The sequence below is a fragment of the Amyelois transitella genome, chromosome 14, assembly GCF_032362555.1.
Source record: "Amyelois transitella isolate CPQ chromosome 14, ilAmyTran1.1, whole genome shotgun sequence".
NCBI lineage: Eukaryota > Metazoa > Arthropoda > Insecta > Lepidoptera > Pyralidae > Amyelois > Amyelois transitella.
In genome coordinates this window covers 5,407,633-5,900,077 of record NC_083517.1, presented here as the reverse complement: position 1 = coordinate 5,900,077, position 492,445 = coordinate 5,407,633, and the positions used below count along the sequence as shown (strand labels likewise).

General features: G+C 35.1%; 28 protein-coding genes across 88 annotated transcripts; 16 read left to right on the top strand and 12 right to left on the bottom strand.

Annotated features, from left to right (window-relative positions):
* The first annotated feature begins 15,113 nt into the window (after positions 1 to 15,113).
* LOC106141927 ((11Z)-hexadec-11-enoyl-CoA conjugase-like) lies at positions 15,114 to 33,893 on the top strand. Of its 2 annotated transcripts, none has more exons than XM_060947784.1 (7): positions 15,114 to 15,289; positions 19,746 to 20,056; positions 24,582 to 24,712; positions 27,870 to 28,081; positions 28,580 to 28,765; positions 31,300 to 31,469; positions 31,770 to 33,893. In XM_060947784.1, the coding sequence occupies exons 2-7, from the start codon at positions 19,750 to 19,752 to the stop codon at positions 31,895 to 31,897; spliced, it is 1,134 nt and encodes a 377-aa protein (XP_060803767.1). In that variant the 5' UTR covers positions 15,114 to 15,289; positions 19,746 to 19,749; the 3' UTR covers positions 31,898 to 33,893. The 2 variants fall into 2 exon arrangements, with proteins under 2 accessions (XP_060803767.1, XP_060803766.1); XM_060947783.1 differs by having other exon boundaries at positions 15,114 to 15,489.
* Positions 33,894 to 36,938: 3,045 nt separating this feature from the next.
* LOC106137389 (pyrokinin-1 receptor) lies at positions 36,939 to 65,440 on the top strand. 2 transcript variants are annotated; one of them, XM_060947803.1, is made up of 5 exons: positions 36,939 to 37,245; positions 58,465 to 59,371; positions 59,555 to 59,775; positions 61,732 to 61,846; positions 62,236 to 65,439. In XM_060947803.1, exons 2-5 carry the CDS (start codon positions 58,573 to 58,575, stop codon positions 62,526 to 62,528), a joined length of 1,428 nt encoding a protein of 475 aa, XP_060803786.1. In that variant the 5' UTR covers positions 36,939 to 37,245; positions 58,465 to 58,572; the 3' UTR covers positions 62,529 to 65,439. The 2 variants fall into 2 exon arrangements, with proteins under 2 accessions (XP_060803786.1, XP_060803787.1); XM_060947804.1 differs by lacking the exon at positions 36,939 to 37,245 and adding an exon at positions 42,323 to 42,356 and having other exon boundaries at positions 62,236 to 65,440.
* A 1,797-nt stretch (positions 65,441 to 67,237) lies between these two features.
* Positions 67,238 to 78,135, top strand: LOC106137390 (acyl-CoA Delta-9 desaturase). 2 transcript variants are annotated; one of them, XM_060947874.1, is made up of 7 exons: positions 67,238 to 67,273; positions 73,281 to 73,455; positions 73,650 to 73,780; positions 74,369 to 74,574; positions 75,485 to 75,670; positions 76,852 to 76,958; positions 77,688 to 78,135. In XM_060947874.1, exons 2-7 carry the CDS (start codon positions 73,287 to 73,289, stop codon positions 77,882 to 77,884), a joined length of 996 nt encoding a protein of 331 aa, XP_060803857.1. In that variant the 5' UTR covers positions 67,238 to 67,273; positions 73,281 to 73,286; the 3' UTR covers positions 77,885 to 78,135. The 2 variants fall into 2 exon arrangements, with proteins under 2 accessions (XP_060803857.1, XP_060803856.1); XM_060947873.1 differs by lacking the exon at positions 67,238 to 67,273 and adding an exon at positions 72,398 to 72,533 and having other exon boundaries at positions 77,688 to 78,131.
* A 701-nt stretch (positions 78,136 to 78,836) lies between these two features.
* On the bottom strand, positions 78,837 to 87,443 carry LOC106141045 (uncharacterized). The gene is made up of 12 exons (XM_060947757.1): positions 87,439 to 87,443; positions 87,166 to 87,278; positions 85,862 to 86,031; positions 85,148 to 85,736; positions 84,341 to 84,542; positions 83,930 to 84,100; positions 82,746 to 82,966; positions 82,317 to 82,528; positions 81,902 to 82,053; positions 81,453 to 81,572; positions 79,850 to 80,016; positions 78,837 to 78,925 (listed from the first exon to the last, which is right to left on the bottom strand). Exons 1-12 carry the CDS (start codon positions 87,441 to 87,443, stop codon positions 78,837 to 78,839), a joined length of 2,211 nt encoding a protein of 736 aa, XP_060803740.1.
* LOC106137392 (acyl-CoA Delta(11) desaturase) lies at positions 86,586 to 94,812 on the top strand. Its single transcript, XM_060947872.1, has 6 exons — positions 86,586 to 86,752; positions 91,514 to 91,824; positions 92,258 to 92,388; positions 92,712 to 92,917; positions 93,157 to 93,342; positions 94,118 to 94,812. The coding sequence occupies exons 2-6, from the start codon at positions 91,518 to 91,520 to the stop codon at positions 94,356 to 94,358; spliced, it is 1,071 nt and encodes a 356-aa protein (XP_060803855.1). The 5' UTR covers positions 86,586 to 86,752; positions 91,514 to 91,517; the 3' UTR covers positions 94,359 to 94,812.
* Positions 94,813 to 95,715: 903 nt separating this feature from the next.
* On the bottom strand, positions 95,716 to 98,287 carry LOC106137395 (uncharacterized). Of its 2 annotated transcripts, none has more exons than XM_060947928.1 (3): positions 98,103 to 98,287; positions 97,664 to 97,770; positions 95,716 to 97,458 (listed from the first exon to the last, which is right to left on the bottom strand). In XM_060947928.1, the coding sequence occupies exons 2-3, from the start codon at positions 97,730 to 97,732 to the stop codon at positions 96,910 to 96,912; spliced, it is 618 nt and encodes a 205-aa protein (XP_060803911.1). In that variant the 5' UTR covers positions 97,733 to 97,770; positions 98,103 to 98,287; the 3' UTR covers positions 95,716 to 96,909. The 2 variants fall into 2 exon arrangements, with proteins under 2 accessions (XP_060803911.1, XP_013193666.2); XM_013338212.2 differs by having other exon boundaries at positions 97,882 to 98,286.
* A 648-nt stretch (positions 98,288 to 98,935) lies between these two features.
* On the top strand, positions 98,936 to 108,203 carry LOC106137393 (E3 ubiquitin-protein ligase TRIM9). Its single transcript, XM_060947870.1, has 9 exons — positions 98,936 to 99,793; positions 99,978 to 100,073; positions 100,221 to 100,454; positions 101,220 to 101,367; positions 102,454 to 102,590; positions 103,039 to 103,177; positions 103,901 to 104,137; positions 104,963 to 105,135; positions 105,865 to 108,203. Exons 1-9 carry the CDS (start codon positions 99,113 to 99,115, stop codon positions 105,997 to 105,999), a joined length of 1,980 nt encoding a protein of 659 aa, XP_060803853.1. The 5' UTR covers positions 98,936 to 99,112; the 3' UTR covers positions 106,000 to 108,203.
* An 888-nt stretch (positions 108,204 to 109,091) lies between these two features.
* On the bottom strand, positions 109,092 to 114,663 carry LOC106137398 (ATP-dependent RNA helicase me31b). Its single transcript, XM_060947871.1, has 8 exons — positions 114,547 to 114,663; positions 113,904 to 114,111; positions 113,731 to 113,812; positions 113,156 to 113,362; positions 112,749 to 112,920; positions 112,518 to 112,668; positions 111,791 to 111,986; positions 109,092 to 111,318 (listed from the first exon to the last, which is right to left on the bottom strand). Exons 2-8 carry the CDS (start codon positions 113,966 to 113,968, stop codon positions 110,866 to 110,868), a joined length of 1,326 nt encoding a protein of 441 aa, XP_060803854.1. The 5' UTR covers positions 113,969 to 114,111; positions 114,547 to 114,663; the 3' UTR covers positions 109,092 to 110,865.
* A 1,211-nt stretch (positions 114,664 to 115,874) lies between these two features.
* Positions 115,875 to 124,250, top strand: LOC106137396 (PR domain zinc finger protein 10-like). Of its 3 annotated transcripts, none has more exons than XM_060947910.1 (17): positions 115,875 to 116,104; positions 116,226 to 116,344; positions 116,612 to 116,699; positions 116,983 to 117,126; positions 117,723 to 117,851; positions 118,050 to 118,175; positions 118,256 to 118,459; positions 118,840 to 118,931; positions 119,252 to 119,325; positions 119,401 to 119,448; positions 119,662 to 119,953; positions 120,109 to 120,188; positions 120,475 to 120,592; positions 120,744 to 120,809; positions 120,981 to 121,137; positions 123,134 to 123,273; positions 124,027 to 124,250. In XM_060947910.1, the coding sequence occupies exons 1-17, from the start codon at positions 116,101 to 116,103 to the stop codon at positions 124,075 to 124,077; spliced, it is 1,932 nt and encodes a 643-aa protein (XP_060803893.1). In that variant the 5' UTR covers positions 115,875 to 116,100; the 3' UTR covers positions 124,078 to 124,250. The 3 variants fall into 3 exon arrangements, with proteins under 3 accessions (XP_060803893.1, XP_060803892.1, XP_060803894.1); XM_060947909.1 differs by having other exon boundaries at positions 115,875 to 116,122; XM_060947911.1 differs by lacking the exon at positions 116,226 to 116,344 and having other exon boundaries at positions 115,875 to 116,198.
* A 370-nt stretch (positions 124,251 to 124,620) lies between these two features.
* On the top strand, positions 124,621 to 134,531 carry LOC106137394 (galectin-8). 2 transcript variants are annotated; one of them, XM_060947897.1, is made up of 8 exons: positions 124,621 to 124,728; positions 124,862 to 125,085; positions 129,800 to 129,909; positions 130,502 to 130,648; positions 132,130 to 132,349; positions 132,535 to 132,656; positions 132,801 to 133,005; positions 133,208 to 134,531. In XM_060947897.1, the coding sequence occupies exons 2-8, from the start codon at positions 124,984 to 124,986 to the stop codon at positions 133,394 to 133,396; spliced, it is 1,095 nt and encodes a 364-aa protein (XP_060803880.1). In that variant the 5' UTR covers positions 124,621 to 124,728; positions 124,862 to 124,983; the 3' UTR covers positions 133,397 to 134,531. The 2 variants fall into 2 exon arrangements, with proteins under 2 accessions (XP_060803880.1, XP_060803879.1); XM_060947896.1 differs by lacking the exons at positions 124,621 to 124,728; positions 124,862 to 125,085 and adding an exon at positions 126,114 to 126,391.
* A 1,632-nt stretch (positions 134,532 to 136,163) lies between these two features.
* On the top strand, positions 136,164 to 146,188 carry LOC106135348 (glycogen phosphorylase). The gene is made up of 10 exons (XM_060948007.1): positions 136,164 to 136,734; positions 137,406 to 137,637; positions 138,385 to 138,569; positions 140,480 to 140,591; positions 140,700 to 141,628; positions 141,717 to 141,905; positions 142,287 to 142,394; positions 143,395 to 143,573; positions 144,073 to 144,274; positions 144,577 to 146,188. Exons 1-10 carry the CDS (start codon positions 136,495 to 136,497, stop codon positions 144,727 to 144,729), a joined length of 2,529 nt encoding a protein of 842 aa, XP_060803990.1. The 5' UTR covers positions 136,164 to 136,494; the 3' UTR covers positions 144,730 to 146,188.
* Positions 146,189 to 146,536: 348 nt separating this feature from the next.
* On the top strand, positions 146,537 to 213,256 carry LOC106135349 (cell adhesion molecule Dscam2). Of its 45 annotated transcripts, none has more exons than XM_060947962.1 (41): positions 146,537 to 146,651; positions 151,440 to 151,617; positions 162,894 to 163,078; positions 164,014 to 164,152; positions 170,430 to 170,609; positions 170,885 to 171,034; positions 176,696 to 176,828; positions 177,700 to 177,848; positions 177,933 to 178,116; positions 178,195 to 178,298; positions 178,548 to 178,804; positions 179,358 to 179,515; positions 179,860 to 180,014; positions 188,788 to 189,081; positions 190,841 to 190,960; positions 191,064 to 191,237; positions 191,327 to 191,415; positions 191,718 to 191,925; positions 192,161 to 192,317; positions 192,649 to 192,900; positions 193,282 to 193,392; positions 193,604 to 193,845; positions 194,006 to 194,161; positions 194,434 to 194,582; positions 194,779 to 194,911; positions 195,194 to 195,303; positions 195,605 to 195,764; positions 195,923 to 196,074; positions 196,405 to 196,487; positions 196,693 to 196,869; positions 197,266 to 197,330; positions 201,359 to 201,460; positions 201,962 to 202,159; positions 202,500 to 202,676; positions 203,897 to 203,995; positions 205,640 to 205,812; positions 206,117 to 206,230; positions 207,499 to 207,637; positions 208,033 to 208,179; positions 210,124 to 210,184; positions 211,520 to 213,256. In XM_060947962.1, the coding sequence occupies exons 2-41, from the start codon at positions 151,572 to 151,574 to the stop codon at positions 211,596 to 211,598; spliced, it is 5,961 nt and encodes a 1,986-aa protein (XP_060803945.1). In that variant the 5' UTR covers positions 146,537 to 146,651; positions 151,440 to 151,571; the 3' UTR covers positions 211,599 to 213,256. The 45 variants fall into 45 exon arrangements, with proteins under 45 accessions (XP_060803945.1, XP_060803944.1, XP_060803953.1 ...); XM_060947961.1 differs by lacking the exons at positions 170,430 to 170,609; positions 176,696 to 176,828; positions 188,788 to 189,081 and adding exons at positions 169,438 to 169,617; positions 176,356 to 176,488; positions 182,427 to 182,720; XM_060947970.1 differs by lacking the exons at positions 170,430 to 170,609; positions 176,696 to 176,828; positions 188,788 to 189,081 and adding exons at positions 169,438 to 169,617; positions 174,955 to 175,078; positions 188,401 to 188,688.
* LOC106137202 (acyl-CoA Delta(11) desaturase) lies at positions 197,345 to 200,565 on the bottom strand. Of its 3 annotated transcripts, none has more exons than XM_060948010.1 (4): positions 200,411 to 200,565; positions 199,746 to 199,956; positions 198,959 to 199,295; positions 197,345 to 198,659 (listed from the first exon to the last, which is right to left on the bottom strand). In XM_060948010.1, the coding sequence occupies exons 2-4, from the start codon at positions 199,948 to 199,950 to the stop codon at positions 198,332 to 198,334; spliced, it is 870 nt and encodes a 289-aa protein (XP_060803993.1). In that variant the 5' UTR covers positions 199,951 to 199,956; positions 200,411 to 200,565; the 3' UTR covers positions 197,345 to 198,331. The 3 variants fall into 3 exon arrangements, with proteins under 3 accessions (XP_060803993.1, XP_060803992.1, XP_060803991.1); XM_060948009.1 differs by having other exon boundaries at positions 197,354 to 198,764; positions 200,458 to 200,553; XM_060948008.1 differs by having other exon boundaries at positions 197,357 to 198,764.
* On the bottom strand, positions 213,248 to 218,104 carry LOC106135219 (ATP synthase subunit delta, mitochondrial). Its single transcript, XM_060948011.1, has 6 exons — positions 217,945 to 218,104; positions 216,587 to 216,704; positions 216,024 to 216,114; positions 215,117 to 215,223; positions 214,780 to 214,884; positions 213,248 to 213,449 (listed from the first exon to the last, which is right to left on the bottom strand). The coding sequence occupies exons 2-6, from the start codon at positions 216,701 to 216,703 to the stop codon at positions 213,384 to 213,386; spliced, it is 486 nt and encodes a 161-aa protein (XP_060803994.1). The 5' UTR covers position 216,704; positions 217,945 to 218,104; the 3' UTR covers positions 213,248 to 213,383.
* Positions 218,105 to 219,283: 1,179 nt separating this feature from the next.
* LOC106135218 (signal-induced proliferation-associated 1-like protein 2) lies at positions 219,284 to 234,792 on the top strand. The gene is made up of 15 exons (XM_060947699.1): positions 219,284 to 220,298; positions 221,979 to 222,212; positions 222,392 to 222,677; positions 222,854 to 223,454; positions 223,909 to 224,044; positions 224,130 to 224,248; positions 224,608 to 224,740; positions 225,046 to 225,213; positions 225,454 to 225,623; positions 225,938 to 226,091; positions 226,652 to 226,806; positions 227,020 to 227,256; positions 227,904 to 228,002; positions 229,416 to 229,550; positions 230,121 to 234,792. Exons 1-15 carry the CDS (start codon positions 219,647 to 219,649, stop codon positions 230,229 to 230,231), a joined length of 3,390 nt encoding a protein of 1,129 aa, XP_060803682.1. The 5' UTR covers positions 219,284 to 219,646; the 3' UTR covers positions 230,232 to 234,792.
* Positions 234,793 to 237,886: 3,094 nt separating this feature from the next.
* Positions 237,887 to 239,793, top strand: LOC106135222 (trypsin CFT-1). Its single transcript, XM_013335461.2, has 4 exons — positions 237,887 to 238,047; positions 238,541 to 238,709; positions 238,961 to 239,216; positions 239,391 to 239,793. The coding sequence occupies exons 1-4, from the start codon at positions 238,005 to 238,007 to the stop codon at positions 239,712 to 239,714; spliced, it is 792 nt and encodes a 263-aa protein (XP_013190915.1). The 5' UTR covers positions 237,887 to 238,004; the 3' UTR covers positions 239,715 to 239,793.
* Positions 239,794 to 240,093: 300 nt separating this feature from the next.
* On the bottom strand, positions 240,094 to 262,566 carry LOC106135217 (cilia- and flagella-associated protein 44). Its single transcript, XM_060947698.1, has 42 exons — positions 262,470 to 262,566; positions 262,023 to 262,188; positions 261,475 to 261,637; positions 260,858 to 261,012; positions 260,112 to 260,275; positions 259,294 to 259,424; positions 258,907 to 259,011; positions 257,905 to 258,054; positions 257,532 to 257,591; positions 257,039 to 257,281; positions 256,481 to 256,657; positions 256,037 to 256,228; positions 255,784 to 255,926; positions 255,520 to 255,653; positions 255,158 to 255,338; positions 254,839 to 255,004; positions 254,564 to 254,667; positions 254,152 to 254,257; positions 253,877 to 254,049; positions 253,140 to 253,349; positions 252,619 to 252,729; positions 251,883 to 252,051; positions 251,629 to 251,802; positions 251,346 to 251,543; positions 250,747 to 250,891; positions 250,532 to 250,631; positions 250,339 to 250,441; positions 250,133 to 250,252; positions 249,541 to 249,739; positions 248,159 to 248,318; positions 247,886 to 248,024; positions 244,047 to 244,249; positions 243,674 to 243,902; positions 243,331 to 243,435; positions 242,969 to 243,076; positions 242,520 to 242,674; positions 242,191 to 242,340; positions 241,867 to 242,008; positions 241,562 to 241,718; positions 241,167 to 241,280; positions 240,706 to 240,842; positions 240,094 to 240,404 (listed from the first exon to the last, which is right to left on the bottom strand). The coding sequence occupies exons 1-42, from the start codon at positions 262,498 to 262,500 to the stop codon at positions 240,333 to 240,335; spliced, it is 6,144 nt and encodes a 2,047-aa protein (XP_060803681.1). The 5' UTR covers positions 262,501 to 262,566; the 3' UTR covers positions 240,094 to 240,332.
* A 1,011-nt stretch (positions 262,567 to 263,577) lies between these two features.
* LOC106140979 (electron transfer flavoprotein regulatory factor 1) lies at positions 263,578 to 266,635 on the top strand. Its single transcript, XM_013342630.2, has 2 exons — positions 263,578 to 263,769; positions 264,031 to 266,635. Exons 1-2 carry the CDS (start codon positions 263,725 to 263,727, stop codon positions 264,241 to 264,243), a joined length of 258 nt encoding a protein of 85 aa, XP_013198084.1. The 5' UTR covers positions 263,578 to 263,724; the 3' UTR covers positions 264,244 to 266,635.
* A 1,784-nt stretch (positions 266,636 to 268,419) lies between these two features.
* LOC106135224 (synaptotagmin 1) lies at positions 268,420 to 290,059 on the bottom strand. Of its 3 annotated transcripts, none has more exons than XM_060947954.1 (11): positions 289,901 to 290,059; positions 278,926 to 279,021; positions 278,084 to 278,206; positions 277,579 to 277,721; positions 277,294 to 277,392; positions 276,960 to 277,154; positions 276,470 to 276,646; positions 272,187 to 272,295; positions 271,451 to 271,584; positions 269,555 to 269,759; positions 268,420 to 269,255 (listed from the first exon to the last, which is right to left on the bottom strand). In XM_060947954.1, exons 2-10 carry the CDS (start codon positions 279,014 to 279,016, stop codon positions 269,565 to 269,567), a joined length of 1,266 nt encoding a protein of 421 aa, XP_060803937.1. In that variant the 5' UTR covers positions 279,017 to 279,021; positions 289,901 to 290,059; the 3' UTR covers positions 268,420 to 269,255; positions 269,555 to 269,564. The 3 variants fall into 3 exon arrangements, with proteins under 3 accessions (XP_060803937.1, XP_060803939.1, XP_060803938.1); XM_060947956.1 differs by having other exon boundaries at positions 277,294 to 277,386; XM_060947955.1 differs by lacking the exon at positions 289,901 to 290,059 and adding an exon at positions 283,987 to 284,106.
* A 68,449-nt stretch (positions 290,060 to 358,508) lies between these two features.
* LOC106139863 (uncharacterized) lies at positions 358,509 to 391,477 on the top strand. Its single transcript, XM_060947816.1, has 4 exons — positions 358,509 to 358,597; positions 387,286 to 387,331; positions 388,042 to 389,599; positions 390,494 to 391,477. Exons 3-4 carry the CDS (start codon positions 388,116 to 388,118, stop codon positions 391,305 to 391,307), a joined length of 2,298 nt encoding a protein of 765 aa, XP_060803799.1. The 5' UTR covers positions 358,509 to 358,597; positions 387,286 to 387,331; positions 388,042 to 388,115; the 3' UTR covers positions 391,308 to 391,477.
* Positions 371,410 to 375,533, top strand: LOC132902478 (uncharacterized). 3 transcript variants are annotated; one of them, XM_060947629.1, is made up of 2 exons: positions 371,410 to 371,444; positions 371,733 to 375,533. In XM_060947629.1, the coding sequence occupies exon 2, from the start codon at positions 372,178 to 372,180 to the stop codon at positions 374,380 to 374,382; it is 2,205 nt and encodes a 734-aa protein (XP_060803612.1). In that variant the 5' UTR covers positions 371,410 to 371,444; positions 371,733 to 372,177; the 3' UTR covers positions 374,383 to 375,533. The 3 variants fall into 3 exon arrangements, with proteins under 3 accessions (XP_060803612.1, XP_060803614.1, XP_060803613.1); XM_060947631.1 differs by having other exon boundaries at positions 371,412 to 371,444; positions 372,159 to 375,533; XM_060947630.1 differs by having other exon boundaries at positions 371,416 to 372,077; positions 372,159 to 375,533.
* Positions 391,478 to 439,608: 48,131 nt separating the features above from the next.
* Positions 439,609 to 443,554, bottom strand: LOC106139866 (GATA zinc finger domain-containing protein 14). The gene is made up of 5 exons (XM_013341375.2): positions 443,348 to 443,554; positions 442,835 to 443,043; positions 441,588 to 442,264; positions 440,324 to 440,457; positions 439,609 to 439,815 (listed from the first exon to the last, which is right to left on the bottom strand). The coding sequence occupies exons 1-5, from the start codon at positions 443,391 to 443,393 to the stop codon at positions 439,769 to 439,771; spliced, it is 1,113 nt and encodes a 370-aa protein (XP_013196829.1). The 5' UTR covers positions 443,394 to 443,554; the 3' UTR covers positions 439,609 to 439,768.
* A 3,049-nt stretch (positions 443,555 to 446,603) lies between these two features.
* LOC106138118 (uncharacterized) lies at positions 446,604 to 450,328 on the bottom strand. Its single transcript, XM_013339168.2, has 2 exons — positions 450,206 to 450,328; positions 446,604 to 449,481 (listed from the first exon to the last, which is right to left on the bottom strand). Exon 2 carries the CDS (start codon positions 449,470 to 449,472, stop codon positions 447,385 to 447,387), a length of 2,088 nt encoding a protein of 695 aa, XP_013194622.2. The 5' UTR covers positions 449,473 to 449,481; positions 450,206 to 450,328; the 3' UTR covers positions 446,604 to 447,384.
* A 1,855-nt stretch (positions 450,329 to 452,183) lies between these two features.
* Positions 452,184 to 459,696, top strand: LOC106139865 (hsc70-interacting protein). 3 transcript variants are annotated; one of them, XM_060947852.1, is made up of 10 exons: positions 452,184 to 452,342; positions 452,442 to 452,639; positions 455,226 to 455,308; positions 456,030 to 456,244; positions 456,624 to 456,733; positions 456,958 to 457,117; positions 457,525 to 457,683; positions 458,129 to 458,285; positions 458,553 to 458,622; positions 458,677 to 459,696. In XM_060947852.1, coding segments are annotated over exons 2-10 (1,140 nt in total). In that variant the 5' UTR covers positions 452,184 to 452,342; positions 452,442 to 452,454; the 3' UTR covers positions 458,678 to 459,696. The 3 variants fall into 3 exon arrangements, with proteins under 3 accessions (XP_060803835.1, XP_013196826.1, XP_060803834.1); XM_013341372.2 differs by having other exon boundaries at positions 458,553 to 459,696; XM_060947851.1 differs by having other exon boundaries at positions 452,194 to 452,342; positions 452,439 to 452,639; positions 458,553 to 459,696.
* Positions 459,697 to 460,107: 411 nt separating this feature from the next.
* Positions 460,108 to 462,935, bottom strand: LOC106139864 (large ribosomal subunit protein mL38). Of its 2 annotated transcripts, none has more exons than XM_060947647.1 (4): positions 462,734 to 462,935; positions 461,958 to 462,523; positions 460,858 to 461,019; positions 460,108 to 460,437 (listed from the first exon to the last, which is right to left on the bottom strand). In XM_060947647.1, the coding sequence occupies exons 1-4, from the start codon at positions 462,913 to 462,915 to the stop codon at positions 460,163 to 460,165; spliced, it is 1,185 nt and encodes a 394-aa protein (XP_060803630.1). In that variant the 5' UTR covers positions 462,916 to 462,935; the 3' UTR covers positions 460,108 to 460,162. The 2 variants fall into 2 exon arrangements, with proteins under 2 accessions (XP_060803630.1, XP_060803631.1); XM_060947648.1 differs by having other exon boundaries at positions 462,072 to 462,523.
* A 3,765-nt stretch (positions 462,936 to 466,700) lies between these two features.
* LOC106139568 (lysine-specific demethylase 5) lies at positions 466,701 to 471,293 on the top strand. Its single transcript, XM_013341038.2, has one exon. It carries the CDS (start codon positions 467,087 to 467,089, stop codon positions 469,499 to 469,501), a length of 2,415 nt encoding a protein of 804 aa, XP_013196492.1. The 5' UTR covers positions 466,701 to 467,086; the 3' UTR covers positions 469,502 to 471,293.
* Positions 471,294 to 471,528: 235 nt separating this feature from the next.
* Positions 471,529 to 481,594, bottom strand: LOC106141244 (synaptic vesicle 2-related protein). The gene is made up of 13 exons (XM_060947646.1): positions 481,239 to 481,594; positions 480,734 to 480,893; positions 480,356 to 480,452; positions 479,743 to 479,867; positions 479,574 to 479,637; positions 479,083 to 479,208; positions 478,658 to 478,729; positions 477,854 to 477,993; positions 477,198 to 477,358; positions 476,768 to 476,876; positions 475,964 to 476,048; positions 474,130 to 474,219; positions 471,529 to 473,634 (listed from the first exon to the last, which is right to left on the bottom strand). The coding sequence occupies exons 1-13, from the start codon at positions 481,357 to 481,359 to the stop codon at positions 473,497 to 473,499; spliced, it is 1,488 nt and encodes a 495-aa protein (XP_060803629.1). The 5' UTR covers positions 481,360 to 481,594; the 3' UTR covers positions 471,529 to 473,496.
* Positions 481,595 to 486,050: 4,456 nt separating this feature from the next.
* LOC106140616 (uncharacterized) lies at positions 486,051 to 487,674 on the bottom strand. The gene is made up of 3 exons (XM_013342225.2): positions 487,617 to 487,674; positions 486,641 to 487,415; positions 486,051 to 486,331 (listed from the first exon to the last, which is right to left on the bottom strand). The coding sequence occupies exons 1-3, from the start codon at positions 487,634 to 487,636 to the stop codon at positions 486,233 to 486,235; spliced, it is 894 nt and encodes a 297-aa protein (XP_013197679.2). The 5' UTR covers positions 487,637 to 487,674; the 3' UTR covers positions 486,051 to 486,232.
* Between the last annotated feature and the right edge of the window lie 4,771 nt (positions 487,675 to 492,445).

Below are 492,445 nucleotides of genomic sequence, written 5' to 3'. Positions count from 1 at the left end.
AAAATAAATCAAACGTAAGCCTAAACGTAACGAAGCCCTATCAGATAAATAATCGCCGTTAATGAGAAATGAAATCAAAAGAGTTTTTACAAAGAAAAGGCCTAAAATGGTGTGAAAAGAAAATAAATAAACCACAACAATGAAACTTAAAGAATAAAAAAACCTTATGTTACCTTGTGGCCAAAGAACTATGATGTAGGCTAGAATAAGTAAGTAATAAAATTCACTCGTCTATATTTGCCGGCTGCTCATCCAGCATTGTACACAATTCCTAGGCAAAGTGTGAAATAAATTGTATTTCATATGAGATGGTTCGGTCATGTGGAGAGGATGAATGAAAACAGGTTGACTAAGCAGATATACATGGAGAGTGTGGAGGGAAAGGTCAGGGTGGGAAGACCTAGACGAACATATCTTGATCAAATTAAGGACGTCCTGGTAAAGGGTCAGGTCAAAAGTACCCGAAACCGCCGAGCTTGCATGAAGAGAGTTATGAATGTGGATGAAGCAAAGGAAGTATGCAGGGATCGTGGCAAGTGGAAAGAGGTAGTCTCTGCCTACCCCTCCGGGAAAGAGGCGTGATTTTTATGTATGTATGTATGTATTAATATTTGTTTATAGTGCAGTTTTTTATACATACATACATAAAATCACGCCTCTTTCCCGGAGGGGTAGGCAGAGACTACCTCTTTCCACTTGCCACGATCTCTGCATATTTCCTTTGCTTTTTATATATGTAATTATATTTATTTTTCTGCGTTATAGCACTGCTAATTAGTTTTGCGATGATACTTACTCTAAATACAAGCACCTCTGTTCATTCATCCTTTTAGACGGTACAAACAATAGTTTTAAAAAAATATTGGCGTATTCTTTCATATATAGTAAGGAGGTTTATAATGAGGGACTGTTATTTATCCTGGAGTTTTTCCTGTAAGCGGATACCGAGTAAGTAAATTAAAGTATTTATTATAAGTACGATAACTTAGGGATATTAACTATATTAGGCTTATAAACTTGGGATTCTTTTTTAGGTGACAGGCTAGCAACCTGTCACTATTTGAATCTCAATTCTATCATTCAGCCAAACAGCTGAACGTGGCCTATCAGTCTTTTCAAAACTATTGGCTCCGTCCCGCAAGGGCTATAGACGGGTGAATCTTGAGATTCGGCGTATTCAGTTGATTCCCCTGGCGCAATTTATTTTTATAGATAGATAGTAAAAATAAAAATAGTACATAGAATTTTATTTTATTCTTGATATATATAAAGCATGAGCATCAGGTTTGGTTGGCTGGTTCCTGAAATATAGCTATTAAAATTTTTGTGGACAGGGGAATCAACAAATGGTGACCAGGGAATCAAAATAGAAACGATAATTACAAAAAATAGCAAGTTTTATTAATAATTAACAGTAGGTAATTATGTCTACATAGATTTAATAAGCCTTTTAGTTGCAGTAATTGTCGCTTTTTACATATTAAAGTACCTACTATTAAACAAAAATAAAAAAATGCTAAAATCCAACTTCTTCTTGAAAGTAAATCAAGTAGCAAATTATTCACAATAAAGTATCGGTACAAACACTTTGAAATAAAAAAATAAAAATATTATAAAATATAATTTTTTTTTTTCAGTCTGCGTCGTTCAGCGAGTCGTTTTTCTCTAGTCTTTCTTCTCTAGATTGTTTTGGAGGCATGGCTGGAGTCTGAAATACACCATGCATTGGTGATTTTAAAGCATAGCATTGCTGAAATAGAAAGTAGCGTGAATTGACAATAATAAATACTTTTTGATGTATAGAATGTATAAAACATAATAATATGTATAGGTATTTGTAAGAATTCATTTCAATTCTGCCTAGTTTCAAGGAAAATAAGGAATTTTCTTTCTTTAAACTAATAAATTTTGTTAACCCTGGCGCAAATACCAAGGGGATCAATGCCAGCGGAATCAAAATATAGCATGTTTTTTATCGATTGTGGTAAAAATATTATATTTTAAATGATAATAATGAAATAAACAAATAACGATGATTACAAACTATTCCATAATACCCGAACATAGCTCAAATCAAATTAAATAACATTTTTAAATCTGTTCAGGGTAATCAACGACCTTGTGAAACAAAACCAAGGGAATCAACCTTAAAATACTTACCTTCGTAATTTTGTCCTGGAGCGACGAGTGGCACAATCATCCCCAACGATGTTCGAAGCGCTACCAGCGACACCGATGCGTTGACATACGTACTCCTCTAGAAAGGTCTATTAGGGATGGCGAGTAGTTTAGTCATGTGCCAGGGGAATCAATGTAAAGTCGCGGACAAACTTTCTATTATAATTATAAACTATCTTATATACACATATAGTATATATTTTTTTATATATCCAAAAGTACCTGTTAGCGATAAAAATAATCTGTTTATTTTATTTTCGTTTATTACTTACTACGTGTTTTGTTGGAAAGTTGTTCGCGAAATGTGAAGCGGACGCGCCAGTGGTATCAGTATTTAACACTTTCAATTATTTTTTTTACTATTTTATGCAAAATTATAAGTAATTACTATCGTTCCTCAATTAGATCATACATAATAGTAGCGTTATTTTACGCTAATATATTTTGGTTCATGATTTTAATTCTGCGGGTAGTTTATGTCGCCGGACAACGTAAATCGCGCCTCTCAAGATTCACCCAGACGTGATTGCATGTATGTACATATTTATTTAGAATATTAAAATATTTATTCCGCAACACTATAACAAAAAAAGGGCGAAAACGTAGGTACATTATGTGCACGTTTAATACCTGTATTATTTATAACTAGTAATAAAAAAGTAAATTAGTTATTGAAAGGCTACCGCCTCAGCATAATCCTGGCTGTTAACGACATGGTAAACAACCGAGCTTCTCCCGAGGGAGGCGAGGCTGTTACCACGAACTGGGAAAACTATTATACACACAGATACAGAGTAGCTCCCGTTTGACCTCATGTCAACAGGTGAACGATTTTCGACATAGGTCGCTTCACATGTGCGGATTTAGCCATGGTGTTTTACCTCACATTTTACTGAAAATCTCAGGTATATAATTCCTCCAAAACTAATAAGGCTACAGTCCTTCTTGGTTGAGTTGAGATGTGTTTATTTTAAAACATAGCACAATAACAAATATTTTCAAACACACTTATAAAACAATAGTAGGTGAATTAAAGTACATATTAAAATAAGCGTATAGAATCACAAAATAATTGAGAGGTTTTCTATTGGTGGTCCTAAATGATTTTATCATCTTAATTAATAATATATTTATCCTTAATTAACTAAAATTTATTTCAGAAAAATACATTTAAACTTCTCTTCAAGACGTCGATTTCAGTATAACCTCTCCTAAAAGGTGTTAAACAGTGCTGGGCCTTGTTAATGGAAATTAGAAGGAAATTACGTACTTCCCATACCTCACGCAGCAATTAATAGATACGATAATAACAAACATATTCGTATCCTTGTAAGCGAGCGTTTTCTGTTCTCGAAAACTGAGATTTGAATCTCTCTCTGAAGTGTTTGACAATTTGACTGATTTTTTGACGTCGGTGGGCTAGCGGTTAGTGTATTCATTAAAAAAGCGCGATGCACACTTAGGAATCCGACCGCAGCCATAGTACCAATGACTATTATTTTAGTAATGTTCAATACTCTTCGATTGCGACCAACACTCCTATCATGTTAAAACTTCACGGGTAGGTAAACCACACACATCGGGCAACTGGTAAATTTTAACCATGATCCAATCTGGGTAGGTTCCTTTGTAAGGTTGCAGCGAGATCAAACGAGTCTCGCATCGTATAAAACCCTGCTGCGATCTGCACTTCATGTGCTTACAGGCGAACCAGGCTCTTGTTATACCAACGCCTTGCAGACTATAGGACATATTTTCACGCCGTTGTTGAGAATTCTATTATTTATAGAGCGTGCTTTTGTAGTCGTTGAAAGATAATGTTTCTTTTTATTTCATCACAGATGGTGTCATGATATATTTTGATTTCGAATGTGTGTTAACGTAAATCAGAGTTCACTTGGAAACTAATTACTTACCTGGAATACATAACAATAAGCATGACGGACTTCCAATTACCTGTGCAAAAAATCTAAATGTAATAAAATGTACTGAGCTTCCACAAAATGAATTCATGCCATCCATAAGTATTTTGGATTAGCATTACGAAATTGGATGGTTCGCTGAGGAACTGACATGAAAAGGCACCCATGCTTCTCTTGCATCCACACCAATTATAAAAGTTAATAACAGTTACAAATATGATACATTGTAGAGAAAATAGTGTATGCAGTGGAGTTTCCTCTTATAACACCTTTATTGCACACTGCAATCACTTTCAGGTAATGAAAATCTGAAGCGCTGTTTAATAAAGAATATTCTTACTCAATATATAGGCATAACTAAACTTCTTTGATATTTTACAATATAAGTAATTTTGCGTTGCGTTTTTTCACTTCCGCTTTAGAAATATTAATTGACGTAAGTACTTAAAGGAGGGCCGGTGATGCATGGTAAAAAATGCACAAAACTTCACACATAAACAAATTAAAGTTAGCAAAACACAGGCAGCCGTCGGCGGTAAACCTATACAAATCATTTCATACAACCTTACTGTTCAAGTTTGGATGCCTGACTAAGAATACAGTTATCATATCTCGTTACGGGAATGAAATATACATAAGCTACACGCAAAATAAATTTAAATTTAAACTGTTATATCTGTTGTAAGTGAAACCGCGGCGAACAGCCAGTTTTAAATAAACAAAAGTATTTAACTTGTTAAGTACTGAAGTATACGCACGAACTCTTAAAAGTATACCGAGTTATCTTAAAGGTTGTATATCAGGAAACAACACGTAAATATTGAATGTCATACATTTAGCGTTACCACCTTTAGGGAAACTGACTTAAAAGGATAAATTGTTCTTAGGGAGGATATTGGTTGAATTTAGGTACTGTAAATAAATAAAGGGACATCATTCGACGCGCTTTATTAAAACACGAGTATTTCTTTACCTGAAAATAAAGTCTTTTTTACTAACGTCTTTTTGTTTTGAATGACTCAAAACAGAACACAATGGACTCCTGAAAATATTAATTAATTTATTAATGTATTGTATACCTACAACGAACTCAGACAAATAAAAAACATAGGGTGAGAAACATTTACTTTCTGACAGGTAATACTCATATTCTGCATTTGTAAAAAATATCAGCCGACATAAGCCCAGGAGAACGAAAAATATTACGGCAAAATCAAGGACTTTTGTTTTATTTACATTTATTTATTTAAATTTCATTGTACAAAAGACAAATGAATAGCACAATTATAGATACGGGGCGGCAGGCCACAGGCGAACTTAATGCTAGAAGCATTATCTACCAGTCTTTATTTTAATTCCCTGCCTAATTTACACAAATACAAGTAGAACCATAAATCAAAAAAGTCAGAACCAGTCTTCAGACCGTGAAGATATTAATAATAAGCAAATAAATTGTAAAAAGTCCGCAAAGGCAGCACATAGCTTTTATAAATAAATGTAGGTATATGGGACACATTACACAGATACATTTAGCCTCGAAGTAACTTCGAAACTTGTGTTACGAGATACTTAATACTACCCAACGATACTATATTTTATAATAAATATTAATATAATGTGGTCAGGATCGAACCCGGGACCCCGGTGTCACAGACAAGCGCATTACCTATGCACACAGGCCGCCATTTTATGATCTAACTTAAGGTATTTTCAGGTTTAAAAATTGTCCTGTCAAGAAGTAGTTTCTAATCAAATCCTGGGCTTATATGTATTTACCTATGGTCATCAAGCCATCGAGGTCAACAAAATCAGATATCGATCACAGTTTGTTGTATGTAATTGATTGATGATGTTTTATTCTGTCAATATGGAAACCGATAATTTTTCTGATTAGTGTATGGATTAGTAAAAAATACAGAAAATCGAGAATGTATCGCATTTAAAACAAAAAAAAAACCATTACTAATTGGACATTAAGATATTTTGTTTATGTATGATGAAAGATATTTGTAATTAATTACGCACGTGTTTATTTGTAAGCGGATGTAGTTTATTAATTAACGCTGTTCTTCGTAAACTACAAAGGATCTTGTTGAATAAATAAGATAATTTATAATCATTTTACCTCAACATATTCAAAAATAATGTATTTAAGTTCCTGTCCACTTGAGCACCTAGATAGAACGTCAGGCAAATTATCTTAGGTTATGTATGTTTATTTATTAATAAGTTTACATATATATTTAGTGAGTAGGCATATGTCTATTTCATGCCAAAGGTCGTCGTATTATGATCGATCCGGTTTTGCACTATTTCTGTTTCTATAATCAATTTGTATTCGGGTAAGCGAGTGATTAGCCCACTATATCCTAGCCCGCTGGTGGGGCTGCCACCTTAGAGCATGCGAGCGTGCTCGGTTTTGTTTCGGGTTTCCTCCCTAGTGAGTAAATTCTGTTTTAAGGCGCAGAAGGTTCGCCTTTCGCCCTGCATCCTCAGCTCAGCTGCACCTCAGGGTGGCGGCCGCACGGCGGTGCGGTTGCAGCAGTTCCCGGAAACTGACTAGGAGAGTTAAGCTCAAAATATTCCGGTCCAATGTGAAAACCGTTTTGCTGTATGGGTGTGAGACGTGGAAGGTCACTTAAGACATCTCGCACCGTCTCCAAGTCGTCATTAACCGCTGTCTTCGCCGTATTCTCGGTGTTTACTGGCCTGAGAAAATCTCCAACGTAGACCTGTAGGAACGCTGCGGTGAGACTCCGATCGACCAGCAGATCAAACGCCGCAAATGGAACTGGATCGGCCACACGCTCCGAAGGGACCCCGAACACATACCAAGGCAAGCCCTAGACTGGAATCCCCAAGGAAAGCGTAAACGGCCGTTAGGCCGTACGGTTAGGGCGGCCACCTAAACAGACCTGACGGCGGACAGTCATCGCAGAGGTGAAAAATCTAGGGAAGACTTGGAGCGAAATAAAACGCGAAGCTCAAGACCGAGCGGGATGGCGACGCATTGTGGATGCCCTCTGCCCCAGCTAGGGGACATAGGACCTTAAGTCAAGTAAGTCATATGTCTATTGTTTGTATTTCTGTTAGTATATAATTATATTGTTGCTAAAACACAGTGACATGCCGCTTTTTACTTAATTCTATAGTTCCTTTATTGTTTGCCGGTTGACTGGAACAGATCCCTTCATGGGATAAGTCCGCCATTGCAAGTCATTTGTTTCTTTTATAACTATGTACTATTTCCTTGTTACTGTGTAAATTTCTATGCAATAAAGATATTAGAAACAAACAAACAAACAATCATTTATTCTTCTCCGAAAGAAGTAAATAGAAATATAGTTTATTGTAGATAATTTATTTTCCTTCCACTGGTTGATGTATCTATCCTTACATATCTTTTAAAGCAAAATTCGTTCGGCGATTAATGCTATGTTCAAATATTAGGAGTTAATTTTTAACACAAACTCTAACATTATATTCTACTGGCTGTGCTCGCATCTTCGTCCGCATGGAAAAGTTATTTAGGGCATCATTGAAGCCCTCAAGGATAAATAATTTCCCCCGTTTTTTTCACATTTTCCATTCTTTCTTCTTTCTCCTAAAGCCTTCCCCGATAAATGGTCTATTCAACACAAAAATAAATTTTCAATTCGAACCAGTAGTTCCTGAGATTAGCGCGTTCAAACAAACAAACGCTTCTGCTTTGTAATATTAGTATAGATGAATTGTTTTAGCATGTTTTATTTTTTCCCACTGATGTGCTTCTTTTTTGGCTTTTCTTTTCCTTCTGTAAATTAGACACAGGCAAAAATTTAATCATCCACAGAATATGTTGTTGTTGTTTCACTTCTCTTCTGATGTTTTTCTCTACTTATTTAAGTACCAATAAATGATACAAAACATTGGCCGGGGCTTCACTCTCATGAAAATTTATTTGTTTCAGGAGTGGTTCTCTGACTTTTGTCTATCGTAAAAATCAGTCCAATAGTTGTACGCGACTTTTCTGAGAAATAATTATGAATTTGAAATGGCTGGAAATTTCCTACAAAAAAGGAAAGAATAAGTTCGAAAAAGAAAATGTTGCTTTACATATTTGTGACTATCTAATGAAACTTAATAATCAGATTCTAAATTAAGTGTTAGTACTTGTGAAAAGGAAAAAGGCAAACTAACAACTAATATTTAGTTTTCAACAATCAGCTACTTATGAAGCTGAATTAGTAATTGGAACCATACCGTATTGTGACCTGTAGGCCTTAACTACGTGTTTCCAAATTTACTCAAACTAAATTTAAATCTGGATCACGATAAAACCGGCAATATATGAATACCTATACCTACCTAATATTCCTTAATATAGTCTCCTTCATTGGAAGAATAACTGCTCCGCTTGCGGCCGAACTTCCTTGGTCAGACAGATAAGATAACAGAAGGGGCGAAGGCATGTAAATATCATACAGTTTAATTTGTAAAGAATTATTGAATACCGTACATTGGAATCGTTTCCAAAGTGTTCCAAATATGTAAGGTGTGACCAAGACTAGATGATTTGCATTGTCTGATTTGAGATTTACCTGTTAGAACCAAGTTTCCGACACGCTTTAACTTACAAACAAATATTGTACCGGAGATTAGCAATGTAAAATGACACAGACATGATTCTTCGAATCAAATTCGCTAGGTACTGCTATTGATTAGATGTTTGTTTTTTCTTTTAAATATAATATATATAACATAACACACAGCTTTTACTGTTTTTTATGTATTGATTACATACATACATATAATCACATCTATATCCCTTGAGGGCTAGACAGAGCCAACAGTATTGAAAAGACTGATAGGCCATGTTTAGCTGTTTGGCTTTATGATGGAGTATATTTATTGAGTATTCCATGTATTGATATATTCATGGACTTAACCAAAGTTTAGAAAGTCCAAAAAATATAAGGCCTTTATGATAAAGTAGGTTCCCATCTATTTGTTTTGATTACTATGGCGTAGACATTTCCGTGCTCTTCAATAAATATCACAAAATTTACCAAACATGCATTTTAAATAGAGCGATAAGTTCCATACTCAAAATATTGCATCGGGGACCTTTTACCTGAATATGACAGATACAGGATAATGTTTTTTTTAGTAAATATTTGTGGAATTAATATAACGATCCAAACGGTCCAGTAAGTGACTAACTTATAGGTTCATCTTAAATTGGAAGAGTGGTACTGAGTGCAGAAATTATAGAGGATGATTATCGCTTGCATTATTGACTATCAGACAACATATAGGCCAAAACCACTGAAGAAGAAGACGTTTTTCTGTATAGGGAGCTTAGAGACAGAATTTTACTTAATTCTTTAAAACAAAGTGTGAATAGTTCACTTTGTTACTTTAGATATCTGAATGTGAAAGTTCCGTCGGAACCGGTCTAGGCGTGCCGGAGATAAGTGTCATTTTACAAATAGAAAAAAAAAAATACGTTTTTGTATAAGTAGGTGACAAAGGTAGTGGTCACATTATTTATCATGGAACACTGGCGTCGAAAAGAGGGCTATCGAAGCACGAAGAAAAACTATTTATACTTAAAATTATTTTTTTAAATTGTTACAAGTAAGCATTTAGATACATACTTACATAATGGACAAAACAAAGCACCGTTCCTTTTGGTCGAGGGTTGGCGAAATGGAATAAATATGAACTATGTGCTGTGCGTGTGTCTGTTTATTGCTTTTCTTAATAGATACCTATGTACATAAGAAAAAATATTTGTAAGTCCATTATACATCTTTAAATCTTCATTGCCTTTGACCAAAAAATATATTATTCATTCATAAATACGTGAAGTATAGATTTATAAAAGAACTAAAGATGTATGATTGATTGATATACATGTAGGAATCTTAACAATCCAATTTAAAAATGTAAACTTATGTGTACAGTACTGGGAAGCACTTTGATGACGCTTACTAAAAGGGTAAATTTTACGAGGCACATTGCCACGTAGCAATCAATAACTACCTGCTACTGAAGCTCATAAAATACTGTTTGTGTGCACGTGACGTGAATCATCCTCTTGAAAATACATCGTTACTAGGTTGTATATATCCATGCTGTCATGATTACAAACTCTAGAGTGACTACTATACGATGACCTAATCTCGTAAAAAATTAACAACACCAACGCACACGGTGGTCGGTTAGTCAATATTATTTTTATGATTATGGTTTATCGCAAAGGGCATTTTCGATTCCAAAATTAAAAACATTTAAAACAGTATTTTGGAAAAAAAAGATATGACTAACCCATTTAAGGCTAATGCAAATTTTTCCTTATTATAACTTCCTCATGTATATAGTTTCTAGCCCTGTGTTTTTATGGCACTTTGGAATAGGAATACTACAATTCTTTTCCATGGAGGTCGTCAAAGTCGACTTGGGAATATCTGCATTCTAATGCAGCTTCAAAGGTTGCACAGGTCAGATGGCAGTTGCTTGGTGTCAAAGCCTGTCACACCCTGGCATTCTCTATAAGAGGTGACAATGTAACCAGAGTTTACGGCAGGGGAAAGAAAACTTTGGTAATTTCTTACGTCGTTGCGCCTAGACCACACTACATAGCCCTTAGTTCTGAAATTCAACATTCAAACATTAATTGTCAATTAACAACAAATTTATATATTCATTACTTCGATTTTCTTCCGGCGTCACGTCGACGCGTCTTTTTCCTTAGAGATAAGGATCTGGGCGTCTGCCTTTCAAGGTCAAGTTCTGTGGTTCTTCCCCCCTAAGACATGTCATTTGACTTATATCATTAATAGCTGTAATAGCTCTCCTGTTCTGAATAACCGGTTAATTTCCGAGAAGGTATTTAAAAGTTTCCCCATAGTAGAAATATATGTAACTAATTTGTCATAACGGTACGGGGATATCCTCGAATTATTTGTCCCCGTAGTCATACTGTGACATAATCTATTTTATTCTAAGACTAGCTTTCGCGCAGGGTTACACTTTCATGCATAGGTACTATATACCTACATAGTTATTTTACTTTTCCTGAAAATCTCAAGATTTTGTCCGTCTCTGTGAAAACTTCCCAAAATTAAGGAGATTTTTAATTTTACGCGGGTGGATCTTCGGCCATTTTCTAGTATCTACCTACATAAGATAGCAGGTCTTCAGGTAGATCTCAGGGTCAGAGACTAGACAATCAGCAACTAAATTATCACGAATAGCCATCGGTATCATATATATAATCAACAAACACCTGCTGTTTGTTTAGTAATTCTTATCATTTTACTACACCTGCGGTGGAAATACTCAGGTAATCTTGATAAAACTATTACAGTCTTTCATCAGAAGGTTTAAAATTCAAATTCAAAATCTTTATTGCATATCATAAAGTGCATCAGTTCAATTACAGTTACTGCTTATAAATAGGTACAATATGAACCCTGTTGGGCATCGCAATTTTAGGTTAAACACCTAATCCAAACACTTCGATTATTTATAACTACTTTTCACCAAAATCTAAATTATCATGCTCTACCGTGTGGTTCCCGGCACTAAAGAATCCTCGTATCTTACCCATTCTTCTTTTATACGACAGACTAGCAACCTGTCACTATTTGAATCTCAATTCTATAGACACATATAAACACGTCTATATCCCTTGCTTTCCGAGATTAGCGCATACTAAAAATAAACAAGAAGACAGAAAAAACATATACATAAATACGGATTAGTACCTATGTACGTTACAAAAAAAAACCTATATCAATTCCGAGAAACGATTACTAATTCAGTCATTTTCTCCTATCTAGACCAAAGTACTAAAAACACTATGTCAGGCGGACAGCCGAGAAGTTAGACAAACAACATTAAATTAACGCATATGGATTTGATTTTAATGAATGACTTGTCTCGGAGCATCATTAAAAGATCAAATCTAAAAATTGCAAATGTACTAAGTACCGTAAAATGTTCATACTTTGCTCCTTTAAGGTTAATTATGCTCCAATTTTCTAAAATGTTTTGTCGCTTGATATGTCCCAAAAGGTGCGATATTACACTCAATTGCGAACGCAACCAAAAACATTTATTTATGAGTGAAGAAATATAAAATTATTTCTCTTAAAAATATGATTTATTTTTGATTTTTACAAATTTTTCGTCACTTGTTACTATAAAAAAAGGTAAACGTAACATTACTGTAGCATAGTTTTAAAAAGCAAGCAATTTTGCTCAAAAAGCTTTACGCTAAAGCTTTATGCATAACCATGGGTAACTTTGCTCCTTATTCGTAGTTTTATATATATAATGGAATACTTAATTGCGCTGATTTAACTTCAAAAATGTGTTAGATAATATTATATTCTTTAAATAAATACTTCCGTGTATGTTCATCATTAATAATCAAAACAATATTCGTAATTAATTTTTTTTGGAGCAAATATTGGAGTAAAGTAGGACCATTCTACGGTACTTCATTGTAAATACTTTGAAATGATGATAAGGAAAAGGAAACGCTATATTTTAACGCAGGCGGAGCCGCGGTCGAAAGTATGTAGATACTTTATAAAAACCATATTGTAATATGTATGAAATTATTCAACATTTCCCGTTACTATTGTATTATGAGTACTATTTTGTGGAGGAACAAGTTTACAAAGAGTTTTCGAGAGGATACGATACGATACACATATACGATTGGAGGTACGATATATGTATGTATATTCGTATGTATGATTATGAATCGAAATGTTAGACGGAGCGGGTCTTCTGGCGAATCGTAGGCACCAACTCATCACACGTTTAATTTAATTCAGTATTTATCTATTCAACATTTTCAGTATTATAAATTTGTGAATTAATTGAATTTATGTGTTTTCATATTAAATTTGATGTCCAATAACAATGCGAGTACTCTATTGTTTTGGTGATTACATCTATTCTATACATCAATACATATAATAAAACAGTAAAAATATTATGTCTGTACATTTAGTATTTTTGACTGAAATGGATAGAGGGACACTTAGAATGAATAATAGAAAGCATAAATATATTTTTTTAATTTCTTGTCTGTCTGTCTGTATGTATGATCACGATTATCTCCGAAAGTACTGAACCGATTTACTTGAAACTTTCACCAATTGCTTTGTTTTAACTCAGAATAACATTTAAAGTTCGTTTCATCAAAATCGGTTCACTAAAAAAAAAGTTATCGACATTTGAATGAATTCAAGGCATGAGTTTGCCTGCAAATAAGTTACGAAACTTAAAATTCAAAGTAATTTATCATTGTACGACATTATAATACCTATAACATATAAATATAACTGAAAATAAGTTTGATAATATTCTGGTTTTGCCGCACATAACATCCGTAATTCTCATGTAAAAAGATTTTTGGTTTGTTAGTCTACTTTAGTACCGTGTCTATCTCTTTCCCATGAATGTCGTAATAGGTGACTAAGGGATAGGCTTACAAACTTGGGATTCTTTTTTGCGATGGGCGAGCAACCTATCACTATTTGAATCTCAATTCTATCATTAAGCCAAATAGCTGAACGTGGCCATTCAGTCTTTTCAAGCCCGTTGGCTCTGTCTACCCCGCAAGGGATATAGACGTAAGCATATAGATATATGTATGTAGTCTACTTCAATTTCGACACCATCGCAACGCTTCGATGGTCCAGTGGTTGGCGCGTGAGACTGTGAAGTTGGCGGTCCAAGTTCGAGCCCCAACAAAAACAAGATATATTTTTTATTTTTTTTTGTGTTGTTTAGAGTATATTTTTTAAAAAAACTGAAAACCAAAATACTACATATAATAAAACGGTAAAAATATTTTGTCTGTACATTTAATATTTTGACTGAAACGGATAGAGATTTTTTTTTTACATTTTTGTCTGTCTGTCTGTATCTGACTGTATGATCAAGAAGTCGCGGGCAACAGCTAGTTTTAAATAATTGATAACAACTGAAAACAAACCAACATGAAACTGAAACTAACTGTAATTCAGGTTTTCCTTTATAAAGTGCCATTACTTAATCGTAAAATACCCGATTAAGTGTGTCAAACACGTGGCGAGTCAACGCACAGCTGGCGCAAGTGAGAAGCGGCGGTAAAAGATGTGGCAGCGTGGGTTGTCGCCGCGCCTCGCTGCCGCCTCGGTGACGCATCGCCGCACGACACCACCTTATTATCAGAGGATACATCTCGAGACTCAAGGCGAAAATAATTATAAATGTACTTCAAATTTTATTCTGTTCCCCGCTACACTTAATATGAAGATAGTTTTTATAATTACCATCTGATAACAATGATTATAACAGCTGGCACCTCAAGAGTTTATCCTTTGATTCAAAATATAAGGTATTAACACTAGGTATTTTAAAGTTGACAGAGTAAGTATAAAAAAAAACTATAAAATAAAAAACCGGCTAAGGGCGAGACCAACTCGTTGACTTCTAAATTAGTAAAAGTTAGTAAAGGTCATAACTGTAAAAGTCAGAAGTTCAATGATACAATTATTTTACAACTTTGAAAACTAATTTGGCACTTAAAATTAACCTAATTAAAAATCTGTTACGGCATCCTCCCAAGTTACAAGATTTATCCAATAACACCTTGCTGAAAAGCTGTGACACAGATCAGAAAAATAATCACTAGAAAATATAACTACTTATTATAGGTATCTAATAATTATTTAAAACTTAAAATAATATAGTTAATCCATTTTTAGTAAATAAAATATCAGACAGAAGCTAGATAACTCTGACGTTAATTTCTGTTTTGCATATTAGATACAGCTTTATTTGGACACCAATCACTTTAGCAAAAGTGGAAAAATTCTTGTGGGAAAAATATTGTCACCTTGAAATTTATAACCATCTTGAGTTATGTCTTGTGACTGACCGTGGAATGGCTCATCACTGGTGTGTTCTCTAAGACGTAATTGTTAGAATAGGTAGGTCTGTGCACTGTTTGGACGGCCCCGACCCGTCCCATCATTGAGACACAAGCTAGGCTTGGCCGCTCTCCACAGTACACCATAGAAATTCGTGCGCGCCAGCGGTGTCCAACATCGGCCATATCTAAAGCCCTCGAGGCCGAAGGAAAACGTGCATTTGCAGTAGTTTTACCACAGAAAAGTTCACGAGACCAGAACGACAAGGTCTCTTGACACATTTATGTTCGCTTTTGTGTTGAACTGTTTAGTGAATTAGCGAATTAACTTTATGGATCTTTATTTGATCGTGTTAAAACCATCGATCGGCGGTTTTGTCCAGTGTGTCAAGGACGTTATTTATGGCAGTGTAAATATCACAGAGCGACTGTTTTCCCAAGTTTGAAGTCTACGCACTTGCGCATTAGGTTAGTTTGGTCAAATTTGTCAGTTGTACGTTTGAAAATTTAAAACTTTTGGTTAAACACCAACAGCTTAAACATCGTAGCTATTATTATTCTTTATTTTGTGGACTAATTACTGTTCTAATAGATCATATTAAGCACAATTTTTGCTATAGATCGTATATTAGATCGATTTCGTATATTAGATCCGACTTAAAATGTCTAAAACCGATGCTAAAAGTAAAATTAACTGTTAATTGATACAATAATTATCAATTCAATTTATTTTGTCTGTATATTTGCTGTATGGGACAACGAATCCCGTCCTATAGATACAGAGATTTTCTATAACGGTATACGTATATAATATTTTACTATTCAAATTTAAACGCTATCCCGAAATCTGCACTTCATCAAATGTTATGAAAATTAATTTTTATCAGTAATTAAATAAATATAAGTATTAAATAGTAAGTATTGTGAAAGTTGATTATTAAGCACACTTTCCCCATATATATTTCTGAAATATGTCACACATACATACTAATAATGTCGTTAGAATTTATAGAAGGATTTCTGAATTTTTATCCATTTAGGAATCAAACAGAACTATAATGCCCGTACAAAATAACTTTAGTATTTTGTTATTCTATGAAATCACACAAATCTTGTGCAAATTCCCATGCTGGTCACTATTTGAACTTAATTCCATCATTAAGCCATAAACGGAACGTCATTGTACCTACGTATGTATGAAATCAATTGATTGCAATTCACGATAGGTTCTGAAAGTCTGTTGACGTTACTTTATGTATTATATCAGTATTCATAGAAACCTAAAAATGCTTTATTTGTCATGGTATGAGTAAGGACGTGTATCAATTCGATACACATGCAAAACTAAGAATCGTTACTGATACTATTAATAATATATTTATCATAAGACAGTTCCACTTTGATTCACTTATCATTTATGTTAAAAACATATGGTTATCAACGTCTTTATTATATCCTAATGAGCATAATCTCCATAAAAGTCAAATATATCCATAAAACATTCGTATATGCATACTTTATTTTTTAAGGCTGTTTAACTTGCTTATACTTGACATATAAATGTGATGAAATGATGAATATTACTCCATGGACACAGGTAGCTTACGTAAGTGTTCATAGAAACTCACATTATTCTTCTAATAAAGTAGTTGAGTACATCTAATTGTCCTCATTATACCATTAACAGTTTAATTTTTAACAAGTTTTTATATGAACTTTAGTTTCAATGACCTAGAGTTGAGGGCAAAGCCTAACAACATAGGTATGTTACACATTTACTTGTCTATTTTTTACATGCCATAAAAAATCAAAATGATTTTCTCTGACCTAACATACTCATAGAAAAAGTAGTTTTGCATTTAGCACTAGTCACTGTCGTGTCGTCTAAATTGTCATTACTTCCTACATACAAACATGCATTAAAAGTTTATATCCCTTACAAGATATACAGACCCTATAATATGGAAAGACTCGAAGGTCACGTTAAAATGAATTGAAATTAAGATCCCAAGTTTATATGTTTTTCCCTTTTTTACTGTTACAATCTGCACGGAAATAGAAGCAGCAGCACGGAATAGTTCACACAATTTTTTTAAGCTTCCTTGTATTTTTCTGTCATCTTATAATTTATTCCATTCAATTCTGCTGTGTCACAAATTTATGTCTTGTACCAAAAACTTCAAATTAAATACATAAAATACCTTTTCAAATTGGTTCTTAAGGAACAACCGATATAACATATTTTGTCCCGATTCCACAAGCGCATGCTCAGCTCATTACAGCATTGAATATGATGTCACCTCTGTAAACGTTTAATACTAATAAATTCCACGAGACTCTAACATTTACTAATTATTACGGTACCTACTGAGGTGGCACACATAAAATTATATTTTAATGGAGAATTTTATGAATGCATCATATGGACTTGACGTAATGTTCGGTAAAATTAACAGGTTTTCCTGTCATGGAAATAACATTATTAACAAAAAAAGAACGTTAAATTTTACGGAATAAAAATGTTATTACGAAAAATATTACTTACGAAAATATTTTGTTACTAAGCTCTTGATTTTATCGTGAACAGATAAGAATATAATATAAGAAAATATAATTGAATAATTAGATAAATAAAAGCAAAACGGATATTATCTATGTAAATAAAAGCAAAACACAGACATAAAGTAAGATCTTTTAAAAAGGCTTTTCATGTTGGAGTAAACATTGAAGAAAAGAATGTTGGTAAAGTTATAAGAAATTTGAATCTGGTTATTGGTTTTTTCCACACATTTCATTTTTTTTTATTACGACATATAGGTACATTATGCCTTTAATGGGCTAAATAGATACTGCCTTTGAATCAAATGTTTACGCAGTCAAGTGTTTTATGTATTTTGCAGACTCGTTCACTTATCTTTCACAGAAACATTCCATAAAGATTAATTGTATAAACTATTACGACGACAAACATACATACGGCTTTAGTGGCAAGCGTGCGTTCCGAACCTAAGTACGGTTGACAAATTATTTTACAATTCGGAAGACAGTATTCTTTCGGAGAACAATAACGGGATTTTGATTTCAAAACAAAGGCGTACGCAGAAGCCATTTCTCTTAAATTTATGGATAGTACCTACATAAATTGCTATACGCAACCAATTTGCCTCTAACATTTTTTTTGATAAATTAAATTGCAAAAAGTATAGGTACTAGTAGTTTTTTGACATTATTCTTTACAAAAAATTAGGAAAATTCAAATTTTTTATGTTTATTGTTATAAGTATGGATATTACATGATGTTTTAAACAACAGCAGAGAATTTAAAATAGAGCATTTGTGAATAAGAAGAATCTTTTAAAATTATTACATAGGTATTTAATTTCTTAGAGTTTTGTGTTTGATTGTATAACTTGTAGACATCTTTATAGGTGTTGATTTTAGTAATATTTTACAAAATGCTATTCTGCATACAACGTCGTATGCTGTTGTCAAGGTCTATTTGAAGACACTTTTGTCACTGATTTTACGCTCAATTTTCACAGATCGCCGAACGCAGATTGAGCGTCGCTTTTGCCGTTTCGCTACAGTAGTTATCCATAAACTAAAGCTGATTATACACGTATTAAAATAGAGAAGATTTAATGGTTTTTGGAAAAATAAAATACCTAGGTGCGTGTCGGGCTAGGTGCAATGTAAAATAACTTAAATTTTTGAGTCACTGTGCTCTTTTTTTATGATATTTGAACAATATTTTTCGTTTCCAAGTATGCACATTTTATAGCCTACACGACTAGTAATTTTTAAACTTATTAAATAAATCTTATAGATTATTTTTTGTTTCGATGAACCACCACTGAGGTTGCGGCTGTCAAACGGAATTCTAGTTCGGGCTCGTCCTAACGGATTGACATCGAGCTCCTCCAGGAACAAAAATAATATTAATTATGATGAAGAATAAATAGTAGCGTATTTATTTACTCCATTGTAAACATGGATTAATGACTGGCTAGGACCTTGACGAGATACGTCTAGAACTCAAACCATTCAGTTAGTTACTTATTTAACAGTTACGCCATACTGCTTCGTGTTTTATTATGCGAATAATATTCTTCTCAGCTAATATATAAATGTTTATATAATTGTAATTCCCGAACCTATTCTTCCCTGCATGAGCCACATAAAAGAATTAAAAAAAGGGAAAGAAGCTACCGGAGAAGAAGCAGAAGTCGAGTTAATAAAATGCCTAAGCTATTTTGTATATATGTATAGATTCCATTTCCAGCTTTTATCCGGAGTTTTATATACTATAGGTATTCCTAAATTAAAAATAAATGTGTTATTGAGATATAATTTATATTATAAGCGGATTCTTGCCATTCAGGTAGAACCTGAATAATTCTTCAGTTACTTGAATGGTGATAGATATGTCAGTCAGTTACATTTTCGTTTAAATAAGTGTACAGATATACACAATCACATAAAGTTCACATTGGTAGCATTAAGCATGTAATGTGAGCAGACATGTTACACATACAAATAACCCAATTAAGTTAATGCTAAAGGTTGATTCACTTCACTAGATGGGAATGTTCTACGAACTTAAGTAGTGGGTTGTTCATTAATGTTTTTTTTAAATTCAAATATTTAGTGCACATGTTTATTGATAAAGAATAAATTATCTATTTACATACAAACGTATATTAAGACGTGTATTTTATTTACAGTATAATGGCTCCAGCGCAACAGAATGATATTGCGCACGAGCATATGCATCGTCAGCTGAAGATGAGGCTCGCCCCACGTGACCAAACTAGTGAAAATACAGACACCTGTGATAATAATAATTCAGTGTTAAGTGCCAGTGATAAAATTAATGCAGAAGCAGAATTCGATCTTAGTAAATACGAATCTATGGAATTTAGGCCGCGAATCAGGTGGCCCGATTTAACAGTGCAAATATCTTTACATTTAGTTTCAATTTATGGACTTTATTTGATTTTGACAAATCAAGTTAAATTATGGACGTTATTGTTTGGTAAGTTTGTTTTTACATACATACATACATAAAATCACGCCTCTTTCCCGGAGGGGTAGGCAGAGACTACCTCTTTCCACTTGCCACGATCTCTGCATACTTCTTTCGCTTCGTCCACATTCATAACTCTCTTCATACAAGCTCGGCGGTTTCGGGTACTTTTGACCTGACCCTTTACCAGGACGTCCTTAATTTGATCAAGATACGTTCGTCTAGGTCTTCCCACTCCGACCTTTCCCTCCACACTCTCCTTGTATATCTGCTTAGTCAACCTGCTTTCATTCATCCTCTCCACATGACCGAACCATCTTAACATACCCTTTTCTATTCCTGTAACTACATCTTCTTTCACATCACAACATTCCCTTATCACGCTGTTCCTTATCCTGTCACTCAATTTCACACCCATCATACTCCTTAACGCTCTCATTTCCACTGCATTTATTCTGCTTTCATGCTTCTTTTGCCATACCCAACTTTCACTCCCATACATTAATGTCGGGACCAACACGCCCCTGTGCACAGCCAGTCGAGCCTTTTTGGATAGTTTCTGACTGCTCATAAAGGCATGCAAAGCTCCATTCACCATGTTCCCCGCGTTCACTCTCCTTTCAATATCACTATCATACTTGCCATCTGATGTAAACTTTGATCCTAGATATACAAACTCTTTCACTTGCTCCACTTTTTCTCCTCCAATCAAAATATTACATGCTGTCATTTCTTTCTCCATTTCAAAAACCAGTGTTTTAGTTTTACTTACGTTCACTTTCATTCCTTTCTCTTTTAAAGCTTCATGCATACAGTTTACCATCTCCTGTAACTCCTCCTCTGATGACGCCAGTATAACCTGATCGTCGGCATAGAGCAGACATTTGACGAGTAACTCATTCATCCTTAATCCACTTTTAGACTCTTTCAAATCTGTCAAACAGCTATCCATAAATAGGTTGAACAGCCACGGTGACGCAACACATCCTTGCCTAACGCCTTTCTCAATCTTAAACCACTCAGTGTGCGCTCCGTTTATCCTGACACAAGCACTCGAATCCTCATATAAGGATTTCAGTGCTCGTATTAAGAGACTGCTCACCCCATGCATAGAAAGTGCTGACCACAATTCATTCCTCTCAACTCTGTCATAGGCCTTTTCCAGATCTACGAATGTGCAATAGACTTTTTGACTCTTGGCCAAAAACTTTTCGGCTATGCACCGCAAGGAAAAGACCTGATCAGTACATCCCATTCCCTTTCGAAATCCCGCTTGAGCATCCCATATTTTGTCATCAGTTTCATTCCTGACTCTATTAATCAATACCTTAGCATACAATTTGCCGACGACGCTAAGCAGGCTTATACCACGATAATTTTTGCAGTCCAGCTGTGACCCTTTTCCTTTGTAAAGTGGCACGATAACAGCCTTACACCAATCTTTTGGTACTCGGCCGCTTCTCCAACACAAATTGAAAAGGCAGTACAACTGACTAGCTACTACGCCTTTTCCTGCTTTAAGCATCTCGACCGACACTCTATCACACCCAGCAGCCTTTCCCGCTTTCATACTCTTAAGTGCTTCCACAATTTCGAACATTTCAATTTCGCCTTCCATCTCATTCTCTTTTTCTTCGCTATAGCAGAAATCTTTCTTATTTCCTTCCTTTTTTTCAAATAAACTTTCAAAATAGTCCTTCCATATCTTTAGTACACATTCTTCTCCTTTCACAACGCTACCATCCTGGCATCTGATCCTAGTCAGCTCTCTGGTTATAGTATTTCCTCGGGCTGACCTTACGGATTTCCAGAATACTTTCAGATTTGACTGAAAGTCTTCTGATAGCCTTTTATCAAAATCCTCTTTATACTCTTCTTTCTTTCTAATCACAGCTTTCTTAACCAAATCTTTCATTTTCTTATATTCCTTACGTGCTTCATTCACATCTTCATCAATAACCTCTTGCATTCTTAAGTTAGCTTTTGCTGCTAACAAATCCAGCCATGCTTTCTTCTTTAATCGCACAAGTTCTTGCACATCTTTACTCATCCACGCATTTTTGTGATTTTTTCCTTTCCTTCTTCTACTTACACCACACACTTCAACAGCTACTTTCACAATTCTTTCTTTAAATTCCTTCCATCCATCTTCAATATCGCTCATTTCCTCTAAATCTTCAAATTCATCCTTCAGTCTATTAATATACTTCTTACCTACATCCATATCTTGCAAATTTTCTACTTTTACTCTTTCCAAAGCGCTGGTTTGCTCCCTTACCCTGTGCCGCCAGCGATTGAAGATACCCCTTATCCGGGATATCACCAGTAAATGGTCCGAGTCAATGCCAGCACCGCGATATGCACGGGTATCCAGCACTTTGTTCTTCAATCTTTCATCTACAATCACAAAGTCTATCATACTTTTTAAAATACCTTCCACTCTTGTGTAGGTGTGGATCTCTTTATGTTGAAACATTGAGTTCGACACAAAAAGATCCCACTCTAGACAAATTTCTAATACACTTCTTCCATTATCATTCACCTTTTCGTCACCAAACGCACCAAGCACCTTTTCATATCCATCACGCTTTACACCCACCCATCCATTAAAATCACCTAACATAATAATCTTCTCATTTGGCTTGGTAACTTTCAATACTTCTCTTACACTATTCCAGAACTCCTCGTTTTCGCTTTTTGCTGATGTTGTACCCCTCGAACCCACATCCCAAGGTGCATAAACACCTAGAACGAAGATCCGAGTGATTCCAACTTTCAGCCTAATCCATAGAAGACGAGGGCTGACACACTCATACTCATTCACGCACTCAGCCATTCGTGCAGAAAGAATTAGACCGACCCCTTGACAGCCTCGGCTGGTACTGGAAATTCCAGACCAATACGCCGTGTAAGGGCCGTGCTGCGTCGCGTCGCATCCTTTCCGCTTCGTTTCATTCACGCACAACACATCCAAACGTCTTTCATCCATCATCTGGCATACTTCCTCAATCTTATCCTTCATTCCTCCTCTTACATTCATCGTCGCAAAGCGGCTTTCAGCAGACCGCATACCGCTCCCGCCGGGAACGAGACGTGATGGGGTGCGGACACCATCGCCGCCATTTATATGCTTTTTAAGGTTCATAATGCGATTCCCACGAGACGCTAGGGAAAAATTTTGTCCGCCCCAGCAGAGCCCCGCATGCCAGGGTAAGGCTAGCCATTACCTGGGGGTCGCCCAACCCCATGGCGGAAGTGGCACGCTCGAGACTAGGCTCGCCCCTAGCCATGCATCCATCGGCGCGGCAGACCTTAGATTGGCAGGGATTTACATTAAAGAGGAATCCCAAGTCTATCCCTTAGTCGGCTCTTACGACATCCGTGGGAAAGAGATGGAGTGGTCCTATTCTTTTGTAATGGTGCCGGGAACCACACGGCAAGTTTGTTTTTATTAAATATAATTATTATTTCTGTTCTTTTTCCAACTTTCACTTACTGTTTAAAATGATATTTTAAACATGGTACCAATTTTTTTTGGGTGATTGATCATCTGCTTTTCAACCTTTAAATATACTGATTCGGTCAGTCTGTCGAAAGCCGACAACGTTCAATCCTAACCTATGTACCTAAGTCAGGTTTATACCAAATACCAAACGACTCCAGCCTGACTTTCGTAACCTTGCATTGGAACCTAAGTCATGGTTACAAATCCAGTTGTCAGAATGTGCAAATTTTCTGATGAAGTTGTACCTCACCAAAAGAGCATCAGTTATCAAAGCAAAAATAACTCTCCAAAGAGTTAGTAGATCATGCTTTTTTAGTCGAATACCCTAACCACTGACTCTTTTCCACTCTTCGATTCGTCATATTCTGTATCGAATATGTAAAAATAGATTTTGTACTATTTGGTTATAAAATACTTATAGTGGTGCCGTGTGGTTCCCGGCACCAATACAAAAAAGAATAGGACCACTCCGTCTCTTTCCCATGGATGTCGTAAAAGGCGACTAAGGGATAGGCTTACCAACTTGGGATTCTTTTTTAGGCGTTGGGTTAGCAACCTGTCACTATTTGAATCTCAATTCTATCATTAATAAGCTGAACGTGGCCATTCAGTCTTTTCAAGTCTGTTGGCTCTGTCTACCACGCAAGGGATATAGACGTGACCACATGTATGTATGGTTATAAAATACTATCAAAGTCCGTTAAGATTTATACCCACATTTTATTTCTTTGAACTTTTTGTACCTTCTAGTTCTTTTTGTACCCGCCTCAGGTTCGCTCGTAGTAAACAGTAATAGAATTTCCGAAGATAAGTTTTTACAAACCAATAAACAAATTAAGTTAAAAACTTTACAATAAGTCCTCCAGTGCAACTTGGCGCACCAAAAGTAGGTGTATGTGTGCGCCAAGTTACACATGCAAAGCAAAACATGGTTGAGACTATGAGATATGTACGAACCTTACATATGTACAATACGATTCATTCTGTAAGGGTTCTTTTTAATTACAATACCCGTAAATTGCCTTCCAGCTCTTGGCACGATATACACATCTGGGTTTGGCATCACCGCGGGCGTGCACAGACTGTGGTCACACCGCGCGTACCGGGCGCGGCTGCCCTTGCGCATCCTCCTAGCGTTCCTTTTCACCATCACAGGACAGGTGAGCATACCCATATATTACGGAATAACTGAAAAATTAATAATATAATTAAAATTGGGAAACTCGGCCATTAGATGGTGATTCTACACTTTTTATTATTATTAAAATACTTACCAAAGATTTAAAATTTGGCATGTCTGTCCCATATGTGGTCTAAGGGTGAAAAGAACAAGAGAGAATGGAATAGGATGGAAAACTAACAAGATATTTTTGCATTCACGGGCGTATTCTAGTCATGTTGTTGTTAACCAGCCACTTACAGCAAAAAGCAGGGCGTCCGTTTTGGAAAAAAGATCATCGAGAAGACATCATTTTTATTTATAAAACCTAATACTAGTTTTTACCTTAACTTCGGCCGTGCAAATTGAGAGCTACATGCCGAAGAATACAGATTTTCGATAGTACAATTGAAATTATAGATATTACTGCAATGAAATGTACTGTCTTTCTCCAGACTCTTAATTATATAAACGCAAAATTTCTGGAAGATAAATTCAGATGATAGCATAGGTTACAGACAAACTTACTTTCGCATTTATAATTTAAGTTAAGATTCTCAATATGAAAGCGAGATAAAATTATGTTTTATAAGTAGGCGATAAATAATAAAGGTACTTATTTGTGGTCGATATGTCATTAATTCCATTCCAATAACTACTAAATAAATAAAATATTCCTATATAAACATTATTGTGTTACGAGATAATAACTCAACGAAACTATATTTTATAATCAACTAGAGGCCGCCCGCGACTTCGTCCGCATGGAAACCCTATCAATCCCGCGGAAACTCCGGGATAAAAAGTAGCTTATATATTATTCTGGGTCTTCAGCTACCTACATATCAAATCAATTCATCATAATCGGTTCAGTAGTTTTTGCGTGAAAGAGTAACAAACATCCATACTGACATACTCACAAACTTTCGCATCTATAATATTAGTAGGATTTATTTGAATTTACGTCAATTACATAGCTGTCATTTGCGTTTTGTTATTCCAAGTCTAATTCTTTTTTGTTATACCACGTTTTATAGTGTCTGACGTTTCATGTCAAGTCACACGGGAACGCTGTCGAACGGGATAAAAAGTATCCTATGTCCGTCTCCTGGCTCTAAGCTACCTCCCTACCATTTTTCAGCCAAATCTGTTCTGCCGTTCTTGAGTTATAAGTGGTGTAACTAACACGACTTTCTTTTATATATATAGATACGTATATAGATAAACATCTAAGACCCAGGCCAATCAGAAAAAGTTCTTTCCTCATCATGCCCTGACCGGGATTCGAACCCGGGACCTCCGATGTCACAGACAAGCGTACTAACGCTACGCCACAGAGGCCGTCTTGGCAAAGGAAGACTGAAAAAGAAACCTAACATTACTCCTACTCTTTTGTATTTAACATGTGGAATTAGCCGTTGTAAGTTATTGCTACCAAAAGAACGATAATTCCTTCTTATAATGGATTTAATTGATAAATCCCAACTAATATTTTCAATTTGATGTCTCTTCACGTGTTATTATATCTATATATTTATTATTATAAAGAGTCTGCAGAAGGGTCCTTTTCATTACGGTAAAAAACATGTATGTATTGTAGGTGGCGCTAAATAAGCGGTTGTATGTGACGTTTAATTCGTACGAGCGAAGCTGCGGGTAAAAGCTATTATAACATAAAATACATTGAAAGCTACTTTGTTTTAACTATATCCTTTCCTTGGATTGCGTGCTCGAAAGTACTTTGTGCCCATATATTGTTAACGGCACCTCTGACCCGATTATTGACCTGAAACTACATGCAGGTATACACCTTGATTATTATCACTAGCTGATAATACTTACATTTCGTTTTCAGAAATAATTTCCCAGAGTCTCAGGTTATCTAAATATTTTACCTTATCTTGCTTAAAGGATCAGTCATAAGAAACATGGAGGTGGTATGATGTGTAATATAATTTTTTTTATCCGAATATGGGTCTAAAATATCCTCGGTTATATACAACATTTTTGATACGTACAACCCGGACGACATAGGCCCGAACTTTGCACTCTATTTAACAAGCTTATGTTCCTACATTACACTGATAGGTACATTCGCTGAGAGAAACATTTAAAACGACCTCGCCACCACATCAAGTCAATTGGACCTATTGAAGACGATACATAATATTTCATTTGCTTTGTTGTTAAGAAGATATCATCAACGATAAAAAAGTCATCCGTTACCGATTGACTGAGTTACTGAGTGACGAAAAACGTACAACCGAAAATCCTTATCATAAGAAGCTGACATTTGGCATGTACCCATGTAAAAATAATTTTAATTTTACCAGGGTAGACCTACAGACGTATTCTAGTTTAATATGAATGTTGTGAAATCCTTCCAACATTAGAAAATTTCGATGCACTAGTTTTTAAGTGCGAAAATTTTTGACTCAAAATATACACAGGTCGAGATGAAATGTTTCTATTCTATTCTGTTGGAAACGTATGGAGAATAGTTGATAAATCGAAAAAATTTAGACATATACTACATAAAATGTCACAAATAGCTAATGTTAGACATTATTTGAGACATTAAATGAAAAAAGCTTGTTAAAACTATCTTTTTTCAATCGTAGTCTTTCAGATCGACCTACTTATTCAAGTGGCCCAATTTTTTCTCCTGAGTGTACTAGAAGTATCCTTGGTTGTTCGTAGGCACACTTCAAGTTTTAGGTTAGTGACGCTTAGTGTCCTTGAAACAGATAAGAATCATTACGTATCTGTCTAGTGGTCTACATTTCTGTTACTTTAACGGTATCTATTAATCGATCAATTACGAGTCAAGGGAAGCTACACGACCACAAAATTTTCACGTGCTCGACGTCCCGTAGGCCAAATATAAGTCCATTAGCATGTCATCTCAACAGCCGCTGTAATGTGCTTGGAATTGCCTCGCACGACATAACTCCCGTTTTGAAGTGGTGGGGCAATCATCGCTGTTGCCGAGCTAAACTAGTGTTGCAGCATTTCAGATTTTATTATATCGTCAAGTGCTTTGATTAATTAAAGCAATGTGAAATGAGCTAGAATGTTGGTGCTACTTAAGAAAAACTTTATCGTAGCGTCCTGTTTAGTAGTAGTTACCATTACAATAACTTACATATTTGTTGTAGCGTGATATCTATACTTGGGCTTTGGACCATCGCGTCCACCACAAGTACACAGAGACCGTGGCGGACCCCCACGACGTGCGCCGAGGGTTCTGGTTCGCTCACGTGGGCTGGCTGGTCCTTACCCCGCACCCTGCCGTAGAAGACCGCCGAGACGCTCTAAGGAAGACTTCCATAGACCTACTGGCTGATCCAGTAGTGAGGATACAAAAAAAGTAAGATTCGCTTAAATATATCTGTTACGGAATTATTTATTTTTGTAGTTAAGGTGTTTTGTGTCGGTACACAAGATCGATATTAAAAGAATATGTCTACAAAATAGATATTTTTTCTACAATTCTAATGAGTTAATTTGTCTATAATACCTTGCTGGTCAAACGGGTTGAATAATTTAAACGATCACATTAGGTAATGTGTTTTACTTCCTGTATGACTTGTAGGTATCGCAAATTATGCTGCCTTGCTACTAAGTATATTATAAGAAAACACTTTCTTATCCCAAGGTCCACCTTTACCTAACAGTAGGTACATCACATGAAAAGATTCGGCAAAGGTTTTAAGGTTGCCTGTCGCCATTGTGTTTATGTTAATAACGTCCTAAATATCAATATTACGATCACGCCATGAATGAATGAAAATTGCGGACCGCAATTTTCATTCATTCATGGCATCAGCTTTATTCAAAATTTAATAATTACACATATTTGTTTCAGATTATTCATACCACTGTTTGGATTACTTAACATTATCTTGCCAATATGGATACCCTGGCATTTCTGGCAGGAATCTTTGGTCAACAGTTTCGTAGTTAGCTTCGTTTTGAGATTCACCATCACGCTGAACATCGCTTTCTGCGTCAATAGCTTCGCTCACTTATGGGGAAATAAACCCTATGACAGGTAATTTTACAATTACTTTTGCCTTTGTGGTTCCTGGCATTTTAAGATAGAACCTGAAATTACTGTATAAATACCTTTCCTTCTTTTTTTTTTGGCGATGGGCTAGCAACCTGTCACTATTTGAATCTCGATTCTATCATAAAGCCAAATAGCTGAACGTGGCCATTCAGTCTTTTCAAGACTGTTGGCTCTGTCTACCCCGCAAGGGATATAGACGTGACAATATGTATGTATGTATAACTTAAGTCTATATTGATTAATTCATCTTCAGCTAGGTACAATGATCAGACACGAGTTGCTTCGTGTGTCTTATAATTTAGCTCCTATACCTACACATGATTTTGGCAGTTTTCTTTAATTTGTTAATATAAAAATAAAGGGTAGGTATACTTTTTCACGCCAAACATATGATTATTGTTACTACGCTGTGAATGTGTGTGTATACCTCAAAGCGCAGTTGTAGTAAGATTAATAATTCAACATCCATTAGCCTAAAATACTGTTTATTTTAGGCTATTATATTGAGATTTTCGTAGCATAAATAGCTTCCCGCAATTTCAATGTGAACCATGAGCGAAATACATATATCGGAAAATTATTCATGCGCGCTGAGCAGTCGCTTGCAAAGTGTAGTGTGTGTACAATAAACTGTCAATGCTGACACACTGTGATTGCCTGGGTACTCAATATAACCTGCAAGGTGTCATGTTGGAACCTGACTTATTCTCTCTTACTACTCATATTCGACTCTAAATAGTTAAACCACCGAAACAAATGCCAAAAGGATAACGAAAAACTAGACCCTAAGTACTAAATCTAACGTGCCTAGTCCTATATGAGTATTATTCTGATTTCAGTGATGTCCAATGTTTTACGTTTGTTTCACTCATATCGTTATTAAGCCAATCATAATGCGTGATTAATTTTAATGGTCGTCCACGTACTTATTTTATTACTTCTTTATATTCCACTACTGTAACTGCGATATAGGGATTCGTTACGAGTATTTATTATATGAAGAGAGTTATGAATGTGGATGAAGCGAAGGAAGTATGCAGAGATCGTGGCAAGTGGAAAGAGGTAGTCTCTGCCTACCCCTCCGGGAAAGAGGCGTGATTTTATGTATGTATGTATGTAATGTATGTATTATATTTCTATTTTCTGTATATCGCCCAAAATGCCCACTAAGTATATTAGGTAAACCTTTCCTCGAAATTAATATGTGTCTTCGCTACATGTACTCTTGTACTTTTTAAGGAACTTTTTTCAATATTCACATATAAGCACTAAACACTCATATGCTTTTCCTTTGACATGTATTGAATATAGTCCATTAATCATAATCGTAAGTTCAAACACGCACCGAAAAGCAATTTATGGTATAATAATACAGTTAGGAGCATAAAATTCTGATAACCCTCAGGGCACAGTATTTACCACACTTTATTCCCTACAACTGAGTTCAATTTCCAGCGCAAACAAATATTCAACTGCACCTTACCCGCTACATGTATTTTTCTGTGGTTCTTTCAATTACGGGGTGAAAAAACAGCATGAGGCAAACACATTCAGGCTTCATGGATAAAGGGAATATGTCTAATTTAATCCTCCTGAAGGAACTTTGCTGTAACAATAATTCGAACTAATGAAGTACCTGGTATTACCTTACATCTCATTTTTTGTTGTCGCCGATTCAGGAAGGGCGTGCCCAGGATAAACTACAAAATATCGATGATTCTATGTGTTTTTGTATCCGATCCTCAACACAACCTTATAGCTAAATATGTTTTTAAATATTATTATTTTAATATACTGCTCACTTTACTGTACGTCTAAACATAAAGGCATGAACATATGATGATTAATTAATTTCCTTAGTTGTACAGCTACAATATCTACAGAAAGAAGCATACATAGGTATAAGTAGAGAATGCAACTCATAACAAGATTTCAAAACAATATACTTTTTAGGGCTTTTAAGAAAGATATAACTCGACTTGCAAAACCTTTTCCCATGGAGTCACTAGCGATCAAATTATTTCCCATACTAACACATACATATATAAAAAAATTAAACATGTAATTATCATATTCATATATACTATTTTATACATAACAAATTAATATCTTGTATCATATCATCATATATGTATACACAATAATACTATATTATATAATAATAGAAAGTAAATACTTAACTGCACAATTTGTCAAAAGATAAAGAAGCCCAGGGTCTACTACCATAAGTATTTGTATAGTTAAAAGTAGACTCCAACAACAAATTTGTAAAAATGTACTTAGCGAATAATTTTGTTTATACGAGAATCAACCAAATCGAAGTAGATCATCTAACAATGACGACTTTCTTTCATAGAAAGACATTACTCTAGAAGTCCAGTCATTGACTACTATGTTAATGTCTACTTAGAAATATAAGATTCTGATTTTTATACTATATAATTTACTAATAGATAAATAGATAATTAACTACTTTCTATAGATTTTTTTACATTTTTTTTTATTTTGGTTTTTAGGTTTATTAAACCAGTGGAGAATCAATTCGTGAGCTTGGCAGCCTTGGGCGAGGGTTGGCACAACTATCACCACGTATTCCCTTGGGACTACAGGACGTCTGAACTTGGAAGACTTAATATTTCCACCAGGTTCATCGACACTTTCGCCAAAATCGGATGGGCTTATGACCGTGAGTGTCTTCTGATTTCCATAATAACTTTCTGGATTAGCCAGTTTTTAATTTGGACTAGGAAAGTAAAGAAAGATTACAGAAGATTTCGTTGATTCTTATTTGTCCCCAGGAAACTGGTATGGTTTCGAAACAAAAAAAACTACAAACTTAATTTTAGAATCTGAAGATTTTAATCAAATAATAATTTTTGATATCTTTCTCTACCTACTCGTATTAAAAATTTATAACATTCTCTATAAACATTACATTACAGAATATACAGAGTGATTACAGGATTGTTGTATTTATTGATTACAGTTAAAGCTGCGACTTCTGTAATGATAGTGCAGAGAGCCAAGCGATGTGGTGACGGAACTCTAGGGGAAATAGAGGAACCAGATCCCGAGCTAGATGCGACCATACAAAAATCGATTCATCAAGACTAAAATCCTACCATAAAAAAATCAATTCACTAAGAAAAAAGCACGTCAAATACCGATCGATTTTAGTCGACTTTCTGAAGAAACTGAAGCGTGGATATTTGTAAAAATGCTATCAAATGTCTTAGTTGGCAATCGACTTTTATTCCAACGAACAAGAAAACAAATCCTGCTTAAAGGACCATTTTGCAGTAATTAAAATAATTTGTGATTTTCCTCAATACACAAGATCGAAAGGAGTATTGAATTAATTCAAGTGTAGTTTTCCAGATATATGTATAATGTTGTAAAGGAAAGAAATATGTAGTAAGATCTGCAAGGATCATGATATGTGAAAATACAAAGTCACTGAAGCATAGTGGCGAAGAGTGAAACTGGAACACGCAAAGATGAAACACAGAGTGAGAGATTACTTATTTATGACTTATTTTTTATCCCTTACACGGCCAACAAATAGACAGAAGGCAGAGCCTACGAACTTGAAAAAACTGAAAAGTCATGTTTAGTTAAATGGCTTTATGATTCAAATAGTGACTCGGGACGAACGTTCTGGTTCTCAGGTGTGAGGTGAAGTCTCCATAGCAAAGCAACGACAAGAAAAACTAATAAAGTAGCAACAAACAATCCAGTAGTGATAATAATAGTCTTCTTTAATAAAACATATTTTACTTAGGTTATGTAATGATGAAAGGGAAATTCTGAAGTTTTAATAAATTAAGTAGAAAGTCTACTAGTATACAAAACATAAGAGCTTCATTTATTTTGTTACTCTAAAGTTGTTTTAAAAGTTTAGAGTTGTTTTACATAACTACTTATATTTTTTGTTTCATACTATCTAGATGTTTTAGGTTTTTGTAAATAATTTAAGTGAACATAATTTTGTTATTGTATTAAGTACTTATACCATTTTTATAAAAATAATTGTTGTTAAAATTGTGAACATGATACATTTTATTTTTATTTATTTAAAAACATAAACTAATAAAACATTTTTGAAGATTACTACAATAACACCTAGGTTCTAGGTACTCCTGCCTATCCTAAGTGGAGAGGATCCCAAATCAAGGATTATAATCATGTTAATGAATGTGCATGAAAAATACCATTGCTAGTCGGACGATATTGTCTCTGTCTGCTTCTCCAAGAAAGAAATCTACTTCTTTATTATTCATAATCTGAGCATCTACAATTGAGTACATAATTTTGTAAAATTTAACATTATCTTGAAAAAGATACACAGTATATCTGACTCTCACACTGAAAGCAATGGTTTTCAAGGTATGGGCTAATTTAAAGCCTCACTGCCTCACTGCTGGTCCAACCATATTTTTATACGAATTTAAATTATAAATAAAATATAAGTCTTATAAAATACTTTTCAACAACATGAAACAGAAAAGTTTCTCTTACTTTTCCGTGGATTCTGTTACGGGTAGAAAACATTTAAATTTGAACTTAACAATTTAAAAAAATATTAATTATAAACTTATTTAATAAATATGTAACTCAAATAACTGTTTAAATAAACCAGCTGGATTATTATTAACAAAACGAAATGTTGGCTGCAAAATTTTAAAAACGTTATTTTAAACAATTGCTATGAAAAAGTAATTGCAGATAATTATAACGTCATAAAATTTATATTTCATCAAGTCTTTCCACCAAGAGATTCCAGAATATAAAAATATAAGTAGCTATCCGATCTTCCTCATAAGTATATATACCTGACCAAAGATATCACAAAACATTCCTTTAAAATATGTATTTATATATTTAATTTAATGGTAGGTTGTAAGTAAGACAATTTGTTATATATATCGGTTGTTTGTTAGTAAAGTTACATAGGTAGGTATTCATTTCATCGTTCTCTTTATTTAAGAATCAGTTTAAAATACAACTTTAACTTAAGAGAAAATTCAGTGAACTCATTTTCAAATTGTTTAAAGATATTCCATTAAGTAGAAGAGAAGCAAATATTGTATAACATTTATTGGATAACTTACCGTTGCTAAAAATAAACGTAGTTTTATTATGTTTAGCGTCCATTATTTAAAATGATCCTTTATCCCGTTCCCTTTATTCATATTGAATACCAGCTATTTCCCGCTACCTAACAAACATTCATGCTGTATTAAACTAAAATAGGAAAGAATTTTTACGTACGGTAAACGGGTAAACGAAGTTGCGGGCTCAGCTTGTTGTAAATAATTCCCTACATCGCAGCAAATCTACAAACAAATCATCGATTAGCTAAATGAAACCGTACTTACTCATGTCAAATAATAATCATTTACTGCCTAAAAAACCTACCAAGTGCGAGTTGGACGAGCCCATGAAGAGTTCAGTACCATTTTCTATCGATTAATTTGATACAAGCTTTATAGTCTTCCTGATTACAGCTTTATAGTCTTTTATAGACGGACATGGCGAAACTTTAAGGTCTCGTTTCTTACATTTGGCTACGGATCCCTAAAAACCACCACATAAAACTGGTCTTTAGGTTTTCCAAAAATAGTACAATTTTAATACTACATACACACTTTAAGAAACATGTCTTTATTTGATGTTTACGAACTGAGCCCACTGTAGCCGTGACTCCTAGGTCAGCAGGCAGAGGCAGCAAATAACATATTTATTTGTGAATTCAACATTATGTGCCCGTACATTGGCCTTATCACGTACGAATAGAGTCCCAATTGGTGTGAATTCTTTTTTGATATAGTCATCCACTGTACATTTCGTAAATAAAGTACTTTTTCTATTTGCAAGACAGCACGATAGATATATTTTTATTTTTTTATTCTAACAGTAGCTATCAACTTTTAGAAAATTTATTTGCTCAATTTATTGTGAATTTCTTTCGAGTTGAGATATTTTTTATTAGATTGTTCTTACTCAGATTATTTCGTGTCATTGTCATATCGTGATTGCTTTGTTGAGTAAACAATACTGAATTATCATGAAACTCTTATTGTTCCGCTATGCCCGCCTGCATGTCTGTCCGTCAACAACCATGATCAAGGTGTATTTCAATGATCTGAATGTTGATTCAAAACTTATCAGACGTCAGTATATAAAGTACTTAATGATTCGACTTCTAATTCAGCGAAGTGAAATAATGTTAACTTCCCTAAATGCTTACCTAGCTTCTGAATTCACAATAAGTAACTGACAAATTAGAAACGTAGTGAAGTACCTAATAGACGTACATACATAAAATCACGCCTCGTTCCCGGCGGGATAAGAAGAAACTACGTCGTAAAGATGCTTTAGATGAACTTGATATAATCCGTGCATACTTATTTCGTTTTTTAAAGAAGTAACAAACGTGTGAAGAAATAATTTATAAAAAATCCTTCTTCATTCTGTACAGGGTAAACATTTTGGGTTTGTGAATGATAAGTACAGTATCAAAACAAACAGGAGATATTGTATTGAAAGCTTCTAAATATTTATGAAGTCGATAATCAGGAGATTTGGATTTATCATGTAACTAATGGATTCGGTATTACCGAAATAGCGGTCATTAGTAAATTTATTTCATATTTAAAATATTTGATGTTCCCTGAAATACATAATGTTTGATGTTTCATTCATAAAAATATATTTTTTGTTTTATTCTTTTCGAAAGGGATTATGTCCTCAGGCCCGCCTACGTTAAACCGAAAATTTTGTTTATATTTCGTTCCAGAGGCGAAGAATCCTCCATAGACCAACCAAACTGCCAAATTATAACTGAATGTTTTCATTATATTATATTATTTATATATACTGCTGCTGAAATACCAGTGCTAAATGGCAAGCCGTATCTATCAAAGATAGCTAAAGAATACGAGTACCATACTTACCATATTAAACAATCTTGATAAACCGTTAAGTAAGAATCGCTCTGTATACACACCCCACATCATAAACAAAAAAGCATTAAAATGTCACTTTTTATGTAGACGGCTATTGGCAAAGTTCTACATATTGATATCAGCCCCCGCAATAGCTTGTCGCGCTATAAATACGGCGTCGCGCGTGCCACGCTACGGGGGCTGACATATGGTGTCTTTCCCAATAGCGACTTTTCAGTAGGTAATATTGGCACAGATTATATTAAACTAAGTTTTATCTGTTTATTTATGTACTGAAATAAAGGTTAACAATCTTGAAATATCTTTTAATAAAAAAATACATCTGTTATTTATTTAATTTTTCTCATGTCTATAAATTAATTAAAAAAATATATTAATTAATTAAACGATGGATCAGTAAATGGTTATCTTTTTTTAGTAGTTAAAAATGGTAAAAATAAAATTGTTGCCTCGATCGGGCGAGGGCAAGGACTCTTAGTAATTTATCGGTTAGAAGAGCCATATCCGAAATTCTTTATTTTACTATATTTTTAATATTTCGTTAAATTACATAGAAACTTCTTGCAATATCGTGACATAATCAGAACCTTATGGGGCCAAAGTCGACGCCCCAAATCCTCCGCACGCCATGGGTTGAAGGTGGCCTCTGATAGCTCGGCTAAGATGGCTCACTACACGCACACAGAATTGAAATCTTAATCTCAAAAAAAATTTCTAGCCGTACATAATATTTTACTTTCTATTTTTATAATTTCTAAAAAGGAACGAATAATTCCTGAAATGTTTGCAGTTGTAATTACCATTAGGTATAAGTTCCATATATATAAAAAAGAAATTACCAGAATGAATGTGCCACTCAAGCTCCAATCATGATATATCAGCATGATAGTTAGTTAATAAAACACCCATTAAATTATTCTAACACAGGGCTGTTATACGAATCTTATACGTAAGTATACAGCTTTTAGTTTCATGCAAAACACAGTTACAAAATTATGAAAATACTTAAAACAAATAATAAATATAATAAATTCATATATAAAAAAAAACTCGTTAGTAAAACGATTCATTTGGATTTGAACTTGCGACCTCTTTGGTTACTAAGCAAAGACAAATTCAGCTTTTGATACTTTACAAATTATAAGAAACAAAACTTCTAGACAGTATATACCTACTTTACTAAAATCAAAGATAAATAAATTTTAACACAGACAGAAAATATAATTTTCTGCACGATAGATTTTGCGCGCAGTAATCGTAGCACGTATAATCTACGGCAGTCGGAGAGATGGGTTTCCGTTGTATACACGTCCTCGTCACGTGCAGTGTGGTCAAAGCCGCTTCTAACTTACGTTTACATCTGTAATGCACTTTCAAACTAGAGTGTTTTTTTAAGAATACTGAACGAACATAAATTGCACAGTGACCTCTTAATGTTCCATTTTATTAATTTGTAACGAAAGGATGTGATTTGAAAAAAAATCTGCGGGTTAGGTGAGTTAAAATATAAACTTGGTCTCCTAATCACAATTTATGTAAATTTTTCATGTAAGCATTGTTTCTGTAGATTTTTTTCATGTCGTTTTTCACAGTGTCACATTATCATGAGAATAAAATTAACTTTGATTTGCGTATTAGGTAAGATATAGTTTTTCTTAATTTTAAGATGAATTATGTGACCGCATAATGCTCCATTATATTTTGAAAATTAACTGCATAAATCATTGAGCACTCGTCTTGATTCTCAATGTGTTTCCAATTGTCCAAAATACATACTCTTTTCTAATAACCTCGGGAGCGAAGTTCTGGACAAAAATTAGATATATAAATTATTTAAGTTAGGTATTGTACAATGTTTATTGTTTAATCATGCAAAATAAATATAATCTATCAACATTTTGATGAGAACGGCATAAATGAGCGTACCTCAGCATTTTGTCTTCAATTTTACGAGTATTATAAACCGTAACATGATATACTGATTAAAGACTTCAACTGAAAATAAATAACATGTTTGTATATTTCTATCACCTTTAAATATTATATATTCATGAACACCAATAGATCTTCTATAGTTAGAAAATGTTAACGCAGGAATAATGCTTATAAAAATAAACACAACGTACAATTTTAAAATGTTTTATTAAGGCTTAACAGCCGTTGATACAAATCTAGTCATAATACTAATGTAAAAAATAATGCTTAGATGGTTTGATCATGTGAAGGGGATGAATAAAAGCCGGTCGACTAATCAATTAATTATTATTCGAGTATGTTTTTATATATGTATGGTAATTATGGGTTTTACTTAACCCTTAATCGGGTTTTACCCCGCAAGAGAACATCAGAAGTCTAAAATCTAATGTTGTAATACTCTCCAACAATTACGTTTGTTTACACCAAATTTAACGATAATCCATAATTTACAAAGCACATTTTTTATAAATTAACTACATCATAAGCAACAAGATACTTGGAATCCCGCCAAAATTTCTTAAAAGGCAATTTAAATTGATCTATTAACGTACATTATCGACTCAAATAACGAGATTAAAATTTGGTAAAGCTAGGTAGCGGTTTTGTTATAGATACTATTATATTAATTTAATTTTTTATTCATGGGAGCGACGCCCTGGACAACAATCAATTTTCTCTACTGCTACAGATTAAGTAAAACCGGCTTATTGATAGAAAAATAATAAATAAGCCCTATATAATAACTCAGAAGAAATAATTGGAAGACGTGATATGTTAGAAAAACTATTTATCAACCATTTCATCGCGGAAATCATATAATATATTTATTTTCGGCCATAATGTATTCGGATAATAAATCATAAAACACTTACTATGTTATGTTCCTAATATGTCACGTCCTTTTATGAACAATGAATAATAGACATTTTAGTTCGAAACTAAAGTTAAGACAAATTGACCAAACAATATTTGAGTAATTTATTTTCCAATATGTTTAAGTGATTAAAGAATCATTAACGAGACTTTTGCATTTATGAATCGATTTTAATAAATGAACCAAATATTTATTGAAGCTTACTAGAAGAACCCAACTAAAATTTGTCGTAAAAAATTTATATTATTTATGTTTCATTATAAATTATTTAAAAAAAACTATAATTCGTGGCTTTAAAAAGGATTAACTACTCCGGATAATAGTTATTTTTTCATTACCTTCGCAAAGAGACCACATGAATCTACTATTACACAAGTTTTCACTAAACATCCTCCTGATTAACGACCAGGAGCCTCTGTCGAGAACGAAGTGACTGGAAGGAATAATGATAAATAAATCAAGATATGAATTTGTATCTTCTGAGGAGAAGAATATGACTGCGTGGTCATATTCTTCTTCTTCTCCTTCTCCAGTCTCATTCTGCGGGTATTGCAGATGCTATTAAAGCACTTACAACTATACATCAAACATATCTGTATTAGTTACAGACTTTGACTCTGAAGCCAACAGTCCAGCAGCTAAGCATGTAACCGGAAATGAAAATCCTTTATTGTTCAAATAAATTAATTATTAGCAATGTATCTTTGTTTGTAACGCGATAACTTTCAAATCCTTGATCTGATTTTGATGAAATTTAAAATGTATGTAGGATTTGTCAATAGAATTTTCAAGTTTGTAGGGCATAAAACGAAACGAACGACTAATATTATAAATTAATATTTATGATAATAGTTATGATTAAAACAAAACATACGAATAGAAAAATCTGGGAATTACAGGGTACTAAATATTAGCAGAACCTATCTTATCATAAACATAGTTGAAAGCCTACAAACATTTCAGTACAAATACTTTTGATAGAGGTACACACCAAAAATTAAGCTCATTAAAGAAAGGAAGGGCCATTAGATGAGCTTGGCCTTCGAGTTTTTTCAAAACTCCTTTTTTGGCTTTCTACCACGTAAGGAATAAAAACGTGATAAATATATTCTTTATATAAAAACACTAGCTGTGCCCACGACTTCCGCGTGCAATAGTTATTTTGGGCATCATTAATCTTGAAGCCCTCAAGAATGAATAATTTTCCCCGTTTTTCTTAACATTCTCCATTATTTCTTTGCTCCTAATAGTTGCAGCGTGATGTTATATAGCCTAAAGCCTACCTCGGTAAATGGTACCAGTAGTTCCTGAGATAAGTGCGTTCAAACAAACAATCAAACTCTTCAGCTTTATAATATTAGTACAGATTTACAGGATCAGGTATTTTCATCAAATATATGTTTGTAGTATTCTTCAGTATTATTTCCTGCCTAATCGACCAAATATTGTGGAAAGTCATTAACTGCCAAGAATAACTATTTCGATTGGATGACACTATGGGCGGTTTTACTGTCCATGCTCATAAATTAGTATCGTGACTCGTGTATCTATGATCGTGACTGATAGGCAGGCATGCTGCAGTCTTTCGACTGTCATCGTCTTAGGATTTGGGCAATAGGATTTTTTGTATTGAATTATTCGCCAGTGTCTTAATTATATATAACAAAATCCCAACGGGTTAAATGAAATAGAAATTTAGGTAAATACGATATCGTAAAAGGCGACTAAGAGCGCTTGTAGACGTCCGTTTTTTTCACCGGATAACGGACCGTGAATAAACGGCTATCCTTGTATACATATTTTTTTTACCGGATGGATGGACTGCCGTCTATATGCGTTAGTTTTGAACTGGTAGTCAGAGATTACACACGTGTGAAATGTCGAATAATAAGAAAAAAAAACTCGTATTGGCCTACTATTTGTACAAGAAGAAACAAAAAGAAATAGAAAAACGTAAAAGGTCATCGTGGGTGCATCCTATATTATTGGAAAGGGAAAAATATGGTGCATTTCAAACTCTTTTTACGCAGTTGGAAGAAGATGAAACTAAATTTTACAATTATTTTGTGTTTTGTCCCACAGTACAGGCCTATTTTCAACCAAACTTATTAACAATTCCATGTCAATATTACCCATTTTTAAAAGAACGCAGGTAGACGGCACTCAATTAACAGAAAACAGGCAATACGTCCGGCAGCGTCAACACGCACCAAAACACTGGCGTGGATGACCGCCATTTCTTACACCGGACCGGTGTCCGTCGCGCCGAGGGGAAGGGGTGGTGCATCCGGCGTAAATTGTTCGCCGGACCGATGTCCGGTGCATGTACACACATTCATTATAATTCATACACCACCGCGAATCCGGCAAAAAACACGGTCCGTTATCCGGTGAAAAAAACGGACGTCTACAAGCGCTCTAAGGCTTACAAACTTGGGGTTCTTTTTTGGTGTCGGGCTAGCAACCTGTCACTATTTGAATCTCAATTCTATCATTAAACCAAATAGCTGAACATGGCCATTCAGTCTTTTCAAAACTGTTGGCTCTGTCTACCCCGCAAGGGATATAGACATGACCATATGTACTTATGTATGTATGTATGTTGAATCAGTGAGCTTTGGAAAAACATTCCCATGGATGTAGTAAAAGGTGACCAAGGGATAGTATAGAAGTAGATAGGGACAAAATCAGATAATCAGATTTGATATCAACATAAATCACCGTACTCGTGTCTCATTATAAATCGTTTTAATATTTTTTCCTTAATTGTGAATAGAAGGCAGGGAAACCTGCCCATCAAAACGTCCATCAAATTTTGTTCAAAATAAAGTTTTTCCCAGTAATTGTTTTTAAATAGATGACTACTGCTAATGGAATGTAAGTCACTTGATGCACAAATTAACGAGACTAATAGAAAGATCATTTTAGACACTAACTTGAATTCTCCTAAAGCTATGTCCTAGATCAATTATTTGCTTCTTCTTCTTCTTCAACTCTTCTTCAACAATCGTCGAAATACGAACTGACGGATCTACAACTGTACTATTTTCAGGATAACATAAATCCTATTTAGCAGATTATCTTGTGGAATAAAAACAGAACCAACTTTCAAAGTTTTTAACTTTAATTATTATGAAATTGAAACCTGTCAGTCAGATTTATGAAAGTGTTTTTTTTTTGTTTATCCATTTTTAAGGGTGTCAAAACTATTTGAAAAATTAGAATTAACTGGATTATTTTTTCTTTTCTTCCATTTGCCAATCAAAATTCTTCATGAGCTTATTTTTGCCAGTGTCGAGTTTTGAGGGTCCACGAACACTAAATCCTTCCTACTACTATTATAAAGGCGAAAGTTTGTATGGATGTTTGTTACTCTTTCACGCAAAAACTACTGAACCGATTACCATGAAATTTGGTATGTAGGTAGCTGAAGACCCAGAATAACACATAGGCTACTTTATATCCCAGAGTTTCCATGCGGACGAAGTCGCGGGCGGCCTCTAGTAATTAATAAACCACACTTATTTTACAGACCATCAAATATACAATATGACGTTTAGGTTCCCGCCAAAAAGACAATGGTTTACTTATCTGTACTCTGTTTATTTTGCGCTACTAGGATATATTTCGCAAAAGTCATGATCTTTCTTAAATAATGAAAAGGTGAATAATGAAATACGAAATAACAATAATGGAATCTGATTCAGTTATTAGTGTCCACGACAAAGTCAACGACGTTTCTACCAGTGACTTGGTAATTATTTTTATTTAAATAAATTATAATATCACTAGTAACCTAAAAAAAAGTAAACATTTGAATTCATATAGTTATATAGTAGTGCTTGTTTATATTCATATTTTATCTCAAATAATATAAGGGGGTGGGTATAACAAATAACAGACTGACTATTTAATTATTGGTTTAAGAATTTTTTTTGCTAGAATTGAATACAATTTTTATCATATTTTAGTTCCGATAACAATTACATCTTAAATAAAAATATCTAACATCTCTGTCTGTTTTGGAAGTTTTACTCTTATGGTGCAATAAAGAGTTTTATCTCTCTATCCTCTATCAATCTGACAAGTTATATAAAATTCTAATATACGAAACAAAGGTTGTATATTGAGATTTCGTTTGGTGGCTGCAGTGACCTAAACTCCTGTGTTTTCTAATTTTCAGCTCCTTTCTGTGTTTAAATATATTTTTTTAATAACATTTGATTTTTGTTCTTAATTCTTAAATGTGGCTGAAGTTTGGATGTACTGAAAACTTAAACGTATTTATAAATAATTGTTCACCGCGACCATAGCTAGATAAATTTAAAATTCATAAACCCCAAAATTTTAATCGATCACGCCGTTTTATCGTAGCTGTTGCCGGATCACGTTGCTACGCCGTAGCAAAGCGAAGCATGTTGTAGCACGGTTTAATTTTGTTTATTTTTTTATTTGTTGTCGTGGTGTTTTTATTTGTTGGTTGGTCCTAAATGGCCGGCCGCCGTTCATAGACATTTTACACAAATATAAGAATGAAATGTAGCCTTTGTTTTGACACTTTTTACTCTGTTTAATACGTAAGGAATAAAAACGTGACATATGTATATGTGTGTTGCAGTCCTTCAATATTGCTCGTTCATATGTCTGATTTCCCAAGTTTTTGTAAGCAGTTTTATTCGTCAAAATATGTCATAAATCTCTTCTATCTTAAGAATATGTAGATTACACACACATTTAAAATACAGGGTGCACAAGTCGTTGAGCCATAAATGTTCGTCATTTAAAATATAAATAAAATAATATATCGTTCTTAGCATCTTTCGATTTTTGTAGTATCGAATATAGTATGAATATGAATAGCAGCTAGTAACGGTAGTTAAACAATAAAAAAAAATTACATTGGCATACAAATAAACAGAAAATATAATCGTAGCAAGAAAAATAATTTGAACACACACAACAATTTACTTGAATATTCAAGAATATATTCCTTTTAGGGTTCCGGTATCCGTAGGGGACGAAGGAATTACAAACAACCACAACCGCTTGTCTAACTGTCTACCTCCATTAATAGAACCGAAATACCCAGGTGGACACTTTATTTTTTACACAGGATATAAGATTATCTTTCGGATATCTATGAATTTGAGTTATCACAGAAATGTTAAGATTATAATATTTTTGTGTTTTTCTAGCCATAGCTCTATATAGTTTGTTGTCATTTTCAATCCAAAGTACATGAAAATTGGAAACCTATGCTCAAGTTCAACATCTAGGGTAACTATTAGGTAATTGAAACTCAAACAAATTATTTTCTTGGAAAAACTATTTGCTTGATTAATCGCGTGGCGATTCGTTCACTTGCACAGAGCAGAAAGTAATTGACTAACAGCCCTAGTCCCACCGTCTGTGCTCTGTGTTTATTCTGACACGGTTGTCATAATCAAACGTTGCACTTTATTTGTTAAGTGTTTTAATTGCTATTGTGCAATAATTTTTTTACAGGGTGTTAGTTATAACTTGTTGAAGTTTATTACAACTTGATTAATTTTATAATTAATGACTTGTTAGAGGAGCCCGGGATACGCCTATGATCATGATCCTGGATTGGGTGGATCAAGTAACACGAAGAAACTCCACTCTAGTCTGATACAAGGCCGATATAGGGATTGAACCTGTGCCACCCTGTGCCCAACCTCGAGCACCTCAACCGACACTACAATGAACTTGCTGCTAAGAAAAAAAATACCATACCATGTATTTTTTTAAACAAAAGAGTTTGTACGCCAATAGTAATGATTCTGATGGATTTTTTTTGGATGGATTAATCTTTTATATAAACATGTCACCGTAAAATTGCAAAAACCATAATGTTACTTTAACTTACATCGTATAATAAGTCGATATATTGGCAGAAACAGATTACAATTTTAACCGAACATTTTTCATTAAATAATAATCTATTGCACTTACATATATCGAACAGAGACCTTTAGATTACAATCTGTCACTAGTTAAATCGTTATTCAAGCTAGCGTTTAAAATGCCAGATGTGTGTGTTTGTGTAGTCGTTAAAAGGATTCCTTCATCTATTTCCGAAAAAGTTAAATAGGAGATAAAGCTTTTAACGAGTTTATCAAAAATTCCCGAAGAAAAGTTGCAATTGCATGTTAATAACGGTGAAAAAAAACTTTGTCGCTCATTCCGCACTCTCGCTTGCACTTCAAGCCTTACATGAAACGCCTCAGAGCGAGGTAACGCCGCATGAGTCATGTTTTTACGCGCGTGCAGCCGGCTCAATAGAATTATAACATGTTGTCACGTCAAAAAATATGTCTAAATCACATTAAAATACAAAAAAAAATTCGTTTTGTGTCTAACATGATGGGGTGCTACAAGTTATATTTTAGAAGAATTTAATATGTCATTCGATCTAAATAAATAATTTGAAAAATTGACATTGACATACTTCCGACAAGTGAAAGTTTGAAAAATTATGCTCGTCTTGTATAGTTATTAATTTAATAATATCACAAATATTGCAGATCTGTAAAATTTAATAGTTTGCATTGTCGCGGAATTAATAATACACGTTCAATGAATACAATCCTTGTGCAATAAAGGTATAGTTTCGAAAAAGTGCAGTCATCAATTACCTGCTTTAGTCAATTAAAATTAGAATGAGGTTGCAATCGAACCATTACATGGTTTATAATACTCTCGCATGATCTAGATTCTTACAAAACTAGTTTTAAAACTTAGTAAAGTAGCCCTTTTTTTTTCAAAAGAAAAATACTTCCCTCAGTATAACCGAATTTTGTCACAGCGACAATTTTCTTTTTATACGGATACAAGTACACAAGGAACTGGACGCAAAAAATGAGGGTTACCATTCTGAAAGCAATTACGCTTTATTGTCCATAAACCATAAACCGAATATCTGGAAGACAAGTTCCCTGTCACTATATCACAAGTCATATATAAGGTAAATTTTCGGTATTTGGTTAAAAATCGAAGATCCGTTCTGATTAAGTCCGGTCTTCAGTCTAAAATAATGCTCAATTTAAAACTCAAAGCTATCCTCCCGATCTTAAAGATAAATTTACATGATTTATAAAGACTTACCACATTGAGGAATTGATCATAGAAAAACATTAAAAAGGGGATGCAGTAAAATTAATCGAGTAGGCTTCAAAATGTTATTACCGGACTAATTTCTAGAACAGCGCGTCTATTGGAAAATGAGATTAAATTGTTAGACAATATTTTTAGGTTTCAAAAATATTTTTTAATCAGTCGTAATATGCCCGATTCTAAATAATAAGTATAATTCTATTTTTTTCTTTCCATTAAGGTATTATGAGAAACGAGCAAGCTCATTTTTTCTATTCTTATTATTACTAGCTTCTACCACAGCTTCGCCCTAATCAATTTAACGCCACCACAAAAGAATACAGTTTTTCGTAAAATCCGCGGGTTCCATAATTTTTACCAGGATGAAAGGTATACTCATGTCCTTCTCTGTACTCCAAACTATATGTATGCAATTTCATGCAGATCGATTCAGATGTAACTGGGAAGAAGTAACAAACAATCTCATTTTCCCATTTATAATATTATACTTAGTATGAATAAGAAGCTGAAGCTTGAAGCTTGACGACCTTTGTGGCGCAGCGGTATTACGCTTGTCTGTGACACCGGGGGTCTCGAGTTCAAATCCCGGCCAGGGCATGATGAGAAAAGAACTTTTTCTGATTGGCCTGGGTCTTGAATGTTTATCTATATAAGTATTTATTATAAAATATAGTATCGTTGAGTTAGTATCTCGTAACACAAGTCTCGAACTTACTTCGAGGCTAACTCAATCAGTGTTATTTGTCCGGTATATATTTATATTTATCGTGATATTTTTTATTGGATTAAGAGTATATTTTATCTACATTTCCCGGAGGGGTAGACAGAGACTACATCTTTTCACTTGCCACGATCTCTGCATACCTCCTTTCCTTCATTCACATTTATAATACTCTTTATATATATATATCTATGTCTATTTTAAATTATATTTAACATAAATACATTTATATGTGTTACTTATCAATTCCTGGGTAATGTTAGCAGCATTCACAGTTACTTACATTATCCAGGAATTCATTAGTTAAACATAAGTGGATTTCCATTTATTATTACATATTGATGCCGCAAGGTCTCTAGGTTCATATGGTATAAACCTCGTAGGTAAATATGTAAATTGTAACATTTTGCACTAATGCAACATAAAACTATGTTATTTTTGTTGCTATGTAAAGAAGTATTGTTCAGCATTTTTTATGATATACTGTTAAACAAAGTATTCGAAACTTACTTTTAACTAAATATATGTATAAGTAAAATATGTGTCAGGTAGAATATGAAGATATTTCGTTGAGTTTGTAACCCATAACACAAGTCACGGGTTAACTTTGGGGCTAACTGAATTTATGTGATGATATCCCGTATTTATATGTTATTCTGGTTTCTAAAGCACATTCGAGATAACAGATACACCTCACAACATGCTTGCTTCACCGTCACCCCGCAGATAAAGGGTAGACGTCATCATCAAATTTAAAAACGAAGGCATGTTGAAAATATTTATATTTATGCAAACGTCATTGTTTATAAGCGATGCTACAATAATCTCCGAAGTGTGATCATAACAGTCGTTAAAGAAATGCTCGCCAAGCTATTTCGCGACGCGCAGCTGTCATAACTTCCGAAAATAGTTAGCGTCTTCTTACTAGTTTAAAACGAACAAAACTAGGAACTAGATAGATAGATAGATAAAACTCTTTATTGCTCCATAAGAGTAAAACATACAAAACAACACAAAGCAGATATACCTATACAAAGGCGGACTTATTGCTAACGAAATCTCTTCCAGTCAACCTTTGGGTGGAAGGAAACCAAACAGGAGATCAGCGTTGGCGTAGAGCAAGATAAATAAATGTTTGAACAAAATAAAATACATACAGAATATATATCTATATATAATACATATAAATACATACAAATACGCATAAATACATAATAATAACATATATACTTAGGATAGAGTAGAAAGACAATGAGACCTAACGAGATTTTTGAAACTATTAATAGTCTGGGCTTTCCTAATATCGACAGGGAGAGCATTCCATAGACGGACAGCTTGTACAGTAAAAGAGTGGGAGTAAAAATTGGTGTTGGATGTCGGTAGTCTTAGTTGTAGGGTATTTGCGAAGCCCAAATATGAAACGAATAGAAAGATTTTGAAGACGCTCGAGTTTGTTTAACTGTTTCTTAGTGACGTCGAGATACGCAGTATCAGCGTAATCAAGGAGAGGGAGAAGAAGAGATTGTGTCAGCGCAATTTTAGTATCAACAGGTAGTAAATTACGTAATCTTCTAAGCGAGCTGAATGCTAAGAACATTTTCCTGCTCACGTCATTAATATGATGCGACCATGACAAAGTTTTGTAGAATATTAAACCCAAATTTTTTTGCGTTTTAGACGGATTCACCTTAATTTTTTTATTAATAGAGGAAATCGCGGAAGGTTAATCAGCTAATGGAGAGTGACAATAAATTTGCAGATCATCCGCATAAAGATGGTAGGAAGACCGAAGGTTATCAGTGATACGGTTAATAAAAAGTGCGAACAACAAAGGAGAGAGCACACCGCCTTGAGGTACCCCAGCCGAGATGTGACACCATGATGATAGATCATCATCAATACGAATGCACTGCTGACGGCCACTGAGGTACGAACTGAACCAAATAATTACCGATGGAGATATGTTCACAGTGCGCATCAAACTGAGTAGAACATCATGATCGACAGTATTGAATGCATCTGTAAAATCAAGCAACGTGAGGATGGTCAACTGCGAATTGTCCATGGCAAGTCGTATGTCGTCACCGATAGTGATAAGTGCAGAGGTGGTACTGCACCCTGCACGAAATCCTGATTGGGAGGGATTAAGGATGTGATTTTGTCGAAGAAAATAATTTAATTGTGACTGAACTAAACGTTTAAGGATTTTTGACAAAAATGGTAGAACTGATATATAACGGTAATCGGAAAAGGACGACGGGGTGGGTTTTTTGGTTAAAGGAGTAATAAACGCATTTTTCCAAATAGAGGGAAAGCAACCAGTGGAAAGGGAGTTATTAAAGATTTGTGTTAAAGTGGGGAGGAAATGTCAAGTATGGGCAGAACCATTTTACGGCTCATCTCATCAGCCCCTACAGCATTCGAGGTTACAGCAAGGACGCACTTTTGAACATCACATTCGGAACTAGAGGGATAGAAGACATGAAAATAAAACATAAAATTCAAATTTTCCTTTCTTCATTCTTTCATTCTAATTGGCTTAATTGTTTGAATAATTTGCTGAAAACTGAAATTTATCTAAAAAAGTAATCGATAATAATAGAAATCTTTGTCTCTATTTTCATACTTTTAAGTACCGAATAAGACATTTTTTATGTTATTGATTCGATTAGTGTTTTCTCACAAAATAAAATTTAAGTTGTTAAACTTTTCAAAATAATTGCACTTCACCTCCTTCTTACCCAAGACCGAAGCATGAATGAATATGATGAAACGTTTATTATACATAATGATAACATTACAATTAATTTAAAATTAAGTGTAGCGCAATATTTGAGTTATATTGTAGTGTTTTTAAAATTAATTAATTTCATCTGTATTCATAAAGATTAGATATAATTTATTACATTGATCTATATCAACAACTTCGTACAATATGGAATGTTTTTTGGTACTCTCAAGAGAGCGAAATCACCGCTCTTGCTTGTGTTGACTGTAATACTATCAACCAAATTGTCAAATACCTATTAAGAATATATATATACTGCCGTTTAGAATTAATAGCTGGACACTTTGGCAGTAATGTCCTAATGTAAACGAGGCCACGTTGGACCATTCTTAGTAAAAAAAAATACAAGGCCAATATATACATTTAGTGATTGATATCATGATCATGTAGCAGCTAAAACTTAGTTTTGTTAGTGAAGAATGTATAACAAACCAATTTTATCAAGATTTCCTGTCAAAGGTAGCAAGCATGAAAGTAAGATGCCCACTGTACTTACCAGTCTTAAAACGAACCTTACCTTTCCAAACATAATAAGAAGAGACAATGAGTATGCACGCAGCTTCACGCGCGAAAATGAAAAATACTCGTAATTTCACTTTCTGCAGGAATTTCGAGAATCCCTGTTTTAGTAAAAAAATATTACTGCTGTAATTCCAAACTTCAATTTTCTTTAGATCCCGTGGCTAGGCTATTTCTTTTTATATAATAATGTAGAGTTGAATTACTCAATTACCTATTTATATGTTTTATTTGACTACGAGTAGTTAGTGAAACCGGTTTATAGTAAAATAATGCTAAAATTACTTTGATCAAGGACTAGTTTTCAAACAAATTTTTACCATTCCAAATTTCCGAAAGCCTGGAACTGTTCCAGTAATGCGATAAGGCGGCCTTTTGCGAATCGTGTATTATAAAAGTATGAGAATCTTAATGTGCAATAAAAGATATTAAATTTAATGTCAAATGTCACCATTATCCTCATGCTACCTGGTACCTTTGATTTGTTCTAATAAATAAATTACTTTTATGAAAATGTCCGAACAAGTACAGCCCCACAAAACCTGTATCTTGTTTTAAATTATCAATAAAATACCTTGTAAACTGAATGGGTACCCTCTTTTCTCTTATTTATGGTTCGTTTACTCTTTAGAAAGCATAATGAAGATAATGCAAGCTTATCCATTTGCGCACAAACAGGATCCTGCCTGAACCTGATAGCCTCATGTTATCTCCACGTAGATAAGCCCGGATTTCCTGGATCCTTAATGCAGCCCCGGGGACATCATATAGAAATACATAATAAATAGACTAAAATGTGCTTCAAAGGCTTAGAGTTAATCCCTTTAAAAACTAGTTAACATAAAATATATAGACACGTCTATAAGCCTTATGGGGTAGACAGAGTCAACAGTTTTGAAAATAATGGAAAGCCACATTCAGATGTATAGCTTTGTGATGGAATTGAGATTCAAATAGTTTCCGGTTACTAGCCCATCACCTACAAGATGATGAAAATAAGAATAAATAGATAAATAAAATCGCAACATACCTAGTCAGTAAAGAAGAAGCAATAGACGATTGAAACTAGTCGACGCCATGGAGCATATCGGCAAGAAGGTTTCAGTCAAACTTTCCAAGTTATAAATGTTGTTTATAGTGTATAGTACCATGGTTGAGTTTAGTTTCCCTATTATTAGTGTATGTAGCTGCAATGTACGTAAGTTTTATAGGTACTAGTACTACTAAGTAACTAACTTAACGAGAGATCCTTTCTTAATCAGGATACCACCCCTTTAATCACGTTCGTCATACTCAGACACAATAACCGGGATTCGGATGCGTTTGCCTACGACATTTGATGATTAGATACGTTCAACGTTTATGTTCAACTATCAGCATGGATTACGGGACGATTAAGGTCTTTGTCGAACTAGCAAACATTGACATATTTCATAAACTCCTATCCACGGGGGGCTGTGAGGCATCCGGTTAAGGTGACAGTGTCAGTTCTTTATGTTGTTAGTACTTTTATCATAGACATACTACAGTTGATAGAAAACTATAGTTAAATCTACGCCCTCTTTGACGCAGTTGTCGCTGAATCGAAAGGTTCTGATTGAACTGGATCTTGGATATGTATCTATTTATATATAATCTAAATGTATCCCATAACACAAGTCTTAAACTTACTTTGGGGCGAACTGAATCTGTGTAACTTGTCTGGTATATACGAGTATTTATGCATTCTTTTATGCTTTGGCATACAACATGAAACAATTCATCAGCTGAACTTGTTTTACAGTAGTGCAGATAACGCGAGCAATATTGTAATCTTTAATTGCTGCCTCGCGAAGGATAAAAGTATTATTAAACCTCCGCGCCCATGAGTTGTTCGTGTGGTATACAATAAAACAACCATTGGCTTGTCACACCCATTATATTACTACGAGTATAATATTAAGTGCATAAAAATGGGAGCATACTTCCGACACACTTCGTAGCTTCATTATAAGACCCTGAGATAAGTTATAGTTATTCTTTTAATGTTATACATAACCATAACCGATCTCAGGACTGCATCAGTTGAATATTCCCCGTAAAGACGTTACAAATACTTAAAGTAGCAGGTTCTAATTCTAATAGATAGATCCTGAGTATATGTCGGACGATAAATGCACTTGAGTTGACAAGTTCTTTTTGTCCTTTGCGCGTCGATTTAGCTTTCCATTTATTTATGTTTATAGAGCCAGTAGTAAACTTCTTTAACAGACACCTAACCAAGCAATTCGCTTATTCATTTAGTAAAACGTCTATATTAAACCTAAAACTTCCTTATTTAGACCTTTGACCGACGGCCCTATTTTTATAGTAATCTATTAATAATAAATGCAGTGCGTGTCAGAATCTCCAACAAGAAATTAATAAATCTTCGAGATGAATATTATATTTTGGTTTTATTCAACATTAGTAGGTTTGGCAAAATAATCAAACGAATATGAACAATTACCAGCAAAAAGAATTTAACAAAGCTGTTTTATGCATTATGAGGTTATAAGCCAGTGTGGGAAACATTACACACTATAATTCTCGTAGTCAATAATGCTATTGCATGAACACCGTACACCTAAATCCATACTAATATATATATTATTTTTTTTTGAGATTGGTAATGAATGGTCTCAAAAACTAGTGAATAGATTTTGATAACATATATATCGACTTTCAAAAGTAATATGACCAAGCTACTTTTATTTTAATACAATTTCCACCGAAGCGAAGACACAGGAAGAGGTTTGTATCGATTAGTGAGGTGAGGTGTGTGTAATGGTAGCAATATATAAACATATTAATATTTATTAATTGAATGCAATACTGGGTTTTACCGTTAACCGCATATTAAAATACTAGACCTCCTCGGAAAGAATTATAGATTGTCCCATACCAATCATCATATTTATCATCTTAGTCATTTTTAGCTACGGCTTTGCTCGTTTTTTTTTTGAGTTGACAGTCTTTTGTCAAACCCTGAAGTCTTAAGTTACAGTGATGCATATAAAATATGTATAGGTATTTCTTTTTCCACGTGGACTAACAACGTGGAAAAAGAAATACCTATACATATTTTTAAATTAATCTATACCCTGATATACACATATGAAGATCAAAACCAGAATTTCAAGGTTTGATCTATACCTGTCCAAATTATTTAAAAAAAATATGTTACCCATACGATTATCTTTAGAACTTTATTTTCTTTATTCGACTTCCTTTCTCATTGATTCAGCTCAACCTTTCCTCAATCTCAACCTCTGTTAACCTTAAAATTTTATTCGATTATTTCAATCCACCAAGACGACTAAGGTGGAAACTGCAGTAACTAAGTAGCTGTAATAAGTAAACCTTGATAGTTAATTATGTTATTTTCCTGAGATTCTATGGACATAAATCACGCTGAACATAATAATCAACCTGATTTTCATAACGCCAATTCAAGTTCAAAAAAATTAAATTTCTCTTAATTAAATGACAGAAATAGGACAAATATACAAGTCAGGTGATTTGTTAGCTAGCGGAGGTATCCGGGATTGAATATGCTGCGTAATGTATGTTGGTACCATTATTCGTTTGAACGCTAAGATATTCTTTTATGGTGAAATCACGAAGAGATTGACAGGCATGTCTTATCTTCTTTCTCATTCTATCAACTGGTTAACCTGGTTCTTTGCTCTCTTTCTATGACTGATGCCGTGATTCCCGGCTCCAATACAAAAATAATAGGACCATTCCATCTCTTTCCTATGGTTGTCGTAAAAGGCGACTAAGGGATAGGTTTACAAACTTGTGTTTCTTTTTTAGGCGATGAGCTAGCAACCTGTCACTATTTGAATCTCAATTCTATCATTAAGCCAAATAGCTGACCGTGGCCATTCAGTCTTTTCAAGACTGTGGGCTCTGTCTACCCCGCAAGGGATATAAACGTGACCATATGTATGTATGTATGTTCTATGACTGATAGAAGGAGAGCAAAGATAATACTGCCATTTCAACGTTCGAGAATAGCCCCATTCACCTCCTTTGGCATTGGATTTTAATGACTATGGATCTGGTCTATCTATCCCAAGTCTGCCCCCAGCCTTACCTTCGAATGTGGTTTCTTTTTTAGCGTTGTATATTTTTTATTGATGCTCAAGCAAGTTGATGCAACATTGACAAAATGCATGCATTATTTAGTTTTAATACTAAAAGATGCACTTATAGTGTCGTAAAAGTACGTATTAGCCGTTTGATTTAAAAATAAAACCTTGATGGTTTTGATGATGATTTAACTCCTTCATAAAATACGAAACCGCCTTTCCTACTTTTTTCTGACATTTCTTCTCTCCTTTTTTTCTTCTTACGGCAAACAAACGCAACATCATTTTCGCGTTATATTTCATCCACTTTACTTGCTCTGGTTGCTTTTGACAAAATGAAGAAATGAATGAAATGTACCTACGCGAACGGAAGCCGGTCACTTAAAAAGACAAGTTAAAGAGGTAGCAGTCATGCTTATTAAATATAATAACCTGCTCATTACATCACTTGCATGCAACATAATCTGGGAGGAGTAGAACACCGCGAGAATAACTGCTCACAATAATTGTAGGATCGCACAATATTATTTACAATCTGAAGCCTCTAAAGGCCTCAAGGCAGGTAGGCATTAAACACAGGGAAAACCGTAAGAAATGAAACCCAATACGGGTGTCAAAAGGCTTCAATCCAAATCATGTTTACTATACATGTCTACTATACTCAAATCAATTCGTTTAACTTCAAGGAGAAGGATAAATGTCCCGGTAACCTCGGAATTGACACGCTGGGGATTCGAGCCCCTCATTTGAACTGGGCACTATTGTACTTTTACGTAAAATAACTTGGACAATGCTAGGACAGTAGGGTCAGCCTAATTTATTTTCGGGCATATCAAATTTTAATATCTATGTATTTAGATTGCCCGATACTAAGTCAGTTGTAGTTTTATTTTTCTAAATGCCTGCTTTATTATGCTGTATAGAAAAGGAAATGTTGTCACATTGAAAGCTATTAGATGATATAATGTCTATATAAATTGTTCATAATCCAACCCAAATTATTTGATTGGGAAGGTTTTCCACACGGTAGTGGAGGCTTCGATTAACATTCTCTGTATCATTATTCATTTACTTAAATGGGATTTCAGTCATACAATACTTTCTGCTTTCAAAGATATTATGGTCGGCAGGCTGAGTTACCCACTTGAAACAACTCTCCTTGGGTATTTTGATACCCTTGCTGTTTCATAGGACTAGACTAGAATTGACTTTATTATATTCTCGATTTGTAATTTGATTGTGTAAGTCAGATTTTAAAACGAAGCGACCCCCGTCTAATTTCTGCAAACTTTGTAGAGGAACTTCACCCATATTAGATCACGGTTACACATACAGCGGCAAGTGGAGAGGTAGTCTCTGCCTACCCCTCCGGGAAAGAGGCGTGATTTTATTTATGTATGTATGTATATTACACATACAGGTATCTGAATTTGCGAGTTCAGTCACGATTTTTATCGTCACCTTCATAGTAAAAGCTTCATAGTTAAAAATTCCTGTACTGCCACCGATAACCTCAACCTTTGCTAAGTCCAGTTTTATGGAAAAATACAAACAAAAGTTGAAATGCTTCATTTCTAGAACGAGATCAATACGACAAAATCTTTTAATAACTACCTACTCGTATACAACGATATGTGATGGTCTTACTATATAAACTAGGATTATTCATCAAATAGTACAAAAACAGGTTTTCTTTACTGCGGCAATGTATTAAATTAAGCATTACCTAGTGTAATTATAGATCAAGTCATACACATAGTCATTAAATATATAGAGAATAGATACATAAATGTATATAGTTTATCCTTAGCTATATTAAAATGTATACAAGAAGGTACTGTTGTACATTTTGTAACAAATTTAATTGACTACACATTACTCATGTAATAAACATTTCTATAATTTTTATCAAATATTAAATAATAACAAAATTTATTAAAAAAAGCTTTAATTGTACAGATTTCCATAAAATAATAAATAAAAAATATGGTGTTAAGGGTATTTAATGTTTTTTTCTGTAAATCCCAAGGGAGCGAAGCCCCGAGTCTAAGTAAGTTAAAATATGCCAAGGAGAACGACAGAGTGCGCTATTTTCCTGGTAGAATTAAGGAAGTGCACAAGTTTATTATAGCCACTGCATCATAAATCATCAATTTTAATAAACCAGCATACACTTGGGATTCTGCTTTAGGTGATGAGGTAGGCAACCTATTACTATTGAAAATAACTATATGCCATACACATACAGCTAAATGTGGCTTTACAGTCTTTTCAAGGCTGTTGGTTCTGTCTACCCCGCAAGAGATATAGACGTGATTATATGTACGAATGCATAATATTTACAACAAAAGTAACATAACAAAAAACTGTTATCCATGCGGGATAGAAGCGCGATTATATAGATACTGTAGGTATATAAACGTACCTACCCCCTTCACTTTGATCGATTACAAAGTAGAAGAGAGCTTTTCACCAAATAACTATTCAATGTTGAGTCTGTCTACCCTGTAAAGGATAAAGACGTGCTTATATTATGTATGTATGTAACTCTACAATGCAATTAAAGCGGGGAAAGTTTGAGATATAGTGATTAAAATGTTTATTACAATTAGTGTTTTCCAGATTAAATAATAATATTGAGCTTTGAATCATTTGCCCTATCCAATTCTGTGCTTAAGAAGCAGTTACTCTTGGTAACTACCAGACGGTAGTGGTTCTGTAGAGATTGAAAGGCGGTAATTACTCGTATAAGCATTCTGACACCATCTTGTAATAAAGTAGCAATATTAGGTCACGCGTACATGATAATGCGTTAGATGACATCACAGTTGTTAGTTACCCCAAAAAGTATACCAAAAAAACAAAATATTTATCCCTCAGCGGGTAGATTGAGCAAAGTCTATAAAAGATTGAAAACCCACGTTCAGTCCAGTAAATTAATAAATCTAGACTAACTATAAACAAAACTAGCACGAAAAATAAACATAAATGATGAAGAATATTTAATATCGAGTATCACTTACTCGGTCAATGTCAACCAGTCTTCAGGTAAATCAACTTAAAATATTCCTTAATTAAGAAGAAAGGCAATAAATATTGATTGCAAGTAGTATGAAATGAAACTGGTTACAATAGTTAGTATTTTAGTTACAAAGGAAAATGCCTTGACATTTGTTTGATTTAGCTTTGACAGACGAACTAAAGGTCAATTTATTTATTTTCTTTATATCCAAAATAGATTGTCAAACTTCTACGTTTGTCCTGGTAAGACCTTTTTGGGAAGGACCCGGGTACGCCAATCACCACAATCAAAAAGTGAAAGTCCCAGTGTTCATTTAACAATTAATCTGTTATCAAAACATATTTCGTTATACGCATGAACATTGTGTATACAGTTTCCCCCATTCATACATAAATAATGTGTTTGTCATAAATATGAATTGGAAAATTATTGTAATTAAATGTGCCAAAATGGTAGGATAAATGAAAACAAACAAGTATCTAATACTCGGACGCCCTTGTTTTCTTCTTACTTGGATAATAGATATTGTGATTGTTTTTATCCGATGTAATAAGATAAATTTCTCAATTGGAGATCTTAGCTTCGATTCCCATCTAGTAAACTACTTGTACTTGTTTACTATATACACATTTTATTTCATATTTTCTTTTATATTATACTTACATACATACATATAGTCAAGTCTATATCCCTTACGGGGTAGACAGGGCCAATAGTCCCGAAAAGACTGAATGGCCACATTCAGCTGGTCGGCTTAATGATGGAATTGAGATCCAAATAGTGGAATTGAGATCCAAATAGCGACATCGCCTAAAAAAAGAATCACGAGTGTGTAAGCCTATCCCTTAGTCGTCTTTTACGACATCCATGGGAGAGAAATGGAGTGGTCCTATTCTTTTTTGTATTGGTGCTGGGAACCACACGGCACCTATATTATATTATACTTTGTGCATGAAAAACAGTATTTTAGTTTTTCCGTTAGTCTGTCCACCGCGAGGATGTATCAATAGAGTGGGTATCGTCAGATATTTAGTTAAAAAAACGAAATATTCATAAATCACGTACCCAGATGTAAATACTTTGAATGTTGTAACATGAAAACAAATGTTCTATATTAATCAAAGATATGCTAGTAAAATTTTTACCCGTTTTGAGTTTAAATTAACTACAATCAAACTTACATATTTTTGGAGTATTATGATTATTGTCTCTATGTAATGATTAAATAATTGTGCTTAGGAGTAGAGTAATAAATCCCAATCAATAATATACATTCGAAAGTTAGTTTGTTTTTTTTTTCTTTTCACACGTTCTAGCGCCAATCTACTAAACCAATCTTCTTCAAACTTACGTTTAACTACCTGTATATAATTAAAGAGTCTGGAGAAGAAAAGAGAGTACTAGTACTATTAATCTCGGTAAAACGATAATTTCCGGGGAATTAGCAAAAACCTGTACATATTCTTTTTTAGGTGACGGAAACGAATCACATTACAATTTTCACTATAATGGGCAAACTATTGGCCGATTTTTTATTCTACATACATTCTTTTTTATTTACAGATCCTCGCACTAAGTGAACCATTGGAACGTTTCTTCAAAGCATCAAATCTGCTCCGAAGATTTATACCATGACAAAAACTATATAAATTTAAACTTTCCACATTAGATATGAGTTCATTCGAAGATATTTTGCCTACAGCCGCCAACGAGTCCACCTCGCTGGCGGCTTCGGTAGATCCAACTAAGATATTAGGACCCCAACGAGATGAGCTTTACATTGTCATTCCAGTCACAATCATTTACGCCATCATTTTCGTGACCGGCCTAATAGGAAACATATTTACCTGCTTTGTTATTGTTCGCAATAAAACAATGCACACGGCTACCAATTATTATCTGTTTAGCCTAGCTATGTCTGATCTGTTATTACTCCTCAGTGGCATACCACAAGAAGTATACTACATCTGGTCAAAGTGGCCTTATATCTTCGGTCCAAACTTCTGTTGGTTGCGAGGCCTCGCTTCCGAAATGTCCACTAACGCTAGCATACTGACCATAACCTTATTTACCGTCGAAAGATATTTAGCTATATGCCACCCTTTCATGTCACATAGAATGTCGAATCTTTCTCGTGCAGTAAGACACGTGTGTGTCGTATGGGTGATAGCTTTCATATTAGCATTACCACCAGCACTACAGTTGGGCATTACATATCATAATGGAATAGCCATGTGCTTACAGACCCGGGTTATAGTCGAACACTCTTTTGAAATATCGACATTCCTTTTCTTCCTCGCACCGATGATTCTCATCTCTATTCTGTATTTGCTTATTGGGTTACGCCTTAAACAAGCAGGCGCTGAAAAGGAAATGCAAGAGCAATCTCTTTTCGAATACAGCCGTAACATATCAACCACCGCCCGTCGCAATCCACACGCGGCAACAAAAAGGGTTGTCAAGATGTTAGGTTAGTATCCACTTTTAATTAAATATATTTTTATTGTAATATCATTATTTTCAATAAAAGTTTTATTTCATACACTTAAAATAGATACATTAATTATTTTATTTTTCCTCATGCACCACCACCTATAAAATATGGTTAATTCTGTAATTGTAACACACAATAATTAATAATATTTTTTTACAGTGGCAGTGGTGGTAGCGTTTTTCGTGTGCTGGGCTCCTTTCCATGCACAAAGACTGGTCGCTATCTACGGCACCGACGAGAACAACATCGCCAAGTCTAAGCTGCTTCTTAAGGTGTACGCCTTCCTTACCTACATCTCAGGAGTGTTCTACTACATGTCCACGTGCATCAATCCCATATTTTATCACATTATGTCCAATAAATTTAGAGATGCTTTTAAGGTTAGAAAATGAAATTTATATTAAAGGATCTTATTATAAACTATTCCCAGACTATTTTACAATAAAACGTAGAAATATGCACACTCATTAAGTGCAAACTTCCATGCTGGTTTGAATGCTAAAAAAAGTTGGTTCACTTCCCGCGCAGATTGTAAAAGTCAAGAAAAATACTAATAAACATAGGATTGTGTTTTAAGTGCGTTGGGCTAACAATATGACTATCAGTATCTCAGGTTCATCACTAAGCTGAATGTGGCTCTTATTAATTTCGAGACTACGGGCACAAGAATAATTCTCTATAATTTGCGAACAGTATAGTTAGGTAAAACTTCAGAATGCTTCGATACTGCTCGTCGGTATTCTATCAAAAGAAATTTTCCAACATAATGTAGCAAAAAAAAATTATTAAAAATTACAAGAACGTACTGTTAACCTTTAACTAACCGTTTGAAAATATTATAGATACGGTATTAAAATTCCGAGAAAATCATAAAAAGTTTTAGATTCGTTAAATCACAGAACTCGAGTAGGTACGACAAGGTTACAATAGAAAACAATATATGCAAATGATTGGTGGATGCTAGAAGCTAACGAATTATTTCAAATCATAGAAAAGGGCTTTTATATTTTGATACACGGAAGATTAATATTTAACTTCAATAACTTAATTTAAATAGAATTAAGAATCTCATGTCTGAGGCCAAAATCCATTTCGGGTCGCTGTGCTTCACTGAGTAAACAAATATAAGACAATATATGCGCCAAATGAACATATTGCTTTCATAAAATGGCATGATACACTTCTATTTTGCAATAATAAGAAAAACCTTCAGGTAATAGAAGAACAATATCCAAATAAGGTATGGGTTAATAAAAAAAAGAAGTAATACAACATTTAAATTTAAAAAAAATCATTGTACATTATATGTTCACGTGATTTCAGATATGATGTTTGCTCGGCTTAAAACATATCCTGAACATTTGCATGTGAAGGTAACATGAGAGTTCAATGTATAATACGTGTTTTGTACTGAATTTTAATACATATACAATATAGATCGACAATCCATTTGATAATTTTTAATATTAAAAAGAAAATGGTGGCTGATATAGTTATATACGCATAGGCCAATCAGTCAACGGATTTCGGTGAAACAAATTGAATGACTTACTTATGTACTGGCAAGACTCTCCTTCTTTCAACAACGTTTACAAAGCCTACTCTAATACTAGTTATAATCTCTGTCTTTCTAGATAGAAGATTAAGATCAAGATTTACCAGAAAGATTTCTGGTTTACCTTATCACCGTTAGTAAATTACCTGGCTAGTCCTATTACACGGATTAGTGATTACACGGAGCGTCCTGCCACTGATTCTATAATTTTGTCAACAGGAGATTCTAAACATTCTAACGCATCCTTATCAGGAAAGCCCAGACTATTGATAGTTTCAAAAATCTCGTTAGTTCTCATTATCTTTCTACTCTATCCTAAGTATAGGTTATTATTATGTATTTATCTGAATTTATGTGTATTTAAATGTATTATATATAGATATAAATACTGTGTGCATTTTATTATGTTTAAAAATGTATTTATCTTGCTCTGCGCCAACGCCAATCTCCTGTTTGGTTTCCTTCCACCCAAAGGTTGACTGGAAGAGATTGCATTAGCGATAAGTCCGCCTTTGTACCATCCCTATCTGTTTTATGTTGTTTTGTATGTTTTACTCTTATGGTGCAATAAAGAGTTTTATCTATATATCTATCTATCTTAAATTATTGTTACATAAAAAATCCGAATGTTTTCTTTCCCTCGCCATAAAAGTACTTATTAGTGACCTTGCAATTGAAATGCCGCTAAAGGTTTCCTCGTGTGTTTAGCTAAATTATACATACTTAGTGAAATCAACACTTGACAATATTAAATCCCCTTTATCATATGCTTTATTTTCAGGTGACAATCAGTCAGTTGTGTTGTTACCGGCGGCACCGGAACGATCCCAAACGATATTCATACACTGCGATTGCGTTGGGACGTATGCCAAGCTCCTCAATTACTCCAAACTCAGGTATATTCACAGACATCAGAATAATAAGTGTACTATTTATATCACTTATTCATTGAAATATCCTGCGATAACTCATACTGATTCCTAATATTTTTTTAGGGTTTATTAGTGAACACCTTTATATTTTCGCGATATTCTACTGTCTTAACATTTTTTTCTTTGTATTATTTTATTTGGATTCAGAAACAAACATTTATATAAATGATCAAGGGAAAATTAGAGTACCTACACTACAGTTTGTTTAATGAAAACAGGTTACCATTTAGTGATCTTATCAATAAAACGTCATTGATAATATTTTCACGTTTTTTCGCAAATGAATAGAAGCTTACTAACTTGTACATACCTAACAATAAAAGTTCGTAACTGTTGAAATATTTTTATTGCAGGAAGCGTAAAAGCTACATTTAATAATGGTAGTAGTTTAAAAATAAAGCGAAAACACGCGGAGGACTCCAACGGGAAAGTGATCAGTGACGTGAAAACCATTTTTGATGATAAGTTGCTCATTCGACAGTCTTCCGAAAGTGATAACGAAGTACCTGCTTGCAAGAGAAGACGGTCAGCCACAGTGTCGGAAATAGCTAAGCTGAGTTGTGTCAATGAATGTCAACCAAAGCGGCGATTTGTCTCTACCATTGAGATAACTTCAGTTAATGACAATAATAATAAAACTATTTAGGGTGTTGCACATATGAAACGGTTAAAATAAGAATAATTTGTAAGTTTATGAACTTTAACGTTATCGTCATGGCATTTGCGTTGCCCATGGGATCGATGATCAGGTAGGTGTTGTAAAGCAATTTCAGACTACTGTCTGACTTTCTTACCTAGATTGTTGACAGGGAAATATTTCCTGGAAAAATGTCCATGTTAGCTTTGAGATAGATGAGAGATAAGCGAGCATAATTTAGGAATTAGATCTTTTAATTGAATCTCAGAAAAGAGTCATTGAGAAAGTGACTGCAGTGTAATTCTTTCGTCCCAAAGCCGATCGTTTGAGTCTAATACGTTTACTACTTGGTCATCCACACTCATTAGTATTTAACAATCTATTGAAAATTATATGATATACGTATATTTATACGTAATTCAACTGTTTTTTACATGAAATAAATAAAATATGAATAAAATTACATTTACAAATAATTAAAAGAATATTATTTTATGTATTTAATACTCTAGAAATTCTCTGATGAAATAAAAGCGCCAAAATGCAGTGTTGTTTTATATTTCCACTAAATGAGAATGATGCACCCTGTTTCAAGTGTTGCTATATTATTTGACTGTTTTATGTACCTATGTAACAAGTAAGTATATTAAATGTCTTCAGAATGTATCATCTTCAAAGTTTTAAACACATAACACAACAGTTGTTTATATATAAATATATATAGTAATTTTTTAGAGCACTTTTGTATCTTTGCAACAGGATTTTAAAAATAAGAAGGACGTTCACTTTTAATTTTATGTTTTTTAAAATACAATAATATGAGGTATGATATGCAGATATATGGCAACTTGTATTATAGAACCCGTCTCAGATAGATTTGTACTCCATAAATACTTGTATTTTTTTAAAGCCAAAACTTCACTGCAATGCTTAAAATTGCGAATATTTCCCATCATGCAGCGCGGCATTGCCACCTTATTTTCTTGGGATTCCTATGCGAAAAACTTATAAAAAATATATTTTATAAACATTTGTTTTGATGCATGAGATGATGATGATGATACAGAGTTGATGTTCTGGTTACTTGCCGATAAAAAGGCACACCACAGAATTGCTATTAATGCGCTAATTATTCGATAGAGAATTTATTTTGCTGTAGCCGCCGCAATTAAATTTATACTTATTGGCGTCAACTCAAAGAAAAAAAATTATTGTTTGCGGTGTCGGTTTTATGTTTTATAGGTAAGTTATGATAATTCATTGGATTCAGTCTATACTTCAATGTGAGTCTACTCTGTGCTATTCGTAAGAGTAGTCAGTAGAATAAAATTGGTTGTCGTTGAAGCTTAAGTGTAATTGTACATAAACAACTCGTTATTAAGTTTTCCTTATATGAGATGAGATCAGCACAGTAGAAAATCAGTGGATCATAATCATGTATTTCTATTTATCACACTTAATAAAAGAAAACGTTTTTAAAAGAACACTGCAGGAGAGAATGTGAAATTTAACAAAACATAGCATTATAAGTATCTATGACATTTTAAGCGATACTATTATATAATAGTTCTTAATTTATCGAATATGTATCTGAAAACAGCCAAGTTATTTTTGTTCCTTTCTATCTATATTTTGTATTGGTACAAAGCGATACGAGTGATATTTTGTAGGTAATTGTTTTGTTGTTCATACTTAGGGAGTTTTAAATTTATTGTGTTAAATGAAGTAAAAATATAAAAAAACCTGTAACGATATGGTCTGTTTTAATTAAGGGAAATATTCTGGACAAGTATATAACTTACGTTTCATGCTATATACTATTCATATATCTTACTTTGCTCACAGTATTTGCTCAATTTTGATGAGAGTTTGATCTCTCTTGTTTGACCTATTAGAAAGCTTTTTCAATATTTAGTATATGCCTCATTTGAGGTTGAAATGCCATAAAAATATTTTACTTAGTTTAAACGATCTTATATTAAGTTTAGATAGGTTTAAGTTGTTTATATATAACAATGCTGTGAGATCATGGCCAGAGAAAATTAAGTAGAATTAAATCTAGTAAATACGTATGTACGTAAATAAATAAATTGTTGACAAATATTAGCAGGTAAAGACTGAATTTATTGGTGTGTAATTTCTGAAAATGACAATTTGGCGAGCTTATTATGTGACTGATACAATATCGAAAGCTGTTTGTTTACATGAGAAATTGTTTTCGACATTTTTCTATGTTATAAATGTAGCTATTCATGTATGGTGTGCACTATAATTGAGAATTTAAAAAGAAATATTAATATTCTGTAAATAACAAACAAAACATGTATGAGCTAAATTTCCATGCTGGTGATAGTAAAAAAATACGTTTGTGAATGAATTTAGATATGGACCAGAAATTCAAATACTATATTAAACTATTGCTCCGCCTGATTGTGTAAGTTATTTCTCTTTAGACGACATCAGTTAAAAAAAAACATAAAGCCTTATGATATATAAACACAATCTACAACATGCCTTTTTTAATATCTTGATCTAATTTATATTGAATATTAATTCCCAACTCATTCGGAACTACTTTCATTATACCTACTGAACTTTCTAAATTTATCAGACTCTGTGATAAGAATCATTGCGTAAATATTAACCAAACTTGAAAGCAAGTGAAGTTCTAATTTCGTGTATTATTTAGCAAATTTTTATTTTATATCCTCAATCAAGATCATCAAGACATAGTCGTCGTAATAGCTCACCACTGAAAGCATTGCTAAGAAAGGGCTTCACTGAATAATCGTCAGTAATTCTTTATTCTGGCAACTGTTACAGTTGCGACTTGGGAGAACCCTGGATCTGTGTTTGAAATATCGAAAGAAAGTATTTCTACAGCATACTTTTGAAAATATGTCAGGTTATTTATAAACATGAAGTACCTAATAAATAGTAAACAGTTTTTCTTTTTGAATCTTTCAGAACCCTTTATGACAACACGTACTTACCTATGTAAATATTTTTACATGGAAAGGCAAAAACGTTTTGTTTGACGCAGAAATGGAAAGAATATTGTTCTTGGTAATGTTTGGAAACAATCTAGGCTAAAAGTGGTACAATAAGTTTTAACCTTGTTAAATATCCATTGAATTTATTACCATATTTAATTTAGAGATTTATGAAAATTTTATAGTATATTTGGGTATAACAATACGTAGTCAACATTAAAATCTGAGTAAATTTAAAATATTATGGCGTTACGCGATGTCGTATTTTGAATAACTTATTTTCTAGCACCGTGCTTACAAACGGTATAACTACGGACTATTAAATAGATAAAAAGTATATAAGCCTAATAATAAACAGCTTGTTTGCAAGTCGATCTAGGCTAGTTGCTTTACAAGAGATTGCTACAATAAAATAAAAAGGTGATCAATTCACGGAAACACTTTTTAAATATATTTTAAATCGTAGCCAACTTGATGAAAATTGATAATTCGTTAAAAATCCATCTCTGTACTTAATCTGTTTCCAATTACCGCACTCAAGTCGACAACAAAAAACGGAATTTTCGACTTGTGGAAACCCTTATCTGCCCCGCCTGGCACTGAAAACTGGATGGTTTTGTTGGAGCTTAACCCGCTAAAACCACACGCTGTCAACGCTACCACTTTGTTTTAGAAACGTATGCGGAATAAATATGGACTAATTTTTGTACTCTAGCCAAAGCATGTAAAGCCAGTGTTAAGTAAATTAGTTTACAATATAGAATGGTGATTTGGCGTTTGTTAAACACAGTTCCTGATAAACTTGCAGCCCGGGAGCCATAGTGTGTTACCGAAAATGGATGGATGGATTACGATATGGATCTGTTTTCTAGGAAATGTATCCTACAAGTAATGACGATTTCTTAAATCTCCCAGAAATATGTTAAAAAATACATAAAGAAATGGCAATCAGAAATGTATGGAACGGGGTCCAGTTGCTTTTGGGCGACATTCTGAATAAATAAATAAGTACGTATAAGTGAGCGCGCAAAGTATTTAACGTGAATATCTCAACGTAAGCTTTAATAAAATATCCCTCTCAGTTTTATTCCTTTTTTCATTTTAATTCCCAGAAGATTTGTACAATTTGAAGGATATTTCTAGGATGTGTTTATGTAATAATATACATATGTACTCGTATTAATTTCCTTAAAATCTTCAATAAATATTATTTATATACTTACGCAGGATAAACCTTATATGTTTCTGGAAACGTAGTTCGTATATATTGTATGCTATTTTCAATCCGCGACTTGACGCGTTTAAAGTATTCGGTAAGGGTATTCGGAACAATTGTGATTTAATTACTTACATGAGCTGATCCATTATTTGGTAAATTAAGGTTATTGACATTAACCTACTACATATGTAAGTATGTATGTTATTTTTTTTATGAAAAGAGCTGGTATAAAGTTTATAACTTTTTTTACTGAGCATTCTAAAACAAATGATGCCTATCATTCTTAACACGCAGTAAATATTGTCAATTTTTATCTGTTGTTCTTAATAAAATCAAATAACTTGAAATATAAGTAGTCAATATTATTACGGAAATCGTTATGATAGTTATAGTATACTTGCGACAATGTCCGAACCGGTGTCCACGTCACAGGGTTCTCATGAATTTTTAATTATCCCGAAGTGTAATGTCATCGTTTATTGTCAATTTGGACTTCATCGCCGCAGCACAGGGCCACTTTGCCAGAGCGTCGAGTTAACCTGGTATGTATTTTTAACACTACTAAAAATTTAGCAACAAGAAAAAAAAATTATGGAAAAACTAAAGGTGAGTTTTAACACAGGCTATGTTAAAAATTTAACAAGTACAATAATTTACATAATAGTCACAATTAAATAATATTCCAGTGTTCATTTTCATGTATAGTGATATTTTAATTTAGATTGTATAAAAAACCTAATTAATCTAATGCAGAATTTTCATAATAAAATTCGTGAAATCGTTTGCAAAATAATAATTTTCAATCAAGCCTGAAACCTATTGCATTGTATTGAATGCTCAAATAATATTTAGTTTTAAAAATAAATACTATCAAGCCAATTGATCAATTACTTACTTACAAGTTATGATTACGTTTGTTCACATAATAAGATTTTTTTGAAGGAATAAGAAATTTGTGTCTGTCTCACAGAAGAACTTTTATTTTGCTCTTTTGTAATTATTATTAAAATCTGAGGGCAGTGAACTACAAACAGAATAAATAACACCTCTAAGAATGCAGGGTGCACATTTGTTTCTAAGTACTTTTGTTATTAAAATAGGAGAGTTTTGCTAAATGGTTACATCCAGTCATGACATAAACATAGATGTTTTGTGATAATATTTATAGTTTTTTTTTTTTGTATAAAGTAAAAAGGTATATATTAAGTGTAATTTAAAAAATGTCTTAGGCATACCACAGTGATTCATATACTTAAAACATATTGAACAATACCCGGTATAAATCTAATATCGTTTTGGGTGACTGTCAAAAGGTTAAATTTCACCATTGTATTCTAATATACGTATGAAATTTTAATACGAAATTTCAAGCGCGCTTAACAAAGTAAACCAAATCAGATGAAGACTTTGTTTCGTACCAATTAAAATTGTCAAACTCATGCACGCTCATGTTCATGAGTATTAACATTTTTTTTGAAAAGTTAATTTTTTTTATACCAATTTGGAACGAAGAATAAATATTGTTCAAAACTGTTTTGTTTTAATTCTTATTTGACAATTCAACATTCGTAGGTCCATGTCAAAATATGTAATTTGTACGAGTATATTTAAGTTGAAAATATTTCAGTTAATTTTATTTGGTTCGACAAAGTAAAATGATGCCCGCGCTTCTGTCGATTCGAGGCGACGACGAGTAGTCATTCTTTGCCTCGTGTGTATATAATTTAAATCAATTAACATCCACCTAATTATGTAACCAGAATGTAGTGTATTTTTCTATTTACCTATACTAATATTATAAAGCTGAAAAGTTTGTTTGTTTATTTGTTTTAACGCGCTAATCCCAGGAACTACTAGTCCTTATTGAAAAATTATTTTTGCTTCGAATAGACTAGAATTAATCGAGGAAGGATTTAGGCTATATAACATGACACTGCAACTATAAGGAGCATAGAAATAATAGAAAATGTGAAAAAAAAGAGAAAAATTATTCATCCTTAAGGGCTTCAATGATGCCCATAATAACTATTCTATATTATAATATAGACGATGGAAATGCCGCAACTTAATAATTTACTAGTCCGCTGGCCCTGACCACAAAAAACTCTTCTGACACGCGTAGTCTTGACGATATAGGCAGACGATACGTATTTACGAAAAATTTATCTATGCTTTATAACTCTATAAAGTATTCATAAACTTTCACATAACTTATAATATTTTAGATTCAGGGACTATACAAAATAAAAAAGTCTTGTCACAGTTGTAAGTTGAGCACTGCTGTTTCGATATTTCAAGTTCTTCAGAACATTTTGTTTGTGACAATAATTTTCCAGAAGCAAACCCAGTGTTTCATTTGGCGGGATTCCAGAATTATATAAAGTGCAATACACACCTAAGATAATATGTCTACAGGGTAATTCCTTATTATTAACTGCACAATAATATTCATCTTTTTTGTTTTGTCTTCAGCTCTATTCAAGCCTAGGGCCAGTATTTTCCATTATTTCGTTGATTATGATACTTTTTTGATTGGTATGATCTAAATCCGGAAACATACTTGATACCAGTAACTATGGGATCTAAAGTGTACGTTTCAATCTCGAAGGAATATTTTTTCTCTTTAGAAATATCACATATTATAGTTTTTGCAGGAAACCATTGTAGAAATTTCCAATTGTGTGTATGAGAAAACTTATCGTGTATTCTACACGGATTTGATTCTATACTACTTATTAGAGGATAAACACCCTCTGAAGGCGAAAGGTAGGATTATATTAGAGTTCCACAATTTTGAGATATAAGTAAAAGTAGTCGTACTATATCTCGATGTTAAACAAATATATTTAAAATAATATTTGAGTAGGGTATACTTACCCTATTATAGAATTTATTAAAACGCTACATATAGGCATTTCTGTTTTTTTTTTCTCATCTCAGACACAACCTAGGCCGAGTAATACTAGTGTACCGAACTTTACTAATATTCGTTAGTAATATCAATTCCGCCGTGTGGTTCCCGGCACCAATACAATAAAGAATAGGACCACTCCATCTCTTTCCCATGGATCTCGTAAAAGGCGACTAAGGGATAGGCTGACAAAGTTGGGATTCTTTTTTAGGCGATGGGCTAGCAACCTGTCACTAGTTGAATCTCAATTCTATCATTAAGCCAAATAGCTGAACGTGGCCATTCAGTCTGTTCAAGACTGTTGGCTCTGTCTACTCCACAAGGGATATAGACGTGACCATATGTATGTATGTATGAATAATGAATCACTTGTACTTATTCCCTTATTTGATATTCAAAATAAGTCAATGTGCGGATTATTTAATTAGGATGCAGTTATATATGGGTTAAACTACCTACGTTTTACAAAAATATATGTACTACTCTGTCAAGAAAGTAGCGGGAAAAGATCAATAATACATAAACTGTTTGTTATTCATCCAAATTTATTTTATCACCTTCAAAATATGCTCCTTTAGAAACGATACACTTACGCCAACGAATAATCCAATCATCAAAACATTTTTTAAACGCTGTTTCCGGAATTGAGGTCAGTTCTCGCCGCGAATTCTCTTTTATGTCTTCTACCGATTGAAAACGGGTGCCACGAAGTGGTAATTTGAGTTTAGGAAAAAGAAAAAAGTCGGCTGGAGCCATATCTGGTGAATATGGTGGTTGCTCGATGGTATTTGTTGAGTGTTTGGTTAAAAATTCGTTCACAATGATGGCCTTGTGCGAAGGTGCATTATCATGGTGCAAAATCCAAGAATTTTCTTTCCACAAATCTGGCCTTTTTCGTCGGATTTGCTCTCTTAAACGCCGCATAACACTCAAATAATATTCCTTATTTACCGTTTGACCTTCCGGCAAGAATTCCGAGTGCACAACACCGCGATAGTCAAAGAAAACAGTCAACATGACTTTGACTTTTGAACGACTTTGGCGTGGTTTTTTCGGTTTTGGTTCAGTTGGAAGGCGCCACTCCGAAGCTTGTTGACTAGTTTGCATGTCAAACTCGTAAACCCACGTCTCGTCACCAGTAACAATGCGTTTCATGAATGTTGGGTCGGAATTGACTCGTTCTAGCATGTCCTCAGCGACTCTCATGCGATTGAGTTTTTGAAAAAATTCAGGTCTTTTGGGACTAGCCGAGCGGCAACATGTTTCATACCCAAATTATTAGTTAAAATGGTACGGATCAACTCGTGAGATACAGAAAGTTCGGTGGCTATCTCTCTCAAAGTTGAATGAGGATTTTCAGTCACTATTTCCTTCACTTTTGCGATGTTAACTTCAGTTGCAGACGTTGATGGCCTACCAGAGCGAGGCAAATCTTCCATCACATCTCGACCGCTTTTGAACGCTTTGTACCACTCATAAGCACGAGTTTTTGATAAAGTCGATTCACCGTAAGCCTTCTGTAACATTTTCAGTGACTCCGAACACGATATTCCATTGGCAATGCAAAATTTAAGACAAACTCTTTGTTCGATGTTTTTATCCATTATGAAATTAGCAATACACACTAGATATGATATAAATAAAAATAGCACTGTATTTAATGTAAACAACAGATGCAACTCAAACTCCGCGCCAAAATGGAAAACAGTTTTGCCAATCTAACAACAACAAAAAAAACAAAAATTTGAATTTGGAACCATAAATAAATAATCCATTCCCGATACTTTTCTGACTGAATGTATATAAACATGGGTTTAAACAATGTCCACGGTAATATATAAAGATTCGATCAGATATAAAGAATACAGTTTTGTTTTTTTTAAATTCCTGCGCCATATTTGCCTTTTGTAATTAGCAAGAGATCTTTCATCTATGCACTATAGTGAAACTCCCTCAAATTAGTGGCCCATCCACTATTTTCTATTTAGGAGTCAGTCAATCATCAGTGTAAACTTACCCTAACCAGACCAAATATTATGTTTGGCTCCTTCATACACTGGCATAGCACTGGTCACGTCTCCCTCGTTGATTGGTAAGAGTGAGAGAGCATACATCATAGCACTTGACTATCTATTACTACGTTTACTTAGGTACTATTTATCACTATGTGCTGCACTTGGATGTGCAGAAAATGTTGCACATGCCCAATTCACTTGACAACTGTCGTTCAAAAAGGTGTTATATCATGAGCAATCTTTTTCTAGAGTGTGATTAAAGTTACAACAACGCCTATGCTATTTTTCTTTCTTTGGTGCAAAACTCTAGTAATAATGGAAAAAAGTCGCACTCTAAGTTTTCATAATCTTTACGGAACCTGTAGAATTAGTTTCTTTATGACCCTTTGTGTACCTTATTTAAACTAACATTTTAGGCATGCTGCTGAAAAAAATTGAAGAAAGAGGAAAATTGATTTAAAATTACCATTGCAATCAGTTATTCAGATTTCCATGATTCAAGCAAACATCACTCCCATCCAATTTTACGCATATAATAATAAAAATTAGTATTGATAATTATTAATTATTATATTATAAAAGAATCATCCTTTTAGGGCCAACGCGTTAGTGACGTCACATTTTATAAATCTACAACATCGTAATTAAATCTGCTTTCGTATGGACAATGCATCGCACGCGCAAGGTTACCGGCAGCACGTAGGTACTGCACGAATGCATAATTGTTACATCGTCAGTTAACTGTGTATACTTGATATTTACGTACGTGTTACTTTGTTTTGTTCAGATAATTTTATTTATTAAAAGTTACAAATACTTTTGCAAATCATTAAATGAACCGTCAACTGACTCGTCTAAGTGATTATTGTCACGTGGGTACGTTTTATCGCGTCTATTGCCTTATTCCCCTTATATTTATTATAAGCATGAATTGTAATTAAAATATTAGAAGCAAAATCTCGTATTACTTCTTAATAAATTTTCCACAACAATTTAAACATAATTAGAAAATTACTCAGAAATATTACGGATTTATATGAACTAAAAGGTAATCTAGGTTACGATTGTACCTAATAATACCTGTACTTATGGTTTACGGGGACAAAGGGAGGATTTAAGGGATTTTTACATAACGGGAAATATTCTTCGGGCACAAAAGTGTATAGAAAAGACTCGCCGTAACATTTAGAAGTATCCATACTAATATTATAAATGTGAAAATGTATTTGTTTGTCCGTCTTTCACGTTAAAACTACGGACCTCTATGAATATTTGCAGAAATACCTACTTATAGTTAGTGTAGTGTACAGAAAAGGACATCTTCCCGTGAATGGAACCTACTGAAGCTATTGTTGGTTTAATTCAAAATAATAATAATAACTAACGATTTAACTACTGCGTACTCTATAGGAATTCCTTTATATACAAACCAACGAGCGAAAGCTTTGGGAAAGTGCATAAATGATTTAAAAATACATTTACAGCTCGCTTGTATGAAGCAAGTAGATCTGTATGGTTAACTTCAGATTTAAAAGCAGGAAGAACATAACTAAAGCGTCATGAACTTTTTAAAAAAAGGTTCAACTTGTTTGTTGTCTATTTGTTTTTCATGTTTCTCTACAGACGATCATGGCAGAAAAAAGTGACATGAACGGGGAACCCAAGTCGAACAGCAACTTGAGCAACGTCCGCGAGGCGGACTGGCCGGCAGTGCTGTTCTTCATACACATCCACTTGCTGTCTTTATACGGGCTTTGGTTGCTGCTGTTTGAGGTGCAATGGCTGACGGTGTTGTTTTGTAAGTTGTTTTTCTTGCTTCATGAAAATCGTCTTAGTTGAAATTTGAAAGTAATCATTTGCAAGATAGTACAAGTAGTTTCAAACAAAAATAGGGCTAAATAATTTACAAAATATTTGATAAAGGAAAATTATTTAATTTTTGACAAAAAAGAATCTAAAATTAACAATCCATTTGAAATATAATTATTACAGTAATGTTTCTGACCTCAATCGCGGTGCTGGGCGTGACTGCCGGTGCACATCGCCTTTGGGCTCACGGGGCTTACAAGGCGAGCCGAGGATTGAGAATCACCCTGATGCTCTTTCAGACTATGGCCGGCCAGGTAACATTTTTTTAAATTTAGTCGCCTACTAGGTTGTACTTTATTAGTTCTTTATTGACTTTAATCCCGGTTACATCCTCACCACACTACAATGGCGCCCGGGGTACGTCCTTCGCCATGGAGCCTGGATTGAGCAAGTGAGGTTTTTACACGAAGCTTACCCTGTATTAGATTTTCTTTATTATAGCTTAATAAAGACAATCTAATACAGGTTTAGCTTAGCAAAAATTCTACTGAACTCAAAGAAATCAAGATAGCGGTACTGCAGGGTTTCATAATAAGACCGACTCTGCACTTTATCTTTCACAGAAATCTGAATTAAGATTCACTACTCGTCTTCTTTACGATCGATCGTAAGATCGTCGATCTGCCGATACATAAAGCTATTCTTATGGCGTCTTAGGTGTTTTTTTAAGAGAAAATGTAAGAAGGTAACCTCATTGTATGACAATTTCCTAAACGTGCGGAAGTGAATTTGTTTATTAAGTTCACACTTTATCTAAGCTCCGTTGTTTTAAATAACCTAAATTTTATGAAATTAAACTTTTTTATTTAAAATCAGTAAAACATATTACGATATAATTCTAGGGCTCCATTTACGAGTGGGTCCGGCACCATCGACTGCACCACCAACATTTTGCTACAGAAAACGACCCTTATGACCACAACAAAGGATTCCTTTATGCGCACATCCTCACTCGATTGTGGAAACTTAGCCCCCAGCAGGAGAAACTGCGGGAGAGCATCGATATGTCTGACTTGGAGAAGGATGGAATCGTCATGTTCCAGAAGAAGTAAGTTTGGTCTTTTGCCTATGCGACGTTAGCGGTGTTTGGACGTTTTCAATTGTTACTTTTCGAGGTGACTTATTAACCTACTTGTAAACCAACTAAGGTTGGTTATTAACTGAATTCTAAATCGACCTTATTTGACGAGTTCCTAGCTAAACATAAAAGTTGGTTTTCATTATTGCATTGTACATTTCGCGGAGAAGGTTATCTGAAGCTAGTTAGCTTCGAATAACCTTATTTATGTGGCACCTGAAATTAGTATTTCTAACTTCGTACTAGTTATACAGATAAAATAAAATCTTGATCTGACCACGTATCGAATGTAGTCTATCACAGCCATCAAAGGGAAATGTATTATATAAAAAAGTTCGTAGAAAATGCATCTCATATTTATTAGTGGCGACAGGTGTAACTTCGCAATATTAAAATTAATATAGTTGAGTGCCCAGACTTGAGTGCCACCAATTCATCAGGTTAATATTAAAAGTTAATAACACGTTTGTAGTTATGACTTTTTTGCAGGATGGAGGGTGCAGTATACCTACTCATGTAACCTAGAAACCTATTTAGTGCGGTGACCTTAGACGATAATATAAATTTAGAAGATTGACATTTACATATGGACCAGTTTAATCAGATTGTTGTTGATAGTATCCATGAGCTCTGGGGAGAGTATTTATATTAATAATTAAATTTAAAAACTTTATTTGGCCCTAAAGTTGCAATAGATGAACTTATTGCTAAAAGCATTATCTGTCAGTCAAACTTCCAAAAATTTCAATCCTTCAAAAGATGCATCACGCTCGTGGAATTTTGGCAAAAGCGAACTACATTAATAATTCTGTGCCCGGTCCAAGGTTAGGGTTCGAATAACATGCTAAACTTTATTCGGTTATTTGCTTTTTTTTCACAGGATATACTGGTTATTGTATCCGATACTGTTTTTGTTACTGCCGCTGAACGCTCCACTTGAATACTGGAACGATTCCATCCTTAGCTCTGTGTTTGTGGTGGGATTTCTGCGTTACGGGATCGTTCTCCATGCTTCGTGGCTCATGGAGAGTGGCATTAGTGTCTGGGGACTGAGGCCAGGACAAAAGTGAGTTTCTCTAATAAACTGCATGCAGATATTCCGTTTTGTAATAAAAATAATTTCATGATTCATTTAAGGGGTTGATAGATTGAAACCATTTATACTAATTCATAAATGCGAAAATCTGTTTCTGTGTAGATATGTCCTGTTAGCTATCAAAGCTAAACGGACCTATTTCGATAAAAGACCACCATATTTTTTCAGATAAAGTATTCATTGTTATTTCATTTTCTTTTTGTTCCCTGTTCCCGGCACAAATATAAAAAAATCGGATCACTCAATCTCTTTCCCGTGAATGTCGTAATACTAAGGGATATACTCTATCTACATTTAGGCGATGGGCTAGCAACCTGTCACTATTTGAATCTCAATTCTATCATTAAGCTAAACGTGGACTTTCAATTTCGCAAGACTGTTTGCTCTGTCTACCCCGCAAGGGATATAAACAGGACTATATGTATGTATGCATGTATGTTCATTTTCTTTTTATAAAAGTTTAATTATATTTAGTTTTAGTTTATTTTAGATATTTAGTTTGTATATTTAGAGACCCAAGTTCAAAAATATTTAATATAATGGACCCTAAAATACTGTTTGATGTGATGTAACTGTCGCAGGAAAGAAGCTAGTATAAAATAAAGATTATGTAATCAGCCTATAAAGAGCCTTTGAAGATTCTATAAAGGAGGAACGTTCATTCACCGCAGCCCCGTGACTGAAAAGGTTTCTATATAGAATAGAGCGCCACATTTACGCAGTAATAAAAGAAGCAGTACCTACCATTGACAGTTTAACATAAAGCTTTATTTACTTTAGTATTTTTAGTTTAAAATTTATGGTAAGAGGAAATTTGTGGAAATTATTTAAGAAAAAAGAGAGCGTATCTTATAATTATTTGAAATATTTTTGTATTGATTTTGACGTTATTTTGAACTATGTACTACCAACCGACTAATTAAAAGTTGGCTACTATCAAAAAATATTTACAAATAACATATTCAAAGGGAACAATGATTTTTATTGGTATTTAATTAATGTACTAAATAATAAATCATTTTTCTTTAATAAACTTAATCAAATTATGAATTTATCTCTCCATAAGACATTTAATCGCTCGAGCGATGGATAAAAATACAAAATATGATATTAATATGCGATAACTAAAAGTGCCATATTTTTAATTTCAGGTCTCCCCCGGATTCCAACTCCGTGTTCATTCTGTCCAAAACATTTTGGCCACACTACCACTACTTGGTGCCATATGATTACAAATCGGGAGAATATGGTACTTATGGTAAGAAAAGAAAATTTTTATTTTCATAAATTGTGATTGAATTAGAGATCTCTTCGAACATTCTTCTTAGGTACTGACCCATATATGAGTTATTCATCGACTTACATCTATAGGCACTCAGTTCAGTATATTCAGATTTGATATTCTTGTTTTTCTTTTGCTTTAAAATCCAAAAAGACCATAAAATATTCACTATTTTAGGTTTCAGTACTATATCGTGGAGTGTCAGTCAGTTCTAAGAGAAATTAATGAAAAATACCCGCAGGGCGCCCTTTTTAATTTAGTTAGTAATTAGCATGTCTCAAGTCAAATTCTTCTGGGTGGGGTTTTATTATTACACCAGGTTTTTATCCGAGGCTTCTCTCCCGTTAAGATTTCCCGAAAGAAATATATCCTTTGCCACGTATATCATCATTCGCGGCGTCAAGCTTCGATTTGTTAGACGAAGGCCGAAATGTCATAAAAAGTCATTTGCTCCCTGGATATTCTGCAGTCTTCCACAAGACGTAACTGTACCAGCATAGACGGCTCTTTTGTATTTTGCCAGCTATGTCATGGATATGAAGGCTGTCGCGAATGCCGAAGTTTCTCCCACGATCTTTCCCCGAAACTCCGCAGACCCAGTGCAACATTTTCTTTTCTATAACAAGTATAAGTATGTGATGATCCATAAGACTATACTTTAATATTATTAATGACTCCGTAACTGAAAGACAACAAAATTTACAGATTCTGGATGTACAACGGCCTTCATCCGCGTTTTCGCAGCTCTAAGACTCGCAACTGACCTTCGGACTGTCGACACGGCTACACTTCAAAAGGCCATGGCTATGACAACCAAAACGAAACTCCCCTTACAAACCTGCTTGGATACTTTGGCCAGTAAAAAAGCCATCCAAGAAGATCATTTCCTTCAGAGAGGTTAAGTTTTGTATTAAGTTTACTTGTACAATTTTGTAAGATTATCCTTTTTTTTTTACTTAACTGTTTTTGAATTTAACCTTACTCTTGTGAAGTGTAAAAAAATTTTTTTTCTCCTTTTTCCTATTTTTTCTAGCTATATGTTTTCCCGCGCAAACTGTAATAGGGCATGGCTTGATTACTTATTTAGGCAATAAGCCAGCAACCTGTCTCTACTCTCTCCATTCCATTCCATCTAGGCTTTCGAGTCTTGTGACCGTCTTCGTCTTCCCTTAAAAGAGAGATCTTTTCAGTTCTAATATTATTTGAGAGATAATTCGTTATTTCAGTGTGTACTGTGTGTCTACATCGTCCTTGTAATCAGCTCTCCCTATGGGGATTCTAGATTAATTGAGGCCGCTATCACACCTATATATAAACACACATGTTTATTTATTTTTAAATAGCAACATAATTTGACTGTTTCAGCAGTCAAATTATGTTGCTTATTAGCTTAGAATATATATCTATTTATTTTACCCTAACTCCAATTAAACTCTCAGATAAAAACGATATTTGTGTATGTATATGTGTTACTCCTTAAAGTTACAGCATAAAATAACAAGTATTATCTCATGGTCGAAACAATAATTGAAGCTCCAGATGATATTAGAATAATAGTTCTATTAATAATTCTGTGATACTTTATAGTGTGGGAAAAGGAAGTCGAGTGAAACAATTGACTGCAGATAGTACATTGATTTAATGAAAAAATAGGTACAGTAGCAAACGCAACATTTTCCACTTTCATTACTAATAGCTCCCAACACTTGCTTTATTTTACGCAGTCAAAACACTTTATCTCCGATCTTCCTATATTTTAATAATATAGGAAGATGCTGTATTTTTTAAGCCTTCAATCCACATAATACGTTTATCTACAATATCTCTAAGAAAGTAATTGATTGATGACGTAAATTAGTGTACTAAACTTAAGAAACGTTTGTAGCATTTTACTAAAAATTGTCCCAACTCTTTTCTATTTTTCCAACAATATTCGCCAATACCTGTAAATACAAAATTCGTTTTATACTAACAAAACTTTACAAATTTTATTGGAACATATTTTTCTTATGTATGTGTAATTTTATACATTGTTGTGATAATTTAAATACAATATGTAACAATAATATTCACAAAAGGTTGATCCACTAATTCCTACATCCAATCAATTCTGTGTTGCTTATTAATAAAATTGAAGTTAACATAAATCACAAAATCGTAACCGTACCGTAACTGTAGTTACAAATTGCTACACCACGTGCTACGAACCAACAAATTTCAGTCACCCCAAACCACTGATATGAATTCATCGCAGGTAGCGGTCATAATATGATCCGTCCGAGTGTAACACATGTGTCATTAAATTATATGCACACAATGCCAATGTGGAAAAAATATTGGGCTTTCCATTGAAAAGTACGTTGAACTGCTGCAATAAAATATCAGTTCGGAAAAAAATCCATTCCATTTTTAGGATTTGTAATGAAATGAAAAGCCTAGACTGAAATTAATTTCTGTATCTATTAATAGTTCTAGATTTTATATCTAGTTTGAGCGTTGGTAATCGAATGGGCAAGGTGTCCAGTTAAAATGCGTGATGCGCAGAAAGGCACAGGTTCAAATCCCACCTCGGCCATGAACCAAAGACTATTTTCAAAGTCGTGTACATTAGTTTGAATACTAACCGATACTCTTGCTGAGGTAAAACATCGTGAGGAAACCTGCACATTCAGGCAATTGGATGTGTAACCATGGATCCAATACGGGTTAGGTTTACCTGCAAAGCTTGCAGAGGTCACTTGGGAGTCGCTTCATCTAAAAACCTGACTCGCCCAATCTAGGATCCATGGTCATAGTCCTAGGCTCTCCTCCAGAGAGGTGAAGATGCAACCGGAACTAAGCCAGGAGGAAGAATAAGTTATACCTACCCAGTAGGAGGGCAGCAATCAAACCAGCCACTATGAGAAGCAAAGCTGATCGCACGTCGGTAGCGCGGGCCGAGGCGAACCCGACGGGCGGCGCGCACTCGGGCATCGCTGGAACCAGTGCCGCCTCCAGTCTGGCCAGCGATCCAGTGCTACGAAGCTGGAGTAGACTGAAAGACAGATATCTTTTTACAATATTTCTGTATGTACTCTTCCATTATCTTATTTCGTGTTGTACTCGGCAGCAACGCCCCCTGTTGGAATTTTTGTTCTACCTATGGCAATTTAATGTACAACAGAAGAACATTATGTACAAAAAACAATTTAGTATGTACGTACAGTAAATTTGAGAAAAAATGATACTTTATAGGGCGCTGCTAAAGAGTATACTCTACAGCAGCGCCACTCAGAATACTTACTTGTATTTATACTAGAAAGCTGATTTTTTAATTAGACGATGTACGAACGTTTATTAGTATGTACGTCTTAGAATAATATTGAAAATGTAAGCAACTTTTGTTTTATCTAACTTTAAAAGAAATGCCTTGCAAAGCCTTATTATTTTTTAACGAATTAATTGATTTTACGTTTTTAAAGCTTACCTAGCAAAAGCTAGTTTTTTTTATTCATAATGAAAAAATAAAAGGCAGACAATATAGTTCTCCTGAAATTGTTACTGTTACAAAATCTGTGTAATTCATTTAGTACTTACTTTATTAATTGCCTTATTGACAGGAAAGAAGATGTGTTCACTGCAACATACCTAACTACGGTCTTTCTTTTAAAGTTAGATAAAACGATAGTTGCTTACATTTTCATTATTATTCTAAGACGTACATACTAATAAACGTTCGTACATCCTCTAATTAAAAAAATTGCGTTCTAGTATAAATACAAGTAAGTATTCTGAGTGGCGCTGCTGTAGAGTATACTCTCTAGCAGCGCCCTATAAAGTATCATTTTTTCTCAAATTTACTGTACGTACATACTAAATTGTTTTTTGTACATAATGTTCTTCTGTTGTACATTAAATTGCCATAGGTAGAACAAAAATTCCAACAGGGGGCGTTGCTGCAGAGCACAACACCTTATTTCTGCCTTTTTATGTGGGTATTCCTTTCTTGTTAACTGGAAAAGATCTCTTCATGAGATTTAACCGCCCTTACAATATTTTATGTCGTATATATAGATGCATTTATCTTAACCGGGTCTGCTAAGGCAATAAAGCTTACAACAATGATGATCGATTTCAGATCATCTCCACTTCTAGAAATAAACCGACTCGTTGATATGAAAGATTGTAAGCTGCCTGCATCGAACGCCTTTCGGCAAGCCAAAATGCTTCAGAAATTTCAAGGACGCCTTTATTTATTTATTTTTATTTATATATTTATGTACAACAAGAAAAATTAGCAAAAAAAAACTTAAAATAAAGAGAAATTCAGTACAAGGGCACTACTTATTTCTAGAGAAATTTCTTCCAGCATGCCCACGATAGGAAAGTGTAAAGAAAGGCATTGGCTTGTGTACATACCTAATATTTAATATATAATATAATATAAATACAATACCTATAAATGAATAGTGCATTATAATATTCACATACCTGACGAGAGTAGGCCTCGCGTAAGGAGAACGTCTGGGCAATGGAAATGCTAACTGTGCTCTCGTGGAATGTACTGGTAACTCTCGAACTGCGCATCTTCCCCGGGCTTGGCTTAGTGACCTGCAGCCAACACAAGGATGGTATTGAAATACATGATCGCAAATAGAAGGTACCGTTTATTAATCTACTCTTACTATGGACCTTGACCTTTTCGTTTTGATTGCTGACAAATGTTCTTGCACCTGCATATTAGTTTAACAGGATGTTTTACCATGATCTATTACAAAGGCTGCGAAAGTCAGATTGAATCGCTTCGTGTAAAAAATTGCTTACCTAATCTAGGTGACTCTTGGACTATATTCTAGATAGTTGAGGATATAACTGCGAGACATTTGTTGTTTATAAATAAACCAATAGTTAGTAAAACACAGCAGCAACACAAGACTTGCCTAAGAGTTGAACGCGCTGATCGCTGCCCGGCGAAGAATGCGTAGTCCTGCTTAGCGGCACGGGCTAGGCCTTCCTCAGCAGACGACACCAGGTTGTCTGCGTCTGAGTACCCGCGGATATAGAACGCGTTTAGCTGCGAGTCTTTTGTCGACTGCAATGTAAGAAGAAATAAAAACGAGTTACCCCAGCTGTGTATCAAAATCCGCTAAAAACTATAACAGAATATAAAAAAAAAAATATTTTCGTTAAAACTTTCATTAAAATTTACTTCGATGTTGTGGTTTTTCTACTTATCCATTACATTCGCTACAAATTGAGTTGAAAATGTACGCTATAACCTGTACAAACATAAGCATCTTTCAAAGATTGAAAACTTCTTATCATAGATGTAGAGACGCCTGCATCCCTTCTTACCATTAGATACATTTGATCAGCGCCATTTCTAATATAACCAATTTTAAAGTTTGGTGAGTGCAGTACAGCGGCCACGGTGTCCACACTGGCGACTCTCACGGACAAGACAGAGGTGATGAAAGCAGCATACGCGTTGTACGTCACCACGGCGAAAAGCAGGCAAACGATCAGTAGCACGCTGCCGGCAGCGTTGGGAGGCGTCCAATTTCCTCCTAAAGGGAATCCAGTGAGTCACATAGAAAAGTAGAATATTCATAATACACATTATGTGGCCCATTGAGCAGTTAAACAAATAGTTTAGAAAACATGTTTCTTTAAAGTAGTCATGTTATAAAATAATATTCACAAAGATTTGCAAGATTTTTTATTTTGAGATGTGTACCAATAGCTAGCTTACTATGCAAGAGGGTTGTAACAAGTTGTAATAACCTTGCTGACAGAGAATTCCGGTCGACCAAACCAAAGCTTCAGTAAATCCCATAGGCCGTTCCTTCTTTCTAATATTTGGAGCCAGCCTACTTATAACGACCACTGCCAATGAAGCAACTAAAGCTACGGCCACCACACAGACCACTAGACGAGCACTGAACGGAGCCAAAAATATATCCCTCACTGTAGATGTCTCCTGTTGACGAATGTAAATGTTGCACCTGTGAAAGAACATAATAACAAAATAAAATTACGCCCCTTTCTCTGCGGGTTAGATAAAAGATGTCAGAATTCAAATAGTGGCAAGTAAAGTCTACCTTCTTAAAAAATCCGTCTAAGCTAGAGTTATCAATCAATAGAGTTATCCAAACCCTGCCTAAATGACGGCATTCAAGGGTTTCCTGAAAAACATTATATCGCATACTTAGACAAGAATTCATCATTTAGTCCCTAATAAACGAAGTTTGTTGTCGAAAGTTCTCATTTATGTTTAGACACTTGGAAAGTGATTAATTGAAATATCCACTAAACAATCTATAACTTTAAAATTAAATTAAGAGCACCTTGAAAATTAATATGTGTATTACTTATACTGAAAACATTGCGTAATTAACAAGGGCAGGAAGTTGATTACGCAAAATATGAATAGGACCACACCAAATCTACCATAGATGTCTTGAAAGGCTACATAGTTGAAAAAAATAAGCTAAATTTACCTATTCTAGGCTTAGTTCTGTTATTATTAGGCCTTTGTATTGCCGACGTCAAACCAAAGTCAGAAGTCAGACGTCATTCGGTGATGTTGATGGTTATAATGAAAGAAATATTTAAAAGCAATTCAAAGACGCATATTTAACTTCCGATGTTACGGTACGTAAGAATGTTGTGTACAATAGATATCTATTATAGTACCTGGATGACCGAGTAGTGCCCGGTAGACGTCAGAAAAACCATAATTTTTTTTAAAAGAAAATAAAACTATCGAACCTAACCCAGCTTCGACGTGAAAACCGTTAGTTTTCTCGATTTTTTTACCCCCGTATGCATACATAGATATACATACATACATACATCAAATTTCAACGAAATCGTTAGAGCCGTTTTGGAGAACACAAGTACAAAATAACATACATATATATACAAATAGAGTATCGTCTGTTCGCTTCTGTTCTCTACTTACTTACATTGTTTCAGCTATAGGAAAAATGAAATCCATATCGTTATGTCGCGAGGGATGCGCCGTTACGGCCTCCAGAGCCAAGTCAACCGTCTGCTCCATCAAGGCACCCAGGAGACCAGTCCATGTACCCTCATAGGTACGGAACCCTAGCTTGCTGTAGTACCGGTTCCGTGACCTGCAATTGACAAGAAGAAGATAGCCGTCGAATAATTAACATATATTTGCCGCTCTCCATGTGTCCTCAATGATAATTTTCTCATAACCATTTGTTCTTAGGCGAGTAGGTAGAATTCTTATCGGCACTCCAGTGTGTCCTATATAAAAGGAAAGAAGTTTATCAGCTGACTTACTCTAGGGATGCAACCGGGCTAAACCCCGAGATGATGAGGTTTTTTACACTTAATAGGTTACTCACGTTGTGTTAAGACGGACTGTAAGAAAGTGCAGCACATCATTCAACAACGCCGGAGCAGAAGGTCCATCGTCATCCAAAGAAGGAGATCCATCTGCTGTACCATTACATCTCCCTACCGTTAGAACCTCTCCTAGAAAGTTGCGAGCTTCTACTGGATAAGGGGGTTCCACTCCCGACATGGACAAACCGCCAAGCCAACAACCTAAAATGATTTAACTCGTATCACAAAAAGAAAGATTGAAAGAAAGGTTATTGTAATCGACTGTTCATAAACGCGGTTCAGCGGCCGTTGTCAAAACTTTAACAATAGATAGGTTTGTTTGGAAACCCATTTTTCAGCGTACGTTACAAACAAATTTTTTATACATATGTAAGTGTCCATACAATCACGAATGTTTTGATTTAAAGGAATATTTTCAATCATGCTCTACATTCTTATTTAGACACCCCATCACTGTAGAAATGCTCTATTTTACCAAATTTATATACTTGTTTACTAGAACATTCAGAGGGTTTTTTCAACGCTGGTCAGAGTTATAGGGTTGATAGTCATAAACTTTGTTTATAAAACCACCTTTTTAACATCCACGACATGAATAGGAGAGGTTTACTACTACAGAATTTCGATAAATGATAAATATTGTTTGTTTGTATACTCTTTATTGCACATAAAAATAAATATAACAAAAATAAAACAGTCATTGAATATATAAGAATATGTATTTTATCATTTACGTTTATAAAAGTTGGGGGTGATCTGCCTCATATGAATCATCATGATAGATAGAAGAGATACCTTGAACTTACCCAAATAAAATGCATAAAGTGTGGAATTTATTCGCACTTTGAAGTACTGAACAACGTTTATTCGGTTGTCCTTTCTATTAATATGGTTATTTTTTTCCCATCTATGAAACTGCTGCATCAGGAAGAATTTGCTGATGTTTGTCATAAGAAAAGTCCTTGAATAGTTATAGCTGGTGTACCCAGTCCGCCAAAGTGGTAGGATTTGTCCGTTCTTCTTGTATGTTTTATTCCGTGTAAGATTTCGGAACCTTTCAGAACTGCGATAGTAATTCATTTCATATTCATTGGAACATTGCTGATTATTTCGGCCGGTATTGCGACAATTAATGTAATATCGATCACTGTTATCATTTCTTCTACTAAAGGATCTATTTCTTTCATTTTTATACACGAAATTGCTTCCGCAAAGTCCCGAAATTAAGTCCCTATTTTTGCCTTTGTTATTTACACCCGGATATGCCACTACTAAATTTTGGTCGAAACGGACAGAAGTAGCATTCAAAACTTCGTTCATGTGCCTGAAGTCATATTCTGACCTGGTTGCTATGAGCCAATCATAAGATGCTGTATTCATTTCCATTTCGTGGAGCTAAAATTATTTTAAGTAAAAATTATTTATAAGTATAAATATTGGTGATCTGCAACAGTGCTTAAACTGCCGAAACGACATTCATACGACTTCAAACGAGTATGAAATTTCAATTCAATTATTACCTTCTTTACAAGCTTTTTCAATGAAGAAGTGTTATTCTTTTGCATTCTCGTAGTTAGTATAACTACACCAAGCAACGTCTGTAGCCGGGCGCCTCCCGTTGGATTCACCGCTGAAGCAATCCCGTTTACAGACAAACATTTCATCAATCGAACAGTAGCCCAATTGCAATCTAAAAAATATCAAATACAAAATTTACTTTATACATACATAAAATCACGCCTCTTCCCGGAGGGGTAGGCAGAGACTACCTCTTTCCACTTGCCACGATCTCTGCATACTTCCTTCGCTTCATCCACATTCATAACTCTTCATGCAAGCTCGGCGGTTTCGGGTACTTTAGGTATGGAAGATTTTAATAATATTAGATAAATAAATTTACTTCATACTTCCCCTTTTTCCCTTACCCCTTTACCCTTCTTCCTAATTCCCGAGCGTTCCCATGCCAAGCTCCAAAATTTTAACTCCATCAAAATATCAACAGAATCATGGGACTCCCTTGTAACAAGATAAATATCATAACAACACAACCAAATCGTATCAAAACGAACTGCGCTTATAATCATCACTTTCCTAATGTTTTTCCCCAAATGATCAGCAATTCCTTATCAATTTCAATGAATCACAATTTTGAGTATTTAGAATGCATCATTCATATTTTATAATAGAAACGTAAGTACGTGATTGAGATTCACTTGCGCAGCCCTAAGATCCGATATACACACGTTCGGTAGATAATCATGGTATGCATTGTGGTACGCATCATATCTGCCACTAACACTTCGCAATTTTGCAAACTCCGATTGTTCAGTTGATCGCCACACGTGACCCACGCTGAACCGTGACAGTTTTGTGTTTATTTTTTATCAAAACAACTTATGCGTTAACTTGAGGTAAGTTAAGTGCACTTAGTAATCTAAAACTATTATATCGAGGTATAATTTATTTTCTTTAATATCTCTCTAATTAATAACTAGTTTGTTTTTATGAGCCTTTCGTAAAGGGTTGTAAAATCTTTTCTTCAAATGTAGCTTACTCAAAGCTTAATACGGGGAAAGCGCTAATAAGAACAGAAAGTTAGGCTTTAATTTTTTCCACGTCATTTTGTACGCGTAATACCTACGTATAGTCCCGTGATTTTCGGTTTGCACCTGCAGCACATACGTCCCTATAGGTACTCCCCAGGGATACGAGTACTACATACTTAACTTCAGTTTTTCAACCATCATTTTCAGTTGTGTATTGCCTATCATTCAATCACTCACTAAATGGAGACGACCAGGTTTCATTTCTAAAGCTATGATACCTTGATAATCTTCCGGGGTGTAAATAAATGCTTGCTTCCACCCTCTCCATACAGCATGCTCCACCACGTACGATAAATGGTGAAGAGCGTCCGACGCACAACGAGCGTGAACACTGGTTGTGCACAAAACTAAAAAACTTAATATTGTACAAAAACGATTCATAGTTTTCTAACGCGATTTTTATATACTACCGAAAAAAGTAATGAAACCGTCTACTTTGCTTACTATTTCAGTAATAAAATAGTTTGTTGTCAGTTATATTACGAACGCACCCCATGCGTTCTCTAAATGTAGTGCCTACACATGTAAGCTTCTAGACAATGCGTATTGTTGTCACGACATAATTCGTCATATTTGAAGTAAGCTTAGAATAGTCCTACTGTCCAAGACTTGTAATGTGTACAGTCAGGTCAATAGATTCCTAATATCTACAATAGATAAACTCTCATAATTATTAAAAATTATCTTCATTTAGATTTCTATATTTAACTAAAAGGATATTAAAGCTTCCTACTAACTGTTAAGTAACAATAAAAAAAATATCAAATCGTAATACTAAAGTATATAAAATCTCAACGGCCGATAAGAGAAGAGCATGATTTTCTCTGTTTTAGGTAAATGTGCCATTCACGTCTCTGGTCTGTGGTTGGTATAGTCATATATAGACCGTGTCCACCCGAAATAGTTCAGAGATCACCAACCTACCTAAGTTTGAAGATTTCATTGATTAGGCATTATTTTACAACGCAAGTCTTTGTTTGGCATTAAACCTCTTAGGAAAGCACTGAGCAATCGTATAACTGTTCTCATTTATAAACTTTTTAACCCCCCAAACAATATCGTGGAATCGAGGACGCTTATATTCTTTAATTTTCCTAGTCATGATGCGCCTATACTATACCGTATAATATAACCTACTTGTCTATTAAGAACTTAGCACGTTATTTATTAAAGTCACGTCACGTGTAATAAAATATCTAACATGATATAGATAGTCAACAAATTCAATAGAAATTGAACAATTGGTCATGGCTACAGGGCGTATCTACGATGTGAATAAGGGTGCATTAACAATGACATCATAGTTTATGAAACACCACCTACAAAAAAAATCAAATAGATACATAATACATAAAATCACGCCTCTTTCCCGGAGGGGTAGGCAGAGACTACCTCTTTCCACTTGCCACGATCTCTGCATACTTCTTTCGCTTCGTCCACATTCATAACTCTCTTCATACAAGCTCGGCGGTTTCGGGTACTTTTGACCTGACCCTTTACCAGGACGTCCTTAATTTGATCAAGATACGTTCGTCTAGGTCTTCCCACTCCGACCTTTCCCTCCACACTCTCCTTGTATATCTGCTTAGTCAACCTGCTTTCATTCATCCTCTCCACATGACCGAACCATCTTAACATACCCTTTTCTATTCCTGTAACTACATCTTCTTTCACATCACAACATTCCCTTATCACGCTGTTCCTTATCCTGTCACTCAATTTCACACCCATCATACTCCTTAACGCTCTCATTTCCACTGCATTTATTCTGCTTTCATGCTTCTTTTGCCATACCCAACTTTCACTCCCATACATTAATGTCGGGACCAACACGCCCCTGTGCACAGCCAGTCGAGCCTTTTTGGATAGTTTCTGACTGCTCATAAAGGCATGCAAAGCTCCATTCACCATGTTCCCCGCGTTCACTCTCCTTTCAATATCACTATCATACTTGCCATCTGATGTAAACTTTGATCCTAGATATACAAACTCTTTCACTTGCTCCACTTTTTCTCCTCCAATCAAAATATTACATGCTGTCATTTCTTTCTCCATTTCAAAAACCAGTGTTTTAGTTTTACTTACGTTCACTTTCATTCCTTTCTCTTTTAAAGCTTCATGCATACAGTTCACCATCTCCTGTAACTCCTCCGCTGATGACGCCAGTATAACCTGATCGTCGGCATAGAGCAGACATTTGACGAGTAACTCATTCATCCTTAATCCACTTTTAGACTCTTTCAAATCTGTCAAACAGCTATCCATAAATAGGTTGAACAGCCACGGTGACGCAACACATCCTTGCCTAACGCCTTTCTCAATCTTAAACCACTCAGTGTGCGCTCCGTTTATCCTGACACAAGCACTCGAATCCTCATATAAGGATTTCAGTGCTCGTATTAAGAGACTGCTCACCCCATGCATAGAAAGTGCTGACCACAATTCATTCCTCTCAACTCTGTCATAGGCCTTTTCCAGATCTACGAATGTGCAATAGACTTTTTGACTCTTGGCCAAAAACTTTTCGGCTATGCACCGCAAGGAAAAGACCTGATCAGTACATCCCATTCCCTTTCGAAATCCCGCTTGAGCATCCCATATTTTGTCATCAGTTTCATTCCTGACTCTATTAATCAATACCTTAGCATACAATTTGCCGACGACGCTAAGCAGGCTTATACCACGATAATTTTTGCAGTCCAGCTGTGACCCTTTTCCTTTGTAAAGTGGCACGATAACAGCCTTACACCAATCTTTTGGTACTCGGCCGCTTCTCCAACACAAATTGAAAAGGCAGTACAACTGACTAGCTACTACGCCTTTTCCTGCTTTAAGCATCTCGACCGACACTCTATCACACCCAGCAGCCTTTCCCGCTTTCATACTCTTAAGTGCTTCCACAATTTCGAACATTTCAATTTCGCCTTCCATCTCATTCTCTTTTTCTTCGCTATAGCAGAAATCTTTCTTATTTCCTTCCTTTTTTTCAAATAAACTTTCAAAATAGTCCTTCCATATCTTTAGTACACATTCTTCTCCTTTCACAACGCTACCATCCTGGCATCTGATCCTAGTCAGCTCTCTGGTTATAGTATTTCCTCGGGCTGACCTTACGGATTTCCAGAATACTTTCAGATTTGACTGAAAGTCTTCTGATAGCCTTTTATCAAAATCCTCTTTATACTCTTCTTTCTTTCTAATCACAGCTTTCTTAACCAAATCTTTCATTTTCTTATATTCCTTACGTGCTTCATTCACATCTTCATCTATAACCTCTTGCATTCTTAAGTTAGCTTTTGCTGCTAACAAATCCAGCCATGCTTTCTTCTTTAATCGCACAAGTTCTTGCACATCTTTACTCATCCACGCATTTTTGTGATTTTTTCCTTTCCTTCTTCTACTTACACCACACACTTCAACAGCTACTTTCACAATTCTTTCTTTAAGTTCCTTCCATCCATCTTCAATATCGCTTATTTCATCTAAATCTTCAAATTCATCCTTCAGTCTATTAATATACTTCTTACCTACATCCATATCTTGCAAATTTTCCACTTTTACTCTTTCCAAAGCGCTGGTTTGCTCCCTTACCCTGTGCCGCCAGCGATTGAAGATACCCCTTATCCGGGATATCACCAGTAAATGGTCCGAGTCAATGCCAGCACCGCGATATGCACGGGTATCCAGCACTTTGTTCTTCAATCTTTCATCTACAATCACAAAGTCTATCATACTTTTTAAAATACCTTCCACTCTTGTGTAGGTGTGGATCTCTTTATGTTGAAACATTGAGTTCGACACAAAAAGATCCCACTCTAGACAAATTTCTAATACACTTCTTCCATTATCATTCACCTTTTCGTCACCAAACGCACCAAGCACCTTTTCATATCCATCACGCTTTACACCCACCCATCCATTAAAATCACCTAACATAATAATCTTCTCATTTGGCTTGGTAACTTTCAATACTTCTCTTACACTATTCCAGAACTCCTCGTTTTCGCTTTTTGCTGATGTTGTACCCCTCGAACCCACATCCCAAGGTGCATAAACACCTAGAACGAAGATCCGAGTGATTCCAACTTTCAGCCTAATCCATAGAAGACGAGGGCTGACACACTCATACTCATTCACGCACTCAGCCATTCGTGCAGAAAGAATTAGACCGACCCCTTGACAGCCTCGGCTGGTACTGGAAATTCCAGACCAATACGCCGTGTAAGGGCCGTGCTGCGTCGCGTCGCATCCTTTCCGCTTCGTTTCATTCACGCACAACACATCCAAACGTCTTTCATCCATCATCTGGCATACTTCCTCAATCTTATCCTTCATTCCTCCTCTTACATTCATCGTCGCAAAGCGGCTTTCAGCAGACCGCATACCGCTCCCGCCGGGAACGAGACGTGATGGGGTGCGGACACCATCGCCGCCATTTCTATGCTTTTTAAGGTTCATAATGCGATTCCCACGAGACGCTAGGGAAAAATTTTGTCCGCCCCAGCAGATAAATAGATAATATATACTTATATATACTTATATCAAATAGATAATATTTTGTTTTAGAGAAATGACCACTCAAACGTCTGTCATAGAACACTACTGCAGAAAATGGAAGCTCGATGACACAATTAAACACCATGCAACAAACACAAGAAATATCTCATTGAGTCACAGCCCGTATGACGACTTGCTTCCAAAGAATGAGCCGAAATTCATGGCAATTGTAAGAAATTGGGAAAAACGCATAGGATTTGTTACCCCAATACGATGGAAAGATACCGTATTAATAGCGTTACTCCACATAGTAGCCATCACATGGTTTTCATACACACTTTGTTTTATACATAGCCCTAAATGGCAGTCCATACTCTTCGGTAAGTTCCTGCTGATTCAATCATTAAGTACTTATATGTATGTATATACGAGTAGGTACTTAATACATTTCTTTTCCTTTACATCCTACTAATATTATTAATGCGAAAGTTTGTGAGTATGTCAGTATGGATGTTTGTTACTCTTTCACGCAAAAATACTCAACCGATTACGATGAAATTTGATATGTAGGTAGCTGAATACCCAGAATTCCTGCGGGATTGATAGGGTTTCCATACGGATGAAGTCGCGGCCTCTAGTTGCTATATATTTCGGGAACTGTGGTTGGGAAAGTAAATAAATAAAAAGTGATAATTGAAAAAAAGGAATTCGAAATGTAATAATATTACCTTTTTTCAATTGCTTGAAAATGAACCACAACACTCGAAAAGGTAAGCTTTTTGCATTTTAATAATTCTTACTTTCATTTTTCAGCGTTCCTAATGGGGCAAATTGCTGGATTTGGAGTGACCGCTGGAGCACATCGGTATTGGTGCCATCGTTCATACAAAGCAAAACTGCCACTACAGTTCATTTTACTCATTTCTTACTCAATAGCAGGACAGGTTTGTTATTATTATTATATTTTATACATGTAATATCAACTTGTCATTACGAGTGTCCGAATCTCAAGTCAAACATAGCTTCCAGTCTATTCAAGGCTGTTGACAAAGACGTGATGTATATTTGATAAATGAAATCGATGAAACTAAGTACAGTGGATTGGTTAATAACAATTTAATTTATTAACCAATCCACTAATTAATTTTTAAAATTTGTTTAAGTTTTTGTAATAGGTACCTTTACCTTTTACCTTATACCATTTATGAACAAATAGCAGCCGGATTTCAAATGAAGTACGATTTATCAACCACATCAAAAATTACAGAACACAATATACAACTGGGTGCGCGACCACCGAGTCCACCATAAGTTCTCTGAATCTTCAGCTGATCCCCACGATGCCAGACGAGGGTTCTTTTTCTCTCACGTCGGCTGGCTCATGATGAAGAAACACCCTGCCGTGCTCAAGGAAGGAGCTAAGATTGACATGAGTGATATCAAAAACGATCCCCTTGTACGGTTTCACACGAAGTAAGCCATTTTTTTTAATAGGTAGAGAAATGGACGTTACTGTATGTTTGCATCAAAATAGGTAACTCCCTCTCAGTAGATTTGAATAATGATGCCATGAAAAATCCATATTATAAACTATTTTACTGTATAAAATTTTTAAACAATAAAAACTTATAACACAAAGTACTAATGCATCCGTAATACCAATCAAATCAATGTACTATTGATGCGATATAACAATTCACGCTTATTTTCAGATATTTCAACCTATTTAAAATGGCCTGCTGCTTTCTGTTGCCGACTCTTGTACCCGTGATATTCTGGGATGAGACCTGGGACCTGGCGATACTCTCTCAGCCACTCCTGCGGTATATGTTCAGCCTCAACTTCACGTGGTCCGTCAATAGCTTCGCGCATATTTGGGGCAATAAGCCCTACGACCGGTAAGGCTACTACTTCTACTAGGTTTCACCCGAGGCTCCGCCCGAGTGAATAATATGTCCTTCTTCGTTCGTACTTCGCACTATATGTACTGATGCTAAAGTTTATGCAGATCGGTTTAGCAGTTTTAGGTACTGTGAAGAGGCAACAAACAACAAACTCAATTCGCATTTACCTATAATACGGGATGGATGGATATTTGTTTACTTTATATGTTTAGTTTTATATTTATAGTCATAAGTAGCTATAAAATAGTAAATATTTTATATTATATTTATAACCCATCATAGGAAACTCGATATAGGTTTGTACTTATATCCAGCAAACCTATTTTCCTTAATATAAAGAATTCATATAACATGAATTTGCCGTGTGGTTCCCGGCACTATTACAAAAAAGAATAGGACCACTCCATCTCTTTCCCATGGATGTCGTAAAAGGCGACTAAGGGATAGGCTTATAAACTTAGGATTCCTCTTTTAGGCGATGGGCTAGCAACCTGTCACTATTTGAATCTCGGTTCTATCATTAAGCCAAATAGCTGAACGTGGCCATTCAGTCTTTTCAAGACTGTTGGCTCTGTCTACCCCGCAAGGGATATAGACGTGATCATATGTATGTATGTATGTATGTATAACATGAACTGTTATAGGATACTTAAACGTGTAGATCGGCAATTATTTTATTCTACGTTCATGATATTCCAATTAATTTTCACCCTTTTTTTGTAGGTAATATTAATATACTTACATATATATATGCGTTTTCTTCTTTCAGTAACATCATGCCAGCTGAAAATTGGGGAGTTTCTGTAGTTGCTATGGGTGAGGGTTGGCACAACTACCACCACACGTTCCCGTGGGACTATAAGGCAGCTGAACTGGGCTACACACTTAACTTGACCACGCTTATACTAGATATGTTTGCGAGCATCGGCTGGGCATACGACCTGAAAGTTGCTTCATCCTCTCTAGTGCATACTGTTGCGAAAAACAGAGGAGATGGAAGCAAAGTATAACAGTTATTGCACTTTTAAACAATAAACCCCTTAAGTTAGATGATCATGTTAGTCTTAAGATGAGAGTGATTCATAAGGCAAAAGTAGGTATTGTTAGATTTTTATTGAATTGATGCTCTGTGACATAGTGGATAAGTATTACAATAAATAAATTAGGCTACTCCAAGAAATTTATATATTTATATATTTTATCCAAGCTTTTTATATTCTAAAAAGTTTTTATTTGTTGTATTTCAACATTAGGTACTATTTTTAAGTTACTTGTAAGAAAATGAAGTTAGGTAACTACATAGGTATGTGTGTACTGTCCGGATCAACACCTAGGAATTTTTTAACAGATATTGTTGTAAATGGTATATTGTTGGTGACTGCGTAGCTTCTAATGCAGCAGATACGTAGGTGCTTCCTTTGTTTTTGCTATACAATTCCAATTTCGTTCCAAAAACAATTTTTTTTTTATTATATGTATTAAATTATGATAAATTGTGATATTTTCCCTTTACCTTTCTCAGCTCAGAACTTAATTCAGACAGAAGAACGAAATAAAAATAAATATACTTATTACAGAATTAAATTTAAAGATTTTATTTGGCCTAACTAAGTACCATTAGTTATACAAATTTAAAGGATTTAGATAATATGACTCCAATGACAAAAAAAAACTTGCAAACTATGGTAAATATCATAATATTACTATGTTCCCTAATATTTACTTGTTTGCAAGTCAGTAGTAACTACATACCTATTAAAATAAATATTTGATCCCACAAAAACATGAGAGGAGTCAGAAAGTTAATAAATCTCAGTCAATAAGTTAATAAATAAGCCAGATAGGATTAAGGGCTTTCGGATACAGAGATCTTCCGTCCAAGTGAACTTCACTTATTCGTGCCGTTTGGTTCCCGGCACTTTAGAGTACGACCACTCCATATCTTTCCTACAGATATCGTTAAAGGCGCCAAAGGGACAGACTAATTTTGAGATTATTTTTGTAGGCGATAGGCTAGCAACCTGTCACTATTTGAATTTCAATACCATCACAAGCCAAGCAGCTCAACGTGGCCTTTCTGTCTTTTCGGGACTGTTGGCTCTGTCCACCCAGCAAGAGATACAAACTAACATGGTTTTATGTGTGTATGGACTTCTGCATGTATGTATGAATGTCTTCACTTATTCCAAAGAGCCAACTACAGGTTAATAGGAGGAGATTACTTCCAAAAATAGTATATTTATTCTATAGACTATCGCAGCGAATTAGGTACTTGTTGAGAAATGTAAACTGTCTCAACTACATAGGTATCGAGGTGCGTTACCGCAGATTTAAAAACATAAGTCATACATATTATTATACCTTTATTCTTTGAAAAAAAAACATTATGTACTTACTCTGAAACTTAACAAGTGATTTTTGTAAAAACATTAAAATGATTTGTGTAAATACTAAACCATACTTAAAACCGAATACATAGATCTATTAATATTAATATATAGAAATAAAAACAATTTTATTCGCAGGAAGATATTTATGGCCGTAACATAATCATATCCCTAGTATATTTTGCTTTTATAGAAATTGCTGAGCTTTATGAATTTCGTTAAGGGAATGATAGTAAGCGGACGGATAAAAGCATAGTAGAGTAATAGTAGTAGTAATCTGTGACATTAGGGTCCATTATATCTAGAAAGTTTAGGCAGAGTTACTAGTTTGCGACCATCATACAATTATATTCCTAGTAAGCTATAGTAATGAATTCCTTCCTTCCTTGAAAAACTATCATCTGACTTATATCCGTACGGATATTAAGTTATGTTACGGCTTTATCTATATTACTATACTGCACACTGACGGGACCAGCATTTATCGATACCACAGAGACGTAGAATTAATTCTGGAAAAGCACAGCCCAATTCGGCTTTTACTAACAACAAACGTAATGTAATGGATGCTAGTTAGCTTTTTCGTTAAACAAATACCGACAGCTATAATGAATGACAAGTTAACTCAAAACCCTTTTTTTAAACCCTTGCTAATACACACCAACTATGAAACAGGCTGAGGCTATCTCAGCCTATATTTCATAGTTGGTGTGTTTGTGCGTGAAAATGCCTATCAATATCGAAATAGTTTTATTTTGTTGTAGGAAATTCTATCTGACCTTCTAGCAAGAAAGTATAACTTTTAAAAAATCTATCACCTATTGAAACGTCTGGCGCAGTTCACCAGCACGCCATTTTAAAATGGCGGTTCCATCGCGTGTCAAATGGAGTCAAGTTCTAGGCGAAGCCAATAATGTATAACAACATACCTAAATTGAGTCAAAAATCATAAAATTTTCAATGTTCATATATCTAGAATATGCTGCTCCAAAAAGCAAATAAATCTATACCATTTTATGTATATTGATAATTTCAAAGAGATATGAGGAACAAGAAGGTATTTTAGAATCCCTTTTCCTAATTATAATAATTATATGATTATCAAATTTATTTTTTTTTCTGTTCTTCTTACTTTCCAATAAATGTTTATTTATTTGTCCACCATTTTTAAAAATCAGTCTTCTATGAGAGTAAACAGATCTCTTTTAGGTTTCACTTTAGTTTCTGATGATATGATTTTAATTCCATTACTTTGTATACATGGTTTGGCTTCTTTTGCTGGTCTCACATTCTCATCTTTGGATGGTTTTCTTTTTAAACTCAGTGATTTGTTAACATTAACTTCACTATTATTTGTTTCACTGTTAGATACTTTTCTCTTTTTAGGTTTACTAATAACAAAATCTAAATCAGTAGAATCATCATCAAAGCCACAATACATAGGGACAGACCGGCCACTTCTTGTTGACCTGAGGGGTTGTACTCTAGTTGTTTCTTCCACTATTTGTATAGGTGGCGGCCAACTGACAAAGTTACTAGATTGCCTAGCCTGGCGGTATGTATTTATTGACATTAACTTGACATAAACTGCAAGTGTTTGAGCCTTCTCAGCCAGATTGATAGAACTAGGAAGAATACTCCATGGCAATCTCCTGTCTCTTACATTCATATATCTCCGTTTCATCACCTTTTTTGGTGACTGAAAATGTTCTTTTTCATCAACCTGACAAATAAAATAGTTATAAAACATGTAACAGTTGTGGATCTAAATTTTTTTAAACTATATATTTGCACCTACAGGAACTATGAATACTATTTTTATTATTAAGTTATTAAAAATATACATGGAGACAAATAAAAATGTACCTATATATATCATAAAGAAATATGCTAAGAAAATATTAAAAACTTTAAATAACACACATCACCTTGTCAACAATCTCGTCATTATTAGCAGATTCCTTGGAATTTTTTAATGCTTGTAAAAGATCACTCATTTCTTCTTTACTTAAATTTTCTTCACTCAAACCAAACTCTAAAATAAAAATTAATTAAGTAGTACCTCCTCTTTAGTAAAAGTAAGATAACATACAAAAACTCGTCAAGTAGGTAAGCGTTTATATTACACAATTATTTAGACTCGTACCGGTTAATTGGCTTTTCATATTTTTTATTTCAGTGTCGCAACTATCGTCCGACGATATCAATTGATTTGAATATGAATCTTCCATTGTATATTAAGCTACTGACATAAACCACTTATTTACATTATTATCTAAGAGATAAATAAATATTTTCATACAATTTTATGTGTAATAGGCGGTAGGTAGTAAATTATAAAATAACATTGTAGGTACTATTACGAACTTCTAAAAACTCTGCAAGCTAACTAAGATTCGAATACTATAAATAACGAGAAACATTTCAAAGGAATATAAACTAATTATTCCTCAAACACAAGTTGACAGGAACCCTGAATTCCCAGAAAATATTAAACAAGGAACATAAACAAATGGTGTTCAATATTTTTTTTTTATTACGACTGTCAGTCTCTTCCTTCACCAAACTGTTAAAGTGACACGTGACACTGACATTGACATGATGACACAGTGTTACCAATCCCCTTATCAATTTCATTATAAAATTTTCACTATTTTATTTTTCGATAATTTTCGTTATGGTTTGTTTCTACGGATTTATATATTTAAGAATAGCCATAATCATAAAAATTACATTTTAATAAAGCGATGAATCTCAATTCTATCATTAAGCTGAACGTGGCCTATCAGTCTTTATAAGACTGTTAGCTCTGTTGATATAAATGTGATTATATAAATGAATGAATGAAAATGTTTTAGCCTCTGTAAATTTCGTAAAAATAAAGAATTCGCCGCAAGGGATTTAGATCTTATTGTATGTGTGTTTTAATACCTAAAGTTCCAGTGAGAGGTTCCTAGCTTAAAGAGTTGAACGCATGTAAGTGCCACAGAATTATAGTACTATTCCATTTATACTTTACTTTTTATTTATGTCTGTGGGCAATCCGCCTGAAAAATATGGGTATGAAATCGATTTAAACTATCGATATCGAAAGTTGATACTGGTAGAGTGGCAACACTAGAGTAGTGTGAATGAGAATTTTATTCTTTAATTTTGTCTATGGGTGAATGAAATGAATGACTTAAAATAGATATTATCATTCTTAGGTATCTTTATTTACGATGGTTGTGGAAATGGTTGAAGTGGGACTATAATGAAATATGTGGATAATAAAAAAATAATTAATTTTTTAACAATGACCATCAATACACTTAATAGAGGAAAAGTTCAGAACTATTCCAATATCATTTAATTCATACAATTATAATATTTTCAATATGGAAGAGGAATTGAGATGTTTTGTTTGTAAAGAACTTTACAGGGAACCAGTACTATTACCTTGTGGGCATGCATTATGCCGTATTTGTGCAACTAGTTTACAGTGTCCTGTGCATGAAACAGATAATTCTGTCGCTTCAAATGATTACCAAGAAGCTGACAAAGCATCGGTATCAAGCGAAACAGACAGCGGCGTGGTATGTGGATCAAGGCCTAATAGTTACGCGGGAACGCCTGCCGCGCCCGTTTTTCCTTCTTCAGCATTTACTCTGTCTTGTCCATTGTGTAGAAAGCAAGTGTACTTAGATGACAATGGAGCAGATGGTCTGCCACCGTTTCGAGTTATGCGGACAATTGTGGAGAGATTCGGAGGTGTTACCGGAGCTCCACCTGCTGAGGAAGCTTGTCAAATGTGTGAAGGAGAACGTAGAGCCGCCGTAGTTCGGTGCGAACAGTGTTCTGTGCGGTACTGTGCAGGATGTAGAGATGCTTGGCATCCAACAAGGGGGCCCTTAGCACAGCATGTATTGAGAGCACTTGGCACCACATGTATAGATCATGGTTCCTCTCCAGTTCTGTTCTGTAATACATGTTTATTGCCTATATGCCAACGTTGTAATGCTGAAAAACATGTGTCTCATGAAACACAACAGCTAGCTATTGCTGCCAGAGCCCATAAGGTATTTTTTTTTTCACAATTTATTACTCTCATTCTGTTCAGTTCTCTAGTTGACATATAAAACTAATAATAATAGATTAGCCTATCACGTTTCCCAAAACTAGTATCAAGTATTGCTTATAAGTATGTTTAAATATAAATTCAAAAAGTTGATTATTAGTAATAATATGTTAATTGGTTTGCAGACTGAACTTTCACAATCACTTCATCAACTTTCGGAACAGGCTAAAGCTATGACTGAGTACATACAAATAGTAAAGGGATCAAGTGAAAAAATAAATGTAAGTATATTAAGTAGTAAAATATAATCACAATATGCTAGCCGTTATCCATGACAGTACCTGGCAAAAGGAAAAAAAACCATTACAAATTTTATTTTAAAAAACATCTGCAGTTATTTTTAACTTAAATTATTTTCATAATACCAGGAATCATGTGAAGACTTAGAAAAACAGATAGACCAAGCTTGTGCAGAAGTAATACACGCAGTAGAAGTTCGTCGTGACGAGCTTGTTCGAGCCGCCCGAGGAACCCGCTCCCAAACTGTGGCCGGCATGCGGTCCCTCACTTCACAGGCTGCACAGAAACTACGGGAAGCCACAGCCCTATTACATTTCTCCATAGAAGCCTTAAAGGAATCCGATCATGCTGCATTTCTGCAGGTATGGATTGCTTATTCAAGAAAAATATCAGCTTTTAAAAAAATTTGATATGATTCAAATCAAAAATCATGCTCAACCATCTTGAAATAGGTAATTAATTCTTAAAGTTCATCATTATATATCACTTTTTTTAAATGAATTATTACAATTATTTTCATATTTGAAATGTGGGTAGGGCAGGCAGGCCTGAATGATAAAACATGATAATTATTACCTACTTAATAATATTATCAAATATGACCTGTATTATTTCTGATAAGTGGTATACAGCCAAACATATTAGTAATGTTAGCTCTTTAGATATCACTTTTCTGTTTTATATTTCTTTTTTTAATTTTTACCATTTATGACATTTATTTGTTTACTAAAGCTGAGACTAATTCACACTTTAAGTCCTTGTACCTTAATATGGCATTGGTAATGTAATTCCTTGTATATTTCAAATGATACCCTCTGCCGTGCCTGTCTTGTCTTCTTCTTCGGCGTTAATCCTGATTACTTCCTCATCTCTCTGAAGAGGAGCCAAGAGTAGGCAAACATTATAAATATGTTTTGACCATGATCGCAAATGTGGTAGGTATTTATATAATTTTCTTATTAAATATAAGATCATGTCAAAAGCCGGACGAGATTTATGTCACTGGGATGCATTATTCCTATTCTAAAGAAATCACACACATTGGCTTTGCCTACCTTGTAATCTGTTTTCAAAAGAAATTTTAAATTTTACATCTCGATGGTACTTAATGCACTTTTATAATTTAGGTAGGCAATATTCTATCGACTCGTGCGCAGGAGACAGCAAATAAGCTGTGTTCGTCGCTGGAGCCACCGCCGGGAACGCCGGCCCTAACGCTAGACACGGAACCGGTACTGCGCACTGTACGCGCTATGAACTTCATTGAATGCATACGTAAGTATCGGTGATGTCTCTCTTTGTTTATGTTTACAATGTTTAACAAAAACCGGGACCGAAGGTTGTCAAGAAAATAATAATATTATGAAATTATTAATGTAAAAAAAATATTTTTAACACTCATTGCTTGACTTTGGATATGCAGCAGCTGAAAAGGAATTAAAAACCTCAGGTGAGTGCAAACAAAATTTGAACATCAACATAAAGTTATTTTTATTGATTACTTTGTGCATTTTTCTATATGATTTGCCATATATGTATAATCAATGGAATATGTGTACATATTTTCTCAAATTTACTATTAAAGTAGAATACTTATGGCGATGATAAACACGAAGTCTGGTTAATAATATGGGAATTATATGCATCATTAAGATACAACAGCTTACATACTAAGATAAATTGTAAGAGGGGCAACCACCATTTCAGCATGATGCAAATTTATTTAACTGACAAGTTTTCCATGATCAGTTAAATAAATTTGCATTGTGCTGAAATGGCAAAAAAATAATAGTTTGGTCATTTTTACATTCATAAACTCCCATCTTTAGTAAGTCGAACGTTAGTCCTGTTACAGGTTAGACAAAGCCAGCCAATTATTGTATATAAAATACAGTCCACGTTCAGTCGTAGTATATGCTATACATCACATGGAGATTCAAATAGGTACCCATCACCTTAAAGATGAATTAGCTTTTCCCTTGATTGACTTTTACAATATGCATGAGAAGAGAAGCAGCTGGCACATATTATACTTTCTAACTTTTGCAAATAAGTTTGATTCCTAAGCTATTTTTAACCAATGCCTTTAACCTGACCTGACTTACCCAAATCGGGATCATGGTTAGGCGGAAACATTCTCAAAGAGGTGAGGATATAGCCGGATCTATCGCCCAGTGGCAGGCGAAAATCTATCGCTGTTTCACTTTTTATTATAATGTTAAACGGAACAGTGATAGCTTTTCGCATGATAAAAACGGCGTCGCGTGTGCCATGCTATGGAGGCAGGTGAATAAATATACCACGTCATGATATGGATCCTGTGTGGACCGTTAGATGAGTAATAAAACGCGTTATTTCCAGCTCCGAGCGCCCCCGAGATGGCGGTGGAGGCGTGCGCGGCGCGCGGCTGCTCGTGCACGCTGGCGTGGCGAGCGCCGCCCTCCGCCGTGCGCGGGTACGTGCTCGAGCTCGACGACGGGCTCGGCGGACCTTTTCGGGTGAGGATTATTATTTTTTATAATAATTATTATTTTATATTAATATTATAAATACGAAAGTGAGTTTGTTGTCTCGTCACGCGTTATCTTAACCAATTTTCTTTAAATTTTCCATATATAATATGCGTACTTTTCATCTCGGTGTCGTAGGATTTGCAAAAACCCTATATTATTTTGTAGGTAGCGCTTAATTCGTGCGGGCGAATATTATTTGAGTGTTTTTCGGAACTGGCTATTTTCTAAATTTTAGAAGAGTCAAGTGTGTATGATTGAGATGGCTGGAGTGAATTGTATACATCCATAACGCTATCATCGTATTACCTGTCTGAACTCTCTTCTGGTACAGACAGGATGCCTCCCTTTAATTCCACCTTTCAAAGCACAGTCATAAGTAGTGCTTATGTTAAGCACCGCATAGGTATCTACAACAAATAATATTATTTCACAGGAGGTGTACTGCGGTCGCGAAACTGTCTGTACGATTGACGGGTTACACTACGCGTCCTTGTACAGCGCCAGGGTAAAAGCCTTTAACGGGGCGGGGGAAGGGCCCTACAGTGAAGTCATCGGACTGCAGACTTCACCTGGTATGTTTTTATTTATTATATTATACATTTACATGTTTTATTGTAGTGTTTTAGACGGAGAAGTTCTAGCAAAAGGTCTGGTATGTATATTTTAGGGAGACCCTCGAGTTGTGTTTCTTGATACTTAGTTAAAGTAATTTTTTAAACAACATCAACATTTAAAAGGAAACTGCATTATCTTATTCGTACTTATGCCCAAATTAAGTAATTATATAATAATAATAAACCATAGAAGTGGTAACTGCTGCTGAAATTGACATCATCACTGTTGTTTTTTACACTATAACAAACTTTTTAAAATTGCTCAGAAAAAGTGCGTGCGATGCAAGACACATCAATTCCTACAGTTTCAAGTACATTATGGAATTTCAATTGTTTCATCTTATTCCTATTTTTGAAATGTTTAACAATTTTGATAGTATAAACACAGACGTAGAAAAAAAAGGTAGACGGAATTTTACTATACGGAAAAATGGAACACCAATGTATATATATACGCATTACGCACACACTCCCCAATAGTGTGACAGTCGGCTGCCATAGATGCGTTATATGTATATTATCTCACAAAATGGTAAAATTTCTGTCACTCACACACAGTATACAACGCCGCCATCACGCTGCTTCACTTTTTATTAAACCACACTCCGTCCGCCTTTTTTTCTATGCGTACCTATATGTAAATAAACAAATGTATATATGGGGTCGTTCCCGGTAATACAGTGGCGTGGTTCTCGTGGGACGCCCGCTGCGGCGGCGCGGCCGGCAGCGGCGGCCTGCAGCTGGGCGGCGGCGGGCTGTCGGCGCGCGCCGCCGGCTGGCAGCCGCGGGTCGCGCTGGCCGACCAGCCGCTCGCGCGCGGCACGCATTACTGGAAACTGCGACTAGACCACTATGACGCCGATGCCGATCCGGCCTTTGGAATTGCGAGAGCGGACGTCGCTATGGATAAAATGCTGGGTAAATACGAGTTCTTTTGTACATGCAGCATAGTAGATGTTTCTCTCGGCGCGGCCGGCAACTATTGACCGGAAGCTAAGACTTCTAATACTAGACAGAGCCAACAATATTGAAAAGACTATTGGACATGTTCAACTGTCTGGATGATAGAATTGAGATTCAAATAGTGAAAGGTTGCTAGACCATTGCCGAATAGAAGATTCCCATGTTTATAAGCCTATCTCTTAGTTGCCTTTTACGACATCCACTGGAAAAAGATGACCTGGTCCTATTCTTTTTCCTATTGGTGCCTGGAACCACACGGCACAATTATTATAAATCCGACCTTTAGTGTCGTGAGGGCTGATGTTATAACAGATAAGATGTTTAGTTTATTATATTATAACATACATAAAGCAAATCATCCCTAATATAATAAAATCATATTAGGGATGATTTGCATCCCTAATATGATTTTATTGGAAATTTGAGGCGTAGCGAGCATTCGCCGACCAATTGCATGGAAATTACGATAAGATTATTATGGCGCTGATTCGGATCCCGTGTTCGGGATAGTCTGAGTGGACGTCACGGCGGTATGTTTGTACAAATACAAGCTTAAACATTAATTCTCTTTTCACAGATCGCTGAACAAAAACATAAATTTATTACAAATTGAGCTTTCTTCTGGTGCTACTTTGAATAGAACGAATATATTTCTCTATTGTGATATGTTCCACGTACTGAAGTTACCCTGACAATTAGTCAGTGATTTAAACATAACCATTATTTTATGTGACCCTAATACTTTTTGAATGAAAATTGAAACAATATTCTTTAAATCAGGTACAGACGCGCTAGGCTGGGCCATGTACATAGACAGCACGCGGTCGTGGTTCGTGCACGGCGGGGCGCACGGCGGGCGCGCGGCGGGCGGCGTGGCGCCGGGCTCCAGCGTGGGCGTGCTGCTGGACCTCACCCGCGGCACGCTGAGGTTCACCGTGGACGATAGACCGCAGGTATACACACCATATCGCAGATCAGACTTTATTCTTCGTATACGTCGATATATACTTCCACACTCGTAGGTACTGAAAAGAGAAAAGATTTGTTTGTACGAATACATTCAAAAATTAGTGGACGAAATTCCTCACAGAGATAGAATATACCTACAAGAGTTTCATAGGCTTTTTTTAATAAAAACTTTGGAAGGGATATCCCGCGCAGAATACACTTAATTATAAATGAGAAAATGATACCGGAACCTGAATAAATGGATAAAACATTACTTGCTTTTCGATTATGTTTGTCAAATTTTGAAAGATTTTTTTTATCTAACGGTCTAACATTACAGGGACGCGAAGTTATAATGCTTAACACCACCAATCAAAGATGATACTAAAAACAACATAAAAAATTGGTACGCAAAGTTGAGAAAGATAATGGAAGTTTGTAAGGTTTGCCAGGTATACAGCATACAAATTTAGTTACGCAGGTCAGCGACCTCCGCATCCGTGGATGGAAATCCAGTTACGACCATGGTTTCGCATCAAATTACCTGGTGTTGCAAGTTTATTCACGATGTTTCCAACACCATAAATCATCGATTAGCAAGCCAAACTAATATACGTAATTTAGCAAAGATTAATTGATGCATGTCCTCCTCGTGCATCTCCACACGGGTTTTTTTTAGTCTCATACTTTAAACTGATGCTCTTAAGTGTTTTAACCATTGTGTTGTTCTTTAGGGCGACATCGCATTCACGGGTCTCCGCGGCGCTTTCTACCCGGCCGTGTCGCTCAACCGCGGCGTCGCCGTCACGCTGCAGCCCGGTCTGCCTCCGCCCCCGGACTTGCTCATGTCACAACTCTCCTTAGAGTGAACACAGTGGGAGACGCTTCGATATTTTACTTAAAACTATGGAATGATGTGTCTTCTGTAGAACGCAGTTTTAAAACTGCCAAATCTTGGAATTAGGATTAAATAACGAAAACATTATGGTGACACTAGTATTGACGTTACAAAGTTGAAAATTTGACTGATCACATTTTTTTTTACTATTGCTCTTTTTAACTTCCAGAGACGTCCACATGTCAAAACTTAATATCTTACCTTATTAGTCTTATCGTTTATTGCGTGTGATATTCATCAATATTTCTACGGTATAGGAAGCACATAATCAAGAAGGAAAAAGATGGCACATTAGAGATTTCCCAAACATTTATAACTTCGCATTCCTGTAATGTGTCAAACAAGTTAGATAGAAAAAATCTTTCAAAATTTGATAAACATAATCGACAAGCAAGTAAAGATTAATCGATTTATACTTTAAAAAAATAACTGGGATTAATGATTACGTTAGGTAGCCCCAATCAGTTTGAATAGTTATTATATAAATAAGGCAAAATGACGAAATAATATGCAATTCATTTCATACTGCATTAATACCAAGCGTTTAACTCTCATTACGACATATCTAATCTAGGTACTTAATTGTAAGAAAATGAGTCAAATTCAAAATTTTTATTCAGTATTATAAGATATGTACTTCATATCGCTTAATAATTGTCATATCTTTTGGTTTCACAACATTAGTTGACGTCAAATAAATTACTTCAAACTAAGTTTACTGCCGCTTTCAAGGCGTCAGTGCAGAAGAAGCGGTAACAAACTACAGTGTAGCATTTTCTTCCAACAACGTCAACTTTACGTAGATCGCTTAAGCCGCCCAATAGGTTTAAGTTAATATAACTACTTAGTTAATATATTAACGTAATATATATAAGTCGTAGATAGATATTATAAAATACTGTTTGTTGTGTGGTTAAAATTTTGTGTTCAATATTTTTAGTACTGATAACGGCTGTTTTATGTGCAGTGATCGAAAAAAAACTAGAATCGAATTGAAATGTTGATATATATGAATTTGAAAACTGGTCGCACGTGCCCGACAATGCTTAACATTATGGTTTCGTAGTTGCCTATTACAATTAACCACAACTTTAAACCAGGGTGTTATTGGATTCCTCATACTTGCTTCTGCCATAAATCATATTATATCATATATTATTTAATCGCTCTAGATTGTTATATGACTAGTTCTATACCGACCACTGATGATTTTGGAAAAGAATTAAAAATTCACTGCAGAAAGATGTTTAAAAATACTTACAAATATGTACATAAAGTATTAAATTATTTTAGTTCAAGTTTTTGGCCATTTTTATTTTAAATATTATATTTCGTTTATTTTTATACATATGTTCACAAATTCTTTCTGTAAAAAAGTTAATTTATTTTTATTATAATCATTTTTTTATAAACTATGTAATAATATTGCCATGTCTTTATTAAATATAGTAACATAGCTGTGCTACAATATATAACATAGTAACTACTAGTGCTTTGTACCTGAACAGAACCGAATATTCCATTACCCACCAAGTTGCATTCTGTTTATAGTATTTATTTCTAGGTAAAATTGCGCTGTTTCTGTTTCCGCCTATGGTTTCATTGTAAATATCAGTATAATTTACAGTTATATTTCAGTTAAAACTTAAATTTACCACTTCAATTACTCGCACTCGATCTTATTTGTTTATACAGATACTAACCAGTGGTGACTAGCTAGCATTCGCGTGACTTACAAAGCATTATTACTTTTGTGTGGCTAATTATCTTTTAGTTATGAAAACAAATTTAGCCATTGCTAGTCGAGAAATGTAATTACAATATTTTGATACATTTAATCGAGAAATACCTAATAAAAAAGTTTTATAGGGTGCATTAAAGATGGATATTTTTCTAATTTAAGATTAAAATCTTTAAAAAAAAATGCCACAATCGATAATTGTAAAATGGTTAACGGTCTGTCTGTAAATGTTGAAGGTTTCACCTCACATCAAAAGTTGACGGGTTTTTTTTTACTTGTAATGAAGATGAATAATTTTGGGTCATTATTTTTTTAAGTTCTGTGACTTTTTAAAACTTTCATTTAGTTATTAGCTCTTGAGCAATGTGCTTTTGTACTTACTTAAATTATGACTGATTTACAATAAAATTATACCACTAACATATCGTTTCTGATTATTTATTTTTTTTTCTTTTCAATATAAATTTAAACTCTGCATAAACGTAATTATTTCATAATAATATTACACAATTTTGTATTACCTTATGAATTCCAACATTCTTGAAGAACTGATGGGTTTTTATGGGTATGGTCACACAGAACTCAGAAAAAAGTTTTTTATTTTTTATGTAATTTTTTTATCGTAAAAATTATAAAAAAATATATGTGATATACTCTGTAATATAACCTAACACCTCGCGTTGGTTTCACTTCTTTATCTTAATTAGCTTCAGAGATATATCACATTCAGTAAGTCAAGCATACGGATATTTTGCTCTCTATCTCAAGGTCAATGTGCCGTGTGGTTCCCGGCACCAATACAAAAAAGAATAGGACCACCCCATCTCTTTCCCATGGATGTCGTAAACGGCGACTAAGGGATAGGCTTACAAACTCGTGATTTTATTTTTAGGCGATGGTTTAGCAACCAGTTACTATTTGAATCTCAATTCTATCATTAAGCTAAATAGCTGAACGTGGCCAGTTCAGTCTTTTCAAGGCTGTTGGCTCTGTCTACCCCGCAAGGTATATAGACGTGACCATATGTATGTATGTATCTCAAGGTCAAAGCGGAAGTCGTTCGCGAAAAGTACATAAATCGTGTTTGAACATCAAGTCGATATTAAAACAAGTTTTGATATCGATTCCCATTTGGGGGCCGACTCGTCATACGTATCCGGCTAAACCCTTTCCAAGTCTTCCCCGATTTCTATATTGTGTAGTGAAGGATACCCCTGCCATGGCAAATAGTTTTTTTTTTTTGGGAATTAGGGTGCTGGTATATACTAATATAGGGTAATACTACATGAATGGTTTATACAGGGTCTGAAGCACAAAAAAAATTGTTTTGGCGTGAAGAGTTTTATTTTTGGCTATTTTTTTATAAAGAAAACAAAACGTATAACAATAGCGAAACAATATTTTTTATGTATATTTGAGGCATGATCTAAATCACTTCTATGGACTATTCTGATATGCTTTTAAATTTACTATTTATCACAAGATGCATTTACAATTAAAATCCCTCGATTCAAATTGATTAGGTGGCCTGAAGGCACCATATAATAAGTTTTTGGTGAACATCGTTTTTACCATTTGGAAGACCCAAAACTTATGCAAAATTAAATCTTATGTCGAATCTTTTGACAAAAATACTGTAATATTTTATACAGGTACAATTCAAGGGAATGGCAAACCATTAACAATTTAGGCCATTGCCACTTTTCCAGATTTTTAAGAAACTATAATTAATAAATAAAATACAATAAGGTAAGGTAATCGGTTTACAAGACCTAAGTTGATGCATCAAGCAATAACAAAAAGTAGAATAAGAATTTCTTTGTTACATATAAACTAGGATCATCAAAATTTTAGTTTTCCATAAATAACTTGTAGAGCTTTTCTATATAAATGGCAGTTTTTAACAGTGAATTATTGCTTTCGTTGAACTGGTAAATATAGCCCACTCTTCACTTGAAATCCTCACTTTTTAATCCCCCCCAAGAGAGCAAAATTTTTAGAATTTAAAAAATGCAAAACAAAAAGCTCTCCAAATTAAATGAGACAGAGCAATGTGCTGTACTTGCAAGCCGTAACAAAACAACTCATTCCCCTGCCTTGTTAGTGTCACAGCTTTTCCTGAAGCTGGCTCAATAAGAATCTTTCACCTTTTCAGCCAAAACTCAGCAGTCAGCGTACCAAACATAAGATTTTGATTTAAAAAATCTTTCTCGCCAACAAGAAAATGTACTACTATAAAATATATTTATCTCCGGCTCATCAGGTACGCCCGCGTTAGTCTTGTCTATCCATACATTTTAAGGCTGTGACAAAACCGCTTGTTTATAAAATATTTAAAACTTTCATTATTCAAAACCTATTATTACAAACAATGTAATGAGTTTATTTGAATTAATCATATCATGATTATGTTCATATTATCCCACGAAAACGATAAAAAGACACGAGATCAAATTCCATTGTTCATTCAAATTAACTCACGCCATTGCTTGGCGTACACGGCTTGCAGAAATATAAGACTATTCCAAGCGGCCAGAAATAGTCTTTGTTAAGCTGTCTCAATAGACTAAAAATTTATTTATTGTGATGAAATGAGATTCGAGCTAGTCTTTAATTTCTACCCATACTGCAGAAATGATATTTTTTAGGTAAGAAAATTAATATGGTGCTAGCTCATTACTCAATATAATATGGGTAGAAATTTTACATTTTACAATCGTATTTTAAGTCTACCACAATTCATGTTAAGATCAGAGACAAATCTAGGTAGACTCAGCAGTTGGTATTCAGATAAATATTTTATGTTTCAACAATGGTGCACACGCACAGTATCCAATATGGACAAAGAGCGTCAAATCACCGATCGAGTCCTGATGTTCGTTTTATATACACTTTAAAAAAGTGACCCTTTTCAGGTTCAAAGTCTTAGCTCACGATAACTATTTACACTCACATTTTGTTATAATAAATTCATTACACTTTTTACAAATAAGTTTTTTGTTTTTGTTATATTTTAAACTAATTCACCAGTCAGCAAGTCCAAATAGTAGGAGTGCGCACATAATGCGTGCTGCGAAATATAGCGGCGGCATGGCGTTACTTGTCAGCCGAGTCATCGTCGTCGGGGCGCGACACGTACAGGGCGGGGTCGATGACCTTCGGGATCGGCTTGATCTCCGTGCCCAGTTCCTGCTCGATGCGGTGCAGTGCGAACCGATCTTCATAAGTGATCAGATTGATCGCGATACCTAGATGACCGAAACGGCCAGAGCGACCAATGCGATGTAGATAAGTCTCTGCCATACGCGGAAAATCGAAATTGATGACGACATTGACAGCCTGCACGTCGATGCCTCTCGTGAAGAGATCCGAGCACACCAAGTTGCGGCACAGCCCAGCGCGGAAATCGTGGAACACCCGATTACGATGTGCCTGCACCATGCGCGCGTGGATGTAATAGCAGCAATACCCTAGCTCAGTTATCTTTTTAGCCAATAACTCCACACGTTGAGTAGAATTGCAGAATATTATAGACTGGTTTATTTGTAACTGAAACAAAATAAATAAATGTTGTTAAACAATATAGTGAACAGATTAGCATTTTGTTATTTCCTACTACAAATTACTGAATATTCAGTAATGCTTAAATGTAAATGCACTGAAGTGAATATACATAGAGGTCAATATTTGATTGTTCAAAATAATCTTAAAATTCAAGTTCCCCAGCAGTGGTTACAGAGGTCAGATGTAAGTCACTCCAGGTCAAGACCTGACATACCCAATCCAGGATCCTGTCAAAGGGCATACCCCAGGGCCTCTCATCAGGAAGGAGAGTATATAACAGGGATTGATGCCAGAAGAAAGAAGGGGAAGTAAGAGATCAAAGTAAGAATTCAAGTGTAAATACATAGTTCGTTTTTGCCTACTTTTTATTTTTTTATTTATCATGAAATAGTGTCCATACAATGTGCTGATAAGATAACATACACAAATAAATCCACATAATACAGTTTATATTCACCTTTGAAAACAGGGTATTTAAACAGTGAACCTTCTGCCTCTCCTGTACAAATGCATAGTACTGTGTTACTCCTTTTAATGTCAACTCTTCCATAAGATTGATTTCGTAGGGCTCCCTGAGGTGCTTCTCCATGAACTGTTTCACACTAAGTGGGAAAGTGGCAGAAAACAGCAAGATTTGGCGTTCTTTGGGTAATCTAAAATAAAAGAAAACCAGATAAAAAAAATTTATTGGTTTATACTTATACAAAAATAAACAAAGTGAAACAGCTTAGTAAACAATGTCAACCTAGATTATCAACCAGGGCTAAAGCCAGGAGAAATATGAAGAATATCAGTTGCTTTTATAAATTGTTCTTGAGTGACACCATATCATGAGAAAATATCATCATCCATACATTCATTAAGTACCTACCTACTAACCTATAGTTTTATTTTTGTTTGTAACAAAAAGAACTAAAAAACTATGGGACTGACTTTGAGGAAATTTAGGATGCATAAATAAGACCTCCGCACTAACTTAGACCACTTTTTTCTGGAAATTTCAAAGGGAAATACCAAGTTAGTACTAGATGATGATAAGTCTGGATCAAGAAAATATTTGTAGTGGATTAGTCTTTTTAGCCAGCACTGTATGGACATTGATCTAAAAGAAAGCAAAAGCTGGTATATGCAGCATGTTTTAGTATAAATAATAAATTATTAAGGTAATAAAATACAAAAATTACCTCATAATAACTTTGTCCAGCATGCCTTTGAAGTCTTGAGAGAGGAGCTTATCTGCCTCATCAAGGACCAACATTCTGCACTGATCCATCTTGGCAACTTGTTTATCCATGAGATCAATCATCCTACCTGGCGTAGCTATTATCACTTGAACTAAAATGACATTAAAAATAAGCATTGGTAGACATATAGAAAATAAAATTAATAAACAAATTTATTAACAATCACCTTACCATTTTGGTAGATACGCATAATGTCATCTTTGAGGTTGGTACCACCTGTCGTCACCATTACTCGAATGTCTGTGTGCTTAGCCAACTCAATGCAAATTTGTGATGTTTGGAGTGCTAGCTCCCTTGTAGGTACCACAATTAAAGCTTGTATAGCATCTTTTTTTGGATCCACCTAAAGATAATTTAATTATGATTATACCCATCATCTAGCATGAAAGTGAAAAACACTACAAATTAACAGTTATAGTCAGAGTAGGTTGTATCACTTATTAGAAGTGAAGGGGAATCCAAAAGTATCATCACAAAAAATTTTTTTTCTTTCAATAATAATCTATAAAAACAGGCCAGTGCTATTTACACTGAAGAATGATTATCTAAACCAAAATAATAAAAATATGAATAATTACCTGTTCTAAGACTGGAATACAATAAGCACCAGTTTTGCCGGTACCATTTTTAGCTCGTGCCAGAACATCTTTACCACTTAGAGCTATGGGAATAGAAGCCTCTTGAATTGGGGATGGTTTCTCCCAGCCCTTTTCAAAAATGCCCATCAAGAGCTCACGCTTTAGACAAAACTCCTCAAATTCATTACCTCTAGTATCTGTCACATCCTGAATCAAAAAAATTACAAATGTAAACAAATTCATAACACATTAATAATTTTTAAATCATATAAATTTTATATAGTATAAAAGTAGCTAAAGAATAACAAATTGTTTTTAAATTTCTTGCAGACTAGCCAGCCATGCAGAAGGTACTATAAACGTACCTAAACCATTTTTGTGTAAACAGAATGTTGAACTCTTAAGACTGTGCAAGCAAGTAGCATAGGACAAAAACTTTCAAATAAATTATATAGTTGTTAGTAGACTGCACAAAAGTAAAAGAGAATTCAGTAAAGATCCATAACGACGCCAACTTCAACGTTGAGTACCTACCTACAATGAACAATAGCTGTGGGTAGTTGTTAATTACTTACACTAGTTTTTATTCTTCTGTCTTTTGGGGGTATTTTTAATTTTGATTTCCAACCGACTTCATCAATTGTTTTATCGACATCTCTGCAAAATGAAAGCAATCACATTACATTTCTACTTACAAATTGGAAAGTTCTTTGTACATACACATACCACTAAATGTCAATTTACATACCCCTTCTGATTATTTAAACTATTGCCAACGTGATTACTTGAACTAATTCTATTTTCGGTCATCATTTTGCCAAACAATCCCGCTAGGGATGACTAAAATTAGAAACTTATAATCACAAGTCCAGCACAAAACAAATTTCACAAGAAGTCACTTTCAGATGCATAAAGCTACACAAGTTATTCACGTTCACCAAAAAGTCCAGGAAATTCTGTAACAAACCAACAATCATCGTTATTGCGTGCAAATACCATCATAGCTCCAAATCGGAGTCGTAGCCTCCGATATCATTTTGCTAATAGAAACAAGACGCGTCAACAAGCAATATAAATAGTAAATATATGCGAAATTTAAGTTTATAGGATTATGATTGAACTATATGTTGGCAAACAAAACAATGTAATAATCTAACAAATTGTTTAAGTAATGAAACAAAAATATATACGATGGTTGAGATTACGAAAGATAAAATTTATGTTATTCGCAGTTCAAGTAAGAATTTTAATATGGCTGCCAAAGAAATTATTGATGAATTGAACTTTAACACTAACAACTGTGAATCTAATAGAATTAATTTTATGTTGATGTTTAAGTCGAGTTCAGCTCAATTATGTATTTCGTAAAACTATCAAATCAAATAAGATACCTTATTAAATCTTTTACAAAAGACGACACAACTCGTTACTCGACGACGACATCACAAAGTAAACCAGGGAGGGACAGAGACAAACAAGAATGAACATTTGACATAACTGACTGACATCATGACATTTGTGATGTACTTACATCCGTTTATCCCACAAATCCCGCAATTATAATGCCACAAGGCATGAATTTTGCTTTCGATCGAAGCCTTTTTTATCATAACTAAGAAGTGTGTTTTGAGATGGGTTAGGTTAAGTACAACGCAAATATTTTTTATATAATTTAATTTCGGAATGTAAATTAATTCGGTCGGAATTAGGCAAACAGATTTAAATGTTTTAATTATATTTGTTATTAAAAAACTATAAATTTCAATGTTTTATCAATAATTAACCAGACAATTAATAAATCAATATATTTTGTTTAATGTGAAAACGGGTTACGAATTTGTTACCTACTTAATGATCATTAATCTTCTTCCTCTAACCGACTTCAAAAAGGTGAAGGTTCTATATTAGACCGTATTGTTTTTTATATACCTATTCTATGTCCGGCATTTATAATCCGATTTGAAAAATTTCATACAGTTTTCTACAACATATAAAGTGATCTATAAAAAGCGCGCGGAGCAAGTGCGAGACAACTTGGGAGGAAAATAAATTATTAATGTGTAATTATTTTAATTTTCGACCAGCTGGTCTGATTTTGATGAAAGTTCTTTACGATATGTCAATAGATTTTTTTTTAATTTTCGTAAACAAAATCAGTTACTTGTGTTTTTTGAGATATTAACAATATTGTTAAACATAGTATTCACAAGACCCAAGTACCTACGTGGCGAATTACTTATATTGTATAATATGTTTAGGTTTTGTACAAACTGACTATATACACAAAAACAAAAAAATCACGCCTCCTTCCCGGGGAGGTAGGCAGAGATCTTTCCACTTGCCACAATCCATGCATACTTCTTTCGCTTCATCTACAATATTTTTTATGTAGTGAGTTTATGTATGTATGTATGTACAATATTTTTCATGCAAGGTCGTGGGTTTCGAGTACTCTTGACCTGACCTGACCTTACGCCAGAACGTTCGTTCGTCTAAACCTTTCCACTCCAACAGTCGTATTCACACTCCTTTTGTACATTTGTTTAGTCCATCTGTTTCATTTCATTAGCGTAGCATTCCCTTTTCTTTTCCAATGAGCAATGATGACTGACAATGAATGAATATTGACGTGTTGACAGTGACAAATGTCAATACTTATTTACCATAATGCATAGGTAGATTATAAAATATTTTTTTACCTACCTACCTATAACTACCTATTTTATTTTGAATTGTAATTTCGTGCAATGATTTCTTTTTGTGGATTCCCATTTTTCTTTAGTCGGTGTTTTTTGATAGATGTACTTTTAACTTTTAATACGAAAGGAAAGATAAGTCTAAATTAAGTTTATCGCCCAAAATTTAACTTTTATTATGGAGGGAAATAAATAATAACAGGACCCAAAAGTATTTGATTGATAAGGCCTCGCATTTTGTATAAAAACATGGGTAGGTCTTTATACGTATGTATGTATCAAACAAATTATTGGAAGTGGGCGACGGGAATGAATGATCAGCAATGAGTTTTCGCGCCGCTGCCCAGGTGACTTAATTTTTTTTTACTTTTTAGCCTCGCCTACAAATGAGCTACTGCCGAACGAGTCTCGAGGGCCACCAACTATTATGTATCTTATTGAAATAAATCCTAATCTATCCTCAGTTGCAGAAAGCCTACCCATGCCAGTGCTGGTTTGTTCCTTTTATCAGTTTCATTACAATGCACATATGTACATAACATGACTGCTTTATAGATCTAGTAACTAGTAATATATTTAATCTTTTCTTTTATAAACATTAGTATAAAAATTTATAATAGAAGTATGTGGTAACGGTACCTTTAAAGGATTACAGTTATTACTTTGGAAATAAATATAAGGTCAATAAATAAAACATTTGTCTACAAAACTAATATCATGAAAATAACTAATTTTTAATTTCTATTATTGGTATTTCCAGAATACAAATACAGCCAATGTTCATTATCTAGTTCCAGTACAAGAATCTGCCCAAATAGAAACATCAAAGCATAATCAGCATCATGAAGGTATGTTAAATGCTAAAGTAAACTATTTAGATATTGAAAATTTGTATTGATATTAATTATCAATATTTACTATCTTATTCAATACAATCATACTTACGGGGTAGACATAGTCAACATTCCTGAAAAGCCTGGAATGGCCATGTTCAGCTATAAGAGTTGCTTTTAACAACATCCATTGGAAAGAGATGAGGTGTTTATATTCTAAAGTACCAGGAACCACATGGCACATAATTCAATACATATTACAAACATTACATTTTTATTTACCTACTATGTTTTTCAGATTCACATATAGAGTGTGATGTTAATACAAATGGCAATGTCACTCAGATTTTTTCTAAGGGAGACTCAGTGATAGCAACAACTACATCGCAGCAATCAAAGCCAAAAGAGCAGACTTTTGTTGAAAGACTTACTCGGGAATATTGTAAGTTATTGTTTTCATTAACTAGGCATATATGTAGCAAATTGTCTTTGTTTACTTGTTGGTACGGAAGACTGTCTTGTCTTGGCGCCTATGGGAATATCCAAAAATCAAAAAAGTCTCTAATTTTTTAAAGATCTTTTAAAATATAATTTAATTCACATTATGGCATTAAGAAGAGATATTGTCTGGAAAAAATAAAGAATATATTTCTATCATAAGCTTGCTTTAATCAGATATTTCCTTGAGTACCTACAAGTTGGTATTATACATACATACACGGTCACGTCTATATCCCTTGCGGGGTAGACAGAGCCAACAGTCTTGAAAAGACTGAATGGCCATGTTCAGCTATTTGGCTTAATTATAGAATGGAGATTTAAATAGTGACAGGTTGCTAACCCATCGCCTAAAGAAGGATCCCAAGTTTGTAAGCCTATCCCTTAGTCGCCTTTTACGACATCCATGGGAAAGAGATGAAGTGGTCCTATTCTTTTTTGTATTGGTGCCGGGAACCACATGGCACAAGTTGGTATTATTTATAAAAATATTGCAGAGTAATTCTCCGCTTCGTATTGTCCAGGATTCATGCATTTCAGTGCACATTTCGGATAGCGTGCCGCCGCCGCGCGCCGTGTCGTCGCTGCCGAGCGTGCTGCGCGTCGGTCGCGGCGGAGTGGCACCGGTCAAGCTCTTGCCGCCGTGCGTGCGATTTGGTCCCATACAAGGTATACCGAGCTGTATTGCTATTTCATAATATCAGGGATGACCTTGCAAAAAGGCAAGAGCCTGCATCGGCTTTTTGGTTGGTAATAACCTAATTAAAACAATTTTGTAATAGTTCAGAATAGTTTGAAAACCTGTGCAGACCCTGTTTATAATCCCATGTTTCTAATTGATACTAACTGTTAAAAGTTACATTTCAGGAGTCATTCAAGAAGTGTCCAGCGAAGATGCTCGAAAATTAGTATTCACAGCAGCTGATAGAATGAAACCAATTTTACTATTATCCAAAAATGATACCATCAGTCACATTGATGTTTCAGACAAAGGTATTTTGCGACTGATTTATTTATTTAGTTCATAAAGATCTTGAAATAGTTTTGAAATAATCTAGCTATAAATGTTCCAGATATATCAAATTGGTTCAGCCTACTGCCCCTCGGCGACGAAAACACAGCCAATGTGTGGTTATATCAAGAAAATAATGACCTGTATGGCATAACTATACGAAGTATAGCACCGAGAGTCAACTTGTGTTTAGGCTATAGTAAGCAGTACGCCGAGCAATACCGCATTCCAGATAACCAGCCTATTTCATCCATTGATGATGATGGTGGTGAGATATTTATACACCCAAATTTTTTATTCCTCAAAGAGTAAAATAAAATATACTGAATATGTTACGTGCATGAAAATCCTAAGGCAAGTAGAAAGAGGTAGTCTCTGCCTACCCCTCCGGGAAAGAGGCGTGATTTTATGTATGTATGAAAATCCTAGTTGCTTTACAAGGTTTCTCGCACCATTACTGCGTTTATAATCACCTATCATTACCTTTTTTCTTCCAAATGTTATACATTTTTTTTTTCAAATTTAGACTTGTGAATATAAAGATAGTAATTCAGTCACTATGATTAAATGTGCCTTTCTGGTAGCTGATCTGAAAGCATTTGCATTTATTCACCCTGATATTATGCTTATATTTCATTTTGTTAGAAGAGCAAAAGAAATGGTGGTGCTATGAGTGTCAATACACCTGTAAATCTGCGTCCTTGCTACAGCGACACACCGATGTTTGTCATAATATGGTAAGGATACTTTAAATTACTAATCAAGGACTATCATAAACTTTAAACCTTAACATTGTTTGCGGAACTGGGTGGGAATTATGTTTCTGGCGTGGTTGAATATTTATTATCAATTTTTGCAGTACATTCGCCCACAAAGAAACCATCCCCATATCTTTTTGGTTCCATCCAATTTGTGTTTTTTAGATCAAACCTTACACTTAATAAGCCATTGTGAGCCACTATTTTAACATTTTCAAAATTTTCTTAATAAATATTGAATTTGAAATAATAAAAAAAGTAGTGTTAGTGATGTTGGTAACGTTCAAATATCGTTTCAGGGAACCAAAACTACCGTACGAAAACGGCGGTATCGGTGCAAGCACTGCGCTCTGCCATTTGTCAGATTATTCACGTGAGTTTGTTGTATTTATTCTTCAAAAGACGAAATATGTTCAAATATTTATGTAAAAGTTTTATTATTTTTCAGTTTAAAACGCCACATGACTCTTCACTGCAAAATGAAAACATCAAAATCGTAAGTACTTATTAAATTATTTGTCACATCAATCATCACAAAAAACATCACAAAAACATCACAATTATGGTACAGTCCTTTTTTTATTTGAATATTAAGCAAAATATTGAAATAATTTTTGTTTGAAATTTCAATATATTTATACGCTTCTAAAAACATGCATGAAAGTCTGTTTAATTTCTCAAGTTTCTATCATTCATTCTTATCCTCCAGCAATCCTCAACCAGAACCGGAGCCAACACCGACACCAGACGTGACTCTCAACCCACCGCCGGTTGAAGAAGACCGGTTACCTTCAGATGAGAGCTTCCACAACTACACTAACAACCTCGACTTCTCCACAAATCTGTTCGACACAGACCGCATTCCCGCCCTCGATAGATCCGATCTCAATTTGTACGACGAAAGAGACGACAAAGACTTTCTCAGCCAATCAGGACATGACGAAAATTTGGCAGAAAATGTACAGCTCGACACGAATTGCCCTGAAACCAAAAATTCAAAGGTAACTTTTTGCGTAATTGATGAAGTCAAAGCAGTAATTTGAATGCATTTGATGAAGTTGTGATTGTGTTGTAGCGATTTTTTTGTTTGAAATTTATTTTGTTAAGATTAGACAGACTATAACTACAGATTATGGATTTTGTTTTTGAATTCCAGAAGGAGAAAGCTGCTACCGTGATGGTATGTCCTTATTGTCAAGAGACGATTTTGATTGCTTCGAAGTTAAAACATATGAGGTAAGATGAACAAATTCACTGCGACAAGCTTTTCGATTGATTTTATCTTTAACGGAATAATGACATTAAACAAAAAATACTTCAAATTCATAATCATTTGGCATTAAATTATGATATGATAAACCATTAAAAAGAAATTGATTTAAGTACCTATCAGAATATTTTGTCCCACATGAGATATGTATAAAGCTACTATGAGGGAAGAATTGTTCCATTTTTGGGTGATTTTCATGAATTCTTCCGAAATTGACATACCATAATAAGTTTAACACATACAAGTTTGCAGGAAGTGTCGCGCCCGCACGGTGGAGTGTGCTTGCGGTAAATCATTCCCGGATCGCTCCAAGCTCGCGCGACACGTGTACCGGGTGCACGCCGCCGGCGCGCCTGCCGCGACACCTGAGGTTAGTGCGCCGCTGCGATAATAGAAGAAATAGCAATCCTATGTCAGTATGAACGGATATTGGCAAGTACAAAGATGTAGATGTAGACCTCCGCGAAAAAAAGCGTCAAAAGATTTAATTGTTTAATGAACAAGTTGCTTATTTTTTTCAGGGTGAGATCGAATCGACTGATACAACATCATCATACAAATGTGAACAATGTTGCATTTCTTTCAAGGTATGAAATTAATAGTGTTCTAAATTTAGTCGAAAAAATATATATTTATAATCTGATATATTTGGGTAGTTTCTTCAAGTAATTATAAATTAAATTGTAAATGAAATTTGGAAAAGGATATAAAATCTTTAATATTATTATTGTCGGCTTACATTTTCATATTTGTCACAGCGTCGGGGCATGCTAGTGAACCACATGTGGCGTGTCCACGGCGTAGTATCACGGCTGCCTATAGAGCGTCGCGAGCGCCACTACCCGTGCGTGGCGTGCCCCAAACTATACCGCTCGGCCGCCAAGAGAGACCACCACGTGCGAGTGCACCATCCCGGTAATGTATTGTGATTTAGTATAGTGTGATCTCAGACTTGAGAAACTTCAGATAATAACAACCTAAATAAAAACAATATCCATATCCTAGGCTCAGTCCTGGTCTAACGCTTGTGATGCGGAGGTCAGACAAAGTGTTCACCCGGAGTAACTACAATAGTCTACCAAAGAGTCGAAATTACTAGGAGTGACGGTACTAAACAAGTCTCAAGTAACGAACCTGTACGAAAAGGTGTACCACAAGGGTCTATTTTGGGACCAATCCTTTTCATTTTATATACTGCTGATTTGCCTAATATTATAAATAATACTGAACACCATCTCTACGCGGATGACCTACAAATTTATAAAAGCTTTAAGCCATGTGATACCGTAAATGCAGTTAATGAAATTAACGCGGATTTGACGCTCGTTGCGGAGTGGTCGGTTAAAAATGGTTTAGTTTTGAATCCAAAGAAAACCAAATATTTAATAATAGGCACCAAGGCTCAGGTTTCTAGGATTAGGTCTCAGACACCAATGATAAAGGTTAAAGACACTGAAATTGAAGAGGTTTGTGAAGCTAGAAATCTTGGTGTGATAATGGATAGTAATCTACAATTTGAGAAAGCTGTCAATGAAACAATAAGAACTTGTTATTACCGACTAAAAGTGCTGTATCGAATACGTGATTACGTGAGTGTGGAAACGCGCATCTACCTATGCGAAAGTCTTATTTTATCGAAACTTAACTACGCTGATGTGGTAACTGGTAATTGTTTACTAGCTCGCACAAAAAGAGATATTCAAAAAATGCAAAAATCTTGTGCTAGGTACTGCTTCTCTATTCCCCACAGATCTCACGTGACCCCTCTAAATAGTAATGATTTGCTCAACATGGAATCTAGACGTTACCTACATTTCGCATCTTTACTCTTTGGTATAATTAAGAATAAAAGCCCGCCTTATTTGTATGACAAATTGAGGTTTACTGCAAGAGCCCGAGTACCGGATCGTCTCATGTGTCCGCGACATAGAACAGCTGCCTTTCGAGGAAGTTTTAGATATGCTGCAACCAGTTGTTGGAACAACATACCTCCTCCTATAAGACAATCAGTCACAGCTAGATCTTTTAAAATTAAATTAAAATGTCATATTTTGGATACACAAAAGTCATAAGCAGCTTAAATTACTTGCCTTTTTATTTTTATGTGATTTTTTTCGTATTATAAAACGAACGAGCAATAGTGTACCGAGAGAGCAGCCATATAATTTTTATTTTTTATTTTATTATTTTATTTTATTTTTTTATTTTATTTTCCACGTTGGTGCCCACGGAAGACCAGCGTTGCGGTATATACCACGACAAATGCTGAGGGGGGGCCATTTTGGTACAAATGTTGTTATAGATTAAGGTTTTATGTTCTTGATATATTATTATGTACCAAATAAATATTTTTTCTTTCTTCTTTCTTTCTTTCAATCAGGGACGTATTCAAATGATGAAAATTCGTATGGAATTATGACTGATTTTTTTAATTTAATATTCTTCATGCAGTTAGGTTACCTACTTAAGAAGCGTCGGTGGTCGAATCAATAAGGTGCTTGGTTAAAGTGCGTGATGTGAAGATGGCACAGGTTCGAATCCCACCTCGGTCATGTACTAATGACTATTTTCGAAGTTATGTACATTAGTTTCAATACTCAGCGATGCTCTTACAGTGAGGATAAACTTCGTGAGGAAACTTGCGCATTCAGGCAACTGAATGTACGGCTATAATCCAATACGACAGGTTCTCCTGCAAAGGTTGTGAAGGTCAGATGGGAGTCTTTTCGTGTAAAACCCCCTTCAGCCACTTCGAAATCAAAGTTCCGAAATAAGAATTTTGTCTTGACTCGCCCAATCCTAGATTATGGTCAAAAATGCGCACCCCGAAAGGAAGTCATGTTAACGCCAGGAGGATGAAGTTAGGTTCGTAAAGGGCATCGTTGTATTTCAATATTTTTTTTGTTTTAAGGTGCTGAAGTGATGCGGGCGCAGTGCATTGAGAGCGGATCCGTATACTGCGCGGCGGCGGAGTGTCCCGCTTGCCCGCGGCAGTACGCCACGCGCGCCAAGCTGATGCAGCACATGCGAGCAGCGCATCCTCATTTCGTGGTAAATATGCTATACTCCGAACAATATTTCTTGTCATAAGATTTTGTACCCGTGTTTATGAAACCTCAGCTAGCCGACTTCTCGCCAAACTGATACGCGAGCAGCACCTAGTGGTTACTATCCTAGTAGTTTGAAAAGCTATCTATGGGTATAAAGACACTGATTTACTAAATTGACTGACATATCAACGCACAGCCCCAACATTAGACATTTGAAAAGCATGCACTAAGAGTGGTTTCCCGAAATTGGGAACAGAAATTTGCGTGCGATGCAACAAATGCGAGCAGCACATCCGCACCTAATAACCCATTCTGTAGTAAAATCAATCATGTTTGTCATTAGACTTCTTGCACCCGTGTCGGCCAACCAAAGTAGTACTTAGCTCGCTTACAATTACTTTTTTCCTGAAAAACTTCCTAGCCTTACCTTTTTGTAGTTCTCTACAAAAAGGCTTCTCCGGGCTTATGCCCGGGGTGCATCTATGACGTGTTACAATCTAAACAACAAAATTTAGGTTGCATCTCTTTAAGTTTTCATACCGTTAGTATACACAGTAAAGTAAAATTTCACTATTACGTTCATACTAACCATAAATTGTACCCTGGTTATCGGGTGCAGTCTCCCACGAAATCAAAACTTAATAACTTATATTACTCGTATATGTACTTATAGAGGTTTGTATTGTAGCACTCATTAATTTTTTTTTAAAAGTTACCTAAGTTTGACTTTCAGTTACATTGATTTTTTTTTCAGAGTAAACAGAAAATGTCGTCTGCGGAAAAACTTATATTACCCGGAATATAAGTTGATCCATAATAACAGCGGTCTGCGCATTAGATATCCAAACACACTCCCTGGTTCGTCTCGTCGTGTAAACCACTCATCATACTGTAAATGTGAACTACGCAACTGTAGAACAACTTAAATGCTATGTATTTTTTAAAAAGTATTTCAATAAATTACTTTTTTATATTTTTTATTATTCACGTTATTAAACTGTCCAAAACGCCCTATTATGCAACATTATTAATTTTAAAAGATTGACCTTACTATCAACTTCTCATTTTCATCATCTGAAATAAGAACAAACGTTATGTTTAATAAATTATTTTGTGGGTTTGTAGGTTAAAAGTTTGACATACATGCCAATCCACCGTCATACTCTACATAATCCGTCAATTATGGGACCATAAAATTATTTGTTCAATTCCATACTATTTGAGTTTTGACTTCTCCTTAAAAGTATAATCATTTTAGTAAAATGAAGTTATAAATGTGTAAAACATATCAGGCGCTTTGATAACAAAACATTATATTTTAGGTTAGGTGTAAGTACATAGGATTTGGACAAAAGAAAAAGCGCTAATAAATTGTTAATTGAGTATCTAAAATATATTTTATTAAGAATCTAAATTAATGTATGGTTAACATCCAAAAAGTGATAAGAAGTGAAGTGTCTGTATCTTTTTATCCTTTATCAGTAATTCAGTTCTCGTTCGTTGTTTTTATTTACAGCAGTGCCTTAAGTAACACTCAAATGTTTTTAATCATCCAGAACATGTTATAGATTAAGATAATTTTGTTTTAGGTTTTAAATTGCTACATCTTACAGAAAACATTGATTGGCGATAGAAAACAATATGCCCGTATTGTCCATTGTATTATTTAGTCAAGTGGAATTTGTGTAGGATCGCGACAGTCGCGATAGCTATGACATGTGTGAGCTGTGTTAAAATGGATTATGGAGTTGAGGAAGGGATTCCAAGGGAATTTATTGAATTTGATTTCGCTGAAGATGCATTGGAGTTTGAGGTGAGTCGTTATAATGGTTAACATAACTGTAATCGTTCATATGAGATTTGTATTAGTAATGTAACAATACTTTATGTAGTATAGTGTGGTTATGTCCTTAATTTGAGAACTGAAATCTGTATTTATATTGATTTCAGCCAAAAAATTATCGTGCTTACTGGTTTAAACGCATATTGCTTCACTTACTTGGGTATTGTCCCAATTATTGATTTTCATTATAAATTGAAATAATTACTGAATAATTACGCCAAATCAAAAGTAATTGCCGAGTTACCTACTTGTTATGGTATTTGCATAACATTTAAATTCTGTGGAATAATAATTCGAAATTATCACCATTCCGAAAAATATTTGCTGTTATAGTACTATGGGTTACATGTATGGTAGCTCAAAAGATTTGCAATTGAGATTTATACCTTTTAAAGTGCAATTGCAGAGAATTTTTGTTATTTAATTAAAATAAATGGGTACTAAAAACACATTCATCTTAAAAATACTAAAATATGTTGCATCAAACGCCACATTTTCTCCACTATTTTTGGGAGATTTAAGTTGGTAATACCGAAATCATGTCAGCAGAATTAGAGATTGCAAATAACCATACACGGCCATGGGACTCATTCGCCAAATGATAATAAATCTAATGATTCTTGATAATAATAAAATACATAAGTCAAGACCTTAGTCTGCTCTAAAATTATTCTTTTCTTTCAAGGGTTTATATTGAAATTGAATTTTGGATTTCAATGGAAATATACCTTTCTACTCTTTAATTTCCTTGTACCGACTTTACCTATGAAAACATTGAATGTTATAATAGTACGCAACCCAATACAAATACAGCGTGAATTAAAAATATCTAGACCCGGCCTATTGGCATTTAGGAAAACAACTAAATAGCGCAGAATCGACCGTGGTGTGATGTAACCTTACATTTTTTGTTCCGTTTCTATCGGAGTGGCAGCAATTACCTGTGGTTCGTTTTATCGTCCGTGGTTAACTGAGCAATGCACACAACACAAAGTCTGAACGCGCAGTTTTACAACTGTTGACGGTGGGAGGGCACGCCAGTTCGGCTGCTCTCTACGAGTAGTATTCGCGTAGCTGGTTTATTTTTGTGAGAATGCACCTACATTCATGCTGGAATACTTAAGTAGTTTTATACTACTTTTTGTGTGAAAAGTGTTATGTTATAATGGTCTGTGGCGACAGACCGTGCGGCTGCGGCGCTTTTTGCCGCCGCTTGTTTTGCCGCGCGCAGGCCTCTGAGGGCACGGTTGAGGAAGAATCAGCCCCTGTCACCTTGGTAAACTCAATAAATACATTTTTGTTACATATCGAATTTTGCATCAATTGTCTTTGATATTTTTCAAGCTTTCTATTAATGAGTAATTTATTATCAGTTGTAAAGAAATTCAAATTAAACAAACACTCTCAATCATAATTCCGTATCTACCTACCTAAATTTTAAATCTGTAGCTTCTTGTTTTTCGAATGTAAATAAACATTAGGTCCAACTGAGTAATTTGGTAATGTTTGTATTTTACCTGTTTGTTCATTCGTTTAAAGTAGCACCTACTTACGTCGTATATATTAGGTAAGTTTATATATCCAGTGATATAAATCTATCGAATAGAGGAGATATTTGTCACCTATATCATTATCGCATTCCTCCTTGACCTTACCCCACTGTGTTGTAGATAAGAAATCATGACTGATGATCACGATTAATTTTAAAATTTAAACTTAGTTTTTATTATTAAATTATACTGAAAAAACTTTATTTGAAAAATACTCTTAGAACAAGTAGATTGAATTTAAGGACACTACACTATTATAATCTATCTATAATCTACCGGCAAATACCCATAGTAAACCGAAAAAGATTTCAGAATATACCCAATATCCACGTTAGCCCGCAGCGTTATCGACATAAGATTGTTTTTCTTCTGCCTTAAAATCATTAATGTTTGTTGCAAAAAAATATAAAAATTAGTTCAAAAAATGTGAAAAGCGACACATTGACAATTAGGTAGGTTCCTAACTGCTCACTAAAAATTAAGATGGTTGGGATGATCGAAGGGCACTCGATGAGAAATGGGTAGAAAAGACGATAAATAGAGATTTCTAAAAGGAGAGAAGAGACTTTTGGACAGCATGAATGACTAGGCCAAAAAATAGGAAAGTACATATGTTGTTGCTTATTTAATTGTTCCTATACTAAATAAATTTTAACGAAATGTTGTAAATTATATCTACCGAACCGACACCCAGCCCATTTTATTTTGAGAATGAAGGTCGGTTGATGTCACTGCAATAATCGGGATCCATCACGCACAAATTCGATTTCAGTAGGACGTTGCGTGTTGTTTACACGTTACCATTTACCTAAAACTTTACCATTGTTATCTAATGACGGTATAATTTAGGCTACAGTCTCATCCATAATTGCCGAGCTTACTTATTTATAGCACTATACTTACTTAAGAGTCATGTGCTTGACGCACACTAAGGGGGTTTTGCGGACAGTAGATACCTCATCTCTCATTCTCGTGTCATTCTCAGCCTGTAGATCACTTCATGATAACCCTAATACTGACGGTCCCTATCACGCAACACAGGGTTCTGTATAAAACTGCAGAAATTTCTCATTTCTCACTTTCGGTATTAATAGATAACTACTTACAAGCCGCATAGTTTGAAATAATCTGTGTTAAAGGAATGCCTCTGCTATTTTATGTAAATACGTTTAAAATAGTTCCTCATAAAATTGTTTCATTAAAATGAATAATATTTTTTTAAACATAAATCGTTTCGGTATGTTAATACACTCGGTATCATAACATAATATCTTTATCTTGAAATAGTTAGACTAAGACTATAGATAATCTTATTTATTTACAGCCATGTAAGTTGATCAATTTAATTATTTTATTGCATCTGTTGTAAGTCAAGTGTGATTTATGTAGATTATATCGGAGAAAAAGATCCTTATCAATACAATCATAGAACATGCACGTTAGATTTGTAATAAAATTGTATTGGTCATCTGCTGCATGACATATCCAGGCCTATCTTGAAGCTTTAAAAAATATAAGCCATAACATGTAACTAATCTTTTGATCATATCTTTCTTAACTTATATATCTTTCTTAACTTTTAAATATCTATCGTCTTAAAACGAGCGTAGGTAAGTATATTTAAACTCTATTCTTCTTTTTTAGTATTCATCAACAACTTTTGCGTTTCTGGTAAACCAAAACGGTCTAAGGGCCTTCCATGCTTTAAGTGGGTATTTAAATAAAGATCAAGTCGGTTAAAACTAATTATTATCTTTGTGCTAAAAGAAATGCTAAGTTGCCTTACTTTAAAGCTGACTTACGTAACTGACTTGAAAGCTGTCTTACCTCATACACCTATAGGTAATACTAACTTAGTCGTATAGTATGTACTTTATTAATTATAAAATACTTACATACATACATATATTCATGTCTGTATAGATTCCTTAATGGTTGGACAGAGCCCGTTTTATGGCTTTATAATGGAATTGAGTTTCAAATAGTGACAGGTTACTAGCCCATCGCCCACAAAAGGAATCCCAAATTTATACGCTTATCCCTTTGTCGCTTTTTACGACAACCGTGGGAAATATATGGAGTGGTTCTAAACTTAAGTGCCGAAAACCACACGGCAATGAAAATATTTAATTAGTCATATCATGGCCGTACTGACTCCATCATCATCCACATCCGACATTGTCTTTCATTTATTAACCGTCAGTCAAAAATGGAAACATAAATTCGTGAACTGATTATTGATTGAACCCAGAGGTCGGCCACTTCTAATGCAATGTATGGCGGGCTATTAACATCACCTTATATTATACCTTCGCGTATAATGACATCATCTTCATAAACTTTAAATGAATCATGTTGGTATTACCAAACCGCACTCTACACTATAAACTATATACTGAACTCTGTAAATACAGGATGCATGATATCGTTCTCGTAAGTATTTCTAATTTCAGAGTTTATTGAAGGTAGTATTTCTTCATTATAAGTTTGTCATAAATGTACATTAAAATACTAAGAAGTTATTTTTTAGGAATAAACATTTTAAATTTATTAGGGTTGTTAGTAGATACTTGTTAAATTATTTTGAAAACCTCACGTTGTCATTATTTTTTTGAAATTTTGCCGCCTACATCTATTTGCCATCTATGTGCCGTGTGGTTGCCGGTACCAATACACAAGAGAATAGGACCACTCCATCTCTTTCTCATGGATGTCGTAAAAGGCGACTAAGTGATAGGCTTGCAAACTTGGGATTCTTTTTCAGGCGATGGGCTAGCAGCCTGTCACTATTTGAATCTCAATTCTATCATTAAGCCAAATAGCTGAACTTGGCCATTCAATCTTTTCAAGACTGTTGGCTCTGTCTACCCCGCAAGGGATATAGACGTGACCATATGTATGTATGTATGTACATCTATTTGCATCTTGTAATAAAAAATTCATTACATCGAAGAATTACTAGGTATCTAATACGTTATACCTATTAACCTATATTAATCAGCATCGCTTAATTTTTGTATTGAATTTATCATACAAAATGTGTTGTTCCACATTCTGTGTGAGTTATATCTACTTAGATCTTAGTAATTACCTTCTAAAGTGTGACTAACCGTCATAATTATCCTTGATTTCAGACTCAATTAGCGGAGGCCCGCGACGTGAAGTTTACTCAAGCGTTATCGGAGCCCTTGGCGATAGGGTCTCATATAATATGCACAGGCACACCAAGCGAGGACTTGCCATGGTAATTCATACCAATATAATAAACCTAAAAGTGTGTTTATACGATTGTTTGTCCGTCTTTCACGTCAATACTACTGAATAGATCTCTATGAAATTTTGCATACCTACTACCTACCTAGAAGTAAAACGTGGAGTAGGTACATTTTACACGTGGGCGACGCCGCGGGCAAAAGCTTGAAAATTATAATCAATAAACTTTATTTGGGGTTCGAATGTAGATGTTGCCAGTGCAACCTGTACTCAGCAGTTACGAATATACCTACTATCCTTCGTTGCTTCACTTATATGAATTTAATGAGTTTACCTATCCTGGCTCCATATTTGCACGATACCTACTAACATTGCCTTACGAACGTGTTTGCTTGTTATATGATTACTAGATTTTGCTAATTCAAACGTACATAGTTAAGTATACCTAGTATAGTTTTTTGGGAAATGTTATGAGGATTGCTTTTTGCGTGATTAAAGATACTGTTTGCCTCCCTAGAAGGGACAAGAAGAACATGGAATAAATGAAGAGCATTTTGTTGTCCAATTTTTTTAAGATCGTTATTTATGCATATGAAGCGTGAAAATTTATTTTCTTTTAACAGGTTTGCAATAAACATAGGCACTGGAAACTTGGAGGCGGGCCGCGCCGATATAGCTGTGCACTTTAACGTGCGCATGCCTCAGTGCTACGTCGTGCGCAACACGAGGAGACATGACAAATGGGGACCTGAAGAGACTACTTCTTTTAGGTAAGCATAGTTTTGTTGTCTTACTTCTAGGCAAACCCACTTAGACAATTTCCATTTTATTGTTAGCTGTTACCTACTCACATACATGGAGATACAATTTTTGAGATAGGTTGCAATTCGAAGCGTACGATTAAGTTCTTAAAGATTTAATTATGTTACGCCACAAGTGTTTTTCTGAAAAAGTACTTCTACACCTTATTTGGATGTAATCCTTTCAGACACTCGTTGACTGGAAGTAATCCTTACTAGGGATAAGTCTAATGTCCATTTTTTTCTATATTTAGTGGTTTTTATTCCTTTGTTTAACTGATATGGAATAAAGAATCAAACAAATAGCATCATTTAAACTGACATCCTAGTGGGAGGTCCGGTCAAGAATATCCTACACTGACGAGCTTTAACCGAAAGAATTATGAAGTTATCGTGGCAAGTGGAGAGATATAGTCTATGCCGTGAGGCGAGGTTTTATGAATGCATGTATGTATAAGAATAGGCTATTTGACAAAGTTCTAAAAACTATCTTAGGGTATTTATTTGTTTATAAGGAGCCCTACAAAAATACTTTTCTGCCTTTATTGCAGCTATTTTATTAAAAAATCGAAAAAGAAAATAAATTATTCAAATATGCCGCCAAAACGCGACTTTTAGCAATATGGCGGCCATGGCATGCAGTGACGTAAATTTCGTGTAAATATCATACAAAGCTTGTTGGTGTTTCGAAAAGTTTTGATTTTCTCTTGTTTTATTTAACTTGTGCCACGTCATATGTGTGAAAATTATTAAAATTAGTTCCTATAAATGTTGTGCAGTGCCTCAATGCACAATAATACAACAATAAAATCTCCTACGAAACTGTTTTTTTCTATGCTGATGGATTTGAATATTCGCAAGAAGTGGTTTCAGATCATGATCTAAGATCAGTGGTTACCAAGATATACTTACATTGATGTTTTCACATTCCTCAGTTCGGCAGCATAGAAATCTGGATTGTCTTTGAAGAAGACAATCCAGATTTCTTCTTCCAACCATTAAGTATTGCGTCCACTTTTTGTAGGTTTCGACTGTCAGCTTTCGCGGAATTGGTTTCCATTATTAAATACCTATGTTATCTGAGTAATCCTGAGCGATCAAACACTTATAAAATCTTGAAAAATAATAGCGAACACTAAGGAACGGTACGATCCACAGTCTGTTTATGGATAATTGACGTCATAATAGAAATAGCCAATCACGTTCGTTTTTAGTCCCGTGACAGCTGCATATAAAAACCTAATTTTCTGAGACCGATTTTGTTTAAATAATGCAATATTTTTATCTCGCGTTATTACAAATCGCTCCAAAAAAATAATATTAAGACTGATGACATAAAAGAAATGTATATTTTTAATACAGTCAAATAGCCTATTGAATGTGTCGTATCGTCATTAAAATCCTAGAAATAATCTTGTAAGTAATATACCTAACGAGTATTTTATTTCCAGGCTATTTCCGTTCAAAACGGACCGACCTTTTACGATAGAAGCGCTAGTAGACGAGAAGGAGACGTTATGGGCAGTGGACGGCGAGTTGTACTGTAGTTATACCCACCGCAACCCAAGCCCCTTGGGAGCCGCCTGGGTGCAAGTGGCCGGAGTACGGGACGCCGAAATCAATGTTACCAAGACTGATAACTATCCTGTGTTGGCACCGCCTACAGTTGAAGTAAGTACTGGTTATATACTTATATTATATTATTTCATATAAACAAATATTAAGTATATCTTTATCTCTAGGAATATACAGTCAGCGATAATTAGGGAGGAACACGAATACTGATATCGCTCATAACATTTAATTATGTGTCAACACAAAATTTTAATGAATGTCGAATTTACTTTTTCTTAAAGGTTCCTTGCCGATCGTATTTAGGCGCGCCGGCACAAGAGGAGGAACCAAATTGGCGGAACAACGTTATAGCGACACTCAAAGGCGGCGTGCCTGATGGACATCAAGTAGTCGTCAGCGGAAGGTCTGCTTACTTTTGAACAACATATGTAGATATGCTTTGTTTTTTTAACGTGTGGAAAGATCGAAAGAAAGATTAAAGAGAGCTTTTGGGCGTCATAGATTTTTTTTATTAAAGCGATATAATTTATGAAATTTGCCTTCCCAGATTGAGGCCACTCCTACATTCATTCGCCATTGAACTAACGGATGCCGCACGTGAATGGCCGCGTCCGAACGTACACGTGCATGTAAACGTGCGCGCGTACGATGAATCTCAGCGGGATAGGCAGCTGGTCGTGCTCAACGCGTGGCTCGGGGGCTGGGGCGCCGAGCGGAGACAGCGCACCGCCCGCCTCGTGCCCGGCACACAGGTGACTGACTGACACTCAGCGAGATAGGCAGTTGGTCATGCTTAACGCGTGGCAAGCGGGGTCCAAGTACAGACATCACGTGGACCAGCAATAGCTCAGGGCTTTCCTGTAGGAATTATCAATTCCAATCGAAACAAAAAGCTTCTACGCTACTCTAATCTAATTCAAAGGCCTATGATTTACAGTTAATTTTCTCCCACAGACTACTTTCCGCCTGGTGCGTGGTCCAGCCGAGTGGTCAGTTTACGCAGAAGACGTTCTGATCGGAGAGTTGGAGCACCGCGCGTCTCCACAAGGGGTCTCCGCCCTCCGGCTCAAGGGTGACCTCTATCCGGAACAGATCTACGTGTGCCCCTTCACTAACTCGCCTGTCGAGACCGATCATCACTGAAAAAATAAAACAATAATAAATTTGTTATTCTCTACAATGTTAAAAGCAACTTTACGGAATAAATCTACGTACGCCTTTCAACTAACTCGCACGATGATTATTGATAAAATATATGTATAAAAACTAAAATAAAAAAATTGGTGGTGCAAAATATCACACTGCATAAGGCGTTACGGCAGATTGGAGAAGACTGGAGTTTGCTTTAAAAGATCTCTGTAATAACTTTGGATTCGGATTGTTGAACGTGCTTTCTATAAAAAATGTTGCAAAGTGCTTTGTATTATTTGTACATTTATCACAATTATGAATATTTTGTAAATATAAAACACATGGTCGATAATTTAACTTTTTACGCTTATGATACACTATGATCGTTTTAAACCACGTGTGATTCATATGACAATACATAAACATTTTGTATCGAAGTAGAGAGTGGAATGAATTGATATTTGTTTTTGAAGTAAACTATTTCGGTGAGGCATATTTTTTGTAAAGAATATAGAAATGATTTATGATATTATATCTACTAACATGTATATAATTATGTAAGTATGTTATATTTGCAAAGTATAATCAAATGTCACATCATTACCACTATTTTTACTATGTGAATCTTATTAATTAGTGTTATGTATCAATTTAAGTGACTTTATATAAAGTTACAATATAATCTTCAATGTTTGACCTAACGCTCTTCATGATAAGGTCCCCCTTTTGTTGTCTATATTTTAAAATAGTTACGCTAAACGTGCCTTTTGTGATATATCTGATAGCCAAATATGCCAAATACATACCTATCTTTAATTTGGCATTAATTAAATCGCTTAACGTTGCTTACTACTTTACCCTTCCTTTAATTCGTCTTAACTATATAGCCAGTTCCAACTATGTAGTGATATTATGAAATACCATAATGACATGAATCCATCGCAAAATTTGTGTACAGAAAAAAATATTTCTAACGCATTTTTAATTATATCAAAGAAGTCAATTTAGAGATAAGTACTTTGAAATGGAATAGAGCAATATAGTATATAGGTCAGGCGCTATCTTTTTTTATATCTCTGTAATCGAATATGTAATATGAATAAAAATAATGTAAAGCCGTCGCAATTGTAGTAAATATTTGTTTATCCAAGAATCATGCTTTTGTTTGAAAACAAATCAGTTATTTCTTCATGTTTCTGTGGAAACTTCATTAACCTCACTTGCTATCAACCAATCATAGTGAGAATACGACGCGCTCATCCAATGGCAGCGTAGTCTGGCGACTTTTCAAAAGTCATACACCACCAGTCAGCGTATAAGTACGCTAAATCACGATATTAACGATTAGGTACACGGATAAGAGGCTAAATACAACTTCCGTCTCAACAATCAAATTCAAACAAAAACAAGAGCTGCGGTTTCCTAGGCATAATACTTAGCTACGTATTTAGCTATAAAAACGTACTGGTTATATTCTCTTAACCTAACTAGCCTGGCAGAGACCTTCCCTTTGAGAGTGGTCGTGTCCAGTTCCGCCAGGACCATAAAAATCTATGCTAACAATATTCCACTGATGCGATAAAAATGAAATGGGTAAAGTTGCCAAAAGAATGCCAGAAATTGCAATTATAATTACCAAACTCTCGACTTTAGTGCCATCACATAGTGTGCGAAACCATTTGCGCATGTTTGTAATAAAAGTTACTGCAACTACTTAGGTACACATAATATAATATGACTTCATTTTTCGTTACGGGTAGACAGAGCTAACAGTTTCAAAAAGATTGAAATATATTGAGCTGGATGAATTAATCATGATAATACCTATTCAAATACGTTGTCTGAAATACAAGTACCTACCTACGTTGTCCCTCCTGATGTTTTTCCTTCACTGTAAGTGCATCTTAGAATCCTACCAAAATGACTGTAAAGTCGGAGCTGTAGTATTATACGGACCTTGGAATGCATACGCTGAATAGGTACTAACCACCGACGTTAATGCCCGACGACGAGGGGTCTTCCCAAACTCCTTGTGCAGGAGTTGGAGCGAGTGGTCAGGGTCTTTTTACCCTCTTCACTGGTTTCATCGCTGCCTACGGCTGTAGGCAGGTCAATGGGGCGGCCGTGGCGGCCTGGGTCATCTTCTTCTATCTTCTGGGAGTTCCCATCGGCGGCGGCGTCGTCACTGAGCGACGACGTCTGCCGCAAGGCAGCGAGGTGAGGGCTTCACGCGACGGTCCGGAGGGCGGGCATGGAGCGGCGCGATGCCGCGCAGGTGGGCGTGCGATGATGCGTCCGCCCTCTCAAACATCTTCGTGGCCAGTCTGGCCACAAAGTCGTCTAGGCCCTCCCACTTCAAGTCCCTGAGGATTGTCGAGTTCCTCACGTAGCGCGGGGCTCCGACGACTGCTCTGAGACTGAGGTTCTCCTGGGCAGACTGAGGTTCTCCGTTAATGCCCAAATCTTCGTGAGTGCTTTCAAGAGTTTACAACTTGAAAGTTATAGAAATACACTAGAGTATGCCCACGGCTCCGACCGGTCAAAATGAATAATCTTGCTTATTTTCGTGCGGGAATTTCCGGAAATAATTTGTGAGTGGATGCCTACATCATAGTAACTATGCGTACAAGTAGGCTATGCTTTGATAGATCAGTAGGTAAGTCACCTTTGCGTGTAGGTATATACTGTAGATATCTTTTGCCGTATTTTCAATTTAAAATTTTAAAAACCTCGCTAAGCAGCTGACTTTGACAGTTGTGTTGACTTTGTACAAATGACATTCATTATGACATGCGATGGGCTATGAGCTAGGAGCCCGGCCTGTTTTGAATTTTATCATGTTTTGGTGAAAAATGATACCATTTATCGCATACATTTGAATAAAAATCCTATTATTTTATGCTATTGTAACAGTTAAATTGAAGCAAAGTATTCGGAATACATTAAATAGTGAAATATATCATTAACATAGGTAGTAACAACTGTGGTTTGTTGTTCATTAGTTTGACCTTCTCAAGGTGACCGATCCGATACACGACTTCTCGACAGGCATTACATCCACTAGTCTGAGATACCGCGGTTGATAGACTGGTCGGCTGTTTTCGTTTAAAATGAGTGTTCAATCAGATATAGAGAAGCGCAAGCAGATATCTGTACGAGGAATTGTTGCAGTTGAGAATGTAGCAGAGGTGAAAAAGGCGTTCAATCGTCATGTGCATTATACCTTGGTGAAAGACCGTAATGTTGCTACTCCGAGGGATTATTACTTCGCCTTGGCACACACTGTTAGGGATCACCTCGTCTCTCGCTGGATCAGAACTCAACAGTATTACTATGAGAAGGATCCTAAGGTACTATAGACCAGCCCTATATTTTTAGTGTAACTAATAAGTTACCCTCAATTGTTTTGGATATCTGAAACAGAACATGGAAGGAAATTATTTTATTCCCCTATCTATGTATTAATTATCCTGTGGTTAACATACAGGCACAAGGAGAATTTCTTAAAAAGGTCAAACATATTTTTATCTGAATGATAGTCATGCCTTTAGAGAATAGTATTTGTTTTATACTATACAACAACCATAAACCATTGATTTATTTAAGAAGTGCAACACCAACAAAAAAAAAAGAATAGTACAATCCATCTCCTTCCCATGGATGTCGTAAAAGGGGACTAAGGGATCGGCTTACAAACTTGGGATTCTTCTTTTAGGTGATGGGCTAGCACCTTGTCATTATTTGAATCTCAATTGTATCACAAAGCCAAACAGCTGAACATGGCATTACAGTCTTTTTAAGACTGTTGGCTCTGTCTACCCCGCAAGGGATATAGATGTGATGTTATGTATGTATGTATGTATGTAAGTGCAAATAAAATCAATATCATAAGCATACTTACACATAAATTGTTCTGCAATAAACAACTAGTTATGCACTTATGCATATTGTATAAGGCCTTTTGTTAAAGAAGTATTATTGTAAATGATAAGCTGTAAATAAAAAATTCTTTTTCGCATAGCGTGTCTACTACTTGTCCTTGGAGTACTATATGGGCAGATCCCTTCAAAATACGATGATCAACTTGGGCATCCAAGGGACTGTGGACGAGGCCTTGTACCAATTGGGTTTAGATATTGAGGAGTTGGAAGAGTTGGAAGAGGATGCTGGTTTGGGCAATGGAGGCCTAGGAAGACTGGCAGCTTGCTTTTTGGACTCTATGGCTACTTTGGGCTTAGCAGCATATGGTTATGGTAAGAAATGTCTCAATTTATATTTGGTTTATTATGCTTTTAGTTCCCGTTAAAGACTCTGACTCAGATGTCAAAATTTGTGCCTTTTCAAAATAACTTAACCTTATTTGATAAAACATAGTAAAAATTTCCATTAGAATGCTAGCTAAAATAGTTGACATTAAGTCTCTGACACAAAATAAACTAATTGAAGCAGTGGACAACATCAACTGGGCATCACGCCAATAATAATTCTGTGTGTAAGCAATTCATACTGAATCTGTGCTGTGTAGAGGGAAGGTTGACTGAATCTTGCAATATCTTCTTCAGCTAAAAAAGGAACTCCTTGAATAAATTAATTTATCCTTGTAATCATCATTTATTACATAAAAAAGTGCAAAACTTTCTCCATATTAATTCTGCCATGATCTATAGTCTTTTTCCACATGTATAAAATAAATCATTTTATATGTGCAGAAAGAGAAAATACATGTTACAATTTTGTTATTATTATAATGAACTGCTGAGCACTGTAAATTGTTTGAGCTAAAATTCCAGAACCAGAATGTAATAATTTTTCTTTTAATTTAAGCAATTTAGTTAGTTAATTGGTCATCACTTGTGACGTCACTGTTAAAGATTTAGAACGGATGTATGTTATATTCGTTTATGATTTATGGAAACTAATCTCTCCCGTCTGCGTGTTCCCGGTTGCACTCTTCACAGCATCTATGGAAACTGAAGACTCATTTTAAAACTTTATTTAAGGTATAAGGTACGAATACGGCATCTTCGCCCAGAAAATTGAGAATGGCGAGCAACAGGAGGAGCCCGACGACTGGCTTCGCTACGGGAACCCCTGGGAGAAGGCAAGACCAGAGTTCATGTTGCCGGTCAACTTCTACGGCAAAGTGGTCGACACGCCCGAGGGAAAGAAATGGATAGATACACAGGTAGGTTGGACAACATAGGGGCTATGGGATATATCCTATGGGAATTTTCATAAAGAAAAGTAGCTACGTCAAGGTCAATCAATTAATTAATATGTTATGAAAACAGGTTGCAAGGATGTTACATATTATGGTCTGCAGTGTATAAGTTTCATCAAACAGTTGTTTTTAGTTTATTCGTTATAGAAAGACAAAAATCCAAGTAAAGTTTGTTTTATAGCATGCCTGACGCCGATTGTTTTGTTGTTATACCTACCTACTTTCATTTATTCATTCATATAATCACGTCTATATCCATTGCGGGGTAGACAGAGCCAGCAGTTTTAAAAGACCATGCAACGCTAACTTTGGGCTAACGCCCAAAAGAAGAATCCCAAGTTTATAAGCTTATCCCTTAGCCGCCTTTAACGACATCCATGTTTCATCTTGTTTCACTTAATTTTATTTTATGTTAAGTTTACTCAGAAAAGGTACCTATTGAATGTTTCTAACGCAACGTTTCCATCACGATGTCAACGACCCACGCTACAGTTAAATTAATAACCTGTCATTCAGTACACAAATGATAAAATAGGTTATCAATAAAGACAAGTCGATTATGTAATTATTTTTCTTTAACACTTCCTCTCTTTTTAAACTTATCATGATGACTCACACTGGTATTCTAGTAACCTCGATTACCAAGGGGTTGGACAAAATCTACGGTTGTTACAGTGTAGTGTACCTAAGCATAATATTAATAAGTATCTATGGATGAGGGATGGATAGTTAAAATATATAGTTAATTTGTATCTAGTACTCCTTCTTTTTATTAATTTTTAATATTGTATATTTTTAATACTGTTCTTATTGTAGTTGTTACTAGCCCATCACAACTTGAGAAAATCCCTTGATTGATATACCTAAGTGTTCTGCATTAAAAGGCTATTAGGTACAATTTTTTTTCGCTTGCAGATCTGCACGTAATACTAAGCAAAATTATAAGATACTCATTCATCTTCCATGCTGGTCTAAGGAAACGCTGCTTGCTTGCTCAATTCCATCATTACACCATACTGCTGAAAGTGGTCTCTCAGTTTTATCGAGAATGTTGGCGCTGTCTATACTATAAGGGATAAAGACGTGATTATGGATGTACTCATTCAAACGCGGGGCATAGTTCCAATGTTATGCTCTGTAGCCACTCTCCCCGTTTTGACCCGAGAATAACATTTTATATTTACGAACATGAAGGGCAGTCAGGGTCACACGCAAAATACCTACCAAAATAAAATCCAATAATATTCAACACGGCTATAAATTAAACGCAAAAATAAATTATGTGTCTAATGACAGCGAAAGTCAATAGTCTGTATGTAAAACGAAATGAAAACATTTATTTTTGTAATATTACTATGTTAGAGTAAGATAATGATTTAATACGTTATTGTATCAACATGTTTACATCATTACCTCCCAGCTGTCAATGAATTGGTTTTCAGTTCACCGTGTTGTTAATGATTCTATTCAAATAGAGCGTGTTTTTACGCCGCTCTCCTTCACCGCAATCAAGATTCTATACAGGGATTACAATGTTTGTATGTCTTTAAACAGTAAATACAAATGTTATAGTAGCAATAAATTACATACATACATATGTCACGTCTTTATCCTTTACGGGTAAGAAGTTTCGAAACCCATTCCATTGCTATATTCAGATGGAAAGCTTAATGATGGAATTGAGATTTGGACAAATAAATAGCTTTTTTAATTATAAAAAAACGAGCGATTTAGCTGCCGATTTAATTCAGTGCTGTTAAAAAAAGTAGATTGTTTTTATGATCCAATGAGTTTACAAAGCTTCAGTCGTATATTTATTTGGCCACACTCCAACAATTTTAGAACATGTAGTAATATGTATGTGGTGTTACCAGGTGGTGTTCGCGATGCCGTACGACAACCCGATCCCCGGGTACAACAACAATGTAGTCAACACGTTACGATTGTGGTCCGCTAAGAGTCCCATCGACTTCAATCTACGCTTCTGTTAGTATATAATCTCATACATTGATAAAATAACGTTTGGTGGAGTACACATACTTTTAATTGTCTATTGTTGGCACCTATTACAAATTAAACCTTAATTAATTACAGTCAATTCTGGTGACTACATCCAAGCCGTGCTCGACCGCAACGTTGCTGAAAACATATCTCGGGTTTTGTACCCTAACGACAACTTCTTTGAAGGCAAGGAACTGCGTCTCCGGCAGGAATACTTTATGTGCGCTGCCACTCTGCAAGACATCATCCGTAGATACAAATCCTCCAAGTTCGGCTGCCGCGATGCCGTCCGAACTACCTTCGACAGTCTCCCTGACAAAGTAGCCATACAACTGAATGACACCCACCCAGCTCTGGCCATCCCTGAGCTGCTGAGAATTCTCGTCGACATCGAGAAAGTACCTTATGATGAAGCTTGGAAGCTAGTCGTCAAGTGCTGCGCTTACACCAACCACACCGTTCTCCCTGAAGCGCTCGAAAGGTGGCATTGCTCCATGTTGGAGAACGTTTTGCCGAGGCATATGGAGCTGATTTATCACATCAACTTCCTTCATTTACAAGAGGTCGCTAAGCGCTGGCCGGGCGACATGGATCGCCTGCGTCGCATGTCTCTTATCGAGGAGGAGGGCGAGAAACGCGTCAACATGGCGCATCTGTGCGTAGTAGGCTCTCACGCGGTCAACGGAGTGGCCGCGATACACTCTGATATCCTCAAGGCGACTGTTTTCCGCGACTTCTACGAGATGTGGCCCGAGAAGTTCCAGAACAAGACTAACGGTATTACTCCGCGTCGTTGGCTGCTGCTTTGCAACCCAGGTCTTTCTGATCTTATCTGCGACAAGGTCGGCGACGAGTGGACCGTGCACTTGGACCAGTTGCAGCAGCTGAAAAAGTGGGCGAAGGACCCGGCGTTCCAACGAGCGGTGATGAAGGTCAAGCAGGAGAATAAGCTGAGGTTGGCCGCTTTGATCGAGCGTGATACCGGCGTCAAAATTAATCCCGCCTCCATGTTTGATATCCAGGTAACGTTTTATTTATGAACTCCAATGACTTTGAATAATATTAGTAAGGATATGGATAAACATCAATGTTTTTTTCCGTTATGTTCAGGTGAAGCGTATCCACGAGTACAAACGTCAGTTGCTGAACATCCTGCACGTAGTCACGCTGTACAACCGCATCAAGCGAGACCCGGGCCTGGCTGTGACCCCGCGAACTGTCATGATTGGCGGCAAAGCGGCCCCTGGGTACTACATCGCCAAGCAGATCATCGCGCTTGCTTGTGCAGTCGGGAATACTGTAAGTATTTGGATGTCTTAAGGTAAAGCGTCTCAAGAGTTCGACGGGCAATTAATAAACATCGTGCCCTTGAAATAAAGAGATCATCATCGTCACACGGTCTATCCGGTTCCTCTTGCCTTGCACACCCTTGACTGTAACCGAGTTGTTTTTATTATCTACTGCTTTTTGAATTTTCATTTTTATTTAGTTGTTTCATTTTGTATCAGTACTTTAGAAGTGCCTTTTATCTCTATGTGAACTGACCATAAGTGCTACCCGTCCTTAGAAATTAGATAGATTTGAATTACCTAATCTTTTTCTTAGTCGGCCAGTTACTTTAGGACGTCGAACATCTTTTTTAAAACTGAACAATTTTTTTTTAATTTTTTTATTGACTAGGTGAACAATGACCCCGACGTGGGCGACAAGTTGAAACTGATCTTCCTGGAGAACTATCGTGTGACGCTCGCCGAGCGCATCATGCCCGCCGCCGACCTCAGCGAACAGGTAATTACAGTACCCTATTCAAGTAACTCTCTTCTCAGTTATTCAATGTTTGACTGGAAGAGATCCCTAAGTAGGATAAGTCCACTGTATTTTTGTTTTTTTGTATGTACAATAAAGATATTACAAACGAACAGTATTACCACTTTTATAGGTTCCCGGCAACAATAAAAAAAAGAATAGGACCACACCATCTCTTTCCCATGGATTTCGTAAAAGACGACTAAGGGAAAGGCTTATAAACTTGGGATTCTTTTTTTAGGCAATGGGTTAGCAACCTGTCACTATTTGAATCTAAATTCTATTTTAAGGCCAAATAGCTGAACGTATCACTCTTTTCAAGACTGTTGGCTCTGTCTACCCCGCAAGGGATATAGACGTGATTATATGTATGTGTGTGTAAAATACATCGATGTACTTGCGAAGATGTATTTTTTGTATGACGCGGAAATATTTAAGCTGTTGAGCCTATCAGAGTACGCCATTTGAACCCGTGAACCGAATTGCCCGCTAGTATGAGCGGTATGAGCGATATAGCAGAGGACATCTTATTTTTGAATATTAAGTTTAATATTTTTATTGAGTTTTCATTCGGTGTTATATTCGGATTTATTAAAGTGGTAGTAAGGTTTAAAGGCATTTATTCTCATAAAGAATTAACAAAATTCACTTACATGAGAACATTCATTAATTTATAAACATAAGTAGTGATACGCGCACATTAACATCGCAACACAAACACAATATGTAATTGTCACACTCTACCCTCACAACTTAATAATAAAGTCTCACTGCACTGTACCGCCGGGCGTAGATAGGCAAGTAGATGGCCGGTAAACAAGTTGCGTACAAAGATGTAAGAAGCCGTAATGTACCATAAATTTATACAAATCAAGTCTTTATCCCTTTTTGGGCAGACAGAGAAAATAGATTCTTAGTACAATATTGCTGAAGCTTGTTGTCACTAAAAAAAATACTAATAGATTGTTAATTATTTTATCAGATCTCTACAGCTGGTACAGAAGCTTCCGGCACTGGTAACATGAAATTCATGTTGAACGGTGCACTCACGATTGGCACCATGGACGGCGCCAACGTCGAGATGGCGGAGGAAGCCGGGGAAGGCAACATGTTCATATTCGGCATGAGAGTCAATGATGTCGAGGACTTGCAGAGGAAAGGGTAAGGAGCTGGTATATTTAAGTTTCAGTAACGGTTCTTGATTGGTACTGGTTTGGGTCAAAATTTGTGCTGTAAAATACGAACAGTAATTAATTGAAAATCGGACCAAATCGGAACCAGTGGACCCGAAGCAGCGGCGGAAGGTGCATTCACAGATGAGAGAGATGGTTATTGATTTATTTTATTTGTTTGATATACATTGGTAATGGCAGGCCCAGTAGGACACGCTTTTAGGTTAATAAAAATGGCATGACTCAATAAATCTTCAACAGATAAACCTTAAAAGACCTTAAAAAATTTCATCAACATAAAATTTTGTTGGGTTTCAAACTCGCCTGGTATAGGTACGTATGCAGCGGCGATCTATATTTTTACATACCGTATGTATGTAAAAATATAGATCGCCGCTGCATACATAAAATCACGCCTCTTTCCCGAAGGAGAGTACATGTTTCCACTACTATTACTGTTTTTTTTTAATTTTTGTTATTGAACACAGTTACAACGCCTACGAGTACTATGAGCGCAATCCGGAACTGCGCCAGTGTATTGAGCAGATCCGCAGCGGTTTCTTCTCCCCGGGCGAGCCGGGCAAGTTCGCGCACATCGCTGACGTCCTGCTGCACCACGACCGGTTCCTGCACCTCGCCGACTACGACGCCTATATCGAGGCGCAGCAGAAAGTGTCGGACGTCTACCAGGTACAATTTGTTTGAAACCTTTCTCAAAGTTGGCATTGGCTCGCTTTGAAGCGCTGGCTGTGGGGTTGGGCTTTAAAATCTTTTAGGAAAATGTCACGGTGTCGAGCAGCAGAAGTCTATATTTTACACCAGCATCGTTTCGTGACCGTTGGGAAAGAGAGTATTCCCTAATGGGGCTTCCAAAGCGATTGGAGCGTAAATTAAATCTGTGTTACGAACGTTGCTCGCTCGATTGCGTAAGTCAGATGGGAGTCTGAGATTTGGAAAAATACTTTTTATTCATTAGAGCTTTTTCTGACCAGGACCAAGCCAAGTGGGCTGAAATGGTGATCCACAATATCGCGTCGTCCGGCAAGTTCTCATCCGACCGCACGATCGCAGAATACGCTCGTCAAATCTGGGGTGTGGAGCCGACCTGGGAAAAACTCCCCGCTCCCCATGACACCGCGGCCTAAATACCTGCCAACCACGGGTGCAGCTCGCTTCTCTGTATTTGGACTAAGTATTCTATAGCACTCCGATACGGACTACGTTAGTTAAATTAAACGCATATTTATTATTATACATGTAAACTAGAATTTTGCGCGTGTCTTGAAGAACAAGTGTCTTCTCAAGAAGTTTTGTAGAATTGTTGTCTAAAGCTTAGAATCAGATGAGATAGATTTTTAATGCCATTTTTGGACTTAGAAAGTTACAGGCACGTAAACAGTAAATAAATGGATTTATGACATAAAATGAATCTCTATCAGCCAATAAATGATCATTGTTCCAGTCTAGTACTGGTAATTAATACTTATATCTTTCTAAAGCTATATGAGATCTAAAGTCTAAAGAATAAGTCGGCAAGCAAATCGTTTACATATGTAAATGAAAAGCCCTTTTACAATAGCCATTACGCGACGGTATACATGAATTTGCTGTTTATAACTGTCTATTTTTGTATGAATGTTTGTTGTAATCTGCTATTCACATTTTTAAAGTTGAGTGTTGTCAATTATTGATTGAAATGATGCCTTACTTTTGATTGATATTATGACATAAACGAACTAGTGCTTGTACTACGTCCCAATAGTTAATCGGATTTTAATTTTTTTATGTTATGAGTGAATTATTAAAAACTAGGAAATTATATGAGGCTAAAATGTTATTTTGCCGCTATATAACATCAAGTGTGTCAGGATTTACTGAACTCAAAACACTGCATACTTAAGAATAATACTTTTGAATGAGATTAGTATTTTTAAATACCTAAATTTATATTTATCTTGCAATGTTAAAAGTATTTGCAAGGCCTGTGCTAATTAATGTAGTGTTATATGTTTAAAGAGTCTAGTAGTCCATTTTAAAATGTTACCTATGAAAAGAAGTTTTATTGAAACGGAATAAGAATTCCAATTTAAAATTTTAAATTGTCCGAATGAACATTTAACATTTGGTACATGACAGAGTTCTTACCGAATTATTTTACTAAAGTCACAATTTATTTTTGTACTTTTTTATATCTTTGAATTGTACGTCCTAATTCCTTTCTCTTTTATATGTAACTCTTTTACTACATATAATATCTTTAATACATTTAGAAGATTAGGTGCAAGAGCCATCTTTTGCGGCAGCTCGGTGTCCTAGCATGTTTGTCTATTCTAATATTAGATACTTCTTCTTTATTGTAGAATTTAAGGTATTCTTTTTTATTTATTTTGTGCCATATACTATTTATTATAACAGTTTACATACTATTGCAGAGTCAAATTTAGATAAAATGTTACATTTGATTGATTTATTTGTATACCTATAGTAAATTGAGTAAGAAAATAAATATTATAAGTAACAAAAATTTAAGTTCAGGCTTAAAAGATAATTAATTGTTTATAATTGCCACAAATTCGACCTTCTTTTTCAATAAACATTGTAATCATGAAATATTGTTTAATTCGTTTCACCATATTGTACTATGCCACAATATTTTTTTTATTAACATTAGTATAAGATACGTTATGTTTCTCTTCAAGTTCTTGTTTGCACATCAATACATTGTATGTCGACCTCCAGTATCACATTAATAGCAGCGATTATTGTGAATAGAGCTCGGGCTCCAATGTGCGCAGATTGATGAGCTTCCTGTCGCCTGCGTGCGCAATTACGGATACCGGCTGCACCCTTCAAACTCGCCTCGCATCTTCTAACACGGCTTGAAAGAGACCACGCGATATATTCAACTCGTTTTAATAGCCGAGTGTCATCGTCCTCGCCACGATTGCGAGGTATTACTCACAACGCGTTTACCCCCCGGACGAGCTGGTCGCCACCGCTCGTCGTTTCGTGTGTTTGTGGTTTTTGTGAAGTGGGTGCCTCACCGAGCCTTTGGTCCCGGTCGCAGGTAAGAATCATAATACACAATAAAATTTTCATAATCTTACTCCTTTGTGTCACAAAATCTCTTTTTGCCAATAAAGCCGGGCCGGTAATGTGCGGCCCCGATCGATAACGATGTTGTCTTCGAGAGTAGAGACGCTTGTGGCTAACTCAGATTTCTTATTGGAATATTTCTAGACTTAATAAGCAATATGTAACATAGACTGTTATTTATATTATACCTAATGGCATGTACCTACTGCATAACTGGCACATAGTAGCGCTTGTATCAAGAAATATTATACTCGAGCCATGTGATTAATCGACATTGCAAATTTAATCACAACATAAGATAGATATACACGTATCAGATAAGGCCAATTCGATTCTACAAAAAATATTTGATAACTACATTCATTCATTGTTATTGTAGAGGTCAACAGCACAGCGGCTAAGTCATAAAGTGGGTGGCGGATATTGGGAAATTGCGACTAAAATTTGATTCAAAACTGTACTGCCTAATATATTTAGCTTGCATAACCTATCTATTAGAAGATTCACCCAAGTTTAAGAGAATGTATAGTTATATTACAGATAAAATAGCTGGACAAGTATGGATGCAACTTTCGCTGTTTGCTTAGGAATAACAATCAAGTGCTAAAGTCGAGGACAATTTAATGAATAAGGACAAATTTTCTTTGAAAAAAAATTGTACGCACACACATATGTTAAAAAGATCAACAGTTAATATAAGGTTTTGGTTTGGTTCTTATAATGAAAAATGCATTCATAAAAAGTTCTGTCAAATTAATTTTTAGTATAATTACTTAGTACACCCAAGTAAAATTTTGTGATTATGCTTGCGTGTGGACATTTTGTAGGCCATTAATTAAAAAACAGGCAGGGCCGACGCCTAAAGTTTCTGCCCGTACGAGCATATCGACCTTCCCCTATTTACCGAATAAGTCACTTTTGGGGTAACACAGGGAACAGTAACCCCGGAAAATATTCAATACTATATCTGCCATTTCAATAGGTAAAATATTTGGTACTAAGTTATTTCAGTAATATAAAATTATTAATTTTTTTGAGATTGTGGGTAATACTAGGATTAATTAATAAAATTTTGGTACCAAAAAGTAAGAAAATCTGCTGAAGTTCCGTATAATTGGCAAGAAAGCACTTATAACTAGTTTTTTCGGTTTATTAAAATAGGTAGTAAGTACTTCTCATATCGAGTTTTTAACTTCTGTTATTTGTAAAATAATCCACATAACAAAAATTATTCTTTAGATTGATAATAACATTTTTTTAAATTAACAATAGGTTGTAGTAAAACCAAATTGCGCGTGACCATAAACAATCCTAAGTAAAAATAACTACTAAGTTCACCTACACCTAGTAGGTTGAAAATAAAGTTTCATCAAAAGAATAAAAAAACAAATGAAATAAAGCGAAGTTGTATAGTCACATGGTGCCTTTGTGGGATGGGCGAGTTCCGCAAAAGCAGGTGCAAATTCAAGAGCAGCTGGCAGGGCCGGTTTTTTCTTGCTTTTGGCAGGTAGCTGTACAGTGAATACAAAATTTAGTTAAAATAGAGCCATAGAGAGTAGCATTATGATTTATAGTTTATTTATTTTTTATAGTACCTGCTTATCCCAATAATTACCTATTATTAAAAATTATTGGTTACATTTTGTTTTGGTAATAGTGGTTTAATTCGCAATGGTGAGACGGCAGTTGTTATTCGTACGTATTTACCTGCCTTATCGACATCTACATTAAATAAAGATCCGGCCCTTTCATATTTTACATAGACACGGATGATGATTCAACCGTGATTTTTCTAATCTAACTTACAAGTCGCGCAAGTCATAAGGGACCTTTGCGCTTGAACGAAATTTGTACGTTGGGCGCGGGGGGAAAGGGAAAAAGGAGGCATGTGCAGACATTCATACCGACCGCTCACCCATCTGAGACGCAGCAGACAGTCGATATTGAACGCGATATCTTCCGCTTAACACGATCGAAAGATTCCTTTCAGATTTTTTGAGGTAGAAGGTTTCTGTAAAATATTTTGTCAGGTGCTAGAGAGATATTTTAAGCGTTCAATTTAAACTAAATTTAAGGTACTTAATAGATCATACCAACCTATATTCTAAGAAAAAATAGAAAAACTATAACAATCTAATGCTTGAAACTAAAGGTTAAGCAATAATCACAACAACTCGTGCAACTCATCAGTATTAACCTATTGGTTCGGTTTAAAAAATAAATCTACAAAGCCACGATCAGCTTCTTTAACGAGGAGTCTGAATTTAAACTTATGGTTGTATCCGTTTGAACGAGGGGTGGGTCTCCAAGTTCAGACGGGTACTTGGGTTCAAGTCGATAACTGATTCAGAGTTTCTGGTTTAAATTATGTTGCCGCATATTGAGCTATACTTTATTTGTGGAGTGGCATCGGAAAGTATATCAAAGATGCCTAACAACATTTTATTTAATAAAGCTTAGATATTCTTCATTTTCTTCCCGGTCGATGGTAAGACTTAAGTAATATCACGATTTTAAAGTAATATTTCCAGTAGTCTTTCTTTTGTAGACACGCATCGAACCACATTCTGTAATATAAATAAACGCCATTTTATAGACAAATCCACACGCCATACGTTTGGTTAGTAAACGTTTCTCTTGTGAAATCCAAACACGAACGTGCCGGAGCCATTTCTGGATACCGAAGCCAAAAATAACCTTCCGTCATTCTGTAAGTACAACCACGGGGTTTTTGTACTCTGAATCTAAGTTTTCATATTCAAATGATTGTAGATGCTTTTATCACCAAGTGCATTTAATTTTGCTATGGCGTAGTACGCCATGAATCGTTATGTGAGGGGCTTTGAATCATGTAAGTTTCAACATGATGTATAGAGATATCAAATATATTAGATATCAAGTTTATTTAAGTGAATAATTTGTTTTTTTTTTACTCAAGGCAGTTGTGTTATGAATTTAAATTTAGTTAAGAAACTAAGCTGAATTTTAATAAGCTTGTAACTTCCGGATTCCAATAAGGATTGTAGGTATTAAAAGCTAATATCGATTTAAGCTTTTGACCAACATAAACAGAATACCTAAGATATATAATTGTGGTAGTATAGTTTAATACTTGCTGGTAGTGAAGCACTTAAATTAAATCATTAGGCACGAAATAATTACTATTGAAATAGAATTCTATGATTTTCATACATACATACATATGGTCACGTCTATATCCCTTGCGGGGTAGACAGAGCCAACAGTCTTGAAAAGGCTGAATGGCCACGTTCAGCTATTTGGTTTAATGATAGGAATTGAGATTCAAATAGTGACAGGTTGCTAGCCCATCGCCTAAAAAAGAATCCCAAGTTTGAAAGCCTTTTACGTCATCCATGGGAAAGAGATGGAGTGGTCCTTTTTTTTTTTGTATTAGTGCCGGCAACCACACGGCACTATGATTTTCAGTGTACGAATTAATGGTTTACATAGGTACATATCAGTACGTTTCAGTAAATTTTACCTGCACGAGTATGAAACATCCCCATAGAAATGAAATTGCTTGGAAATTTTTCATTTCCATCCTATTTCCTTCGTTCGGTGATAGAATTATTAGAACAGCCAGACAGTTCTAGCGTTAATTTTCCCGGATTAAAAGTTTAATGCGGATTAACTCTGAGAAATTAATATTTCATTTAATTTGAAGGTTATTAATAGTCAGTTTAGTAATGTTAGGAGGCAGTAATATTGAAGTAGAGAATTTGAGCCCCGCTGCGAGGGATTTTTAAAGACTTCTTACTGTCACAGTTTCTTACATAGGTAAATAAAATATTTAATATGTAGGCATTATTTATTGTTATAGTGCAGACATCCACTGCTTATAACGAAGCTAGTGCGCTCAACATCATGCCACATGCAAATATAAATTGTTTTTAGAAAATAATGTGGCATTATATATGTACCTACCTACTTAAGAAGTTTGTTTTTAGATATTAGGCAATTGGGAACATAAAAGAACGAAGAAAGTGCATTATCAACACATTAGCTAGCAAGTGATGTGGTGAACGTAAAAATGTTAACATTGCATGACGGGCCGAGGTTCCGGTATTGACGGCGCACGGCCGCGGCACGTCCTGTGTACAAATAACACACGTGATTTACCAATAATTTGATTTACTAACAACCGAAAAAAGTTTCAGATTAAATAAGGATTATCATCACATTTATTGTCATAATGCTATTAACATTCGAATCTCTCGAGAAGAGGTTGGGGTGCGCCCATGACCACGATCTTGTGTTAGGTAAGCAGGTTTTTTCACGAAGCGAATCCGGTCTGACATCCCTTTGCAGGAGAACCTAATCCATATTGGAGGATTATGTCTCCCTGAATGTGCAGGGTTTTCACACGATGTTTTACCTCATCGTATGAGCATCAGTTGGTAAACAAACGAATACTTACCTACATACATAACTCAGAAGAGTCATTACTGTTATTATTAGAGAAGTGGTGTCAAATTGCTAACCCCTTTTGTTCCTGTTCTCCAAGGAATTTCCAGTATTTGTTTCTGGAAATTCCTTGGGGAACAGGAAAGTAGACCATGTTACTCCTGAAAGTCTATTTTATCTGTGCTGAATTTCGTTAAAATCGTTCAAGTAGGTTTCGAGTTTATTCGTAACAAAAAATAAATACAAATCAAAATGTTCTAAAAGATGGAAAAGATGAATAGATATGTATTGTAACTTATACACTTGAAAATGTGATCTGTATATTTTGTTTCAGATTCGGGCTGCACCCAGCCGCATAGCGGCTCACCAACTTTTTTGTTTTTATTTCGTCAGTGAACTGTGTTACCTTTTTCGTTAACCCAGTGAAAAAGTGACAACAGTGAAGTGAGCAAGTGATAGTGTCAACATGGCGTTCTCTGGATTATCCGCCCTCGTGGCACTGATCGCATTAGGTAAGTAAATTAAGATGACTTGGTGAATTAATTTGTTTTGTTTAGTAGCGGACCTCGGGGCCTAAAACACATAGAAATTAGAGAGACAAAGGTGGTAACTACCGTGTTACCTGACGGTAACTTAAAATCATAGAGTAGCCTAAACCCGCTAATCAAGCCACCGCTTCTATAAGATTCAAGTTTGGAAAAAGATTTTATCCTTTATTAGTCATTCACGTGTACGAGATCCTATTGTAAATAAGATTTGGTTTATAGTAAAAAAGAAAGTTCGATGAAATTGAGAATATTTCGTAGCCGGTGCTACTGTAGCGGGAGCGATGTTTCGACTCAACCGCCACCAAAGGGAAGATCTTCCGCCAGGCTAGGTGTTGTGCCTGGGGAACCGCGGCTCCAACGATGTTGTGTCGGAGGTTGTATATATAGCTCCAATCCGTGAAATCTTTGAAATCGCGTCTCAGATTCTTCGCTGCTATTGGTTGAGCGTGTCATTTTCTTAGCGATGATTGACAGTAGTTGTTTGATTTGATGTTTGTGGCGAATGGCGTAGAGATGTCGCCACAGTACTCCCCCCCAAGACCGGAGGTCTGAAGTCTTGATCTTGCTGTGCAATCTGTGCTGTCAGTAGCTTGCAAGTGCCAGTTGTCTTCCAGTGAGTCGGAAGTTGCTCGAAGTCCTAGTGAGTCAGGAGTGAGCCGTTGCGTTGCTCGTAGTCTGCGGTGAGTCGAGACAGTAGAGAGCGAAGTCGACTTGTTGGCGCCGGGAGAAATCGTGCAGAGCTGCCACGCTGGAGAGAAGAGCGGCCGTCGAAGAAATCCAGGCGTGGGCTGCGGTAGATGCGTCGGTCGCTGAAGTCGAAGAGAGTGAAGTGCGGGTGGAGACAGGACCAGGAAGCTCGGTGAGTCGGCTGCGATGGACCTGCTGCGATACCCAGTTGCTGGCTTGCTGTGAGACTGCTTGCAGAGTGAGGAGTGATGCTGAGGATTAGAGTTGATGATGATGGAGAAGGTTGCTTCCAATCACGTCGGGGTCACCAATGTAGCGGGAGCGATGTTTCGACTCAACCGCCACCAAAGGGAAGATCTTCCGCCAGGCTAGGTGTTGTGCCTGGGGAACCGCGGCTCCAACGATGTTGTGTCGGAGGTTGTATTATATAGCTCCAATCCGTGAAATCTTTGAAATCGCGTCTCAGATTCTTCGCTGCTATTGGTTGAGCGTGTCATTTTCTTAGCGATGATTGACAGTAGTTGTTTGATTTGATGTTTGTGGCGAATGGCGTAGAGATGTCGCCACACTACGCTGCAAGCTACAACAGATGCTACGCTGTTTCGTAGCTGGATGAGGAGTATTTTCTGTTTATTTCTGCTTTATAAAACTAAGATTAATTATGTTACATTAGTGTATTTAAAACTATCTTACTTTTGTTAGAGGATATAAACATAGATACCCACATACTTTTAAACTCCCACATTGATATTGTCAAATCTGTATAAAGCACCAAATCAAAAGTGCCGTTTTAAATATAAGTGTAAAAAGGGTATTTTATGTGCCACGAATGGAAAAGGTCTTATGATTATTGCGGAAGAAAAGAAGGGAGAAAAGAAACTGATCCCGAGAGATTTGCGATAAACGACTAGCTACAAAATGTAGACGGAGAATAAAGATGAATAAAGATGATGATGAAATATTGTTGTGATGAATAAATCTTAGCAAAAGTATGAGTTACATTTCAGTTGGCTACCCTAGGGGTTACCAGATAGGGTGGAAGGTGGAAGTGTACGTCATAGATCGATACAGCGGGCCGGGCAACGAACCATAGTATGAGCACGTCACAGTCCTAGCCACGCCACATTAAAAGCGGTTTATGACCAAAACACTCTCAAGATGGCCTCAAAAATATCAACGTAATTTTTGTGTTGAATTCTAGAATGAATACTCTCAGAGTTTATGATTTTTGATCAATTATGCATATACTTGGTCCACAGATGAAAGCATATAGAACATACTATGTGCGTATGACATTAGATTCTGCTGTTTTTTTCAAAGTTCGGGATCTGGTGAACAAGAAGCAATAATACTATACTTACCTCGAAAAATTTGAAAAAAGAACAATCACTCCACTGTTTTGTGGGATTACTTAAGAATAAATCCACTAACAATAAGTGTATCAATTATCCTAAGGTCAGTTTGGTCAGGCAGGCAGCCGATTGTAAACTTTTTTGACGAATTTTACAGTAGCATCGCTCACTTGTTTTGTGGACCCCAAACCTTTTATATAAATGATTGAGAATATAACATCTATGCTCACGTTAATAACTACTTATGTGATTTGTTAAACATTTTTATTGTTGGGCGTCTGACTGACATATGATTCTTTTGAATTTTAAATGCTTAGAAATAAGCTTCGAAATTAAGTACTATTAAAATCTGCCTAAGAAATGTAATAAAAATTACATTTATTAGGCTCGCGACACCTAAATAGTATTTCGAACAAACGTCTGTCTATGCTGACTTTTATTAAGTAAATATTTGCGCGATCCGGTCGGCTTTGCGTGGGTGAGGTCGCCGATTCCAGTCTGAATACTAGGTTTACTTGGTGTCTGTCTGTCTGTACCAGAACGTTGGCCTTTCTGCGAGCATGAAGGTCGCGTCTGAGGTAATAATGCAAGAAATCTTAAAAGGATTTTGCTCCTGTTTTGCTGCGAAGTACGGCGAGTTTATAGAAATCGATGAAGACAAATTATATCCCAAGTTATACGGCCGGTCGGGACTCAAGCAGTCAAGGCTTTCAGAACAAATTCTCTTGACATCAAGATATGGAAAACCGCTCCAAACATGAAGCTTATTTTAGAAAGTTATAAACCGGAATCCTAAGTAAAATCCGAAACAATTACCTAGGTACTAAAAGAATCGTAAATATTTGCAGATTCGCACTTAAGACATAAGAATCTTTGTTGCTATTAAACTACGTTTATTTTAATAATAGTGTGATTTAAGTACAAAACATGACCTCTCGCTAGCAAGTTTATCAATGACGTAATCCTCGCCTACTGTTTTTTATCTGGAGTTAGGCTACAATTATTTATTTCATTTGTTTATCTAGTTCTTCTTACTCCATGTCATATCACTTGCCATGTACAAATGCTAAAGCATTTTCAAGACATGGCCGGTGTTCTCTTTCCCATACACAACAAGTACTGGAGTGTTGTAAAACTGTATGGTATTTATGTAGGTCTGCCTCTGGACGATACAGTCGCCCATAAGATACCCTAGGCCACCTCTGTTACACCACTCAAGGTGAGTTGAGTAGTTCCTGAGATCACCGTACTTGTTAAAATCTTACCCAGGCAAGAGTGAAAGATTTGAATCGCTATTGTTATAAATGCTTTATCTCGCTCCACAGGCTGACAAACAATAAAAATTCTCGAGCTTTATGCAACTGCTCAAACATGATTGTGACAGCACACGTGCACTGCAGTCGTACACCTACATTTGGTCACGTGACTGTGGGTTATTTTTCGTAGGCTGAATTTTAAAAACGATTCAAACAAACATGTTATAAATGATGCGAACGTATTCTACACTATCTTATTTTTTATCAAGTGTCCAATGCAGGCCGATATGTAATAACTGTTTTAATCTTTAACTTAATATGTTCTCATTTTAAACCTAATAAATGAAAATGATACATGATTGTGAATTTTCTGTTATTTATTGTGGTGCAATAAGGAGTTATTGTATTGTATTGATGATGCAGCTTAGAGTGACCTTTGGCCTTGGCTGAAAAGACCGCATTTCAAAACAGTTGGCTCTGCTTGCCTTGCGAGGGATATAGACGTGACTGTATGTAAGTATGAACGAGGAAACTGTTTTTACATACAAGAGTTACCTCTAGTAGGTATACATACATACCTATATATCTCTATTGTAGACCTACCTAATCTACATAGTGTCCGTCTACTTTTTCTACATATCGCAAGGCTTCTAATAAATGTACTCGTAAAATATTTATTTATTTAAAACTTTATTGAGCATTAAAGTTACATTAGCTGGGTTAATTAATGCTATTATCATTATTTGGAGCAAACATGTAAATAATCCGTGTCAATTTAAGAGAACAAAACAAAATACAAAAATGTTTCATTCATAAACACACATAAATAAGAATAAAGATAAGTACGAGAACATGAAAATTACCTGATTTGCTTTTTGAGAAAGAATATACATTTCCCGTAGAGGAAGAAATAATGTACTTTATCCTTAAAATTATACCTGTTAGATATCTGAGAACTTCGGGTAAGGCATTCCAGAGTTTTTAGGGCAAAAGAGTTCATGAGTCCAGAGCGATGTCAATTAATATTGTTTGTTATTTATTTTTGAATAATTTATTTAAATTTTAAAGGTAAATAAAACAAGCTGAGCTTTTTTTCGGAGTATTATAAACTCAAACTCAAACTCAAAATATTTATTGCATAACTTTGTAGACATATTAGATGGCATTACATTAACAGTATCAACAGTTTGCCCCTTCAGGCATGCAATATTTTTTAGTATTGAAAATACTAACATATATCTATACTAATATTATAAAGCTGAAGAGTTTGTTTTGTTTGTTTGTTTGTTTAAACGCGCTAATCTCAGAAACTACTGAACCGATTTGAATAATTCTTTCACTGTTAAATAGTCTATTTATCGAGGAAGGCTATAGGCTACATTTTATCCCGGATTTCCTACGGAAAACGTCAACAATGCAGGTGAAAGTTGAATGAGTCGGCCATCTGCGAGCTTTCCACGCGAACGCTGCGCAAACCAACAAAGATATAGTAAAACAATGTACTAAAGATATGAAGTACTCATTTTTTGCCACAAAAAAGTCCGCGAGAGCATATATCTATATCTTAAGGTTTACTTACAATAACCACTTTTATGTTCATTTTTTAAGATTATTTTTTCATTATAAACATAAGTTATTTTGAAACCAATTTTCTTTAATTCAGTATTAATCCTTATCCAAATAAATATGTTTATTACTTTCGGCTTTTCATGTAGACTAAAATTGCCATTTACAGTATATAAATCAGACGAATAGGTTTTGAGATATAGTCGTTATAAGCAATTTGCAGCGAAACATTTAATACGGCGAACCAGCGTTCTTTCTAATACGCGTGACCGCCTGACTATAATTGATAAAGCCGAGGAGGATGTTTGCAAAAATAAATATGATGCCCAAAATAACTATTCCACGCGGACGAAGTCGCGGGCACAGCTAGTAATGTATAAAATAATACAGACATAAAACTTTTTCTAAAAAAACCAATTACATAGAACATTGTTTATACATCTAAATTTTTATGTTTAATTTAAACTTTTAAATTACATAATATACCATAAGGTATTTATAATACTCCGACCACAGTATCAAATTTATCTCATATATCAAACAAAGATAGCAGCTTCAGAGAGCTGATAACATTTTTGAACTTAGGTCAATGGCCTGATATTTTTAAAAAGACTAATTAGCCATTAATTCTTGCAACATTTCATATTTGTTAATTTTAGTAATAGCATCAGAAAGAATTTGCTTGATATTTTGACAACTCTTTTGCCTTACATTAAATTTTGTTAAGAAAAATAATAAATTTCAAATACACAATACAGTACAATTTATTATAGTACAAACATCAAAATTACATACCAGGTTAATTTAATATTTCCGCTCAATATGTATTTGCGAAATTCGAATAGACAGTCAGACCTACTCAGATTTTTAGTAGTTAGTTTGTGAAAAAAGAGCTAGAAAGATTTTAATCTTGCTCAGGTGCTCAATGCTATGTGTTGATAACTAAATTCTTGAGAAGTATAGATCTAACGGGCACTGGGGAAACAGTTGGTCGCATTCCATAAGAACAAAGCCTGAGACGTGTAAAGAATTTGAAAACTGAAAACTGTGTGACGACTACAGACTGTTAGCCAGTGATGTGGCTATAAATATTTACAAAGTAGGCAATTAATGACATTTTTTATGTAAAATGTAAACATTTCTTTACTTGGCTGGAACTTGGAGAATACTGTGAAGTAAAACTGCACAAAAGATTTATAAATCACTAGCTTTCCGCCCGCGGCTTCGCCCACGTGTAATTCGGTTATATATAGCGTTTTTTAATGATCTCGACAGGGCTTTTTCTTCCACAGGCTGAAATCTTGTTACAACTGGAATTAAATATAGCCTGTGTTACTCAGGGATGATGTAGCCTCGTGATAGTTAATAGAAAATAAAATTCGGGTGTTTTATTTATGCATACCGATTACGCCGAGATTTATGGACCGATTTACGTGATTCTTTTTTTGTTCGGTAGAGTATACTTTCAAGTTGGTCCCGTTGTTACCTAGTCAGGATCTGATGATGGTATTCCAGGGAAATCAAGGGCAAACCTCAAATTTACAGGCAATTACGTTTTTGACAATTTCATAGATCTGTTTAAGTATTTGCGTCTGATAGTCATCATCCCATGTGAATGAGCTGATGATGGAAGGTACAACTCCTCAACGGTTAGGAGTTGAAAAAAAATTCTTACGAAGTTATACGTACATGTGAGGCTATTAGGTTGACCTGATAATAAAAAGTAAATCTCATTAACGTTAAGAATTTAGGTGAAAATGGATGCGGACAAATTTCGTCTCTTCACTTGTTTCCTTTTAGCTGTTTGTATGGGTAGTGTTAACACAAAATAGGGATTTAAAGGCGTGATGTTATTAATGTTATGCATGTATGTACATAATTATGTATGTTATTATGTATGTTAAAGAGACGACTGAAAGTTGTCATACAAAGTCTTTTTTTTTAAGGATGGGAAATCATCAAATGACCTCTCCCGCTCTGGGTGGAACGGAAGGGAGTGTCAGACTTTTACTGACTAAAACCCACCTCGTTCCTTCAGTTGCCCTTTGCGTTCCGGGGCCACGGTATCTCGTTAGAACTTTCCCGCAGCCCCGGCTCAGTTTATCCCGTTTCCCCCCCTTGGGGGTTGACATTTCAAAAATCCCTTCTTAGTGCTCACTTATGCTACTAAAGGAACCTCTGTTCAAAATCTCAGACTTCTATACCGAGCGGTTTCGGCTGTGCGTTAATAAATCAGTCACCCAATCGCACCCCCTAAATCACGATTGGAGGGTAGTTTGAAAAAACTTATAATGTCAAACATATTTACTTGCCTATGTACGTGTTCATGCCAAGTTTCAAGTTTATAAACCCAAGGAATAAGTTTTTTCATAGAAACGTTTTTACCCCTTTTCCCCCCCTTGGGGGTTGAATTTCCAAAAATCCTTTCTTAGTGCTCCCCTACATATCCCAAGGAACCTACATTCCAAATTTCAGCTGTCTACGACCAGTAGTTTCGACTGTGCGTTGTCTGTCAGTCAGTCACTCAGTAACGGAAGAGTTTTATATATATAGATTGAACTTGTATTATAAAGACTCATTGACAAAATCACAGAACTCTGATGATCTATAAGTACATAAATATAATATTCTAAGCGAAAAAGAAACGTATCCGCGTTATCCTTCATTTTTCACTTAAAATCTACGTAAGTACATAATAAACGGCCAGTGGCAAATTTGATTTGTGCAACATATAGGTATCAATAAAGATGGTTGGTCATTTACAAACTTGTGTTTCTAAACAATCATAGAAGTCGGAATTTTATATATTACTATATTTATGGGATTTATATTACAACGATGGATTTGCTTACTAAATTCAAATCCTTTTTTTGTTGTGTACCAACACAATTAGTCAATATTAAAACTTTTGCGTTACTGACTGACAGACAACGTACTTACAGCTAAACCTCTTGTATGTTCCATGAAAAGTGTTGGGGAGCACTAAGAAAAGACACCAATCCTGAAATTTCCATGGAAACAGGAAACAAATTGTTTTTTTTTCCGTTAAATCTTATAAATATTCCAGATATATAAGATTTAAGAATCTACATTTTCAAACTGCCCATATGGTTTTCATTCTTTTATTATTATTACAACATTAAGCGCTTTATAATTGATAGCTAATTAGTCATTTGCGAATGAAACGCGTGAAGTAAAAACTGTTTCCGTTAGTAGATGCCACAATATCTAATTTATATTTTACATTTACATTAAGTTCTTAATATAATTTAAAGGTTTTGTTTGCTTTAATATTCTTGCATTACCTATATATATATATATATATAAATTAGATATAGCAAAATATATTATAAACTAGCTTCCGCCCACGACTCCGTCCGCGCAGATGTCGGTCTTAGCGTGGATGGTTTATTTCTCCATTTAAAGTAATTATTGGACCCAAATACGGCTAGGCTTCGCCTAGCATGTTTTTAAGTTTTAGTAAGAGAAGAACGCTTAAACTTAAAAATTAAGATTTTTTTCTACGTATTTTTTCAGGATAAAAAGTATCCTATTTTATGCCCGGGATAATAAGGTATAATTATAACAAGTTTCATCGAAATCGAACCGTTAGTTTTCACGTGATGTCTGAATATACAGACAGACAAAATTTTTTTTAATCACATATTTGGGTTTGGTGTCGATCCAGTAACACCCCCTGCCATTTATTTTTTCAATATTTTCAATGTAATTACAGAATTGACCCTTCTACTGATTTATTATATGTATAGATTATGGGACCGATTAGTCGAGAACAAGAAATAGATTTTGCTAGCTCCTAAATCCGCTCGTCTCGTGCATATACGATTTCACTCGCAATTTCTTTAAACAACAGTTGGTATGAGATCTTTTTGAATATAATACTAAAAAACTAATAAGTAGTTAAATCTTTGGTAGATAACACTTTACAATTTTTAACAAAATATTTAATTGTATCCATATTTTCCAGCTCAAACGAATCTTAATTTTTTAACATCTGTCGTTTTGGTTGGGAATGGACCAATGAGGTGCGTGCGCGTGCGCACATCTGCTACGAGTCAGATGGTTGAGCGCGCATCACGCCCGCGCTTGTTCTTTTGTTCCTTTGCTTTTTGTTGGCTAGTTAGAATAGGGGACGAGGACATAATAAGCTCTGATTTTCTATTTGCATAACCTATATTTATTACTTCAAGTTAAGTTCATCATTTAGTGAGATACGTTTGAAACCTACCTCATCTAGATTGACAGAAAGTGCAACAAATCACTAAGCTAGATTACCGTATGATTCTTTTAATTATCTATTTGATTAATGAAACCAATAAACAATTCAGTACATTCCAAAGCATAATTTTACGTTTATAGTATATCATCAGACACATAACTGAATTAACCACAAGACTGCAATTTATATTAACAACACTTTAATCTTTAGGGATCCCTTTCATTCGACAATTTTTTTTTGTCCTATTTTAGCTTGGCATAACGACTTATGCATACTAGTTTTTGGTATAATAGTTTTTTGTTATTAAATTAATCTTTATGCCCTGCAGCTGAATGTGACTTTTATGTCTCTTCAAAACTTTTGGCTCCGTCTACCCTGCAAGGGATATAGACGTGACTATATGTATCTATGTATGTTCTCATATGATCGAAGTGTTATTTTTCTGAAATTTAGGGAAATTTTTCGCGTAGCGTTTCTTTTAAGTGAACTTTGGGCATTCTATTATTGTTCAATACAAATCTTCCTTTCTATGTTTTTATTTATTTATTAATGCAATTGCAGCCTTACGCTGATGCGTGTATCCCTGCAATTGTGTTTTTAAATATAATTATCACATTTTAGGTTCATTCTAGTCCATAAGATTAATTGGTATTATTTTCAATGAATTCTCTTTATTTTATTTACTACATGCGTCATGCGCAGAAACCTATAAACAAATGCACTATAGATCATGACCGAGGCTGGAGACATGAAAGTCAACTAAAAGTAATGAAGTATTAAGAACCATAAACATGAATATTCACATAGCTACATACTAAACCTATTGACCACATTACTTGTATTCATTAAAGGGGGATTTATCAATACAACTGAAATAAAGGTAAAAAAGTTTACATTTTTTTCTTTCTGTTGACGTACTGCATATGTAAATAATTAATTTTGAAAGTACCATCTGTCTATTTGAGACGCGCTTCGTTAACCATTCTAACTAATGAGGTCATTCATTAACACTACAGACGACGCACCATGCAGTAATATTTGTTATGAGGATAAAGTACACTACACTTAAGCCCGCGGCATATTGTCCTTTATCGCAAGTACCGCGCCTTTTTTTTATGTATTACAAAAATGGCGCGTTTTATATTATATTATTTTCCGGCGACTTCGTTCGCATAATAACCCATTTTCCCGTTCCCGTGGGAAGCATGTTTCCTACACTACGTTCTGATTTCGCTCGCTGATTTTCAATTGAAAGTGTCTTGAGAGCAGAGTTAAATTTAAAACAATTAATACTAGTATTAAAGAAATGATAGATTTGATATAAAACAAATCTTTTAAAACCTTCTGAACCGATTTTGATGAAATTTTATACTGATAGATTAGAATTTTAGAAGTAACATCTGATATTTATATATTTATATTAACCTTCTCTTCTTTCCTCATCTCTTTGGAAATAAGTTCTGGTTTGCGACATCACGATCCTATAGAATTATTTTTTATATGAGACTATCTATGAAGAATATGAAGTACCTACGCCCTCATACAATTACCGTACTAAATATATAACCGAGATTCCACTGAAAGTATTCATCTTATCTGTGGTAGATAAAAGCTGCGTTGGTTGAAACAACTGGGTCGAGATGTTCTTAAATAGTGCAAAGGGCGACGTCGCATACTTGTGTCAACTATATCTTGACTCGCGCTTGGGTTTGAAGCCATGTCATGCTTGTTTCTTTATTCATAAGTAAGAATGTTTTACCTAAATACCGATCTAATGGTTACCTTATCGTGTGTGTTGTTAACGTTCTTATATTTTGGCCTGAGAAAGGCATAAAGACAGAGCTCATAAACTCGAAAAAAAGGAAGGCCCCGTTCAGTTTTTTCGCTTATTGTTGGAATTGAGTTTCAGATAGTTACAGGTTTCTAGTCCATCGCCTTTAAGAAGAATCTTAAGTTTAAGCATTTCCCTTGATTGATTTTAACAATCAGAAAAGAACTAACTACCTAAAAAAGAAGCAGTGGACACACACTATGATTTCTTAGTTACCAGACCATCACGAAAGCTTGCATTAGATGAATATGCGCCTAGTCCCTTAGTTGCCTAGATTCACTTTACATTAAACGATTATTTTATTTCAGGATCAGTGGCATGCGAGGACGAGACGATAGGCCCTATATTCATAAAGGAGCCCCCGAATCGAGTAGATTTCAGCAATACGACCGGCGCTGTGGTGGAATGTGCGGCCCGAGGCTCCCCTGCCCCCGACGTCATCTGGGTCCGCTCGGACGGCACTGCTGTTGGCGACGTTCCTGGATTGAGACAGGTAAATATATACAAACTAGCTGTGACCTGGGGCTATTCCCGTGAGAATTTGAGATGAATGTGCTATGCCTGGTATTCTGTCCGTGTACTAAGTGATTAAGTGTATTTTGCGTTACTGAATAACAAACATACCTACTTCTATCGTCACAAACTTTCGTCAATAATCAAATAGCAGATACCCATCGACGCTACTCATTCTTTATCATAAATCAGTATACCTTTAAACCAAATAATTAATCTCCTACAAAACAACTTAGCGTATAAAAAAAAAAAAATAACTTTCGTCAATAAATGTTATAGTAGGATTAGAGAAAGGATAATAAACCTCTGTTTCCCAGGCAGAGACAAAATCTTTCCATTGTCACACTCCTTTTATACTTATTGTTCTATATTCCCACATTTATCATTGTAGGAAGTATAGTTATTAAAGTTAGTTATTCCTACAGAAGAAAGAAGGAGAAAAGAGGAGAAAATAATCAGTTTAAAATAATTATATTATAAACATAAAAATTGAGAAGCTTTTACAATGAAAATTATTTTTGACATAAATCACTAATAAAACCATGGCAACCGTTGCTATGGGCGTCTAGCAAGAAAGTTGCCTACAATCATTACATTCAGGCTCATTGTATTAAGGCAAAGAACTATCAAATATTATTTTCAAGCTCATTTTCATCATTCGATCTTCGATGAAATTATCGGCATAATGAATTAAGTATATATCTTTGAAATTTCATCGAAATAATCACAAATATCTTTATAAATTTAAAGATATTTGTACTGGTATTTTAACTATTTAAACAAATAGTTATAATGGGAAACAAATAAAAAAATAAAATATCTAGATATATTTTTTAATCCTTGACTAAATTCCATCCGTATCAATATCGTATTCCATGCGTATCAATTCATTTTTCAAGAAATTTATCCCAACAGGTTCTACCGAATGGCAACTTGGTGTTCCCCCCTTTCCGCGCGGAGGACTACCGACAAGAAGTGCATGCGCAGGTATATGCTTGCTTAGCTCGGAACCCCGTCGGTACCATACATTCCCGGGATGTCAACCTGCGAGCTGGTAAGTTTGGCTAAAATACATTCACGTATCGCTGATATTCCAAAGTTGTACTGAATTTGCGATTCTAATCCAATTTTATATCACATTTGTTTCTATCTGATATCTGCCCTGTATAATAATTTACAAAACAGGTGTAAGACTAGGTATCTGATGGAAAACGGTTACCGGAGCTCTTATCTATTTATAGATAATACCTTCTACAAGGTTTTTTGTGATTTTTCTAAAATAAGTTCTATTTTTGATAGTACACCTTTGGAATTACAAAATTAATGAAATGTAATGTTCTTTTTTCTTATTAAATCATACGAGTGAAAAAGGCAGTCAAATTATTTCAAAAGTTTTACAAGTTGAAAGACCATTTTCAAGTTTCTGGTAGACAGATGAAAATAATGAGGTGAATATAGCGAGCGAGAATTTATGAATACTATGATTTATGTTTTATAGCTTGAAAATAAATTGTAAGAGTAAAAATAAAACATTTTCTCATACGATGTATGCATATATCTTGGCTCCGCCTTTTCATTCTCAGATTTCTACATAGGATAAGTTATACTGATATAAATCTTGACAATGACCAGGGTTATGAATTACATTTATGATACTTCTTACTCTGGATGTTGATGTGTGTGTATTTTATTTTGTTTACAAGTGACTTAATCATCTAACACATTTTTCTTAAACTTTTATATATTTAAATTTAGAAGATACTCAAAAAATGCGTATGTTCATAATCTAAATACGTCAAAAATGTGCAAGGATTACATTTGTCAGGATTAAAGCGATTTTTTTTTTAATATCGAAGTGAATAAACTTAAACATAGGTTATCTTAATAAATAAGTTAACACAATGTTCAAACAGGAACTTTAATATCACAATTTGGTGCCGCGTCCAGCGTTCGGAATTAATTGCTAAATGACTTCTCCACTCCACTAGTAATAATACCACTATGTAATAAAGACAGATGATAAAATAAGCGATCAGTTACAAAACCTTATATTTATTAACCGATTAATGAAACAAGAGGGTCTATAAACAAAATGGTTTTTGATGTTTTTAGGAACGTTTTGTACGAAAACCTCCATAGTAGAACCCTGTCTTAAAATTCTTTAAATAAAATCATTGTTCAAAAATTTTAATAGATATTTACAAAATGATTGAGGTGTTTTGTATAAAAATTTTATTTCTAATATTAAGACACGGCATCAAGATGAATCATTGTCACTATACTTACATATGAATCAGTAAATTTTAGTCATCGGTGTTCTTCATGGTAACTTTGTAATTACAATAATAAAACACTTAAACTGAATTTGAAGTCATTATACTATTCTTGGATAATGTACTTTAAGTCTGTACTTAAGAATACTAAAAAATAGACAAAGTACTCCTAGCTCTGTAGCTAGGAGTACTAGCATCCCGCTGTGACATTGCCGCACCTCGAGCTGTCACAAGGGTTATCAGCGTTGTATTCATAATGTATAGTTCTAATTATATGCTTTTTCCAATTTCACTTTTAATTTACTATCGTACCTATTGGTATCTATAGTGACAAGCTGGTAGGACGCTGACCTCACGTTAAAGGGCCAGGCCGAACTAAGTCAATTAAATAATCAGCCCGACTCTACGCGAGCGACCAATGAATCGATTCGAAGACGTTAATGTAATAACCATGGTTAACTACTGGGTTCACTTTACACAGAGGTTAAGTGATTCATAATTGAGCAGTTTCATGTCAACACAAATACCATTAATTTTTTAATAGTTCAAGGTGTTATATTAAAATTCTAATTATGAATGCTAAATTGTAAGATTAATTTTTCTCGCGTTTTTTATATTGAATATTCCTTAATCGCTTTGAATTAATACAAATTATGTTGATATTTTTTTGTCATTCATATCGGTAACTGAAGGAACTGCAAATTCTGCATATACCCAGTCCAAGGCCATGAATATAATCATGAAACTGGTATATAATCATGTTTTTTTATAAATGACTAATAATTAATATATTTTTTTTTAAAATATGAGTTAATGAAAAACGTTAAAAGTAAACGATTTTTTGGACTGGATGTTTTTTACTTCTATGTACGACAATTACATATTTTCAGATTAACATTTTGTTTTTACTGTTCTATAGTTCTAACAATATTATGACTTTGATTTAGCATATTGTTTTACCAGTGGTAACACAGCAATACGATACGGACGTAAACAAGGAGTACGTTATAATGGGCAACAGTATCGTGCTAAAGTGCCAGGTTCCTTCCTTCGTCGCCGATTTCATTGAGGTGTTGTCTTGGCATACCGATCAGAACGAAGACTTCAGTCCTGGCGATAACTATGGTTAATCCTATTCCGGTACATCACCTTTTACCAGTTTGCCAACCCTCCAACACTTCCCTTATCCTTTGTTTTTTAATAAGTAATTTATCATGTAATCATTTCAGTTGTGCAGCAGTTGTATGAATCAGAAGTTAATAATGAATATGTTATACGCGGAAACTCCGCTATCTTAAAATGTTCCATCCCCTCTTTTGTAGCGGATTTTGTCAGTGTTGTATCTTGGCATGATGAAACTGGCAATTCCTACACACGATCTATTGAAGATATTAAGGATGATGGTATTTTGAGACATTATACTTATGCAAATCCGCTATCATTCCTATCCATATTTATAAACAATTCCAGTTGTCACCCAGTATTATGAGGCTGAAGTGGTCTCCGAATATGTCATCCGCGGAAATACTGCGGTCCTCAAATGCAACATTCCTTCGTTTGTGGCTGACTTTGTCAAAGTTGAGGCTTGGGTGGACTCTGATGGTGGAGAATATTTAATGACCGATGACATCGGTACTAGTAATTTTAGTTCTACAACATGTATTTACTAACGTCCAATCCCTTATCCCTTTTATTTTCAGTTGTAAATCAATTCTATGAAGCCGAGATCCTTACAGAGTATGTAATACGTGGAAATGCTGCAGTATTGAAATGTTCTATACCCTCTTTTGTCGCGGATTTTGTTAAGGTAGAGGCCTGGATTGATGAAGAAGGAACAGTCATTAATTATTCTGAGGACCTCGGTAACAATAGCCCCGCTCGCTAACAATGACATCTATTCTATTACTTCCCATATTGACCACATGTCCCACACCTTAGCCTATCGTTCCCTTCTAAGTATCTGTTTGATATTCAACAGTCGTGTCGCAGTATTACGTGACCGAAGCCGAAAATGAGTACGTGATTAGAGGGAATACTGCCATTGTCCACTGTAAGATTCCATCTTTTGTTAGCGACTTCGTATATGTCGAAGCTTGGATCATAGAAGATGGAGAAGTACTGACCATAAATAACACTAAGCCGTCGGATGGTACAGTTATTAAATCACTACTTTTGGTCTTCTTATCCTATCCTTCCCTATATCATCCAGTCTTTTTGTGTTGATTTTAAATTAATTTACAATTAGGAACAGCATTGGCAAAATATGATTTTCCATAGTATAATACTTAAAACACTTAGTATGAAACAGTACCAATTCAAGAGGGTGCCTTGGAGTATAGTTATTTTTTTTATGTTCTTATTTGTACTGTCTAGTGGTGTCACAACCGTACGAGGCTGAGGCTGATAATGAGTACGTTATTCGCGGCAATGCAGCTATTATGAAGTGTGAAGTACCAAGCTTTGTATCGGATTTTGTATATGTTGAAATGTGGACAGACAGCGAAGGTGGCTCGTATTATCCGGGAAAAGATGCGGGTAGATACAATAATTCCTTGAAGGTCTTATGTCCTATTCCTTTTATCCATTATATTTAATTCTGTCACAGCTGTTCTACAAACATATGAAGCTAGAGTCAACGATGAGTTCGTTTTACGTGGTAATACAGCAATATTAAAGTGCATCGTTCCCTCCTTTGTGGCGGATTTTGTTCATATCATAGCTTGGATTATGGACAACGACACGATTTCAGCTGAGGAACAAAACAATGTATATTCTGGTTAGGAGTTATAATTTTATAGATAAGTTCCTAATTCCCTTCCACAAAAATTTCAAAATAAACCTAAAATGGCAATCTTTAGTTCCGGTTTTTTTTGTCATCTGCAGTGGTACATCAGAACTACGAACCTCGCGTGATCGATGAAGATGTTCTGCGTGGAAACTCTGCAATTGTTAAATGTACCATTCCTTCTTTCGTGGCGGATTACGTTAATATTGTAGAATGGGTGACGGACGGAGAGTCCCTCACAGCATTTTCGTTAAATAGTTCCAACACCAATTACGGTAATTGAAAATGTCGGCCTGACCCCAATTGTTCCTATCCGCTCTACCTAATCCCCAAGAGTCAGTCAAACGAATTATATTCTACTTTTTAAATACAAATTCTTCGGTTTTCAGCCGTAAATCAGTTCTACGAGTCGCAGGTGTATGATATCTATGTCATTCGAGGCAATGCTGCAGTTTTCAAGTGTCACATTCCTTCGTTTGTATCTGATCATGTCCAGGTGGTGTCTTGGCACGATACTGAAGGTGGCGAATACGTACTTAATGACAATTACGGTATTCCGTTTTTCATTTTAATGTTAAAAGTGGTCCTTTCTATGTCCTTGACCTTTCATAATTTTAGAATTACTAAGGCATTCTAGGCATGTTGTATAGAAAATATGTAGAGACAGGCCAAAATCGCTTTGGCGCATTTTATGTGACGGAGGCGACTTTCAGTCATCCTCTTGTTTAGAAGAGTAAATAAGGTTGTTTTTTCAGTTGTGTCTCAAGCATATACTGTTAATCTGGTCGAAGAGAATGTTTTACGTGGCAATGCCGCTATATTGAAGTGTTTGATTCCAAGTTTTGTATCGGAATATGTCATAGTAGATTCGAAGATAAAGAAGAAAAGGAAATAAAATTGAGTGGCACTGTTACCGAAGAGGGTAAATAATTGCCGATAAAACCATAGCTTTACCTCCTTTAAATCCTTTCCAAATTATTCCAATTAGTTTGTTATATGATCAAACTAATTTGTTTTTTTTCTAAATTTCGATATTACAGTAGTGAGCCAAGCATATACCGTAAATCTCATGGAAGAAAGCGTATTACGTGGAAATGCAGCCATTTTAAAATGCCATATTTCCACATTCGTCACAGAATATGTGAGTGTTTCCTCCTGGATAATATCTGAAGACGGTTCAGAAGAAATGGAAATAAAAGAAGATTCTAATAAGAGCTTGGGTACTCTATTATAGGCCTACAAAAAGCTACCTATCCTTATTCCAACACCTTGTTATTTCAGTTGTCTCTCAAGCATATACTGTTAATTTGATGGAAGAGAACGTACTGCGGGGAAATTCAGCGATAGTTAAATGTCACATACCCAGTTTTGTAACTGAATATGTTACTGTTTCATCTTGGATAATATCAGAAGATGAGATTGATGAAATTGAAATTAAAATAGATGAATCCAATAATTTAGGTATCTTAAAATGTGTTCATGTATGTCCTGTCCCTATCCTCAAGCTAACACCTCCTCGATTTTAAAAGCTTGAGTATAAATATTTTTGCAGTGGTGTCGCAATCATATACCGTGAATCTTTGGGAAGAGAATGTCTTACGTGGTAATGCTGCCATATTAAAATGTCACATTCCAAGTTTTGTCTCTGAGTATGTTACCATAACTTCCTGGATCATATCTGAAATAGATGAAGATGATATCGAGATAAATTTAGACACCAATTCTAATCTAGGTAATGGTGAATATTTCCCCCAGTTTCCAAAAATCCCTATATCCATCATTATTAATCACATCTTTAATTTGAATAGGGTAGTTCGCTTTGTCTTAATTAGGGTTTCGTCGGACTTAAATACACTTTAAAACATTTCCAAATAAAAATAAAATGTTTGATTATTTCAGTCGTTTCACAAGCCTATGATGTGAAATTTTGGGAAGAATATGTATTGCGTGGAAATGCTGCTATTCTGAAATGCCAAATACCCAGCTTTGTATCTGAATATGTCATCGTTAGTTCTTGGATTATATCGGAAGATGAAAATGAGACAGAAATAAAAATTGATGATTCTTCTAGTTTGGGTAGTTAACTAGCAAGTTGTTGAAATCCTACTCCTTAGCCTTCTAATCCTTTATGTCCTGACCTGTTGATTTAGGAGATATATTGACTTTAGTAAAATATTATCAAGTTTCTATCATTGCAAACTTGGTTTATATTAGGCATAGATTTATATGTACTATAACTAATTGCAACAAATAAGATTGAGATATTGTTTCAGTGGTTTCTCAGGCATACGCTGTCAATCTCATGGAAGAATATGTTTTACGTGGGAACGCTGCTATTCTGAAATGTCATATCCCTAGCTTTGTTTCGGAGTATGTTACTGTAATATCATGGATCATCAGCGAGGATTCAAACGAGCTTGAAATTAAAATTGAATCTGCTCAGAATAAAGATGGTACGAAACACACTTTGGTCTTTAGCCCTATTGGCTCTACCTCAAGAGATTAGGTTTAGTTTAGGTTGATGTTCCTTTTTTTGGGTACCCATGGATCCATGGGCCTCACGGCCTACCTTTCCCCATTTCCTCCTTCCTTAGTTTAATGCATGCCATGATATTTATAAGTAAATTGCAACCCTATGTTGCATTGAGAAATGTATTAAACATGAAATTGCTATTAATATCCATGAAGATTGTTTGCAATTTTTACAATGATATTTTCGTACTTTCAGAGGGAAAATATTTAGTACTGCCTTCTGGTGAATTGCATATTAGAGATGTGGGACCTGAAGATGGATACAAATCTTACCAATGTCGGACTAAGCATAGACTTACCGGAGAAACTAGACTTTCAGCAACCAAAGGACGATTGGTTATCACCGGTGAGTAATTTTGTAGTATTAATGTTTCTTGGTGGTACCAATTTATGTAAAGCCTGTTTATCTAATAAACTTTTTGTTAAAAATAAAATTTTACAGAAAATAATCGAACGAATTGGAATTTAAGCTTAAATGAATTAGTACCACTAATGACTTGGGTGAAAATGATGAAATAGTTTTTATATAGATGCGTATTTCATAAATTTAGTTGTACAATACAAAAATTCAAGCTGCATATGTCTAAACAAATAATTTTCACTCAAGTCTTAAAATTCATAGATTTTTTTCTTGCTGAAATCTTACAATGTAATACAGATTGCTTTTAAAAGTAAATGTTATTAATTAAGACATTTAGTTAAAATGACTAATTTACGTGTATCTTAATTGAATCATTTAGATTCCTCTCCATTTTGGTGAAGCCACTGGGGCTTCATCAAATGAAGATCTACACTAAAAATATTCATATTGTATGATACTGTAATCGTAAACTTTAAGTAATAGACTTAATATGTATATTCTTTAATTTCGAGTGTGAACTGGCCACATTTATCAACATATCATCTGTATTGATTAATATTGCTGTTAAATTTCTACTAGCGCTTACTCATATTTGTGCAGCCGTATGTCATTGTGAGATTTACAAATATTAAATTTATAGCTTCAATGTGTATGATTAAATGAATTCAATTATAACTTGCCTGAATGTTGGGATAGGGTACCCTGCAAAGCCTTGACTCGCGTTAAAGTAGTAATTATTAACACGACCGACAAAGTAGGGGCCTATCAGAATGTAGCTTTAAAGACACGTATGTTCCCCCTGGAATATCCACCTTCTCCCAACATGCGCAGAGCCTGTGGGGCGGGTCCCTCCCAAGTTCGCTAGCGCGCAGACGACCAGCGGCTTCCAGTTTACCGTGGACACCGACCTCGCATTATTATGCCCGGCTCAGGCGTTTCCCGCTCCTCTGTCTAGGTAAGGGCTCTTACTTACATTAACTGAAATTGCTAATCCCCAGAGCCAATAGGGCAAGTGACACCCAAACTATCGTCAAGCCAAGTGGGCATGATGTTTGTTACTTCGCTGGATTCGTCATTCGCTTTGCAATGTCCTGCGCAGGCATTCCCTGTCCCCATGATCAGGTAATGTTGTTATAATTAACAATAGCCTGTTTATTGTAAACATTCTAGAACCGGTCGGCCGCGTACCACCTAAGTTTGCGACGGTATTGACCGGAACAATGTTTGAAGTCTACAAAAACGAATCGTATGCCTTGCAGTGCCCTGCGCAAGCTTTTCCAATCCCGTTGTTCAGGTAACATCTGAAATTATTTTGTTATTTTCTTTAGAGCCCGCCGGTCGCATCTATTGTTATAGGAATCATAATTGGAGTTAAACAACGATTCATTCGCGTTACAATGTCCTACGCAAGCTTTCCCAGTCCCACTTTTTAGGTATTTTAATTTTTTATATTCCGAAAATGCGGTAAAATTTCAGAACCTATGGGAAAAGTATCACCGAAGTTCCCAAGTCTAGAAAGAAGCAGAATGTTTTTTTTTGAAACAAATCAATCCATTTCGGTTCTGTGCCCCGCACAAGCGTTCCCTGCCCCAATGTTTAGGTAAGATATCTATAACGTAATAATGTTATGACTTCCACATTTTCTATAGAACCAATGGGAAGAGTATCGCCGAAATTTCCTACTGGAGACATAAGTAGGACTTTTATTGCAAATAAAAGGGATGCTGTGCCATTACTTTGTCCTGCGCAGGCATTTCCTGCTCCATTATTTAGGTAATTAAACAACTTAATAATTTTTGTATAAACAGAACCAATGGGCAAAGTATCTCCTAAATTTCCGACGATGGAAACAGCACGCAGCTTTACTTTCTCCTCGAATTCATACGTTTCTGTACTGTGTCCTGCACAAGCGTTTCCTGCTCCATTGTTCAGGTACTTTGAACTATTTTCTTGTCTATAGAGCCAGTGGGCCGTGTATCGCCAAAATTCCCTTCGCTGGATAGCTCGAGAAGTTTCAGTGCAATGCTTAATGGCAGCCTCACGATATTATGTCCGGCACAGGCATTCCCAGTTCCACTGTTCAGGTAAATTTCAATATAGTAAATTAGTAAATAAATGTAGCATACGTGACTACGTAACGTTTTGCTCTTTCCAAACTGTTTTGGAAGAAAGGTCATAGCGGACCAAGATTGACTATAGATTTTCTTCATAGAGCCGGTCGGTCGTGTTTCACCTAAGTTCACATCCGGAGACAAAAGTCGCGCGTTTGATGCCGAAGGCGGTGACAACGTTACCATGTTGTGCCCTGCGCAGGCTTTCCCTGCCCCAGCTTTCAGGTATCTCAATGAAATGTCTTATCACTGACAGCAATATTTTTATCTGTAGAGCCGGTGGGTAGTGCTGCACCAAAGGTAGCTACAAAAATGATCGATATAACAGAAGTTTCGTGCAATGACACTATAACATTACTTTGCCCAGCTCAAGCATACCCTGTTCCATTATTCAGGTAAATTTATTAAGTTGGTTATACTTACTTCCCATTTTTATGCAAAACCAGCTCGGTAAAAGTCTGATTTCTTAATTCCCAGAACCTGTAGGCAGAGTCAGTCCGAAATTTCCCACAATGGATAATGTAAGAGGTTTCAGCGCAAATGTAAATGCTAGCGTAACTCTATTGTGTCCCGCACAGGCTTTTCCAGTCCCTTTGTTCAGGTAATAAATACCAGAAAGTTGACATTCCATTATTTTCTTTTAGAGCCAATTAATAGTGCCCCACCTAAAGTTCCAACAAAAACAATAGAATTCGTAGAATTCATGATGGACTCCAGCGTCACATTGCTTTGCTTGGCGCAGGCATATCCAGTCCCAATGTTTAGGTGAGTTTTAGAGTCCGAGTTAAGACAAGTCACATTTGTTCTAGAGCCCGTTGGTCTGAAAGCTCCTACTTTTTCAACGGATTTTAAAATGGCATGGTATGTTAAAGACATCGAGCAAGGTTTTGCGTTATTATGTCCAGCGCAAGCATATCCCGCCCTGATATTCAGGTATTTAATTTATTTTTTATTTTAGAACCCGTAGGCTCCAAAAGTCCTTCATTTTCAAGTGGTTCAAAGCTCCAGTGGTTTGAAATACATGCTGATCGTGACTTTGCTCTCATATGTCCAGCTCAAGCCTTTCCTGTTCCGCTATTTAGGTGAGAAATCACTGATTACTCCTCATACGTTTCAGAGCCCATCGGTTTGAAGCCACCAACATTTTCTACTGATGATAGATTAGCATGGTTTATAAGACCAGTAGGACACGGCTTAGCATTACTATGTCCAGCACAGGGATACCCCATTCCTTTTTACAGGTACTAAAACCATTAATTATCTTGTTTCTTTTAGAACCTATTGGAACAAAGCCACCTAGCTTTTCAACAGATAGTAAATTTTCTTGGTATATGAGAAAAATTGACCAAAGTCTAAATATACTTTGTCCAGCTCAAGGTTTTCCCGTACCTATATTCAGGTGAATAAAATTATACCTAAGTATATTATCTTTATTTTAGAACCAGTTGGCTCGAAATCTCCCACATTCTCAAATGACATACAATTTTCTGGAATAATTCGTAGAACTGGTCAGGATTTTGCTCTTTTATGTCAAGCACAAGCCTTTCCCGTCCCATTATTCAGGTAAGGCAATAAGACCTAAAAAACTTAAAGTAGGTATATTTAATTGCTAAATTATAACATCACAGAACCTATCGGGTCAAAGGCGCCATCATTTTCATTGGAATTTAAAAGCACGTCTCTGAATAAATTGGCTGATCAAGAAATAGTTCTTTTGTGCCAGGCCCAAGCGTTTCCTCCTCCTATATTCAAGTGAGTTTATATTTATCTTTAAACTTTTATTTGTTGGCGTAGAACCGGTAACAGCGAGAGCGCCTGCATTCCCTACTTCGGCGTCAAGTTACACTTATAATATTGAAGCTAATTCTGGTGGCTCCATGCTTTGCCAGGCGCAAGGGTACCCTCAACCTTTTTTCAGGTTCGTTGAAGTCCTCATCTTTTATTTTAGAACCCGTTGGGGCAAAAGCACCTTCCTTTTCTACTGACTCCAAAGGCAGCATATTTGTAAGAGAAATAAGACAAAGCTTTGCCCTCCTCTGTCCAGCGCAAGCCTTTCCTACGCCTATTTTTAGGTAAGTCATCTCACTATTTGTCTTTTTCTGTTATACAGAGCCTGTGGGTTCGAAGCCACCAACATTTTCAACTGATTTTACATTATCTGCAGTAACGAGGTATGAAGGGCAAAGTTTTGCGATGATGTGTCAAGCTCAAGCTTTCCCTGTTCCTATATTCAGGCAAGTCTTCAAAATATCCAAATTTTATTTTTCATCTATATTTACTAAAGACACGTAGGTATAAAAAACAACTCGCATTGGTTTAGTTTGCGTTAGACAAAAATCAATCATACGCATTGTAGGATATTAAAAAGATGTACCTAATGTCTTAATAATGTATAGGTTGTTTTCTTCAGAACCGGTTGGATTAAAGTCACCGTCTTTTTCATCTGAATCGGATTTATCGTCAATAAAAAGACATGAGAATCAAAGTTTTGCCTTACTATGTCAAGCACAAGCTTTTCCTGTACCGATTTTCAGGCAAGTTTATGATTATTTGAAATAAAATAAATATTATTGTTTGGATGTTATAGAACCTGTCGGTGCTAAATCCCCCACTTTTTCATCCGAATCTATGGGTAGCATATTCAGAAAACGTATAGGACAAAGTTTTGCTCTACTATGCCAGGCTCAAAGTTTTCCAGCCCCAATGTTCAGGCAAGTGTCGAGTAATGCATTCATAACTTTGATGTTTAACCTCATCATACTCAAATCACAGAACCAGTTGGCTTCAAAGCACCGACGTTCGTAACGGATGTACGGAGCCAATCTTTTTTACGAAATATTGGTCAAAATTTTGGATTATTGTGCCAAGCGCAGGCATTTCCGGTCCCTATATTCAGGCAAGTTACTTCTAAGCATTCTATTATTTAATAAGATTAAATAATCGACTGTTAATAATTATGAATCAATAGCTGAAGAAAATCTTGACTTTATGCAAGTTGATGTTTTTCGCATACTTGGTACCTAGATGTATGATGTTTCGTAGAGCCGATTGCGAGCGCTGCACCCAGTATTACATCGACACCAAAAGCCGCTGTACACTACCCACAGGTTTCTCCATTAGCTTTAGTATGCCCAGCACAAGGATATCCTGTACCATTAACAAGGTGCGTAATCAATTATCTATCCTAAATTACAGAACCCACGAATAAAATTGCCCCTCGAAGCGATAAAAGTAGAAAATTCGAAGGCGGTGAAATCTTTTTAGTTTCTGCATTCAAGTCTGTTTATCTCACATGTGACGTTGCTGCTTTTCCTCCACCTGTATTCAGGTAAGTTACTCACAATTTTGCTTAATTGGCCATCCTTATATAATCGACCAATTTAATGATGGGTAAGTTATATAGAATAAGGTTACCTAATATTGTATAGTTGGCGTACCGAGCTACATAAATATACTAAACCTATTGTTAAAAATAATACAAAATTACGAGTAATATAATTTTCGGTCGAGTCAAGAGTCGTCTATGCTATTACAGAACCAACTAATAAGATTCCACCTAGAAAAGATTCAGCTAAAGACTTTGAAGGTTGGAAAGTCTTCAACGTACCACAAAATAGTGTGGCTTATTTGACCTGCCAAGTGACGGCATTTCCAGTACCATTGTTTAGGTGAGTGACTACGAGTACAAGGTAATAGTTGGTTTGTATTCCAGAGCCTTCTGGTAGGACGGGACCGAAAGGAATGGGTGACGGACTCAACCGTCGAGTAGGTCGAAAGGACGAAAGTCTGGCTTTACTTTGCGAGGTACAGGCTTTCCCCGCCCCCATGATGAGGTAGGCCTTCACTTAGCGGCCGACCCCGGCGTCTCACGCGTTCATCCATCACGTAGAACCTTTACCATATCACCCAATGTACTGATGTGCGTTGTTATTGCAGCAGTCCAATCATGACATGAAGGCGTGATGAACCGCGGCCGGCCGCGTGCCCTATAAACGTCCTCAGACAAAGTAATGATTGAGCAGATCACACCTGCCGGTAAGTGTCAGGGTGCTCTTGCTTTTATTCGGCAGCTTTTAATCTTTACTTTGTGCATTTTCTGAGTCAAGGCTATATATGTTTCGGGCAAGTTATAATTTTGTTAATTGGCGTGATGTGTGGATACAGACAGGAAGCCTATCGATTCTGTTTTTATTGTCGTGCTTTTGGAAACTTCACAAAAACTAATATTTTGTCGTTATAATAGATTTGTTTATTAGGTTATAATGATTCCATTTAATAATTACCTCTTTAAGAACCCACGAACAGTTTACCACCAAAGTTAGCTAGTGCTCGATTACAAGAAGCCCAGTTGAATTCTGGTCATACTGGGACGATGCTTTGTTTAAGTCAAGGTTACCCAGTTCCTCTTTTCAGGTGGGTGGCTTAAAGGACAAATATTTCACTTGCGCTATAACAACACTAAGTTTATCCAAAATATTTTATCCAAAATAGAAGTTAATACCATACCTTGTGGATTAAACTACGTTTCTATTGTTACAGATGGTATAAATTCATTGATGGAACGCCTCGCAAACAGCCAGTTACCCTTAACGACAGAGTTAAACAAGTCTCAGGTACACTTATTATTAAAGAAGCAAAAGTTGAGGACTCCGGAAAATACTTGTGCGTAGTTAATAATTCTGTCGGAGGTAAGTAAGAGGCGTTAACTTGTAACGGTTTTCGTTATGTGTGTTTTGAGTTTTTTCTTAATTAATATTTTTTTCCCTTGTCAGGAGAGTCAGTAGAGACAGTTTTGACAGTCACGGCTCCCCTGAAAGCCACTGTAGAACCAGCCACCCAAACGGTAGACTTTGGACGCCCTGCTGTATTTACTTGCAAGTACGAAGGAAATCCTGTCAAAACAATTACATGGTTGAAAGATGGCAAGGATATGAAACATCATGACCCCCTACTGAGGTAAGCTTAAACTTAAGTTTCTTGTTTTTTTTCCTTAGACTATACAAATAAATAATATCTCGATATATATATTTTCAGGATAGAGTCTGTCAAAAAAGAAGATAAGGGAATGTACCAATGCTTCATTCGCAATGACCAGGAAAGTGCCGGAGCAAGCGCTGAGCTTAAACTTGGTGGACGATGTAAGTACTCTAATAATTTATAAGTAATGAATTTTGTGGTATATGAACATCTAAGCAAACAAATAAAATATATTTTCTTGTTGGAAATGAAATATGTACATTAACTTTTGCCTAGCTAACACTAACTGTCACCGTGTAAATATTCAACAATTATGCCACAATGGACTTTCTTTTACTTATTTATAAAAATTTGTATGTCAAATTTTGTTGAGAAATAACTAACTTGTGTTGTTTACCTGTTAATTCCAGTTGAACCTCCGCAAATAAGGCATAGCTTTGGCGAGCAGACACTGCGATCCGGCCCGTCCCTCCGGCTAAAATGCGTGGCGTCCGGCAATCCCACCCCCGATATCACTTGGCTGCTCGACGGAGAGAAGATGTCCAGCGGAGAGAGGTTACAAATAGGACAATTCGTTACTGCTGATGGCAATGTCGAATCGCACCTTAACATCTCTTCAGTTCAGACCAATGATGGTGGATTATATTCCTGTATCGCTATGAGCAAGGTAAATTTCTAAATATTCAATATCATATCTTCTCTCCATAATCCCTTATGGAGTAAACAGAGCGAACACTGTCGAATAGATTGAAAAGCCTTGTTCTGATTTTCGCATCAAAAATAAATTTTTCTCTTGTTTTTTTTATGAAAATTATATTTTAATTTTTCTTTATTTGTCTTCTTTATAACTGCAATATTGTGCTAAATGTATATATTTATTCATTCATTTTCGTCACATCGATTTATCATCAGTGTCCAAGCAGTGCGGTTGTCGGCACAAATAGAAAAAAAAAGAATAGGACCACTCCATTTCCTTCCCATGGATGTCGTAAAAGGCGACTAAGTGATAAGTTTTTAAACTTGGGATTCTTCTTAGGCGATGTGCTAGCAACCTGTCACTATTTGAAAATCAATTATATCATTAAGCCCAACAGCCGAACGTGGCCAATCAGTCTTTCAAGGTTGTTGACTCTGTCTGCCCCGTGAGGTATATAGCGTGACTATATGTATGTATGTATTCAACGTGGGAAAAACCTATATAATATTTTTTAAAATTTCAGGTAGGCAGCGCATCTCACTCGGCCCGTGTCAACGTGTACGGCCTGCCTTACATCCGACCTATGAAGAAGCGCCCCGTCGTCGCCGGAGACACCCTGGTTGCCCACTGCCCCGTCGCCGGCTACCCTATTGACTCCATTGTTTGGGAGAGAGATGGAAGGTAATCATTTCGTCATTCGTTTAAAATTGACATGGATTTGATCCAAAGATAGAGATTTTGAATCCCTTCTAATGCTAATGGAGTGCTGATCTAGCTAGATTCTCAAATAACTATTGAAGAACATTAAATTTCGATTCAAATTGTTTGTCCGATTAAATAAATTTTAATAACCCCTATGATTGCTGAAAAACTATATGACTTGATTTTTAAATTTGTCTGCCTATTTCGTATAACCTAATAAATAACTTTTGTAACAAGTATTATTTTATTTATTTAAAATTATTATGTACCTGTTCATTTAAATTTAATATGTATGTTCATTTAAATTTAATAATATTCGGCAGAGTTCTGCCCATCAACCGCAAACAAAAGGTGTTCCCCAACGGCACCCTGGTGATCGAGAACGTGGAACGCATCAGCGACCAGGCCACCTACACATGCGTCGCGAAGAACTCCCAGAGTTACACCGTGAAGGGAAACCTTGAACTTCAAGTCATGGGTAAGGGAAAACATATTAAATTTAAATGAACAGGAACATATAATGTTAGTTTACTTTTTACTCTCGGGTAATTTATTTAGAATAATAAATGTGGTTGAGAAATCAGTATTTTGGAACGATCGATCAACAGTGATAAAAGGGGGATAATTTTTTTTTGCGGTAGGAATCATATAAACAGTAAAATACAGGTCAAGCGTATATTGGGCTACGCACATTGTAGAGTTCCGTAGTTGCGAGTGCCAACTTTGAGTTCACACTCACTAAAAGTACCTACTTACCAACTGTCAACTAATTTTCAATAAAATTTGTATGAAATTTACATTTAGTACCAGGTTAAGTAGGGGTACGAGTAGGTACAATTAATAAGTTGTTCGCATACAACTTATTAGTTTTTACTTGCTACTCAGCTCTGATAGTTTTCTTTTAAACAGCGTTATATATACGACTGTTGTAATTTTTATTCACGGGCCATCTTTAACCGTTGGGCAGATAGCTCTTACATTCCTATTACCTCTAACAAAAAAAAAAACTTTAAAACCATATATTTCGGAAACGGATCCCTAAATTGAAATAAGTATGTTGTTAATCTATTCAGCGATACCGCATATGATAGGTTAGTAGAACCCTCAAAGATTTTTTTTTCTAAGCCTTTTTTCGACTATTATTATTATATACACATATCAATCAATAGTCTTTGAGTAAAACCGCGAGCAGCTAGGGCGAAACTATAAGGGTGTCATGTTTAGTACGGAACCTAGAAAAATGTTTATATTGATGAAGGCACGGAAAATTATCCTGTGTGAAACAAGAAAAAATATTACTTCGCGTATTAACTGAGATTAATATTATTTAATCAGTACCTTCAGACTAGGAAAAATAAAATTAGGTATTACACTATTTTACATTACACACTATTCAAGCTTTAATCTATGGCTTGCTGTTTTTGGCTTTAGACTGTGCGAAGTGAAACAATAAATTTATTCATAAAACGCTTTAAAATAGAGGAAGAAACTAAACTAACATTATAATGTGTTTTCAGGACTGTCTATCAAAATATAACGTCTTAGTTAGTAAATAATTTACCTACTTAAAAAAATAGCCTATTTGATGACCGTGTGGTTACCAATACATATCATTGCATACCTTACCCAAGGATGTCGTAAAAGGCGACTAAGGGAAAGGCTAGTTCTTCTTGATGGGATGGGCTACAATTTGCCACTATTTGAATCTCTATTCCATCACTTAGCAATACATACGAGCATACAGCTGAACGTGGCCTTTCAGTCTTGTCAAGATTGGTGGCTCTGATTACCTCGCAATGTATATCCCATATTCACGTGACAATATGTATGTATGTATATATATTTTGATGGACTAGTAGGTAAACAATTTGAAAATACTTTAGTTTGTATTTCTCGTATTGAAGAGTAAACCGTTTACTAATATTTAAGAAGGAAAGGGAATAGTGGTCTTAAGTCTGTATTTAGGCAAATTTGAGCTCAGTTTCAATCCCACGAGAAATGTTACATTTTTTCTCTATAACGTAAACGGTTTGGCACTGATATTGTCTTTTTTATTTATATTTTCATTACCAATTAAAATAAATATAATCGATAAAATAAAGAATGTCAGTGACTCTTCAGACAGTAACTTCATAGCAATGTCATTATTTAAACTTTTAATTCATACCTGTATAAGCCTTACACGTTTAGAAAAATATTTCCTTATTAATATTGCTATGACGTTACCTTTATTATGTGTATTAATGAATATTTTTTCCAGGTTTTTCCATTTTTTTAATTACAGCAAATAATTTTAAATTACCACTTTACTATAAACAGTCCGATCTAGCTAATTTAAAACATTAGAAGACGTTTATACCCGCCAAAGCTACATCGGTTGCTACGCACACCCCTGCACTGTCCCTAGTTAAAGTAAAAAGATCTTATTTAGTGCCGCCGCAAATATCGCCCTTCGAATTCGGCGACGAGCCAGCTAACGCCGGAGACATGGCGTCCATAACTTGCGCTGTCAGCAAGGGTGACCAACCTCTCAATATCACGTGGGTTTTCAACGGACAGGTTCTAACAAGAAACAACAACATGGGAATACAAATCGTTTCGATTAACAAAAAAACCTCAATACTAAACATCGATTCAGCAAATGGAATGCACAGAGGAGTTTATTACTGTGTGGCCACGAACCCGGCTGGTTCCACTAACCACAGTGCTGTTCTTGAAGTTAACGGTACAATGATTAAAAACTTTCCCTTTATCGTCTAAAACTTTCTTTAAGTAGGCAATTTTTTCGCTTTTAATAGTTTCTCGAAATATCATTTCAAATCCATCAACCAAGAAATATGTACCTCACACCATGTTCCTTTGTCTTATACTTTAATGTATGACTTAACAGTTCCACCTCAAATCTCCCCGTTTGAGTTTGGTGACGAACCCGCGAATGCTGGGGACACTGCGTCGGTCCAATGCGTCATGAACAAGGGCGACTTACCAGCCAATTTCTCTTGGAGCCTCAATGGAAAGAAAATATCCAAAGTGAATGCAATGGGAATTGCTATTGGTAGCATGAGCCGCAAAATGTCCATACTAAACATTGATTCAGTAAATGGAACACACAGAGGTGTATACGCGTGTCACGTCGAAAATTTAGCTGGACAAGTTAATCACAGTGCAGTTTTGGAAGTCAATGGTTCTATTCTCATACTTTTTCTCTTGTAGATTGCCTTTTAGTACTTTATTACATGCGTAGTGTCCTTTGACAGTTCTACCTCAAATCCATCCATTTACATTCGGAGAAGAGCCAGCCAATGCCGGTGACACTGTTGGCGTTCAATGTATGGTGACCAAGGGTGATGTTCCAATAAATATTACTTGGTACTTGAATGACAAACTAATAGGTCGAATGCAAGGAATATCCATAACAAAGATTGGTCATAAATCGAGCAGTCTAGCTATAGATGCGGTTTCCTCAATACATACAGGGACATACACATGCTCGGCTACTAACTCAGCTGGACATGCAAATTATTCCTCTGAGTTGTCCGTTAATGGTAATTTGAACATATGCTTCAACGATGTCATTTATTTATGTTACATTAGTTAGCTATTATATTAAATCCCCTCCTGAAATCCTTATTCAAATACGTGCTCGCGATTATACATTATAGGTACGTCGTTCGGACCTAATTACTTTATAAATGAAGCATCCTCGTACCTACGACGAGTTGAACACTCACTAATCAAAAAATCGTTTTAAAGTTGCGCCACAGGTGACCCAATTTGATTTCGGCGATGAGATTTTGAATGCTGGCGATACAGTTTCTCTGACGTGCACTGTTGGCAAAGGAGATCTACCCTTGAAAATCCACTGGCAACTGAATGATCAGATTTTGAACTCAATCAACGGCATCGTAATAAATAGAGCCGGGAAAAGAATATCAATTTTGAGTATAGAGAATGTGAAACATGAGCACATTGGAAATTATACTTGTATTGCTGAGAATGACGCGGGCCGCAGTAGTCATAGCGCAATTCTCAACGTCAATGGTAGCTTACAAAATATTTTACGATAACTTTGCTTTTGTTTGCATCTTTATGTATTGTCGATTTTGTTTCTTATCATTTATGTAGATTCAAAACTACTCTTTCCTTTTATGACTATAATCCGGTTCTGGCACCTTTTTTTTCTTAAATACATATATTGTCAATTATGCTCTTTACACTTTCAGTATTGCAGTTGTTTTGTTTTATCAATCCCAAATTGAACAAATGCTTGTGTATGTTCCTTTTATATTCCTGATTGGATCTAATAAACTAGCCAGTTATGCCCGAAAACGTAACCTTTATAAAAAAAACACAAAAAATATTTTGATTACAGAAATTAACCCTTATTCTATTCGATCACGTAATATAAATTTTTGACTGTTTGTTTTCCGGTAGTCCCTCCACAGATAATGCCTTTTGAATTCGGCGAGGAGACATTCAATGCTCAAGATATGGTGCTGGTTACTTGCGCGGTTAGTAAAGGAGATCTGCCTTTGACTATTGATTGGTACTTCAATGGAAATATAGTACGCTCTGGGGAAAATGGAATAAATCTTACGAAGACAAAACGTACGAGTCAACTCAGCATTGAGTCTGTAACGCATCAGAACCAAGGAAACTATTCGTGTGTTGTAAAAAATGAAGCTGGTTCTGTAAACCACACAGCGCCACTATTTGTCAATGGTATTGCATCTCACTCCTCTCCAACTTTATAAAAGCATTTTAGTATCTTTTTCTTATTAAAATCCACATATTCCTCTCCTTCTATGTACCTTTGGCGGGTCATAACAATCTAGGTAGGTATAAACATTCATATTTCATGACGGAAAGGTGGAGATTTTGTATTGGAAAAGCTTGCATATTATTTTCAGTGGCTCCAACTATTAGTCCATTTGAATTTGATGAATCAGTATTTTTCGGAGAAGGCGTTCAAGTTATGTGTCATGTCCCAAAGGGAGATAAACCACTTGATTTCAAATGGAGTTTCAGTGGTGGAGATGTGAGTTTATTATCGGGATTGAACATCATGAACGTTGGGGACAGGGGATCCGCGCTCATAATTCCTGCCGTGACGGCTAAACATGCTGGCAATTACACGTGCACAGTCGCCAATGCTGTCGCCTCCACTAGCTACCATGCCAAGCTCAATGTCAAGGGTGACGTCACGCTTTTATACGTATAATTTTATGGCTTTACATATGTGTAACCAAGTTAATTCTTGTAATCAATCCTATTTTACACAACGCTTATGCAGCTTATCATATTAAGATGGAAAGAGAATAAATTCAGAAATTACACTTCAGTCAATACAACCACTATCTATAATTGCATAATTGAGACAATTTTATTCCTCAATGTGTTAAGCATTGATGTCTTCTTTGCCAAATAAATTAGTCGTCTTTCAGTGGCGCCCATCATGACCCCTTTTGACTTCGATGAAGCAGTTTTCTATGGGGAAAGTACACAAGTCATGTGTCATATTCCTAAAGGCGATACGCCATTGAAACTCGAATGGTCTTTCCGAGGCCAACCATTAAAACTACATAATGCAGTATCAATAACAAAAGTAGGCGACAGAAGTTCGATATTGGCTATCCCAGCTGCTACAGAGAAACATTCCGGAAACTACACTTGCACTGCTTCTAATGTCGTAGCAAGCGTTAATCACACGGCCATGTTAAATGTTCAGGGTACACATTTTATATTTACATCCTCACTCTTTTTAGGAATTTTCGTTAATTTTAATTTTTGAATCATTTATTTATTTTCCCTTATCAGTTCCTCCGCACATCGTTCCGTTTGTGGCTGAAGAGCCTGTTTTTGCCGGGGACTCTGTACAGTTGAATTGTCATGTATCAAAAGGTGACCTACCACTTACAATCACTTGGAGTTTTCATGGGGAAGAATTATCTTCTCATCAAGGCATCACCACGATGAAGATTGGCGAACGGGCATCACTACTGACCATATCTAGTGCCACAGCAGGCAATAGTGGCGAATATTGGTGCCATGCCGCCAATCACGCTGGCGTGGCCGTTCATTCTGCGTCTATTAACGTCCATGGTACACTTGCAATAAGCTCAGCTCGCTACTATCGCCTCAATCGCACGCTGCACGCTTGCATATATAATGTAATAATATCAGTCTTCTGGATTAACAGTTTTGCCTCACATCGTACCTTTTGAGGCAGACGAGTCAGTATTTGCTGGTGAAACGGTGCAACTCAACTGCCATGTGTCGAAGGGTGACCTGCCTCTTGACATCAAGTGGCATTTCCATGGTTTCGAAAACAGCTCGTCGCACCTCGATATCATGACTACTAAAATGACATCACGCACATCATTTCTATCTATTGCCGCGGCGACGGCCGGTCACAGTGGAAACTATACCTGCGTCGCTACCAACAGGGCCGGCTCAGCTAATCATTCCACTGTCCTTAATGTCCATGGTCAGTTCTGTAATGTATACATTCCTTTTGCCGCCAAAGAGTTCACGCACGTCGTCGGTGCTAGAAAACAGTTTATGCCACCCTTACTTGGAGAGAACAAGCATGAATTTTTGGTATTCATCTTTTACATTAAGTTCATTATGTTATTATTTGTTATCTAAACCTTTCACACATTTTTTTCACGCAGTTACACCAAACATATTGCCATTTGACGTCGATCAAGCCTTATTTTACGGAGAATCGGTCCAAATGATGTGTCACATCTCGAAAGGAGATACTCCCATAGAAATTCATTGGGAATTTAATAGGAAAGCACTATCTCCGAAGTTAGGGACATTCTCAAGAGTAGGTGATCGATCGTCGGTGCTGGTGATACCGGCGGTGACTGATGCCCACAGCGGTAACTTCACGTGCATTGCCAAAAACCGAGCAGGGACATCCTCATACACTACAATTCTCAAAATAATCGGTACTAACATTAAAGAGAATAAATTATTGCAACTACGTATTAATTATTTGAATTAATTTATTTTATGGTCTTGGATTTAGATTTATTTTTTTGTTCTAATACCAATTATTATATTTCAAGTTGTACCACACATTATTCCATTCGAGGTCGAAGAATCCATTTTTGCTGGAGAATCAGTACATCTCACTTGTCACGTGTCAAAAGGCGACCGGCCACTTCAAATATCGTGGAGTTTTCAAGGAACCGAGATTCCTTATCACAATAATATGGGTATCACGACGACCAAGCTAGGAGACAAGGCTTCGGTATTGAGCATTCCGACCGCTATGGGTCACCACAGCGGCAATTACACTTGCACTGCTAGCAACCGCGCCGGCCGCGTACATCACTCGGCCCTAGTCAACATTCATGGTACCTAATAGATCGTCTCCCATATTCATTGTTTATTCTTTTTAGATGGATATCTTAGTAACTATTTAATTCAAAACGCACGTTTTATAATGTAGGTACTTAGTACTTAAAGTGATTTCGTTTTAATCAGTTCCTCCTCACATATTACCGTTCGAGATTGAGGAGTCCATCTATTATGGAGAATCCGTGCAGATGACTTGCCACATTAGTAAAGGAGATAAGCCCATGTCCTTGACCTGGACTTTTGAAGGCAAAGATGTATCTGGACAAAATGGAATCAGAACAATGAAGATGGCAGAACAAACATCTTTCTTGTCGATTGCTTCAGTAACAGGAGGTCATAGTGGGAATTATACATGTATAGCAAGAAATAGAGCTGGGGAAGACAGATATTCCACTACTCTTCATGTTAAGGGTATTTTAGATAATAGAGAATAGCATGCTTGTTCTACATATATGTATATGCATACAGTGCTACTAATATTATTGCATATTTTCTTTACTTAGTCGTGCCCCACATCAAACCATTTGATTTGGACGAAGCCGTGTTTGCTGGAGAATCTGTTCACCTAGACTGCCATGTATCGAAAGGAGATATACCTCTCAATATTACATGGAGCTTCAACGGGAAGCCGCTGACAAGTAGGATGGGACTACAGACTACATCTTTGAGTAGTCGCGTCTCTGTGCTTGATATTCCCAACGCCATGGGTCATAATAGCGGAAACTATACTTGCACAGCTTCAAATAAGGCGGGTTCAACAAGCCACACCACTGTTCTCAACGTTATTGGTATACAGACAGACACTTATCATTCAGATGCTTTGTGTGTAGTTCCTCCTATGGTCCAAATCCTTTTTGTTCAGGGATGTCGATCAAATTTGGGCAAGCCTGAATATCTATAAGTTCTTGAAGACGAGGCGGAAAACAGGAATCAAATGGCCTCGTCGTTGAGTTAGATTCAAAACAAAGCACTTAATAACAAATTACTACCATAATGAAAACAAAATCGTTTCGAGTCGATGAAAATGTGATAAGTTACCATTATAAATATACGTCATCAAACAGTTTTGGTAATTTATATATTTATTACTTAACTTCAATTCCATTTTAAATCAACCAATGTTATAAAATGACTTTACAGTTCCTCCCAACATTCTACCGTTCACATTTGACAAACCTGCAAACGTCGGTGAATATTTACAAGCGGCATGCACTGTTAATTATGGTGACCTTCCTTTGACAATCAGTTGGGCGTTTAATGGACAAACGATATCTCAAAGGAATAACAACTACGTTATAAACAATTCGAAACGTAGTAGTTTGCTAATAATAGAATCAGTGGACGCAAAACATGCTGGATCATACACGTGTATAGGAGAAAACCGCGCCGGCCGCACCACCTTCTCTGCTGATCTTATTGTTTACGGTTAGTCGGATAAATCGTGATAGACGATAGAGTTGTATTATTTGGTCATTAGATACTATTTGTTTCAGTTCCTCCCAAGATTTCACCTTTTATCGCCGGCCCAGAACCGGCTTTTCTCGGCGATTATTTTGCTCTTCAGTGTATTATAACACATGGCGATCAGCCAGTGCGTATTGAGTGGACAGTTAATAATCGATCTGCCAACTCGATCAAGGGAATTCGCGTCAGTAACATGGATAGACGGAGTAGCACCATAACAATCGAGTCCATAGACGGATCACATGCAGGCATTTACAACTGTACAGCAAGAAATGCTGCAGGAGTCACATCACACACAACTGAACTGATAGTAAAGGGTGCGAAATAATGACACTATTCACCAATAAGCTTTGATTTTCCCTTCAACTCTCATTTTTAACGTTACTCGCTTCTTTATAAAGTTTTTATTGTCCCAGTTCCACCGGTAATTGTACCGTTCAGTTTCGGAGAAGCACCATCAAATCCGGGTGACGCCGTGGTAGTCAACTGCGTCGCTACGAAAGGAGACCTTCCCCTCGACATTTCCTGGACTTTCAGCAGTGAAACAATTGATTCGAGCCTCCATCGAGATATCACCACGTTACCGCTCGGGCCACGCGCCTCTGCTTTGACAATCAACTCTGTGAGCGCAAACCATCAGGGAAACTACACCTGTATCGTGCAGAACGCGGCCGGCCGCGCTGAGTACGCTGCAACTCTCGTCGTCAACGGCATGTTTATTTTCTTACATACAGACAAAGCAATGCGTCTTAATGGCGGGAACTAACATCACAAACAGCACCGTGGAAGGGTCAATCAATTCACCGACACTACTCCTTTCTATTCACCGCTAACATTGCCTGCTAGCGATCGATCTAACCTGAACTTCTATGGTTGTTTCCAGTATTACCTCGCATAGTTCCATTTTCGTTCGAGACTCCATTGTACGCAGGGCAGGCGACACAAGTTACTTGCTTAGTATCAGAAGGCGACCTACCACTGGATATACAGTGGTACTTTGAAGGGGAGCCTTTAAAAGAGAAGACCGGTGTAGCGGCTACTAAAATAGCCCAGCGAGCATCGTTGCTCCTTATAGACCCCGCTGGATGGGCTCATAGCGGTTCATACGCATGCCGGGCGCGCAATAAGGCTGGTTTTTCAAATTATAGCGCCACGCTAGAAGTCCATGGTATATCACACATATACATATGTGTATCCCTTATTCCTAGCACGGTTAGCTTTGCAATAATATGCTTAAATCTATATAATATTTCGTCAGAAAGTTCTTATTACATCGTATCGAGATTTTAAATTTGCGTCCCAATAGTCTTCCTCGATCCTTAATATCGATTTATCAATCTTATGATTTCAAAAGTGTTCTTGAACTTAATCTGGAAAGACATACATACTCGTAGAGATCGCCTTGATTCGTAAAATTTGTCTCTAGGAAAAGGCTGCGGCTCATCGACGAACCTTTTCTCACTCCACTCCTGCATTTGAATACACTCCTCTCCGTCCTTTCCCTAAGATCCTGTCTATTCTTTATGTTTGTATTTTAATTTGCGTTTGTAGTATTTGTTTAGTGTGCTTTTAGAGCTTATACTAACACAAAATAATTTGTTTTGGTTCATTATATTGCATGTCGAACCAGACAGATTATTTTAAATGCTTTTTGTGCGCCTGTTACTATGCCTTTTAATGTTTATTTCGTATCCATTTTTCATTTTCGTTATTGAAGTAGTTCCTTTTGTAATACATAAAAATATCATTAAAAAGCTTCTATAGCGAAAGCTTTGCACATTACTACTTACCCGTAATAATAAATATAAGTATATTCACATATCCGCAAGTTTAATAGCATCTGAACGCTAAAGGAGCTTTAAAATTGATGATGAATCTATTGTCAGTTTTGCCAAATTATTATTTTTCTATTAAAGTTAAAACTCATTTCAATTTAGCTGTTTTTACGGGAAAATGTGTCATTGTTATTGCAAATAAACAGAATCCAATCTACTATTCTACTCTACTATTTATTATCACCCTAATCGAAACTGGCATGTAGATACTTAATAGCTTTAAATATGCATTACTTATTGATATCGTAAACCTAAAAAAAATTGTTCTTTATTAACTGGACTTGCTGTTTACCGGAAAAATTTAAGTTTAACTTTTACTTTTTACTAAAATAATGAAGATATATAAGATATCAATAAGTAAATAATTGAATTTTAATAACAAGGGCAAGCAGATGTTAAAGATGATAAACTTCAAACTGATATAATTATTGTTTTGATTAATTTCTTAAATTTAAAAAGTAACTTTAACTGAGAAATCATCCTAATTTTTTGTCAATCAGATGCAACATTTCAATACAGTAACTTGTAAATAGCTTGCTTGAATAGAATATTAAATTTTAACTCATTCGTAATACATGTCCAAGCAATTCATAAAACATTCGATTACCTACAATAATAAATTGAACGATTTCAGTTCCCCCTCGCTGGATTCTTGAACCAACTGATAAGGCTTTTGCCCAAGGTTCAGATGCTAAGGTTGAATGCAAAGCCGATGGTTTCCCCAAGCCTCAAGTCACATGGAAGAGAGCTGAAGGTATTATCAAAAATCAATGAGTTATTTTTATATTGATTTTGATAAAATAAATATGTTTATATTTGTATTCGAATACATAATTGATGTATCTTTTTTTATTAAGGGGATACACCTGGCGATTACAAAGACCTTAAACCAAATAACCCAAATGTAAAAGTTGAGGATGGCACATTAAGTATAGCTAATATTCAGAAGACGAATGAAGGATATTATCTTTGCGAAGCTGTTAACGGGATCGGATCTGGTTTATCTGCTGTCATCCTAATTAGTGTTCAAGGTACGTAAACATACTTATACCTAATTTCTATGCTTACAAACATTTTCAACTGGAACTTTAGAACTGACAGATTTTTTTAAAATATTCAGCTCCACCTCAATTCGAAATTAAAATGAGAAATCAGACTGCTCGACGAAGTGAACCAGCTGTACTGCAATGTCAAGCCAAAGGAGAAAAGGTATGACAACAAGCAATCAATATATCTACTGTGGGTTTTATGCATCTATGGAAATCTTTTTTCTTCTCACGTAAAATCAATTAAGCTCTAGCGATTATGCAAATTATTTGAGGCCAAACGTTGTTTTTACTATTTTTAAACCAAACGTTGTTTTTATTATATTTTAATCATGAAATGAATGGATGATTAAAAATTAGTTTCACTCGATTTTTTTTTACATCAGAAACTGAGCGGACATCCTACCGTGTATTGCTTTTCTTTATATATATAAAACACAAGTTATTATATAATCTGTTGTACAGCCAATCGGCATCATCTGGAACATGAACAACAAACGGCTAGAACCCAAGGCCGACCCGCGCTACACCATCCGCGAGGAGATCTTACCCGGGGGCGTCGTGTCGGATCTTAGCATCCGACGGACCGAACGGTCGGACAGCGCTCTGTTTACGTGTGTCGCGACTAACGCCTTCGGCTCTGATGATACTAGTATCAATATGATCATTCAAGGTAATTTTTTATACTTTACTTCTGCTATGTTATGGAAATGGACTATCAGTTTGTACTTTTCCTGATTTAAAAAATATATCAAGATCTTTTAAGAAGCTCATGAAGAAGCTATGGACTATTTAAATTCGGTTTCCGTTATTTTCAGTTTTACAATGTTTGTTCTGAGATCTTTGCATCTAAGCATATTATCATATTTTGAGTCCCGGTATTAAATATTTTGTTTATTTTTGTGCAGAGGTCCCTGAAGCACCCTACGGCCTGAAAGTCTTGGATAAATCTGGACGAACTGTGCAACTGTCGTGGGCCGCCCCTTACGATGGCAACTCGCCTATCAAGAAGTTCCTCATTGAATACAAACGTGCCAAGGGCAATTGGGAAAAAGATATTGACAGGTACGATCATCAGGTAGCATTACTGCACAGGTGAACACGAAGCGACACACAACACACACCGCCGCAACCCTTGCAGGGAAACCTAACTCATCTTGGACCAAGGTTACACATTCAGCATATTCAGTTGCCCGAATGTGCCGGTTTCCTCACGATGTTTTCCCACACAGCAAGAGCATCGGAACTCAGAAAAGAAAAATTGGTACATGGCTGAGTTAGGTTTTGAACCTGAACCAAACGCTTTACTTGCGCAATTTAGCCAAACATCTTAACTGTTCGACCACCGTCGCTCTCAGAAACAACGAATTAATATTGAAATATAATTTGTTACCAGAGTTCTTGTACCTGGTGACGCTACCGAAGCCGGCGTATTCAGCCTACGACCAGCCACCGCTTACCACATTAGAATCGTCGCTGAAAATGATCTTGGAACTTCTGAGCCTTCTGAAACTGTCACTATCATTACTGCTGAAGAAGCCCCTACAGGCCCACCTCAAGATGTGAAGGTAGACGCTATAGATAAGCACACCCTGCGAGTTACGTGGAAACCACCCCCACCACAGGACTGGAATGGAGAGCTTCAAGGGTGAGCAATCTGTCAAAACTTAATTATAAGTGTGGCTGAACGTACTTACATCTTTTGAAACAAAATCTGTTACAAACAACCGTTAGCTAACTCAATGCAAATCATCTTATTTATCCAATAAATGTTTTAGTTGTTCCAATAAGCGTCGTAAAAGGTGACCAAGGGAAAGGCGAATAAACTTGGGATTCTTCTTTTGGGCGATAGGCTAGCAACCTGTCACTATTTGCATCTGTATTCTATAATTAAACTTAATAACTGAATGTGACCGATGAGTCTTTCAAGACTAGCTCTGTTGATATAGACGTGATTATATAAATGAATGAATGAAAATGTTTTAGCCGCTTCAAATTCCGTAAAAATAAACAGTTCCTGATATTTCAGATACTATGTTGGCTACAAACTAGCGTCAAGCAACAAATCTTTCGTATTTGAAACCGTCGATATTTCAAAGGAATCTGGCAAGGAACACCATCTGGATATTTTGAACTTGAAGTAAGTACCTAATAATATTTTTGATAACCCGATGTTTCTTACTTTTTTTATAAGAGCCATCTTGTGTAAAAAATCTAAGTGAAAAGTTGCTTAAATTGTTGATATGTCAATACCTATTCACTTTTAGCAGCAAGCTTACATTTTCACTAATACTTATGTATTCTATCTAATAAATACCTTTTTGCTTATTGAAATTGAATTTTTTTTAAAGAACATACACACAATACGCCATGGTGGTCCAAGCTTTCAACAAGATGGGGTCTGGCCCCGTGTCTCCTGAAGTGCGAGCCTACACCGCCGAAGGAGCACCGTCCGCGCCCCCACAGGATGTCCTCTGCACGACCCTCACTGCGCAGACTATCCGCGTCTCCTGGGTTTCTCCACCTCTCGCCGCTGCTAATGGACTGATCAAAGCTTACAAGGTTATCTATGGACCCAGCGACACCTGGTATGGTGAGTGATAAAAATATTTGTTTTTAAGTGAAAACTGATTTGTTCTAAAATTTGTAAGGCTGTCATCCAGTATATAAAAAATACGTCAGTTTGCATTAAGGTTCAAGTTTTCTGTTTTATGTAGATTCTTTTTGAAATCAAACTAATTAAATGTTTATAGATGAGAAGACGAAGGACACAAAGATTACAGCAAGCAGCGAAACCATTCTTCACGGCTTGAAGAAGTTCACCAACTACTCGATGGAAGTACTTGCTACCACCAACGGTGGCGATGGAGTCCGCGCTTCGCCTATTCATTGTCAGACTGAACAGGATGGTAAGTGCCTGATACATAGATTTCTTGTAACGTTTGCATTAAGGTCTATCCCCACATACAGGGCCGGAGCAGGAACGTGTGGCCAGAACGTTAAAAAAAATTGGTACATACATTATCTATGGATTTAACACTAAAGCTACGTTGCCGTTATATGAATGTCGTTAAAATGAATTGTATGTCTTTCCGCTTAAGTACTATCTGCTGCTGAAAGCAGAAAAATAGTAATAATTAGTTAGAGTAAGATCCTTTTTCTAATTAAAGATTTATTGCAGTACCCGAAGCTCCGCGTGCCGTGAAAGCTCTCGTGATGGGAGTTGATTCGATTCTCGTATCATGGCGTCCTCCAGCGCAACCCAATGGAGTTGTTACCCACTACAACGTCTACACCCAGGCACAAAACGCAGAACCACATCCCAACAAGGTTTGCAAAGAACGAATCTATTCGTATCACAATAATATTAACATGGCGAAATTTTACGCCATTAGCTAACAACAGCAAGAAATCTTAAATCGCATAATCGTGCGGTAGGAGGAGCCGTCATCTTAAAATGAAACGCTGTGATTTTACGTTAACTAGATCGTTAGACTATATCAATAGCTATTTTTGTATTCGTTAGGTACCCGCAACTCAGACCAGCTACTCTGCCACCGATCTAAAGCCCGGCCGTTACGATTTCTGGGTAACCGCTTCAACCATCATCGGAGAAGGACAACCCTCAGCCACTGCATCTTGTAGCTCCAGTGATAAGGGTAAGGACGTTTTGATTACCTTGCATGAAGATATTGATTAATGTATATGAAGCAAAAGAAGTGTGAAGGAATAGCATGTGCATATATAGTATACCTATTAGATGTAATCTTAGCCTACCTTTGTGACAAACAGATTCATTATCATGTATGTATGTATGTTATCTTTCACCGGGTGGATGTAATACTTCTTACTAATTTATTATTACTTGTTGGAATTTGTTTAGTTTAAATTTTGGAAAAGTTCTTGTGTTTGACGTTCTAATAATAAAACTTTTGTTTCAGTTCCCGCTAAGATCGCTTCGTTCGACGAGTCGTTTGTTGCTACGTACAAGGAAGATGTCAAGTTGCCTTGCCTTGCTGTTGGCGTGCCCCCGCCTAACATTCTTTGGAAGGTTCGTTTACAAACAAATTACATGTATGTATATAATTGCTCTTTATAAAAACCTGTCAGAGGCGCTCTACAAAAACGACGGCGACGGCTTAGATGAATATCACTAATTTAATAATTGTTACCACTGACCGTGTTACCGAGTTAGTTATATGTTTACCTATATAAACTTAACGCTATACATTACCAGTAGTAGGTAAGTATAGTAAAAACATAACAGGAAGTTTTATATCAACTTCCAATTTCGCTTTTATTCTTATTTTTCGTTTATTCTTTTTGACTACATATACATCATTGTCGTTCAGGTGAAAGGTCACCCCCTTGAAGCCCTGGAGCGAATCCGGCAACTTCCCGACGGCTCTCTACAGATCGCGGGGGTGGCGCGCGAGGACGCCGGCGAGTACTCCTGCCACGTCGACAACCAGTTCGGAACCGATACTGTTACACACACGCTTTCTGTACTTGGTGAGTACGGATAACTTTATGATAAATTATGATAGGTAGTACTCATGGAAGCTCTGGCGAGAATCCGGAAACTTCCCGATGTCTCCTTACCTTGCCGCTATATAAAGTTATTTGAAGAAGTATATAATTGCTTGTAACTAATCAATATCATGACCTAGCTCCGCCATTCCCGCCACAACTGACGATCGCATCATCATCGGTGTCATCGCTGACGCTGCGCCTGAAACCGTCCGCGGACGTCGACCAGTCCCCCGCCGCCGGCTACACCATACACTACAAGCAGGAGTTCGGCGACTGGGAAACTGTACAGGTAAACTCACATCTGTCTTAAGTCAAAAGTGAGACGATTAGGTCCCAGTAGTCTTGTGACACTTATGAAATCGACCCACTCGACATAGACTATCCCTCCAAAAAGTCATACTATCTTAATTTGTCAAGGAAACTCATTTACTTGGGATGTCATTAGTGGTGAGCCTAATCTACCTATTTTCATCTCCTAGTACAATCCTCTGATACCCATTATATCCGTCTTTAAGGTATATTTTACATATGACGCATATGTTAAATATTATTATTATAAGTATATTGTGTACCTACACGATGCTTGCATTTGCTTTATCCATACAATATTGTTTTCTAGATTCCTGCCAATACTGACACCTACACTTTGGAAAATCTATTCTGCGGTTCAAAGTACCAACTTTACGTCACGGCATACAATAGGTAAATAAATATCATGTAAATAATACTATGTAAAAATACCCGAATATTTTTAATTTAGTTAGTTAATGTGCATTTAAATAATTCTTTTGTAGAAACGACATCAACGAGCTTTTACAAAAAGCCTTTTATAACTAAGAATAAACTGTTTTGTTATTACCGTATAAATAATAAAACTTTAATACAACTAATTTATTGTTTCCGCCAGTATCGGCACTGGCGAGGCGTCAGACGTGGTGTTCGCCGGCACACGCGGCTCCAAGCCGCCAGTGCCGCGCGCTGCCGATTTCATCGAAGTGGGAAGCTCCTCCGTCACGTTGCATCTGAAACAATGGCTTGATGGTGGCTGCCCTATGAGCCATTTCGTCGTCGAGAACAAGAAGAAGTTAGTATCTAGATTGCTAAAATTAGTGTAAATTAATGTTCCATCATCTAGTTAAATATAGCAAGAATGGAATGCCTTGATGGTGGCTGCCTTTGGAGCCATTAGTGATGAACAAGAAGTATTCCGTGCCAATGTAAAACATTATACCTATATACGGATATAATATTTTTATCATCCTTAAATTAAAGTACAAGTAGAACTTTTCCACAGGTGTAAAATATTGGGTAATATTCTACTAGCTATTGTAGATAGGTGTTCGAACACTCTGAATGTGTTGTAGATAGATGTTCGAACTCTCTGAACCTGTTGAAGGCTTTGTTTATACTTTTTTTCTTTCGTACCTACAAAGTTTCTCGAAATAGAAAGAAAAATAAATACATCGTTTTGTTTCTTTAGGGGTACTGCTGAATGGAATCAAATATCGAATGCTGTAAAACCAGGCGGCAACTTCGTAGTTTTGGGTAAGTTTTCTTCTGAAGTATATGTTATACCTACTTACCGGCATTTGGATCAGATTTTTCGTTATGATCGGGAAACAAATCAAACGTTTTCGTTAAAATGTTGCATTATTATCTTTATAATTGTAAAGAAATTGTTTAAATTTTTACATTACTTACATTAATTAAAAGAAATACATTTGAATACCTACATTGGGCAAGACCAGATAGCTAGATATTCTTATTGCAACGAATATCCTATTAAACAAGTATTGTATATATTCTATTAAGGTACATTGTTTAATAAATCTATGTCTTTAAATCTAAAAACATACATTTACATACATAATCACGTCTATATCCCTTGTGGGGTAGACAAAAGACTAAAAGGTCACGTTCGGCTATACCTATGTCATTAAGCAAAGTCAGAATTTGTTCATTTTGTCAATTTTAACTTTTGACTTAATATTTGTAAAATGATACATACGATATATAAGAATAATACGTAGTGGTGTTACTTCAAGGAGCTACTACAGAATCGTTGTAAATGTGGTGGTTCATAGGAGAAAGTTCATCACAATACTTGATGTAAAACTCCTTATCTAATAAATATTATTAGAAGATACTTGGTTCTTCATTATTACTTCTGTGTAGACTATTAATGTGTTCACCATTAGAAAATTAATAAATACGGCGGATGGGATTCACACAACAATATTTGGAATGTCCTCTACATCGCTTGTTGCTCTGCATCCGCGTTTCAGGATTTCTTTTATTCCAATTGATTTAAGCCATAGGACAAACCTTCTTCGATTTCTTCTTCTTTTATCGTGAATACAAATTACCTAGTTCTCTAGATTGAAGGTCTTAAGGAAACAACAAATGTAAAGAAACTGCTCATGTCGGCTGTGTGAAAATATCCATTGCTTTTAATAAAAAAATAGCATCAAATCAATGTTTTATCTACTGTCTAGGTATATAGATACCTAGGAGCTGTTCAAAAAGTGTGACTTGAGTTTCTCTATTTAAAGATAATATTTGTCAGATCCATCTCCTTTTCTCAATACCCTAGATCTTACAGTCTCTTCTGGTACTGCTTTGAGATCGTATGCCCATCCAATTTTAGCCATTAAATCTATAAATAGCGCTGTAAAGTTGTATTTAGTATCCCCTACTTCTGACGTCCGATAATCATAAGGAAACACATGATGATAATTGTGGAAACCTTCTCCAAATGCCAAAACTCCCACCGCCAAGAACTGTGTTCCAACAACTGTTTTGTCGATTGGTTTATATCCCCAGATATGTGCCACACTATTAATTAGGCCTGCTATAGTGAGCACTACAACCAATCTGAAAAAGTTGATGAAGTAGGCATTATATAATGATTCCCCCCACAAGGTTGGGATGTATGTGGGAATAACGTATGCGACTACTATAAGTATAATTTCGATGTATCTGAAACAAAAAGTTAAATAAAGAATGCATGATATATAAATATCCAATAACTTAGTTCTTATTAACTCAATGATTTTTCATTTTGTTCGTTTCATGAGCTAAGTACCTACGTATATCCATATTTTCAACAGCTTATAGTGACCAGAAATAAATTAACGATTAGTGGATAAATATATTAATCTCACAATACTTACTTATGTTGAAATCTTATTATGGGATTTTGTAGTAAATCTGTCATATCGATCAACTTTTTTTCTCTAACAACGATCGGATGTGGCTCTACAGCCGTCCATCCTATAGTTGAAAAAAAGAATCCTCTAGTCGCGTTGTGGGGGTCTCCATCAGTGTCAGAAAACCTGTGATGCAATCGATGGTTTTCCACCCATGTCACGATGGAGCGCTGGCTCGTCAGCAGGAAGAAAATGGCAAGTAAAATTTGCAACGGAGTTTTAGCTTTGTATGCCCTGTGCGACCAGAGCCGGTGAGCGCCTGCTGTGATTCCAAGCATGGAAATGGATGTTAGGAACACAGCTAAAAAATAAAAGAAATATTATATAACCGGTCGTTTACATCATAGAATACTACCTACATCAACAGCTAGTTTGAAATGTCACATTAATTAAAAAGAATATACGGTAAAACACCCAATCATCGACACTTTAACGCACGAACTCTAGTATTTTTACAATATTTGTTTTATATTTCCGTTAAAAACTTCTGCCGGTCGATATTTAAAGCTCCACCATTTTTTATCAAAATAACCGAATGTAGAAAGTGACACTTGCAATGAGAGCTGGATGAACCTTGTGTACCTATAACCTATGCTTCGTTTACGTTCAAATACACAACATTAGTATATCCTTTTTTATTTTACTTTTTATGTGTCGATCATTGGTGGTCTGTCGGACATTGGATACTTTACGCTAAGGATGTTTAAGATAAATTTTCCGAAACAAGAAGCTTAAAACAAAACATACTTACTGAAGATAATAGTTTGTATTTTCGCTTTTTTTACTAAAAGGTAACCGCCATAAAAACCAAACAAATGAGAAACAAGTAAAACCACAACAACGTGGTAGATTATCTTGAATTTCCATGGTCCAGCTTGAGGAGCCACTAGTTTCTCAGGCTTTTGTTCTTCTTTCTCATTTTGATATTGTGCATTTTCCTCAATATGAGTTTTCATGGTTACCTTAAATTAATATTAAACATATTAATGTTTTCTCTTTAAGATTTTAAGCAGCGAGGAGCCAGACAGTTCACTTCCATTGGAAAGAAAAATTATGAACACCGACAATCTTTTATTTTAGTGATATGCCAATTTAATAACAAACCACTTTAACGGGAAAGAAAGACATCACCATAATTATTTTATAAATCTTTGATTGAACTTGCAGTTCACAAAGTATACTGTAATTAGGTTAATACCGAAAATGGCTCTGTCGCAAGAACACATACAAATATCACGTCTATATACAAATATCCCTTAATAGGTGTAGACAGCCAGTGTTACAAGACCACGTTTATCTGGTTGGCTCTGTTTTGGAAGTGAGATTCAGAGATGAGGAAAAGCTTTCCACAGGTTGTTCCATAGCCCAAAAGATAAAACCCGAGCAATAAAAGAAAATTTAAAAAAAAATACTTACTGACAAGGAATTTTTAAAGAAATATCTTATTAAATATCGGTATATACCTAAATTGTTATCTCCTCTAGAATTACACTCACACACCAGTTTTATTGAATAAGCAACCAAGACTAAGACAATACCACTTATAATCCATTACTATAATGTAAGCAAATCTAATTAGTATGTCGGTGCCGCGAAAATTATGTTTATTTTTAGGGTTCTGAAAGTCAAAATAAAAAAAAACTAGTTATTATTTATTAAGAAAGATTCTTACAAAATTTTATTTAACATGTGTAGTTTTAGGTATTTTCTTAGTTGTGTGATAGATATACCACTACCGCTTATACCTTTGGCAATAAAATCACCTTGGTGTACTTTAATGGTCAGTGGTTGCGTCTAACTCGGCATATTTATTACACTGTTTCTTCCATCCATTTTTCAATTTATTTTACTTCCATCAATTGCCTACATCAATGCAGAGGTAGACAGATGCTTCAAGATATTTTTTCTTAAGTTAAATGAGGAACCAACATAACAAATTGCACCTTTGATTATTTTTAAATTTGGTATAGGTTATCTATTCTGATAATAATGTTAACAAGCAAAGTTATATTTTTGAAAAAATTAAAAGAAGACTATTACTGTTTGCTGAGTCATGCGTTGTGCAATATTTGAAATTTAGACACGACACAGAATAATTAATAGTATTAGTAAGTCATTCATAAATCGGTAAAAATCGTATTATTAGTATAAAGAGTATGTAGTAAAGTTTCAGAAAAGCCGAAACCTTAGTTCGCACAGGTTAAATCACGAGTAGCATTAGTTATGAGTTTTATTATAATTTATTATAAATATTTTTAATTTTTGAAGCGTATCCAGAACAAAAATATAGGTAGTGTTGATTTAGACTCAAGATTCCAACAATCTGTGTGTTTTGTGTCATTTATATTATTTATTTATTTACAGACTTAGAACCTGCTACATGGTACACCCTGAGGATCACGGCGCACAACAACGCTGGTTTCAATGTGGCCGAGTATGACTTCGCCACCCTAACCATGACTGGCGGTATGTTTTAGTATTTTTTTGATTATAAATGTATTTTTAGGAAAGTTTTGAAGAAATTGTTCCATTTACCGTTATTAACATTAATATAAAAAATATTTGCAACTTTTTTCTTTACCGTATAAAATTATATTTATACCACTAAACTACACCCCGATAAGAATCCAGTGAATCCATAATTATAAAAGATGATTGACGATTCGTATTTGTATTCTCAAAAAAAAAATGAACTTTTGAACTAGTACCTGAAATGCATCGCCTTTTGTTTTTCATTTGTGCCTCATCTTGACGAATAACATGGCGGTTTGCATTTCAGGTACTATTGCCCCCGCTCGCGACGTCGGCGGTTCCCTTACCACAGAACAGACAATCAAGATAATTCTCTCGCACCTTAACCTTATTGTGCCCGTTATTGCCGCGATACTCGTCATCATCATCGCTATCGTTGTGGTCTGCGTGGTACGGGGAGCCCGTGACCATCACAAAGGTATTTATCTGTCGTAGGTACAATTGCTCCTCTACCGAATAACGTTGACAGTGGGAAGGACCTACCTGTTTGGATTAAAGCCTGGCTGGAGCCAGAAGTTCTGGTACCTATCCTGGCGACGATCGTGGTCTTTATTGTGGGAGTGGTGGTGATTTGCCTGACTTTGGCGAGAAGAAACACCCCTCACCGGCTGCGAGGTCAGAAGGACGTGTACTGTATGTATGGTGGCATGGATCACCGCTTTATTTCTTTATTTGCTACATCCAGCATTCTCATTGGTATTCCGCATGTAAATAAATTGTTTTTCAAATAATTCGATTACTTTATTGTTAATTTTTTATTTAAAATTCATTGTCATATAATTTGCTGTTATAGTTAAACGATGTTATAGTTATTCATTTTTATTTACCCACCACTGTCCTACGTGTTGTAACTCTTTTTGTCTTTAGATAATATCTTTAAAAAGCTAACTTCACTGTATAAACATAACTAATCGTAATAATGAAGATGTGTCTAAGAATTTTCTCGCATACTACATACTCGGCATTGATACAGATGACGCCGTGTACAATGCTTCCCAAGCTGCCATGGGCGGCGGCGGCGGCACCCTGGACAAACGCGGAGGCCTGCGCGACGAGCTCGGCTACATCGCCCCCCCTAACCGCAAACTGCCCCCCGTACCTGGCTCCAACTACAACACTTGCGACCGCGTCAAACGGCAAGCCGTCATTAGTAAGTTCAACACAAACATATCACGTCTCAATTCCGGGGTAGGCAGTGACAAATAGTCTCGGAAGACAACAAGGCAAGAAGTAATTAATTTTAAAACACAAACAAAACGACTTACAATGATTCTACTTTATTCCTAATGAAATAAATTCATATTACACACACATAGGTACCTAGGCTAAACATCAACAAACAATACGCATTCACATCCACTGTAACATGACGAGGTGATGACGTCGATCAAGGGACTTGCGAGGTTTCTATTCTACATTTGTTTTCTAATTCGATCTGGTTATCCATTCCTTATTTACATCTGTCTATTTTATTCTCCTTGCACCTTTTATTTACTCTATATGTGCACTTTTTTATTAAGTACCTACTTACATACTCTTTACTGGTGATTGTACGTTTGCGTTGCTATATAATTAATTTTGTCATAATTTTTGAAGTAAAGTTTGTATATTTACTGATGATCTTCAAAATGTAATCATTTGGAATATTTGTATTTAAATTAAAAATTACTAGGTACATGTGGTTTCAATGCATATACATATTTATAGAATGCAAAATTTTCTAAGATTCTTTTACACGAGACGTTTATATAAATACAAATTTTCCTCTAGATATTTCATGTTTGGTACCTTCCTTTGTCCCTTAGTCAGTAACTTTATTAAAATATTAAACAATAGTTATTAGATGTCGTCTGCTTAGCTTGAATATTATCTAAATCAGAATACCTATAAATTACACATAATACCTACAAATTTGCTTTTAAGTGTTAAGTTTCTTTAATAATTTCACCCAATTTTTAAGATCCCTAAATTAAAGCTTATTCTTATTTTGAGGCAGTGTTTCGCTAAAAATCATTTTAAAAAACCAAGAGAAACAACTTTATCTCAGCTATTGTATACTAAAATTGACAGAAGATATAATTCAACCAACTACTGGAAACTAAATAGCGAAACAATGTCATCATCAATGGAATAACAGCGAATCTTATGAGATAAGAGTGTTGCCGCTAAACTACATAAAAAAAAAGTATATCAGCTCTCAGACCGGTCAAGCACAATTTAAAAAAATACGCTGACCTGTACAGCTATCCGAAATCTATATTCCTACATGCATAACAATTGCTTGTTGTTCAGATAGAGCTCATATCTCTTAAGAAGGTCTGTAGGTGTAGGTTAGGCTATGGGCATGCGTAACGCAGTAGTATGGTTCAGTGGGTGCGCACTCTACGTGGGACCCGCGTCGGCATCACTACGAGCGCGTGCGCCGCACGCGCCTGCGCAGGACCGGCTCCGGCGATACCATCTCCACAGGTAGGACAGCTTAAGCTTACGCATGTCGCACGGATGATATACATAACGTACATTGGACTTTAGAAATACTTAAATTCTTAAGGTTGGTTAAATGTAATTATTATTAGTCTACTATTCAGATGGTAGGTATGCCAAATTATCCTCTTAAGTTTTTAAAATATTTGAATGACATTTTTGGTAAATTTTTGGAGATTTTTAAACGACTTTTATAATTTTCATTAAATAATAAGGTTCATAAGTAATAAGTGGGAAAAATACTCACATTAGGTATTTGTCTGAAATAGATACCTACTGTATATTTGTAACACGTTGATGTGTTTTACGTCCAAAACGGCTAATGTCATTATACATATATAAAACCCACCAACGTGGACCAGTCCAAAAAACATTTTTTTTTTAATAGAATAATTGTATTGTAACCAGATATTGCAGAATAGATACTTGCGCGTTACTATATGCACTCCATATGTCTGCAATATAATTATGTTTACAATTTAACATAGGTAGGTATTATTTAAAGGTACCTACAACAAGATTTAGCGCAAATGTTATTTCTATGGTCTAATAAATACGAAGACGATTTGGAGCATGTCGCACGTTGCATGTCTTATGTAAGTAAAGTATATACATATGCCGTATCGGATAACGATAGAACGCCAAGTACTGCAAAGGATAGTCCGTCGGTCACCCAGTTTACACAAGCAATGAACTGAACATGATACTGAAATTAAACAACCTATATTATTTTCATGAGTATAATGTTCCATAGCATATTATTAAGTAGGGTCTGCGAATATCTACGATACAAAAAATACAGTTGTATTTTCATGATTGATAAACATAAGTTATTGATGAATTACAATATTTTATTGAAAGGCGTTTTGAAGTTGTTTAGTAGAACGTGTGCATCTCAATAAAGTAGGTAATATCAGAGTGAAACTAACAGCCTGTTATAAGAACTTTTTTGGATTGATTTTTATAAATAGTAAAAATCTTAAAATGTGTGCCAGTTACTAACCCCCGCTATTTTTAGTTTGTGTTAAATTCGCTTTATTCTATACTAACTAAATCACAATTTCATTGAAAAAATATTATGAAAGTACACAAATACTAATAAAATGCACTAAAAGGAGATTTGACACACAATGCTATGATATGATAAAATAAAGACTATATGGATCCGAAGTCTACCTTTCGTGTCCACTGGGATGGAAAACAAAGTTGTCAATCGCATATATTTTTTTCAAGATTTTTTTACTTAAATTTTTACTGAAGTTATGCCCTCATTTCAGTGCCGTGTGGTTACGTACACTTTTGAATAGGAAGCGATGCGCTTTCCCGTAGATATCATACAAGGCGACTAACGACGCATTCATCTCGTGCAACTTTTACCAAGATCCCATACGAATCCCTGCAAAGGTTGCAGACATCAGACGGGCGTCGTGTTTGGCTTACCTAATCCAGGATCACGATCAAAAGGCGCACTACAGGCTCCTCTCCAGAGAGATGAGGATCAAAGCTGACTCACCTTATCCAGAATAGTGTTATAGGCATGTTACCCTGTCTCCTCTTCAGAAAGGTGGAACGCAAGCAGGATTAACTGAAGGATAATGAGTATGTGATATCACACTATCCGCTTTGCAGGCATGGAAGACGAGATCTGCCCGTACGCGACCTTCCACCTTCTGGGCTTCCGCGAGGAGATGGACCCGAGCAAGGCGCTGGCGTTCCCCCACCACCACGCGGCGCATGCCGGCACTCTAGCGCATCCGCACCCCCACCACCCTGCCCACTCTCGCGCCGGTTCTCAGAGTATGGTATGGCTACTTCATGTTATTTTTACGGCTTGCGGCGGATAAAGTGTGAAGAGGTCACAAACTAACACTTTAAATATCGAGATATCTATAACATTTATGCAATAAATTACATGTTCTCTACGCTATGTCCAATAAGAACAACTTTCTTTAGGAAAAATGTTAAGAAAAAAATATAATCACGATCATCGTATTTCATCAAATTTAATTTGACATCTTACTCTCCTTGTAGTAGTAGTACCTATAAATTCAAATACAGTAAAACTACTTAAATATGACTTAATTTAATTTAAAAATGTTTATTAAGCCCCGAGCCAACAGCCGCTATGCCCGCAAGAACTCGCAAGGAGGGCAGAGCGCCATCTACTCAACTGCACCTGAATACGATGACCCTGCCACGTGTGCTGAAGAAGACCAATACGTGAGTAAACGTTCATTTATAAACTAAATTTTATATAAATTCTGGGTTTTCACAGATTTTCATAGTATAGTCATGTCTAAAACCCTTGCGGGGTAGATAGAGCCAACAGTCTAAAAATTTGATTTATGAGTATTTTCGTGCTACATTACATACTGTATGAATATAATGTTTACCTTATATTTTACTTAATACCTATTATCTTCTTTCTTTCGACTTGTGCAAGAGTTTATTTCGATCCTTATGCCAAAATTTAGTCAAAGTTCACTGTAGTAGCATTTCATTTTGGAATTACCCGTGCTTCGAAATAATAAGGTAAACAACACGTGGTAAGTTTCTTTTTCCTTGAGAGGAATGGCACGTGCAATATACTTACTTAGTTTTCCATGTCAAAACCGGCATGTCATGAACTTGGTCATAATTATTCAAAACATTAGTCATATGATTATACAGATTTTCTAACTCATATTAATATGCGTTAGATGTCAATATCTTTTTTAATATAGTATATTTTCTTGTCGAAATTTCCGGTTACGTTGGTTGTTCATGTCAAGTTAATAGTAAAATTAAGTAAAATTGACGATGTACTTAAGAAAATAGACGCGAATAGGAGGATTGAACTATGGAAAGTTTTTCGCTAATATCTTCATAAACAAGTTCAAACGACTAATGGCGAAAAGCAAATTTAGAGAAAATAACAACCTAGCTTACACGTATTGAATAAATGGTAGATAGTTTTTCGATAAGTCTTTATTTTTGTAAATTTAACCTTTGCCTTGACGTTTTGAAGCGATAATAGTTTTATTACTATAAATGTAGTTAAATTAATTACTATAAATATATTATTATAAGTTTGTAGGTCTACTAATACATAATAAATGTTTGCAACATCCGAAAGGGTAAATATGAAGATCTGTTATACATAATATTTAAGACCTTGCTGTACTCATATTATGCAAATAAAAGTTTGAATTTGAATGATGTGTGCATAATTAATGTCTTAAATTTAGATGAACATCTGCTTAACAGAATTGAAGCATCAAATTTTATTATGTATGCTGTCTACACGTAATCTCTGCTCTAGTCACGTATTTTCGCTTACGAGATTGATAACGCTAACAGTCTCGAAGACTCGAAGGCCATGTTTAGTTAGATGATTTAATGTTGGAATTATAATAAGCATTATAGTCCAGTTATTCGTCCCATATATTTATTTATTTATTAGAGTCTGTGCCAAATAGAGCTAATAAACATGTGTCATATGCTTCCAGCGCGCCCGCTATTCCCGCCCGATGTACGCCTGCGGCCCTGAGTACGACGAGCCAGCTTGCTGCGCCCCCGAGGATGAGCAGTACACCGGCGCTTACGGAACCCCCTACTCTGACCACTATGGCTCCCGACCCAGCATTGGTAAGTGGGCAATAAATAAGTAATATTTTGTTTTAATATTAGTACATTCTTATTCACGAAACAAGCTATATCTGGAGGAATTTAGGAAATAAATTCGGGTGGCTATATCATCATCGTCATAGAACTTCTAAGAAATACTTACTCATACAACCAGAAGGTTGGTTGCGCCATGAGCGGTAGTGAAGTGTATACATACCTAAGTAGAAAGTTAGGATCAGCTAGTTAATATGGGAGAGCAAAGTGCCGTTTGATGGATTTAGGTATTTTTTTAAAAACCTAATCTTTTTCAACAACGGGAGCCGTGACGTGTTTTCTAAAATACCAGTGTTGAAGGTATACTTATCTTTTGGACCCTGTCGACGACACGGTGAAATATGATCTTAAAAATGTTATAGGAACCCGCAAATGCGGCGGCTCCCCCGAGCCTCCCCCGCCCCCGCCCCGCAACAACACCGACAATAACTGCTCCTCTTCCTTCAACGAGAGTAAGGACTCCAACGAGATATCCGAAGCTGAGTGTGACCAGCCACGCAACTACCCTGGTACGTAACATGCCCAAATTTACTACCAGTCAATAATTATTACGTAAGCTACCAGTACAGTATCTACAGTACCTACAGTAAACTACCAGTGGATAACGTAGTTATTACGTGTGCCCAATTTCTTGCCGTGCTTTTGTACAATAACTTATTAGCATTAAAGTAACTGTGGGTAACCGTGAATATTTATAGGGCCAGTACGGACAAGGTTTTGCAGAAAATGTAATAAATCTGAAAACCTTGAATTATTAAAAAAAAGACATAAGTGCACTGAACCTTCGATGCGCGCAACTCGCACTTGAATTATCTATTTTCATTTTACTGTACTTATTATGTTCTTTACTTTCACTCGATACCAAATTGACAGTTACATGAAAAGATCTTCTGAAAGGCACACAATGATGAAATTTTTTAATAGTATAATTACCATGGCTCATCCATTTACCATCAAATCAGTCATACTTTTTTTGATCATTTATCGATTAAAAAGAACGCGTACCTTATATTTGTATTTACGTGGTATGTATTTTTTGTCTAATATGTAATCTATCATAATGGCTTGTATGAGAAATCCATTAAAGTAGGTACGTACTTACTTGCCTGTTATGTATGCTTTGCTTGCTAAATAAAGTAAAAATATATCATAGCTAAAGATCTACAAATATACTTGCAACTGGCAAGGCCATTTTATTAGAGTCGCGTAAATATTATGTTTTTTGTATTTAATTGTAATTAATATACTTTAAAATACAATATCAACTTTGATAAAATTTGGCCCAGAGAAAGACAAGATCTTTAGGACTTATGTGAACTCGCAAGAGAGCGAAGTCACAGGAAAATGTTTTGGTATAAATAACGAGGACGACAAAAATATAACATCTTTTCATCACAGTATTAGAATTAGGACTGTATAATTTAACGGCGTGCTTCGATTTCATTATAATTGTTGCTGTTTATATACCCATTGATTGATAAATTAGATTTCAGTAGATTTAACACAAAAAAAATGTACAAAGAGCGGACTTAATGCCGACTTACATACTCTACCAGATTCAAAAAGAGTAAAAGCTAATTAATTATGCAGGATGTTTTGGGAGGCAGTATCTTTTTAATTCGCTATGCTTCGGTAAATGCTAGTTATCAAAAAAAGTATGACTACTTGTATCATGATCATTCATCAGAATACAAAATTAATGTTAAATTATGTTCCAAATCTTAATTTATATGATCTCTCGAATTGGTCCATGCGCTCGTGGGTGTGGCCTGAACAGAAGACGGTAAAACTATTTTGCTCACATTCTTTCAAATTATATCAAATAATTTATGTTACTTAACTGTGACTGACAGCATGCAAAATTTGTTTAAATTTTATAACAATTGGATTTTCGGAGCTTTGAAATTAGACTCTCTGTAATTGGCTTCCTAGACTTTCAAAATTTATTTGTAATGTTATTTGTCCAAATAATTTATTGAACTTGGTAAAACTATTGTCAAAACTAAAAGAAAATATTAACACATGAAACTAAATTTCTCAAAATTTTCGTTTTATCAAGTTCAAGACATTTAATTTGAAAATAATTTTCAACATGTTCATATAAGAATCCTTTTATATGTTTAGATGTGATTTGTGTTAATCCAATATCTCTTCTTTGGTTCTGTAGTTTTAGTACATGTTTATAAGGCGAACATCATCGAACAATACTCACTTAAAGATAAAACTAAAAAAAAAATACCTAATCCTCGGCGAAAGCAAACACAGAGGTTTTATTACTTTCATTATAAGTCAATTATTTTTTTATAGTCTTTAAACTGAATGAATATAAAAAAGGGCAGGGGAATACAATCTCCATTGGTTTATAAGAAGCGAGTGTTGTACGATGGTGTGTAGAGGGCAGTCTCCAGGTCTCGTGGCTAGTAGAGCGCGTCGTGACTTGTGTGTTGTTACAGTCAGGGCCCACACAGCCAAGGACGGCATGCACAGCGAAGAAATGAGGAAACTCATTGACAGGTCAGTTCACCAGACCTTTTGTACACCATACATAACCCTGTTACACACTACCTCACACAACTTATAAGAAATAGTCACTTCACAGTGCATAGCACCATAACATAGGTAGGTTTTTTTGTCAGACAATTTTAAGCGTCAGCCTCACGCATTACAGCATTACCGATTTTTCAATTTTTATTACCCAATATAGAAGAAAAACTTTGTTGAAATATAAGGAATTAATTATTATATAAGCTTAATTTGAAAAAACACAGACAAATCAGATTAAGCCCTATCATCTCTATATCCATTAGTAAACAGCGAAGTTTGAAACATGGATTATTGTTACAATATATAAATTGCTGTAGTAACAGCTAATTTACTAAAATGTATACTCTGCCATCCCACCTTTAAAAGCATATTGCTTTATTAAAATTTGAAAGCAATAATAAAAACATTAAAAAGATATATGATTTAAAAACATACAAATATTTTTAATATACATTTGTATAAAAATAAAACTAGTTAATTCTGGATTCAAATTCAAATGCTGATTTGATTGGGCTATAACAGCATTAAACCGGTGGTGTAACCATAGGTTTGACACCATCTTATTTTTCAATATAAATTATATACCTATCCTTTACAGCCTATTCATAGTAGGTACATAATACGATTACTTTCATGAGCCGAGTCCTTGCGTGTGTGCTGAAATGAATAGAAGTGGGTCGTGCTAGGTAGACAAATTAATTACTGCATTATAGTTTTATGCTCGTTACTATAAGCATGTGTTATGTTCTGCATCCGTCTACAGGAAACAGTAAGTCAAAGTATGTGGTAATCGATATCTACTCGTAAATCCCCTTCATTTTGCATTTTATTAATTAATCCTTTGTGGCTAACACTTAACCTTTGTGCACTAAAACTTTCATTTGCAGAAAAATGGTAAGGACACCAACATTTTGCTATTCCTACATCATGTTTTATCGCATTTCCTTTTTACGCCATGGCGTCATGTTACCTTGATTATGTTTAGTCAAACTAAATGTCACTTAAAAACCAGCTTAGTGATTTTAAAATGTTTTTTTTTTAATTTCAGCTATATTCCCATTGTAATCTTAGCCGAACTCCTGGTAATTTATTATTTTAGCCGAATTCCTGTTCATTTATAATATTTATTTCAATTTATATTTTCCCATTATAGTTTATATGCAATAAAAAAAGTTTAGTACGTAGGTGTATATTATTAGCTTATTTATGTTTAAGTTGTTTTAATATCACAATTCCTTTATAATATTTTTTGTAATATAAAAATAGCATACGTTTTGATGTAGTGACTGTATATGGTGTTTACAGACCAGAAACAACCACCCCAATCCCCCAGCAAGCAATCCACGGGCGGGGACTCACAGCCTACGATACTGTGGCAGTGTAACCTGTAAACCCAGGACGCGGCGCGACACACGGACTCACCGCTCATCTTATGGTCATCATCTTGCTGAGGAACTGCTAATCGCTTCATATATACTTTCTTACGGCTCTTCTTTTTCGTATAGCCGCTTCCGCTGCGGCTCTATTCAGCAAGATAATGACTCGTGCCAAATTCCATCATGCTAATTATTTTTTCATCGTGTGTCGAATATTTTGTGTTGCTCTTTACGATTGAGTTTATCCCAACTTAGTTGGCTGGATTTTTTTTTGTAGTTTTAAGAAGCGCACCGGCGTGCCATAATGTTCGTTTGATCATCATTACGGTCAGTGGCGATATTGTTGTTGGGTTTAATGATATAGAATTTCCTTCTAAAATCTATTTTACGCGTCACTTATGTTACCATTTAACAGAAAAATAAGGTTGTGGTAGTTATTTCAAATTTATATATTTTCATTAGGCAGGTGACGCGTAGTGTAACTTCCAAATTAGTATAATTAAGTACCTTCCTCAACGCCCAACAGACATGTTGCCACAGAACTGTATCCTGTACTGAGTCAAGGATTTCATTTTTGATCTTATTTGTTTAGCTTAATTTAAAGAGAGTAAAAATGAATTAAGTAGAAGGCTAAGGGGTGTTTGATAGTTGAAATTTAAATTAAGCTCAACATGTAATAATGTGATATTTTTGTATTTTACCCTCTTTAATTTTGACTAATGTAATACTAAGGTACGTTATTTATATTTGTGTATTGATGTGAAGATTTTTTTAGTTAGGTATACAACAACCGCCCGGTTGTCACAATGCTTCCTTTTTAATGTTAATCTTTATTTTACCATGTATTTTTTGTATAATTGTGATTTGTTTTCAATTTTTGCTGCGTTTACGCATACACTATTTAAAGTATAGATTAATAATAAGTATCTTTTTATAGTATGGTAATTAATCAACTTTTAAACAAAGTACCTACTACATATAATCCGTAGCTAGTTAGAAACATATGTATTACACGATATTATATGTAACATTAATCAGATAATTTGTTAACTCACACAATAAAAATACGAAATTGCCATTATGCATAAAGTTACCCAAGCATAAATGTTTAATACCTATGATGAATATAATATGAATACAATATTTACTGATTTCAAATGGAATTCAAACTTTTAAGATTACTCTAGTGTGCTAAGGTGCATTTTTATTAATCATAATCGTAATTTTACCCTCTATATATGCAAACGACTAGGTATAAGTGAAGGAGGTGGCATTTTCTAGATGTTTCCTTATATGTTGTGCATTGTCATGTAAGCTTCGCAAAGTAGGCTTGTAGTTAGGTTCTTGCGACTTCCTAGCAATCGATAGCTTCTTCTAACCTTCCAATTAGATATTTGCGATTAAAGTAACTTAGTTAAAAATAATGTCTATAAATGATAAAAATATTCGAAATTATTACGAAAAATTAATATGAAAATATTCAATAGCCTGCGATAATTTTCAATTTTAAGAGTGTGTTCAGGGATTTGTTTTGATTTGCATTTCAAAGCTCGGGTTTAATTAGCGAATGTCGGAAATATTTTTTAGCAATGATAGCTAAACTTACGCAACTAACTGTTTGTACCAAAGTGTTTGTGTTGAATAAATTATTCAAACGTCAACTAAATCCTTGTTTTATTTTAAATATCCTCGATTAAATAACAAAAGTAAGGTAATCAAATGATTAGCTCTACGCAGGTGGAATACATATTTTACTTGAACTGATAAATAACTATATGTATGAGTAAATTTCTTTACGCGGTGGCTGCCTTGACGATCTCTTCTGCAACTTCGACGGCGATAGCTGCCTCTGCCTTCGCCTGAAACAATGAGAAAAATCATCAAAAATTTGTTTAAAAAACAACTCCATTTTTCCTATTGTGATGTTCCAAAAAAGGCATGATGTTGAACATGTCGTGAAAAAAAGGGCTTTCTGGCAAATCTAGCTTCGGGTATTTTTGATTTGTATATTATGTAAGTATTTTCAAACATATAGTGCTACATTTGCAATTAAAATTTATTATTATATATTGCTACGTAGTGAACGTAAGACTTTGTGTATATTTAAAAACTCTATATATTTAAAACTAGCTTTTACGCGGGGCTTCGCTCCAGGGCGAAATTTCAGAAAAAAGTAGCCTATTATTTATTCCCAAAGAACAATTCTATTGCTGTGCCATTTTTTTTTAGTTCGTTACTTAAATACAATTCTTTTATCTTTATTATAAGTATGGATAAAAAAACGTACATAATGAAAAATGTCTCAAATAATATCACTGGCTCAAGACTCTTAACTCATAACTTATTCACAATGCTGCCTTATTTATTGTTAACTTTTGTTGGTGAAATTTAAAATTCTTTTTGTATTAACTTTTATAAACAAATAATTCGGGGATACTTTTGTATCCAAACTTTGTTCCCCCTTTTCACTCTTTTAGGAGGTGAATTTTGAAAAACTCTTTCTTGTATTGAATGGTATGTGGTAAAATCATGCTCATCTCTCATCATGCTGCATGTTCTATGATGATAAATTATCCATGATTTTTCTTTGTGCCCCTTTTTGCCAATATAGAATAATAACATTTTCAAAATGCCTGAGACACCCCTGTCTTTCAACAGCACCATCTAATTGGTTTCTCAGAACTTATTTGGAGTGGACACGCAACAATATGTTTTGACTGCATTATTGTTCCATCGATTTGCAGTAAATGGCTTTGCACTTTTATACTATATGCATTTCCGATCTGAGAAAATATTCTAAAATAAACATGGAGACGACAAACCCACGTTTTATTTTCTTCTTAAACCTAAATAAACCAAGGAACGACTTGAAAGAGCATTCGTGCCAAATTTTAAGTCAATCAGTCAAGATTTTTTTTTCATACAAACTAAAACCCCCTTTTTACACCATTCAGGAGTTGAATTTTGAAAAATCCTTTCTTTACTATTTGGTAACATAATGTTCAAATTTCCAGTTTGTAGCTTCTATGGTTTAACCCAGGCGTTGCCTATGTTCTTTTATATATATAGATGTGTGATGTAAAGATGTGTGAATACTAAAAAGAAGTGAAGTATAGTGAGACATTAGATAATAATTAAATATAAAATAATTAATTCCACCGAATTCGTTAATAAGTAAAAAATTTAAACCTTATCATTGCCAGCTGAACTTAGCTCAGATTGAGCTTTGCTGAGGGCTTCCTGCGCCGCACTTCTGTCCAAGTTTTCTAGGGGGTGCGCTTCTTCTGCAAGGACCTAGAATAGTATTACAGACATAAAATAGCCTTTAAAAAAAAATTCAGCCTACTTCAAATTACTCAAAATGTTTAATTAATGCTACTTTCTTTTTACATCATTATTTGATCTTGAGGTAATGGGTATAGAAATCATATTGCCAAAGTATTTATAAAAACAAAAAAATATAAACGGATAATGTTATTTCAATTTAAATTTTAAATGAAGTCTGTTGAAAATATCATATAAAGACCTGAACTGAGGAATCATCATTGACTGTAACTGTGCCGGAGGAGACAAAGATCTTAGTCGTCTTTCCGTCGTTCTCTGTCACTGTGACGACACCAGGGCGCAAAACAGCTGCAGAACATACATTTTTATTTTTTTAAATTTAAACTTCATTATACAAAATACAGATGTATAGCATGATTGAAGGAATTAATGCTAAAAGAATTTTGTTTACTTTGTAACTAGGAAAAGTGTCCATTAAGATGAGAAAGTGAGCTGATCCTTTTTATGTGCAGTAAGTCATTTAGAGGAAAGGTTTATCAGCCTGGGTTATGTTTTAGGCAATGGGCTAACAACCTATCATTATCCCTGAATTTCCCAACTTACCAAATTATCCTACTTTCATAAGGAAAAAGATGTTAGATATATAATAGAGTGTGAAATAAGGTATAACCAGTTTTAGTAAAGAAACTAATCTAAAATAGGGGGCCAACATCATGACCTCACTTTCACATTATTGCTGTCTTTACTAATACACGGAGGTACTGCATGCAAAAAAATTGTTGTTGTTTGTATTGTAAAATTTTAGACAGACATGACAATACCCTGTGTAAAGTAGTTAAAAAAAGGTAGCAACTCCCATCTGACCCCCACAACCTTGATGGATGGATGGATGGGGATGCTAATCTATGTTGGCTGATATTATTATTACATAGTGCAATTCCAGTTTAACACCTTTTAATATAAAAGTAAAATAATTTGTAACTATTGCTTAACTTGTAACACACCAGCACTATAGGCAATAACAGTTTTATTTTTTTTATTGCAATTCCTTTCAAATTTTGTTCTCATGTGTAATCATGCATTAAAAGCAATCAGCATTATATTCAATAAAAAATAATTAAAACAGGTCCGAACAATAAATAGCTTACCAAGTGTGGGTACATGTTTTGGCAGAATACCAAAGGCTCCACTGAAAGATGGAACATCCACTTGCTTGACTACTTGTTTATCATAGAAAACCTGCAAAAATGATAACATACCACTGAGTCTAATATGCCTTTTTCACTTTTGGCTTAAATTCATAGTTATTTGTAGACAACAAAACTAGTGGTTGAAGTTTTTTATATCTTTATGAACTTTGCTTATGTTACATCAACATCAATTGTCCTCAAATTTCCTCCTTTTTTATGGGAATCTCAGTATATGTGTAACCACAATCTAGGAGAATTCAGTTAAATGTGCAAAAATTCCTGTCTGACCTTTCCCGTTCTACATGTGAACCTTTCCCTCTTAGAATGATGGTTACACATCCTTTTGCTTGAATTATCAGGTTTCTACATGATTATTTACTGGAAGTAAGGAGTATAAAGTAAATCCTACAATTTAACCATCAATATATTTTTACCTGCCTTAATTTCAAGCGATGCCTAGGCATATGTTGATAGTTTTGATTAGAGTTAAAACTCCAAACAGATTCATATTTCTAATGTACCTTATTACCAGCAGCAAATGTAAGCGCCATTTCATCGCCCTTTGGCGCATCAGCATAGCTTCGAACTTGCAGTCTCCTTGCAGCACCCCTCAACATGTTACGAAGTGCCATTGCCATTCTAAGAAAACGGCTCAACTCTTAAAACGGGCCACCGCCAGAGAGGTTGGGGAGGGGGTGGGGAGGGTGGGGGAGGGTTTGTATGACCCCCCCCCAAGTATTTTTTTTTTGCCGGAAGCCCCCCCTTTTTTTATACGAATTTTTGAAAATCTTAAAAATTGCACTAAACAACGCAATATTTTCGGTTTGTCATTTTAAACTGTGTTAATTTAGTATTAAATAATTAGTTTGTCCATTAAACATGTACAACACATTAATTAATATATTTTAGCACCAAAAATATAGTCAAAAACTTTGCTTAAAAGTAAAAACAAAAAGACACTAACTATGAACAGAACGCAATCCGCCGTTTTGGTTATGTGCTACTGTCATCTTATCTACTGACTTCGAAAGTAGCTGTCGGTAAACGGACAGCAGGGGGTGCAGGGGGGCGCAGGCCCCCCGCACGGGGGGGTCGGGGGGCGGTAGCCCCCCGCAATGAAAAGAAACAAATTAGTCACAAATCAAACTCGGTTTGGTTAGGTTAATTTGGTTTGTGTAAACCACCAAAGCGGAGCGAGCGAAGCGAGCAGAGCGTTCAAACTGAGTAAAAAAGTATAATAGACAGTACGTATAGGTTAGGTTAGGTTTAACTCACCTTCACCCCTTTCATCCCTTCTGACTTTCCCCCCCCCTTGCCCATCTGGCGGTTAATGACCTTTAGCACACTTTTTATATGAAAACTTTAAAAATGCGTAAAAAAAAAACTATAGGCTTCCGGCAAGGGGGGGTCACGGGAGGGGGGTGTTAACCCCTCCCCCATCCCCCTGCCCCCTCCCCACCCCTCTCCGGCGGTGGCCCGTTTCAAGAGTTTAACCAAGAAAACATAATAGACCACTATTAAGTACCTTTTAGAAATCTCAAATATGTAATTTTATTTAAATTTTATCTGAGGATATGAGTCCGACAAGAAAAGCAATAATCTGAGAGGTCATCTAACCTCAATATTCAATGTTATATTGTTACCATGCTCAGTTTTCCTTTTATAGCTTATAGCATTCAATAAAAGTGATAGGCCATTAAAAAAAAGATATAGGTATATTAATCGTGTTTACAAAAAAAAATTCGATTCAAAACTCTCATCGCCAGATTATGTAATAAATGCCTGGGTGCCTGCCTATTAAACCCAATATGCTAACAAAATTTTTAAAATAGTCAATAAGGTAAACTAGTCAATAATTGTTTTTTAAAGAAATACTTACTTTTATTGTGTAGTCCGTACAACGAAGAAATTATTTTAATTAATTTATAATCGCACCCCAATAAACCGGAGGTAATTGACTACACAAAAATGAAATGACAATGACGTTAGTATGATGACAGTTAATTCATCTGGCTCTATGCTCCTCTTTAGGTGAACTCACAGTTACACAGAACGTTATAAAATGTATTTGAGAAGCGAAGGAGCATCCAAGAGTCATCCATAGACATTATATATCTGTGGTCTGTGGTAGAATTTACAAAATTGATCGTTGATCATTCTGATTATTTAGTTTTATGTGAAAAACGAAATCAATTTATCTTATTTCAAACAAAACATAACTGTTAGTTATAAATATGATTCTTATTTAACGGTGTTCAAGCATCTTTTTAGGAAATTGAAAGACCTACAAGTAATGTATAATAATTACGAAACCGACGAGCTTGCATGAAAAGAGTTATGAATGTGGATGAAGCGAAAGAAGTATGCAGGGATCGCAGCAAGTGGAAGGATGTAGTCTCTGCCTACTCCTCCGGGAAAGTGGCGTGATTTATATATGAATGTACAAGTAATGTTTTTAAATCTGTAAAACTTACTAAAACATGGATAGGATAGAAAAATTACCCCCAATTTGATTGGAAGGTTATCTGTGCCGTAGCCGCATAGGTACAATTTGTTTGTATGGTATGAGGCTACATGGCTAGAGGATGATTATTCAAAGTCATCCTGTATTTCTGGCATAGCGAAATTCGTTTCGATAAAATCAGTTTTTCGGATAAATTTGCTTTACATAATCGTAAAAGGTTTTTAAATCCGTGCATAAGAGCCTAAAAGCACATTTTTTTTATTACTAGTGACCCGCCCCGGCTTCGCACGGGTGCAAAGCTGATACGAAAATACATTAAAAAATGTCTGTGTATCCTCGTTAATAGAATTTATTATTTACTTTTTTAAATTATTTATTTTCTCAAAGTCCTATAGAGAAAAGCGCACGCTTCGACGCGTTATTTATAGGGACGCTCCGCCGGCCGGCCGGTGCCACCGCTACCGTGATATCTTTTTACTTTTTAAATCTGCCATATCTTCAAAAATATTCATTTCAATTACAAGCTGCAAAGGGCAATATTATTCCACATTAAATGCAAAATATATTTAAGGTACTTAATTAGATAAGGATTGATGCTGTATTGTACTGCAAATAAGCCATTAATAATGTCCAAATTTATCCAAAAATATCTTTTTAATAAAACATTTCATTGGCTCTTTTGCGCCAGAAGTTGGCAGTACTAGTTGTCTTCTGTTGGCTGTCGAATTGTTTGTCTATATCACAAACTAAATAGATAGAGATATTTGTCTGTTGTGGTCTGTGGTCTTCTTGTCGCGGAGTCTTGATTACTCTTGACTGTAAATTGTAGTTTGCAAAAGTAATTGCTTTTGTAATTTTCATAATATTTATGTCTATTTTATTTCTACTTTAAGGTACATGAAATTATATTGTAAATTTTTCCTAAGTGCAGTTATAAATACTATTTTAAAGTGACAGCAAAACATGTGAAATGTTTTCGATGTGGTGGTTAAGAGATTGTGGCGTAAAGGCAATAATATATGCATGATTTTATACAGAATTTGTATCCCATTTTGTTATTGTGCCTTAATTAGTGCTGTTAGAAATGCAAGAAATTTGATGAAATAAAAATAATGCCATGTATACTCCGAACCATACAAGGAAGGAAACCAGAGATGTAATGTACCGGAGTAATTCCAGTCTAGATCTTATATACGGCGACCATCCGTCTGGTAATGGTCTCCGTAGAGAGTATGGTAGCCACGGCTCTATTGATGTGATAGGGGGAGCACCAAATGATCGATTAACAGTTATGGTGCACAATTATAATGGTGTGTCTGCGCCAGACAAGAGTCCAGATCTATCAAGAACAGATCGTCTCTCAGACATGCTTAACAGTGATCATGCTGATGGACCCACACCTCGTGCTAATGCCAGCCCTAAACCACGCTTAAAATTAAACAAACTTTGGGGAGGTGCTGCTCCTGCTCTGTCCCGCCATACATTTGACGATAGGGCTTTATCAGTGGTTGAAGCAGAGATAGCAAAAAGAAAACAATTTGCACACTATGATTGCCAATCACTTATGGCAAACTTAAGTTATGCAGCTGAAATCCGTGGAGAATTATTGAGCCGTCGTAGAAACACTACCACAGGGGCATCAGCAGCTTCATTGGCAACAAGAAGTGTTCCACCAGGAGAAGAACCTGTAAGATCTGTACCTGATACAGGAGATGGTCGGTCTAATGATCTGCTTGAAAGCTGTCCATTCTTTAGAAATGAACTTGGGGGTAAGATATAAATTAATTTTAATATCTTCAATGCAATAACAAAGTTTTATTTTCTGTTCTTTGTAACTGCTGTCAAATTGTAGAACATACATAATGTATCACAAAATAATCAAATATGTTAAAGAATCAAATATTTTTATGATAACTACTATTTATTTGATAATAATATTCTGACCTTGGTAAAATGATAACAAAAACCAATCTTTTCTTTCTCATTATCTAGGCAAACTTTGCTTGTTTTATTATCTGGCTATGAATGTATGAATATTTTTAAGTAAAAATATATATCTTGGGATTCTTCTTGTAGGTGATTGGCTAGCAACCTGTCATTATTTGAATCTCAATTCATAAAGCCTTTCAGCTGAATGTGACATTTCTCTTTTCTCTTTATAAAAAAGACTATTGGCTCTGTTTACCCCTCAAGGAATAAAGTTGTGACTATATAATGTATTTAAATAATTGGCATTAATAAATTATAGAATAACATGGCCAATATTATTCCTGGAAACTATTGAGAGTGAGGATTGTGTAAAGTCAAAAAGCTTGTCATTGTTAAAAAATTTAAAAAAAATGTAATAGATGGTTAGAGCAGGTACTGGTTAGTGTTCAAAATGATAAATTTAAGAAAACAATATTTATTTTTCTTGTCATATAATTGTTTTTCTACTGTTGTTTGACAATAAATTTCTTCAAACCTATAAAAATGTTGCATTATGACAGCAAAAAAGTTAAATACATGTTTTTTTCTTCATGCAAGTACTTGTTATTCACTATTGTGTCACTTATGTGAATTAGGTGACACAGAAAATCTGATCTAACACAATACTCCCTGGTGCTCTCATTCTTGCTATTGATAAATGTTTGTCTTTTCATTGAATATTGATTGGTTAAATCTGAAATATCTTATTATTTAGTGTACTTATAGAAAAAAGTTCAAAGTAGTTTGCACTGCTGAAATGTTAATAAAAATGATAGCTATCTGATTATTTGTAGCATTAGTGGTGACAAGACTAATCTTGTGATTCAGGCAATTGAATGTATGTTTACTTATTAAGGCAGATCCTTGGTCCATTTGATGATGTTGCATACATACATACATACATAAAATCATGCCTCTTTCCCGGAGGGGTAGACAGAGACTTGATGTTGTAATCAGGATAAAATGTTATAATGATGGATGCAACACAATGGTTTTGATCTATATGTAATTGTTAAATTGAGAAAGTATTTTAATGTTGTTTTCATGAGTAAATAATTTCACAACATATAAGACACTCACTACATTTATGATATTCAGTCATTGAATACTACTATAATTAATGCCATCAATTAACTACCTAGTTTGAGTTAAAAACGCATTCAAGCTTGACATGATACAATCAGTTGCATTGCATTATTAATCCACAACTGCAATCTTCATAAAAGAAAACATTTAACTGTTTTCAATAATAAAGATTAGAAAAATATAATCAGTTTTCAGTTAACTGCTGCCATAGATTATTAATACTAATGGCATAATGTACAAACAACCACAATTCTATAAGCATTATTAATTTTATTTTGTTGTATTCATCACATGTACAATGTAAGTGTGCCTACTGTAGACATTGTTTATGTTACATAGATTTTCCAGTAAGATTTCATAAAAATTTTAGTGTTTGAATGTATGTAACATTTTAGGTGAAGAAGAAAGATGTGTGACGTTATGCTGGCGGACGGCAAGAGGCGCCATACCTGGTCAATCTGGGGGCTGGCACCGTCCAAGAGCAGCCTATGGCCTATCAGTCCTGGAGTTCCCACCTGGACACAGTCACTGGAGAAATGGCTGTCCCTTTGCAAGGTCATTGGCACCATTACCAGTTGAAAGTCAAGATCTGGGTGCCTTGTATTACAGGAATTATTTTTATAATCAGCGTGAGTTTTCTTTTTCTCCTTATTGTTTCAATACTATAGCCTTTATGGGTTTGTTATGTCCAGTTAGACCATATATGTCACGTTTTTATTATTCCCTACACTAGGTTTACTTACTATAATTAGTGCTTTGTTAGTAATTTTTTGCTTAAAAAATGTCAATGCAAATTTATTATCCACAGATCATCAAAATTGGTTCGGTATGGACGAGAACCTCGGGCCCATCGCGGTATCCATCAAGAAAGAGCGGGTGGAGTTGCGACGTGGCGGCTGCGACGTATCAGCCCCCGCCTCACAGCTCGCGTGGCAGTACCGACTAATCATACGTACCTCAGAGCTGCTAACATTGCGAGGCTCCGTGCTAGAAGACGCTCTACCCACCGCCAAACCCAGCAACAATAGCGCCACCTATAACACGAAGGAGGTCTTGGAATATGTCGCGCCGGAGGTGCAATACAGCTGCTTAAAGTAAGTTTGTTTTTCTATGTCTGTGTGAGTAATATATCAATAAATTAATTGCCCTTGAACTATCAAGGGCAATTAATTTATTGATAACTAAACTACACCCGAAATTTGAGTCAAATTTATTTTTAGAAAAACTTCTTTAACACATTATATTGACTGCTTTTTTTATTCTATTGAAGACTTGGCGTTAACAATGGCGGCGCTGAAGATCAACTCTTACGACTTGATGAGCAATGTGTAACGCGACACTATAAAGTTGGAGTCATGTATTGCAAGAGCGGTCAATCGACAGAAGAAGAGATGTATAACAATCAAGAAGCAGGCCCTGCATTTGTCGAATTCCTGCAAATGTTGGGCCAGACAGTCCGTTTAAAAGAGTTTGATAAATACAAAGCAGGGCTCGACAATAGGACAGATTCTACAGGTTTATATTCTGTCTATACGACGCACCAAGACTGCGAGATAATGTTTCACGTTTCGACGATGTTACCTTATACTCCCAACAATCGGCAGCAGTTGTTGCGAAAACGACATATAGGCAATGATATAGTGACGATAGTATTTCAAGAACCCGGCGCCGCTCCGTTCACTCCCAAGAATATCCGTTCGCAATTCCAACACGTTTTCGTTGTAGTGCGAGCGATAGACCCGTGCACTGAGAACACGCACTATAGTATAGCGGTGAGCCGAGCTAAAGAAGTGCCTTTATTTGGACCTCCAATCAAAGATGGTGCAGTGTACCCTAAAGGAGAAGTTTTTACGGATTTATTATTGAGTAAGGTGAGTGAATAAGTCTTAAATATTTTGTTTTACACATGCTGTTTGAAATTGGTGTTTTTTTAACTGGTTTATGATTAACTTTTTATTTATTATTTATTTTTCAAGCACCACATTTTTCCGTGGGTTTTTTCAGTCTCTGTGGCAAATTTTTGATTATATCAATTTTTATTGTCTCTGTTATTATAACTAGGTATAAGACAAATTTCAGTAAGTTGTTAGTCTTCTTTTATGTTCTCAGAGAAAACAACTTATGTTATTAACTTGAGATTCTTCTTTTAGGCGATGGGCTAGCAACCCGTCACTGTTTGAATCTCAATTCTAACATTAAGCCAAACAGCTGAACGTGGCCTATCAGTATTTTCAAGACTGTTGGCTCTGTCTACCCCGTAAGGGATAAAGACGTGATCATATGAATGTATGTATGTATGTTCTCAGAGTACTGTCTTTCTTTTAGGTAATAAATGGAGAAAATGCAGCTATCCAGTCCCCAAAGTTCAGCACAATGGCGACTCGAACACGACAAGAATATTTAAAAGATTTAGCCAAAAATTATGTGACGACCACTACAGTGGAAACTGGACAAAAGTTCTGTAAGTTATTAAAAATAAACCGTCGTACTTAGTACATACATAAAATACATAAAATAACATATAAATTTTTTTTTTTTTATTTCAGCTCTATTTTCTTCAGTATTTGCCCTGAAAAGCAACAGCAATTCGAGCAATACCGCCGTTCTACCTCGTATGGATAATTGCACCAACGATGTCTTAGTTGGTGGTGCTTTATGTTTTCATGTGAGTATTATTATGTTGAATAAATTCGCCGAATTACGAGATTGTCTTACATTCTCACAAACTGTTCGTCATTTCGTCTCCCGTCTGTTTTCCTAGATGCCGATCGCAAGAAAGCTATTATTATTATTACAGCCCCTACATCTATATCGGGTTATTAATAGAATTGACTTGATGCTCCATTCTGATACTTATACATCTTCTTAGAAATTAAGTAATTATGTAATTTTATTTTTAAATGTTACCACGAATGAGAGAGATATTCATTATCTGCTAGCAAATATAACATTAGCATTAACTGTAATGTAGTAAAAAATCAGGTGAGCTTTTATTTATAATGTTATTATAAAAATATTTCTTAGGTTCACGTGCAAGATGAAGGCGCAGGCGGTGTACTATTGGATTGTATCATGGGTGTGTCGGCTGATACTATAGTGCTATTGGAACACAGCTCAAGGCAGATCATTTTAGTCATTCCCACCAATTCCCTTCTGGGTATGTATGGGTATTATTTCTTTTTTGTATATTTTAAGTATGACAAATTATTGTAAGAATGGTTCGATTTAGATTTGTTAAAACGATAAAGCTATAAGAAAAAACAAATCACGTCCGAGAAAGTCACACTCATATCCAAGCAATAATTTTTAATGCGATGAAGAAAAACATACAGATAGAAATTGTAAAAAAAGGTGTCCTCTGTCGGTTATAATATAGACGCTATCCATTTTATGGCAATATCTTTCAAATATAAATATAAGTCAGTCGGTTAATTATATGTATGGTTCTATATCGGTTCCCAGGCTGGGTGGTGAGCAGCGGCTGGACGCGCGTGTACTACCACCAGGGCGAGAGCGTGCGCGTGCGCGGCGCGGGCGAGGCGCTGCTGCGGCGGCTGGCGGCCGTGGCGCCGCCGCACGCGCACGCGCTCCGCGAGCTCACGCTCGAGCGCAGCGCGCAGCATCAGCTGGGTAACGTATTGTTTTCATTATGTAAGTGTGTTTTAAATCATGTGATCGTTATTCGATAATGGCAAATTATGAATACTGACCATGTTATTGGTTTGTACGATAAAAAGTGTGCCGTGGACGGTCTGGCAACTGCGTTATGCCTAAACTGCTTGTGTATGTTTCGAGTTCTCCCTGCAAAAGTTATAAAAAAAGGTACGATAAAATAACACAAGAGTCTTTAAATTTGCTTTTTATTGACAGGATTCCACGTGCAACCCGACGGCCTAGTGACGGCGGTAGAAAGCGGCGGTTCGGCGGCGCGGGCTGGAGTGAGGCGAGGGGCTCGTCTGTTGGAAGTGTGTCGAGCAGCCGTCATCGCGCTTCATCACGACCAGCTGGTAGACCTGCTCAAGACCTCCGCTCCGGTCACGGTGAGTCATTGGTGAATTACAAGTGACAGCGCAAACAGAACAGGGTAGAAATAAATGTACCAATATTGTGTCTTTAGAATCTTAGTCTTTTGGTGTTGTATTCATATCAAATTGACGTAAATAATTAATTTGGATTTTTTGTTGGATGATTACCACTTATTTCATGGCGATATCACTTTACGGCCCTGGGTCCCGAAGAATGGCGGTGGAGCGTGCAACCGTGAAAACGAAAGAAACTGGCGACTTGAAGCGAACGGTTAATAAATGATTGAGGAAAAGATAACGAAATTTAAAAATGTTGGTGTTCCCACCAGGTGACGCTGACGTTCGCGCAGAGCGCGCGGTGCGCGTGCGCGAGCGGCGCGGAGGAGAGCGCGGCGGCGCGCGCGGACGCGCAGCAGCCCGCGCGGCGCCGCCCGCCGGCCGCGCACTCGCCGCCGCGCTCCGACTCCTCGGGGTACGGCACCGGTAAGTACTACACTCAATTCAACATTTACTTTATAACTATTATAATATTTGACCAATTTCAAGGCAAGAGTGACTAGACACTATTTGAGCTTGCGTGTACCTATTAGGCCTCATCTTGTTTATCGCCAGGCCGATTGAGGTCAAGCGCATTCAAGTCTATTTTAACAAAAAATAAAATAAAAATACATTTACCATAAATGTGATGTGATAATATGAGCATTGCTGTTTGGGTGGGTAAGGTGTTCGACTTTATAAATCAAGATGCATAGGTAAAAAATCCCATTGTAAGCAGCTTAGTACATTAGTGTTATTAATATACATCATCATAATCTATGAGTAGAATTCTGTCCATTCTGGTAGCTGGAAATGTAACTATGATCCAAACTGGGATCCTTGCACGCCCGTGAAAGTCAGACGGGAATTATTTTTAGTTATTCACGCCTGGATCGTAGCCACAGATAGTCCTTAAGATCCTCTTCATGAATCCTGAATAATGGATGACGTACTGATACGGTACATACTCGTATATGTGGTGATTGTAATAAAAGTTGTTTATACAGGTGGTTCAGGCCGAAGCGGGCGGCGTTCTCCTCAATCTTCACCAGTATCGGAGGCGCTGCTGCGGCGACGCTCACACGACGGCGGCCACTCTCCCGCGCACACGCCGCGACACGCCAGACACAAGCGAGCCTCCGCCAACACTAGCGAGCTCACGGTAACTCTCAATATAATTATAAAATGAGTTTGCTTTTCGAGATCTCAAACTCGCAGGTTGCGCAATAGTAAGAGAAATAAATCATGAGAACTATCGAATCGACTATTCAATAAACTCTTTCACTCCTCATGCCTAAGTGTCTGACATTTAGAGAGCGGCAATAAAAACCTTTAAAATACATGGTTTACGGAATAATCGTAATTTGTTTTTCAGGAAGAATTGATGCGCCTTATGGACGCAGAACTTGGCGGTGGTCGTTCAAACAGCGTCATCGGCACGCCTACATCCCCACCGAGCTTAACGCCTTCAATGGCTCCTACGACCATAACGCCGCCTACAACAGTAGAAACTACAAGTAATCATGCGCGTGTGCCTCCATTGCCGCTTCCAGACGCAGGCGCCTTGGATTGGGCCACACTAGTTCATACGGCCACTCGGGCTATGCTACAGGTAATTCTCTTCATCATCTTACCCTTATTATATCACTTTTTAATGACACTTTTTTAGGCTTACAAGACTGACGTATCCACAAAAAAATCGTACAGTTAGTAATTTTTTATTGTAATAATCTGATTTAAATTCAAGTGTCGGACAAGGCCAATAATCACAATAGTTTTGGAATTGATGGCTCAATGATGAAATTGAGATTCAGGGAAAGAGATAGGTTGCTAGCCCATAGCCTTAAAAAATAATATAATATCCGTGCCGTGTGGTCCCCGGCACCAACATAAAATAGAATAGGACCACTCCCTCTCATTTCCCATGGATGTCTTAAGAGGCGACTAAGAGATGGGCTAACAAACTTGGGATTCTCGTTTTAGGCGATGGGCTAGCAACCTTTAAGCCAAACAGCTGAATGTGACCTATCAGTCTCTTCAAGACTTTTGGCTCTGTCTACCCCGCAAGGGACCTGACTATATGAATGAATGAATATAATATCTCTAACTTTAACCGTTGGTGCGGGAGAACACGGGACAACACACGGACACCCAATTTTTCTTAGCCAGACCAGCATCAAATTAACTTTTTTTTCAGTTCTTCTGTCCTATTTAATATAACATCCATACGATTATATAATACAGATTTGTTTTGTCTAGATTTGTGAAGAACACCAGTACCCTTCTATGGATAACGCCGATCCATCATTAGACACAATAGCAACTGAATCCTTGAACAGTTCTTGGCCGGAAATACCTGTAAGTTGACGTTAAGTTTTCGTATTAAAATTTGTTTCTCCAATTTTAATAATCGGGTGCTAGTTGTTTGAATAGTGTTCAAACGCATGTGCTTGTAGCCAAATTTCACAGTTCAAACGCGTCGATCGAGAAACATACAACGCCGAGAAATGCTGCCGAAGGCTGTAAATTGACTTTGACATAAACAATTGTCTCTTTTCAGATGGTCTATTGGTCAAGATTCACTAATGTTTTTAATTCTAGTCAACGTAAATTCGTCCTGTGAGATGATGTATGAAATGTTGCAGTGTAGTTTGTTTCACTGCTTCTTCTACACTTTTGCTTTGGAAGTGGTAGCAGATATAATTATACTTATGTCATCAACATACTTCCTTCAAGTGATACCCTGTATACTATTTTTAAAATAAGATGATGATGAAGGGTGTTGTGCGGAACACGAATTTGTTGGAGAACGCGCCTTAGTATCCCTTTTCACGAACGAACGGTTCGACAGATTTTACGAAGACACCAGTTATCACGTTACTGTATTTTATTTGTCTATAATTACAACTATAAAAATTACTGTCTATAAATCATTGAAGTCAAAATCACTATGTATAATATTAAACTGATAACTGTCCACTAGGCACTTTAGAACTCGCACACAATGAATATATAATAATAGTCTCGAATATTACTACTGTCTACACACACTAAAGACAAACTGACTTCAACTAACTATTACACTGTTCACTATTCACGGTATATTGTTTGCTTGCACTATTCATTACCGCATTGTTCTACTTCGTATATATAAAGCGAAAATAACTGTATCTATCATAACACTGTAAACTGTCTTCTTTCCACTATTTACTGTGTTTTGCCCGTATTGTACTGTTATTTCACCGTACTAGTCATAAGCTAACCGAACTATTATACTGTATCTATTGTTTACTATTAAATAAAACACTATTAACTGTTTTTTCCCGTACTGTACTATTATTTTCTCGTACTTATATTCAATATCGAATTCAAGAACGAACCAACTCGCGGACCAAACCTTTCTGCTATTTATGCGGAATCGGCTTGTTCCAGAATAGTCCCTCTTTTTACTTGTATTCGCATTATAGAGCCATCTAGTGTTTTCTGCATTTTTTGTGTATGTGAGTGTTAAATAGTTGAGTGTTAAATAGTTTTCTGTCACTCTTTAACAGATGGCGCGGCTTGGACTTATCGGAAATTTAATTATAATTTTGAGTTAGAATACGTCCTCAGCCCGCCCGCGTAAAATAAAAATCTACCTACATACCATTTTTAAACTCTAACACAGTCGTTTGGGCATTGTTTGTAAGTTAGTGAATCAGACGTGTCCTCATTTATATATTAAGAAAAACCTAAGATAGATAAATCAATATTTAATATGTTATGTCGCAGAGTGCGGAATCCAATGCTGAGGCGGCCGCTAGCGGGGAGAATCAGAGCTGCAGCTGCGGGCTGGCGGACGCGGTGGCGACGCTGCGGGCCGACGCTGTGGTCGCGCAGCGGCACCGCGCCGCGCTCGAGGACGAGGTGATGATGATGATGTTGTCCTACTGCACAGCTACCAATGATGCTCTGCCAACAGCACACCAACCAGTGCCTGGGGGCACCATATCATATTGTGTTTCGTTACGAGTGGTGACAGAGGTGGCAAATTTTTGACGGAGCGAGTGAAGTGAGCAAGGGTTACCAACTTGGGGCGTAAATACATTTTTCGATTTATTTATGATTGTAACGCGATAACTTTCTAACCGGTGGTCTGATTTTGATGAAATTTAAAATGTACCTAGGATTTGTTAATATAGTTTTACAAGTTCGTATTACAGTCGGTCAATTACTTTCTGAGATATTCACAATTTCGTAAAAAAATAAAAATGTTCGTGAGTTCAAAGTTCGCGGCGAACGATCAGTTTGTTTAGTTCACGCTAAATAGGATACCCGGCGCTCTGCTAACAAGTAACATGTTATTTATATAATATACTTAGGCTGATAGCATGCATTCTTCGCTGTGTTTGGTCGTGGCATGTGACGTTTTAGCGATGTCGCCACAAATTCGTAAGTAATGCATACAAGTCTAATAAATTTCTATTGATTTGCCAGGTCCGTCGCCTTCGCCGCCACAATGCGCGGTTGCGGGAGGAATCAGCGCGGGCGGTGTGGCAACTGCGGCAGTTCACGCAGTGGCTCAAGAGGACCGTCGACCGCCAGTGACGGTAACATTTACATCACACTGTACTCTACCTTGTATGAAAGATCTTTACTGATAGTGACACATTGCTCGTCGATTTACTATGACGGAAATTTACAATATATTCTCGTTTATTTGCGAGTTAATAAGTATAAACGCGTCGACATCTATATTATAATGGTCTTGGTATCTTATGAATTTTGTGCCTTTCCTATGCTTCGTGCGAAGCGTTTGTTTTTGTATAAAGACTTTATGTTGTACTTTGGATATTTAAGCTTATTCAACTGTTGATTACTATTATTATCTATACTTATTATGTAGAATAAGAATGTTTTTCTGTAATATCAGATATTGAAGATTCATTTCATTTCACATAATTATTGTTGTTAATAAGCGATGGTTAATATTAAAACATTTTGACGTAATACTCAATCTCCGGGTAAACAATTAAAAACCACCAAAAATTGAAAATGTAATTTATTATTATTTAAATAAGTAGGTTTAATGTTCTTTATTATTTGGGGTGAGGTTTTTTAGAGATGTTTGTATTTAACGCTAGAATTTATATAAAATTTATAGAGTTTATATTCCACCGGCCTTATAGCGAAATAAATCGACTGATACAAATCGACTGTGGTTTTTCGTGGCTCATTTGTTTGTTGGATAAATGCATATGCTTTTGATGAGCCTAAAGATATCGTATTATTCAAACAAGTGTGTTTTAGTTCTGCACCATACGAATCTACAACCTTGGTGGTCGTTGAGTGTGCAGCTGAATATCTTTTTATGGTATATATCTGTCCATGTCCGCGATTCCAACGACCGTTTTATCACTTGACACATTTTGCAAGCAATTGATTGGTTTGAATAATTATCGTATTAACGTTAGATATACTACGGGTTTGTACTATAAGTACATGAGTACTATAGTATAATATATGTATGTATAATACTATGAAGTTATGGGAATGTCCACCAACTTTTAAACATAAAATAAAAAGATACGAATGATGCAGATCTCGCACCTTAGGAAGACTTCGCTTGTATGTCTCAAATTATCATATAATCGAACAATAATAATATCTTTTATATTCTTAGATATAATTTTGTACGCTAAATCACAACGCGTATTATTAAAATGAGTGTAAGATGAACACCAATTAGGCTAAGACTGTCATAGTTGAAAATGTTGAAGTGATTAGTTGGGGTAATTTATTTATATACCACATAATAAGTATTGACGTTATTTATGAATTGATTATTATTATTTTAAGGGAAGCATCTTTGACTATGGCTGAAAATATAATAAAAATAAAATACTGTTAAAATTTATTGTAAAGATATTAGTTGGTAGTATTATTATAGACTTGAGACCTGCCAAATATTATAACAGTAAGTATAAGCGAGTACGAAGCACAAGTTTGTAGTAAAAATAACCTTCATCTGTAAAAATTTTTGTACCTTTATCATTGTGACGCGATTAAATAAATATCAGAGTAGCAGTGGGTTGATATGGATATGCCCACTTTCTCACAAACCGGTTCAAAGCGGCATTGGTGTTAAAAAACTAACAAATTATAACGTTTACGGTTATGTTAAATTTTGTGCAGTTATGTTTTAGTGACTATGGCCTTTATTTGTAGTACACATTTTCATGAATATTTGTAAATATTCTATTGACTTTGCATTGTTTATAATGTATAGTTGAACCCGTGGACCCAAAGCCTAGAGTACTGGAACTTAAAACTCAACACAAAAACTTAATTTAATAAATTTGATTTACGTAAATAATATATAAATAATACATAAATGCCACATTGGGACTAAAAGGGAAGATATGGAAATAGATATACAAATTTAAATTTTTATCAGTGACCGATCTTTTTAGGGTCGAATGTTTTTTAGTAAATAGGTTCAAGTGAACAAGAAAAAACATTTTTTTTTGTTCACAGTCAACGGGCTACATATAAATAATTCAGGCTGTATTTACACAAATAGTTTCATAAATTTTTATTTATTTTTATTCTGCAGCGTATCAATGTGCGGGGGGTTATCGTTTTGTTTTTTTCTATGTTCGTTTTATTTGTTGTTTTCTATGTTCGTTCGCTAAGTTTCGGGTCCAGAGATTCATGCATACGTGTTTTAAAATCATCATAAGACAAAAGCTTTATTAGTTAATGACCTTAAAGATTAAGGTTTATTGTTAAAAATACATTCGCTTATTGTTAGATGTAATATGTAATGGACATTTAAATACGTAGTACCTATGTAGGGTTAAGAGTAACTTTGAAATTATGCATTATTCTTTATAATATTCAAACCAAAGCCTTATAAAAAGTATTGTAGTTATCCCGCTAAAGGCTTTATATTTAGATAATAAGTTTCACTCCGCATTTAGTTCTTTTTTTGCTTTTAAGACTTACTTAGCGAAATTATGCTCAGTAACTTATTGCTAGCCATCTTGCGAAACACGCATAATTTACTGATATTTTTCGGGTATACTTGGGCAACTTTTTATTTGATAAAGGTATTTACGTGTTATATTTTTGAGTTTATCTATACATTTTTATAATACGTACTGTTCGTCAATTAAATGCAAATCGAATTTCATCATTTTCACTGCTTATTTGGATGATCATAATAGTATTTTCTTGAATAGAGTTAACTAAAGAAGTATGAACTATATAGTGCATACACAATTTTGCAACTGGTTTAATGTGTGTCAGAATGGCGGGTGTACCTCACGGGTTTTAATATCTGTTTTGGATTAAAAACGTACCTGATGTGTACCTCAGTGTACCTATCCTAAAAATCTGTGTACCTCCTTCTATGTAAAGATTTTAATAAAATAGGTACACCCGCGGTCCTGACGTCAGGACCGCGGGTGTACTTCTAGTTAGCATATGTAGGTAAGTTAACTGTATATGTAGATTTGGTACCTCTTGTGTACCTGCAGAAACAAATATTAAATAAATAAAAAATATTAAGGGTGCTGAGAAAATGAAAAAAAAACATTTATTTTCATGTTAAAATTTTCTTTTTCTTTTTTTGTAACTGGCCAGTTATGACACATTCTGAACACAACAGAAAAGAAGTTGCACAATACAAATTATAATTAACATATATCAACAACAAAATGTTTATGTATAAATGATCTAGTTCATTACTACAGTATATACTTTCATGTAGGTATTCTTCCGAGGCAAGCGATGGGAGTGTTATGACGATCTTCGTAATAATGTAAGAAAAAGCTCTAAATGTATGATTTCAGAATGTGACCTTTATGGATTGAAATATTTTTTTGTAATATACATAAAAATATATTTTGTGATTTAGGAATGTTACAATTTTGTACTTATACATTAATGTATTATCACATACAGACAGACACTAGAGTGATCCTATAAGAGTTCCGTTTTTTTTTTATTTATTTTTTTACAATTTTGTACCTATACATTAATGTATTATCACATACAGACAGACACTAGAGTGATCCTATAGGAGTTCCGTTTTTTTTTTAAATTTTTTTTTCATTTTCTCAGCACTCTTAATATTTTTTATTTATTTAATATTTGTTTCTGCAGGTACACAAGAGGTACCAAATCTACATATACAGTTAACTTACCTACATATGCTATCTAGAAGTACACCCGAGGTCCTGACGTCAGGACCGCGGGTGTACCTATTTTATTAAAAATCTTTACGTAGAAGGAGGTACACAGATTTTTAGGATAGGTACACTGAGGTACACATCAGGTACGTTTTTAATCAAAAACAGATATTAAAATCCGTGAGGTACACCCGCCATTCTGACACACATCTGGTTTACGAGTGTTGAGAAAGTTATTTTTTTTCTTCCAGGACAATTTAATTGTAGCAAAACGGAAATTTTTGTCGAAATTAATATTATTATTTTTTTGCTATTTGCGCATCTATTCTACTTTTGATAGACCAATTTCTGCAGTATTGTCAGTTCTCAACGGAGAAATGTTATTGATTGGAAACTTTTTGAAATTTAAACAAAAAATATTTATTTCAATAAAAGAAAATATTGTGTAAGTACACTTGTCCTAACGTTAACTTGTAGAATTAAAATGTATAAAATTTACAATCTGCTTTGTTCTGTATAATGCTGATATTTTAGGAGACACGTTCACAAGCAACGAGATATAAAATGTGCCTTGATCTAATTTTAGAGAAACGACACGAAGAAACTTGAAAGTGCTTAAATTTTTCGCTCTCAATCTTTGGAAGCATTAACTTGGTAAAGTCTGATCTATTCTTTGTGATTTACTTTTATAACCAAAGCGTTTAATATGACTCGCCATACTCTCACGTTGTTTCCATTATATTTTGATTTTGTGAGCAGAGGGTGACAGGTTCAGATGTAATGACAAAATGGAAGTATATAAAGGAAATGTCATTCCATAATAAGACAGATGAGCAAACAAAACGGAATCAATACCATTATTCTGACTCTGCCACCTTTACCTCATACTTATATTATGGCATTAACTGTAGGTTTATTATTTTTTACTGGTGTATTAATTGAATATACATTCCAATTAAACTATTTACCGAAATTATGTGCCTTTTTTGTAATGATTCTCGATTCCATCCCTAATGTCTAATTTAGATTTCAGTCACTTAATATTGTTCACAAATTATACAAAACAAAATATATTTAGGTTTTCGACGTAACTTCTTACCCGTTCTTGAATGTGATACTTTATAATGTATTAAGATACAAGATTTTTTTTCTCGGGATAAGTCGGGCAGGCCGCTCAGCATTATTTACACATATGTAGCTACATATGTGTAAATAATGTGACTATGTAGTCACATTGCAACTATAGTCCAATGTTCCCGTAATGCTGAAGACCGCAACAAATGGAGGCGCATCGCTGGGGCTGCATTATCCAAAAAAGACGCATCATTATAAAATCACGACCACTCTGTCAAGAGTGAACGACTGAGGAGGAGGAACTACATATGTCACTTTTAAATCATCATCAGATCAGATCGGGTTAGTGAGAAAAATTTTACAATATGGAAATTACTTATAGGTAACTATTTTATTGGGCGCTTATGGGATGGACGCTATTTGATGTGAAGCGAAATTTCAGGATATTGCCTTTTTCTTTCTGCTTTAGTGAGTTCTTAGAGGAGCACTGAAACGGGGTAACTCTTTAGGTACGGATTTCTTGAACCTACGCCCTGTGTAGATAAGGCAGTCGACTTGGTAATTCCGATTTCCTTTTTTGGGATTTCGATATGAGGCAATAAATTGATGATTACGATTTCAGATATTATGTTTATCTATCCAAAAAATATATGGCTCTGTTCTGATAATTAGCCTTGTATTAACAGATAATTCCTAAATGATTGATAAATATTGATATATGATTTATAATTGGGAAGGCCTGATTTGATTTCCTGGAATTCCAAGTTGTAGGATAGGAATTCTAAAATTATTTTAAGCAAATGTCATCTCTTAGTTGTTATACTACTAGAACGAGAACAATTTCAACTGGTTACTCTAGGCCTGCCTGCAAATGTCAAAAAATGTCCCCCTGGGTCAAATCTAACGCATGGTTGATATGTCTGTACAGACTCTGAAGTGATGTGTGTCATTCAATCTCTTTCCCCTGCATGTCGTAAGAGGCGACTAAGAGATAGGCTAATGAGCTAAGGATTATTTTAGGCGATAGGCTAATAACCTGCCAGTATTAATTAATCTCAATGCCATCTTCAAGCCGACAGCTTATTATGGCCTTTTCTGTCTTTGTGATAATATTAGCTCTCCCTTAGTAGTTTTGTTAGTATCGCAAGACTCTGTAGTGATGTGTCATTCAATCTCTTTCCCCTGCATGTCGTAAGAGGCGACTAAGAGATAGGCTAATGAACTAAGGATTATTTTAGGCGATAGGCTAATAACCTGCCAGTATTAATTAATCTCAATGCCATCTTCAAGCCGACAGCTTATTATGGCCTTTTCTGTCTTTGTGATAATATTAGCTCTCCCTTAGTAGTTTTGGTAGTATCGCAAGGGAAAAAGACGTGTTTATATGTATATAAGTCATCATAACTGTTCAACTTAATGCTTTAGAGATGAGGAAATCGTTTAGGTAACTGCGTGTAGTGTATCCAGCGATGTAGGTTGCATGATCCAAGCTGCGATAGGTTTTTTTTAGGGTCAGACCGTTAGATGAAATCACCTACCTAATTATTTATAAGTTTAAATTATAGGTACATGCTCACACGTCTAGGAACCATCACTCTTACTTTGGCTAAGAAAAGTTGAGACAAGGAAAGGGGCCTTTCTTAGAACACAAAGATTCTTTTAAATAAGATTACCTATATTTTTGCCAATTGGAATTATTAAGAATTGTAAAACGTCCAACGCCGACCATACATCAAAACAATAATGTTTTAAAAGATCGCCCCAAATTAATAAATTAATGTAGTGCATATAAATCGAAGTCATGTAAGATTTCTTATTAAGCTAACTGTTAAGATTTTTTCCAAAATATTAAGGTTTTAGTGTTTGGTAAATGGATACTGTATTTTCCGTGTATTTTGCAATGAAATAATGTAGGTAACTCTAGAAGTTTAAACCTCAATTTTTTAGTTGGAGAGTTTCATTGATGTGTCTCCGAAAACTTCAGATCCTCATACCTTGCTTATTTTGACGGCCTGTGTGTCTGTTGAGTACCGTAATGAAAACTGCATTAAAATTAAATCAGTCGCTTTGAGGAAATCGCAAACAAACAAACACGAATGGATCGAATGCAGACCCTCCTTTTTTGAAAAAGTCTGTTTAAAACAGCAATCGAAATGTGCCAAAAACGATTGCTGAACTAGACAACTATATATTTTTTCAAGTGTGTATCTAAATAGCGACATATTGGTAGGCCATTACCTAAAAGAGACATCCCAACCCAATTTTAGGTACCCACTAAACATTTCCTTTTTTTGATTTTTTTAATCTGTTTTTTTAAATTTTTTAATCTGCACGGGAAGTGAAGCTGTCACACATTACTTGTTTTTTCTTCCTACTAGACCAGCATGGAAGAACATTACCGCGGGCAAAACAGTTATAGGCCGATGCGGTCTTCTTAGTAAGACTAAGTACCTATTCTGGCATACCTAATTTTGTCACCAGCGCAGCCGGTAAATCAATAGCAGAGGAAATCGAATTCTTAAGTATATATACTGTGGTGAAGAGGTTCAAAACTAGCCATTAAGACGTGGTGGGAGAATTAGCTAATCGCGCTAAACTAAGTTCCGGTTGCAACCTCACCTCTCTAGAGAGGAACCCAGGGCGTGCCTATGACTACTATCTCTACCACGTACGCAGGAGAACATGTTGGGTCATATTTACAAGTCTAGTTACGTGAATGTGTAGGTAACCTCACGATGTTTGCCCTCACTGGTTAGCAATTAAATTCCAAAAATGACAGCGGTAGGATTCTCTTCCTGAGCATCGCTTTTGTTACCGTTTTGACATTATGTACCCAGGTATATATTTTTAAAATAATCAAATGTCGATTGTTGTAGTTTGGTACCAGCTACCTACATGAGCGTCTCCGGTTGTACCGAGATACCTACTGAATGGAAATACCATCAAATTTTGAATGAGATTATAATTATCGTGTCGTATATTTCAATCCGTACGATAAGTTTGTAATCTATTATGAGGATTATAAAAATGAGGATTACGGGCTACTGTGTCACACAATAAATACTGAAGCCGGAAATATTTTTTTTCAATCGAGTCGATCACTTGATACACAATGCGTGCTCTCGTGCTGCTAGCCCTCTTGGGAACTGCCCTTGGTATGTACCTCTTTAGTTTTTTATTTCTGTTATTTTATTGTATAAACAATTTAACTTTTATTGTTTACCGTGCATAGATGTTCATATTCGTATTTAAAATTACTTGGCATAATATACTAAATTCAGCTACCACGAGTAAAATAATTCCCGTGGTACATTCCGTGGACTAGCATGTCATGCCATGGTCCCTGTGATACTCGTGGAAAGATGTAGTCTCTGCCTATCCCTCCGGGAAAGAGACGTGTTTAAAATGTATTTATGAATGTAAGGACTTTTGCTGCTCTTTACTTAGATACAAGTATTTTTTTTTAATAGTCGCCCTATCCTTTTGGGTAGATAGTGTATATTTCCGTCGAAAACAATCAAAACAACATACATATAAAGTAATACTTCAGGCAAGTAGGTGCTATTGAAGAAATAGGTTCACCACCTAACAAGCACTTTGAAACAGAAGACAATAAAAACATTGATTTACATATTTTCCCATTTATAGCGGCACCCAAGCAAGTGTCCAGAATCGTGGGAGGCGAGCCCACTACTATCGACCAATACCCGTACATGAGCAACATGCTGTACCACTTCTGGGGTATCTGGTGGATGCAATGGTGTGGCGGCTCACTTATCACCACAACTTCTGTCCTGTCAGCAGCCCATTGCTACGAGTATGTACATTTAACTTATGTAATAGAAGTGGTATGTAGTTAATTACATATAACTTGCTTTCGCTTGTAGCTCTGTCCGCGTGAAAAGTACCCTATTCTGTGTTCCACCCTAAGTAAAGAAACTTACTAACTTGGTTCAGTAGTTTTTACGTGAACGTCGGACAAACAAAAAAAAAACACTCTTACGTTATTAACTGGTATGGTTTTCTTATTTCATATTAGGTTTTTTCATACATGAATTATTCCTGCAGGGGTGACATACCAAGTGATTGGCAAATTCGTCTCGGCTCATCTTTTGCGTCCAGCGGTGGGCAAGTGATTCCTGCGTCACTCTTGGTGCTTCACGCTCAGTACAACAGAAACACCCTTGAAAATGACGTGGCGATCATCAGGCTGTCGTCGCCCGCCACTTTGTCAGCCAGTGTTGGAGTAGCACGCATTCCCGGCCCTGCCTATATTCTTCCTGACAATACCGTCGTCACGTCAATCGGATGGGGTGCTCTCACTGTAAGTATTTCGTCTATCCTCCTAGTCCCATTATTAGTTTAAAATTTTACTGCCTTGAAATCACTTGACGGTGATTACAATCAAGCGGACTCAGACGACGCAAATTTTCCACGATCAGTATATTAGTGATTTTTACTTAGAATATTAATTCTTAGTTTTGCCTACCCTCTACAGCAAGGTGGTGCCAGCCCTGAGCAGCTTCAACATGTTGATGTCAACATCATCAACCAAACTCTCTGCTCAGAGCGTTACGCGTACCTCAAGACTCTCCCTGGATACCAGAATTGGCCCGACGTAACTGGTGTTATGTTGTGCGCTGGAATCCTCGATGTTGGAGGCAAGGACGCCTGTCAAGGTGACTCTGGGGGCCCTCTGGCCCACGACTCGGACGTCGTTGTTGGTATCACCTCATGGGGCTTCGGCTGCGCTCATGAGTTCTACCCTGGAGTTAACGCTCGAGTTTCTTCATACACCGATTGGATTGTTGAAAACGCATAATCAGTGCTATTTTACTTATAAGTACCTACTCACTTAAGTACTATGTGATAAAGTGATATCAATAAATTATATTAATGCAGATCGTGTATTACTTACGGTGATAAGAGATATAGAGATAAAAAGTATTAATCTCTTATGTATTAATTCCTTTGTCCGTAATTTCCATCAGTTTGTTTTATACTTCAACTGCAGAAACAGAAGTTTATACCTATTCAAAATACACAAAACATATTACTTCATTTATGGATGTATAAATCACTAAACAGTTAGCTGGGATCCTCTAAAAACCGCATGTTACCATAACGTTATCTTATTTCTACCCACATTAGGGTATATATAAAAAAACTCAATTGAAAAGAACTAAATTTTATTACCACGCTTAAAATACCAAATCTTCATGTGAAAATAATTATTTAGGTAGGTTAGTACCTGTCTAATAGTACAACACACACTGAACATTGGCATATAAATTAAACCTACTTGCAATAGAAATGTCCCCAATATTGGGTTAACAATAAGTGGTGACCATCACTTAAGGCCAAGTGGCACAAAGCAGCAAAACTCATATTATTTATTAAAAAAAAACTCAAACATAAGAATAAAATAGTGAAATTATGGCTAGTCATCATCACGGTTTCCCTTCTGGCTGCGACTGCGAACGGAAGTGCGATCAGTAGTTACTATAGATTGCTGAAAGAGAATAATGGTTTTGTTAGATATGTACACCTGTAGCTATATCTATATATTTATTATAGTAATTACTAAGTATAGAAAGTAAATTATTATTCTGCTGGCAAAATCGAGTAGACAAAACTGAAATGAAATTGGGGAAGTAGTGATCAATCGTCAAAATGTTGATAATTATAATAATACGGAAGAGATTTTGATATATGGAGGCGGTCAAGTATAACGTACCTATTTATTTAATGACCAATAGATAAACATCCAAGACCTAATGATATTGTATCTATACAAATAAAAATCTGCGTACCGTGTCCTCCATAGCTTGATCAAGTTCTATTTCCAGTAGTTTTGCTTCTTCGGGGGACATGAGCTGAGCCCGCAGGCACTCTATTGCAAGATTTATAATGTGTTCTATTTCCTCCTTTGGTACCAGCACACCACAATCTGACCAAATAATTACATTATTTTTAAAAAGCGTTAAGGGAAGTGAAGATTAAACATAGCATATGTTAGCTGCTCTTTTATCTGTGCTAATTGTAAAAGATAAGAGAAAAGCTATTAGCATTGGGAACTTGGGATTTCTTTTAGGAGATGAGCTCGCAGTTTGCGAGTATCTGAAAGTCAATTCCATCTTTACGCCATCTAGCTGAACGTGGCTTTTCAGTCTGTTCGATGGCTCTGCTTACTCCGTAAAGACGTTATTTAGTAGGTATGTTTTATAGAAAATAGATGCTCTGAAATTTAAACAAGCAAGATAAACCAATTTACCTTTAATGTCCTCGTAAACAGTAAAAACGTCGATGCGATCAATGGACTCTGCGCTGAGGGGATGTTCTGCATCCACGAGGGATTTCACGAGGGATGCCATTGTTTCTTCAGATTCTGGAACATACGGTTAGTAATATTATACCTACAAGTATAACATCCGTCATATATATTATTCAGGCTTCCCGTTAGTGATAACGGTAGGCAATGGAGTATATTTTAAAAAAAGATTTATGAACTACGCCAAAAGACGGACAAAGAGATTTTTACCTTTTATTCCGGAAAAAGGAATGATCCCGAAGGACTGGTATGAAAAATTAAAATATCCGCAAGCGAAGTCGCAGGCAAAAGCTAGTATAATTTGCAATAAGAATTGAGATTATCTTTAAAAATCAAACCCAGGTCTCCAGCTTCTGCAGTATGGAACAATGACGCAATAGCTGGCCCTAAACGTTCGTTCAATGGCAGCGTTTCATCAGCTACCTCCTTTAAGGCCATCTCTAAATTCTCCATCACCTGGTGAGTTTCTGGTGCTGAACCTTCTAATGCTTCTACCTGCATTAGAACATAAAGATAATGGCACCTTAAATTATAACCTTTTTAATTGTAATATTTTTTTTTGAAAGAAATTGATAAGTACAGATTTCTAATTATTTAATAAATAAAAATGGAAACTATGCTGCCAAAATAGTCTGATATTTACGTGATCTCTGATGAGACGGTCGGCTAAAGCGGCAAGCGCATCAAATGCTCTGGTTTGTTTCTTGTACTGTTTCGGATCTCCTCCGTACTTGAGAAGCCATTTGCGTACTAAGGTATCGACCACTTCGTAACGGGACTTGTGCCTATAAAGTCGTTAAAAGATGTCAAATTACCTAATAACCAAGAATGATGTCGTGAAATCCATTGTGTCTTCAATGGAGTTCGGAATGCGGTGGCCTAATGACGTGATGGCATCGGCTTAGGAGACCGAAATAAAGTTTCTACAGATTGGAGCTTAAATACAAACTTCGACTCAACAACTTACCCCGAAATGACATCAGTTAACATTTCCGTAAGTTCCTTCAGCAGCTGATCTGCATCATCTCGCGACACGCGCATGGCGTCCAGACAGTTGTATAGCAGCTTCATTATATTTACGTCATACACTATCTTCGTCTGAGAACCTAATGGCGTACTAGAAAAAAAAGGAAGAGGCAAAATCAGTCAGTATTTAAATTGAAGAAAGTACTTCAGGGCAGAGTTTAAGGAGCCTAATGCTTAAGATTATTTTTAGGTATTCCGCGAAACTAATTGAGGAATCTAATGAGACGATATATGAAGTTGTCATTAATATTAGATAAATCATTTACTTACATGGGAAAATATTTCTTACGGCGTCTTCTGACAGCTTGAGGAATCATGAAGAGGTAAATTTCTGAATGCTCCGAGGGTACAGGCGAGACCACTTTGCGCGGTGTTGGCTGCGACAATGGCTTCAGACGCAGGCTTTTAATTTCTTCTTGCAATGCCTAAAATGTAAAAACATCGTCCTCCTGATGTTAATTCAGGACGCATTGAGAATCTGGGAGTATTAAACTCCCTGCACAGGAGCACATGGTCCGCACATTATTACGATTCTAAATTTGAAGAAGCAATTTCCGTTTGACCATCGGAACCTTTACAAAACCATATAGAATCATGCTTACAAATCAAGTTCTGAAGTGATCAAGTTCACTTTGCACTTGCTTAGGGAGGTCGCAATTACGTGACAAGTCTAAGAAGGATGATGACAATGATGGAACTTGTAAATTTGCAATATTTACTTTGATCGTTTCTCGTTGTTGAGCGCGCACAATTCGCAGACGCACCACATCCCGTTGGAAGTGCTCCGGAAGGTAGTTGCCCGCCATAACCGTAGGATCTTTCATTATCTGGACAGGGCAAATGATAAATATAACAAAAGATTTATATTCTTTTTTGAAATTGTAAAAAAACATAACTTAAGTCTTAAGTTAATATATCTAATAATATTTAATAATTAAAAAAAACTGATTACACAAATGCATAGCATTATAGAACGGCACTAAAATCACACAATCTTTATCGTATGATCTTCAAACAATTTTGGAATACTGAAGATTTTTTTGGGACTGGGGATAGAGGTATGATAAAAATAATGAAATACTTTTTGTGGCAGCACATCGGCTTGTAGAGCGGCCGCTAGGCGTAGGCGGTCCGAGTGAGTAGATAGCGTCTGAAGATATTTTTTTTCAAGGTCGCTGTGGCGATCCTGAAAATTATAATAGGATTATCTGAGCTATTTAATTTTGATTTATAAATATATATATTTAGCAAGCGTTTCAGTCAAGTATGTATGTATAATGTAAAATATATTTTTGTTTGAGATACTCGTAAGTACAATGTTTTAAATTTGTGCCAAAATATATAGCTTCATTCTGTTTGTAATATTTTTTTTACGTATAGGTATGTTTGATATGAAAAGATTCCTCTGTTTGTAGGTACATTACCCGCCATTGACGTAGTTGCTTAAATATTTGTTGGTGAGCTCCAAGAGTGGCCGAGAATTTGTGCCTCCGCGCCATCAGCCTTAGCAAGTCGTCCAATGTCTTGTCAACCTTACGAGGTTTGCCCAGCTTTCGAGTGAGTACATCTCGCATTTGTGCGCGCAATTCTTCAGCTTGGGCTTCCATTGCTCGTAGGTCGATATTCATACGAAACAGATGAGTGCGATTCACCCTTGAATAAGTATTTAAAAAAAGAAAAACATCTTTGGTTGGGTGTAGAATTATATGACTAACAAGCCAGAACAATAAATACAGAAGGCGACCGAAAAGTAAAACAAATTTGGGTATATTAAGATGAAGGTCAGATAAATCTCACTTTTGACGTTGTTTCTGCTGTTTGATCTCATCTTGGAGCTCCAATACTCTGCGACGAAGCTTCATTAGCATCTGTTCGGGGAAGACCACAGTCTTGGATAGCCCATCTGGCCCGGTGCACCCTTGCAGCGCCGACGCGCGAATTTGATCGTACCGCAGAATTACCACTTGAGTCACGTCGTTCATACAGCTTTGTTTCTCCATCTAAAACATTTTATTATATTTACGGGATAATTACTGCAGTAAATAAATAAGCTCATTTTGATATACTTAGACTATTTTCTAAATAAATCTGAATCACTTTGTTACACATTCTATGAAAGAAGATTAAATTTTGCTGATTGAACTGTTTCGGCTTGCAATATTTCTTCAAAGCCTAATTGTGTACTACCTTATATACTTAGTAGTGTCCGACCGAAGGTCTATTTTTGGCCGAAGCCGAAGGTTTATATTCTCTCAGCACTCAGTAATTAATTTCGTTCAATATTGTCTACAAGCTACAATTAATATTAAAATTATTTCAAACCCTCAATATTGAAGGTTTATATATTTACTGTCACATATAGAAGTTGATGATATATCATAGAGATGGTTGGTTTAGAGATAAATAAAAGTTAGTGATTTTGTGATTTACATAGGTACATACATAAAATCACGCCTCTTTCCCGGAGGGGTAGGCAGAGACTACCTCTTTCCACTTGCCACGATCTCTGCATACTTCCTTCGCTTCATCCACATTCATAATTCTCTTCATACAAGCTCGGCGGTTTCGGGTACTTTTGACCTGACCTTTTACCAGGACGTCCTTAATTTGATCAAGATACGTTCGTCTAGGTCTTCCCACTCTGACCTTTCCCTCCACACTCTCCTTGTATATCTGCTTAGTCAACCTGCTTTCATTCATCCTCTCCACATGACCGAACCATCTTAACATACCCTTTTCTATTCCTGTAACTACATCTTCTTTCACATCACAACATTCCCTTATCACGCTGTTCCTTATCCTGTCACTCAATTTCACACCCATCATACTCCTTAACGCTATCATTTCCACTGCATTTATTCTGCTTTCATGCTTATTTTGCCATACCCAACTTTCACTCCCATACATTAATGTCGGGACCAACACGCCCCTGTGCACAGCCAGTCGAGCCTTTTTGGATAGTTTCTGACTGCTCATAAAGGCATGCAAAGCTCCATTCACCATGTTTCCCGCGTTCACTCTCCTTTCAATATCACTATTATACTTGCCATCTGATGTAAACTTTGATCCTAGATATACAAACTCTTTCACTTGCTCAACTTTTTCTCCTCCAATCAAAATATTACATGCTGTCATTTCTTTCTCCATTTAAAAAACCAGTGTTTTAGTTTTACTTACGTTCACTTTCATTCCTTTCTCTTTTAAAGCTTCATGCATACAGTTTACCATCTCCTGTAACTCCTCCGCTGATGACGCCAGTATAACCTGATCGTCGGCATAGAGCAGACATTTGACGAGTAACTCTGACTCTTTCAAATCTGTCCAACAACTATCAATAAATAGGTTGAAAAACCACGGTGACGCCACACATCCTTGCCTAACGCCTTTCTCAATCTTAAACCACTCAGTGTGCGCAGAGCCGGATTAACCTTAAGGCAGAGTAGGCAACTGCCTAGGGGCCCAGCATCGACAGGGGCCCCGCCCACTGCACTGCATTCCGAAAATATTTTTTTTTTAATTAAATATAAATTAATAAATAAATATATACGGGACAAATTACACAGATTGAGTTAGCCTCGAAGTAAGTTCGACACTTGTGTTACGAGATACTAACTCAACGATACTATATTTTATAATAAATACTTATATAGATAAACATCCAAGACCTAGGCCAATCAGAAAAAGTTCTTTTCTCATCATGCCCTGGCCGGGATTCGAACCCGGGACCCCCGGTGTCACAGGCAAGCGTACTACCGCTGCGCCACAGAGGCCGTCAAATTGAACGAAAATGATAATTAACAAAACTTTTCTTTCTTTTTCAACACCTGTAACACTTTATACATACAGAACCATCTAGTATCTAATATAAGAACTAATATAATCCTTCGAATCGCAACTAACTGGACTTCATGTACGTTGGGGGAATCCCCGATTTGTTGGGTGCGTTCTGTAAGCTTCCGTAGGGTGATAATAATTTGTAGCGTAATAGTTCCGAAACTTTCAAAATACCTATAACCTACGTATCTTTAATTACAATATGTGATATGAGTTCTGCGATTGCAAGGTAAATTTTAAAAGTTTATGTGTTCTCCGTATTTGAAGACTTACGATTTTCACATACACAAAACCAAAAGTATTTAAAACAAAAGTGTTCCCGCTATTTCGGCATTCATAGAAAGGATTATGAATTCTAAATGGTGTGAAGAAAGAAACAGAGCACATATATCTTTTATACCTACTAAAAATGAGCTTTTGATTTATAGTTATTTAAAAATTTACTGCGATAAACCTTCTGCCAGTTTTATTGGAGAGAAAAAATTGTTAAAAAGTGCAAAAATATATAGTTTTTGGCCAGTAAAAAATAAAAAATAAATTAGTAAAATGTAACTTAGGTAATGTTTTATTGTTCCCTACTAAAATACTATATTTATGTGCAAGGTACTATATTTTTAAAAGCTTTTCTTAAAAAATACTATATTTTGACACTAAAATGTTGGCAACCCTAGTAGAAGGCAAAAAAAAATACATCACATGACTATCAGTCAGAATAGGTAAAGAAAAGGGGCCCGAAAATGGTAGTGCCTACAGGCCCATGACAGGGTTAATCCGGCTCTGAGTGTGCGCTCCGTTTATCCTGACACAAGCACTCGAATCCTCATATAAGGATTTCAGTGCTCGTATTAAGAGACTGCTCACCCCATGCATAGAAAGTGTTGACCACAATTCATTCCTCTCAACTCTGTCATAGGCCTTTTCCAGATCTACGAATGTGCAATAGACTTTATGACTCTTGGCCAAAAACTTTTCGGCTATGCACCGCAAGGAAAAGACCTGATCAGTACATCCCATTCCCTTTCGAAATCCCGCTTGAAAATCCCATATTTTGTCATCAGTTTCATTCCTGACTCTATTAATCAATACCTTAGCATACAATTTGCCGACGACGCTAAGCAGGCTTATACCACGATAACTTTTGCAGTCCAGCTGTGATCCTTTTCCTTTGTAAAGTGGCACGATAACAGCCTTACACCAATCTTTTGGTACTACTCGGCCGCTTCTCCAACACAAATTGAAAAGGCAGTACAACTGTCTAGCTACGACGCCTTTTCCTGCTTTTAGCATCTCGACCGACACTCTATCATACCCAGCAGCCTTACCCGCTTTCATACTCTTAAGTGCTTCCACAATTTCGAACATTTCAAATTCGCCTTCCATCTCATTCTCTTTTTCTTCGCTATAGCAGAAATCTTTACTACCTGATTTACCTACTGGTAAAAAATAATGATTTGATTTCTTTATTATGGAATTGAATTACAGTAATTCACAAATTACAATTAGACCAATCAGTCTTTGTTTTACTCGACTAGACCAAAACTAGACTAATAAATAAAATAAACAAACACTAACTTCTAAATGTGATATTTTGACAGTGACTCCCCGTCGCCTCATGACTTTCGTAACAGTTCGTTCAATCTCGACGGTCGCTCGGACCTTCGGCTTCGGCCCAAAACCCGACCGAAGCCGAAGGTTTCGCCGAAGGTGGATTTTTTGGCCGAAGGTGGCCGAAGCCGAAGCCGAAGCCGAAGCTTCGGTCGGACACTAATACTTAGATACCTCTATCACATTTTATTTCTTACCATAAATTCTCTCAAATCATTCTTCCTTTTGTCAAGTTGAGCCGAAAGCTTACGCTTAACTTTATTATGAGCATCAATATCCCGCCTTAGAAGCTCAACCAACCGGTCTTGTTCCAACATTTCTTGTTCATGTTTGTGTCTGTAAGTATATTTTCCATATTACTCTGATTTACGTTTAGTTTAAAATCTGATGTATATAGCTGTAATGACATGGAAATTAAAGCAAAATAATTAGTATTGGAAAAACAATGAATGTATATTGTATGAAATAACCTAGTATTTCTCAAATCGTAAGTTTTATCGTAGATGTCTTTGTCGCAACCTTCAGGACAAATATTGGGATCAAGTCTGATCGGTCCAATGTCACGACTATCAAGACTGCCCTCATCTTCTTCTTCGCTAGATGATGACTCAGATTCAGATTCCGAAGATTCTGTAAACATTGATAACTTATAGAGCAAGAGCCCGTGAACGCCAGACATACCTTATTTTGTAAAAGCTGAAAGTTTCTGTAAATATGCCTCTAGTACAGGTAGGAACGATCCCCACCTATGGTACTCAGGCAGTGGTTGCTTTGGCAGGTAGCAGGTAATAAAGGTATACTTTTTTCAACCTGAAATTCGTTAATTTGTAAAGCTCAATTTTTTGATATTTTATCCGTAATAATACACAAACTCGCGTTACTCATTGCCAGACACGTACTATGGTTGCAACCCCTTGCCAGACACCCCTAAACTATAATATTTTGTAACTCTACTTACGTCATTTTGTAAAATCTGAATTTAATACATATTTTTTGGGGAATTATTCAAACAAAGTTTCTGAAGTAGCCAGACAGTTTTGAAGGTTCTATTATCCTGCCAGACGCATTGGAGTGAGCAAAAGATGCAAGAGTGCGGAGTATATGTAGTAACTGGAGCGAGTGGGACAGAGTGTTCGGTTTCTTGCGACGTTTCATTGCGCATCAGCTGTCGTTTATTTTAGGGATGTGACCTGATGAATCAATCCTCAAAAAATCGATCTTTTTCCAAAATGTTTTTTACACTGTAAGTATAAATCAAATTCATAAAAAACAAGACAAATGTTAGAATTAACGATCTTTTTATCAAATTCTTATAACAATTATTTTTATTACTATTATCATCAATGTATCAGATCAGGTAGAAAACAAAACATTTATTTTCAAATCTTTTTTAATCAAAAACAATAAGATAATTTGACTTAAAGTTCAGATTTTACAAAATGACGTAAGTAGAGTTACAAAATATTATAGTTTAGGGGTGTCTGGCAAGGGGTTGCAACCATAGTACGTGTCTGGCAATGAGTAACGCGAGTTTGTGTATTATTACGGATAAAATAGCAAAAAATTGAGCGTTACAAATTAACGAATTTCAGGTTGAAAAAAGTATACCTTTATTACCTGCTACCTGCCAAAGCAACCACTGCCTGAGTACCATAGGTGGGGATCGTTCCTACCTGTACTAGAGGCATATTTACAGAAACTTTCAGCTTTTACAAAATAAGGTATGTCTGGCGTTCACGGGCTCTTGGGCTATTAATTTCATAATAAGATAGTTCACGAGGCCACAATACAAGAAATTGTTAAATTAATTATCGCAAAAATGTATACTTATAAAATGTTCAATAAGCCATACCATCTTCATCGCGATCCCTAGGCGGTCTGTACTTCTTCTTAAAGATTCTTCGCAGAAAATCTGCAAACTTATTGTCTTGAACCAAGCGCTTGAACTGTCGTTGCAATTCTTGACAGGATAAATCCAAAGTTTCTTTCTCTGCTTTATGTTCTTCAATACGTTGCTCACAATCCAATATTTGCTCTTGTACGGCTCGAACCTTATTAATGAATATTTTTTTGGAAAGCTTAGTGGAAATAAGGAAATCGTTTTATCTATTAAAAAAAAATGGCACAAATATCTGTTGGGGAAGCCAACATAAGTCCTTACCAAAGAATATACTTTGGTAAGGATACACTTTGAAGAAATATATTTGGACCTCCGGCACTAATACTAATTAGGTTATAGCTTAAAGAACACAGTCGATATAAGAACGAAGAAAAAAAAGATATGAAGATTCAAGTTATTTCTCCATTATGTATTTTAAATAACTGAACATGTCAGTACTTAAGGTAAAATTTAGACATCTTAATGACTGACACTAAGCGATGAAAAATATTGAAGAAACAAAAAGAAGATGACTAAATATATTAAAACTTACAAGATTTCATACCTGCATAAGCTTGGCGTAAACTCTCTCAGCTAATCTATCTTCATGGGCCTCAAAACGATTCAATACATTCATCTCTCTATGAAGTTGATAGAGATGCAACTCTAGCAGCTGACTCTTCTCCTAAATTGATAGAAATAAATTGAATTTATAACACATGTTTTATCTAGACATTTAACCAGGATTTTTTTAGGCAAACAAGTAAACACCTGTACGCGTATGCGCTCCCGTTGCAATTGTCTCAAACGAGCATCAAATTGTTGAATTGACACAGTAGCATCGGCGAGCAACATATCTTGTTCATAGAGATGTCTGTAAAGAGTGTAAAATGCTTTTCTTAAATTTATTATGAATGCCTGTCAGGAAGAGTCCTTATTCGTATTATGAATTAAATAACCTAACCTTTCAATTCGTCTATTCCGTATTTCAATTTCAATATCTGAAAATTCGTGATCAGGTCTCGGTCTTAGCAGTTCCCAAGACGCTGCCAGTGGGCGCGATTCTAAAAATGCAGATATTTTCATAGAATTACTTATACAAATTTGTATCAATTACATAATACAAATGGAGGCTTCATCAACATAATACTATCTAATGAACAGGAGGCTCCTACTTACCCGTGATGGGCACAAATCTGTTAACCTTTGGCTGCCGTATTCTTTGTTGAGGATATAAAGCAGATATTCTTCTTTCGCTCCTTTCTTTTGCCAGTGACTTTTTAGCAGCTCCTCTTACTGGTATTACGATTGGTTCGGGTTTTATCTGAAGGAAGTGACATTATTTGGTCACGTCTATATCCCTTGCGGGGTAGACAGAACCAACAGTCTTGAAAAGACGTTGAGCCACTTTCAGCTGTTTGGCTTAATGATAGAATTGAGATTCAAATAGCGACAGGTTGCTAGCCCATCGCCTAAAAGAGGAATCCCAAGTATATTAGCCTATCTTTTAGTCGCCTTTTACGACATCTATGGGAAAGAGATGGAGTGGTCCTATTCTTTTTTCTATTGGTACCGGGAACCACACGGCACTTTTTTATTACATAATAAATCAATAACAGATTAAAATAATGATGGATTTTTTTAACTAATCCACAAATGAAGCAATTACTTAATGAAATAGATAAATCCGAACGAAGGTTTAATGTATTTATTTCTTTTAGTATGGATATGTCATAAATCCATATTAAGTAATACATCATGAAATAACTTAATTCTACCTCCAAGTTCTTCTCTGGGAATTCAAGATCATCGTCAACTTCTGGTGTCATTGGTGGAGGTTTGACCATTTTCGGCGGAATTTCCAAGCGGATTTCTCCTAATCTTTCACCGATCTTCTTCATTTTATCGACCAGTCGGAGTTTGTGTTGACGTAGGTCTAGAACCTTGACGTTGAATTCTCTCTTCAAATCGTAGATCTGAGAATATAAAAATATGTTTTTATGTCAAAATGTTCAGGGATAGGTAATATGTGCAGAATGAAACATTAAGAATATTGCTTACTTCTTTCCTGACGAGGCAAACTCTTAACTGGGTGTTATGGCCTGGCGGAGCAACGTAGTCAGGCTGGGATTTAAGCAGTCGATTGCCAATGGTGGCCTCAGCCTCTTTCAAAGCCTCAGCAGCTCCGGGCGGCAAGGCGTTAGGATCAGGCTTTCGAGACAAATGCTCTTGCCACTGAAATTTAAGATATTACTTCATTAATTTATATTTTTTCATTTTTAAGACCGATAACATCATAAATAAAGACAGAAAACCTCTATGAATTGCATGTGATGTCGATTTAATCGCTGGTAATAATTTCGTAATGCTTTCTTCAGAGGATGAGGTTGTCGCGGAGGCAGGCCCAGCAGGAAAGATGCCACTTTGGGTGGACCCCAACTCGTTCTTCGGGCTGCCACGCGACGAATGGTTGACTCGGCTCGCCTGTACATACAAACGTTATAATTTTGATAAATTAAATACTGCGACACATGTAGACTGGTATGCGTCAGATGCGAATAAAAATACCAAGCAGTGAAGCTTTCAATCGCTTAGTTAAAAATATATTTTTATATTAAGGTACGAAACGTATTTTATGGGCTGTTAATTTAATGTAAAGTTACAAAATATATGAAAGAAACATTTTTAATAAGGAAACAAGTTGATACGTACCTTTCCACTTCTGCACTTAGTTTTAATAAATCCATATTCCTAATGTAAGCATGTAAATATAAATGCATAGTATGAAGACTTTTTTAAATATAACTAAGTAGCTAATTATACTCGACATTCGTTTGTATATTTTAAGATAAATACTCGTATATGTGGTTATGGTGCCGTTGGTTGATCGTGGTGGGTGACTAAGGGCAAGGCTTTTAAACTTGGGATTCTTATTTTAGGGGAAGGGCTTGCAACCTATTTTCAAAATTCTATCATAAAATCTTACAGCTGAACATAGCCTATTAGACTTTTAAGACTTCTGGCTCTATTTATAGACTATAGTTAAATTACCTGCCACGTAAAGCTGCTTCAGCCATTTTTTGATAAACTTCTTCAAGTTGGTCGAAAAAGGCTTTTGATAAATTCTTTTGTCGTAATGGTCTTATCATAACTCCAGGGTCCCTTAAATTTAATAATATTTATGATTGTCGTATTTTTTCAACAATATATTAATTACACATAAATTTTTCCTATCAATAATAAAATGTCCATAAAATCAAAATACTGAATGGTAGTTTGTGTCACCACGAACGTTGACCTCGAGAACATTTAAAAATGTGGATATCTCAAAAAATACTTGACTGTTTTTGGTGCCACATGAACTTAAAAAAAATTATAGACAGATCCTACATATCTTTCAAGTTCAATAAAATCAGACCAGCAGTTCGAAAGTTACAAACTAACATGTATACATATAAACAAAAAAAATATTTTTGCCCCAAATAGATTCTCATTCGCTCGCTTCGCTTGCTCGGTCAATTAATGTCCGGTGAAAATGCAGCAGTGTTGTAATTTGAAAATTGTAAACTGACCTAATAGCTTTCAAAGTAAAGGGAAAAACATCAAGTTGCACTATATTCCTGGAATACATTTTGTGAAGGCCCAGGTCGGAGGCTTCAAGCTGGTGAGCCAACTTTCTTCTGGTGAGTGCTTTGGCTTCGTCCAACTCCTGCTCTTGCACCGCCAGGGGGCGAGGGTCTATTGTCACGTCGATTTGCTGCGAGAACGGCAACACTCGATTCCTATAATTTTGTAGACTTGTTTATTTTATTACTGTGTCAATGGTTATATAAAATTTAATTGCATATTACTGCTCAGTTGTAGATAAATAAGCTAAAATCGTACCTATAGCTTTGCCTTATTGGCTAGTTGTCGCATTAAACAAGCACGCTTGACTATATACCTAGTATTTTTACATCATCACTTCCAGTGGAAGTTGTAAGTAGCAACTAAAGAACTAACAACTATAATCCATGTACAACGAAATTTCCTAGATGGATTATCATCAGCCACCACAGGCAGGCAGGTACCACAAAATCTTATCCACTCTTTTTAAAAATGTAAAGTGTTAGGTTTGGAATGATGAAATAAAAATACTCTTTTGTAGAGTGATTTCATAGTAAAACTCGGTAAAGTGGCTTAGAATTTAACTCTAACTCACTCTCACACTAAGTAACTTGACCGAGTTTTACAATCAGACAGAAGAATTTGTTTTAGAACATTAGCAAAAGTTCTATTGGCTCTTAGAGCATCATGAAAAACTAATTACGCTTTAATGATCTTGTTGTATTCGACTGTGATTTCAGCCAGCTGATCTCGAACGCGCTTTTTGTGCGCATTGGCAATGGCCATCATTTTATCGTACTCCTCCTTCTGCTTCAGCTGTTCATGAGACATCAATTCTCCTTCTATCGTACTTGGTTCTTTCACTCGTTCTATTTTCTGAAAATGGAAATTCATAACATTTGTAGATTATTCGAGGCCAATTATTATTTTGTAAAAGCTATTACCTAATGTTTAAAATAAACATTTTCTTAAACTTACTGCCACCTCGGCCTGCGGAGGTATTTCCGTTTTTGGCAACAGAGGCTCTTCAAAGTTAATTGTGTATGAGAATATGTTTCCGTCTGCACCGCATGTGTAAAATCGACTGAAACAATTTGTCATTTTCATTAAATTTAATAACCATTCATTTAAATGCACACTAAGCATTTAATTTTCATGAAAATGAAAATTTTAATAAACATAAAACCTCTCTTAACTTAAATATTAGATACCAGTAGTGAGTTAATACAAATAGCCTCCCGACATTTAAAACAGTACCTACTAACAAACTACTGGAAAAAAATCATATTCGTATTCATTTTATTAAAAATAATAAACATGAATTTTATTTTTAATGATTTACACGTTTTGATAAATGAGTACAGAAATAAATGAATTACAGCAGACTTACTCCCCCGCATTACTGAATTCTAGACAAGTCACGGCTCCTGTGTAGCGGTCATGCATCGGTAAATAGTAATTATCTTCAAAATCAATGCGAGGAGTCGGTTGTCCCTGTCAAAATATTAAAGTTATAATATTGGAATATTATAACTAAGCATTTAGATTTGTTTTTTACAAATCTAGCTGTTAGTCGGTGGTAAAGTTCTATTTCATTATTTTGTTTTTTTATTAGTTTTTGGTCGGATCGTTGGTAGTACATTAAAGTATCTAGCTATTCATAACCTCTTCCTTTGCCAGCCGTCGCCCTTTAAGTTTCTTCAACAATTTTGCGGTGGCCGTCATCCATTTCAAGTGATGTGTTTCTGGTGTATCTTCTTCTTCGGTGGGCATCCTCACCACGCGAATGTAGCCCGTGTTTGTTCCAAACACTAGGTATCGCCCTTCACACCTGGGTTCAAGGAATGTGTTAAATGAAATATATCAATAAGTTAGTAAAAAAATAACCCTATTAGTTATTTACAAAAGAAAATTACTTTGGAGCTGACTTCATTTATGAAATTTCTTATTTGATAACGTGACTGTTAAAAGACAACATACTCACACAAACTTAAGAGAAGTAATATCATCGCACCATGCGCCCGGAAAGGGACCATATTTTAGGATCTTGTTTCCAGTAGGTTTGATAAGGAGAAGTGCTCCTGTGCCTTCTTGTATAATCCAGATACCTTCCTCGCAGTACTCCGCCCACGTCACGGTAGTCCCAAAAGGGCTATCACTTTCAACTGAAATGAGAAATGCGCCACTATATTTCCATTTTTTAACTCTGCCAGAGCTCTTTTCGTTCAGGTAACTTTTGCTCACAAATTCCATATGCTCGCATGGTGCAGAATCAGAAGCATTTACCAAAATTAAACTTCTTTACGCTTTTGAGAAGAATGTAAATAAGTACTTTTAAAAACATACTCAGTTCTATTTCTCCCAACCATTCCTCTTCTTCATCGTCATCTTTATCTTTTTCCGCTTCTTCTTTAGCTTTTAATGCTTCTTCGTCAATACTTGCAAGTTCTTCCTCGGTTGGGAAAGGACGGTTTCGCATACTGTAAAAGTGGTATAAGATATATACCTACTTAATTTTGTGGATTTAAATATTTGTTTATAAGCTAACTTTTTTCTGTTTATATAACTATTAGTTTAAGTAAAGGTTAAGAAAATGTTATTAATACATACAAATATTTCTTTATTTGCATTTCCCTGTAAGATTCAAACTCGAGTTTGAAAGTGGTGATTTTTGTGTATTCCCGGGATTCAATGTCAGGCAACACTGTTTCCCATAAGAATCCCTCTTGGCCACAGAGCAGTAGGATCTTTCTCTTGAAATAAAAATAAGACTACATAAGGATATTTCTTATAATAAAATGGTATTTGAATAAAAAAGGTATCAAGTAAAGAGCTAAGCACAAAGAATCAATCAATAATTTACCTCTTCTGGTTTCCACGTCATGTACTCAATATTATTAGGTGTTTCAATGAAACCGAGTCTATAGAGGGTGAACGGGGATCCCTTCACTAATTGGTACATGAATATGGTGCTGTCTTCCCCGCAAGTAACGAGCATCGTTCGGTCGTCATTAATTGTTATTTGTGTTAATGATTTTGAATGAGGTTTCAAAAGCTAAAAGTAAATAATTTGATAGTTCCATTCTATTACGTGCAGCTTAAAAAAAAATCCTAAATGTATAAAAAAGGACACTTCCTGATTTTAAAACTGTCATATACCTAAACACACATCCTAACTCGCTAGGTCTAAGATTTGAAATATCGTGTTCAGGTTCCTTATGTTTTATGTCTAAAGAGAGCTTTTCAAAATTCTCGTGGGAAGGGTGTATGCACATAAAAGTTTAAAAAGATAAAACAACATTTTTACCGAAATCATATCAATAACATCAGCATGAACGGAGTCTTCGCTGTGAATAGTGAGGGCCGAGTGAACCCTCACATCAATCATAGCGGGGTGTTTCTCGAAACGCTCAGGGTGAAGCAAAAGCGTTCTCATGATACCGTCAGCAAACCCAACCATTATTATGCGAGATGTTTCATCAACCTGAACAAAGAAAGTTTAACCATACCTAGAGAATATAATTATGAGATATTTGTAACATGGATAAAGAGAAAGGATGTTTTATCAACCTCAACGAACGAAAGAAACAAAAAATATATTGTGATAAAAATATGCAGTAAACGAGTAGGTATCTTGTGGGAAGACAAATCTGTAACTTTCTGTTTTTATAAAAAGTAATGAGGCTCTATGAGTACCTACTTATAAATGATTATTAAAAATGTATTGACTTATTTATTATGTTAATGCTTCATGTGTGCCTAACCTGAAGCTCGATCTTGTAACAAAAATACCAAAGTACAAATACCTATCACCAAATACAAATATGAACTAGGTATAAATTTTTATTAAATAAAAAATTCTTACATCGACAGGCGGATACAACATGCACGTTATAGGCTTAGGGAAGAGATATCGAGCTAACAACACATGAGATTCCGTGTCGTAAGCTTGTAAGGCTCCGTCTTCTCCGGCCGTGATCAAGATGGGGTATGTGCGAAGAGCAATCATTGCGACCACACCTCCCGCGTGATATGTCATTATTTTGTTGTGATTACACTCTATTTTATCGATATCTAAATCGACGGTCCATATGCCACCGTTCCCATCCTAAAATTATTAATGCATTGGCTTATTTTATGACATTCAGTACCAATTCATTACATAGGTATGTTAATTTTACACAAGGTGTCCAAGAAAAATTAAAGGTTTTACCTTTAAATATGCCAATGAACTCACATTCGACCATAGGTACTTATTGACTTAACTAGATAATAATTTAAAGCCGTAACATTTTATAAATATTTACATATATGCATAGTACCTATATTAAAGCTATATCTAAATATAATGCGCTTACTTGTGCATACCAATACATATCTTTTTGATGTTTAAGGCACATTATCTGACAATTTGGTACCTGAAAAGGAAATTACCCAGTCAATAAAAAATAAACACGTTGTAATAATAACATAACTTTTATAACGTGTGTAAAAGGACTTTGTCAAAGAGTCGGAACTGCTTTCCAACAGTCATTTGGCCTACGAACGATTCCACGTAAGTATGTAATTTCTCGTTCTCCGGAGATTAGGCGACAGAAATTTAATAAATGCACTATTCTGTTGACGAGTCCTTGAACGTTTAAAATTCCGCATAATATACTATTCCGTTGATGAATTCCTTAAAAAAATAGGTCACACAAGTAAGTCAACAAGGAAATTCATTATACTTACACAAGTCTCAGCTACTGGGTTGAGCTCCACATACTGGTCATCCTCTGGGGGGTCAGCCTGTTCCACCGTATCCCAGTACCAGGCTCTGACGCACCCATCTCGGGCTATTGTGGTCACTTCGTCTCCAGCTGGACTTAGCATAAACTGAATCTACACACAAAAAACAAATGTCTCAATTCAGAGAAATCGCAATAAAATATCTGAAAACATGAATATTCTGGTAAAGCTTTTTCTCACTTTTTCATAATTTTAGCGACTAAATAATTAATACATACATATAATCACGTCTTCATCCCTTACGACGTTGACAGAGTCAACAGTCTTGAAAAGACTATAAGTCCACGTTCAGCTTTATGACTAAATAATGGAACTGACATTTAAATAGTGAATGCTAGTCCATCGTTGAACGAAGATTCCCAAGTTTACTAGCTTTATCCTTGACGGATTTTAAAATCTACATGGGTGCATACATACATACATAAAATCACGCCTCTTTCCCGGAGGGGTAGGCAGAGACTACCTCTTTCCACTTGCCACGATCCCTGCATACTTCCTTTGCTTCATCCACATTCATAACTCTCTTCATGCAAGCTCGGCGGTTTCGGGTACTTTTGACCTGACCCTTTACCAGGACGTCCTTAATTTGATCAAGATATGTTTACAGGGTGCAGCTGGCTACCAAACCAGCAAGAAGCTGTAGAATCCACGGAAATCGAAATCGATCACAAAAACTAAAAAAAAAGACTTGAAAAGACTGATAGGCCACGCTCAGCTATTGGCTTAGTGATAGAATTGAGATTCAAATAGTGACAGGTTGCTAGCCTATCGCCTAAAAAAAGAATCCCAAGTTTGTAAGCCTATCCCTAAGTCGCGTTTTACGACATCCATGGGAAAGAGATGGAGTGGTCCTATTCTTTTTTGTACTGGTGCCAAGTACTATACGGCACATTACATAACATTACATACTTAAAAAAATTAAACATAACAACAAGAAATTCTTACTACAGGAGCTTTATGACAAGTCTTTCTCGCACGTTGTGTCACCTCGAGTTTGACGAGTCCCGCTTCCCAAACCAAAATATTTCCCCATTCACATCCTGATAGCACCTGTAAAATATTCACGTGGTTGTAATAAAAATTGCACAATGCCTAATTATTAAAGAATGTTTTATTAGTTCGATTAGCAATAAAAGCGTAGTTTTCCAGTTTTTTTTAACTATTATTTATTTTTAAAACTTGTTCTTTTGAGTCACCTGTCTTTATACAAAATATCTCTGCAGGCGATTGATATTACAATAGGTCTAATTATTAGTTCTCTTATACCTAGTTTCGCGTAGTATATAAATTTAAGTAGGCAATTATTGAAAAATGAGTTCTTATTGTATGAACCTTTTCGTCAGGCATCGGGTAAACTCCGAGTACGTCACAAATCTCGGTTTTGCCGAATCTTCCCAATTCGCCCTTCAATTTAAGACCTGTAAACGTTTGAGCCATTTTCCAAAATTTTATATGCGCTGCACCTGTAGGCAGAATTTATAAAATTATTTTTCTCATAAAAATAGAATACAATTGTAAAATTGTAAACTCCTAGCTAACTGTACTTATTTCGTAGCCGACTTTGCAATTTATTAGCCGTTATTAGCGCGTAGCCAGCGTAGCTTGCCAGTACATAACTACGGCACCATTTTTCGTAGCGCGTAGCTAACTACGGCGACCTTATTTTTAGTAGCGTGTAGTACGTATAAGCTTTACGGCACCGATTTTCGTACCGCGTAGCATTGTACACCACTTTATTTTGTAGCTGTAACTACAATCAACACTTTATTAACTACACCTTTTTTGCTTGCTTGTGATTTGTATCATCTAGGTACCTTTATCGAAAATAATTAATGCGTTTTATTATCTGTGTATGTGTCTGCATTGTGTTTTTTAACGACATAAGTTACGTTCGCATGCTGGCACGGTGGTCGTTAGACGGAAGGTACTTTGTGTAATCTGACTTAGCTACTTTAGGAAATCATAGGTGGGCCTCGAGCACCTCCTATGCAAATGTCAGGACAAAGACGATGATCGACTAAATAGAACCTTATATCAATTTTTTTTTGCCAAGGTTACCTGCATAAATTTGCACATATGTAATGTTTTTAAAAATTCATAAACAGCAATAATAATTTATTTCTAATATTACATAAGTAAATAAGAGATACCTGCAGTAGTGAGTTGTCCAGGGCAATAGGGTGAAAACATGACACCATTGACGTCAAACGTAAAGGCGCTAGTTCTTAGTAAAATCCTATGCCGTTTCCAATTCCAAATAGTCAGGTTGTAGTCTGGCTCCTTCCCGACTGATGCGAGCAGCTCACCATCAGGGCTAACAAAAATGTGATGTACTCAAGATGTAAGAAATCACTAAATAACAATTTATTTATTCATATTTTATTGTAGAAAATATAATCTGTGTGGTAGAACAAAAGGTGTAAGTACCTACATACGTAATGCTATATGAGAATCATTTATTTTAAATAATTAAGATTGAGTGTTACGTTCAAAGAGGGTTATGTTTTTAATGAATTAAAACCAAAAGGAAAAAATAACAATAGAAGATCAAAAACCAACGCATCGCTGCTTCCCGCCTTTTGAATATATTTTTTTCATAACATGGTATTTAGACTAGCCAGTTTGATTTTATACAAAAAAAAGCCGATTAACTGTGAAATAAGAATATTAAAGCATATTTGTGAATAAATACTGTTTCACCTACGTAAGGTAGGTACTTAAATACAGTTGAAAACTTTTCTACAGTTAGTATGCCAATTACCTGCCAGTGATTTCATAAAAACCAGTCTTCTACTTCCATTAAATCTATGGCTGAATAGTTTTAGATCATTCAGTAAATACTTATGTCAAAATTAAATGACCAACGCATATCGCTAGCTGTTTAGCAAGTACCTACCTAAAATCGAGTATAGAGTACGCGTTGCCGGTACCGTCTCTCAGGACTGCGTCTATTTCCATTTGCGGCCAAGTGTATAGTATTATCACAGGATCACGGTGTCCCTCCTTGCCTTCAGCAATTGCTATGCGATAGTTCGGATCTTTTCGGTAAGACTGTCAATAAAATAAAATTAAACATATTAATACTCGTAAGTATGTTTCATTAGGGGTCGCATTGCCGCGTGGTTCCCGGCATTTTAATATAGGCTCCATCTCTTTCCATAGATGTCGTATAAGGTGTCTAAGGCCTTAGTCATTATCTTGCTTACCACCAGGCAGATTGATGTCAAATGCATTCAAATCTATTATTAAAAAGACACATTCATCTAGCGTAGCTGTTACCATGATCAAATATGGGTTAGGTTTCCCTGCCAAAGATGCGGAGGTCCGATGGCAGTCATTTCGTATAAAAGCTGAGTTATCCAATACTCCTGAGTATGATTAAAGGAGGAGGCAGAAAATATATTTTATTAATACAAAACCAAAATCAAAAAGTTTCACTTATTATATAAATATTGGCGCATGGGCTGTTCTATTAAAAACACGCAAAGATGAGAGGGTTATAAATTTGATTACCGCAATGTTCCCCACAGATCCCCCTGTGGAGGTTCTCCGGAACCACGTCTGTTTAGTGTTAACGTCCATAAACGTGATGATGCTGCCGGCCGCCCAGCACACGACGCTCTCGTCGCAAGCGCATAGGTTGAAGTATTTGTGACAATTGTAACCGTATGAATACCTGAGTGCTTGGAATCAAGGACAATTACAGTAAAAAATAACGTGATATAGTTTGTTTATTTGTCAATCCCATCAAGCACAACAATAATGAGTGCATTACGATTCATTCGACAGCTAAATGTCGAAGTCATTGGGTCAAATGTCCAGACCTTCTAAATTAACGATGTGTCACGTTTTCGAAAATCTATACGTAATTTAGTATTAAAATTACTATTTAGCTTGCATGCGGTATGTTTTATTTTAAGCTAGGACGACGCTTAAAAATATCGCAATAGCAGTTTAACGGCGTGCTTAGTTTTTTTTGTCAGCTCTAAAATTTTCTCTCGAAAAGATTAATGATAAATTTTGTAATAGAGAAGGCATGTAATTATTTACTGCAAGGATACTCGAAATCGAATAAATCAAGTGGTATAGTTGAGTCAAGAGTGTTAACAGCTCCAGATAGGAAATCATCGGGATCATATTCTGTAAGGATGGATTCTTCTTCGACCTCTTCTTCTTCTACCTCTGGTTCTGGAGGTGGAGGAGGTTCTGGTGCTGGAGATTCTTCCCCTGTAGGAACATAGAAATGCGTTCTTTGTCACTCTAAAAAAATCTAGTGAGTTTTTCCTACCTGTTAGAAATATACATATTACTACATTTATTCACTGATATCTAGTTAAAATATTTTAATTGTTTGGTTTAGTAAGTAATTGTCTAAATTTGGGCAAAATTGTTCCGCGGGAATTTCCGGAAATCATCTCTTAATGCACTCCTAGATCTAGAGTAAGTGGCATGTGTGTCGAATTTGGATTTGTCCATAGGACCTATGTACCTACTTTAAAAAAACATACCTTCGCCAACGGCTTCAGGTTCATCGGCCATTAATTTAAAATGTGCACCTTCTCTTTTACCTATTTCTACTACAAATAAATTGATAAATCAGCTTTCTCCATAAAAGATAATAGATGAATGCCAAAATCATTGACTTTTCTTATTTAGTCGTTTCTATGGTTTCCATATAAAATCGATTTAATTTTTTTTATGAACTTTCGAGGTAAATGCCTTTGGCATTCGCACTCCGAAAAATACTACTGTCACTGTCAAACATGAACAATCATTCAAATGATTTAATGGCATTGACATTGACATGCAAGTTGCTTCTGTGAAGTGTTGCCAACTTGCCGCTTCTAGCAATATAATATATATATGGCAAGGGACCTGAATGACCGTTAGTAAATTTAAGTGGTGCACCTTTTGCTCATTTGGAGATTTGACAGCTGTCGTAAAAGGCGACTAAGGGAAAGGCTTACAAACTTGGGATTCTTTTTTAGGCGATAGGCGAGCAACCTATCACTATTTGAATGTCAATTCTATCATTAAGCCAAATAGCTGAACGTGGCCATTCAGTCTTTTCAAGCCTGTTGGCTCTGTCTACCCCGCAAAGGATATAGACGTGACCATATGTCAAATCTACATACATACATACATACATTCATATTATGAATGTATGTATGTAGATTTGACAGCTTCTAGCACTTTTTGGCAAAGAGAGCGCCCAAATATCGCAATTTAGCTTTTATTTTATGTATGACTGATTTTTATTTCAACATTTTGGACAGTAAAGATAAAAACAGAATAAGCGCCTGCAAAAAAGGTCATTGCAGAATTATTTATTCATTCAACGCAAAACTTTTAGTACAATGTATACTTTGCAAATTTTAAAACTTGGCAACCTGCCCCAATAGTCCTGCAACATAACACGCACTACGCCGTTTCTAGCGCGCGTAAAACTTTCGCTCTTTCCCTTTTTATTAAGACGTGAAACAGGAAAGCGATATTTTTTGGCTTCATATTAAACAAAGTCGCGCGTGCCATGTCTTTAGAGGTGCCATGCTATAGGGGCACGTGTTTTTAGATTCAAATTAGTGCGTTTTATCAGAGATAGCTGGCAACCAAATAGTACAGGTTAGCTTATGGAAACTGTCAAAGTTTTTTAATCACTTTTTTTATTTTGTTTTGTTTGTTGGACTATGAACTTTTGAAACTACGGATATTATTTTTATACAAGTTTTCACAATAAAGACAAGCTGTGTTATGTAAATAAATATGTCGCAAGTACATCGTACCGCTGTTTTAAACCTTTATAAAACAGTAAGTTTTAGTTGTTATATTTGGGTCGAGTTTGGCCATAAATGGCCCCATAAAGTTTTCACCAAGAATAGCAATGAAACAGATCCAGAGAAAATAAAGCTTATGTATAAAACATGGTGAATTTGTTGTTTAAGAAGACCTTGTACTCATGCAAATAAAAATTTGAATTTAAGTACCTATGTTTATCAAATTATTTCCCTACTCTGCTATAAATCAACTCAATTCATGTTATTGCATTTGAATTATTTCTATTTGTTTTAGTTGTTATACTTGGGGCGAGATTGGCCTCAAGGATACGAATTATTCAGGAAACGGCTCCATAAAGTTTTCACCAAGAATAGCAATGAAACTGATCCAGAGAAAATAAAGCTTATGATAAAACATGGTGAATTTGTTGTTAAAGAAATAGAGGCCCTTTACAAATTGAAGAAATACAGAGCGATGAAACGCCGATATTATGACGAAAGCTCTTAGCTCCTTGAATGTATAAAATATTAAGTAGAAGTGAGTATCCACGAACATCCTATACACTGTGCTGTGTGTAAACACTTATACAAATACTTGTATATGAATTTATTTAGTTAGAATTTATTTCAAATAATAACCTAAATTACTGAGTATAATAATTTTGTTCAGTTGTTAATAAGTTAACATCCTTGTCACTTTGAGTACTACTTATGTGCCATTCAAGTCTTCTCCAGCATATATTCACCCACTGCTTGGCATTATGCCTTTCCAATATCTTTCCAATTCAAGTTTATTAATACCAAATTTGGTGAGGATTTATTATTTGTTTTAGCATTCATTAAAAATTTCACTTTAAAGTTAATGTTAGTACTATTGTAGTTTAGTTACACCAAAATATAACATTTTGTTGTAATAGACAAGCATGGAGCTTATTGAAACTTGATTCAATCAATGTACCTGACACAAGTCATATAAATTATTAGAAAGCCTTAGTTTATACAAAAATTAACAAAACAAGACCACAACTATTTTATATTGTAATTAATGATAATATTTACTTGTTTAATAATAAATTGAATTTTTAAAAATTTTAAATTTATTTCGTTATCACTGGGTAGTTAAGCTAAATGTGATTTTATAATATACTAGGTATATTTAATTGACTATGTAAGTGGATCGAGTGAGTTCTCTTAAGTTGTGATAAAAATTGTAGTTGCATATAGGTAGGTACCTACATACAAATATAATTTTAAATACCTAACATATGTGTGTTAATTCTACTATAATGATGATGACATTTATTTATTTTCAAGTTTTATGTGCAGTGTGCAAAATCAGTTAAATTTATACCAAGGTGGCTCTGAAAATAATCATAATATTAAATTATAATTTTTATTTACGTAGAACTTTATGGTAAATATACATAAACATAAATAAAAAATACACCCCTAAATAAGGTATGGTAGTCAAAGTTATTAAAGCAAAAGTAACTAATCACTACATAGTATAAAACAAAGTCGCCATTTTAGTCTGCTTGTCTGTATGCTTAAGTCTTTAAAATTACGCAACGGATTTTGATGCCGTTTTTTGTAACTGGTAGAGTGATTCAAGAGGAAGGTTTTTATGTATAATAACATTTATAATTTTGCACCCGTGCGAAGCCGGGACGGGTCGCTAGTTTATTATAAAGTACTTATCTATGTTATTTCATTTAGATTTTAGGGTTCCTACCTAAAATATAAAAACGGGACTCTATTACTCGCTGTCTGTCTGTCACTAGGATGTATCTTATAAACCGTGATAGCTAGAAAGCTGAAATGCTGAAATAACCACAAACGCTAAAAATTAAATATTAAGGGGGGTGGGGTTGGCCTTTCAGTCTCGCAAAGACTGAAAGGCCAAATTCAGCTGTATTATGTAATTGAAATCCAAATAGTGATAGTAGGTTGCTGTCCAAATAGTGATGGTTGGTTGTTGCCCATCGCCTTAAGAAGAATCCTAAGTTTATTAGCCTATCCCTTAGTTACCTTTTAAGACATTCATGGAAAAGAGAGGGAAAATGTTTTTGGTCCTAAAGTGCCAGGAACCGCAACTTATCTAAGTACATCAACGATAAAGTATAAGTATATCAATCATCATGTGTTATGTACGATGAATTGAACAATCAGAGACAGATTTGGGAAATTGTTTTTCAATGATTTCAGTTCGATAGATCATCAAGAGAAAAGTAGTAATAATTGTGCGGAATTATTAAGTCGTGAGGCGAGTGGATAACTTAATCTTTCGGTATTTGTTATTTTAAGGCTATCAATAGAAATTTTGCTATTGATCGACATTAATGATGAACGGTAAAATTAGTGATCGAAAAAATAATTCAAATCCCCACTTGCATTCTTTATTACTATAATTTCAGGCTCATCATTCAGATTAAATATTAAAATGAAACAATGCAATCTATGGAATTATGTATTATAGACATTTTTCATAGTTTACATAAATTATGTTAATTATCTAAAAATAACTCGAAATCAATCCTTTTTGTATAATAATAAAATAAAACTAAAATATGGTTTTTTATTCGAATGACAAGTGATATGATATTTATATAATATAACTATATCGATCCAAAATATATACAAGACTAGATCTATGATAATGACATTTAACAAATAATTTTGAAGAAATTATTAAAAGAATAATGGAAATAAACAAACTTACAACCTGTTTGCAAAGTGTAAATTTTTATATAGAAACTATTGGAGACTTCGATATTATTTTGTGAAACTAAACGTTAGTTGAGTCCAATACATATATTAACAAACAAACAGTAATAAATACAAGCTCAACTCGACACACCAAACCAACTTTTACAAGTTATTTAAGTAAGTTTTGTCTTTTCTACATCTTCTAAAACGACACAAGTTTTTTTCCTTGGTAAAGGATTCGTATCCACATTTTCTTTTAACATGGAAAACCTATTAGTAGTAATTCTGTTCAACAGATGTAACGCCTTGATGTTAACAACAACTTTAAGAGGAACAAGAATTCCATTTGACTTGTATCGTTTTAGGGTTTACGCTGATAAATGTCCTAAAGTTATAAACCTCGAAATCTCCATTAAATATCAAGTCATACATAAGTTGATAAAGCGACGTAATGTGCAACAAGTTGTAGTTATGGTCTTAAATGTGTGCTTTTTGCTACCTACTTATTGTAAATTCAATGAAATTGAAAGTGTCGCGATTTGTTTCGGAATGAGAACAATTTAACAAGGATTTCGGGGATAACTTCTAATCCCTACGCTGACAAACCACTTACGTAACATTTCGGGGTATACTCGTTTAATATTACAAATAGGTTAATACATTAATACGACTAACGCAGGGCCGGATCTTGCTATAGCTCCAGTCGCGGCAAGTTCGTAACCTGAACGTGTCGAGTGCTTGATTTCTAACACCTTAGCGATTATTCACATATTTCGGGTTTCCTCTTAAGATTATATAAAACGTCGTTAAATACCATATGGAATGTCTATATTGTCAATTCTACTGAGGCCCGACCGCGGTCCGAGATAATAAGTAGTGAGAAACCTATCAACAGATTCACAATCAAAACTGATATCACATTTAAGTTATAAAGCCTTTACCTAAAGAAAATAATGTTAGTTTCTACTAATTTCAAATGTAATAGCAGTAAGTATACATTCAGGCTGATTAAGACTTACATCTTTATTCTGTAAATTGATTATGAATCTGTTATAAGTGATAATAGGATAATACTCTATAATATAATTATACTTATCAACCCGACTTTATTGTTAGTTGCAGTACTTGACCACAAGGCTACCCTACATGTTTCGTGTTGGTGCACTTCTAATATACTTGAAGTTGAAGCCCTTCTTTATACCTTACATGAATGTAGATATTTTACGTGATCGTGAAATATAACATGTGATTACATTATTTACATTACAATAACACATAACTTTGAGATCAACAACAGTCAAGCTTTAGCTAATCGCATAGATATACATTTAATACTTAAATTTTTGACATTCGGATTCAATATTTTACTTATCTAATCTAATAAAACAATTCATTATAAATCATAACGAGAGATCGGCAGTCTAGTTTGCGATATCATATTTTAAGATATATAAAGAATTTTCAATTACTCAACAACATGACTTTACATAAATGCATGTAAATTTGTAAGTTTCGATGATGGAAGTTACGGTTAGTTGGATAATTTCTGTAGTATAATATTACTAGAACCGATATTTTTTTTAATGCACTACATAATAATAACCGCAAACCAAATAAGACTTATCGTATTTTCTAAGTCTTTTTTTTCAAGTTGTTCTTGACTAGATTATTTGTATATTTTACACGTCATGCAACAAAATTGTAAATTATAACTAAATTTTATTGCTGCAAAAGCAATCACTGGTAATCCGGGAATGTTAAACTTGATTAACGATTATAATAAAAAGAATTTATTTCTATGTGAACATTTTTCTATAATGTCATGTTTAAATAAAAGTAATAACCAATAAGGGCCAAATCTTCATAATTACTAATTTATGATTTTATTTCAATAGGCCTATAGCTGTTCCTCTTACGAAATATTCTCTTCTACAGAGGAACTTTTTTAATAGAAGGGTATCAATATTTTAACACTTACTTGATAGTAAAATAGAATGTAATAAATTTAACAGGATATAACTTATTTACATAGGCGTTAAGTAATTTTAAGACAATTAGATTCGAACATCAAGTAAATATGTTTTAATGTTCATGTATGTAGAATATTAATAAAATGGAAAATTTCGATATTAGCTCACCACAATGAAGTTTGTTGGCATAATTAAAAATGATAATAGAAATATTGAACTATTACCAACTGAAAAATATTTTTAATGGATACCTATATTTTTATAACTGATTCAATAATAAAGGTTTTAATAATAATTAACGAAACGAGTATTCATTGATTGTAAGCGGGGTTTGAAGGGTGAGGCGTGTCGTGTAATTTTTTCGAAAGTGAAGAGAACATCGCAGCATTGTATACATGCATCACAACACTAGTAAGTTCAAAAGGGATCCGAATAACTTAAGAATTTCTATATAATGCAAATTCATTGTTCTTCGCTTCGTAGAAATAAGAGTCGAACATATTGAAGAAATATAAAATAAAGTAGATCCATTAGTTATGTTACATATCATCTTATGTACGGCTTTAAGAGCAGATAACATGCCTCACCATTGATTTATGCTTAAATATTGAGCGTAGAAAATCAAATTTAAATAGGGTCTTAATAGTTTTAACCCACCAAAAATAAGGTATTAAAATTTATCACAATAATTAAAATAGGATTAATTAAAACTACATTTTAACTAAACAAACAAAATTAAAAGCATTCATAGCTGTACGGGGAAGCTTGACAAATGAAGAAAAGTAGGTAGGTACAGATGACACTTTCTTTACTCCGTCGTCTGTGACCGCAATCTGCGATTACTCTGAAATCAGACAAAATATTTTTTCATTATAATATTTTTTATTTACTACCATGTGAAAATTTTCAACAATATGATTCTTCATTCAATACAAATGTAATAATATAATAGTATCGGGGATATATCGTCTCATAAACCTTATAGACTTGGTCACATCTTACCACAGAATAATAATTTTGCACTTAGCAAACTGTTCTATAACAGATCCCGAATGCCGACAAAAGCTCAATAGCACGGCATTGTGGGGCGACTTCTGACAGATTCGAGATAGAGGAGAAAAATAACGCAATATGTAGATTTACCAAGGGATCCTTAATCTTTCTTTTCGCCATCATCTGGGTCCTTGAGTGTGTGCCACTGTGCAATAGGGCGCCGTGGGCTGGCAAGCATGTCCGACCAATGGCGAAGCTCTGTTCCCGATGCGTTGTAGCCCAAAACCACTTTCCCGATTGGTTCCGAAGTGCCAATGCGATCATAGTCCACCACCGTTACCACTAGATTTACTTTCTGAAGAATAATTTCATTAATACACAAAATAATTAGTGATGCATTAATTTAGTAATGATTGTTTACAATATGTGTATGATATTGAGTTAAAATTATTATAATAATTATGTGTTCATCTGGACAAAACGGAAAGGTATCATTTAATATCTCGCCAATTCTTGTTTTATTTTTTGAACCCAATGTAGTTTTATTTATGAAGTAGAAAAGTAAATATCATATCCACATTGCGTAAGCGATGATTAAGTACATATTTTTAGGGTATTTTAGTAACCGGAAAAATGTTAATAAGTACCCTTTTTGCACACTACTATGAGATTTGGAATAGCCTAAGTTTGCCCGGGGAACGTAGGCAACGATAATTCCGTAACAAGGTAATACTGCTTAACAATCAGGAAATAAATTTAACCCTGTTATTGTTCAAAATATGCTTTTCTTACTTTGTTGCACTCAATCATCGGAATAAATGATTTGATGAGAATTTCATGTGTAGATTAGAAGGTAACAACTAGAAATCAGAGTAAAACTATTGAAGTCGTTGTACCTTATAATCATTTTATCATGCGACGTGAAATGTACCCACATTGACGACATTCTTCTAAGCAACGTCTCATGTCATATCATGGCAGAACATGCTGTTGCTCCATTCATAGTAAACAGCACATTTCGGATACTTACACTGGCAGGGAGCAAAGCAATGGTTTCAAACTGGATATATAAAAAGATAGTAAATAGTAGAAGAAGAACGAGGGACTGGATTCCTTAAACCATAAGTTATTACAATTTGAAGTCACCAAATTGTAATGCAGTTACGAGGGGAGATTCAGACCACACCACTCAGTAGGATGTATTGCTTAATGCCAGTGACGTATTTAAAATAATTTCAAAAATGAAAACCTTCAAATGAAACACCTAGTTACAAATGAAGGTCAACATTTCAAAAAATGAAATTAAATAAGTCAGGCCTTAAATAATACGAAGATGGATTATAGGTGAGAAGGTATGTATGTATAAGGCTTAGGACAGATAAAGTTAGGTAAAAGGGAAATAGCAGACAAAATACAAGGACCGCTACATTAAACTAGCAAACATTACAAAGGCAACACAACAAACAGAACAATGTTCCTAAATTAACCTAATTGCCTGATCCAGATATTGATTATTTGCAACATTAAAAAAAAAAAAATTAATAGGAAAGTACCTACCTACCTTCGTTAAGTTAGTTTTACTTTTTGGGTTTAAGATGAGTTTGTTGAGTACACATTATCGCAAAGTAGCTTTTAACAGAAATAGAATTCAAAAAATATCATTTATGAAATTGATTGTTTTATAATAAAATGATTTTATAGTAAAACAGTCAGAATGCGTCTCAGTCATCTTATTCATTTCATATTTAATTTTATAGAAAAACTGAGATAGATAAAAACATATAACATGAATGCTATGTGTGATGTACTTATGCCAAATTAAAAATACAAAAGTAACTTTAAGTAGGACCAGGATTGGCATGGATGCAAGTGGTGTTAAATTACTCGTAATCACGACAGTAAATTCACAACATCAAATCGCACATATTGGGGACATTTTTGAATGAAAATTAGTGCAACTTCTAAATTTTTAACTTTTAATAGATAATCATTCAGAATGTCCCTGCAATGTGCTGCAACACCAATTTTTGCAATCTCGGCTCGCACCTGTATTTGTTCGAATGGTACTTCAAAAGTAAATGACTCGTTGTAATAGGGATTCAGTGTGCATTTCTTGATGCTCGTCTTCTTTTTCTTCAGACGTTTGCCATTTTGCATGAGTGCTATCTTTACGTACGGATCTGCAGAGACGAAGCGACGTAGCAGGATATGAAAAAAAATGTAAAGAATGCAATGTTAATTATAATATAAAAGACTTTGTATGACTGGATATAATTACAAATTGAATGTGTCTATGGTGGTCTTGGCAGAAAACATATGATAACTAGGACATCCACACTTTTAGCAGTTCTTAACAAAACCAAGTTATTTCTAATGAATTGTAATGGTGCAAAACATATGAAACTAACTAGTCTTATTGATGGAACTGAAAGGCATACAACTATTGTGACACGGTAAAAAACATGTCGGTGCTATGGATTGGGATGTTTTTATTTAAGGCATAAAATTTATCTGATTTAATGAGTAAATAAAACAATCTTTGTAATAAACACAGTTGTACAAACAAAAGGATAGCGTCCAAAATTATTATTTTGTTTAATAAACTTGATAAGACTTTTATGGAGGCTAGTATTCTAAAAGTGTAAATATACTTTAATGATATCAAAAATATTGAAACAGTTTACCCTATTTGTTCTAGTGTTCCTGTGAAATTAGATAAAATAAAGAAATAAGGGTTAGCAGTGTTTTCGTAAGTGTAAAATATGAATCTGCAGAACGGTACCTGATAAACCACCGACGTCCATTTTCTTGAGGTTCTTAGCTTCAAGTATTACTACCGTCAATTTTCCAGCAGTGGGCACATAACGCAATGAGAAACAAATATCTCCCAACTTGTTGTCCTGCAACATACATCATACAATTTAAAGTAATTGATAAGAATGTTTGTAAAAACAAGGTATAAAATGATTGTGGTTTTTAAAAGGAGTCTTATCTGTGTTATATATTTGTACCAATGTATTTGTATTGTTTTGGTGAAATAAGTTATTATTAGCGCAGTCGATGCAGAGGCTTATGGAATTTTTATGTGGGGTCCCGTTCTATTAAAACCCGTTTTTATTTTGAATTTCTCGCCATTACATAAAAGTATTAGGCTCAATGAGTGTGAACTGTATGGAATAGAAATATAGGATACATTGTGTAGGAATTTTGTAGCGTTCACGGAACAGGTTTGTAAAGCTGTTTGTAAAAACAAAATAATATGGACCATAGATAACGCGGCTTAGGGCGGATCAGGGCACTTTAAAATCTCGTTACACCAAACAAAAAAAAAAAAAAACAAACAAAAAACAATAGCTCCGTGTGGTTACCTAGAAGCGTATTGGATGTAATGGCAGAACAATATTTCAGTTTACTGTGTTTGGTAACAGAAGTAAAAATAAACATACTTAAACTGAAACACTGTCCTGACGCACGTGCTTGGACGTAGCCCATACAAACTTGAGACGAAGGCTCAAAACAGGATTCATTTTGCATCTAATCATACGTACATTTGACTGACACGTTCATTGCGTTACATAAAACGTTTTAGCACATTTAATTCATTTCCTCTATAACAAAAAATAAAAACAAAACAAACTGTTTTACACAATGGAAAAAGACGAACAGAACAAAACAACGGTCATCAAACCTAAAAAGCAATCGGTTCTCGCTGAGGTTATCATTATTTAGAAGACAGAGTGTTTCATTACGATCTGTTGCCGAAATGTAGCCAATTATAATTTTTGTAACACCCAGCTCAGATCATCAATTAACGCTTACCTTATTTAAAGATCCCTAGCTACAGCCTGTACATCTAGATAAATCCTATGCGTAGGCCGCTGATACTCACTTTGTACCGAAGTCCTAAGTCGGCACTAAGTACCCATTTTAGTAACAGATCGCAATTATAATATCTAAACTAGTACATTTAACATAAGCATAAAATTCAACATGTATAAAATAGAACGTGCTTAAACTTTCAAAGAAATTATCTTAGTTCGCAATCTAAACAATATAGGGAGCAAATATGTAACATTGAATTTTTAGAAGAACAACCAACTTCTTTTTATTATCTAAATTGGTACTGAATTTCTTTGAAAGGTTAATTATTATCCATAATCAAATATATTCAGTTGAAGGTATTAGTAAACACGCACTACACATCGAAACTAACGTAGATTATACCAATAGATAAGGTGGTGTATGTGAGCAGCTCCATCAAGTGCCTATTATACCTAGTAAGCATTTGTAACGATATCCTAACTCGCGATAGTTGTATAAAATTCAATACAATTATTTATATAGATAAGCATTTTATATTAATTATTATGCAAATTTGTTACACTTTATCACAAGTAACAATAAAAAATTATTTACATGCATTGTTATGATGGCGTTTATATATACAAAAACAATTAAGCACTTGTTTAAATTATTGACAATATTTTTGTTAAATGTATTTTAAATAAGAACACAACAATCCAAAATCTTTTAAAGGTTTTCATGCTTAAAATTTTAAAAACCTATTGGGCAATAAAGTTTTTCACTGAAGGTACGTACGTATGATAATTGTTTGTTATTACTTTTTAATAAAAATAAACGTTGACGTATAATTAAAAAAAATAAAAAATAATATCCTTGAGCCGTTGTTTGTAGTCAAATAAAGTATATTAAACATTATTATAAATACGTCCATATTATCATATTGGAAAATTTCTCAACTGTTTCGTTCGTTTTAAATACATATATTAAGTATTCTGTGGCGATAGTGAAATCAGAATAATATTATTTAATTGTTTTCCTTATAATTGGGTATAATCGTGTATCATAGTATCGAGGAAGGAATACTTTTCCTAATTTCTGAGTAGAAAGAAAAGTAAGCAAAAACCTATAGCTTTTGTTTCGTTCCCATTTTAATTGACATTAGGTATACTATACGTGCGTGCAGTGCACAGCAGGCCTTCCTTAGATCAATGAAGAACACATTCATGATAATACCTTTCAATTATTATAAATAATAATAATTATAAAATTTTATTTATCATGCATATTCATTCCATTATGTAGGTTGTCAAATATGCTCAAGGCATTGATGCAATCATACTTAGAAATAAATTCTTCCCTCGTTCAAAAGGTAGCCTGTAACATACTTCGATATATTAATTAGTTAAAAAATGTTAATCGTATTTGATTATAATTGAAAATAAAATTAAGATTAAATTTATATTAACTATAGATAATGCAGCTGCAAAAGACTAGGTGAAATACGCAAAAGCAAAAGTGAATCAGTCATGACGTACTTACATTAAGCCAATTAAATAGTATACCACCGAATACCTTCAATTGTCACTTCATGTTTTGGAACTGTGTATCATTTAGGTAGATGTTTTCTACTCTTACCAAAAATATAATGACGAAGTTTTAATTAATATGCACTTGCATGAAATGACAATCATTTAGAAATGAGCACAACAAAGAACAGACATGCAACATTCCCCAGCCGCATAGAAAATAAATCAAAGTGTTGGATGGATTAACTTAAAGTTCACGAAAAATAATATGGTATGATAGGTGATAGGTATAAGGTGAATATTTAGTACTCTTATGTTTTTTTTTCTTATTTCTCCTATGATTTTAAATATCTTGTAAAATACTCGTTTGATGTTTGTATATTTAATAAATTTTGAGCCCCATTATTATACATTTGAAATATACAATAATAAATTCTTGATGTGTCTCAAAACAATACTTACGTGAATGATCATTTCGTTTTTGAAGCGGCATGCAAGATTGTTCAGGACACAATCAAACACAGCCAAGCAGAGCAGAGAAAATATGGAGAAAAAGAGAAAACCAAGTAAATATATTTTTGCTGTCAAAATCAAGTTTATCAGAAAAATAAATGACAATCCATTGAGGGGCCTTGACCTCGATCTGTTAACAATGACGTAGTTGATGAAACGGACGATACGCGGCACGCGTTACAATAATGTATGTCAAGGTTCCTCTGAGTAAAAAGTGCATAAAATCTCAAAATTATAAATCACTTTTTCAAAAAAACCGTTGAATTTAAATCAGATAAGAGATAATGGAGATACACAAAGAAATATTTTAATTGTAAACAAAGAATTGGTGTTTATTGAAACAGTGATTTAAAAGTAATAATTATTGAAAGAAACAATGCTATTCTGCCAAAACACAACGATGAGGGTCTTGTACGACTTAATAAAAGTGTTCTTATGAAAAGCGTGTATGTAGTGTGTTTTGCCAGTTTAGCCTAAAGCTAAGAAAAAGAAATATCTTCCTTATTTAACATTGTATAAGATGTTGCTCAAAGTTATTTTTCTATGTTGTGCAATCATGACGGTATTTCCATATATGGTTAAGTGTTTTCAGAAAATAGGCTGTTGATGTGACCTGGGTGTAACTGTTAACAGATTCGTTAACTATGTACCAATTCTTAATTTTATCGCAACATTGTTAAATGTATACAAAATTATCATCTACCTAGAGTCATAGCAAGGTATACTTTTCATTTTGAGATCTCATCTTAAATGACTCTTATCTATATTCTTAAAAGAGATTAAAATAGTTTGATAGGTAGACATTTGTTAAGTAACAAAGGAACCGACATGTTTTACCTACGACCTCGACAAAACGAAAAATAGATGGAAGTTAAAAATTATCGTAAATTTCTTATTACCAAAATATCAACGCTGAAAAGAAGATTAAATTATAATATACGGGAAAAAATTACACAAATTGAGTTAGCCTCGAAGTAAGTTCGAAACTTGTGTTACGAGATACTAACACATTATTATATGTATAAGCTTATATTTACTGTATTAGTAATGCAGTTAATGTAGAAAGTAAAACGTTTTGTTCATTTCAGCCACACCTCAACCTCGACTTGTGAAGGGGTGGAATATTAATCTATTTACAAAATACAAATCTATGCTATAATATCATTAGATTTATTAAATTTGTACAAAAAACTGTTAAATGGATTTTGTGTATATCTCGCACCTGACCGCCTTCGCCTTCGACGCTCTGCAGCTCTCGCCATTCCTCGATGGTCTGCGCCAGGTCTACCTGACAAAGTGGCACCTTGACCTCGCCAATCTGGTCATGCTTTGAGAATCGGTCAAAATCGAAGATTGCGAATACTAGCGTTTTGTTCATTGCATCGGCGTAGGGTACGTTCTGAATAACATATAATTGTAATTATTACAAACATTTTTATTCACTTTAATACTTACTATGAAATAATAATACACTTCAAAAGATCTCTGTTATAAACACCACTACGTAGATTTGATCTCATGCGTACACTAAAAACAGATATCGTTTTATGGTGTTGTCACAGACATCAAACTTCTTCTGTCAGGTCAGTGGACCTAGCCGCAGCTAAATCATATGTTTGAGTACGAAAGGGTAGTTGAGACATGAAAGTCTAGTTCTATTTTCTGGACATTACCACGGAAATAGAGAAATAGCTAAAACTATAATCGCTCACCTTGAAAACGAACGTTTCGTTGAAAACTGGACTTAAGGTCTTTCGGTGGACTTTTGTCTCAAATTTCTTCTTTTTGTCTGGTAGAAGGTAAACTTTCACATAGGGATCGGATGTCCCACCCATGTCTAGAGCTGGAAGATCTTCCGCTTGAATAACAGTAACTGACAAACTGTTGTTATTAAAGTCATACTCGAGCTGAAAATCAACATTTATCATGAAGATGAAGGCAACCTTAATCATCTGAAGAGTTTTTTGAGTTAAGGTTAATATGAACCAGAATTTATTAGATATTGAAAAAGTATGAATTTTACGAGCTTTTCTTTTCAATTCGTACCTTAAATTGGAGTTTGCCTAGCTTTTGCTCCTCTTTCTTGGAGTCACCGTCGTCCGGCTCCTCGGCGTTCTCCGTCAGTTCCTCCATGTCCGGCTGAACCTAAATGCATGTCCCGCGCCAAATTTCACATGAATATCTCATATCTTACAAGTACATGAATGACGACGATCTACACGTGTAAAAGGACACGTAAGTTAAAAAAATATATGAGAGTAACTAGTGTTCACTATAAAAAATCAGAAACAAAAAACAAAATATGGTTATGTGGTGGAACTGTAACATTACCTTCTCCTTGTAAGCAGAACCTAGGAGTTGGACGGATTTCAGGTCGACTCCTTTCATACCCTTTTTGCCATCCTTGGAGCGTCTCTTGCGGAAACATCTTCTGATGCAGCAGAAGCATATTCCGAGCACCACGACCGCAACGCCTGTCAAAATGTTTTTTATATTTGATAAAACATTGTCTTATGTACTTGCAATATCTACGGTTGTTTATTTAGTTTAAGGTATTTTTTATCATTATTTAACTTGAGATTATTTCTATCTATTTATGAAAAATATATTGACTTTAAAAACTACAAATATTGAACCAAAACTTTGTCAGCGCTGATTGAGTATTAAAAACACTTTAATCTATTACGTATCTTTTTCGCGCACTATTTGTTACTGCTTTTTGTCCTTATCTACCTTAATCTCAATTACAATAACAGCACCTACACGGCAAATTTTTAGGCAGTGTTTGTTTTTTTATAAATGTGACAAATAATTGAAATGAAGAGAATAATCTTACCAACAAGAATGGCAACAAACTGCCATGTCTCCATGCCGATCTTTTTGGCAATGTCGGCCGTTACCTCCCCGATGGTCTCTTGGGAAGGTGGTATTGACGTAGTTTCCATCGATAGTTCCCCAGCTGCAAAGAAGCATGTATTTGACATCCTTGTGAATTCATAAGGTTATGTGTTTACATGTTACTTAACACGACAAATATTATAATGTGAGGAATGTACTCTACTTACGTAAACCAATTTATAATATTATATCATAAACAACGTATTATTGAGTTGTTATTCTGAGGTGTATTTGAACTCGGGATAAACCGTCATCATTGCTTTTATTAAAGATTAAATATATTTCGATTAGAAGTCACCATCATTTGCTAACGGTAACTAACGTTTGTAATCGTTAGTGTTCACGATTTTTAGGATCTATATACATATATTTATCATCTTCAGTTATTTAGAGATTTGGATCTGAAGAGTTAAAAAATAAAAGAGATAAGTACCTATTGATTTAGATTACAAGTAGGTACTTAAACGAATTAATTGTGAATGAAGTAATTGCGAAAATCTTCAACATGGTAAGTATGTTGGTTTTAATAACTCAAATATTGTGTTGATCCAGAATATGTGAAAAACAGAAGTTAACTTGTTTTTTTACGACATAAACTTACAAAAAAATATTCAAGAGACATACTGCGATGCAGGGCTTGTCCGCTAGTTAAATATATTTGAAGATTCATAAGCTAACCTTTTAAGCTTTACAAATAAATGTGGTCGCTACTGTTCAAATTGTAAGTTTAAAATTTTCAAATGAATCGCTTAGGTTCGAAAATGCATACTATCGACTTACGTAATTCTGTGGTGGAGCCGCCTTCTTCGGCTGCGTTTATTTCCGCAGTTTCTCGCCGCCATCTTAACAGCCTGGCCAGAAGAGGTGACATTTTGTCTGCCAAAAATAATGAAATTAATTCTGATGTTTTAATAAGTCAAACTTCAAAAATTGCCAACTGACAAGAAAAGGAGATTCTCAAATCAATGTTAAGCAATCACTAGAACCATGGCAACATCGTGAGGCATGCTGTGACATGCCACGATGCCCAATGCCCCATGATGTTCGTTGTGGCAAGGATCTCACGGCATGGCGACACGAGAAGTTTCCAGGGTTCCCGTACGGCATTTGATATCTTTTCAAATTCATTAATTATCGGATGTGAGATTATTTATTCTAGATACAAATGATTCTCTAAAATAAATATTTTTTGTGGCGAATTGAAGAATCGATTATACTTTCGTTGAAGGAAAAGTGCACTTTGGATAATCAAACTAATAAATTATAATTATAGATTTATTGTAGTAGAACCACTAAAGAAGAATACATAGAACTATATTTTTTTTGCTCTCGAAAACACAATTATTATTAATTGCGCGATAAAAGTAATTTTTAGCGCGCAATTAATATTTTTCTCTTTTTAAAACAATATTTTTTTTTGTATTCTCGGTGGCCAGTATGTCGGCCTCCATGCACGGGAATAATTGCTAATCAGCCAAATTAATTTTTCGTTATCAGCACAGTAGGATATTTTCTGGGACAGTTGTGGCATGCGACAGACTATGGTATATACTTAACTAGCGACCCGCCCCGGCTTCGCACGGGTGCAAAATTATAAATGTTATCTATATATATAAAACTCTTCCGTTACTGAGTGACTGACTGACAGACAACGCACAGTCGAAACTACTGGTCGTAGACAGCTGAAATTTGGAATGTAGGTTCCTTGGGATATGTAGGGGAGCACTAAGAAAGGATTTTTGGAAATTCAACCCCCAAGGGGGGGAAAAGGGGTAAAAACGTTTCTATGAAAAATCTTATTCCTTGGGTTTATAAACTTGAAACTTGGCATGAACACTTACATAGGCAAGTAAATATGTTTGACATTATAAGTTTTTTCAAACTACCCTCCAATCGTGATTTAGGGGGTGCGATTGGGTGACTGATTTATTAACGCACAGCCGAAACCGCTCGGTATAGGAGTCTGAGATTTTGAACAGAGGTTCCTTTAGTAACATAAGTGAGCACTAAGAAGGGATTTTTGAAATGTCAACCCCCAAGAGGGGGAAACGGGATAAACTGAGCCGGGGCTGCGGGAAAGTTCTAACGAGATGCCGTGGCCCCGGAACGCAAAGGGCAACTGAAGGAACGAGGTGGGTTTTAGTCAGTAAAAGTCTGACACTCCCTTCCGTTCCACCCAGAGCGGGAGAGGTCATTTGATGATTTCCCATCCTTAAAAAAAAAGACTTTGTATGACAACTTTCAGTCGTCTCTTTAACATACATAATAACATACATAATTATGTACATACATGCATAACATTAATAACATCACGCCTTTAAATCCCTATTTTGTGTTAACACTACCCATACAAACAGCTACGAAATTTGTCCGCATCCATTTTCACCTAAATTCTTAACGTTAATGAGATTTACTTTTTATTATCAGGTCAACCTAATAGCCTCACATGTTCGTATAACTTCGTAAGAATTTTCTTTCAACTCCTAACCGTTGAGGAGTTGTACCTTCCATCATCAGCTCATTCACATGGGATGATGACTATCAGACGCAAATACTTAAACAGATCTATGAAATTGTCAAAAACGTAATTGTCTGAAAATTTGAGGTTTGCCCTTGATTTCCCTGGAATACCATCATCAGATCCTGACTAGGTAACAACGGGACCAACTTGAAAGTATACTCTACCGAACAAAAAAAGAATCACGTAAATCGGTCCATAAATCTCGGCGTAATCGGTATGCATAAATAAAACACCCGAATTTTATTTTCTATTAACTATCACGAGTTGTCTCGATGCTCGATAGATGGCGTTGGCATCGAGATAGATCGCGCTATGGTTTCGTTACCGTCATTTAGCTAGGTAGCGTAAAATATTTTAATTTATCGTGTAATTTTAGCAGCGCCCCTAGCGGACATACGCGAAACTACATATTACACACTACAAATATTTTGATTTGAAATTATTATTCGTTTGATTCATTAACTTTTAACTTGACTTATTTAACTTATTTTACTCTCTATTTCAGTTAATTTTTGATTTGTTGATTAGATTTGATATTTTTGATAGTATATTTAGTTAGTATTTTTTATTCATTTCTTTGTTACTTTATTAGTCTTAGTTAATTTCCATAGATATAGTTTTAGTTAAAAAAATTCTAATTAAAATGGTTCAAGAAATTTTGTTTGTTAATGGGAATTATATTCCTCATGCTGTGGTAGATATAGAAAAAGATGGAGCCTGTTTATATAACCGAATTACACGTGGGCGAAGCCGCGGGCGGAAAGCTATTATACATAAAAACCTTCCTCTTGAATCACTCTACCTGTTACAAAAAACCGCATCAAAATCCGTTGCGTAATTTTAAAGATTTAAGCATACAGACAAACAGACTAAAATAGCGACTTTGTTTTATACTATATAGTGATGTTGAATTTAGGTGCTTCAGGAGCTTTACGAAATGATTCATACCTTTTTTTTTGTTTTTTTTTTTGTTTCATTTTTTTTTTTTTAAAAAGGTATGAATCATTTCGTAAAGCTCCGTCACAAAAATTGGTTTAAGTAATTTTTTTTTTATTTTGAAAGGATATATGCTTCCTCCCGGACATCCCTTAATCACCAAGTCAAGATCTGATAAATAGAACATTAAAAATGCATTGTGATTTTTTCAATCATCAGCGTAAAAAAATATGAAGTTTCATAAACTTAAACGCCCTTTTCACTCTTATATGATTGGAATTAAATAAATGCATTATATTTTTACAACTGAAAATTTATTTAATTCAAAAGTTTCTTGTGTCCCATATACAAAATGGCGAAGTTTCATACAACTATTACTATCCCATTATAGTTTTTTAAATAAATTATAGTAATGCTTTATTACTATATCCATTGGACGACAATCTCAAAACATAAAAGCTGACCCCTGTATTGCCCCCTTAGAGGGTTGAAGTGAAGGAAATTTTGTACAGCAATTTTTAATTACATCTAAACCGCGTTCAAATTGGAGTAATAGTTTGGCATGGTTTCAACATATTGGTCATGTAAAGTATAAATGAAAAAATGTAAATGATATGGGGTATCATATCAATTTATGGTTAATATTTTTAGTTTGTTGTTATTATTTAAATTATGTATATAGATTATTAGATAATTTAAATTGGCTTTAAATATTATGCTATTAAGATATTAATATTACGGCAGTCTTCACCTTATTTGAATAGATTAAAAAAGGTATTGTTTTGGTTGCCAGTTTCATCTAACACAATAAATCGAAACGCTGTACTTAAACGTTATTCAATTGTATATTTAAAAAAATCCTTGTTTTCTTTATATTTTCGGTGAACTGAAGTTCAAAATATTAGTGACTAGATTTTGCACGGGGCTTTGCTCCCATGGATAATATAAAAAAAAAACCTTTGTTACTCTTGATGTGGCAAAGTAACAGTAGAATTTTTTTAAGAAATTTGGTGAAAATTAAACAACATAACATGATGATATTACAATGAAGAATAAAAATAATATAAGAACCAGTCAGTTAACCTTTGGCATATAAAGTAAAGTTGTACTTAATTGGGTGACGCCTCAGAAATATAGATAAGTATTTAAATAGAGCTAGAAATGTATTGTATTAAAATACAATGAAGATAAAGGAAAAGGACAAAAAGCTACTCGTACAATGTTTTACAAAAATATAAATTGACGGTGTAATTATTTCAATCAACAGTGTTTAAAACATAGAACTCTTGAAGTGCCGTGACTAAAGATTCAGCCCAATCCTCTATTGGGCAGAGGATTGGGGTGAATTTTAGTCACGGCAGGCGACGTATTTTTTATATGGCAAAAAAATTACACATTTCAAAGTTAAAGTAGTTAAAATTGCCCTATGTAATCTTATCAATTGTCGGTAAAAGAAGTGAATTTGCGAATTCACTTCTTTTACCGACAGTGACTGAATTAAAGTAGGATATGCTGATTAGAGAACCAGTTATAAAGATGGCAAGTAGGTAAGCTGAACTCGAAGAGACAGAAAAAGGAAAAATAAAAAATGTTTCTTAACGTGAGTTTTGAAGGCTGAGAGAGTAACTGGGATCATGCAAAGATGATAGAGAGGTTTATTATAAAATATGAAGATGCTAACACTAAGTACAAGATTTACAAGACGATTAATTTTGTTAAACTATAGGGATAGATTCTGAGATTATAAATAACTAGTGGCACATTAGTTAGTAGATGATCATAATACGTTTTATTAAGTAGGTACTTAATATTCAGGGTACTGTATGGTTGTATTACCAGGCATTCGGCCTTTAGAACAGCTTGTTTAGAAATATGAAGTGATGCTGTAGCAGATAGGATTTGTGAAGAAAACACATTATAGGATAAGCTTGATTTATAAGGTCTGTTGTCTAGTCTTGGTAAGTATATATTTTAGTTCAGTCACATATTGACGCCCACATAAAGTTACATTATAAAAATAGATTTTCAAATATGGACATATGGCTGTATTTTAAAGGTAAATGAAACTACATAAAGGTTGTATTGTAAGTCCAAATTTAGCAAACATTCATTGTTTTTTTATGAAATTTAAATAGCCTCTTGGAATTCTATAATGATCTTTGGCTTTCATCGCCCTGTTTTGCTTAACAGCAGATTGCTATATCTCACTTAATTTTATTTAAATAATAAGAACTTATATTAAATGGTTATGCTATAACATTTCTTAGAAAGTAAATATAAGTATACACTTCAGGATTAGAGAGGAAGTTATGAGTAACCTTTTAAAATTCAATGGCTGCCATACGGGTTTGAGAAATGGGAGGGGATTCTAAAACCGCACTGACCTTTTTCGTTTACTTTCCTTTCCTAGACCGACAGTTTCTTGACTTCTGTTTTGCAGACACTATGCACTGAATCGACACATTTCTACGAGATCAAAGTTGATCAGAGTCACGGTTCTGTTGAAGCTAAGATAGGAGAATGCGCGCGCATTCGATCGATTGGCGCTGCGCGATGGCTGACGATTCGGCCCTACGCCAAGTGGCTACGTACGTCACTTTCTGCGTATATCGAATAGTCAACCTTAAGTGCGTATATCGAATAGTCAACCTTAAGATGAATGGCAAAATATTTTTCAGATTACCATGTTTATACAGTTAATTGGTTTAATTACATTAAAAAAGAAAAGCTAGCTGGATAAAACTAATTTAGTTGGGTTAGGGTGTATTTTAAGTAATGCAACATACATAAGTATCGATTTTTGTTTTACCTTCGAAATTGATAAGTAGTTGTATCGTTAGTTGTTTATCGCAAGAATATTATTTTTTTTGGATAAATATCCAAATTATTTTGCACTTGCACTGAGGTCCATAATAATATATTATCTTTTCTCTCGCTTTAGTAAAAATAAATAGAAGATAGTGTATACCACTATTGGACATAAGCATTTCTTTTTAACATTTGTGAATAGCCCAGACACGTTATCGGTACGATGTAAAATAGAATAATGTTACTTAAGATAAAATAGTTCCATATCAATTATTCTCTCCAGCATCAGGTGCAGCATCCCGATTTTTCGGAAAATTTATCGTTAGTCATGGGAAATAATCCGCTCAGTGGCAGTATACCTATGCTATTCGCAAACCTTAAATACTCGAAAAATTTTATATTTACAGTTAAATAGTTTTAATAATAATAATAAATTCTTTATTTCAGATTTTGCAATCCATAGTGTTAGTAACAATTTAACTTACTGGCTATGTTAGTATAAATCAATATTAATAACAAAATAATAAAAATAAAACATTTATAATTTGGCTACAATGTTTCGGCCCGTAATGCATCGGTTCACCCAAGTTGTCATAATGAGTGAATCATACCTCCCACAAATGGTTTTCAGGATAGCATTCGTACTGGCCCGCACTCGCTTAAGCATTGAGGCTGATCTCTTTCTCAAAATAGCATAGAAATCATCGGTATGTGCCTGAGCGAACATATCCGATGCACTACACCCGCGGGATAGCCCGAACATTACCCTGAATCCATTGTTGTATTGAATTCGCAGGTCACTGATGACCCTCTGCGTATAATTGGCCCATAGGCTACACGTGTAGAAAACTTGACAGTACGCTTTAAAAAGCGTAAATTTAACTTGCTGACCACAACGCGCAAACCTACGTGCCAACATATTGCATCTGATCGCCAGCGCCCTGCGTTCCCTCTCCATATCGTTATGGTCTCTAAGACGGTCGTCGACAATATGCCCCAGGTACTTAAATTGATATACGCGTTTTAAAATATGACCATTTAGCCTTATGTCAGGCACGGAGACAGGGTATTTGCCGCAGACCGTCCTAAACACCATAAACTCACATTTATTTGCATTGTACAGCAAACCTTCTTCTGTTTGCTTTCAAGAAAGGCGTTCAGGCAAAATAACGTTTTATTCTCACCTCACTGAAGTTTTTCTCGTAGATATATAGCAGGAAAATTGGCCAACGATATGAGTTACTCCTATGAACGCGAGTACTAGAAAAACTTGATAGGTATTGTTCTCTTTTGAACTGACTTCAAAAATGGAGGAGGTTTCAAAATCTGCGCATTGTTGCTTGTACAGTTCGACTCCTAAGTCGAACTGTACCAATAAATAACAATGCAATAACTCCACCAACAAGAATATTAAATAAACCTATATTATGAGTTGTGTGTTGTTGGTTTTCTTCTTAAATTTAAGAACATTTTTGTCGGTGGAGTTATGACTCTTATTAGAAAAAATTCAGTCCTTGTTATGATTACCTCTTTAAGAAAACTTGAAAAAATCCATCATTTTCTCTGATATTAGTGAATACTACTCTATTTTGCGTGCTATATGGTTGCCCTTGGAGCAAAACAAATCAATCTATCAGATGTTTTTTCTATTGCTTTTTTTGTTTTCATTTTCTTACAAAGCTTTAATCCTTTAGTCCAAGTAAAAATCATTTTAATTACTTTGATTTTTTGAAAAATGCCGTGTCCACTGCAGTCACAAGCTACAGCTAAGGCGTCCCATCGTACAAACAAGTGAGCATTACAGTAACAAACCTTTCCCTTACTTTTGTTTAATGCTATCTACTTTACGTTTACAAAATTTGGAATTTAAATGAAATATTATTTATTTTAAGTGGTTAAACAAACCTAAGGAAAGTAAAAGTTTTGTTGAAAATTAGAAACATAAAAACCACATTTTTTACCTGAATTACAGTTACATTAATTTTCGATCAAATTACTTTCTCCCGAGGGAGAGCACTATACGTGCATTACATACATACATACATATGATCACGTCTATATCCCTAGCGGGGTAGACAAAGCCACCAGTCTTAAAAAGACTGATTGGCCACGCTCAGCTGTTTGGCTTAGTGATAGAATTGAAATTCAAATAGTGACAGGTTGCTAGCCCATCGCCTAAAAGAGGAATCTCAAGTTTATACGTGTATTATTGTGCTTATATTAATGTAACAATGTATTACAGTACATCACAAAGACCCATTGAACTGAAATGCCATCTAAATCTATCTAGTTATTATCCGATGTTATTGTTATCCGAATATAACAATCCGTGTAATATAGTACCTACTATCACGTGGGACGTCAAACAAATACGAATTTACCCAATGGACTAGTTATCCAATTTTCCGTTATTGCCATTTGATTACGGACATACATACCTATAGTCACAGATATAGGTATACCTTGCGGAGTAGATAGAGCCAACAGACTTGAAAAGACTGAAAGGCCACGTTCAGCTTTTTGGCTTGATGATAGTAGTGACAGGATGCTAGCCCATCGCCAAAAAGAAGAATACCAAGTTTATAAGGATATCCCTTAGTCGCCTTTTACGATATCCATTGGAAAGAGAAGGAGTGGTCATATGCTTTTTTACCCTAAAAATGCTGTGTTATCTACGTACGCTGATGAAGTCGCAGGTAAACAGTTAGTAGTACATCTAGCATTAGCTAGAAGCAAGTCAATAAACAATGACTAACTCTAGCATAACTAGCTAGCTATGTACGAAGTACCAAAATAGGTATTATTCCTTATTCGTAACTTATTAATGGTGTATAAGTCAGGCTTCAGGCGCAGAATTCATTTTGTCAATAGAAACAAATACCAATTAAACACGAGGGTTTACATACGATCTAATAGGTATGGGTGTGGGTCGTCGTGTAAATTTGTATAAGGTGGATTTCAAGTTCTAGCAATAAATTGGCTTTGACACTAGCATGGTTGGTAATCTCGACTGAAAACTGTACACTTTCTATTTATTGCAAGGTATAAATTTACGGAACATGCCCTGTCCCATATCATAAGTTCCCACAAAACTTGGAAGTCCGAGCAGCAATTCACCAAGGTCATTCAAAATACTCGCTTGGAGTAAAAGTGTGTTTGACATATTCGGAGACGTAAGCCCGCTTTCGCTGCATTTTGGAGCAGTTGTGTTAAAATAAAATAAAAATTGGGGATAACTTTAACAGATATCCTGGTGCTCGAAGGGTTTGCCTAAAAAGCTTTGTCTCAGAAAAGCATAGGTACTGACGTCATTTATTAAATTTACCTATTTTCTAATAAAGTTTTCGAGCAAGTACATTCCCTGCACATTTTTTACTTCGAATTTTCCAACTACATATTCGTTGTTCGAATTAATTTACGCTTTATGTAAATTAATTCGAACAATGGAGTTAAATATAACTTTATCATCCTTTGGAAATTTGCTTAAAATTGAATGAATGATGTTTGCTTGATAATTAAATATCATCGAAAAGGTGCTGTGGAAAAAATATCACGTAATTCTTTGTATAAATAAATTCCATTGTTTAGTAACGTTATCTTTTCCAATTAATGGCAACAGTTACATCAGTAAATAAAAAAGTAAGTGAGTATAGTACCTACAGTGGAATTCCTGATTGAGTTACTACAGAATTGTAATGTAAAAACATAACAAAAGATTATTTACATTTTAAATATTATGTAGACGTATTATGAATAAAATACTTAGATTAAAATGTATTTAGTGCCTAAGGACATAAATGTAGGAAAGAAACGCATTTTTTATAAGTGAATGAAGCCTCAAAGTGAAAAAGACGGGCATGAGTGAGTGAGAGGGATAAGAATAAGAGATGGCGGATAGATGTATTCTTTATATTGAATGGCAAAGCCTCCTCCGTACTAAATTTCCCTGAAAATCAGCGCATTGTGTAACCTCATCATACACATGCATATGCTGAGTAGAAAGTGGAAACCCTTTTTGGTCGCATCAAGTATTTTTTTAATTTCTATGTTTATAAACAATGTAATGTTACCTACATCTTGCGCCAAATAAAGATTTTTCATTCTTTCTTTAGATTAAGGCGGAAAAGACGTTTGTATAGAAGTATAATTAACAGTTCTTATAAGTGTACACTATTTTTTTATTCCGCCAATTTTACTTTAACTGTGAATGGAAATGGATCGTCGGTAATGAAAATCTGCAGCAACACAGTTTGAAATTGATGTAGAGAATAAATTTCTACTCGAACCTTTATACAATCGAAACCTTTAAGACAAATGTAAGTAAGTCCTTCATTCGGCAGTAAAAAGTATAGTTATAAAAATTTCTACTCTTGTTACCTATTTAAAAATCAGATAACGTAATAACTCATGTTTATGTGGAGTCGGCCCAGTCAGTTCCATTCATTTACCATTTTACTAACAACAACCAATTTAAGATGTGTGATTGGTAAAATCTAGAATGAATTATTTTTCAAAAAAAAAAGCGTAGTAATAAAGAAACGGCTACATATCATACTAACGCCCAAACTAAAGAAACTACCCAAAATACAAACTGATATATTTTTTTAAGCCGTGTGGTTCCCGGCACCAATACAAAAAAGAATAGGACCACTCCATCTATTTCCCATGGATGTCGTAAAAGGCGACTAAGGGATAGGCTTACAAACTTGGGATTCTTTTTTAGGCAATGGGCTAGCAACCTGTCACTATTTGAATCACAATTCTATCATTAAGCCAAATAGTGGCCATTCAGTCTTATCAAGACTGTTGGCTCTGTTTACCCCGCCAAGGGATATAGACGTGACCATACGTATGTATGTATATATTTTTTTTATTTGATTAAAAATCTGTTACTAGTATGTAATAAGTTTGATGAAACCAAAAAATAAAAGGAGAAAAAGGCGCAGTATGCGTTGTGAAAAGTCAATACATACGTATATTATAAAAAGAACACTTATAGTTGGATGGGAAAGTTACTACCACCGACAAGGGCTTAACAATACGTTCAATATCCAGAGAATATTTTATTGGAATCGAGGTACTAATTAATACCTATATGTGATTAAAAATATTTTTTTTTACTTGCGAAGATTCAGTGTCTATGTAATTAATTAGTAAATTAATAAGGTTATCATAAGTGTATGCAGTAATGTTCCGACTCAACATTTATTTTTAATCGTTTAGAGACGCCATGACTTCTTAAATATACCTACTTCGACTACATCTTTGTTTATGCAAACCAAGATTTGGAATAAAAACTAATTAAAAAGTTTAAAATTAAATTAATAAATTCAACTAGACTAGTTAAATGAAAGGAAACGAAGTCAAGAATAATTATATTTATATTTAAAGGTTGCGTAACGAGACCGATTCTAAGGGTTGTTGTATACGAGCTCCCTGCAGCCTTATTATTTATGTGACAACTTGTTAATGATAAAGAAATATGCTTACCAATTGTTCTATGGAGCACTAGGTGAGGAGAACAACAGTACAGTCATAGATTCCCATAACTGTAGAGGTTTCACAGAATAAAATTGGGAGTGTCGTGTGTAGTCTGCGTCGATCGGAAGGAGACTGACGGGATGTTTTCAGTCAGCAAGCGCTGTCGTCGACTTTTCAGCGCAATGTAGCGGCATTCTCGTAAACGCTGTAAATTTTTACAGCACCTTAGCGATTGATTAAATACAGTATTTGTAAAGGAGCCATATTTTTCTGCAAGTGTCAGCTAAACTTTTGGCTTATAGAATTGAGTTTGGTAAGATCACAGCGTGTGATTTGGATTGGTTTCGCTAATCGTATTTTTTTAGTTTTAACTAGCCAATATGGAAGCAAATCAGATATAGAGTTTATTTAGAAGCATATCAGTTTTATTTATTTTCAAGTAAAAATTAAACAACAAATTTAAATCTTATCTAAACAACATAAAATTTTTCACCGATTCGAGCTTTGGAAATAACAGCTGAGCAATCGGGAAAATTCTCCAATTTGTGTGTAAGAGAGAGATAAACATATTCAAGGCCGCCTACAGCTGAAAAAGCAGCGCTTCATTGCTAACTGAGTAACTGGTCGCCTTGTGTTGCCAAACATCATTGATTTTCGAAGTTTTATCTGCAAATCAGAATGGTTATTTTGAAAACTTCGATGACATAGGAACGTTTTTATTTTATTCAAGTCTTGCATTGGTTACTTACTTAGTTAAGTATAATAAAGAGAATAATAATCAAATTGGCACTCTTCTTTTGCAATTCAACAAAAGTGATTGGTTTTTGATAGCGAAAACTTTTACTGACTGTTTGTTCTCTCAAATATCTGTTAGTAGGTGACCACATTTTATTGTTTATATTTACAGGTAAAGGGTACTGAAAATGAAGGTGTTACGCTAACGCGCGTATTGTACTTATCAAGCTCAATAAAACTATCGAATGTTTGTGGCAATTATAATTATAAAGAAAATTGGTTGCCGTTTTGGCACACTGGTAAATTTAACTAATATTCAAAATAACATGAGTGTTTCCACACCTTAAACTCTTTGATTCAGATAGAGTTTAAGGTGTGTAAACACTCATGTTGATGTGTAAGGCATGTTAATTTTACATTTAAAATGTATTCAAATAATGAAACAAAATAAACAAGACTATGCCTTGTTAAGCTTTGTGAATAGACCCCTGAACTTGGTTGTGGAAAAATGTGTAAAAAAATTTAGAAATTAGGGCTAATTCACTAACTTTGATAAGGCATATGTCTAATATTCTTTTTGTGTTTCTATCATAGCATAGATTAATTAATTTAGCCAAATTACTGTGGTTGCCATCTATTCGATATATAATTAAATAAATTGTTCTTCTCCCTGCTTTTCTACAGAATTTTGTAATCTGCACCGTTTGGTGTGAAGGTTCGTGTTGGTTTGCTTTCTACTGAATTTCATAGTTCGAAAAAATTCCACTAGATGTCAGAAAATGTTCGTTTCAGTTCTCTGGTTCATCAGTTAGCAGTTTGCCAAATAGTTGAACGTGGCCTATCAGTCTTTTCAAGACTGTTGGCTCTGTCTACCCTACAAGGAATATAGACGTGACCATATGTATGTATGTAAAAAATTTCAATTTTAATTATCGACGCCGAATAATCAAGACTAATATTTTTATTTTAACAATTCTGTTCTAATAATTACAGGTAGAATACACGTTACTTATCTCTTTCATTTTTAATTGCAAGTACATATATCGTAATGTAATTTTCGTTTCCTTTTTTAATTACTTGTCATAATAGTTAAATGTTTTCGAGGATTTTAACTTTGGCTTGTGTAATTAATAAATCTCTGGTAAGTATACTGGAAAACATAAGTGTGATCCCACTTCAGTTGTAAGGATCGAAACTTCTTTAACTTTAATTAATTTATTGTAGGGATCGAGGTTGGAGAATTCAAGTTCTTAAAATGTTCTCATCAGTGGCTATCACCCGCGGCTCCGCTCGCAATATTGTACTTTTTCAGCATATACCTAGGTTTGGTTTTGGAACAAGTTTTATTTATTTATTTGAGTGAAGTGAAATACAGTAAAGTTCATAAATTATAAACCTGCCCTGTAAAAACAGAAGTGTTACATGCATGTGAACTATTGAAAAGCTAGTGGAATAATAATAAACTATCCATTTAAACTACAATTCATGTGAAATACCTCAATATATTTAGACTCGACTATGCCGCAGCTCCGTCCGCATAATTCTCATTTATTTACCATTCCCATGCAAAATTACGGAATAATGACCCCTCCAATTCTGAAGAATACCCTACCCTTTTTAAGGTAAAAATAAAGATATGCATAATTTCGGCTTCCTACGCTAAGTCAGTCAGTAACGCTAGAATTTTACATATCACATTATTAAAGTGTAGATTTGTAACAAAATATAGTAAAGCAGCGCTCCTGCTACTACGAATAATGGAATTACAAACTTGAAAGGAGCATCATGAACAAAATCTAAGTGAATTTGTCAAAGAGAACTGAATAATAATCTTTCACTAAAGTTACTTAGCGACTTATGAGACAAGAATTAATGTCTAAGTCACTTGTCTCCCCGTCGGAGGCGTGAGCGCTAGTACACGCAACACGTCGAGACAAATTGACCCAAATTTGTCGCACTTTATAATTTTTTTCACAGTAGATAATTTAGTGCCGTGTGGTTCCAGGCACCAATACAAAAAAGAATAGGACCGCTCCTTCCCATGGATGTCGTAAAAGGCGACTAAGGGATTGGCTTACAAACTTGGGATTCTTTTTTTAAGCGATGGGCTAGCAACCTGTCACTATTTGAATCTCAATTCTATCATTAAGCCAAATAGCTGAACGTGGCCATTCAGTCTTTTCAAGACTATTGGCTCTATCTACCCCGCAAGGGATATAGACGTGACCATATGTATGTATTCTTCAGTCATAATATTAAATGTACAGACAAAATATTTTTACCGTTTTATTATATGTAGTATTTTGATTTTCAGTTTTTATAAATAAAATACTCTAAATAACACAAAAAAAAAAAAAAAAAATAACATCTTGTTTTTGTAAGGGCTCGAACTTGGACCGCCAACTTCACAGTCTCACGCGCCAACCACTGGACCATCGAGGCCGTTGCGGTGGTGTCGAAATAAAGTAGACTACATACATACATATGGTCACGTCTATATCCCTTGCGGGGTAGACAGAGCCAACAGGCTTGAAAAGACTGAATGGCCACGTTCAGCTATTTGGCTAAATGATAGAATTGAGATTCAAATAGTGATAGGTTGCTCGCCCATCGCCTAAAAAAGAATCCCATATTTGTAACCCTTAGTCGCCTTTCACTTATATTTATGTGTTATAGGTATAATGCTGTCGTATAATGATAAATGACTTCGAATTTTAAATTTCGTAACTTACGAGTATTTGCTGGCAAACTCATGCCTTGAGTTCATTCAAATGTCGATAACTTTTTTTTAGTGAACCGATTTTGATGAAACAAACTTTAAATGTTTTTCTGAGTTAAAACTAAGCAACTGGTGAAAGTTTGAAGTAAATCGGTTGAGTACTTTCGGAGATAAGCGTGATCATATATGTATATGTACCTACTTACAGGCAGACGGACAAAAATTAAAATTTTTTTTTGCTTTTTATTATTTTTATGTTTATTCCAGTCAAAAAAACTTAATGAACAGACAGATCAGTAAATATTTTTATTGATTTATTATACGTAAAGATTACACTATTAAGTACTTACCTACCTGTATGTGTGTCTTTAATAACGATGAGGATACATTTAATGAGAGTGAATGCGGGGAACATGGTGCATGGAGCGTTTCATGTCTTTTTGAGCAGTCAGAAATTAGCTAAAATGGTTCGTGCGGTGGTGCATATAGCTATGAGAAGGAGTATGATCGCTTAATCATCTTTTGTTTCTTTTTTATTATCTGCCTGTAGATTTATATTTGAAAAAATCACAGGGTGTCGACATACCCAAGACACTGTTATAATCTAGATTAATTAAAGCCCGATTTACATTACGAAATTAGTGGCCTGAAATTAGTTGGATAAATCTAATTTGATCAGTAATTTTACGTGTAAACGTTAAGTTTTACAATGCATTCATTACTTTTGTGAAACTGGGTAAGTTTCGTGCTATGCGCATATTTTTTTGTAAAACAAATGTCATGCATCTAATTTCGTAATGTAAAGCCGGATTTAGGTAGTAAAATACACATAGATAATTGCTTATGTCAGTTTTCGAGCGGTTGCTTGTTTGAATTTAACACGAAATTCCGGTCCTTGTGCAAGTTGCCTGTTTCGTCTAATGTCTCTTTGATAGCCATCGTTAAGCCATGACGGGAGAGGCCTGTGCTCGGCTTCCAATTTTTGTCGATCGTACACACAAAAAGTTTAAGAGGCATCCACAAATCCTATCTTCATGATTTTATATACGCACGTGGTCATATTGTTTTCAACATAATGTTGGCTCTGTCTACCTCGTAAGGGATAAAAAAGTTAATTATGCACATTCAATACTACTTCGCTCTTTTACCCCTGCAGTAGTGTTGTAGATCAATAGCCCACCATAAATAGTCTATCGATAGTTGAGTAAAAGCAATAGTATCGATAGGACTATCGATACAGTTTTCATATTGAAGTTCAATACTACCGATAGTATTTTGTTTATTGATCGATAGGTTTATCGATATTAAAGATTATTTCCATGGTCAAGTATCGAAAGTTCGGCAACTCTCAGCGCTTCTTTAAAAACTATATCTTAATGCGTACTACCTCTAAATGCAATACTACTTTAAAAACTTCCTCACAAATATGCTAAAAATTTCAAACACCATTGAGATAACCTAATTGATATAACCTTTGAAACTAGGTAATTTGTCGTTTAGTAATTTGAATGTAAAAGCTTTGTCACAAATGGTAAGTCTCTTCGGGTAATAATAAATCTCTAATGCGGTTAGGAAGGTATCCTCCCCGTAAACAGTTTACAAGTAAAGGTCCTTAGACGATGAAACAGAAATCACGACATTTGACACTGTGTTTAAAAGAAGAGGCGACAAAGGGAGTAAGCACTGTCACTTTGCGCTCTATCCTAGTTGAGTAAAGTTCCCTCGTTGTGGATAGGGTTTATTTATTTAACACTCTAAGGCACAAATGTACAAATGGGAGTAGCATAGTGCTGTTATTACTAATCAATAAAATAATAGCTTCCTGGATCGAACACTAAAGCGGACGCTCACCTTGTTCCTAAAAGAACTATTAAGGGGATCAACGCCGGTAAGATTTCAAAGAATGCGTTCGAATGTGGTTTTTACTAAGGTGAAAACTACAAATAAGGTAATAGCCATTGAAAACAAAATTTTGATGCAAAAAAATAAGATTTTAAAATTCAGTCATTACTGAAATTATGAAATCCTTACTTGCCGTGTTCATGACGGCGCATTTAGTCTCCACCGTAGATTTATTTTTTACAATTGTCGTCTTGTCACAGCGAACAGGGAAGGTCTACTTTTTATTCCGCCGGTCTCCGCAAATACGAATAAAATGTGACATTAATAAGCCTTTCTACCCTCGCTGCTTGTCATGCGTTTAGGACAGTTTCATGTTCACATTTGATTTAAAAACCCTCATTTGAGTATTTTACATTAAAACGTGAATTAAAATGTATGTAAATGTGTTTTATTTTTGGCGAACTTCAAACATTTTATTTTCGAATTTTTATGTTTGTGTTTTATTTTACTTCCCTTGCATACAAGGTGAACAATAAATTTATTAAAACAATCGTCTAGATCCTTTAGGTATCACATTTCAATTTTTGCGTGGATCAATTACTAGAGAGAGTAAATTACTTCTAAACATCTCATTATTTGTGGCGTATTGGCCAAACTTTATTAAGCTCGATCTATTTTACGGTTAAAAATCAAAATTAAAAAAATGTTTATAAACTAGCTTTTTCCCACGGCTTTATTTTACAGGAACAACACTTTTTCTGGAATGAAAGGTACCTATGTACTTCGCAATTAGTAAATGAAATTTCGATAAAGCGGGTAAAGAAAACAAAAAAACACCCTTACCCATTATAATATTAGTATATATATGGTTTAATCCTTGGGTACTGAACTCTAAAAGCAAAAAGTTCTCGAGAGAAATCCCTCTCCTTCACATTTTATTTGCATTGGAGTGAAAATATTTAATCAGGCGTATAATCTTACCTTTTCGTGTGTTTTTGTGGCACAGTTACCTTCACCTGCTTGTATGTAATTCACATTTCTGTCTATTTTTCTTACTTTATTTAAGATACGTATTCTTATTTCCGGTCACAAAATGTATATAAGTAGAAAATGCTTCAATCATATATGATCAGAATAATGCAACGCAATAGTTCAATCAGTCATGAATTAAGAACTAACCTGCTTAACAAAAAATATTAAACAGCTCGAATAAAACGATTTATTTTTACATTTCTTTTCAAAATTCAATAGGTAAAATCAAACACAGTCAAACCTGCGGCATCAAACACTCGGAATGACTTCCCATAGGAAGGTGAAATGTGGCATGCATGTTCCATAAAGAGTAAAGAAAAAATATTTACGAAAAGAGGATTTTCGAGAATTCACTCGGGAACGGAAATAACGCAGATTCGAGTTAAATGCAGCTGAGGCCAACCACAGGCTTTAAAGCAATAAGCTCAAAATACAGAAAGCCAAAAACTTCGTTATTTTTAATTTTAAAACAACCTATTTGATTCTTTTTTCAAAAAACAAGAAATTTGTAATTTAAAAAAATCTTTGCAAGAGTAAAATAGCTGGTATAGACGAACAATAAATTTGAAATCAATCGACCTATCGAGTGTTCGCCGGTTCTAGAAAGAGGAACTCCCGATTTTCCGCGCCATTAGTAATGTGACAAACGGTGGCTTGTACTTGCGATGTCGTTTCCTCGATTACGAGATTTTAAAGATCATACAATCTTATTCGCTCTTTTTACTCTGCTTCGAAGGCGCACTTATCGTCAAGCCGGAAAATAGAGCTTCGAAAGTCTTTGTTTGTCGTATTTTTATACAAAAGTTATTTGTTACTAGTTACCAATTTATTTATTTATAACTAAACCTAGTAGTATTTTTCTGCTTAAATTATTATATCGTGATTTGGTTACACCGATTACGTACCTATCGCCAGTTTACGAAGTCTTGGCGTACCACATCAATGGTACAGATCAACAGTACGACAACAAATCGATAGCCTGTCAAATCGAACACATCAAAGTGGGTCGTATAGAACTCCTAATTCCGGTAGGAGTCAGGCAGCAACACTTAGTAACAATATTGCCTAACTTTTGTTACATGTTAAGTGTCTCCTGTATATGACCTTTCTTTTAACGAAATTCTAACTTTGAACGCAACGACTAAAATAAATATTTGATAAAATCATATTATGGGAAAGTGATCTGAATGTTGCTTATGCTTATGGCGTCATATCGCACTCCCTCAAAATTAATATTGATATTTATATTTTCACTCACCATTATTAATTGGTTGAGACCACAAGCAGTCAAACTAGATTTAACACGAAACAAAAAACGATTCATTCTCACCGAACTTTTAAGGGAGGCACCATCCTATACATTCATTTTTAATATTTTATATTACCTACTTTGTCGGCGTCGTTAAGTCAGCGTGGCAGTTTATGTCACTACACCTATTTTGTACTGATTTAAATCATAATCAAACTTATGTTAAAAATATCTAAGCAAACCTACAAAATTTTCTTTATCAGAATGAAGAAGGAAGAATATGTTGGCATTAAAAAGTTTTTCTGAGAATTTTATTTTCGTTCCGTATACGTTTCCACTCGTTCTGTTGTACAAATATTTACCTCAATGCATGTAAGGTGAGGGATCATTGAATTAAATCAGTAACTGGCAAGCATGTCAGGGCGCAACAATCCATAAGTCACAAGTTGAGAGCGTCTCGCGGCCCATAACATTCAATCGTCCGAACGAGGGGAGAATTTTGATGACCTCAAGGAAAAGTTTGCGTCGGAACACTCTGTATAAATCCGTGGAGTCATGTCGGGATTTTCTAAATCGCCTTTTTTATTTATTGCCCAGTTACTACAGTAGGCGGCCGTTTAGGAGTGACGTCGTGTTACTAGTACGTGATACTTTTTCTTAGTCAGATGAAATACGGCTGAGGCAACGGCTTTATTTTGAACTAGTCTCGTCCCCACGCACCAGTGGTTCCTTTTTTCCCTTTACGATTATTTCAGCTATTCGAATACGTTTCTTATTTTATTATGTCAAAAGCAAAAGCATCATGCATAACGCAAGGCAATAAATCACTACACACTGCACGGATCGTGGCAAGTGGAAATATGTACTCTTTGTTTACCCCTAAGAGAAAGATGTAGAAGTATGTTTAAGTAAGCTATGTATGTATGTAGGTACCTAAGTAAAAGATACATTGTTTTTATATGTACATCTGCATGATGACTTATAGTATAGTGGGAAATTTGGACATATAATAGCCGCATCCTCTTCCAATCATGGATTAAAATATTTTTATTAATTTTACTTAGTGAAATTTCTCATTAACTACATTTTCATAAAGTCGATTCTGTTTAGATTTTCATGCGTTTTGAATAACACATTTCTTTCCTTCTGAGATCATAAATCCTTTTCTGTCTGTTTTGAAATTAAAAGGTAGTTATCCTTTACCAATTTGCTTTTGAGAATTCCATATATGAAAATATAACATATTCAAATGTCTTAAGACTTTTAAAAATATTGCTAGTCAAACTAATAATAAAGTAAACTAAACAAAATTTTACGTATTTCATATATATCATGTAGTATATCATCTATTCTCTGTCACGAAGCTAAGTTTGTATCAATAAGTTTTAGTAAGCAAAGATTTAATTTAGTTTACTATAAGTTTATAAAATAGAATGGAGTGAAGTGGATGGCATGGCATGGAATGGAGAGGAGTGGATGGCATGAGAGAAGTGAAGTGGAGTAGAATAGATTTATTTTCAAAATTTGAAACAAGGTATCACTTTTTGTATCACTTTTTGTGCCGTGTGGTTCCCGGCACCAATAGAAAAAAGAATAGCACCACTCCAACTCTTTCCTTCTTTCAATCTCAATTTTATCAGTAAGTCAAACAGCTGAGCATGGCCTATCAGTATTTTCAAGACTGTTGCTCTGTGCCCGCAAGGGATATAGACGTGATTATATGTATGTATGTATCACTTTTTGACGTCACATCACTTAAATCTAATTATAACTACTGCCGCTTCCAAAACGCAAGTGTAGAAGAAGCGGCGGAACAAACTACACTGCAGCATTTTCACCGGACGTCAATTTACAAATATAGATTTCTTAAATCTAAATCGTGCACATTGTCTACATTAAAAAACATAAATGAATGTAAAACTAATGATTCAAATACGAACATTTCGTCAAATAAATAAAGATAAAATAAGATATACACATACACACTGTTCAAATTATGTCAACACCATGTCAAAAATGCACAAGTATTTAAGAGGCCATTATGTCAAGCTCGGGACAAACATGTTCATCATTAAAATAATACTCCGTGCTATAATAGACTTTCCTACAAAGCTCATCTTTAATGTACTTTTTGAATTTTCTATTATTAATTTCAAGAACACTTTTTGGTAATTTATTATAAAATCTTATACAATTAATCAGAAATAATTTCCCTACCTTTAGGATCAACAACTTATAATTTTTCCTCAGTGATTTACTAGTACATTCACCTACTTTTTTGAAAGATCTTAGTTTTTCCTAACATGCACAATGTTGCAATCGAATATGTATTGGGAGGGCAATTTTAATATATTTAGGTTTTAAAAAAATTCTCTAAGCGAATCTCTTTGTTTTAGACCGCAGATAGTTTGAATTGCCCATTTTTATAGATTGAAAATAGTTTGTATGGCTACTGCTGCTCCCCAAATCAGTAGACCATACGACATTTAACTATGAAAATAACTAAAATATACTAGCTTAGCAGTTGCCACATCCGTCAAATGCCTAATATAAATAGTGTTTGCTGCAGAACTAAGGTTTTTAGAAAGTTTCGAAATGTGAGCATGCCATTTCAAATTCGAATCTAATGTTATTCCTTAGAAAGTAGTACTATCAACAAAATCTAATCTTTTACTACTTATACTAATATAAACATTTGCCTGCCGCACATTGGGAAGCGTAAACTTAATGCATTGCATAAACTTTTAATATTATACTATTTTCAATTATTCCTCTAGTTGACACTTATTATTTGTTAAGTTATTCATAATAACGAATAGGAGCTACCATGTAGACACGCCTACATAAACAGATAAACAAGTTAGAAATAACTGTAGGTCGAGTGTTATCCAAAGCCTATAAAATGAACGGAATGAGTTAGATTTGTATTAGGGTTCGATCAACTATAAACAGTATTAGGTATTCCTTAGCTAAAGTAGGTAGTCAGTATTTATGTAGGTTTCCTGGCGGCTACAAACTTAGTTGGAATGTTAGGAAATAATTCAAAGTAATGACTTAATACTCCCATGCTCTAAGAGACGAGTACTACTAAATAGCTATTTATATATAAAAAGTATATCGTGCAAAATTAATTATTTTTTAAAAATAAGTCTACCCTTTATTTACTAGGCACACCAACAATATCAACACAAACTCATTATGTTACTTTACAAATAACTTATATATATTTATATATATTACAAATATGCACAGCATCTAATTTAAATGATCATATACAAAAAAAAAATTAAAACTTTAAGCCCAAAATTTTTGAATTATTTTTGTTAAAAATTACATGTAAGTTACATCTAGTTTTTAAGAAACAAGAGGGAGGGGGAGGGGAGGAAGGGTTCAAATCTCACTGCGACTAAGTCCAATGTCTTTTTTCAGAGTAGTCAATATTAGTTTGAATGCTAAACGATGCTTTTACCGTGAAGATATCGAGCGATCGACCCCGAACTATCACTCCCGCTACAATTTTATAGACGAAAATTAGAGAGCGTATACGAAATAAACGCCAGAAACATTATAAAACCCAACTCCTTAAACTGCTACGAGACGGATACCCATATAACAATGTTAGTAAATATCTGTAATAAGTATAAGTAGAATGAAGAATGAATTAGCTAAATTGACTGAATTTATATCAATAGAGAAAAAAATTATAAAGAGGTCAATTATTCACCCATCCACCCACATTAACCAAAAGCCAAGAGTCCATATCAAATCCTTCCTTTTATACGTAGCACCATAGAATACCTTCATGTTTTTATATTTACATAAATACCTTCCTATATCTATCCGTACATATAAGCAAAAGGTATGGTGTTGCGCAAACACATTTATACATCTCTCCTTTTAAATTACAATTCAATGAATATATTCACATATAAGAAATTAAAAAAATTCTACCAATAACCGTCATTAACTTTTTAACGAGTACTAAAAGTAGGTACTAAGTAATTTATCATTTCATGTTACTAATATTCGTTTTCATAGAACCGTGTGCTTGGGATATCACATTTTGATGATAAAGACGCATTATTTTTAATATCTAAAAAGTGTTTAGAATTATTCGCTAAATCGTTCCGGTATAGAAAATGTTCGATTTGTAATTCGGACGTTTATACAGTTTTCGTTTGAAATTAGGCCGCCGCTCCCAGTCGATCCCAGAGGGGTTTGTAAATAAATAGTACGGCACTCCAGTAAACACAGGCGGTGATTGCAAGGTCCCCGTAATCGTGGTATACTACCTATACAAGTGCGTGATGCTTTAGTCAAATAACCTGATAATATCGTCTACTGTTACTAGTCAATTTATATCTAAAATTGACTACAAACACTAAGTTTTGTTATTGACTCAAATAAAGGCATAGGTACTGTGTTACCTTCCTACATATCTGTTATTCGAGGTTTATTTTGTTAATTTTATTAAAAATAAATATTAGTGGATCTCAATCTTTTCAACAAAATGTATGGCTCTTATTGTTTAATCTATATGATTTATTAATAATCAAAGAGTTGTGTGGGTTGTAGAAGGCACGCACTTACATAATGTGCGTGCCCTCTACAACTCAAACTGTGTCTGTAAAAAGCTTTGAAATGAATGAAGTATACAGGATATTATCAATACATATAATAAAACAGCAAAAAATTTTTGTCTGTACATTGAATATATTAAAAAAATTATAATTTATAACTATATAAAAATAGTAACCGAGTATGAATTTGAAAAAAAAAATATCGAAATATCTATGTCATATTGAAAACATCAAATGCTTTTCAGCCAATGACTAATAGATCCGCGACACGGTATAGAAGCCTTGAAAATTGGAAAAAATACGCAGCAGCTGTTTCAATGAAAAATAACGTATCATTAATCATAACGCTGAAAAGAAGCGGCACACGGCGACAAATGCCTTCCGAGGACGCGACACTGTTTGCACTTACGATCTCTTAAAATACTTGTGTTACTATAACGGTTACATTTATTTGGAAGGTTTTTATTTGCCAATTTGTCTCAGAACCCGAATTCACCACATACATTTCTCTTTCTCCTGGCTTTAGTGCCGGTTGCATCCTTATCATTGGAGAGCCTTTGACCATGGATCGTGGATTGGGGTGAGTCAGGTTTTTATATTGGATTGATCATGGTTACACATCCAGTTGCCTGAATGTGCAGATTTCCTCACTATTTTTAGTTAACTATTCAAACTAATAAACATAACTTCTAAAATAGTCATTGGTACATGGCCGAGGTGAGATTTGAACCTGTGGCCTCCTGCGCATCACGCATTTTAACCGGCACCTTACTTATTCGAACACCGATGTTCTCATTACCTCACTATATACATTCCACCACCATATACATTCCATTCACTGATTTTGTCTGTACATTGAGTATATTTTCAAAAATTAAATTATTATGACGAAGAAATAGTACCTAACCGAGCATGAATAAGAAAAAAGTCTGTTTGTATTTTGTATGTTTGTTTGTACACGCTTATCTCCGGAACGGAACTACGATATTAAATGAAACTTTTTTTGTTGTATAGCTATTATGGCTGGCCAACATACATATAAGGTAAATTTATTTTGGAATATGAAACAGCTGATGTACAGCATAACAGTTCAGCTAAACTATAAGAAATACCGAGAAAGAATTAACAAAAGTGGTTCAGCCGGATGAGCATTTCCTGTTAGCGTATAAAAATCGTAAATCTGGAACACAACCATTAAAGACCAGCTAAATCATCCGAATTATAGAAAAGACGTCTAAACATATTGAAGTTTATTCTTTGAGTCTTGAGTTTATTCGTTACAAACAAATTGCGATTTTTTTTCTCGGTACAGTATTAGTCCGGATTATTTAATATTTGCCTGTATATTATTTAATATTAAAATATTAACTGTTTATGCCCTGGGAATCCGCTGCCGGCAGGATTTCGGGATATAAAGTATTTTTTGTAAATCCAAATTATATCCTACAAAATGCCAAGTTTCGTTTAAACTTATGTATATATATATTTATGTATATTATTTCCAATAACACGCAAACATAGTTGCGGGCAACAGCTAGTGAAAAATAAATTTGCAGATTCATGTGAATTAAATCAAAAATATAAAAAGAAATTGTTTTTGAACTAAAAATTTCTTTATGTAGTTAAATGTTAGAAAATTTTGTGGTTTATATCAAATTCTCTGGCAAATGCATTAAATATATTTTTTTTGAGTTTTTATTATCAATTAAGAAAAATTAGCTAAAATCGAATTTGTAAATTGTGTAGTTACTACAATTTTCTGGTATGATAGATATTCTAAAGCTAATATTAGACATTAGGTATAATTAATATATACCTACATCTCAATCACAAAAAATTAAAACTTTCATCGAAAGGCTTTAACTGACTACAAATATGCGTCGGTATGTATTTGTTATACCTACCGACGCATATTTGTCGCCGATGCCAAATATACCAAACAATCTTGCTCATATTGTACATAAGAATTATTTAACACTAGAGGCCGCCCGCGACTTCGTCCGCATGGAAACCCTATCAATCCCGCGGGAACTCTGGGATAAAAAGTAGCCTATGTGTTATTCTGGGTCTTCAGCTACCTACATACCAAATTTCATGGTAATCGGTTCAGTAGTTTTTGCGTGAAAGAGTAACAAACATCCATACATCCATACAAACTTTCGCCTTTATAATAGTAGTAGGATCTCTTATTTCGTTCGTTTTATACTTGTGTATGCGTTTTTGTTTTTACTTTAAAATATTTTATAGTAGATAATAAAATGGAGTGTAGAATGACACAAACATCAGCTGTAAATCTCGTCTCACCCCTGTTTTCACACATGCAGATCTCGACGTAACTATAATCGATGTGGCATAAAACCCAAGATTCTACTGGAAGATGTTGACTTTTCGCCATGTTGGCGGTACAAGGGGCTGTCGGCACGCGACACGCGTAGATTCAGACGCACTCTTTACTGTGCGTCTATTTACATTCCTTTAGAAATAGGTGATGCCTTCGTTCACGCCTGTCGCGTGACCGTTGAGAAAAAACCTATTTCTTTTTCACACGTTATCTCTTTGTCTCAACTGTCGTTTGAGACGAACGACTCTGAGCCCATAGAAATAAGAATAGGTTGATGGTATCGTAGAAAATATTTTCATTGCTATGCACATCATAAGTGAGAATTATTTAATCATCTTGATGTACATTTTGAACACTTGTATCACAAGTGTCCTTTGCACGCTAAAGGTATAATAAAATATGCTGAATCCGTTGTAAATACGAGTACCATGTACCTATTACTCTAGGAAATCTCTCTTATAACCGAAAGGGATTCATGAGAATTGCTTCGTTTGCCTCAACTTGCCTGCAATCTTGTATCTCCGGAGTTTCAAGTGTTTGACCTCCCTCTGCCCAAATGAAATACGAGCTCACATTCGACCCCAGTTGCTCATAACCTTTATTACCTTACTTTAAGGTTAAGATTGCTTTGACGCATTTCTCAATTTTTGCTGGCGGTCTTTTGTATTTCTTTTTGCGTTTTTTGCTTGGTGAATTAAGCAGCTTCAATCTAAGTCTATGTTAGTCGTCCTGAATGGCTAATGTAAAACGAATACGGTTTCGCCGGTATATCTAGTTGAAAAGGTTATATATAAAAATATGGTAAATATCTTTCTAGGTATTTGACCATTCAGATGTATGCTATATAATAAAATGTACGCAATTACTGAGCTAGGTGTCAGTCTGAGAAGTAGGTACTATGAGTACTTCAGTAAATAGGGCAAGATGAGCATTTTATGTAAAAGGTCAAGTTTTATCTCATCTTTTTTGTATTAGCCATCCTTTTTGTATTAGACACTCACAAGATTAGTATAGCAAAGTCCCTCCTTTTTCTGATTTGTGGGCCGTCGTAAGCACCGATATATATTTTCATCAACGTTATTTATACGAACAAGTTACGTTTATGGTATTCTTAGGAACACAAAGTGCGAGAAATTTCTTATAAGGCTTTGAAAAAATGATTCCATATGTTACTTCCATTATTTGTAGAATACCTAAACATATTGCATATATTAAGTAGATACCATTTGATGTTATGATATTTATTTAAGGTTTATCTTGAAACTTCCTCGGAGAAATTATACTTTTAATATATTTTATTATTCAGGATTATAATATGAGTCAATATCTTTCTTTTCTTTATTTAACAAACAATATATTGACACATGTTCACATGAAGAAAATTCCAACCCAAAAGCCAGAATGAAAATGGTAAATTTTTCATTATTAGTATTATTGTTTTATTCTTTTTTCACCTTTACTAATGAAATTGGTGTTTATTATAATACATTTTAAAATCTAATTGTCATAAATAGAGCTAAGATTAATAATAAAAATAAGCTAAAATTAAATTTATAAAATCCATGTAAATCGTTCGCCTGCACACTGTTGAACTCGTTGGCATCTATCGATGGCAATAACGCTTATTCTTTGACCTAAGAAATTTCCATTTTTATTATATAGCAGGACTGGATGAGCTCGATGTGCTAATGACGTTGTCTGTTTAATCCCGGTTGTTATATTTCATTTAGTTTAACAATTACTATATTATAATTATGTAGGAAGCATATAGGTACGTATACGACGACAAAAATACCTCCTGCATTCTGCAAAATGTCGCAATTAAGACAACTTTTAACTAGCTGTAGCTACTATCCATTATCTTGATATGACACTTTCAGCCACCAGATGGTTGACTAGAAGAAACCCCTACTAGGGATAAGTCTGCCATTGAGCATTATTGTTTTTGTCATACTATGTTTTCAGTAAAATTGTTTTACGCAAAAAACAAACTTTTTGTTAAGTATAACCCATAGAGTTAAGACATATAATAAAGTACAAATGTTCGTTTTTACTTAATCTCTATTACGTTCTATTGCATATCACTATCGCTATTACGTTCTATTGCATATTTAGTATATTATATGCAATAGAACGTAATAGAGATTAATCTGTTATTGTTTCGTTATAATAAGTGATTTCTTTTAAATACGAGGGTGATACCTGTTTTCAATGATTAGTATCTTTGAACGATGCCAAAGTTTTGGCTGATTTTTCCTTAAAGGATGTTATTTTATTTTTTATTTCACAGTGAATTCAATCCACCTGTGACAAGTGTTACCACACTAGTTAGAACTCTGATACACATATAACAACAATTTATTATTTCTTGACGAGCATATGAAAGTAACCTTATTTTCTTACACTCAGGTTGATTTAAAATCCACATGACTTTTTGGGAATGTTAATCTCAAATTATGATTAATTGTATTACTTACATTTTATTATTTATATAATAAGGTAGTGAAACTTGCCTTTATCACAATTTAATGAAAAATGTTTTATATTAAAAATAAAACTAGCCAGAACAACTTGACAGATGGTAGTAAAAAATTAAAATATTTTGTTTGCAATTACGAGATTGAAAATTGAAACGCCGAACTCGTAATGATTAAGAATAAAAATGGTTATGAAGAAAAAAAGATAAAGAGGTTTACAGCGTTTTTTTTCCCACAAATATACATATAATAAAACTGAAAAAAGGTATTGTCTGTACATTGAGTATATTTAAAAAATATATATTTATTACAATATAGAAATAGTAACCGAGCATCAATTTGAGGGAAGGTCTGTTTGCATGTTTATATGTTTGTGTGTACACGCTAATCTCCGGAACAACTGAACGGATTTGAATGAAATTTTTTTTGGCCGACATATACGGTATAATTTATTTTGGAATCTGGAACAGCTAATGTCGAACCATAACAGCTCAACTTAACTAAAGGAAATATCGAAAAGACGTCTTAACAAAAGTTTTTCAACCTGATGAGCGTTTTCTGTTGGTGTATAAAAGTCGAAGATCTGGATCATGGGATATGGAAACCAAAGGGACCAGCTACACAGTAATAGGTACGGAAATGACGTCTTAGCAAAAATTGTTCTACCTGATGTGAAGACTAACTCAAAAATAATACAGGAGTATCGTATAAACTATTTATTAAACTGAATCATATATAGTATATCCCCAGTAAAAGTAATCATGGCCGCGCTTTTTCCAAAACGTATTAAAGTCAATACAATTCTATGTGTTATTTGCTGTCATGTTACATTGTATACCAATTAAAAGTATTTATTCATTTATTCTAATGTAATTAACATATTCATTTTGTTATACAATTATATTTCTCAATAATTATCTTATTAAATAAAAACATTACTGTTTCCTGTTACAACAATAAGTTACACGATGAACATATCAAAAAATATGTATTGCGAATCAACTTTTGAAATATGGTAATTGTTTTAATATCAATTTTATTATTTTTACACATATATTAAATAATTCAATTCCATTTATTTGCTTTTGCTTTCAGATGATATATCGATCCATTACTTTTTGAGGTTATTCGTAACAAACAAAAATACGAATCTTTTTTCTCTATATTATATTAGTACGGATTATTATATATTTGCTGTCAACTGTGCCTTGGGACTCCGCTGCCGCGAATTTCGGGATATAAATAATTTTTTGTTAACCTAGATTATGTCTTATGTAATGCCAATTTTTGTTAAATTTATTTTGGTGAATTTGAGTAAATTTAATAATCTTAATCTTCGTATTTCCAATATCAGCAAATGGAGTTGCGGGCAACAACTAGTGCAATAATAAATGAATACTTATTCCAGCTACGAATAAACGATAAGAATTCAATTTAAAATAAGCAGTCCATCTATCGTAATCTTATTTGAAATCGGTTTGCCTTGCATAATAAAAATGGCATTTTATGCCTGTTCGGTAATTGTACTTTGAAGGCTCAACATTTTATAAATTATCAACGACAACTACAAGAAGGCATAAAAGGGAAGGGTTCTTTCTTCAAAATAATATTTTTCCGCTAATGCGGCGTGCAAGTCGGGGACGTCCTCAATTCTGTGAGGGCGAGTAGCAATAATTTAGCGAAAATGGCTGCCTTGTCGGCGGCAGAGCCTGCGCTGCGAGCCTCGGTGAAATAATAACCACATTATGATTTTAGACAGCGCCGACTAAAGTGGCTTTAAGGTGACGCAAAGTAAGAAAGGCTTTGTTAAATTCAGAAAAAGTAATCATAAGTCCTTTCGGCTTTGCTAATCTGTTTACTTGATCAAAAGTTTTGGTGGTCTTTTTCGTTAGCTACTTACCTACATGTTCTTGGCGTTTTAGAATCGATATCATATTATTGTTTGATTGAACTCTTATATATATATATATATATATGTATATATATATATATATATATATATATATATACACATATATATATATATATATATATGTATATATATATATATATAATAAACTCTATAAAACTCTTTACAAATTTAAATTTTAACTTATTGTTTCCAATATATCTTCTTAATGTAGTGTTTATTTTTCAATCACACACACACGCATCCTGCTTTCGTACGCCACTAAATTTAAGCAACGTCTTATGTTTATTTACTTTCTTTCTAGTCTAGAGTAACGAAAAACTTGGCCATAACTAGGTATAAATTGATGTTTGTGACAGTTAATTTAATCAAACCACAAAAATAAATATGTAATTACCATCAAATGAACAATTAAGTTTTTATCTTTTTATGACATTGCTATACTATAAAACTTAAGCTTAACATTATTTGAATTTAATTTTTTTAAAGACCTTTTTTAATAAAATCTTTGACGATAATTCAATCGCAACGCCTGATGATGTACCAAATGTTATAAATAGTTTTCATAAATTTATTACGTAACTAGCTTTTACTCGCAGTTTCGCTGCTCAATATGGCGCCACCTACAAAAGAATACGAGTTTTCGCAAATCCCGCAGGAGCCTTAGTTTTTACTCGATTTAAAGGTAATATTGTTTGTCACCAATTAAAAATTACCTTAAACTGCAGAACCATTTTAATTTGACATAAGGGTAATCGAAACCATGAGATGAAGCATAGGTTTTCTGTTAATCCTCATGGAAACGAATCCTTAGACGAAAGTATTCTTTGCTAACGTAAAGTTTAAATGTATCAAGTACAATCACATAAAAAAGGCATAATTTGTCAACGAATACTAAAATACGGAATGTTGTAGAAAGGAACACCTGTTAAAATACCAAAGAAAGTTACAAAAACAATGCTTGTAATAAATGTTGGTGTCATTTAAACATAACTCGACAGAATTAAATAGCTTTAAAAAAACACCAGTCCCTTTGAAGACTTTGAACCCAATATAAAAAGCGGGCTCTTATATAATGCGATACTTTACATAAATACCGACCCGCGCCGTTAACGAGCCAGCCATGAATATTCTTCCATATTCATCAGGATATGTCACAATATTTCTACAATATAAAAATTTATGAAATTGGCGATCTAGTTGATAGGTTTTTGTTTTTACAGAAATTCTTTAATCTTATTTGATTGTTTTGAAACTAGAGTAGGTAAACTCCTTGGCTGTGTGCAACAACAGATCGTCAAGTAAACTTATTTTGTTTTCGTTTTAGTGATTGAAAAATAAACACTACATTAAGAAGATATATTGGAAACAATAAGTTAAAATTTAAATTTGTAAAGAGTTTTATAGAGTTTATTATATATATATATATATATATATATATATATATATATATGTATATATATATATATATATATATAAATATATATACATATATTTAGTTTAGAGTTTTATAGAGTTTATTATATATATATATATATATATATAATAAACTCTATAAAACTCTTTACAAATTTAAATTTTAACTTATTGTTTCCAATATATCTTCTTAATGTAGTGTTTATTTATAATATATATATATATATATATATATATACATATATATATATATATATATAATAAACTCTATAAAACTCTTTACAAATTTAAATTTTAACTTATTGTTTCCAATATATCTTCTTAATGTAGTGTTTATTTTTCAATCACTAAAACGAAAACAAAATAAGTTTACTTGACGATCTGTTGTTGCACACAGCCAAGGAGTTTACCTACTCTAGTTTCAAAACAATCAAATAAGATTAAAGAATTTCTGTAAAAACAAAAACCTATCAACTAGATCGCCAATTTCATAAATTTTTATATTGTAGAAATATTGTGACATATCCTGATGAATATGGAAGAATATTCATGGCTGGCTCGTTAACGGCGCGGGTCGGTATTTATGTAAAGTATCGCATTATATAAGAGCCCGCTTTTTATATTGGGTTCAAAGTCTTCAAAGGGACTGGTGTTTTTTTAAAGCTATTTAATTCTGTCGAGTTATGTTTAAATGACACCAACATTTATTACAAGCATTGTTTTTGTAACTTTCTTTGGTATTTTAACAGGTGTTCCTTTCTACAACATTCCGTATTTTAGTATTCGTTGACAAATTATGCCTTTTTTATGTGATTGTACTTGATACATTTAAACTTTACGTTAGCAAAGAATACTTTCGTCTAAGGATTCGTTTCCATGAGGATTAACAGAAAACCTATGCTTCATCTCATGGTTTCGATTACCCTTATGTCAAATTAAAATGGTTCTGCAGTTTAAGGTAATTTTTAATTGGTGACAAACAATATTACCTTTAAATCGAGTAAAAACTAAGGCTCCTGCGGGATTTGCGAAAACTCGTATTCTTTTGTAGGTGGCGCCATATTGAGCAGCGAAACTGCGAGTAAAAGCTAGTTACGTAATAAATTTATGAAAACTATTTATAACATTTGGTACATCATCAGGCGTTGCGATTGAATTATCGTCAAAGATTTTATTAAAAAAGGTCTTTAAAAAAATTAAATTCAAATAATGTTAAGCTTAAGTTTTATAGTATAGCAATGTCATAAAAAGATAAAAACTTAATTGTTCATTTGATGGTAATTACATATTTATTTTTGTGGTTTGATTAAATTAACTGTCACAAACATCAATTTATACCTAGTTATGGCCAAGTTTTTCGTTACTCTAGACTAGAAAGAAAGTAAATAAACATAAGACGTTGCTTAAATTTAGTGGCGTACGAAAGCAGGATGCGCGGCGCTCTCCGCGAGGAACGAAGGTATATCCGACACTTGATTTATTTCACATTCGCTGACAAAGTTAGCTCTAAGAAAAAAAAAACAGGAAGACAGCTAGGAATTCTTTTTTTGAGGTTAACAATTTTGGAATTAGCCTGGCCAAAATCATGTGTGTCAGAATGGCGGGTGTACCTCACGGATTTTAATATCTGTTTTGGATTAAAAACGTACTTGATGTGTACCTCAGTGTACCTCTCTTAAAAATCTGTGTACCTCCTTCTATGTAAAGATTTTAAATAAAATAGGTACACCCGCCATCCTGACGTCAGGACCGCGGGTGTACTTCTAGTTAGCATATGTAGGTAAGTAAACTGTATATGTAGATTTGGTACCTGTTGTGTACCTGCAGAAACAAATATTTATTAAATAAAAAATATTAAGGGTGCTGAGAAAATAAAAAATAAAATATTTTTCTATGACGTCGTTTTTATTTTATAAAAATAACTACAGTATAAGTAACTAAAAATAAATTAATTGTAACAGGTGTCATTAATATAATTTATTTTAAGTAATTAATACTGTGTTATTTTTATGTAATAAAAACCGGCCAAGTGCGAGTCGGACTCGCGCACGAAGGGTTCCATACTATCATTTATAGTATTTGTTGTCATAGCGGCAACAGAAATATATCATTTGTGAAAATTTCAGCTCTCTAGCTATCACGGTTTATGAGATACAGCCTGGAGACAGACGGACAGACAGTGGAGGCTTAGTAATAGGGTCCCGTTTCACCCTTTGGTTACGGAACCCTAAAAACGAGGTCAAAGAAAAAATATTTTTTTTATTTTTTCAGTAGGTACCCTTAATAATTTTTATTTATTTAATATTTGTTTCTGCAGGTACACAAGAGGTACCAAATCTATGTACATATACAGTTTACTTACTTCAGATGCGGATTTCGGAAGACGCAGTCAAGCGGTGTAGACGTGCACACACTTGTGATAATTATTTTTTCGAAATTGAAATTATTGCTAAAAGTCAAAGTGAAACTTATCAATTGCGTATTACATTTGCTTTTCGCACGCCTCGATAATCTGCACTTATTACACTACAAGCCTGGAATCAACATCAGCCGTTCGGGTGAGCAAGATAACTATACATTTGCATGCTCCTACGTCGCCGCAGCGAGCAGCGCCTGCGCATGCGCACTAGAGAGAATAATCACGCGTCGACTGACTGATAAACGGTTAGCATGAGTGTGCATCATTCACCGCGGGGCTTAGGCACAAGCGGAAGCGGAGGAGGATCGCAGCCTGACTTACGCTCGTTGTCACATACTGATACGGACCCTTCCCGGGAAGATTTATTCATAACTCAAAGAAAAAGAAAACAACCCGATGAAGACTCAAATTATAGACAAGATTTAAATTCATTCCGAGCTGAGTTTGTCTTTTTTAAATGAATTCTCGAAGTCGCAGAAGGAAAATGCCTCTCAAATTAGGCAGGATTTACAGGAAATAAAAGAAGAAATTAAGAACCTCCGAGTAACAACAAATATTTTGTCACAAAATTACATAAATTTAAGCGAAGAAGTGTCTACATTAAAAACTGAAAGTTGCGAGACAAATAAAAAAATTGAAATTCTTGAACAAGAATTACTGGTGATGAAAAATAGTGATTTCTATAATAGTCAAATAGACAACAACGAACAGTCATGTTCTCAATCTACAAAATCGCCAGTCGCTTGTGACCAGGGCCTACTTCTTGAATTCCAAGACAGATGCGAACGTTTAAAAAATGTCATACTTGAGGGTATCCCGGAAATAAATAACAAAAATCGCCTAGCAAGACAAAAGCATGACTTGGATATTACAATGAATAAATTAATAACTATTTATAAGGATTGCCCGAATCCCGTGAAACTCATACGTTTGGGAAAATACAAGCCGGAGGGGCATACGAACGGCCGGCTTATAAAATTATGTTTTACCACTCCCGACCCTGTTCGCATACTACTACGTAATAGGTCCAAGTTGAGCGATAATGTACGCCTATTTTCTGACCAGACACCAAGTCAAAAATTGTATCTTAAACGTCTCAAGAACGAGTTGTCAGATCGTGAAAAAGCTGGCGAGTCAAATTTAATCATTAAATATATTAAAGGGATTCCGAAGATCATCAAGTCTCAGTCAAAAAACTAAGTAAACAAAACATCATCTTACCTGATAAAAGTCACAACATTACGTATACCTATGATAACGTATTTTTGGATGACAAATCTCTTAAATTTTTCTATGCAAATCTTAAAAGTATTCGAAAGGCTGGCAGGTTTGAAGAACTACAAACAATACTTAAATCATTGAATGAAACAGTACATATTAACAGAAACTTGGATCCAAAATGAAATTGAGGCTAATTCATTCTGTCTAGATAATTATACCCATAACTATAATATAAGAATAGGAAAAGATGGACACGAAATAACGACTGAATTATACGAGCACGGAATTAATTATCTATGGATATATGTCAATAGGTTTGCCTTTAATTTTGGTGTAATCTATAAACCAAACAAAAAATATATAAATCAGTTTTTGGATACTTTTGCATTACATTTGGAAAGCAGAAAAAGAGGAATAGTAATAGGCGACTTTAACATAGACTTGCTAGCCAATAAAAAAGATGCTATCGATTATAAGAGAGTACTAAAGGAAGCAGGCTACAAAATTCTCAATTGCATCGATATTAAATACTCTACTCGTGAAGTAAACACTGATAGTATAAAAACGAAACCTAAAATTGATCATGTTTCCTCTAGTTTAACTGAAAATCCATACAGGTTAACAATAATTGATACACCTTTGTCTGATCATAAGCAGATAGTGATAGAAATATTTAAAAAGCAACACAACATCAAAGAAAAAATGAATTATCAGGGCATCGACTATAAAGGACTCCAGGATTCGATTAAAGATGCAGACTATTGTAACAAGGATCATTCGTATGATCTTTTAGAAAACCATATAAAACAAAGTATCAACAAGAATAAGATAGAAAAGGTTAAAATATTAAACTTACCCAGAGAAGATTGGATCACAAAAGACGTTATTCAAGAGACAAAGAGAAGGAATTTACTATGGGAGCAACTAAAATCTGATGTAAAGAAGAAGGCAGAGTTTGATAGACTGAGGAATGAAGTAACAAAATTAATACAAATAACAAAAAATGAATACTACTATAATAAGTTTAAAATGTGTATAACTGATTCAAAAAAGACTTGGAATTTGTTAAATTCGCTTGCCTTAAACAAAGTCAAAGATCCTCCTAGTCCACCTACTCTTACAATAAATTCTACCCGCGTAAAAGATGGCACTGAAATCTGCGAATTGTTCAATGACTTTTTTCTTCTGTAGGTACTCAACTTGCAAATAAAATTCCTCATAGGTTTCATAACAATAATATCAATACTTTAACATATATAAATACAAAACCTAAATTTGAACTGTTTGAATTTGAACCATGCACCGTGAACGAAGTATGTGATATAGTAAAAAACTTAAAAAATGACGCTAGTGCTGGTATTGACGGGATTAACATGAAATCTTTAAAATCAATCATTAACTCTATCGCACAAGATCTAACAGACTGTATCAATAAATGTCTAGCAACTGGCATATTTCCTGACTCTCTCAAAGTAGCGCGTGTTACTCCAGTCTATAAGTCGGGTGAAAGAACTGACCCCAGCAATTATAGACCGATTTCAGTGTTACCTATTCTATCAAAAATATTTGAAACAGCACTATACCGTAGACTTAACAATCATCTGTCAAAATTGAATTTTATAACTTTGAAGCAATATGGTTTCAGAAGTAAATCCTCAACACTATCTGCGGCAATTGACCTGATATCTCAAATCAAAACAAACATTGACCATAAAAAGTTTGGCTTGGGTATTTTTATAGATTTTAAAAAAGCCTTTGATACCATAAGCCACACACTACTCTTAAACAAATTAGAAAATCTCGGTATCAAAGGTATGACTTATGAAATCTTTCGATCGTATCTAACCGACAGATATCAAATTGTTAAAATAGGGGACTACCAGAGTAAACCACAAAATATTATTTGTGGAATTCCACGAGGATCTATTTTGGGACCCCTTTTATTCTTAATATATATTAATAATATCACTACAATCGGGCTTACAGGCGATATAACTCTATATGCAGACGACACATGTTTATTTTATTTCGGACTTGATTTTTTGGAGCTAATTCATACAGCACAAACAGACCTCGACAAATTTCACGATTGGTGCCAATGTAATTTATTAACCATAAATACAAAAAAGACTAACTACATGATATTTGCTGCAAAAAATAAAAAAATACCGCATTACCCGTGTCTTACTATAAATAGCGAAGAATTACATCGCTCTAACGAAGAAAAGTATCTAGGACTTCATCTTGATGATAAACTCACATGGATACCTCATATCGAACATCTTAGAGGAAAGCTAGTTTCTTTGCGTGGCGTTTTGCGGAGAGTTGGTTCTTGCATCCCATTTAAGGTTAAGTACATGTTATATAATTCTTTAGTAAGGTCCCACCTCGAATATCTAATTGAAATTTGGGGTAGTGCAAATAAGACAAATATGAATTTGATCCAGAGGTCCCAAAATAAGGTAATAAAAACACTATTTAATTTTAACTATTTAATGAATACTGTAACTCTTTATAAAAAAACCAAAATTTTCAATTTAAATCAACTATATAAATATAAAATGTGCATTCTTGTAAAAAAAATTCTTGAAAAGAAAATTCAAACAAAAATAACTTTTACGATAAATAAATATAAACACCATTTAAGAAATACAAATAAAATAAAATTACCCACACCTAGAACTAAATATGGAAAGAGTGATATATTATATGAAGGAGCAAAAATGTTTAATGACTTACCCAAGGACTTAAAAAACATAAAATCTTTGACTTTGTTTAAAGGAAGACTTAAAAATTATATCTACACCAAAATTTTGTAAATTACTTAACTTTTTCGAAAACTACATTGTTTATTTGCGTCAATATTTTTACGAATTATTTATAAATTAGTTTTAGACTCATTATAAGTGAATTATTGTATTCTTTATGAGTCAATAAATATCTATAAACCGGATGCTAACTAGAATGCATTTACAAATTTTATTTAAAAATCTTTACATAGAAGGAGGTAAGTACACAGATTTTTAGGAAAGGTACACTGAGGTACACATCAGTTACGTTTTTAATACAAAACAGATATTTAAATCCGTAAGGTACACCCGTGATTTTGACACACATCTTTAAATGCCTTCTCTCATTCTAATAAATAAAGAAATATTATTGTCTTATTAATTATTTTTTCAAATTTTATTGCTTTGCCCGAATGGATTTAGCGCCACCAACAAATACGGTTTTTCTACGAATGGCATCTAAATTTGGCCTTATGTGGACAAGATGTGAGGGCACGAATCTATTCTTTAAAGAGAAAAATTTGTTCAAAGTCCTGGTTTTTACAAACGTATGAGTAGGAAGTATTGACAAATCAATATTGTTAATTAAATTATGATTTAACTAAATTATTGTTTATTAAATATTATTATATTCAATATTGTAAATTAAATTATGATGGGTGTAGTGTGTTATGAAATCCCGGTTTTCATAATAATGCCGACATTTGATGGTATGTACAAATAAAATTCGCTTTTGGACTAACAAAAGCGTGACGTGGCGTGGATGAAACGGCCAGTATTATATCTATATTATTTTATCCACCCAATCAACGTTAGCATATTATACTTTATTTTCTATGAAAATTGGAATGGTTACTTACTAATTTTGCCAAATCAAATTTTTAACAAAGGGAATACTGGAACCAATTAGGGATGTCAAATATAAATTAAATAATATAAAGTGTAAACATTCGCACATGGCCATAATCTGTAGTGTTGTTGTTGTTAGAGTAGTTGCTGACAAATAAGTATTGATATTTAAACACGAATGAGAAACAATACCTATTAAAATGTATTATCACGTTGGTCGAAATGGCGCACGTTTGTGGTGGATGTGGTTAAAAATACCAAAAACTGGTCCTTACTATCTAACGATACCGCTTCTTTGAATAGTTGAATTAATTGCTATAAAATACAATTCTTTACACTGTAATCTTCTAGTTTTTTTAAATTTAATAATTTCATACCGTAATTGTTTTATGAATTTAATCAGAAAGTTACTGATTCTGTTGCTTAACATCAAACGAATTTCTGGTAAAACATCACTATGTAAACCCACTCTTGGGAAACATATCTCGAAAATATTTTTGAGCCTTCGTCGAAAAAAAGGTAAAACCGTTTAAAATTTAAATTGTATATGGAATATCACACAAGCATGGGAGGTGAACCAGCTGTAGCTCAAACACTGTAATAAATCCTGTTTTGTCTCGATGGATACAAAACGAAGAACTATTTTACGGTTCGAGTTTACACAGTTATTTTTCAAAGTATCAGGGATTATTTGGACGAGGGAAATGATAGTGCAACGTGTGACATCAATAGATGGTTACCTATAGGCTATATCGAGCTCATCGCCTGCATCCAATATATACACCCAAGTGTATTAAATGACAATTCTCAATAAGTAGCAATATTGCGCATTTCCTTAACAAGCTGTTGAAATGCAGCCAAAACTACGAACGAATTTTGAGCTTGCGTTTATAACTTCTGTATGGGTAATTGTTTATATTTATAGGTAATTAAATAATCTTACCGACAGTCCGCAGGGTCCACTTTGGTAACAACATTTTTCCATGATATAAACGTGCCGTGTTTTTCCCAGCATGCTAGTATAAGACCACTTCATCTCTTTGCCAAAGATGTCGTAAAAAAATTGATTCCAACTCCTCCATTCTTATCTTATTTGTACAAGATGAAAGGTCACTGACAAAGTACATTTAAAGTATATCTTTACTTTTTGTTAGCAGTAATAGATACTATATTTGTAAAGAAATTCCTCGGATAATGTTAGAATCACAGAAATATATCTTGCACGTCTGTTTGTGACAGCCGACAAGAAAACCATGTTGGTTGGGACATAATCATAATTGCATTTTAAATTAAATATTTTTTTTTTGTATTCAGTCGCCAACACAAGACAGACCTCCTGTTCATACAAACCAAAACCTGGGTGAGTCAAGTTTCTCAAGTTTTGTAAGAGACTGTACATAAGTGCTGTAAACTGACAAATCATGAAAATATTAAGATACACGTTTTACATAATTAAAATTTAATCATTTTTATTTAATAATAGTTGGGTGAACCCAAAATTCATTTAAATCGATGTACTGATTTAATTAAACGATTTTTTTATTTTTGTTTGTAGCGCGGTTAAGAATTCCATAACACAAGTCTCGACTCTTACTCAATATATCATTTTTCAGTACTAAATACTTTTTTATCAATAATACTATTTATATATTTATATTTCACACGATCCATATACCGCATTAGTTAGGAAGTTAGCAGGCCCCCGTACATAAGCGAATCATAAAATGGTCGTATCACGTAAAAATGTCCGAAAAGAAATTTACCCTTTCCTTGCTTCCCTGCTCCTCCTTCTCAATGTACGTCTGGTGGGGAAGAAGAAATATTTGGTCTGTGCAAGCCGCTTGTCCTTTTATGCAGATTATACCCAATAGCTAATTAATGGAAACATTAATAAACTTGAGATCCGTATTTTAGACGATTGGCTAGTTGGCTGGTAAATGCCATCGTAAAATTATCCAGTTTAACATGGCCTCAGTGAATCTCATCTCAAGTATATGTTAATTTAAGAACCAAAGTCATATTTTTTTATCAGCACAAGCAAAATTTGTATTAACGTTTAGTAACGTTTTTATTTCACGTAATGGCTGCATTTGCTTCCTATTGTTGTTTTCTCGAATGTATTCATAAATTATGCATAATATTAATATATTCAACAACGTGAACCGTCTCTTATCCGGGATCTGTTGAAAGAAATTGAGTTATAAGCTGTTGAAACTCGAGGGGGTTGGGGCGTGCAGATAATGTTTAGCTTAAGAGAATAATTGTATTTGTATTTACTTATTCATTTACTACGTACTATACGTAGTTCTACGATAGCAAAATAATAGCTTGATAGGAGTTCTGTATAAATACAGTATTTAGTTCAGAAAAGTGGTAAAGTCTGTTATTGTTATCACGCATCCCTCCAAATTTGGTTTACCCCGGTCGCTGCGCAGTGGAACTGGTGGCAGCAGGTGTGACGCAGAGGCCCGCCGGCTGGTAATTAAAACAAAACAAAGCCTTTTCACGTCGGCCACAATACTCGAAAATGGTCATATAATTTTTTAATAGTACCAACAATTCCAATTCTGCCTTTTATACACCTGGCTTTTCATTGATTTCGTAGTCCAAAGTTCAAGGGATAGTACCGGGTTCGAATTCCTTTAATAAATTACGAAATAAATACTCGGAGGAATTTCGGGAAATCCTCTCTTAGTGCAAAATAATAATAATAATCACGCTCACTTAAGGAAACTACGTGCTACAAATTTCAAACCCAGTGATTTGGGCTTTGCCAATGCGAAAAGAGGACACCGACAGATTGACTGATAAATCAATATTTATCAGTCAATCTGTCGGTGTCCTCTTTTATATACTTATTAAATATTAACTATACTGATACTAATATTATATAGCTGAAGAGTTTGTTTGTTTGACCGCGCTAATCTCAGGAACTACTAATTCGAATTGAAAAATTATTTTTGTGTTATATAGACCATTTATCAAAGAAGGTTTAAGGCTATATAACATCATGCTGCAACTATTAGAAGCGAAGAAACAATAAAAAAAGTGAAAAAAAAAACGGCGAAAATAATGAATCCTTCAATGATGCCCAAAATAACTTTTCCACAAAGTCTGGATACCAGATAATTATAGAACTCTTACAGACCAATAAGAAATATGAAAATTACCACCTTCAAAAAAGACGGATGCTGCTCCTTGTCACTTGACTTACCTACTCTTATATTATAGTCAAACGACCAAGGGGAGAACAAAATTGGCATGCTTGCTAGCAGGTTATTTAAAGCATCTTCTTTAAAATTATTGTCTTTTGACTTTTCTATACTGTATTTTCGGGTAGATTGATTAAGTAATTCATTTATTTAAAACTTTATTGCACAAAAAGAGTACAAACGGCGGACTTAATGTCGTTTGGCATTCTACAAGTACTAGTCTACAAGCTGACCAAATAGAAAATCTTTATTAATTGGTAAATAAATAAGTCTTACTTGTCTTGTAATATATTATTGTTCATAGTTTATCCCCCAATTACGAGCAGATTTCGTAAACGTTTCAATATAATTAGATCTCGCGTGGCATCAAACCATTAATCTTGTCAACCGAGAATGAAGTGGTCAGACGCAACCCTCATTTCTCAAACGCAACGGTGACTATTAATTACCGTAAAATTTCCTATCTATGCAAATGAAACTCGGTTCGGCGAACGTAACTGGAATTTTGAAAAACCACTAGAGTATAATTCCGTCTAAACAGGCGGGCGTGATAAAAAGTCTGGTGAAAATGCTGCAGTGTAGTTTGATACGCCGCTTCTTCCACACTGGAATTTTTGAAAAAGTAGTATATACCTAATCCAACAATAAGGTTCACCTGAAACGGTGGTGTAAGTCAGATAGGATTTGCTGCTCTAAAAATCTAAATTTTCAGAGCAGCAAATCACGTCATCACGTTTCCGTGAAAGATTCAAATATCTGGGAAAAAAATCATTTACGGGTTTACAGTTTCTTAGAAAATATGTTTGTTTTTTACAAACTTTCTCTTAATTGCACAAAAAATAATTGAAACCATACAGGTCTTGGAAATAAAAAATATGTACAATGGCCGACTTATCCCAATTTCTTCCAATCAACCGAATTAAAATAGGAATATCCTAAATAAAAATGGTAGCGCAGATAAATAGCATTTAGGATACGCTTAAATTATCTATTAATTATTTCAATTAACATTCATTAATAATATTCATAACAAAAAAATATAATTATGTATACACGTACTCAAGTATGCATCAGAATACAGTCATTTGATTTGTGTTTTGAAAGAACCAAGGCTACGAACTAATTTAGAGGTTATTGACAGAAAACTTCTACTAAGACTAGTATGGCATTGAAGCACTGATACTTCAAAGTTTAACTATAGTAATATTACATGTTATAGTCCCCGCTTACTTTGTAAGATATGTACAATATGTGCGCTACTGTTTTAATATTACTCTCTAAGCCACTTGCTCCCTTTATTCTTCATGAATAAAGCCACCATGTAGCGAGCGCGTACGTAGTTAGGTAGTTATCGCGGCCGCGTTGCTAGGCAACCGAGCCCGGCTGAGCGGTACCTCGTATCCCGCGCGTCTCTCCGGACGACTAAGCGTCTCCTCCGTGACTCGCGCGCCAGTAGAGCCGAGATCGCGTTCGCTGCGCACACGTTTATGTATTCCATCATACGTCCCTTACACTGGCGCCAACTTGCGGCAAAAAATTTTTTTTTCAAAAATACGAACCCCTTGCTCTTTAAACTTAAAAGCTAGCCAAAAAGTTAACAATGCCTCCTAAATATAACACTCGTCGTAACCGTAACTGTGAAAGTGAAGAAGAAGATGCTGCCACAGCCAGCGACGGCGGCGGATCCGGGAACGAGACGATGACCTTCGCCGGCCCGCAGCTTTCCGCGCCTGCTCCTTCCGCGGCTGTTGGGGCCCACAGCACGGAACAAGTGATGTCAACAATGATGGAAATGATTTTGCAAACGCAGCGAATGCAGGAGGAAACAAATAAAACGATCATCGAAACGCTTCGATCTTTCCCACGTGCTGATCCTACCGGCGATTTCAGGACGTCGACTCCCTCGACGACTTCGGTTCAGAGAAGCTCAACAGCCCCTGCCGTGGTCGCCGCCCCGCCGGGAAACTTCACTAAGTGTACTGCGCGGTTTAACGGGAAGTCACGCGACGCCGAGAAGCTGGAAGCTTTTTTGGATGCCGTGGAAGTTTACAAAGAATGCGCGGATGTGAGCGACCAGCACGCGCTGCGAGGCCTGAGTATGCTGTTGGAGGACGACGCGGCTCTCTTCTGGCGCAGCGTCAAGGACAACGTCACGACATGGGCAGAGGCCGTCGCGCGGCTGCGAGCTATGTACGGCACTCAGTTGCCGCCGTACAAAATCTTCCGCGAAGTTTTTCGTACTGAACAATCTGAAAGTGAACGTGCCGACGGATTTATATCACGATTACGTGCCCTCGTAGTGAAGCTGCCGTACAAAGTGCCGGATGCAATGCAGATAGACATGGTGTACGGGTTATTACATAGGCGGATACGAAAAAGACTGTCACGCGATACTATTACTTCGATGGACATTTTTGTAGAAAAAGTGCGAGCCACGGAGGACGCGATCGCGGAGACCAATAAATTGTCCCTTATATCTCCGTCTTCTACGGTAAAAAATGTAAACAAACCCGCGAATGATAAAAACCTAACTACGAGTTCGTCCCCTACTACCGGTTCAGTAGTCACGAATAACTCGAATCTGCAATCGAAACGCACCCGGGTGCGATGCGCTTATTGTAAAGTATACGGGCATACGGTCGAAAATTGCCGAAATCTGCAAGGTAAAGGCGAGAACATCGGTAAGTCAGATTTGCATAATTCTAGTACCTTAAGGTGTTATGGATGTGGCCAACAGGGAGTTATAAAATCGAGATGCAAGACATGTTCGAGTTCGCATACAAACGCAGCTGGTTCTCAATCAGCTGATTTCAATACATTGTCTTGTAAACTATCTTCTAACAACATGTCATGCAACTCGAATTATCGCACATGTCATCGTGATTCAAATGAGGATATCATTTTTCTAAATAATCACGACATCGAAAATATTTTTTCCGATAATTTTGATATACAGTGTGTTTTTGATGAGCGTTCGGATATACAGGGTGTCGTAAGTGAAAATGTCACAAGTGTTCAGGAAGACAAAATTCGGTGTTCTGAACACCTTACAAACAATTATTTTCGCGATATACAGGATGTTTCCAACGAAAATTCGAATTTTAAAAACTGTATTACAAATGATATTATAAATCTACAGGAACAGTTTATCGAATACTCGGAGCAAAATTACTGTAATTATACGCGCGATTCGTTTAGTGTACACAGTAGTAATATAAAAAAATCTGACACTTGCGACAAATTTACTAATATCGATGCTACTTCACTTCCTACCGTATCTATTGATGTATCGGGCCGCGAAGGGGTGGCCATCATTGATACCGGCGCAACTCACTCCATAGCTAGTACCAAGCTGTACTCCATATTAGTAGAACAAGGTGTCCAATTTTTAGACACAGAGCGGACAATAAGATTAGCCGATGGTACGCATAGTCAAAAGAGATTACTTACCGCCGACGTGAATGTCACTATTGGAGGTCGTAAGATAATCGTTGAAGATATGCTTGTTTTGCCAGGGGCTTCAACCAAAACGTTATTAGGTCGTAAATTCGTTAAAAAAGCCAATATTATTTTGGATATTCCACATGATGTGTGGTATTTTCGGGATAAGCCTGAACAAACTTTTGATTTTGTTAAATCCTATTTCCTCACCGGTCGCGCTTCAGTTGCTGAAGTCAATAATTTAAACGGAGCGTTTTTACTTGCCGACGAGGGAAACCAGCTAACTTCAGAAGAAAGAATTAGGCTGAGCGATTTCATCAAAAGTAAGGCAGACCAATTTAAATCTGAGGGTCCTGCCACGGACTTTGCTACGCACCGCATCAAGGTGAATGAGTCCCAGGAACCCATTGCTTCTCCTCCTTACCGTATGTCAGAAATACGTAAGAAAGCACTCAGGGAGGAATTAGATAAGTTGTTACGTGCAGATATAATTGAAGAATGTGAATCAGCATGGGCATCAAATGTTGTATTAGTTCCAAAGAAGGACGGAAGTTTCAGGTTTTGTGTAGACTATCGCAAATTAAACGCTGTCACTGAACCTGACCGGTATCCATTACCGAGGATCGAAGATGTACTTCACGCCGCCAAATCGACGAAGTACATGAGTACACTCGACCTCAGATCCGGATTTTTTCAGGTTAACCTTCATCCAGATGACCGTGACAAGTCCGCGTTTACGACGCCTCTAGGAACCTTTCGTTTCAAGCGTATGCCGATGGGTCTTCGAAATTCCGGTGCCACATTCCAACGTTTGATGGACCGATTCAAGTCAAACTTACCTGGTGTTACACTTATTGCATATTTGGATGATTTGCTGGTTTTGTCAGAAGGTTCCTTGGAAAAGCACTTAGCTGACCTGCAGATAGTCTTTGAAAGGCTCAAGATGTTCAACCTTCTTGTCAACCGCGAAAAAAGTCGTTTTGCGAGAGACTCTGTAAAATTTCTGGGTCATGTTATCGTTCCAGGAGGAATACATGTTGATCCTGACAAAACTGCAGCTATAACCAATATGAATATCCCACAAAACATTAAGCATTTGAAATGTTTTCTTCAAACTTCTAGTTGGTTTCGTCGTTTTATTCCCGACTATGCTAACATAGCCAAACCCCTAACCTTCTTATTGAAGAAAGGAAGTGCATGGCGATGGGAGTCGGAGCAACAGGCTGCTTTTGACCACATTAAAGAATTGCTTGTGTCTGCGCCTATATTACGTCAAGCGGATGAGTCGAAACCATTTATTCTTCGAACTGACAGCAGTGGATACTGTCTAGGAGCGGCTCTAATGCAGGGGGAGGGATTTGAGGAACGCCCCATAGAGTACGCAAGCCGCCTTCTAACCGATGCTGAACGAAACTATACAACTACTGAGCGCGAGGCCTTGGCAGTCGTGTGGGCTGTAGGCAAATTCCGCGGATATATCGAAGGATCTGAAATCATCGTCAAGTCCGACCATCAGCCTCTGCGTTGGCTGATGAGCCTGAAGTCTCCAAGTGGACGTTTAGCCAGATGGGCTTTAACTCTCCAAGAGTATAATTTAAAAATCGAATATACTCCTGGACGAGCCAACGTCATCGCTGACACGTTGTCGCGGCCAGTATGTGCCGATAACGTCCAATGTGATGTATGCCTGGCAACAGTGGATGTCCCAGCTCGGAAAGCTAGTGATATAAGGGAGAACCAGATGAAAGATCCGGAAATTCGCAAAATACTGGAAGACATGGAATGTGAGGACCCATTTAAAGGAAGATCCTGGACGGACAGAGGATACATCACATCAGACGGTATCCTATACCGCTATGGCCCAGAAGGCGATGAAGGCGACGAAGCATGCCTTGTTGTGCCGAGCCACGAGCGACCCAAAGTGTTGGCTGATTTTCATGATGCGCCCACAGCAGGTCACTTTGGAATGGAACGCACGTTAGCTCGTTTACGAACCCGCTTTTACTGGCCGAACATGCGGAAATATGTAGCTGATTACATTAAAAAATGTATATCATGTCAGAGGTATAAGGCTGACAATAGAAAACCCACCGGCCTTCTACAAACACCTGCAATGTCTAGACGCTTCGAGGTATTGTCAGTTGACTTATTTGGCCCCTTACCCATTACCGCTCAACGTAACCGATGGATCCTGATCGTTGAAGACGTTTGTTCGCGATGGGTAGAGCTATTTCCTCTAGAAAACGCAACTAGTCTCGAATGCGCCAAAATTCTTATGAACGAGATTTTTTTTAGGTTCGGGGTGCCTCGACGTCTAATTAGTGACAATGGCGTCCAATTTATTAGTGAAATTATGCAACAAACTTGTTACATAATGGGTATAGATCAAGTTCTAACACCTTTGTACCACCCGGAGTCGAACCCGATTGAGCGTAAGAATAGGGATCTTAAACCACAACTTGCGATTCTCGTCGGTCAAGATCACGACACCTGGGACTTGCACTTAGCATCTATCAGGTTTGCTATGAACTCGGCAATTACGTCTAGCACAGGTTTTTCACCGGCTTTTCTTACCTTCGGCAGGGAGCTTCGTGCACCAGCTGATGCTGTTAACGACATGCGCGCGATATTAGAAAGCGACAATATTGTCCCTACTATCACTCCTTATCTTAAGAAAATGGCTGAAACCCTCTCAAATGCAAGAGATGTACATGAGAGAAACCAAATTGTGCAAAAGAAATACGCTGACGAACATCGCCGCGAAGCACCTGATTATCAGGTCGGAGACCTGGTGCTTTTGAAGACTCAAGGTCTTAATGATACTGACAAGGGTCAGACATCAAAGTTTATACCAAGAAGGGATGGTCCATATAAGATTAGGAAAATAGTGAGTGCTACTACATACGAGTTGGAAGGTATCAATGATGGCAAACTCGTAGGTAAATACCACGCATCACTTCTCACTCCATTTGTTGGCACCATCCAATCTCCTATAAGGGAAAAGCGCAGACGCGGTCGACCGCGTAAAGTTCCTATCCCAAACGCGGGGTCGCCAATTTTGGGATAGAGGGGGAGGATGTAGCGAGCGCGTACGTAGTTAGGTAGTTATCGCGGCCGCGTTGCTAGGCAACCGAGCCCGGCTGAGCGGTACCTCGTATCCCGCGCGTCTCTCCGGACGACTAAGCGTCTCCTCCGTGACTCGCGCGCCAGTAGAGCCGAGATCGCGTTCGCTGCGCACACGTTTATGTATTCCATCATACGTCCCTTACAACCATTCTTAAATATTACGTCCTTTGGGAGGCAAATTCACCCAACTGGCTGGCTTAATGTTTAGAGTAATAAAATTATAGCTATATCATTAGTTTTTTAAAGTTCAATTTATTTGTTAACGTTATAAATATACCGTTCGCTTTTAATCGACATTGCTACTTAGAAAAATAACCTCTAAGGGGGGTTTCCGTTACCAAGCAAAAAAATACCGAGAAACAATAGCTTACTTATAAAAGAGTCAAGGCTGATCAAATGCTATCATCACTTTGAAAATCATTTAACTTTTACTTATCTACCTACCAGCCAATCAACTTTGGCAAAAATGATGTTTTGTATGATGTTTGTAATGCGTCATTTTCAAACTGCTGGTCTGATTTTGATGAAATTTAAAATGTGTGTAAGATCTTTATGTTCGTTAGAATTTTTTCGCGTCTAGTCGATTTAGTGGTTTTTGAGATATTCACAATTTGTATAAATTTTAAGTGTTCGCATGGTCAAGTTCGCGGCGAACGACTCGTATAGGTGTACACCAATCACCTATCTTTACCAAGAATAGCTTTTTCCTGCCACATGCTGGATTGACTAGAGGAGAAAGCTTTTTAGGATAAATCCATACGAAAACCCTTTTTTAAACAAACATTTGCATACAAATTAATGTGACTAGGAGTTATATCTTTTAGGGTACACTTGAATGCTGTAGCGAGCATTGAACAATACCTTTGGGAGTAATGCTCGAAGATTTACCGCGGTCAAACTTAGGCGTTATTCCCTTGAGCTTCTGTTGCCATAATAAGTCATCAGAATCATGTATAAAGCCTGTTTGTAATAGTCTTTCGTTTAAAATAAATGATTTTATAATTCAACAATAATTAGCAAATATAAATTTTATTATTGCCTACTACGAAATTAGTTGATAATTTATGTTACATTTGGCAGCTAAATATCAAAACACTGTTATGCTATTATTTTCACAAAACTTTAATGAAACTATAGAATGGGATTGTGAATAAATCAATAACAACATATACAAGGGGATAATAACTGACAAATCAACGCATGGTCCAAATTGCTTGGTCTAGACCAAACTTTTAGACCAAGCAGTTTGAAAGGGGTGCGTTAGGAAATGTTTTCCGAAAATTCCCGTGGGGATGGAAATAAGCTGGATTGTTCGTTTTACGTGGGCGGAGCTGCGAGCGTGCTATAATGGTATGAGCTTTGCCATTTTTCTATACATAATCAACTGATAGCGAAACATTTTAATGACAAACACACAAATTCAATTTAAATGTATCGGTTGAAATTACCACATTTCCATTTTCAAAGAATCCACATTTGGACATCCACAATCCTTTTGATATTTCATTTCAAAACGAATTTCTACAAAAAAATGTTCAGGAAATTGAAAATTGTGTCTGGAATATAACCCCATTACTAAGGAAATGAGCTACGTGATCATGTTGTACAATTCTCGTCGGCGCCGCGCCTCGTACTTGTCGATAGGTGTCGGTGTCATCGGCGGTGACGGCCGATAAACTTAGTTATCGGGCTCGAGTTTTTAGAATGTCGTTACATTTAACGAGTATATACTGTTATTTATCAGTTACGATTCCATTTTGGACTGGTACCGAAGAAAACCTACTTATTACCTGCACGGCACGCACATGCACGATTGTAAAAGTCAATCAAAGAAAGTTTAATAAAATTGGGGTTTTTCTTCCAAGCGTCTAGCCCAACGCTTGAAAGAAAAACCCCTATTTTATTAAACTTTATGTTCACAACCTGTCACTATTTCAATGTCAATTCCATTAAGACATACAGCTAAACGTGGCCTTACAGTATTTTTAAGACTATTGGCTCTGTCTACCCAGTAAGGGATAAATACATGTATGAGTGTGTGTATGTATGATTCTTCTTCTTATTCCTGACATTTATTCCGGTTACATCCTGCCCTCTGGATAAGAGGCCAGGTTGCGCCTTTTGATCGTGATCCTCGTTTAAGTTAGATTTATGCATCAGGTTTATACATTAAACGACTTCCGTCTGATCTTCTTTGCAAGGAACTTAACGTAATGTGCCTATTGCTTTCGTCGCCTTTTACGACTTCATAGAAAAGAGATGAAAGAGTGGATTTTCAGTAATGAGTGTGACCTGACAATTTTCAAATCGATAACAATGTCAATGAATGAACTTGCTAAGGAAAGCTTTAGCTTAATCAAAAGCCATTTTGAGATTTATATTCAAAGGACACAATTTAGAATATTTCCGAATTTATCATATAGCGATTTCCGATATATTTTTATTGGAATTTATCAATGTCATAAAATAATAAACTCTTTGGCAACAGATCAATTAGCCCTCAGAATGTATCCAACCTTAATCAAGTTTGCATTCTTTGCAACAAAAACTCGCTCATGTCCGGTCGCCACCGATCGCCTAAGGAGAAAAGTTGGTAGGCGGCCGTGAGCACGAAACAATGGCACCTAACAATTTCCAACACTGGACAATCAATTCAAAAGCTTTTTACAGTTCAACTCGCCCCAACTTCCAGAACCGTTTGATGTTTTTAGATACTTACTGCTGTACAGATTTATTCAATCGTGATACGATTTTTCACGTCATGACATTATTGTAAAAAAATGAGACTAAGATTGTAAATATTTTGTCTAGATCGATAAATTCATATAAATATAAAAGAGATTTCGATATTAGCAATATATAAAATTCAATCAAGAGAAAGGCTCATAAACTTGAAATTCTCCTTTTAGTCGATGGGCTAGCAACCTGTCACTATTTAAAACTCAATTCCATTGTTAAAGCTGAACGTGGCCTTGCCGTGATATGTATGTATGCGTCTACGAACATTAATTATAGGCCATCTGTTCCGTTCCCAAAGAGTAAAAAAGAATTAATTTTGCATTCCTAATTGGCCAGTTTTAAGGAAATTATCGGAAAAATACAATAGAAATTAAAATGACACTCAAAAGTGAGATGCTAGATGGTTTGAATCCACCGGCAGTATTTTATTATTATCGTCGTTGTAGACAAACTGGGCCACAATAAACTAGTTAATTAATAAGGTTATAAGAGTGCATTGAATTGATATCAGATGTTCATTATCTTTTCAACTTTAGTGATATGTATACCTATAAGTCTTTTTTTACTTTACTTTCTACCAAACCATTAAAGAAGGCGAGATTTTATTGATTCTTTTTATCTGTCGGTTTCTCCTCAGAGAGTAAGTATAAAAATATTTATTTAAACTTTATTGTACAAAATAGAAATGTATAATAGCGCAATTGGGGGACTTGTCTACCAGCCACCATTGGGTCTGACAGAGAACTTTGTGTGGGGTCAAACTAAATAAATATATTTATACGTACACAAAATACAAAATAAAATTATTATAATAAGCATACTTAGGTGCTTATATATCTTTTCGGATCGGACAGGGTTTTGGTTACATTGTATTCACCACTTAACCACCGACACTCATTAAATTTTAATTCAAAAATACCTACTTTCACAAAGCCTTTTCATGTAAATTTCGGGTATCGGTCAAGAGCTTTTAAATTAAGTGCAGGGATTTGGTCGGAGTTTATTTAGCGCGGTGAAGGCAGGTGCAAAACTTGCAACTCGGTAATTTACAAAACAAAAGCTCCACCAATTTAGAGTACTGGAAATAAACTTAAATTAATACTAAATATATTTGTGTTGTCGACGTATTGAAATTTGAGTATAGGTTTAAAGTACATTTGTTTACAAAATTATATATTTCGGGTTTTAAATTATCTATGAAAGGTTTCTTGTTATTAGGTAACTTCTATTATGGTGATTTATATATTTATGCATTCATCAATTTTAAACCAAAATGTGTCTCTACACTTACTCGTTGTTTTGTCGTTTGGTCTACAATACGTTCGACGAGGTGCACCTATACCAATGCATCATGCTTCATTTTTATGCTGTCTATAAATCAGTGTAGAATAAAGGGCGTCATGTTTCATGCTATTCATTCGCAGAACCACACTGTATTTCTGTATCCAGTTAACGAAATGCAATTTTTTTAACAAGATATAATTTACTAATTTACTCTGTTATCAATATAATAAAACTACAATCAAGTGTAATTTATACAATACGCAATTGCCAGTATTTTGTAACATGGTAACATGTGTAAATAGTGTCCACTTAATAATATTTTTTTTTTTGATAAAAATTACCTCCACATCATACATGCAAGAGACTTTATACTAAATTAACGGTCTTTAAGCATTTTAACCTAAATACACAACATTCAATTTCGAGAGAGATATTCGACATTGCCGTTTGGTTTCAGGCACAAATAAAAAATGAATAATACCATTCCATATCTTCCCAATGGATATCGTAAAAGGCAAGTAAGGGATATGATTTTAAACTTGGGATTCTCCTTTAGGCTGGTGACTATTTTAATCTCAATTCTATCACTAAGACAAATAGCTGAACATGGCCTATCAGTCTTTTCAAGACTGTGTGCTTTGTCTACTCTACAAGGAACATAGACGTGGCTATATGTATGTTTGTAGATTCGAGATTAAACTTAAGGTGGTAGTAATTGAAAAATAGTTATTATTAATACAGGTTAAATTATATAGACCAAAAGAGTTGCCTGCTTGTGTATTTTCGTGCGAAAGCGTGTGGTAGAAGGATGACATACGAACCCCTTTCCATAATCTATACTTATAATAAATCTGTAGAGAGGTCAATTCTGTACATGGAATATATTTTCAAAATAACTATCAGGGGGTGATTAGTTATCGATACTGATACCAAAAATACAATCAGTAAAATTTTTGTCTGACTGTCTGTATGCGGCGGCAGGGTATAAAAGGGGCGGGAGGCGAGCGTAAGTTTCATGATGATTAGATGATGCGGCGTACTACGCATCTTCCATGCGCCCGCTGTACGCCGCCAAGAGGCTGCAGCCCACACTCGATGCTCTACCGGGCTGGCTCTACAAATGGAGGCTCTCGGTAAACGTCGGCAAAACTCAAGCCATCGTGACGGGGACAAGACCCCAGCTGCCACCACTGCGACTGCTCGGCGAATCGGTGCCGTGGCGGCCGCACGTCGAATGCCTAGGAGTGACCATCGACTGGCGTCTCACATTCAAGCACCACATAGGAGACGTCGTGGGGAAGACCAAGGCAGCCAGGGGGAGACTTCACGCAGTTCTCTCCTCCAGCCTACCCCTGAGGAGGAAACTCGGGTTCTACCGAACGTATATCAGATCCCGCCTCACGTACGCGGCCCCAGCGTGGTACGCATACTGCTTTGAGACCAACAGAAGAAGACTCAGAGCACAAGAGAACCAAAGTCTCAGAGCAGTCGTCGGAGCCCCGCGCTACGTGAGGAACTCGACGATCCTCAGGGACCTGAAGTGGGAGATCCTAGACGACTTCGTACCATAAAGATGTTCGAGAGGGCGGACGCGTCATCACACAGCCACCTGCGCGGCATCGCGCCGCTCCACGCCCGCCCTCCGGACCGTCGGGTGAAATCTTCCCCTCGCTGCCTTGCAGCAGACGTCTTCGACCAGTGACAACGCCGCCGTGATGGGAACGTCCAGAAGAAGTGATTGATCTTCCGTGAAGGCCCAGGCCGCCACATCGACCTGCCTACAGTCGTAGACAGCGATGATGCCATTGAAGAGGGCCAAAAGCCCTGACCAATCTACTCCGACTACTCAGGGAGTATGTGAAGACCCGACGACGCCGCAAGCTTCATTCAATATTTGGCTGTTGATGCGTTCAGAGTGTTCTGATATTATTGATTACTGATTTAAAATTGCGGGAAGTAGCGCTTGCGGCGGTACTGGCCTACCGGGGCGATGGCAGCGTGTCTATAAAAAGCTGTGAACGTTGTATATAAAGACATTCTGTAATTTAATACTTGTTGTACAAAAAAAATAGTCACATATTTTCTGTAGTGTATTTAGTATCAGCATTGCACCCGTGCGAAGCCGGGGCGGGTCGCTAGTATTAATTAAATTGGCATCTATCTCATTTTGAGACTTATAAAAATGTATTTAGGGAAAACATCGTGAGGAACCCTGCACATTTAGGCAACTGGATGTGTAACCAAACCATGGATGCAAAAGTTGCGGAGGTCAGATGGGATTCGCTTCGTATAAAAACCTAACTTAACCAATCTAGAATCCATGGTCATAGGCATACCTTGGCTCCTCTCCAGAGAGGTGAGGATGCAACCTAGACTAAAACCAGCAGGAAGAAGAAGGTTGGCCGCTCGTTTTGGAGCGTCGGTGATCAAATCGGTAAGGTGCCCGATTAACACGCGTAATCATGTTTTTTTTTAATTAAGACAATGTGCATTCGTCATTCGTAAGAGATAGAGAGAGAAGATATTTGTTAAGTGATGTCCGGTGAAAATGCTGCAGTGTAGTTTGTTCTATCGATTCTAAGTGATACCTTGTATCCAATTTTAAAAATAAATCTATTCTATTCTATAAAAGGTTGCGCGTACAAAAGGCAACGAACAAAGGGTTTATATTTCATCATTTCGGGGATGGATTTATAAAAAATGGAAAAATTTTACTGAAATTAATTTTCCAGAAAAATTTGGACAACACTTTATTACATTTCACGCAAACGAGGCGACCGGTGACATTTGGAAGATTTTTCGATTTGCCGCTACACACGCCGCGCCACGATTGATTGACTCCAAGATACGACGCCGTAACGTTTCCCATTTATATGAAGATTTCAGAAATTCCTTACATATACCCGAAGGGATTTGCCAAGACTTACAAGCGACGATCTACCTACTTATTTGTAGTAGACTTGATGGAAAAAATTCTTAAAACAAAATTGTATTTGTTTTTACTGATTTATTTTGCACCATTTCTTTTGCAAAAGCTTTTATGGCATCAAATTTTTTTTACCTCTTTCCTGTTAACCTGTTATCCCAGCTTATCAATTAAAAACAATTTTTGCGGTATCTTATTTATTCCACCAAAGGCAAAGTAAAACTTGGTATAATAATGATAAAACAATTCGTATTTCCGAAGTTTCATAACAATCAACACGTGTAACACGCAATGAAAAGATTGATGGCCGATCGTTCATGCAGACTTCCACCAATAGCAACTCAACGAAATCTCGTTTATTTATTGCTCTCACGTAATGGCCAAGGCGTTATTATACATGCTTATCTGAACTTAATGTATTGTTCATGTTATTGTTACAGTTAACACTAGCTTCTGTCCGAGGCTTTACGTCCGATATAACAAATAAAATGTACACTTGTATAGTTTCCCCCTATTTCATTTTAGTAGTTTTTCGCATAATAAAAATAATTTATGAAAACTTTCACTTTAATAAGATTAGTATCATTAGGCATTAGGTGAATATTTTTTTTTATCAATAACTGGTCAAATCCCTTACGTTTTCATTTAAGATAAATCTAAAATGAAACGCTTCCAGAACCTGCAAAGCATCTTACTTTGGACGCGTTATTAACATATAAATGCTATCGTTTTTTTCTAAAGTAATATTTGAGCGGCTGAGGGTAGCTGATAAGGTAAGGATACACTCCTGGGTTCACTGTCGCATATAGAATATTCTACATCCGCCCCAAATTCCTGATATTTAAACGACGGAAAATGAAAATGTTACTACGATTTTTATGGAAATAAAAAGTTAATTACTTCAGTTTGAAAATATTATTCAGGGATTGTGTTAAAAATAAATTTCAAATGTGTTTGTACTTCATAAGATCATTAAGATTAAATAGGTGCCAATTGGATGACCTGACGATAATTTGAAGGCCTATTCAGAGAAGTGGTAATATTCATCTAAACTGGTCATGATTAGAACGATTTTTTTCTGATTGACCTGGGTCTTACATATTTACCGACCTACTTATTTTCTTGCAATCTCACCTTTGACCATGATTCTGGATTGGACAAGTCATTTTTTACACAAAGTAATTCTGAGTCTGAATGTGCAGATCTCCACACTAGGGTAGTACTCGAACTAACGTATCGGTAAGTAGTAGTAACAGTAGTACATGTCGGTACGTGGACGTGGTAGGAAAAGGACTTGTTTCCTGTGCCTCCATGCTGAATATATATTTAAATATTATTTCTTTTATTTATGAAATTATATATTATTATTATGTTGGTACATGCACGGGCCCATAGGGGCTCGGTCATTTGGGAGGCGTTCATGGGGCCGAAGCCAACATGAAGAGGCCCTTTGGTACCTTTTGTTCTAAAGTGAGATGGATGCAGCTGTGGAGATCTGTCCCTTGATGAACCATTGGGATACGACAACGGACAGCCCTCCACAGCTGCCAAACTATTGCCAGGTAGGGATTTACTTAGTCTGGGTCATGCGGATGGGATGCTAGTGGATTGGATTACTGGGCTATGGAGTTAGATACGGACATCTGCCTCGAAAATCTCTCACATAATTTTGATTAGGCAGATGGTGACTCGCTGCTTATTGGCTATACAGCAGCCTGTGGGCACCCTAAATAAGCCACCATGCGGCGGCCAGGGCGCAACACGTTAAAAGCAGCTATAGGATGCCGAGAGGTGTGGCCCCGGTTTCACGAGCACGAGGTATGACCCCGTACTGGTTTCCCCGCTATTACGCCATTACGTGCCATACACTTCCATCCTGGAGCATAGGATCTGCTCTTGCGACTCCACTCTGGCCGGCCGGCCAAGGCAAGCCAGAGGCGGGGATAGTGTCACTGTGTGTATAGCGCATGTCTGTATGTTCCCCAGGAGGTTGGGTCCATGGTGTCGCCACTCACCAACGGCTTCGCCACAAGCCGCCCCGGGGAGACTGACTGCACTGGGAAGGTAACCCTTCCACAGAGGGCGATGGGGTCGTCACGTCCCTACGCCTTTATTATTATTATATTATTATATATATAAATTATTTTTTATATTAAAATGAATTCAACTTAAAACTTAAACTACTTATAAAAAGAAAGAAAAAAATATGAATAAAAAAGTAAACTGAAATACTTAAATAAGTATTTAAGAATATAGCAATATTCTTAAATACTTAGATTTAGTTTCTAAATAACTTTGAAAATTGTTTACTTTTCTGCCTTGCTCAATCCGTGCGTTTTGTCCCGAATATACATACCTACTCAAATTGTTAATTAATTATCTAACTGAATCGTTCACACCTAATTCATCACAAACATTATTTTAATACCATTTTAATATTTGTCAAGCCGAGTTAATGATATGTGTCAGTTAGCTCTTAGAACATAACAATAACGAAAGCATCGATAAATAGCAATCGCCATAAATATACAGTATTTGTCCAGGATAATAACATTTTCTGCCAAAGTAATTTATTTTGCAAATATCATCTGGTCACAGTTTATAAATTACCTTATTCAAATGCTAAGCTAAGAAAAATATTATCTTACGTTTTATTTGTTTTTTATTTTTTTGTGGATTTATTAAAAATAGCATTCACATAATTATGTGTTTGAACAACTGTTTCAAAAGTAATTTTCTTGCATTTTCCGTTCAATGAATGTGGACAACAAAAAAAAAGCGCTCTTCGAAGAACAGAAAAAAAAATTTGCGGCATGGAATCTTTATTTTGTCACAGAGAAATTATTAACTTTATGCAGAATGTCACTCCGCAGAACTTCTAGCGAATCCCATACAATACATGTACATTTTAAACAATTTTTTGCTCGATTTTAATAAACAGGTAAAACGGGAATATAACAAATAAATATTTAAGTAACAAACGTGATGATGGCAGGGACCGACTCGCACTTGGCGGGTTTATTTTTAATATCATATATCATCATACTGTTATTGCTGCATGACAGTCAAGTGCCATGGCTATTATGATTTACTAGTTTTTTTTTCTAAAGTAAACGGCATTAAAAACCATTATCATATTATTAAAACTTTACTATTTGAATCTCAATATATCCCAAGCCGTGCCCAATAACGTGGCATTTTAGTCTTTTCCTATGGATAAAAAAATGATGAAATGATTATACCTATGTGTATCATATTAAATTTTATAGCGACTGAAAATTATATAGAGTTAGATGTTTCCAGAAGTGTACATCGACAAAGATCCGAGATTTGAGGATTGAAAAATTCCAACTACTTTATTCTCGTATTCCATGGCGATTTTTTTTATGCCAATATCGTAATTTTTATAAATGAATTCATCTTGTTTTAAGGTAAGAACGTCAAAAATTGCCAAAGAATTTTCTCTATATTCAGCATTTTCACTAAACTGATGTTGGCCTGAGGGGCGCTGCTCAGTAGATTATTTTGTCTTTGATGCCTTGATACAATTATCGATAACAGTCATCTTTTTGCTCTCAAAGATTGACGGACCACTTTATTCTCTTGTTTAAACGAAACAGAATCTTCCAGATTTAATTTTAATGAACAAATAAAACTCTTATTTTATGAATTTAATCGTAATCAAAAATGGTATTCAAATTAAAATTAATGCCCATTTCTTTACCAACGTAGTAGTAATACATATTTACAAAAATTAAATTTAAAAAAAATGACGATTAACACAAACTAGCAGCTCCCTACATGAGAATTTTTAAGTAAATACTTCAAATAGCGATACAAGCATTTGCAATTACTTGATATGATGACATATAATATACGATGTATTTTATATTTTTATCTTTTTTTTAAACTTAACTTTTTTTAATATTCTTTCATTTATGTCTATATCCCGTGCGGGATAGAAAAAGCCAGAACTCTTGAAAGTCTTTCAAGAGTTAGAATTATGGAAAAGACAACTTTACGAAAATTGTTCAACCTGATACGCATTTTCTTTCGGCGAAAAATAAATGGAAGTTTTGTATTATATGATGTAGAAGTCAAAGGGACCTGCTACTCTGTAATATGTTCCGAAATTGGAGTAAATTTAATAATCTTCACCAATTCCAATAACACGTAAATGGATTTGCGGGCGTGAACTAGTAGGTACATCTATCTATACATATAATAAAACAGTAAAAATATTTTGTCTGTACATTTAATATTTTTGACTGAAATGGATAGAAGGACACTTAGAATGAATAATAGAAAGCAAAAATATTTTTTTTTATTTCTTGTCTGTCTGGCTGTCTGTCTGTCTGTATGTATGATCACGATTATCTCCGAAAGTACTGAACCGATTTACTTAAAACTTTCACCAGTTGCTTTGTTTTAACACAGAATAACATTTGAAATTTGTTTCATCAAAATCGGTTCACTAAAAAAAGCTATCGACGTTGGACGACGAATGAACTCAAGGCATGAGTTTGCCTACAAATATGTTACGAAATTTAAAATTCAAAGTCATTTATCATTCATTACGGCAGCATTATAGCTATAACATATTAATATAAGTGAAAGGCGACTAAGAGATAGGCTTACAAACTTGGGATTCTATTTAGGCAATGGGCGAGCAACCTATCGCTATTTGAATCTCAATTCTATCATTAAGCCAAATAGCTGATCGTGCCCATTCAGTGTTTTCAAGCCTGTTGGCTCTGTCTACCCCGCAAGGGTTATAGATGTGACCATATGTATGTAGTCTACTTTAATTTCGACGCCATCGCAACGGCTTCGAGGGTCCAGTGGTTATCGCTTGAGACTGTAAAGTTGGCGGTCCAAGTTTGAGCCCCAACAAAAACAATTTTTTTTTTTAAATATTTTTTTTTGTGTTGTTTGAGTATTTAAATTTAAAAAACTGATTTATTTTAAAAAATCAAAATACTACATATAATAAAACGGTAAAAATATTTTGTTTGTACATTTAATATTTTGAATGAAACGGATAGAGAATTATTTTTTTACATTTTTTGTCTGTCTGTCTGTATCTGACTGTATGATTAAGATTAAACTTGAAATTTACGCGGACGAAGTCGCGGGCAGTAGATAGTATAATATATAAACCGATATAGGCACTTTAAAATATTGGAAATAATCGATCTATTAAGTAGTCTATGAACAAATTAAGCCAAAAATGTGAATTTTAGAATTTCTGCCTGTCTCTTTGTATGTACATATGTACTGGCGTCATACATTGCTTCAACTGGTAGGTATTTAAAGATTTTTCCTCCATCTGTCTAATAGAGGCAATACAGGGGTTCACCTATTTTTAGTTTGAATACAATTAACTTAATCCCACGCAGACGCAGCCCAAGTCGCGGTCAATAGCTAGTATACACCAATAAAGATTGCAGTTCAACTAGACAGCAATATGAGCGACCGAGTAAATAAAATGGGCCGAAATAAAAGAGGCTCAGCCTATTTCAAATGTAAATCTCTGTCGTTGTATCGGAGGCTTCCTGGAATAAGACGTAGTCGCCTCCTACTTTCGTTGACTTGGAAAATTTCCGAGACGACGCTTTCAAGCCCCCGTAGGATTTGCGAAGAGTTTATGTCTCATTTTGCGAGGGGAAAAGTTAAACAATACTCGTGCATTTGTAAGCCGAGTACGACATTTCATTTGAACTACATGTTAGTACACATACTAGATATGTATATCTTTCTCTCGCATCTCTGCGTGTTCCCGGTCGCACAGTTGTGTTTCCGGGCCCGGGGTCCGTCTATTAGTTTAGTTATATAATCTATACAATTAGCTTTTATCCTTAGCATTCAAACGCGAAAATCGCTGTTTCTCTTTTTCATTATCTATTACACTAAAAATATGATAAAAATAACATCCGTAAACCCCCAAATCTGACGAAAACAATTTGCATTATTTTTGTTTTAAAAAAAATACTTACGATTACCTTACTTAAGCCAGTTAAAACAAGTTGTGTTGTATGATCTTTGAGCATTCAATTTAGTTTGCGATGGTAATAAAAAAAACCGAATTACATTCATATTACACAAAAAGGTATGGAGACAAATTGTTTTTCTTTACTCTTCATCCGTTCTGTTAGTAATTAGTATAACATTGTTGACCCACCGGTTTATTGAAAAATTCTTTGGAAAAAATAACATGGCGTATGTAGATAAAATGAATATTTCAAAGAATTGTGATAAAGCAAATAAATGAAGTGGGTTTTATTTCAGGAAATAAATAAATTCTGATAAAAGTAATGTAAGTTTTTTCATAGATAACTCCGGGCTTGTAATCATCATGAAGAAAGTACTTATTTTGAAGACATACCAACTACTTAATATTAAAAAAGCGAAAGTAGGTTTATAGGTTTCTCTTTTCAGGCATTATATACTGAACTTCTTGAAATTTTGCGTATATGTAATAAAGAGTCTGGAAAACAGCATAGAGTTCATCTCAGTAAAAACTATGGTTCCCAAGGAATCTGCGATAGACCAGTATTATTTTGTACGTGGCGCTTTATTGTAACATAATAAGTACCTAATGTACTCATAAGTGCCATGAGTATGTTTATAACTGACAATTTTAAAATGAATCAAAGTTTTGATATAAGCTCATATTGATTTGAACATACCTACGTACATATGGTCACGTCTATATCCTTTGCGGGGTAGACAGAGCCAACAATCTTGAAAAGACTGAATTCAGCTATTTGCTTAATGATAGAATTGAGATTCAAATAGTGAAAGGTTGCTAGCCCATCGTCTAAAAAAGAATCCCAAGTTTGTAAGCCTATCCCTTAGTCACCTTTTACGACATCCATGGGAAAGAGATGGAGTGGTCCTATTCTTTTTTGTATTGGTACCGGGAACTACACGGCAATTTTGATTGATTTGAAAGATCTTATTCTATTATTATTTAAAGTTATTTTTTTTAAATAATTTTTTTGAAATGTGCCACACTACATACCTACATCCTTTTTTACGCTATATATTATGCACATCACAGTTATATCGTGTGCAAAACATAATCATACGTTCTATTTGTGGTCGGGTTATTTGCAGTGGGTTACACTGTGGGTCGTTTAACAAAATGACGGGACCTTTTTATCTTAGTCGGACTGCAATTTGTTGTTCGCTCTATTTTCCCGGACCGCAAACAGACAGCTTTTTTTATGTTATCCTCTTTGTTTAAATTGAATTGGGTTAGTTAGATACATATTTAACAAAGAAAAAAATAAAAATAACAATTATTTCTTCTTAAATCTTAAACATTTTTACTTAGTTTGCATTGTAAGTCCAAATAACAATTATTACAAGATCTGTTATATAACACAGTAGGCAAGATGTAGATACCTATTTATAGCAAGAAACGAAGATTGTTTCAATAAATCCGGTCAAGTAGTTGTAGTGCCACGCATATCATAGGCTTAAGTGCTTGGTGGGTGTTTCTTCAAAAATAAGGGTACCTATTTGATAAAATTATCTGGCGGTTTTCAAAAAAGAGAAGTTTTCAAAACAGTCAATGTCTTTGTTTCAAAGTCTAATAGGTAGTAACCATTTGCCGTACTTCTCAATACATGGGCTATATTATGGATAAAAAGACATATAAATGACAGATAAAATTTGACACTTGCCTTTTTACCAATGTCATTTTTCGAGTTATTTTTTTTAATATGGGGATAATAAAAAATACGAAAGTAGATTTATATAAATAACTAGAGGCCGCCCGCGACTTCGTCCGCATGGAAACCCTATCAATCCCGCGGGAACTCCGGGATAAAAAGTAGCTTATATTGCGAAAGTTTGTGAGTATGTCAGTATTGATGTTTGTTACTCTTTCACGCAAAAACTACTGAACCGATTATGATAAAATTTGATATGTAGGTAGCTGAAGATCCAGAATAATTCTGTGTTATATAACAGATCTTGTAATAATTGTTATTTGGACTTACAATGCAAACTAAGTAAAAATGTTTAAGATTTAAGAAGAAATAATTGTTATTTCATATTCCAGAATTATTCTGGATCTTCAGCTACCTACATATCAAATTTTATCATAATCGGTTCAGTAGTTTTTGCGTGAAAGAGTAACAAACATCAATACTGACATACTCACAAACTTTCGCATCTATAATATTAGTAGGATTTATTTGAATGTGGTAGGTGTAACTAACACGACTTTCTTTTATATATATAGATATATATATAATACTTTTGTAATATATCGGAGACACTTCGATACGTAAAGTATGTACGTACAGGTAGACTAGAAGATCTTTGTCTGTTTTGTGCTGTTTTGTATGTTTTACTCTTATGGTGCAATAAAGAGTTTTAATCTATCTATGTTTGTATGATAAATAAGTCAGATTAATGAGCACATACGAGTACTTCAGAGAAATGAGAGGTATATTAGCCCAATGAGGAATCCAAAAGAGATATATGAATAAGATAGTAATGATGTTTACTAAAAATAATTAAAAGCTACTTACTTACTTGTTGTGAAACACTTTGTAACTTTTATAATCTCAAAGATGAAATAAATTTCAGTGAAATTTATAATAAAACTATAGAAGTCAATAATTATCCAAATATCGATTCAGATGAAAACAAAGGAAAAATTCAACATTAAATTTTGGTAAGTACATATATCATAACGATAGCTTCGAAAACAATGAAGTTAAATGAATTTTTGATTGTTGTCTGTCATATATATTTTTTTATTTTAAAAGTAATTTTAAAGTAACTAAAGGCTTTGATAGGAGATCGAGTCAATCGCAAACCAATAATTTAGTCAACTCTTGATAAAAACTGCAAAATTCATGTTTCAAAGAAACGCCCCTTTTTCATGATAAAACAACGTTATAAAACATAAATTTTTTTGCTTATTACTAACTTAATAGTTGAAAGATCTAGATCATGCTCCACATATTTCCCTAACTGACAAAGAAAGCTTGCTCTGAAATACAAAAACTAAAGAAGTTCTAGCCGAGTTAATATAATTAATGAGCTATTTACGAGGTGCTTTGGTTCACAATCCTGAGAAATTCTTCTCGGATATTGTTTTGCTCAAAATCATAAATCCGTTAGAAAAACGCTAGGGTTGATAATGTCTCAGTTAGGCACCATACACACGAACTGCTTTTGCTAGCGTCCATCAAACTGCAAGTTTTAATGCAGCAAACTGCAACTGTCGATCCGTCAAACAGCATCATCAACTTCTTGTAGGTGCGGGCGTCGATAAATGGCGAAAACTACTTAGCTAGATTGTACGAGTAGCTGTCCACAGCCGTAGTTTGCTGCATGGACAACTGGAGTTTGCTGTGCTGTGCTGTGCAGTGCTGCTCGTGTGAATAGTCCCTTCGCCGACAGGTTGCAGTGTGCTTCATCGACAGCTTGCAGTTTGCTGTGTCGGTAGCTTGCAGCGCAGAGCTGTATTACTTATAATGGAGCTTACTGTTACTGGATTGCAGTTGAAGCAGTTGGCAGATCGATAGCAAAGTGCTGTTGGTGTAAATGTACCAAGCGAGAAATTTGACAGCTTCCAGTTGCTACTCCAACTGCTTCTGTTTTCTGACTTGCAAATTGGTTGGTCGGCAGTAAAATGATCTCCGTGTGAAAAGTGCCTTATATTGAGCTTGCTTCAATCTCGCAGACGGGAGAGGGAGGCGTACGGGGGGCGCAGAACACTTCGTTTGTGCGATATCGCTCATAAGCGTCGCTATCTTGCCGTGGTGCCTCCCTATTCACCAAAAATAGTACCTCAAGGAGTTCGGTAATGAGTTTCCGTGTACACACTTACTAGCTACCACTATTTTTAACGGAGTCGTTTTCAAAATCGACGTTTTATCTTCGCTCGACTGTTTTTGAGGACCTTTTAAGTTGCTTTTGTATATTCTTTTGGTTTGGTATTATTTGATTATAACAAATTGAATAATGATATTGTTTAAAACATAACTAATTACGACTATTAACTATAGAACGAAACTAGCGTAACTTTACATACTTAGTAGGAAACAAAATTTGACTTATTGTTTAATTGTTAAGGGTAATCGTGCATAAATTGTCTATTGGATTGCAAGTTAATCAAACATATTTCAATATGTTATTGAATTGTAAGCATTTTATTCGCTAATTAGTTTCATTATTCATTAAGTATCGTAATTGGTTCCGTTTGTAATCATTTTTGTACGAATCGAAACGTAAATACATAAATCGTACGAAATATATTATTTTATCTTAATTATTAGACGAAATATTCGAATTGAAATATTTAGTTTTACATTCATTCATGTTTTTAAATGTAGATAATGTGCATTAGTCCACGATTTAGATTTAAGAGATCTATATTTGTAAATTGACGTCCGATGAAAACGCTGCAGTGTAGTTTGTTCCGCCGCTTCTTGTACACATGCGCTTTGGAAGCGGTAGTAGTTATAAATATATTTAAGTGATGTGACACCAATCTACTCCACTCAACTCCTCTCCGCTCCGCTCCACTCCACTCCACTAGCAATCCGCCCCTGTTTCGCACTGGTGACATTATAGATTCCTCCTCATTTCTAAATCCTCAAAAAACCTTTTCAACATTTCAATTGATAGATACAATCCATACTATTATAAACGTGAAAGTGTGTTGTTGTCCGACTTTAATGTCAAAACTGCATTAAATTTTTTATACTTAGTATAGGGTGGAATATTCAACGCTACGAAGAAGTAAATAGGGTACTTTCTAAAGGGCGGAGCCGCGGGTAATGGCTATTTATTTATACAGATGAGTTTATTAAAATTTGTGGGGAGTTCGGCCATCTAAATGTCTGACTTCTGACTCTGACCAATCCAGGATAATATACAAGGCCGAGCATATCTCCAGGTAGATAATGATGATTATATTCGTAGGTATACAGTTAAGTAGCAAACCATATTTTTGCACTTGAAACAACTTGCCTTTGGGCGATTCCACTTGGTTCACAGTGAGCTGAAGCAATTTATTCAAAGTAAAATGATACATTCTTATCACAATAAATTCCTTGAATGTTATCTCCAGTATACGTTTTATGAGAACATAAACCAGTCTTAAGCGAGATAGCGCTGTGAATCACATTTTGCATCAAAAGCCGTTGTTTCGCTTGATACTTCAACATATTTCGGGTATTTTTGATTCATATTTCCTTTTTTGCATGGAGAGAGTAATGTGGGTGAAGCGAAAGAAAGCTTGTTGGCAAGATAATGGATGTCCTCTCTTTCTACCCCATCAGGAACCAGGGGTGATTTTATATGTTGGGATCACATTTTAATAGTTGTAAATAATAATAAAATAAAATAATAAATAAAATTACATGTAAGTAACAAACGGACAACCGTATGTATAAAAACTCATACGCGGAACTCCTTCGTCTCGCCATGAATTCGACGGACAAGTAAAATTTAAAAAATGTCTGTTTGACAAGAGACAAGTTATTGTGTTTTGGCCCGTTTGTTCCTATACACTTAAATAATAATTTAATTTTTTCATTTTATCTTATATTCATTTCCCTCTTCTCTTACTCTGACTGCGCTTCACCTTCAATTAAGTAAGCTTTAAATCTATTGCTACATTTATGTTTTTGTTAATTCTAAAAATATTGTTATTGCAATTTAATTGAGAATGTTATTTTGTTTTTACTATATTAATTCACAAAAGGTCAAAGTAACAAAAAATCACATGTTGAAATCAACTGAAGTTACGGCTATTGGGTGGGCGTACTTTGGCGACAAGCAACAATTTACAGCTGCAATAAAAGTAGGTATCCCGTTATTGTCGAACACAATTCGTCCAAAGCACTAATTGCATCTGCCTTGCCGCCTGTTTCAATTGCTTCCGTAATTCAATACTTTTTTTTATCTTTTTATATGATTTTACATACATACATACATACATATGGTCACGTCTATATCCCTTGTGGGGTAGACAGAGCCAACAGTCTTGAAAAGACTGAATGGCCACGTTCAGCTATTTGGCTTAATGATAGAATTGAGATTCAACTATAGTAGAACCGCCTAAATGAGTCCTCGCCCGCGGAGTACAGGGGCGCGGGGGTATGACGACGAAGGGGACCGAGAGAGGTGCGGGCGGCGGGCGCATTCTTGTAAAAACTCAGTTCGCTCGCTACGCGGTTAGCGATCACACGTGTTGACAGTTGCGGACGCCTTGTGAAAATTATACATGAGATTACATTCTCAAGATGAGTCGAAATATTTTCGGACATAGAATTAATAGTCAGTGCAAACAAATGGCGTTTAACGTATATGAATATTTTAGAAAAAAGAAACTCGACCCAAATTCTGATGAATATAAACAAGATATACCTTTAAATAAAACTGTAGCAGAAGTTACTGGACTATCAGAAAAGACTGTATCTAGAATTGTACAACAAGGGAAAGCATTAAATGACAACGAGAGATTTAAATCACCGAGAAAACCAAAACAGGTTCGTAGAAAAAGAGTGGAAATAGACGATTTCACAAAAGGAGTGGTAAGAAGAAAAGTCACTCAGTTTTACACAATTTTCAAAAAAATACCTACTCTGAAAACTTTGAACGCTGTACTTAGAGAAGAGAATATATTACACTGCGGCAGGGAATATTTAAGGCTATTATTACATGATCTAGGTTTTAAATTTAAGAAATGCGGATCTAAAAGGAAACTCCTTATCGAACAGCCAAATATCACATCGTGGAGGTGGAAATACCTAAATACTATTAAAAAATATCGTAGAGAAGGAAGACATATTTTATACCTTGACGAAACTTATGTAAACGCGTCTCATAACGTTTCAAAATGTTGGCAATCAAAGGATGAACTTGGCGTTCTATCTCATATTGGTAAAGGGGACCGTTTGATCATCGTACATTGTGGAGGTCAAATTGGATTTGTAGACGGAGCCCTTGTGATATTCAAATCCAAATGTAAAACAGGTGATTATCACGATTCTATGAATTTCGCAAATTTCAGTAAATGGATAAATGAAAAGCTCATGCCTAATATACCGCAAAATTCTGTCATAGTAATGGACAACGCAGCTTATCATTCGGTTCGAGAAGAGAAAAAGCCAACTATGGCTTCTACCAAGCCAACTATGCAAGAATGGCTACGACGACATAACGTGCCTTTTGATGAAAAACTTAGAAAGGATGACTTATATAAATTAATTAAAAGTAATTTCACAGAAGATATTTACAAAATTGACGAGGTATTGAAAAGAAACGGACACGAAGTATTGCGTTTGCCTCCATATCACCCAGACCTGAACCCAATTGAGTTGGTCTGGGGTGATATCAAAGGACAATTAGCACAAAAAAGTATCGACTCTAATTTGGACCAGAAAAAAGAAATATTAGAGAGATTATTTGCTGAATATCCCAAAGAGAAATGGGAGAATTGTGTTAAACACGTGATTAAAATCGAAGACGAATATTGCAAACATGATGGAGTCCTAGATGAAGTTGTTGATTTTATTATTAATGTGCAAGACGATTCTGATGATTCTGATGATGGCTGTTGTGAAAGTGAAGAATCAAGTTCCAGTGATAGTGATATTATGGACATAAGTGATTGATTTATAATTTTGATAAATTTTGCATAAATAAATATTACATACATAACTTTATTACCTTTTTTTTACCTACATATCATACCTATATATCATAAAATCACATTTTTATCGAATTGTTTTGTATGAAAAATAAAAATTTGAAAATAACAATAATCGAAAAATGCTTATGCTATTTAATTCATGTACGTGGTCTCGTTGATACCATGGAGTTATGGGATAACAAAAGGAACACGTTGTATAGTTTACAGTTGTTTCATTCAAATTTTGTATAGCCATTATTATTTTTTTAATAAAAATCTTCACCTGTTTGCCGCTAACCACTATGACGTCACATATCTCAAGAAATGTCCAGTAACATTTCGCCCCTTGTATTACACGCTACGCTCGACCGCCGCCCGCACCTCTTTCGTTCCCCTTCGTCGTCATACCCCCGCGCCCCTGTACTCCGCGGGCGAGGACTCATTTAGGCGGTTCTACTATAGTGACAGGTTGCCAGCCCATCGCCTAAAAAAGAATCCCAACTTTGTAAGCCTATCCCTTAGTCGCCTTTTACGACATCCATGGGAAAGAGATGGAGTGGTCCTATTCTTTTTTGTATTGGTGCCGGGAACCACACGGCACGATATATGATTTTAACAAGCTTTTAACTTGTCGGTTAGTGTGGATCAACTCTTGCAAGCTAAGTTGAAATGTAAACATTAAATCTTACCCCTCACAAAATGCATTAAGTAAATAAAATTAATAGAAGTCAAATTTGGAAATAATTAATAGAAATTATTATAAATCCTAAAGTCCGTAGCAACAAATTGGCGAACTATATATTTTTGTGCAACCTTCCGCTTTTGGATTAAATTAATAGGTTAAATCTACAAAATACAATACAATTTGTAACAAATTTAAAATCCGATATGACCCGGTTAAAAAATGTAGGTAGAGTAGAACATTCATATAGACTTTTTGATTTTTCTTGTTGATTTGTACTGGTCTTAAATAATAACTCTGGACTTTCTAGTACAGTCTAAAAATTCAGCTGGATAAGTATAAAGTACTAGCTGTGCCCGCGACTTCGTCCGCGTAGAATAGTAATTTTGGGTATCATCAATAATTTTCCACGTTTTTTTCACATTTTCTATTATTTCTTAGTTCCTAATAGTTGCAACGTGATGTTATATAGCCTAAAGCCTTCCTCGATAAATGGTCTATTGAACGCAAGAAAAATTTTCAATTCGAACCAGTCGTTCCTGAGTTTAGCGCGGTCTAACAAAAAAACAAACTCTTCAGCTTTATAATATTAGTATAGATTAAGTTGCACATCGCTGAATCTTACACAAAGAGTACCTAAGGGGCGATTTTAATTTCTTAGATCGGTAATAAAAACTCCAAAATCAAGCCCAGACTGTAATTTCCTTAAGGCGCGAGTACGTTTACGAGTACGCTAAAATGACCGGAATGAAATGTACTGAAAACGATGAACTCTTTAGAATTAAGGCTTGTTTGTGAGTGCAGAGATCGATGAGATAGGCGTAATAAACTATAAGGTAAAAACAGAATTATTTTTAAAAGGATTAACTATTTAAACGGAAGATGTGGGTTTTTTAACTTGAGATTGGGATGCTCAATTCTTCCCAGCTACGAAGCATGTTGCTGATAATAGGCTTGTGTCAACTAACAATGAAACCAATGGATGAATGATTCTAGGCGTAAATTGTAATATTTAAACAAGGAAAACCAAAATAATTCCACATAAAAATTTAAGATTATTGTTATTTTTACAAATTAAAATCAAAAAATATCCCCCTGGCCCCTCCGCTGTGAACGCCAATCAGAAGGTATTACGTCACATGGTGGAATGCGCCATTGTTGTTGTTGACGTTTGGTTAACTTTTCGATACAACAGCACAAGTATCTAACTTTGTTTATTTTTTATTAATATCATTTTTCGATAAGTTAAGTGTTACTTCTACCTACATCCGAATAATACTAGCATAAACTGCCATGGAACCTGGATTTAGCAAAGTGAACAGCAATAATTTACCTAAAATTGACGCTGTTATGCTTGGCCGATTTTTCGCGTCGAACACAGACTTTTGTTCATCGGAATTTCGTAATGTTAAAACTTCTATGTAAGTATAAACCATACTAAAATACTGCTTATGATAATTTTCACTTATATTTCACTTTAGCACGCAGTCAATTATTTTTGTAGAAATGTATACCAACTGCCAATTAATAGATTTTGAGGTTAGTATTATAATGTAAATATAGAGAGATGATGGAAAGACACTACTTTGTCGTAGTGTTTTTAAGCCTATCGCAAGTTTGTGGAATAGTGTATTTTAAATAGCCTATTTCGAAAGTAAAAATTAGAAAAAAAATTGATTCTTTGCACCCAGGATAACAAGTAAAAAATATTAACTAAATACCTAATATCAAATTATAGGTATTTCAGGTCTTCACAAGCTTCGTACGGTGACGACGCTATAAGCTATGTGCAGCTAAAGCGTAGCGTAATGAGTCGAGGTAGAGTCCCAGAAGATAAAGTCAGAAAAACAGTGGAAATTAAACTAAAAACCAAGATAAATAAATGTGGACTTATGTTAAGTAAGAAATGTAAAAGTGACTGATAAATATACCATTTTACATGAAATATATTGAAAATTTAATTAATTATATATTTTTCTGGAAAAATCAAATATACCCTTTATTATATAAGAGTGTACAGTAAATATGTGTACTAACATAGAAGTGTAGTTAATATTGCTCGACTTTACTGCTGCTTAGTTATGCTGTGTGCTATGTATGTTTGTGTATAATAAAAAAACAATCATGAAAATTTTTAGTTTTATTAAAGAATCTTGCAGATTTATCAATGCACATGCAATAATAATTACATCATCCAGTTTCCTAACAAAATTAAAATTAAGACAGGAATGTGGTCTTAACATGTAAAATTCTCATAGGCGCCGAATCACTCTTTCTATATGTATGCGCAAACTAGCAATCTATTTAGCTTCTTTGGCTTCAAAGGTTATATTGTTTTCACATTGGTCTGGATCCCTTTACTTCTATATTTATGTGTCATGATTACTTGAATGGATTTATCTGCTGTCTGTCTGCATGATTTGAAAACCTGCAAAAATTACAAGATATAAGATAAAAATTAAAAGAAACTGTGCATGTTAAGAATTTGAGTATGAATCTGAATTTGAAGAATATTTATATCTTTTGTTTTGTAAGTAGGAAGGTAAAATGTTTGCAATTTAGAGTAAAGATTATGTCATAACACAGACTGAGGCTTTTTTGATTAAATTTGAACATACTCATAAAATTTTACAATAGTTTGTGTTATATTTAATAATATTTTTACTTTATTACATACCTGCTGAACTTGTTCGAGGTGGTTTTTTTTTTGGAAAGAAGTTGGTGTACAACTTTCTTATGGTTCGTTGGAAGTACTAGGTGTACAGTTTTCTTGAAGACACTCTGCTATTGTAGTCATTCTCTGTTTTTTTTATCATGTATGGCCGTTCTGCACTGGTGCAAGTTCGTTTTCTTCTGTCTTCTTGACATCCAAATTACAACCTGGTTTCATTCGCACATAAGATATCTTTCCTATTATATGGTACGGTATAATTCAGCATATCGTTTGGCAACTGGAAAAAAATTAAAGGCTACGTTTTAACATAATACAAATTTGAGACCTTCTAACCTCAAAATAATGCATTGTTGTTTTAAAACAAATAAAGCTTTGGTTTTCCTTTAGATGTACAAATTGAATATGTAGTCACTACTTATATTTTAACACACTTACATCGAAATGATCTTCACAAAAATACATTCTCAATGTTGTTGATAAACAATGAGCACCATCCCTCCTTGCCAGCTTTAACCACTTTCTTTGCATTTTTTGGTTGACCGGAACACGTATGAATAATTTAGTCGGAGTTTTTATACTTGTATTTGTACACTGGGGCACTATACAGTTTTTAAAATACGAAGTATTCATTTCTTTTTAAACAAAACAATCTTTTGCCGTAAGTGAACACAATCGCTTGCCACTATGTTACGTCATTCACGACGCCATGATACTTTGTTGTGTTTTCACGACAGATTAAAAATATTTTTTTTTAAACTTAAAATATGTGTTTTAAATATAATTTTTATCATGAAATATAATATTTTTGGGGAAATACAGGCACTAAAGTATTGAAATAAGCCATTCTTGAAATTTACGACACAAGCCTATTGGCTGTTTTTCTTAGAAATCAAATTATACCAAAATAAAAGCTACAAGAGTCTTGCACAATATTTACTAATTGTTGCTCGTGAACATGGACTTTTATTCTTGCGTTAATATGTGCTCAGTCAACATTATGTAATATGTGTTTGTTGTATAAAAAAAAATACCTTTGTGAAAGTTTCGGTATAGTAGTTTTCCAGTGCACCACCTATTGGTTATAAACAAAAATGCAAAAATCTTTTCTTTTAATACTAATATTACGAAGAGAAGAGGTTTTTGTATGGATTGATAGCCTTTCATAGAGGCAAAGAGGCAGTGCCTACCTCTCTTTATTTCCTAAATAATATAATATCTAAGTTTATTGTCAATAATCGCGAAATTGCCTACTATACATTCAGTCAGAAAAGTATCGGGAATGGATTATTTATTTATGGTTCCAAATTCAAATTTTTGTTTTTTTTGTTGTTGTTAGATTGGCACAACTGTTTTCCATTTTGGCGCGGAGTTTGAGTTGCATCTGTTGTTTACATTAAATACAGTGCTATTTTTAGTTATATCATATCTAGTGTGTATTGCTAATTTCATAATGGATAAAAACATCGAACAAAGAGTTTGTCTTAAATTTTGCATTGCCAATGGAATATCGTGTTCGGAGTCACTGAAAATGTTACAGAAGGCTTACGGTGAATCGACTTTATCAAAAACTCGTGCTTATGAGTGGTACAAAGCGTTCAAAAGCGGTCGAGATGTGATGGAAGATTTGCCTCGCTCTGGTAGGCCATCAACGTCTGCCACTGAAGTTAACATCGCAAAAGTGAAGGAAATAGTGACTGAAAATGCTCATTCAACTTTGAGAGAGATAGCCACCGAACTTTCTGTATCTCACGAGTCGATCCGTACCATTTTAACTAATAATTTGGGTATGAAACATGTTGCCGCTCGGCTAGTCCCAAAAGACCTGAATTTTTTTCAAAAACTCAATCGCATGAGAGTCGCTGAGGACATGCTAGAACGAGTCAATTCCGACCCAACATTCATGAAACGCATTGTTACTGGTGACGAGACGTGGGTTTACGAGTTTGACATGCAAACTAGTCAACAAGCTTCGGAGTGGCGCCTTCCAACTGAACCGAAACCGAAAAAACCACGCCAAAGTCGTTCAAAAGTCATGTTGACTGTTTTCTTTGACTATCGCGGTGTTGTGCACTCGGAATTCTTGCCGGAAGGTCAAACGGTAAATAAGGAATATTATTTGAGTGTTATGCGGCGTTTAAGAGAGCAAATCCGACGAAAAAAGCCAGATTTGTGGAAAGAAAATTCTTGGATTTTGCACCATGATAATGCACCTTCGCACAAGGCCATCATTGTGAACGAATTTTTAACCAAACACTCAACAAATACCATCGAGCAACCACCATATTCACCAGATATGGCTCCAGCCGACTTTTTTCTTTTTCCTAAACTCAAATTACCACTTCGTGGCACCCGTTTTCAATCGGTAGAAGACATAAAAGAGAATTCGCGGCGAGAACTGACCTCAATTCCGGAAACAGCGTTTAAAAAATGTTTTGATGATTGGATTATTCGTTGGCGTAAGTGTATCGTTTCTAAAGGAGCATATTTTGAAGGTGATAAAATAAATTTGGATGAATAACAAACAGTTTGTGTATTATTGATCTTTTCCTGCTACTTTCTTGACAGAGTAGTATACTGAATTTGCCGAGTATGTCATATGTAATAAATTAAACATAAAATATAAATTAGTTTCAATTGATATTGTCGACAATCCAGGTTGATATCAGAGATTTTTAAACCAGTTGATAGATAAGCCTGTCTTTGTCGCAAGTATTTTGCAACCGCCACATTCTCCGTAATACTTCTCTCTGGTATTGTTAATGCACTGTGTAGTCGAGCTAATAACAGGTAATCCCGAGTATATTGCAGCTCGTCGACGACGCTGTAGATGCTTAATATCCGTTTTGCTATACATTATGATGATTTTTAAACTTAGCTTTATTTCATTTTTATGCATGTTGCGAAACTCAACTTTTGTCATTGATAGTGTTTTATATCATTCACTGTAAATTTTAACATTCTGTTCTAATATAATAATAAATTCTGTAATAATTGTTAATACACTAATTGTGTAGTGCATTAATTATAGTGTATAGTGTATAAATAATAGCTGGAGAGCTAGTGAACCCTCCGAGTAACGGTCCTCCTGTAAGGTTAGAAATTTGTAGAGCGAGAAAAAGAAAGTAGAAAGAAAGTATTTCCTTCACATTACTCAAGATAGCAATAAAAGATAATATAAAATTTAAATTTTCAAAGTCACTCAAAATATGCAGCGTAGTAATTCAAAAGAGGGATTCGTCTTCATATAAAAATCGTTGACACTCGCACGCTCTTAGCATCTTTCCCCTCCCCTGTCAAGGTCTTATGCTGTTCAGAACCGCCTGTGATTGTACACATTTCTTCTTAATGATATACTGAAACACATACTTAAATTTCACTTTTACAGAAGAAAGTTTATTTTTCTTCCTAAACTGTGCAGTTCTCGATGCACCTGGTAGGTACTTTTGCTTACTCTAATCGCCTGGCAATTTTTTTTTTATAATTATCGATAAATAAAATAGATGACATTAAATTTTGAAGCTTACAGCAGGAAGTTTTTTTATCCTATGTATTTTACATTTTAAGAAATAAAAGTGTTGATGACGTGCAGGGCAGATGCCTGCCAGGTCATGATTTTTGGCCTTGGTGTGCTATGAATAATCGCTCTACAAATTTCTTACCTTACAGGAAGACCGTTACTCGGAGGGTGCACTAGCTCTTAGACTATAATTTATGTAAGCGATAATAAATAACAAAATAAGTAGGTATTATTTAATTTGATTGCATTCTGTGTCTACCATACTTTTCGTGTGCCTTTTAATCTACATAAATATTATACGAGTACTAGCTTTTGCCCGCGGCTTCGCCCACGCAAATATATTTTAGATTATAAGGATACGCCATAAAATTTCACCCATTTTTTAATCCCATATCGTGCGGGACTGTTTTAAGTTTATATTTGATTTAAATTCATATGGCTTCTCCCGTCTTGTCCCGTCTCTTCTCGTTCTGTTCCGTCCCGTCCCAATCTGTTGTGTTCCGTCCTGCCCCGTCCAGTCCTGTCCTGTCCTGTCCCATCCCATCCTATTTAGTACTCCGCTTTCCGCAACTGATAAATATTTTTTACTTACCAATATTTAAGACTTCTCGCACTTCGACACCCATTTAAAAACGAAGTTTCATACAAACTTCCAACCCTTATTTATCGTCCTTGAGATGCAGTTTTCAAAATCCAATGTTTTAATGATTATTTCATACTGACCAAAATTTAATTCTAAAATTTCATGTGCCCAACGTTAAAATTGACGAAATTTCATACGTTACAACCCCTATTTTACCGAGATGGGAATGCAATTTTTAAAATCTTATGACTGTATTCGAATTTTTTACTAAACAAATCTAACACGTAAATGTGCCGTGTGGTTCCCGGCACCAATACAAAAAAGAATATGACCACTCCATCTCTTTCCCATGGATGTCGTAAAATGCGACTAAGGGATAGGCCCATAAACTTGGGATTCTTCTTTTAGGCGATGGGCTAGCAACCTGTCACCATTTGAATCTCAATTCTATCATTAAGCCAAATAGCTGAACGTGGCCATTTATACTTCAAGACTGTTGGCTCTGTCTACCCCGCATGGGATATAGACGTGACCATATGTATGTATGTATGCAAATCTAACATTTCATGTGTCCAACATTAAAAATGACAAAGTTTCTTACAAACTTACCAACCCTATTTCACCCCTATAGGAATGCAATTTTAAAAATCCAATAAATGAATTAATATTTTAATCTAACCGTAAATTTAAATCTAAAATTTCAAGTAATTATCCCACACTAAAACTGACGAAGTTTTACAAACTTGCAACCCCTATTTCACCCCCTTAGGAATAGAATTTTCAAAAATCCATTCTTAGTGGATCCCTCCTAATTAAAATCTACCTTCCTGCCAAATTTCATCTTTATTAGCTCAGTAGATTTCGTGATTCCTAAGTGAGTGTTTTTCGCTTCATCACTACATAGTATAAAACAAAGTCGCTATTTTAGTCTGTTTGTCTGTATGCTTAAATCTTTAAAATTACGCAACGGATTTTGATGCGGTTTTTTGTAACAGGTAGAGTGATTCAAGAGGAAGGTTTTTATGTATAATAACATTTATAATTTTGCACCCGTGCGAAGCCGGGGCGGTTCGCTAATTTATATATATAGAAGATATTGATCCTTGTTCCTGCATTCCGATGTCAACCAGACGTCGTTTTACATTCATATTTCATATTAAAACGACGCAATGCAATCAATTAACGTAAATAATGGCTTACCTACCAAATATATAATTCCATTAATATGTAGATTATTATTATCATACTAGAGGCCGCCCGCGACTTCGTCCGCATGGAAACCCTATCAATCCCGCGGGAACTCTGGGATAAAAAGTAGCCTATGTGTTATTCTGGGTCTTCAGCTACCTACATACCAAATTTCATGGTAATCGGTTCAGTAGTTTTTGCGTGAAAGAGTAACAAACATCCATACATCCATACAAACTTTCGCCTTTATAATAGTAGTAGGATTATAATGTTATAATTACTTCTCTTGTTTCATTCTTTGTCTGTTATTAAACTTACTGTAGTAAATTAACACATAAATGGGGGAATAAACGTATGAACTCGAGTATAGAAGTCATTTAGCAAACTCCTACAGGAAGATGAAGTAGTATTCTTTGTCCCTCTTACAAGAAAAATCCCAACATACATACATACATTTGGTCACGTCTATATCCCTTGTGGGGTAGACAGAGCCAACAGTCTTGAAAAGACTGATAGGCCATATTCAGCTGTTTGGCTTAGTTATAGAATTGAGATCAAATAGTGTAATAATAATCCCAACTGTGTTGAAAATTTCAAAAATACGTTCCCGATAAATTATTTACTTATTCAGAATATCGTGAGGAGGTAACAAATCCATACGTTCGTATTAAGGAGAATTTTAATATTAGTTGAAATTTATCAGAATTGTTTGGATATCAAGCAGAATCGAGCCTGTCGATTTCAATCTGTAACACAATGCCGATCTGAAAAACTTGAATGGTAAATGAGTGTGCTACGTTCCCACTTCTTTGACTTAGTATACGAAAAAGTTATAATATGTCCGAGGTTCACAAACATAAATTTTGAAAGTGAAAGTTAATCAAATTTATGATAAAACATGTCGCACTGGATGATTCGCGGCAGCCTTCACGTCCGTGACATAGCAGACAAAATGAAGAAAAGTCGCCTACGCTGGTAAGGCTGCAACGTCTTGCGGAAGCCTGCCGACTAATTGGGGAAGAAATGTCTGGTTATGTTATGCCTATATCCTCCTTCGATCCAAGAATGGCAGGCCGAAGAGATACTGACTTGACGTCGTGCAGTCATCATATAATTTCAACTGGTATGCGTGAAGCGAACCGGGTAAAATGGAAGGAAAAATATTGGAAAGCGGCCCCAGGTCCTGAAGCACAAGGTGTGGCAAAGTGACAAAGGGCGCAACTGAGACGTCTGACAGAAAATCAAATTTCAGATTGGACGTCTTAGAGTCAGTCAGTGCCCTTTCTTAATTTAGTTCAAGCTATGGACCGCAATTATGATTGCGGTTTTCTCTCTGTTTGGGGTAGAGTTTCCCGAATTTCTTCCTTAATAAAGGACACTCAATGCACAACAGCGAAAACATTTTATAATGGTTCATCCTAAAAAGTCTGACTTCTGTCAGCCGATGCTACGAGTTTCTTTTATAACTACTTACGAGTACCTACTAAGTATTTCTCGTAACTGTGTTAATATCTGTGCAATAAAGAAAAGCCAATATAGTGTGCAAGGGATTTCTAAAAAAGAAAAAACAATAGATAACGTGTAGGAAAAATAATTCTTTTTATTCATATTCTGACACGTGATATAGTAAAGCACTACACTTAGGTAGTAAAAAGACAACTTCTTTTGTCTGAAAATCTGCAGCTCAAAAATATCGTTTCTTGTATCAAATAGTTTATATTTTCCGACCGCATTACTGGGGCGGACCCTCGTAAAAACTTACCACTTCATCGAGTGGGTTTCATGAATCGTCTCTGACGGGGAAACGCGGCAAGGCCGGAGGGGTCTGCGAGTGCCGCGGGCGGGCGGCGGAAATTCAGTCGTTCGGCAACTCTGCGTAAGACTGCCGCGGGTTTCGCTCCCACCCTTAAACAACGTGAAACTGCACAAAAAAAATACCACATCCGGACGGTGTTAATTAGAAACAGATAAATTTTCCATTGAAATTTCCTTGCATGGCGTTCATTGCCTTGGTGCTCAGTGTCCTTGGATTGCTTACAACCAACATGAAGATGGTGAATGAAGTCGTTAAAGAAAATCTGGACGAGGTATGTTTGCAATTACAAACTTTTTATCCTTATATTATGATATTTTTATATACTTTTCATTATTAATTTTCTGACCTTAAATTTTAGAAAAAGTAACTATTCCTCAACTGAAATTTAAAAGGAACATCCTAATATATGTATATTTCTAACTGTTTCTCGCGACTTTGTCAGCCTTTTGTTTCCAAATAAAATATTTTTCATTTTTTCATTTTTTTGTCAGCCTTGAATCTCTATAAACTTTAGCTTATTATGTTCTTCCAATGTCTCATCTATATTATTGCAAAGTTGCATAAAATCCGTTCAGTGGTTTTTGCGTTAAAGGGTTACAATCCACAAATCCTCACACAATAATATTTATATATAATACGTATATTAGTAGCATAATCTTGTTGTAGGAACCTAAGTAGCCACATAACCCGCGGATACCTTGTTCCTTTGCTTCATCTAAGTATTATAGATACATTCATTCCTTGCATTCTCCTTTTGCTTCTTCTGCATTCATCAATCTTTTCATACAGGTTCATCGATAATCTAGTTTCTGAAGAGATAAGTATAGTTTAAAAAATAGTATTATAATAATTCATCAATATAAAATGTTGGTGCTGTAACTTGAAATTGTAAACTAGGTATTGACGGATCTGATATGTATCTGATGTTACTTATATTATTAGGTATTATAGTATTATAGTAAGTTCATTAGAACTAACAGGATCTTACCTGTGATGACTTCATGATCCATCCATAATCCATCCGTTTTGTAACTTTATTTAATTTAATCTAAAAGAGAAAAAACAAAAAAAGATTTTTGAGACATTTTAATTAGATACGCAAAACTATTTTTTTTAATAATTATTAAATCATTTATTCATAACCCAATTTGTTAGTTTACAAGGTCAGCTTATATATTGTGTTGGCCGGGTTAGTTTTACATTTGCATTAGAAGGTTGAATCCCTGACATGGAGACTAGTAAAAAACTGTATTATAAGTGTCAGTGATTCTACGATATCTTTGACTTATTTAACTACAAAAATGTTTAAAGCGAGTGTGTTTGTATATACATGTGTGTGTGTTCAAATTCAAAATTCAAAATTCTTTAGAAAATTGTGTGTTTATAATATGTATGAATGTGTATATACACATATTCATACATATTATAAACACATTATACACATATTCAAGTTTATTTAATTTATTTAAGGAGATCATCAGTTACTTTATATTTTGACCTCATCCTTACTTATTACTCATCTTATCATCTGAATGTGCCGTGTGGTTCCCGGCACCAATTCAAAAAAGAATAGGACAACTCCATCTCTTTCCCACGGATGTCGTAAAAGGCGACTAAGGGATAGGCTTACAAACTTGGGATTCTTTTTTTGGCGATGGGCTAGCAACCTGTCGCTATTTGAATCTCAATTCTATCATTAAGCCAAATAGCTGAACGTGGCCATTCAGTCTTTTCAAGATTGTTGACTCTGTCTACCCCCAAGGGATATAGACGTGACCATGTGTATGTATGTATGTATGTATCATCTGAAATACAGTATTAAAGAAAAACTTCGTATAATCTTATTGAACAACCCTTTGATATGTCCGCTGTCGGTATAAGCTTCTTATTCTTGGTGAACAATACAAAACTTTTACGTTTCTCATATTCCTTGTCATCATTTGCATTACTGAAAGTTCTGTCTTCAAAAGCACAACACTATCATGTTCTTGACAATGAGCGCCGCAGGTAGCAGTAACTGTTTTATGTACTTTTGTCATTCGTTCCCGAAAAATACGACTCCTACAGACTTGCCGTAAGAATAACTTTGACAACTTGGTTATCTTTTGATCATGTTGATTTAGGTACAATCATGCTCACAATAGATGAATCTCAATGCCTATCCAATCTCTTAGCCAAGGTTAAAAGTAATGTATTTGGCTTCTTCTGTAAAAACTTAATAGTAAATTTTTTTTAATGCAGAACTACACTGTATATATGTAAAATGGTAAAACTTAATGATAATTTTATATATTATTTGGATATCTAATGAAAAAAACGTTACCTATTTGAAAATTTTGTTTGCGGCTCCTAAATCAAGTATGAATCATATTAGATGAAATAATTTTAAGTGATGTTAAAAAACCAGACATTCATTAACTAAATTAATCTAGAATATATTTTCAGACATATATTGTAGTAGGTACATGTTATTACAATGGTTAGCATACTAAAATTATGTTAGGTACAACATAAACATACACTGACAGCCACGGTGACGCAACACATCCTTGCCTAACGCCTTTCTCAATCTTAAACCACTCAGTGTGCGCTCCGTTTATTCTGACACAAGCACTCGAATCCTCATATAAGGATTTCAGTTCTCGTATTAAGAGACTGCTCACCCCATGCATAGAAAGTGCTGACCACAATTCATTCCTCTCAACTCTGTCATAGGCCTTTTCCAGATCTACGAATGTGCAATAGACTTTTTGACTCTTGGCCAAAAACTTTTCGGCTATGCACCGCAAATAAAAGACCTGATCAGTACATCCCATTCCCTTTCGAAATCCCGCTTGAGTATCCCATATTTTGTCATCAGTTTCATTCCTGACTCTATTAATCAATACCTTAGCATACAATTTGCCGACAACGCTAAGCAGGTTTATACCACGATAATTTTTGCAGTCCAGTTGTGACCCTTTTCCTTTGTAAAGTGGCACGATAACCGCCTTACACCAATCTTTTGGTACTCGGCCGCTTCTCCAACACAAATTGAAAAGGCAGTACAACTGTCTAGCTACGACGCCTTTTCCTGCTTTTAGCATCTCGACCGAAACTCTATCATACCCAGCAGCCTTACCCGCTTTCATACTCTTAAGTGCTTCCACAATTTCGAACATTTCAATTTTGCCTTCCATCTCATTCTCTTTTTCTTCGCTATAGCAGAACTCTTTCTTATTTTCTTCAAATAAACTCTCAAAATAGTCCTTCCATATCTTTAGCACACATTCTTCTCCTTTCACAACGCTACCATCCTGGCATCTGATCCTAGTCAGCTCTCTGGTTATAGTTTTTCCTCGGGCTGACCTTACGGATTTCCAAAATACTTTCAGATTTGACTAAAAATCTTCTGATAACCTTTTATCAAATTCCTCTTTATACTCTTCTTTCTTTCTAATCACAGCTTGCTTAACCAAATCTTTCATTTTTTTATATTCCTTACGTGCTTCATTCACATCTTCATCTATAACCTCTTGCATTCTTAAGTGCATTCTCTTGCATTATGAACTTGTTAGGTGATGTTTTATCGAATATCTAATTATTTTGATACATGTATCGATATAGCCCAGCAATGAAGCGGTACTTACTTAAAATATTAAAAACCAATTGCGAGACGCTTTCACACTCTCGTTTCATAAGTTCCACGGGACAATTACTGATGATTGATTGCTACCAAGTAATCAAATCTGTCAAATGTACCACTTCAACGAGTTCTAACGTCACGGGTTAACAACCTCAAGGAGAGATGGAAGTGGCAGAGTGGGGGTCTTAGAATAATTTTTATTACATATCACATCTTTGATCCTTTCCCCTCCGGGTAGACAGAGTCAGTCATAAAAGACAAGAAATACCGGTTACTATGATTGATATCGTGATATTTCGAAATTATTTATTTCTACAAAAAAAAATTTATTTGACGGGTGTTAACATACATTAATATGCTATTATTAACATGCATTAACTTGCTAAATACATTTTATGGATAGATTTAAAAACTAAAAAAAAGGGAAGAAGGCAAATACACTTAAATTTAAAATTACCTTGTTGAAGTCGGATATAAATATAAATAACATTAGGTCGTTACCCAACGATAAAATTGCTACTTTCACAAACTTTTGTTTGCAAAATAGTTGCAATAACCGAGTCTAGGGGTCGATCGATCTAGTTAAATATAACCTTCGTAGTTGCCACCATAAGCACAATCAGACCACTTTTTAATTTCCCATCCATCGCGTTGAGACTGGTTAACCGTCCGTTTCTAAGATTGTGAAACTCATTGCCGTAGCATACATACATACATACATAAAATCACTCCTCTTTCCTGGAGGTATAGGCAGAGTCTACCTCTTTCCACTTGCCACGATCTCTGCATACTTCCTTCGCTTCATCCACATTCATGCAAGCTCGGCGGTTTCCGGTACTTTTGACTTGACCCTTTACCAGGACGTCCTTAATTTGATCAAGATACGTTCGTCTAGGACTTCCCACTCCGACCTTTCCCTCCACACTCTCCTTGTATATCTGCTAAGTCAACCTGCTTTCATTCATCCTCTCCACATGACCGAACCATCTTAACATACCCTTTTCTATTCCTGTAACTACCTTCCTTCACATCACATCATTTATTTAAAAAAAAACATTCCCTTATCACGCTGTTCTTATCCGGTCACTCATTTCCCACCCATCATACTCCTTAACGCTCTAATTTCCACTGCATTTATTCTGCTTTCGTGCTTCTTTTGCCATACCCAACTTTCACTCCCACTACATTAATGTTGGGACCAACACGCCCCTATGCACAGCCAGTTGAGCCTTTTTGGATAATTTCTGACTGCTCATAAAGGCATGCAAAGTGCAAAGCTCCATTCACCATGTTCCCCGCGTTCACTCTCCTTTCAATATCACTCTCACACTTGCCATCTGATGTAAACTTTGATCCTAGATATACAAACTCTGTTACTAGCTCAACTTTTTCTCCTCCAATTAAAATATCACATGCTGTCATTTCTTTCTCCGTTTCAAAAACCAGTTTTTTTTTTTTTTACATTTTACCATCTCCTGTAATTCTTCCACTGATGACTTCAGTATAACCTGATCGTCGGCATAGAGCAGACATTTGACGAGTAACTCATTCATCCTTAATCAATTTTCAGACTCTTTCAAATCTGTCAAACAACTATTCATAAATAGGTTGAACAGCCACGGTGACGCAACACATCCTTGCCTAACGCCTTTCTCAATCTTAAACCACTCAGTGTGCGCTCCGTTATCCTGACAAAAGCAATAACAATTTGGAAATATCTTTCCAAGTACAGGCATCGTTCAGTTACTATATTGTATGTATAGATATAGATATATCAGTACTAAAATAATTGCTCCTCTAACGTATAACGAAAAATATGTTTTTGTACCCGTTCCTCCTCCTTATTTTTATATGTATATATTCAATCTGTGATTAGCGTTGTGGGTGGCATAGTTATATAATGTAATTGTTTTTTTATTCCTGAATCAAAAAATTGTGTTCCCCTACCTGAACATTATCAGTCAGTCATTCAGAAATGCTATTACTCTTTGTTATACTGTGCTCGAATCGCAAGAGTTTCATTATAACATGCACATTGATGACTGACAATTTTTACAACTACATTTGACTCAAATTTGAAAAACTTATTTTGCATCGCAATTCCAACAGACAGCAGAACCTATGTAATTTTATTTATTGTGTTTATCTTTCTCGATGTTTTCTGTGTACATAAATTAGTAAATAAATTAATTTTAAATGGTATGTAGTATGGTTTTAGTTCCTCTTTGAAGAGGAACCCGGGTGTACAATTGGGAAAGTCAGGTTTTTACACGAAGCAACTCCAGTGTGAACTCAGCAAGTATTGCGGGTGAACCTAACTCATACTTTAAATCATGGTAAAAGCTACAAGGTGAATGTGCCTATATAATTAGCTATTTTCAAACATCCCGATGGAATAGGAGGAACGGTTCAGAATCCATTTGATGGAGTCTATATAAAAAGATAAATTGCGGTAAAGTAGGTTTTTTACAACTTTTTATACGGAACAGAAAATGTTAAAGAAACTATTTTGGCTTTTATCAAATAAATAATGTGGATCGGAAAATGTAACTTTTAACAGATTTAAAAGTCACTGAATGGAAGTAAACCCCTTTGTTGGAACCCTCTACATGGAATTTAATTGAAGCTTTATCAAAATACAATACCTATCGCTGTTACTGGGAATCCACTAAAGAACATTTTTGTACATAGCAATAGTTAGGTGTCTCATGCTAAATCTCCCTTATAAATGCACCGTGTTGACAAAAAAAAACTAATGTTTCTGACTGATTGGTCAGCTGTTAGGTAGTTTCTATTTTAGTATGTGTATGGATATGCAACTGAAAATGTCTGTGACATAGTTGGTTCTGGGTTCATGGACATGATGGGTGACGAACGTTTTATGATTTACCTGGGTCGGGTGTTTATATCATTGAGTTATCACGAAACACAACTGGCGAACTTACTTCGAGGCACAATCTGTGTAATTTTTCTCATATATCTATTTATTTTGGCTTAAAGCCTCAAAATCACGATCAAGTAGAGCCATTACAGATATTTGTATGTTAAGTTGTTTGTTTATAATTGTTTACATATTATATCGGAGCGCCTTATACCCTCAGTTAATGACTTACGGATACTATAATAAACAAAACTCAACATAATTTTCGCTCTGGAAACTGATTTTGACTATACCAAAAAGGATTTAAATAATTAAAATACGTATTCTGTTAATTCCGTTAATACTTTCTAGTTTTTCCAATGGGCTTCGCTTTCGAACAGATTTCTTTCAACAATGTGCTTCAGGTTTTCTTAGAAATTTGTACACATGTAGTTACATAACGTGCTTTTGTGTATTTTAAATTTAATACACAATTTTCTATGGCATTTATTATATGAATTGAATTACGCGTAAACTTCATTATTAACTTTTTTTGTATGACTTAGTATGTTTTGGGATCCATTTTTAATGCATACCTATCTACTAATTTACAACGTGCAATCCGATAAGCTAGTTCTGTCAATGGGTTTGAGGGTTCATTACCCTTTAAATGGATTATGTTAGCGGCCTCGCTTATGCTACTTCGGAGTCGTGTAGGCAGAAACATGAGACACTAACAAGTTTCATTCATGCAATATACTGGTAAAATTATATACACACATACATACATACATACAATCCCGTCTTTATCCTTTACCGAAAATACTGAGTAAATAATCTTGAAAAGACTGACTACGTTTGGGTATATGGCTTTATAATGGAATTGAAATTCAAATAACTAATGACGTGTTCTAGCCCTTTGCCTAAAATAAGAATCCCTAATTTATTGGCGATTAATGGCGATATAACTAAATTATAGGTTCTTAAATACGTTAATCAACCCGAAAACAGTCATCAACGTCAACAATGATTCTTTACTGTTACCATGCCCTTCTGAATGTCTGTCGTCTGCTTATTGTGGTGGTAAACCTTCATATCGCATGGCCGACTTGGCCAGTTTTTATAACAGTGGAATTGAAAACACCGATTGTTATTCAGCCCATGCAAGAAAGATACGTGATCCGATTCTTGAAGGTTGAAACAATACAGGCGTAACAAATGTATCAAATCATATTTGGCATACTTACCTATGTGAAATGTAATCATGAAAATTAAATGAGATAGAGCAAAATTTTAAATTTCAGAGCGTGGTTTCTAATTAGAGAGTCCTAATTTTGTTTTTTGTCGTATTTTAGCGTAAGATGCTATGGATGGAGATGGATACTCTTATATAAATAAAAATGAACTGTATAATAACTTGAGATAAAACAAATTTGCTACTTAAAGATAACACTGCACTGCACTTTCAAAATAATAATTATAACAGGTTGTCAACAAGTATCCATAATACTTCCTGCCTGCATTAAATACCAGCCTGGCTGATTTCTTTTGAAATAAGCAGAACTTATGTAATTTTGGTTCTTATGTTTATCATTATCAATATTTTCTGTGTACAAAAATTTGTTAATAAATAAATAAAATTTCCATCTCACACTTAAAATTGATCGAACTTAAGAGGTAAGATAACAAAGAGAATTGAACAATGTGCCGTGTGATTCTCGGCACCATTAGAAAAATAAAAGGACCACTCCATCTCTTTCCCATGGATTTCGTAAAAAGCGACTAAGAGATAGGCTTATAAACTTGAGATTCTTTTAGGCGACAGACACTATTTGAATCTCAATGCTATCATTAAGCCAAAGAGTTGAACGTAGCCTATCAGTCTTTTTAAGACTTTTGGCTCTATCTACCCTGCAAGGGATGTAGACGTGATTATTTGTATGTAGAAGAGGACAATGTTAGTGGCGCAAATACTTATATTTCGCCATCTTGATGAATATCACTCTTTTACAGTTCTTTGTTTGGCTGATAACACCAAATCAAGCAGGTTAAACTTAAATAAAAATACTCATCCTTTGTATAACGCCATAGGGAGGTGCATAAAAATCAGCTTTTAACTTTTACCGAGCTCAAAGAACTCTATTATGCTTTGAAAGGTTTAAAACTCGAAAGCTTTCTCGATGTTGCTCACAAGGTTTATCAATATTGAGAACTAGCTGTTGGTCGTATATTTGTTTGACGTAAAAGTTCACTGACGATCTCAATTCATAAATATGACCTCCTGTTTACTCTCTTAGAGAGGCGAGGGAAAAAGTGTTGTATGCCAGTTTTCAAATTGAACCATGCTAATGCCTAAGTCCTTCTAACATGAGACCTAGCAGTTTGGGCTATGCAAAGATATGTCAGTCAATCAGGCAACTTATTCTATCATAATTTTTATAGTTATAGACAAACTAGGAGAATCATAACGTTGTTAATGCTTTATAAGCAGAAATAGACATCATAATAATAGTCCGCTGTCTCGAGTAATTTCACACATTGTCAGGAAACGCTAATGTTGTCCTGCGAGGGGTCGCGTGACGAGGGTCACGTATTTCTTCAAATGTGACATAGTTATCTAACCAAGCATTACCGGATTTCTGCATGACAGGCCAGTTAGTTTTAGCCTTTAATTTTAATAATAATTACTTATCATTTCCAAACATTCAGTTGACCGTGTCTGATTTGCTCTTTTCGAGTCTGTTGGCTCTATCTACCCCGTAAGGGATAAAGACATGATTATATGTCCTATAACTTATCACATCACTGTTATATAGATGCCATGACATTGAGTGCACAAAGTAAAACCAAAAGTAAGCTCTATAATTGATATAAAAATATTTCATTAGTATATTATAGAATACTGCGCAAATATCTATATATAGTACATCGTTTTTACGAAAATACGCTTAGGGACATTTAATATCCTGTAATATAGTGCTATCTAGTGCATTATATATACTACCCGTGTTTAATTTACGATTATATAGGTAAATCCTGTACTTGTTCACAAGGCGGCATTGAATCTACTTGAAAGCTTGCGTATGCGCATTTGCCTGAAACTACAGTATATATAATAGTACGAGTATTTTAACGTAGTACGCGAGAGAATATAACTCACGGGATAATAAAATAAATTCTTAACATAATATTTCATAAGGTTGTTCACTAAACAGATACTTTTATAGATCAGTATTTAAAATAAAAAACCATTGCCCATTGAACATTCGTAAAATATAAAATCCGTTCATTGACATAATGCTTAATAATCTGTATACCGATTGTAAATGATACGGTGACCACAAATAAGCTTCTCTTTAAATTACCATCCAATCAGGTTTGTCAATGACCGGGTAATGAAAGTTATTAGGTGTGTACCTATTCCGAATCTAATAATCGATTCAATTTTAAGTTTTTGGACGAAAGAATATCAATAATGGTCTGAATTAATTATATCTAATTATATTTTCCCCAAAACGCGTAACTAAAACAAACAGTCCAATGGATAACTTACTTTTTTCAGTCGGTCGAAAATTACTTACAAATTTCCGTAGCCTTTGTCTTGACTTGACAGGAGAAGTCCCTTTTTCCTGAATACGTAAAAGGTAGGTCAACAACTTAAAAACATCGAATAGTCCAAATTGTGGTCACAAAGAAGTTATTATGTGGCAGAGAGTTTCAGGTATCTGTGTAAGTTTTTGCAAGCTATTTTTCGAATAGAAATTCAGCGACTCTTTTTAGAGACCACACTTTTATTGGTTTGAATCCAAACAGTTACTTTGACTATTGGAAAAAGGAAATCGAAAACTGACACATTCAATTACTTGAATTGTACTATTTAATAAATCGATGATCGTAAGAGTATCGTAAACTCGTTGAGATTGGCTCGAGTCGCTTCATATAACCTGACTAAAGCAGCTTACTGTAAACGTGAACCCCAGGCTCTACAAAAAAAAACATAATAAAGACTGATACAGGAAGAATTTCAAATGAACCAAAATTTATATGGAGGAAGGATTACAATCAATAAATTTACTTTAATTTGATTTTTAAATATGTCTTTTGTCATGTTTTAATAGTAAGTTAATGTTGATACTGAGAACGATACATTACCTTTATCTGAACCTTTTGTCTCGCAATAATGAACTGTTCCTTCCCGTGCGATTTGCGATTAACGAAAAATCCAGCTTCTGTTGTTTTACATTTTTATTCATCATAACATACTTACCATGTTCCGTAGTTTCTTGCATTACTTTACGCTAACTTTAAAGCGATAAAAGGAACGTTGTTGAATTTTCCCGTTTCAGAGAAATCTTACCATAAGTACCTACTTATACCGTTTTTCATCGTTACCAAAGAATTTCCATCGAAAAGTGTAAATATTTTTTTTACACTAACATAATACGATACTTTCTGTCGATTTAGTAGCAAAACTCTTTTCAAAACACACAGAGCGATATGGAGTGTTCCTATTCTACTCTTCCAGAAACCATACATTACACGTTTTCATATATTAGGTGGCTGATCACGACAGAACCCGGCGCCCACCTGCTTAACAGGGGTGGAAATATCAAAAGACCTATTTACGAAATCTTGACTTTTCTTATCTTTCTTACTTTTAAGACCAGGGCAAAATTAAAAAAGAAGGATTCAATAAAAAAAGATGCCTTGTTGTCGTTCGAGTGACCACGCAGTTTTTTATAATTTCTGACTTTTTTGGACCTGTTAACAGCCCCCATAGCGCGGCACGCGCGACGCCTTTTTATTATCCGAACTGCTTGAATATAGCTGTCCCATTTCACGTTAAAATAAAAAGCGAAACAGCGATAGTTTTTTATAAGTAACCTATACGCAATTTCCTGACTGCGTAAATTTAATCAGTATATTCTTACATAGTTTTTTATTTGTCTATTACATTTTGATCAAACGTCACAGTTTTAGAAAAAAATGTTTATTAGTATTTATTTACCATAAGGTCGATTTATAAATAAGTTGACATGAAAACTCATTTCTGTATCGATTGTTGAAATTAAATTGCTGCCACTTGGTTTTTTGGTTAGACATTTTGCGGTTATGGCATGTTTTAAGAGTACGTCGTCCGCAATCAACGCTGTATTAAAAAATCATGTCTACTTGGACTATACTCTCGCATTATCCCAAAGATGTGTGCATTAATGTTTTTCTTTTTTGTATATATGTATCTTTATGTTAGTCTTCATAGGAGTGTAAATAAAATAAATCAAGCATTTTATTGACCAGCCTTAAATACTTTGCACACTTGTTTCTATACGTTTTCAATATTATAACACAATTTGTAACGGGAAATCTATAAAAGTCCCTTTTTACACAATCGCTGTTACGTCTTCAATAAATAAAAATACGAAAGAAAGTATAACTTATCTAACGGACTAATTGGCAGATTCATCAGAGCTTTCATGACGTTGCAGCGGAATAACTACTACACCATATCAGTTTACAGTGCGAATGATGCAACATATTAGTTTATTTTTCGTCGCGTTTGTAAAAGCTTTATATATTTTAAGTACTAAATTAAAAGTAACGCGAAAGATTGATTGCAAACACTGACATCTTCTTGCCGTATTGTTGGAATAAACAAACTTGAATCGTTCAGTTTTGAAATCTTTGATAAAAACTATTTTCTTTTCAAACAACGCTTCTAAGTCAAGGATTATAGATTTATCTACTCTTGACTGTTCAGTGATAATATATTTGGATTTAACTACCTACCTACTGGTTAATAAAAGTGAAAATAATGCAACATATTGTTAACATTTTAAAAATAGTAATTTATTGTCATGTGTTGGCAACACTGATTTGGCTTTTGACGTTGAGTTAGCCGCGTTTTTCGGTGTCATTGAAAAAAGGGGAATTCGAGCTACAAGAAGTATAAAGATGTATTATTGTAATTTATTAAAGAAGAACTGATAAAGGAATTCTGATTGTATCATTTAGTAAGTTAACAATTCAGAAGCGTGATTAAAGAGTTCACGCCCATCTGTAACAGTGAGTAAGTCAACTTGGTTAAATTCACGAACTCCAAAACTTGGTAAGTTCTTTATTTCCCGTCTTAATATATCCAGATATGAAATATCACAGTCTTTCGCATAAAAGGTCATCCAAACATTATAATACTAGTAGCGATATAAAGAAATAGGCACTTGTTCTGCCGTACATATTTTACCTAGATACTAACTTAGAGACCTCCAGCAAAGTGATTAAATGATTGATTCTTCATTGATTAGAACATGTACGTACTTAATCAGTCGAGATATCTAGGAAATTTTCACTAGATGTAAAGTGTCATTGCTCGTAAAGTCATTTCAAGTATAACAAGAGTACTTACCTAATAGAATTACATAAGGTCAACTAGGCTAATTGCGTCTACGGGGCTATTGCGTCTTTTTTAAGTTATTCGAAAACAGTTCGGTTCAGACTAACTAGTGCTATCTAGTTACATTTGTATAAACTAAAACCTTTACATAAATTACGTCTAGATGGCGTTGTAGTGAACTGACTCAATAATTCGGCCATTTTGTATATCGAATGCGTGTGGACAACTTGTTGCTGGTAGAGGTGAGTGTCAAAATCCTTGTTAATCTTAAGTTTTTCTTAAATTACCGATTTTAATTTATTATGAGTGTGAGGACTAATCAATGGGCTGCTTACACAGGCAGTTATTTTTAATAAAATAGCTTTATTGTAGGAGGTATTGATGTCGCCATTTTTAGGTTAGGATTTATATCTTGGGGTAAATGCATCTCGCCGTTACGAGGTAATTGCGACTGTGGGACGCATTTTCCTCAAAACATAAATCGTCAACCTTTTTGTGCTAGCATTTAATATATAAAAATTGTATTTCAGATAAAGAGTTTATACTTACCATGGTGATTTTGAAATACATGGACATTGACAAATACTTAACTAAATACGATTTTCAAAACTTTATACAACAAAGACTTGTATGGCCATGGCAGAATACTCATTTTAATTTGTCAACCAAGTGTTTCGGATGTGGAGAGCCAACAAACGTTATATCCAGTATGCCCCATCATTTTATTATGAATGAGATAATAGTTCAACATGCACGAGTATTGCTAGCAAGCTCATTTTTCTGGTGTCCTTTTTGTTCCATTTTTACTATTTACGAACATTATCCCGAAGATGAATGCGGGTATTGCCATGCAAATAATTTGATTTGATAATAAGGTAATTTCACTGCATGACATAATCGCCTTTTACGTGTATACAAAATCCTTATTCACATCAATTTTATTTCATTCATTTCAGATTTAAGATATTTATCAAAATGGTACGTAACTACAGAAAAAAAACACAACCTACGTACACTTTAGATACTTTAAATATAGCCGTCAAAGAAGTAAGAGATGGAATTTTAAATTCATATCAAGCTTCAAAACAATATAATATACCGCGGACAACTATAGTAGACAGAGTTAAACTTAGAAGAGGTGTCGTTAAAGAAACTAGAGGCAGGCCAACAGCCATAAATGTCAAATTTGAGAAAAGAATAGCTACCTCGCTCCACATTATGGAAAAGAACGGGTTCGGTCTGTCCTCTGAGGAAGTTATAAAACTTGTAACGCAATACGTTGAAAAAAATAAACTAACGACACCCTTCAAGGAGGGAGCCCCGGGTTATGAGTGGTTTTCTGGCTTTCGGAAAAGAAATAACTTATCTCTAAAAAAACCACAAGCGGTAGAGATGTCACGAAAAGCCGCATGTGACCCGTTCATAATCAAGGACTACTTCGACACACTTGAAGAGTATATAAAAACAATGGATTTACAATATAGTCCAGATAGAATATGGAATCTCGACGAATCTAGTTTCAGCAAGGACCCAGAAAAGACCAAAATTGTTGGGGCAAAAGGCTATGCGAGTACCAGAACAATTGCTTCGGCGGGAAAAGATAATGTGACTGTATTGTTTACAGTTAACGCAGCAGGTGAAAAATTGCCACCATTAATCATATACCGTGGCAAAAATATATGGGACCAATGGATGTCTCAAAATGCTTATGAAGGTACTTGTTATGCGGCCACAAAGAATGGGTGGATAGACGCTAAAGTTTTTGAGAAATACATGTTGGGGACAGTCTTGCCTCATGTAAGTAAAGAGTCACCTTGTTTAATAATATACGACGGCCATTCCACGCATATTCAATTACATGTATTAGAGAAAGCAAAAGAATTGGGCGTTGAAATTATAAAACTGCCATCACACGCGAGCCATCTGTTACAACCTTTAGATTTAGCGGTATTTAAATCTATGAAAGTTAGGTGGGATGCTAAAATATTGGCATGGCAACGGTTAAACGTAGGAGCCAAGATGCAAAAACACAATTTCAGTGAAATCCTCGGGGAAGTCTGGAAAGAGTTAGATCCCAAAATAATACGAAATGGATTTAAAAAAGGCGGCATATTCCCCCTAAATAAAGACGTAATACCTGTTGAAAAATACGACGCACAGGCTTTTAAAAGATTCAATGAAGCCAAAATAAAACAAGTTCCAACGTTATACAGTTTATGTTCACGACAAATAATAAAGACCATTAATAAGAAATGTACCTCAACAATTGACAACCACAAAAATAATATTATTTTCCATCCCAATGAGATACAGTTACCTGGTACAAGTCAAGGAACACCAAAAATTGAGATTTTGGAAGACCGGTATCTGAATAATGAAGAACTAGTATCCTTTGAAAGTTTGTTACTTAACACGATAAAAAAAGCTGACCCGACATATAAAATTAAGAAAAGAAAGGTAGTTCAAGGAAGTGAAGTAATTACACACGATGATTTTTTGAATAGATTGCGGAAAAATGAGGCTGAAAAACAAAAAAAAGAAGAAGAAAAAAGAGAACGAAAATCTAAATCAGAGGCGAAGAAAAATATAAAATCTAAACAGAAATTACCTATGCCTACGACTATAAAAAAATGTCAGAAGAAAATACCGAAAAAGATACCGAAATATTCATCGGACGAAAGCAGTGAAAGTGATAATATAATACTTAGCAGCGACTCTGATACAAGCGAAAACTGGGGAACATATTGTCATAAGATAATCCAACAAGTTGAAGAAGAAAGTAATATAAGTGATCATACATCCACTGAACTAGGACTTACATCTATACAATGTCATAAAATACAGCCAGATAAGGACCATATCACTAATGATGAATATGAACCAGATTCCAGTCAAAGGCATCCACAAGTTGGTGACTGGATTATTGTAAAATTCGCAACAAAGAAAACCGTGAAACACTTTATCGGAAATGTAATCTCATTGAATCATGGCCATCCTCAGGTTAAGTATTTGAGAAAAATTAAAAATAGTAAGATTGTATCCTTTCATTACCCTGACGTTGAGGACGTATCTGAACTCATACATGACATTGACATTGTTAAGTTTCTTGAAAACCCCCTAATAACACGAAGAGGACACGTAGTTTTCAAAGAAAAATTTGAAGGATTCAATATTCAGTAGAGTATAGAAAATGTATTGTTGATTTTTCTGATCAGTAAGACTGAATTACATAGTATTATGTAATGACAATTGTATTTAAAAGTTAAAATACTCAGTATTAGATACCATATTTTTATGTGATTATTTGTTGAATACTGTGGTTGAATAATATGACACTACTTAAGTACGAAGATTTTTGTTCTGTTAATTTGTCTTAAGAAATTTTATGTCGATTAATCTTGTTATTTAATTGTTTAAGCATGAAAACTTGTATACGCTATCTAAGTATAAGTACATTTTCTAGAGTAGGTTAGCTTAAGTCATTAGTTACCGAATGATCTGATATTTCTGGTCAAATATACAAGACTGAACTTTGTTATAATATGTCACATAGTGACTGATTTTAAGTTGGAGTATGGAGAGATGTCGATTACTGTTAATTAGTATGATTAAGCTAATTATATAAAGTTTCAGTATATCCTTAAGTTTATTCTAATAATCTTATCTGATATTGCTGGTCAAATTTTGCAAGACTGAATTTCTTTATAATATGTCACATAGTGACTGACTGGAAGTTAGAATATAACGTTGGTGTGTGGACAGATGTTGATTACTGTTAATTAGTGTGATTAAGCTAATTATGTTAAATTTCATTATAACAAAAGTTTACTTTTCTAAAGAATATTTTTGCTGTAATAAGCATCTTTTCGACTAATATTTTACAATTATGAAGGTAACAACGCCTAAATCTAACTTGATAACACAATCAAGTTAGATTTAGGCGTTGTTAAGTCAAAACATGCCATTTTTTATTTACTGGATAATAAGTTCAGAATAGTTTTCCTTTGGCAGGATTTTTGTATAGATTTTTGTTCCCAGTACCGAAAATTTGATTTTGAAAATTAAGAACAACGCATTTATAAAAAGTTGGCTCTTATTTTAATTTTTTATAATAAAAATTGTATAATGTAATGCAGATTTTTTTATTTACAATTCTTACCACTATTAAAATCTCATAGGTTTCTACTACCTACAAGTAAGTACATGCAAATAGGTGGTCCGAGAGGGGGCAAGTTTTATGAGTAAAATGTTGACAACATCTGGATTTAGCACGAGGCAAATGCGTCTATAAAAAACTAGGCGCATTTCCCCCCGACCTTACCAAATCTTCTCTGAATGCATCAAGTATTCTCTTTGTCTTATTAAATTATCACCTATAGCATAGAAAATTGGTTTGTAAAAAGCTACCTTGTTTTCATCCCGATAAACCTACTAATTCAGTATTTACTTAATAAAGACGCATTTGACCCAAACGGGGTAAATGCGTAAGAAAAACCTCTTTCAAAAACACTCAATATGCCACCTTTTTAAAACTCTGGTGAAAAAAACATTGATATAAATTTATACATAAGAAGTCATTTAATAGGCTTGATGTTCAAAAACAACGATAATGCCATGAATTCGCCTACATTATGGCGTTAACTTCAAGTGATCGGGAAATATGACGCAATTACCCCGGTTGACCTTACTGATCTATTACTGTTTAGTGAAGAGAATCTACTGACTGCTTGATAAAAGTTATCTATCGAAAGTAAAACATAGTATATTTGTAATTGTAACAAACATGCAATTACTACCTTGCAAGTCATGTAGTGCTGAGAGTTATTACCAATCTGTTAAATGCATAGTAGGTATCTTCATACATATAGTCACGTCTATGTTCCTTGCGAGGTAAACAGAGCTGTCTCGAAAAGATTGGAATGCCATGTTTAGCTGTAGTAGGCTACATATATAAAAAAAACATAATATTTGCAAAGTTACTTCCAAGTGTAGTGTGAGTGCATTGTTTTATGATGACAGTGAGAAGAAGTATTTATTATGAGCCTGATAATGATCCCCTTCATTAAGTAGTTGATTGAATGAACAAAAAAATTTGCCGTACTAAGTTATGAATCTTCAATTTCTTTTGTTTTTTTTTAACCCATATAACACAATTTATGTCATATATGTAAGTTAATATAATATTTAATCCCAGCGAGAAGAATAGAATTTAATAATAGAATAATAGAGGTTGTGGGGATTGCTTGATTGCTTAATTTCTTTAAAACTATGATAGGATTTTTATCAATTCAAAACTTTATTGTAAGTAAAATAATGTTCATACAATGGACCAAAATAATTTCTTATGCAGTACAGTATGTATCAGTCAACATGTATATATTTTTTAAAAATAAATCAAGATTATTATATTATGAATTCATTCAATTCAATAGTTCATTAGAAAATAAATTCTATTTTTGTTTATGTGGAATAAAATAAAACAAATTAGCAATTTTTAGGGCTTGGCTGTTGAGATTAAATAAAAGTGTCTCTAAGTGTATTATGAAATCAATTAATGGTGCATCTAATTTAGTCTAAATAAGTTGTAAACAAAATAGCTACATAATGACCTACATATATATGTATATAAACTGGTTGATCAAAATGTCCAGAGTAGTTGCGGAGATCGGGTGTTGCACTTGGGACTGGAAAACCTGTGTTGCAGGTCATTGATCCCTGACTGGTAACACATAATATGTGTGATATATAAACAGTAAATACTCTTACAATATGACTTAAATTTTACATTGTTATCACATCAGTTCATTTCAAACGAACATCGGTTACCATTCATGTCACATATTTTTTTGCTTTAGCTTGTAAGAAGAAGCTTGACTTGGTGTCAAAATAGTGATACAGATATTTATTTTATATTGTGAAAGTCTTATATAAATCCTCATATTATGTATGTTATAATATCAAATTGTGAATGTTGATATTAACTTTGATATTTAATTAAATCATAATATAGACACATGCTTTTAGATAGGCACAAAGGCCTCTGTGTTTTAAAATATTGGGAATCTGGAAGAGTAACATAAAACAGATTTGAAGAGTATGTAATATTAACAATGATATTATGTTTTAGCACCAACTGGTTGAACAACTCTCTTAATCCTTAAATATATATGTATATTATATTGGTATTATACCTGGTGATCCTACATACTGGTAAATAGCAAGTTCTCATAATAATTGTATGATCCCAGAATGGCTCACAGACAATCAGATCCTTCCTTATCACCCGAAGGCTCTCCAATAAGACAGAGCAGAAACCATAAACATAGTAAAAAGAAAATATCAGTCTCATCTAGTGATTCAGGTAGCAATGGATCTCTTAGTGGACGCAGGAGGACTAAAGCTAGGCGCCAAGCTTTTATTAAGAATAGAATAGAATAGATTTATTTTCAAAATTGGATACAAGGTATCACTTATTGACGTCACATAACTTAAATCTAATTATAACTACTACCGCTTCCAAAGCGCATGTGTAGAGGAAGCGGCGGAACAAACTACACTGCAGCATTTTCATAGGACGTCAATTTACAAATATAGATCTCTTAAATCTGAATCGTGGACGAGTGCACATTGTCTACATTAAAAACATGTATGAATGTAAAACTGACTATGTCAATACGAATATTTCGTCAAATAAAATAAATATAAAATAAAATATGTACATACTGTACAAATTATGTCAAGATCATGTCAAAAATACAAGCATTTAAGAGGCCATTATGTCCAGCTCGGGCCACACATGTTTATCATTAATATAATCATCCGTGCTGTAATAGGCTTTCAACAAAGCTCAACTTTAATATACTGTTTGAATTTTCTATCATTCATTTCAAGAACACCGTTTGGTAATTTATTATAAAATCTTATACAATTAATCAGAAATGATTTCCCTACCTTAGCCAGCCGATGTGCTGGGATCGACAACTTGTAATTGTTCCGCAGTGATCTACTAGTACATTCACCTACTTTTTTGAAAGAGTAAGTTTTTCCTAACATGCATGATGTTATCGAATATGTATTGGGAGGGCAAAGTTAAAATATTTAGGTTTTTGAAAAAAAACTCTAAGGGAATCTCTTTGTTTAAGACCGTAGATATATCGAATTGCCCTTTTTTGTAAAATGAAAATAGTTTGTATGTCTGCTGCTGATCCCCAAAGCAGTAGACCATATGACATTAAACTATGAAAATAACTAAAATATACTAGCTTAGCAGTTGCCACATCCGTCAAATGCCTAATACGACGAATAGCGTATGCTGCAGAACTAAGCCTTTTAGAAAGTTTTAAAATGTGAGCATGCCATTTCAAAATTGAATCTAATGTTATTCCTAAGAAAGTAGTACTATCAACAAAATCTAATCTTTTACTACTTATACTAATATCCACATTTGCCTGCCGCACATTGGGAAGTGTAAACTTAATGCATTGGGTCTTATTTGCATTTAACAGTAAGTTGTTGATTGTAAACCAGTTAGAGATGGCGGCTAAAGTGCTATTCACATCATCACAGATTTCGCTACGGCGGTTCATTTTAAAAATTAGTGACGTATCATCTGCAAACAACACGATGCCAGTCTGTTTCTTAATCATGCAAGGCAGGTCGTTGATATATATCAGAAAGAGAAAAGGTCCCAAAATGGAACCTTGCGGTACCCCAATTTTTACCGTCGCTCCTTTCGATTTTGTATTATTTAAATCTACCGTCTGTAATCTATCACTAAGATATGATTTAATTAGTTCAACGGCAGCAGTATCGAACCCGTAATGAACGAGCTTGAGCAGAAGAGTTCTATGATCTACGCAATCAAATGCTTTGGTCAGATCGCAAAACACTCCGATGGCATCCTGTGAGTCTTCCCATGCATTGAGAATATGAGTGACAAGAGCCACACCTGCATCTGTTGTACATTTCCCCTCAGTAAAGCCGTATTGCTGACTATGAAATAATTTATTAGACTTTAAGTAACGCTGCATTTGATTAAGCATGATTCTCTCGAACACCTTGCTCAAAATTGGTAAAATTGAGATTGGTCTATAATTACCAGGATCTGATTTTTCACCTTTCTTGAATAATGGAATTAGTTTACTATACTTCATTAAATTTGGAAATATCCCTTGGTCAACACAATTATTGAATATATATGCTAAGTCCCCAGCTATAATATTTATAATATGACATATCACAACAGCCGACATACCCCAATAATCCTCAGACTTTTTCAGATTAAGTTCTTTAAAGGTATTAATAATGTCAGTAGGGTCAATATTTAAGAATTTAAAATTGGAACTGCAAATGCTGACATTATTTTTAAGTAGTATTTCAGCTTCATTAGGGCATGAGTCAATATTAGAAGTTAATTCCAACGGTATATTTGTAAAAAAAATGTTCAAATAAATTTACTATTTCTGTTGTAGAGGTAATTTTCCTATCATTAAATTTAATTTCATTAATATTTTCTTTAAAATTACTTCTACCAGTTTCCTTGTTTATAACACTCCAGGTTTCCTTTGTTTTGTTAGGAGCATTACTTATTTTGTTTTTAATGAACAAAGATTTTGCATGTAGACATACTTTTTTGAAAATTTTTGAGTAATTCCTAACATGGTCTACGAAGCCGCTTTCAAATCGATACTGTTTTTGGGCATATACCTAAATCGTACAAAGTCTTTCTACTTTTGTAGATGCCAACAGTAGTAGTAGTATTTTAATGGTGTAACTGTAATTCCTGAATTTGATCCTAGCTCCAAGCAACAAACAATGAAGGAGTGGTTAAATAAGATAAATGAGTCGGCTCATATTTATGGCTGGTCAGAACGTCAAACCATTTTTTTATGCTCTTCCAAAATTAAGCGGATTGGCCAAAAGGTGGTACAGCGGACTTACAACAGTAAAGTATAGCTGGAGTGAGTGGCAGGAAAAATTAATTGAGGCATTCCCATGTGAACAGAATTTTGCTGAATCTTTGTCTGAGATGTTGGCTCGCAGGTCAAATAGGAATGAAACCCTTGAAGAATACTATTATAACAAAATAATGCTAATTAATAAATGTGGACTGACGAAGAAAAAGGCAGTCGATTGTATAACTCACGATATATACGACTATAACATTAGGATGAATGCACAAGGGGCAAATTTTGAAGGACACGAAGATTTTCTCAAATATTTCAGAAATATTAATACTAAAACAAATGTTATTATAGGAAAGTCTAATAGGTTCAATTATAATGGTTTTAAAGAAAACCAGTCAAGTGAAGATTACCTTTACAAAAGGTAAAGTGGAAGGCTCTCGACCACGCGGGAGGTCACCCATGCGATGGACCGACCAAATAAAGTCTGTGATTGGCGGTTCACTTAACGAGTGCAGCAGGATGACTTCCAGCAGGGAGAAATGGCTGGACATCGTAAGGCGCACATTGGCGCCCGCCTCCAACACTACATGATGACCACGACCACTCTGTCAAGAGTGACACGACTAAGAAGAAGACTCACACAACTAATGAATTTAAGCAGTACATTGAGTCGCTTGGGATAAAGTACATTTTGATCGCGGTGGCGTCCTCACATGCCAATGGACAAATAGAAAGACTCAATTGTTCTATTTTATCATCACCGACTGCTTTATGGCTTGGAGAAAATGACAAAGATTGGTGCAGTCATCTTTAAGTTAAGCTATAGGTATAGGTATGCCTCTCATAAATTATATTCAATGGAACAAGTGTAAATATAGAAGAAGGGGAATGACATGTATTAAATGTAGCCAAACCGATTCAACCTTTAATGTGGATAGAATACGTAATGAATCTAATAAAAGCATTTTGCTGAGTCAATGAAAAATTGAAACTAGATACGACTAACGTCGAAAGTCGTACACACAAAATAGATGATTTACTTAAAGATCAAAAGAAAGTAATAAGTTGGTGACTCCTTTCAGCGATCCATTTACGAGTTACAGTGGTACTTGATCACTATAGATAAGAGGAGAGTAGTGTAGAAGGATAGAGTTAATGAACAAAGTCTGTAAGTAGTTCAATTACATAAGAGAAATTTATTGAGAACTTCGCTGATCCTTACCACAAAAATGATAAATATTAATTCTATTTATATAAATATATATAACAAGACCATTATTATGTATTTACAAGTATCCATTCTATGCCCATCCCCATCAAGAGTCCTTAAGAGAGTTGTACGAGGACGCCCCACTGGAGAAGCTGTGATTGGCATTAACAGCCATGCTAAAAGAGGAAGCTCTAAAAGACCGACACACTGAGCGTGGTGTGAGCGGTGGTTCAGTTAATTATGAAAAGGACCTGTGCAAGGCTGACACACTGAGCGTGGTGTGAGCAGTAGTGCCAGGCAATGATGAAAGATAAAGCTGCTGACTATGGCCGACACACTGAGCGTGGTGTGAGCGGTAGTTCAGCTAATTAAGAGAAGGAACTGCACAAGGCCGACACACTGAGCGTGGTGTAAGCGGTAGTGCCAGTTGCCGTTGAAAGAGACCGACACACTGAGCGTGGTGTAAGCGGTGGTTCAGTTAATTATGAAAAGGACCTGTGCAAGGCTGACACACTGAGCGTGGTGTGAGCAGTAGTGCCAGGCAATGATGAAAGATAGTTGCTGACTATGGCCGACACACTGAGCGTGGTGTGAGCGGTGGTCCAGCTAATTAAGAGAAGGAACTGCACAAGGCCGACACACTGAGCGTGGTGTAAGCGGTAGTGCTAGTTGCCGTTGTAAGAGACCGACACACTGAGCGTGGTGTGAGCGGTGGTTCAGTTGATGAAGAGAAGGACCTGTGCAAGGCTGACACACTGAGCGTGGTGTGAGCAGTAGTGCCAGGCAATGATGAAAGATAAAGTTGCTGACTAAGGCCGACACACTGAGCGTGGTGTGAGCGGTACAGCCAGCAAAATCAATGTAAGTATTAATGTATTAATTTACATGGTCCTGAGATAACACGTTTTGGAACTATAACAAAAGCAAGTAGAAGTGTTAATTGTACCCAGTAATTGTGGTCATAATACATGATGTTCCTGCACCTCTCTTTAATTTAATTTAAGGTAATGAATGTGATGGCGTTGAGTCTTGACAAATTAGAATTGTTGCTGAAAATGTTGTGATATTGTAAGTAGAATAAAATCAAGTTCAACAAAATGGGTAAACTAAAAGTTTAAGAGCATCTTCTTTTATGTATTAATTATTAATTTAAATTTAAAATGTTATAATTTACAGAACATTAACTTCAATGCGGTTGCTCAATAAACAGCAACGATATGAGAATTAGCCTTAAACGGTAAGAGATGACAGGGTGATATGAATAATGTTCTAATATATATATATTATTTCAGCATATTCAATTTCTGAAGCAGAATCGAAGCAAATTTAAAAGCTCATTTGCATGCGTATTTTAACTACGGGATTGGGGATCCACAAAGTGAGGACACTATACATCTCAGGATGGCCGAATAGAAAACAGTATGATTCGGTTGCGAACTATTTATTGGTACTCAAATATTTTTAATATTTAAGATTGTAAAAGGTAAATTCTATTGATTTGTTTCAAAAGAACGTTTTTTGGTCGACTTCTGTTATAAAATTGTAGTCTTTATATAGTTGGAACTCGAGTAACTCAAGCACACTTTAAAAAATGTACTTCCTATACGTATACTTATTACTTATATGTATACTTTATCATATTGCTCTTCGAAAATTTGTGTGAAACGTAAATGAAATGATTATGATCATTGTTGTTCAACTGCTCGTCGGCAAATTGTAATCTAAATGTAAATGTAGTAGTCGATACTAAGGTCTCTTTTAATTTTTAGTTGTTGTATACTTTATCAAATTGTTCTTTAAAAATTTAAGTTTGTAAAAGGCAAATTCAATTGATTTGATTCAAAAGGATCATTGCTGATCGACTGCTTGTCGTCAAATTGTAATCTAAGCGAAGTAATTGATACTCAAGTTTCTTTTGAGTAGTTGATACTCAAGGCTCTTTAATATTTAATTGTTGTATACTTTATCACATTGTTCTTTAGAAATTTAAGTTAAAAGGTAAATTCAATTGATTTGATTCAAAAGGATCATTGCTGATCGACTGCTTGTCGTCAAATTGTAATCTAAGCGAAGTAATTGATACTCAAGTTTCTTTTGAGTAGTTGATACTCAAGGCGCTTTAATATTTAGTTGTTGTATACTTTATCACATTGTTCTTTAGAAATTTAAGTTAAAAGGTAAATTCAACTGATTTGATTCAACAGGATCATTTCTGATCGACTGCTTGTCGTCAAATTGTAATCTAAACGTAGTAATTGATACTCAAGTTTCTTTTGAGTAGTTGATACTCAAGGTTCTTTAATATTTAGTTGTTATATACTTTATCACATTGTTCTTTGGGACATTTAAGTTTGTAAAGGGTAAATTCAATGATTTGATTCAAAAGGATCATTGTTGATCGACTGCTTCTGGTTAAATTGTAATCTAAGTGTAGCTTGGTCTAGTCCACCCTTGAATTTTATGTTTTTCTTTTAATATAATTGTCTCAGGGCACACATGCATGCAACAGATGTAGTACATGTAATGTTAACCAAAATTTGAAGTATATATTTTACAATATTATATTTTAATAATAATAATAGTAAGTAATGTATAACTATAACAATACTAAGTATGTATCGGAGTTTCTGAACGTGCGTTAAATTATAGTTTTAAGATTTCTAAGTTCATGTCTGGGACAGACATTGTCTCAGGATGGCCGACTGTTAACATTTTAAAAATAGTAATTTATTGTCATGTGTTGGCAACACTGATTTGGCTTTTGACGTTGAGTTAGCCGCGTTTTTCGGTGTCATTGAAAAAAGGGGAATTCGAGCTACAAGAAGTATAAAGATGTATTATTGTAATTTATTAAAGAAGAACTGATAAAGGAATTCTGATTGTATCATTTAGTAAGTTAACAATATATATCAACATTACTATATTTCTAGTCGATTCACAGCAGGAATGACGAAAAAATTTTGTTAGATATTTCATTATTAAAATTGTTTCTTTACGTGTGCCATAGCAACGGTTGTCATGGTTAAAAAAAATGACAGAGATTATTTTAACTGTCAACTGTTTTTTTATTTTATTTCCATAATATAAGCAGGTACTATGAATTTGATTATTTCTCTCCTCTTTTCTCCTTCTGTCTTCTGTAGTGAATAACTAACTTTGCGACTATACTGCCTACAAAATTGTAACGTAATTGCAATTCCACTTTTTACTGGAAACTTTTAACAAGGGTCTGGAACAGAGAAGCTATGTAAACTTTTTCGAGCCATCGCTTTCATATTTCAATCAAATTGTTTTAATTGATTTTTTTTTATCAATTACGACGTTAAGACACAAAATAGAGATAGGTGATAGATTTAAATTGGTTCGTAAAATTAGGGAAAAATGTTTTAGGGACAATAAATTAATCGGCTTCAAAGCTTATAAAAAATTCTACTATTATAAGATTTTTCGCTGTTATAAATGGCTAAATAGGATAAACAACACTTGTAGTTTGGTATTTCTTTGCAAACACTGTTTTAGAGATTATTATAAGACGTTATAATCATTGAAATTGATTAATATGTTTTATTAGATAAACTTTATTTTCATTTATTTTATTCATGGTGTATAAAAAATCTAACCTTTTACCTAGTGATTTAAAGGAGTACATGTAGTAAAGTGGCGGTTCCTGCTTGGTTCGGACCACAGCAGTAGCACGCGATCGCGTGATATGGCAAAAGTACACTACAATTATCCACAGAATGACCCCTGTTCTTTCTAAACGCAAATGCTGAAATTAGATCGATGTAAATCAGGTCAGAATTTTTAGTCAAAAAAGTTAAGTCATTCTTTAACGCGTTTTGTTCGTTGTTCCACCACTGTCAGCTGGTGTCTATGGCGATATCTATATCTATGGCTGGTGTATATCCTTCCCACTCGTCCTGCCGAAATTCAATGTTGCGGATACTTTAGTCCCACTACATAGATTTGCGCTACTGGTACGGAGAAAATTCCTTAAACCTAAATTAACCTAAAGAGCTTTTAAGCTAAAATTAAGATATTTTGGATTTTCCGTGTGGTTCCCGGCATCAATAGAAAAATCTCTTTCCCATAGATGTCGTAAAAAGTGACTAAGAGATAGGCTTATATACTTTGAATTCCTCTTTTGGCGATGAGCTAGCAACCTGGTATTTGAATCTCAATTCTATCATTAAACCAAGCAGCTGAACGTGGCCATTCAGTCTTTTGATGACTGTTGGCTGTGTCTACCCCATGGGAGATATGGTCGTCCTTACATGTTATTTCGGATAGTGAAAAAGAACAATTGCAGCAAAAAATAACATACTAAGTAAATCACAAAGGTTTACTTAGTATGTTACACATAGCATTTAAGTAAGTAAGAATTAAACAACTAAACATACCTTTATTTTTATTTTCCAAAGGGAAATCTTTTTAAAGAATGTTCTTCCAAGTCTTCCCCCAGGAAATTGTGGGACTCGTAGCACCAAGTGCTCCAACCTTCTCACTTAAAACCCTCCCGTTCTTCCCATTTTGAGGGCATCATTTTTTTCTGTTGCAAATTAAAGTTTCAAAACACACTGAAACGATGGACCAGTCTTTAGTTGATTTAATGTTGTGACCGGGCAAAGACTGCCTGCGCCGCAGTTACGACATGGACGTTGGTAAGACATATATTTAATTGTAATAAATTAAAAATAATTTTAATAAATTTAATTTGCAATTCTATAGTATATAAGGACAAGAAGACTACTGCGAAAACAGAGTTTATACGCGGTCAGTCTGCAAAACTTCGCATTACTAACGCGACATTTCCATGCTCGTGACACGTAGCTCGTCCTTCTTCCCGCTAGATAATATTCATACTAAGAAAACAACTAATTGAGTTTGAAACGTGGCGAAACATCTAGATGTGGCTTTAATACACAAGCCACGTCTAGAACGTTCCATGTTTCGTCCCGAAAAATTTCATATACTTACATAAAAGCTTTTTGAACGTGAACAAACTAATTAAGAGTTTATTTGATTTACTGCGGAATTATACCTTTTTATATCCAAACTAGTATTAAAGCACGTAAAAATAGGTATAGTTAAAAACCCGAGGTAAAAGAGAAGCGCAATTTTTTTTCTAAAAATCAATCCCAAGATTCTGTAATCACTACAGCGTATAAAGCAAAGTGGCTTCCCGCTTCCCGCGTCTGTATGTATGTATGTTTATATCTTTAAAACTACACAACGTAAAAACAAAATGTAAAATAAGTGAATGTAAAAAATAAATGCTGTTAATGAGTATACAAAAAGATTCTGTTATAGATATATTTTGATATCAGATTTGCACCCGTGCAAAGCCGGGGCGGGTCGCTAGTCTGTAATAAACAGGGAAAATTAAAATTAGTATGAAAAAAAAATTTACGTAGATACGAGTAAAACAGCTAGAAATGAGATGGCATAGTTTTATTTTGTTGCAAAACCAGTGAATAAAGGATTTAAATTAAGTCAATGTATAAATTGAAGAGTGTTGTAACTCTGTCTACCTCGTGAGGGATAAAGACGCGATATGTGTACGTATGCGGTTATTAATAAGTTACCTTATCAGTACTATCTCAAAATTTTAAGTAGATATTTACAGCCGATTAAATAAAATAAATAAAGTTCTTATTTGATTTTGGGTTAACTTTAAGGCCTAAACGTCTTTGTTATTGGATGTTGTGAAAGAAATTGTGTATAGAAATTTTGTGACTGTTTGTGATCGACTGCGTGCTTTACACCACCCAGTCTAAAAACAGTTATAGAAGTTCTGGAAACAATTATATTTTAATTACATTGGTATAAAAAATACAACCGTAAAAGATCAAAAATACAGATTTGAAAACAGATTCTATAGTAGTACTTATACTTAAATGATTATAGCACCAATGTTTAGATAAAACACTCTTGTGCATTCTCTCAATTGCTTTTTGGCTTTTTCAGATCAACCAAAGCCGTAATGAGTGCGTAGGCACGTTGAAAATTTGAGGTAAGTTTCTTAGCCGTAATATTTTGTCGGTGAGAAGTAACCTGTAAAGCATCATATGTAATTTCAATATTCAGAAATTGCTCGGTTTGATTCCTCTTTGATCTGAGACTTACACTTACCAATTCATGTCACTAATGTTATAATGTAATTAAACCCAGACCTCAAAACCTCAGATGAATTGATATAGGTTTGATCAGGTAATAATATTGTTAATTATTACAAACAGCTTTATTGTTAAACGTTCAGTATGCCTTTGCATAAAATAATACTAAATTTATGTAAATTTAAATCAAACTTACATAAAAAGAATGATGAATAAAGCAAAAGGATCGTGGCAAGTAGAGAGATGTTATGCCAAGCAGAGTCTTTATCTTTCCACTTGCCACAACAGGTTCTACCTACCCCTGTGGGAAAGGGGGTGTTTTAATGTATGTCATCCTCCTAGCGTTAGCCCCGGTTACATATATCCTCATCTTTATGGAGAGAATTCTGTCAACACGATCCTGGAGTCGGTTAGTCAGGTTTTGACATGAATCCCTGAGTCTGACCGCCGCAATATCTAATTCATATTGAATCACACATTTAAATGCCTAAATGTTTAAGTGTCTGCTAGCTCTTTTATCATTTATAGTTTAGCAAACTATTTAACAATGCAATTAAATATGTATGTTTGTTAACTATTGACCTGTAATTAGCTCTTTTCTTTTCAGATAAAACTTCACTCAGGGCATGACGCCTAAAAAGAAAGCCGAAACACTCGGCAAAAGGTATCCGAAGACGGGGTATGATTCGGGGGGTGATTATGATGCTGACTATAGCGGTAGCAGTTGCTACCAACTGCCCACAGCACTGCGAGTGTAAATGGCGCAACGGGAAGGATGCTGTAATTTGCCACCGTGGTAGCTTTACCACCATACCTACTGGCTTACTATCCTCTACACAATTGCTCGATGTATCGGGAAATCGTTTTCCTACACTCAAAGACAATGTTTTTAACAATTCTGGCCTACTTAATCTTCAACGACTTTATCTCTCAAAATGTAATATACGAGTAGTTCAACAACGTGCATTTTGGGGACTGAAAAATCTAGTAGAATTGGACCTTACTCAGAATAAACTTACTAATATACCAACACTATCTTTCTCCTATATTAAAGATCTTAGAGATCTTAAATTAGATGGCAATCCGATCTCCATTTTAAGTGATGACGCCTTCGGCAACTTACGAGATCTAGTTCGGCTAACACTAAATTCCTGCCAAATATCTAAAATAGAATCGAAAAGTTTCCTTGGTCTAGAAAGTTCCTTACAGTATTTGGAATTAAGCAAAAATTTGCTAAAATTTATTAATGTCAATGTTTTAGCTCCATTAAGAGCTTTAAAAGAAGTGACTCTTTCAGAGAATCCCTGGGAGTGTACATGCCTTTTAAAACCAATGCGTGAATGGATGATAAAGAAAAATGTGCCAATAACAATCACGCCAGAATGTGCTCTACCACCACGTCTAAGATCACAACCGTGGAACCGAATTGATTTAGATGATTTTGCTTGTATTCCTGATGTAAAAGTTTTAAAACATAATGTTAAAGGGCTAGAGGGTAGCGATATAGTTCTTAGTTGTAAAGTATCCGGAATGCCTGCACCAAGAGTACGGTGGTATCGTACAGGTCGATTAATTGCTAATTTCACTTCAAATACTGGTAAAAGTTACGTCATTCATATTGAAGGTCAAACAAGTAATTTAACGATTAAATCAGCTGATATACATGATGCTGGGCTATATACATGCTACGCAGAAAACCGTGCAGGAAAAGGAGATGTTGATATAGAACTTACAATAGAAAAGTCATCAGACGTTCATTTTAAAATACAAGGGTTAATCGCAGGTATAACAATAACTGCTGTGATAATAGTTTGTTCTTGTTTAATAGGAGTATGCATACTCGAATCTAGAAAAGGGGGGCGATTAGATAGATTCAATGAGCAAATAGTGGTTACATATCAAAATGATGAAGTGAGATTGCACAATAATAAAAGAGACACTGAATTGACGATAACACCAACGGATATAAGTCGAAAGAGAGGTGATTATAGAAATGTGCCTTCCCATGATCCGGAAGACGGTTTATTTAGAAGTAATAATACACAAGATAATATAAGCTCTATAGTTACGCCTCTACTTCCAAGTATACACAGACCTCAGTATGAATCACGGAGTTACGTTCAAAAACCAGAAAATGATTTACACATACCACTGCACAGTCAAAGGTAAGATAAAGTCTAATAAAACTATCAATGACTTTCATATACTACCAAAAGATATACGTATAATCTTTAAATTAATGTATAATTTGCTATTGTTAAGTATTTAAAGTGCCACATTTAGCTATTACACAGACAGCAATAAGAGCAGATAATGTACTCGCCTTTTTTGAAATATGGCTGTATAATGTAATTTTGGATATCTTATTTTTAATTTTCCAAAAAGTTAAGAAGGTAAAACAAGTTATTCGTATCGTATTTTAAATCCATAATCGTACAGGATTAGCGAACTTTTACAACAACTTGTGTAGACATACTGTCACGTTATTACAAATTGAACTATTTGTAGACGAATTGTGTAATGGGTGAACTTATTAAAATAGTTCTCATTAATTTGTCCTATTAATTTGGAATATTTACCGAAAATGAAGCCAGGAATCGCTTTGTATAAAAATTCTATTTCATTGGCAGAATTGAAATAACGAAAAAAATAAGTTTTTTTTTATAGTAAGTTCTATGGATATACAATTTAAAGTGTTCAAGGTTTTAGATGACCAAACTAAAAAAAGAACTATATTTTGGAAATATATCACTTATGATTTACTTAAAAATGTATTAAAAAAAACAAATGTAATCCTAATTTTGAGTTTATACCTATCATTAATATTTGCGCGCCTGCATGCAGGTTGATTTATATGTAAAAAATATGTGAATCATGGAAATAAATTATTCTGTTCTATTCTAATAAAATAAAAATATTTGCCAATTAAAATAATATCTGACATTTTTTACTAAGTCAACACGCCATGGCAACCGTTACTATGGCGTGCATAAAGAAGGTTGTCTTCAATAGATTTTGTACATCACAGACAAATTAATGAATAACCTTTTCTTTTTCAGCGTGAACACAACTTCGCAACAACCACTCCTAGATAAATTAAACTTTCCGATGAAAATGACATCTGATTATTATAATAACAACTCGAAGTCATATAATCGTTCACAACCACATGGCATTTCGTACAGTCATATTTCTAATATCGAAAATGAAAGAAACTACCCTGACTTAATAGAAATGAATTCTTTTGAAATTCCATTTATGAGAGATGAGATTAAATATGAACCCCATTATTTCACGATTCGGCGACGAAAAGACGGTAGCAGCTGTAGTCCATTATTAAACAGCAGGCGAAATAGTTCTGGAGGTGATTCCAACAGTATTAATGAACGTTCTTTTACTAGAAACAGGCAGTCATCGTGGAACCGACGGTCAAATAGCTCGTCAGATCTCACCATAGGGAGTAACCGAAGTCGTCACAATCCTAGTCTACCTGCGTCACCTACTAGAGAGCGTTATTGCACACCGTCCGCTACACCTTTGTTAGACGTTTCGTCGCTCCATAAGTACTCTAGAGCTAATTATGCTAGAACTACAGAAGAGTTCGAATTCCGAGTGTTGCAATTAGAACATTTTTTGGATGAATATAGGACCATTGGTAGTCAATTATATACATCATCAAAAGAAACTAAAGACAATTTACAACGCTCCAGACCTATTGTAAGTGAAGAATCATCGATAATGAGAGGACAACCTTACGTAGCGAGGATGTCGCCATCTTTAGCCTTACCTGATGCCGCCTCTCCGCTGACACTCAATGCATCCGACCTAAGCCCTCAACCGGTCCCAGAAAAACGATCAATGTATCTTACTTAAGTACCATAGAGAAATATACAATTCGTTGGTGAGCTTAAATCTTTCTAATTAAAAATCTTCTCCGTCGGCCTAATTGGCCAAGTTTAACGACATTTCCAACAGAATTAGTGATTAAGGATGTTGACTGATGTTAACAGTATTTTATTAAGTGTTAGCTTATAAGTAACTAAAATTATGGACAATCCATCTCACTATATAGGGGATGTTAATATTTTAAGTAAGTAATAACAATGTTAAAATATTTGGAACTGAAGTCGAAGAAGCGACACAAAATTTGTTAACGAAATACATTTGACGTTGAAATAAACCAAATGAAATTTAAATCTTACTTATTTATTAATGGTATTTCCTGTATTCGTGTTTATACTATATTTATTATGTATAACTATTCAACTTGTAAGTTATTAGTGGATATGGGTTCGAACCCCACTGAAACCATACCAGTACTTAGCAAAGGTGATTTCAGTTTGAATAGTTTTCAGATATAAAATTTACAGGTTCTGATTGCAATACCTATAGATTTTACCGAAATTTCTTGTTAATGTTCTGTGGCTTTCGACACTACGTTTTCGTTTTCAGATAAGAACCCCTCCATTACATTCTTGTGGATGTGGTAAAAGGTGAGAAAAGAAAAAAAAATACGTAGAGGAGTAACCATAATGGTAAGCTGGGAGAGGTTATTCTGATAGAAATGGTACTTAAGTCCACCATAATCATAAATACATAGGAACCTAACGGGACGAATTTACTCCAAATATGCCAAATATCATCAAAACAGCTGAATACTAAAGTAACCAACAAAAAATAAATATATTGAAGTATGTTTTAGCAGATTAATAGACAACACCTAACATTGACTTAATTTCCTTCAAAATATTCCCACGGAACAGGCCGAAAGAAAAATGATAATCAGTCGACAAAATATAGGTATCAATTAAAAAAAAAAAACAGAATTAAAATGAACTATCGAGCGGACTACGTCCTAGTACGTCCAAACATAGTCTAATAAGTAATAAATCTGGCACAACATGTGGGTAAAATAGGACATAAAATATATTCATATAATCACGTCCATGCGGGGTAAACAGAGCCAATAGTCATCAAAAGACCGACTCATCCAATTCCCTATTTGAAAACCTTTGAAACACATTCGCTCTAAGTTTTACTTTATTATGAAGCTTGAAAGATGATACGATAAGATATACAACAGATCTAGATTTATAAACAGCATACAGATACATACCTACCTACATCTATGATTGATTCATAAAGGTGTAGTGAAGTACCTAATATCTAAAGATCTGTAGAGAAATTTAAAGATGTATGTCAGATGTATTTTCACGAAGGAATGAAACATGAAACTTTAATGAAAATATATATCTTGTTATACCTACAAACCAATAAAAACTACGTCACCATAATCCTGACCACACACATTACGTAACACGATTTAATACAAACCTAATTAGTTGCATATACCTACTTACCTATGCAAACAACATCCGACGAAATTAAGCGGCTCTAGAATTAAGTTGAATTTACATTTTCCAATAAATTGCAGTATTATGTTATAATGTAAGTAATTTAATTCAGGATATTACAAATCCGTGAAACGTTTCCTATTTGAAATTTCCTATTTTGGGACAAGTTCTAGGATGTTAAGAATTGGGAATAGTCCGTAGTGGGAAAGAACATAATACTGTTTTTCAAGAACCTGATAGGAAAAGGGTCCGCGTTTTTGCGTGCGTCGTGGCTCGTTTGCGAAATGACGGACGTACCCTTTTTATCTCGCTCGCCGCAATTTGTTTTGGAGATTTCTGCTTGCGATATTCAGCCGAATCGAGTTCATTTTTAAATGAAATAACAAAAAATCAACAAATATCGAAACGCTTTATGAATAGCGTCAGGCAACACATACCTAGTGCCTATTTTTATTGTTTCAAGTATAATTGAGATTGGTTCCGATGTGGCGCGTGTAATAGGTTTTTATCAAAAAATAGTTCTATACAATCACACTGCTTCATCTCTTTCTCTTGTATGTCGTAAAGGGCTACTATGGAAATATATTTCGTTTCGATGTTGGCATGCTAACAAATAAAATACTTTGTGTGTGCCAGCTGCATCCCGTGCGGATTGTAAAATTAGAATCGAAAAGGCCTATAAATTTAGGATTCTTAATTTAGGTGATGGGCTAGCAACTAAGTATCATCATTTAAATCTCAATTCGAACGTCAAACCGAACGTGGCCTTCCAGTGTTTTCGAAATGTTGACTCTAAGGCGAGATTATGTGTATGTATGTCCTAAAAATTTCAATATATATATCGTTCAATAACCTAACACATAAAACATAAATTATTAACATTTGTCATATGCAGACATCATTTCAACAAAAATAATCACTACTTCATAGAAGCATTCAAAATTACATGCTCATTATCAATATGAGAACACTTTTTTTAATTATGTTCATATTTTCCTCGAACTCGCATCGAATGAGGCTATTGAAAAATTGCGCTTTCCTAAAGTTAAGGGAAAAAGTTTGCAGAGTCGGCTTATATTCATTTGCATTTCATATTTATAGGTACTATATTTAATACTAGCGACCCGCCCCGGCTTCACACGGATACACAGCCGATACTAAATATATCTCTATTAGAACTAACTAAAGGACCGCCCGCAAAGCGGCTAACTAAGTCTTGCTCCCGGCAAAAGTGTCACTTCTGCCTGCAGTCCCGGGCCGTGCAGCAGAAATCGTAATATTTTAATTTCACCACAACTTCAAAACCAAACGTCCAATTTAATCATTCAAAGACCAAATATTATCTACATAAACTGTACTTATTGATAAAATTATTTATTTTGATAAGGATTAATAGCATGAGTAAAAAGAACGCGTTTAAATGTAGACCAAAAAAAAATTCAAGATTTTTATTTAAAAATCTGGTTGTTGTGCCTTACTCGACATAGATAGGTACAGTGTGTCGCGGATATTTATAAGATCTACAATTAATTAAAACATTTTATGGTCCTATCTTTTGTAGTTTAGGCAGGGTACGCAAAGTAAGTAACTGTTTGGTTGATTTTTTTCAGTTTGTGTCCGAAAAATCCAAATATATTACGGAACCCTATTTTTTTCCAAAATAAAATATAGTCTATGTTACTCGTGCATAATGTAGCTTTGTAGCTTTTAAGGCTTTTATAGTGAGTAGTTAATTGATTGAAAATAAATGATTATTTGTGTACCTACGCCAATAGTTGGTATGCAAATTTAACATCAAAAGGATTCGTCGAAATTATCAATAAACTTTTGAATATAAATAACGTTACGTTCCCCTGCAAAGGTTGCGGAGATTCTGGTCTGGGCTCCTCTCCAGAGTGGTGAGGATGCAACCGGGACTAAAGCCAGGAAGAAGAAGATACAATTGATAGCGTCCAAATATGAAATGGAATTGGGAATGACCAACAAAAAATAAAGAAAACGAAACTAAATTAACTTACAGAAAGTTTTATTTCAATTATATACGGCCTAACTTACATTTTGCAATGATAACCTTTCTTATTATTAAAGTTCATCATAAGAGTGAGTGTTTTTCAAAAAAGTTTTGCCCACCCAACTTTTATCCGTAGAAATGATAAAAATATTTGAGGTATTCATTTTAAATTTTTTTTGTAAATTCTTATCTGTACGAAAATTACAATAAGTACAAAATTTTTCTCATAGCGGATTATACATTATATTTATATTATATATTATATAATCCGCTAATAAAATAATAGATTTATTTTCAAAATTGGATATAAGGTATTACTTATTGACGTCACATCACTTAAATTATAACTACTAACGCTTTCAAAGCGCATGTGTAGAAGAAGCGGCGGAACAAACAACATGCAGCTAAAAAGGTTGTTACAAGAGTGTTGGTGGTCGAACGTGTAAAAAGTGACTGAATAAAAAATGCACACAAATGGTGGCCAACATACTTTAAATATTTTGATGAGTTAAAACAAAAGCGTTTGGTAAAATGATACCTAAGTCAAATCAGTTCGGTACATGAACACATAATTAAAAAATATTTGGGGCACAAAAATTTTTTTAAAGATGATTTTGAGATTGAAATAGGGACGATTGCTAGCTCATCGCCTAAAAGAAGAATCCCAAGTTTAACAGCCTATCATTTAGCCGCCTTTTACGACATTAATGAGTCAGTAATTCTATTATTAAGTGCCGGGAACCACACGGTATGATTGTAAGGAGTACTTTACACTAATATGTATTTATAAATGCAAAAAATTTCATGGAAATCGGTTCAAGGGTTTTGACTTTTTCATTATAATGGATGTAACGAAAACCCTGGCCAATTTGCCAAGATTATAGTGGGAAGCTCACGTGGATTAAAGATATAAGACAAAGAAAAATATTCCGTATTTAGGAGAAACTAATGCAAACAGTTTATTTCTAAGAAAACGAAATAAACATCCTCAGTTAGTCGGATAAACAGACAATCTGTATAATTTATAATTGTAGTAGCTTTACGAAAGGGCGTTCCCTCTAAACATAGGTCACAAGGTCCTTTCAACATAAGGAATAGTCCTCTTTAGAATAAACGTTGCGTGGTCCCAGTTTTGTCCTACATTTTCTTTACACTGGATATAACTTGAACTTTTATAAACAATTTTTTTTCTATACATTTTATACATATCGCTTAACCGCAATATACATCCGTACGTCTATGAAGATTATTTTGTTGTTATTAACATCCACCTACTCAGTATATCGACAAGTAAATAAGCAATTACTTTGTGACAAAAACAAAGCCTTTATTCAAGAACAAATAGACTTATGTATATCTCACATCCCTAATTCTGGAGGAACAGTACTTAGGACAAGTTTACTGTTATCTAAACATGCAGCCTAAACTCGAAGCGCCGAGGGCTGAATAAAAGGCTTTCATCGCACTCTCTTTGTCTCCAAATTCTTGTAAAAGCGGCACTAGGGGGTTGCGCCTAATGGGAAAATAAGTACGAAACGTTCCTTGACAAGAAGTATGTATGGATATTTATGTGCTTTTGATTTAGATCAACTTGTTTTTTTTTATTAGGACTTTTTTTGACGTTTTTATTTTATTTAGACATTGTAGTTTGGCCTACTACGTATTTTTTTTAGTTTTGCGCATAAATCGCTTCGAAGTCCCCGTATTATCTGCCTATTCACTAAAAATCAAAAGTTTGTAATTATACCATAAACTGCACGTCCGTAATAAAAATAGATATACTACCTATTGTTCTGTTATACCTTTGCACATCCCTATTTACGGCTACCAATTTCGAGGAGAGTGACGTAGCTTTATAATTTAGCGAGCATGGTCTGGCATAACAAATAGCTGGGTTGATTTATGTATTTCGATCTAATGAGTGGACATTTAAATATCTCGTGGGAAGTCTTTCGGCGATTTAATTAGAGAATACATAATTTCGTGAATCAAGGTGTCTTCGCGACTTTAACGTGTTTTTCCAGCAGAGATGTGCTTTGCTGCGGGGATATGCAAGCTAAGCTACAAAATTATTTGGTCGCTCTGCCGTGTGGTTCCCGGCACTATTACAAAAAAGAATAGGACCACTCCATCTCTTTCCCATGGATGTCGTAAAAGGCGACTAAGGGATAGGCTTATAAACTTAGGATTCCTCTTTTAGGCGATGGGCTAGCAACCTGTCACTACCTATTTGAATCTCGGTTCTATCATTAAGCCAAATAGCTGAACGTGGCCATTCAGTCTTTTCAAGACTGTTGGCTCTGTCTACCCCGCAAGGGATATAGACGTGACCATATGTATGTATGTTATTTGGTCGCTACCACTGATGCCAAGCTGTGTAACTATTCGATATATCGAGGAAAGTTTATCCATAGCACATATTATCCATTCACATCAAAATATTCCTACCTAGCTAAATAGAACCCGACCTCTTTTATACTATGCTATTAGGGTCAATGAATACGATAGGTAGATATCTAACACATTCATACGCGTAGTAAACGTTTTTAATGAAAAAATAACCTTTTTAATTTCTGGGCCAGAACGTATTTAGGAATGGAAACGTGATTTTAAGGTCCGTACTAATTTGTTCCGACTAACAAAAAACGTGAAATTGAAACTATTTGGCAAAGGAAGCTGAAGTTAGAGTTGCATGGAGGTAGAAGCACAATGAGAGAAATCTTCATATATAGTTCATATATATTTTTAAGGCAAAATCTAGCATGTATAATGTAAAAAGACACCTGACATAACTACTTACCATTCATTCTACAGACGAAACCAATGAGCAGATTTCTTCGACATTTCGCTCACAAATAGTTATAATGATGTCGGCTCCTGTTAGGGAAACATTTCTCGTGAAATTTTAAATGATTAAAACATCTATACATATAATAAAATTGTAGAAAAGTGCTGTCTGTACATTGAAAATAAAAATAAAAAAAATAGCAGGGGTTATTGTTTTGTCCATGTCGAACCCAAAAATGTAATTAACTTTTTTTTTGTCTGTTTGTCTGTTCACGCTAATCTCAGAAACGGCTGAACCGAGTTGGATGCGGTTTTCACGAATATATTGTGGTATGCTTCCGTTATGCTTTAGTGTTTGTTTCATGTCAATCGGTTCATAAATAAAAAAGTTATGTCAAATTAAAGAATCACGTCGAACACTATTCTATGCTTATACATAGGCACCATTAATCTCCGCAACTATTTGACGGATTTGGTTGAAATTTTGTACCGACATATTTTAGAGCCTGGCGCAACATACAGACTACTTTTTACCGCGGGAAAACATCCGTTTCCCATGGGAATAGGTAGTTTATTGTTTTTTTAACGCCTGTTCCGGTCAACGAACGACGTCGATCATTGTTACTAGATAAGTAAATTACAATCATTAATAGAATATGTTATAGCTACTTATTACCTTGAATTGACTGGATTACCATGGGAAAAAAATTAAAAGGGCTCATCTAAATTCTTAAGTTAGTTTAGGCTGATATCATAAACTATAAGAATTATTTACCGAGGGAAATCATAGTACTCCCATGGGAATGAAAAAACATTGTTCTTTTATGGCTGAAGGGACAACAAGCTAACAAACTATTGTAAGCTGTTGAATTTTAAGAATAATGTCGAACAGATTCCTTCCAGTTTCCCGTGGGTCTGAGATGTTATCCCGCGGTATAAAAAGTAACATAAGTGTTGTTATTTCCAAGCCTAAACTAACTGTTTGCCAAATTTCATCCATATCCGTTCAGTAGTTTTTGCGAGAAAGACTAACAAATATGGGTCTGTACAAAGTTTCGCGTTTATATTATCAGTAAGAGTTAATTCTATTATGAATTACTACTTTTTTTCTCTGTTTGTAGAATTTACGGAAACTTTATAATAATTTTAATTTAATAATAAATATCTTTTAATAATAAATATCTTTATAGAGAAGTTAAATAAAAATTATCGGTTTAGGAATCGCGGTTCAGCTTAGGATGGACGTTTGTCGGTTGCATACGACGACTGCGCGCGCGGGTATATAAAGCGCGCCGAGAACCGAACCGCGCCGACCCCCCGATACACCAGAATGAGTGATCTTCACAGGGAACTGGAAATCCCATCGATCGTTCGTTACTCAAAGAAACGTTGGGACGTTTCTTTGAGCGAGCTCCCTCCCACCCGAACCCACTGGTAGTGCAAGCTGCCAATTATGCCCCCGCACCCAACGCAAGGTACAGAAGACCTAGGGATATTCTCTCCGATCCGGACGACCCAATTACGGCCGCCGTCCCCCCCTCAGACCCCCTACCTTCCCAACAGAGGCACCGTGCCGACATACTCGCGTTCATACACCGCGTTCGCCGGCGAACGCGGAGAAGTAGGACTAGTGGCCGGTTCACTAGGTACCGCCACGGCGGCACCCGGTGGATCCGCCACTTAGTCAGCCCTTATGGCAGTTGAACACTAGGTTCAACCTACACGGGTGGCGCCAAAGCCGAGGTTCGTCCCACTTTGGGAACCCTTTGAGCAGCCACTGCGTCGGCAGGAGGCCCTTCAGGCCCCGCCACTAATAGTCCGGTTAAGTTGTTAAGCCCTTCAGGCAACAACGAGATATTTCATAAAAAAAAAAAAAAAAAAAAAAAAAAAAAAAAAAAAAAAAAAAAAAATCCGCGACGCTCCATTCCAAATCAGGTGTTCACAGCGAACGCACGTATTCTGGAGGCGCACGGACGAATATTGACCGAGCGGGATGGCGACGCACTGTGGATGCCCTCTGCCCCAGCTAGGGGACATAGGACCTTAAGTCAAGTAAGTCACGGACGAATATTTGTTTTCGATTTTTGCTATTCGATTCAACACTGACTGTTAGCATTTCATATATAAAAGCGAAAAACACTCACTTAGGAATCACGAAATCTCGAAATCTACTGAGCCAATAAAGATGAAATTTGGCAGGAAGGTAGATTTTAATCGAGGATCCACTAAGAAAGGATTTTTGGAAACGAAACTTCGTCATTTTTAGTGTGTACTTTAAAATTTAGACTTAAATTTACGGTAATATTAAAATAATAATCCATTAATTGGATTTTGAAAATTGAATTCCTTAGGGGGTCAAATAGGGGTTGCAAGTTTATATGAAACTTCTGCATTTTTATTGTTGGACACATGAAATTTTAGATTTTTTACGATTAGATTAAAATAATAATTCATTAATTGGATTTTGAAAATTGTATTCCTAAGGGGGTGAAATAGGGGTTGCAAGTTTGTATGAAACTTCGTCATTTTTAGTATTGGTCACCAGAAAATTGTGATTTAAATTTACGGTTAGATTAAAATAATAATTCATTAATTAAATTTTGTAAATTGTATTTCTAAGGGGGTGAAATAGGGTTGCAAGTTTGTAAGAAAATTCGTCATTTTTAATGTTGGACACATGTCGTGTTAGATTTGTTTAGTAAAAAAATCGAATACAGTAAGTAATAGGTACAGTACAGTAAGATTTGAAAAATTGCATTCCTATCGCTTTGAAATAGGGGTTGTAAATTTGTATGAAATTTCGTCAACTTTAACGTTGGGCACATGAAATTTTTGAATTAAATTTTGGTTAGTATCAAATAATCATTAAAACATTGCATTTTGAAAACTGCCTCTTAAGGACGAAAAATAAGGGTTGAAAGTTTGTATGAAACTTCGTTTTTTGATGGGTGGCGAAGTGCCAGAAGTCTTAAATATTGGTAAGTTAAAAATACGTATCAGTTGCGCAAACCAGGATGGCACTAAATAGGATGGGATGGGACAGGATAGAACCGGACGGGGCAGGACGGGACACAACAGGTTGGGACGGGATGGAACAGAACGAGAAGAGACGGGACAAGACCGGAGAAGCCATATGAATTTAAATCAAATATAAACTGAAAACAGTCCCGCACGATACGGGATTAAAAAATAGGTGAAATTTTATGGCGTATCCTAATAAACTAAAATACATTTGCGCGGGCGAAGCCGCGGGAAAACGCTAGTACAAAATAAATATAAAAAGTAACACGAACGCTTTATTATTTTTGCAATAAAATAAAGCTTTGTAGCAGGAACAGATTTATTCACCGTTGATCTAAAATCATAAATGATGCAAAAAGCTTTGTCATAATGCTCGTAACATTCAAAAATGAACCAAGCAGCAAATATTTGTCCCTATCCCTATGTCTGCACATGACTGTATTTAAGGATAACAAGTGTCAAAAAAATATAAATAGATTTCATTGTTTTCTAAATAACACACTCGCTCACACAACTTACAAAATTACACCCATCTTCATAAAATAAATGCAGAATGTTTTATATTGTGATAGATATATGTAAAAGGTCGGGAAGGAGAAATCTTTGATGTATTGCTCCGGTCGACCAATTTGCTTCCCTCCCATGTTTGATAAATTGGTCAATTTCTAACGGTTCAATTCACTGAATTACTAGCAATCAGAATACTATACGCGTATTGAGTAGAAATGTATTTTATTGATCACACATGAAGTCAATGTAATCGGTAGCAATTTTGAATTTTACATAAGTGGTATAATGTTTTATATTAATTTCAGACCCTACATTCTAGTAGCTTTTGACTGCGGCTTCGCTCGCTTTATCTCGTAAATGAGCGGCCAATCACAGGAACTGAACTGCAAAATTAATTTTGATTTTATTTTATCGGCATTAAGTATCGAATTTATTTTTTTTATATATCTAAACTTTATTGTACAAAATACAAATGTATCGCACATTGGCGGACTTAATGCTAGAAGCATTATCTACTAGTCAACCATTGGGTCTGATAGATAACTTTATGTGGGGTCAAACGAATAAATAAATAGTTTTATACCTACACACAATACAAAAAAAAAATATTATTATAAACATACATAAATACTAAATAAATAAACAATAAATATAAATAAATATGTGCAGCGATTACCGAAATGAGTGAAATTTAGTGGGATGTTATGTTTTAATTATACGAAGTTTCGTTGAAATTGAAGCAGTAGTTTTTCATGATGTTAGTTGTACTCTGGAAATATATAATCATGTAACTGTATAAGTAATTTTCATAATTTCAATAATATTTTTCTTCAAGTACACTATAAACATTGACTACCTAGTAGTCCTAGTATAAATGGAGACAGGGTGCAAGCAAGTGAATTAATTTGTATATTAATTAAGGTTCTGTTCCGTTCATTAGTTATTTCATGGGCGAAATAGTAGAGTGGCTGCTGAAAATAACGTTAATTCCGCGTTCCGTTAAAAAAATATTATAATACACCCATTCAAAATAAAATAATTTTATACCAAAAGGAGGGACTGAAAATGTTGTTACTAGGTACACTAATCTGGTGTTCACAGTTGGCTAATATAAAAAAATATCATACTTATATTTATAGATGTCTTGTATCGGAATTCGTATAATATAATTTTTTATTATTTAAATTATACGCAAGCTACGTATTCAAAAATTATATAGAATAAAGCGCGCTTGCTCCACTAGCTACATATAATACTGTATCGTTAACTAAGCCATAACAAACTAGATCTGAAATAGCTGTTAAACCTTCAGGTAACTTAGCATCCTAAGGGAGTATGAACAATTGTTTTAGCTAAGTATAAGAAATAGACAATAAATAATACTTGTAGCGCGCATCACTATTTTTTAGCAGACATACCCCAACCCTATTTTATGCTAAGGTTGGGGGCCTCGTCGGCCGCAGCCTATCACCATGCGTAGCGCCGCGTGCTTTGTCTATTTTACTTTAAACGGTTGTCGTTCTGTCTCGAACGACCAATGGCAGAGCTTCCCGCCTTTTTTGTCAGCTGCATGCCCGCTCTCTCGCGCCGAAACTGGGAGTTCGACCGCCGTCGCTCCGCCATGAGCGATGTTTTCTTATGTATCCTTATAATTTTCTTGTCTAAACGGTAGATTCTGTATTTTATAATATTTTTGTTAGCACTCAAATAAATAATATAACTGCTACAAGTGGCTGCCCAACGTTGTGCGAGTAAAGTTAACCCGTGAACCCTAAATCCTAGTACCTACACCTACGTTCCGCGTGTGCTCTCCATCATCATGCCACGTACACGCAGGGAGGAAGCAGCGCAAGCTACTGACGAAGTCGCCCCGGACTTCGATGATGCAATGGGCGCCGACGCCGCAGTTTTTTCGTCGGGACAACTCGCCGCCATGATGGCGGCCATCCAGAGGTCCCAAACTGAAGCCTTCGAGCGCCTGCTGGAGAGAGTAATTCGCCAGCCGCCATCCCCAACTCCCGCGTCTACACCAGCATTCGCCGCCGGCAGCGGCACTTTTACGCATTGCACCGCCAGATTCAGCGGTGACGCCGGCGACTCCGTGGAAGCATTCGTTGACGCCATTCAAAGTTACAAGGACTGCGCTAACGTGTCCGAGGAAAACGCCCTCAGGGGGCTCTCAATGGTGCTCACTCACAACGCGGCAGTATGGTACCAAGGGATCAAAAAAGAAATCACAACATGGGACGGGGTCATTGAACTCCTACAAAATACTTACGGCGATAAACGACCTCCACACCGCATCTACAGAGAGCTGTTCGACCAGAAACAAGGCGACCAGAATACCGACGTGTTTGTCGCGAGATGCCGTGCACTACTTGCAAAGATTCCCGTCGGCGATATTTCCGAAAGAGCGCAAGTCGACATGGTTTACGGCTTACTCGATACAAGAATACGTAAACGCTTACGAAGAGAAGAGTTCGAAAATTTCTCCGGCATGCTTCGTCTTGCCCGGTCTATTGAAATCGAGGAGGAGGTGGAGACGCAGACCCATCAGCAGTCCGGTCCGCCGCTAAGAGGACGACCGAGACCGACGGCGTACGACGGCCGCCGCGCCAGCAGCACGGCTCGGGCCCCGACGGGGTCGAGCGCCCATGCCGGCGCGACGCCGACACCAGCCGCGAGCGCAGCGTCGTCATCGCGACATTCCGTGGATGTCACCGCCGATTCCAATCAACGATCGAACAAGAAACTGCGTTGCGTTTATTGTAAAAAATACGGTCACGTACGGGAAGAATGTAAAAAGTTACAAAAGTGCGGTGATAGTGATAACAGTGATAAATCGTCGGGTTCGCTTATTTGTTACGGTTGCGGTGCGAGAGGGTTCATGCGCTCTCAATGTCCTACGTGTAACAGTAATGTATCATTCGCATCTCTCACATTCAACGATTCATCGGGTTCGGTAAGTGATCAAATTACTACTTCCTCTACTCCAAGTCATAACATCAAACCTATCAATAGTAGTTTTTTCGATGTCAATTCTCGCGAGATGTCACCTAGTAGTAGTTATAGATCGTCATACCTACAGTCGCAACAGCTGTGCGACCAAGCTTTTGTTACTAATAATTTTAATGAACGATTACATCTTAAAACCGCCGATTGCAACTCACGTTATTGTAATGAGACACGTTCGGATGTGACAAGTGATAAACAATTGATAAATGATACATTCAGTACAGTAACTGTTATGGAACCTAACATTAATCAATTACCTAGTAGGGTAAATCTGCCTGTTTTGGATCTTAATCTTAAACAACCACCTAATAGGTTGAATACACCTGCTATCTTACCGGCTCATGGGTCTTGCTGCTTTAGCTTTAATCAATTCACACCTTCAGCTGTTTCTCACAGCACCGTGTCTACGGTGACAAACACTGGTTTTTTGGGTGATGCTATGCCTGCGGTTTCTCTCTCTGCGTCTGAAGTTTTACAGACGACTACTGCATGCTCTACGCAGCAAAGGCCTGTGCTATGTGTTACAATTCTTGGAATGCGAGGCATGGCTTTAGTTGATACCGCTGCAAAGTGCTCGGTTGCCGGACATAAGCTTTATAAATTTTTTAGAGATAAGGGGCTTACTTTTAGATCCAAACAGGTGAACGTGAAGCTAGCTGACGGTGTTGTGCATCCTCATGAGGTCCTGGTGGCTACTGTAAATGTCACCATCACTGTAGATAGAAGTGTTCGAGTGGACTTCATGATTTTTCCTGATGCTGACAACAACGACACACTCCTGGGAATTGATTTCCTCAATGCTGCAGGTATGGTTATTGATTTTTCTGCTTCTACTTGGCGCTTTTCTGGGTGCACGCAGACCTACCAGCTTGAGTATGAGGGAAATGAGAATTCACAGAGCGACTCCATAACACTTTCAGCAATGACAGTGTGGTCCCATGAAGGCTTGTTGCTTACCCAGGATCAACAGCAGCGACTTCCTCCGGTGCTCCAGCACCATGAAGACACCTTCCAGCAAGGAGGAGAGGGTACTCAGCTTGCTGAGTTTCATATTGATCCAGGTGATCATGAACCTATTGCTAATACCTTTAGCCACCTCATCTGTGATCAAACATCACAAGAAGTATGCGGAGCCAGATCAGTCATCATAGACTTACCTCAAAGAAGCGTTACTGATCCTCGAACTACACATTTGCAGGATCCTAAGGTAATAAAGATTAAAGATGTACAGAACTTTACTAACTCTAAAACTTCTTCCCACTGGTTGAAGCATGGTTATTTGATGGAACATGGTGATTCCTCTAGGAGACCATCTCCAGTTTTCAAAGTTGGGGATCAGGTACTGTTGACCATGCATGCTCTTAGCAATGCAACCAAGGGTTTGACTAGAAAGTTCATGCCGCAGAGAGATGGGCCTTACACAATTAACAAGGTAATCAGTCCTACGTCCTATGAGCTGGTGGATAGTCAGGGTCAACATATAGGTCGTTATCACGCGTCAGATCTGACTTGTCTTATTCATAGTAGTGTCGAAAATGTAGAGCCCGTCCAACCTCGCCGTTTGCGAGGACGGCCACGTAAAGCTAAAAGATAGTCGCGCTTTCTGATGTTACCAACTCACTCTCGGGGCGATGTCGTGACTTGGAGGAGGAGGATGTAGCGCGCATCACTATTTTTTAGCAGACATACCCCAACCCTATTTTATGCTAAGGTTGGGGGCCTCGTCGGCCGCAGCCTATCACCATGCGTAGCGCCGCGTGCTTTGTCTATTTTACTTTAAACGGTTGTCGTTCTGTCTCGAACGACCAATGGCAGAGCTTCCCGCCTTTTTTGTCAGCTGCATGCCCGCTCTCTCGCGCCGAAACTGGGAGTTCGACCGCCGTCCGCTCCGCCATGAGCGATGTTTTCTTATGTATCCTTATAATTTTCTTGTCTAAACGGTAGATTCTGTATTTTATAATATTTTTGTTAGCACTCAAATAAATAATATAACTGCTACATACTTACTTAATAAAGGGAAATTTTGTATTACTACTATACGTATTCAAGCGTGCATTTATAATAAATACTAAAATAACTTTGCCAGACTATGTACTATATGTGGTGCTGAGAATGTTAAATATATCTGTTTTTAATTTACTAAATGTACAATTGAATACGTCAATGTCCTCATTATAGGATATCTCATTGTATTTCCGGCACATTATAACTAATGGGTTCGTATACGATATATTTTTTCTTAAAAATGGACAGTACAAAGGTAGGTAGAGTTCTACCGGGATTATCTATCACCACATATTATAAATGTATTTATCATTATTTATTGTTATTATATTTATTTTTTTACGGTTATCTATCACTACATGTTTGCAGATGCACAGGTAGATTGCTTTTATGCAACAACAGCATCCTGCGCATGGTCGCGAGCAGGTTAGATTGCCTGTATGTCCATTGCTGCACTATGCCGGGGGGATGATGCAGGAATGGCACACAATAAGGAAATAATAATATTATTACTAACATAGCATAAGTGTAACTAACATTTTGTGAGTCCTATAATTACTTGAATAAATATTTTTTCATTCATTCATTCATTCGTAAAACAAAGTCCCCCGCCGCCTCTGTCTGTCTGTTCGCGATAAACTCGAAAAGTACGGGACGGATTTTATATAGATAGAGCAGTTGCTCAAGAGTTCTTGAGGAAGGTTTAAGTGTATAGTAAATTTAGGTTTTGTACAAACTGACGATATTACAACGATATTATTTCAATAGGTCGGAAAAATTAAGCAGGAGCTTTCCTCAAGAACGCTGCCAAAACCTTTTGAGTTATAACAAAACAATGTATGGTGGAATTGTTCCTCTTTAAAAGATCTACAAAAACATGTATGGTACATATAAGTCTATCTTCTAAAGATAACCCATAATACCCATTTTTTGCGTTTATTTAAAACAGTAAAAAGATGGGTTTTTTACGAACTTATTTTTAACAATACAGTATAAATCCTTTCAAATAAATAAGTAAGATACGTCATGCATGTAACGTAGATCAAAGTTGTCTTTTAATCCTTTTAAAAGGAATAACTAATGAGTTTTCGGAAAAATTTAAATCTCAGGGCGAGAAATTAAATATCGAAGAAGCGTAGCGAAAATGCTGTTCATATCGCCTACCCGCCCTCTGGCGTCCTTGTATGCTGAATAAGGCGAACGACATCGCACGCGATTCCTTAAGATGTAAGATGTTTTTTGACTGCGTTAATGATATCGTCGTCTTTGAAATAATAATTTCAATTGTGTAGACTATACTAACGTATTTAGTGTTTAGAAGATATATTACATTCCTATATTGATCAAAATTGATTGTTTTAAAGACTATTTAGAATAAGTTGAAATTTCTTCTTTGTTTAGTAAATAATGTTAGCAAGATAGATTTCAGAATCAGGACATGAAAAAAATAGAAAGACTTCTTATAATTCATTGAAAACTTTAATCAAATATCAATTTGGAACTATTTTAATAAATAATTAAATTATCTTAACATTCCTTAATTTCTTAATACAATAAAAAGGGACAAAACTATATACTTACATTATTATTATTATTTATTATTCAGGAATATATTTTTAGATCACAAAATATCAGCTTATTGATAAATTCCACTTTGTGTGTACGTTCGCTCTGTATCACGTCTCAAACAAGACTGTCGTGCCGGACTGCCGAGCCACCCGACATTCGTTCAGACGAAGTGATTGAATTGAAGAATGAACGACATTGACCGAGATTGTATGTTCGAGAATGTGAATGAATGACTAAATGTCATGACGTATTAAACAAGCTAACAGCTCGGCCGTCCTGCTAGAGGTGCGTCCTCGCGCCTTTACCTTACATTTTAAGAACTTATATAGTTTACTAATATATCATATAAATACAAATCCTTAATGTAATACGGAAATAAAAATCTATTAGCATTATTTATTTGACAGGACCTAATACTACAATTATTACTTATTCACTACTAGTAATAAATCATTTAAAACAAATGTAAACACCAGTTCATTTAAACAATATTTCATTATGGAAACTCAAAATAAGTATTTAAGTCATTATACATTTATAATATAAAATAATATAGCAATATCATAGCTTTATATAAATCAATAAACAATAATTTCTATATTTTTGTGTTCAACCGTCGCTTTCGTCATTGTTACTTACTTCTTCGGTACTTTCTAAATCTCTGTTAAACGTCAGCCAGGGTTGAATACTATCTACAGCCACAATAGCTTCATATCTACGATTATTTTTACGTGTCATAGGAGTATCCTCTATGAGGTATCTTTCATTTGGAAGCACTTTTAGTACGCGGTATGGTCCTTGAAATTTAACGACTAATTTCCGGGATTTTCCATCATGCGGCATTTGTCTCTTTACACGAACTAAGTCACCAACGTTATATTTCTTGCCAATTTTCCTATGCTTGTTAAATCTTTCAGTATCTTTTACTTGTTGTTCTTTGATTTTATAACTAACTGTGTCTCTCATATAATTCAAGTTCTCCGATTCTACCACTTTAGTTGTATCAGAAACAATATCACTTAGAATACCTTCTGTCCTACCGACAATATTAAAACCGAAAAGCATTTGGGAAGGACTTTTTTGAGTTGTTTTATGAACTGTAGTGTTGATGCCTACTTGTATGTCATGAATGAATTCGTCCCAAGTTCTATCGTCTCGGTTATGAGCACAGGTGGAAAGAGCATCTAATATAGTCCTATTAAATCTTTCTACCTGCCCATTAGCCCTTGGTGTTGCTACTGCATTTATAATATGCTTAATGCCGTGTTGATGTACGAAATCTTTAAAGGTTTTACTTGTAAAACTACTGCCTTTGTCTGTGATAAGTCTATTAGGGACACCAAAATAGCTGATGTGTTCCTTCATAACGCGTACGCTTGTTACAGATTTTGTATTTTTTACAGCTGTTATGTTAATATACTTTGTGAAACCATCCACAATCACTAAAAGATAGCAATTACCCTTTTTACTTTTAACAAAAGGTCCTAAATGGTCCGCATGTATCGTGTGGAATGGGATACTAACTTTTTCTATGGAATGTAACTCTCCTTCACATTTTCCACCAGGTATTTTGTGATGTGCGCATTCTAAACATGATTGAACATATTTTTTTACAAACCGACGCATTTTTGGGAACCAATAATGCTGACGAATCCGCTGAAGAGTCTTATCGAAACCATAATGACCAATGTCATCATGATTTCTTTTCAGTATCTGCCAGCGAACTCCTTTTGGGACTACCCACCTTAAGTCATCTCCGACCACACGATAAACGCGTCCATTCTTTAATTTGTAATTCCTATGAACATCCATTATTTTATCACAGTTTTTATCACTGAGGGTACTTTTTATTAGTTGCACTTCCTCATCCGTGTTTTGCACAGTGGTGATCCAATCTTCATCAGATTTTTCTATGGTATAAATATCTATAAAATTATTATCAAACGAAGCTGATACAGGACAACGACTCAGCGCATCTACATGTGCCATTCGGACACCTTGTCGATATTCAATTGTGCAGTCAAATTCTTGAAATTGGACCCACCACCGAGCAACGCGCGGTATGAGGTCGCGTTTAACAAATGTGGACCTAAGTGCATTACAATCAGTGTAAATTGTAAATGGAATACCTAAGAGGTACACCCTGAAACGATTCAGCGATGCTACGACTGCAAGAGTTTCAAGTTCATAGGAGTGAAGTTTACTTTCATCATTAGTTGTTTTGTGACTAAAGTAAGATACTGGGTGAATTTCTCCTAATGAGTTATTTTGCAACAGAATAGCTCCTAATCCAGCTTTGCAAGCATCCGTATGCAGTTGAGTTACGGCATTTGGATCATATAATGCCAATATTGGACGTTCAGTTAATAATTTTTTTATGTGATCGAAAGATTCATTTTGGCGACTACTCCAAACCCAAGGTACGTTTTTCTTTAAAAGATTTGTTAAAGGGGCGGATATAATGGCATAATCTTTTATAAATCTTCGGAAAAATCCGGAAAGGCCCAGAAACTGTCTCAATTCGTGTTGGTTGCTGGGGGTTCTAAATTTAGAAACTGCGTCAGTTTTCCTACTTCCTGGCCGAATACCTAAAGCGCTAACTTCAAACCCTAAGAAATCGATATGAGTCATAAAAAAGTTACATTTGCTGAGCCTTAATGTCAGTCCGCCTACTTTTAATAATTTTAGAACCTCTTCTAATCTCTGTAGTCCCTCTGCGAAATCTTTTGACGGGATAAGAATGTCATCCATATACACCAAAGCATATTTAATTTTGGCATCGTGAAGAATCTTATTAATAGTTTTCTGAAATACAGATGGGGCATTAACTAGACCAAAAGGCATGCGGTTATATTCAAACTGTCCATCAGGGGTTACAAATGAAGTTCGATGTTTAGATTCTTCAGCAATAGGTATTTGGTAATAGCCGGATGCCAAATCTAAACATGTAAATAACTTGTTCCCTGCCAATTGGTCGAGCTGATCCTCCACGCGTGGAAGTGGATAATGAATTTTCTTAGTTTTACGGTTCAAAGCTCGGTAATCTACGCAAAGGCGTTTTTCACCAGTCTTTTTTTGAACCAAAACGATAGGGCTAGCATATGGAGATGTTGATTCACGTGCTATACCACAGTCTACCATTTCTTGTACCATATCTCTAACCAAGACTCTCTCAGTATGAGATAAGCGATAGGGCCTATATAAAATAGGTTGAGCATCATCGAGTTCAATAGTCATTTCTGTAACATTATTTATTTATTTATTTATTTAAACTTCATGCACGTAAAATGTACAACAGGTGGACTTAATGCCACAAGGCATTCTCTGCCAGTCGAACCTTTGGACCAAACTGAGATGGAAGTACGGGTAGTGCGATAACGGTAAAAAAAAAATTATATAAATATAAATAATAATAGGTTACTTAATACACTTGCATATAATATATTACAAACATAAGTATGACTATATATATATATATATACTCCGTACAAAATAAACATACATATACTACATACATTGGATGATTGTGTAAAGTTTAAGGAAATCTACTGGTCAAAAAGAAGATCGTGGACTTGCTCCCTGAATGCAAATCTATTAGGCGCCTTCCGAATAGATTCAGGAAGAGAATTCCACAATCTGATGGCTTGCACTTGGAATGAATTCGACATGAATCGGCAGGCGGCGGCATCAGGCGGTGAGCAGGAGTGGCCAGAAGAAGGTTTTCAGAAGAGCGAAGAGATCGAGCGTGTGTAGCGCTTAAAAGTGGGAACTTCGATTTAAGATAATCTGGAGCACAAGGGTCGTTGAGAATTGTATACAGCATGGATAGGATTCTAGCTTTGCGACGAAGAGGAATAGGCAGCCAACCAAGCTGAGAACGAAAGGAGGAGACATGGTCATATTTTCGTAAACCAAATATGAAACGAATGCAATTGTTGGCTAGTCTATCCAGCTTTAAGACAAGTTGCTGGTTCAAGTCACAGTAACATACATCTGCATAGTCAATTAAAGATAGGATAAGAGATTGACAGAGTAATTTTTTGGTGTTCTGAGGGAGGAAATTTTTAAATCTGTAAAGAGAACGAAGCGTACCAGTTACTTTGCGACTTACTTCGGTAACTTGATTTACCCAGCTGAAAGTGGGGTCAATATGCAACCCAAGATCTTTGACGCTAGGGCAGAAAGGAATATTATTATGACCAAATTTAATAGGAGACACAGTTTCACAATTTAACTTGCTAAGTTGCCCAGAACTACCCACAATGATAGCCTGACACTTTTTCGGGTTCACAAAGATACCAAACTCTTTCGACCACTCAGCAATGTGATACAGATCATTATTTAACAGCGCTACAGCTGAGTTAATATCGTTAGCATCGCATGAATGGTAAAGTTGAAGATCGTCAGCATATAGATGGTAAGAAGTGGAAAGTCGAGTTGTAAGGGAATCAATGAAAATAGAGAAGAGTAGTGGAGACAGGATTCCACCCTGAGGGACACCAGAAGACAGATCTCGCCACGAAGAAAGGGTCTGGTCGAGGCGGACAGCTTGTTGTCGACCGCAGAGATAGGATGACAGCCAATCTAGGACGGTCGTGGAGAGATTATAGAGTGACATAAGCGCTAGCAGGACCTCGTAGTCAACTGTGTTGAATGCGTTGGAGAAATCAATAAGGACAAGCACAGTTATCTTACCGTGGTCCATACCAACTCTAATGTCCTCAGTAACCTTGAGCAGGGCAGTACTGGTGCTATGACCAAGGCGGAATCCAGACTGAAAATGGCTAAGCAGGCTGTTGGACATGACGAGGGAAGATAATTGGGATAGAGCAAGTATTTCTAGAACTTTTGAAAAATAAGGCAAAATAGAAATGGGCCGAAGGTCGCTTAATGAAGTGGGGTTGGTGATTTTTGGCAAGGGCAGCACAAAAGCTTTACGCCACAAGGAAGGGAATGCTCCCGTACTTAGCGAAAAGTTTATTATATGGGTAAGAACAGGGAGAATGAAATCAAGAAGGAGCAAAACCATTTGATGACTAATAGCATCATGACCAACAGCCTTAGATTTAATGGAAAGTAACGCTTTGCGCACATCGTCAGAAGATACCAAAGAGAAAGAAAAAGACTCGGAAAGAAGGAGTGGCATAGAAGTAATATTAGAAATGGTTTGTGTTCTAGTAGTATCATCAAGGCAGGAGGCAGACGAAAAGTGAGTATTGATATCATCAGAGGAGAAAGGAAGGTTAAGAGCCTTGGATACACTTTTACCAAACCCAAGACTTTTGAGAAACTTCCAGGTGTCGGCCGCGGATAAATTGGATATATGGATATTGGATAAGTGGAACATTAGTAAACCCAAGATCTTTAAGCCCTTTTGAAAAGCAATGCTGGTATTCATTTAACAAACCTTTTAGTTTATCACGCTCACTACTGGTTAATTTCTCCCCACAGTTTATTAAATCATCGCAATTCGAAGAGTCAAATGAAAATTGACAACAGTCTAAAATCTGTGGAAACTGAAAATACTTTGAAACAACGGATCGAGTTAATAACGTATCGCTTGATATAGTTATTTCACTCTGTGATGCATTAAAAGCCAACAACGCACCATTACTTTATTCAACGTTGTAATCACCAGGAAGTATAAAATATTCCTTTCCTTCCTGGCCCCTTAAAGAACCCTGTATGTAAATACTACCATTATAATCAGTACTTGTTTTAAATTTTATAACGCTAAACCCCCCTTTAGCCATAACTACATCATTAATAGATATTAAATGAATTTTGTTATCAACGATTTTATCAAAAATTTATTTAGATGGTGTTTTAGTAATTACGAGGTCCGATGATTCGGTAAACGAATGCCCTAACAAAATCGGGTAGCTTAACACAAAATCTTCAACAACATAAAGATCTATAGTCTTATCTATATTCTGTACAACCACGTTTGATGTTACTACACCTAATGGGATGACTAAATTGCCACCTATTCCTCGTAATGTAGGCAAGTTAGAAGTATTTTTAATTTCTAAACCGATTTCTTTAGCTTTACTTAATTTAATTAGCGAACATTGACTTCCCAAATCTATGTGACATTTTGAAACCGCACCATTAATGAAAATATTGATAACATATTTGTCATTTGAATTATTTTTCATAAGAACTTCTGACACTTGTTTTTCATCCCTTACTACATCCATTTTAATGTCACTAGTAGTTCTATTTCTGTAACAGTTTGATGTCTGATGTCCAAACCTATTACATGTTGTACACTTAAGAATAGGTTTGGTACATTTAAAACTAGGGTGATTTTAATTGCAATGACTAATTCATTGCAATTAAAACACCTTATATTAGTATTTGAACTATTTGGTTTAGTAAACGTAGATCTTTGCGTTGTAGTCGTAGATATTCTATGATCCACTGCATTCTTATTATTACTACTGCCCTCTCTAATTTGCCCTACCTTTACGGTTTTGAAGTACTTAAGGACTTGTTCAGGTTCAGTAAATTGAGCGGCTTGAGCCCCAACTTTGATAGCACGATCCTCAACTCCATATAAAATACAATCAACTGCTTGTTTACCATAAATTTTGCATCTGTTCAACAAATTTACTTTTGCGTAATAAAAATGCTCCAATGACTCCCCATATTTCGCACGTTTAGCTAACATTTCCGTTAAGAGTTCAGCATAGTCTTCTCTGCAAGGAAAAGACTCAAGCAGTTTCTTTTTCCATTCCGCCCAAGTAAACAATAAAGAGGGAAGCCCTTGATACCACATTTTTGCCACTCCCGTTAACTTTGGAAGAGCGTAATGAATAATCTCCCTTTCTTCCCACCCATATATGTCAGCGCACTCTTCTACTTTAGTAAGCCATACTGACATGGTCTGTTCCTTGCTCATCGGATCAAATTCAGGAATTACATTTTAAAGATAAAAACTTATCTAAAATATTATTTGTATAGGAATTTCTCCTACCTCTATTTCTTCTTAACGATTCGGTTGAGTCATCACTGCTTGTGCTCCTTCTGCGATATTTCCTTCGCTTAGATCTTCCGTTTTTCTGATCCTTCCGCTGTTTCTCTCTGTATACACGCTTCTCGGTATAGATCTCGCCGTCTGGAGTCTCCGTGTCAGAAGAATCCTGCCTTTCTCGTCTCCTTGATGAACGCCGTTGACCTGTTATGCTTCCTTCCCTTGAAATCTTACTTTTCCTTTGATTAACCGAGGTAAATGTTTGCAATATAGGAGACAATGCCTTATTCCTTCTATGATGGTCACGTGGTAAACCCTCTGACCTGGGTACCTCCGAGCTCTCTAACATTAACGAATCTCGGCCCTCAAACCTGGGCCGTCCCATGCTCTCCGACCTGAGCATGTTTACGCCCTCTAACCTGGGCGTTCCCGTGCTCTCTAACCTGAGCATATTCCGGCCCTCTAACCTGGGCGTTCCCATGCTCTCCGACCTGAGCATGTTTACGCCCTCTAACCTGGGCGTTCCCGTGCTCTCTAACCTGAGCATATTCCGGCCCTCTAACCTGGGCTCATCCGACCCCTCTAACCTGGGTGTCTCACGACTCTCAATTTGATTCTGCTGTTCCTGATTCATTCTCGAGATACTGAAACTTAGAATTAAGTAGCTTAATAAGGATATTAAGGTATTTCTTTAATCTCTATCTTGTTTACAAAGGTATACATGCCATAAAACTGATTTCGATTTATTAAAAGTAAAATCTTAATAGTACCCTTGAAATTTGATTAAACAATTTGTAAAATAGCCAAATTTTGTCGAAATTAATTCAGTTGAGGCCTTCCACCGAAAAAATTAAAGAATTGAGTAAAATAACTGTATATAGAATATTGTAAATATCACAACAAAGACTAAAGAAGAGTGAATAGAAAAATGTAAGTAGTAAATGATTAAAACAAGGTCAATGAAATCAATCAATGAAAATGTAAAATTATCTAATATAGAGGGCGTGAAAAGAAAATTTAAAAAAAAATAATCTTACGATCCCACTTCTGAAATGTTAGCAAGATAGATTTCAGAATCAGGACATGAAAAAAATAGAAAGACTTCTTATAATTCATTGAAAACTTTAATCAAATATCAATTTGGAACTATTTTAATAAATAATTAAATTATCTTAACATTCCTTAATTTCTTAATACAATAAAAAGGGACAAAACTATATACTTACATTATTATTATTATTTATTATTCAGGAATATATTTTTAGATCACAAAATATCAGCTTATTGATAAATTCCACTTTGTGTGTACGTTCGCTCTGTATCACGTCTCAAACAAGACTGTCGTGCCGGACTGCCGAGCCACCCGACATTCGTTCAGACGAAGTGATTGAATTGAAGAATGAACGACATTGACCGAGATTGTATGTTCGAGAATGTGAATGAATGACTAAATGTCATGACGTATTAAACAAGCTAACAATAAGGTAGGTAGGTATTATACCTACTTAAGTTATTTAGGTAGTCTGAGAGTTAGTTTATTTGATTTTGTTATTTTCACGTTGTATTTAATATTCATCTTTTTTTAAGACCAATACTTTGCTTATTTTTAGTTGTGAATAATTTTTATGGTAATTTTGTCAAAATAAGTATTTTGGCAAGTTTTAGTTGTGATTTATCGAAATAAGTTCTTTAGTTAAATAGTCGAAATAAGTAATTTAGTTTCAATAATTTACACCTACTGAAATACCCGTGCGAAGCCGAAACGGGTTGCTAGTACATATAATAAAACAGTAAAAATATTTTGTCTGTAGGTACATTTAGTATTTTTGACTGAAATGGACACTTATAATGAATAATAGAAAGCAAAATTTTTATTTTCATTTTTTGTCTGTCTTTCTGTCTGTCTATTTGTATGATCACGCTTATCTCAAAAAGTACTGCACCGATTTACTTAAAACTTTCACCGATTGCTTTGTTTAAACTCAGAAAAACATTTATAGTTTGTTTCATCAAAATCGGTTCACAAAAAAAAGTTATCGTCATTTGAATGAACTCAAGGCATGAGTTTGCCTGCAAATAAGTTAAGAAATTAAAAATTCTAACCATTATCATTGTACGACAGCATTACATATTAAGGTAAGTTAAAATCAGTTTGATAATATCCTGGTTTTGCCGCACATAACAGGCGTAATTCTCACGTAAAAAGATTTTTGGTTTGTTATTCTACTTTAATTCCGACACCACCGCTCCGGCCTCGATGGTCCAGAGGTAGTATCGTGAGGCTGTGAAGTTTACGGTCCAAGTTCGAGCCCCAACCAAAAACAAAATATTGTTTTTTATTTCGCATTATTGTAGATTCAACTCGAAAATTATGCGGACGAAGTCGCGGGCAACAGCTAGTATCTAATATTAATATTCAATTGAGAGAGCAATGCCGCCGAATCAATGATGAAATAAAGAAGTTTAAATAAGGTTATAAGATCTTGCTATTGACGGCGGGTACTAAGGTCCTAAATGTGAAAAGATCAAAGTCTTTCATGGTATGTTTAGGTTTGAGTCTATAGCAACAACAGAGCCATACTCCAAATTACTCCTCACAAGAGAATTATAGAGAAATTACTTCTCACAATGAATGAGAAGCTTGAAGGCAGCCTTGTCAATTTCAAATTACATACATACATACATAAAATCACGCCTCTTTCCCGGAGGGGTAGGCAGAGACTACCTCTTTCCACTTGCCACGATCTCTGCATACTTCCTTCGCTTCATCCACATTCATAACTCTCTTTATACAAGCTCGGCGGTTTCGGGTACTTTTGACCTGACCCTTTACCAGGACGTCCTTAATTTGATCAAGATACGTTCGTCTAGGTCTTCCCACTCCGACCTTTCCCTCCACACTCTCCTTGTAGATCTGCTTAGTCAACCTGCTTTCATTCATCCTCTCCACATGACCGAACCATCTTAACATACCAAATACATTTATAATTATACATACATTTCAAATTACATCTTAACAAAATATTAAATTTTATGAAAATTTTACTCTTCTCCTCCGATTCACATGACATAAATCAAAATTCTGGTAAAATCACTCATTTAATTACCTGCCTGCTTAATCATAGAATATTTTATTGAAATCTAAGTCGAATCTGTACACTAGCTATATAGCTAGTGTATAGATCATGATGACGTCCTTGGCATATGCCAAGTACGTCATCATGATCCTTTCAATGATAGTTCTGTTTGATTCCCTTTGCAGGCTTTGTCTTTGCAGAAATTCTGAACCCAGCTTTAGAATAAGTGACTATCTGTTTTAAACTTATCTAAGTTAAGTACGAATTATTTTTATTACTAGGTATCTAGTGGTCTTAAACAGATTTACAAAGGTAACTAAACGAATACAATCTGAACATATAATAATAATCATCGTCATTTGCTTCTTTACTATTCGTAATTTGTGAACAAATTGTTATCCAAGATTATATATAGCATTTTATTGTTGTGATGTTTTGTTGCATGTTTCAGGCAGGCCACAATATCTTGATATGAAAGTGTTTACTAGCTCACACGACGCCCGAGATAGAGTAAGTCTGGGCAGTTATCGAACCGCAAGGGCAATAAAAGCTAATTGGCGAGGAGGCATTTACGGGGTTAACATTAAATGCGGCCGGGATTCGGAAATGACCTTATCTCGGATACCCAATTAGTTGTATATGATTTGTCTTTAATTAGTGTGTGTGGTTGCAATTGGTCTTTTGTATTTATCAGTTTATAGTAATAAATCGTAAAATTTGTAACTTTGCTTGTTTGTTTGTAAAGATGATGGTATAACTTAAAGAAAACATGGATTGGGGGGTGATATAAGTATTTATAAAATTTGATATTGATAAACCCTTTTTGACAAAATTATAGCTAGGAGATACGATCTTTTCTTAAAATTAAACAAAATAGGTAATAATAGGTTTTTGAATGGGTATTTGTCCCACCGTACACCATGCTTGTAGGTAATGTTTTACCTCCTGGGTTAATACTGGTTCCATCCGCACCTCTCTGGAGACGAGACCGGAGTGCACCTTTTAACCATGATCCTTGATTGGGTAAGTCAAGTTTTTGACGGAGCGACTCCCGTCTGGCCTCAACAATCTTTGCAGGGGAACCTAACCCATATGGATGGATCATGACCAAACTTAAACTAGATAATTGAGCCTATTCCTTTTATAGCATCCATTGGAAATATATGAGCTGATCCTCTTCTAAAGTGCCGAGATCCACATGGAATATCGTATAATCTAATAGAGTATATCATCACAACTTAACGCAAATAAAATTATACCTAAACACAAAAAGCCAAAGCATTTTTTTAATGAACTGCTCATATGATCAATTCTATTCTTATTTTTTCCTTGATGTACATACTTATAAGCTTTTCACGATAAAATGCAAACTTCCAGTATCGAACCGTTAGTTTATACCTTAGTATAAAGGGACATGCAAAATTCTATCTTGTTATCTACAAAGCAGAATTATTCAAGAATTCCTAAAGCAACTGAGAGGATCCCAGATGACTCAATTGTAAAGCGGAGTGGGATCCGCTACGGGCTGGATTATTGAGTCATAAACTAGGAAAGGTTCATAGTGTTCGGGTTTTGTTGTTCACAGATAATCCATTCCCGATCGTGTTTTATAAACGAAAGCAGGTTCAATTGATTATTTAATATTCACTTTATGAATTTCACATACATTTCATCACCTTGATTCTATATATAGAAGTATAGGTATAAGTACTAGTTAAACCAAGATAAGTGATGATCATAAATATTTAAACAAAGCTAAATATAATCAAACTTTTATGAAATATTTTCTATCGGAGATCGTTGGGGATGTATATCACATCCATGGGAAAGAGGCGATATGTTCTCAATTTTAAAGTACAAGTACCTAAGTGAAGCACATGGGGACTGATTATTATAACTACGTTCCATAAATTATAAGCTAAAATTACAATTAATGGCGGGTGTGTTAATGCATTGTAGCTACGTGCGACACCACACAAACAAAGCATTCGTGTTATAATGTATTCGATGGATCAAACAGGAGGTTGAATATGAATAAATATCGCAAAGCTTTACGAAACAGCCGATGCTACAGCGGCAATTAACTGATTGGAGGCACTAACGATCATGTTTACATGAATTGAGTTTTGGGTAATACTTACCAGGCAATGGATGTTTTTGTAATTAATTCCGTTCTTTACAGTTCCAACGTTAATAAAACAAAGATGTCTTATATTTTAATAGACTAGACTAGTATCTTAAGGCTGTAAATTGCAAAAAATATATTTATTAATTTACCAAAATATTTTATTAATATAATTAATTATAATTATAAGCGTTCTTCTCTTAAACCACCGCGACAGTTTTTAATTCAGTTATCACTTCACTTACTTCCGAAGCTAGTGCATTCCATCTATTATCTTTTAAACCTCCGTAGTTATACCTACCTAACAACACATTACGAGCCATATCAATTCACTTTTCCAGTTTTTTTAATAAGGAGAAAAGATTTGTATGTTTTAAGAATAAACTAAGAAACTATTGGACTGAGTTTCATGAATTTTGGCACAGATATAGGATAGGCTTATTTCTTCCTACGAGGCCGAAGCTCCACGCACGAGTTAGTAGCAAATAATATTAGACTGATATAAGAGTCGCACCCTTAAATACATAAAAGAGTACTTACTCCCTACTCCACTAACGATCAAGGACTAGAGTGGCTAAATGGCTAGCCGTGACCAAAATTCCAACGAACTTTGCACGAACCTAGTTGGTTACACAAAGTTGTTTCAAAACCCAGATTGTACTCGACTCGATGCATTCAAGCGCTTTCAAAAGTTATAATAGACAAGTCTCTGTTTTGATAAGCTCAGCCAGTTATAAAACTAGCCAATATTTTTTGAGCAAACAAAAAAAATTTTTTCATACATACATAAAATCACGCTTCTTACCCGCAAAAAGATGGTTGCTAGGTTACGATAATTAGTAAATTAGTCACTTACGTCAATAATTACGAGTAGGTATAGTCATGAATAATTAATGAGGAGATACTCCAAGTTTGAAACAGTTAAAAATGTCAGAGCGATCGGTTTTCACGTCGGAGGTGAGTAAGGTTCGATAGTTTTTTTTTCTGTTTTTACTAATTTGGTTTTTCTGACGTCCACCGAGCACCGCTCAGTCAACCAGCTAAGTAGATAGTAAGATTTTATTTGGATTGCGAAAATACGGTCGTGTTTCTAAATATAGACAAAAGCTTAAGTGGCTCCGAATTCGTCTTCGCTTCAATTATATATACATTTATAGTATTTTATTCTGTCCCGAGGGGGTGACCCTTACCTTACTGATCGATTTTATTTTTACAAAATCGTAAACCATAACTTAAGATCATCAAATTATAATTTTGTTTTAGGATACCGTTATATTTAACCAAATTTTATCAAAACTTTTTCACAGCTAAGATTGTGCGCCTATGGAACCAACTGCCGGAATCAATTAGATGTGCACAGTGTGTATTTGAAAATAAGCTTAAGGATTTCTATCTTTTTCAGTTGTTGCTTTGTCCTGCACATTTTAATCTGTGAAGGTACGTAATCTAAATATGTAGTAAGTATGTGTAGTTATTTAAAAATTGTATGCATATTTGTAATTGCCACGGAAAGAAAAATTTACTAGGTTTCTCGCATTACGCATTCGGTGCCGCGGGCGTACTTTAGTAGTCACATGACCTTAGTTATTAAAAATATTAGAACATGTCATAACAAAGTTGGTGACAAACAAGGGTGGCAGGCAACGGGCTTACACCGGAATATGAAGCCCCTGAAGGAGGATGTAATGTTTTCGCGTTGCTGCTGGTCTTGAGACGTGACCAGACCGGTACAATTCTTAAGTTAGACATCCACTGTTATTCCATTTCCTAAGCAATAACGTGCACCAATACCAGGAACTTTATACAGAGTTGTAATTAACATTTCCAAGAAGAAATTTGTTGCTCGATGTACGTGCGGAGTGGGAAAGTCAAGTAATTACTCGGCAAGGCTACCATCGGCCACCCGTTTTCCTATTTAGAGGAATACGCTAGCCAGCATAAAGGAAATATAATGATACTTTAATGATAATTTCGTCAAAAAGCTAATTGTTATCGTGTACGCAAGATAAAGCTTGTGTTGCAACTAATAATTTCAAAAAGACCTATCGCTATATATAAAACCATAAAACCATTATTTTTTTACATATTTTGGGTAATGTTACTTAGTTTGCTTTTAGGTAAGTACCTCAATTATTTTGTGGTATAACCGTATTTTTCCAAATTTTGGTAACACTCCAAATCGTCTGTGAAGAATCTGTCCTAATCGTCACAGAATCACTGACGCATTCGAGAGCGCGCGTAACGCAGGGCTCGTACGACGTCATCCGTTTTATGGGAATCGCACTTAACAGTAACGGAAGGAAAACAGGCTAAAAGCCCCGGGGTACTGGTGCAGCTTGCAAATTAGCCACGCTTGGCGCGGCCAGACGTGAGCTCGAGCTAAGAGATTACTCTCTACGTAACGACAACGATGTATCTGCATACATTTTAAGCATCCCGACAGAAACATTTCTGTTATTCACCCTCTCTAAAGATTTCACTACTTAACTTTATGACCTAATTACCGAAATCCGATAAGCTAAGCTTTTGCCAATTATTGACGGATAGTCGATATAAAATCTATCACATTTTACATTTCTCTTTTAACTTTAACTCATCCGAGATCACCCTCGCAATGCATGTTTTTACATGATCGATAACGAAAATCCAAAATCTATATTAACCGCATATGCTACCTGTATTATTATTATTAACTTGTTTTGAAAAACGTTAAAAAAAGCAAATGATTCCATATTCTAATTGGATGTTAAAAAAGACGCTTTTTGTTTGTCAATAAAAATAAATAGGTACCTGGTGCATTGCGGTCGCCGTTAGGCGTTAAATTGAACGCCGTCGGGGCTATAAAACCTAATTGAGTGAATGTCCATTTAGGGAGAGGACTGCTGGGAGATCAACGTTTGGCTGCAGAGTTAAAATATAAAGTGACTGATTTTTTGAGAATAATTAGGTACAAATTTTTGTTCGATACGATAGTTAACTAATTACTCCATCAGATAATTGATTATTCTGTGTGTTTACTATTAAATACTACTTATACAATATTTCTTTATTTTTTAAGTATGGAAGTTATCTAGGTACTTCATACACTAGTACAAAATTAAGTGTAAATTTATTTTATTCGCGGTAACATTAATTTACACCTATTTAGTTATTCAAAATTGTGAGTGAATTAACACATTCTCGGTAAACACGGCTGTTTTTGACACTGAATCTATATATATAAAACTCTTCCGTTACTGAGTGACTGACTGACAGACAACGCACAGTCGAAACTACTGGTCGTAGACAGCTGAAATTTGGAATGTAGGTTCTTTGGGATATGTAGGGGAGCACTAAGAAAGGATTTTTGGAAATTCTACCCCCAAGGGGGGGAAAAGGGGTAAAAACGTTTCTATGAAAAATCTTATTCCTTGGGTTTATAAACTTGAAACTTGGCATGAACACGTACATAGGCAAGTAAATATGTTTGACATTATAAGTTTTTTCAAACTACCCTCCAATCGTGATTTAGGGGGTGCGATTGGGTGACTGATTTATTAACGCACAGCCGAAACCGCTCGGTATAGGAGTCTGAGATTTTGAACAGAGGTTCCTTTAGTAACATAAGTGAGCACTAAGAAGGGATTTTTGAAATGTCAACCCCCAAGGGGGGGAAAAGGGATAAACTGAGCCGGGGCTGCGGGAAAGTTCTAACGAGATACCGTGGCCCCGGAACGCAAAGGGCAACTGAAGGAACGAGGTGGGTTTTAGTCAGTAAAAGTCTGACACTCCCTTCCGTTCCACCCAGAGCGGGAGAGGTCATTTGATGATTTCCCATCCTTAAAAAAAAAAGACTTTGTATGACAACTTTCAGTCGTCTCTTTAACATACATAATAACATACATAATTATGTACATACATGCATAACATTAATAACATCACGCCTTTAAATCCCTATTTTGTGTTAACACTACCCATACAAACAGCTAAAAGGAAACAAGTGAAGAGACGAAATTTGTCCGCATCCATTTTCACCTAAATTCTTAACGTTAATGAGATTTACTTTTTATTATCAGGTCAACCTAATAGCCTCACATGTACGTATAACTTCGTAAGAATTTTCTTTCAACTCCTAACCGTTGAGGAGTTGTACCTTCCATCATCAGCTCATTCACATGGGATGATGACTATCAGACGCAAATACTTAAACAGATCTATGAAATTGTCAAAAACGTAATTGCCTGTAAATTTGAGGTTTGCCCTTGATTTCCCTGGAATACCATCATCAGATCCTGACTAGGTAACAACGGGACCAACTTGAAAGTATACTCTACCGAACAAAAAAAGAATCACGTAAATACTACATATAATAAAACGGTAAAAATATTTTGTCTGTACATTTAATATTTTGACTGAAACGGATAGAGATTTTTTTTTGCTATTTTTGTCTGTCTGTCTGTATCTGACTGTATGATTAAGATTCAACTCGAACTTTACGCGGACGAAGTCGCGGGCAACAGCTAGTTAATAAATATTGCTTAATGGTCAGCTCTAAGCTGTGTATATCGTTCATAAAATTGTTCATTTATATGACGATTTGATTATATTTTACATACATACATGTGGGATTACTCAGTTGGATATAGTAAAACAAATATTTCCTTCAGTTTCTTTAATAGGTTTTTTCATCTTCCAAACTTCAATGTCTAATCCTTTTTCTTTGACATTTTACATCAATTTACTCTTCTAAAATAAAAAGTGCCAGTCCTAACAATAACTTAAAATAACGAAACAATTTAAATAAAAAACGTTCACAACCCACACGGCCGTCCTGACTATTCATCTGTCCCAGATGAAATACTATCTTCCGAGTAGACCCAAGGCTTCATGTAATCTGCAGAACTAGTTGTCTTAATAGGGCCTTCCGCCGTTCCTATTTTATTTAGTACGTATCTGTCGTTACATTTCTTTTCGGTGACTTCGTAGGGTCCTAGAAACTTAGGGTACAGTTTACTCCCTTGTGAGAACTGTGTCTTCTTGATCGCTACAAAATCTCCAATATCATAAGAAAAAGCCTCTTTTCTCTTCCGATTGTAGTACTTCACATTCTCTTCTTGTATTTTCCTTATAGACTCTTTAGCTTTCTCCCTTAATTCTTGCCTCTTGTCGTTTACTTCTTGAATAATTTCTTCTTCAATCAATTTTAATATTCCATCATCTTTATCTCTCATCTTTACTCCGAACATCAATTCAAACGGCGTCATTCCAATGCTACGTTGATAAGTTCCGTTCAAACAACGCTGTACATTTGATACACGACGGTACCATTTCGTAGGATCATCGGCGCTTAGTTTAGCAAGTACGTTTATAATTATCTGATGTACCCTCTCTACTTGTCCGTTTCCTCTTGGCTGACCAGTCGTTATTAAATAATGTGTAATGTTCTCATTCTTACAATACTCTTTAAAATCATTTGAAGTGAATGCAGCGTTTCGGTCTGTTATTATACGTTCGGGTGACCCAAAAACTTGTTGTTGTAAAGTCAGTTTGTTAATAGTCTCTTCTGTTGTTAAAGTCTTCACAGGATAAATCCAAGTAAATTTGGTAAACGCGTCAACTACTGTAAGTATGTACTTGTAACTTTTATTTGTTGATGTAAGGGGTCCTAAGTGATCTATGTGATAGGTCGACAATGGGACACTACCCTTATCAATCGGATTAAGCAAACCTTCTTTTTTGCCCTTTTTATGAGATACAATTATGCACTCAACGCAATTATCAACAATTTTCTTAATCTTTTCTCTTAAATTCTCTATATAATATTCTCTTTCAATAAGTTCCTCAGTCTTTACTATTCCGAAATGACCTTTCTCGTGATTCTTCCTAATGATCTCCCATTGCATCTTTTTAGGTACAACAATTATTTTATTTCCGTCTTTCCACTTATACAATATTTCATTCTGAACAACATAATCTTTGTAATCTTCTGTCTCTAAAATCTTCTTAATCAATCTTACATGTTCGTCTTCGTTTTGTGCTTTCTTTATCCTTGCTGTAGTTTCAGAAAGAACTAAACAGACAGGATATCTGCTCAGCGCATCTGCGTGTTTCATTCGTGATGCAGATCGGTGTTCTATCTCATAGTCGTATTCTTCGAGCAATAAGGCCCATCGTGCAACTCGTGGAGGTAAGTCTTTCTTTTGTAGTGTCATCGTTAATGCAGAACAATCGGTTACAATTTTGAAGTGTATCCCTTGTAAGTATACTCTAAATTTCTTTATTGCTTCAACAATAGCCAAAATTTCTAAATAATAACTATGATACTTCTTCTCAGCGGGAGTAGTCTTTTTACTCATAAAATGCACTGGGTGTAACTGATCATCAATCGGATTTTTTTGTAATAGAACCGCTCCGTAACCATCTGCACTTGCATCGGTGTGTACTTCTGTGTATAGGGCAGGATTATAAATTCGGAGAACCGGCGAATTGGTAAGTATATCTTTTAATCTTATAAAGGCTTGTTCACATATTTCGTCAAAATTAAAAACAACTCCTTTCTTTAACAGTACTGTCATAGGTTTAGCTATTTGAGAATAATTCTGAACAAACTTTCTGAAATATCCAGTTAAACCAAGAAACGATTGAACGGCTTTGATATTAGTGGGCTTTTTGAAATTTGCAACAGCTTTTATTTTCTCTTTGGATGGTCTTACTTCATTGTTACAAATTATGTATCCTAAATTTTCTATTTCCTTCTTCATAAAATGACATTTTTTCCAATTGAATATCAGACCAAATTCTTCCGCTCTTTTAAATATTTTCTTTGTTTTAGCCAGTGATTCTTCTTCTGTCTTTGCGGGAATGATTAAATCATCAAGATAAGATAGTACAGTACCATCAGTTATGTAATCGTGAAAAACATCGTTGATATATCTTTGAAAAACGGATGGCGCTGTGCAAAGACCAAACGGCATTTTGATAAACTCGAACTGGCCTTGCGGTGTCACAAAAGAAGTGTACTTCCGACTATCTACATCAACATCCACGTGATTAAATCCATTTTTTAAATCAAGAGACGTAAATATAATAGCTTCTTAATTTATCAATCTGATCATCAATCAGCGGCAAAGGAAATCTTTCTCTTATTATCTTCTTGTTAATTCCTCTGTAGTCCATACAAATTCTTTTGGTTCCGTCTTTTTTATTAGCTAAAACTATTGCACATGCAAAATCTGATTTACTAGGTCTTATTATCTCTTTATCCAGCCACTCATTAATCTGTTTACGAACTATATCTGTTTCCAGAGGTGACAGGCGACGTGGACTTTGGTATATCGGCGTTTCATCGGTAAGTATTATTTTTAATGTTACATTACTTTTCTTAGTTTCTTCTTTAGGATTATAGTCTTTGATCATTTTCTTTATTTCAGCTGTGTATTGTGAGTCATCTATATTAAATTCTTCAGTATTCTCATTATTTTCTACTAGTAGGGTTAGATGCATAATCTTTTCCATTTCAATTCCATCTTTAGTGAACTTAACTTCAAACTCTTTCAGGATCGGGTTGCCAATAATCAATCTTACGGGAATGGCATTGTCTTTCACAACGTAGAAAGTCATATCCGAGAATCCATCATCAATTTCAACTTTCGCAGTAAATATTCCTTCTGTTAACATTTGTTTTTCAGCTATACCAGTTAAATAAATCTTCATATCTTTATAGTCAGTAATTTTTCGTTTTATGTCTTCAAATCCAGTTTCAGTTATGAGGTTAACATCACTTCCAGTGTCAACAAGTGATATCATCGGGGTAGAATTAATCTTGACTAGCTTAAAAGGAGCTTCGATCTTGTCGTTCTTCAAAATATTTAACGTCTTTTTTACTTGGTTCGGACAGTCGGGTCCTTTGTGTCCAAACTCGTTACATCTAAAGCATTTGATGCCTTTGGTACACGCTGATGATTGGTGATTTAAATCTCCACAATTATAACATCGTTTCTTAGGTGGTGCGGCGTCATTTTTCTTTCTAGATCCAGACTGGACTGATGTTGAAGGAGAAACATAATTGGAACGTGAAGACATCTTCTTTCTAAACTCGCTGTAAATCTCCAACTTTTTCCGATATTCCTTGAGGTCTGAAGCACCATAAAGTATAGCTTTATTAGATTCAGTGTCTCTAATACCATCAATTACGTATTCCATTAAAGCAGGATCTTCAACTTTACCATGCAGAGCGATTTCTTTCATTGTCAAAAAATACTGTTGATACGTTTCATCATTCTTCATCTTGCGGGTGCTCAGTCTTTTATGAATCGTGGCGCTGTTTAATTTCGGACCAAATTCTTCTTTTAATGCTTTTTTCAACCCAGAGTAATCTTTAATTCTTCCCATCGAACGTAGAAATAATTTAGCTGTACCTCCTAAAAGCCTTTTCGCGTAAATTAATTTTTCGACGTTAGTCCATTTCATTAAAGCAGCAACATCTTCAAATTCTTCAATAAATTCGTTAACCGGGTAAGTATCATCTCCAGTGAAAGTATTCATAGACTTTTCTAAGTCTCTGAATGATATCTGTACCTCAACATCTTCAACGTCTTCTACATCTGAGTCTTGGGTATTTTTCTTCGGCGGCATCTTAGTTGCAATCTTATTCGTCTTAAATGAAAGTCGTCTTTGTGCCGTACAATAAGATATTTTCTTTGAACTCATCAATAATATTCGTCTTCAATGTGAAAATTAATTAAAGTCTTTATTTCTTCATAATAAAATCGGGTTAACGTTATTTCTGAATATTATAAATCGTTGTATCAACTTATCATAACGTTAATAAATAACGAATACGAATAGCGTTATTCATGTATCTGGCAATATTTTTTCCCATCAGCGTCGGTAAAACAGAATTCAGAAATGACGTCACGTAGCGGTAAGCATGAACCGTCGGATACTAATAGTCGGTAAAACAGTCTGTAATATGTCCGTCGATGACTTGCCTTCTTAAATAGTCGTCTTGATTTTTCGTCTTCAGTCGTGTTGTTTCACTTCAATCCAATATTGACCACCACAATATTGAGCACCATCCCGGACGAGCCCCCAAAAAAGTTGTGGGATTACTCAGTTGGATATAGTAAAACAAATATTTCCTTCAGTTTCTTTAATAGGTTTTTTCATCTTCCAAACTTCAATGTCTAATCCTTTTTCTTTGACATTTTACATCAATTTACTCTTCGAAAATAAAAAGTGCCAGTCCTAACAATAACTTAAAATAACGAAACAATTTAAATAAAAAACGTTCACAACCCACATACATACATAAAATCACGCCTCTTTCCCGGAGGGGTAGGCAGAGACTACCTCTTTCCACTTGCCACGATCTCTGCATACTTCCTTTGCTTCATCCACATTCATAACTCTCTTCATACAAACTCGGCGGTTTCGGGTACTTTTGACCTGACCTTTTACCAGGACGTCCTTAATTTGATCAAGATACGTTCGTCTAGGTCTTCCCACTCCGACCTGTCCCTCCACACTCTCCTTGTATATCTGCTTAGTCAACCTGCTTTCATTCATCAGAGGATGTTGAGAGCCACATGATCGAACCATCTCAACATACCTACCCTTTTCTATTCCTGTAACTACATCTTATTTCACATCACAACATTCCCTTATCATGCTGTTCCTTATCCTGTCACCCAATTTCACACCCATCATACTCCTTAACGCTCTCATTTCATCTGCATTTATTCTGCTTTCATGCTTCTTTTGCCATACCCAACTTTCACTCCCATACATTAATGTCGGGACCAACACGCCCCTGTGCACAGCCAGTCGAGCCTTTTTGGATAGTTTCTGACTGCTCATAAAGGCATGCAAAGCTCCATTCACCATGTCCCCGCGTTTACTCTCCTTTCAATATCACTATCACACTTGCCATCTGATGTAAACTTTGATCCTAGATATACAAGCTCAACTTTTTCTCCTCCAATCAAAATATTACATGCTGTCATTTCTTTCTCCATTTCAAAAACCAGTGTTTTAGTTTTACTTACGTTCATTTTCATTCCTTTCTCTTTTAAAGCTTCATGCATACAGTTTACCATCTCCTGTAACTCCTCCGCTGATGACGCCAGTATAACCTGATCGTCGGCATAGAGCAGACATTTGACGAGTAACTCATTCATCCTTAATCCACTTTCAGACTCTTTCAAATCTGTCAAACAACTATCCATAAATAGGTTGAACAGCCACGGTGACGCAACACATCCTTGCCTAACGCCTTTCTCAATCTTAAACCACTCAGTGTGCGCTCCGTTTATCCTGAAACAAGCACTCGAATCCTCATATAAGGATTTCAGTGCTCGTATTAAGAGACTGCTCACCCCATGCATAGAAAGTGCTGACCACAATTCATTCCTCTCAACTCTGTCATAGGCCTTTTTCCAGATCTACGAATGTGCAATAGACTTTTTGACTCTTGGCCAAAAACTTTTCGGCTATGCACCGCAAGGAAAAGACCTGATCAGTACATCCCATTCCCTTTCAAAATCCCGCTTGAACATCCCATATTTTGTCATCAGTTTCACTCCTGACTCTATTAATCAATACCTTAGCATACAATTTGCCGACGACGCTAAGCAGGCTTATACCACGATAACTTTTGCAGTCCAGCTGTGACCCTTTTCCTTTGTAAAGTGGCACGATAACAGCCTTACACCAATCTTTTGGTACTCGGCCGCTTCTCCAACACAAATTTAAAAATTGATTTATTTTATATAATGATTGAATGATTGATTATATTTTAATTAATATTAAATGGATGCATAACATAAATGTTACGGGCGAAGTATGACAAACTTCTTTTACTTCATCCACTTTTTACTCTCGTATGATATTATAATATTTGCATGCTATAATGAATGGATGTTTTATGCTACGCCTTTTGTTAACCCTAATCAAAAACAAATAAACATTATTCTAACTCATTATAGAGTATTGTAAAGTGTTTTGTGTATTTACTCGTTGATCATTTTCATCATTATTGTCCTGGTGCTGATATCCTTCTTAAAGAGAGCCTTTGACTTCAAAATAAAATTTATATCAGTGAGGCACGTAATTATACGGTATAAATACGATCTCACCATTGAAAGTCGACAAAATGTGTTGCAAATTAATCTACATTTAAAAAAACATTCTCTTAGGCACCTCTCACGGGAAACAAAAAAGGAGAAAGTCGTTTAAAACTTATTTGAAGACAATAATTTCAGATTCTTCAGAAATTATGAAATAAAATATGCCGTAGCGACACTGGCTCGTCTATCGTCTAACACGGCGGCTGTGAGTAGATATACGTGTAAAATCCGCTTTTTCCATTCCGATCGTAATCATGTCCACGTTATGTAAGAACGTTGTACGTCATATATATCTCCATTCTCTCCGAGCAATTATTCCATTACAAATTCAAAGACATTTATTATAATTTTATGGAACATGAATTTGTACTAAATTTCTCTTTAGTTAAAGCCCTATTCTTACTTTTTTTCCTTGATGTACGTAAGTATATAAATAAATTAAAATAAACAACGGGTCAGATTTGGTAGATAGAAAATCATCATATGTACATAATGACGAGCGTTTGGTGCAAGCACTATCTATAATTTTGAAATAAACTATCTACGCAAGCCGTATCTGCCAAAATTGTAAATAGAAAAGATTTTTTTTTTGTAACTTTTGTAACGAATGTGACGACACAGAAATAGACTACACATTCAGAAAATACTTGATATGTTTTATAGCAAGTTATTTCTGAATATTCCCACTGTAGCAATGACTCGGGCTCGGGTTAGTCCAGTTTGACAAAAAAAGTCAAAGAGTTTCTAGTTTGAAATATTAAACTCTTAGATTAATTTTTGAAGTATGAATTATTCACATTGAAAAATAAACAAATCAATTCTCATAAAAATTTCACAAAGAATCGTAAATATTTAGCACAGGATTAAGACCAACGAAAGTCACTTAAATGCTACGAGGACGATATTTATGCGACGACGTAAGTACTGATTATGCTATTATTTTACAATTTTACATATTGTCTGTAACGTCCTGACGAAGCATATTGCTGGTAACTAGCTGTTTTACTTGTAAAAATATCTTAATAGACTTAATGGACCGGGGACTTTCGTGGAAATTTCTATGAAAATACTGTTACTCACAACAAACAGTACTTTTATTCTTTTTATTCATTCAACCTCACTTTCTCTGCTCAAAGTTGACAACATATGTAAGAAAGTATATAAGTATGAAATTATGGTTAGATTTGAAAAATACAGGTATGTAATCTATTTCTCTAAAAGTCAACAGTGAGAAGCGTGCGCTATCAGCTTGATGTCGTAGGACTACAAGAGGCTCTCAGTCCTGTGAAGCCTAAGACTCCTGAGAAAGGGTCTTCACCGTTTTCGCATTTCGTTCGTTCGTTCGCGTTTCGTTTTTTTCTTTGTTAATGAACACAAATGTTAATTTTCTATAAGATGTAGATAATTTTATGTCGTGTTTTATAAAAATGTTTCAAATTAATAAACATACATACATATAGTCACGTCTATATTCCTAGCGAGGTAGAAAAATCCAACAGTATTTAAGAGACTGATAGGCCACTTTCAGCTGTTTAGCTTTATGATAGAATTGAGATTTGAGTAGTGACAAGTTGCTAGCCCATCGTCTAAAAGAAGTTTCATATCCCAAGTTTATAAGCCTATTCCTTAGTCGTCTTTCACGACATCCATGGAAAAGAGATGGAGTGGTCCTATTCTTTTTTCTTTTGGTGCCCCACACGGCACTTCTCTCGGGTAACCTTTAAAGTATGGATAAATCCTAATAATATTTTACAGTATAGGTAAGGTTATCAAAGGCTTATGATGCGAGTCCAACGGTTCATTAGTTAGGATACGAGTATGCAGGTGCACCTAAATTAAAAAATTCCACGTCCCCAATCTAAATATCCGCCTTGTTTTCGCCAATGAACATTTTACGAGATACACAAACTGCTGACTTTTCGAACAAAGTTAAAATTTAACTTGAATATGAAGTCTTTTTAGGATTCTGTAGACAAATAGCAAAAAAGGGACCCTTCTATACTATTATTTCGTCATGACCCGTATTTTTATTCGGAGACTATACAAACTATTAAGTTTTAAATTTTGAGGCGTTTACGTGTAGGTTTTCAATGAACTGCTAGAAATTGTGTTAAGCCTTGCGTAGTATTATATATGATCAAACGAACTTCTCAAGTGAAGTTCGATCGATATTATATGAGTCGCTTCATTCGAAGATATAAGATATTCACAACGTAGTCCCTTCAACCTACAAGGTAGCATCGCACGATTTTTAAAGAAAGAATCGATTATTTTTTACCAAATCGATTCATTCGTTCTCCTTCAATCATTCGCCGTTCGCTCACACCGGATATCTATAATTCATTTTCTTTAGAGAGATACCGCAGAACTTTCAGATGGGGCTTAAGGGAGGGTGGGTTCTTATATCTTCGAATGAAGCGACTCATATAATATCGATCGAACTTCACTTGAGAAGTTCGTTTGATCATATATTATATTTCGTCGCTTCATTCTCGATATAAGATATTCACAACGTAGATGTTTAGAGATGAAAGTTTTGCGTTAAAAATAATTGATAATCAAATTAATGGTTTTATTGAAAAACTAAACATGTATAAACTTCTTAATTTAGCATGAACAGATAATCACTCTAGATTTGAGTGTGGCAAACCAAATACTGATCTGGCGAAACGGTCTTCATCGAGCACTATTCTATTATAAAATTTAGCGAATGTGCACGATGTGTGGGACCAGTCTGCGGCCTTCCGGATGGTCTCGACTGAGACGCCCGCCGCGCCCGCCGCCGACGTGGCAGCGTGGCGGGTGCTGTGCGCTTTGAAAACGGACACATCCACGCCACTCTCCGACAAAACGGTTTTAATCCACCTGCTTGATGGTTTGCGGTGATGCAGTTTTATATGGTTTTTTGTAAGTTAATAGTAGACTATTATTCTCGGCCCGAATATCCTTGGTTCTAAAAGATGTTTATGAGGCTCTAGTAATAAAATATCTCTTATTAATATTTTTTGAAGCACGGGAAACCATGCCTGGGACGGCCAGTATGGAAACACAAGAATCCCTTCAGCCCCCTCATCGATGATCTTTCTTATACATTTCAATAACAACGCAAAAGGTGACAAGAACTGTCCCGGTGTCGAGAAGCATGGGACTATAGCGCCTAGACTTAGTAAATTCTCAATGGCTAAAAACATGTCGTATCTTTCTTCCGGTAGTATATGACTAACGGGTGCAGAGTCCTGTGTTACTAAATTGTGAAAAGGAACATCAAGGCCATCACGAATCCATTTCAAAATCTGGGGATTATCGGTTATTTTCTGCCAACAGCGGTAGAATAGGTGTATGCGGCCAGCGTGTACCTGCGCTACTGTTGCCGTGTCTGTCCGCGTGTCTGCGGCTTGCTGGTGGCCTTGGCCGCAATAGCGGGAGCTGATGACGACGGCTTCCTTGGCGCCGGATTTTTCTTGGCTCCTCCCCGGCCGCCCTTCGGGTAGCGGGGAGGCGCTGACCAGTTTCCCCGTGGTGGAGCCGGACGGGAAGATGTAGACGCCGAAGGTGCAGGGTTTGGTGTAGTCTTCTTAATTTGAAAACCTTGCTTTTCTATAGTCTTCGAGGCTTTTATTTTTTCGGACAATTTGTTTCCGAACAGGGTCTCATCACGACGTGAATCTTGAACGACGTTCACAAAGCTTTTGTCTAAACTTGGGATGATGAGCTTAATGCGAGTTTGTGTTTCTGTATAGTGCAGGTCGCAAAGGATGAATTATAGATGTCCGGTGTGAGCGAACGGCGAATGATTGAAGGAGAACGAATGAATCGATTTGGTAAAAAATAATCGATTCTTTCTTTAAAAATCGTGCTATGCTACCTTGTAGGTTGAAGGGACTACGTTGTGAATATCTTATATCGAGAATGAAGCGACGAAATATAATTGGATAAAACATACATACATATAATCACATCTACATCCCTTGCGGGGTTGACAGAGCCAACAGTCTTATAAAGACTGATAGGCCACGTTCAGCTATTTGGCTTTAAGATAGAATTGAGATTCAGATGTAAGTACGTATAATTATTTTCCCGAAAGTTCCGACGTAAGAAATAACTTGATTAAATCTGGGACATCCATGTATGGTCGGTCACTAGCTGAACTGTCGAACCAAAAAGAAGTAAATGTGTAGGAATCATAGCCAATGGAAATATTTAGTTCCTATATATGCTTTTGCCGTGTGGTTCCCGGCACCAATACAAAAAAGAATATGACTACTTCGTCTCTTTCCCATGGATGTCGTAAAAGGTGACTAAGGGATAAGCTTACAAACTTGGGATTATTTTTTAGGCGATGGGCTAGCAACCTGTCACTATTTAAATCTCAATTCTATCATTAAGCCAAATAGCTGAACGTGGCCATTCAGTCTTTTCAAACCTGTTGGCTCTGTCTACCCCGCAAGGGATATAGACGTGACCATATGTATGTATGTATATGCATTAAATATCTAAGTATAAAAATGAACCCTGTTGAAATAAATAAAATTTAATTTGAGACGGTAACAGAACCTTCACAGCAACACTTCCACTTGCTAATTTTCTTTATCGCTCGATCGGCGGCAGGTCATATGAAAATTTGCACAAAAAAATATTGTAGAAAATGAAAATTTCTGTTACTATTTTGATAACTGTAGTTTTTTTTCAGTCAGTTTATTCCAGAATCCGATAAGGTATATAATCTCTGACATTATGTATGTACCAGTACAGTACCAGTTCATGATGTGCAGTAACAACCTTGTTTTAACCTACCTACCATAGTAATGAGAAAATTACCAGAGAGCTAGAATCTTATAAGCAGCACGTTAATGGGCCCGAAAGCCTCCGAAATGCTTAAATTTAATTTGGCACAGAATGTAGAGTTCTAAAGACCTCCGAAGCCCGGATTTGCACTGGTAAATTATAGCTAAGACTTTCCTAATCTGTACTCATGCAAAATTCCCTTTTAATTGTTCTTGGCAAACCCTGAGTTTAGAGTTTAGAAAACATTTCTTCTGAAAGATAAATTGTTATGTAATTATTTTATTTATTTGTCTTTTTAGTTTCCGTCCTTGCCCCAGGCACGACCGATAATACGACTAAATTAAGAACATAAGTTAAGTTAATAAAATAAATTTAATTAAAATCGTTCAAATATAGTTTTTTGAGTAATTGATCGTTTATTATATCTTCGTGGTTACACAGATTATATTAGATATAATATATAAATATAAATATATACGGGACAAATTACACAGATTGAGTTAGCCTCGAAGTAAGTTCGAGACTTGTGTTACGAGATACTAACTCGACGATACTATATATTATAATAAATACTTAGAAAGATAAATATCCAAGATCTTGGCCAATCAGAGAAAGTTCGTTTCTCATCATGCCCTGGCCGGGATTCGTACCCGGGACCTCTGGTGACACAGACAAGCGCACTACCGCTGCGCCACAGAGGCCGTAGATTAAATAGCTTATCTCCGGAACTACTGAACGGATATGAGTGAAACTTTTTTGTAATACAGTTTTTATGCCTGGCCAATATATAGGGTATGGTTGTGATAACATATGGTTTATTTTGGAATCAGGAACAGCATAACAGAATCGAACCATAACAACTCAGCTAAACTATAGGAAATATCGAAATGACGTCTTAACAAAAGTTGTTCAACCTGATGAGCATTTTCTGTTACCGTATAAAAATCGAAGATCTAAAACACTATGCATGCACATGATGCAGAACCATTATAGACCAGCTAAATTGTCCGAATTATGGAAAAGACGTCATAACAAAAGTTATTGAACCTGATGAGGATTTTAGCGAAAAAATGGAAGATCTGGATCATTTGATGTAGAAGCCAAAGGAACCAGCTACTCTGTGATATGTACGAAAATTTAAGTAAATTTAATGACCTTTACCTTCGTATTTCCAATAACATGCAAACGGAGTTGCGGGCAACAACTATTTTAAATAAAAGTAAGAACAAGCTAGAACCATATTGACAATAGCCTTTCTTATTCTGATCTTGTTTCATATCAAAATATTTCCATCATTAAATAAAAGGGTTTTCAGGATGTCACATCTAGTAATAACATTATTTCAGTAGTAGGTACACTGATATCATGTCAAAATCTTTGAAGTTTGATCGTTATAACAACAGACGCGTATAGCTTAACGAGGCTCACGTAGCGATAAGCGTTCGTAATGGTAGTTCCGATTTACTTCTTATATCGTTACTAAATCAAACAAATAAATTACTCATGAAAATTTATAGGTACTTCCTTACTAATATTATAAAGATGATATACATATGTATAATTTATTTTTGTTTTAATCTATCAAACTCAAAAACTACTTTACCGATTTTGATGATATTTGGCACAGAGACAGACGAAATCTTCAGGTGTACCATACTCTTCAACTACCAACTAACTCTACATATTTTTTTTTAAGTTTTTACGAGAATGGGAAAAAGAGTATTGAAGCTAAACTGTGGTTAACAGCTGTATATTCAACTTTTATTTGCATGAATACTTACGTACATACATATGGTCACGTCTATATCCCTTGTAGGGTAGACAGAACCAACAGTCTTGAAAAGACTGATAGGCCACATTTAGCTATTTGGTTTAATGATAGAATTGAGATTCAAATAGTGACAGGTTGCTAGCCCATCGCTTAAAAAATTAATCCCAAGTTTGTAAGACTATCCCTTAGTCGTCTTTAAGACATCCATGGGAAAGAGATGGAGTGGTCCTATTCTTTTTTGTAGATATTAGTGCCGGGGACCACACGGCACATTTACATTAATGACTAGGGTAATTCTTTTTTAAATATCAACTTGTTACCTTTATTAATATTGAGCAAATTTGAAAGAATCACGTTTATTGTATGGCGCTTTCCCTTTATATTTTAATTATTAATATTTGTTGTTATACCTAATAGCAACGGAAATAACATTATTTGTGAAAAATTCAGCTCTCTAGCTATAATTTTATATGAGACTAGCTGTTCCCGCGACTTCGTCGCGTGGAAAAGTTATTTTGGGCATCATTTATTTTTGCGAACAGCCTCCTCAGCTTTATAAATTTTGATTACCATTAGAACGGTTCTAGTGAGTTAATCTTAAAAGATATACTGTCGTGGATTATATTATGTCGTACTGTATTTTTAGATTTTTTCAAGCGGAATAATTCTTTCATACGTATATTTTTGGTATCTTGAACCGTTTTCGCAGTGCACGCAACGGAAGCCCTCAAGAATGAATAGTTTTCCCCGTTTTTTTCACATTTTCCATTATTTCTTCGCTCCTTATAGTTGCAACGTGATGTTTTATAGCCTAAAACCTTCCTCGATAAATCGTCTATTCAACACAAAAAGAATTTTTTAAATCGAACCAGTAGTTCCTGAGATTAGCGCGTTCAAACAAACAAACAAACAAACTTTCAGCTTTATAATATTAGTATAGATACAGCCTGGTGACAGACAGACAGTGACGTGCGCCCCGGCCCCACGGACCAAGTGTCTCGTCACCAAATGGTATGGAGTCATTCTGGGTGGCAAAAAAATGTTATTTATTAGTCTTTTAGCGTTCCCGGCTATCCGCCGCCTCTCCAGCCTCCCTTCTGATCGCAGGTACATAGATAAGACGCCGCCAGCATGTCTGCGCAGGTGGCTTCCCACACCAGCACTCTACCCATATTTCACAGAATGAAAGACATCATGTCAGGGCACTTGCTGTCGTCCCGCACGTTTTGAGGCTCTAAAGCCACGGGGCCGTCAACGTTGATGAGCGCCCTGCGTGGGGTGTTGTTGAGGGCAACATGGCGTGATTGACGGCCGGCACCCGACTCGCGTCTCAACGCAAGAGGCCGTGGTGGCCGAGGCGGCCTACGGAAGCTCCGCAATAAAATCAGCAGTAATTCAGATTTTCGACTTTTTAATTATTTTCAACGCCACCTAGTTATAAATATCATATTAGAGTCATAATTAATTTCGATTAATAATATTTGAAAACTTCTGAATCGATTTCGAAGTCCAAAGAACTTGAAATCAATTGATTTCTTAAAAAGCTAATCATCGGGTGGAGAGTTGCCCCAACTCTAATTAGAGATGAACGACTTCTTTTTATTAAGTACAAAGTTTTATCTTCTCTATAATAAATAAGCAAAATAATTATTTCTAAAATAGTATAGTAAAATGTTCAAAAATATAACAGAAAGCATGTACAAAAATATCACACACTATATGTACGTACATACGCAAATCGCATAGGTTCTATTTCTTTTTAATTTCTACCCCAAACTCGAGAGATCACAATAGGCACTAACTGTCAAATAGATGATCATTCATTTTAACACAGGGAATACCAAAAAAATTTGTGGTACTAGTAATTAGTGTAATTACCATCACCTAATAACTAGTAATTAGTGCTAGTAATTAGGTGGGTTAAGTTTCTGAGCTAATATGAAAGGTAAGTAAGAAGTACACCGTTAAGAGTTAGAAGAAAATTCTTTTGAAATCATTATCAAGTACATATGCTTCGGAAAAGAATACTTTGAACATAAAATTAAACCAACTTCATAAGCCAATCGGAGGGCTTTTGTTTTTACTGATCTTATTTTAAAAACTTTACCAAACCACGTCAGCTGTTAAACAACTGTTGAACGCCGTACAAATATTCAATAAAAGAATCCCAATAAATGCAAATTCAATGGTCTTTCAAAAATAAATAACGTTTAATCATAAAATTCTACATCGGCCTTCGACGACATACTCCTCGCCGCGCAACGTAAACGGCTGAAAAATAAATTATTTTTATTAAAGATATCCAATTTCGTTTAATCAGTATCAAATGAAACATACAATATCATTGTGTACAAATAGCTTTGTAAGTTTTATAAATTCCAATATGCTATTACCCCGTTACTATTTCAAATTAAGCCACCAAAAGCTTTTTTTGTATTTTTTTTTTTCTTTTAAAGGAAAATATTATTGATTTATTTATAAACGCATTGCAAATAAACTGAGTAATTTAGTTAGATAACAGCAGTACGGGGATATTATGAATGTGGATGAAGCGAAGGAAGTAGGTATGCAGAGATCGTGGCAAGTGGAAAGAGGTAGTGTTTGCCTACCCCTCCGGGAAAGAGGCGTGATTTTATGTATGTATGTTATTAGACACTCTAAGGTATACCTGGACCACCTCCCTTACACCAATCAAATCTTGATACCAAAACAGATTCATATACACTTGCAACATCCTTCATTTTTACGGTTAAATAAATATAACAAAAAACATACTTACAAACACCACAGTTCCGGGCACAGACAAATTTCCCCGGGTTAAAATAAGTTACGTTATTTGTTCCGCATATTGGATTGTATTCCGGAGTGGCGGGGCAGTCTTGCACACACTGTCTTTGTAACGGACTCTCCGAACTGCGAATGTTGTAATAAATGTTTATGGGCATACGAAACAAAAATAATAACGCTTATAATATCACAGTGCGTGCAAAAGTGGATCTAAGGGAGAAACAGGAAAAATGGGACACTTTAAGGTCGGTGCGTATGACAGACGACAGATTTTTTAAGTGTATGACACCGTCTCAAAATGAGTGGGCAACTTCAAGTACCATTATTAACAAAAATAGAAAAACAGCGAGAACGAAATTAACATTTGCATTGAGAACTCGTTGCAGTCCAGCTTGGTATAAGATGTTAAATCGTCCTCATAGATTTATTGACGGTATTATTGTGATGAACCTATAGTTGCGAAGCTTAGAAGACAGATGTATCTTAGCTGAAAGAAAGATACTTCGCTATATTCGTCATAATAGTCTGAACTAAGTGTAGGAAAAATAGAAATAACGCATTTGACAGACGATATTTTTAAATTTTTCTACTTTTTGTTTTGATTCTAGAATTATAAGAACTTTTTAGTCTAGACTACCATCTTGGAAACTGTGAAAACACGGTGCATGGTGTTTAACAACAAAAATAAAAAAAAAATTCAAAAATTAAAATGTTCCAGTTTAATTCGCCCAAAAAGTCCAAAGCGGCCTTTCAATCTTTTGATGACTGTTGGCTCTGTCTGCCCCGCTGGGGATATAGACATGATTATATGTTATGCTAGGTTTACATTAGGTAAATAGTTCAAAAATACTTTCTCCTATTACCATTTATAACGTACAACGTAACAATATTAAGAGCTTTACTGTGCCGTAACATTTGTTGTAATTACACAATTTCGTGGAATTTAGAAAAATAATAATAATTACTTTTTTTGTCAATTCTTTTATAACTAACATTATAACTACCAAGTCATAATTGCAAAAGGTTTATTTTAAAATGCTATGCTCACATCAATTTATCCAATTTACCGAAATCCGTAATGCTTTTACATGTTATTTATTTATAGAAGTGTCTGTTACCTTTCTAATATTGTTAGAAACCAATACGGAAATAGCAGATAGACTCAATTGAACTTCGAATTTCGATATGATATTTATGAGTGGATTAAGATTAGGTGCTATCTGGCTGGCATTGGCTTAATATGCACATTTTCATACCTGTCATCAAAGACTATTTGGTCTGGATTGATAGTTGTGGTAGGGATAATCACAGGTTTTCCTAGTATCGCATTATTTCCACTACCATTATTTACTTGAGTAGAAATCATGTCATCTAAAGTGCCGCCTGAATTGTTAGGATTCTGCCAACTTCCTTGGTTAGGGTAGAAGTTATTATTTGCTCCAAAGTCTTGCCCTTGTGGCATGTTCCCAGGGTATTGATTAGAAGTATAATTGTTGACAATAATAGAAGGTGGACGCTGATATTCTGGTCCAGGAAACATATTTGGATTGTTTTGTTCTGGATTAGGAATCGGCCGTGGTTGATTCCGATCTTGGCCCTGATTCGTTGGCAACTGAACATGAGTATAAAGGCCATTTGAGTCAAATTGATTTGGATACTGGTTTGATCCTTGAAAATTATTTTGTGGTCTCCAATTGGATGGGTTCTGATTACTTCCGACATATTGATTTGGCTGTTGCATTTGATTACTGTTATATCCACCAGGGTAATCCGGTCTACTGACTGATCCCTGGCCAGAAAACTGCGGAGGTTGCCATTGATTTGCCTCATATGGTTGTTGCGAATTGAATTCTTGGTCTACAGGTGGCCTTAAGTTGCCTTGATTTTCATTTGCCCATTGATTTCCTAGATTTGGTCTTTGAGGAAAAGAACCCTGAAAAACGTTAAAAAACTTTAAATTACAGTCAAATTTCACTCTTTTCACAATGTTGCAGAGAACATTTCAAAAATTTCTGCCTAATATCGTGACAAAACAATAATACCTTAAATAGCACAAAAAAAACATAAATAAACACATACATAAATCACGCCTTGTTTCCGGAGAGGTAGGCAGACATCTTTCCAAAAAATTAATAACCCCATATGTAGTCAAAGTATGGAAACTTCAGTACCGTAGTTTAATCACTAGGTACTAAAGAAGAATTAGGAAATCTTATAAAATCTTTTGGTAAAATCTAAAGAACTTTAAAGACTTTGTGAAAGTTTGTGAATGCGTTTCCGGGCCGTTACTCTCTGCTTACGGAATTTTCGAGAATGGCGTATCTCTAATTAAGCCTTTTTCATTATACTTAACACACGTAAGTGCGTACCTTTTCCTCAGTCGCATCAGTCGCATCTCACAACATCTACGGGAAGAATACGTTGTCTTATTCTAAAGCTTAAAGGTGCTATTTTTTGTTTCATTAAAATTGATAGGTCTTCGCAACAACGATCGACACAGTACCTGTACAGGAGAAAATTGCGAGTTCTCTGGAAAATTTGTTCCAACATTCCCAGCGGGCCGGTTTTGATTAAAGTTTGAAAATAGTGGGTTGAAAAGTTGTCCAAGATCAAAAAACCTGGAGTTCACGGATACTGGTGTACTTTCGCTATTTTGTTTTTCAATTTCAGTCCCATTATTTTTTCCCGAAGCTTGTTGCCAATGAAATAATACTGAAAACAAATAAAGAACACATGGTATATTGGGATGGATACTTACGTAAATACTTAAATAGAGAGTGAGCCTCAGATAAAAATAAAAAGTTGAAATGCTTAAGTTGGTAGGTACTTACACTTATAAAGTATAAGGTAGTATAAACAGCTCAGCAAGCTCTTTTCTCGAAAGCAATTGCTTTGCATACACGTCAAACAAAATTGTATTGAATTAAAAAGTTATCTCTATAGAACTAATAACGGTTTTTGCTAAGGCTCATATCTAACTTATAAGTAAGCAATGAATAATCAAAATAAAACTTACTCCATAAATAAACAATGAACATCGCATTACTCTTTATACGGTGCATCGCGGTTATGAGATACGCAATGCACAGTATTATTAGTACTAATATACAGTCACTTTATTATAATAAAAATGAACGTAACTCTTTATATTATAAAATTCAAATTTAATTTTGTAATATACTTAATAAGTAAGTAATTCAATCGTCTGGCACGTCCTCTTCTATTAAATCTTGCCCACTTATAAATAAGTCAATGTTATGCAAAAACCAGTCATGACTCGAGCAAGTTGATAATTTACTTTATGTGCGAAGGTAGATCATATCTAATTATGACATCAGATAGGTACTTACGTATCTAGCTAATTGCAGAGTTCATTAATTAGCTAATTGATTTTCAAATCGACCACAAATTTCCTAATGGCTTCGTGTTCGACCTACGCACAGGGTTAACCTAAAACTCATCTCACGGAATTTATTGCATTAGAATTAGATACATACCTACTTATATCAAAGCGGTCAGCTTTTGTTACAAGTTTTATTTGAAAATATCAATAAAAGTTTCTGAGACTGTTGGTTAGATATTATAACTTTACAACTTAATTTTGTGAAACCTAGTAGACTTCGTAAAAATGTCATGATACTCGTTTAATAATTATGAAAGCAAGATTAACTTCCAGTCATTGCACCACAATAAAAAACTTACGTAGGTACATAGCGGAATCTGTAGCAAAAGCAAAATCTTCAACTTCATCACAGATTTGTACAATTTAGCTGAAATTTTTGTTTTAGTTTTTTAGCTTGAAACGTTTTTCTCGTATTTTCATACCAGAAAATCTTTATCCCTTATATGATAGGTACTAGGCTCGGGTACGACAATATCGTCGTACCCTAGCCTAGCAGTGTGTTACTGCTGGTGTAGTTGGTCAGAGCGATCGGTTTCTAGTCAACCAATAGTAACCTACTTTTTGATTTTTCTTCTGGGTGGTTTTTGATGATTTATTTTGTATTTTCTCTTTTTGTTTTACTACTTTTTATAACGTCCACCAAGAATCTGAACGATTCTTGGCACTGTATGATAATTGAATAAAGGCTCATCGTGTGTCTCAACCATTTCAAACATGTTTTAATAATAAATATATGTACCTATGTACATACATACAGTCAAGTCTGCCTTCTGGTGTAGACAGAGCCAACAGTCTTGGAGTATAGCTTAATGATGTAATTATTAATAATACTTATCAACTCATTGAAAATAACGTTCACTCTACTCGAACACTAAGACTCTGGTTGATGATCACAATCCGTAAGGAAGGAAGTCTTTAGATTCAAATGATTTTTCATGTAAATAAATTGCAATAGGTAGGAAGGTACGTTTAAATACATTTACAGTCTAGGTAAGTAGATATACTCGTATTTAGGTTGTTAATAAAAATTTAGTATCTGAAAGTTAACAATCAAAACCATCTTTTACAATATTTCCTAGCTAATCCTCAGTTTGGGTAGGTACCTTACTTTGTCATTGTTTTCTGCTTACGCATCTTATCACTTACCTACTTGATGAACACTCGCTCATTTATCAATTAGATAATACAAGATTCTGTCTAACTCAATCTGTGTTATTTGTCCGGAAAATAATATCAAAGGCAAACATAATCTACGTATTCCTAGCATACCTTAATAAACTCAATGTCATGTTAGTCCTTTAAAATAAAGGCCCGCGCTGCGGTCGCGGATTCTCAACCCTTCATGACTATCTCTTTATTGGCAAATTTAATAATTCACCTACATACAATTCAATTACAAGTGTGACATAATATGATACCAATACAAAATTTTGAAAAGTGAATAAAAAACAGCTTGTGTCTCTGGCGCCACACTGTTATTATAAGTACCTATTCAAATATAAATATTTGCTATTTTCGAAATCGATCTTGGCCGACATTTAGTTTAATCTTTCCGTGTGTTAACTTTTTTAGATATTAAAGTCTCATTCATGCATGAGTGCGCTCATTATTTTTAATTTTTCCTCGCCAAAAGGGTGGGCTTCATTATTATTTTAATTCCTTCCCTAAAATAAGTGTTGTCATATTTATATCTACCAATTTAAAGGTAGGTCAGGTCTACCTTCTTTGTTTTCAGCCTATGTTTTAAGGTGAGAATATACTGTAATAAGTATTCTGACTCAGAGGAAAAATTTAAAGCGACATGGTCTTTCATTTTAATCATCACGTTTTTTTCTTAAATATTTATTTTCACGTCATTATAAAATTACACGATAGTCATTTTATAATTTAAAGTGTCTACAACTGTTACCGTTGTTAATATTGAACCTTTTTTTTTTGTATTTTTCAGCTTCAGCAGCATTTCAGCTTACTATCTAGGTATTAGGTACCACGATTTATGAGATACAGCCTGATGACAGACAGACAGCGGAGGCTTAGTAAAAGGGTCCCGTTTTTACCTTTTAGGTACAGAACCTACCCGCATTTTCCCCAGTGCAAATTTAGCACCATCTATAAAAAAATACAATACACATATTTTTCTCAAATCCCACGGTAACTATCGTTTTTACCGGGATGAGACCCTATGTTCTTTTCTCCTACTGAAAATTGCTTTAGTAGATACTGTGTAAAGAAGAAATAAACAAACTTTAGCATTTATAATTATTAGTTGGGATGATATTGGGATTAATAGTCGATCAAACACTTGGAAAAATATATAACAGTAGGTACAACATAACGTTTGAGTTCCCGCCAAAAAGTCAATTTTCCACTTCTAATATTATCTTGCCGTGTGGTTCCCAGCACCATTATAAAAAAGAATACGACCACTCCATATATTTCCCATGGATGTCGTAAAAGGCGACTAAGGGATAGGCTTATAAACTTGGGATTCTTCTTTTAGGCGATGGGCTAGCAACCTGTCACTATTTGAATCTCAATTCTATCACTAAGCCAAACAGCTGAGCGTGGCCTATCAATCTTTTCAAGACTGGTGGCTCTGTCTACCCCACTAGCGATATAGATGTGATCATATGTATGTACCGTAAAACGGGGTGAATAGGGACGAAACTTAACTTCACTACGACTTTTAGACGCTTTTTCAAAAGAAACGTTGCTGTTAAAGGTATACAGATGTTTGAGTCTATGCTATATCTTTCTAAATCTAAATAAAATATCCTAATTTACATTTGGATTTGGAAATAAAATCAAATATAAATTAAAATCCCTATTCACCCGGAATTGGGGTTAATAGGTACGAGAGTAGCATGAATGGGGAATTTTGTTAGGGTTGGCAATTTTATTTACTCGACTGCCCAAAAAGACAGTGTTATGTTTTATTTTCTATCCGAACATCAATACGACAAGTAGTGCCGTAGTCGTGTTAGTGTAGCTCGTCCCAGTGATTTGAGACCACAGAAAAAATGGTGATAAATAAAAAAAAACGATTTTTATGTTTAATTTTGTTATATTTATATCACTTTCTCAATAGGTTGGACCTACATAAAGGACCTATCCTATCGATGGTTTTATAGTGAGTTAACACTTATAGAAAAATAAAAATATTTTAAACAAACACTTATGGTAATGAGAACACTTTTTTTTGGTATGATACAATAGAAAAAATTAAAAATAATCAAAAACAAATCTTTCAAAGAAATTTTCTTCAATGAATTTTTTAACATAAAGTCAACAAAGAAAAATAAAAATATTTTTAACAAACAGTTAAGGAAACGAGAACACTTTTTTTTGGTATGAATCAAAAGAAAAAAATTAAAAGAATCAAAAACAAAATCTTACAAAGAAATGTTCTTCAATGAATTTTTTATCACAAAATAAACAAATTAAAATTATGAGACCAATTTTTTTTCTGTATGTACCTATATGAAATAATAGAAAAATCAAAAAATAAATTCAAAAATTTATCTTATATATCGTCATCCATTAAATATCGAAATATTTCCTCTTCATTTTTATAATAACTTTGTCTTCTGAGGCCACTTGTACTTGGTTTGGATATCACTTCCGTAGATAAGATTTTTATTCTTTTACCTTCAGGAAATTTTTTTTCTAGAAGGTTTTTCATACTGTGCTTCAGTCTTTTGTTCTTGTACAGTATAATCAAAAATTGTACTATCTTCATGAAATATCGTTAAATCATTGTATATAACATTGTCGCCCACAATCGGAAATTCATCCGTCATTATTATTGGCATCTTATTTACTTCAAAACTTTCTTCAGATTTTTTCGCTACTATAATATTATTGCTAACATTTTCTTTTTTAGATTTTTTCCCAATACCCTTTCCTTTTCTTCTGTCTTTTGCACCTCTTCCTGTCTTAACATTTAATTTCTTCATTTCATTAGATCTTGATTTCTTTGACCCATAGCTATTTTTCTGCAAGATCAAAACGGGTTCATTTATAGCTTCTTTTTCTGTCGTACCAAATTCGTTTCCCGTGTTATGCCCAGTCAAGCTATTTACTTTATCTTCATGTAATAGGTTTATTTCTACTATTGATTCTATATTTGGTTCTTGTTTAGTATTATCAGACATTCTTTCTTCATCATATGTATTTAAATCAGTGTATATAACTTTGTCCTCCATAATTGGTATTTCATTATCCATTATTATTGTCATATTATCTATTTCCATACTTTTTTCAGTCTTTTTAACTTCTAAAATGTTATTACTACTATCTTTTTTAGTTTTTTTTCCAATACCTTTTCCTTTTCCACTTATTTTTGGTTGAGGTGTTATTTCTGAATTCGAAATATCGCTGTCTATATAACCTGTACTGTCTTCAACACTTCTTCCTGGCTTGACATTTAATTTCTTCATTTTCTTAATAGGTCTTGAGTTTTGTGGTCCATAGCGCATTTCTTTCAGCAAGTTTAAAACTGACTCATCTATGGCTTCTTTTTCTTCCGCATCAAATTCATTTCTCGTGACATATCCTGGCAATCTATTCAATACTTTCTCTTTATTTAAAGGGCTTATTCCTGTTTTTGCAAATCCCGATAGGATGTTTTGTTTAATATTTGGTTCCATCTTATCTAGCATTTTTTTTAGCAGTTTTGGAAATACATTTTTGGGTATTGTTGGCAAGATACGTCCTTCAGTCTTTTTCCAAGTGAATAAAATATCACGCCATGCAGTTTTGGTTGGCCTAAAAAACGCAACATCCAGGGGCTGGGTTAGATGTGTTGAGTTGGGTGGAAGAAACACAAAATTGATATCTAATTCTCGACATTTACGAATTAGTTCTATGGACAAATGTGATGAAAGGTTGTCACCGATTAAAATCTTTTTGCCAACTTTATTATTGAAGTATGGTATGGCAACAGTCTCAACCCAATCTTCAAAAGTGTCACCATCAAACCATCCTGAATTAGTGCGGTTGTATCTACAGTTTGGGGGTCCATTTGTTGTCCACGTATTATAAAGGTGTGCCGCTTTATAAACCACGTAACATGGCAAAAGAGTACCATCGGCAGCTACAGCCATCATTAGTGACGTAGAAGACTTCGTGTGGTTCATGACTCTTTCGGGATATTTAGCCCCTCTCTTAGACAGAACCTTTTTTTTACCGGGATCGTCGGCTAAGTTCGATTCGTCGTAGTTGACTATATTAGCCAAATCAACACCTTGCAAGGAACGCTCGAGTTCTTCAAAATATTGCACTATAATTTCCGGCGATACGGCTGCCCTCGATCTTTTTATATTCTGGCTTAATCGCTCAGATATATCTGTACAGTGCCTTTTTAAAAAACTTTCGGCAAACCCTACACCCGGAAAGTTGTTTTTGATTTTTTTAATATTATGCCCCATTCTATCGAGGTACCCTTTAATAATAATTCTTAGATCATACGTGTCAAGTGGGTAGCCCCACTCGGAACAAACATTGATATATTTAATAATATATTTTTCGACCTCATCTGATAATGCCTTTTGTCCACCCTGACATTTCATACGACGTGTTGCATGACGGTGTAATACAGATTTACTAATGTTAAATTGCTTTGCTACCTCGACAATAGATGCATTTCCAGTTTGATAGGCTAATATAGCCGAATTTAATATTAGGGGATCATATTTCTTATAAGGTTTTGATGATTTTGAGGTATAAACACGAGGCATTATAGGTACCTGAAAGAGGAAATAATCAGGTAGAGTAATATTAAAGCAAAGAGAATAGGTACATTAGGTACCGTGCTAAGCTACATTAGTGCAAAGTTGCAGCAAAATCCATTAAGTAGTACCTACCTACCTATCTAGTTATAAGGTGTAAAATAAAAACATCCATACTCATAGACATCCATACTCACAAGCTTTCGCATTTTTATACAATTACTAGCTACGCCCCGGGGCTTCGCTCCTGTGGGAATTTCGGGATAAAAAGTACTGTTTGTGTTATTCCAGGGTATATTCTACCCGTATACTAAATTTCATCAAAATCCGTCCAGTAGTTTTTGCGTGAAAGAATAACAAACATCCATCCATCCATCCATACTTACAAACTTTCGCGTTTATAGGTAGTAGTAGTACTTTTAAACATATTTTGTTAGTTATGTATGGCTAAAATAATATCTTTGTAGGTAGTATTCTTACAATATACGGGTACATAACAACATACATGGATCTTCCTACAAAAACTGAAAAGACGTTATAATTAAGTAGGTAGTGGCAGCCCTAGACCTCTATACCTATTCACCCTTATATCGTCCCTATTCAACCTGTTCGCATCCCTATTGACCTCCTCTTCATTTCTATTCGTACATAGGACATCCCCATTCACCTCAAAATCATTGTAATTTTAGGTATATTTTTAATTCATTGAAAATTACAATAAATAAAACGAATAAACACTTACCTTTAATGTATGATGTGCACGAACACTCAAACAATGTTTTTGCCATAAAATCACTAAGTGTAGTATCAAAACTTAAATATTTGAACAAAGTTAAAGACACAGTAAAAATCCGGTGTATGGGGGAGCAACTTCAAACGTATTTTTTGGCAGTTTATGATTAATTTGACAGATATTTCAGAGTTGCCATATAAACTTCAAATAATCTACTTAAACTTCAAAAAAAGTAAAACATAAATAGCAAATTGTTTACAATGAATTTTTGGTGTTGAAAACTTTCTTGGTTTTATCCCTATTCAACCTTTGATCCCTATTCACCACATTTTACGGTATGTAACATTATTCAATTTATCTAAATTGGCATATTGCAACACTGTTCTTAAATGTCAGTGTCAACTGTCACTTTCAACTTCACCGATTCACTCAGCGTCAACGTGTGTTGTAGGGATGTGACATTGCTGATAAAAAATCGACTTTATCTAATCTATTTTTCTTAAGAAAATAATCGATTTTATTATATTGATAATTTTTTTTCAAATTTTTCAATTAACGTCATAATAAACGCCATAAATATTATATCAATAGATTTAAGTTTAAAATTAAAGTTTTAAAATAATCAAGTTTTAAAAATGAAGTTTTAGCAACAAATAATGAATTACATATCAACCGAATGTCGGTAAAATACAGTTCATCGACTTACTCTATCTAGTGAATGTTTGATTAAATGAATCACCTAAACTGTTTTAAAAACACAGAAAGAATGCACAGATGGTGTTAATGTAATATTATGGAGCTATGATAGTATTCTTTGGCAGTTCGCGTTCCGGGTCCCAAGCCAAAAGACCAAACGTACTGTCGGAGTGCATATATTGCATGATTATAAAAAATCGATTATTAATCGATTATTAATTTTAAAAAAATCACATATGAATAATAATAATAAAGGCGTAGGGACGGGACGACCCCATCGCCCTCTGTGGAAGGGTTTCCTTCCCAGTGCAGTTAGTCTCCGCGGGGTGGCTTGTGGCGAAGCCATTGGTGAGTGGCGACAACACGGACCCTTCCTCCTATATTTTAAGCACACTACAGTTATGTTCGCACAGGTTGCCTCTCCTGCCGAGGTTGTGCAACAATAATTTATAATCTCACAGTCCAGCCTGCTTGCTATCATGGCCAAGACGGCGTTGGAGCTGTCCCGCACCCTGCACACCATGGAGCCGCACCGTTTCCGCATAGTTGCGTAGAAGCAATCTACCCTCGCCTTAGCAAACATTCCCGATGCGCTACAGTACCTGGGCAGCCCCATCAAGACCCTGAAAGCGTTGTTAACCTGGACTCTCAGGGCGCCGATGCGATGCGCGCGAACAGTTAGCCCATAAGCTACAAGTGTAAAAAGTAGGAAAATACGCTCTGAAGAGCGTAGTCTTTACAGGTAATGAACAACGTGAGAATCTACGAGCCAACATGTTCGCCCTTACCGACAGCGCTCTGCGTTCCCGCTCAACGTCATCATCTTCCTTGAGGTCGGGCGTCAAGATGTGGCCCAAGTACCTATTTAAATTTGCTCACCCATTGCAATGCACAGCCATTCAAAAACACGTCTGGAGCCACATATGGACGCCTACGTCCGTCCCCAAAGACCATGGCCTGGCTCTTCAGCACATTATATACTAGTCCATAAGACTGCATAAGCCTCACATATAGCTACGAGTCTTCTCAAGCCACAGACGGAAGCGCTCAGCAGCACCATGTCGTCCGCGTAATTAATATTATTCATGCAAACGCCATTTATGAAACAACCGACTCTAGTGCTGCTGAGCTCCCCAATCAGCTCGTTCATGTACAGATTGAAGAGGGTTGGTGAGCTCAGCCCTGCCTCACCCCGTACTCCAGCCTGTAAGACTGAATATTAAAATCGATTTTCTTTTTTTAAAATCGACTTTCAATCGATTATTTCCATAATCGATAATTTTTTCACATTCCTAGTGTGTTGTATCTTTGTGTGACTCTATTCTGTGTACTTGTTTATTGCGAGGCGAGCAACGAGAAAATTCCATTGCAACTAGCAAGAATTTATTGTCTGCATATCTACATTGAATTCCAGTGTACTAATATTTTAGTTTCCTTATAATAATTTGCGGTAAATTCCTACAATTTGTAATTTATTGTACCGACTAACCAAATTACAAAACTGTCATGCATTTTTTATTTACTTTGTCATTTCTCTTTTTTCCGGCAGTGTGACAATAAAGATGAGCTGCCCTATTAGCGACGAACATTTAACACAGTTGAAGGCGTTTATAGAAATGTGCAAAAATATGCCGCAAATCATTCACCATCCGAAACTGTCTTTCTTCAAAGACTACTTGGCTTCGTTTGGAGTATCAATTCCTACTGCAGGTTTCTCTACAAAGAACTCTACACCGTCTGGAGACAGGTATCGGTCGGTTTTTCTACATTTAAACTTTAAACCGAAATTTTACCATGCATCTTTCTTGTTTTTGTACTTAATTTTCAAAAGTCCACTGGAATGAAGATTCAAATAGTGACATATTGCTAGCCCAATGTCTAAAATAATAATCCAAATTTAATAAGCCTTTGTCTTCATTGACTTGCATTGAATGCACTATGTTTTTTTTTTTCAAACCAACATGAAAGCTAAATATAATAATATTTATATATACATACTAGCGACCCGCCCCAGCTTCGCACGGGTGCAAAATTCGGAAAAAATTATACATAAAAACCTTCCTCTTGAATCACTCTACCTGTAACAAAAAACTGCATCAAAATCCGTTGTGTAATTTTAAAGATTTAAGCATACAGACAAACAGACTAAAATAGCGACTTTGTTTTGTACTATGTAGTGAAGAATATACCATAAAATTTCACCCATTTTTTAATCCCGTATCGTGCAGGACTGTTTTAAGTTAATATTTGATTTAAATTCATAATGGCTTCTCCCGTCTTGTCCCGTCTTTTCTCTTTCTGTTCTGTCCCATCCCAACCTGTTGTGTCTCGTCCTGCCCCGTCCAGTCCTATCCTGTCCCATCCCATTCTATTTAGTGCCATCCTGCTTTCCGCAAATGATACGTATTTTTTACTAACCAATATTTAAGACTTCTTACACTTCGACACCCGTCAAAAAACGAAGTTTCATCAAACTTCCAACCCTCATTTTTCGCCCTCGAGATGCAGTTTTCAAAATCCAATGTTTTAATGATTATTTCATACTAACCAAAATTTAATTCTAAAATTTCATGTGCCCAACGTTAAAATTGTCGAAATTTCATACAAATTTACAACCCCTATTTCACCGCTATAGGAATGCAATTTTTTAAATCTTATTACTGTATTCGAATTTTTTCTAAACCAATCTTACATTTCATGTGTGCAACATTAAAAATGACAAAGTTTCATACAAACTTACTACCCCTATTTCACCCCTATAGGAATGCAATTGAATCAATATTTTAATCTAACCGTGAATTTAAATCAAATTAATAATTCAAAAAAAAATCTACTTAACCAAATATTATAGAACTTAACCTACTTATCCTACTACTATTATAAAGGCGAAAGTTTGTATGGATGTTTGTTACTCTTTCACGCAAAAACTACTGAACCGATTATCATGAAATTTGGTATGTAGGTAGCTGAAGACCCAGAATAACACATAGGCTACTTTTTATCCCAGAGTTCCCGCGGGATTGATAGGGTTTCCATGCGGACGAAGTCGCGGGCGGCCTCTAGTAAACCTATAATACTACAGAATTGCAGATCTAAACCCTAAACATGAATACCTCTAATCCTATAAATAATAAATAAGTACTATATAAATACAGACCTAAACAAATAAAAAAAAACAAATCAAATTAATATTTAATTTAACCAACTAAAACAACTAGAACATATTTCAATTTTCAATACAAATGAACAAGACACAACGAAACGTCATCAAGCATGAATACGAAACGACCAACAACTTATGAACTAAGGTTGAAAATGCTTTCAAAATCATAAAAGTCTTATTGATTGTCGAACGACAAACGATAGCGACTTTTACATTACATGGTGGCGCCATCTATAGCTACATTATCAAACAAATTGTTCATTGAAGGAATAAATTTTCTAATTTTTTGCATATCAAAAATTAACACTTATTACTCGACTTTGGTGTCCGTCTGTCTGTCAGTTTGTCTGTCCACTCACCCATCCTCCTGTCACCAGGCGTGTCTCATGATCCGTATTAGCTAGACAGGTGACATTTTCACAGATTATAAATTTCTGTTGACGTTAAAATAAAAATACTAAAACTGTATACATACCAAATTTCATCAAAATCGGTCTAGATAGGCCGTAAAAGCGGAACGATGATTCACCCCCCCTTTAACTGTTTTGGGGGCTATTTTTTGAACGCGTATCTTAATCTATATGCATTTCAAATTTCATTAAAATCGGTTCAGCGGTTCAGGCGTGAAAGCCGAACGATGATTTTCATACAAACTTTCACCCCCCCATTTTACTATTATGGAGGTCGATTTTCGAAAAAAAAGTAGCCTATGTTTGAACGCGATTCTTAACCTATATACATACCAAATTTCATCAAAATCGGTTCAGCGGTTCAGGCGTGAAAGCGGAATGATGATTTTCATACAAACTTTCAATCCCCCATTTGACTATTTTGGAGGTCGATTTTCGAAAAAAAAAGTAGCCTATGTTTGAACGCGATTCTTAAACTATATACATACCAAATTTCATCAAAATCGGTTCAGCGGTTCAGGCGTGAAAGCGGAATGATGATTTTCATACAAACTTTCAATCCCCCATTTGACTATTTTGGGGGTCGATCTTTGAAAAAAAAAGTAGCCTATGTTTGAACGCGGGTCTTAAACTATATACATACCAAATTTCATCAAAATCGGTTCAGTGGTTCGGCCGTGAAAGAGGAACAGACAGACAGACAGACTTTCGCATTTAGAATATTGGTACGGATACACAATCAATATGTTGCTGTTTTCAGTGGTGCAAGTGTCAAGCCAGAAACTGCTCAATCGTCAGATGATGAATCTGAACCAGAGTCTGATGTGGAATTAAATATGGAAGGTTAGTAGTAAAATATGCAGAGATCGTGGCAAGTGGAAAGAGGTAGTCTCTGCCTACCCCTCCGGGAAAGAGACGTGATTTTATGTATGTATGTTAGTAGACACTCTCAGGTATACCTGGACCACCTCCCTTACACCAATCAAATATTGAGCGCAAAGGATAATGTAATATTTGCATAAAAATAATACATTTTGGTAAGATTTTATAGTGACAAGTCTGCCTTTGTAACATCTCTGTCTCTTTTGTGCATGTTGTTTTACGTGTGATGGTAACTCAATAAAGAGTTTATCTATCTAAGTAGAGTAGATTAATTATTTACTTATTACTTGAAACTACCTTATGGTGTTGGTTTATATGTGGGTATTAGTGGCATGATTTTCAATGTCCTGTACATTTAAAATCTTTCTTAAATGTTAAGCATTTATATGATATTGAACTTTTACTATTAGATACATACATACATATGGTCACATCTATATCCCTTATGGGGTAGACAGAGCCAACAGTCTTAAAAAGACTTAATGGCCAAATTCAGCTATTTGGCTTAATGATAGAATTGAGATTCAAATAGTGATAGGTAGCTAGCCCATCGCCTAAAAAAGAATCCCAAGTTTGTAAGCCTATCCCTTAGTCGCCTATTAGACGGTTTATAATATTCTACTATGGTATAGGTTTCATGAAAAACTACTTATTTAAAATTTATCTATAATAATTTTTCTAGGAGTTATAGAGCCAGATGTTCTGAGCGATAGCCAAGTAATGGGTGACGAGTCGAAGGAGGAAATAACCGATGAGGAGCGTGACCAATCTGACGAGAAACGTTCAGAAGCAATGCGGGCATTCTCTGAGCAACAATACAATGAAGCCCTGAAACTCTACAATGAAGCCATATTGCTCAACCCACAAAGTGCTTTATTATTTGCTAAAAGGGCTCAAGTAAGTATAAAAATGGAAAACTTTCTATTAGAACAACTTTTTATTTCACTATGACTGTTTGAACTTGAAAGTTGTCAGCTGTTTCGCCACCTTATTTTGGGGGCCTTATTAGAGTGAATATTCTCAGTAAATTTTACTATATCTGAAATCTATGTTTATTTGCTATTACATGCAATTTATTAGGTGTTTCTAATAGCATTATTGTTGACAAAAGAAGATCAGAAAATTCTTTTACGTCTTCAGAGATCTTCAAAGAGATTCAGAACTGATCTTGAAAAAACACTATCACAAACATACATGTTGTAAATGAGGTATAGATTTATGACCAGAGCCATGGCATGCTATACGCTATGACATAAAATTCTTCATTTGTTTTCAGGTTTACCTCAAGCTCAATAAGCCCAATGCATGCATCAAGGACTGCACAAGGGCTTTGGAGCTGAACTGTGATAGTGCTGCAGCATACAAGTTTCGCGGACGTGCCTATAGGTAAACGATTATTTTGAATACTACTTATTTCTGTATCTTGTAAAAGCCGTTCAGAAAGATGCAACAGGAAACTTGCCATGATGAATGTTCCAATTGTAATGTGACATTCTAGTGTATTCACAGTATTTAAATTTTTAAGAGTACCCACGGTTTCTTCATATATATGGTAAAGGTATTAAGAGTTTTGACTGAAAGAAATATAAACCAAATATAATATTTTAAAGGTTGCTTGGGAAGTTTGAGGAGGCATCTCATGACCTGTGCGAGTCTCTGAAAATTGACTATGACGACCAGGCTAACGAGTGGCTCCATGAAGTGAAGCCTAATGCTGAGAAACTGCGCCAGCACAAGCTCAGTGTTCAAAGAAAAAAGGAGGAGAAAGAAGTAATGAATTATTCAATCTTTATTTCTAATCATCATCATCTTGGTGTTTGTTATTTCCAACTATCCTGGATGTTCTACTCAGCAGATGAAATGCAAGAGAGCCTTTTATACTGGTAGGGCCATGTCTTGCAGAAGATTGCCAATCTGTAGTACCCCTCTGGGAAAGTGAGAAAGATTTATGATTTCATGTATGTCATAAATTGTAACACAAAACTCAACTTGTACGTGAGTACGTTCGAGAGCAGGTAACATAAGTTGCTTTTTCCTTGAAATTAACATGGGCGCAAAAGCCCACGCAAAAGCAAAAAAGGATATTTATTCAATATTTTTTATGAATTTGTAAATTTTGTATTGCTAATTTAATTTACGAAAACAATGAAGACGCCAACGATCACGCACCCTTGCAGCATCGCGAGAAGCTGCGGAGAGTGCAGCGGGCGCGCGAGGCCCGCGAGCGCGCGGCGCGCGCGGCGGCCGGCGAGCGCGCGGCGCCCGGCGCCTTCAACTTCAACCCGCAGGACTTCAGCAGCCTGCTCATGGACCCAGACATCATGGCCGCCTTCCAGGTATAACCACAATTGTTTATTCCATTAAGGTCGTTTGTTACAACATTAGTTAAAGATAAATGTGCCAATCGAATCGAATCTCACTGGAAATATTTTTTGTCATTTAGTACTGTAACGTATCTAAACGCAACTAGTTTAGTTTTAGACAGAAATGTCACTGTTGTTAGACCTAAGTAATTCAGGAGAATATAATAACTGGCATTGTGCTTTACCGCAAGTCTACTAATCTAATTTTTCGCTGGACAATTTTAATTAAATGTGCCGGTTGTCCTGTTTTGGGTAGCCCCACAATAACAATATATGTGTAACCTAGTTATTGAACACAAAATATCAACTTTATATAGACTAGCCTAGCCATATTCAGCCGTAGATAAACATTAATAGAATTGTGATTCAGATAGTGACATGGATTAGAATATTAATCCTTTATCTTTAATTTGTGCAGGATCCTGAAGTGACCGCAGCATTCCAAGACGTGTCTTCTAACCCCGCTAACTTCGTGAAATATCAGAATAACCCTAAAGTAGCTGCAGTAATCGAGAAGCTGCAAGGGAAACTTGGAAAGGGCGGAGCGGGTGGTTTGTTCACCGGAGGTTTCCCTGGTATGTTGCTTTTGATTTGTTATTTACTAGCGACCCGCCCCGGCTTCGCACGGGTGCAAAATTATTAATGTTATTATACATAAAAACCTTCCTCTTGAATCACTCTACCTGTTACAAAAAACCGCATCGAAATCCGTTGCGTAATTTTAAAGATTTAAGCATACAGACAAACAGACTAAAATAGCGACTTTGTTTTATACTATGTAGTGATAATCGTATGAAAAACTGAAGATAGTTTCTGATTTACCACTACTCTATCAATTACAGGTTTTGGAGGTGCTGGCGGTCCTGATGCTGGACCCAAACCGCCTACAGATGACGATGTAGGTCTAGATTAAACATTGTATCATTCCTACGTGGCAGAACTATTACACTTTATAAATTCATTACAGTTTTATTCGTACAATCTTATCTTAAGTACGAAGTTATTAAATTCTGTCGTAGATTTTTTCTGTATGAATTCTCCTATTTGCTTTTTTAACCAAATTGTATATAGATTATACAAAATAAGACTGACTTATTCGGATTGTAACACGTTATTGTCACAAATGTTTTTTCGTTGCATGATACTGACTTTCCAATCACACATTATAATTTGGCAATGATTTTTTTATTACACTGAATACTTTTCATAGGCTTAAAAGTTTGATCACGAGTAATTTTCCCAAATAAAAATTCGTAAAAATTATTTATAATTTAAAGTATAACGGATTGCTATGATAATTCTCCATTGAAGTGATTGAAAAAGACTTAAAATACTGAGGCAGAATTTTTGCAACTATTTTGAAAAATTTCCGAACTTCGTTGTATATACATGTATCCAAAGATATAAAAAATAAGCACACACAACTCTTTACCACGTAAAATTATCAACAAATACACGCATTTTTTTGGTTACATTTCAATCAGATAAAAAGTTCAGTGAAAAAGTGCTTTAGTGGTGCAATAATGATTTAATGAAGATTTATTAGCAAGACCTAATCTTCATTAAATCATTATTGTGGAATTTTAATCTTATTTTTGATCAAATAAAGTTTTAAAAATCTTAAATTCACTTAGTAATTAAAATATTATTGGTGAGTTACAATTTTTTTGTTATAATAAGTATCTATCCTCTCCGTAACTTATCATTACGACAATTAATTGTTAACATCTCCATTTGTTAATCTGCATTAAGTAGCGTCCAAAAACAGTTCCAATTTGTGACTCGCAAAATACTTTCGGAAATGTCCCTGTTTTACACAAACATTTGATTCATTAAGGAAATCTGAATGTTATTTTGCTTTATGTACTAATTTCCCAATATAACCTATAAGCATTTAATAGTTTCGTAATATTAATAAAATAGGAACTATATTATACCTACATAGTCACATTTTATTTTGACGTTTAATAAAATTGTGTAAGTATATATCAAGCTTTTTATTTCACCTCATTTTCGATGTAAATGTTCGTTTACATCAAGTAATAAAAAGTTCGAGATTTTACCTAAATACTTATGTTAACAACCAACCAAGACTCGGGCCAATCAGAAACTCCTATGCTGTTTATTTCTATTTTCCGCCACTCGCTCGTTAGTTTCCGTTTTTGCAAAACTAGGCTTTAAAATCTATATACATATAAATATAAAACTCTCGTGACTGAGTTATTGACGGACAATGTACAGCCCAAACCGCTAGGTTAGAGACTTGAAACTTGGTACTCAGGGTCCTTTTATGGAGTAGGGGTCAACTAAGAGAATTTATCGAATAAATTATTGTATCTTACATTTTGAGTGGTCGGGGCCGCGGGGTTACCAGGGGTTAAATAAAAGAAAAACAAATTATCTAAAAATTTTAACTACCTCTATATTTAATTAGTTTAACCTCTTCAACACACTAGATTTCATTTACTCTGCCCCAGCCTAGTCTGATCTTCTTTTCGTGAAGTCTTAACCATGATGGCATATTTCTCGGGAATGGATGGGCATTAGGAAAACGCAATGGTGGTGGTGGCTTTTTAAATGGGTCCTCATTTTTCAGTTTTCTCAGTACATACTCCTTATTTATTTCCTTTGGATCCCGATATTTATCCATGTAGAGATTGAATGGTTTGCGGCGAGGGAACCATTCTTGCGGCCTTATGTATGGTGCTGGGAAGTCATATTCGTAGACTGAAAAAAGGCAATTATATTAATTCTACAGGTTGAACTTCAAAATGTTTGAGTAAAATCAATATTCTTAGTTTAAGGTTTTAGGCACTTCCTGAATAGTTTTTCAAATTGATTTATCTGTGGCGACATATATACGCCACAAGTCACAAAATAAAAATAAAATCGCGCAACGCTATCAGTGAAAAACAGCGAAAAACCTAAATCGCGCAAGCAAAGATCCGACACAACATCGTCGGAACCGCGGTTCCCCAGGCATAACACCTAGCCTGGCGAAAGATTTTCCCTTTGGTAGCGGTCGAGCCGAGCCATCGCTCCCGCTTGTGTTATAACTAAGAATCTTTTATACAAAACAAAGGACAACTTTTGATATATATTTTTTTCAATTATCATTTTTTTATATTCTATAAAATATTGACATACTTGGCTCTTTCATCTTCAATGTGTTGTGAAAGTAATCTTTAACACTGTCATCCCAATCGCACTGGAAAAATGCTAGTCCTGTTGGAGTTATCATGTCCTGGTATTGTTTATACCAATCCCTAGTCACAAATGTCCTGTTCTTCAGAGGTGATGACACATTCACTGAAATGTATTGTCAAAATAATTTAATCCATTAAAAAAATCAAACGAATAAAGAAAAATATTTGGATGTACAACTTCACCAGTTCATCACGCATTTAGCGCTACCAACAAAATAATACAACTACTAGGAACCACAGTTTTTACCAAGATGAAAGGTAACCAACCTTTGTCTTCCTCCATACTCCAAACTATATGTTTACAAAATTACATGGAGTTCAGTTCAGTGGTATAACTGTGTAAAGGAAACAAACAAACTCATTTTCACATTTATATTAGTATGGATATCTTGTTTGAATTGAGAAAGATTAACATCTTTATCCCTTATGGGGTTGACAAATATGCCATTTTTAACTTTTAAGGCTTCATGATAGAATGAGAATTCAAGTAGCTTGCTTGATGTAGAAACTTGTTGCTAGCCATCACCAAATATCTGAACTTAATTGCTAATCCCATGCAGATTTTGAGAGTATATCAAAACCATGCATGGGAAGATAAACAACTGACACACACCAAATTTTTACTTTGACCACCAGACCAGCATTGAAAATTGCTCTAGATTAATGTGAATAATCAGAAATTGCTGTAGAAATAGAATTTATATATTTTTGACGAGACAAAGTCTTATTTTCGATTGAGCCCGCTGCATGCACAAAAAAGATGACTCATGGGGCGTTACCTCACTCTGAGGTGTACCATGTAAGGCTTGAAGTGCAAGCGAGAGCACAGAATGAGCGACAAAAAGGAACAATCGGCCTTTGCATTTGGCAGCTTATATCTCCTCTTTATACATACAAATCTATTAAACAAATTAAATTAAAATTTTCTTTTGAAAAATACTACCATTCCATCAGTATTTTCTTAAGACGTTGTCACATGTTCAACTATCGTCAGCAAACCGACTTTACAGACAACCAATTTTTGTTTAATAATTTACTTACCTTTATCTAGATCATATGATATTTTCCCTTCCTGCTTGTACAACACAAACACATATCTATGGTATCCAGTTCCTTTTACTGGAAATGGACGTAAATACTCCACAAGTGTATCACCTTTCTCAATAGCATCTCCCGGAATGTTGGCTACCAACCAATGCACATACTCCTTGTCACCCTCCGTTAAATGTCCATCTAAACTAGTCAGAGCAAGGGTCCAGAGTGAAGCACCATCAGATTCATAACTAACTGTAGGATACTCCAATGCTTCAGAAGGTTTAATTACATTGCCACAACAAACAGGCAAGAACAAATCATCATTAAGTTTGAACTGAATATCCAAATTTATAAATGGGATAAAGTAACCTTCTCCATATAAATGCTCAAATATACCATAGTGTTCAATAATTTGTCTCTTATGATATGGCGAATTAGATTTTAGCCAGTCCTTCCTTGCTTCAGATAAATCAATGTCTAATGAATGATTTCTTGCCAATTGTTCTAAATTTTTATCATTTTTCAATTTTTTTACATGCTCTAATCGCTCTGTGCGTAAATTTGATGTCTTTCTGAAACAAAACACCCAAATTTAACATTCAACCAACATCCATTAGGTAAATATGCCAAAAGGATGGTAGCGAAACTAGAAAACAGTAATCTGTTTTCTAGTTTCGCTACCATCCTTTTGGCATTAGTAGTAAGAAATTTTTTGTCTGGATGGTTCTCTGAAATCTATATAAAATTAATTATCCAAAATAAAGGTTCTCAAGATCACTTACTTTGCAGGTGGCATTCCTATATCGATTCTAGTAGTATAAACTTCATCATTGTTATTTAACTCGTCTAAACGTTCTTTTATAGTTCTGCAATATATTGGGGCTTTGCCTCTAATTCTGTGCTCCAATCGAATTTGTTGAAATTGGACATTGGCTAACCAGGCTCCACGAAATGTCTTCAGCATTATAACAAATATTATACTACTTTGGTATCTAGTCGTTTTTTAGTTATTAATTTTTATAACCTCACTCAAAACAAATCGTCCTCAAGTCCACTAGGAATGACGATCTGTCTGACTGTCAGAAGTGTCAGAATGTCAGATCGTCATTACTTGACGACGAAAAATCAATGAATCAATGTCAGATTCTGACATCGATTAATGATTTATCAAGTCCAAAAGATCGATTTTTTTAATTGATTTGCTGTTCTAAACGATCCAGGAAATCGATGTTGCACCCTTGAAAATCGTCATTCGATTTTTTCTTAATTTAGATATGAAGCATTTGGAGCTTTAAGTTTTTCATATAATAAATACATTTTGAATATTAATATCTTCTCTCATACTTGATCTGACTTCGTTATGGTATTTAAATAATTGTAATGTGTCGAATTCCCTGAACTAAAATAAAAACTGATTTTACTAGTAAGAGATCGGTTATAGTTAACTATCTTGTTTTTCATAAAATGGATTCCTACATTAAAATACAAACTTGAAAAAAATCGATATTTTAGAAATCGATATTTCAGATCTTGACATTTCTGTGAATAATACATCCGCTTACGATTCGGATCGATTCAAAAATCGTTTTTTTTTTTCGGAAAGAATCTCAATCCCTAAAGCCAACCAAACAAAGAAAGAGTAAAATTTGTAGTCTTTGGATAGCAAAGAATTTATACCAATCGATAGACATCCGACACCAATACAAAAAAGAATAGGACCACTACATCTCTTTCGCATGGATGTCGTAAAAGGCGACTAAGGGATAGGCTTACAAACTTGGGATTCTTTTTTAGGCGATGGGTTAGCAAACTGTCACTATTTGAATCTTAATTCTATCATTAAGCCAAATAGCTGAACGTGGCTATTCAGTCTTTTCAAGACTGTTGGTTCTGTCTACCCCGCAAGGCATATAGACGTGACCATTTGTATGTAAGATAGGTTACTGATATTTGAGTAAAAGTAATAATATTGTAGCGGGAGCGATGATTCGGTTAGACCGCCACTTTAGGGAAGATCTTACGCCAGGCTAGGTGTTATGCCTGGGGAACCGTGGCTCTGAAGGTCATTGTCGTCGTCGGAGGTTGTATATATAGCTCCAATCCGTCAAATCTTTGCATCGCGTGATTTTATTTTTTATTTTTGTGATTTGTGGCGTATAGATTTCGCCACAGTATCAATCGCTGCTATTTTGTCGTTACTATTGCTGCTGATGTTGCAACTACCTATCTACAGAAGACTGTAGATAGGTCTTTTCTGTCCACGTTGTTCCAGCTCCTCTTGCCATCATTAGAGCCTTATGAGACTGTTGGCTCTGCCTACCCCGTAAGGGAGGCAGTGCGTGCACTGAACAAAGGGATGCAACACCAGCCCCGCACTGATGACATATGGGTCTACGCTACGAGTTCCGTTCGATTTCTTCATACCTACAAAGTCGAAGAAAGAAAAGGTCGAATTTGTCTGTAGCGCCTGTCTAGAAGAAAATAGCAACAAGCAAGAATCCTTTTGTTAACAAAGAACTGCCAACGTGCAGTTATGTTTGCCCGTAATGACATGGTCAGAAGCCCGCTGATAGTGCCATATGACGGCCCACACACAGTACTTGGACGCCACAATTTCAAGATTCAGCTGCCACTGTGATCATCGAACATATATAATAATATATATACACAGACTCAAGCATGCTAAGATTCGCTGCCGCTCCGGTATACTTGATGTTCCACACAGCTTAATGATGAAATTGAGAATGAAAATAGTGATAGGTTACCAAGGCATCGGCCAAATTATAGCCTATCTCATAAGGGAAATAGATGTATTGGTAATATTGTGGAACAATTTTCCGCAAAAATAATAATTGATTAAAAATATATATTTTTTTTTTGCATTTCTTGTAATTTTTGCTTACAGTATGACAACACTTTTGGGGAAACTATTGCTATGTAAAAATGTTACGCGGAGTTTACTTTATAGTGTTGGTATATTTTCTAAGTTCACTAAGTTCTTGGAGATACTCTTTAATGCGATTAATAAAAAAAAATATTTGTATTACGCATAATATGTAGGACTTACCAACATATAAGGCAACACTAGAAAAAACTATATTTGTTTCATGTGTTGTAGGTACTATATCTATGCACTCTATCAGGCACGGCCATTGTATTGGTTATATACATCTATAGGTAAGTATCTATGCTTGGTTCCAATTCAAAAATAAATCCATTTTATTCCTTGCAAAAAGCGTTTAAAAAAGGGGACCAAATAAATCTAGATTTCATTCGATGGAAAATGTGATCCAGCGCAGGTACGTAATTCATGTCAGTTATCAGTCCACTCTACTGCGCTGCGCTGTGTGAGGCTACGATCTATTTAAAAACGCACCAGCCTCGAGCGAGGTAGGAATGTGAAAAAAAAAATCGATTATGGAAAAAATCGATTAAAAATCGATTTTTTTAAAAGAAAAATCGATTTTTATACATGATTTTTTTTTAATTAATAATCGATTAAAAATCTATTTTTATAATCATACAATAAATGCACTCCAACATTACGTTTTTGTCTTCTGGCTTGGAGCCCGGAACGCGAACTGCCAAAGAATCTATCATAGCTCCATAATATTACATCAACGCCATCTGTGCAGTCTTTCTGTGCTCTTAAAACAGTTTAGATGATTAATTTAATCAAACATTGTCTAGATGGAATTAGTCGATGAACAGTATTTTACCGACATTCGGTTGATATTTTATTCATTATTCGTTGCTGAAACTTCATTTTTCAAACTTGATTGTTAAAAACTTTAATTTGTGTTGATATTGTAAGAGCTTTCTGTTTCTGTTGTTTATTTTTAATGAATAAATCTATTGATATAATGTAAATGGCGTTAATTTTGACATAAATTGAAAAATTAGGAAAAAATCTATCAATATAATAAAATCGATTATTTTCTTAAGAAAAATCGATTATTTGTTAATCGATTTTTCATACTTAAAAAATAAATCGATTATATAAAAATCGATTTTTATCAGCAATGTCACATCCCTAGAGCGAGGCACGCTACCCACCGTGCTGAGCCGCGCTGGCGCTGTGCCGTCTGTGCTGTTTTTTATGGAGCTCTGCCCTGCCATGCCTCGCTGTATCGAGCTATGATAGGTTTGGAGCAAGCTGCGTGCCCCTCCATCGCCTTCAGACCTCTCTCTCACTCTCGTACTTTCATCTCGCTCGCACTTGCGTATGCGCGCACAAAGAAACAAGAACGAACGAGTTTCAAAAGTTAAAAAACGTAGCTTAAGACACACAGCACAGCACAGCGCAGTACAGCGCAGTTTAGCTCGATGTTGATTTGACCCTTACGTATTTCGATTCTTTCCGAAAAAGGTCGATTTTTGAATCGATTTGAATCTTAAGTGAATGTATCGATATATAATATAAATATAAATCCATTTTATGAAAAAAAATCTAGATAACATAATGACTGATCTCTAACCAGTAGAATCAGTTTTTTAGTATAAGGAATTCGATGACAGCAATCATTACCATTTTAAAGTCAAAGAGCTTTGACTTAGACATGCCTATGAAAGAGAACAAATGTAACTTTTTTTTATTATTAAATTGAGGCTAAGGAAACTATTGGTAATATTACGGAAACATTCAACTAATTATAAATAATTTTATGGTCGCTATCAAAACTAAAAATTCGATTCTACGATAAATCGATTCAGATAATCCCTACTGCTGCCTGTCAGTCAGTTCTCTGTGCCTGATTGTGTAATTCCTGTTTCTTCGTTTATTTGCGTCAGTTGAGTTGAGTTCACTGTTATGGATGGAACCATTTTTAATTTTCTGTAATGTAATGAATATTTAAAGTAGAGAAGAGAAACGTTGGGGTTTGAGCTTACACGTTAAATTAATCGATACATAAACATTTTTTCATAACCGTAATAAGTGGAAGTATATTTTCAAATACGTTTACTACTTACAGTGAAATTGTGAAGAGTTAACAAGTGTAAAAAATACCCAATTCTAAGGAGCCATTTACACTAGACAAAAAGTCACGTAGGCTTTTTTGCATGATGTATCAACATGGAACTGTGTGATTGTTTTTAAAGTTTTTGTTTGTTACGTTTCGTATTCGTGAACAACAATGGATATCAAAAATATACAGAAAAATGCCATGCAGAAGAGTGCAGAGTTTACTTTCACTACTCCACCCGAAGCCCCAGTATTTGAGCCTACAGTCGAAGAATTTCTGGATCCCTTGGGCTATATAGCAAAAATTCGCCCGGTTGCTGAAAAAACAGGAATATGTAAAATAAAACCACCTTCACGTTGGCAGCCACCATTTTCTTTAGATGTAGATAAATTAAAATTTGTCCCAAGAATACAGAAAGTAAATGAGTTGGAAGCCATTACTCGCCTGAAACTTTTATTTCTCGAAAAGATACTAAAATTTTGGGAACTTCAAGGATCACCATTAAAAATTCCTATGTTAGAAAATAAAACACTAGACTTGTATTGTCTTAAGTTTTGGGTTGATGAAGAGGGTGGCTTCACTAACTGTAACACTCCAAAAAAATGGCGTAAAATCGCAAATGCTATGGGGTACAGTCAGAACACAAATACAATGAATTTTCTTAGAAATAATTATGAAAAGATCTTGCTTCCTTATGATATTTTTGAAAATAGTAAAGCTGAAATACTGAAAACTGTCAAAAAAACAGAATTGAAACCTGAAATAAAATCTGGTAGTGATGAAAAACCAGTATTCAAAGAAATATGTATTGATTCTATAGTAACAAAAATAGAGGATGAAAAACCACATAATAGTATAAAAAAGGCTAAAACTGGATCTGATAAAATAGATACAAATATGAAAAGTGAATCTGAAGAAACGAAACGTAACAGAGAGTTGCGGAGGTTGGCTTGTTATGGACCAGGGCCTAAGATGCCTGGTCTAAATGATGAGGAGTTTGATATTACCAAGTCAAGAAAAAGACCTAGATATGAATTAGATCCTTTAGCAATTTACACATGTGCAATTTGTCAAAAAGATAATAGAGATGACCTATTATTAATTTGTAATGGTTGTTCTGATACATATCACACATTCTGTCTCAAGCCACCATTATCATCAGTACCTGATGGTGATTGGAGATGTCCATGTTGTATAGCTGAGGAAGTCCATAAGCCAGCAGAAGCCTTTGGCTTTGCTCAAGCTGAAAGAGAATATACTCTCCAACAATTTGGCGAAATGGCTGATAAATTTAAATCAGATTACTTTGGGATGTCAGGTCATTTGGTACCTACAAATGTTGCTGAAAAAGAATTTTGGAGAATAATTTCATCTGTAGAGGAAGATGTCACAGTAGAGTATGGTGCAGACCTGCACTCAATGGACCATGGTTCTGGATTCCCTACAAAGTCTTCATTAAATCTATATCCTGGAGACCAAGAATATGTTGATTCAGGATGGAATTTAAACAATCTACCTGTATTGGAAGGATCTGTGTTAAGATTTATAAATGCTGATATATCCGGAATGACTGTACCATGGATGTATGTTGGTATGTGTTTTTCTGCTTTTTGCTGGCATAATGAAGATCACTGGAGCTACTCTATTAACTACTTGCATTGGGGTGAGGCTAAGACTTGGTATGGTGTGCCAGGGAGTGGAGCAGAGTTATTGGAGAATGCAATGAAAGCAGCTGCACCTGACCTGTTCAAATCTCAACCAGATTTATTACATCAATTAGTTACCATCATGAACCCAAATATATTAATGGCAGCAGGTGTACCAATATACAGAACAGATCAGCAAGCAGGAGAGTTCGTAGTAACCTTTCCTCGTGCCTATCATGCTGGTTTTAATCAGGGTTATAACTTTGCTGAAGCTGTCAACTTTGCACCTCCAGATTGGCTTAAAATTGGCAGAGAATGCATTTCACATTACAAAAACCTTAAAAGATTCTGTGTTTTTTCTCATGATGAACTTATTTGTAAAATGGCATTAGAAGGTGATCGTTTGGATTTAGAGACTGCATTAGAAACACAGAAAGAGTTGGTAAAAGCTACAGAAGAAGAAGGTGCATTAAGAGCATCTTTAGCTAAGAAAGGTTTAAAAAATGTTTGTAGAACAGCCTTTGAGTTGTTGGGCGATGATGAGCGTTTGTGTGATGTTTGTAAGACAACATGTTTCTTATCGTCAGTATCTTGCCCTGAGTGTAAACAAATGACATGTTTGCAACATGTCGATATGGGTTGCCAGTGTGCGATAGAAAAAAAGACACTTAATTATCGCTATGATATGGATGAACTTCACATAATGCTTCAAACTATAGATTTTAGAGTTAACAGCTTTGATAAATGGATGACAGAAGCAAAAAATATTTTGTTGCCTACTGCGCCAGATATTGGTAGGCTACAAAAGTTAAAACTTCTTGTAGATGAAGCTGAAGAATTAAAAATACCAAAATGCACACTTTTATCAACATTAAAAGAAGAGTATTCTAAAGCTTCTGTAGAAAATGAACCAATTGTTATAGAACTTGATGATGATTAAATACTAAAGTTAATGCAGTACAAAGTCTAATAGAATAAGTAAATTTAAGTGAATAGTATAGAGAAGTGTAGCTCTTGACAGAATACTATAGTTCCACTTACAAAGAAAGCAGAATATTTTGTAACTTCTATGTATATTTATGATCACAAGCACAGTTAATAAATATAAGCAATTACAGTACTAGTTTCTTTATAAGATATGCCTAGATCAATTTTAATTTTGACCCCAGTTAGTATGCATTCATTACCATTAATATCTCTGTATTCTGTACACTTATCTTAATAATAATTGTAACTTTAGTATTGAATTCGTATTTGATTATGTACTTTAATAAACATAATTAGTAGAATTAAAATTTATCATATATTGACTGGATTGATTTTAAATTTTATATAAATTACAATTAGCTTTTATTATTTAGGTATAAATTTGAACACTAATTTTTAATTATTTGATGTGGAATTATACATATAACAATTTTTGTCCCACCGTACTGTAAGTGAGTTTGAAGTTATAACTGAATTGTTCATTTTGTAGCATAACATAATTTTTTGAAGTTTATATGTTTGTATATTTAGATTTAGAGTGTAGGCTAAAGAATAAGTGTAGTATTAAGTTATTATACAGAGCAGCCAGAATTTCTAACTATATTATGTTTAAATAATTGTAACTTTAAATTATTGTGTTTTGGGCCGTCCAAACGCCCAGCCCTGGTAGCGACGTCAGCCAACGCTAATCAAATTATAAGTGAGGTTTGAGAGAATTTTGAGTGCACTCGCTTGTCTTCTAATTCAGTTTTGTTCTTTATAGCAATTCAAGTCACATGTATTCCTCGCCTCGTGTTGCCCTCCACCTCGTTGGCTAGCTGACCGAAATTTCCAAATAATGTAGCTGACTACGATTAAGTTTCTAGCCATGTAAACGTATTTTAAAATATTAGTCGCATATTTTTTTTTATTTATTGGAAGAGTCCACCATATAAATCGGCATATATATTCTCATTTTTCTGATTGATATGAGAGAAATAGACATGTTGAAAGTTAGATTACACATAAAATAAATATGAGTCTTTAATTTAGGAAATTATATTGGCGACTTCGACTAAATAAATACACGTACTATAAAAAATGTGAACTTGCCTATTGTATATGCATACGAGGAACGTTATTTTTTATATTACATTTCTCTATATTTAAATATTATAGAAGATTAAATTTGATTTTTTTTTCCTTTTTAAAGAAATTAATATCGCCAAGGTAAAGCGACTTTTAATTTTATCAACCATAAATATTACTTTGAGACTGTATAATGTTTATTTATTGGTAAGGATGTGGTGAAAAAGTGCGTGAGAATGAATTGCATGCTGAAATTTATTTGCCACTTTTAAGTTTTTTCAAACTTAAAATTTCTATAGTTTTGAAACATGTATTTACATGTCCTTTTTTGGTTGGCTGTAAAGTTTGTTTGTTAATACTTACGGCTATGAGTAGTTTTAGAATTATTCGAATTATTATCTTTTATCACAAAAGGTTAAATGAGAAATCATATTCTCAATATAAAATTTAGGCTAAATTAGTAGGTATTTTCATAATATTTGTTGACGCCATTGATTGACTGATTGCATTTTTATTTATCATTATACCTATCGTGTTTAATTGCGTGTTGAAATTGTAGTCTTATTTCAATTAAGTGATTTGCACTGTGAACTGTGATTATTATTTACTTTGCTTTTTTGTAAAATTATGGTAAAAAAGTAATATGAAATTGAGTGAGTATTATCTAGAAATAAATAAGTGCGTAATTTATATTTTGTTTTTTCTTCTTATAAGTACCTACTTTTATATTATTTATCACTTTTGGTCCCTCTCTCTTGCTATCAATTGGTGAATGCAATCGGATACCCATAGATCAATCTTGTTCTTGTACAGGTAGAAAAACTTTACTGGACCAAGAAAAAAAAAACTCACATAAAAAGAACAGGCTATGAGTACATAACTAAATCGCTAATGCATTCTTTTCCAGTATCTCGTCTCCATAGTTAAGAGTTCTTGAGTCTGTTCGTTTTTTCCACTAGTATTATTCACCTTAGTAGTTTACAGGCAAAGTATGGTAGGTTGGTAAACAAATATAATACCTAATTCGGTTCTGCCGAACTAGGTTCTTAATTTGCATGGCAAGATTCCAGAAATACTTTGACTATAGAAATAAAAATGGCATGGCATGTTGTACCTCCTTAAAACAAAAGAAATCATCAAAAATGCAAATAAATCTCATAATTGAGATGTAACATTAAAACGAGACGTGCTGTTATGTTGTCATCGTTATATTCTAATTCTAATATCTTATTTCACTGGTACCACAATTTTATATAGTGTAGGTACTAGCCAGTGTGTATACTCACCAATTGGTGCTATAATATTCCGAATAACAACAAAACTAAACTAAAAATGATACTTCAAAAGCTTTTTGTAAGTATATATTAGGCGCGAGTGTAAAAAAATGCAAGTTATCATTATAAAATGTGCAAAATATAACAATCGTAAATAACATCTGATTATATACTCCAAAACTGATTTTGTCACCATCATAATCACATTAATTGATAGCTTGATATAAAAAAAAATTATACCTGATTAATTCGATTTCATAGCACCTTTTTCACACAACCATATAAAATGGAAGACAATTTTAAATATGTTAACAACAAAAAAAAATATGGAAATGAGTATTACCCATTATAATGTGAATCAGTTTTAGAAATATTTCTATTATCTATATTATATATATCTATATTACGTATAACATCGGTAATAGAAACAAATCGATATTATAAAATATTCTACTTTAACATTAGCGTTTCTCTTTAAAGTCGTTGAAATATGAACTATATGATGTTACACAAACTAATGTTTTAAGAAAGTATTGTAGCTTCTGTCCCTGTCGCTCTAAACTAATTAGAGCGTAAAATGATGTTACTTTAAAACTTGTTTTTCACCTATCAGTGCTTGATAATAACAATCTATAGTTGTAAATAATACAAAAGTTATAATTTACTATGAAGTTTTTTAAATACCTACAAGACCATCAAGATTGATCAAATGTCGCTTAATTTTATTACTTAAATAAGTGCAATAAATTAGCAAATAGTATCAAAAATTTATCTTAGATTATAACAAGAACAGCAAAAAATAAAAATATTCATTGGTCGAGATTAAGTACATTGTCATATCAAATGTAAGTATCACAGCAATGTTATTATACCTACTATAACTACAGATATAAATTAATATAGAAAGACAAAGTGTTTTGCATGTTAAAACCGTGAGTTATAAAAGTTAAAATAGTGAATTTGTTAAAAATAAATGCAAATAGGCAGTCTTAAGTAGTGAGTGAACAATTATGCAGAAAAAACCTAATATTTTAGTTTACAATGTTAAAAATTATTATTACAATTAGAAATAATAATATCATCAAGGCGAAATATATTCGAAATGGTAATGAGATTCTATATTGCTCCTTCCAAGGCTTAAAATAGTATAACCCTATTCACCTTCTAATAAATAATAAGTGAGATATAAGTACATTATGCTCAGATTGCATTGGAGTGGATTTTTGTATCTTAAATATGACGCCAAAAAAATTAAATAACGCTTACACTACTGTAAGCGCAATCAGCACCAAAATAGTTAGCCAAAGGTAATATGAAGTCCAGAGTACATTATAAAGGTCAGTGGTGGGTGAGATTCAATTTGGTGCCCAGTGACGCCACGCTGGTTCTCGAAACTAAGATTCAATTTGGTACCTCATTCCCAATGAGGTCAATCCAAGTTGTAGACACTTGATTCCCTCATTCCCCGATATTAAGTCCTTATAGGCATCGGAAGGCTGTCAGTTAGTGAGATTTAATTTAGTATTCCAGTGACGTCGCTATAGTTCTCGAAATTGATATCAAATTTGTCATTCCGTGACGTCAGTCAGCTTTTTAAGTTGCTATGTCAGTTGATGGCGGTGACAGAGTCCCTCATTTCACGGCCTTTGGTCTCGATGGGCAGCGCCAAGCTGGCGGCGGCTGCTAGTAGCGCCGCCATTGAGTAGACGCCCGTCGCTATCACTATCGAGTTTTTTAGTAGGACCTGAAATTTGTGTAATTAATTGAACCTTATTAATTTATACAAAAATTTAATCATATCTATAACCGTTGTGGGGTAGACAGACTAAAAAGTCTTGAAAAGACAAAAAGGCCAAGTTTAAGCAATATAACTGAATTTATTATTATTAATTTAATACAATAAAATCTAATTTATCGTCGCAAAGCATAATAATATACAAGAATCAGTTTTTACATTGTTTTAGATAAGTTGTGAGAGCTATTTAACTCCAAACTAAGCTAAAGCCTGTATCTTGATTTTGTTATTCATATTCCTTAATTCTCAATATTAGATACGACATCACTTTGATTTAACAACTTAGAAATAAAGCTTCTACCGCTTCCAAAGCGCATGTTAAAAGGAAAACGGAGCAACACATTGAGGTGTTTTCTATCAAGTTAATTTATAGAGGTAGGTATATCCTCAATTTAAGCGTCGACAAATCTTGTCAAATAAAATTATTATGATCACAATACAGACCTGTGCCACATATGGTGTGACCATGGCTCCGAGTCTCGCCACTCCACTGCAGGCACCTACAGCCGTCGACCTTAAGGCAGTCGGATAAACCTGAAAATTATATGTCTTACACAATAGGTTTTTCAAACGGCTTCCTCAGATAGATCAGCTTAGATTATTACGAACAAGATTATTTGTGAATAAGAAAACTGCTTTAAATTATGTTTGCATTAATAATCTACGGAAAGATGAGTAGTCTTGTTAGGGGTTTAAGGTCCCCCTTGTTCTGTCCTTCTCAGTTTTTAGGGTTCCGTACATCTGAATACAAAAACGGAACCCTTATAGGATCACTCGTGTGTCTGTCCGTCCGTCGCTTACAGTCAATTATCTCCGAATCTATTAGACCGATTAAGTTGAAATTTGGTACACATATCAATTTCTGTGACCCAAACACAGAGGTGTGACGTGAGCAGATGAAATCTGTATATGGGGGGTCATTTTTGGGGGGGAAGGGGAAAATTAAAAAAAAAATTCTGAAAACTGCATCGTGTGGCATATCAAATGAAAGGTCTTGTAAAGGTTTTTTTGTAATTTTAAAATAAATAGTTTCCAAGTTATTCAAGAAAATAGACGAAAATTGACCATTCGCCCCCCCCCACCCCCCCTTATCTCCGAAACTACTGATCCTAAAATTTTGAAAAAAATACAGAAATTAGTTTTCTCCTTATAGATTATAGGAAAACCTATAAGAAGTCCATGATATTAAAATAACATGGTAAATCACTCAATATTGTGCGTACTAACTTACATTTTTTTTTAGTTACCACAAACAAATTTGGGTCAGATTTAAAAAAACATGATAGGTAACATCGTACGGAACCCTCTTCACGCGAGTTCAACTCGCACTTGTCCCCTTTTTTCTCCTGGTTTTAGTCTCATTCTCATCACTCTGGAGAGCAGCCCGAGGTCTGCCTTTGACTATGAACCCTGAATTATTTTATGGTAAGTCAGGTTTTTACACCAAGCGACTCCCATCTGACCTCTGCAACCTTTGCAGGTAAACCCAACCCGAATTAGAACGATCATGGTTGCCTGATCCAGTTGGTTGGTTAATCCAGTTTTGATTCCTAACAATGTTTTTCCTCACCGTAAGAGCATCGGTTAGTATTCAAACTAATGTATAAAACTTCGAATATAGTCACTGGTACATAGCCGAAGTGGCCGATTCGGTGGGACCCTGTCCTTATCAGTACTCAACTATGTAAGTGAAAATTTTTATTGAGGTTAGTATAAAAGACAAATCCCAACTGATATTATAAATGTAAAACTGCTGAACTACTACTGAACCAATCTTATACAATTAAGTCTGGAGAAGGGCATAAGTGACATTTTCATAAAGTTCCCGTGGGATTTGTGAAAAACCTGTATTCTTTTAAAGGTAGAACTAAATTCGTGCGTGTAGGGTCTTAGAGTATCTTAATTATAAATAAACGGTGTAGGTGGTGCTAATAAATCATTTAAATTCACGCGTGTACTTAGATGACGCTAAATTCTGGTATAAAAAAGTTAGTGAGAAATATTCGCGAAGAAAAGACAATCATCATCCCCCTGGGTTTGGTCCCGGTTGCGTCTTCATCTCTCTGAAGAGGAAGCCGAGGTGCGCCTATGACCATGATAGTGTAAAAACCTGACTTACTTTTGGTTGGGTACCTTATGCTAAACTGTTTGACCCTTACACTGTTCATATTTAAAACATCGGTATGGAAGTATGGATGGATTGGAATTAAGAGGTAGGAAATATTTAGAAGTGGGACATGTGTGAGTAAAGAAAATATAAAAAAGTTATTATAATTACCTCTGGTGTGTAGACGTAGGCGGCTTGGAACAATCCGGCGATGATGCCGCGCGCCACGAACAAAATGCATGTTAGGAATGTGCGGCTGAAAATAATACATACATCCATAAAATCACGCCTCTTTCCCGGAGGGGTAGGCAGAGACTACCTCTTTCCACTTGCCACGATCTCTGCATACTTCCTTCGCTTCATCCACATTCATAACTCTCTTCATGCCAGCTCGGCGGTTTCGGGTACTTTTGACTTGACCCTTTACCAGGACGTCCTTAATTTGATCAAGATACGTTCGTCTAGGTCTTCCCACTCCGACCTTTCCCTCCACACTCTCCTTGTATACCTGCTTAGTCAACCTGCTTTCATTCATCCTCTCCACATGAACGAATCATCTTAACATACCCTTTTCTTTAAAATAATATTATTCTGTATATTAAAAAGGACTACAAATTTTGCAACGGTTCGCAAAATTTGGCAAAGGTACAAGACTCCCATGGAAATTAAACGCCGGAGAAGCTTTATTCATAAATACAAATGCTTTCATTTGAATCGCGCCCAAGACTCAAAGTCAACTAACCATCTTAAAGTGGTGACTCAGAGATTGAGACAGTTCAGGGAGACCACTCTTTTTCTATATACAGATGTCGTCGGAGGCGACTTCAGATCAAACGACACAAAAGCACAACTACCACTGCAAGATGGCCATATTTTAAAATTGAATCAATTTATTTAAAATATACACTACCTATATATTTCTTGTTTTTCCTGTGACAATTTAAAGGAGTATCAAGATAGAAATAGGTAACTTACTTGTCGTTATAAATCAGCACACAAACACAGATGGCGAATATAACGAACTGCGACGCCATAGTTTTCTTTCGTCCGAACTTCTCAATTATGAAAATGGTGGCAAAAATTCCTGAAAAGAATATTATTTATACATATAAGTAATCAAATTGTAATAAGCCAATGTCTGTACTTAGAAGATATTGCGAAAGAAATCGATATGATGGAATGTGGGTTTTTATTAATCTTTAGAATTTCTGTTTTTCTGTATGCATGTTGTGCATGTTGGTAGGTACTCGCATTACACGAAAACCATTGATCCGGGTCAGCTTTAATGTATTGACAGCGAACAAATTCGCGGGAAATACCTAGCAATTATATAAATCCCAAAAGAAAGTGACAGAGACTGAAACAGTACCAGCGTAGTGAGGAACTTAATTTAGCCGGATTATACCTGGGAACTCGGCTAGCGTAGTCCACAGCAGATCCATATAGTCGGTAGTCTGCAGCGGGCGGCAGTCGGCGGCGCACGTCTCGCCGAGACTCGACGGCTCGTTCTCGAACAGTTCCGTCGTCATCAAAACCAGGCCGTAGTAACAAAACGCACAGGACATCCTGTCAAATTGTATAAAAGATTCTGTAAGTTACGTAAATACGACGGCTAACAAAACAACTAACTGTAACTATCTGATAATCTGTCTAAAGTTTGTTCGGTCTCCGGCATTGTTAGTTTTAAGTCCATACATAAGTACATTTAATAACATTTTTATCCCTTACGGGGAAACCGAGACAACAGTCTGACACAAAGAATGATAGGCCACGGTTAGCTGTAAAGCTTAAAGATGGAACCGATATTAAAATAGTGTCAGGTTGTGAGACCGTCGACTAAAAGAAGAAAGCCAAGTTTATAAGCCTACCCTGTTAAGTTCATTGCTTTGCTTATATGTACTGACGACGTCAAGATAGGATTACTTCAGACTATGGTAATAGTACCGGGTCAGCGTAGGCATAACAGCGTAGTCATAACTTTAGCTCTCTCATTCTTTTCATAATTGCATTTTTTATCTTTTCGATATATTGCTGTTCCAATATTAATTATAAGAAGCTTACCAAATGAACCAGAGCAAGAGGCTAGTGTTTCTGAGATGCGGTATGAGCAGATGCTTCAAGCGGCCGCGCTGTCCGATGCCGACTGAGTCGTCGCACACAAGTCGACCTAGCAACATCGGTCTCCCGTTGTCTTGCGCTATCTGGAAAGGGTCAATTTAAAAAATATAAATGTCAAAAGTGTTGCACGCAGATTGTAAAAGTAAATCAAGGGAAAAGCTAATAAACTTGGGATTCTTCTTTTAGGCGATTGACTAGCAACCTGACTCTGTTTAAATACCTAAAGTTCCATCATTAAGACATATATGTAAACATAGCCATTCAGTCTTTGTCTACCCCGTTAGGGATTAAGACGTATTTGTTAGTATGTTTGTCAAAGCAATAATACATAAGTAAATTAATATAAATTACGTCTTTTTGCCTTACGCCAACTTAACGTTAGAGCTAACAGTCTCAAAAAGACTGTAAGACAACATTCAGCTGGATTAAAACAAATTGATGCAATTGAGCCTTCTTGACAGGTTGCATGCCAATCGCCTTCAAAAGAAACTCAAGTTTATAAGATTTTCCCTTGACTGGCAATTACAATCTGCACGGGAAGAGAAGCAGCTGGCACACAATACGTTTTGCCAAACTAACAGATCAGCATGGTAATACACATACCAGGATAATAAAATTACCTCAAATTACTTTTTTCCATCAGTCTTATAAATTGGGACAATTAGAAAGATTTTTTTTTTATTTCTCCTAAATCTTTCTTTTCTGTATTATATAAATTTAAATATACCTATACAATACAATTGTTACCTGTTCTAGTGTGGCTAATGCTTTATCTGGTTGCCCACTTGCTACATGATATCTCGCAGACTCCGGTAACCACTGAAAAAAAAAATAACGCCGATTTTTCACAAGAAATCATTAAGATAGGCATATGACTGCCGCATCAAATACGAACAGAAGACATATGAGAAGAGTCTTATAGGTATATACGGGACAAATTACTCAGATTGAATTAGCCACAAAGTACAATAATAACTCTGCCATACTTAATTTTATTAACCACAATTATAATATCCAAGACCAACGCCAATTGGAAAAAGTTCCATTTTTATCTTGCCCTGGAACCTGGTTCAGACACAGGCAGCTCAGACTAGGCAAATACTAAAATATAGACGCCATCATTGATTTGGCATAAAATGACGTGATTTGGGTAGAATGACGATTCTACTTACAGGACATATGATTGCGAACATTAGGAGCGGTATTGTGGATAACGCCAGAAGCCAGTGTACCCCTAGTGTGGGCATCACAACCAGGGCCAATGCCACTTCCAAACACGCACCCAGCGCCCAGAAACACTATAACATAAATTTATTTTAGTCCTATACTTAATGGAAGTCAGCACATTGATTATAAGTTACCATCAGTTAATTCATTAATTAACAAGACCTGATAATTTTTGTGAATTCTTAATATAAAAAAATATTCTATTTATATTTGAAACAAAAAGTGAAAAAAATACAGGTCAAAGGAGTAATGAGAGTACTTGTTAAATTTCTTGTAATGTTTACCTACAAGACCAAAGCTTTGGTCTGTTAATTAAAAGTCAGTCCTAGATATTGTAAGTTTTGTTCTATTTATATACTACACAGTTACATATACAGTTTGATATACTAAAAATATTATGTTATCAAAATTTAAAAATAGATGTGAGATAACTTACATCAAGAAGAACTACACACTTAGCCCTCTGTTTTGTCGGTAAAAATTCAGCATACAAAGTAACTCTGAAAAAAAGGTTTAAATTATAAGTTTCTAGAAGCTTCATTTCTTGCATTAATTCTAAAGGACACTAAGTGATATTTAATAGTAAACTGTTAAGTTGAACTTACGATTGTGGGACACAGCCAATAGCAAAGCCAACCAGACCACGAAGGAACAGTAACCAAAGAAAGTTAGGTGCAATAGCACTTAATAGTCCATAATAAAATAACAGCACACCACACATACTGAGGGCCTGCAAAACATAGAAAACAGATTGCTGTTATTATGTATGTATACATATAATTTACATTCACAGGAACATATTATTCTAGAGGCCGCCCGCGACTGCGTCCCCGTGGAATCATTCCCGCGGGAACTCCGGGATAAAAAGCCTGTATGTTATTCTGGGGCTTCAGCTACCTGTATACCAAATTTCATCATAATCGGTTCAGAAGTTTTTGCATTAAAGAGTAACAAACATCCATACTGGCATCCTGACATACTCACAAACTTTCACATTTATAATATTAGTAGGATAGGATATATATATCGGACATATTGTCTCAGAGATAAGCAGACTACATCCTTTCTGTAGAAGAAGTTTCAAACAAACTTGTCAGTTTAGGTTATTCATAATGCAAAATAATTATGTACTGCTACTACTACTACTACTACAAAAAAAAAAAAAACACTATTGAAGCTTGTACAATTAGTGTTTTAGTTTTTGCAATAAATACTTACAGTTTTTCTTCCATAACGGTCGCTGATATTGCCCCAAAATGTTGAACTCAACATCATTCCCATGAATACAATTGTTGTTGTGAGAGCTTGTTGGTATCTGAAATTTATTAATAAAAATTCGCTGTTTTTAATTGTCGTGTGATTTTATTTTTGTGACTTGTGGCATGTAGATGTCGCGCCGTATACAGTTTGTGTACATTAAATATTGTACCTCGCAAGGCATCGGAATTATATGTATTTTTTATGTACACTGTCTAATTATGGCAGTTATGCAAAGAGAGCAAAAAAAATGTTTTATTAATATCACTGAATAAATGTGTGGAAAAAATAGTTTCAAAATTGGCATTGTATATAGAAAGATATAATTAAAACCATTACTTGCTTATATTCCATTCACAGTGTAATGCCGGAGAAAGTATACTGAGAATAGTCATCTCCATTGAGTCTGCCATCCAACATAGGCCTGTGCAAAGGGACAATTTTACTTGGAACCAACCAAAACCAAGTGCATTCACAGCCTGTGTGACAGTGAAGGTATCTGAAAGAAAAGTTATCCAAAACTTTAATACTATATCTATTTGTTTTATTAAATGAGATCATTACATTCTTACACTTTATCATTTCATTTTACATGGACTTTAGAATAGGATGTGAAGACTTAATACAGAACCAAAGGGATATTAAGAGATTTCGTAGAGAGTCAAAAAAGAGTGCTGTTGGGGAAGTAAACTTAAGAGCAATTATTTGAACCCTTTCTGTGATTTGCATAAAGTTGGTAGAGTCATGATAGGTAGTAAGATCGTCCCCTTATAAAACGTAAACGTAAGTGATTCGAAGGCCTCGAATACATTAAACGAAATCAGTAACTAACAAAAATGCATACCGTCGGGCACAACGGAGACTGAAGCCATTTCGATTTCCTGTGGTGGAGGCATGTTTTGGAGAGGTGGCCGCGGGCCGACAGCATTATCATCTAGGTCTTGATATCCCTTTGCACGACCCATCGCTGATAATTCGCACAGTTATTCAACAAATTTTATTGACGTGGATCTTCGTGTAACGGGATAGTCGTTTACTGTAACTGTATACCCATTGATTAAAAGTATTTACAAATGATGAATAGCGAATGAACAGGCATTTGTTAAACATAACATTTAATATTGGCAACTGAAGGTTTTTATTTTTATTTCGAATATGGGTAAAAGTAAAAGAAAGTTTCAAAACAAATAAAGATAAACTAATTTTTGATGAATGAAATGAAATGTCAACTAATGACATTGATTGACAAACTCGACCAAACCATCACTTTTTTTTAGCTATGCAGGGTTCCTACTAGTTGCACATACAAATCTCAGAAAAACATAGAGCTCTTTTTATTTCTTACTAAAATGCATAGATTTTGTAACTGTGTCTTCAAAAAGCTGCCTAGAATTTCCCACAATAATAGCCTTACCTTTTTTTGGGTTCATAATGCTGTCAAACTCTCGAGACAACTCAAAACGGAGAGAAATAATAATTTTACAGCGCCACACAGCAGAGTTAAAGATCGTTAGCATTATCATAGATGGTCTCTTTCTCTCTCATCTCTGCGTGTTCCCAGTTGTACCCTCCAAGTGTTTTGGGGCCCGGGGTCCGTCATACAACATAGATGGTGAGAAGTGGAAAATCGAGTGGTTAGTCAATAAAAATATAAAAGAGTCGTGAAGACAGGATTATGCCCCAGGGGATAACCGACGACAGATCTCGCCACGAAGACAGGTTCAGAGGCGAACAGTCTGCTGCCGACCGCGAAGTTAAAGGGACATAAGCGCCAGCAGGGAATCATAATAGTCAACTGTAGACATTGAACACATCTATATGAACAAGCACAGTTACTTACCTAAGGTAGGTATGGCATTTAACGCCCAATGTGTAAAAACGCCCGAATGCTAAAAATCGGAGATAATGCCGCACGAGTTACGTTATACTTCATGCACACATAGAATAAACCAATAGGAACGCGCGGACGCGACGCGGCGCCGCTCAGGCCATCGGTCGCTCAGTTGTAAACCGAACTTGAAGGACGCCGGCAGTGCACGCTGTTCTTATAAAAAATACTCCGACAAATCCGTAAGTTTTAATTCATTTTCTGTAATTTACATGTCTAATTTTGTGATAAGCGTTCTATTTAGATATCTTTATTCATATTTCATTGACAATTTGATTGATTTGTTTGTAATTATGTGTGAAAATATGAGAACTAGGTACAAGGTGCTATTCGGGTAATAACGCCCCGTGACGTGAGGTTTTTGGGCGTCAATAGCCTGTATGGGCGCTATTATCCTAAGTGGGCGTATTTATACAAGGCGAAAATCGATGTGTTTTATTTCATAATGATTTGCTTTTAACAGATCCGGGAAATGAATCCATCTCATTCCACACGTAAAAGAAGAGGGGAGTCATGGTCTGAAGACACTATGAAAGTTGCCATTAAAGCTGTGCAAAGAGGTCATTTGACTCAGCGATCAGCAGCGGCAAGGTATAATATTCCGCGAAGAACTTTAAGAGACCATTTAAAAACAGGTCAAGAAATTAAACGTTTGGGGAGAAAACCTATTTTAACGAATACACAAGAAAAAGATTTAGCATCGCGGATAAAAAGATTTGCTAGTATTGGGATTCCACTAACGCCTAAATTCATAAGAAAACAAGCTTTCTTATTTTGCGAGAGATATGACATAAAAAATAATTTCAATAAATCCAAAAGGATTGCCGGCGTAGATTGGTTAAGATACTTTTTAAAAAGAAATCCATCCATTAGTAAACGAAAACCGCAAATAATGAACCCAGCTCGTGCACAAAAGTTGAATAGACCTATTGTTCAACAACATTTTTAGAATATCCGCAAATTATATGATGAGTTAGACATACTGCGATAGACATACATCATTTCAGGGCGTTAATTGACGTACTGTTTTGGGGCGTCATTAGCCACCTACGGTGAATAGCGCCCAATAATCATTTTAATAATAATCTGATTTTTTATTAAAATCCTTTAAAAATTGATCTTCTATTGTTATAGAACATGTTAAAAGTGAAATATTTTTGTTATAGATGATTAAGTAGAAATTACGAGATGTTTGAAAGTGTTATAAAATTATAATATTTTAGTAAATTAATATTTTAGTAAATTTTAGTAAACTACAAATGTAGTTCATATAATGATAATTATGATGCTATCTAAAAAAAGATAATATAATATACTTTTAAGTTTTGTACGGCTCTAAGTCGAAATATATGTGTTTATTAAGATATTACGTAAATAAATATATGGGCGTTACTAAAAACTGTATGTTCAGTAACGCCAATGACAGGCTATTCAGAAAGTCTTTGTTTTCATAATCTTATATGACTGATAACATATATGTGTTAGTTTTTTGTATTCTTTTTTTGACAATAAAACTATTTTTCTAAACAGTTTTTTAATCCAATCATTTTATTCAATAATATATTGAATTGAAATTAAGCGGGCGTTAAATGCCTATGATACCTTACATTATCTACCATAGGCCTTACGAACATTTATGCCCTCAGTGACCTTGAGCAAACCAGTGCGGGCGCTATAATAAGGGCAGAGTTCTGACAGGAAATTACTTTTAAGTAATCTTTTGGACGAGGGAAGATAATTTTTAATTTCAAATTTTCAAGAGCTAATGTTTCAGAAAGACGGTACAATAGAAATAGGGCGACCGACAGCCTCTAAATATTGTATGCTTGGTTGAGTTATCTAATTTTGGCAGGGATCGTCATATTTTCTTTTTATATGTCTAACGTTGCTGAACTAACGATAGTTTTGTTTTTATTTTAAATTAAATTAGTCTCGTTTATAAGTAGGTATTTATTTTTCATTCATATGATCACGTCTATATCCCTTGCGGGGAAGAGAGACTCTGTCTACCCCGCAAGGGATATAGACGTGACCATATGTATGTATGTTTACGAAGTTATATAGTATGTATGTTAAATGGGTAACCTACAAAAATAATCAATTAGATTATTGTTATAAAATAAAGAAATTATTTAAATCGGTAGTGTCATTTATTTTATCATTATTTTTTCATTATATGTATTTTATGTACTACACAATAGGTAGATACTGTGAACTCTATTTATTTATAATGTCATAAATTCAATAAAATATAATACTAAAGAACTAACAACTTCCCAAGATAATAACAAAAATATGTGCTATTATATTTTGAACGCGTTTGGCGTATGATGCATAATAAATAGCGTACAAAATGGGTATTCCGATTAATTAACAATTTTAATTTCCGATTGGGATGACTAGTTACATAAAATTGAAAACATTGTAAAAAATATAATTTTTAACAAACCCAGGTTATTATGAAAATAATAATTTATGAGTTATAGGTAAGCACCTAAATAACATTCACAAATTAGATGGTAGTTTTAAAAAAAAAAGAGATAGATAACAATAAATCACAACATCGAAAATATGGTATCGACGATCAACGGACATTAACATCAACTAGTAATACTTCAGAGGCTTCTAATTACATACATTATTATAAACTAGGATTATTATTGTCAAATTAATTCAATTAATTTGACAATTTTTAAAAACAGATATGTAGGTACTTTGGAAATAGGTATACATTTTCTTAAGATGTAGGTACTTTGTTAAAACACTATTTTTACAAGTGTGGATTTAGTAGTAAATCTTACACTAAACGAGTAGAGATTGGGATTAACCATGAAAAAGATGACGGACGCAATCAAAAGCATCTTTTGATGGGTCTTTAAGACCATGTGTATATCTATTAGTTATAAGTTTAGTTAAGAAGCTGTAAAGCTAAAATATCACCTAATCCTCCATTTTCTTGAGAGAATCGCTTTATTAGTATACTAATGAATTTTGCTTTGCAAATAGACCATTTCTTATTGTCTATGTAAGTAGACTGTAGACCAAGTAATAAGTATAAAAGTAATATCTACTGAAATAGCACCTGAACGGAAAAAAATACAATTAGGCAGCAATGAAATAAATTGTTTGTGTCCATTGTTAGGTACAACTTTAAATTTAATACTTAAGTCTTCCATAAAATAAGTTCATGATATATTAAATAAATACAAGTAAACACAGTAACAAACACGATCATTAAAAATAGCAATAGCTTTTTCAAAACATTTTATCCTAAAGTGGTGTGAAGGGATCAGATACGACTTCAAGTACGAGTACTTTGCACTTGTTTAAGCTCGAAGACTGAAACTCTAGCTGTAATAGATTTGTCATCCACAAGATTATGTAAAATTAATTTCTATCTAAAGTAAAGTAATTTTTAGATAATTCTACATATTTACAAAAACGCACATCATTGTGCAATAGCTGCCGACGACTGAAAGGGCAACGTGTATGTATCCTACCATTAATCAATAATAGATATAGTTTCAACAATCAACAACTCATCCCACACAGATTATAGTCAGTTTTTGTACAACATTTTCATTTTATACAGTTTAATATTAAATAATTTCTCAGCTCTAAGTATTATTATAGTAGGAAAAAGTTTCAGTGTTGCTGTAAGTACATAAAAGTAAATTAACTAACTCGTAATTTGGAACAACGAAAGAGAAAAAAAGGGATTTTTATTATTTAATTCTTCCAAATAATTTCTAGAACCTTTTAAAAAAATCCCAAACCTAAAATTCATTATTATGTAAATGGCATTAAAATGACTGCTTATCTTATGTATGGACATCTAGATTTTAGATTTGATAGAATTTTCTCAGCCGTAATGTCGCCTTTGTCAATAAATATTTAGTCTACATTTAATGTACTCAGTCTCATATTTGTTGGCGGTGATCAATGCACGTTTAAGTAGCAATGCGTTGTTTCAAGCCTCGAAGTTCCAGCACGAGGTCGCTGTCTCCCGCCACGAACCGTTTATTGATCCTCTTTCCTTTCGTTGATTCCTGTCAACAAATAAATAAAACTGAAAATCTTCCAGTTGGCATAATACCCAGGAAGATTATAAAGATAATTCGTGTAATATGAAGCGTCCTAGCTTGAGCAGACAGTGATATATTCTAAGGTGTTACTTAGTTATGGAGTGGGGTTTCCCGTGCCGTACCCCGATTGACCCGGCCTTCAGCGCAGTTCACCCGCCACCCCCCAGCCCGCTTAGTCTATTTTTAGATATCGGTATTTTTTTTAACTTCTAAAACTGTTGCTGTTACTGTTTATTATGAATCGATAGACAATTACGAATTAGATTGTCTTACTTGTGGTGATGTGGACTTGGGATTGACTGCCAGTAACTTTACAATTTTATTGTAGTATTCTGTATCCCTTTTGTGACTTCCATTAAAATGATTCCAGATTTTCGTAGTTTGTCCTTGCGGTGGAATTGCTATTTCCTTTTGACCTGCTTTAGGTTCCATCGTACTTGATGCGGGAGCAACTGTCGTCACACTTCTTTTGTTTCCATTCCAATTTATGAATCCTTCATCAGATGCGTAATCATAATCATCATCCTTCGGAACTGTTTTTGGAACATGATATAGTGGTTTTCCAGCTAAGGCTTTAAGTTCGCGGACATCTTCGTCCTCTGCGTTCTTATCTTCATAATCTACAGGCGGGAATGCTACACGAGAGTTTTCACGTCGCCTTTGAGCATCTTGAGCCATTTGTGTTAGGATAAGGTTGTCTAAGAAAGCAGCGCTGACATCATCGACATCGTTACTTCGCCAGCGTGAATTACCATCATTTTCGAACCAAGTCTCTTGTCCGATTGGTAGAGCAGCGAGTCGTTCTTCTTGTCGTTTGGAGCCTTCGTTGGCAAAGAAATGTTCATAAGGGTCATATATATATGGGTATGGCATTTGTCCATAAACTTCCGGAACGCTCATTGCTGGGGCGTCGTAATAATATTGGACTTTCGGCGCGTAATAATATTCGTCATCGGGATATTCTCTAGGACCTTGTGGTGGGTACCATGTTTGCATGGGATACGCCTTCACATGTGTTACTAAGTAGCCAAATAAGACTGTGTACCATCTAAAACAATTAAAAATAATAAAGTATATAACGTAAATAAAGTAAAATATGTTATAAAACATGTTAACTTAAATGATGTTTCTTTTTTATTGTCAAAAAAACTTTACTACTTCATTTTAACTTAATAATTTATGCGTTTAAAATATTTTTTTTTATAAATCATTCAAATTATTGTATATAATAATATAATATTCCACCCACCTTAAATTTGAGATCTGCATATTGGATTCACACAAATTTGTTGTAATCACCAGAGTATCCAAAGTGAGACTACGTGGGTATGGAGCGTCGGGCGCCTTTATAAGCGGCTCGCCCACGCAAGCCGCCCACACGATCTGAATGAACAGCCCCCTGGCCGAACCCCTGGCGGCCTCACCCCCGTTCCCGGCTTGTCCCACCACTCCCCTCAACCCCTGCCATTCTTCTATCGATCCGACCCGCAGGTTATGTTCATCTTACAAAACTGTTACGATGCCTTTCAACATGGGTGGGAAATGGGTGGAAGCCCATCAGTAGTATTCATAGTTGATACGGAAACTATGAAACTATGAATTGACCTTCGAACGATACATCTGTAGTTATATTTATTGGTAAGCTCTGTTTAATATATAAAAATGTTTAATTTTTACTACTTTCTTTTAGCGGTAAATAATACGAAAGATCTAGCCCTGAAGCAATCGTGGTCGTTGCTTCTGATTATAATGTTAACATTTCTAAGAATCAATAATAATGCTGGCTATTTTAAAGATTTCACGCGAAACTACAAAATGGATTTCGGTGAAAATAAAAATATATTTATATAACACTTGTACCATATAAATATTTAAAACAAAGGCCCTATTGGGTCAATGCTAAGCAAGAATAAAACTAGTCCTCCTCTCCTCCTCCTGGCTTTAGTCAGGAGGCCGTGGTAAGCTCTTGACCATGTATCTTGGATTGGATGAGTCAGTTTTTACACAAAGCGATTCTCGTCTGACCTCCGCAACTTAACCCGTATTGGACCATGGTAACACATCACAACATAACGTTGCCTGAATGTGCAGGTTTCCTCACGATGTTTTCGCTCACCGTAAGAGCAAAACTAAATCGTTAAAGAATAAAAGTAGTATCCCTAGGTATAGATTTGGTTTTATTCATCGAATCAGTTCCCAGGTGAAGTAAAAATTAAAGATAGATAAAATATTGATGATAAGGAAAATTTATTTGTTAACTAGGTGGTGTTGCCCGCAACTCCGTTTCTGTTATTGGAAATACGAAGGTTAAGCTTATAAAATTTACTCAAGTTTCGATTCATATTACAGAGTAGCTAGTTCATTTGGCATCTACCTACATCACATGAACCAGATCTTTCATTTTTTTCGCCAAAAGAAAATGCTCATCAGGTTGAACAACTTTTGTTAAGACGTCTTTTTAAAAATTCTGTATCAGGTTTTCCAGATCTTCGATTTTTATACGTCAACAGAAAATGCTCATCAGGTTGAACAACTTTTGTTAAGAAGTCATAACAATATTTCCTATAGTTTAGCGAGTTATTATGGTTCAATATCAGCTATTCCAGATTCCAAAAATAAATTATAACCTGTTGGATAGACATAAAAGCTATACAAAAAAAGTTTAATTCAAATCCGCTCAGCAGTTCCGGTGATTAGCTTGTACAAACAAACATACATACAGACAGACGTTTTTTTTCAAATTCATGCTCGGTTATAATTTCTTCACCGGCCGGCGAACGCACTACGGGGGCAGGTAATAGCCTGTATTATTCCACTTGCTCTAAAACATACAGGAAAAATCTATTTTAAATATATAAAATCGTAGTATGTATCAGCTGCTTTTCTTCCCATGCAGATTGTAAAAGTCAATCAAGGGAAAGGCTAATAAACTTGTGATTCATTATTTACGGATTGGCTAGCAACCTGTCATTGTTGAATCTCAGTTCCATCAGCTGAATGCGGTCTTTCAGTCTTTTCAACATAGTTCTGTCTGCCCCAATAGGGATGGAGACGTGATTATTTATGTGAACAAGCTCAAAACATTATACTTTTAGAATATATAACTAAAGAATTACAAGCATAAGGGTCGGTCATGTGATTTCTTCGGAAGTCGACTCCACGTCAGTCCACGTGCCTGCACTTGCAACTCTTCAGTGCGAGTATATTAAAGGTAAAATGAAAGCAATTTTTCCAGACTTCAATAAAGAAGAAAATTCAAAATTTGTTGAGATTTAATTTTTCAATGGGTTCCCAGGCGTCGAGGAAGTCTTTAAACTTTATGATGACTTTCGCAATATAAATATCTCGCAGATATATATATCTTCAATCACCTTTTCAAAGGTTATTTATACATATATTTACGTAAATCAAGGAAGAACTTGAACTTAGACAACGGATAAATTTTGTTTGTTTTATATCAAGGTAATTTTTGGTATCAAATGTAAGTCACTGAACAAATACGAATTCAAGGGGGTGTAATGTGATTCTTGGCATCGTTGTGTAACGTAGGTAGTTCAGGGGGTCCTCCTTCATGGGGTAGGTCAGGGGACGGGGATGTTCGGGTGCATTTCGTTGCAGCCAAATTGCACTGTCAGCTTTGTGCAGAACTTGCAACAAACAGGGGTTCGATGACCGACTGGCGCCTTCCCGACGACATAAAGGAAATTCGACATTTTGTAATATTGAATATTTGGAGAACTGTGTAAGTACATAACTCATGATGAGGCTTTTTTGTGCCTTTGCGTAAATAGGTACGGTTGACTCGGAACACTTTCGTTTTTCCAATATTTTATGATATTTGTGTTAAATTGTCTTTAAATTCTGTTTTCAAGACGTGTATGAAATCGCGAGAAAGCTGAAGTTATTTTGCTAGCGACTTCATAGAGAGAAAAATAAACTCTTTATTGCATCATAAGATTACTCTTGTGTTTACACACAAAACAGCACAAAAGAGCCAAGAGATGGTACAAATCGGACTTATCGTTAATGCACTCTTGTCCGGACAACCTTAGTGTGATAGAAAACAAAACAGGAGATTGGCGTTGAGAGAGATAGAAAAATGCTTAAATATAAAAAATGCTTAAAATATACAATACAAACAGAATATTTATTTATATATACCTAATACATATAAATACAAGATAAAATTTATGTATTTCCGTCACTGTATATATATATACAGGAGAATTAATATGCTTCCATAAAACGAAGACTATAATCAGTAACTGAAGAGTTTTATCTATAAATTGATTGATATGAATAGTATACTACAGTTAAATTCTTAGTAGGTAGTAGAAGAATAAGATATTCACTTGACCTAGTTAAAGAAAGATGCACTATTGATGCTTATCTTTCAGTTCTGTTTATAAATAAAACTAGGCTACCTGGATGGCCCTGGATACCAAGCAACGAGATTAGAGAATCTGTGTCAGGCCGACGAACTAGGTCGGAGTTCGCTTCTATAATATGGTAAAGGGTGCAGTTCACAATATTTAATAACTGTAAATAATTAATACCGTTTATTAATACTCAATGGGACTAGTGGGATAGACCGCATTACACGGACTTGGTAAAGAGTACCCGAAGTCGACGAGCTTGCTTTAAGATAGTTATGAATGTGGATAAAGTGTAGAAGATTGCAGAGATCGTGGTAAGTGAAAAGATTTACTCTCTGCCTACTCCTCCTGAATAATAGGCGTGATTTTATGTATGTAGTATATAAATGTTTTCTCCTCTTATCGATAGTTCTAGTCGCCTAAGGAGTTTTAGTATCATATTCGGTTCGCAGAAATGTTTTATTTGATCATTCCCGTCGGACATGGCAACGCTGTTTCTAACCAATAAAGTCTACTCCAGCTAGTTTAGAAAAATAAACGCCTACATTAATTGTTCAGGATAATAGACAACATTTTGTTAATATGCTTTTATTTCAAGCTCGAGGGCATCTAGTAAAATAAAACTAAAAGCAATTTGTAAAAAACAAACAAGTTACTGAATTTTGTTATTTTTTAAATTTCTCAATGTTACTAAATGTGTAATTGAGAATTAAGTAAATATTGATGATTCTCTTGTAAATTCTTTTTATTTGGTCCCATAGTCGTCAATCAAGACATCAACTGATGAGAACATGATATAATCTTTCTTGTCAAATTTTATATGCCTGAAGAACCACTTTTGAGAGGAGAATAAAGAAGATATTTTTGCTTACAAATACAGAAATAAATAATAGTTAGTAATATAATTTGTTAAGGTTTCGTAGTGAAATATCAAAATCCTTTGTAGTTTTCTTATGAATGTACATATTGTTACAGTCATTTTATAAGAACAATATGAGGCGTCTAGTTTCAAAGTCTGCTAAAAGACTTTTTCATAAAAATTGAGGTACTTAATAGATAAAAATGACGCCTGTACGTATTCTTTTTATGATGTCATTATCAGTTCTCATCAATACCTGTCAAAACCTTTAGAAATTTGCACTCAAAACTTTACCTTCATTGCAAATCCCGCTAAAATATGTGTAGCCTGTTACCTCAGAATCCGCTAAAAAGAAATTAGCCAATGACAGCGCGGTATTGTGATCACGTGTCATTCAAAACAGTATGGCAGTTTTTTCATCATAGGTGAAAGTTTGCTAAAAAAACATGGAGAATTTAGTTCAATTTGTGCAAAAATGTGATCCTAAGGAAGCGCGGAAGAAACTACGCGACATTTCTTCATGGAAACGCACTAAGGAAACTCGAAAACGGTAGGTACAAAGTTACTGTAAAACTACTTTCAAAGTGCTTTGATTGTGTTATGCCAAATGAGTAATTAGTATACATATTGTAGGTACATTAATTTTTCAGTCAACACGTACTTAAAAAGTACCTTCATTATATTTAGTTTTAATATTCACATTTAATTTTAATATCAACCTGATATTTAATGTTTAAGGATTGTAACATTAACTACCGACTTCGTACTTACTATTGAATACTGTTTAGTAAAAAATTAAATTTAAGAAAAGGAATTAGCTTTTATTATATAAATCTACACTAA

Coding starts and splice junctions, on each gene's coding strand:
- LOC106141927 (XM_060947784.1), top strand. CDS start 19,750: ATGGCTCCAGCGCAACAGAATGATATTGCGCACGAGCATATGCATCGT. Junction 28,766..31,299: donor GGAAATAAACCCTATGACAG/GTAATTTTACAA, acceptor TTTGGTTTTTAG/GTTTATTAAACCAGTGGAGA. Junction 31,470..31,769: donor AATCGGATGGGCTTATGACC/GTGAGTGTCTTC, acceptor TATTGATTACAG/TTAAAGCTGCGACTTCTGTA.
- LOC106137389 (XM_060947804.1), top strand. CDS start 58,573: ATGAGTTCATTCGAAGATATTTTGCCTACAGCCGCCAACGAGTCCACC. Junction 59,372..59,554: donor AAGGGTTGTCAAGATGTTAG/GTTAGTATCCAC, acceptor ATTTTTTTACAG/TGGCAGTGGTGGTAGCGTTT. Junction 59,776..61,731: donor AATTTAGAGATGCTTTTAAG/GTTAGAAAATGA, acceptor CTTTATTTTCAG/GTGACAATCAGTCAGTTGTG.
- LOC106137390 (XM_060947874.1), top strand. CDS start 73,287: ATGGCAGAAAAAAGTGACATGAACGGGGAACCCAAGTCGAACAGCAAC. Junction 73,781..74,368: donor TTCAGACTATGGCCGGCCAG/GTAACATTTTTT, acceptor ATATAATTCTAG/GGCTCCATTTACGAGTGGGT. Junction 76,959..77,687: donor GGGAGAATATGGTACTTATG/GTAAGAAAAGAA, acceptor CAAAATTTACAG/ATTCTGGATGTACAACGGCC.
- LOC106141045 (XM_060947757.1), bottom strand. Junction 82,054..82,316: donor CTGATCAAATGTATCTAATG/GTAAGAAGGGAT, acceptor CTTACATTGCAG/TCGACAAAAGACTCGCAGCT. Junction 78,926..79,849: donor GATTGCTGCCCTCCTACTGG/GTAGGTATAACT, acceptor TTGTATTTACAG/GTATTGGCGAATATTGTTGG.
- LOC106137392 (XM_060947872.1), top strand. CDS start 91,518: ATGACCACTCAAACGTCTGTCATAGAACACTACTGCAGAAAATGGAAG. Junction 91,825..92,257: donor ATGGCAGTCCATACTCTTCG/GTAAGTTCCTGC, acceptor TTCATTTTTCAG/CGTTCCTAATGGGGCAAATT. Junction 92,918..93,156: donor CTTGTACGGTTTCACACGAA/GTAAGCCATTTT, acceptor GCTTATTTTCAG/ATATTTCAACCTATTTAAAA.
- LOC106137395 (XM_013338212.2), bottom strand. CDS start 97,966: ATGGAAGATTCATATTCAAATCAATTGATATCGTCGGACGATAGTTGC. Junction 97,771..97,881: donor TATGAAAAGCCAATTAACCG/GTACGAGTCTAA, acceptor TTTTTATTTTAG/AGTTTGGTTTGAGTGAAGAA. Junction 97,459..97,663: donor ATGACGAGATTGTTGACAAG/GTGATGTGTGTT, acceptor TTTATTTGTCAG/GTTGATGAAAAAGAACATTT.
- LOC106137393 (XM_060947870.1), top strand. CDS start 99,113: ATGGAAGAGGAATTGAGATGTTTTGTTTGTAAAGAACTTTACAGGGAA. Junction 101,368..102,453: donor GAACTTCATTGAATGCATAC/GTAAGTATCGGT, acceptor CGTTATTTCCAG/CTCCGAGCGCCCCCGAGATG. Junction 104,138..104,962: donor CGCTATGGATAAAATGCTGG/GTAAATACGAGT, acceptor TCTTTAAATCAG/GTACAGACGCGCTAGGCTGG.
- LOC106137398 (XM_060947871.1), bottom strand. CDS start 113,968: ATGATGACCGAAAATAGAATTAGTTCAAGTAATCACGTTGGCAATAGT. Junction 112,669..112,748: donor TATGCGTATCTACCAAAATG/GTAAGGTGATTG, acceptor ATGTCATTTTAG/TTCAAGTGATAATAGCTACG. Junction 111,987..112,517: donor CTGGACAAAGTTATTATGAG/GTAATTTTTGTA, acceptor CTTTTATTTTAG/ATTACCCAAAGAACGCCAAA.
- LOC106137396 (XM_060947909.1), top strand. CDS start 116,101: ATGGGTAGGTCTTTATACGTAT. Junction 118,460..118,839: donor TTCATCCATTGATGATGATG/GTGGTGAGATAT, acceptor TCATTTTGTTAG/AAGAGCAAAAGAAATGGTGG. Junction 123,274..124,026: donor CAGCGCATCCTCATTTCGTG/GTAAATATGCTA, acceptor TTTTTTTTTCAG/AGTAAACAGAAAATGTCGTC.
- LOC106137394 (XM_060947896.1), top strand. CDS start 126,281: ATGGTCTGTGGCGACAGACCGTGCGGCTGCGGCGCTTTTTGCCGCCGC. Junction 130,649..132,129: donor GAAGAGACTACTTCTTTTAG/GTAAGCATAGTT, acceptor TTTTATTTCCAG/GCTATTTCCGTTCAAAACGG. Junction 132,350..132,534: donor TGGCACCGCCTACAGTTGAA/GTAAGTACTGGT, acceptor TTTTTCTTAAAG/GTTCCTTGCCGATCGTATTT.
- LOC106135348 (XM_060948007.1), top strand. CDS start 136,495: ATGAGTGTTCAATCAGATATAGAGAAGCGCAAGCAGATATCTGTACGA. Junction 141,629..141,716: donor CCTCCATGTTTGATATCCAG/GTAACGTTTTAT, acceptor CGTTATGTTCAG/GTGAAGCGTATCCACGAGTA. Junction 143,574..144,072: donor GAGGACTTGCAGAGGAAAGG/GTAAGGAGCTGG, acceptor TATTGAACACAG/TTACAACGCCTACGAGTACT.
- LOC106135349 (XM_060947962.1), top strand. CDS start 151,572: ATGGCGTTCTCTGGATTATCCGCCCTCGTGGCACTGATCGCATTAG. Junction 196,075..196,404: donor GCGACTGGGAAACTGTACAG/GTAAACTCACAT, acceptor ATTGTTTTCTAG/ATTCCTGCCAATACTGACAC. Junction 197,331..201,358: donor CGGCAACTTCGTAGTTTTGG/GTAAGTTTTCTT, acceptor ATTTATTTACAG/ACTTAGAACCTGCTACATGG.
- LOC106137202 (XM_060948008.1), bottom strand. CDS start 199,950: ATGAAAACTCATATTGAGGAAAATGCACAATATCAAAATGAGAAAGAA. Junction 199,296..199,745: donor AATACAAACTATTATCTTCA/GTAAGTATGTTT, acceptor TTTATTTTTTAG/CTGTGTTCCTAACATCCATT. Junction 198,765..198,958: donor ATAATAAGATTTCAACATAA/GTAAGTATTGTG, acceptor TTTTTGTTTCAG/ATACATCGAAATTATACTTA.
- LOC106135219 (XM_060948011.1), bottom strand. CDS start 216,703: ATGGCAATGGCACTTCGTAACATGTTGAGGGGTGCTGCAAGGAGACTG. Junction 216,115..216,586: donor CATTTGCTGCTGGTAATAAG/GTACATTAGAAA, acceptor TCATTTTTGCAG/GTTTTCTATGATAAACAAGT. Junction 215,224..216,023: donor AAAACATGTACCCACACTTG/GTAAGCTATTTA, acceptor TATGTTCTGCAG/CTGTTTTGCGCCCTGGTGTC.
- LOC106135218 (XM_060947699.1), top strand. CDS start 219,647: ATGTATACTCCGAACCATACAAGGAAGGAAACCAGAGATGTAATGTAC. Junction 223,455..223,908: donor CGGATTTATTATTGAGTAAG/GTGAGTGAATAA, acceptor TCTTTCTTTTAG/GTAATAAATGGAGAAAATGC. Junction 225,624..225,937: donor AGACCTCCGCTCCGGTCACG/GTGAGTCATTGG, acceptor TGTTCCCACCAG/GTGACGCTGACGTTCGCGCA.
- LOC106135222 (XM_013335461.2), top strand. CDS start 238,005: ATGCGTGCTCTCGTGCTGCTAGCCCTCTTGGGAACTGCCCTTG. Junction 238,048..238,540: donor CCTCTTGGGAACTGCCCTTG/GTATGTACCTCT, acceptor TCCCATTTATAG/CGGCACCCAAGCAAGTGTCC. Junction 238,710..238,960: donor TCAGCAGCCCATTGCTACGA/GTATGTACATTT, acceptor TTATTCCTGCAG/GGGTGACATACCAAGTGATT.
- LOC106135217 (XM_060947698.1), bottom strand. CDS start 262,500: ATGGCCGATGAACCTGAAGCCGTTGGCGAAG. Junction 256,229..256,480: donor ATGTTATTGATATGATTTCG/GTAAAAATGTTG, acceptor ATTTACTTTTAG/CTTTTGAAACCTCATTCAAA. Junction 244,250..247,885: donor ATGATTTGAGAGAATTTATG/GTAAGAAATAAA, acceptor AAAATGTTTTAG/ATGGAGAAACAAAGCTGTAT.
- LOC106140979 (XM_013342630.2), top strand. CDS start 263,725: ATGTCGCAAGTACATCGTACCGCTGTTTTAAACCTTTATAAAACA. Junction 263,770..264,030: donor TTTTAAACCTTTATAAAACA/GTAAGTTTTAGT, acceptor TATTTGTTTTAG/TTGTTATACTTGGGGCGAGA.
- LOC106135224 (XM_060947954.1), bottom strand. CDS start 279,016: ATGTCACCTCTTCTGGCCAGGCTGTTAAGATGGCGGCGAGAAACTGCG. Junction 277,393..277,578: donor GTTCTGCTTACAAGGAGAAG/GTAATGTTACAG, acceptor ACATGCATTTAG/GTTCAGCCGGACATGGAGGA. Junction 277,155..277,293: donor TAGGCAAACTCCAATTTAAG/GTACGAATTGAA, acceptor GTTGATTTTCAG/CTCGAGTATGACTTTAATAA.
- LOC132902478 (XM_060947629.1), top strand. CDS start 372,178: ATGGTACGTAACTACAGAAAAAAAACACAACCTACGTACACTTTAGAT.
- LOC106139863 (XM_060947816.1), top strand. CDS start 388,116: ATGATTCGGGGGGTGATTATGATGCTGACTATAGCGGTAGCAGTTGCT. Junction 389,600..390,493: donor ATACCACTGCACAGTCAAAG/GTAAGATAAAGT, acceptor TTTCTTTTTCAG/CGTGAACACAACTTCGCAAC.
- LOC106139866 (XM_013341375.2), bottom strand. CDS start 443,393: ATGCACCGTATAAAGAGTAATGCGATGTTCATTGTTTATTTATGGA. Junction 442,265..442,834: donor CGCAATTTTCTCCTGTACAG/GTACTGTGTCGA, acceptor AACGTTTTTCAG/GGTTCTTTTCCTCAAAGACC. Junction 439,816..440,323: donor TGCCCGGAACTGTGGTGTTT/GTAAGTATGTTT, acceptor TTTATTTTTCAG/CCGTTTACGTTGCGCGGCGA.
- LOC106138118 (XM_013339168.2), bottom strand. CDS start 449,472: ATGCCTCGTGTTTATACCTCAAAATCATCAAAACCTTATAAGAAATAT.
- LOC106139865 (XM_060947852.1), top strand. CDS start 452,455: ATGAGCTGCCCTATTAGCGACGAACATTTAACACAGTTGAAGGCGTTT. Junction 456,245..456,623: donor TATTTGCTAAAAGGGCTCAA/GTAAGTATAAAA, acceptor ATTTGTTTTCAG/GTTTACCTCAAGCTCAATAA. Junction 457,118..457,524: donor GAAAAAAGGAGGAGAAAGAA/GTAATGAATTAT, acceptor GCACCCTTGCAG/CATCGCGAGAAGCTGCGGAG.
- LOC106139864 (XM_060947647.1), bottom strand. CDS start 462,915: ATGCTGAAGACATTTCGTGGAGCCTGGTTAGCCAATGTCCAATTTCAA. Junction 461,020..461,957: donor ATCATATGATCTAGATAAAG/GTAAGTAAATTA, acceptor AATACATTTCAG/TGAATGTGTCATCACCTCTG. Junction 460,438..460,857: donor ATTGAAGATGAAAGAGCCAA/GTATGTCAATAT, acceptor GCCTTTTTTCAG/TCTACGAATATGACTTCCCA.
- LOC106139568 (XM_013341038.2), top strand. CDS start 467,087: ATGGATATCAAAAATATACAGAAAAATGCCATGCAGAAGAGTGCAGAG.
- LOC106141244 (XM_060947646.1), bottom strand. CDS start 481,359: ATGGGTCGTGCAAAGGGATATCAAGACCTAGATGATAATGCTGTCGGC. Junction 480,894..481,238: donor AGTCTCCGTTGTGCCCGACG/GTATGCATTTTT, acceptor CTTTTCTTTCAG/ATACCTTCACTGTCACACAG. Junction 479,868..480,355: donor ACCGTTATGGAAGAAAAACT/GTAAGTATTTAT, acceptor TATGTTTTGCAG/GCCCTCAGTATGTGTGGTGT.
- LOC106140616 (XM_013342225.2), bottom strand. CDS start 487,636: ATGCAGATCTCAAATTTAAG. Junction 487,416..487,616: donor ATGCAGATCTCAAATTTAAG/GTGGGTGGAATA, acceptor TAATTGTTTTAG/ATGGTACACAGTCTTATTTG. Junction 486,332..486,640: donor CCAAGTCCACATCACCACAA/GTAAGACAATCT, acceptor ATTTGTTGACAG/GAATCAACGAAAGGAAAGAG.